This window comes from Oryctolagus cuniculus, chromosome 15, assembly GCF_964237555.1.
Source record: "Oryctolagus cuniculus chromosome 15, mOryCun1.1, whole genome shotgun sequence".
NCBI lineage: Eukaryota > Metazoa > Chordata > Mammalia > Lagomorpha > Leporidae > Oryctolagus > Oryctolagus cuniculus.
The window spans coordinates 62,629,253-63,122,786 of record NC_091446.1 but is presented as its reverse complement, the minus strand read 5'-3'; the positions used below and the strand labels follow the sequence as shown (position 1 = coordinate 63,122,786).

Below are 493,534 nucleotides of genomic sequence, written 5' to 3'. Positions count from 1 at the left end.
TGTCCCCCACGAGGAGGGGAGGGGAAGGAGGAGGGGAGGAGGAGGAGGGGTGGAGGAGGAGGGGAGGGGAGGGGGAGGAGGAGGGGAGGGGGAGGAGGGAGGAGACAGAGGGAGCCCAACAGTTACCGCACTGAGAGAGACACCCGTGTCCCCCATGAGGAGGGGAGGGGAGGAGGAGGGGAGGAGGAGGGGAGGGGGTGGAGGAGGGGAGGGAGGAGGAGGGGTGGAGGAGGAGGGGTGGAGGAGGAGGGGAGGGGAGGGGGAGGGGAGAGGAGGAGAAGGGGAGGGGAGGAGGAGGGGTGGAGAAGGAGGGGTGGAGGAGGAGGAGGGGAGGAGGAGGGGAGGGGAGGAGGAGGAGGGGTGGAGGAGGAGGGGAGGAGACAGAGGGAGCCCAGCAGTTACTGCACTGAGAGAGACACCCGTGTCCCCCACGATAACCTGGGTCTGAGACCCAGCTCTGCTTCCGACTGCAGCTCTATGCCAGGGCCTACCCCGGGGGGCAGCAGGTGACAGCTCTGGTGACCGTGTCCTGCCACTGTGTGGGAGACCTGGGTTGAGTTCCTGGGCCCTGGCTTCAGTCTGGCCCTGCCCTATCCATTGTGGGCATTTCGGGGAGATGGGTTTTACTCTCCCTGTTTCTTTCTCTGCCTCTCAAATAAATAGATATTTTTTAAAATAGTAAAAAAAGTAACAATGATGAGGAAGTTTCACAACCTTTAAAACAAAAGAGGAAGAAGGAGAAGAAGGGGGTGGGGAGGAGGAAGAGGAGGCCTGAGGGCGCATGTGGCTGCACCTGTAGCCCAGCTGCCATCTTCGGAACACACAGGGACAGGGGGCGTGGTTAACGGGATGCCACCCAGATCATCATCGGCCCAGCTGTGGAAAATCCCACAGATGAAAAACTCAGATTTTCAGTAACAACTAACAAATAAAAATAGCAAGGAAAAAAATGAACAAATGTAAAGGAAATTTATAGAGTTTGAAGGCCAAAAAGAAAGCTTCAGAGGAATTGTAATGCGGATTTTAAAAACTTCCTGTTTTCCTGATGCCTCAACGTCTTCACCAACAAACCGTGACCCCCAGCCTAGGGGGTCCTTCCCGCCACAAGTTCCCTCTCTCGCCCCTGTGATGTAGTGCTGTCCCATACCAGGAAATCCCCTCCTGCCTTGCCAGTGCCCACCTGCTAGGGGGACCCTGGGAGCGCCTGGGCTTCGGCCCCTGCTGTCTCTCGGATCCCTGGGTGTTAACAACCCCTTAAGTTCCCAAGCCTCCCCCAGTGTGGTTTCCTAGTTCAGGGTGGGATCGCCCCTGGGGATTCCACAGGAGGGACTTGCTCCCCATGTCTGGACACAAGTTCAAAGGACGAATTTTACCCAGATCCTTACCCGAACCAATGACTGCATTTTCAGGAGACGTGTAAAATAATTTGGGGGAGGTGGGCTCTGCAGTGCATCTGATGCCAGCGGGAACATCTGTTGGTCCGACAGGTGTGGTTGTGGCCACGTGGCTGTGCTTTCGTGGTTGGGCCCTTCTGCAGAGCCACGGGCTGCGTGAAGATGCGGAGGTGGGCGAGGTGTGTGGGAGGGAGCAGGTGGCAGGTGGGCGGAGCCACAGGCTGTGCGGAGGCATCTGTTGAGGTGGGTGAGGCTGGGTGAAGCCGTGGTCTCACTGTGCCTTTGCTTGCGTTGCATTTAAAGACCTCTTCAGTAAAAAGTCAAAGGTCAGCGAGCTGAAGAGGGGTGCAGGGCAGGCGGAGGTCATCGCTGGGGAGAGGAAGCAGGTATGGGCTGCAGGAGCCAGTGGTGGGAGGCTGGGCGTGGCCGGGGAGGGGGCTGGAGCACCTTTACCAAGAGCAGTGGGGAGCCGTGGAAGAGGTTGGGGGAAAGGCGGGCACGGGCAGAGGTGCATCCTGGGAAGGATGCTATGAGTGCAGAGCAGAGGGCTCGGGCCGGGCACCGGAGGACCCAGTCGGGGTCCAGGCGGGGAGCTGGCATGACCTGGGGGATCAGTGCCCGTGGGTGGGGGAGGTGGGGGAGAGAAGGACATCCTCTGATTGGCTCAGGGGGTGGAGTCAGCAGGGCCCCTGGTTAGATGTGAGGGGAGGAGGAGGGAGGGGCCTAGCGGTGAGAAGACCGGGAAGCGGGGGGAGGCCCTGACCCAGTCCCTCTACATTGAAAGGCCTATCTCACTTCTTCCAGACCCTTAGAGGAAGGCTGTGTTTGTCTCGGCCTGGACCCGTGCAGGGTCGGCACAAGGCGGCGGCCATGTGTTGATGACGTCAGGGAGGCCCAAGACAGGAGGCAGGGGCAGGCATGGGTGGGGTGTGAGGCCAGCGCTGGCAGGCGGCACCGCCCACGGCTCCTGCAGAGTTAGTCACCATGCATGTGGTGTCTGAGACCCGGAGGCCCTCCTGTCCTGGGGTAGGCAGAGCCAAGATGTGAAGCCAGGTCGTTGGGTTCTAAGCATTGCATTCTTGGGGCAAGCGTTCGGCCCAGCAGTCAGAACACCAAGCAGAACACCCACATCCCACGTCTGCGTGCCTGAGTCCCAGTCCCAGCTCTCTCCATCCCAGATTCCTGTTCTGAGCGCCAGGCGACGGTGACAGCTTAAGTAGCTGGGTCCCCGACACCGCGCAGGAGGCCTGGGCTGGGTCCCCAGCCCCTGGGGAGTGGCCTTGCAGTTTACGGATTCCATCCATTCCCTCTAACAAAATCTGCCAGGCGCTCGTTCTGTGTCCAACCCTGTGCCCGGAGCTGGGAGACAGGCGAGCCGGCTATGCTGTGCCCGCGCTGGGGAGCTCGCAGACCGGTGAGAGGCGGACGGACAGCAAGTGTCCAGGGTAAGGCAAGTAGGGAGCCTGCGCTCTGCCCCGGGGCGGGGCCGCACCACCTGCACCCCGCTGGAACCACTCTGAGCCTGACCCGCTCTGAGCTGAGCCTCCTGCACAGGACCCCCGTACTTGGCCCCCTCACCCCCTTTCTTGGCCCCTGTGCCTCCCCACTCCCGTTTCCCCATTCCCCACCTGGCTCTCCTGGGATCCTAATCTCAAATAATCATGTTCATGGGAATCTGGATTCAGGCCTGGCCTCGGCAAATCCAGCCGAAGCCCTTCCTACCTCTCACACCCTCTTACTGTGGGCTAGTTGCTCCCCCTCTCTGGGCCTCAGTTTCCCCACCCGGACCACAGGGGCCTCGGGATCAGCTGCGGCTTCAGGTACCTGCAGCCCTCTGTTTCCACCACCCACACCTCCCTGCCAAGTGAGCCCATCCTGGTCTCCTCAGCAGGACAGTGAGATGGAGAAAGCACTGGCGTTGGGACCAGAGGACTGAGTGCAGGTCTGGACCGTGGCCCTGAAGGCGTTCTGCAAAACCTGTCGGGCTCCCTGCACGTGCGGCACCTGAGCCAGGGCTGGGATCCCACTGGGCACGTCAGCACTCATAAACTAGACGGTAATGTCACTATCAATGTGAAATGACATCAACACTAAAGTGTTGGTACATTTTTTGTTTTTCCTTAATAGAAATGAAGCTATCTTTAAGTTAAAATGGAATTTAAAATATTGAAATTCATTCATCACATGAAATAAATGAAAATCTTCAAAACAAAACCAAAAGCCCCTTCTTACCCACCGCAGCCCCGTGAGATCCCACAAAAGGCCCTGCCTCCTGAGGATCCGGGGCTTTGTCTGTGGACTCTGGGGGAGGGGCGGGATGGAAGCTGAGTGACAGCGGAAGAACCCTGAATTCACTGGAAGAGCCCTGAGCGGCAGCCACAGGGCCCTGGAGGGGCGGGTCTGTCCCAGGCAGGTAGCAGAGACCGTGGCCCTCGGACGTGAGCCTGCAAAGGCAGTGAGAGTCGGGGCTGCCCGGGCACCCGAGCCTCCCGACCCTCGGGGCTCCAGCCTCACAGCCCCATCCCCTGTGCACCTGCACCCTCGGAGAAAGCACGGCACACTCATCTCCCCCAGACAGCCACGATCAGTCTGATGGTGGAGTAAAGGGGGTGCAGTCAACCCAGACACCCCAGGCTCCCGCCCCGCCCCGCCCCGTTGTGGCTCCCTGCACTCTGACCTCTCATTTCCAGAAGAGACTTCAGCCACAGAGCATCCTTTATGCACAGCTGCTGGGACCCAACCCGAGCTCGGGGTTGCAGTATGGGGGCGGCCAGGGCCCCAAATTATAGGGCTGCCTGGCTAACTGGTAGTTGGGATGGACAAAAATAACCCCCAGCCAGGATCAGGAGGTAAGGGTGGCATCTCGCCTTGGAGAGCAGGACGGGCTACAGACGTGGCCTGGGCCAGGCACTGGGGGCCAGGGCCTGCTTCCTTCTGCACAAAGCCTCCGTTGGCCACAAAGCCACTCCCTCTGCCCGGAACCTCTGCCCTGTGAGAGGCACTCCCAGCTCTGGGACCCTGGCCAAGAAAGTGTCACAGCCTACTGTTACTTATTTCACGTCCTGTCTTCTTTGGGGCCTGATTTTTGAAAAGCATGGATCTTGGGATAACATCTTAGAGCCTGTGTATACAGCTTGTAGTGTTGTGTTTTATTTTTCTGGAAGGATTCTTGCTTTTGCAACATGCTACAAGGGCAGAAGGTGTGCCTGAGCGGGCCGGGGTGGGGGATGTGTGCCTACTTTTCATACCGAGGCTTGGGTGGGCCCTGGGAGAAGGCTCTAGAAACTAATGTTAGCTGCTTCTAGAAGGGGACCTGGGAACCGGGGCCTCCCGGTGGCTGTTAAACCTCTGTCTTTCTTACACTTAGTGTTGAGGGGCTCAGAGGACTCCAATAAAGAGGGGATGTCACGGAGGCAGGGCTCGGACTTGACACTTGCATCGTGAGGAATTGGTTCCAGGAAGGGCGTGGTGCAGTGACAAAGCTGTCTGCACGTGGCTAACACAGACCCGCGTGGACAAGGGCAGCGTGGCCCCGTGAACAGCGACCTGGGAAGACAGCCGTGTCACCAACGTGGGGACAGGCCTACTTACCGCAGCCTGAGCTGTAGGGCCCCGCGCATGTGACACCACGCACGCGCTGTCAGGCTGATCACGCCACAGAGCAGCTTCGGGCCTCCAGCAGGTTGACATATCTCTCCCTCCCACCTGCTTCTGTTTCCTGATCATTTGGAAGTCACGTAGCAATGTCTTTGAAAATTTCTGGGTTTATTTGAGAGACAAGGCAGAGAGGGAGTGAGCTCCCAATTGCTGGTTCACTCCCCTGGCCAGAGGTGGGGGCCAGGAATTCAATCCCATCTCCCCCACGGGAGGCAGGGACCCAACTGCTTGAGCCGTGGTCACCACGGCCGGCCCGAGTGTGCATCAGCAGGGAGCCGGAGCGTGGTGTGGAATCCAGGCTGCCTGATGGAGGGTACAGGTGTCTTAACAGCCAGGCTGAGGGCCTGCCGACATCCTGACCCCTCACAGATGAACACGGCGCGTGCCTGTTCTGAGAACCGACTTCCTCCTGCTGAATCGCAGAAGCATCCGGCGTCACCCCAAGAGTGGCATCGGACGTGCAGTCCACATTGCTCTCAGGCGTCCTCAGCTCTCCGCAGAGTGTCCTTTGTTTCCCGCCAGACTGCTCAGCCGCCTCTGGGGAAGTCGCTCTGGGCCAGTCCAATCTGAAAGCAGCCGCCAAGCCTGTCTGTGTTGGCAGAGACCTTGCGGGGTCCCAGAGCCCTTTTCCTGCACGCCCCGGCACTGAGCACCCTCAGGGTTGGGTGGTGACCACTCCTGTGCACCTTAGTTAGGGCTGCCCTGAGGTAGGGCTGCAGATGAGGACTTGGGTGCAGGAGCTTATTGGAGAGGGAGTACGAGGGAGACAGGGAAGGAGGAAAAGCTAGACAGGGGTGAGGTTGAGGTCACCGTGAGAGACAGCTGGGAGCGCCAGTCTCAGGGCTGGCGGCCAAGTGGTCCTGAGCCGGCTCCTCCCGCGCTGGGTGAGGACGGCCTGGGGGGTTGTCTCTTGGCTGTGCCTGCTCAGGGCTCCAGCCAGAGTCCCCGGCTTTGGAGAAAGTCCAGGGGATGGCAGAGTGGCGAGCTTCGAGCAGATGAGACGTCGTCAGCATGCACGGATTTGCCACCGCGGCTGTGGCTGTCATCACAGGAGCCGAGGGGGGGCGACAAAGGCCACCAGCTGCATCTGCTCTGGCTGGTGTCCTCCTGCCCCCATCAGGCGGAAGCTCTTAGGGGCACCGAGGAACAACCCAGCCCAGCATTGCCCGGTGGCCAGTGCTGGCCTGGACAGGTGTTCTCCGGGCTCTCCGAACAGATCCAGGCCTCACAAGTCTTTCTGAGATTACTCCACCCTCCCTGCCTCAGTTTCCCTCTGTTGACTTGGGAGCCGGGTGGGTGGTGCAGGCAACGTTACAGAAGCAGGTAGACAACAACTCCTCTGTGTAGGAAGCTGGTTTCCACGTGGGCACATTCACAACGGATCCTGTTGCATGGTGCCAGGTGTTGAGAGTAACCACGAAGGTTGCACTCAAGGGACTTGAGCCACTTGGTATCCTGGGCAGGGGAGGGGGAGGGGTGGTCCCGGAAGCAGCCCCTGCGGGTACCAAGGGACAGCCGTACTCCAGTTTTAAGGATGATACAGGCACAGAGAACCGTCTTTTTCAGACTTTCCAGTGGTTCCCTCGGAAGAGCAACACCAGCAGTGACATTGCCTCACTTCCTGGATGAACACGGAGGCTCGGGGTTTTCAACGGCCCGATCCAGGCTGGGCCACAGGGGCTGCTGCGCTAAGAGCTGCACAGTGGGAGGCGGAGAGGGGAGCAGAGGGAAGTAGCCACGCACTCACCCTGGCGTCGAGTGACGGACAGTCCCAGGGTGTTAGGGGCATCTGCTGGGGCAGGCGTTTCCAGCAGAGGGTGGGCTGGGCTGCCTGAGCTCCAGCCTGCCTCAGCTCCTGGTTGCAGCCCCCTGCCCAGAGCACCCTGGGAGGCAGTGGCTGGCGGCTCAGGCATGTGCGTCTCCACCACCCACGGGGGAGACCTGGCCTGAGTCCCGTGCTCCTGGCTACTGCTGGCTCGGCCCTGGCTAAAGTGGGCATCGGGAGGAACCAGCAGATGGAAGATCCCCCCGCCCGCCCCTTTCTCCCTCCCTCTTTCCCCCTCCTCTTTCCCTCCTGTCTCTCGGTCTCTCTTTCCCCCTGACTTTTAAATACATTGAATCAATAACGGATAAAATTAAATGTATGAAAGAGGGATTTGCTCCCCAAAGCCACTCCAGGGACAATCAGGGGCAGACGGCGACCACAGTCTCCTCCCTCTCCGGTCCAGCTACGCCCACCCAGCACCCCAGGCCCTGCAGCCACAGTAGGTCAAGGCCTTGAGCGCTGACTGGCGGATGGGCGGACGGGGTGGGGGCCTGGGGCTGCATCCTTGGGCTCTGCCGGTGCTCTCAGACCCCTCAGAGACGCTGGGCCCCTGTTCCTGTTGGGGTCCTGGCTCACCCATGGACAGGAGAGCCCGGGAGATGCAGCCTGAGTCTCGATGGAGCAGGCTGGCGGCCCTGCAGGTGATGAAGCCCAGACTGGATCCAGCAGTCCTACGCCCGTGTCTACACTCACAGGAGAGGAGAGCAGTGTGTGAACGCGACACCTGCTCTCACCTGCTGTTGCCTTGGCCTCGCCACGGGCGCCACCCATGCATCCTGTGCATGCAGGCACACGCTCCTCGCCAAGATGGCCATGTGCAAGCTGTTGGCGGAGGCAGGTGGGTGTCGGCCAGCAGGGGCAAAGTCACAGGTGCCCCGGGGGACCGGCTGCTGCTGCTCTGTGCACAGCAGGTGACCACAGCCAGCAAACCTGTCCGGTGCATTTGCAGGTAGCTAGAGAGGGTTCTGAGAGCACCATTCGACATGGTCGGCGGCTGAGGTGAGGCTGGTGCCCTGATGTGCCCGTCACAGGCGTCAGAACGCCACCGCGCCCGCAAGCACGCACATTTACGAGGCCCACCGACAGCTGTTCAACATCCCAGCTGCCCACGGGGGCTCTGCTGCTCCACGGCTGCCCACTTCCTGGCCTGGCTCTCGTCCGAGCACTGAACTCCACACACTGAGTGCTTGTTTTCCTTCAGAGAAAACTTGCACTGATAATCACTTTTTTTAAAAAAATTATTTATTTATTTGAAAGTCAGAGTTACACAGAGAGAGGAGAGGCAGAGAGAGAGGTCTTCCATCTGTTGGTTCACTCCCCAGATGGCCGCAACATCTGGAGCTGCGCCAATCTGAAGCCAGGAGCCAGGAGCCTCTTCCGTGTCTCCCACATGGGTGCAGGGGCCCAAGGACTTGGGCCATCTTCTACTGCTTTCCCAGGCCATAGCAGAGAGCTGTATCAGAAACGGAACACCTGGGACTTGAACTGGTGCCCATATAGGATACCGGTACTGCAGGCTGCAGCTTTACCCACTATGCCACAATGCCAGCCCCCAAAGTTTTTCTAAAGACATCAAATTTTCCCAGAGCCAGGATCGGGGCATTAACTCTAGCAGTGAAAACACCCGTGCTGGGGCCAGCGTTGTGGCTTAATGGGTTGAACTACTGCCTGCAATGCCGGCATCCCATATGGATGCTGGTTCAAGTCCCAGCTGGTCCACTTCCAGTCTAGTTCCCTGTTAATGAGCCTGGGAAAGCAGCAGAAGATCGACCAAATCCTTGGGTCCCTGCACCCATGTGGGAGACCCAGAAGAAGCTCCTGGCTCCTGGCTTTGGCCTGGCCCAACACTGACCATTGTGGCCATCTGGTTAGTGAACTAGTGGGTGGAAGATCTCTCTGTAATTCTGCTTTTCAAATAAATAAAATAAATCAGAAAGAAAGAAAGCACTCCTGTCCCACATGCAGTGCCTGGCTCCTGCTCCTGGCGCCGGCTGCCCACTAGTGCAGACCCCAGGGGCAGCAGCGATGATGGCTCAGGCACCCCTACATGGGAGACCGGCGTTGCTCTTGTCTTCAGCCTGGCCTAGCCTGAGCTGTTGCGGGTGGGCATCTGGGGGAGTGAACTGGTGGATGGGAGATCTCTCAGGAGTTTTATTTCTCTCTCTCCCTGTCTCTTACCATCAAAAAAGAAAGAGAGAGAGAGAGAGAGAGAGAGAGAGAGAGAGAGAGAGAGAAAAGAAAAGAAGAAGAAGAAGAGGAGGAGGAGGAGGAGGAGGAAGAAGAAGAAAGAGAGAGAGAATGAAAAGGTTTCCTCAGAGCACAGAACAGTGGTGGCCAGGGCTGTCCACTAGCTTGCTGGGTCCCTGCTGCCTCCCTGCCTCCTCTGCCACTGTGGGTTTAGGGCTTGGGGCCACTGCGGCCATCAGCACCGGGTGCAGCTGTGCAGTACCCCCTGCCTCGGCCCGGCTCTTCCTCGCCCCCTACCGTAGTCCCTAGGCACCTGCACCTGCGTGGATGTGAACTGAGTGAGGACCCCTGGAGTTCAGGAAGCAGGGCTCCGAGTGTAGCCCAGGAAAGTTGTGTTCTTCTGCCCTCTTGTGGGAAATCCTGGCATGGCAAGGGCCGGCCTCCTCACCGGCCTACTGCCATGTTGGAAGTGACCACAGGAGGGCAGTGTTCCCAACACGTTTCCATCGGAAAGGTTCCCCCACCCTACCCCTGCTGCGTAGAACCTGCGTTATTTAAAAACTCCTTTATGGAGCTGTGACTCATACCCTAAGCCCTCCACGCACCATAAGTGTACATTCAATGTCTTCGTATATTAACAGAGTTGTGCAACCACAATCTAACATGAACACATTCTCCTCACCCCTTTTAGCAACGCTCATCCCCTAACTGTAACCCCACTGCCACCCTCCAAGCCCCAGCCCTGGGCGAGCATGGATCTCTCTTCTGTGTCTGTGCATCTGCCTCTAGTCCACGTTTCTGCTGTTCCCAGCGTTGTGTGTGAAAAAACTCGCACGGGACATGGTTAATTGGCTTCTGCCACCCAGCAGGCAATGTCAGGGCCCCCTCAGGTGTAGCACCTCCTCACATCCCAGTGAAGGGTCGAGGGACCACGTTTTACTTGTCCATTTGTGAGTTGACGGACATCTGAGTTGCTTCTATTTTTGACTGTCTTAAACAGTGCCACTATTAACGTTTCTGTAGGTTTTTATGTTGGATGTAGGGGTTTTCAAAACGATTTTATTTATTTACTTGAACGAAAGAATGACAGAGTACAGGGAAAGAGAGAGAGAGAGATTGATTGATTTTCCATCTGCCAGTTCACTCCCCAAATGCCTGCAACAGCCAGATCTGGGCCAGCCAAAAGCCAGGAGCCAGGAACTTCATCCGGGTCTCCCATGTGGGTGCAGGAGCCCATGCACTTGAGCCATCGGCTGTGCCTTCCCTGGTGGAGTAGCAGGGAGCTGGAATCGGAGGTGGAGCTGAGACGGCAAGCCATGCAGGTGGACAGGTTAGCTGCTATGCCAAATGCCCACCCCACTTCTTCATCAGGACATACTTGAGTGACACCGGCATACTGTGTCATCACACCTGTGTCTACGCAGGGCACAGCGAAACCTGCCCACCTGCGGCCCCCGCCTTGCTGCCTGCTGAGGGTCGGCAGTTTTGCCATCAGTGCCGTCACAGTGAAAGGGCAGCAACGTCTGAGTATTGTCAGGACAGGGCCTTAGGGCACAATCGTCAACACACACGATTAACAGTGCCCAGGGGCCAGCACTGTGGCATAGTGGGTAAAGCCATGGCATCCCCTATGGGCGCCGGCTCAAGTCCCGGCTGCTCCACTTCCGACCCTGGGAAAGCAACACAGATGGCCCACGTCCTTGGGCCCCTGCACCCATGGGGGAGACCCAGAAGCAGCTCCGGGCTGGCTTCAGCTTGGCCTTGAAGCCATTTGAGGAGTGAACCAGCAGATGGAAGACCTCTCTCTGTTTCTCCTCCTCTCTGTGATGCTGCCTTTTAAATAAATAAATAAAAACCTGCTGTCCACACCAGGCCCGGCGGAGGTAAACCAGGAGACTCCAGGAAGCCACCTGTAACCTGCAGTCAGCTGGGCTGACCCCAGCGGGCGCCACCCACAGGTGGAACGCACGTGGTGGGTGCAGGGGTTTTCTAATGTGGCTTCAGTCTCGGAGAAATTCTCTATAAAACACAGCACTTTCATTCTCTGAGCACAGCTGGGAAAACGGAAAAATAAACCGAACACAAACCACAGCATGCTCAGCCAGGAGCCAAAGTTTGGATTTTACCGACATGAAAATCAGGAGAGGACACGGGGCATTTTTTGAAAAGATTTATTTATTTATTTATTTGAAAGGCAGAGTGAGAAAAAGAGAGAAAGGGGGGTGAGAGAGAGAGAGAAAAAGAGGGGGGGTTGAGAGAGAGTCTTCCATCCGCTGGTTCACTCCCCAGATGGCTGCATCAGCCAGAGCTGAGCCAGGCCGAAGCCAGGAACTGAATCGGGGTCTCCCATGTGTGTGCAGGGATCCAAGCCCTTGGGCCATCTTCTGCTGCCTTTCTAGACACATTAGCAGAGAGCGGGATTGGAAGTGGAGCAGCCGGGACTTGAACCGGTGCCCACATGGGCTGCTGACACTGCAGGCACCAGCTTAACCTGCAAGGCCACATCGCCAGCCCCATGGGGATGTCTTTTGAAATGAGTTTTTATTAATTTGAAAGGCAGAGACAGAGAGGAAGAGAAAAAGAGAGGTCTCACCTGTTGGTTCATTCCCTAACCTGCAGCCTGCAACAGTCAGGCCTGGGCCAGGCTGAAGCCAGGAGCCAGGAACTCCATCCAGGTCTCCCGCAAGGATGACAGGGACCCATCAGTGGGGAGAGCAGCCTGTGAGAGCTGGGCCAACGTGTGGGGTGGCGCCAGGGCGGGGTGGCCAGAGAGCAGCGTGGTGCCCCTGTGCCCGGCTCCCGGCCAGCAGGAAGAAAGAGGAACAGTGAAAAAAGTTGCCCCTTGGGGAAGGTACCAGGAGGAAGTGGGATTCCGGGAGAGGGGGTTACGAGTTTAGGGGAGGGGGTGCCCTGGCCAGAGCCGCCGGTGGAAGGAGAATTGGGCTGCAGAAGTAGGAATGGCTCCTTGCCCCGCAGTGCAGGGGGAGGGGAGGCGCTGGGGGGAGAGGGCAGCGGTCAGGGCAGGGCCTGGCCCCCAGCACTGCAGGTCCCGAAGGGCCCAACAGTGGCTGCCCTGGCCCCCCAAGGTCTGTGTGTGTCCACAGGCACCTCCCAGGCCAACAGTGTGTGGACCATTGCCTAGATGGGGAAACTGAGGCCCAGGATGCTACGCGACTGACGGGAGTGGGGGCCCCCAGCTGCAGGACGCCTCTCCGCGGCACCCGAGCTCCACGACCATGCATTCCTTCAGCGCCAAGCCTTGAAAACAGTCCCCACAGGGGCGGCTCAGGGGCCAGGTGGGTCTCGCCCCAGTCTCAGCCAAGCGCCTGCACCTGGCGGAAAGCGACCCCCGAGCGTCTGTAACGTCTGCACGCTGAACACTGGCCACCAACAGAAGCCGTCGCTGAACGTGGCGTCCTCCAGGCTCTGGACAGGCCCGGGCTTCCTCGGCCGGCCACAGCCCGGGGCCACGGTGGGCACGTTCACCGGGAGAGGTTGCCTGGGGCCGCTAGCACGGGGCATGGGGCCAAGCAAAGCTGCTTCCCGCTGACGAGGTCTGTAAGGTCCCCTATAGCAAACTCCTGGGCTTCGCGCCTTCCCTTTGGAGCCCAGGAGGGCGACAGCCAGGAAGCAGCGGGTGGAAGACGAGGCCCGCCTGGGGCCGAGGCCGGGGAAGGGCGTTGGGAGCCGTCGTCAGCGCTGCGCGCCTCGTGCCCACGTCCAGACCAGGAACCTGAGGTACACGCTGGGAGCCTGGGGGCTTTCTGGAGGAGGCGGTCCCGGACTGCAGTCAGGATGGGTGTAAGGCTTCGGAGAGGCGCGAAGGGACCGCTGTGTCCACCCACAGCGGCCGACGCGGCCACACTCACCAGGCAGGCCCGGGCCCCAGGCTCCCACGCCCCCGGAGGCGCACAGGTGCAGACGCCCTGGTTCCGCGCGTCCCCCGCAGCTGCACGCCCCCCGCAGCTGTTTTCTGGGCCTGCAGACCGAGGAGCGCCCCCAGCCCCGCGCTCCGCCAGGCAGGGGCTCCCCCTCCATCGCTGGACCTGAAATTACTCAGCTCGCGGTTTCTCATCCTCTTTCGTTTCTCTTTGTGCTGGGGTTGCAAAAATTGCGTTTCCAAAAGCGGTCAGCGGGCCGGGAGCGTGTTGTGCAACCTCGGGGCCGCGGTCGGTCAGGCTGACAGCGACCGCTCCGGAGGAGGGAGTGGGGGCGCCGAGGGGCTTGCGGGGACCGGGGAGGCGGCATTCATCTTGTGTTACACCGCGCCTGCTCAGTGTCTGTGTTTTATTTCACAGTAAAATCTCACAGGAGAGCCGGGCTCAGAGCGCCCGCTGCAGGAGAAAGTCCCCGGGCTCCAAGGAAGTTCCTGGGTGGAGCCCCTGGCTCCTGGCTCCCACCCACGCGGCCCTGGCTGTAGCTCGCGTTCGGGGAATAAGCCCGCAGATGGAAGATCTCTCTCTAATATGGGCCGCAGGTGTCCTGACCGGTTGGTGTCTTAACTGCTAGGTCACACAACCGCCTCCACGTTATTTTTGGTGGTCGAGTGGCATTCTGTCCCTCAAGTGTGGCATTGCTGTGTCGGATCCTCATTGGTTCCTGGAGCGCCTGGGCCCCGGGGGGAGCGGACAGAGGGGCCGGGTGTGGTCTGCGGCGCTGCCTGGTGTGAGGGCCTCACCCTGGCTGCACACCAGAATCACCCGGGCAGCCTGGTCAGTCATTGAGTCGGGCGTTCTGGGGCGTGGAGAGGGCTGTGTGTTTGGGAAACCAAGGCTGAGAAACTGGGGTACCATTATGGGGTTCCATGTTGAAGGTTTTCTTTTTTAGAGGCAGGCACACACACACACACAGCTCCCATCTGCTGCCTCACTCCCCAGGCACCCACAAGGAAGCCGGGAGCTCAACCCGGGCCTCCCACCTAGGCAGCAGGAACCCACTTGCTTGAGCCGGCACCTGCGGCCTCCCAGGGTGTGCGTTAGCAGGAATGGGTGTGCGCAGTACAGCCAGGGTCAGAGCCCAGGCACTCGGATAGGGGATGAGGGCATCCCAACCTGCGTCCCACGCTCTGGGCCAAACACTGACCACGGAGGAGGCAGGAGAAGCCCTCAGGACGCCAGGGGCGCGCCCTCAGCGGCCCTGCAGGGCACACACAGAAGCAGCCTGGAGCCAGAATTGCTGCTGTCCCTGCAGGCTGCGCGTGTGTCCTTGTGCACACTCCTCTGCCTTCAGAGCTGCAGCCGACTGGGCAAAGCAGGTACAGAGAGGGAGGGAAAGAGAGAGAGAGAGGGAGAGAGAGAGAGAGGGAGAGAGAGAGAGAGAGAGAGAGAGAGAGAGAGAGATCTTAGTTACATAGACATCTGTGTAGATCTATCTATGTAGATACATCTTTTTAAGATTTGCGTTACTATTCCAATTAAGGCAATACAGCTCTAATAAGCAACAAAGATATAGATGAGCAGGTAATTTGCCAAAAAAGAAATCCAAGGCACATGTAAAAAGGGACGTGGCGGCCGGCGCCGCGGCTCACTAGGCTAATCCTCCGCCTAGCGGCGCCGGCACACCGGGTTCTAGTCCCGGTTGGGGCACCGGATTCTGTCCCGGTTGCCCCTCTTCCAGGCCAGCTCTCTGCTGTGGCCAGGGAGTGCAGTGGAGGATGGCCCAGGTGCTTGGGCCCTGCACCCCATGGGAGACCAGGAAAAGCACCTGGATCCTGGCTCCTGGCTCCTGCCATCGGATCAGCGCGGTGCGCCGGCCGCAGCGCGCCGGCCGCGGCGGCCATTGGAGGGTGAACCAACGGCAAAGGAAGACCTTCCTCTCTGTCTCTCTCTCTCACTGTCCACTCTGCCTGTCAAAAAAAAAAAAAAAAAAAAAGAAAAAAAGGGACGTGGCTAAGATTTAGAGAGACGCCAGTTAAGCCAGCAAGGACGCTTCTCGCCCCCTGTGCCCTGGCGAAGACCTGACGTGAGCCGTGGCCACGTGACGCCTCGGGGCCATGGTGCTCCATGCCGACACACGGGCTGTCTTCGGTGCTGGTGCAGGGCACAGGGCAGGCGTGGCAGTGCTGTGCGGGCCAAGGTGTATGTGGGGAGCAGCCGGACTAGACTAAGTTACTGGAATTAAGACTTATTCTATGCATCTGCTCTCCTACAATATGGCGCTGGGAGAGGAGAAAACAGCTTCCGCACAGCTGCCTCCAGTTCAACCAATTAACTGTAGGACTTGCTCCTGATTAGAGGAGAGCAGCGTACTCGGCGTGTGGGCAGCCGAGTTAGGATTGGCGGAGGACTATAAAGGAGGAGAGAGACGGCATTCACCGGGAACATCTATGGGGAACATCTAAGGGAACCCGTGCAGCCCCCGAGAAGAGCCGGCTGGCGGTGTGCCGCTCCCCTGCGGAAGTGGGGAATGCGGCCAGGGGGAACTGCCCTTCCACGGAGGTGGAAGGGACAGTAGCCAACCCGGGAAGAACCAGCAGCAAACCCGGGGAGGGCCGAGCAGACGAAAGAACAGCGCAGGGTTCAGTGTTGCTCCTCCACGAAGACGGGGAGCGACATAATGGTGCCGTGACTCGGATATGAGGCCTAAGCAGGGTTTGGTGTCGTTCCTCCACGAAGAGGGGGAGCGACATAATGGTGCCGTGACTCGGATATGAAGCCTAGGCAGGGTTTAGTGTCGTTCCCCCATGAAGACGGGGAGCGACATAATGGTGCCGTGACTCGGATATGAGGCCTAAGCAGGGTTTGGTGTCGTTCCTCCACGAAGAGGGGGAGCGACAGTGTACATTCAGAGGCTGAAATAACTGGAGACAGCTCAGAGGTCCAGAAGTAAGGGATTTGGTAGAAAAAAAAAAAGAAAAGAAAAGAAAGAAAAAAAGAAAAAAAAAAAACATTGTGTGTTCCCTGTAGAACTGGTCTCTAACTTGGCCGGATAATGTGATGCTATGTGAATAGGGGCCAGTTCCAGATGAGCGTTTGGATACGGCCCTGTTTTGCTATACCTAAGGGTCCTTGCAAAAGGCCACAGAAAATGGCATTGAAAGAGAAGCTGGGATGAGCGTCTGGCCTCGTGCCTGGGCTGCTGGCTGGGAAACCCTTACCCCGTATTGCAGAGTGCCTGAGTGTGAGTTCAGGTTCCCGCTTCCTACTCAGAGGCGCCGCAGCGGGGAGCGGGTCGTCGGGTGCCTGCCATCCACCTGGGAGACCAGGATGGAGTTCCCAGTTCTGCTGGCTTCCCCCGGCTCAGCCCCAGTCCTGTGGGCATTTGGGAAATGAACCAGCCGATTCCTGCCTCTCAAATGAATGAATATTTAAACATGTTTGAGAAGGATGAGCCTATTTTGAAGTCCATGCATATTCATGTGTGTGTTTGTGTATGCATGTATGTATACACGTATTTTCATGTGTCTGCATGTGACTAAGAAGATACTAGCTGTTAATGCCATTGCCTCTGGACAGCGGAGTTCCAGAAGTTCTTTTATTTTTACTCTCATATGCATCTATATTATTTTTTAAAAACTTTTTACCAGCAGAATATTGATTTTCTTATTAGAAAAAGCATTGAAAATATTTTTTATTTTTTAAAGAAAAAAAAAACGGGGCCAGTATTTGTGTTTTTAAATATTTATTTATTTATTTGAAAAGCAGAGTTACAGAGAGAGAGAGAGAGATCTTCCATCTGCTGGCTCACTCTCCAAATGGCTGCAGCAGTCAGGACTGGGCCAGGCTAAAGCTGGGAAAACCTCCTGATCTCCCACATGGGGTGGGTACAGGGGCCCAAGGACTTGGACTATTCTCTGCTGCTTTCCCAGGTGCATTAGCAGGGAGCTGGATTGGAAGTGGAGCAGCCGGGATATGAACCGGTGCGCGCCCATATGCAATGTTGGTGCTGCAGACTGTGGCTTTAACCTGCTGTGCCGCGGTGCTGGCCCCCAAATAAATCTTCATATAAATAAAAAAGTCACATCCTGTTTTTTCTTCACTTGTTTCTTCACTTAATTTTTTTTTTTTTTTTTTTTTTGAGAGAGAGCGATGGGGAAAGACACAGAGCGAGAGCGACAGAGAGCGAGAGACAGAGAGAGACAGAGAGAGAGGGGGGCCATCTGCTGTCTCACCGAACGCTGGAGGACTGAGCCAGGAGGCAGGAGCTCAATCCAGGTCTCCCATGGCGGCGGCAGGGGCCTGGCCTTCAAGGGTGTGTGTTGGCGGGAAGCCGCGGGTGGGAGCTTGAAATAACCTCTTTGCCAGCCAGCGGCCCCCACCGCACCCTTGGAGCATCCCCCCTCACCCCTCCCCTGAAAAGGCACTCAAGTTGTCGATGTTACTCGCTCTGGGATATTCTGTTCTGTCTCCATTTGCTAAATCACTTTCTTACCGTCAGGCGCTTCACCATTCTGACTCATTCTGCGATAAGCAGCTCCACGCCCTAATGCACCTTTGGCCGTGGGCCTTGGCACCGGTTCCCCGCAGCGAATTACTGGGCCAGAGGGAATCCGCACGTTAAGTCCCGCCCACCGCGCTCTGCGGGGGCGGGGCCTCTCCCCTCCTGGCCAGCCCCGCCCCGCCCCCCGCAGCCGGAATTTTCCACTTGGCTTTCCAGCTGGGCTCCTTTCTTTCCTCAGGCATCCAGCACCTGTGGGTCCTTTCAGGAATAGATCACACTTGTCTGTGGTCCGGAGTGGATGCTCACCCAGAGCCAAGGCGGGCGGGGGTGGGGGGCGCGGCGAGGGCGCAGTGCCCACTGCCCTCCTGGTGCTGATCGCGGGCTTGCAGGCAGAGAACCGCGTTTGTCTTCCTTAGTTTTTTTTTTTTTTTTTTTTTTTTTTTTTTAATATTTCTGAATTTTATTTCCAAGGAGCATCCCTTTGAGAATCATAAAATAGAACACGTTTTGATCTGCCGGCTGTGTGATAGGGAGGGTGAGGATGGTTTTTGCCTGGGGAGGGGGGCTGGGGTTTGGAGCACAGGGCCTGGCACACAGGAGGTGCCCAAGCTGAACGGGGTGTAGGGGGACAGAGGAGGAGCGCTGTGTCCCTAGCCGCTGTCCACCTAGCATGTGCTGAAGAGCCCGGGACAGGGCTGGCTGGGCCCCCGGCTGGCAGGTGCAGGCGCTGCAGTGGGAGCCCCACGGAGGTTGGGGTGCCTGAGGAGGACACTCTCCCTGTGGGTTGGAGGGCATCTTCGTGCAGAAGGGGTGATGCTGCAGCAGTCACGAGGGGTGGCTAAGAAGCTTGGCTGCTGGGAGAAGGTACAGCTGTCCCAAGCTGGGGGTCCAGGTGCCCTGGTTTTGAGCACCTGCTGCATGCTGGGCCCTGACTTCAAGGCTAAAATACAGCAAGACCGATTGTTTTATTATTTGAGAGGCAGAGAGAGGTAGAGAGAGATTCCTTCTCTGGTTCACTCCCAATGCACCCACAAAGGTTCCCGACTGGGGCCAAAGCCTGGATGTGATGTGGGACAAGTGGGGGAGAGCTGGAGGCCACGCCTGCCTCACCCCATGTAATCCCATCAATCAGAGGACCTCTCCCCAGGAAGTACCTCAGTGTGGTGGAATGAGAAGGCCATGCCAAGATGGCTGCTGGAAAGCAAGTGTCAGTTACCCAGGAATGGCTTTGGGACCCACCTGGCAGTGGAGCCTGCCTGGCAACAGGCTGTGATTGGATGGCTTTGGAAACCACATGGCAATGGAGCCTGCCTGGCAACAGGCTGTGATTGGTTAGGGCATAGACCGCCCCTTCACTGGATTGGCTGGTCTTGGCTATATAAGCTGTTGTACCAACTGAAATAAACGAGTCTGTGGGCTGCTCACCTCTGGCCTGCTTTCACCTGACTCCCGGGGTCTGTGTGGTGACTCTGCGTCCTCCTCTCAGAACGAATCCTCCTCTCAAAACGAATCTACCGCAACATCTGGCACGCCAACGTGACTAACAGAGAGACAGTGTGTTGAACTTGGCAAGGTCCCCCCTTGATTATGGCAAGTAGGCCCCTCGGTGTTTTGTGTGCTGTTCGGTTCTGTGAGGGTGAGCACAGAAACCCCTCCTAAGCCCCTTTCCTTGTCCTTGTCCTCTTCTCGGCTCCTCCTTTTACTTTCGGTTCACCCGGCGAATTCACGTAAGGGTGATCACCCCAGAATTCGGAACCAAGTCATCTTCCCTCACTTGAGAGAGGTGACGCTCCGGAGACACCGTGTGGGTATCCGGCCTTGACCTAACGAATCAAGGAAGTCCCCCACTAAGCACAGGACATACGTGCGATCTGATAGACCACTGTATGTTCGTCAAACATAGGGAACCCCCTGCAGAATGCCATCAGCCGCTGAGGTACTAGGAATTTGCTTTGTTATGGCAGCAGTACTGTGGCTGTCTTTCCTTTGGCTAGAGTTGGTGTGGCGCACTGCTCTTAAGCACTCAGACATGGGAAAGATACCCCCCTCTCAGAATCCCATGCAGATTACCAAACATAATGAATCTGTGAGTGATAGGAGCCTGTCACTCCAGGCCTCTGCCTCACAGGCAACAGTTGATGACTTAGGGAGAGAGAGCTCCGGACAGTGAAAATGACAATGTAGCAAACAATGTAGCAATGCCTAGTCAGCCACCCTCCCAAATCCTAGTGGGAAGTACTTATAGGACCTCGAGGGAATAACCCATGGGAGGTCATCCCATCCGCACCCAGTGAGGATCCCCACATTTGTGGCAGTCCTGGGCACCCCAGGCTCTCCGGGCAGCCGCTAGACCACATGCCATCCGCACGTTTGCTGTTATTGTCAAAGTGGACGCAAAATTCAGGCCCTGGGTTCCAACACTCGTAAAAAGGCTTCTGCTAACCAAGGGTCGAGGATATGTTTGTGTCTTTCCAGAGAATGCAGAACAGCCCATTTGGGTACCAGCCAGAAACATCAAGCCTGCAACTGACAGTCAACCAGAACCAGCTGAACAAGGCTGAGAGTCTGCCTTGTGTATCATCCTACCCTGAGGAACTGCCCATAGCCACATCCGTTACTGTTTTATACTCCACTAGCTCCAGTCAGCCATTCGAACAGCCAACAGCCTACATACAGTCACGCCATTCCTGATAACCATTGTTCCTCATTCCTACCCCGATCTGAGCAAGCAATCCTGTGTTCTCCTGTTTTGAGTGCTGGTAAGTCAATGGTGGGTAAGATCTTCAGGGGGACAACCTAACACAGGCACAGCCACGTATGGAGACCACATGGAAACGGGGTCAACAATGGTATGTATGACCAAGAATCATGCCTCCCATTGCTCACAAATAAACGAAAAGGGGGAAATGTGGTGGAATGAGGCCATGCCAAGGTGGCCACTGGCAAGCAGGTGTCAGTTACTCAGGAATGGCTTCGAAACCCACCTGGCAACGGAGCCTGCCTGGCAACAGGCTATGAGTGGTTAGGGCATAGACCGCCCCTCCACTGGATTGGCTGGTCTTGGCTATTTAAGCTGCTATAACAACTGAAATAAACGAGTCTGTGGGCTGCTCACCTCTGGCCCGCTTTCACCCCACTCCCGGGGTCTGTGTAGTCTGCACCTCTTGCCCCCACCACGCTCCTCCTCTAAGAACGAATCGACCTCGACATACCTCCCCTTACCTGGGACCTGGGGACCCTGTTATGTAACCATTCCCCTTCTGGAAGCTCATAACAAGCCTAGTAAAAGGGAGAAGGCTCTCCTGTCTAATATTTCTCTCTCTCTCTCCCCCGTCCCCATGGCCTGAGGAAAAGCAGGGTACGGAAGCCACTGTTTCCCTTCCTGTGTATCCTCTGTCTCTAAACAAACCTTAATCCACTGAATTCTTCTCTAGGTAATGGGCTAGAGTCTGGAATAGAAATTTAGGCCCAGCCAAGCCCACAACAGATGGAGCAGGAAACTCGTCCAGGTTTTCTGCTTTGATGGCAGGGACCCAAGTACCTGAGCCAATACCACTGCCTCCCAGGGTCTGCGTTAGTGAGAAGCTGGAATCAGGAGCCAGAGCCGGGACTTGAACCAGGCACTCGGATTTGGGATGCTGGTGTCCCAACCGGTATCTTAACCGCTAGTGTGAATACCCACCCCACACTTAGGTTTAAGCGAGCCACACTGCAGGAGACACCCGTTTTCACAGTAAGAATAGCATCAGGGAAAAAAAGGCAGCCAGTGGGAGGCAGAGGCTGTCTTTGGGGGGTGTTGGGAACAGAACAGGAATGGAGGAGGAGCAAGTGGCAGCAGCCTCCGGGGTTGGGGGTGTGTAGGGGCAGGAGTGGCCCGGGGGTGTTTGAGAAACAGCAGCCAAGGCCACTAGAGGGTTGTGCATGGCGAGCTGTGATCTGATTGGCCTTGTAAATTGGCACAGCGGTTAGGACCCTGCTCAGGATGCCCACATCCCATACCAGAGCGCCTGGCACAGATGCTGGCATCCCCGCCACGCATGTGGAGACCCACGTGGAATTCTGGGCTCCTGGCCTTGGTTTGAGCCAGCCCTGCTGCTGCAGGCATTTGGGTAGTGAACCAGTGGATGAAAACTTTTGATCTCTGTCTCTCTTTCAAATAAAAAAAAATAAAAATTTTTAAAATGCAAGATCACTTGAATGCCAGATTGATCATACTTTTTCCCATGGGACGCCCTTTAAAACCCATTTGAGGTGGTGGTTTTTTTTTTTTTTTTTTTTTTTTTTTTTTTTTACCATTAGTTGAAACTTGCAAGTGATGCCTTGTATGGCTCTCTATTCATTATGTGTTTGATTTGAGAAGATTGCCTGACACCCGACGCCCTGTCCACAGTCGGCCTGGGTGCAGCCTGCTTTCCAGCAGAAAGCGCTGGCTCCGTTCTTTACAGAGCAGCACCGTTCCCATGACAACCGTTCCCTTCTGAGCCTCGTGCCCCGGCCACAGGAGCGTCGCCCTGCTTTCTGCTCTCACAGGTGCACGGGGCGACTAGGGCTCTGCCTGGAGGGCCCCCTTCTCACTGCCACTCTGTGCGGTCTGGGAGGGTTTATTCGGGGCAGTGCCCCACTGAAAGGCTGCTTGGGTGGGCGGTGTGCCTCTCGTGTGCAGCAGGAGGACAGCAGGAGAGGGATCGTGGGATGGCCGGAGCGGCCAGCCGTGTTGACAGACTTGCACACCCCAGGACTCGGGTCTTGGGGTCGTGAAGAGTGAGTCCGTGGAATCTGTCCTCAGGCCCCAGGGGCCACTCTTAGACCTCCCGGAGGCCACGGAGACCACCGTGAGAGGTGGTGGTGGTGGCGGCGGTGGGGGCAGCTTGGGTCAGGGAGCGTTTGCTTCTCCCTGGAGTCTGGAGCCTGGCAAGCTGTAGTCACTGACCCAGGCTTGGTGCTAAGAGCAAAGGTGAGGAGACAAGGCCAGCCCTAGCCCTGGGCAGCTGCGGGACCTCCAGGGCTTGTCTGGGGGCAGGAAAAGCCGCCTAACTCACAGGGAGCCGCTGACTCCCCGGGCCCCAGGAGCCTCCCTGTACGGCCTCAGTCATGGACTCAGCCCGCTTTAGGCCTCCAGAGCCTGGGGGTCGCAGGGGCCTGGGCAGCTGTGTCTCAGGGTCAGGCCAGCCTGCCACCCTGGATGCTCCTGGCACCATGGGAGCTTCTCGCAGCCCACGCCCAGCCTCCAGTGGTTTCCTTCACCAGTGGCCTTGCCTGACTCTGATCTGCCTGGCCTACTGCACAGAGAGGCAGATGCAGCGGCTTGCAGGCCACAGCAGCCATCTTTCCCTCACAGTGGCACCTCTGCCTCAGTTTCCCCATTTGGAGTCCAGCTGTGTACCTAGGCTGGCTTCTGAAGGCAAGGTGCTGAGGGGCTCATGAGGCAAGTGTACATCCCTGTGGACTGCACAGGGCCGCAGGGCTGGGAGACCACACACACCTACACACAGGGGCACATGCACACACCCTAGTCACACACTCAGTTACATACATACACACCCACACATAGCCAAAAAGTGTATACTCAGGTACACAGCCACACACACACACCCAGTCACACACTCACACAGCTACACACACACAGTTATACAGAGCCACACACAGTTAACAGACACAGCCACACACATACAGCCACACACCCACAACCACACACTCACAGTCACATAGTCACACACACACAGTTACACACATGCACAGTCACCCACCCACAGTCAACAGGTGCAAACACATACACAACCACACACACAGCCACACATCAGTCCAGGGTAGGAAATACTTTTTAAAACCAACTGATAACATGCACCTGGGCTGTGTACACAGCTTGTGGATGGGGGCAAGGGGTGAGGGGTGCATGTGAGAGGGAGCGGGTGGCACAGTGCACTCTGCGCTGAGAAATGGGGGTCGGGGTTTGAACTTGTCACCTTCCAGGAGGCATGACCTTGGGCCCCTCAGAGTCACCTGTTCCCACTGGTGCAGTAAGGGCAATGAGACCCTCCTGATGTCAGCACTGGAGGCTCAAGTCCGCCCTCCCAGGCCACGCGGGCTGAGTGTGCTCTGCTCCTGCTGGGCTGTGATTCTGCAAGACAGGGGCTCAGGCTAAGTCTTTTCATTTTTTAAGGTTTATTTATTTATTTGAAAGGCTGGTGCCGGAGACCAGCTCCAGCCAGTCCAGGGGCCCCAAGGTGTGAGAGGTGTCGGCGCTCGAAGAAATGAGAGACACTCACAGCAAGGCTGGTGGCATGGCTCTGCTCTCAGGCACCAGCCTTTATTTTTATATTATAAGCCACACAATGACTCTTTTTTCTCACAATAACAAATCTGTTGTCCATTTTTTTCTAATTATAATTTCTTTGATTTTCAAGGGCATATTCAGAGCACGGGTTACAATCACAGACAGGTGCGAGATAACAGGCTGCTCACACAAGCCAAGAACTGGAGTGCTGTTGAGCTATGCAGAAATTGGCTACACAAGCTAGAATAGTACCTTCCTAATCTAATCTGTACTAGAAGCCCCAAGTTCAAAGTAGGCACTTTTTATTTTTTATTTTTTTTTTAAAGGCAGAGTTACAGAGAGAGAGAGGCAGAGGGAGAGAGGTCTCCCATCTGCTGGTTCACTCTCCAGATGGCCGCAACTGCCAGAGCTGCGCCAATCCAAAGCCAGGAGCCAGGAGCCTTCTCTGGGTCTCTCACATGGGTGCAAGGGTCCAAGGACTTGGGCCATCTTCTACTGCTTTCCCAGGCCACAGCAGAGAGCTGGATCAGAAGAGAAACAGCCAGGACTAGAACCAGTGCCCATATGGGATGCCAGCGCTTCAGGCCAGGGCTTTAACCTGCTGCGCCACAGCGCCTAGAAGCCCCAAGTTCAAAGCAGGCCCTTTTTAAAATGTATTCCCTCTTTGCAGTTCTTTCTGTAATACTTTAATTTCTTTATTGTACTTATTTAAAGTTTCACTGAGATCTATTCTACAGTTTTGATATCCTAACCATTGTATTTGTAGCATATATTGAATTAAAGCTTTAATAACATTTATCTTTGTTCTAGTGGGACGTATATACCAGAGAGCCTGTTGCCTTTTTTTTTATTTTTTAAATTTTTTTGACAGGCAGAGTGGACAGTGAGAGAGAGAGAGACAGAGAGAAAGTTCTTCCTTTGCCGTTGGTTCACCCTCCAATGGCCGCTGCGGCCAGCACGCTGCGGCCAGCATACCACGCTGATCCGATGGCAGGAGCCAGGTACTTATCCTGGTCTCCCATGGGGTGCAGGACCCAAGTACTTGGGCCATCCTCCACTGCACTCCCTGGCCACAGCAGAGAGCTGGCCTGGAAGAGGGGCAACCGGGACAGAATCTGGTGCCCCGACCGGGACTAGAACCTGGTGTGCCAGCGCTGCAAGGCGGAGGATTAGCCTAGTGAGCTGCGGCGCCAGCCGCCTATTGCCTTTTAATTCTTTTCCACTAACAGCTCAACCTTGGGTAAAGCATTAACCCCTTCTCCTATACTAGCATTTGCTTTGATTAGAATTCTACAAAGCAATGGACATTTTGGGGATAATGAGACTAAGCGTTCTCCCTAAAATTAGGAATACAGCAATCATTAGCGGGACCACCAGGAAGCTCCAGCTTTCTCATGCAGAGTGCAATTCCCAACAAACCTAAAACCACCAGGAGGACCGCAGCTGTCCTTCTCATGCCTTGCTGAGACAGACCTTCTGCTGTGACCTTGTCAGCCAGCCGAAGTTGCCTTGGCCTCATCAGGCTGAGTTACAGAGAGAGAAAGGGAGACAGAGAGACCTTTTATCCACTGGTTCACTCCCCAAATAGCCATATCCGCCAGGGCTGGACCAGGCCAAAACCAGGAGCCTGGAACTCCACCTGGGTCTCCCATGGGGGTGGCAGGGGCCCAAGGTCTTGGGCCATCCTCCGCTGCCCTCCCAGGTGCATTAGCAGGGAGCTGGATTGGGAGCGGAGCAGCCGTGACTTGAACCAGCGCTCACATGGGATATGCTGGCGTCACAGCCGCGGCTTATCCTGTTGCACCACAATGCCAGCTCATTTTTGTCATCAGCTGTGGGAAGCCAAGCTCAGTGAGTCCTCAGCCGCTGTGTTCCTGGCTGTGGGTGGGTGCCCGGGTGCAGATGTGCAGTCAGAAGTTCCCCTCCCACCACGTGCATGGGACCCACCCATGGCTCGTCCCTGGGGGCAGGGAAGCAGAGAGCGGGGCAGCTCCTGGAGCAGCCAGGTCGCCGGCCACCCTGGACGCCGCCTGGGTCCCTCACACGGCTGCCGTCTGCCTGGGTGGGTAGGGGTGGGTTAGGAAAGGGAGCTGCCATCGGCTTCCCGCAGTAGTGGGATCAGGATACTCGGACTCTGTCCCCACTCTGGCCTCTTGCTGAGGGACCTTGGAGGAGTCCCTTACCTGCCCTGGGCCTCAGTGTCCCTTCCTGTAAGAGAAAGCCCCTGGACCAGGGGCCTCCCAGGGGAGGTAAATTCTCACTTCACCGTACTCCCATGTCGGGGTCAGGGTTTACTCGACCCAGCCCTGTGCCTGCCCCCACAGGGCCCCAGGGAGTCCTTTGCTCATTTTCTGAAAGCAGTGGCATTCAGCGGGCGGACCTCTTGACATCTGTGTCTCTGCACATGGCCCTGAGTCACACACTCCCGCAGCCCACGCTGTCTGTGAGTGCTGAGTCCCGCGGCTGCAGCACCCCAGTACGTGACCCGGACGGCTGCAGGCTGTGGCTTTCCCAGGGCTGTGACCCCAGCTGGGGGCCTGGAGGTCTGGGTGGTGGTGGTGTGTGTGCCCTGGGAGGGTGGCACCAGCAGTGTCTCCCTGGAAAGCCTTGTGTGAGGTGGCAGTCCCACAATGCCAAGGGGACACGGTTTTGTCCAGTGGGGAAAGGGTTTTACTTCCTCTTGGTACTTTTCCGCCTTTTCTCACTTGCTGATAGGGAGCTTGCACTGCCTTGGTAATCAGGAAAAAAGGAGACAAACCCGTTTGTTTTTGTTTTGTTTTAAAGATTTATTTATTTTGAAAGGCAGAGTTATAGAAAGAGATAGGGAGATGGGGGATAGGGAGATAGGGAGAGAGAGAGAGAGAGAGAGAGATTTTCCATCTGCTTGTTTACTCCTCAAATGACCACCCAGCTGGAGCTGGGCCAATCTAAAGCCAGAAGCCAGGAGCTTCTTTCAGGTCTCGGACATGGGTGCAGGGGCCCAAGCACTTGGGCCATCTTCTGCTGCTTTCCCAGGTGTATTAGCAGGGATCTGGATCAGAAGTGGAGCAGCCGGGACTCAAAGGGGCACCCATATGGGATGCCAGCACTGCAAGTGGTAGCTTTACCTGCTACACCACAGTGCTGGCCCCAGGTTTTTGTTTTAAAGATCTATTTTTTATTTGAAAGTCAGAGTTAGAGAGAGTGCAAGCTTATAGCCGCTGGTTCACTCCCTAGATGGCCACAATGGCCAGGGCTGAGCTACGCTGACCCAGAAGTTTCATCTGGGTCTCCCACATGGGTGGCAGGGGCCCAAACACTCGGGCCATCCTCTACTGCTCCCTAGACCATTAGCAGGGAGCTGGGATGGACGTGGAGCAGCCAGGACGTGAATCAGCGCCTTATGGGATGCCAGCATCACAGGGGGCGGCTTTCCCCGCTATGCTGCAGCACCAGACCCTCAGACCTATTTTTATTCCTTTAGTGGCATTCCTGAGGTGATCAGCATCGACCACTCTGCTCATGTCAGGGATTTTATAAAGAGCCAGGCCTGGGGCCGGCATTGATGGCACAGCGGGTCACACCTCGGCCTGGAATGCTCGCATCCCATGTCGGAGAGCTGGCTTGAGTCCTGGCTACTCTGCTTCTGACCCAGGTCCCCGCTAACACGCCTGGGGAGCGGCAGGTGATTGTCCGAGGGCCTGGGCCCCTGCCACCCCTGCGAGAGACCCAGATGGAGCTGCAGGCTCCTGGCTTCAGCCTGGTCCCTCCTTTTGGGGAAGGAATTCGGGGGGGAAGGTATCTCTGGGGCCATTTGGGGAAGGAATCTGGGGGGGACGGTATCTCCGTCCTTCTGCCTTTGAGATAAACACATTTTCTTTTTTTAAAGAACCAGTGCTAAGTGGTGGGAGGAGTAACGACTCTGGAGCCAGACAGGGCTGGGCTGAGTGCTTGGCTCCACCGTCTCCCAGCTGTGTGTCCTGGTGACCTAGCTTCTCTGAGCACTGGGTTCCTTATAAAACGAGAAAAACGGTAACACTTCCTGTGCAGTGTGCATGTGTCAGGCACTGTTCTCATCACTTACATGCGTGAACTTGTTTAATCTCTCACAAGAACTGTAGAAGGGAAATACTATTACTGACCTGTTTTACAGATGGGTACGTTGAGGCACAGAGAGGTTGAGGGGTCATTCAGCTGGTCCATAGTAGAGCTGGGATATGAGCCCGGATGGTTGGACCTCAGAGCGTGGAAGATTCCATTCCTTACTCAGATGTAGGTCATGGGCTCAGTGAAGTTTAAATGAGAGAGAGCCTGGTACATCAGGAGATCATAGCCCTTTCTCCCATGCCTGCCAGGGCCAAAGAGAGCCTGTGGAAGTGTGCACCAGTGTGGGGACCCCCATTCCCCAGAGCACTGGGCTCCAGCCGCTGTGTCACCATGGACATCGAGAGCACAGTAGGGTGGCCAGACTCTCAGAGTCCCATTGGTGATGGGGACCTGCTATGTGCAAGGTCCCGCGGATCCTCTGTGATAAGCAGGAACTAGGAATGAGGTCTGACTGCCAGCAGGATCTTCTGTGGACCACAACCCCAGAAACTAGGAATAGCCCCCTGGGGTGCAGGGGACACGGTCTTCCTCCTTGAGTCTGGATGTCGTCAGACACTCCCTTAGCAAGTGCTGGGCAGGCTGTGTGTGTGCCTGTGTGTGTGTCTGTGTGTGTGTGCCTGTGTGTGTGTGTGCCTGTGTGTGTGTGGTGGGGGGCAGATTGTGGGGGCTCAGGAGCACCTGCAGGTTGTGGGCAAGCAGAAGAAGCAAGAGCCTGGCCCGCAGCCAGCACAGCAGCTGTGTCAGGAGGGTTGGTGGCCCGGGCTGAGGGCTCTCCCCTTCCCCCAGCACAGATGTCAGTGCCCCTTGCCTGGCTTCCATCACGGGCCGATGTGATCCCAGCAGTGGGGCTTTGGGGGAGGGGGCTGGCACAGGTTGGCAGGGGGCAGGTGGAGTTTAACCACACAGGGGTATGAGGCTCTGGGACAGTTTCCTTTCCTCTCTCCACCTGAGAAAGCCCCTCCTCTTCCTCACTAAGCCACAGAGACGACCCCCACACCTCAGTCCCCCGTCGCCTCCTCCAGGGCTTCTGTTCACATGGCGTGGGCGGGCGTGGAGTGGGCCCTGCACTGCACCCGTGTTCCCGCCCTCATCTGCGTCTCACGACGCCTGTGATGTGGTGTGGTTGTGCCCGCTTCTCCTGGACGAGGACACCGAGGCTTGGGCACGCGCCCAGGACCTCACGGGTGGTGCAGCAGCGGGCCAGCTGCAGCTGGGACCTAATGCCTCACCCTCGGGACGTCTCAAAACCTGGATTGTTTACAGGAGATATTTTCTGACCACTTAAAAATTTTTTTTTAATAATTATTTATTTGAAAGGCAGAGAGAGAGAGAGAGAGAGAGAGTGAGTTCTCATCTACTGGTTCACTCACTCCCCGAATTTTCCCAGCAGCCGCCAGTGGCCTGAGCAGAACTGAGCCAGGAACTCAATACAGCTCTCCCACGTGGGTGGCAGGGACCACACTGCTGGAGCCATCACCTGCAACCTCCAGGACCTGCAGTAGCAGGAAGCTGGAATCAAGAGTGGACCTGGGGGCCAGCGTTGTGATGTGGCAGATAAAGCCACCACCTGCAATGTTGGCATCCCTTCTGGGTGCCACTTCCTGTCCAGGTGCTCCACTTGTGATCCAGCTCCCTACTAATGGCCTGGGAAAAGCAGTGAATAACAGCCCAGGTGCTTGGGTCCCTGTTACCCACGTGGGAGACACAGGTAAACTCCTGGCTCCTGGCTTCAGCTTGGTCCAGCTCTGGCGGTTGCGGCCATTGTGGGAGTGAACCAGCGGATGGAAGACTCTCTCTCTCTCTCTCTCTCTCTCTCTCTCTCTCTGTCTCTCCTCCTTTCTCTGTAACTCTGACAGTAGAACAATTTTAGATCATTACCTTCCCAAAGAAATCCTGCATTTGACACCCCCAAGTTTTCCCAGCCCTAGGCCACCACTAACCCACTTGTCCCTGTGGATCTATGTCTTCTAGAGTAGAACCACAGACTAGGTGGCTGTTTTGTCTGATTCCCTCACTTAGCACCATGCTGGCTTTCAAAATTAGATTTGTTTATTTACTTTAAAGGCAGTTACAGAGAGAGAGAGAGAGAGAGAGAGAGAGAGAGGTCTTTCATCTACCTATTCACTCCCCAAATAGCTGCGACAGCCAGGGCTGGGCCAGACTGAAGCCAGGAGCCAAGAACTCCATCTGCTTCTCCCAGGTGGGACGCAGGGGCACAAGTGCTTGGGCCGTCTTCTGCTGCGTTCCCAGGGAGCTTCAGCAGGGAGCTGATGCGAAGTGGCGCAGCCGGGTCTTGAACCAGTGCTCACACGGGGTGCGGGCGTCTCAGCTGGTAGCTTAGCTCCTGTGCCAGAGCGTGGGCCCCAGCACCAGGCTGGTAAGCTGCACTCCTGTTGCAGCCTGCGTAGCATGGCACACATCACCTGTTGTTTACCCCTCTGTTGACGGACGTGTGGGTTGTTTAACTTTGGGGGGACTGCGGTAATGTTCCTGTGAACATTCCTGTGCCTTTCTGGGAGGCTACTGTGTTGTCACTTTCCTGGATGTTCACCTTAGATCCTGGGCTGTCCGTGTAGAACCTGAGGATCTGTTGGGCTGTCCTGTAGCACAGGCACCAGCGGCACAAGGGTTCCAGTTTCCCCGGAGCCTCCCTAGCGCTATTATCATCAACCTGAGTCATCACGGCTGCCTCCCAGTGTGCGCGTGAGCAGGGAGCTGGAAGAGAGCAGAGCGGGGTCTGGGACGGGCACCCGACGCAGGGCGGTGCTGTCCCAGGCTGCAGCGCCGCCGCCACACCAAACACCGGTCCCTCGCATCCTTTTATTTATTTATTTATTTATTTTAACTATCTTTCTGATAGTAGTCATTCTGGCAGTTTTTTTTTTTTTTAAGACATTTATTTGGAAAGTTAGGGCTACAAAGAGAGTGAGAGAGCTAAAGAAAGAGAGAGAGAGATCTTCTATCCACTGGTTCACTCCATAGATGGCCTCAATAGCCAGGGCTGGGCTAGGCCGAAGCTGGGAGCCTGGAGCTGTTTTGAGGTCTCCCACATGAGTGCAGGTGTCCAAGGACTTGGGTCATCTTCCACTGCTTTCCCAGGCACATTCACAGGGAGCTGGATTGGAACTGGAGCAGGCGGGACTCGAACCCAGGTCCGTGTGGGATGCCGGCGTTGTAGGCCACAGCTGAACCCGCTCTGCCACAGCACTGGCCCTGAGAAGTGGTCTTGAATGGCATTTCCCTGATGACTCATAATGTTGAACATCCTTTCATGTGCTTATGGGCTACTTCTTCTTTTTAAAGAAATTAAAAAAAAAAAAATCATTTGAGTAGGGGAGAGGGAGGGAGGGAGGGAGAAGCATAGAGAACCCAGAAACAGCAGGGCCTTGGTCAAGGGTAAAGCAGAAAGCTGGAAACTCAGCCCAGGTCTCCCACGTGGGTGGCAGGAACCCAATTCCTTGCTCCATCACCACCGCCTCTCAGGGTCTGCATTGGCTGGAATTGGAGGCGGGAGCTGGGCACTGGCCTCCCGTGTGGGAGGCCGGCATCTGTAACTGGTGTCTCAGCTGGGAGGCCAAGCGCGTGCCCTCAGCTCTACTTGTTAGGGTAGTTTTTTAATCCACAGAAAATTGCGTGGACAGTACAGAGAATTCCCCTCTCCCTCTTCCTCTCCAGTTTCTCCTGTGGTTATCAGACTTGTCTGGTACCTTCATGACGCACAGTGGATCCACGTGAAGGGTTATCATAGTCCATAGTTCACAGTTTTACTCTTGGGGTAGTTTCTGTGGGTTCCTCCTAGTGTTGTGCCCGTGGGTTTTGCCCAGGTGTAAGGTTAGGCAGGGTCCCTGCCATTTCAGAGGCAGACATACAAGTTTCACTGCCTTGAACATACCTTGGGCTCTACCTGTTCACCCCCCTCGTGCCTCCCCAGCCCCGGGCCACCTTGGACCACTTTGCTGTCTCTGGTCTGTGTGCCAGGGTTTCCAGGGCTGTGACAGCAAATTATTTTTTCAGCTGTCTGCTGTGCACAGACTTAGTTACTTGTAGTTCGATCTGCAAGACATACATTGCGAGCCTTGCAATGCTAAGAAACAAGCAGTTTATTTAAGTAGCAAATTTTAAGAAGCAGGAAAGAGAAAGAGAGAGAGGGAGAGAGAGAGAGAGAGAGAGAGAGAGAGAGAGAGAGAGAGAGAGAGAATTGGGGGGGGGTAGTCCCTGAGGGTAGGGGACTCAACCCGGGAATCTACCACTAGGCAATCTTCACACAGCACCGGAAAAGGATCCACACTGAGAACCAAACATCATCAGTAGTCATCACAGGCACGTTCAACGTTCAACCTGACTGCGTGTTCCCCCGGGATGGAACAGCAGCAGCAGAGGCTTGCTCCGGCTCCCCCTTAAAGCCCCCAAGGACAAAGGGGGCTCATTGCCAAGATTTTAGGCAAGCAGTGCATCCCATCTTGGATCTTGGCCAGAGAGCTGAGACACAAAGAAGTATACCCACCTGTTTATCAGAAACATTCCTTTATCCTCCTCCCCGGGAACTGACCAGGCTCCCAAGGAGCAGGAGAAAGTCATCTGGCAGACAGGTTACTTGTTTACCAGAGCCGAACCCAGATACAAGCCTCTCCATCCTGAAAATCTGTCCTGACAAGGGCCGAGCCTGCCCTGCCCAGACAAGGCTGCAGGCTCCAGGGAGGGGCTAGGATCCACTCAAGGGTGAGAGATGGGAATCGACTTTCTGGGCCCCCGCACAGCCCCTGGGGGCAGGTGCTGCAGGAGTCCCCTGGGGGGAGGATTTGAGGCTCACGTTGAAGAGTGACAGGAGGCACACGCTTTGCTGGGGGATGAGAGATTTCCCAGAGAGGCTGGTGCTCACCCAACATCAACCTTCATGAGCCCAGTACACAGCCCCGGGTTGGCCCTGAACGCCATCAGGTTACTGGCAGAACAGGCGAATTTGACCTTGAGTTAGGTTTCTGCTCCTGCTGTCACAATGATTCCTCTGTGTGCGCAGCTCCGTGTAGTTGGTGAGGTTTGCCACATCCATGTGCACCTGGAGAAACAGAGGCAGGGGAGGCAGGGGGTCTCCCCAGAGGCCGCTCAGCCAGCAAGAAGCAGACCGAGGGGGAGATCCCAGGTCTCAGTCTAGAAGCACACTTGCATGTTGGGGCTGGGGCCTGTGATCTTGTGGGCGGCACCTGGAATTTTCAGTGTGTGACTCAGTATTTATCAGGCAGCATAAAGCCACTCTGAAGACAGGCTCATGTGTTATCAGAGAAGGCTCCAGAAAACCCGATTCCCAGCCCGCTTGTTTCTGAAGACAGTTAAGGCACAGGCTCCCAGCCCGAGTCTCTGCCCTGAGGGCTGGAGCAGGTGTCCTCTCGGCATCTCTGCAGGGAATGTCACAAGTTTTTGGCACCCAGAGTTGATGAGATTCAGGAAGCACTTGCAATAGTTTGACACATCACCCACCTACCACCTAACAGTCCTTTATCTCGAGGAGTGGCCCTGTCACCTGAGCGATTATCTGGCCAGCTGGACAGCATGTCCCTCTTGTACCAACCAGGTCAGGCAAGCAGCAGGGCCGCGGAACCTGACCTGGAATTGGGGCCTTTGTGTGTGTGCGGGGGGGTGGGGGGGGGCGTGCGCTGCTGTAGTCAAGACATCTGCCCACCTCAAACATGCAGGCGAGTTTGTCAGGCAAGACAGGGGGGAAAGTCAAGTTCTCTGTGCAGGCCGCGCGGTCCAGACGTCAGCCCCAAACTGCCCTGGGCTGGGTCCTGGTTCTGTCAGGGTCAAGGGTGTCCTAGGCAAGGCAGCCTCCTCCAGACCCAGTGTCCTTGTCTGTAAGGTGGCCATGATCTAACCTTGATGTCCACAACAAAGTGTTTGGGTTGGGCATCCTGGGAGGCGACAGGTGATGGCTCAAGGACTTGGTCTCTGCCACCCACCCCGTGTGGGAGACTTGAAGTGAGTTCCCAGCTCCCAGCTTTGGCCTGGCCCAGCCTTGGCAGCTGCGGGTATGTAGGGAGTGAACTGGACACAGGGGTTCTTTCTGTCTCCCAGATTGACAAGATAAATAAAACACAATAAAGACTGGAGATCAAGTGTGTAGAGGGATCAGTGGGGAGCCTGGTGTTTTAACAGGCTAATGCCCACGTTCTTATGTTGTCAGAGGATAAATACAACTATTCCATCTAAAGAGCTTCACTGCCTTTGTTTTCCAATTAGAATCAGGTGACACTTCCGTCCACTTTGGAGTAAGTGTTCCCATGGGTCGGCCAGAAGAGGTTGGTTTTTTGTAGACAGAGAGGCTGAAAGGAGCAGAAACAAAGAACAAAAGTGGATTGAGCATTTCAGAATGTGTGAGGAGGGGACGGGGAGACAGAGCGACTGAACAGTAATGGATTGGTCAACCCTGGGTTACACGGATTGGTCAACCCTGGGTTACGCTGGGTCACAAGCAGCCAGGCAGGGGGAGCTTCTGCCCAGGCTGACCGTACTCAGCCTGTCTGGGAAAGGCAGCTGCCACTTCTCTGGTTTCTGGCTTTGCCTTAGCATCATGTGAATTAGTGTGGGTGACCTCATTTTGATTTTCAGCCTGGTCTCAGGGTAAGAGCCTGGTCCAGACTGGTGCCTCCTGTGAGTTTTATTTAATGGCATATTGCCAAAGTTTCCTTTTCAGATTTTTTCTTTTGCCTTTTCCCGTCTCCCCTGAAATTCCCAGCTCTCAGGAGGCCTCGATCCTTACTGCTGTGCTAATATAATTCATGTGATGTAGCCAGGTCTCTTCTTTCTGGCCCAGGAACCACTCGGTCTAATTTCCTCCTGGTCACTCCCCTCTCCAAGCTTGGCAGAGAGCAAGGGCTCTGGAGACAAAGCGCTCTGCAAGTTGGAGGGAGAAAGCGACCCCAAGGCTAGAGGGTAAAACGCGTCAGCTCCAGCTAGCGCAAGGCTTGATGGATGCTTGGGGGACAGATGTGAAGCTGCTCCATGGAGACCCAGGAGAGCTGGGGCTGCCGCAGTTCCGTAACATCGGTGATGCGAGCCGTTAAGGCACTTCCCCTTCTCGGGTTTGCTCAAGTTCCCCCTTCTGGCGTTCACAGAAGCCGGGAGGCCTGAGAAGCCCCTGAAATCAGTGCAGATGCTGGGGCTGAGTGTTTCTCTGGCAGCCCGCCCAGCTGGCAGCAGACTCTCACATGGGCTCCGACCTCACCCACACTGGCCGGCTCCCTAGGGTGACTGAGCAGCTCCCGGCTGCTGCTGACTCACCAGCCGGCGCCCCGCGCTCCTGGGGAGCCACTGATGTGAGCTCACCTGTGCGGCTCTGGGGCCCCAGCCACATCCTGGCACTGGCCGGCTCCAGGAGGGAGCTGTGGCCTGGCGGGCACTCTGGTTCCTGGAGGGAACCGGATGAAATAAGGCTCCTTGTATGGGCTTTCCGCTCAGCCTGTGATTCCGATTCGGTGTCCTGGGTCCGAGTGCATGTCTGCTGTAGACACGAGGGCACTTCAGAAAGTCCACGGGAACGGGGCCGGCGCTGTGGCGGAACAGGTAAAGCTGCTGCCTGCAGCACTGGCATCCCATATAAGGGTGCTGGTTCGCTTCTCGGCTGTTCCACTTCCCATCTAGCTTTCCGCTATGGCCTGGGAAAGCAGCGAAAGATAGCCCAAGTCCTTGGGCCCCTACACCCACGTGGTGGACCCAGAAGAAGCTTCTGGCTTCTGCCTGGCCCAGCTCCAGCCTTTGCAGCCATTTGGGGAGTGAACCAGCGGGTGGAAGATCTCTCTCTCTCTCTTTCTCTCTCTGCCTCTCTGTGACTCTGCCATTCAAATAAATAAATCTTTTTTTTTTTTTGTAAAAAAAGAAAGTTCATGGGAAAATGGAGTTAAAAGATATGTTTATTGTGGTTCAGGAGTTATGAAATTTGAGCATAATTTTTTCATAATATGCATTTTTCATGAACTTTTGGAACACCCTTTGTACTATGTGCTCAATTAATGTGTTGCTAAAACAATTGCAAGACAAAATACTAGGGGCAGCATGGTGGCACAGCAGGTTAAGCCGCTGCCTGAGATGCCAGCATCCCACATCGGAGCCCCAGAGGAATCCCAGCTGCTCTGCTTCTGATCCAGCTCCCTGCTAGTGTTCCTGGGAAAGCAGCAGAGGAGGTACTGAGCGCTTGGACCCCTGCCACCAATGTGGGAGACCTGGATGGAGTTTCTGACTCCTGGCTTCATCCTGGCACAGACCTGGTTGTTGTGGGTATTTGGGGGTATGGGGAGGGCAGGGAATAGAAGATTCCTCTCCCCCTCTCTCTCCCTTTCTGTGTCACTGTGCCTTTAAAATAAAGTAAAATTTAAAAATTGACAGCTGCTACTTGGGAACAGAGTTCAGTGGGAACCATGAAGAGGGAGCACCGACCATTCCCTGGGCATCATCAGGTGTTGACAACTGAATAAGAGAGCATCGGGGGGAGAGGTAAGAAAGGGAACTGGAGGCAGGGGGAGGGAGGGCTTGCGGGCACAGGGACGGGAAGCTGCGTGGCTTGTTTGGATTCACAGAGACAGGGAGCAGGGGCAGGGAGGGCTAGGCTGGGAATCGCAGAAGAGACTGCACCGCTGGGTTAGGGCCCAGGGCAGCGACCTGAGAAGTGGGAGGAGAGCTGGGAGAGGTGCAGCGTCCTGCCTGGACTCTCTCAGGGCCAAGTCGGGCCTGGTCTCTGCCAGAGGGCACCCGCTGGGGACACACAGCCGTGCCCCCCTCCAGCACCACTCTCCTGCCCTCGGCTGAGGACAGGTCTACCACGGAGCCATCCCTGCCACACGGCGTGGGCAGAGGCCTCGGCCGCAGCTTCACTGTGGTTCAGTTTCCCCCTGCCCCATTTGAGGCCCTGGCTGCCTCACAGGTGCAGTCCTGGAGGCATGGCCCCCATCTCGGCCTCACAGGGTACCTCAGGCAACCAGGAAACAGCTGGCAAATGTGTGTGAAGCCAATGGCAGCTTGGGCCAGTTGGTAGGTGGGGCTGGAGCACTGTGTTGAGAGAGCCTCAGAAGTGAAGTTGAACAGAGCAGTGCTGTCTGCCATGGGCAAGGCCACGGGCAGAGGGGCCTTGCGGGCACACGTCTGGCATCGCTGCAGGGCGCTGTGTGCCACTGATGCCAAGCCAGGGTGGGGGGAACAGGTGGAGGAACAGGGAGCCAATCACAGTCAGCTGCCATATCCCCAGCTTCTGAATATATGGACTCGGCCAACTGAGGATATGAAGTGTTACCAAAAAATTACAGAATGTTCCGGAAAAAAACCTTGAGTTTCCCACTCCCTGAATACCACAGTGAATCGATGTGAATGGAGTGATGTGCAGGCATAGCGTAAGGGGCACGGAATCTAGAGATGACTCAAGTGCACAGGGGTGTGTGTGCAGGTTCCATGCAAATCCTACGTCGTTCTATGCAAGGCACTCGAACATCAGCAGAGTGAGGCATCCAGGGGCCCTGGACCCAGTCTCTTACAGATGATTGGAGGTCACAAGGCCATTTTGAGGTGGACGCTTGACCCAGCCGTTTAGATGCCAACATCCCATAGAGGAGTGCCTGGTTTCAATTCCTGGCTCTGGTTTCCAGTTCCAGTTCCCGGTAGGCAGCGCTGATGAGGTGAGTGGTTGAGTCCCCGCCCCTTAGATGGGAGACTTGGATGGCGTTCTTAGCTCCCAGCTTCCGGCTGACATAGGTCTGACTGTCACTGGCATTTGGGGGAGTGAACCAACTCATGGGCGATCTCTCTCTCTCTACCTTTCAAATAAAATAATTTTTTAAAGTTTTATTTATGGATGACTTCTGTACCAGTGGGTGAGTACCTGCTGGCCCCCTGATGCCCCCCCCCACCAGGAACCACAGTAAGCTGGCTGGGCAGGGGCCTCCCAGGATGTCTCTCCAGCGCTATGAGCATCGGCCTGGCAGGACCAGCTGTTTAAAATGTGAACATTGGCCTTGGATTTATGCCTTCCTTCTAAGAACAGCAGCTGGGAGTCACAAAATGGGTATTGGTCTTTTACCTCTTGGTTCTGTGGTTGCAAGGGAGGCTGGGAAATGTAGTCTTTATTCTAGGTAGCCATGGACCCAGCTAGAAATGAAAGGGTTTTGTTTTATAATATTATTTATTTGAGATAAAGAGAGAGCTCCCACCCATTGGCTCATTCCCCAAATGCTTGCAATGGCTGGGGCAGGGCTGAAGTTGGACAAGGACCGGAAACTCAGTCCAGGTCTCCCCCGTGGGTGGCAGGGACCCCATCATTGAGCCATCACTGCTGCCTCCCAGGGGCTGCGTTGGTGGGAAGGAGCAGGAGCTGAGCATCAAGCCCGCGCTGCAATGTGGGATCAAGCATCTGACCCTGCGCTGTCGTAACTGCTGGGCCAGCTGCCTACCTGGAAACGGGAGGGTGGATTTCCGTGGAGATCAAGGAGACAGGGTGAGGGTACTGGCACACAACAGCAGCCCTCACCAAGGGTGGGCAGGGCAGGTGCCGAGGAGCACGGAGCTGGTGATTCTCAGGCAGCCCTGGGGAGGTGGGGGTACAGCAGGAGCAAAGAAGGCTGGGGGTTGGGGCGGGTGACAGGGAGCAGGGTCCTTGGGGGCAAGGCCCAGACTGCCTTGAGTGACACCTGGGGTCTCCAGAGTAGCAGACCCAGGCAGGAGAGGCCAAGGCCAGAGGTTGTGATAGATGGGTGCAGGAGCCTCATCGTCGTCATTGTTTGTGACACAGCGGGGAGTGGTATTTCAGGGCCTGAGGGGGCCCCCAGAGTGGCCACTTGGAGAGCCCCAGGGGAGTTCTGGGAACAGGGCCTGGGCCGGGCCTTCACAGTGGACGCCACTGCGACTGGGCTACATCTGCCGGGTGGCCCTTCCGCTGTAGCAGCAGCAGCAGGTGGCATTCCTCTGGGGCACAAGGCTGTGAAAAGGCTGTGGTGGGTGAGAGCCTCGGGAGACCCTGGGCTGGGACACGGGGGCCGCGGGAGGAACCGAGACCCAGAAGTGAAAGGCAGGGGGGGAGCTCTGCCAGCGGGGCCGCTGAGAACTACCCGCTGCTCGGTTCCCTGGAGGCCTGGGCTTCCAGCTCCGGCACGGGGGAGGGGATTTTCTTTTCTCTTTTACACTTTCCTCTGTATTCACTGTTTTCTTTAAAAAATATTCAAGTGACAAGGCAAATTAAACAGTGGAAAATGAGTTCACTGAAACCTAGCAGGCACTCTCCCCACCTCCAAGTCTCTGTTCCCCTCCTCTCTGAAAGTCATAGCCCTCCTGGGACAGCCTGGGCAGGGGGGAGGCTGCTGCAACCCACAGCCCTGGGCCCTCATGGGTACTGGTGACCCCACCACCGTCCCGCACCTGGACCTGTCCAGTTTCCACTGCAAGGAAGGCCTGTCTGTGACCCCTCCTCAGCCACAGGGGCACCTCCCAGGAGTGGGCGTGTGTGTCTACTGGGGCTGAAAGCCACACGGGACCACACTGCCTTGGCTAAAACATCTGCAGAATCGGCTCACTGCTTGTATGGTCTTTAGGAAAATTCTGTCCTCATAGGGTTCAGAGGAGGCAGATGAAGTAAACAGCCACCGTTGAGTCCCAGGGGAGGAAAGGGAACAGCCCCACACTTGATCTCCAAAACACTGCTGTGGAGGAGGCATCCCAGCTGCTCCGGGCCCTGCTCCTGCCAGAGAGCTCACGCAAAGGGCTTTGGCAGCTTTACCCTCTATGCCACAGCACCGCCTTCTTCTTCTTCTTTTTTTTTTAAAGATTTATTTTATTTGAAAGGCAGAGAGAGAGAAAGGAGAGAGATCTTCCATGTGCTGGTTCACTCCCCAGATGGTTGCAATGGCGGGGGGCCAGGTCAGGCAGAAGCCAGGAGCCAGGAGCATCTTCTGGGTCTCCCATGTGGGTGGCAGGGTGCAAGAACTTGGGTCGTCTTCTGCTGCCTTCTCAGGTACATTAGCAGGGAGTGGAGCGGGAGTGGAGCAGCTGGGACTGGAACCGGCGCCTGTGTTTACCGGCTATGCCACAGTGCCAACCCCTCTGCTTCCCTTTGACTTGGACTCTTACTAAGCTCCCATGGACCACTGGGACGTTCTGTTCCACTGGCCAGCAGCTGAGGGCGGCTCCCTGTCCTGGAGCCCCTCTTGCATTGCAACAGCTGATGGTTCACCCGTGCACCGGGCAGCAATGAAGCCAGTGTGCGGCCACCAGTGTGCGGCCATGGAGGCCGACCCCTGAGGCATCCAGGTTAGAGTTGGTCACAGCTGCACTCAGGGGCTCCACATGCCCCCTGGGGCGTCCACCTCCCCGGCAGGGTACTGACGGGGACCTCAGAGCTGCAGCATGGGGGGCGGGGTGGCAGCAGGGGATCAGGCGGAAGCCTCAGGGCCTCCCGCGTCTGTGGGCTGTTCCTGAGGGGATTGCAGAGTACGGAGGTGGGAGGGAGACCTCACTGGGACCAGATTCCACTCCCAGCGGCTGCGTGACCTTGGATACATGCCTTTCTCTCTCCAGGCCTGTTTTCCCACAGGCACAATGATGGAACAGGGCTACACTGCCTCCCAGGGCCTGCCCAAGTGGACTGAGACCCTGGGGCTGACAGCTGCTGTCCCAGCCATTACCCGGCTGAGGACCCAGCAGGGCCGGCCACGCAGCCTGTGGTTGTGTGGGCCTCCAGGTTTGCCTCTCTTTGTCTGCAATGAGGTGAGGCTGCTGCTTTCTCCAGCGAGGCGGGTTTTTCAGCTGGCTTCTACAATCCTGCCTTTCCTCCTCCAGTGCCGGAGGCACTTCTGAGTCTCCCCCTGCTCCGATTCCACTCCAGCGCCTGTCTGGGGGTGGGGGTGGAGGGAGGGCTGGGGAGCCCAGCGTCTCACAAAGGTGATGGTGCATGGGAAATGGTCTAGCAAAGCAGGGCACAGAACGCGCTCCGGGCTGACCCCAGCCAGGCCAGGGCTGTGGACCCCGGCGGGAAACGTTACAGAGCTTCCAAAACGGAGCGTGAGGCCACCCCGGGAGGGGCCTTCGCAGGATTCCAGCCGCTGCGGGCCTCCGGCATTGTGCCCAAGGTGCCCGTGCAGGGGTGACCGGATTCCGGTTCTGAGGACATTGTAAGCAGACCTGAACATTCCTTCCTAATCGCCTGCCGGCCACGTGGCCCTGAGGCACAGCGGCTGGTTCTCCAAGGTTTTGTTGCGTTCCCGGTCGAGGCTGCCGAGGGCTCCCCCGACGTCCTCAGAAGCCGGATGAGAACCTCGGCAATGTGACCCATGGACACGGGGTGGGTGTAGCCTGGCCGTAGAACCCGGGCATCGTAAAACCGGGCCAACCACCGCGACCGCTGGCTGAGAGGCTTCGCGGGCGACCTGCGTAACTAACGCTCCCGGGCCCTTCGGGCGCCGCCTTCCCGCCCCCGGGAACCTCCCCGCCGCCCCGCCCCGCGTCGCCTCCCACGGCGCAGGCGCCCTGAGCGCCGCTGAGTCAGGCCGGGGCGGGGCCGGCGCCTGCGCCTGCGCCGTGGGCGGCTCGGGCGGAGGGCGGCTTTATATTCGCGGGCATCAGCTGACGCCCTGCATTGCAGACTGCGGAGTCGAGCGGCGCCATGTACGCGCTCTTCTTCCTGGCCGGCCTCCTGGGCACGGGTGAGCCCCGGGACCCCCTAGTCCTGGGGAAGGGGGCTCTCTCAGCGCCCGCCAGCCGCGGACCCCGCCGGACCGGGCCTCCTCCTGCCGCTCCCCCTGCCCGGGTGGGCCAGGGGCGCGCACTGCGCAGGCGCCTGGGGCGGCCCGGTACCTGCTGGGGCGGCCTGGGGAGGGGGCTGGGAGACCGGGCGGCGCTGGGGCTGCCGGCCCGGGCTTGGTGAGGGACGAGTGGGCGAGGCGGGTGTGGCCGGGTGGCCGCGTCTCCCTGGGGACCCGAGTAGGTGCGGTTGGGGCCGTCCCCAAGGCTGCCGTTCCGGGCGTGGGGTGACCCTCCCGCAGCCGTGTTGTTCCTGAGGGAGGGCGCACGTGAGCGCGAGGGACTGGCCCCCCCATCCTGGGGCGGAAGGCTGGCCAGCCTGGTCAGGCGTCGAAGTGGCCTGAAGAACATGCCTAGCCCCTGTGTTGATGTTTATCATCTCTGCATGTGTGTGTGTTCCGCGCCCTACACCTGGAAGGCGCTTTTGCTTTCCACAGTCACTGAAGAAAGTGGGTTTCTCCTCCAGCCTTACCCTGCCGCGGTCCGGTTGGCAATCTAACGTCGCGGAGGTGGTGGTGGTGGTGGGGTCCGGATTTTTCCGCTCTGGAAGGTTTTGCACCGCCCTCGCCCCCTTTTGCAGTGGCCTTTGTGTTTGCAAAAATGTAAGTCGGGGAGTTGTGCGCAGAGTGGCACACCTGTTTATTATCCTGAAATGGTGCTGAGGGTTGTTAAAAGGCCCTGCAGATGCGGAGGAGAACGCCTGGGAACCAGCTGCGCTGCCCTCCTGGCCGAGCGCTGCCCTCCTGGGTTTCCCAACCCCAGCCGTTCTGTGTTGCCTAACTCGGGCCTTCACGCTTCAGGTTTAAACTGAATCACCGTGGCAGGGGAAGCCGTGAGGCGGGGTAGCTGTGGAGTGCCCAGTCCTGGAGGCACACCAAGGGAGCTGAATCTGAGCTCCGGCTTCCTCACCCTCCCTTTCTGGTTTTCAGTAATTGTGTGTCATTTAGGGAACAGCTTCCATCTTACCATTCAGCTCCTTGATGTATGTATTTGAAAAGCAGACAGCCAGAGAGAGAAGTCCCATCCGCTGGCTGGCTCCAACATCTAGCCAGGCCTGGGCCTGCCGAAGCCAGGAGCCTGGGACCCTTGTGGATGGCAGGGCCGTCGGCTGCTGGGTCCTAGGGGGCGCGTTAGCAGGAAGCTGGATCTGATATGGGATGCAGGCGGCTCAAACGCCCTCCCCCCACTGGGGTTCAATACACCGTAATACAGGAGCTAACAGCTAATGGGAAGTCGAAGAAATTAGATCTCACTTGTGGAGGCACTGGGTACAGGGTGCTTTTCTCCTCTTAGCTTTCAGCAGCTCCCAGGACTGTGACTGACGCTGGACCCAGCCCTTAGGTTTGTTCTGCTGCTCGGCTGGGAAGGTGATCCTGCTTAGGGGAGAGTTTGCGCTTTATGGGCACTGAAGAGAGCCTAGTTCTCACCGCGGCTTGGACTGCAGTCCCGACAGGGTCTGTTGAGCAAACCGGGGCTCGTCTTGCATTTCTTCTGCTTGTACAGTAGCAAGCTGTTCTTGTTGGCCTTGAGTCACTCTTGGTGAGACCCCTGAGAGTGCGGATTTGCTCAGGCTCACCCAGAAGGGACTTGGCAGTGTGACCTCCACCTCTGGTGTATGTGGGAGGGTGTTTTACCAGAATAGTTAATCAAGGAACCTTCTTCCCTGGACACTTGGGTAAAGGCATTATGATGGCCTTGGCCTCACCTTGCTGCCCGGCCTCGGGTTATGCCAAGGTCGTGCTGAGAACTTCTGAACGCTGGCTTCGCCTTGACTGCACGGGCTCTGTTGGAGCTTTTCAGAAGTGTTGACTCCTGACTTCTAGAGTCTTTGATCCCGAGGGATGCAGTCGATTGAGCCAGCATCAAAGGATGTGAAAATAGTTCGCCAGAGAGTGAGCAGTGCTAGATTCATTGAACACACTGCAGGAAAGCAGTGGGCAGGCTGGCGGGGCAGGCAGGGGCTGACCGGTGTGCACCATCTGAGGGCTGTACCGTAGCGGCAGTCCCTTTTTAGTTAGAGTGACTGTTACCTCCTTGCCTGTAAGGGAGCAGTCGGCCAAAAATCCGGACCACAATCCAGGAAGCAGACTTGGCACTGCAGGGTTTCCTCAGAATGAATTTCTGTGGCCCAAGAGGTTTTCCGTTGTTCGTGATATGCATCTCTGGGGGCAGCCGGGGAGCTGGTATCCACTCAGTGCCCCGGGGCCACCCGTGAGGGCCTGGGGACTGCAGCCATTGTCTGCTCCCTGGGAGGCTCTCGGAACCTGGCTGGCCGGAACTTGACCATTTCCACAGGGCCATCTGGAAGCTGGCAGGGCCTTCTGTGCTGTGTTGTCCTGATGGTCTGGGGGCTGGGACTCTTGCTTTTGAGTTACTTTATCCAGTCGACCCTGTCTTAGCCCCACCTGACAATGAGTGAGCCGGGGAGCCCCGATCTCCTTCCTTAAGACACAGGCAGCCAGAGGTGACCTTGGCAAATCACTGGCCATTTTCTGGGGACGCCAGGCCCAGAACTCGGGACTTGGCCTCTGCCCCCCCCCCCCCCCCCCCCCCGTCTACTTGTACATCTGCGCTTTCGGAAAGCTCAGTGGCAGTTGACACCCATGAGCATTTTAAGATTTTGGTCTTACGGGCACTGAAGGAAATGACCCCAGAGTGAGCTGTCCTTGTAAGCAGCCCGATAACCGATGCTGGGAGCCCCAAGCCCCCTCGTTCACCGCCCAAAGGGGTGGGACATGTAAACCCTGCCCTTGGCAACTCTTCTCAACCGAAGTCGTACAGCAAGGGCGAGGCGTTGGGTGGTCGCTGTCGTCGGAGAGGCAGGTGCAGGGGTAGTGAGGAAGGAAGCTGCAGGCAGGGCTCTCTGAGGCTCCTCTGTCTCACTGCTTCCCTGCTGAGTGGCCGACCACAAGTCTTCCCGCACTGAGGCAGGTGTCTTCTCTAGGGATGATGCTACAGTGTAGTGTTACGTATAAATTTTTTATTTGACAGGTAGAGACAGAGAGAAAGGTCTTCCTTCTGTTGGTTCACCCCCCAAATGGCTGCTACGGCCGGCGCGCTGCGCCGATCTGAAGCCAGGAGCCAGGTGCTTCTTCCTGGTCTCCCATGCGGGTGCAGGGCCCAAGGATGTGGGCCATCCTCCACTGCCCTCCCTGGCCGCAGCAGAGAGCTGGACTGGAAGAGGGGCAACCGGGACAGAATCCGGTGCCCCAACCGGGACTAGAACCTGGCGCCCATATGGGATGCCGGCACCGCAGGTGGAGGATTAACCAAGAGAGCCACAGCGCTGGCCGTGTTACCTATAAATGTATGTGCGTTTGCAGCTTTTTTTTTTTTTTTTTTTTTTTACCTTTTTGTGATGCAAGGTGTGCATTTGTAGTTGCTAAATACCAACAAGAACTCCCAAGTTTCACCTGCCAGGAATTCTGGATGACTCTTGTTTATCCATAGTAAATCAACTTGTATTCTGTGGAAGTAGTAGTATCATTCATGAAGGAAGAAGGATTTTTAAAATTTATTTTATTTGAAAGTCAGAGTTAGACACAAAGAGAGGAAAAGACAGATCCTCTCTTCCATCTGCTGGTTCACTCCCCAGATGGCCACAGTGGCTGGGGCTGGGCCAGGCTGAAGCCAGGAGCTTCTTCCAGATCTCCCACATGGGTGCAGAGGCCAAAGCACTTGGACCATCCTCTGCTGCTTTCCCAGGCGCATGAGCGCAGAGCCAGATGGGAAGTGGAGCAGCCAGGTCTCAAACTGGTACCCACAAGGGATGCCAGCATTGTAGGTGGTGGCTTTATCTGCCATGCCACAATACTGGCCCCAGAAGGATCTGTTTTAACGCATCAATGGTTTGAAGTACATTGGACAGGTTGCTTTGAATACCTGCTGTTAGTTGATGTGTGTTGAGCTGAGCGGTATCGACTTTTCTAGATCAGAAGGAGAATTTGATTCTGTTGTCTTGTGTGAAACTGGACCATCCAGACAGCTGGCTGAGGCTTGCGTGGTTGGAGAAGAGGAAGGGCAGGGTGCTGCTGGCTGGGGGCAGCACCTAAGGGCATGCTTGGAAAGCTGACAAGGCCAAGAGCAGGCCATGAGCACAGGTGTGCCAGGCAGCATTTTGAGGCCATCTTCTAGCCTGGATTCTGGATTACTGCCTGCCAGGTCCCGAGTCTTGCTCTCTGGGAGGCAGATTCTGGACTTTGTTAAAAATCTAGAGGGGAACACTAATGAAATTGCCCTGCTGGCTGCTTCTGTTTCTTAATTGATTTTAAAACAATGATAAATGTAGTGATTGGGATGAAGAATTCAGCTGTTGCTAAAGTACTAACCGTTTTTTCAAAACTCATGAAGTTCTTCTTAAAAAGATTTATTGATCTTGGAAAGGCAGGTTGACAGGGAGGGAGATGGCTTCCATCTGCTGATTCACTCCCCAAATGGCCACCATGACTGGGGTTGGGCCAGGCTGGACCCAAGAGCCTGCACTTTTTCAGGAGCCTCCACTGTGGGTGCAGGGATCTAAGCATGTGGGCCATCTCGTTGCGTTCGCAGCCACACCGGCAGGGAGCTAGAGTGGAAGTGGAGCGGCTGGGACTCTGACCAGCAGCCATGTGGGATGCTGGTGTCGCAGGCCATGGCTCGGCCCGCTGTGCCACCACACCTGTCTCTAAAGCCATGAAGTCCTAAGAAATAACTTGTCGAATTTCATAATCCTTTGTCTTGGGGCTGAAAGGCCTGTGGAGTGGAAATTTCATCTTAAACACGTGGTGGACATGAGCTGCCTGATCCTGGGCAACCTGGATTCCTGTATCTTATCTGTAAAATAATTGTTGCTCTCTGCTTGGGCTGCTCTGAGGCTTTACTGAGTTAATACGAGGAGGGGCTTAGTTAAGTACTGTTTGTTGCTGTACAAACCATACTGGGTTTTTTTAAAATTTATTTTTTGACAGGCAGAGTTAGAGACAGAGTTATAGACAGTGAGAGAGACAGAAAGGTCTTCCTTCCGTTGGATCACTCCCCTAATGGCCACTATGGCCAGCGCTGCGCCGATCCAGAGCCAGGAGCCAGGTGCTTCCTCCCGGTCTCCCATGCGGGTGCAGGGACCCAAGCACTTGGGCCATCCTCCGCTGCCCTCCGGGGCCACAGCAGAGAGCTGGACTAGAAGAGAAGCAACCGAGACTAGTACCCGGTGCCCCAACTGGGACTAGAACCCGGGATGCCGGCGCCGCAGGCAGAGGATTAGCCAAGTGAGCCATGGCGCTGGCCTATACTTTGTTCTTAGCAGCTTGTCCCAGCAGCAAGGGGGCCCTCTTACCACCACCACCTCCCAGCGCCTTTTATTTCAGTGGATAGGAGTTTAACAAATAAGACAAAATTAAATGGACTTAGTGTGTTATACCTGAAGGGCCTAATTACTGGGTCAGCAAAACAACAAACCCAGGTAGATAGACAGCAATTAGGAGGGAGTTGGAGGTATGTAGATGAGGGAGGCAAACGAGGTGTAGCTCCTAGGTCAGTCCTAGCAGAGCACGCAGAAGATCCCAGCTGCTTCCGGGTAACCTGACTGCTCGCAAGGAGGCGTGTCGTCACGCGCTCTGGGGCTGGGTAAGGAGGTGTCATGCACTCTGGGGGGCTGGGTAAGGAGGCGTCGTCACACGCTCTGGGGCTGGGTAAGGAGGCGTCGGCACGCGCTCTGGGGCTGGGTAGGTTTGTTCGAACCCCCAGTCCGGTTCCCCTCTCTATAAATGGAGGAGAACTGTTGGGAGCAGATAATAGCTGCGCGCAGGAAGCAATGGTGGTGGGTGTGAGCGTGGAGGGTAGGACATCCTACTGTGCCTCCCCAGGCAGTGCGGGCGAGCACCTCCCCGAGCCTGGGGGACTTGGTGCTGTGCCGGGCCCTCCTCTGTCACACAAGTTGTGCTGCATTGCCCGGTTCTTGCCTCTTGTTCTTCAGGTTCTGGAACATCTCTTAGACTTCCAGACAAGTGGCAGAGTAGTTCTAATGAGCACAAGTATGGCCCCGGGGGCAGTCCCAGCCCTCTGCTTCCGACAGCGCTTCCTGCTCATGCATCCTGGGTAACTGCGCATGATGGTTCAAGTGTTTAGGTCCCTGCACCTCTGTTGGAGACGCAGATTGAGGCTCCTGATCTTCACCTGGTACAGGTGTGTTTGGGGAGTACTCAGTAGATGGAAGCTTGCGCTCTTTTTTTTTTTTTGACAGGCAGAGTGGACAGAGAGAGAGACAGAAAGGTCTTCCTTTGCCGTTGGTTCACCCTTCAATGGCTGCTGCAGCTGGTGTGCTGAGGCCGGCGCACCACGCTGATCAAAGGCAGGAGCCAGGTGCTTCTCCTGGTCTCCCATGGGGTGCAGGGCCCAAGCACTTGGGCCATCCTCCACTGCACTCCCGGGCCACAGCAGAGAGCTGGCCTGGAAAAGGGGCAACCGGGACAGAATCCGGCGCCCCGACCGGGACTAGCACCGCAAGCGGAGGATTAGCCTATTGAGCCATGGTGCCGGCCGAAGCTTGCTCTCTATCTCATGCTCTCGCTCTCTTTTGCTCTACCTTTCAAATAAAGAACAAAACAAGAAAAAAAGTGAAAGTTGGGACTTGCTCTTCATTAGTTACCTCTCAGCTCTTGGCCCTTTCTGGAGTCAGGGCTGCTGGGCAGCCTCCTGGGCCCTTGTCGGTGCTCAGAGCCTTTGTGTTCGGTCCTCTCCCCCGCCGCCCTGCCGAGGGTCTTCGTCCCTGGGGACGGCCAAGCTCAGGTCACCTGCCGCCTCGTCGGACTGCTTCACTCTGCACCTGGAGCTGCCACCCAGCCCAGCCCTGCTCCTTGAGCTTGTTCTGTTTTTCTTCTAGTGCGCTCTGCCACCTGCATTGTGGTAGGCTTACTGTTTGGCTCACTTCCTGATTTGACGTAAGGTCAGATGTACTTCAGCTTGGCATGTGTTGGTGCACTGGTGTGTGTGAAATTAGAAGTTTTTGATCTTTGTCACAGTTACGTAGAGCACTTTCCTTTTTATTTTTTTTTTTTAAGATTTACTTATATGAAAGGCAGAGTTACAGAGAGGGAGAGACAAAGATTTTTCCTTTCACTAGTTTATTCCCCCCAAAGGACTGCAGCAGCTGGGGCTGGGCTGGGCAGAAGCCAGGAGCCTGGAACTCCATCCAGGTCTCTCACCTGTGCACCTGAGCCATCCTCCACTCTTCAGGTGCATTAGCAGGAAGGTTGATCTGAAGCGGAGCAACCAAGACTCGAACAGGTGCCCATATGAGATGCTGGCATCGCTGGTAGTGGCTCAACCTGCTGTACCGTGACGCCAGCCCTCCGTGCTTTTCTGAGATTGATTTTAGGAGTTGCTGCTCGATGGTGACTTCAGGTCAAGTGAAGTGTTGACCTTACACAATAACGTGTGTCCAGGTTAAAAATGCTGGGTTGAAGGGTCACGGAGCCTATGCAGCTTAGATGGTGTTGGTGGCCCTGATTTGAGGTGAATCTGAAAAGGGAATCAGCTGTGGTTTGAGGAACTTATTTCTCCTCTGTGGCTCCAGGTTGCCAGGAACCTGAACTCCATTCCGTTCTCCATGGGGGTGGCAGGGGCCCAGATGCTTGGGTCATCTTCCATTGTTTTCATTTTCTTTTTTTAAAGATTTATTTATTTGAAAGAGTTATACAGAGAAGGATGTGGGGGTTGGGGGGGTAGGGAGGTAGAGAGGGAGGGGTCGGTCTTCCATCCACTGGTTTACTCCCTAAATGGGCAATGCGGCCAGAGCTGGGCTGATCCAAAGCCAGGAACTTCTTCCGGGTCTCCCACATGGGTGCAGGGGCCCAAGGACTTGGGCCATCTTCCACTGCTTTCCCCGGCCACAGCAGAGAGCTGGATTGGAAGTGGAGTAGCCAGGACTCAAACCGTTGCCCACATGGGATGCCAATTCTGCAGGCAGTGGCTTTACCCACTATACCACAGTGCTGGCCCCCCATTGTTTTTCCTAGGTGCATTATCAGGATTGGAGACGGAAACCAATGCTCATATGAGGTGCCAATGTCGCAGTTGGTTGCTTAACGCACCATGCCACGAGTTAGAGTTTTTATTGGACTGCAGCACTCCTGAAAGTACTCGATCAGAGTTCACGTTCCCCAAATTAATGAAGCTCCCACTGCGCCCTGTCCTCGCATCTCAGTTGTTAGTGAGCGGAGTGTTGAGCTGGGGAGGCTGTTGCCTTGCCCGTGTGGTAGATCTCTTGACCTGGAATGAACCAGCTTAAGAGGAAAACTAAAAAGTGAGGTTGCTGGTGAGAGAGGAGAGGCAGGGAAGAAAGAGCCTTTGTCTTCAGTAACAGCTGACGCAGGTCAGAGGTGATGGGTGTCAGCCCAGGGAGCTTAAGAGCTTAAACGCCACTGATTACTTAGGCCATAAATGAGGTGTTTGGGCCTTAAGTTCCCCAGACCAGAACAGCGCCATTCTGAATGATTGAACAGGCAGTGTTTTATCCTGTTGTACAGGTGTTTTCCAAAAGCAGGGCTCTGTGAAGAGGGGCGAGTGTGTTTTGCCAGCTGTTGGGTACGGTGGTCAGTGTTGAGCGCATTGTAGGAGCTGCTCTTGGGGGACTGGAGTGCATGCATTCCTCTGAGAAATGTCTCGGTGCTGGGGAGCTGGGGACAGAGGCAGACGCGGCCCCTCCAGGGACTCCAAGTTTCCTAGCAACCTGCTTGTTGCCGTGGTGACGCATTACCCAGGCAGCAGATCCACTGCCCTGTGGAATGTATGCACTGACTGTCCGCACTGGGAGGCTGCACCTTGTGTCTTCTGTTTTTTATTTTGGTAACTAGACTCAAAACAGTATTTAGCATATGCTACCTGAAGTGTTTAAAAGGAAGAGCACACGTTGTGTGGCTAAAACAAGCAGGTAGAGCGTCAGGTACGTGTGCCAGGCAGGGTGGGGCCCTTCTTTGAGGTGGCTCTTGAAAATCTTTGGTCGTGATATTGTGTGCATTTGGCACCCTCAGTGGTGCTGTGCTTCATTAGAAACTTGTCATTTGCAGATTCTGTGCGTGAATGAGGTAGTTTATTAAACTGGGTTTAGGTTTGACTGTAAGCAAAAGATACTGAGAATAATAGTGGCTTAAATACAGTTGGATTCCTCCTGGTTATCACAGGAAATGGAGGAGCCAGGAGTGCAGCAGGGGCCTTCAAGCATCCTTCAAGTCTAGCCCTTTGTCTCATGGCCCGAGATGGCTGACTAAGTTCCAGCCACCACACCTGCATCCAAAGGCGTGGGACTGCTGCTTATACCCTGTTGGCCGGAATGGGGTCTCATGAGCAGACTCTGCTTTGGGGGAGTGGGGGAGACCGGGACATGTGGTCCTTAATCTTGGCAACCGTGTGTTGAGCTAAAAATCTGCAGTTCTGTCCTGACAGAGGAAGGGGGGAAGGAAGTAGGGGAGCAGCCTGTGTCTTGGCTGTGGTGGGGAAGGATTGTTCCTCAAATCGGCTTGTAAAGCTTAGGATTCTTTTTGGTCTGATTTTAAAGTTAGCATAGGAGAACATTAAAATTATGCTACAATATAAGAACTAGAACCCCTGTCCCGGTCCTCTCCCTACAGGTAGGTAGGTGTACCTTCAGTGAGTTCCTAGCTGTCAGGGTCAGCACCTTCTCGTGTAATCTTCACTCAGTCCCTGAGAAGCAGGGGCTCACTGTGGTGGCAGGTGCCCAGGGGCTGGTGGACAGCAGGCCAGGGATTTTTGCTGGGCTGCGACTGCTCCCAGCACACAGACGAGTAACATGTTGCCGTGTGCCTCCTTGCCCTTCCTATTTAAGGAGCGCCTGGAGAGGGTTTGGGGTGGCTCTTAGGAGAGCTGGGTTCTAGAAACACTTTGAACAGGGATGCCTAAGGCTTGGAGTCTCCTGCAGGGGACTCGGCTTGTAGCTCAAGTTTCATGAGCTTCGGAACGCGGTTCACCTGTGGGCTTCGTGCCCTGCCAGGCCCCTTCCTTGCTCATGCAGAACCTGTTTAGCACCTGGAGGCCCAGCGTCAACCCCCTGGGCTGGTACCTCACAGCGTGGCCCAGGTTTCGTTCTCTGGCCACTCCTGGGTCTTGAGTTGGGTAACTGCCTGTCTGAGGTTGTCGGGATCTGGCTCCTCAGGTCTTTGAACTGCCAGTTAATTACCTGGGAAGTGTAGAGTGAGCCGCTGAAGCAGCCTTGACTCGGCCCCCTGTGGGGCACCTGTTCCTGGTCACGGTGGGTGCATGAGAGCAAGCTGATCCGGTTGCTGCTGTGGGCGAGAGCACTTGGCGCCCTCCCGTAGGGTGCGGGCGTGCACGCACAGTGCGGCTGATAGCGAGAGGTTCCGTTTCACCAGCTCCTCAGAGTAGCCACCCAGGCCAGGCCCCATTTGCAGAGTTAAGGTCACGCTATTCAAAGTGGTAGCGCCAGGATCTCATGCCTGATTGCAAAGCTCGTCATGGAGCGGAGCAGACAAGTTCAAGTGTCAGGGAGGTGATGGGCAGGGCGGAACGGATGGTGTAGTGCCCTGGCGGTGTTGCATGTTGATGTGTGACTGTATGAACTTGACGTTGTCTTCACTTTGTACGTGGGAGGACAGAGTCTGGGGAGCAGTGATCTGCCTGAGGCTATTTGGAGAGGCCATCCGAGAGTTTGACTTAGAGGCAGATTGTGTTTGCTTCCACTGAACCAGGAGTTGCGAAGAGCATTAGATGGTGGTAAATTGCCCTAGAAAGTGTGCGTCTAAGACTTAGTGCCCTCTCGCAAGAAGTCTCAAGAGCACCTGCATTCCCACGGCTCCAGTGAGCTCTCCTTGCCTCCCGAGCTGCTGCACCCCCCCCCGCCCCGCCCCCGAGCAGGTGCAGCTCTTGGCCAGTCTCAGTATACTTGCAGTGAGACTTGTCTTTGATACACTGACGTCCATGTGAAGTCATTCAGAACATGGTGAATTTCTTCTAGAACATTTCTGTGTGTTCTCAGCCCGGGGGTCAGGAGGCAGTCCCAGCTTTCCCGAGGAAATAGCGTGGACGTCCGTGACTGCACAGAAGGCATGTCTGCACTGGCTCACATGCAGGCCCTTGAGCCGCAGGTGTAGTGTGTGGTTTGCCTGGAGTGGTGTTGGTGTGCTCAGCGGCCCACTTCATCAGAAGTCTCCCGGGAGGCCGGGCAAACAGACGTTCTAAGAACTTTCTTAGAGTTCATATTGCCTCGAGAAGGAAGTTGGTCTTTGGGGGCAGGGTGGACTCTGCTGGGGCTGTGTTTTGAGAAATAACTTACCAGAAAGTGGTTTGGGGTGAATTTTTTTTAAATTTGAAAGACCAGCACAGAGATAGATGTGTCATCCGTGGCTTACTTCTCCAGTGCCTGCAACAGCTGGGGCTGGGCCGGTTTGAGACCAGGAGCTGGAAACTCCACCTGGGTCTGCTGCGTTGGTAGCAGGGACCTGAGTCCTGGAGCCATCCCTGCAGCTGATTGTCATTCTACGGAAGTGGACATCTCCATGCTTAAAGCAGTTTTTTCTCCTGTGGTTGCTCTCATCACTTAACAAAAAAAAATTTTTTTTTTTAAAAGATTATTTGAAAGTCAGTTACAGAGAGTGAGAGAGGTCTTCCATCCGCTGGTTCGCTCCACAGATGGCTGCCAGCAGCCACCATTGGGCCAGGCCAAAACCAGGTCTCCCACTTGGGTGGCAGGGGTACAAGCACTTGGACCATCTTCCACTGCTTCCCCAGGCACATTAGCAGGGAACTGCATCAGAAGTGGAACAGCCAGGACATGAACTGGTGCCCATATGGGATGCCAGTGTCGCAAGTGGTAACTTTGCTTGCTGTGCTTCAGTGCCAGCCCCACTATAGAAAATCTTAGATTATAAAGGCTTTTTTATTTTGGGGTGCAAGACAGGGTGGTGAGGCTCCCTGACACTGTTTGGAAATAGTTGGAGAGTCCTAGGGAAGGGCATCTGGCTTAGGGATTAAACTGCAGCTGAGATGCCCACATCCCTTGCTGGAGTGCCTGGGTTCAAGTCCCAGCCCCTGCTCTTGGCTGCAGCTTCCTGCTGACACAGACCCTAGGAGGCAGCAGTGATGGGTCAAGTCACCGGGCTCCTGCACCCACATGGGCAGACCTAGATTGAGTTCTCAGCTTCCAGCTTGATCTTGGCTGCTGTGTGCATTTGGGGAGTGAACCAGAAAATGGGAACTCCCCCACTTTGTCTGTCTCAAAAAAAAAAAAAAAGCAGAAAGAAAATGAACCAGATAAGTGAGTCCCTTCCAGCCCTGTGACTTGGGACGACCCAGCTCTGTTTGGAGACAGCTGTGGGAGTTGTGTTTCCTAGGCCGGGGAGAGCCAAGTGAGAGTACCTGGCCAGAGGGCCAGGACCAGCCTCGTCCTGGGGAAGTGCATGCGGGGCGGCCAGTGTCTTGAGAAGGCAGAACACCTTCACTGGGGCTTTTCTTTCCAGGTCTAGCCAGCCCAGTCCTGGGCCTGAAAGAATGCACCAGAGGCTCGGCGGTGTGGTGCCAGAATGTGAAGACGGCTGCCGACTGCGGCGCGGTGAAGCACTGCCTGCAGACCGTGTGGAGCAAGCCCACTGTGGTGAGCGTGGTGATCCCACGTGTGGCCCTCTGCGGGGTGGGGCTTCCCTGTGTGCCTTTGTCCTGCTTAGCTTTGTTTGCTCCTGGCTGTGACCCTGTAGCCCTGTGTCACTGGATGTACCTCTTGGACCTGCCGAGAAAGCAGAGGCTCAGGTTAAGATTCCCTTTCCCTGCGGTCATCTGGTCTCTTCGGCGGAGAGGACCAGGCCCTCTGCTGTGCCCCGCCCAGCGCCCCCCAGGCCTCTGGAGCCCTCACTCCCCACCCTGGATAAGGGGCCAGTGCTCTGCAGTGCTGTTCCCAGCACTGGGCACACAGGCACAGCCCTGACCTTGGCCACTTACTCCAAAAAGTCTATGCTGAGCTCTGCAGGTTCTTCCTGCAGTCTGAGATTCTGTTCTCGCCTCCTCCCTCTCAGACAGGAAAACCCACTGAGTGAGGCCTTGGAGCTTAGGGGGTACTTAACATCTTATTTCCAGCCATAAACACACCAAGGAGGAAACCAGCAGCTGACCCTGGGGGACTGGGCCCAGCCTGTCACGTGGCACAGGCCATGTTCAATGAGTGGAGTTTGCGCTCTGAAATGAGTCACCAGCCACGAGTTCAGACAGAACACTTAGTTAACTAACGCCGCTGTTCTCTGGATTGTTTCTGAGCATGGCCAGGAGTGCTTTCAGATTTGGTTCCTCCTTTGCTCCAATCTCGATTTTATTGCTGCTTCCTCTTTACAAATTTGTCAGGTGAGGTCTGGATGGGAAGGTGTCCGTGGCTGCCTGGCCTCTGGGTGTGGCCCAAACGCCGCACTCGCCCAGCCAGGTCCCCAGGTTTGGGTTGATTGGACTGGTTTCTCTAAACGCAGAGGCGGGCGCAGCCTCCCTTACTGCCACCCGGAGGTGTTCGTTCCCGCTCCCTGGTCCAGAGCCGGCAGGTGCATTCCTCCCCAAGAGCGGTGAAAGCCAACCAGGGTCTCCTTGGCTCCCGGGTGGGGCCCTGATGCTCAGGCTCATCAGGGGGCTGCCTTGGTGTGGCTGACGCGGCACAGCACTGCTGGGAGGTCGAAGGTCGACCCAGTGCAGGGAGATGGCAGCGGGGTGTGCCGGCTGCCCCATCGCGCCTTGCTGTGTGATAGATGTGGCTCTGGCTTCGCTTCTGAGCCTGTGTCCTCAGAGTGGTGGGTGTGTTCAGGTACGTGACCTGTACCCTGTGCACCAGGGAGGGTGCAGAGGGGCGGAAGGCACAGACAGGAGCGCTGTACCCTGTGGGAGCACAGGGGTTTTCCGTAAATCACCCCCCACCCCCATGGCGTCCTGCAGCCAGGCACGCGCCGTGCGCACGTCCTGCGGTAGCTAGTGGAGAAGGAAAGCCGTGGCCATCCGCAGCTGTGTGGCGTGTGACTTGTGTGCACAAATACAGATCTTTGTCCCTCGGGTTCTTCGTAGAAATCCCTTCCCTGCCGCCTGTGCAAAGATGTCATCAGCGCAGCGGGCGAGATGCTCAAGGACAACGCCACCGAGGTGAGCAGCCGCGGGCGGGGAGGTGAGCAGCCGCGGGCCGGAGGGCGGGCGCCATGGCCGGCTCCACCCTCCACCCTCCACCCGGGAGCCAAGCCCCGGGGCCCAAAGGGGAGTGGTCTGGGTGGGCCCAGGGCGGCAGGTGTCTTCTGTCAGGGACCCTGGGGAGGTATTACAGGCCTGTGGGCACCTATATGTCTCTCTCTCTCCCTCCCCCTCCCTCCCTTTTTTTTTAAAGAAATGGGGGATGTTTCAACACTTTAAAAATGTAAACATTCCTTTTAGCACTGGGCTGTACAAAAATAGGCTGAAGTTAGCTGACTGCTGGACTAAGTATTAAATGCCCAAGGTTAATTGGGATTTTATGTGCATGACCTTAACATCCAGGTGCAGTTGGGTGTTCTCTGTTTAGAACTCCCTGTGTCTGTGGGACGTCAGGTCAGGGGTCGCTTTGTGTGATTGAGCCGACAGACGTGGGTAACCACCGGCCCCCCATCAAGTCCTCCTCCCTGGGGGCTGGCTGTTCTCAGGCCTGCTTTTTCCAGGGTCTGTTAAAGGTTGTCTTGCTCACGGCTGCTCCGCAGGGAGGAAGCCCAGCTCGACCCTGACCTTTGCCCGGTGTCCCCTCTTAGGAGGAGATCCTCGTCTACTTGGAGAGGACCTGTGACTGGCTTCCTAACTCCAACTTGTCTGCCTCGTGCAAGGAGATTGTGGACTCCTACCTCCCTGTCATCCTGGACCTCATTAAAGGAGAAGCGGTGAGTGGTGGCAACAGGCACTCCGGAGCCCAGAGGGGAGGGTTGGGCACGGGAAGCCTGCTTGCAGCAGGGGGCTCCCTCCACCGCTCTGCACAGCTCTGCACAGCTGGGGAGGCTGCGGCGATGGGGTGGTGGAATTGATGGTGCTGAAGGAGTGTGATCCAGGATTCTGCTTAGAGTTGCCAGTTGGGGGGCTCACATCCAGTCTAAGATTTTGAGAGGCAGAGTTAGAGAGGGAGAGACAGAGAGGTCTTCTACCCATTGGTTCATTCCCCAAATGGCCACAATGGCTGGAGCTGTGCTGATCTGAAGCCAGGAGCTTCTTCTGAGTCTCCCACGTGGGTGCAGGGGCCCAAGTACTTGGGCCATATTCTACTGCTTTCCCAGGCAGTGGGAGAGAGCTGGATCGGAAAGAGGAGCAGCTGGGACGCGAACTGACGTCCATATGGGATGCTGTCAGTGCAGGCGGAGGCTTAGCCTATTACGCCACGGCACTGGCCTGTGTCCAATCTTTCAGCTGACCCTTTGATCAAGCAGGTGACTTCATCTCTGTGAACTTAGAATTAAGGAGTGATCCGGGGACTGTCCTTGTGGGTTCAACTGTAAGTTTTCCTGTTGTTAATCCAGCAGGCACACGAGCATGTTGTACCCCAGCTGTGTGCCAGATGCTGGGTTTCAGCCATGAGCAAGGAGCTGCCTCTGGAGTTTGGAAAGGGACAGAGACAGAGTGGCTTTAGGAGACCGAAGAGGGTGGCAGGGCAGGAGCGTCCTGAGACAGGACCGTGGTTTTGACAAGGAAGGCAGCAGTCACGTTGTGCAAGGCCTTCCGGGCTGCGTTCAAGGATTGCAGCTGTGGCCGGGAGCCCTCGGAGCAGTGAAGGAGGGACTGCGTCGTCGGAGCTGCGTGGGCTGTGGGTAGCAGGATGTGCGGGAGGTCATCACACTGAGAAGAGACGCATCGGGAGTGCCTTCTAGGTCTCTGGGGAGATGAGGGCAGAGGGGAGCAGGTTGGGTGGGCTGGAGACAGTAATCTGAGATGCGGAGCTGGGCGCGGGCGTGTGAGGCACGGAGGAGGTGAGGACTCGGCGGCACGTGCAGGTGCTCAGAGCCCGGTGTTGCCTTGGCTGCCTTGTGGAGAGGCTTGGAGTTGCTGACCCTCCTCTCCAGCCCTCTCTCAAAAGAAGAGCCGAGGTTGAGCACAGGGGATGTTCAGGAAGCCTAGAGGCTGCTGGGTAGTTAGGCACCAGGGCTGGGATTGTGGTAGTCTGCTCAGGGAGTCAGCTTGGACAAGATGATGTGTTTCTTGGTTATGGGTGTGGGGAGAGGGGCGCACTCGATGGTGCCGGGCAGCCCCCGTGTGCTCGTGCAGGGAGCAGGTTCTCAGCTGTGCCTCTTGCCTGCAGAGCCGGCCCGGGGAGGTGTGCTCCGCGCTCAGCCTCTGCCAGTCCCTGCAGAAGCACCTGGCGGAGCTGAGTCAGCGCAAACAGCTCGCGTCCAATAAGATCCCGGAGCTGGACATGCCTGAGGTGGTGGCTCCCTTCATGGCCAACATCCCCCTCCTCCTCTACCCTCAGGACGGCCCCCGCAGCAAGCCGCAGCCCAAGGTGAGGCGGGGGCCCCGTTGTTGGTCGTGCTGGGGCTGGGACGGGAAGGGGGCCGCGTGTGCGGTTGTGCGGCTTATCCCTTGTGTGACGGCGCCTGACACCTGCCAGCCTTGAAGGGCTGGTCAAGGGGCACTGTGCCGTCGCGGTAATGAACACCCCACTGACTTTAACCCGGCCGGTGGTTGGAGAGCGCCAGGCGCCGTGGCCGGGAGTGGGCGAGGACGCTTCCTGGGCTTCCGTCCTCTCGGTCACGGCGTAGCTGACCTCGCCTCCTTGTCTGCAGGACGATGGCGACGTGTGCCAGGACTGCGTTCAGATGGTGACCGACATCCAGAACGCTGTGCGCACCAACTCCACCTTCGTGGAGACCCTGGTGGAGCACGCCAAGGAGCAGTGTGACCGCCTGGGCCCCGGCGTTGCTGACATGGTGAGCCTCGCCCCCGTGCCCTGGGGAGTGTGCTGGGTCCGGGAGGGGGGACCAAGGAGATGCGGCCCGTTGCCGCCTGTGGCAGCGTTTTAAGTTGCATCCTGGCCAGAACTGTTGTCGAAGGAGCGCCCCGTGCCCCGTCCCAGCTGCTTGGCTGCGTGACTGACGGGACAGAGTGACGGAAGGCCACTCTGGTGGAAGCGCGCTCTTCCAGTCAGTGTACGCGCTAGAAACCACACTGCAGCCGTGCGTGACCCTGTTTCTAAGAGCACTGGGGTTCTCGGTGCTTCCTGCGGAGAGCAGGGTTGCCTCGGTGGGAGCCCACGGGCACAGCCAGCAGGAGGCTCTGCCGGGAGCCCTGCTCCTCCTCGGGCTCGGACACACGCTGTGTCGGCCTCTCGGGTCCTCGGGTTTGGAGCTCTGTCCTGTTAGCAGCCGCACTCGGGAGATGGACTTGCATCACTCGGGTGCCGCAGTGGCTGATGGTTGGAGAACCTGCTGGGCTGGCAGCGGGGAAGCTGCTCTGGGTGAGCGCGCCTCTGCCAGGCGGGAGGCTGCGTGGGAGCTGGCTTCCTGCCTGGAAATCGTCCCAGTGTCTTCAACTGCTGGTTTAATTCCTTGCCCAGAGAAGCCCTCTCTGGGGGTGGTCCCATCGCTCCTGACATCCTCTCAGTCCGCTCAGGTACTGGACACCCCTAGACTTGGATGCAGCCAGGCAGGTAGAACTCCTTGTCACTAGAGTCCTGTCCAGGCGCGTGTCGGTGGCCTTAAAGTAGGAGTCTCGGGTTCCCGAGCAGTGGCCGGCAGCCGCCTTCTCTCCGCTGTGGCCGAGTAGCCGCTCTGTGACCCCAGGGCAAGTTGAGGCACACAGAAAGCAGCTGGGAAGAGGGACCCTGTCTGGTCCCTGGTGAGCGTTTCCCGCTGTCCTGCACGGTGCCTCTAAGTTGCAGAGGCACCCAGCAGTCATCTTTGTCTTATCAGAGCTGGCCCAGAGCAGACACTCCCAGAATTCTGCGGTGGGGATGTCCTTGATAGTCCCGGGGTGACGGCGTGCGAGGGGTGGGGTGGGGTGGGGTGTGCTGGGTGTGCCGTGGCGGCGTCAGTGGGACTGATGGTCTCTGTGTCTCCACAGTGCAAGAACTACATCAACCAGTACTCGGAGATCGCCGTCCAGATGATGATGCACATGGTAGGTGGCGGGGCAGCGCTCGCGCGTGCTCCTCGGCTCTCGTCATTTCCAGGAACTCTGAGCCGTGACGTTGGAGCCCCGGACGCCCCCCTCCAACCAGCAGGCTGTCTCCCTGCGGAGACTGTCTCCCCTGAAAGGGAAGCAGCCGGTGCTCAGGACGGCCCTGGCGCCTTCCTGGTGCTGTGCGGAGGCGAGCTGACCTGGCTTCCACCTGCAGCCCCTAGAGATAGTCCGCTGTGTCACTGAGCACGCGGCCGGAGGCTGGGAGGAGTCCTGCCCTGTGGAGTTGGCCTCGTGCACTGTGGCAGGCCCTGCTGCGTGAGCCCGTAGCTCCTGCACTGGCGCCTGTCGCAGCCTGCCGGGGAGGGGCGGGGCCGGCAGCGGCAGAGCGAAGGGAAGGGGGCTGGCTGGGCGGTGCCCACGGAGCGGTGGGGCGGCCTGCGGGCGTCCTCACGCGGGAACAGCACTCGGCCTCCCGGTCTGAGCTGCAGGGGTGCACTCTGTCCTCTGTCACGCTGACTGGCTGATGAGGTCTAGACTCGGGGACAGCTCTTGTTGATTGCCCACAGGGCGCAGCATTTTCGCTGTCACCCATTAGCAGCACAGGGACAGCGCTGAGTAGCTGGAGTCAGGACTTTAGGACCGGCAGAGCCGTCAGGATTGGCTTTGTGGCCCCTCTGGAACCATCAGATGTCCACCCAGGCCAGGGTGGGTACTGCACACACCCCGCCTCGTTGTAACAGCTGTCTGAGGCCGCTGGCGCAGGCACGCGCTGGAAGGCAAAGCAAGCCTTTGAGAGGGCTGCTGTGGTGCGCTGCCTCCTCCAGCTCACGGATACGTCCCTCGGGGTCAGAGTTCCAGCACGCAGCGTTGTCCGGAACGCATGGATGGTCTTGCTCATCCCAAAGACCATTTGGGGTTTCCTAACACATCACTGGGGTAGTGCATCATCTGCTACTTTGTACTTGCCAGGATGTTTTTGGCCACAAAATGTATACTGATGATGAGAAACTGGTCTGAGTGATTATTAAGTGGCCGTCTGAGAACGGCTGTGTGGCCAGGAATTTCCATAGCCCGTGCCCCGTGGCTGGCTGGTGATGTTTCTGGTTTGCCCCTGGAACGGTGGCCATCCTCACGGCCGGTGGGTGTCAGGTCTGTGGGATCCCCCGAGGAGGAATGACAGAAGCTGGAGTCGCCGAGCCCCAGCACCAGGCTTCTGATAGTGCTGTGGGATCTGCTTCCAGGCCAGCACTGGGCCACCTTCAGGCTGGTAGGACCGAGAGGCCTGGGTAGTGGAGAGGGCACTGCGTACCACACGCCCTTCCCTGGGCAGCCCCCTCTGCTCCTTTGTGCACCTGCCCGGGGTAGGCTCCTGCGGATGGGGCCCTTTCTAAAGGGGATCTTCTGGGGGCCTCGCTGCCCAGCGTGGTGAGCAGGATTTAGTGGTTGACCGTGGGGGCCACGCACACGCTGCTGGACAGTGTGGTCATCCCTTGAGGGTTTACAGGGCCCCTGTCCACAGGGTAGTAACAAGGGAAGCTGCCTGATAACCCGCCTGCGAGGTTCTGGCCCTTTAACTTGCTGTGACGTCCCTGCACCTAGTGAACTGCTTGGTTATTGTTTTAATTTTCTTAACTGTGTGTCCTTTCCTTTCTCTTATTTCATCTCCGATTTCCTGTTTTTTTGTTCAACAGCAGGATCAGGTATGTGATGGGGAATTTGCTTGTAGTTGCGGTCTGCTGCTCTCCTAGTTGGTGCTTTTTTTTTTTTTTTCCTCTTTGGTATGGTGTGGTCCGCTTTGACAGATGCAAAGAATGGTTGCGAAAGGCAGAGTCCCGTCTGAGCAGGCTGGGGAGAGCGTCTGCATCTCTCCTCTGAGGTTCCTCACTCGCTTTAGGGGGCTGGAAAACAAAGCCAGCCAAGCTCTGGGCTCTGGTCAGAATGGACACGCAGGCCGCACACGGGCAGGCCACGAGTGGGATGATGGGGAGCCACAGGTGGCCCGGGAGGTGCCCGAGCCTCTCTCGTGGAGGCCTGACTTCCGGCAGGACGCCTCGTGTCTGTCATGTCGTGAGTGGGCGTTGCATGTCTTAGCGCTTCTGCATGAGCACATCATTCACAAGTAGCTGGCAGATTGTTCCCCCGTCTGTTGGATCCAGAGGTGGAAGCAGTCTCTCGATCATGGCTTCTGTCCCTCTGGGTGATGGGCTGCGTTGGGGTCTGGAACCACAGCTGAGGGCCTGCTGTGGGAACCGAGTCCCCAGGCCCTTCTTGCTCTGCGCCAGGGTACTTGGGCCACTGTGAGGGTTGTCCCCCTCTCGGTGCTGGCATCTAGCTTCTAGACTAGACAGATTTTTTAAAATTTTTATTTCAGAAGTGGTGTTCCATCCGCTGGTTCACTCCCCAAATGTCCGCTCAGGTTGGGGCAGGGCCAGGCCAAAGCCAGGAGTCTGGAGTTCAGTCCAGGTCCTGCCCATGGGTGGCTGGGATCCAAGTGCTGGAGCCACCGCTGCCGTGTCCCAAGGTGCATGTGCAGGAAGCTGGAGCAGAAGTAGAGCCAGCACTCAGATGCAGGCACTGTGACAGGGGAGGCGGCATCCCGAGCCACGTCCTGCCCGCTGCACTGATGCTTGCCCCTCGAGATGCGTGATTTTTGGAAGGTCTTTTGAAATGACCTCGGTTGAAACACCGGACTTTTCACCTGGGCCTCCTCAGGGACTTGGGGCAACGCTGATCCTGAGACAAAAGCAGTGATGCACCTTCTGGGTCTTGACGCAGTTCTACTAAAAAGCCTGCTGCTTCTGCAGCTTTGTTCTGTTTTTCCCCCTCCATTCTTTTTTTTTTTTTTTTTTTTTTAAAGGCAGAGTGGATAGTGAGACAGAGAGAAAGGTCTTCCTTTGCCGTTGGTTCCCCCTCCAATGGCTGCCACAGCTGGTGCGCTGCGGCCGGCGCACCGCGCTGATCTGAAGGCAGGAGTAAGGTGCTTCTCCTGGTCTCCCATGGGGTGCAGGGCCCAAGCACTTGGGCCATCCTCCACTGCCCTCCCGGGCCACAGCAGAGAGCTGGCCTGGAAGAGGGGCAGCCGGGACAGAATCTGGCGCCCCGACAGGGACTAGAACCCGGTGTGCCGGCGCCGCTAGGTGGGGGATTAGCCTAGTGAGCCACGGCGCCGGCCTCCCCTCCATTCTTAAGATGCGCCAAAGCTGGGCTATGTGGGATGTGCTTGCCATTAAGAGTCCCCACCCTGACAATCTTAGACCCCCCTGACATAAAACAGGGTGAACCACAGGCATGGCCCAGCTCCTCCTCCCGTAACAGCCCCTGATTTAGTAATCTTGTTGCCACTGCTTTGTGGGGTTCTTGGTGGGAGGCCGATGCCATTAGGCCCGCAGCTGGGTGCTGGGTGCACTTGACGCACAGTATACAGAGCGCGCCAAGCGTGTATACTTGTCTGGCTTTGGGCATCTCAGTGCGGTGGTCAGCGTGGCTGAGCTGCCTCGTGCTCTGCGGTTTGGTGGTTGGCTCTCTGGATGGTGGAAGGGAGCGCCACACAGGTCTTAGGACTGGAAGTGATTCAGCGCTGGGGGTTGGGTTTTTGTGTGCACTCTGCGTTGTGAGCGTGGAATGTGGTTTTAAAGGAGCCGGCATTTCCCCCTTAGTGCCTCGGGTGCTGCCGCCACTGAGAGATCCGGTGTGGTTCTGTTTCTGCCACACTTGGTTTGCTGTTGGTGTGTGGGCCGGGTCATTCCCCCTCCAGAAAGATCCTGGAGCACGGGTGTCCTGGGAGTCCCTGTTCCCCGGGGGGCCCTGGCTGCCGGCCTGCCTGACAGCCCTCCGGGCTTTGCATGTCCTCTCCCCAGACACAGCCGAGCCCTCTTCAGTGGAAGCTGGGATGTTGGCCTGGCCTGGGGGCGGTGGGGGGGTGGACCTAACGGAGGGCCCAGGGTGCTCCCTGGCGCCCAGCCTTTTGTAGGGAGCGGGTTACGGAGTGGTGAGTTCAGGCTCACATCTGATTGGCAGTTTTGTGCTCTCTTCAGCAACCCAAGGAGATCTGTGGGCTGGTCGGGTTCTGCGACCAGGTGAAGGAGATGCCTATGCAGGCCCTGGTCCCCGCCAAAGCGGCCGCTGAGAACGTCGTCCCTGCCCTGGAGCTGGTGGAGCCCGTCAAGGTAGCTGGTGTCCCTGTGGGGTGCGGGCTGCGCCCGTGAGTCAGGCCAGGCTCCTGGAGATCCCCAGGTCCAACACCGCTAGGTGCGGTGTGGCTGTTCCTGCACTAACGCAGCCACCTGGCGCCGAGGTCTCGGGAGAAGCTGTTTCCCTGCACTAATACAGACCCCGGTGTTCCGGGGTCAGTGTGTGTTTTCTCAGCGTGTCATTCAAGAGGGATTTCTGTGCCTGGCTCCAGCCCGACTGCACATGTGCTGCCTGGGTTCCCCCTCGCCCTGCATCATGGCACAGATGTGATAGTCCCACAGGATTGCCCCTCCTGCTCCCGGCCCTTTGTGGCTTTCTCTGGGGGTGTGGGAGTGCATTTTGGGGCCTGGACTCTGTCGGTGGGTAACGATCCCAGGACTCCACCCCACAGGGCTCACTGTGGGTCAGGCAGTGCTGAGCACACATGCTGATGGGGCTGGTGGTCTGGCTCTGCAAGGCCCAATCCGTGTGCTGCGCTAGCATGTGGCATAGCATCACTTCCAGAATGTTCCCTGGCACTTGGCCACCAGCGGGCCCCCCCCCCAACGTGTGACAAGTGTGTGGCCCACAGGAAGTGCCACAGCATCAGGCGTGGTCAGGGAAGCCCCCCTCCCACCTGTCTTCCCCACGACACGAGAGCGTGAGCGAGCCTCGGGCTCCTGCTGTGACCGGGAATTCCATACAAGCAGACAGAAACGTGTAGTGTCGCCTCCCTGTTGACTGCCGCTGGGGCCTCGTGCACGACGGAGGTGGCGCTGTGCCCCCACAGGAGGTTCCCCACAGCCGTGCCACGTGTCTGAAGACAGGCCCTAGAGCGGCAGGTTGACGCGTTGGCGCTGCCGAGTGAGCCGCCGGCCGGCCGGGGTGGGAGAGCCTAGCTTCGCAGGGCGCACGGACCGGACCGCGACTCCTCGGCCTGCCCCTCCCCTACTCACCTCCCCAGCGCCAACACCGTGTGTGGACAGGGACCTGCTTCAGTTCTCCGTAGTCGGGTGCGGGGGAGGGGAGGGTGGCAGTGTGGAGGACGGGGCAGGGTTAGGACAGAAAGGAACTTGAGCGTGGGTGGTGGTGAGAGGAAGCCCCGCTCGTCGAATTCCGTCGGCCCAGGCTCCTCCTCTGTTAGGGGAGCAGGGCTGAGGGGCGCGGGTCGCGGCATCGTGTGCTCCTGCCCTGTCCGCAGGAGAGACCCGTGCAGGCCCGTTCCGACCTTCTGTGCAAGGCCTGTGAGCTCGTGGTGAAGAAGGTGGTGGATCTGATCGACAACAACAAGACCGAGGTGTGCCGCCGTCCTGGTGCCCCCACCCCCAGTGAGCCCGGCCCTGCGGGGTGTGGGGGGTTCGGGTCTGGCCGGTGCTGCGTGTGGACGCCCGTCTGAGAAGGCATAGCCGCGTCTGCTGTGAGCCCTTTAGACGGGCAGGGAGCCGCCCCTCCCTTCCGCCCGGGTTCCTGGTCATCTCCCCTACCACCCCCACCCTCCTTGCCCTGTGGTTTCACATGGCTCCCTGGCTGTGTTTCAGGAGGAAATTATCCACGGTTTGGATAAAGTGTGCTCGGAGCTGCCCGTGTCCATCTCGCAGGAGTGCCAGGAGGTGGTGGACACGTACGGCAGTGCCATCCTGTCGGTGCTGCGGCAGGAGGTGGACCCCGAGCTGGTGTGCCACATCTTCCACCTCTGCTCCTCCGGCAGCACGCCGCCCAGGCTGCCCGTGGTGCCCGGTGAGCCGCGGGTGGGTGGAGGCCGGCCCGTGCCGGGGCTGGGAAGGCTGCTGGCACTGAGCCCCGTGTCCCGTCCTCCGCCCTAGCCCGTGTGGCCCCGGTGAAGGACGGCGGCTTCTGTGAGGTGTGCAAGAAGCTCGTCAGCTACTTGGAGCACAACCTGGAGAAGAACAGCACCAAGCAGGAGATCCTGGCTGCCCTGGAGAAAGGCTGCAGCTTCCTGCCTGACCCCTACCAGAAGCAGGTGCGGCCCGCCGATGGGACCCCGGGCTGGGGGCTGGCGGGGAAGCCCGCTGTGGGTGCCTCCAGCCACGGGGTCCAGGGAGGTGTGAAGCACTTGGAGGTTGGTTGGCTCAGGCGGCCCCACGGGGGGACAATGGGCTGAGGCCGCCCCGCGTGGGCAGGTGTCAGGAGGGAGGCCCCAGGGCCGCTGGCCAGGAGCGTCGGTGTTCTCCTGGAGGCGCCTGCTCTGCCCCGGCCTGGCCTCCTGGGCGCCCCTGGACCGTGTCCCCTCTCCTCGCCAGTGTGATCAGTTTGTGACCGAGTACGAGCCTGTGCTGATCGAGGTGCTCGTGGAGGTGATGGACCCCGCCTTCGTGTGCCTGGTAAGTGGCCCGGGCCGCCGGCTGCTCCCCGCCCGGGGCGCCGCCTCTTGGACTCGCGCCCACGGACAGGGTGTGGGGAGAGCGCACCAGGAAGGCAGAGCAGCGGGCTGTGGACGGCAGCCCCGTGCTCCGCTCCCCGCTGTGTCCCCGCCCATGCTGGCTGCCGCCCTGTCCTGAAAGGGCTGCGCAGGGCTGCGCTCGCTCTGACCCTCCTCTTTCCTCCTCTTCTCACCGTGTAGAAAATTGGAGCCTGCCCCTCGGGCCCCAAGCCCCTCCTGGGGACGGAGAAGTGTGTCTGGGGCCCCAGTTACTGGTGCCAGAACTCGGAGACTGCTGCCCAGTGCAACGTGAGTAGTGGGCGGGCTCCCTGCCTAGTGTAACGGACCCGGGGACCACTCTGTCCCCCGCCTTGGTCTCGGGACACGGCCCAGAGCCGCGGTTAGGCTGGCTCCTGAGCCCTCCGGGAGGGAGGCGGGTGTCCTGCCGTGGGCTTTGCTTCTGCTTTCTCGGCCGTGTTCAGTTCCCCTGTGCCATTGTCAGACTTGCACCGTCACCGCAGGGGTTGCACAAGGCCCACGGGCCTGACTCAGATGTGTGTCGCGGGGCACGCTTGCCCTGCAGCCGCAGGGTGCCGTGGCCCTGGCCGCGCTGGCCGTCACCTGTTTGACCTCTTGCTGCCTGCCTTTGGTGGGAGCAGTACAGGTGTGGCCTGTTCTACCCAGTGTTCCTCTGTGCAACCGTTTCCGCCTCCCTGGGGTTCCTGTGACCAGGCCAGGGGGCACTGAGTCACCATGGCAGGGCGGGGCACAGGGGCCCCGGGTGCTGGCCGCACCTGTCCTGGGCCGTGCCCCGTGTTGGAACGGCTTGTGGCTGCTGGCCTGGGCCTGTGTGCCCCCATGGGGGCTGCACCTCTGCCTCGAGCCTGGGGTCCTGGTCCCGGCCGGGCCCCGCCCCCTCTGCACGTGCTGCTCTGGGCACTGGCTGAATGGGATAATGGGATGGTCCTGGGATGGGTGGGGGTGGCCTGAGCCTCTTCTGAGCCTCTCTCCTCCTCCGCAGGCTGTGGAGCACTGCAGACGGCACGTGTGGAACTAGGAGGTCGGGCCTTGGGAAGGGAAGCCGTAGCCTTGTTACCTACTTTCACCTGGGGTAAAGAACCCCTCCTCCTAGTTGACTTTGTTCTAAAAATAGGACCCCCTCCCCACCCTTCGCACCTCACTTCTCTCCTGTAGTGTTGCTGCCCCCAGGGCAGGTCCAGCTCCCTACTCCCCTGTCCCCGTTCTCACTGCTTGACGGTTGGTGGCAGTAGTGTGCACCGAGGGCTCCGGGCTGCCCGCACGTGGCGGTGGACTCGGGCGGGCCGGAGCGTCGTGGGGGCATGGGAAGCTGTCCACCCTCCGAGCTGGGGCCTTGCTCTGAGCCCTGTTGCCCTAACCAGGGGGCCTCCCAGGGAAGAGCAGCTCCCTAGCGCGGCTGTGTTAATTCCTGTGTCCGGGCCCCGCCTGGGTACCCTTGATCCTGGTGATGCCTTGTTTGGGGTCCCCGGGGTTGGGTGGGGAGGGGGAGTCTGCTTGAATGTACGCCGCTCATTCCCTGGGAGCCTGCACCCCGGGGTGCCCACCCGGCTGCCGCCCGTGTGACTACTGAAGCTGCTGTTCTTCCTGGGGTGCCAGCACCCAGCGAGGGGGGCCGTCGCTAGCAGATGAACCTGAGTTGTTTGTTTTGCACTAAAGTTCCTGTGATTTAATAAAGTTCTGTTAACCAGATTGGCCAGGATCGTTTCTGTGCCGCCAAGTGGGTTTGAAAAGCGGCAACCCCTCTCCTCCCTCGGTGCCGCCCGAGCCCGCTGCCCTCCCCCGGCCAGCGCGGAGGCAGGGGACCAGAGCCAGAGTGTAGTGCCAGTTCCTTGTGAGTTGCTTTTCTTTTTAAATGGACCATTCCAGAAACTCTCAATGCGTGCCAATTGAACAAAAGTGGGAGAGTACTGAGAATAACTTAAAGGAATACACACAGACACTCCACGTTCCAGACGCGAGGGAGCAGCAGTCTTCTCTCCGTAAGCTGGGCGGAGGGGGCAGCCGGGACACGGGGAGGAGGCTCTGTCGGCGACACTGATCACCTCCGCGGGGCTTGGGTGGAGTACAGGTGTAGGCCAGCAGGGGGCGCCAGCTTCCCTTGTCTCCCATGTGCAGTGCATGAGGTCCGGCTTGGCCCTTGGCCTCCCACGTCCCCACTGTACCTCGTCCTTAGATGCGTAGCATTTTTGTTTGGTTTTCTTAAAAAAATAACATTTACTGAAGGTAGGTCAGATGACTGAGCGCCTGGCAGGAGTAACTCGGAGCAGCTGATGGGGGCCACCAGGGCCAACCGGTCCTCGTCCAGCGCCCACCGGCCTGGCCTGGTCATAGCTCTGTGATCTCCAGCGGGCTCTCCATGATGACGTCGCGGAGCTTGTGGAGGGGCGTGGATTTGGCGGACTCGGTGCGGGCGTTGCGCTCGAAGGCCGCGGCCTCGGAGGCTGCGAGCGTCTCCAGGGAGCGGCCCAGGCCCTTCTGGTCGTCCTCGGGCAGGCTGCTGAGGTCGGTGGCCAGCAGTGTGCCGGTGCTGCCATGCACCACGTGGATCCCGTCGGGCCCCTTGAGCTCCATGGGCGGCTTGTGGCGGAAGCGCAGGCTTCCCTGGCCTGGGCTGCGGTCCCCCAGCTCCTCCTCCAGCTCGCTCTGGATCAGCTGCAAGAGGCCAGGAACCCCCCCAGCAAGGTGCTCAGGGCCCCACCCCCAGGGCTGGCAGGTGCATGGCCCGGAGTGGACCTGGGTGCAGAGGGACGCGTAGGGCGCTTTGTAAGTGCATGCACGCCGGTCTGCAGTGCAGTGTCCGGCTCTGTCACCGCGTTGGCCTCGTGTAGGGCCAACTGTGGCAAGTGTCCCCTGGGGAATTTGGAAAGGGGGAAGCACACTGAGTCTTCGAGGACCACTCCCGGTGGGAATGTGCGCCCAGCTAGGAGGCCTTAGTGTAGCTCAAATACATGATCCCTTCATGCAGACAGGGTGGCCTCTCTCACCCCGAGGGCCAGTTAACCCACCCCCAGTCCTGTGAACGCTACCCCACCTACTCCCTGCACCCCGCCCCACAGCGATCCTTGGCTCTGGCTGCAGAGGGGCCGAGAAAGGTAGCAGGAGAGTGAGCACCCCCAGCAGCGGGGCACAGCACACAGCGCCGGGCCGCCCGGCTACCTCGGACAGGGAGGAGTGGCAGGAGGAGGCTTTTTGCACCATCCGCTGTGCAAAGAGCTTTTTGAGCCGCAGGTAATCCTCCAGGACCACTTTCAGCAGCGAGCCCTGGGAGAGGGAGAGGGTTAACCCTCCCCTCCGAGGCCATCGCCCTCCTGCGTTAGGAAGGCCCTGGCCTCACAGGGCCCAGGAGGGATTGCTCCAGGCACCCTGGTGTGGGGCGGGCTTACCTGGATGGGCCCCTCCCGGATGATCTGGCCCAGCTTGGCAATGTTGTCGTATTCCTGGATGGCCGCCCGCAGGTACCGGTCATCGGCAGGCTTGACGGCTGTTGGCTCTCGCCCGAAGGTTCCCTGGGGACAGGGAGCATGGGCTGGAGCTCAGGTAAATGTCACACACAGGGCCGGGACCAGCCCCTAGGGAGGGCTCCTGGAGCTCACGTGTGTGCGGGTGGGGCTGCTCCACAGGTCGGCCATCTCGCTCAGGTTCTCGGGGAGGTCATCCTCGTGCTCAGCCTGGGCCGCCAGCTCCAGGTTCCGGCAGAAGGGGTCCAGCCACACGGGGTTGGCTCTGCAGGTGGGGAGAAGGAGGGGCAGAATCCCTTCCTGCTTCCCTGGCCAACTGCAGAGCCTTCCTGAGGTTCGGGCCGTGGGAAGGAGGCCTCCGGCAGCGGCAGCTGCGGCTGTGTTCTCCCCACCTGGGATCCTGCTAGAACGAGCAGGATCGGCCCTCTGGTGCAGCAGTGGGCCTGGTGCTCCAGTTCTGTGCCCTTGGAACTTGGGCACTGTCAGTGGTGGAGTGAGGGGGTGGTCAGCCCACCAGGGGGTGCTCACATCCCAGGTTCCAGCCAGTCCATGGCATCTCTGCCAATTGGATCCTGGGCAGTGTGAGGGCCCCACTCACCCGTCAAAGGAGTACTTGTTGGTGTTGGGCATGTCCATGATGTCGATGAAGCCGCGATTTCCTGCAGGGACAAGCGTGGGGTGTGGAGGGGAGGGATGCAGCCAGCAGGGGCTGGGGGAGCCTGAGCCGGTCCCTCGGCCATAGCTCTCACCTGCTGAGCCAGCCACGATGGCCTTGAGTTTCCTCTTGTGTCTGGGGAGAAGCAGAGACATGCTGCTGAGGGGGGCCGGGCTCCCCTGCCCACTCCGTGGCTGTCCGGGGTCAGGGGCACTCACACTGTCCGGTAGTACCAGTTCATGAGGATGAAGAGCATGGCCGCCAGGAAGAGGAGGATGGCCAGGACGATGATCGCCATCTGCGGGGACAGCGGGCCTGAGCTGAGTGCAGGATGCCGGGGGCCGGGGAGGGCAGGGCCCGGGGTATTGAGGACAGCAGGCCGGGGCTGAGCCCAGGATGCCGGGGCCAGGGGCCAGGGGCCAGGGAGAGCGGGGCCCGGGGTAGGGAGGACAGCAGGCTGGGGCTGAGCCCGGGATGCCGGGGGCCGGGGAGAGCGGGGCCCGGGGTAGCGGGGACAGCAGGCTGGGGCTGAGCACGGGGTGCCGGGGGCCGGGGAGGGTGGCGCCCAGGGTAGTGGGGACAGCAGGCAGGGCTGAGCGCGGGACGCCAGGGCTGGGGGCCAGTGAGGGCGGCGCCCGGGGTACCTGCAGCGCCGACATGTCGTCGGGCAGCCGCACGGAGATGGCTGGCTGCACGTCCAGCACGTTGTAGTTGCGGAAGAGGTTGCGCAGCTGCTCCTTGTTCTCGTCGATCATCTGGATCACCCTGGGTGCGGGGCAGGGGCCTCAGCTCCCGCCCTCAGCCTGCCCCCGGGGTGGTCCTGCCCCTCTCCTGCCTCAGGCCTCCAGTGCACCCAGAAGCCCTGCCCAGTTCAGACCCACCCGGCTCTGACTTCTTTTATAGGGTCCACGCGGCTCCACCTGGGACCTTGATTCATCCTCACAGGAGGAGGAACGCTCCCATTTTACGGACGGGGAGAGTAAGGCTCAGGGGCATCCCCAAGCCGTGTCCTCTCTCCTGGCCTTGCCCCCTTTGGTGGGGGGCAGAGTAGGCCCTCGTGCCTCCCGGGAAGGGAGGTGGAGAGGTCCCGGCCCAGGCCCCCTACCCACCGGTCCACGCCCAGGATGCGGTTCGTGTCGCGGTTCACCACGTGGATGAGCAGCTCTGTCTGTGCGAAGTTCACCCGGCCCTTCTTGTCCACGTGGAACTAGGCGAGAAGGGGCGTGGGGGGTGGTCACCACAGCAGGGCCCAGGGCGGTGCGGGGCAGTGTGGGGAGCAACTGAGAGCAACTCGGACTAGACTAAGTTACTGGAATTAAGACTTATTCTATGCATCTGCTCTCCCACAATATGGCGCTGGGAGAGGAGGAAACAGCTTCTACACAGCTGCCTCCAGTTCAACCAATAAACAGCAGGACCTGCTCCTGATTGGAGGAGAGCAGCGTACTCGGCGTGTGGGTAGCAGAGTTGGGATTGGTGGAAGAGGACTATAAAGGAGGAGAGAGACAACATGCACCAGGAACACCTGAGGAACATCTGAGCAGCCCCCGAGAGAGCCGGCCGGCAGTGTGCCGCTCCCCCGCGGAAGTGGGGAAAGTGGCAGGGGGAACCGCCCTTCCATGGAGGTGGAAGGGTCGGTAGCCAACCCGGGAAGAACCAGCAGCAAACCAGGGGAGGGCCGAGCAGACAAAAGAACAGCGCAGGGTCCTGTGTCGTTCCTCCGCGAAGAGGGGGAGCGACAGGCAGCTCTCTGCCAGGAGCGCCTCCTACCCACCTCCCAGCCACAGACCCATCACTGCCGATGCCTGCTGCCGTGTGCCGCATAGCTCCACCTCTGCTGGTCCTGGTACTGATTGTTAATCCCATTTTGTGGAGACACAGGAGGCCCAGAGGCCTGGGAGAACCTCCTCACAGCCTCGCTGCTAGGAAGTGACCCCACTTCTCAGGCCCCTGACCTGTCGGCCATGCCCTGTCCCTCCCTAGGGCCTGGCCTCTGCCCCGGGTGGGGGTGGGGAGCAGGGGCACCTGCACGTCGTCAGTGTTGACGATGGCGCCCGTGATGTTGGACAGCAGGCGGATGAACTCCTCCTCGAAGCTGCGCACGCGGTCCGGGATCTCGTTAATGACGATCTTGACGCGCTGCTCATCCCGCAGGATGTAGATGCCGATGACGGCCGTGTCGTTGTGGCCCGCCAGGTCCCGGGCCACGATGTCCACCATGAAGTAGCCAGGGCTGTAGGCCATGAAGAGGTCGAAGGTGCGAAGGATGCCGTCTACACTCCCTGCGGAAGAGCCCAGGGCGGGGCACAGCTGAGGGACAGCCCAGGGATGTTTAGGGGGAGGCGGCACACGCGCCCCAGGGTCTGGCGGGGAGCAGGTGACAGGTGCATGGGAATAGCGCCCCGCCAGGAGGCGGCAGCTTGGGCCGTAGTGCAGGGCGCTGTGCAGATGCGAAATCCCCAAACACTCTGCATGTTCATGCCCGCCCAGGGCTGTAGGGGACCAGTCGGCCCTGGCTCTTACACCCACTTCTGAATTCTGTAGGCATGGCTGCGCACAGACCGACCGAGCTCAAAGCCTGCTCCTGTCTAAGGCAGACCTGGGTGACCTTTACTCAGATAAGAGAGAGTTCAGGAGAGAGAGTGGATCCGGTTGTGTAAATCGAGGAGGTGACGCATGAGCTGGACCTTGAAGGACTGGGGGTGGCCCTCCAGGAAACGAGAGGATCAAGGGTGAGAAGAAGATGGCACGGGGCTTGTGGAAGGAACAGCACGTAGCTCGGTACGGCTGCGCTAGGGGCCATGGAACAGGACCTGGGGTCAGGAGGAAGAGGGAGGGGCCTTGAATGCCAGCCCCAGCGACTACCTGCAGGCAGGGAGGGGTGACGGGGGCGGGTAGGTATTGGGGTGGAAGTAAGTGATGGACACCCCCAGGGCATCTTCTAGCACCACCCCAAAGGCTCAGCATGCCCCAGGCAGGTGCACACGCAGGTGTGCTCCTTGACTCTGGCCTCTGCTTCCATGCTGACACACGGGCAGCGAGATGCAGAAAGGGAGAGACACGGAGAAATGGATGACTGGAGGCCGGCGCCGCGGCTCACTGGGCTAATCCTCCGCCTTGCGGCGCCAGCACACCGGGTTCTAGTCCCGGTAGGGGCGCTGGATTCTGTCCCGGTTGCCCCTCTTCCAGGCCAGCTCTCTGCTGTGGCCAGGGAGTGCAGTGGAGGATGGCCCAAGTGCTTGGGCCCTGCACCCCATGGGAGACCAGGAGAAGCACCTGGCTCCTGCCATCGGATCAGCGCAGTGCGGTGGCCATTGAAGGGTGAACCAACGGCAAAGGAAGACCTTTCTCTCTCTCTCTCTCACTGTCCACTCTGTCAAAAACAAAAAACAAAAAAAACGGATGAATGGACAGCTGGATGGAAGGATGAGAAGTAATGGATGTAAAGCTATTTACACTTCAATAAGACTTCCTATGAAAATAGCAGAGACATACTTTATAGAAATTGAAAAAATAATCGTGGGGCCGGCGCTGTGGTGTAGCAGGTCAAGCCGCTGCTTACAGTGCCAGCATCCCATATGGGTGCCGGTTCGAGTCCTGACTGCTCTACTTCCGATCCAGCTCTCTGCCGTGGCCCCTGCACCCACGTGGGAGGCCCAGAAGAAGCTCTTGGCTCCAGATCAGCGCAGCTCCAGCTGTTGTGGCCATCTGGGGAGTGACCAGCTGACGGAAGACCTCTCTTTCTGCCTCTCCTTTGTGTAGCTCTGACTTTGAAGTAAATACATAAAGTCTGATTGATTTTTAAAAATCAATCTTAAAGTCCATATGGAATCACAAAAGACCTCAAATAGCCAAAGTGCTGTGGTGTAGTGGATACAGCTACTGCCTGCAGTGCCAGCATCCCCTATGGGCGCCAGTTCGAGTCCCAGCTACTCTACTTCTGATCCAGCTCTCTGCCATGGATTGGGAAAGCAGAAGATGGCCCAGGTCCTTGGGCCCCTGCACCTCCATGGGAGACCTGGAAGAAGCTCCTGGCTCTGGATTGGCTCAGCTCTGGCCATTGTGGCCATCAGGGGAGTGAACCAGCAGATGGAAGACTACTTTCTCTGCCTCTCTGTAAATCTGCCTTTCAAATAAATAAATCTTTAACAACAAAACAATACTGGAGCCATCAGAATGGTTAACCCGCAACCATTGTGTGTGTCTACTGTAACCCATACAGCATGGTTCTGGCGTAACAGCCAGCACAGACCTGTGGGACAGAACACAGCCCCCGGAGGAAGCGCACAGGTCTCCCGGCATGGCACCCACCACACACCCTGGAGGAAGGGCTGGGGCGTCGGGGCAGCTGCAGGCAGGAGCTTGCGGTTCCACTTCTCAGCATGTGCGGAACGCGCCGTGGACCCAAGACCGCTACGACCCTGCCCGAGTGGCGTGAGGAGCAGATGCTTCACGACACGGGTGCCGACACTGACGTTGTGGATTCGTCCCGAAAGCGCGGGGCCAGCCAAGCCAATCCAGGCGTTCAACTGCACTGCGGCACCGTGGGGAGGCGGCCCCGGAGAGCGTGGGGGAGCTGTCCGACAGAGCCCGAGTCTGCCGGATCTACAAGGAACCAAAGCCTGCTGACAACCTGGGCACGTGCTCTGCGCAGACATTTGTCAAGAGTCACGAACAGCCGTGAGGCGGGTGAGGACGTGTTCCATGTCCCTCGGACCCCACGGCACCGCCATCTCACTGCAGCCAGCATGGCTGCAGCCAGAAGACGGCCCGGTCGGTGTGGGGACAGAGCTGCTGCACGGACACGCACGGCCCACAGCCCAGGGTCTGCTCCTCCGCTTCCCGTGCAGCCTTCCCGCTGAGGCGGCTGCGAAGGCAGGGGGTCACGGCTCCCGTATGTACGGGGGTCCCTGTCAGCTCGGGGGAGACCAGGAGGGCCCGGCCCAGCCCCTGTTACCAGCAGGTTGGAGACCTCTTTATCTCTCCTTTTCTGTCACTGTGCCTTTCAAATAAGTACAATCAAGATAAGCAACGATGCCGAGAAAAGGCTAACATCACTAGGAGGCATGTGAATGACACCCCCATCAGGGAGAACAGTACTGGAATTCCTCAACACACTAAAACTAGGATGCCCACGTGCTCCGCCAGTCACACCACTGGGGAAAACTCAAAGGAGATGAAACCTGTCAGACACCAACAGCCCGCATTCCCTGCTGCACCGTTCAGAGTAGCTGAGACGGGATTGGCCATGAAGGAAGTGTGTACCGACACAAGGAGCATCCCTCAGTCATGAGAAAGGGGGCAGCGCTGTGCTGTAGTGGGTAAAGCCGCCGCCTGCAGTGCTGCCATCCCACATGGGCACCGGTTCTAGTCCCGGCTGCTCCACTTCGATCCAGCTCTCTGCTGTGGCCTGGGAAAGCAGAAGATGGCCCAAGTCCTTGGGCCCCTGCACCCATGTGGGAGACCTGAATGGGGCTCCTGGCTCCTGACTTCAGCCTGGCCCAACTCCAGCTGTTGCAGCCATTGAAGAGTGAACCAGCAGATGGAAGATCTCTCTCTCTCTCTCCTTCTCACTCTGTTACTCTGCCTTTCAAATAAAAAATTATTTTTTTTTAAACTGCCCACATCAAACCTGTGAGCAGGAGGCAGAGGGCACAGGCCAGCCTCCCTCTCACCATTGGCCTGGAAACCGACATTTTCAGTCCAGTGAAGAAGTGCAATGCGGAGAAAATGGACAAGCTGAACACTAAGGAATTCTGGGGCAAAAAGTGGCGCCCACGTGGGAAAACCTGGAGGAGGTGCCTGGCTTCAGATTGGCACAGCTCCAGCCCGTGCAGCCAGTTGGGGCATAAACCAGCGGATAGAAAACCTCTCTCTCTGGGTAACTCTTTCAAATAAATAAGTCTTTAAAAATCAAGAAAAAAAAGAAAACAAAGGAAATCCAGTCATGGTGGCAACTCCGAAGGGACCAGGGAGGTCAGGAAACCAAGCCTGGCACAGTCACCTCTTCCTGCCCAGATGTGGAGGCAGAAACAGTTGGCTTCATAGCATAGAGGCAAACAGTGCTCACTGGAGGGGGGCAGGGGCCCAGGGAAGGAGCCACTGGAGGGTGGACGTAGTGGTGGGGGGAGACGGGGGACAGGGGCCCAGGGGAGGAGCCCCTGGAGGGTGGATGTGGTGGTGGTGGTGGGAGACGGGGGACAGGGGCCCAGGGGAGAGGCCCTTGCCAGCATCCCCTAGCACAGGGCTGATGTGAGCAACCAAGAGCCAGGACAGATGAGTTTAGGTTCCCAACCCAGAAACCACCTGCGTTTCAGAAAACAGACACTGGCCACCATGACCACTCCACCGCACAGACGAGCACGAGGTTGTCAGCCTGTAGCCCCCGCATGAGTACAATGGGTGAAAGAGCGAAGACGTGGGGGTGGAGGGGTCAGACAAGGAGAGCAGGTGGGCAGGCACAGGGGTGGGTGGGGGTCGGTACAGGGCCGGCTTGGCTGGCAGGAGGCCGCCCTCACCCCGCACGGCTGGCTCAGCAACCCCCGCCCCCCACAGCTCACACTGTGACAAAGGCCAGCCCCCCGTGGCCGAGCTCCTACCCAAGGTGAAGACCTGGCCCACGTCCTCGGAGTCGTTGCCGAGGGCCCGGAAGTAGTGGATGGCCAGGATGCTGTAGAAGACCAGGCTGTTGTTGCCAATGTCTGCGTCCAGGGCCAGCACCTGGATCAGCTCCGAGCCCACCTTGGCGTCGGTGGCCACCCCTGCGGGGATGGGCGGGCAGAGTGAGCGGCAGGGCAGGGGCTGCCCCGCGCCCCGGGCCCGGGCTCCAGCCCTGCACCTGCAGTGTACTCGGCCTTGGTGAAGCGCGGCGGCTGATCGTTGATGTCCTCCAGTACGACGCGCACCTCCTGCAGGCTCAGGTCCGAGACCAAGTCAAGGGCGGGGGCAGGGCCGCCGGGCGGGGTCCAGCTGCGGTTGCTCGAGGCCTTGACGATGAAGGAGAAGACGGCTTCCCGCTCCCGATCCAGGTCCTGCAGCACCAGCAGGCGCCCATCGGGCTGCAGGTGGAAGTTCTCGTCTTCATTGCCAGCTGAAAGGGAGCCGTGATAGAAGGGTAAGGGGTCGGGGTCAGGGTCGGGGTCAGGGTCAGGGTCAGGGTCAGGGTCCCCTTCCAGCCCTGGGCAGGTGGGGCAGTGGCTTCGTAGGCCTCACCAGCGATGAAGTAGTAGACGATGGCATTGGAGCCCTCGTCTGCGTCCACGGCGCCCGTCACGTTGCCCACCAGGGTGCCACGGGGTGCGTGTTCGGGCACGGTCAGCAGCTGGTACTGGGGGCTTCCTTTCTGCAGGGCAAGGGGAAGGTCACCGTGTGAGGCTAGAGCTGGTGACGGCGGCGCTGTCCCCTCACAGGAGCAGGGACTGTGCCTGGGGACCTGCGCCGCGCCTCTGGGGAGCTGACACTCGGTGCCGCCTTCTGCCAGGGCAGGGCCAGGCTCAGCCTGTTCTTCGATGGACCCCAGCACCTGAGTGCTGGAATGGCGGGGGCCAGTGCACCTGGCCACGCACCTGCGTGTGCGCATAGCCGGGTGCCGGGAGCCTCCCGCCCCACCTCCACCCCACGTGCTCACAAGGACAAAGAACCCAGGTGGGAAGGTGGCGTCCACACAACAGCCCCTCAGCCCCAAGCTCAGTCAGGAGTGCACGTGCCTGCACGTTTGAACACACACACGCGAGCCTATGTGCTCTGCGAGCCAGCTCTTTTTGGCTGCTCTCTGCACCACAGGGTAGCGTGTGCAACAGGGCTCAGTCCGGCCCATCAGTGGTCCCCAGCTGCGGCCCTGTGCGGGCGTGGCCGGTGCAGGGGTGGGACACACTCACCGGGGGCCTGACAAAGAGGGGCTCGTTGTCATCGATGTCCTCCAGGGCCACCTGCAGGGGCTGCATGGTCTCGTAGGGCACCGGCTGGCCCAGGTCGCTGGCCACCAAGATGAGCTGGGGGGCAGAGCACGGTGAGAGGAAGAGGGGCTTGGCTTCGGGCTCCACACAAGCTCCCTCCCTGGGGCCATGGTCCCCCAGGAGCAGTCTGCGTGATGGCAGAGGGGGGGCCTAGAGAAAGGTGTCCCCCGCAGTCCCCGCCTCCTTACGCTGTACACGGCCTGCTTCTCGCGGTCCAGGCGCTGTGCAGTCTGGATGAGGCCGCTGACGGCATCGATGGTGAAGTACTCCCAGTCCCGGCTGCCCGCCGTCTTCAGGAAGCTGTAGCGCACCGCGCCGTTGAGGCCCTCGTCCTTGTCGGTGGCATAGACCTCGTACACGTTGGAGCGCAGCGGGATCTCCTGAGGGCGGCCCAGGAGAGAGCCCAGCTCCCAGCCCTGCCGGCTGCTGCGCCCAGGGTCCCGGCCACCCCTCCCCCAAGCCAAGGCCTGGGTCGGTGGGGGGGGGGCCCTTCCCAGGAGCTACGCCCATCCCTCCAGGCCACTGCACAGTGAGGGTTCCAGGACGGAGCAGCCAGCCATTCTCCATCACACAGACTCTGCCCCCCCCAGTCACAGCTCTGGGTGTCCCCGGATCCCTCCACAGTGGGGGACATGCAGGCAGGGGGGCACGGTGGGCACAAGTCAGCCACCGGGCCTGTCCCCATCCCTGTAGCGCCCTGCCGCCACGCCCTGAGCCTCAGTTCATGTGAACTCCATCTGAGGCACCGGCTCAGGCGCGACCAGGCTGCCTGGGCCAAGAGCCCAAGAAGCACTGTCCCTGCTTCTTGGTCTCCGTTTACCTCCTCATTCATCATGAAATCACAAGTTCCAAGTGGCAGTTCATCTAACTAATAAAATGTGGGGTGACTAACGGATAGTTGCTTTATAAATGCTGGCTGCTGGGGAGACGGAAGTTTTCTCAAATATGGAACCTTTAAGGGAAAGCCTTAGTAAATGGGGCCTTCGGGGTGCAAAAAAGCTAGATTAAAAAAATCAAGATTTGAAAGTTAGAGTTATGCAGAGGAGGAGGAGAGGCAGAGAGAGGTCTTCCATCTGCTGGTTCACTCCCCAAATGGCCACGACAGCTGCAGCTGCGCCGATCCAAAGCCAGAAGCTTCCTCTGGGTCTCCCATGCAGGTGCAGGGACCCAAGGACTTGGGCCATCTTCCATTGCTTTCCCAGGCCATAGCAGAGAGCTGAATCAGAAGTGGAGCAGCTGAGACTCAAACCAGCACCCATATGGGACGCCAGCACTACAGGCGGTGGCTTTACCACCATGCCACAGTGCTGGCCCCTCGGTTACTGATTTATACCCTGCTTCATCCCATAAAAAGATTTGAGGTAGCTGACCAGGACATGTAAGTTATAATAAGAGGGAACGAGTTTTAAAAAATTAGGTTAGGGGCTGGCGCTGTGGTGCAGTGGGTTAATCCTCCACCTGCAGCACCGGCATCCCATATGGGCGCTGGTTCAAGTCCTGGCTACTCCACTTCCGATCCAGCTCTCTGCTGTGGCCTGGGAAAGCAGCAGAAGATGGCCCAAGTCCTTGGGCCCCTGCACCCATGTGGGAGACCCAGAGCAAACTCCTGGCTCTGGATCGGCGCAGCTCTGGCTGTTGTGGCCATTTGGGGGAGTGAAAAGCAGATGGAAGACCTTTCTGTCTCTCCCACTGTAACTCTACCTCTTAAATAAAATCTTAAAAAAATTAGGTTACAGGAGAAAAAGGTTGGCAGGAAGATGCACACAGAGAAGGGAGGCAAGCTGTGTGCTCTGTGTCTCTGCGGGTAAGATGGGCTGACCATTCTGAGCTACCCAGTGGGCCAAGCAAAGAGGACCCCTCGGCCACTGCACCCAGACGAAAGCACGGGAGGTTGGCCCCCGGCAGAGCTGTAACTGTGGGATCTCAGGGAGGAGACAGAGCAACAGCTCCGTCTCAGCACCGACCACTCGCACCGCGGGGCCCTGCCAACGCTGGGAGGACAGAGTAAGTGGGAGACACCCAGACGGCACCGGGGGCATCCAGGGCTTGGGTGCTGGGCAGAGCGAAGGGAAATGCAGGAGACAGACAGGGTACTTCCCCTAGCTTTCTGTGGCGACTCAGACCGAGGGATGAAAGAAGAACTGGAGAGATTCCAGGACCCCGGCCACTTCCGCTGGTTTCTCACCCAGATGCTGTCCCTCACGTCCTGGCCCGTCTCCGCACCCGTATCAGCAGGAACAGCAGACAGCCGACAGGGAGGCGGGGGTTATTTTGAGACAAGCGTGGGGCAAGGGGGTTGCTGGGGAGACAGTCCATCTTGGTAGGAACCAGAAAGGGGGCTTTTACTCCTGTTAGTCCCATTTTGCAGATGAAAAAGCCGAGTCCAAGGAGTCACCTGCTCAGGGTCATCGGCTGGGAAGCCACACGTCTTTTGCTAGCACGACGCAAGCTACTAACCCCTGTTGGACACTGCCCTGCATGTCTGGCCTCACTTTGCCCACCCAGGGTCGGATGCAGGGAGCGGGTGTTGGGGGCAGGAGTACCTCCCGGATGTGGAGGATGGTGCCGTTGGGCGGGCGCACAAACACAGGGCGGTTGTCGTTGACGTCGATGACCTCGACCAGCAGCATGGTGCTGCCCCACAGGGGGGGCTGGCCACCATCCGTGGCCACCACGGTCAGGTTGAACCTCTCGTAGGACTGCAGTGGCCGCTGAGTGGTCACCAGGCCCGAGTCCACGTCCACGTGGAAGGCCTCTGGCAGGAGGAGCAGGAGAGCAGGGCCTTGGCTCTGGCTTCCTCCCCTCTATCCCTCTTCCTCCCCGACCCGGCCTGGGCTGCAGGTGTGGCAGCCTGCCCTCCCCAGCCCCCGAGCCGTCACGGGCATCCCGGGCAGGCCAGTACCTGCACCAGGGCCCTCGAGCGAGTAAGCCAGCTCCCCATTGGAGCCCTCGTCCTGATCAGTGGCCATCATGGTGATGACCGAGGTGCCTGCCGGCTCGTTCTCATACACGCTGGTGCTGAACTGGAGCTTGGAGAACTGTGGCCGACAGTCGTTGACATCCAGCACTTGGATCACCACCTGGGTGGGAACAGGGACGGTCAAGGCCAAAGGGCAGGAGCATGATGGGAGCTGCTCCCAGGGACCTGGCGACTCGGGTGTAAGCCGGGGTAGAGGAAGGACAGGTGCCACCTTGAGAGGGAGCCTCTGTCTTCTTTTTGTTTATTTGAAAGGCAGATTTACAGAGAGAGAGAAAGAGACATCTTTCATCCACTGGTTCGCTCCCCAGATGGTTACAACGGCTGGGGCTGGCCCAGGCTGAAGCCAGGAGCTTCTTCTGGGTCTCCCATGTGGACGACTGGGGCCCAAGTTCTTGGGTAATTTTCACTGCTTTCCCAGGCCATTAGCAGGGAGCTGGATCACAAATGGAGTAGCCGGGACTCAAACTGTTGCCCGCATTGGATGCTGGCACTGCAGGCAGAGGCTTAGTCTTCTATATCACATCACCAACCCAGGCACTCTCTTCTAATGAGTTGGATCTGACCTCAGACAACTCACATAACCCCCAAGCCTCCATGGGGGCCATGGTGTCTTGTCTTAGGGTCCCACGCGAGGCTCACTGGATGCATGATAGATCCTTGGCGTAGTGTGTGGCTTCAGCAAATATGCAGTGGGTGGCAGGTTACCTGTACCTGGGCACTGACGCAGGAGCCCCTTCACCCACCCCCACCTTCTACTTGCCCTTTGCCACTCCCCACTGCAGCCCTGAAAATCTGGCTCTAATCTCTGGACCTGAATGCCCAATCACTGGTTCTTCCACTGCCAAAGGCCCCTTCTTGAATGGGACCCCTGCCTGCCCTGGGACTCGGCTTCCCCAGGACACGTCCTATGGAATCAGCAGGCCAGGAGGCCTTTTATACCCAGCTGCTGTAGCCCAGCTGCTCCGTCACCACCCCCCTTCACTGCAGTGACTCAGCACGCCCACCTGCAGTGCACAGGCACTTTCACAGGTCTTCATCATCATGTCTGCACCCTCCTCAGAGGCTTGACAACAGAGGCTCAGAGCAGTTTGTCTCCGCCCACTTAGTGTCCCAACGCCCTCCCCCCTCAGAAGCATTTTATCTGGATCATGGAGTTATCATGGGTGTGACATGGAAGAAAAGGCACGGAAAGGCCTACTGGAGACAGGAGAAAGGCGGCAGGGATGAGGAAGAAGCCAGCGCTCATGGCTTGGGCCTCTGGAAGGCAATGGGATAGAGTGACAGGGTTTGGTGCAAGAGTTAAGTGTCACTACGGATGCCCACGTCCCACACCAGAGGGCCTGGCTCCGCTTCCAATTGCAGCTTCCTGCCGATGCACACCCTGGGAGGCAGCAGGTGAGGGCTCAACTAGCTGGGTCCCTGCCACCCATGCACCCAACCTCTGTCTGGGCCAGCCCCAGCTGTGGTGGAGTGCCCCAGCAGACGGAAGATCTCTTCACCTTTCAAGTAAAATAAGTTTTAAAAATTTTTAAAGAGGGAAAAGGGATAGGAGATCTCGCTTAGGAGGCGAGATGCTGGCCCCGGAGCAGCCGTGCAGACCCTGGGACTGGAATGGCACAGTGGATTCGCTCCTCGGGAGCAGTTCCAAGCACACGTGAGGAAGGGTTACTTCGTCAGGTTGCAGGACTGCGTTTCTTTCTATAGGCCAGGTTGGCACTGAGATTCCTCCCAGGGAGTCCCTGTCTTCCTGTGCCCCACAGCTGGCCACTGGCCATCTGCTTCCTGTTGTCAGGTCTCTGAGGGGTCCCCTCCACAGAGGCTGTGCTCACGGCCTGCCTGACCCCAGGTGCCAGCGTGCCCAGCCCAGGCTGCCGCAGCTCACCTGCACCGAGTTTTCTCGGCGGTTGCTGGCCACGTCCCCAGGGTTGTCCTTGGCCAAGGCCGTCAGGATGTAGTGGTCCTTCTTCTCCCGGTCCAGAGAGGACAGCACGTAGATGTCACCCTGGTAGGGAAGCCTGGCTTCAGACTCTTCATCCGTCAACAGGGGCCTACGGAGCACCTGCTGTGGCAGGCTCTGCTCTGTGCTTGGGACACAGAGCACCCAACCAGAGAGATGACAGCTCCAGTTCCAAAGGAGAGCCTTGCCCTTGCTACTCCAGAAACCGCTAACCGCTGGGCCAGGGCCGGCACACAGGTGGTACTCATTAGCTGCTGGGGGCAGATCTGACTGTTGTACCCATGGACAGGGTAGAGGGGGGCGATGGGAAAGAAAGTCCAGTCCCAGCTCCGGCAGCCATGGGAGGCCCTGCGAAGCAACAGGCCCAGGCTGCGGGGCTCTCCACCCCTCTGGAAGACAGCGGCTTCGACTCAATGAGGAGACAGCCGGAGTCGTCATCAGTTTTTCCCCTGGTTTTCTGCTCTGCCACAGGTCTGTGACTTATGGCAGCACAGGGAATCCCTCTTTGGGGCTCTCTTCCTTCCCCCAGCACAGAGTCCAGGACTATGTATACAGCAGGTGCTCAAACACCATGCCCACTTTCTGTGTCTCTTCTGAAAGTGTCCTCAAGGGACCACTTCTCAGTTCTCGCCCCAGAGCGCCAGTTACAACACACAGGGCCACTTCCTTCCACGTCTGCTGGACAGAAGGGCCCAGGACGGGGCTGCCGACTTGGCTCCAGGAACTCTGAAGCTGCGCAGGGCCGGGGGCAGCACCAGCATTCGGGGGCCGCAGCCGCACGTCTGACCCTGGGCCCTCACCGTGCTGGGGTTGATGGCAAACTTGCCCTCTCCATCCCCGAGGCTGTACTCGATGAGGGCGAAGTTGCCCGAGTCGGCGTCCGTAGCGGCGATCGTCAGGATGACCGTGCCCACAGGCACGTCCTCGAAGACAGCCTCCTGCAGCCCAGCGGGCAGGGAGAGGGAGGAGGCCAGGGTCAGTGCCAGAGCCCATGCCTCGCCCTGGGAACTCCCCGAGGACAGGAGCCCAGGTGTCCAGCTGCTCACGTGCTGGACCCTCGCAGGGGACCTAGAAGCTGGCAGGTGCGAGCGGAAGATGCCCAAACTCTGCCAAGGAAAGGGCCCGGGTCCTGGCCTCCCACCTGGTAGTAGGGCTGCTCGAAGATGGGGTTATTGTCGTTGACATCCACGACCTCCAGGAAGACAGGGATCTCGGCCGCCCGGGGCGGGGACCCGTTGTCCGAGGCCCTCACGGTGAAGTTCAGCCAGTGCACTTCCTCATAGTCCACCGTGCGGTTCGCAACGACCTTTCCTGAGACACAGAGGCACCCCTGCCATTTCGGCCACCCCTCGCTCATGGCAGCTCTCCCAAGAATGGAGAGAAGACTCCGGAGCGCTGAGGGGGCAGGGGTGGGCCCTTTAACAAGGACCGGGGCCAGGGAGCACCGCCCAGGCAGGCGGAAGGCGGCAAGGGCCTGGCATCTAGCTGTCCTCACTTAGCAGGTCGGGGCGAGCCTCTTGGAAGCCAAGATCAGAGCATCCAGCAGGCCAGACTCCCCCGCCCCACGTCCCTCTCCGCTTTCCTGCTCCGAGCGATTGGAATCCTCGGAGCTGGGGCCGAGATGCTGGCCCAGGACCCTGTGCTTTACACTGCTTTGGGAATCGAGTGCTGCACAGCTTGGATCTGCCCCAGCCCACAGAGGGGCCAGGGGACAGGCAAGCCACAGACCCCCCTGGAGGCCCGGCAGGCACAGTCCCGTGTCCCCCAGCCCTGCGCTGGCAGAGTTTCGCCTACCTGCCGAGGAGTCCTCCAGCTTCACGTAGCCTGGGGGCGTCGGGTCCAGCAGGGTGTAGGTGATGAGCCCGTTGAGGCCCTTGTCGGGGTCCACGGCCACTACAGCGATGAGCGTGGTGCCCGGGGCGGCCCCCTCCAGGACGCGCTCTGTGTAGTAGGTGATCCCAAAGGGCTTGAACTGGGGCGTGTTGTCATTCACGTCCAGGATGTTGACCGTGAGCTTGGCTGGGGGATGGTGGAGAGGGAGGGTCAGGGTGAGGCGGCATCATGGTGCCTGGCCCGGGCCTCCCTGAGCCTCAGCCAAGCCTGGAGGCATGGCAGCGTCTCGTGGCCCTCCTAGGACTCCTCGAGGATCGACCCAGCCCGTAGACGTGACACGTGACACCCTGTTCTGGTCTCCATAAGCAGAAGGGGCTTGGGTTGCGCCGACTGGCCTGGTGACCTCGGAGCGCTGAGCTCTGTGTGTGTCCATTTCCTCACCTGCTCAGTGACCCAGCAGCAAGGTCATCTTTAAGGCCCCCTCCTGTCCCCTCCGAGGTCCAAGTAGTCCCCTCGCTAGAACCAGCCTGGGACCTCTCCCCTGAGCTTGGAACACAGGTGGTGACAAGTCTGCCTGTCCTGCCGGAGGAGCTGGCCGTGGAGACGAGCAGCCGACAGCTCCCAGCTCGACAGCCATCTTCAGCTCCCAGCACAGCCAGTGGAGGCCGCCCTATCCCCGTCCACTGCATCCTTCCCCGCGCTAAACCCAGCCCTGGGCAGCCCCCTCCCAGCCCCTGCCTCAGAGCAGAAGGCAGCACTGTCCCAGGGGAGGCGTCTGTGGCCTCCAGTCGCCTGCCTTTGCTCTTGCCGACCCTGTGGCTTCCCCGCAGATCCCGAGTCACCCGCTGCTTAGCGGTTCTCACAGCTGATTCCCACCTGTCTCTGTCCACCCAGACTTTCTCAACCCCCTTCTGGGCTCCCCCAGCCTCTTCCAGTCTGAGCCACAGGATCAGATCAGGCACACACAGGGCCATCCAGCCTGCGCTCACCCTGACTCGCACCTTCCCGGCCCAGTGTTGCCCGGCTCCCGGCAGCCCATGCGCCTGCATCCTGTTGCTCCCCCCGGGGCCAGGCTGTGCCTGCTCCCAGCCCACCCCTCTGCTACGACTGGCTCCGAGCAATCCATCAGAGATGTTGGTGGGAGAACCTTACCATTTGGCACACTGACGGAGCGCTCCGGTAGGTCGCTGGCATTGTCAATCACAGAGAGAGTGACCTCATAAGTGGCAACTAGCTCCCGGTTTAGGGGGGACTTCACCATTACAGACCCTGTGGGGCAGACCAGGCCAGGTTCAGCCTCGGGAAACCCCTAACACAGGGCTCTCCTGGGGGGTTCCTAACCAACACTCCCAGTACCCACATGGGCAACCGTCCCCATCAGACCCTGCTTGAGGCTCAGATGGAGCCCCAGCCACCTGCTGTGTGAGCAGGGCAGGGCCCACAGCACTCTGCTCCCCTCTCAACGCTTACCCGCTGGGCGGCCTTGGGCGCTACCCCCCTTTCTTCATCTGTGAGCTAACTGCACTGCCCACTGCCCACTGCCCAGGGTCCTTCTGAGGATGTGAACCACGAGTTTCCATTTGTGAGGGGTCTAGAACAGTGCCTGGCCCACGGGAAGCGTGACTTTGTGTAAAAGGCACTCAGGTCCCACACAGTGGGAAGCTGCTCCCAGCACCACCGAGCTGGACGCTCAGACACGGTCCAGGGGCCCAGTTCTGTTACATGCACCTGATCATAGCCTCAAGGAAACCCGCCATTCCAGGGAGGTCACGGCGGCCGAGACACCCCAAGGGGGCCCCGGTGGGGACAGGTGGGATGCCTCAGGCCTACCCCTTGGTTTTTGATGAATTGGGAAGTGACCTGGCTGACTGGGCCAGGAGCGTTGCTCCCGTGTTAGCGTCAATGAGCCGCTCCTTTTCTTCCACCCACCGTCTCTGCAGTTCCTGCCTGCCCCATACGCAGAGGAGCCCTCAGGGCCCTGGGTTCGCACTGGCGGACCTAGCCGGGCCAGCCTCAGGGCCGGGTCTCCTGGGCTCTGTCTCCTTCTGGCCTGGTGGCTCCTCGGCTCACTGGCCTCATCCCACAGCCAGACCCTCTCCCCTTCAGACACTGGGGTCTCAGGGATTCCCGTCCCTTGGCCCAGATCCCCCTGTTGGGTGCCTGTCCTCTGTGGGTCCCCAGCCGTGGGCGGTCACTTACCCTGGGCGGCCGCCTCCTCCTCCTCCTCTTCCTACTCTCGCTCCCTGTCCCCCAGGCTGGGGAGCGAGGATGGGGAGAGGGCGGCTGCATTCAGTCTGCAAAGGCTGGGCTACGGCCGTGGCCCGGGCCCCACGGGGCGGGAAGGGTGGGGGTGCGGCGGGCATGGAGGAGGGCAATGGGGTGAAGCGGAAGAGATGAGGTGGGAAGTGACAGAGAAACAGAACTCAAACCTGTGGGCCTGCCAGCCGTGAGGAGGAGAGAAGAGGGTTAACATCAGTTAGTTCAGGGTGCAGTGGAGAGGGGGCCCGAGCAGGGTTGGGGGCGGGGAGGCAGAGGACAAGGAAACCAGGGGACAAGGTGGAAGCCCAGCTGAGGTGGAGTGCACAGGGGACAGAGTCTTCGGCAAGAACAAAGCAGAGGGGAGGTGGGCAGAGCATGAGGAGAAGGGGGCAGAGAAGACACTAGAAAGAAAAAGAAGAGTCAGTCGGACAGAGGAAGGGGGGAAGGGGAGAGGGCAGGCAGAGCAGGGGAGGCATCGCCAGTAGAGCTGGAGTTGGGCAGGGCGTGGAGCAGCTCTCCAGGGTCCTGACCGACCAAGGCCACCACGCCTCTGGCTTCTATGGGCCTAGATGGATTCCACCCACCTTCTCCCCGCACTCATGGTTTGTCCCAGCTCTACACACACAGAGCAACTCCTAACCCTGCGCTTGTCCGCATACTGCTCACAGGCGCCTGTCTGGTTTTACATGCATCTTTATTTCCTTTTACGTTCCTAGTCCTCTCCCCTTCCCTTCTCCCCTCTGGCACTGAAGTGTCCCTGTTATTTTAAAAATAATCCTGCTCATCAGGGACTGCTTAGTGTGTATTTTGCATCTGCGACAGGCACGGTGGTCTCACTCACTTTATTCCTTACTCATGGCAGCATGTACTGATTTTCACGCACTACCTACGCCGCTGTGTGACTCATCTACTGCTCAGAACTGCTGCCTGCCGGCCCCCTGGTGTGCACCTGCACCGCCCTCACAGTCTGCCAGGGACACACACCTGGGGCCCCCGGGGACACTGCCACGGGAGATCCACTCAGCAGCAGAGCTGCTGGCCTTGGGACGTGCGCGTGCTCAGTGCGGGGTTGCTGTCCCGACGGTGGTCCTGGCGTCAATTCGTGTGGCAGTGCGTGAGGGCCCAGTGGCCCACCTGCCACCCCTGTCAACATTCTACAGCATCCTCGTGTCCACTAGTTACACACGAACACTGATCTCACTGCTGTCTTACTACAGTTCTCTGAATAACCACCGTTTGTAGCATCTTCCCATAGCCGCGTTAGTTTTTCTGTCACTGTTTTGGGCCCTCCAAGAAATACAGCTCTAAGGACCACTCTTCCTTCTCTAACTCCCCAGAAGAGAGGAAATATTGAACTTCTGGGGGAAAAACGGTAAGTCAGTCAAAGTTAAAATACGGGGACCAGTGCTGTGGCGAAGTGGGTAAAGCCGCCACCTGTGACACCAGTACCCCATATGGCATCGGTTCGAGTCCCAGCTGCCCCACTTCTGATCCTGCTCTCTGCTATGGCCTGGGAAAGCAGTAGAAGATGGCCTGAGTCCTTGGGCCCCTGCACCTGCATGGGAGACCCAGAGGAATCTCCTGGCTTCAGATTGGCCCAGCTCTGGCTGTTGCAGCCATTTGGGAAGTGAATCAGCAGATGGAGGACTTCTCCATCTCCCACTTTTTCTGACTATGCCTCACAAATTAAAAAAAAAAAAAAAAGAACTCTCCTGTACTTTAAAAAACAAGCTACAATATGCTGCACACATTGTGCAACATAAGCTCTTTGTAACAGTGTAGGAAAATCATGAAGGGTACAGATATGACCGATGACTAAATGGTAGGTCAGTACATGGATGGGGTGTCTGGTTCCGTCTGCTCACTAAAGCTATGTATAGTAAAACAAGGCATGGTTCTCCCCTGAAATTACAAACGTGGACTCCTGGCAGGAGTGCGGCGGGGTGGACGCTCCTGAATGACCCCAGCAGAGCGAGGGACTCAAAGGCCTCAGGGGCTGGGCCAGGGCACGATCCAGGGCAGAGACAGAGAAGGGAGGGCAGGGTGTGGCGTCAGCAGGGGAGAGGAGAGAGAGGAGGAAGCCAGAGCCCGGGCTGGGAGCTGAGGGCAGGGGGCAGCCCGGCACCTGTGTTGATGTTCACGGCGAAGGTGTCGTCCTGGTCAGGCACCAGGCGGTCGGTGTCGTCCTTGGCCACGATGCCAAGGATGTGGTATTCCAGCTTTGGGTTGAGGTCGCGGTCGATGGCGGTGACGTTGGCGATCACGGTGCCGGGTGTGGCCGACTCCAGCACGCTCACGGTTTGGACGGGGTTCAGGAACTCGGGGCGGGAGTCATTGACGTCATCGATCAGGACGGTAACGACAGCCGTGCCCGAGAGCGGGACGGTGCCCCGGTCAGCGGCCACCACGGTCAGCCTGTAGGAGTCCTGCTCCTCCCTGTCGATGGTGGCGTTGCCCACACGGATGAGCCCGGTGAGCGGGTGGATGAGGAAGCGGTCCTGGGCCCCGGCTTCTATGCGGTACACCAGCTCCCCATTGAGGACACTGTCCTCGTCGGTCGCGGTGACCTGGAGGACTGGGAATCCTGGGGAGGGAGGAGGAGGAGCTGAGCTCCCGGATGCCCCCATCAGCTGCACATCCGAGGCCTCGGGCCGGCGTGTCTCAACACTTCCCTCATTTGCAATTTTATAGGAAAACACAATCTCATTTCACTTTATTCTGATTAAATAGTTTTAGTTACACGCGTTTTCTATAGATCGTCTGCTTCTGTATTTTGCCCATTTTTCTTCCAATTTAAGAAGAACTTATACCAAATATCTTCTTCCTCTGTTGGTTGGTTGCCTATTTTCATAAGGGTTTGAGGTAAAGAAGTTCACCTTTGTGTGTACTGAAATTTAGTATTTCATTTTTTTGAATTCTGTTTATGTGTAGAGCTTTCTTATAGAGAAGTCCAATATTAAAAGTGTTTAAAGAAAACTTAGCTTATCTCAAAGGCAGAGAAACAGATGGAGACAAAGGTTTTCCATCCATGGCTTCATTCCCCACTTGCTTGCCATAGCCACGGCTGGGCCTGGCTGCAGCTCGGAGCTACGAGTTCAATCCGGCTCTCACATGGGCAACAGGGACCCACTACTTGAGTCACCACTTACGTCTCCCAGGGTGTGTCTGGAATGGAGAGCGATCCAGAACTGGAACCCGGGCCCTCCAGTGTGGGACATGGGTATCCTGAGTGGTGGCTGACCACTGCGCCAAACACCCAAACCATTTCATTTTTAAAGATTTTATTTGAAATGCAGTGTGTGTGATAGAGATTGAGAGAGATAGGTGGCATCTTCCATCCGCTGGCACACTCCCCAAGTGGCCACAATGGCTGGAGCCAGTAACTCCATGCAGGTCCCCCACGTGGGTGGCAGGGGCTTAAGGACTCAGGCCATCCATCATCTGCTGCCTTCTCAGGTCTGTTAGTCTGGGGGAGCCGGATCAGAAGCAGGGCAGCTGAGACGCCAATCTGCTCCCATATGCGATACTGGTATCACAGGCTGCCTCGCAACATTGGGCCCCCAAACCCGTTTATTTTTAAACAGTATTTTCAGCTTCTGCATATTTCTTTAGAAGGTATTTGATTTAGAGAACCTACAGTAAATCTATTATATAGATACATAAATTGCACAATTACATAAAATGTTTCCGCATACTAAGTGGTTTTACTCTTGTCTTGGTCACATCCTGTGTGGTCTTTAACAGACAGCACCTGCTCCTGGGCTACTGCCCGTGAGCCTTGTGTTCTTATCACAGGGTTTGCACACTGTGACACTGGGACAGGAATCTGGCTTAAGACAGCCCTAGCCCCCATTGGGGCCGGTGCCGTGGCTCACCTGGTTAATCATCTGCCTGTGGCACCGGCATCCCGTATGGGTGCCAGATTCTAGTCCCGGTTGCTCCTCTTCCAATCCAGCTCTCTGCTGTGGCCCAGGAAGGCAGTGGAAGATGGCCCAAGTGCTTGGGCCCTGCACCCGCATGGGAGACCAGGAGGAAACACCTGGCTCCTGTCTTCGGATCGGTGTAGTTCCAGCTGTAGCAGCCATTTGTGGGGTGAACCAATGGGGTGACCCAACGGAAGGAAGACCTGTCTCTAACTATGTCAAATTAACAAAAAAAAAAAGCCTAGCCCCATCAGTACCCGGGTGTCATACTCGACTTTGCTTCGACTCCAGGCTCCCTGGGAGGCAGCGGTGATGGCTCAGGGTTGAGTCCCCGCCCTCCACAGGGGAGACCTGAACTGTGTTCTGAGCTCCCAACTTCGGCCTGGCCCAGCCCTGACTACTGTGGGCATCTGGGGAGCCAATCGGCAGATGGGCGTTTGCGCTCTGCCTCTCCAAACACTGTAGCTTTCAAATACGAGGCCCTTCAAAAACTAAGTGGGAAAAGGGAGTTAGAAGCCAAGCAACATCGGAACTCTGTATGGTTTTCTCAGAACATGCACTTTCCGCAGCCCTTTGGAAGCCCTCACATGCGTCTTCCTACTTGAGTGTGGCAGAGCCGGCTCTGCCACACTCTGGTTTCAAAACAGTCTTATTCTTCCACGTGACCTTTGGAGCTAAACTTATCCCCCCAAGTTCACACTTGAACGGGAATCACGTTGTCCCTGTCTTGATTTTAAAGCAGCATTTCAGGGGTCTATGCTGTAGTGCAGCAGGGGAAGCTGCCACCTGCGACACCGGCATTGCACTTGAGTGTCGGTTTGAGTTCCAGCCGCTCCACTTCTGATCCAGCTCATGTCCCTGGGAAAGCAGCGGAGGATGGCCCAAGTACTTGGGCCCCTGCGCCCATGTGGAGACCTGGAGGAAGCTCCTGGCTCTGGATTGACCCAGCTCCAGCTGTTGCAGCCATTTAGGAAGTGACCCAGCAGATGGTAGACCTCTGTTTCTCCCTTTCTTTAACTCTGCCTGCCTTTCAGATAAGTAAAAACTTTAAAGGGCTAAACAGTGCTTCCATCCAGGGACACACGTAGGACACACCCGGTGAGCTTGTTGTGAGGCTCAGGGCAGGGGGCTGGGCCTCCCAGCTCCCACTCACCTTACTCCCTCCCCCACCCCCACAGGTGAATTCTGCATCGGGTCGGAGGCACCCTCTCCCACCGGCCACAAGCAGCTCCGGGGTGGGGGTGTGGTGCTGGGGCTGGGTGGAGCCCTGCTTACCGGGCGGGCAGTTCTCCAGCAGGTGAACAGTGAGGAAGGCAGGGCTGAAGGTGGGCCAGTTGTCATTGTCGTCCAGGATGGTGACGAGCAGCTGGGCTGTGCCGTTGAGTAGCCCAATGTCCTCAGCCAGTAGCAGCAGCTCCAGGACGGGGGGCGAGAAGGCCTCCCGGTCAATGACGACGCCTGACCTCACCGTCACCACACCTGGTGCCACCAGCCAGGGAGGCAGTCAGGAGACAGGTGCGAGCCAACAGGTTAGGGACAGAGGAAGACAGGGACACGATGGGGACAGATCAGAGGGAGCCAGAACAGCACGTTCTTCCCCGGGGCTGCGCTGCCCACATTCAGAGAGCCCCCCCCCCCCCAACAGGTGCCCCCTGTAGGGCTCCAGCTCTCTGCCTGGGGAGGGGCCCAGGGCAGAGGGTCAACATGCCTGTTGGTACCTGTCACCCCATCAGCCTCCCCTCCACGACTACACCCACACAGCATGTCCCTGGAAAGCTGTGGCTCTGAAGTGAGGACAAGAAAGTTGCCACGCCTACTTCCTGCTAAGCAGGGGCTGGCCTCTGGCCTGGGCGCAAGGAGGGGGCGGGTGTGGGACAGGGCTCAGCAGGACCTTCCCATCACCTCCAAGCTTCTCCTGGGGCCTCCCACCTGTGTGGCCTCATCGGGCTGCAAGGTGGGGCTGGGGGACTGTGCAGACTGAGGCCTCCTCAGAGAGCTGAGAGCCATCACTGAGAAGGGAGGCCGTGGGTCCAGCCAGGGGCCCAGTCCCACCCAAAGCTGGGCCCGGAGTGCCGAGCCCCGGGTGTGGAGGCCTCACCCGTGCTGTTGTCCATGTCAAAAAGGCCACTCTGGGCACCCAGCAGCCGGTAGCTGACCACAGCGTAGACATCCTGGTCGGCGTCCAGGGCCAGGATGGGCCCGTTGAGCACCGTGAGGGGGGTCCCTAGGCCGGGATGGGGGGGGAGTCACCGCAGGGCCACATGGGACCCCCCCCTCCCTCCCTCCACCCCAAACCCCTCCATGCCCAGTGAGCCATGGCTGATGATGGATGAGAGGGGAGGGAGGAGGGGCGGGCGAGAGGTGGGGCTGGGGAGGCCGAGGGGTGGGCCTGCGGCAGCCTCGGCAGACTGAACGCAGATGCCTGGGGAGCAGCCTCAAAGCCCTGCTGGGGAGAAAACACAGAGTGAGCCACGCCTGCTTCCCAGCAGCCTTTGAGGCTGGCCCCTCGCAGGAGGGTCCGGGCTCCCTGATGCTCCCTCCTGGCCTGGGCCTTGTCTGTCCACACCTGTGCGTGTGCCCAGTACTCCCCATGGGACCAGGAATCCACACACTTGTGTGTGTGTACCTCGCGCTCACGGGGCTGCAGGTGCACACGGCAGCGCTCACAGGCAGACACTGGGCACGGGAGCGCATGGCATGCACACGTCTCCTCCCACGCACTGGCACTTGTGCAAGCCCAGGAACCGTCTCCCAGCTCTTCTCTGCCTTGGAGTCGCAAGGGACCGCGGCAGCTGGAGGAGGAGCGAGGGTACCAGCCCGGAACGGTAAGGAGGCGATTCTGGCCCTGTGCTCGGGGCATGTGCGTGGGGAAGGGCTGTGCTGGCCTCCTTGGGACCCCTGATCCCCAACCTCTCTTGGGAGCTCCCTGGAGCCTTGGGCGCCCTGAGTTCCTGGGGTGGGGGGAGCAGAGAGGGGTGGACTCAGCCCCTCCTGGGTAGTCCTCACGCCTGACTTGCGCCCCTTAGGGTATGGCAGTGCTGTTCTCAGACCACTCTGGTGACCAGTAACCACAGCTGTCCGTTCCACAGACTTGCAGTCTCCTGGGTGACTCGCAAGGGGCCTGGGAGCCCCCGCCTATCGGCCTTCAGAGCTGTGCCCTTCGCTCCCCCCTGTGGCCCCCTTCCGCACTCCCGAGGTCTGGGCCTGGGCAGGCCGTCACGTGGGACCTGGCAGCAGATGGGCCCGGCACCTACCAGCAGGAGAGTTTTCCATCACCTCGGCCTGGTAGGTGCTCTCAGTGAAGAGGGGGTGGTTGTCATTCTCATCCGAGAGGAAGATCACCAGCAAGTCATAGTCCTGTGGGCCAGACGGGGGTGGGCTGCAGGCCTCGCTCTAGCCAAGTCCCCCATTGAGGAAGGGCTGAGGGATGGAAGTCAAGAAAGCCCAGGCAAGAAAACCCAGACACTGGGATCAAGTCCCTGCTCTGCCGGCCACCCTGAACTCCTTCCTGCATGGGTCAGTTTTCCCATCTGGCAAATGGGATCGTAACTCCTTCGTGGAGTGCGGAGGTGAGCGGTACCGAGTCACACGGCAGCTCTTGCACGCAAGGACTTCAGCAGGATAAAGTCCTGCTCTCCAGGCCCTCGAGACCTGCCCGAGGTCTGGGTCAGAGAGCACCCATGCCCTGCCCAGTGCTGCACTACGTCTCTCCATCCTCAGCACCCTCCGTGTCTGGGTGCCAAGAGGGAGCCAAGAGGGAGCCAAGGCCCAGAGTGGCACAGTGGCCATGCAGCCGGGCCCAGTCCCAAGCCTGCCACTTCCCAGGAGGACTTGGGGCCTTCCAGATGCACAGGCAATGGAAGGGATGGGAGGGGCAGGGAGAGAAGCAGAGAGGTGGGATGCGGGGGAGCACCCAGTCGGAGAGGTGCAAGGCTCATGAGCACCTCCAGCCCCACATCTGCTCTGCTTAGCAAGATGGGAACACGGAGGCCCAGAAAGAGGAGAGGCCAGCAGGCAGCATCGGTCCCACCTGGGGCGCTGTCTCGGGCTGGTGCACCAAGATCGGCCTCTCCAGGATCCTGCCCGGCTCACCAGCAGGCAGGTGACCAAACGGCCCAACCCTCACCCTAACGGATTCGCTGCTCCCGCTCCCTCAGCCCTGCAAAGCCATGACAAGGCCTGCTTTCCTGCACAGGCTCTGCGCCCTCTCCCTCCAGCCTGTGGGGCTCCCCTACCCTGCCAGTAAGCTTTTCCTTCAACTCCACTGTCTGGTGGGTTTTGTGGTGGCCTTTTAGGCAGGACCTAAGCCAAGATGAGCCAGACCCAAGGAGTCCCGGCCAGGGCTCTTGCTCCAGACGTTGGGGACCAAGGGAGCCAACCCCAACCCCACAGGGGCTGTTCGCTTTGCTACACTAGCCTTTCGATGTCCTTGCCTTTCGAGGGAGAAGTCTACTTAAGACACACATCCTTTCGGCAACCTGGAGTGTGTGTGCGTGTCTGTGTGCGCGTGTGCGTGTACGTGCATGCAGGTTCGCGGGCCGGTACTACGGCTTGGAGAACAGGGGCAGCAGCTCAGGCTTGCTGGCGGCTTGCCACGTGCCCAGCGCTGTGCTCAGAGCCGTTTGTGTGCGAGGGCTCTTCCACGCTCTCCCCAGTTGGGAGGCTGGCCGAGAGTTCGTGTGTCAAAGCCCTGTGCCCACTGGCCCAGCACGTGCACACCCTGAGCCTGGGCCCTGCCGCCAGTGGGAGGTGGGGTAGGCCCGGGCCCCCTCCCTGCACCTCCAGCACCAGCCTCACCCTCCTGGCTATGCGCGGGTTCTCCGGGTTGTCCTTCACGGAGATGGTCAGCTTGTACTCGGGGATCCGCTCTCGGTCCAGGGGCCGGTTCACGGTGACGATTCCTGTCTGGGATGTGCGGGGCTGGTGAGCCGAGCCGCATGGGCCTCGCCGCTCTGCCTGCAGCTCCACGACACCCGTGGACAGCAGACTTGGCTCTTGGGCCGCTGCGGTGGATGAGGCTCAGGCCCCATGCATGCAGACGGCATACCCAAGTGGAGCTCGGCACGGTGCCCGCGCTCTGGCTGGCACCCGCAGACCCTGCACCCAGTGAATGGATTAGGCTGCAAGCAATTAACTCATTAAGCCGCAGCCAGTTTAGTCAGCCATCCCCAGCTCCAGGAGCTCCCCTGTTTGCAAGTGTTTTGTGCACTCTTCCTGTTTTTCCTCATTCGGATCCACTCTGCTTGGTGACCTGGGGCTAAGGAATCCTTCCAACGCACCTCCCTGGGGAATCCACAAGTTCCCCCCTCCCCCACACAGAGGCACCCCGACCTGACCCAGGGGAGTGAGAAAGCCCACAGCGCGGGGCCCTCCTTGGTAGGCGCGGCCCTACCGTGGCGTTGATGGAGAAGGCCCGCTCGCGGTTGCCTGCCGTGATGTTGAAGGTGAGCAGGGCGTTGCAGCCGCTGTCGGCGTCGCTGGCTAGGACGTGAGCCACGACGCTGGAGACGGGGCTGTGCTCGCTGACGGTGGTGTTCATGGGCAGGTTCAGCAGCACGGGGTCATTGTCGTTGATGTCCAGCACCCGGATCCCCACCAGCATCTGCGATCAGCCGGCGGGAGGAGGAGGGGGGAGAAGGATGGTGCCAGGACCACCGAGGAGGAGGTGGACAGCATGGGGGTAGGGACGGCGCAGGTGGCCGTGGGGGAACAGAGATGACGGAAAAGGCCAAACAAGAGGCAGGAGGATGGGCAGGGGCCAAGGAAGGGGTGGGGTGGGGCACTGGCAGTGTGGGGAGGGCTGAGTGCCCACAGCTGCCAGTGCCGGGTCTGGCCTGGGGTGGGGGGCGCGAACCTTGGAGGCCTGTGCAGGGCCCTGGGGCTTGTGCCGGCTCCCAGGCAGCCCGTGGCCCGTCTGGGCAGGAGGGCGGTGGCATTTGGGAGAAGGCAGGCCTCCAGACTCACCGTGGAGCTGAGCGGGGGCACGCCCCTGTCGCGGGCACAGATGGTCAGGTTGTAGAAGGCGATGGTCTCGCGGTCCAGCTCCACGTCTTTCCGTACCCGCAGCACCCCCTCCACGGGAGAGATCACAAACTCCCCTGCAGGCCGCCCAGGAGAGGCCCAAGTCAGTGGGGGGCGGCCCAGAGCCCTGGCCTCTGGCATGCCGACCACAGCAGGCTGCAGGACAGCCGGGCCTGGGTCCTCCAGGCCCACCCACTCCCCACTTGATATCCTCTCGGGGTTTGGCAGGGGCTGGGAAGGGCGGTGGGGCGGCAGCGTGGGGGGGCATGGGCGAGCCTCCCACCACGTGCCTCCCAGGCCCGGCCAATCAGCCTTGGCAGGCCGGGGACTGGGCAGGAGGGAACAGGGGATGCTCATTTCTTCCCGAGCCGCCTCCTGCTGACCGCAGCTGATGAGAAGTTCATTAACGATGTCGTGCGACGGACGATCCCGGGGAGCGCGCAGTTGAACACGGTGGAACTTTTGTAGGCAGGGGCAGGTGGGCGGGAAGGCTGAGGAGCCCCCAGCCCCCCAGTCAGCCCTCGCAGTGAGCCACGCTGGAGTGTGGAGAGGGACCTCTCTTTTCTATAACATTCCTGAGCACCCCCAGCCGACCCCTGGCCTCAGTCCTGGTCTTGGCCCGGCTCGGGGGCCAGATGTCTGAGAGTAAGAACCTCACATAGTTTGGGGACCTCAATCGCTCATGTTCCTTGGAAAAGGAGCCCAAGGTGCAGAGAAGGAGAACAGCTTGTCTGGATCACGCTAATGACAGAGCCAGGATTAGAACCCAGGGCTGTGGGTCTTGCTGTCTTCCTAGGCGGCACCACTAAGAGCTGATCAGGGTGAGACGGGGGGCGGGGCGGGCCAGTGGGAGCCCACCTAGAGCGGAGGGGACGCAGAGGGAGAGGGCGAGTGGGGAAGCGGGTTCACTGCACACTCCCCAGGAGCTGGGGCCTGGAAAGTTACTCCTTTACTCCCCGTCTTGACTCTGGTGAACAGAGTAGGGTGCTGACCTGCCTGGGACTCACAGAGACCAGGCCATTCCCGCCCCCAGCTCCTCCCACTGCCCCTGCAGTGCCACCTGCAGCTGGGGTTCCCCCGGGGCCCTTCCGCTCCCAGCCTCCCTGCCCAAGGGGCGGAAGCAGCTGGAGCAGGATTTCCGGAGCCTGGTCTTCCAGAATCTCTTAAGAACCGGGGGATTCCCTTTCTAGGGGTTCCCGGCCCTAGCCTCGGGCCCTGGCTCTCCCGCCAAAGCCTGGGGAGGCCCATCACCATCCCCTTGGATGCTCCCGAGAGGCAGGCCTGAGCGGCTGGGGGCTGCGCCTTGGAAGGATCCATCTACAGACCGGAAGGCACAGGCCAAGGCCCCACACTGTCAGTCATGCTCTCGGCAGCTTGCGGGACCTGGGCTGCCCCCGTTCCACCCCTTCTGGAGAGAGGAGGTTACAAGCACAGGCTTTCAAGTAACTCCTGCGTGCCCTTGGCCACGCTATGGGGCCTTGCCTTGTTGTTCTCATCCGGAAAGTGGGCCAATACAGAGGTATCACCGCAGGGTTGTGCTGACGTTGGACAAAGCCTGGTCCCCCTTGTACGTGTCCACCTATGGAGGCTCTAGGTATCACCAAAGACATCCTGAAAGGGAGCCCAGGCAGTGCCCAGGAAGACCTGGGGCCTTTCTGGGAGGACGGGGATGTGGAAAAGGGGCCCGCCAGAGGGGCAGCTCGGGGTCCTGGGAAGGCTGGGCTGGTGGGAGCGGCGCAAGTAGCTGTGGACTCTTCGCCCACTGCTCTCGGACCAATGTCCCCTCCCCTTCCAGGTTTAGCGGGGCTTTCAGGAGCCCAGCCATCCCAGCTGTCCCCCGCCAGGCGTGGGCTGCGGGGGTGGGAAGGCACCGTCAAGCTGGGTGAAGGCTGCATCCCTTCACCCGAGGGCGTGAAGCTAAGCTGGGTGTCCGCACATGGGGGCTTTGCCAGGCCCTGGCCAGGAGCCGGTGCTGGGAGGCGTCGTGAGGGGCGGGCACTGGGGCCACGCAGCCAGTTCCAGGACTCTGCTGGGCCGGCCGGCTGGTTCTCCCTGGGCTCTGGGTGCCGATCCTGCCTTCCAGGGGGACACAGCCCCCAGCCTAGGAAAGCCCCGGGCCTCGCTCATCCTCTTGGGGTGCGGGCTGTCTCTCCACCTCCAGGGACATCCCCAAGGGCCCCTGTTCCTAAGGCTGCACCCCTGACCCCCTTGGCTGGTTTCACAGGTGACTCCAAAGCCCACAGCAAGAGCGGGAGGCCTGGTGCTTGGGGCACAGCTGCGGGCCCGGCACCCCGAGGCTGCTGCTGGAAGTCTCTGCCAGGCTCCAGTGCCCACTGTGGCTGCAAGGACCCTGGCTGGCAGGAGAGGAGACCTGGGGACGGCAAAGGGGTTCCGGACCTGGCCCTCTAGACCTGTGCTGTTTTTTCCCCTAGCCCTTTTATTGCAAATTCGCTCAGGTTCCACGTTCTCTCCCGGGGCTGCTGGATTCCGTCTCCTGGCTTCAGATCTGTCTCCGCTGCAAACTCCTACACCGTCGCCTCTGGCCTAGGCCTCTCCTTTGCACTCCCGCCAGGAATATCCGTCCTGTCCTGCAATGTCACCCTCGCCTGCCTTCCCCTCCACAACTCCCCCTGCAGGTGCCCTCTGTTAAGGGCAGCTCCGGTGCAAACCTGGACTTTATCCCACGTCCCACCTGCACTCAGCACACCTGTCGGCCCCGCCTCCCAAACAAATCAGAGTGGCCCACACCCTGGTCCTTAGCCCCCAGAGTGTCCTGAGCCTAGGAACCAGTGTGGTGCTGTTAGAACCTAGGCTGTTAGAACCCTCTCCACTCAGGGTCATGGTGTGGTCCCCACCCTGGCGTAGAAGCCAAGTCCTCATAGTGGTCTCCGAGGCCCTGCTGCCCCCAATCCCATCTGCCCCCACTCTGCCCATGCTGCTCTTCTGTGAACACACCAGGCACACGCTGACCCCAGGGCCTTGGCACACACAGTTCCCACTGCCCGGGATGCTCTTCTCCACATGGACATCTCCTTCCCTTCTTGGCTCGAGCATCGCCACCCAGAACAACCTTTCTGAGCACCCCGTCTGCAGTCACTGCTGTTACCACCCCGGCTTGGTTTTATTTTCCTCTGTAGCATTGAGCGCCCCACAAAATATCAAGTCATCGGCTTAATTAGTGAGCTCAACGCCTGTGTCCTTCTGCTGGGGTGTGTGACTGTCCTGGATGACTACCCACGGCCAGCACGTGGCAGGTGCTGGACAAACACTTATTGAGCGATACATTAACAATCCGGGCATTTCAGAGAGGTTTGCATTGCTGCTTTTCCTTGAACACAGCCTGTGTTCTCACAGCTACAGCTGCTGGGAGCCGAGCCGGGGCTGCCCCAGTCCCCACCACTCCTTGTTGCCTTCCCTGGGCCTCTTCTGCATGCGTGCCCTGCACGACTCTGGTAGCCTCTTGAGCTCGGGGTCCTGCTCTACAGAAATGAGTGAAGACCGACCTGAGAAACGGCTCCCGAGGCCAGGGCAAGCTTTGCTCTTGGGACTAAGGAGGCAGTGAGGGCCAGCGCTGTGGTGTGGTAGGTTACACCTGCCTGCGGTGCTGGCATCCCACATGGGCGCCGGTTCGAGTCCTGGCTGCTCCATTTCCAGCTCCCTATGAACGTGCCTGGGAAAGCAGTGGAGGATGGCCCAAGTGCTTGGGGCCCTGCACCCACATGGGAGACCCAGGAGAAGCTCCTGGCTCTGGATCAGCCCAGCCCTAGCTGTTGAGGCCATTTGGGGAGTGAACCAGTGAGTGGAAAATTGATCTCTCTCCCCCACCCCTCTCCGTAACTTCCTCTCAAATAAATCTTAAAAAAAAAAAAAAAAAGAGGTGGGGCTGCCTGGATGTGTGTGGGGGTGCTGGGGCCTGGGGCTGGGTCCCACACACATGGCAGGATGCATGCCCTTCTGCTGCCCATTTTCTAGCACATTCTCAAAGGGATCTGTGACCAGGCCTCTAAGGCTCTGAGTCTGTTCTCAGCTCCCAGACTATTCTTGCTATATCCTGGTGAAGAGGGGTGGGGGAAGTCGATCTCCACCACCTTAGGGATGGGGAAACTGAGGCTGGGAGTGCGATCATGCCGGGGGGGGCTCATCCTGCTCCTGAGTGGGGGTGGGGAGAGAGCCCTGGGTTGTGCCCACGCCCTCCGCCCGGCACAGACCCTACTCACCCAGCGGGTCTCCGCCCACAACGCTGTACTCCACCTGCCCATTGGGGCCCGAGTCCCGGTCGTGGGCCAGGAAGGTCCACACTCTGGGCCCCGGCTGGCCCTCGGTGACCTCAAACGGGCCCTCGTAGTCCCGGGGGAAGGTGGGCACGTTGTCATTGATGTCGTTCACATTCACGAGCACCTGTAGTGGGGAGCGGGCTTAGCCAGCCCCCACCCCCGCCCAGAGCCGTTCCCTGGGCCTCCGTTCTTTCATCTGCAAACTGGGCCTGGTAACCCTGCCTCATGGCACCAGTGCCGGAACCACAGTGCATGTGGGAGGCCCTTTAAAGCCACGCATGGGGACGGGTTCTGGCGGCCACGTTGCTAAGAGCTTCTATCCACCGCAGCGGCGTTATCATCCCACGGCCTCAACTGCTCCGCCCACTCCCGAGACATTGTCCCATTTCACAGAGGGAGACGTCAGAGACGTTGAGTCTCGGGGAGCTCGGAGACCCGCCCAGGGTCTCCTTCTCACGGCCGGGAGCGCCAGGGCAGGGACTCGGGTCCCTGTTGGTCTGAGCGGAGCTTGTGTTCTCCCGTGGAGAAGCTGTCACCTGTCTGATCAGGACAACGCCCTGGGGAGGTGCGGTGACCTCAGAGTGCGAGAGGCCGAGCTCCTTGATTTGGGTGTTTCCCGAGGACAGCCTTGGCACCCATCCTCCCCAGGGGAGTGCTCTGGGCCCCGGCCCCTGGCATGCGCATTGGGGCTGAGCCCCGCCCACCCACCGTGGTGGTGGAGGTGAGGCGGTGGGACAGGATGGGGCACTGGTCTGTGGCGGTGACCATCAGGGTGTAGCGGCCATGGCTGATCTCGTAGTCCAGCTCCTTGATGGCACGGATGACCCCCTGGGGACACAGGGAGGCGGTGAGGGTGGATCGATGGACCAGGCCCCGTCTCACCCCGGCTCCCCCTCCCCGCTCCCCTGGACTCCATCCTTGTCCCCCGCCTCCGCCCCGGGGCCTGCCGCCAACTGCTGACCGTATGTCTGTTGATCCGGAAGGTGTTGATGATGTTGCCTGCCACGATGGCGTAGGTGACTGTGCCGTTGGGCCCCTCGTCCAGGTCCAGCGCCTGGATGGTGATGAGGCTGGCGTTGATGGTGTCGGGGCCCTCGTCCAGCAGCACCTCATAGTGGGGCTGCTGGAACACGGGTGCGTTGTCGTTCTCGTCCACAATGGTCACGTACACGTGGGTGGTGGCCTGTGAGGAGATCATGGGCAGGTGCCTTTGGTCAGGGAGGAACTAAAGGGGGGCCTGATGGCTGTTCCCCCGGGCTGAACTTGCTCAGCATGATCCAAAACGGACAGGACAAGGAGGAAGAAAACATGGGGTGGGGGGAGTGGAGTCACTGCCTGGTAGAGGAAGAAAGCAGAGAGGCACCACCAAAAGCCAAGCCGACAACTGTTTAGGTCCAAGATAGCACTTGCACCAACACTGCTAAGTCTGTGCCTGTGGCAGACATCACTAATCAATCACGGCACTGCTGAGGCCAGCAGCAAGTCTGGGATCCCTGTCAACATAGTGATCTAGTGATTAAAATTGGTGCTTGGGATGAACATCCATGGTTTCCCCAGGCCAGAGCTTTGCCTGGGCCAGGGCCTGGCTGCCAGGTGACAAGAGGCAAGACTGGAGGCACTCAGACCAACGCAGGACTTCAGCTTCGCTCATTAGTCATATAAATGGAAGAAAGAGGAGGGGCTCTGTGTGGGGGGCAGAATTCGTGGCGCTGTGAAAAAACTCACAGAACATGACCTCATGGAAAGACATTTCAGGGATTGGCCATCTCTGGCTGACACTCAGCCAATCAGAATGCAGGGGTCAGCACCCAAGGCCCAGCTAGAGACAACAGCTGTGTATTTCAAAATAGCCCCGAGAGAGGGTTTTGAATGTTCTCGGCACAGAGTTAAAGGACTTATGTCGGAGAGGCTGGGAGTGCCAATCATCCTGATGTGACCGTCACAAGCTGTATACAGTTGTCAAAATGCCACACCGTTCCCCACAAATGGTACCATTCTGCGTCCACTAAAATCTCTATAAAATGACCAGACCAGAAATGGTTGACATGCATTTCGCAAACACAGGAGGATGTGGACAAAAGCAACAGGCCTTGGGCCGCCCCCGCCCTCCACCTCGCTCCAGCTGGGAGAATGGTCCCCGTGGACCATCTGATGGGGGCTCCCTTGCTGGCTGGTGTCCAGCCGGGCTTGGCTGACGGGATGCCCGGCAGGGGGCAGGAGCGGGGAGGAGGGAGGTGGTGTCAAGGCTCCCACACTCCCTCTGCTCCTCACCGCGATCCTGCCATGGCTGCCTTTCTCCTGCTGGGCCCCAGCAGCGTTACCGCCTCCCTGCCCGCTCTGGGCATGTGGGCTGCTGCCTCTGGGTGCCTCACCACCCTCTCCAGACACTCAGCCATTAAGCACTGAGTGTGCCAACTGTTTCCTGCCAGGATCCTGCCCCACACCAACCACGACGTGTGACCAATGCAAAATAACAAAGGCAAGACCCCCACCAGGTGCTGACTGCTCAGAGCTGCAGCTCTGGATCCTGGGCTGGGGGTGCTGGGTGGCTGCCTTGGGCTGGAGCTGTGTGACACTGGGCGTGCTCTGTGCCCTTGCTGTGCCTCTTCCGTCTCTTGATCAAGGTGCTGACGTGGTCTCTAAAGTCGCTCAGGTACTCTGGGGTTCCAGTCTGTTGTCACCCGTCATGGGAACTGAATCGTACCATGAGGGAGGCAGCGCTTGGAGCTGTAGGATCTCGGTGAATCTGGCTGGGGCTGTACTGTGGTGTAGTGGGTAAAACCGCAGGTGCCTTTACCGGCATCCCATATGGGTGCCAGTTTGAGTGCCGACTGTTCCACGTCCGATCCAGCTCTTTGCTAAAGTTCCTGGGAAAGCAGTGGATGATGACCCAAGTGCTTAGGCCCCTACAGCCGCGGAGGAGACCTGAACGGAGTCCCAGGCTCCTGGCTTCCACTTGGCCCAGCCCTGGCTGTTACGGTCATTTGGGGGAGTGAGTCACCAGATGGAAGCTCTGTGTGTGTGTGTGTGTGTGTGTGTGTAACTCTGCCCTTCAATTAAATAAATAAATGTTAAAAAAAAAAAAAACACCAAGGGCTGCATGAGGGAAGATGTGTTACGTTAACCCTTCTCCAGTGTTTCCACCAGAGTGGAGGGGAAGTGGCACCGAGACCGGGGCACAGCCTGAACTGCGCGTCTCAGGCGTGAGCTACGTAGGGATCTGGCCTCCTTCTTCAAGGTGTCCTCCTGTGTGATTTCATGACAGACAGCTGCAAGGCCCTAACCATGTGAGCAGATGGCTGCCCAGGAAGGCCACCTGGTGTCCCCCGTGGTTCTGCACAGTCCTGGGTGCAGTGACGAGGCCCATGCACGAAGGAGGAGCCCAGCGCTGGGTCCTCCTGGGCTCCCCCGCCTGCCAGCAGGTTCAGAGCTGCCCTGCTGGGAAGGGGTGGAGGTGGTGGCATTTCCCACCTGCAGACTTGCCTCCCCTACTCCCTGGAAGTGGGTCTGAGCGTTCGCGGGCTGCGGGGCTGCCAGGGGTGCTTCTAACGGAGTCGCCACTCGCAGGCGCTCCTGCCCTGCACCCAGACCGGCCCCGCTGTCTCCTGTGGCCCCTGCAGTGAGGAGGAAGTGAGAGGCTGCGAGGCCCTGAGCACGGCCCTTCCCTCCCTGCCTTGGTGATGAGGAAATCGCTGGAGGTTTCAGGACCGTGCCCACACCTTGGGCAATGCCTCTCCTCACTGTGGTGCAAGCCCAGGAGCCTTCGCGGTGGGGAGGAAGGAAGTCAAAGGGATGGGGGAGGTGCCCTGGGGGTTCACCCTGGAGTGACCCCAGGTGGAATGAGCCCAGCGCTCCCTGATCTCACCCCACTTCGGACCTTCCCTGGGTGATCAGCGTGCCCTCTGCCAGGTGGGGTCCCGAGGCCAGGATGGTGACCCAGGACCTGGCTTGTGTGCTGGCAGCCTCCGGGTGCCCAGCCCAGGGGGGCTCCCCGGCTCCAGGGCCACTAGGCCTGCACAAAGTCGCCAGGTGACAACACGAATGCCTACCTGTCCTGTGTGGTGGCCTTCCCTGCCCCAGGAGCCCCCAGGGATCAGGGCCCCCCAGAATTCTGCCTCCCATTCAGTCCCACGCCCCTGGCTCCTCACCCCACTGGCCTCTGGTTGTGCTCTGCTCCTCAGCCAGGGGTCACCCATGAGCTCAAGGTCCCCAAGGAGCCTGGGAACTTCAGCCAGGCTGGAGTCACCAAGTCCAGCACTGGTGTCCTTGCTGTCCCTGGACCCTGCGCCCGGCCACAGTCATCTCCGCCCCTTCAGTCAGTCACGTAGTCAATGCTTACTCACAGCTTTGTCCATCCTGATAAGAAGGCAATAAATACCTTCTCCACGCCACACACACCTGGGAGAGGCTGGCTGTGGTTCCCATCCGGGCGGAGGAGCCCCCGGCGAAAACCAGCAGCCGGCTGGTCCCCAGGCCTGGGGTGGTGGCAGGAGAAGGAGGCCTGGACAGGGCCTTGGGGAGCATCAGGGACTTTGTGCAAGGGAAGGATTCCAGCTGCACCACCATGGATGACAACTTGGAGAAGAGAGAGGAGACCCTGGGGCTGGGGGTGGGGTGGGAGGAGTTAGTGCAACAGCCGAGGTGTTAGAAGGGAGAGAGCCTTGGAAATCCAGGGCTGGTGCTGAGCCCGCGGCGGACCTGGGCTGGGAGCCTGGGGGCCACACCACAGAGGCTGCACACGCACCTGTGTGGGCCCCAGGGGGATGTGCCCAGCCGCTGTGTGCTCCCGCACCTGGCCCTCAGCGTGTGGGTGCGTGTGGGAAGCGAGTCTTGGCCTCCACATCTGTAGTCCAGCAGCTCCACCTTGCTTCTCTCAGCCTCAGAATTCACTCCTGCCTTCACCCATTCCACACCTGGGCGTGATTACCACAAACGAGGCCCCGGGCTGGCTGGAAGCTGTAGCAGCCAAGTGCCGGCCCCCAAACAAACCGGTAACTCTGCTTCTTGGGTGTGCAACTTCGTGATCCTCCACAAAGAAGGCCTGGGTGAGAGGAGCTAGGGCTCCTTTCCGGGACCTTGGGGGACACCTGCGGGCTCCCCTGCTCAGCGGCCGGCGGGAAGTCCCTCCCGCAGCACCGGCCGCGGCCCCTCGGGGGCGCTGCGGAGCCCGGGAGCGGCCAGGCCCCGGCCGCCCGCCGCGCTCACTCGCTCCGCGGGCTCGCTCGCGGGAGGTTCTCCGGGCAGCCGCGTCCCGCCGCTCCCCGCGTAGCCGGAGTCTCCCGCGCGCCTGCCGCTCCACTCTGGTCCCGCCGCGCCACACGACGCCCCGCCCGACGGCGACATGGGCGTCCCCCGGGTCGCGGTCGCCTGCGGCCGGCGCTGGGGCCCCGTGCTCTTTGCTGTCTTCCTGGCTGCGTCCCGAGGTAAGGTCGGCGCGGGGGAAGAGCCCAGCAGGCAGGGTGGGGAACACTGGTGGCTGGGAGGCCCTGAGAGTCCCCCGCTCCCCGCCTGCTGTGGACCCCACCCGCATACTGAAAGCTGCTGGCATGGCAGGGCAGGGTGCAGCTGGGCCGAGGGCAGGGGGCAGCACGCACACCTGTACACCCTGACAGCTGCCCGAGCCACAGGCAGGCCGTCCCTGGTGCCTGCCTGTCCAACCCTCCATGCCCAGGTGCCCCATGCTCAGCAGCTCTGCAGGGCACGGGGTGGGCCGGGGTGGGGCAGCCCCTGTGGGCTCCTGCAGGTGGTAACAGCTCTAGGCAGCTGGGCGACTCCCTGCCCCCTGACTTGGGGCAGCTTCTGGCTGAGCCTTGGTGGGCCCTGCTCCACTCCTGCCATGCATGGTGCTGCCCACCTGGTCACTACTCTGAGTGACAGATCAGCAAGGCCAGCGTGAGGCATGGGTGGGGGAGGAAGGGGTGATGTAGGACAGTCTCCCAACTCAGCCGCGAGTCCCTCTGGATCCCTGGATGATTTAGGGCCTCTCTCTGGCCTCAGCTTCCTCAGCTGAAGCCCCATGCAAGAAGTGCCAGTTTGCTCTCGCACAGTCCACCCTGTCATAGCTCCAGATGGCCTCCTGTCCAGGGCCAGGGCTCCTGGGGGCAGAGGCCCTGGTACCCACAGCCTGGCCCCTGGGTCTTGCATGCCTAGAGCTGAAGAGTCTCTGCATGTCGAGGGGAAACAGAGCCAGCAGGCAGCCTGTGGACCTGAAGATAGTCGGGAGGGCCCAGGGAAAGTGTGAGGCAAGCGGAGAGTTTGGCAGAGCGAGCCGATGGGCAGGTCGGAGGGGGAGGAAGTGGACAGGGCTTGGAAGGTATCTCAGAAACCAGCCAGGTGCCGGCTGGCAGGCTGGGTGTCTGCTAGGGAGGACGGCTGCCCACACCCTGGCTGGGACGATGGAGCAGGGGATGAGGGCAGGCAGGAAGGCCAGCACTGCACCCCCCCAAGGGCCACCTGCCCTGCGCGGTCTTCCCCAGGAGACCCCGTGAGGCTCTTCCTGTTGGCTTGGCCCTTCCCTGACCTCGCTGGGCTGGGCTGCACTTTGTTCAGCAAACTCAGCTGGAGAAACTGAGTTCCAGATACCCAGGGCCCAGGGGCCCGGCTCACAGAACATCCAGGGGCAGGGCGGCCCCGTGAGGGGCTCAGAACCCCTCACCTCCATCACCTGTGTAGCCAGGACCCGTCACTGCCAGCTCCTTGGCCACTCAAACTACTTGGTGCCCCCAAAGGGCCAGCTCTTCCTGGACCTCACTCAGGGGGTAATGAGGGCTCTGTGTGGCTTTCCACTAAAGGGAGTTAGCAGAACGCTAACTCTGCACTCAGTATTCCTAACTGGGTTGCAGGTGCACGCACACATATTCAGTACACTCCTCACTGCAGCCCGCAACACAGGAGGTCGCGCTGGGAGGCCTTGCAGTGAGTGGGGGAGAACACTCCCCAGCCTGCTGAGGCGCAGGGCTGTCCTGGGCAGGACTTCTCAAGGTCAAAGCCTTTTAGACAGGGGAAGGCAGGAGGGAGTAGCTGGAACAGACCCCTTCTCCAGCTCATGGGCTGGGCTGGGCTGGCACCAAAGACCAAGTGTGAGGCGAGCAAGAAGGGCTCATCAGAGAGGCCCCTCTCCTGGGCCTGGCGCAGGCTGAGATGGGTGGAGGGGCCAAGACCTTGAAGATCCCAAGGGGGTGGACCTCGTCATCCCCACCAGCTTTCCCAGCACCTGTGCACATCCCTATCCTCGCCCTGTGCTCACAGGCTGACTCGGGAGCCCAGAATGCCAGCACTAGCACAGCCAAGTTCATGGGTGCAGTGGGGCTGGGTGGGTGGGGGGGTCTCTTCTTCCCCTTCTTGATAGACGGGGCCGCGGGCCCTTGTGGAGTAACTCAGTGCTGCAAGTCTCTGACGCGGCAGCGGTCAGCTCTTGGGAAATCCATGACCCACTGCCCAGAGGTCCTGGAGTGTGAGAAACAGCCTTGATGTCGAGCTGCCCAGTGCCAGGGCCCAGGAACCCTGAGGAGCTCCGTGCTGAGCTGGGATGCCTCCCCCCACCCCAGGCAGAGCTGGGTCTCCCTGCTGGGGCCTGACCTCCTGGGCAAGGGTGCCTTGCTGGAGGAGCGAAAGGGTCACATCCCTGCCTGCACACCGGGAAGGGGGTCATAGGCCTGGGCAGAGGAAAGGGAGGGAGTGGCGCCGGGGACCCTTCTAGGCTGTTGGCAGGGACGTAGCTCCAGAACCCAGGCTCGAGGCCCCAGGTGTTCGGCCAACTATGCAGCCAGGATCCATCCGGCCACGCTGGCAGAGGCTGAGCAGGGATTGGTACTGGCTTCAGATGTCCCACGGGCCAGCAGCAGTGCTGCAGTGCCGGCCATCCCGGGGCCTTCCCCACAGCATGCCTGGGTGGGAGCGCTAAGCAAGGGCCCTGCGCGGCCCCTGCCTGGCAGCTCGGCCCAAACGCCAGATGCTTTGTGACCCCGGACAAGTTGGTCTGCATCCATCGCTCTAAGAGGGGCGCTGGCAGCCCGTCTCTTACACGTCCCCCGGGGCCTGGATCCTCACACTGCGGCGTTCCTCGGGGCTTTCCCTCTGAGCTCCGGGCTGCCTCCCAGGCCCTGCGGAGGGCCCTGGCTGCTTCCCTGGGGCTGGACTCCGGGATCCGGGAGTCTGAAGGAGGCAGCGGTTGGGTGCAGCACCCCCAGGGGCCGCCTGTAGCACTCCCGGTCTGCCATACCCAGCAAGGTGCCTGCGGGTTCTCCACCTGAGGTCCTCCAGCTGAGCCCCGGCGAGCTTTCCCGCCCCTCATCTTTCAGCCCATTTGCTTTGGCTGGCCATCTCTGCCACCTTGCTGCCAAAGCTCTGGTAACAGACACCTGCAGCCCCATTAACATAGGATCAGCTAGGATCTTATCTCCCACCTTGCCCAAGCCAAGTCCTGCCTCTGCTCCTCATTTGTGCTGGGGACCTCCCACCCCACTTCCCCTTCATCTTGCGGTGGCCAGGTTGCGGGCCGGGCACAGTTCTCCCCCGTGAGGCCGACTGCTCCCTGCTCAAGGGTAATTCCACAGTGGTGCTGCCCGAGCTTGAGCCGTTTGCTCGTCAGCCTTAACACCAACTTTTTTTTTTCTTTAAATCTACACATTCTTTTGTTTGAGCAGATTTTAAAAGGAAACTTTAAATCACTGCCGTAAGTGGAAAGCCGGTATCATTTGCCAGAAATGGAACAAAATCATAATAGGAAAGCCAAATAAGGGCATTCGATTCTAGTTGGAAACTTTAGCCCAGGGAAGGCTCTAAGTCTGAAATCAGCTGCCCCTGGCAAAAACAAACAAACCAAAACCCAACTGAATTAATAAGCAGATGGCACGAGGCAAGGATGTTGTGAACACACTGTCACCGACTGGGACTTTCTCTTTGATATAACCAGGGCAGAAAGAGAATTGAAAAGGGAATAACCTTTTCTCTATATGATTCAATGTTATTTAATGCTGTAAAACCAAAAGTAAAACTAAGTTAGAGATGCTGCAGGCAGGCTGGGCTCTCATTGGCCAGGCTACCTGTCTATCCGCAGGGAGTGGGTGGGGCCTCTGCACAGTCTGGGGCGCCCTCCAGTCTCTGGGAGAAGTCAGCCTGCACTGGGCCCTGCTCCCGGCATCACCACCAGCCCCGAGACTGAGGGCCGCAGCCCCTCCCCGTGCTTGGTTTCCTCACCCGTGACATGGAGGTGATTCTAGTACCTGCCTCGTAGGTGGGAGGGGAGGTCGAAGGAAGTGATCTAAGGGCCCAAAGCAGCAGCCCAGCCCCTGCTTGACCACTGATGTGCCGGCACAGCAGAGGAGCCCGGGAAGGAGCCCTCCCGGGGAGCCGGCCCCGGGCAGGCATGCTAGCCTGCAGCCTGCAGCCTCCAGCCCCGGATGCACGGGCGCTTTCCCGAGGTGCTGGAAGTGCTGCTTCCTCCTATAGAGCCCGGCTTCCCCTTCCCGGCCCCCTTGGTCGGCTGTGAATGGACACTTCCGGAGGGGGCAGGTATCAGCACACACATCTGAGATGCCCTTTGTCCCGCAGGCCAGCGCTCCTGCCTGCGCCCTGGCCCACTTCCTTTCTTAGCCCCAGCAGATGCAGTCCTGACTGCTCGCTGCCTCTGTTTCCCTCTGCGCCCTGCAGCCCCCCGGGGACCATCCTGGGGGACGGGGCCTGTCAGGGAGCTGGAGCCGGTTCCTGGGTTTGTTTGGGGCCAGCAGTGGCCGGCAGTTTGCAAATGTTTACTCCGCAACCCCCTCCGCAGCTGGACGGAGTCCTGGTGTTTGGGTGGGGCCTCCCAGGCCTGACTAATCAAGCCTGGGACCCACCTCCGAGGGCTGGGTGTTGCCTTGGCGACCACAGGCTAAGGTCACAGCTGTCAGGGAAAACACCCAGCCGTCCACACCCACACACAGCCGTCCTGTGGGCTCCCAGGAGCCTGCTGGGCTGAGCCAGGTGAGGGTCCCCAGGAGGGGGCACGTGGGAGCACCAGCAGCTTGGCTCCGAGGCTGTGGGGTGGGGGGGCTCTGGGTGCCACAGACGCGAGCCTGAATCCCCAGCTTCACCCCTCTGTGGCGCTGGGCCAGGCTCGTGTCAGGACCTTGCTAACTATGTGTGGAATGAAAATGAGGTTTTCAGTTTGGGTCTGAGCGTGCAGCGGCTGGCGTGGGGTCAGAGCATCCTGTCGGAACAGCTGGAGGATGAGGCATGGGCTCAGAGCCCTTGGGGGCCGGGGGCCCTTCCTGTCTGCAGGGTTGGTGCTCAAGGCGTGCTCTCAGCTTGGTCATAGAGGGCTGTGCAGCCTTCGGCAAGACGCTTGGCTTCTCTGTTTTCTCACTGACATGGAGCTGGCAGTACCCGTGGCAGGGCGTGTTAGAACCAAGTGAGGGGAGCAGGTGCTCAGCAGGTGCCCCACGCATGGGAGGTGGTCACAGATGGCCCTTCCTCCTGCCCACTTCAGCGCTGGAGGGGCCTCCAGCATGAGGGGTCTTGGCTACAGATGGAGAAAGGAGGTGCACCCAAGGCCACACAGCACGCGGGGCCCAGGGATCTCGCTGCCGGGGCGAGAGTTTTCATCCTGACCCTCAGGGTCTTCCGGGGTCAGAGCATCCCCGCCTGTTCACCCAGTGGCCCCAGGAGCAGCACGGGCGCTGGCTGTTCCTGCCTGGCATGAGCGCAGGGCCCGGCCCTGGTGGTTTTCCTGTCGCGCGTGCTCTCGGCCATCCTGGAGCCAGGGGCCTTCCTCCCCACCCACTTTCCCCGGTCTCTGACAATGAGCCAGGTGTGGGAAAGCAGCTGCTCCTGACAATGAGCCACATCCTCCACCAGTGATTGCGACTGCAGCCTGGAGCGGCCCGGGTGCCTGCACGTCTCCGCCCGCAGTCCCCAACACCGTGACCTCGAACGTCCTCGGAGGACGGACAGCCGCTCTGGGCTCTGTCCCAGCTGTGCGCTGGCCTCCCCTCGCTCTCCAGGACCAAGCCCTGTGGCTCCTCAGCCCCTTCCCACCTGGGCAGCTGCTTGAAAGTGAACTCTTGGCCCTGTCCCCCAGGCCCGAATCCTACACAGCTTCTCCTTTTTTCTAAAAGGGGAAGAGGTCTTCAGGGGAGCCAAGGGGTGGGTGGTGTGTTGGGTGCTGGGGATTGAGCAATGCCCCCTTTTCCTGCCGTGCCCAAACCCTACTTCTCTCTGCGTCTCTGTGGGTTTTGAAGGAAGCTGCCTTCAGGGCCCAAGACTCCCTCCCAGCTGTGGGGTCACCACCGCGGCCTGCACACTGCAGACCCACAGCCTGTCTCCCTGCCCCTCCCCCACCCCGTTCACAGGGACACCCAGCCCACCAGCAGGCCCCCATCTGGGCCCCTCCCCCCAGCTCCACTTCTGTGCGTTGCCTCTGCCTTTGCTGCACACCACACCCTGCCGCCCCAAGGCACACAGTACTGCCAGTAAGTGCTGCCGGGATGGACTGCAGCTCCAAGCCCTGGGGTGGCCCCAGCGTGGCCCCGGGGCTGGAGACGGTGTTAGGAAAGGGAAAGGGGCAGCGGCTGGGAGAGGTGCTGGTGGCACCTGCCACGTGGCCTGCTGGGAAAAGTGGCCACACAGGGCAGAGATAACACCGGGGGCCACTCTTTGGGTGAGTCAGTCCTTTCGGGAGGCACCTGGGAGAGCCACTCCCCTAGGCACCACCCACCCTGCGGGCTTTGGCACAGCCACAGATTTGTAGCCACATGCACGCGATGCCAGCATGTGAGGTGGGGATCTCAGACTGGCGTGGACAAAGCCAGGGGCACAGCTGGGCTGTCCGGGCTCTCCTCCCGCTGAGCCTGCAGCAGGATAAGAGCAGTGGGGTAGCAGAGTCGGTTAGTCCCTGCCCAGCAAGCTTCCCCTGGGCAAGCTGGCGGACCACCTCTCTGAGCCCAAGGGTCACATCTGTAGGCTGTGGAGCCCCGCCCTGGCTTGTCCGGGAGCCACATGCTTGCATCGCAAACTCAGATGTTCCCAGGACTGACAGCTGTGGTGAGGCAGTGAAACGTTAGGGAGTGGTGGGGACTGTGGCAAGCTGGACGGTCAGTGTCCCCCCCCCCCGCCCTGTCCCTGAGGGGAGGTGGCTCTTCAGCTGCAGCTACAGCTGCCCTGCGGGGAAGCCGGTTTTGTGTTCTCTTCTGATCTTCAAAGGGAAGCTGGGAGTCAGGCTTTCCGTTTCAAATTCCTAGTTTGTAAAGGTTGGCAATCTCAAAATCATTGCAAGAGGCTTTGAGAGTGAAGTAAAATCGCTCTGAAGGCTGGGTGTGGCCTGTGGGCGCCCAGGTCTACTCCTGCGCTGCAGCAGAGCGCCCAGGCGCCCGGGCTCACCCACCTGCCGTGTGGGCCGCGGTGAGCTATGCAGCCTCTCTCGGCCTCAGCTTCCCCAACTGTGGATGGGAACCCCCCCACTACCTTACGAGATGATTACAGAGGCCACGGAGCTTTAGCGTAGCCCCCCACGCACTCCCTGCTCCCGCTGACACCCGATGGGGCTGCAGGCCAGCGGCCTTCCGTCTCTGGGCCTCCGAACTTCTGCCTGGTGGGGACACCTGTGTCTTGCCAAAGAACCTGTGCGGTCTCTGCTCACCCTGGCGTCGACTTCCCAGAAATCTCGCTTCCCGGCGCCGCTCCCTCTCACACGTGGGGGCAGAGCGCCTGTCTTCCCCGCCTCCCAGGGCCCGACACTGCGCCCCTGCAGACACACACTCTGCTGTCTCCTGGGCACCCTAAAATGTGCAGGCCCTCGGGCCCGGGCGCGAGTGTCGCCAGTCCTTCCCACCTCAGTAGGAAACAGGGTGAAGCCCGCTGCTCCCTGCCATCGCCTTGTCCCCACCCGGCGAGCGTGACCTGATCTGCTGAATGGATCAGAGACCCCCCCCCCCCGCTCCCGTGCATCCAGCAGCAGCTACCGGTGGGACGTGCAGCTCCCGTCACGTACATGCTCACTCCCTGGCCTCACTCCCGCCGGTGGACGTTTCCATTTCTGTTTTATTCGGAGGAGTCTATAGTGAGGCCCAGCCACTGGATTCCAGTGCAGCCTGGCCCTGCTCTAGGAAGCACAGCAGGCTGCCCCTCCCACGCGCCGGGGCAGGCTCTCAGCCTGCTGCCTGGGGTCCTGGGCTCCAAGGGCAGGCACGGGGTGTCGGGAGGAGGGCGTGGCATTATCTGGGGTGCAGGCAATGCCATCGTGTTGGGGCAGGGCAAAGGTGCGTATTTCCCAACCTCCCTTCCCTGTGTGCAGGATTGACAGCAGCCCTTGCGCAGAACACACGTAGCCACCTCCTCGGTGTGCAGAGGGCATCAGCGCACGCTTCGTGTTCTCGGCTCCCCTCATCCGCTTCTCTCGGAACCTTGGGTGCTGCTACTATTTTCTCCTGGCACAGCTGAGGAAGCAGACTCATCCACCAGAGAGTGCAGGGACCCCCACCACTCCCGTGCTTTGCGGGGTGGGGTGGGGGTCAGCCTGGCTAAAAGCCGGGGGGTTGCTCCATTTCTGAGGTCGGGTGGGAGGCGGGTGTAGGAGTGAGGCCACCTGTCCACCTGTCACGGACTCCCCGCCCCGGCTCTCAGAGCCTTCGGTTTTCCTGCTTCTCTACCGCCCAGCCAAAGGCGCCCCCTCCACCTGCTACAATCCTATCTGTCCATCAGGGTCACAGCGGCTCCTCCTCCCCCAAGACCCTCAGTCATCTGTAGAGGTCCTGCTTGCTCGCTCCTCCGAGTGCCCTGAAGGCTGGCACTGGTCTCTTTGTCTGTGGGGGTCCTTTGTCCCGCGAGTGGGCGCCTCTGCCTTTCCAGATCGTCGGCTCTCAGGGGAGCCCACGTGTATGGCGTGGCACGTGTGGGCCCCCCACTGGGACTGACTGATGAGATGGGAAGGCACAGCTTGTCCCGGGGTGTTGGTGGACCCCTGGCAGGGGCACCCGGGGCACAGAGCTGCTGTAGCAAACATCCTTTCTCACCCCACCTCCCACAGGGTGAGCCGTGGAGGCCGGGCGATGAAGGGCCTGGGCGGTCACCTTTCCTGCTCTGTGGGCAGCTGGAGCCCGGGAGAGAGACACACTTGCCGGGCCCGGCTGAGTCTCTTCTCGTCCTGCCCCGCTTTTCGGGACACCCCGAGTTGGGGAAGCTCCTGTGGTTCCCTGTGCTAAAGAAGAAGCTGGGGCCTGGGGGAGGTCCGCTGACCTGCTGACCTGCGGCTGGGGCGTGGCCAAGGCCAAGGCTCTCGCCTGCTCTGGGGGTGCTGGGAGCAGTATGCGCTCAGACAGGTGACGGGTGGCAGGCGACAGGGCTCTCCTTTCTCTGTGCAGGTCTGGTGGCAGCCTTCAAGGTCAGCACGCCATACTCCCTGTATGTGTGTCCCGAGGGGCACAATGTCACCCTCACCTGCCGGCTCCTGGGCCCTGTGGCCAAGGGGCACGACGTGACCTTCTACAAGACGTGGTACCGCAGCTCTTGGGGCGAGGTGCAGGCCTGCTCAGAGCGCCGGCCCATCCGCAACGTCACATTCCAGAACCTTCATCTGCACCACACGAGCCACCAGGCTGCCAACAGCAGCCAGAACCTGGCCCGGAGCCACGGGCTGGAGCTGGCCTCTGACCACCACGGCAACTTCTCCATCACCATGCGCAACCTAACCTCGTGGGACGGCGGCCTCTACTGCTGCCTGGTGGTGGAGCTCCGGAGCCACCACTCGGAGCACAGGGTCCACGGGGCCATGGAGCTGCAGGTGCAGAGAGGTGAGGGCCTGCTCTAGGTGATGGGGAGTGTGTGGTACTGCGCGTCTGATCATGTGGCGGTGCGAGGTCCTCTGCAGGGTGGGGGTGACAGCGGCACTGCTGGGAGGCTGTGTGTGAGACGGGTGGCTGTGGGTGTGTGGGCGTGGCCATGTGGTTAGCTGGTGTGAGAAGGAGGGTGTGTGTGGCTGTTTGTGACACTGGGACCTTTTCATCTGAGAGGGTGGCGTGCCTGGGCTGGGAGTGTGACTGTGCCCTTGACAACCCCAGCCAGGGCTGTGGTGGGTACAGATGACAGTGTGACTGACAGGTGCCATGTGGTGTGAGCTGCTGGCTGGGTGGCAGGATGGCTGTTGGGGAGCGTGTGTGTGTGTGTGTGTGTGTGTGTGTGTGTGTCGGGGGTCGCCGGAGGGTAGTGTGAGGGCTGGTGGACTGGATGGACAGAGGTGTGGCGTGGCAGGTGTCTGTGTGCCCTTGCAGGGGTGGCGTGGGGATGCAGGGAACAGGCCAGGGTGTGTGTGTGTGTGCGCGCATGGGCAGCGGACGCCAGCCTGGACAGGCGCCCCAGCCTTGTGAGCCTGATGCCCACCTAACAGCCCTTCTCTCTGCTCCCACAGGCAAAGACGCACCATCCAAATGCATTGCCTATCCGCCCTCGCCCCAGGAGAGCGAAAGTAAGGCACCAGCCTTTGCCCCTCTGGGGTCTCTGTTTTCCTCTGCTCGCATCCCAAACCAGGCCCCTTATTGGACTCTGACCCTGGCTTCCCATGCTCACGGAACATGCATTTTGGTCTGAGCCAGAGCCCTGTGGAACTAAGACAGCCCTGGGCTCAGGCCGCGCCCCTGCACCCCGCAGTGCTCAAAGCTGGCTCTGCGCTCACCTCCCCTCTGAGCGGCCCCTCCTCCCCACGCAGCCGGCTCGATGCCGGCCATGGGAGCACAGGCACCTGTGCAAGGGCTGCACGGCCAGCGGGGCACACGCCACGCCCCCTTCCCCATGGCTCCTCCCTGCTTTTTCTGCTGGGAACCCTCGAGTTGCTGCAAGGCTGTTGGAGACAGCGATCTCCATCACAGGTGGGCAGCCCAGGTTCAGGCAGGCGAGGGCACTGGCTCCCCAGAGCCCAGGGGAGACGCTGGGGCACGTGCGCACCGCCTGAGCACCGGGCTGCTTTTCTGCCCTCAACAGACTTTCTGAAGAACGGTCGTCCCCTTTAAGTCCGGGCGACAGGGACAGGAGGTGCCAGATGGGCGCTGCTCTAGTGACCAGGTACAGAACAGAGAGGGAGCTGAGATTCGGTGCATTCCCCCTGATCCAGAGAAGCAGCTGGTGGAACTCAGGGAAAACCAAGCATCCAGACCACGCCACGGGTCAGGCGGAGAAGAGCCCCGGGGCAAGCTTGACTGTGATGAGGGGGCTGGGCTCCCCTGCTGGGCGTTTCAATATCTCCATCCCCTCCACCTCTGCTGTGGCCTCTACTCCCCTGAGCTGCTGTCCCCAGTGAGCTGGCTCCTTGGGAGCCAAAGAGACTCGCTTTGGTCCCAACTGTTGGGGGCAGGGGGATGGCTCTGATGACCTTGGAACCCCCTTCCAAAGTCTTGGCACTCACAGGGAGAGGATCCCAGATGAGAGGAAACCCAGCCGTTCTGTTGGGTTGGGGGGCGCGGGGCTTGGATAGCTCCTCACTGTCTGGGTGCCATCGGCCCCCTGAGAGTGAGGAGCCACTGTGTCCCTCTCCTAACAGGGAGGTCATCAGTGTTACCTACAGGCTGCATCAGGGATGGACACGGGTCAGGTGACAGGACAGTAGGGATGAGCAGGGACTGCAGGGAGCACCCAGCTGCCAGTGTAAGGGCAGTGCCAACTGCTGTGTGTCAGGACAGGGCCCCAGGGCCTGCAGAGCAACTAAGTTTTCAGGGACAGTCAGATTTTATACGGAGTCTCTCCCTTTTTAAAAATGTTGCCAACTACTAAGAAAAACTGTTTGTGTGCATCATGGCTGCTAGCTGCATCCATTCCAGTGAAAGGCTGTGCAGTGACTCTGAACAAACTGGGCAGGGGCTCTGGGCCTGTTTTATCATCTGTAACGTGGACATGATGTCCTAATTGTGCTGAGATGTTGAGGTTAAAGCTGGGCGTTCTACATAAAGTGCCACGAGCCACGCCAGGTGCGGGCAAGGTGCCGTGGAAGTGTCGGCCCTTTCTGCTTCCTGAGGTGTGACTTCCCAAGCCACCAAGGCAGTGGAGAGCCTGGTGCTGTTCTCTGACGGCTCTGCGCCGCTGGCCTGGAGACCCCGGGGCTGGCGGCTGGGTGCTGCTCCCTGCTCTAAGACAGATGCTCCACAGCCACCGCGGCGCCTGGCCAGTGACTGCTGCCCCTGGAACAAGTCCTTGGGGGTTTTCTTCTCTGTCTTCTGCCCCAGCCTCCTAATGTTATCCTTGGGCAGGAGGAAAGCGGCTAAACCATGAGATAAGCCCAAGTCCTCAGGAGCCAGGGGTGGGGGAAGCAGGAGGGTGGAGCCACAGCCGGGCAGCCCCACATTTCAGGGGGTGCTGTCTGCCTCAGCCTCCTCCCTGCCTGGGGGAGCAGGCCGCCCAGTCCTGAGAAGCTGAGCTCCCTCCTCTGCAGACACCTGTGAGGTACCTGGCAGGCCCTGGACAAAAAACTGACTGAGCTGGCGCGGCCACTCCCCTCCCACGCTGCGGGGTAAAGGCCTGGCGCACTCCTCCGTGTGGTGCTGGCAACTGCCCAGGCCAGCGCCTGCAAAACCTCCCCAGGATGTGACCAAGCACAGCCCCTAGCCCCTCCCAAGCAGGTGCAGCCCTGGCACCGGCCGCCCTTCAAGGCGGGGGGGGGGGGCCGCAGAAATGCGGCCAGGCTGGGCTTGCAGAGATGCCAGGAGCTTCAGGGGGCAGCTGGACCTGCAGACCTATCCCAACCCCCTGCCCCCTGCCCCAGCCTCAATGCCCAGTCCAGGATATGGAAACCTCAGGTTCTGGGGCCGCAGGGAGGGACTCTCCACCTGTGGATGAGAGGCAGGCAGGGAGATCGGGCCAAGCCCCAGGGGCAGATGGGAACAGGCTGGCATGCACCTGGCCCCTGTCAGCGACTGTTGCTTAGCAACCGTGGGAGAAGCCTTGTAGCACTGCCTGTCTCTCAGATACTGCCCGCAGCCGGGCCTTTGAAGGAGCTCGGACGCACGCGCGGAGCATCTGAGTGAGCGCCGGTTCTTACTTTCACTATTCCACGCTGAGAGGCGGCCTTGCTGGAGCTGCGGGGAACTGCTCTAACACGGAGTGGCGCTTGCTTGGTAATTAGCACGGCAGCTGTTCCTGTACCAGCGGGTGCTTCTACAGCGCTGAAAACAGTTTGTTCTCTTCCGCGTGGCATTGCTACCCCACTGCTGAAAGCTTGTTTACACCCCTGGGCTGTTGAGCAATACCATGAGATACAAATGGCCTTCATTCCCAAATGCAGCGTGCAGGGGCAACGCTCAGACCGCAGCACGTCCACCACGTGAACTTGACATTGCCAGGAGGGTTCCCAGCCGGTCTCTTGGTGGAGGGAAGGGCTCAAATTGGGAAGGAAATGCGTGTATGCTGGTTGTGGTTCCAAGGGCACAGCCGTTCCCAGCTACACTCCTAGAGTCAGCAGATGAACTAAAATAAACCAGACCCTCCTGTGCTGATGGCATCAGGAGACGTACAACCTTTCCGGAGGAAAATTTTACAGCAGCTGAAAAGAAAATGCACGTACTCTCTGGCTCAGCACTTTGCCTGCCAGGAGTTCAAGCACAGAAGTGGCCGGGAATTTCAGAAAATGCATGGAAAACGGAGTTAAAGGAGAAGTTTGTTTTGGTGCAAAAGTTTTTTTGAAAATACAGGGTTTTCCAAAACATGCATTTCCTTGAACTTTTCGAAGGACCCTTGTTTGTGTGAATTTTATGATTCTTTGCACCAAGACAAACCTCTTTTAATTCCAGGTTTCCATACTTTCTGACGTACGCTCATCATTGCCCTAGTGAGCAGCAATGTACCCACGAGGTGGCCCCTGCTCCAGTGTTAGCTTTGTCGAAAATGAAAGCAAACACACACGCTAACTGGTGGTGCTTCAATACATCTGGGCCGAACTGTGCTAAGCCCTAAGCAGAACGTGGGAGGTCTCTGTGCTGCTGTGGAGATGCCCAGCCAGGCTCGGTGCACACAGCGGTTGTCCGAGGGGCCACCGCAGCTGTACACGAGGGCATGCAGGGGGCAGGTCTGGATGGGTACAGGAGAGCATGCAGGGGGCAGGTCTGGATGGGTACACGAGGGCGTGGGGATGGGGAGGAGGTGTCTGCAGGGAAGAGCCTTGTGAAGGCTTTTTAAACTTGTGCGCTTTATGTTTTTGCAACTGTAAAAGTTCAGAATTCAGAAAGGTCCTGCAGTGGGGCACGTGTGTCTAGTTCTCGGGGCACAATTTGTCCTCCGTCACTTGTGTGGATGAGATCAAGAGGAGGGGCCTGCAGAGTGGTGTGGGGGTGAGCTGGAGTTTTTACTGATTTTTTGTGGAGATAAAACACACTCCTATGCAACACGGGACGTGCTGTTTTAGCCAGTTTCAGGTGGGCAGCTCAGTGGCCTTAACTGCAATTCTCCATGTCGTGCAATGCTCGCCACTGGCTAATTCCAACACTTTTCCATCACTCGGACAGCTTCTGACCTTGAACTCTGTGGCATGGGGTCTTCAAGGGCCCCCCCCCATAGGGGACAGCCTGTGGCCCATGGTGGGCCAGCTGACCCCTGCAGGCCAGGATGAGGCGCCTCTGCTGCCTTGCTCCTCTGTGCTCTTGGCGCACGTCGAGGGAGGCACAGGGCTCTGTTTACACGGGATCCAGACCTTCCACGCCTCTGCAAGTCACGGGGGCAGTGCATCCTTCGCTCCGGGAGCCCCGGTTTGCCGTGGGGAGGAGCGGTGGGACTGAGGCCTCACTCGGCTGCCCCTCTGCCCTTGCAGACATCACGGCCGCGGCCCTGGCCACGGGTGCCTGCATCGTGGGAATCCTCTGCCTTCCTCTCATCCTGCTGCTGGTCTACAAGCAAAGGCAGGTGGCCTCCAACCGCCGTGAGTATCCCCGGCCACGGGGGGACGGGGGCGTGAGTGACCTGCCCCGCCCCTGGGATTGCACGCCCTGCTCCATTGTCCTCGCGTGGAGCCAGGCTCCACGGCTGAGAGACGAAGCGACCCGGGCAGTGCCCTCTGGGACAAAAATGACAGGAGCAGGGGTCTTAGAGACAACTCAGCCCCTTCCTCTTACAGACAGGAGCCGACGCCCAGCAGGGTTAAGCAAGTCATCTGATGCTAGGGGACTCGGCAGCTGGCAGAGCCAGGGCCCAGCCCGAGCGCATTCAACCTGAGCGTCCTCAGCTCTCCGTACGCTTGGTGCCACCACTGTCCCCATTGCACAGACAAACGCACTGAGGCTCAGAGGGGTTAAGTAGCTTTGCCTAAGGAGCCACACAGCGAATGAGTGATGGGACCAGGCTTCAAGTCATGGCCACAGACACACCCCCAGGGGACCCTGCCTTGCTTGAGCTCTGCTCCTCCTGTTCTCCAAAAACAGACCACGGGACACACGCACACACATACACCCCTGAGCTCACACCCGATTTCCTCCTGACAACCCGATGTCCCTCCCTCCCCTCTCTCTGGGCCGCCCAACCCAGAGCAGCCAGAGGGTCAGCAGGGGGCTGTGACCACCTTGCCCTTCTTCCCAGGACTCCCATATGTTTGCACCAAGGCACACGGCCCACCCCCAGGAATGCCCTGAGACTGAGTCAAGGGGTTGGGAGAAGAGAGGAACCCAGGGGCTATCGAGGGGGAGAAGTAGCTGCAGAGGCGGCGGGAGCACCTGCCCATCCACGTATGGGAGGGGTCCAGGAGGGAGGCCTGCTCAGCCAGACGTGGCTTCCAGGTCAAGGGCTGTGGTCTGTGTCCTGGTCCTGGGATCAGAGCCGGGAACAGCACCTGGACACCAAACCCATCGTGGGAGGAGGATGCTGTGTGTGGGGGTGCGGGGGCTGGGTTCCTGCTGGCACAGGGTCCCGAGTTGCTCCCAGCCTCTCCCTGTGCTCCAGGCCTACTGGGTGGGGGACAGCTGGAGGAAGGACAGTGAGAGGGAACAGCCCCAGGACAGAACACAGGGAGTCTGGGATCAGCCCCCAACACCTCCTGCTGCACGCAGTATGACGGCTTCCATCCAAGTGCTGGCTCCTGGGGCTGCCTGGGGGAAGGGGCAGATGAACTGAACTGAGAGGGGACGGGTGGGTACAGGGGGCTGGCACAGCGACACAGGCTGCAAAGTCTGCATGGCACCCTAGCCACAGATTCACCATGTGCATAAGAGAAAGGTCTCTGTCATTTATCTTCCAACAAAAATAGCTTTGATGCCACTCCCCCCAACAGAAGACAAATTAGCCATCTGATTGAAGTCTTGGGGCAGAGACGAGAAATGCCGTCGAGGCCGAAGCTGGGGAAAGATCAGGTGCCAAACAGAGAAGGTGGGCAGACTGAGTTTGTGCCCCCTTGATGGAGGCGCTGGACAAACAGCTGCTGGGATTCAGGGGAAAGACAGCACCTGGCGAGTCCTGGGAGTCTGGGCCAGCGGTGGAAGCCGGAGGGGCACAGCGGAGCCGAGTCAGGAGAAGGGGCGGGGTGCGCTCGGGGCAGGAAGCTGGCCTGGAGCCTGCTCCGCGGGGCGCTCTTCTCAGGAACACACACAGAGCAAGGAGCAGGAGCACTGGGTGGGGGTGTGCAGCAGAGGCCAGCTGTGATTCCCGCCCAGCGTTCCACTGGGGCTGTTTCCCCACTCTAAGGCAGGAATAGCAGCGCCTACCCCAACGGGCAAGGTACGGGCAAGGAGAAGAGTCACCCCGGAAACAGCAGCCAGGATGCAGATTTCGGGAACGTGGGAGTCACTAGCCTGTGTGTATGCTGGCGTCCAGCTCCTCCCCCACCACAATCAGCTGGGGAACCCTGCACGGAGTGGAGCTGGGGCCTTGCATCTGGCTGGCAGCCAGCGGGGCACAGGGAAGCCCAGGAGGGAGGCAGGAAGTGGGGGGAATGATGGGGATGTCACGGGGCCCTCGGATGCCCTGGGAGATGTCACCTCTGTTAGGCAGTGTGGAGGGTGGGGGCAGAGACGGCCAGGACCCCGGTGAGCAGGAGCTGACCAATCACGGCCAAAGACCAGCACGTGGCAGATGTCCAAGCAGGAAACCCCGGTTAGCAAATGCAGGAGCTGGGGCTTTGGCTGACACCGTATGGGTCAAACAATAGAGAAGGCGCTGGCTCCTCTGGCTTCCTGGTGGCAGATGTCCTGCGCACCGGGGACCTGCATGTCATGTCCTATCTGTGAACAGTCGCAGTGGGCCCCCCTTGATGCCCCACTGCTGGACGCACCAGACAGACCTGCAGAGCTGTACCAGATGGGCCTCGTGGGCCGACAGAAGCGGGGGGCTGGGTGAGCAGGCACCTGCCGGCGGGGCAGGGATGCTGCCTGGGGAGGTCTTCCCTACAGTGACCCGCTTCTCTGTCTGTCCCTAGGTGCCCAGGAGCTGGTGCGGATGGACAGGTAAGGCCCATGGACCCCTCCTGGAGCCAGCTTCCCTGTGGCTGTGTTGGAGGGCCACCAGTGGCCGCCTAGCACAGCCGGGAGTGTTGGCTGATGCCGATACACCTGGGCTGCTGCCCCTTCCCCAGCAGGGTGATGAGCCGTGTGCCCGCTTTCGGGCCTCAGTGGCTGAGCCTGGGTTATGGGAAGGGGAGGAAGCAGCTGACCTGGAGCGGACAGTGAAACAGAGGAGCTGGGGCCCAAGCCCAGCCCCACCTGGAGGCGCAGCTCCCCCCAGCAGGCCAGGCCGAGTGGATGGGGGCACGGGCCGGGGCGCTCAGGGAGTGAGCCACACTCGGGGACTTGGCCTCAGGCCAGCAGCGCCAAGCCCAGAACTCCTTGGGGGCTTTGAAAGGGACGATTTTCAAGAAGGATCCCAGGAAGCCCCCAAAGCCCTTCTGGGAAGAGACCACACTCCTCAGCTCCAGTCTCAGGGGACACTCAGTCCTGATGCCACTAACTCTGATGACCAAAGAGAAACTTGGAGCCAAGCTCCTGAGCCTACTGTCCTCGAAGTATCACCAACCCCAGGCTTTGTGGCCAGGCCCGGGGTGGATGTCAGCCCATCTACTGGCTGCCCTGATGCCCTGAGCTAAGGGCAGGGACACAGTGCAGCCCACGGCCCTGTCTCTGAGGCCTGGCTGCTGGCGGCTAGGGCAGCAGGGGAGGGGAGGGAAGGGGCGGGGGCAGCAGGGAGGACAGAGGCTGTACGCTTAGTGCTGATGAGCTTCCCTTCTGCTTCTGCAGCAGCAGCAACACCCAAGGACTGGAAAACCCCGGCTACGAGGCCTCTCCAACCTCCCAGGGGATGCCTGAGGCCAAGGCCAAGCCCCCACTGTCCTACATGGCCCAGCGGCAGCCTTCAGAGTCCGGGCGGCACCTGCTCTCAGAGCCCAGCACTCCCCTGTCTCCTCCAGGTCCTGGGGACGTCTTCTTCCCATCCCTGGGTGAGTGCTTCCACGGCTCTCGCCCTGTCCTGGGAGTCCTCCCAGCTTCGGGGGCTGGTGCTGGGGGCCAGGGGCCTAGGAGCTGCCGTTCACTCTGCTGCTTTTGCCTTGCAGACCCTGTTCCTGACTCCCCAAGCTTTGAGGTCTAGACCAGCTCGGGCGCAGTGGATGGCCTGGGGCAGGTGCACTGGAGCTGGACCAGCCCTCGGCATGGCCTCCTCGGCCTTGGTTTGCTCTCTTCTGCTCTGAGCCCAGACTTTGTGACCCCCCCCCCCCCGATGCCCAGACCCTCTCCCCCTCTGGATGCTGCAGGGGAAGGAAGATGCTGGATTGCTCGGTCCCCTCCCAGTGATGATGGGGTGCTGGGGTCCCCCTCAAAGACTTGAAGCTCACCAGCTGCAGATGCCAAATGACCTGCATCCTAACAAGTCCCGGATGCCCAGCTCTGCCATAGCCTCTCTCTCTGGGACACGAGCCTTGGGGCCTGGGCGCATCGACGGGACAGTGGAAAGACTCCTGCCGCCCGCGCTGGACCTGGCCCCCGCCCCACCCCCAGCCCCCAGCTCATCTGAGGCTATTGCACTCACTCTTTGAGCCCTGGGCGGGGGGTCTCTGGGCCTGGGCGGACCTGGCCCTGGTCACTGGCGCTTGCTCTGTGCTTCTGAGTAGCCATCTCTCTGAGGGTCTGTCCACAGGTTAAGTGAGTCTAGGGCTCCCGCTGCTTGCATTCTGATCCCCAGAGGCTCCGAAACAGGAAGTACGTGTTGGGGCACGGTGGCCGCTGTGCGCCAGCTGAGGTCTTGGGCAATGTGCAACCAGGCCAGGGGCTGAACTACCCAGCGCCTGTGGGAGGCCTAGGAAGCTGAGTGTTAGGGACCTCTCTCTTGCCCTCGCCATCCCCAACCACCTGCTGCGTGTGGCAGTGGCAAGGGTGGGCACACAACGTCTTGACACTTCTGAGTGTGCAAAGGGGGTGCTATTAAAACTACACGGGGCAAATGCTGAGCATACACTGTGAGGGCCCAGCTTGAACCCTTGCTTCTGAGGTGCCCCAGCCCCCTGCCGTCTTTGGCCTGAGGGGCCACACAATTGCTTCTGCTTTGCTCCAGAACCTTCTGCCCCCTCCTGCTTCCGGGTCTGACCTGTGTTTGTTTTTATACACACATGCCAGGGGGTCCTCGGTGGCATGGCGAGGGGAGGGTGGGGGAGGAAGGGGTGTCTCTCTGTAGTCTGGAGGGAGCAGGGGTGTGGCTGTGCTGTGTGGAGCCCCGCAGCCAGCCCTTAGCAGGACAGGAGCCCTGGGCTGTGCAGAGGCCTCACCTCCAACCCAGGCATCCAGCTTCCCGCAGCCTACGCTGCTCTGCTGAGCTGGGCCCGGGTGCTGAGAGCCAGGGCTTGGGGTAGCCCCACAGGCCCAGCAGGCGGGGAGAAGTCCGGCCCATTGCCTGGGGGGCAGGGGCAGGACAGGGGAGCAGTGAGTGTGTGCTGCAGTGGGAGCCACCTGGACATGCGGCCCTGCATCCAGGTCCCCTTGGCAGGGCCAAGGGCACGGTCACTGCGGGCTTCCCCTATGCCTGCTGCTGAGCTGGGGGCCCGGGGCCTTGAGGAGAGAGTGAGCACGTGGCCTGCCGCCTTGAGAAGCCGCAGCACCGAACTGTGTGCTCCTGGGGCCCCTTCTGCAGTTCTGGGACACTCGGCGCCAGCTGCCCTGCAGAGAGGGTCCTGTCCTCACAGCACAAGAGTCGGGGGGGTGACACCTGCTCCAACCCACAAACCCAACTCCCTTCCGCTGGCTCAGCACAAACAGCGCTGCCTGCTGGGGAGGCCTCAGCTGCAGAGCCTGGGGGCCAGGTGACTTCTAAGAACGGAGCTGCCAGAGCCCAGAGCGGGCCCTGCCGGGGCGCAGGCCCCCATTTCCGCCATGGCTTCCTCCTGCACACCTCGCGCTCTCCTCTCCCCTGGACCCTCCCGAGTAAGCGCATCTCGGCTTCGCGGTTTCCTGTTTTCAGAGACACCTACTCTGAGCTCCAGGCTCCCTCTTCATCCATGACCATGACTCTGTCTGCACAGGGGCAGGGGCAGGGGCAGGGGCAGGGGCGGGGCGCTGCGGGCCAGGTGCCTGGGACAGAGTGCGCGGGGCGGGACTGGAAGCTGGCACTGACGGAGGCCCCGGCAGGAGCATCTGTGCCTTCAGGAAGGAGTTCACTGTGAGGACAGCACCAGGGAGGGGTGTTCGTACCTACGTCCTGTACTGGGGTCAGCGAACATCTCCTGGGGAGAGGCAGAACGGCTGCGCAGCACCTGCTGGTCAGATTGGCCCTGCCTGGGGGAGGGTGTTCGGGCACCACTGGGCCTGCCAGAGTTCCCTACTACCTGCGGCAGCCCTGGGCCTGGGCAGGGGGCTAATGCCTGGCCTTTCAGGGAGCAATGCAGTGGGGCCAAGGGGCTCCTGAGGGGTCCTCCCCTCCAACCCTGACTCCCGGAAGAGGCCGTGCTGGGTGTCCCTGTAGGAGCACCACAGGGCTGCCCGGTTGTGCTGGGGGTGGGGGGAGGGGAGCATGCTAAGATTATTTTCTGGGAACTGCAATGGGCAAAAGAGGAACCGCCAGGGTGCTGGCCGCCCGGCCTCTCCCTGCTTTGCAATCAGTTCTCCTCCCCCAGGGACGCTGCGTCTCCCTGACTGTGCAGAGTTCTGGGTGGGCAGGGGCTTTGAGCTGGCTGCCGAGCTGCTGCCGGAGAGCGAGCTCCTGGGTGAGAGGCTGAGCCAGGCCGCGGCTGGTCCCCTGGAGCACGTGCTGCGGCCGGGGCCGCCTCCCACCTGCCCCCAGCTCTGGTTGCCAGCGGCTGTGCCTGGGCAGACGGGGCCTCAGCAGCCGTCACGGCCAGGCCGGGGGATCGGGGGCAGGGTGCACAGATGTTGCTGGTTTTGCAGTTCTGGTCAGTTGGTATTGCTTCCTGGACTAGGTGTTGAGAGGGATTCTGAACTGTGGATAACAGCTGACTGAGACTGCCAAGATTGGAGGGCGATGCCTGCCCAGGAGAGGGAAGTGGCAGTACGAGTGTGTGTGCTGTGTCTGTGCTGCTCTGTTAAAATGCCCTGTGCTCCTGAAACACATGCGTGCAAGCGAGCTATTCCTTGTTTGAGCCCCCAGCCCCACCAGGCTTCACTGTCCCCGCTTCATGCATTTGGAAACTGAGGTTCTGAAGGGTTAGCCTTTTGTCAAAACTAGTGACCTGTGGGACTGGGATCCAATGCCTGGGTCTCCTGCTGCCCTGGCCCATGCCCCTCCTGGCCCCTTGTCACTGAACTGAATGGCGGTACAGCCCAGGCATGGTCTTCACCTTGGACTTAACTACAGACATATCAGGGCCTGGGGAGATGAGATATGCCCACAAGTCCACGGATCCACCTCACTCCACATGGGCCATGTTCCTGCCTGGGCCCTGCCTGGCCCTTCTTATGAGTCCAGAAGACCCAGCTGCCCACGTGGAGGCCCCATGCTCTGCCCTTGGCCTGCAGCAGGGGTGGGGGAGGGGAGAGCCCTCAGTTCATGGCAGGGCCTGGAGGCCTCTTGCAGGAACTGAGCCGGTGGCCTGAGCAACATCTGGGCAGCTGCAGGACACCCTTCCAGAAGCAAGGCCAGGAGAAAGTCCAGCTTCATCCATGTGTGTGCAGCACCGGGAAGGAGGCGGGTGGGGTTTCCTGAGCCCGCGCCGGTGGGGGAGGCAGGGCTCAGAGCAGAGAGCCCTGTGCACCAGACACGAGGCGTGTGCCAAGAGCAGCATCCCCGCTCACGGACTATCAGGCGGGCCCTGCTGGGTATGTGGGCACCACGTGTCAGGGGCTGGGAGATTTTACTTGTTCTTTTGCCTGGTCCCCACCAGCCTGCTAGCCAGGGCTTTTATCACCCGCTGCCTGCAGGGAGGCCTGGGTCAGGCCGTCCTGCCTGCCCGCTGGGCTCCGCTCTTGACCTCTTTCCACCCTTCCGCCTAGGGCTGGGCCCTTCCTCCTGACAGCCACTGAGACCCCTCCCCCAAGCCTGGCCTCCCACCACAGCTGTGCCGAGCCGCAGGGCCAGCGCTGGGCGGAGGCGGCCCAGGCTGTTTGCTGGAATGTCCGGCTCTCAGAACCTGGGGGAGGGGCTCAGGGAGGACAGTGGAGCTGCGGCACGGGGCGGTGCTCGGACCTTCTGGGCTTCTGGGAAGCTGCTGGCCGCTGAGCCCAGGCCCCTGCGTAGAGAGCTTCATCCCTTAAGACAAGGGCGCGAAGGATTCTTTCTCCGGAACACCCTCCCCGGTTCCTGGCTCCCAGCAGCTGTCATGGGGCAGTGTCTCTGCTCCCTCTCCCACCAGACGCGGGGCTCCGCCTCCCAGCTCGCACAGAGGTGGTGTCCAATGGAGAAAACACCCCTACACACACCCCTGGCCCCCAGGCTGGGCCCGAGCTGCAAGTGGGACTCGGAGGACAGCGCGGGGCCCGATCTGTGCAGGGTGGCACCTGCCTCTGGCCAGTAGACCTCAGGAGGGCTGTCCAGCCACTGCTTGGGACTCAGGGTGGCTGCGAGGGGCTGGGAGCATCTTGTCCCTCGTCCTTGACCCATCCAGCCATCAGCACACCCAGAGACTGGATGGTGGCCCGCCATTCTGAGAGGTTAATGTGGCCACGGTGACTTCCTGTCTCAATTCCTGTCTCAATTCTAGGGACCACTGCTGCCTCCACACCTGTGTGTTAGGAGGCGAGGGTTCCCGCTGGCTGCCGCCCTGTGAACTCCAGGGCCGTGCATATGTGTGGAGGGAGGAGGGGTGTGCTGCCTGGCCCAGGTCCGGATGGGGAAGGGTGGTGTGGCCAATGCGGACAGGTGCACACTCAAAGCCTGTCCTCTACCTCCTCCTTACAGAGTCCCAATTCTGCTTGTGGGCAGTAACGAATGTAGTTCCCTCCTCCCCCAAGTAATAAGCCAATTGTGACAACCTGCCTCACTTTTTTCTAACTTCCCTGGAGCTAAGGTGCCCTTGTGCCCATGTCTGCTCAGAGACCGAGCAAAATTCTGGAGGGTGGTTCTGGGAAAGCTTTCACCTTCCTGATAAAGGAGGAGAAGTGGCTGGCAAAGGATCAAAGTGGACTTGATGGCTGGAGCCATAGCAGCTATCTCGCAACCATGAGCAAAAGGCTAAGAAACATGAGCCCTGACATCACTGAGCCCAGCATCACCATCTGTAATTCTCTCCAGAATCCCTGTTAGGTGAAGGAACGCATCTTGATTTGTGACTCCATAGTTAAGCGTTCCTTTACTTGGAGCCAAACATATCTTTCAATGCCATTGGAGGGATGACCAAGAAGAGTCACTCTGAGGGTAGGCGCAGTTGGGCAGAGTTCTGTCAATACTGGGTCCCCCCACGGCACCTCCGTGACACCCTTGCTTCCATTGCCCCTGCCCCCAGGCGGTTACAGCTGTCCTGTGAATGCTCCTCTCATTAGCCCACTTCTTGGGCCCCTGGGAGTACTGCCCTGCCCCCACACCCTTCCTAGGAACTCCCCTCCCACAGCATCATTGCCAAAGGGAGGGGCTCATCTGCAAGGAGCTGCAGGCTGAGGCCTCACTTGCATCAAAACCCTGGTGGGGATGGATTGCAAGGCTGTGCCTGCTCCTGACCCCTCCGGGGGCCTCACTCTTTGCAATAGTTCGCCCCTTATTTCTTCAAACAGCGGCGTTTATGTCCCCATATCAAAACCGGGCTGGTCCCGCTTTGGTCAAGAGATTTTCATGAACAGTCTTGTGCCAGTGCCAAACTTGGTGCCCGTGAGGCCCCTCCTGCTTCTGCTCTCTCCCCTGCAGCCTTCCCAGTGCCGTAAGAACAAGCCTGGGGCTGCCCAGCTGACCTGCCACTGCCTACCCATGAATCAGAATGCTGCGTGGAGAGCAGAAGAACCGCCCAGCTAAGCCCAGTCTAAATCACCAGCCTGCAGAATCAGAGCTAAATAAATGGCTGCTGTTTTATGCCTGTGTTGTGCCTGGTTTATAATGCAGCATAACTGTGGCAATAGACAGCAGGTACAATCCCCTCCCTCCTCTGGTTTTCCAAAGGCTTCCCGGACAACACCTGAGTGGCAGATGAAAAAACTGGTGTTCTGACAGGTTCTGACTTGCCCATAGCCATGCCCCCAGTCCAGTGCTCCCGGCTCCAAATTCATCACTTTCAACTTATAAACAACTCCTGTGGCGGCTTGTCACCTCCTAGACCGTCACCATCCAGCCCTTCAAACCCACACCTTGTCCAGCCTCGCAAACTTCAAACCTTGGCTGCGGGCAGCGGCCCTGTTCATTCTAGCATCAGACCAGACCTGACATCAGCCCCCTCCAACCCCGACATGCTGCAAGTGTGTCTCCCCAGTGTGCCTTGGGGACATGACTGGGGCACCCACACAGGGTGAGTGCTGCCCCACAGTGACTGCACGGCGGGTGCACTGGGGCTGAGTCCAGCTTCCACCTGCTCCCTGGGCCAGGCCCTGATGTAGAGGCACAACCTGTACTATCTATCCCACACAGCTGCTCTGTGATAGCCAGCAGGACCAAACAGAGGTTCAGGGTCACTGGAGACCTGGGGGACCAGCAGCCCCGCCACGCACTCCATGGCCCCTGCAGAAGTACTTGCAGGTCGGCCATCTCAAGGCGCGATGGCCGTGTTGTCCAGGACCCACTGCTTCCACGCACCCTGTCCCCTCCGTGGCTGCCCATCACTCACCGACAGGGTGGGGGTGCCCTCGTCCTCCACGGTGACCACCAGGTGGTAGAAGCTCTGGCGCTCACGGTCCGGCGGGGCGGGCCGTGTGACGATTTCACCGCTGACACGGTCCATGCGGAAGGTCATGTCCTCATTGCCCTCGGTGATGTAGTAGGACAGGACACTGTTGATCCCGATGTCACGGTCGCTGGCTCTCACCTGGACCACGGCAGTACCCCCGCCCACGTTCTGTGAGGAGAGCAGGACAGGGCTTGACGGGGATTCAGTTTGGAGGCCAAGGACTGCACCTGCACCTCCTGACATCTCAGCTCTGGAGCGACAGTGAGGACCACATGGGCGAGGGTGGGAGTTCTGTCAGCATCCAACACGGGCTGGGCCCTGGTGGCAACCCCGTTTACAGAGAGGAAAATTGAGGTGCAGGGAAGGGAGGAGTGCAGGTGCACGCAGCCCATCAGCTGAGCTGGGCTCTTCCCCGGGCTGTCCTGCTCCCATGAGTGTCCGCCCTGGCACACCGCCCAGTGATGCTGGGGTGCACCCTCTCCCAGGGTGCCTCAACCTCACACAGCGGCTCCTCCAGGAAAAGCCGCAGTCTGCTACCAGGTGAGAGTGCTTCCTTCTCTCCTCTCTCCCCTACCACAGAACAGCTGTGGATTTCCGGGACACAGGCTGGGCATTTGGGCACAAGTAGGGGAGAATCACAGCGCTGCCCCTGGGGCGGGAGAGGCTGGCGAGCCTGGCAGAGGTGTCGGCAGGTGCATCGGGTTGGCTCATGCCACTGTCCACGCCGGATGTGCCCTCACCTCGTTCACGCTGACGTTGTAGCCCAAGGGGCTCTCGACCACGGGAGGGTTGTCGTTGACATCCAGGATGGTCACCTGCAGGAGGTGCTCCTTCTTCCGTGGGGGGCTGCCCCGGTCGGAAGCCACAACCTGCAAGGAGGGGGAGGGGACAGCAAGACTGGAGCCGGGGGCGGGACCAGGAACGTGCAGCCCACAGGATCCCCTTGGTGGGAGGGGTGGGCAGAGAGACTTGCAGACCCATCCCTGCCCTGGGGGCAGTAGAATCTTCCAGGAGCTTTCAGCTTCCGCCCTTGCTGCAGATAATCCCAGCCCAGCGGTATCTGACCTGCGATCCTCATTTAGCAGGAGGCTCGGGTGTGCCTGAGCCTTCACCTCCTGACCCTACCCCTGACCCAACCCTGGGCCTGCAACCTGGTCCAGGGCTCCCGCCTGCCCTGTGCACTCAGCGGGTGCCTGGCAGATAAGGCAAGAGCCCTGGACCAGCTTTCCAGCAGCCAGCTGGGATGCTAAGCAGAGGCCGGGCCTGGCCGTGGGAGTCTCAGTGTAGCCTGGATGGCACCTGGGCTGCTGGAGCGCTTCCTGGAGCCCAGAGAGCCCCTGCAAACGCGGCCGGCACTGAGACAGCAGTTCTGCCCTGGTGGCTCCCTCGGAAGGGGCAGGCCAGGTTGGGTCTTTTTTTTTTTTTTTTTTGGCCCACTGCACAGGTAGGGAAACCAAGGCCCTGGCAGAGTGAATGACTGGCTTGAGATCAGAGGGTTTGTGGGAAACAAAGGCTCTCCCAGCAGGGCCAGGCACCAAAAAGACCCCTTCCCGGTCACCCTCCTCTAGCTGTCCCCATGGGTAGCGGCTGGCCCACGGCACCAGTGCCAGCAGGGAGGCGGCCGGCCGGCCATGAGTGGCCCAGAGCGGACGAGGGGCCGGGCCCACCTTGAGGATGTAGTGGTCCAGCTCTTCTCTGTCCAGGGGCCTGGCCACAAACACTTCGCCAATGGAGTCGTTGGTGGTGACGATCTCAAAGGCCCGGGCGATGTTTCCGGCGGCCAGGGAGAAGACCACCTGTGAGGGGGGAGAGGGAGGGAGCAGGGGTTGGGGGAGGGAGGAGTAGCGGCGGGCAGGTCAGGCCGAGGGGTGGGGCTGGTGGCCACCTGCTCCCTGCTGGACCCTGGGTTCAGCGAGCGCCCTGCACAGCAGAGCGGACGGCGAGATCTCAGAGGGGCACTGACCATGGCAGGTGCCTGGGCCTGGGGGCCAGGGCATGGGGGGGGGGACTGTCTTCCCAGGGGATTCTACTGGCCCTTCCTACATCCCTGCTGAGAAGTTTCCACGGGTGAGGACGAACACGAGTGACCAAACCCCTCCCACTGTTCCCCCAGTTCCCGGAAGGGATGAAAGTGATGCGAGCACCGAGCCCACCCCCCCTTGTATCCAGGCCTAGAGGGAGGGACTACCTCCTGCTGTAGAAGGGGAGGGTGTGTCCTCAGGAGCACCTGGGGGGCAGGGCTGGCTCACAAGGAACCAGGTGCTGCGTGGACTGTGGACCCGGGGCATTGCTGGAAAACCCAGGCCCTCTGCTGCCTCCTCGCTGCGGGGCGGGGCTGCGGCCTGCCCCGGGGATCTGGTGCCCGAGCTCCAGGCATGGCCCTGGCTGCATAGCTCCACGGGGCGGCTGGGCCTGGTCTCCCTCCTGGGGGTCCTGAGCGGGGCCTGGGACAGTTCAGACGGCCTCCTCCAGGGGGAGCAGCCCTGACAGTCCCCACACACAGGCAGGTCCCTGCCGGGTCCCCGGGGCGCCTACCTGCCCATTGCTGCCTGCGTCGGGGTCCTGGGCCTTGACGGTGGCCACCCGCTGGCCCACGGCGCAGTCCTCGGGCACGCTGACTGCCGAGTCGGAGGTGACGTCGAAGCGCGGGCTGTTGTCATTCTCGTCCAGCACCGTGATGTAGACCTGGGGGCGAGCGCGACACAGCCTATGTCGGCTCCAGCTCCTCGCCGGGCCCGAGGCCGGCCGCAGCCGTCAGCTCCAGAGCCCGCCGGGGCATCAGAGGCGGCACGAGCCCCATTGCCCTCGTGGTCTGGGGGTCCCTGGGCACACTCACAGCAAGGGGCAAGGTGTGTGGTGGAGGGGAGGTGCTCAGAGCAGTGGGGACAGGGACAGCCCAGCCGGGGCTAGAGAGGAAGGAGGGGCAGGTGTCAGGGCACAGCAGGTGAAAACCAGTGCCCCCGCTGTTCCTCAGAACGAAAACACCAAGGCCCCTGGGATCTGATCCCCGACGCATGCCCCGCTCTGGGCAAGGCTTGCTAAGGCTCACCGTGCCTCCTCACACCACAGGGCCTTTGCACACGGGGTTCCTGCTGCTGAGAGGCTCTTCCTTCTTGGCTGTGGTCATTCCTAAGCACACTGTGGATCTCAGCCTGAGGCACTTCCTCAGGGAAGCCCTCCTTGATTTCCCTGACATCCTCTTACAGGTGTTCTCGTGGGGCCCACATTTCCTGCTCTGATCCTCGGATCACGTCTTTCCCTCACTCTGCCTTCTGCCTGCGAGGCCAGGTGCTGTGTCCGGGTTTGGTTTCCTGCTGACGCTCAGGGCCTGGCCCACGGCAGGGTCCCCACCGTGACTACGACTCAGTCATGGTGAGGGTGGTGAGGTGGGGGCTAGGGGCAGCTGAGCACCCTGGCAGGAGGCCCTGGGCCTCTGTGGGGGAGAAAGGATGGGTACAAGGTCTGGGGAACACCCCGGGCCCACACGTCCCTCCCTAGCCCCCAAGGCCCGTGGCCCGTGGTGCCACCCAGAGCTCCTCCGACAGAGCCCCTGGACCCTGCCACCCCTTCCTCTCTGCCTCCCCACCCTCTGGGCCTGCAGGAGCTGCTGGGCCAGGGAGGAGCCAGGTGGAGGTGAGCTGTGGTTTGGGTTCTGACCCCGCGGAGGAAATAACATTATCTCCGAAGGCCCCTTGGCGGGCCCCCGCCCCAGCCCTCGCACAGGGTGTGCGGCTGGCGGGGCCGCTGCAGCTGGGGCAGCGGGAGCCACGGAGAGGAAGCCGGGGCAGAGCACGGCGGGGCAGGCCTGTTTCCTGGAAGAGGGCGAAGCCGCTGTGGAATCAGCGGCCCCGGGCGGGACTGTGCGCTCTGAGGCGGCAGGTGCCCCGCCCACAGCGGGTGCGGGCAGCTTCAGTGGGCGTCGCCCAGCTCCTGAGTCCTCAGGGCACCCTGTGGCTGGGGAGCAGCTGGGCCCACTTTGCAAATGAAACTGCTGAGGCTCAGTAGACACACTCCACGCAACCTCTCTCGGGCTCAGATCCTCTGGCTGGGAGCTGCAGGACATCGGCCACCGCCCGCCGCCAGGCAGCCCCCTGCCTTCCACAGGCCTGGGGTTCACTGCCCCCCACAGCCACACTCCTCCTGGCAGACTCTGGGGATGGAGGGGGCCTCTGGGTGTAGCCAGGGCCGGGGGGCTTGGCACCTCGAGGGAACATGGGGCCAGGGACCCCAGGCGGCTATGTTTGGTTCTCAACCAGGGTGCTGGGTTGGCCTCTGGGCTGGCCGCAGTGGGGGTGGGTGGGGGCAGGTGGTGTGTGGCTGGAGCAGGACACCCCAGGCGGACTGGAGAGGGCATCTGGCCCACCCAGCCGTGCCCCAGCCTCCCCTAGGGCTCAGTGTCTCACCGTCATCACAGGGGCCATCCCGGCAGTGCTCAGGTGCCCCCGGACCCGTGCCCAGCCTGAGCTCTCCTAGGGCCTCCCCTGGCACCCTCCTCCCCGCCCCGAGCCCAGAGGCAGCCGAGGGGCGGGGCAAACGCCACCAAGGGCTCCCGAGCTGCCATCTCGGGACTGCTGGCCCCGCCCGCACAGAGAGGCCAAACACCTCGCCCGTGCCCCACAGCCAGGCAGGAGCGGAGCCAGGCACAGGCTGCGGGGTTCCCTCCGTTGTTCCAGCTACTTCTTTGTTAGTGCACCTCCTACTTTGGGACCCCAGGGGGACTGGGCAGGACACACAGGGACCAGCCTGGGGGCAAGGGGCCTGCACCCCAGACACAGAGTGGATGGACCAGGGAGGTCACCCAGGGTGTACGCAGGGACCCGCCACACGCCTCTCTCTGCAGAGGGGGTGGGAAGCGCCCTGGGCACACGGATGGTACGGGGCAGCCCCAGCCCACAGGCCACTCACCTTCTGCGGGCAGCCGACGTGGGCAGGACGAGGGCAGCCGGGGAAAAGCAGAGATGCAGACGGTCAGCAGTGTGGGCCCCTCCGCCCCTTCCCCACAGCCCGGGGGCTCACCCCACCCGGCCCGCACGCGGCCCTGCCCTCCCTGCCCACTGCCAGGCCCGCATGCTGGGTGGCTGGTGAAGACGTGGGCGTGGGGGCGTCTGTGGGGCGCCCACCTGGGCCCACTCACCACAGTGGAGTCTGCCTTGGGGCCGCCGTCATCTGCTACCACAGTCAGGGTGTAGAAGTCGCCCTTCTCCCGGTCCACGAGGCCTTTGACGGTGATCGCTCCCTGCAGAGAGTGGGCCACGTGGCTGAGTGACAGCAGCACCCCCACCGGGCAGACCCTCCCCACAGCAGTCCATGCTGCAGCCAAACCTGCCTCTGCCCACTATCCACCTGCCCGCCACACCCTCTGCCTGGCACGACTTCCCCCCAGCCACGGTTTGTGCAATCCTACTTCCCTCTCAAATCCCACTTTGATGCCACCTCCTCCAGGAAGGCTTCCTGCTTCCCAGCCAGTTATGATTGCTTTCTTATCCGTTGGAGTTCTTCTCATACCTCCCCTGGGGTGCTCTGAAGTGCATCCTTGATTATTCCCACTTTCACCCCCAAGCCTCTTGGAGAGCCCGTCTTTGTGCTCCCCATACTCCAAAGACCAAGGCCTGGCACACTGCAGGGGCCCATCCCTTGCCTATTCTCAAAGGGCTTCTGACAGGAGACACAGGACAGCAAGGATGAGGGAGGAGAGCCAGGCAGCAGCGCCTGTCACCTTGCTGAGAAACACAGAATTTATATGTGAGCTTCCTAACGGCCAAGCTCAAAGGGAAACAAGACGACTTGTGATGTCGACATAACGAGAACTAGACATCTAGTCTTTGGCCCCAGTTCCCAGGACAGAGCTCCTAAAACGGCTGTGATTGCCTCAGCAACAGAGGTGCTAGGAGACGCTTCTGCTCCCACACGCGGTCTCCGGCCCCGGCTCCTGGCACAGAGCAGCTCATGGTTTGGAATCCCCGGGCAACGAGAGCATGTTTGTTCTCCTGAGGCAGCTCCGGGTGGGCTCCTGGATGGGGGCAGGACGACCAAGCTCGGCCCTCGGCCCTACCCGCGGCCTCCGGGGAGCGGAGCTGGGCTGCAGGCTAAGTGTGCCTCGGTCACCTCGGTCACGCCTGCGTGGGGGCGGGAGAAGCTTGCGGAGGCTCCTGGAGGCCGTGGAAGCCCCCGCACCTGTCCCCACGCTGCCCCGGGCCTCTCGTCCTCGGGCTGCTGGTGTTCAGCGGTGCAGACTGCAGGGTCGCCCTGTGTTCTGGGGGGTGCTCCAGCACCAGCACCGCGCCCAGCGAGGGGTCCGTGGGAAGCCCCCTCAGAGCCAGGCGGCCAGAGGCACATGGCAAATTGGGCAGGGCCGCCTCCTGGGCGGAGCCCCTCGCCTGCCGGCTCTGGGCTCTGCCGCTCTCTGAACAGCCTGTGTCGGGCTGGAGTTCACCTGCGGACCCAGCTGGCTGTGCGCGCTGTGGAGCCGCTCAGGGCACGGGAGGGGCTGTGCCCTCCAGAGAGGGGGCTCGGAATGGAACCACATGGCAGGGCGAGCCCCTCCCCCATCCCATTGGGGGTGACCAGACTGCAGCGCCCTGGCACGGTGTGAGCACAGTAGGACCACAGCTAGCTGTCTCCTCCAGTGCCAGCGAGGACAGCAGGTCGCTGAGACGCACACCTCAATCGTTTAGGCTTGCACGGCGGAGATACTTAGCCCCAGGGTGCTTTGTGACAGAGGGGAGGGGGCCATGCACGAAGGGGGCGCGCAGCCAGCGTCGGGGGTCCTCACCGTGACAGCATCGACCTTGAACAGGGCCTTGGCCTGGGCGCTGGTGTGGGCATCGAAGCGGTAGGCGATCTGGTTGAGGTTGTCCAGGGAGTAGGCCTGCACGCGCACGATCTCCGTGCCCAGCGCCAGGTTCTCCCAGATGGCGGCCTCGTAGGAGGCGTTGGAGAACTGCACGGCCTCGTCCAGCTCATTGAGCAGAGTGATGTAGACGCTGCAGAAGCCGCGGTGGAAGGGCGGCGCCTGGTCCGTGGCGGACACGTTCATCAGGTAGCTGGTCTTGGTCTCGTAGTCCAGGTAGTCCACCGTGATGACGAGCCCCGTGCTCTCGTCAATCTCGAACTTGCCTTCCGCGCCCGACAGGATGTGGTAATTCACCAGGCCGCCGGCCCCTGTGGAGCACACGGCGCTGTGCGGTCGGGCTGGGGGAGGGGGGACTGCCCCCGGAGTTCTCCTGCCACCCAGACCCACACCCAGGGCTGGCCCTGAGGCCACCCCAAGGGTGGTGTGCAGGTGGCTAGGCCCCAGGCACTGTGGAGCCCCCACTTTGGGGCCTGGGTATTTGGACAAATAGATGAGGAGGAGATTAAGTGTATCTTGTAGTAGGGGCATCCAGCTAGGGGTGGCCCAGCCCTCCCCTATCCCTCTGACCCAAGGGTTTCAGTGCCCCGGCTCCCTACTACCTCCACCCCAATCCCTGGGCCGTGGCCGCACCCATTCACCCAGAGCGAGCCCTGGGACTCCTTAGCCCAAGTCCGCAGATCTAGAGGGAACGGTCACAAAATCGGGACATCTGAGAGCCCCTTGAAACTACCTGCAAAACTCTGATGGGTTTTCTGGGGGGGAATGGGTGAATGCAGATTTTCTCAAAGGCATGCCTGCGCCAGACACAGCCATGCACGTGGGTCCCCGGCACGGAATGACGGGCCCCGCACCGTGGAAGCCCCCACCGAGGGAGAACCGGGTGCCTGGGTATCGTGGTGCATTCCCCCTCCCAGCCCGGCCTGGGGCACAGGTGAGCTGCGGAAGCTGAGGGTGGGGGTAGGAACTGACATGAAGGCAGGGCAATGGCTGGGGAAAGCAGGGGCGGCTTGGCGAGCGCGCGTCCGTGTGGACCCGAGAAAGAGCTCCTCTCTGGCCGCGGCCTTGCTGGGGCCAGGCCCCACGCAGAGGCTGCAGGCTGCGGCAGCCTGGGTGTGCTCTCCTTGCTTTGCGCCTGCTCACTGTGACCTCAGCAGGCTCTGGCTGCCCTGGGGGACAGGAAGGCCACTGCTCCTCTGAAAGCCTGCCTACACCCAGCCCTGAGCCAGCGTTCTGACAAACGCCCTTGACCTTTCCCGGGCCCTGCCCCGCCCCCAGCCGAAGCTTAGCTGACAAGTCTGGGCATCCCAAGCCCATGTCATGGACACCTCTGCTGACTCCTGGGCCAGGGCAGCTGGTGGGGTGTGTGTGTTGGGGGGCGGTGGGCAAGTCAGTCCCACGGCCCCCATCCCTGGCTTGGGAGCAGCTGAATGGGGGCGACGGAGGCATCAAAGGTGATGCCCTGGGGCGAATGGGCTGGGGGGACTCGCGGTGGGGGTCACTGAGCAATGGGACACCACCGGCTTCCCCTGCTGGCCTCACCAGTGTCCCGGTCTGTGGCGCGGACAACGATGACGGAGGTGCCGATGCCGGCAGTCTCGCGTAGTCCCAGGCGGCTGTACTGCTGTTGCGTGAACACCGGGGCCTCGTCATTGACGTCTTCCACGTACACGATCACCTGTGCGGGCCGGGCCAGGTGTGCAGGGTTAGCAGGAGGCGGAGACTGGAAGCCCAGGTTGCTGCTGTCCTGGGCCAGCGGGGAGCAACCTCTCAGTGGAGGCAGAGGTAGAGGATGGGGAGGGGGCTGGGCTGTCTTGTTGGACACCGTGTCCCCCCACCTTGCACAGCCCCTGGCGTGTGACAGGTGCGCAAGCGTTACGTGTTTAGGAACGATCCTCCCCTTGCTCTGGGCTCTGCTGCTGACCCTGGGGGAACCTGTGGCTAATTACCGCCGCAGGTGTCTCAGCTCTGAAGCAGCCATGTCAGCTAGCACTGACGGCCCCATAACGCTGCCAGGGTTGTCAGGAAGGCAAAGGAGGCAGGGCCCGCAGAGGGGCTTGAGGAGGCGCGAGCTGACCCCATTCACACAACGAAACAAGACTTACAGGTGCTGGGGGCGCAGGAGGCCGGCGCCCAGGTCCCTTTGTGAACTGCCTGCACCTGCAGAGTGCAGTGACCCACAGAGGCCAACTGCCCGGCCCCATCACCCCCCTCCCCCACCCCTGTGGCCGGAAGCCAAGCTCCTGAGGACAGAAGCTCCTGGGAATCCACATCCCACAGACAGGCACTGAGCACAAGCACTCCAGGCCGCGGCCCTGTCGGGGGCAGCGAGGCGAGCCCAGAGCTCCTGTGGGACTGAGCACGGCTCCCTCCTGGCCCCGCACCCCTTCCTGCTTTACTCCAGGATGCTTCCGGCTCACTTGTGCACAGCCTTCCCTCTTGCAGGGTTTGCCGTTGGGAGCCCCACCCAGGAGAGCGGCCGTTTCTGAATTGCGTCATCGGGCATCATTCTCCCGGTGCCCAGCTGCGCTTTTCAAGTTCTCCGCGAGGAACGTGGGTGCAGGCGTAAGACGCGCAACCCAGGAGGGGAGGGAGTGCCAGGGTTACAGCGCCACGGTGCAGAGGGCCAGAGCCTGGCTTCTTTTCAAAGCTAGGGGGAGAAGGCCCAGAGGGTGCAAGTGAGTAGCTGAAGGCCTCCCAGCACCTGGGAGAGCTGGAAGATGATGGGGGCTCTTCTGGCGCCCAGTCTACTGCGCGCTGGGGCCGAGCTGGCCCTGGCACAGGCCTGGTGGAGCAAGAGGGAAGCAGAGAGAGGCTGGGTAGATTTCACCCGTGTGCACAGCTTGCAATGAAGCACATACAGGGGGTCTTCACGGAGTTCATGGAAAACGCACATTGAAGAAGGAACTATGCATGGATTTGAGCCATTGTTTCACCAGAATAAACTTCTCTGTTAAATCCCTTTTACCACTACCTTTTTGAATCCCTTAGTATCTGGCTTCTGAGTGAGCCCGGTCTCTGGGGCCAGCCCGGGCTGAGCTGGGCGCTCAGTGGAAGCAGCACAGGGGTCTCTGGCTGCCTACAGGTGGAGGGCTCCCGCAGCCCTGCCGTGTCGGCCCCGAGCTCTCGTCCCCACACTGAGAACCCGCTATGCAAACTGCAGTGCACACAGCTGCTCACCCTGCTGGAGCCTTCTATGTTTGGCCTCACCCAGGCCTTGGCTGCGGAGATCCTGGGTGGGGTGGGTGTGGGGGGAATTTGCATGGATGTATTTCGGGAACTCTCTTTCTGTAAACAGAAACTGACCATCCATCTTTTAAAACCCAGAGCCTGCCCCTTCCTGAGTGGGCTTGTCCAAATGCCCTCGGCTCCAGGGGTCACGGGGAAGAGGCAGGGCCAGTCTGACAGTGGGAGGGAGCGGGCGAGGCGGGGAGCCTGGGTGTGGCGCGGCCTGGGGAGTCCGGCTGGTTTCAGCAGTGTGCTTTAGAGCAGCGGTGCAGGCCAGACGGCGTGTGGTTTGCAAACCTGAGAGAAACAGATGCACAGGAAGCGCAGCAGCCTGCCGAGTGTGTGCGGAGCAGAACAGAGCTACGGGGTCCTCGGAGAAGCAGGCGCGCTTTCCGTCTAGGGCCGTGCCCGCCATCAGGGACGGGAGAGGGTGTGCGTGGGCACGTGGGCAAGCATTTTCATGTGCACGCGTGTGCACTGCGTGCGTGCACCGGAGGCACCCAGGCTCGGCAAGCACCCTTCCTTCCACACCCCCTCCCTGGCTGTCCCTGGTTTGCTGAAGCAGGAACTGGAGAACAGCATGGCTCGGGCCGGCACTACCGCGGCTGCAGAACCGAATCCAGGGCCAGGCTGCAGCCCCCATGCTTGCTTTAGGCAGCGTGCGGTTTTGCTGGCTCTCGCTGGGTATGGAGGCTATGTCTTCAGCGAGTTCTCACCTTGAAACAGCAATCTGGGGATGAGCCAGTGGGCTCCAGCTGGGCTCCCAAGAGCCTCTGTGCGGCAGCAGTGGGAGTGCAAGTCCGAGCTGACTGCCTGGGTGTGAAACCTGGCTCTACCCTTCCTGCCCTGCAACACTCAACAACTTGCCTGATCTCATCTGTAAAATGGGTGTCACAACAGCACCTGCCCTGCAGCGCTGTTCAGAGGGTTCAGTGATCTCAAGAACACAAAGCACTCATCGAGAACCCAACGTGAGGGTTTCCTATGCCTCGGGTTCACGCGGAGAGGAGCAAGGAGGGGGCACGTCCCCACCCTGGCACGTATCGGCACAGCACACCCTTGGGTTACTGCCTACCGCGTGGCACGAGTGCCTCGGCACTGATGGGAACTGGCCCTGGAGGCAGGAGCCCGTCCATCCCTGGGTGGGTGGGGAGGAGGGGGTCACAAGGAGGGCCACAGTTAGGAAGCCTCAAGTCCAGGGCCCAACCCCAGCCTTCCCTGCTGTCCATCACTCTGTGGCATGCAGCACCACCCCCGCCCCAGACTTCTGCTGTGGGTTATTGGTGAGGCCACAGATACGTGGTTCACCAGTGGGCAGGCGAGCGTGGCCGCATGGGACTGTCCGGCACCCACTCAGTCACAGGGCCCTGTGGAAAACCGCGGGATCTGACCCCCTTGGCCATTTCCTACTGAGAGGAGCAGCTGCCGGGACCCCAGCACTCTTCCGGGGCACAGCTGCGGCGCCCGCAGTAGCAGGGGCCAAGAGTCCCCAGTCCTGAGTCCTGCGCCCCAGCACCGCCCACCAGTGACGCAGGCCAGGTAGCTCATTGTTTCCAGCTGGGGGAACGGTGCTAGAGATGGGGCTGATAAGGGCAGCTGGTGCTGCCCCAGGGCCTTCTGGGGAAAAGTCCGGAGGCGGCTCTCCACCTGACTTTTCCCATCTCCCTCCCACTCGTGCCTGGCTGGGCTGTGACTCACTTCCCCCTGGTTTAGGGGAGAGGGCTGGGAGCTGCTGAGTGTGCAGTGGGGGCGGCCTGGAGAGCTCCTCTTGTTCCCCTCTGTCGGCCCTGCCACTGGCGGGCGGTGAGCTTAGCAGCCGCCTGGGCACACCGGTGTGGTTCTTTTTGGCCATTCCAGAAGGCATAGGCTGAGCTGCTAGCAGCCGCACAGGTGAGGGTGCCTGGAGCATTTCAGGGACTTTTCAGTGCAGAGAGCCCTGAACTTGGGCCCCAGCCTAGTTCTGTCGCTTGTGGCTTCCCCGTGCCTCAGTTTCCTCGCCTGTGTGGCAAGGCTGCCTGTGTGCCTCCGAGCTCATCTCTGCCTGGTTTCCTTGGCTCACCCTGGAGGGCTGTGTGGGCGCAGGGCCACTTCTTTCCTCCCTTAGGATAGCTGTCAGTGTCATTGGTCCCTTTCCACAGGTGGCAAAACTGAGGCTCGGGGAGACCGGTGAGTCCAGGATCCCAGGCTGCACTGAGCCTGCCAGTGGCCCTCCCTGCCCAGCCTCTAGACCTGGACATCACTCAGCACCTAGGCTGGCGCCAGGTGGAGCCCCGCCCAGCCCGCCTTACCCGGACAGAGCTCCTCATGGGTCCCAGGTCGTGGTTGTAGGCCTCCACCACCAGCACGTGGGACGAGTTCCTCTCTCGGTCCAGTGGCCGGGGCCCTCGCATCAGGAGCCCGTTGCTGACATGGATCCGGAAGTTGTTGCCATGGTTACCTGTGGGCGGGACAGATGCGGTGTGTGACTCTTTGTGGGCCTGCCCAGAGGTCTCTGGACTCGTGTGAAGTCCACGCTCAGCAGGGAGGCCTCGGACTCATGCTGCCCAGGTTGGGGTGGGGGCAGAAGTTCATCTGCGCTCTTTGGGGGTAAACTGGGGGGTCTCCCTTGACCCTCCCACCACAGGTGTGGGCACGATGAGGCCTCCTGTGTATTCAGAGGGATCCAGGGCCAGAACCAGCTTCTCTGTGGTGGCTGAACCCGGATTTAGTGGACATCCCTGGGCAGCCCAACAATCACACCCCCACCTTGTGAGAGCACCCCCGGCTTTCCCCTGGGACCCACCCTCCCCCACTCTGCCCCCGTGGTTTGGGTGGGGTGGCTGCGCCCAGATTCCGGGAGGGGGCCGGCAGCATATCTGATTCTCTGGCCAGTAATTGGAGGTCTGAGATTCAGCTGGGCCAGTGAGACTCAGTCTCCCGGGGGCTCACGGGTGCGGCGGGGCTGCCCTGCCCCGCCAGGCCCCTTCTGTCAGGGTCACAGCTTTGGGAAGCATGCAGTACCCAAGGCACTTTTTTGGGAGTGTGGCAATCCGAGGTAGCACCTTTTCCGGAAACACATCCAGCCCAGGGCCGATCACCAGAGCACTGCGTGTGTCCCCCTCTGCCCGCCCCCACCCCCAGCCTCCCTCCCACAGCCTGGGCAGCCAGCAGACGTGCCGCCCTCCCAAGGGCATCCCCGCGCCGGGGCAGCCTCTCTCACCGTGCAGGATGCGGTACCACACTCGCCCAAACTCGCCCTCATCTGCATCGGTGGCTCTCAGCTGTGGAGAATGAGACCCTGCCGTTACTCCTTCAATCCCCTGTAGCGAGGACGGCGGATGCTTGTGGGGCTTCCTCCTTCCCCTCTACGGCACTCCCCCTGCCCCAGCCGAGCTCCTGGCTGCCCACAGATGTGGGGGTGCGGAGGTGCAGGGGACGTGCTTGTCTTTCTCAGCCCCTACAAGGACATCCTAGTGCTGATGGCTCCAGGCTGCCCTGCCTGGGTTCCCAGCGAGGACGCAGGACCAGGTGGACACCTGCCCTGAGCCATCAGAGTCAGCTTTGACCAAGAGGAAGCGGTTCCCTGCCTTCGAGCTGCCTCGCCCAGGGAGACTGGATAGCCAGACTGCTTCTGGAGCTCCCACGGCCTGAGGTCATGCTGGCCACACTGGGCCCCAGCTGGGCGCTGGAGACAGTAAGAGCTTTGTGGAGGCCCAGAGAACCCCCCTTTGAAAGGACAGCCCCCAGTGCATTCACGCGCACCGGGGCTCCGGGCTAGTTGCAGTCACCTGGCTCCCTTGGCTGTCCCTGGGGCTGGGGTGCTGCTCTCCCCCCAGGAACACTGCCTGGAACTCGGCTCTGTTCAACGAGCTCGGCTCCGAGGCTGTTGGCCCCGAGTGAGTCCTGTCGAGCCAAGAGCTGAACACCTGCTCCGCACTACATACCTGCGCAAGGTGGTGCCAAGAGGCCTGGGAAGATGCCCCCAGAGCCCCCTCTCATTGTTCCCAGGTTGGGGGTGAATCTCTGTGTAAGGCCCCAGACACCCCCTCCTCCGGAACCACCCTCCTCTCTGCACCTCTCACTTCCACCCTGTGTGTGGGGTGCTCCAGAACTGCCTTGCCAGTTTAGCGTTTGGCAGGGAGAAGGCGGGAGGCAGATACATACACACAGAAATGGGGAGGGAGGGAGGGGGAGGGGGAGAGAGAGAGAGAGAGAGAGAGAACACTCTCATGTGCTGCTCCTCTCCCCAAATGCCTATAACCGCCAGGGCTGGGCCAGGCTGACGCCAGGAGTCTGGAACTCCATCTGGGTCTCCTATGTGGCAGGAACCCGACCATTTGAGCCATCACCACTGCCTCCCGGAGTCTGCATCCGGGCCGTGTGTCATTCCCAGGCACCCTGATACGTGACGCGGGCAATGCAGCCTGCAACCTCCAGCAAGCCAGATGCCCGCCCCGTCCCCCACTGCAGCCAGAGGCAGCTGGTGCCGGAGCGGGCGTCTGATCAAACTGAGCCAAGCACACCTTTCTATGGGGTTTCAGACCTTGGGCCCAGAGCCCCTGGGCGAGAGAGATTGATTCTTGCAGTAAGATGTGGGAAAACCACCCGTGTGCCCCTCCCCGCCTGAGCTCCCTTTCCAGCGCTGGCTCCAAGCCTGCCCTGGCCACGCTGGTTTCCCTGTGATTTCTTGAATGCCAGGTGCATGGCAGCCTCAGGCTTTTGCCCGAGCGCTTTGCCCGGCCCGGCCACCTCTCCCTGTGGACTCCCGCATGCTCAATGCCTCGCCTCCTTCTCACAGGCCCCTCCTGACCACCGTCCACGGAGCAGCAGCTGCACTCCAACCGTTGGCCTTCCCTGGCCCCCGTCTCCCTCTGACCCATAAGCCACTGAAAGTAGGGGCTGGTGCTGTGCTATAGCCCTGGCCTCTAGAACCACGATCCTGGCACACAGTAGGGTCAAATATTTGTTGAATGAATATGTGAGTGACTTAGCAGCAAACCTCTAGCAAGAGGTATGACCAGGGCTTTCATGGGGCCACAGTGTTTGGGCCAGCGGCTTCTGGCCGGAATCTGGAGCCCAGCTGCACCTCCTCCTCCATCTTTCCCCTTCAACTTCCCCTTCCATTTGTGGGGTGTCCCAGTCCTGCACCAGTGCACTCCCCACTTTGCCCAGGGAAATTGAGTTGGGTTCTTGTTTCCTATGGCCTGAAGCCTGAATGCGGGCTCTTCTGTCCTTGTTTGATCGACCGATTTTCAGAGAGGAAGGGCAAGGCCCCACTCGCAAACCTCAGACAGGCAGAGGCCATGGTGGGTGGCGCTGGCTGGAGGTCCCCAGAGCCTCAGCAGAACATGACCCAAATGCCAGGGTAGAACCCAGGACGGGAACGGCGAGCCTGGCAGCCGGCGTTGGCCCCATGGGACTCATAGGATGTCCAGAGACAGCCTCTGTGTGTGTGTGTGTGTGTGTGTGTGTGTGCGCGCGCGCGTGTCCAGGCTGGTTCGCTTACTGGCTCTGTGACATGGAGCAGTACTATGAGCCCTCTGAGCCTCAGTTTCCTCATCTGTAGATTGGGCACAAGGACAAGCACCTTGCAGGTTGATGGGGAGATTAGAAGCCGTCCTGCAAAACATCTCATCTGGTCCTGGCCCAGGAGCAGGCAGTGAAGGTGGACATGATGAGGATGCCGCCTTCTCCAGGGAGGCCCTCTTGGTTTACACTGGGGTTGGTTGGCTGGGTTGCCCCTGGCTGTGAAGTTCTTTCTCTCCGCTTTCCCTGAGAGGTCTTAAGGGCTGGAAGGCGGAGGGCAGTGGTGTGGAGGCAGTCAGCAGGAGGGCCCGAGCTGCCTGGGGCACAGCCTGTGTGCCTGTCCACGGGGAGGCAGCCTTGCTGCCCCCTGCCCCCTGCCCCCAGCAGTCTGCATCACCCTGGAAGACTGGCGCCTGCCATGCCGGGAAAGTAAGCCCCCAGATGAGCTGCCCAGCCTGGGAAGACGTCACAGAAGCCGAGGACAGTGCAGGCTGCCACGGAAGACAGGGTTGTCCCCAGGCCTCCAGGTGCTCACACACACCAGGGACCTTGCCCGCACCAAACCCCACCACCAACACGCTGGGCGACCCCGGCGGGCCACACCTCTCGGGACCTCCGCCTGGTCTCTGGGGTGGGGGCTGGATCCCATGGCTCCTAACGGTCTCTCCAGCTGAGCCAGGCCATGGAAAGGTCCCATCCACACCAGGGGAGGCGACCACTGCCTCATTAACGTGCTTGAAGGCTCAGAAAGCTGGGGCTCCAGCGGGCAGGCTTTGGCACAGCAGTTAAGTCGCGGCTTGGGGCACCTGCTTCCTTCATCGAAGCGCCTGCTTCGAGCCCTGGCTGCTCCACTTCCGCCCCAGCTTCCTGCTCACGCACACCCTGGCAGGCAGCAGAGGATGGCTCACGTGCTTGGGCTCCTGCCCCGTACTAGGGAGATGCAGATGGGATTCTGGGCTCCCGGCTCTGACCTGGCCCAGATCTGGCTGCTGTGTGAGGTATCTGGGGAGTGAATCAGTGCATGGAAGATCTCTCTCCATCTGTCTGTCTGCCTTTCAAATAAACTAAATATAAATTAGTAAACCTTTTTTGGGAAAAAAAAAAAAGCACAAAACTGGGGCTGGAAAACAGTAGTGTTGGTCCCAGCTCAGGTCCTGGGCAGACCTACAGCTCCTCACCCCAAAAGTGTGCTGTGTCCCGGGAGCCTGGAGCTCCCTGACGGGGCAGCTGCTCCAGACCCCCGCCTCCCAGCAGGCAGCTGGTTGCCTGGGAAGCTCTGGTTCCCAGGGAGAGAGGCGGCAGGAGGAGGGCAGTGTGCTGGTGGGGCTTGCAGAGGGCCATGGCGGCCCACCCACGCTGCCCCGCCGACTCCGCTTTCTCCCTCACTCCCGCAGCCCCACACCGTCAAGACCAGGTGCTCGGCTGGGAGGCCAAGAGGAGAACCCCAAGGGAGCAGGGCTCAGGGACACTGCAGCCGGGGCCTCCCAGCCTGCCGGGGCCCATCCCTCAGCCCGCTCCCCTCCCACCGTGTGACTTGGAGCCCCTCTCCAGGGAAACCTGGAGCCTGGCAGCCCCTGAATAGCGACCCGCTGGCTGCCGCCCGACCATACCATTCATACTGGCAACGGGGGAAGGTGACAGCCCTGGGGCCCCGAGGGGCAGCGCAACCTTGTGCCTGCGTCCCCCTAGTGCCTCCCAGCCCTGAGAAGGCTCCAAGGAGACGGGCTGGAGTGGGGCTGAGCCGTGGGAAGGCTCAGGGGCACCCGGCTCCTCCAGAGAGCTCTGGCTCCCTCGTCCCAGCCCAGTGGCCATCCCTGCCCCGTTGGCCGGCCCTCCCCTTAGGGCAGGGCCCAGATTCTCCCAGACAAAGCCAGCTGCGAGTGAGGGGAGAAGGCCTGGCTGGCTGAGGGGCACAGGCAGGGCAGGGTTGGGGTCACGAGCCCCACGCGAAGCTCCTTGGGGGCCCCCTTGGAGAGACAGCCGGAGAGACCGCCCCCCAAGCCGGGACTGCTGAGGGCTGCTCTGAGGTCAGTGCTCGGGGGCTACAGGAGAGGAGAGTGGGGGTGTGGCCCTGGCGGGGGCTACTGGGAGGATGTGAGGGTACGCTCACACCTGGGCAGCCCCTCGCTCCGCAGAGTGGGAACAAGGCCCAGTGAGGGCAGCGGCTGGCCCAGGGCCATGCAGCAGCCTTCTCTGCCCTCCGCAAGCCCTGCTCTGCGGAGCTCGAAGTGAGGGAAGAAAGTTCTAGACTGAGCCTGCAGAGATCTGCCCAGAGCAGGGCCCGCAGGTGCAGCCTGGCTCTGCTGGGCCTGGGCTTCTCCCTGGAGCAGCTGCGCTCAGCACTGGGCAGCTCAGGCCTCAGGGGACAGCCTCATGTGTCAGGAAGGGGCTCTGGCCCTTGCCCAGCACTTGGGGGGCCCTTGCTGCCACAGCCACACTCAGAGGCTCATCACAACCTCACTTTTTTTTTTTTTTTTAATTTGAAAGGCAGAGAGAGACAGAGGGCCAGAAAGGGCCAGAAAGGGACACAGACAGATCTTCCATCTGCTGTTCACTCCCCAAATGCCTGTAACAGCTCGGACTGGGCCAGGTGGAAGCCAGGAGCCTGCACCTCCATCCGGGTCTCCCACATGAGTGGCAGGGACCCAAGGACTTGGTCCATTGCCTGCTGCCTCCCAGGGTGTGCAATGGCAGGAAGCTGGATCAGAAGTGGAGCCTGGACTCAACCCAGGGGCTCCGATGGCAGATGAGGCATCCCAAGGGGCATCTTGACTGCTGGGCCCTACGCCCACCCCTCCACTTCCTTTTAAGTGGACCCCAAGGCCTGGAGTGTGGTCCCCACGCCCACGGGCAGGCCATGCAGTAACACGACAGCTGGTTGGACCGGCTCCTCCCGGCTCCTGCTGCCCTGTTCTTGGTCCCCGCCAAGCATGGCCCAGGGGAGGAGAGAGGGCAGCTGGCTTCCTCCCCATGGGAGGCGGCGGTGGGCACACCCTTCCCCTCCTCCTGCTCAGACCCAGGGAAGGGTCAACCCTCGTGGGCTGGCCCACCAGAACACTCCAGACACGACGCCTGAGAGGCGGGGGCTTGGGCAGCTGGACGGGCATCAGAGTTTCCAGCCGGGAGCTGGGAGGCGGCGTTGCAGCCTGGGGAGCGCTGGGAGGGTGGTGGCAGGAGCTGGCTGAGGGGGCTGCCAGGGCTGCCCTGTCGCCTGCTTGCAGGGAGCTGGGAGTCGGTCCTGCGGCTGCTGGTGAGTGCCTGGGATGGGGCCTAGGGGCTGCGCTCTACTCCCTGTGCCTGCTGTGAGGACTCTGCACCACAGGGCTGGAGGCTTCTCCCTGCTGAGCTGTGGGGTCAGAGACCCAGCTCCCAGCCGGGAGGGGCGGGGGGAGGGACAGCCATTCCCCTCACCTCGCCCCCTGCCTCAGAAAAGACCCCAATGTCAAACAAATGGTTGTTTTTGGTGGTTGTTTTTGGTGAGAGCCTCTTGGGTTTCCTGGCCTGTGCGTGGAGACCCCACAGCCCATACACGCCGGCCTGCCAGCTGCAGGGAGCCCGCGTCGGTGTCCTGCTCCGCCTCTGTGTCCTGCTCAGCCTGTTTCAAACGCTTGCACGTATGTTTTCTTTCGTTCTGGAGTTGAGTTTATCTGGCCTTGTGTTTCTCTCCTCTGTCCCTCTCTCTTCTCTCTAGCCTTAAACTTAAATTAGCTGCCAACATTTAAACACCAGCATTGTTTGCCTAAGAAAACCCCGGTTTCTGGCTTCTCTTGGGAAATGGGAAAAGCAGACCCACTTCCTCCATGTGCTCCAGGCAGCCCCGCCGGCCGGCCCCATGCTGGCCAGGCTCTGGAAGCTTTTTTATGTGCAACCCCCGAGATCACCTGGAAGCTCACCCTGGGTGTCCCCCTTCGAGCACCACTGGCCACACCCCCTCTACTGGGCGATGGGAAATGATGATGGAATTGACGAGCTCTCCCACCCCGCCCCACCTCAGAAACCCCTGGGGGCTTCTTTCTACCTGTTCCCAGAGCAGCTCCCTGAGCCTGGATGTCACTGGGGGTGACAGGAGTCAAGGAACCTGGCTCTGGCCTTTGTTTAGGCCTTGACCCTGGGCCTCAGTTTCCCCGCCTGGTATGCGAGCGGGTTGGACTGCATAGGGAAACAGCAGCGGGAATGCCCATGGGCCAGGAAGGTGACATATGGTGGGTGGTGGGCTTCTGGGGGGGGGGTGGCCAGCTGGTGGTGAACGCCTTGTCTGGAGGTGCCAGCTACAGCACTTTGGCCCCAGGCAGAGGCACTGTCCAGTGCTTCTACGGATGGAAAGCTGAGGTTCCAAGAGAAGCCAGGCACCCAGATACTCGTGCACAATATTTTTTAAAAGCTAACTAATTTATTAGGAAGGCAGAGTGACAGAGAGGGAGAGAAAGCGGGTGGGGCGAGACAGATTGATCTATCTACTAGTTCACTTCCCAAATGCCTACAACAGCCGGGGCTGGGCCAAGCTGAAGCCAGGAGGCTGGAACGCCATCCAGGCCTCCCATGTGGGTGGTGGGGGCCCAGGTATTTCAGTTGTCATCTGTTGCTTCCCAGGCGCATTAGCAGGAAGCTGGATTGGTGGCAGAGGAGGGACTTGATCCCAGGTGCTCCAATATGGGATGTCGGTGGCTTAACCCGCTGGACCACAATGTCTGCCCCAAAATATTTTTTAAAAAATTCACAACCAGGGCTGGCATTCTGGTGTATCTGGTAAAGCAGCTGTCTGCAACACCGCATCCCTTATGGGCACCGGTTCATGTCCCGGCTGCTCCACTTCCAAGCCAACTCCCTGATAATGGCTGGGAGAGCAGCAGCAGATGGCCCAAGTGCTTGGGCCCCACTACCCACGTGGGGGACCTGGAAGCTCCTGGCTTTGGCCTAGCTCAGCTCTGGATGTTGCAGCTACCCGGGGGGTGGGGGTGGGGGTGGGGGATGGGTGAAGCAACAGATGGAAGGTCTCTCTCTTTCTCTGACTTTCAAATAAATTAATAAAATCTTTTAAAGATTCATAGTTAGGTTTATAAAGCCCCTGCAGTGACTCAGCCAAATGCACCTGTGGGCCTGCACGTGCAGCATGAGCCTTAGATGAGAGCTGAGCCCCCCTCCCCCCAGCTGCAGCACTGGGTAACCCCCGACTCACACCCGGTGGCAGAGCGAGTGCTGTGAGACTGGCCCTAGAGCCCGGGTTCCTAGCCCACGCCTCTGTGGTGATCTATGGGAACTGACTTTTAAATGCTGGGAGGGGCTGGGCACTTGGCACAGTGGTTCAGAGGCCACTCGGGACGCCTGCCTCCCACCTCGGAGTGCCTGGGTTGCAGTCCCAGCTCTGCTCACAGTCCCAGCTTCCTGCTAATGCTTACCCTGAGAACCCTAGGCTGCCATCAGCGATGGCTTGAGAACTTGGGGTCCTGCCACCCACGTGGGATGCCTGGGTCAAGTTCCAGGCTCTTGGTTTTAGCCTGGCCTAGTCCTGGTTGTTGTGGGCATTTGAGGAATGAACCAGCAGTTGGAAGATCTCTCTCTCTCTCTCTCTCTCTCTCTCACTACCTTTTAAATAATAATGTTAATTTGGGAATACCAGGAGGCACTACCCTCTTGTCTCCTCCCCGGCAGCCCGGTAGGGGTCAGGTAGCCGGAGGACATGAGCTCAGGCCCACCTCCACCGCGTATCAGCTGTGGGAACTTACACCTGCCACCCCCTGGGCCTCACTGTCCTAACCTGAATGGTGACCAGGCTACTGCCTAGTTTAGCAGGCTCAGCTCCCATCGGGGTTCCCAGGTAAGCCTCCCTCCCTGGCCCTGGGAGCTGCGGATCAGCCTCTGACCTCCTGTCCCGTTCCCGTTGCAGGCACCATGAGCACAGAGGCGCCCAGCCTCACCGGCTCCCCGGTTACCAGTCCCCTTGCCTTTCTCACAGCTCAGGAAGCTGCTGCAGGCACCCTGGCGGAGGCGGCCAGCCCGGTCCCAGTGCTTGTGGCCCTGGCCTGCATTTTCCTCCTGCTGGCCACCTGCCTGCTGTTCATGGCACTCTGCAAGCCGGCCGCGCTGGACCCGCGCCGCCGCGGCGCCCGCGAGTGCATGCCCCACCACCCTGGGAGCCCCAGCGAGCCCCAGCTGCGCCTCTGGAAGCGCCTGGGGTCCCTGCGCCGCTCCCTGCGCAGCTTCCACCGGGGCCGGCCCGCAGCCCCTCCACGCCCGCTGCCAGCCTGCAACAACAGCCAGGGCGACTGGGACTGCTCGGAATCCACCAAGATGTGACAGGTGGCCACGGCACGCCCCTCCCCCGGTCCACCTCCAGACCTTCCTGCCTGGCCCTGCAGCTGCAGGCAGACAGCAGCCCGTGCAACCTGGGCCACACACTCATCTCGTGTGCCCAGGCCTGTGCCCTTTCCGGACCTTCCACCCTGAAGACCCCCCAGCTGCTGCTTGCTAAAGGATCCCTGGGCCAAGGGGAGCACCTGCTGCCGCTGAGCCTACAGGCACAACCTGGGGCTGCCCAGGGCCTCCTCCGGGCAGCGGCACCCCTGCTCCGCCACAGAGCCTTGCTGCACTCTGGGTGCTAAGGCCAGCTCCAGGAGCTGCTGAGTGACAGAGCACCTCTCCAGCCATGGACACTACTCAGCTTATACTCGGGCAAGCTTCGGTCCTGCCACCGATGCCCATCCACACGAGCGAGCGGCTGGCACCCCACCGGGAGACCTGCGGCCTGGGTGCCGGCTGGGAGGAGGCACCGCCTACAGAGTCACCACCCCGGCAGCTGAGGCCCGATTCAGTGCACCCGCGTCAGGAGCCACCAGGAAGGGCCGGGGCGGGGAGGGGAGCCGGTGGCTCTGTGCCTCGCCCAGGGAAGGAGTGGCCTCCCCTTCGGTGGGCGGTCCAGACATCCCCAGGACAGCTGTGGAGCCTCCGGCTGGGGCCACAGAGGCTGTGCTAGTGGGGATTGCTTCACTGGCCGGCTACCTGCAGATGCAATCCCACCCCAGGGAGGCCTCTCAGTACCCCAAGTCCTGGGCCTTCCCCCCCAAGCCACGACTACACACTCTGGTCTGGTTCCAGATTCGGAGAGTGGACAGAGCGGGCCTGAACTGCCTCGCTCCTGTCCCAGAGTCAGCACCCCTGCCTACCCCGCCGTGACCCACAGTGCAGCCGGCCAAGGCTTCTTGAGGCCTGAGCGCTGGGTTCACCTCCTCCCGGCTCTAAAACCTCCCCTGGCTCCCTGCTTCCCGCTAGATAACGCCCACGCTGCCCGGCCTGGTGGGCAGCGCCCTCTGGAACTGGCTCCCGTCTCTCTTTCTCCTCAGCTGGGCCTGAGGCAAAGGGGCCCACCCTGTGGAGTCCCCTCTGCTCCGCCTCGAGCTGCCTCCCCTCCCACCGCTCTGGGGGTGGACGAGGAGGACTTCCTGTTGGCAGCCCTCTGGTCTACGTCCTCTCCTTCGTATCAGGCTGGGAGTCTGTGGAGGGCCAGACCCCCTGCAGCCTCTCTCTGTGCCTCACTGGGCACAGAGGGGTGAGGCTTCTGTTTATCGGCGGGGGGGGGGGGGGGGAAGGCAGCCAGGCCGTGTCCACCCCCAGGTGGAATGCACGCTCGCGGAGCCTGCAGGACCCAGAGCCCTGCTCTCCGCTTGGCTGCCCCGAGACCCTGAATTCACGCAGGAGTAAAGGGGGAAGGGGTGGGCACGCGTTTGGCACAGCAGGTGGACACCTGCACCTGTATCAGAGGGCTTGGGTTTGAGTTGTGTCTCCTACTTCTGATCTAGCTTCCTGGAGACAGCAGGTGATGGCCCAAGTCCTTAGGTCCCTGGTACCCGCATGAGAAACCAGAAGAGAGTTCTGGGATCCTGGCTTCAGCCTGGTCCAGCCCCTGCTCTTGTGGGCATTTGGGGAGTGAACCAACTGATGGAGTTGTCCATCTGCCTTTCAAATGAAAATAAAATAGAATAAAAAGGAATGGGGGGTGGGGAATCTGGCCTGCCCTGCATCACAGACTGCGGGATTTCAGTCGGAGCCGCACTGTGCAAATAGAAACCAATTCTCTGGGCTTTAGCAAGTGGGGCCGGCTTCCTCCTTCCGTCTCGGATTCTCCTCCTGGTTCACTTCCCCCAGGGCCTCCCTGAGACTGCCCAGGCTGAATGCAGTCTGTGGTCGTCCACCCTGGCTGCGCATCAGGCTTGCTCTTTCCTGAGGGTGCACGACTGGGTGGGGGCAGCTGCCCTGAGACCTGAGGAGAGCTTCAGGCAGGGGTCACAGCCCTGGGGCTCTGGCCAGTTGGCTGACACAGGTACAAGGCTGGGTGAGGGGCCCACAGCTTCCTGCAGGGGGCGCTCCAGCGGCCGAGACCCCAGAAGAGAACCTCCTCCTCCTTCCAGAGCTAACAGACGCTGGCCAATCCCCAGGGCTTCCCGGACGCTCTGCGCCACAGGCCCTGTTCCGGGCACACTCCCAGCCGCCCACTCTCTGCTCTCTGGCAGCCGGGGCCAGAGGCAGGTCCGGATTCGCTGGCTGGCTCAGGCTCCGGGTCGGAAAGTCCCGGCCAGCGCTCGTGAAGAGAGCGATTCATGAAGGCTGGGATTCATTCGGGCCGCTCGCCCGCCCCGCTAGCAACCCAGGCCTCCCAGGCAGAGCGGGGGCGGGCACCGCGCTGGGTCTCAGGGCCCTCCCCCGGCTCCCTCGTCACTCCCGCTCCCTGGGCAAAGAAGCCCTTTCTTCCTGGGCCTGCTATTGCCCAAGAGAGGGCCTGGTCAAAGCCGCGCAGTTCTGGCGTTTCCTGGGCCCACCTCTGAAAGGCCACCCTAGGAGGGCTGTGGGAGCCGGAAGCCGTGGCTGCTCGCCCTGGGAAGGAGGAGAGGGCCGGGTCCCCCTGGCCCCAGAGCAGCAGGCCCGCCCGCACCCCCGCTTCCACCCTCCAGGACCCCACTGAGCAGGTGCACTCAGAGCTGCCACCTGCCTGCACGATGCTGTGGCCCTCGGGAATGTCCTCGGGGACGCTGGCCTCGTAGCTGCTCTGCAGGAAGATGGGCCGGTTGTCGTTCACGTCCAGGACGGTGACAAACACAGTGGCTGTGCCCGTGCGCCGCTTGCCTACGGGGCCGTTGTCTGTCGGGGGTGGAGGAGGACAGGTGTCAGCGGCTGCCTGTGACCATTCCCGGGTGCCCGGCCCTGGCCTTTGCAGCGCGTGACTGCTCTCCTTTCCAGGGCACGGGTGACAAGGGCTGGGCTTCGCACCGGGCCAGCCCTGGGCCATGGGCACCGTCACTATCACCCTACTCAGCAGAGGTGCTGCTGTGGGTTGAGCAGCGGCTCCCAAAAGGTGCGCCGGTGTCAAGTCCCCAGGAATCCTTGAATGTAAACTCACGTGGGGACATGGGGCCCCTGCAGATGTCACTAACTGAAGTGCTGAGCAGGAGACCGACCCGGATCGTCCAGGGGGCCAGGCATGCAGTGCCCAGCGTCCTTCCGAGAGAAGGCACGGGGCAAGGCGGGACGGAGAGCAGGTTCCGAGAGGATGGAGGCAGAGGCTGGGTTTGTAGCCACGAGCCAGGGACACCTGAAACCACCAGGGCGGGGGGCCCCTCTACTAGAGCCCTTGGCAGGACCAGGGCCCTGCGGTGCCTTGACTGTGCACTTGTGGCTTCCAGAACCACGAAAAGTACGTTTCTGCAGTGCGAAGCCACTGTGCTTACTATGTGAAGATCACGGCACACAGAACTGTCATGGCCAAGGCTGAGAGCTGCGGGCCCACACGCGATTCTCAAGAGGACAGAGCATCTGAACCTTGGAATAAAATCTCCTGCTTCTAAGTGTTCCACAACTACTTCTCATTCCTTATGCAACATAGGATGGGCGGCCACACGCGGCCATGGACTCTGCCCAGGGCTCCCTCCTTTCTAACCCCAGGAATCCAGGCCCTCCCGGGACAGCCCCAGGGCAGCTGCTAGCTGCTGTCCCTGGAAGAAGGAACCGGTGTGCTGTGCTGCGTGTCCAGGCGTGAGTGGTCACCGGGGAAGCGTGCAGGCAGCAGGAGCCGCCTGGGGGCCTGGGACCACTGCCTCCTTCTTCTCCAGGCCACGTGCAACGGGGAAAGCCCCCACCCCCTTCCACACCCAGAGGGTCCTGCTTCCTTGCCCCGGCTAGGGGCCCCCTAGAAGGCCCAAGCGCAGGCCCTCACCTGCTGCTAGCCAAAGCCTGGGGCTCAAGCTGGACTGGGGTGGGGGGCAGTGTGGCTCTGGCGGGGGGGGCATCCTAGCTGGGAGGAAAGCAAGGCCGAGGGCATCCGGGCATGGCAGAGAGGCCATTCCCTCTCACTGGGAGCATGCTGCCACAGGGAAGTGGGGCAGAGCCCTTGAGGGCTCCCTGCTGCCTGCAGACCGAAGACCAAACTTCCAGCCAACGTTTGCCCTCTGCAGCCTGCCCTGCCTGGCTGAGCCACCTCCTCTCCAGTGCAGGCCACACCAAGGGCCGGCTACCACTCACACTCCCTCCCTCCCTCTGTCTCTTACACGCACACACACATACGCCCACACCTCACACACACACACTCATACATACACACACCCATATGCACTCACACTCATACAACATTCACATACACATGTATATATACTCACACTCACACATATACACATATGTACTCACACCCACACACATACCCCAACTCATGCACATGTACACACACTCACACAAACTCACACACAACATTCACACACACGTACATACACTCACACTCGTACCCTCTCTCTCTCCCTCTCACACACACACACACACACACACAGTCACTCCTCACTCACTCTCACACTCAGCAGCTCCTTCCCCGCTCTGGGCCCTTGCACTGGCTGGCTCCCTTCGGCTCCCCTGTCTGAAGCACCCCGCTGCGTCTTCAGCTGCGGCAACGTCTCCTCTCCTGGCCTTCGGGGCAGCACTGGGCGCCCCTCGCGTCCGCCCAGCAGCACCATCCTGCTCCTTCCCGGGGAGGCCTCGCCCTGAGTGTCTCTCTGAGGACCCCCTCCCCACTTTCCCACTCTCAGGCCTGGAATTCTGGGCTCGGGAGACTGGCCCCGGCTCCCAGGACGGGCACGTCTCATGCCCTTGGCTGTGACGCGGGGTCCAGGGCAGGCACTGGGGCGGAATGGAGCGAATCAGACCCAACCTGAGCGCTGCTGCTCAGGAGGCTGGGAAAGAGGCAAGTGCTGGCCCCTCGCTCCTGCCCTTGACCTTGGAGGATGTGAAGGAGGGCTGCTGCAAGGATTCCCACCTCAGCACCCAGGTGCTGAGCCTGCCGGCATCCCCTGAGCCCGGAACCAGTCAGACCTAAAGCCAGACCTCCCAGTGGACTGGTTTCGTCAGCCCACACTGCTGAAGTCAGCTCATTTTCATTGTTAAATTTGCAACCCAAAGAATCCTGCCTCAAAGGTGGTCCCAGATGCTGCTTCCTCCAGGAAGCCTTCCTGAACCTGGCCTGCCCCACACTCCCAGAACCCCCCTTTTCCCTGCCTGCTTGTTATCTGTGGCCATGCAGTCACTGGAGCTGGCCTCCACGGAGCTGTTGCCCCTCCCTCCTGGCAGGGGGCCCCACGCCTGGCAGTGCTCCAGGGATCTGTTGAGTGGCTGTGGCTGCTTCCCCGCTGTGGTGGGCAGAGGTCATCCTGCGGCTCCAGGCCTGGCCCCTCCCCTCGGGGGGTCCCCTATGTGAGCTCTGCCAGCAGGGACTGTTGTGAGGTGCAGGGCAGAGCGGGGCTCACCGATGGCCTCCAGGACGAGCGTGTACGCGGCTGTGGTCTCACGGTCCAGGCCCACCACTGTCCTCACCACAGCGTCGCGGTAGCCCACGCTGAACTTCCCGTCCACGTTTCCACCTGTGGGCGAAAAGGACCGAGGCCTGGGGTCACAGAGCAGAGCCCCCGGGCAGGGAAGGGGTGGCACCCACTCTGCTCTCAGAAGTGGGCGGCTGCACTGTGGCTCAGCCCTGCCCCAGGGCTCTGAGGAGCCTGTGTGGACTGTAGTAGGTACTGTGTACCTAGTACCTACTGAGCACTTGCTGTGTACCTGGCACTTCACCTGCAGCACTTCATTTAACCTCCGAGGGACAAGAGGTCCTTGAGTGAGGGTGTGTGCTGGCTTGGGCTATGGTCTCTGTGCTGGTTCCGGCCCCGTGCCCTCCACCACTCTGCACCTGCCTGCCCCGCAGCGGCGTCCGAGAAGTTAACCTGCACTGGGGTTCTACGTGTGCTGAGGACCGCGGGTGCCCGAGTATCTTCTCGGCAGTGCGGCAGGGATGGGCTGGAGCACAGCTCTGAGACCCCCCCCGGGGGGGTACTTATGGCGGCCACACACAGAGTGAAGAGTAGAGGCAGCTGCCCAGAGCCAGGTGCCCCTGAGTCCCCTGACTTCTGGGCTCCTTGGGAAACATGAGAGCCTCCTGTCCTGCGTGCACAGAACAGCGTGGGAGACCCCTCCCCTGCCAGCTGGCGGGCAGTGCAGAGATGCCAGCAGCAGAGGGCGCCTCTGCGCTAGGTTTGCAGCGAACCGGGCTCAGGACTCTGCTCTGCTCCCAGCACAATGCACAAGAACGGAAAATCGGGGAGGGGCTCTCAGCAGGTCTCAGGAACCCACCTCCCTACGTGCTGGGAGGGCTCCCTTGTCCTTACTGCTTTGCCCCCGGGGAGACCCCTCGGCTCCTGAACTCCAGAGCTCCCTAGTTCTGAAGTCCCCTCTGCAGCGGCCATGGGAGGAACTACAATGCCTTGAGTGTGGCAGCTGAACCACGTAGTGTGCGAGGAGTCTCCATGCTGCTTGTCCTGGGGTAGTCTCAGGGACCAGACCAGGAGAGATAGGGAGGGAAGGGATCTGAGAAGGAGGGGCCGAGTGCTGGGAAGACACTTTGGTTGCAGCGAGCAGAAACAGGTGTGAACAGGTGCACACATCCTCATACAACATGTGAGCAAGGTGGCTGCAGGTGGATCATGGACAGAGAGAAGACTGAACTGGGCAAATGGCCGAGAGTGTGGGAGAACCTTTCCCGCCTCCCCTGTGTCCTGGTGCCTGTCTGTTGTGTCAGGTCCTGATACTGAGCACTGGTTCTCGTCCAGGAATGCCAGGCACACGGCATGCACACCACCACTTACCAATCCTACCACTGCGCAGACATCACCAATCGATTATGCTCATTTTCCCCTGTTGGGCCAGGCCACCGCCCTACAATCTTCCTCCACTGCCCTACAATCTTCCTCCATGGCTCTACAGGTGGAAGCTACGGGACATCTGGAGCTAAACCCATTCATTTAGGGAGAGCTAAACCATCAGCCTCTAAACCGGTGGGGACTCTCTTCATGAGCAAAGGGTCTCCCAGGGAAGGCCACGGCCACATTCCCCACATTCCTGCAGTCAGTGCTTCCCCGCCCTCACTGCAGGTGGGCTGGAAACCTCATCAGCCTCTCCGCCTGCAACAGCTTCAGGAGGTCCCTAGGGGGCCAGGCCAGAGAGACCTAGCTGCAAACATGGGGGAAGCCGAGCGCAAATCCTCAGGGTGCCACACGCAGGGGCTGGAGCACGAGGTGGGGGCTGCAGCCTCCCTCCCACCCTCACATCTGGGAGGGGCAGGCCAGGGTGAGCGGGGGCAGGGCCGCGGGAGGAGGGGCTCGCTGGGATGAGCGGGGGGGGGGGGGGGGGGGCGGGGGCGGGGCCGCGGGAGGAGGGGCTCGCTGGGATGAGCGGGGGGGGGGGAGCGGGGGCGGGGCCGCGGGAGGGGCGGGGCCGTACCCGTGATGAAGTAGCTGAGCTCAGCGTTGAGGCCAATGTCGTTGTCCGTGCAGTTCAGCCAGACCACCCGGAACTCGCGCGGCACGTCCTCTGACACCGACACGTTGTACACGGCCGGGAAGAAGGTGGGCGTCTCATCGTTTACGTCCAGCACTGCGGGCGGAAGCAGGTGGGGGAGGTGAGCCCGGCTTCCACTCGGGACGAGCAGGAAAGAACTCGCAGGGGAGTCACAGGCTGCAGGTGGCATCTGTGTCAACACCTGGTCCTGAGCCTGGGACCCGCATGCCTGCTGGGGCCAGGACCAAGCTGGCCAGAGGGACACGGCCTCCCGTGGTCATCGGGAGGTGAGAACGTAGGGCCTGGTGACAACGGCGACAGCGGCTCTTCCCGCCCTTCCCACCTGCCAAACCCACGCCAAGTGCTTCCCATGCGGGGCCGCAGTACCCTTCCTGGGGCCCTCACAGGACAGGCACCACCAGGTGCACTGTGCAGACGGGTAGGCGGACGCTCAGGGCCGCTGAGTGACTTGTCCCGGGTCACACGGCCAGACAGTGGAGCGGCTGGGGTCGTTGGGGGGGGTCATGCCCAGGTGCATGTTGGGGTCACACAGAAGGGGACTGACTTTGGGGGTCTGTCTCCCCACAAGGCTAATGCCTTTTAGAGACGTGGTTTCCATGGCACGGCTGCTGCTGAGTCTTGGACAAAGGTCCCGCGACCAGGGTCCTCTCTGCCAGGCTGGGCACGCTCCCTGCCAGTCACCGGTGAAAACCTGGGTCCTCACACTGCCCCCGGGACCCGCGGCAGCCTTGGAGAGCAGGAGAGGGAATGTCCGGCCGGCTCTCTCTGCTCCTCGGGGTCTCGGCTCTCCACTGAGCAGGGCCAGCGTTGGTGCCCGTGTGAGCGGGGAACACTCCCAGGCCCCCGCCTGCACGCCTAGAGCGCAGGCCACGTCTTGCCTGCTAAGCTCGCGCTAATTTCCTCCGTGGTTACTCCTGGCCGTTGGGCAATAGCTCACGTCAGCGTCTTCATTAAAGACACATCCGGAGCGGATGAGACCCAGGGCCAAGAGGACTCTGGGAATTGCAGCTGCCCTCCCGCTGGGCGGGGCTTGCAGTGGAGTCCCGCCCTTCACCCCCACAGGAGGTGGGGCCTCCCAGGAAAATCCCCGCCTTCCGGAGAGGACAAAGGGCACCACCATCTCCCCTGGCTGCTCCACCACCCGTTCTGCTGTTGCTGGTGTCAGGGGCCGGGAGCTTGGCAGTGGTCCCAGTCACTGCCCTCGGGTCCTGGAGGCCGGGTCAGGACCAGGCTCTGCTGTGGGGAGGGGACCAGTGGAGGAGGGGGTCCCCTTAGCGCATGCGTCTGTGCCCACATGACTGCGGGCTCCCCACTCGGCCTGGTGCCGCCCTGGGCAGCCCTGCCGTCTCACCGCGGATGGTGAGCGTGCTGGTGGAGCTCTTGGTGGGCGTGCCCGCGTCGCTGGCCACCACCCGCAGCTGGTACTCGGCGACGCGCTCGCGGTCCAGCTCAGCCGTGGTCACCACCACGCCGCTGCTGCTGTTGAGGAGGAAGTCCAGGCGGGGCATGCCCACCTGCATGCGGTAGGACACCAGCCCGTTCAGGCCCTCGTCCAGGTCGATGGCCACCACCTGAGGGGCAGGAGAGCTGCGTGAGGGGTGACCACACCAGGACTGCCAGGAAGTGCCCCTCCTCCCGGCTGACCCAGCTTGGCTGCAGCCCACACACCTGCCCCTCTGAGCCCCGGCTGGCCACTCCCCCCCCCCCGCCCCCGCCGCCATGTACCCTCCCAGATGCCCCCTAGGGGGCAGCGTGTCAGCGTCCAGCGCCCTCTGGTTCAGATGCAGTGAGCGAGGCTGGGGTTGGCGTGGGAAAGGACCTTTCTGGAACAGAGCCCAGGCCCCCACGGCTTTCTGCCTTTAACCCTGCTCTTTCTCTCAGGGGGCCCTCCAGGATTTATTCCCGCAAGCTCGGGGCCTCCACGCTGTCCAGCTGCCCTGGTCCTCCAGCCCTTGTACAGGTGTATGGAGCACTTCTCACAGCTTCCAGATCCTTCCATTACCTGGAGCTCAACTACGTGATTGCACAGTCAATAGGCTTCCTCTCCTTTGTTCTGATTTGTAAGATAGTGTAAACAGAAAAGTATCAAGGAGGATTTTTGGGGCCGGCGCTGTGGTGTAGCAGGTAAAGCCACCACTTGCAGTGCTGGCATCCCATATGGGTACTGGTTCCAGTCCTGGCTGTTCCACTTCCTATCCAGCTCCCTGCTAATAGCCTGGGAAAGCAGTAGAAGATGGCCCAAGTCCTTGGGCCTCTGCACCTGCGTGGGAGACCTGGAGGAAGCTCCTGGCTCCTGGCTTCAGATCAGCCCAGCTCTGGCCGTTGCAGCAATTGGGGAATGAACCAGTGGATGGAAGACACCTCTCTCTCTCTTTCTCTGCCTCTCCTTCTCTCTTTGTGTAACTCTGATTTTCAAATAAATATATAAATCTTTAAAAAATAATGAAAAAATAATTAAAAGCCACTGCCTGTGATGCCGCCATCCCACGTCAGAGTGTCAGTTCCAGTTCTGCTCCCTGCTTATGTGCCTGGGAAGGCAGAGGGCGATGATCCAAGTGTTTGGGCCCCTGCCACCATGTGGGAGACCTAGAGGAAGCTCCTGGATCCTGGCTTTGGATCAGCCCAGCTCCAGCCATTGTGGCCATTTAGGGAGTGAACCAGTGGATGGAAGACTTGTCTGTCTGTCTGTCTGTCTCTCTCTCTGCCTCTCTGTAACTGCTGTTCAAATAAATAAAGAAATAAATAAATGAATAAATCTTTTTTTTTTTAAAAGCCACTGCATGTGATACCGCCGTCCCATGTTAGGGTGCCAGTTCCAGTTCTGGCTGCTCTGCTTCTGATCCTGCTCCCTGCTAATGTGCCTGGGAAAGCAGAGGAAGATGGCCCAAGTGTTTGGGCTCCTGTCACCCACACAAAAGACCTGGATGGAGTTCCTGGGTCTGTACACCGGCTTGGCCTGGCCCCAGCCCTTGCAGCTACTTGGGGAGTGAGCCACTGGATGGAAGATTCTCTCTCTCTCTCTGTAACTCTTTTAAATAAGTCAACCAATCCTTTTTTTTCCCAAAAGGATGATTTTCAACAAGTCATTTGGAGATTTCACTATTGTTTATAGAAGCCATTTGGGTCCACGTGGGCAAGGCTCCTCAGAATCCCTGCTCTGCGCCGCTGGCTCCTCTGTCCCCATCAGAATGATCCCGACTCAGGACCCTGATATGTTGAGTTACACCGAAATGGGCTCAGGCATTTGAACAAAAGACAACTGTAACAGTGGTTAAAATAAGAGCTTCGGGTTAAGCTAAGACACTCAGGATTGGAAAATGATGTCAAGTCATCTGGTCTAATTCCCATTCCACAGACTTGACAGGAGAGAGTCCAGACTCAGCTTGGATGCACTGTGGGATGGGGAACTCACTACTCCTGCTGTATTTGCACACAGCTCTGATCTCTGGAGAAAGTTCTTCTAGCAGGAATCTTAAATGAAAGTCTGTTTCTTGGTTTTCATCTGCTTGAAATGCAGGGAGAGAAAGAGAGGGAGAGAGATGAGGGAGTGAGGGAGAGAGGGAGAGAGGGGGAGAGGGAGAGAGGGGGAGAGGCAGGGAGGGAGGGCGGAGGGAGCTCCTCCATCCGCTAGTTCACTCTCCAAGTGCCTGCAACAGTCAGTGCTGGGCCAAGCTGAAGCCAGGAGCCTGGGACTCCCAGTGGAAATCTTTGATAGTGGAGGTCCTGGGGTGACCAAGGAGCCCCACAGCTCCTGTGGGAAGCCCCTTCCTGCATCTGCAAATGGCCTCCCAGCTCCTCCCACCGCCTCCCGAGAGCCTGGGCCCTTCCCTGTGAATTCAGCAGGTGGGCTGGTGGGTGACTCCCTCCTCTGCCAAGAGCTGGGTCCCGGGCTCCCAGGCTGGCCCGTCCCCACACCTTCTCCTCTGGGGACTCCTGGGAACAGGCTGCTGTTCCTGGGGCTGGAGCTCCCCCTGCTGGGGGCCGGGAGTGGTCAGAGCACACCAGGAACCTCCGAGGAGGCAGCCCTGGGCCACCCCCCTGGCGTCCCGGTGCATTCCTGTGTGCTCCCAATGGGGCCCAGCTGGCCCGGTGCTGCTCTCTCCAGGATAGCCCCTGGTGAGACGTGTAATGCACACAAGGGATGCGTGCGTTCCTGCGGGCTGAGCCCCAGCTTGCTTTGCGGGGGTGTCTGGCTGAATACCCGTAGTGCAGCCGGGCGGGTGCTCCTGCCGTCTCCACTTCACAGGCAGGACCACTGAGGCTCCAAGTCACACAGTGCACAGTGGGACCACACACTCCAAAGCCCATGCGCGTACCATGGGGGTGGCCCTGTGGGTCTAGACAGCTCCTGCTGGGGCGTCAGCACCTCCAGGGCCTCCCCCACTGGGACGGTGGCACACGAGGCCCAGGGCAGGCTCTCTTCTTGGGCAAAGCTTCCTAGAACTCAGGGCGGAGTCCCAGTCCTGCACGGAGCTGCCTGGGGCTCACGGGAGGGCATGGGGGAGGGGATGCCTGGCTAAGGGTCTAGGTTACCTCATCTTTGTGTTCTAGAACCTCCTCTGGTTTGGGGCATGGAGGGTCTGAGGCTAGACCTTCATAGTCAGTTGATGAGAACTCTCTGACTTGGCTTCTTCACCCTTCTCCCTGGAGCTTTCCCGCCACCTTGCCTAGTCCGCCTGTCTTCCAAGTCCAAGCTGTAGCCACTCCTCCTCCAGGAAGCCTTCCCAGCCACTGCCAGTCGCTCGCAGCACCAGCTCTGCAAGCCTGGAGCAGCTCACTTACTGTGTGGTGGTCATGGTTGGCACCCCCTGTCCTGACCCCTGCATGGGGCTGGGTGCCCATCACCCACCTGTTGCCTGGGAGGCCAGGGACGGGAGACTCACTTGGTAGACGGAGACCCCGGCGGGGGTGCCCTCCAGGACCTCGGCCACGAAGGGTAGGTTCTGAAAGGTGGGGTCGTTGTCGTTGAGGTCCAGGAGGTTCACAAACACTGTGGCACTGCTAGTGGCCCTCAGAGGGGGTCTGCCGCCTGCGGGATGGGGAGAGACGGAAGTCGGGAGAGAGCAGCAGCTCCAGTGCCCCTCCAGCCCCACGGTCCCTGTAGGATACACAGGGGCCAGGCCTTGCACCCCATGGCCCCTTCACCTCCTCTGGGGGTGCTGTGGGGGGTCACTAGTGGGCCACGCATCACTTCCCGCCCAGCCCCAGGGAGCCCCAGGGAGCCCCAGGGCCCCGTCCCCGGGGGCTGGCCAGCGGGCGCGTCCGTACAGTCGGTGACGGAGACGATTATCCGACGCATGAGCTCCGCCTCCTCGGGGTCCGGGTTCTCCCGGTCCAGCATGACGTGCGTGGTGCGGATCTTGCCCGTGGTGCTGTTGAGGCTGTAGAACTTGTTGGGCGGCTGGATGCTGTACACCAGGGTGCCGTTCTCGCCCAGGTCTGGGTCCACGGCTACCACCTGCCCCAGAGCGGGGAGGGAAGGGAGGAGAGGAGAGACCCCTGCCCTGAGCCCAGCCCAGGGAGGCGCCCTCTGTGTCTGCCTTTGGTTGTCTGAGCTCACACCCTGGTGCCTGTGAGGGGTGGGCATTGTGGCTCCAGCCCAGGCAAAGGGACCCTTGTCGGCCCTGGGAGGGGGTTCTGAACCGGGCTGGGAGCTGCGGGGTACAGAGCTCAACCCACAGCGGAAGTCTGGGCCTCTGCAGCTTCTTCATCTTCTACCTTTGACCTTAGGTGAGTGCCTTTCCCCCTTGGGCCTCCAGGTCCGTAGAGGTGAGAGTGGAGACCCTGCCTCAAGGTGTGAGGACGAGCCGAGGTACCTGCCAGCACCCAGCACACACCTGTGTGCAGCAGGCCCTGTCCCCACACTGCAGGTGTCTATATTATGCCAGTTTCACAGATGGGGCACGATGAGGCCCCAAGGTTTCAAAGCCAGGAAGTGGAAGAGCTAGGATTTCTACCCCAGCTCCGGGTCCTCCCAGAACCCACGCTAGCAGCCGGCGGGCCACTCTGCTAGCACATTCCTGAGTCCTTCCTGTCTGGACACACAGGGCGCTGAGGGCCAGCAGGGGGCTCCAGTGGGTCCGTGACCGTGAGGCTCCCCAGAGTGGTGGGCAGTGGGGAGTCTGTGCCCGGGCAGGGCCTTTGGAAGGGTTTGCAACCCTGCCTGGATTTTGGAAAGTGGTTGCTCACCCCCAACCCTCTGCATATGTCCTTTGCTGCTTCTGCCTGACTGACAGAGACCCGGGCTCCTGTGACACTAGGGGTGACGCACACAGCAGGGGAGCCACGGGCTGGGACTGATTGGGAGGACGGGACACAGCAGGTTGGGACGGTCTCGGGCTCGAGGCGGGTGGGGCTTGAGGAGGAGCGGGCAGTACCACCTGACAAGGGCAAGGGGCCGGCACCTTCGCTCCCCAGCCCACCTGTGGTCCCACGTCCGAGGCCCCGCCCCAGAAAGGGATCGGTGCTCAGTGCCGTCCTAACCTAACCTTGTCGGACGAACCGCAGGGCCCCCGGCCGGCCGGCTATGAACAGAAGGGTGAGGGCCAGGCGCCATGAACACCGTCCAGCGGGAGGACAGCACGTCCTTGCTGCGGACGCTTGGCCTGCACACCCTCCATCTCACTCAGTCCTGGGGCTTTGTGCTTCAGTGGCAGAATCGGTCCCTCCCCTGCCTTCGGCCCTGGTGGAAGTGTCTCTGGAGCCACCAGACCAGAACAGACAGATGGGCGCCTGGCAGAGCACTCCCAGCTGTCCCCAGCCCCTGGCCCAGGCAGAGGGGGCTGACACAGGGGTCGCACCTGCACCGCCAAGGCTTCTTGTGTCGCAGAGGGGTGGGGGCAGCCCCTGCCTTCCCAGCCTTGCAGCACTGGTGTGGCGCAGGCATGAGGCCTTGGGGTCCCCGCTTGCTCCCATGTTGGGAACAGGCCCAGGGCTCCTAGGCACTCTGGGCCTGATCAAGTCGGGCAAAGTCGGCACCCATGGGACTGGCGGCTCCACACACATCTCCCTCCAGGGAGACAACGAAGGGACTTCGCCACTGGCCTCTGCCTGGGGAAACTGAGGCATGGAGCAGTGACAAGGGCTGCCCCAGGCCAGCAGGTGATGGCCGCTTCCCTCGCCCCTGCCACACCAGAGGAAGCTCGAGGGGCTGCCCCAGGGCGGGGATGCTGGTGTCTGGCCTCCTGGCCCCTCCCTGGGCTGTGGGCTGCAGCCCCTCCTGCAGGCTCCCTGCTGGGCGATTTTGCCGGATCTCCCCACTTTCGCTCATTTAGTTCCCATTCCACGCGCACCATTTTTCTCCCGCCTGACGGGGAATAATTCTCTCCCTCGCCCCACTCCTTTATTTTGCTGGAGGGCTTTGAAAGGCTCTAAATCAATGCCCATCAGCCAGGTCCTTGAGGGGGGCTGCAGGGGCCGGTGCGGGGGGGGGGGCGGGCCACCACCTCACTCGCAGACAGAGACGCTGCCCTGGCGGCGCCCACGTGCCCAGCCACGCCCCCACACCCACAGGGAGCCCCGAAGTACAGCCCACGGGGTGGGGGGCACAGGCTGGCTCGGCCGCACACAGTTCTCTGCAAACTGCTGCTGCCTGGGGCCCAGGGCCACGGCCAGCACCTGCTCCAGGGGGGCCCTGGGGAGAGTCCTGGCCGCGCCCCCCCAGCCCCCAGGGCTGGGGTCTGCCAGGAAGGAGGGGCAGTCAGATTCTGAACACTCACAGGCGGCCTCGCTAGGCCAGGCAGGGCGTCACGGGTAAGCCCAACGGGTGAGACCCTAGCGGGGGAGGAGGATGACGGGAGCGTGGCACGCCAGCCACAGGCCGCACACACCCAACCACAACTCCTGTGTGGTTTGCACCTTCACTGCCGCTTCATTCCTAAGTTATTTGCCTCTTAATGAGCAAGAGACCCAGTCAACAACCGTGCACAGGCTTGGCCCGGCCAGGAAGGGGACGCACAGGGGGACACACGGGGGCCTCTCTGAAGGAGGCGGTGTTTTCAGCTGGCACAGATGGAGGGGGAGGAGCCCAGCAGAAGGGGCAGGGTCAGCAGGGGCGGGGGAGAGCTCACGCGGCTCCAAGGTGGGAAAGAGCTCTGTGGGTGCAGGAACAGAAAGGCCAGTATTGGTGTGTGCCTATGTGTGCATGCCTGTGCATGCGTGCAGGCATGCATCGCACGCACACGCCTGCACACGTGTGCATGCCTGTGTTTGTGTGTGTGCACACGTACGCACATACATGTATGTACATGTCTGTGAATGTGTGTCTATGTACATGCATACACATGTCTGCACACATGTGCATGTCTTGTGCTTGTGTGTGTACACGTATGCACACACATGTATGCACATGTCTGTGAATGTGTGCATGTCTATGTGCATGCATGTGCACGTCTGCATGCATGCGTGTATGTGTGTGCACACATGCATGAGGTGTGTAGGATGAGTCGGGGGTAGGCCAGTCCCTGTTTGACCATTACCTTCTCTTTGATGTCACCAGGGGTCGCCATCCCTCCACTCCCTACACCCAGCCACAGCCCCTGCCTCACCCTGGGTGTCCTGAAAGGTAATAAAATAGACCCCAGATGTATGTATAAAACTTGAGGGATTTTCTAAAAGTTCACAGAAAATGGGATCAAAAGATAAAATTTATCTTGGTGCAAAAATATTTTGAATCCATGCACATAAGGGGTCTTCAAAGAGTACAGGGAAATGCGTATCATGGAAAATTATTCACGGCTTTCAAGAATTTTTTGCAGCAAAATAAACTTAGGTTTTAATTCCATTTCCATGAACTTTTTGAAGTACCTTCATATGTGCACAGACATACGTGCGCAGCTGTAAAATTTGAATTTTTACGACTGCTCCTTTTGAAACTATTTTGCCAGGACAACTTGATTAATGTAACAATTTCCTGGCAATTATCAAGTGTAATTGGGCATTTCAGAGAATTCTAGAAAATTCTCAAGAATTCTAGAAATTCTAGACACTGTTGGTCCTCAGATGCAGTGAAATTTTTACCATTACTAAAGCTGCTGTCTTATGGTCAGTAACTTTAATATACCAAGTGTTCCCTCTGATTTTGCTCTTTCTTTTAAACTTCAGGGTCTTATGGGTGCTGAGAGGCGAGAGCCCCAGCCTTGTGCCTGCCCCGTCCGCAGGGCTCTCACACGTCGGCCTGCGTAGAGGCAGGCACGGCGCAGCTGCCATGGGCTGTGAGGTTCTGCTGAGGACCCTGGCTCTTCCTCTGTCGAGACAGCAGCCCTGGGGTCTGAGCACACCGTGGCACGGTGCTCCCTGAAGGCAGGCGGGGGCACAGTTGTTCCCTATATCCCTGCTCTGCAAGCACAGGGCTGCACACAGTAGGTGCTCACGGAAGGCTTGTGGAGAACGCCTGCACAGCGAGTGGGCCCTGGGGAGCTGGCCCTGGCTTGCTGTCTGTACCTGCCCATGGCTCAGGACATGGAGGAGGCGGGAGACCTGGAGAAGACCACCAGGGGCCGGAGCTGGGACACGCCCACAGCCAGGTGCAGATCCCACCTCGTAATGGCAGGTGGGCTCTTTGATAAAGGCATCTCTGATCGGTGTCCCATGGAGCCACTCCCTCCTGGAACCACATCCTTTACCTGCCTCTCAATTCCCTTTGGGAGGAATTTTCTAGAAACACGGGAAAGATCACGGAAAAGAGTTGAGCAGGGGTTCAGAGGTGGGCGTCAAGCCCCAGCTCTTGGGGTCCCTGTCGGGAGTGGGAAGGAGGTTGTCCAGCGCCAGTACCCAAGTGCCCACCAGGTGGCAGCAGAGACGGTCAGCCCACCCCAGAGCCCCAGAGCAGCCGGCAGACTGCCCAGCACTGTGGTCTCTGGAGCTGCTGGTGGCCTGGAAGGCATCCGGCCACCTGGGGCTTTGGAAATCATAGGTCCCAGGACCCTCACCCCTGCCTTACTGCACTGGGACCCTCGGGAGGGGACACCCACGCACTGGCTGAGCTCCACGTGGAGAGGCGGGCAGGACCGTGTGGCGGCTGGCCTCCCTCTGTCCTTGTCCTTCCTCCTGGGTGGTCCTGGTCCCTACCGGGCATGCATGATGAGGGAGTGGCCAAGGCTGCCTGGGCCCATGGGGTAGCCTTCCTGGAGGGCTGGACTTCTCCTCCCACCTCACCCGATTCTCAGTCTCTCAGGACCAGGGCCACCTGCCAGGGCACCACCTCAGCTGGCAGAGGAGTCAAGGCTGGGCCAGGAGCCTTCTAATTCCTTGTCTCAAGTCAGACCTGTGCTCCGGGGCTGGCATGTGATGCAGCTGGTAAAGCCGCTGCCTGGGACTCTGGCATCTCATATGAGCACCGGTTTGAGTCCCGGCTGCTCCACTCCCAATCCAGCTCCCTGCTAATGACCTGGGAAAGCAGCAGAGGATGACCCAAGTGCTTGGATCCTTGCCACCCACATGGGAGACCCAGGTGGAGTTCCACTCCTGGCTTTGACCTGGCTGAGCCCTGGCCGTTGTGGCCATTTGGGGAGTGAACCTGCAGATGGAAGATCTCTCTCTCTAACATTACATTGCAAATAAAAAAAAAAAATCTTAAGGGGAAAAAAAGACCAGTGTTCAAGTCCCAGCAACACCTCTTCCCAGCCCTGGCACTTTGGGACAACCCCGAACCCCAAGTCTCAGTTTCTTCCAGGGTGGGTGGGAACAGGCCCCACCTGCCTGTGAGAGCAGGAGGATGGGAGAGAACCCGTGGGAAGCCCTCGGCGCGGTGCCGGTTGGTCCGGGCTCGCCAGTGTGTGGTGCTACCACATGCCGTCAGGGCTCAAGTGTGCCATGAGGCTGGCTGGGTGGCAGCAGGGCCGCACGTGGCGGGATGGGCCTCCCCATGGGGACAGAGGCAGGTGGCTCAGCAGTGCGCTCCTAGAGCCCCGTGGAGGATGAGGGTCCCCGTCCTGGGCGCCCCGCAGCTGTGGCTCCACCTCCCGCCCCACCAGAGTCCTCCTGGCACACAAAGCCATCCGCCACCTACCGTGGTCACGTCCGAGTCTGGCGGCGTCATCTCCACCAGGTTGATGTAGTAGGGGGCGTCCTTCCAGGTGGGGTGGTTGTCATTGATGTCCAGGAGGGTGATGTTCACCTGAGGAGCCACAAGGGGCGCTGTGGGACACATTCCCAGAGATGGGCCAGGGCGAGGCCCACTGCCTTAATTCCACCAGCTCCCCACACCGTGGGAGCCTCGCCCAGAGCCTGGGTTCTGGTGGCCAGGAGGGAGCCAGGCTCCTTTGGTGGGGGGGAATGGATCAGATGAGCTCTGAAGTCCTGGCTGTGACTCCCCCGCCCCCCCCCCCCGACTGGCAGGGTGTGGGTCTGAGACCCCCTTGAGCTTCCCCATCTCAGCTACAAGCCAAGCAATTTTGCTGCTCACCTGCCACCAGGTAAATTATTGCTAGGGCTCTGGCCGCTATTAGCACGGGCCTCCCTGGCTGGGGAGGGCACTGGGAGGTTTTTTTTTGAGTCCCAGCCAAATCTGGCCAGACAGGGATGGGGGGGGGGGGGCAGCTGCCAGCAGGGGGTGCCCAGGGAGAGCTGGAGAAAGCAAGCCGGGTGACAGAGCGGGCAGCCGGCCCTCCTCTTCCTTGGCCACAGAGGCTCTGCTTCCCCCCTGCCCCATTCAAGAGCTCCTGGGCCCGCAGTTCCTTCCTCTTGCCTTCTACTCTCTGGGCACCGTGATGGGGGTGACAAGGCTGCTGGCTTCAGGTGGGGAGAGGGGAGCATCCCTGCCCTCTGCTACGCAGGTCAGAGAGGGCTGGGGTGGCCACAAGTCCCCTGGGACCCTCTAGAGCCCTGCTTCCTGCTCCGAGCTGCCCTGTGTGCCAGGAATACTGGTTTCTGGTTCTTGGCAGGTGCCACACGAGGAAGGGGCCTGTGGGGCTTGTGCCTCCTGCACCCTGCCTGGCCGGGCTTTTGGGGGCCGCAGAGGAAATATGCCACTGACTCCTCCCACACGGAGGCCCAGGTGCCTGGGTTGTGCTTTCCCACGGCTGCTGTGGCCCAGTGCTGCCCTCTGCTGGTGAGGGACTGGCACTGCCTCCCCACTCCCCTCTCACATTGCCTGGCGCTGGGCCAGGACAGAGTGCCCAGAGGCCTCAGGGAGGCAACCCGAGGACCAGCTGGGGAGCTGCAGGCTGACGGGGGAGGGGGGCGCTCACGGTGGCGATGCCCGTCTTCTGGTTGTGGCCGACGCCCCCGTCCACGGCGCGGACGATGAGGATGTACTCAGACTTGACTTCCCGGTCTAGAAGAGATGTGGTGGTGATCTCACCTGTGGGGGACGGGGGTTGGGTGGGCCAGGGGTAGGTGCGAGAGAGACGTCAGTGAGCCGCCGTGCTCACAGAAGCACGGGGGCCCCCCTGCGAGGGGCGACGGGACCCCACGCCCAGGAGGGAGCTGTGGGTGTGGGGACACCAAGGCTGGTGCCCAGGGCAGCGACTTCTGACATTGTCCTTGTCGCCCACATCCCGTGGGCTTCAGTTTCCCCAGCCGTGTGGAGCTCATTTAGTCGGCAGGGTGGAGGTCTGGGGACAGCCTGGGCCCTGTGTGTTCACCCATGGGAAAACGAGGGCCTTACAAAGGCTGTGGAAATGCATGCGGGCAAAAGCTGGGCTGTTCCAAACCCTCTGCACCAAAGGAGAGTCACCTTTGAAGCCCCTTTCCGCAGACTTTTGGAAGTCCCCCTGTGCAAGGACAGGCAGGCAGGACCCCGAGTGTTTCACACACATGTGGCGTGTGATGAGTGGCGGACAGTTCCACCCCCGGTGCCTGGAGAACGAGCAGTCGGGGTGGCCGGCGCTGTGGCACGGCGGGTTAAATGGTCACCGCCGACATCAGCATCCCACACCAGAGCGTCCCCGCCGCTCTGCTTCGACCCGGCTCCCTGCTGATGCACCCCGGAAGGCAGCAGTGAGGCTCCTGCCACCCACGTGGAGACCCACATGGAGTTCTAGGCTGGTTTTGGCCTGGCCCAGCCCTGGCTGTTGAGGCCATTTGCAGAGGGAACCAGCAAATGGAAGACTATTTCTCTGTGTCACTCTGCTTTCTAAACAAATAAATTAATACATAAATAAAAGAATGAACAGTTATATACTAATTTCCTAATTACCTGGTGAGTAGCATAATTATATTGCCTTGAATTTTTTGAAGTGTATAAACAAGTTATTGTTAAATATAAACACTTAAGGGGCCGGCGCTGTGACGTACCACCTGCAGTTCCGGCACCCCGTATGGGCACCAGTTCGAGTCCTGGCTGCTCCTCTTCCATGGGGAGTTGGGGGTGTGGAATAAGGTTATGGAGAAGCTGAGGCTGGGAACGGAGACCAGCAAAGCCTTGCCCGGCTGAGCCCCAATCCCAGTTGGCGTGGTGTCAATTAATTGGCAGGGCGAGGAAAAAATTAATCTCTAAAAAGTTTAAAACACGAACTTGTCGGCGTGATAGATGGCCTCTTCAGTCTGGGAAATTAGATCCAATTAAGGCCACCTTTGTGGCGCAGGCCTGGCTAATTTGACCAAGGAGCTCAGAGGGAGATGCTTACGCCTTCGGAGCTGAAGGAGCTGTGTTAAGGCAGCAAAAAATGGCCTGTGGTCAACACAGGCCCCAGTGCCGAAAGGCCAGCTGGCCACTGTGCCCCTGGGGGCGTGGGGTGGGGGTGGAGGGGCTGCCTGCAGGGTCGCGACATCCCGGATCTGGCGTCACAAGCTCAGGCCCTGGGAGTCCTCACTCGGGTCCTTAGCTTGTCTTGTGCCTTGTTTTCCTCGTCTGGTCCCTGCCTCCCAGAGGGGAGGAAGCGAGACCATGGCAGTCAGAGGGTGCAGCACTCTGTATTTATCAACAATAATTAATCATTAATTGCTAGAATTGACGCAGTGAGCCCACCGGATCCATGATTTGCATCCTCAGACTCAACCAGCCACGCACTGGAAAGGTGCAGAAAAGACTGCATTTATACTGGCGTCCATCCGGTCCCCTGAACGACACGGGCTAACACCTACTTATGCCGCATTTGCATTGCGCGGGCAGGATACGGCATGGAGAGTTGGTTTGAAGAACACGGAGGTTGTGCGAATTCATGGAGGGGAGCTGGGGCTGTGGACCCTGCGGCCAACCCCGGCCAGGGGGCGCCTGGAGAAGCGAGGGGGGCAGCAGGGGAGGCTCAGGCTGGCCCCGTCTCACAGGACTGCTCTGAGAAGTCCGCGGGCTCACGTTTGAAAACATTGTCGTGAGAGAGGCAGAGACGGATCTTCCATTCGCTGGTTTGCTCCTTAGACGCTCGCAACAGCCAGGCTGGGTTGGGTCAAAACCAGGAGCCTGGAACTCCACCTGGGTCTCCCGTGTGGGTGGCAGGCACCCAAGCACGCGGGCCATCACCTGCTGCCCCCAGGGTGCTCAGCAGCAGGAAGCTGGGTCAGCAGAGGACTCTGGTATGGGACGTGGGTGTCCCCAGCGGTGGCAGCCACTGCGCCAGACACCTGTCCCCGGGACCTCCACTCCCTGGATCAGTGGCAGCCGTCAGCTCCCCGAGCTTCCAAGAGGGATGGGAGCCAACCCCGACCTGGGAGGTGTGGGTAACAGGAGGACCCAATGCCCTGCTGTGCTGACCACGTGTGGCCAGCAGGGCCAGCGTCCCTTCCAGGGAGGAATGACCGTGCGACTGGGGCTGCTAGGCAGGGACTCTGTTCCCCAGAGTCTTTCTGGCATCTGGGCAGGGCACGTGTTTGGTTCAGCCAATGGGATGTGGGCAGAGGTGATGGACGTCACTTCCAGGCCTGGCCTATAAACTCCTCCCAGCACAAGGTGGGGCTGGAGTCTGGGCCCTGCCCGCCCCAGGGAGGCCGTCCCCTGAACATCTGCCTGTCTCAGGTGTAACCTGTTGGGTGTCCGGGGTTCCTTATCACACCTAGAAATGGGTGCTTGGAAGTGGGGCACCTTGCATGTCTGCAGAGCTGGCCTGGCCCTGCCCCCGAGGGCCAGGACTCCCCCACTTCCTGGACCCCAGCACTTAGCACAGCCCTGGGGTCCCAGCAGGCCCTGCCATTTTCTGAATGAGCCATGAGTGACTGGGTACACAGGCTCCCGGGTTCCTCCCAGGGCTGGCAGGAAACCCTGGAATTTTCCCCTGCTTCTTTCTGCTCCCCACCCAGCTTCAAGGAGGAGAGAAAGCTGGAGGGGCCGTGGAGAGAGGAGGAGGAGGCTGGTGCGCCTGAGCAGGGAGCTGGGGTGGGGGCCTTGTGAGTGAGCATAAGGGCCAGTGACAGTAATGTCCCAGGCACCATTCGAAGCCTGTCTGGTCCCCACCACAGCCTCCCATGCACTTTGCTGGTAGGGAAACTGAGGCACGTGATGATGTGAGGGGAGGATCCTGAGGTCAGGGCTGAGAAGGGGACCCGAGGGCTTGAATAAAGGCGCCTGGAGAGGGATGGGGCAGCGTCTTCATGTGGGAGGGGCCCCCACCCACAGGCACTGTGGTGGGAGGGGCACACTGGGGAGATCAAGGACCCCACGCAGCAACCGAGCAGGGTGCTCGCAGCTGGCTTGCTCCAAATAGACAGGGAGGAGACCTGGCCCCGAGGCCAGTCCGGGACTGGGTATGGGGAGTCAGCCTGGGGTGCAGCCCTGGCCTGGGGGGCTCACCGGAACGGGCGTTGATCCGGAACTGGGCGGAGCCCTCCAAGGAGTAGATGATGGACTCCTGGCCGTACTCGCGGGAGCGGTCCAGGTCCGTGGCATTCAGGAACAGCACTGTGGCGCCTTCCGGGACACAAAGGTGGGGTGGCGGCTGCTCACCCTGGACGCACAACCCCAGGCCCCAGCACTGGGAACCTCCAAGTGACCGGCCCTGGGGGTGGGGTGGGGAGCCCACCTGCTGGGGGGTCCCAGGCATGACAGTGGCTCAGCAGAACCCCTGGCCCTGGTTCATCACAGAAGCCTGCCGGGGCCACCCCGAGTCTGCGCAGCAGGGACCTACCTGCCATGATGTTCTCCACCACGGAGACGAAGTAGGCGGGCTTGCTGAAGGTGGGAGGGTTGTCGTTCTCATCCTGCAAGGAGACAGACAGGCTCAGGAGCAGGCTGGTGCCGCGCCGGCCAGCTGCCCGAGGCTGGCGTCACGAGGGGTCAGCTGTCCCCCTGCTGGGATGTGGTTCAAGGAGGCAGGACTGGCCCTGGGGAAGCACGCAGGCTAGAGAAGGGACGCTGAGGGACAGGAGCTGCGGACTGAAGGCGGCAGTGGGGTTGCCCACGCCCCTGCTCTCCCGTGTCCCCGTGAGCTCCAGGCTTCCTCTACTCCTACCCTCTGCTCATCAGCCCCATGCCAGGGTGCCCACTCGGACCTGCCCTGCCCGCTCAGCTGTGAGGATGGTGGACGTTTCTGGAAACCCTCATAGAAGGCGGGGAGAAAGGGGCACCCTGACTCAGACGTCCACAGAGGCAGCCCCTCCCTGGCAACCCTGGCCGGAGCCCCCAACCACCCTCTCTGGAGGGCTCCCTCCGCTGGTTCCACCCTCGGCAGGCCAGGGTGTGGCACTGCCCAGGGGCTGTTGCAGGCGGGGGGGAGGGTGCCCCATGCTGCTCTCCAATCAGAGGAGGAGTTCCTGCCTTCGAGACCCTCATCCTTAACCACTCAACAGGAAGCTCTCGCCGGGGGGAGGGGAGGAGTTGGGGCACAGTGGATTAAGCCACTACTAGGGACACCAGTGCCTCTGTCGGTGTGCCTGGTTCGAGCCCTGACTGCCTCACTTCTGATCCGGCTCCCTACACACACACAGCCGGGAGGGCAGCAGGTGATGGCTCAACTGCTTGAGTTCCTGTCACCCAGAGGCGAGAGCAAGATGGAGTTACCTACTCCTGGCTTCAGCCTGGCCCAGCCCCAGGTGTTGTGGCCATTTGGGGAATGAACCAGCACAAGGAAGGTCTCTCTTTCTCTCTCTCTCTTTCTCTCTCTCTCTCTCTCTCTCTCTAACTCTACCTTTCAAATAAATAAATAAAGCTTTAAACAAACCAATCAACAGACAAAAAGAAGCCATCCCAGCCCCCTCTTCCAGGAAGCCCCCCAGGCTCTCTTTAGTCTTCCCTGAGTCTTCCCCCAGTTCCAAGAGCCCAGTGCAGAGCTGGAGACCCTGGGGGTCCTGATGCTGCAGTCTTCAGTGGATCCCACTCCAAGGGTTTCACCTCACAGAACGGGGGGCTCGCTGGGGGGCAGGGTCCTTTATCAAGGCCCCCTGGCTGAGCAATGTGACAGAGACAGAGGTATGCTATCTGGCTGCCCACCCTGGGAACTGCAGAGAAGGGTGCTGGGTGGTGGCACCCGGCAGGAAAGCTCTCCTTGGCCTCTGGCTCTGAGTGCCCGGGACCTGTGCTGACTGGTCCCTCTGCCCACACAGCTGATGTCCCGCGCCCCTGGGCATGCCTGGGCACGCCCCGCCCCCGGCCCGGCCCATGCTCCCCACATGCACACACATCCGAGCTTCTGCTCAGCTGCACAAAGTGGCGCCGAGAATGTCAGCGACAGAGCACGAGGCAGAAACTTATTAGCGGTGATATTTCCCCGGATCCTGGCACTGCATTCGCTATTAGTTCTAATTCAGCGGCTCCCTCTACAAAAGCTTATTGTCCCCTAATGGGAAATCTACAAACCGAGTTTGACTTCTTTATTAAAAACCAACAAGCAGCGGATCGAAAGGAGTCACCTGGCTGGGCTCGCCGGAGCCCCTTGGCGCCCGCCGGTGGCTGGCTGCGATCTGCCTCTCCCCACCCACGCCCTGTTCAGTACTCGCCGCCATTTGCCACCTCCTGCGGCCCACACCGCACCGGTCCACGGCTTCCCCCACCAGGGCTGCAGGGAGGAGGCAGCTGCGCCAAGTGACAGCTACTTAAAAACCACCCACGTGCAAAATCAACCTGAAGGCGGTGACCTTTTCAAGTGTGGTCCTTAGACATGAGTGACTGCGCTGTCCAGAGATGAGTTCACCCCCAGCCATGGCCGCACCTGGTCTGGCTACCACAGCCTTCTGCCGCCAGAGGGCCCGGTTGGCCAGGGGAGGAACAGAAGATGTGCAGGGTTCCTGTTGACCCGCATGGCAGCGCTGAGGGCTTGTGGCGATGGCGTCCCTTCTCAGGGTGTGGGGCCCCGGCTCCCGCCCACCCCCCACCCACGGGGGTTCTCCAGTCCAGGGAGGGAGGCTGTGGGCTACTGGGACTCACAGCCCACAGGAGATGTGCTCAGCCCCTCGCTCAGGTTCCTGCCCTAACTGAGCTGCAGCTGGGGCAGGGCCTGGGGCTGGGGGCAGTCTCTGGGTTTCAGAATCTCCTTATTCAAGCTCCTTGAAGTGGGGTCGCCTGAGCAGCACGGTCGGCGTCACTTGGGTGCTCGGTAGAAACGCGGCGTCTCGGGCCGTCCTCTCAGCCACCAGCTTAGAATGTGCCCTCTGCTACGTGCCCAGGTAGTTCTGTGCACAAGGAACTCAGTCACTCATGGACGGGGATGACCGAGGTGCTCGCTGGAAGGCTGTACTGGCAACAATGTCCACCCAGGGGTCAAATCCCATCAATAAATGAGGAAGGGACCCCTGGGCCGGCTGTGTTATCTCCCTGGGCCTCAGTTTCCTCATCTGTAAAATGGGACAGCAAGGGTCTAGGCAGTGTGCAAGCACCTGGCTTACTGCAGCAAGCTCTCATGTCCTGTCCAGGGATGCCGGCCCAGCCCTGGGCAGGTGCTCAGGGGTGTGGGTGTGGGCATGGGTGTGGCCAGGCAAGGGGTGGGATGTGAGGGCTGCGGGCAGGGTCAGGCCACACGGTGAGGAATGTCAGGGAGAGGTTACAGTTGGCAGGGAGGGCGTTCCCACCCTTGGGCACCGCCCTTGGCATCTGGAGGCGGGTGGCTTCGAGTGCAAGTCCACTTCTGTGGCTCTCATCTGCCCTGTCCTTCATCCCCTGCCACTCCCTGGCGCCCGGGGCAGACACACTGGCTCCAGAAGCAAGTCGCTGGTTCTGTGGTCCCTTTGCTGTCCCAGAGCCTGCACAGCCTCGGCCTCCCGGCCACCCTGAAATCCGGCTCCCACCTGCCCGCTGGGAGGGCTCCCCGAGGCACTGCTGCGACTTTTGAGTTCCACCGATCGGCAAGTACACAAGCTCTCCTGTCACAAGGACCCTGTGGCTCGGGAGCTGGCCCTGGGGCATCGGCCTCCGGGGAGAGGGTGAGGTGTGTTAGAGCCTGGTGTGGGAAGGCCAGGCGGCCAGGCTGGCGGGGGTGAGCTTTCCTGGCTGACATCAGATCTCAGCAGGCTCCTCACCTGACATCTGACCTAATCTGGGAGCCTGTGATGCCCCCGCACTTTCATTAACACCCAATCACCCTCCCAGATCACCCTATCACCCTCCCAGCCAGAGGCTGGGGCTTGCCTTGTCCAGGGTCTGCCCTGTGGTCAGCCCATGCCCCGAATCCCTGAGATCAGTGGCGGGGGGAGGGGTGGCATGCGGCAGGGGAACCAGTGCAGAGGGCACTCGAGACATGGGAAGCGCCGGGGTTTGCTCGCCACTCAGGCCACACCAGCCGCGGCTGGGCTTCAGGCCGCTCCAGAGGAGTGGGGAGAGGAAGGAAGGACAAAGTGGGGAGAGCGCGGGAGAAGGGAGAAGACGACCTCCCAGCATTCCCTGAGCCTTCACAGAGCGAGGCCAGGAAGGAGGGACTCCATGCCATGTCCTCCTGGCCGGATCTCAGCTCCATTCCTCTCTGAGGTGTCCCGAGGACCACAGGCGAGGTCAGAGCAGGGCCCCTTGTCTCAATTCTTGAGTTCCAGGGCCCACGGCCTCCCCTGGCAGTGCTGGGAGGTAGCCTCACTGTGGCAGCTGAGGCAGGGGTTTGGTGGAACAGCCCAGGTCACTGTGGGGACAGCCAAGGAGGTGGGGCACTGCATCCTACCACACCCCCAGGCCAGGCAGGGCCCCGACACTGGGAGGCACTCGCCACCCCAACTCTGGCAGGGCCAGGCCAGCAGCCTCGGATACTTACGAACACCTCAATGATGACCGGGACAGTGCTGTTGAGGGGGGGGTTGCCGGCGTCCTTGGCCATGACCGTCAGATAGATGAGCCCATTGGGTATCTGCTCGTAATCCAGGGGCCGGCTCACGCTGATCACTGAAACAACAGGAACATGGCCCCCTGGAGGCAGCCCCTCAAGCCCAGCCCAGCCCGCCGGGGAGTGTCTGGGCAGGGGCCGGGGCTGGCACAGCTGAGGCCAGCTCTGCCCTGGTGTCCTCTCCTGCACCTGCGTGTGGACCTCACGGTGGGGAGCCAGGTGCACGGATGGCGCTGTGCCGAGCTCGCCGGGCCGTGACTGCCAGTGGTAATGGAGAAACCAAGCTCAGAGAGGCTCAGAGACTCATCCAAGGTCACTAGAGGAACTTAACGGAGCCCAGTGTGGCTGAGTCCAGAGCCCAGGCCCCTCCCTGGGAGGCACCACTGCCTGCTTGTCCGTCTGTCTGCGGGTCTTCCCATTCACCCGGCCTTTTCTTTATGCCTTTCCCCACTTGGTCTAGAAGCTCCTCGGGGGACAGGGTCATGCCTTGTCTTCTGAAGCCCCACCCCTTTGCCACCCCCACTCTGTTCACTGTGCAGGGCCCAGCATGGGGCTATGGGGTCCCTGCTCTGGCTCCTGTGGCCCCAGCTATTTCTCCTGTCGCCTGCTCTGCCCTTCCTCCCCTCCTCCGTGACCCTCCACACCCTCCCTGCCCACCCCAAGGCCCCTGGAGCAGGGTGCGGCTGTCCTGGGGAGACTCGGGCTAGGGGCTGCAGGCCTCCCCTCTTGCGGGGCTCTGCTCAGAGGAGGCTGAAGAGCGCCAACGGGCAAGGCAGGATTTGCAGGGAGTGCAGATGCCTGGTCCCTGCTACGGTCCCCTCCCCCACTGCCCCTGCAGGAACTCTCATGGGGTCCTGTTCTGGGCTAAGCCATGCGAGGGGTGCATAGGCTTGAGATGGGGGTGCCAGGGCACCACCACGATTTTCCACTGGGACAAGGCAAATGAGCCGTTGGCTTTAGCGACACGGCACCTAAGGGGGTTCTTCTAGCTGAGGGCGGGCAGGTGACATGGAACTTTGGAGCTGTTTGAAGAGGGGCGGCATGCTGGCCTGGGGCCTCCGGGGCCCGGACTGCGATTTCTATAGCGCAGGGGCCGGGGATGAGCCTAGAGCCACCGGTGCATGTCCATCTGTCCTGGTGGCACAGACCTGGCCTTCGGCGTTAGGGATGCTTCCAGGGTGGGGAGGGGAAGGAGGGAGGCGTCAGGGGAGTCCTCAGAGCTTCACCCCCACCGGGAGCAGGGCCAAGGGCAGGGAGGCAGGGCCCTCCTGGCAGAAGGAACCGATGAGGTGGGGCCTGCGAGGGGACAGCGACCAGGGGTGCAAAGTGGCCAATGCTGGGGGGCGGGCGGCTGAGAGTGAACGGGCAGCTCTGCTGGGCGACCTCGGGTGGCCCCTGCTCCGCGTCTCTGGGCCTGCGCGCCTCCCCAAGAAGCACGCTGGTCTCTCCGGGGACCTTGGAGCTTGGGGCTGCTGCTCTGCTCTCCCTGCCAGGGCCTTAGGCAGGGGGCAGAATGCACGTGAGGCTGCCGGCACAAGGTGCAGAGGGAGGAACTGCCTGTGGGCCAGGGAGGGACAGGCTGGGATCTGGGAAGGCTGAGAGGGGTCCTAGGTCTGCCACAGAGGCAGGGAGGCCTAGTGGGTGGGGCCTCTGTCTGCCCCACGGGTCTGCCCAGGCAGCGTGGCAAGCAGCATGCACCCCACCAATTCTGGGAACTCCAGGCCCCTGGCTTCCCTGGAGGGCCAGCTGTGGCCTGGGACAAAGGTCAGGCTGATGTGCCACCTGCCGGGGACGCTAAGGCAAGGAGCTTGCGGTGGCTTCCTGAGCAGTGCAGTGCATCTGGGAGACAGAGGGCCGGACTCTACCACGCCGGCCAGCACCCAGAGGTGTGCGACCCCCGCCCCCAGCAGGCCTCGCCTACCTCCGTAGCCCTCGTACACGCTGATGTCGAAGTAGCTGCCAAAGGCGGAGGCGTTGACGATGCTGTAGGTGATCTGGTTGTTCGGCGGGGAGTCCTCATCTGTGGCCTGGAGGGAGAGGGCAGACGTGGCCCCGTGAGCCTGCAGAATCCCCCAAGGGTGCAGGCGCTGGAGGCCTGGTGCCCAGCCTGGAGGTGTTACGAGGTGGTGGGACCTTTAAGAGGCAGGGACTAGTGGGAGACAGGTAGGCCACCCAGTGTAGCTCTCTGGAGCTCTGGTAGTCCCCACCAGAGCAGGCCGGGCCTCTGAGCCCCTCTGGCTGTCTGATCTGCTATGGGGTCTCTCCATCTCCCCTAAACCCCTGCCGCAACACCTCCTGCCGTGCTGGAATGGACCAAGAGGCCCTCACCAGAGGCCGAACCAGTGGGGCCTGCCAATCTGAACTGTCCTTGTCTCCTACTGGGAGCTAAATGAGCCACTTCTTTCTATGGCCTGGCCTCAGGCGTGTTGCTACAGCAACAGGAAGCACGCTGGGCCTGCGCTGTGCGCCCGCCCCCACCCGCCCGTCCCTCTCTCACTCCCGGCTGCCGCTCCCCGTTTAACTTCCGCCTGCCTTGCGGACACGGCCAGCTTCACGCCAGCAGGCACTTGGGTTCTTGACTCCTGCTGCACCCCTGGAGCCTGGCACAGTGTGTGTCACACAGCAGGTGTCTAATAAATGCATACTGCAAGAAAGGAGTACTGGGAATGGGGCCAGGGACCCTCTTCCCCTTGGCTGTCTTCTGGGCTAGCTGACCTGCTTAGCTTCTTTCCAGGTTGCCTCTGACCCTCGAGGGCCTCTGGGGGTCCCCACCACTCCGGGTGTGCCTGGAGCTGAGGCGGGTGGAGAGGACAGGGTCCTAGGGGAGCCATGGCCACAGGGGGCGGCCCACGCCCACCCGCCTCTCCACCCCTGCCTGCCTCAGAAGCAAGTTCCAAGTGGAGGCTCTGGACCTGGGGCTTTGGGCCCTGGGGAAGGGAATGACACTGAGACGTCTCTAGCCGGAGGTCTGAAAGTGGGGTGGGGACTCCCCGCCGGTGACACTTGTAGCCTAGAGCCCCGTTCTCATGCTGCCCTGGCTGTGTCCTCCCTGGCCTGCCTCTCCCCTCCTGCACCCCTTCCGGAAAGCAGGACTGGACCCCAGGCCTCTGTGGCTCCATTCAGCGGCAGCAGGTGCTAAATTCGAAGCAGCCCTGAGGGCTTGGATGGGGAATGCCGTCCACTCGGTGTCCTTGCCATGGGAGACAGGGGCATCCTTTTACTACATGGGGGCCTGAAACATAAGCTGATGCTGGGTATGGTCCATGCAGCCCCATGGGTGTCACGGGGATGGGAGGTGGTGCTCACAGGGGGTCCCACACAGCCCAAAGATTGACCCCCAACTCAAGGTTGGCACCTCCCATAGTGGCTTCCCAAGGGGGAAATGCAGGGGCCGGGACCAGCCAAGGGCCTGCACCACAGGGCCCGGGCTCTCACCCGCAGCCGCACCAGCTGCGTGACAGAAGGCTCGTTCTCCCGCAGGGCGCCCACGTAGGCGTCCTTCTGAAAGGTGGGCACGTTGTCATTGACGTCCAGCACGTTGATCCTGACCCGGCCCGTGGTCTCCTCCCCGCCCCCGTCCCGGGCGATGACGGTCAAGGTGAAGCGCTGGATGAGCTCGAAGTCCAATCTGGCAATCAGCACGATGAGTCCGGTGTCCTTGTCCAGGGAGAACCTGTGTTGGGGCGGGGGAGGTGGGACAGAGAGGCCGCCCTGGTGAGAGCGGGCTTGCAGGTAACGGCCTGTTCTCACCAAGGCGACAAAGAAAAATGCACCAAGTCAGAAGTCTAGCCTCTCCTTCATTCTCCCTACACAAGAGCAGACACTTCTTTATTCTCTTTTAAAAATTATTTATTTTACTTATTTGAAAGTTGGAGTGACAGAGAGGGAGGAGGCACAACAGAGACAGATCTTCTATCTGCTGGTTCACTCCCCAAATGGCTGCAATGGCCAAGGTTGGGTCAGGCCAAGCTGGGAGCCAGGAGCTCCATCTGGGTCTCCCAAGTGGGTACAGGGCCCCAAGGACCTGGGCCATGTTTTGTTGCTTTCTTAGGTGCATCAGCAGGGAGCTGGATCAGAAGAGGAGCAGCCAGGACTCGAACCGGTGGCCATATGGGATGCTGGCGTCTCAGGCAGTGTCTCACACCGCAACACCGGCCCGAGGGCAGCTACTTCTGAAGGGGGCGGACAGGCGGGATGGGGTGGCTGGGTGCTGAGCGCAGGAGCAGGCTGACTTAGCCCAGGAGCAAACTGGCAGGACGACGTTCTCTTAGTGCCCACAGGGGTTTCCGCTGGCCGGAATACTGACGCTGCAGGACGCTGGGCCAGAAATCCTGCCACCCCAGATGGTTTGCACCCAGCTGCTCTGAACAGGCAGTGCAGCCTCAGCCAGGGAGGGGTGCTTGGTCCTCTCACGGCATTGACCCACGGTCTTCAGCTCGAGGGACTCGGCGTCAGGTGAGAGGCTGGCAAATGTCTCTGGGGCCTGGCGAGGTGCAGCAAGGCTGCCCTCCAACTGCCCCTCCCCCTCCTCAGACGGGCGCCTCCTCTGAGCTGTCAGCGGACATCTGTGTGCTCACGCCTCGTCCCCAGCCGCCAGCCACCAAGCCTGGAAGGTCTTGGCTCTGACGCAGGCAAAGCTCTAAGCCCAGAAGGTGTGAAGACTCGGGAAGACCCAAGATGATCAGACAAGACCAGGAGAGCAAGTGCTGCCCGAGAGCCCGCGTGGGTCCCTGTGCAGGCAGCCGCTGCCGCTGCCTTTTTCTCATTCTTAAAAAAATGCATTTGAAGGGCAGAGAGGAGGAGATGGGTCACTCTGCAAATGCCTGTGGCTGCTGGGGTGGACCAGGCTAAAGCCAGGAGCTTGAAACTCCATTCAGGCGTCCCACAGGGGTGGCGAGGACCCAACTACTGCAGCCGTCACCTGCTGCCTCCCAGGGTCGCATTAGTGGAGAGGGAAGCCCCACTGGGAGCTGCACCGGGCCCTCCGCCACAGGACGCCATGTCCCAGCCCATGTCTTAACCCCCAGGCCCAGGCCCGTCTCTCGCCTCCAGTTCTGAGCCTCTACCCGGCCTCCCCCGAGTGGCCGAGATGGGCCAGGTGCGTGAGCCAGTCTCCAGCCTCCAGCCTCTCAGTCACCCACCAGGTGACGTACACTGCCGGCCACGTCTTATCTCCTCTCGGCCTCGGAAGGCAGCGGGTCCTTTGGGTTCAGAAGGTGACCTGCCCTGCGCTTCAGCGTGGCCTGGTCTCATGTTAAAAACCAGCGAGAGCATTCTCCATGGGCTCAAGTGAACTGAGGATGGAGGGAAGAGGTGGCCCAAGCCCCGCCCGGAACCATGTCACTCTGCTGGGGGCAGGGCCAGGCTGGCACAGCTCAGGGCACGAGGGGAGCCACCCAGCTGATGGCTGCTGCGCCTCAGGCACCCCTCCTGCGGGACGCGGAGCTCCTAGGGGTGAGGAGCCTGCAGGAGCCCCACCCTGCACTTGGCGGCTGCGGGACTCTGCACAAGCACCTTGGTCTCATCTGCAAGCAGGGGGCGGGAACTGCCTAGCGCGGGCTCAGTGTTCAGTGTGGGGCCTGCGGGACACAGCACACCCAGAGCACCTGGCCAAGTCCCGGTACACATAGGGCTTCCTACAGCGGCAGCCGGGGCAGCGGGGAGCGACCGTCAGCGCCTTCTGGAGACACGGTCTGCTCCATTCCCAAGGCAGTGCTGCCTGTGGGGGCTTGGAGAAGGCAGGCCCGGAGAGCTCCGAGGGCACCATTCACATTGCACCACAACCGGGGCCAAGCCCCACATGAGTGACACAGGGCCCAGCACCCAAACCCCTGGCCCGTGTAAGGGGCATAGTGCCCAGCACCCGGACCCCTGGCCCACGTGAGTGACACAGGGCCCAGCACCCCAGACCTCGGCCCACGTGAGCAGCACAGGGCCCCTGTGGAGGGGCCAGGGTCAGGGCCTTACCTGTCAGGGTCATCACTGAAGAAGTAGTTGACTTCCCCGAAGGTGCCCACGTCGTTGTCCGTGGCCTACAACGGTGAGAAGGAGAAGCCTTACTGCCCGGCCCAGCGAGGGTCCCAGGAAACCTGCTTCTCTCGCCCACTCCTCCAGCCCAGGCCTTGCCTTCCATCACAGGCTGCTGCCACCTCCCCCGTCTCCCTCGACTCCTCCTCTGCAGGGCTAAGCGGCAGGAGTGGGTCTGGCTGCCCGGCCCTGGCCATGCACAGGGACTGGGGGTCGGGGCCGCCCTCCAGGAGTGCAGCCGGGACTCGGTGGGTGAGGGTGGAGCCACCGAGCCCCGGCAGTTTCAGGGTCCTGACTCGGACTTCCCTTCCCGCCGTGGCTTTGGCTCGGGTGCGTTGTGACCCCTTTTGCCCAGCCTGCTGCAAGCTGGGTCTCTGTCACTTGCAGTCCAAAGGGTCTAGAGGGGGAGGGGCCAGCCCCATGCTGGTGACACGGGGTGATGGTGGCCACTGGCAGCCCGTGCGGCTGTCACACCTCTGACCTCTCAAAGGACACACACGTTTGCATGGCTTCACTTCACCCTCACTACCATCCATGTGCCGGGAAGACAGACACTTCCGCCCATCTCACAGATCACAACACTGAGGCCCAGGTCCCCGGAAGGCCTGGGGTAGCTCTGTCACCCCTCCAGGGTCAGAAGCACTTGGAGGGTGGAGCTGGTCTCCCTGCCCCATCCCAGCACAGCCCCTGCCTTCCCCAGGGCGATGGCAGTTCTCACAGGGGTTAGCTACTGTAGCGTGCCTGTCACTCACACACACCACGCTGTGCCCGGCACTGCCCTGGGTGTGACCCCTGTAGTGTCCGCAGGCTGCTGCTGTGGGGCTGATGGCCGTCCACCTCCACACCAGGAGAGAAAGACCACAGACTGGCTGTGGGGCCCACTTCTATCCGTCTCACGCTTGGCACGCCCAAGTGGACAAAGGCCCCATTGACAAAAACACATCGATGCCTTTGCGCCAGAGAATTTGCAAGGCTCCTTTTAAAGCTCCCAGAGTTTATGGAATCTACGAAACCCCGTGTTCCTTACCATCAGCCTTTTTCTCAGGAGAAAGCTCATTCCTCTTCCAGCTCTTCCCCTGGGGAAGGTAGGCCAACACACGAAGAAGAAATCCCCCTCCTGGATGGCGGGGATGAACTAACGTTCATGCCCAAGGCTTGAGGGTTTGGCCTTCCGGAAGATGTGGCCGGGGCTCGGGGCTGCCCGCTCTCCCAGGGCCGCCTCTCGTGCCGCTGCCGCTCCTGCGCCCACATGCCTGCCTCTGGCCCTGCCACCACCGTGCCAGCCTCAGAGTTCACCACAGGTCCTTGGGGGACGCTGCTGAGTGCCAGGAGCCCCCCGCCAGCCAGGACTGACTCCCTGCTGGGCAGCCCCCGCCCTGAGCTATTTCCTCCAGCACCTTAGACCCATCAGTCCTTCACTCCCTAGGCCACAGCTGGTACTATTAGTGCCGCCCCCACTTTACAGATGGGGAAACTGAGGCTGGGGCGGAGCAACAGCTAGAGAAAGAACCTCGTTGGGATCCGAGCCCGCACCATCCAGTCACACCCTCATCCTGGCTACCCCAGAGGAGTGGGGAGACATAGGCTCCGCCTCACAGCTCCTTCCAGGGACCCAGAACCTTCGCTTGGCTTCACGCCTGGGCCCAGCAGTCAGTCGGCACCAACCGTGGCTCAGGTGGGGAAGGAGTGTGACTGCGACACCAGTGAGCCCCTGGGGGTGGGAGCGGGGTGGGGGGTGGAGGCCTCAGTTCCAGGCCAGGACCAACAGCCCTGGTCACGGGCGCCCCGACAGGGCCTCCTCGGGGAGACAGGCCTGAGGCAGCAGCAGGGCAGGGCTGGCACCTGCCAGGCTCTGTGTCCAACACAGATGGGGCTGGCCCACTGGAGACCCCTCCCAAGGCTGGAACATGGGCAGCAGATGATAGTGAGGAGGAGGGTGGAGAGAAGGAAGGGTGGGGCAGGGGGACGGGGCAGACAGGAGGAGGGAGTACAAAGAAAGGCACACGGGGAGAAGGCAGCTGGGACCGCAGGCGGGCGGGGGCCTGGGCTAGTCCCTCGCACCCCCAACCTCACCCCCACCAGAGGGCGTGTGTAGACCCGCGGCTGAGCCCTCCGGAGCCGCGTGCCCTGCAGAACCATCAGGGTGGGCAGACTCCCGCAGGTCTCCTCGTTCCGTCCCCTCCACCTGGGGGTCCACCTCTGGCCCCCAAGCCGTTCTCCCTTCTACAGGCTGACTGAGCACGGCCCTGGCTCCCACAGTGACCCTGTGCCCGCTCACCCTGCTCACCAGGGAAGACTGGAGAGTCCTTGGTGTGACGGCCACACAGCGCCACATGCGTGCGGAGCCGCGAGGGGCGGGGGCTTCCCTTCTTCAAATGCACGAAGCAGTTGAGGATGAAGAACCGCCTGCGGGCCCTGGCCAGGGTGGGGGCAGCCGACATGGGCACAGAGGCCCACTGCGGGGTGCCCTGGGCCTTGGGGGGGCAACAAGTCGGCTCGCAAGGGAAAGCCCCTCCTCCACTCGTGTTCTCTGCCCTCCGGGTCCAGCCTCACCTCTAACCCGGCATTGGCTCTGCCTGGAGGGCGGGTCTTCCTCCGCCACCTGCTCCCTCCTGTCCCCACCCACCCACCCCTGGCCCCAGGGGTGCTCACTCAGACTCCCAGCCCTGACAGCACAAAGGCTGTTTCACACATGGGGCGTGGGGTTGGATGTGCCCAGAGCCTGGTGCAGGGCATGGACATACAGGCAGCATAGCAAAGGCCCTCACGTGTCTGCCACTGTTGCCTCCTCTGCAACATCTGTGTGACACATTCTGGTGCCCGTGTGCTGTCCTGCAGTCATCACGGTGGCCAGTGAGCAGTGACAATGGGCTGACGCTGAGGTTTCTAGAACATTCCCAAAGCCCTGGTCTCCTGCTGGAGCCCCCATTGGGCAAACCCTGGAGGCAGGAGGCACGGGAAACTCAAGGCAATGGTGAAGCAGTAGTGGACGTGGAGGGGACGTGGCCGGACGCTCACACAGCCACACGTCCAGTGGAGGCGCTTCGAGCTCTTGCCGGCTGCTACGCCAGGCACTGAAGTCGCCACCGTAAGCACGACCAGGCCCTCGCTGGAAAGCGACATGTCCAGAGCAGGCAGAGGACGAACTAAACAGCCCAGGTGCAGCCAGGGCTAAGAACTCAGGGGGACAGAGAACTTGGGCCCAGAGCTCTCTGAGGTCACCAGCTGAGACTGATCCAAATGGCAGATCTCTTTGATAAGGCCCCTCCCTGCAGTCAGCGCCTGTCCCCATGGTCAGCGCCTGTCCCCATGGTCAGCACCCATCCCTGTGGTCAGTGCCTGTCCCCATAGTCAGCTCTTGTCCCCATGGTCAGCGCCTGTCCCCGTGGTCAGTGTCTGTCCCTGTGGTCAGCTCCTGTTCCCATGTTTAGCACCTGTCCCCACGGTCAGCTCTTGTCCCCATGGTCAGTGCCTGTCCCCATGGTCAGCACCCATCCCTGTGGTCAGCGCCTGTCCCCGCACCTGCCCCTGTGGTCAGCACTTGTCCTTGCGGCCAGCGCCTGCCCCTGTGGTCAGCACATGGGGGGAGGGCGCGGCTGGGCGCCTGATTTATGAGGTGCTTCCTCCGATTCCCCCAACACTGGCATTACCAGCAAAATGAATTCTCTCGTTTGGGCCTTGATAATTGCACGACAAGTGCTTATTTCTGTGACAGACAACGCCAGCCCAAGTGTAATTTTCTTTGGCCGACAGAAAGGAAAAAAAAATCTACACACACACAGGGAGAAGGGGTGGGCAGGGGGGCGTTCCAAAGGTTGAGACAAGGTGAGAGGAGGCACACCACAGCCCCGGATTGGCCAGGCCTGAGCCGGAAGCACCACTCTCTCCCGGCTGCGGTGCGGGGTTGGCGAGAGGGTGCTCCTGCCTCTCTGAGCCTTGAATGTGGGCCACAACATCTGCCACGCACTTCCTGCTCTGGACTTTACCCCATCCTCCCAGCACCAGCACCTGTACCACCCCCGCCTTACAGACGGAGGGGACTGAGGCGCAGAGAGGCCGGCCAGCCTGCCCAGGTCAAGCAACCAAGGTCAGGGCCAAGGACTCAAGGCATGCCCCCGCTCCTCCCTGAGGCTGTGCCGGAGCCCAGCCCCAGGGTCCACGCTTCTCCTTCTCCGCACACACCCCCGGGCCCGGGCCTGGAGAGGGTGGGCTCCCGGCAACCCCAGCCATGCCCACAGCAGAGGCAGCAGGATCTCCGCATCCCCAGGACGCAGCCCCTCCATTGCGACCCTCACTCGCCCTGCCCCAAGCTTGGCCTTGGTCTGGGATTGCAGTCAGGGAAGCTACAGGCTCAATCCTGTTCCAATTCCCTGGGCTCTCCCCCAGCCCCCCGGCACCCCGTGGAGAAGGGCTACAGGTGCAATCCAATTCCAATCCCCCGGGCTCTCCCCCCACCCCCCGGCACCCTGTGGAGAAGAGCTATAGGTGTAGTCCCGTTCCAGTCTCCTGGGGCTTTCCCCTGACACCCCGCGAAGAAGGTTCTCCCGGCCTCCACGTCCAGCCCAGCTCCCTGTCCTCTGGTGCCTGCTGTAGCATCTCATGCCCACTGCCAGGGACGCACCAGTCCAGCAGTGGGGAGGTCCCCTGTCTCTCCTTCCCCCTTCCTTACAGCCTGTCTGCAATGAACAGCCACCATCTCTTACCCTCTTCCATCTGTCTGCCCAGACAAGGGCTGCCTCTCCCAGGAGGCCCACCCTGCCCATACTCCGTGCCCAGCCGCCCCAGCATACCATCTGTGCACCTGCTGTCCTTCTGCTCATGGTCCTGGAGATGCCAGGCCTTGTAACTCCCACGGAGTCTAGCCTGCACCTCTAGGCCTCACGCCCTCTGTTCTCTGGGGTCTCCTCTCAACCACAGGCCCTCCCTCGGCTGCTGCTAACGCCGATGTCGCCACTCCGACAGGATGGAAGCCCTCCCCTCTCACGCACTAACTTCCCTACCCTGTTTAGGGCAGGAAGCTTCTGCCCTGTGTCCTCTCTCTGCTGAGTTCACACACTTCCCTAACTACACACACACACAGGTTCTCTTCTCTCTGTGTCTCAGGCAGCCCCGACACCTGCCTGCACCCCCACCTTCTCCCCCAACCAACAAACTCTCCTAGAACCCTTTCTTCTTGTCCTCTGTCTGGTTCAGTAGACCCCTCCCAGAGACACCCCCACCTCCACCCATCACACGCACACACACCCACTCAGCCTCCATCACGCCCCCTGCCCCCTGGCCTCAGCCCCTGCAGTCCCCTCTACCCCCTCCCTGGCCACCTGTGTGTCTCCCGACGGGGAGGGCCGGCAGGCACCCACTCAATCACTCCCTGCCAGCCCCGCACCGCCGTCACGCGTGCCTGCCCAGGCGCCCCGCACGGGGCTTCTGCTCTGGAGCATGGCGGGCCCAGCTGCCGCTCGCCAGCCCTGGGTCCCAGCCGCGGCGGCAGGCGGCGGCGCCGGCGAGCAGTTCTGCTCCTGTGCACAAATCTGCCGAGAAGGGCACGCGGTACAATTTGTTCAGGAAACAATAGCGATGTTTGACATGTCATCAGGATTGATGGAGCAGAAATTTACATGGGAGAATGCATTTTTAAACAGCTCCACGAGCCCCGGTGCTGGGCCGGGAATGCCTTCCCCATTCATCATGCGCCGAGCCCCCCAAATAACTCCCTGAACTACAGCAGATGAGCTGCACTCCTGCAAGCTCCGGGGGCTGCCGGGGCCGCAGGAGGAGGAGGAGCGCTCGGCTGCAGGAACCTGCCAGCCCGGAGCCCTGGGGACCTCCACAGGGGTCCCAGTGCCGGGGGCCGGGATTCTAGCCTCTGTGGCCAGGAAACAACGTCCGGTCTGCTTCCCGCTTCTGCGTGCGTGGATCACCTCCTTTAACTCAGAAGGAAGCCAGGGCTGGTGGACGAGGGCAGGGGTGGTGTGAGGGGCAAGGGGCAAGTTTGGCTGCTGCTCTGAGCACCTTCATGGGCCCTTGGCAGGGTGGCCATGCTCCAGGGAGAGGGGGATGCGATGGGGGCTCCAGGCACGCTTTGCGGGTGGAATGAGGTGAATGATCTGCGAAGGCAGTGGTTCCAGGGAGCGAGCAACAGGTGCAGTGAGGGGGTGGGGGAGGCATGGACCATGGGAACCTGCTATGCTCAGGAAAGCCCCCACTGGCTGCCCTGGGCCTTCTGAGCCTGTGAGAGGCCTTAGCACAAGCGGTGCCAGTGAGAAGGCTGGGCCTGGAGGCTCGGGCATGTGGTAGGGTGGAGAGGGGAGGGACCTAGCCTGGCAGAGAAAGGGAAGGGAGCCACGGGGGACCTGGGATTCCCAGCCGCCGCTCCATCCCTGACCTGTGCCCAAGGCAGACATTACCAGATGGTCATGGCACTGACCGCAGAGAAGGCCTCAAGGTCTCTCCAGCTTTCCTGAGAGCAGCTAATAGCCGGAGCCTGAGTTATGGCTGCTCACTGCGCCTGGGGAACACGGTGCTGTTTGGGGGTGCTCTCCTGGAGGGAAGGGACGGGGCATTGCTCAGAGGCACACAAATGGCCTCCAAAAGGATTTGGGGCAGTGGTTACGATGCCACTTGGGACATCTTAACCTGCATCCCATACCAAAGTGCTGAAGTCTTGCCTCTGCTTCCGCTTCTGGCTTCCTGCGAATGTGCGCCCTGGAAGGCAGTGCTGACAGCCCAAGTATTTGAGTCCCTGCACCCTGCAAGAGACCAGGATGGAGTTCCTGGCTCTTGGCTTCAGCCTGGCCTGGGCCTGGTTACTGCGGGCATTTGGGGCATGAGCCAGCAGAAAGGAAATCTCTCTCTCTCTCTCTCTCTTCTCTCTCTCCTCTCTCTTCTCTCTCCCCTCTCTCCCCTCTCTCCCCTCTCTCCTCTCTCTCCTCTCCTCTCCTCTCCTCTCCTCTCCTCTCCTCTCCTCTCCTCTCCTCTCCTCTCCTCTCCTCTCCTCTCCTCTCTCTCTCTCTCTCTCTCTCTCTCTCCCCCCTCCCTGTCCATCTGCCTTTCAAATAAATTAAAAAAAAAAACTAACAAGGATTTGTGGCTAAGGGCCAGAGTCATGAAAACTCACTGCGTAGGGCAGCAAGACCTGGGTTTTGGCCCAGCTTCCGCCCGAAGCCCCGGCTGCTGTGGGACGGGGGACGGGGAGCACAGTGCCGGGGGCGTGTGTGCTGCTCACCCGCTGAGCAGTTGCCCATGTCTGCCAGCCTTGCCCAGCGGTCTTCCTCCAAACTCCCCTCTCCCCGCCCAGCTCTGCTGCCCAGTCTCGGGCTTCTGGCTCCTCCTGGCAGCGGCTCCTTCCGAAGCCTGTGCTCAGTGGGTGCCGCGTGAGTCACTGGTAAAGCCATCTGCATTTGTAAGTGCTCACTGAGCTGCTAGCACAGGACTCCTGGGCAGCAGCCGGAAGCAGCTTGGAGCTGGGCAGGTGGGGCAGGTGCAGTGTAAGGTGTTGAGAGGTAGGAAGGCTGGGGCCAGGGTGCTCAGGGAAGAGCTGGCATATGTTCCGAATCTGCGGCTGCACAGATATGGGGCAGAAGGTCTTGGCGTTGGCAGGCAAATGCTGGCTGGCCACCTCCCAGGCTAGAACGGAGGCTCTGTGAGGGCAGGAGCCCCGTCTGTCTCAGTCCCCATGGGTCCCCAGCATCCAGCCAGGGCCCGGCACTCTCAGGCCCTCAACAAACACCAGGCAGATGAACAAGGCGGGCAGGAGATCGCTCCCTGAGGATGACGAGGTTGCGCTCAGCCAAGGCGGGTCAGGAGTCTCCAGCCCTAACTAGGGGGCTGCTAGGGAGGAAAGAGAATCTGGGAGATGCAGAGGGGGTTGCTGGAGGGGGAGGGGCAAGAGACCAAGAGAGGAAGAGGAGGAGGGGGGAGAGAGCGAAGGGACTGCAAGATTCGCACCCTGAGCCTCACTCTTCTCACTGTTAAGACAGCAGCCGCCTCGAGGGGGCGCCGCAAGGATGAAAGACGGTAACGCGCGCCAGGTGCTCCAGCTCCGCGCTTGGTGCACAGGAGCACGTGGTGGGGGGCAGGTTTAATGACTCCCACGCCCATCCTAACTGCTCTCTCTCCAGCCCTGGACAGGCTCCTGCCGCAACCCCTCTCGGCCCAACCCCCCACACACCTGAGCCGCGGTAGCAGCCGGCCAGCTGCATGCAGGTGCAGGGAGGCGGCGGGAGCCGGGCCTGACCCCTGTGTATTACAGTGTCCATCCCGGGACGCGGCAGGAGGGCGGGCAGGTGCCCTCCAGGTGTGAGGTCCCATGCGTTTGCTATTGCAGGTGTCGTTCGGTTCTGAGTGCTGCTGCACCTTCTTTTATTTCCTTTATTTTAAAACCTGGAAATAAAAAATGATGGGGAGCAAATTGCTCTGGCCAGCAGCTTTGCACTTAAAGGAGTCATCACGGGGAGCGATTACAGCACATCCAAGGCTGTCACGGTGGCCGGCAGCTCCTACATCAAGAGCCCGGCCCTGCCTGGTGGTCCCTGGGCCTCCCGCCAGGAGATGCTGGTGCAGCAGTGTGGAGGCTTCCTGGGGGCATAGGAATAACTAAGATCCCGAGGTACTTGGCACACTTGCCCTTGATCCTGAAAATACCCAGCGAGGCAGGGTCACCATCCATTGGTAAGGTGAAGAACCTCTGGCTGGGAACAGCCACAGAGTAGTAACCGGAGCTCCCTCCGCGGAGTCCCTGCTGCATCCCAGGCAGTAGCGTGTTGTACTGACACACTGTACCTGCACTCCTGGTCTGGGAGATGGGCTCTAATGCTATCCTCACTTTACGGACGCTCAGAGAGGTTAAGCAACAGGCAGAAGTCACACAGCAGCTCCAAGATTCTGTTGGGTGTCAGGCATGAAGGCAGGCGCTTCACGCTGCTCTTAGAAACAGTCTTAGTGCTCAGCGGTTTTATCACGTTGAGAATTTACTGCACTGTCAGGCACATTCTGCTGAGTGTGTTACTTCACTGCCGCCATATGGAGTCCGCGTGATCAGGCCCCCTTTTCAGCTGAGGAACTCAGGCTCGGGGACTTGCGGCAACTTGCCTGAGGCCACTAAGCCCAAGTGGCAGAGCCAGGATTTGAACGTGGGTCTGACTCAGGGCACGCACTGGTGTCAGGGGCCCTGCTGCTAGCGGGCCGGGGGTGTTGAACCCGCCATTCCATCTCCTCATGCCTCGGCTTCCCTGGCTGTATTATTCCCCGGGGCACCTGGGGTTCTGCTCCTGCTGGGCTGGGCACTTACAGGTGAGGCCACCACATATTTCCTGGGACACCATCCCCGCCCTGGCCAAGTAAGGACGCCGGGAAGTGTCAGAGGCGGCCTTGGCCCTCAGGGAGCTCCCCGCCCCACAGGACCAGAGGTGAAGGGTCAAAGGATGGTATTGATGGCAAGGGGGCCCAAGGAAGGCAGGGAGGCAGGACTCAGGGCTTCCTGGAGGAGGAGGAGTAGGCACTGCAGCTGGAAGGAGGGTGGGCTGAGATGGGTGGCTGGGGGCGGGGGGCATGTGGCAGCTGCACATGCGAGTGAGGGAGGCCCAAGAGCCTGCAGCCCCAGAGTGTGTGGGTAGAGGGGCTGGGCCCGCTGGTGGAGCCGTGGCCGCGCCCGCACCTGCACTTGGATCCCCAACCTCTAGCGCGCCAAGGGAATTCTCTGGTTGCTTAAGCCACCGGGTTGGTGGGAAGTGTCGCAGCACCCCAGGGAAACTGGAGGAGGGGCTCAGCACGTTCCAAATGCCAACGATGCTGTGGTTCATGTAGCACTCACAAACCTGCGGGAGCGGCACTGTTCTCCTGCTGGGCTGGTGAGGAGGTGACGGCCAGAGACGGCCGCTCGACAGCTGGCCCCTCCTGGAAGAGTGCCTCCTCGGGGCAAGGCGGGAACCCCAGCCCAGCCTGGCAGTGGTCAGAGCCCGGGCTAGAAGCCGTGGTCATGCCAGGGCTGCTTAGAGGGCCCCAGCGTCCCCAGGCGGTGCCCCTGCCGCCCTCCTCCCCATGGTCATTGTGGACGGCACCGTGACCGTGGCTGCCGGCACCTGGGAGCTTGTGATGAGCGGCCGCAGCCCGAGTGCGCCCGGCTGAGGGCGGGGCCTCTGCCAAGCCTTCCCAGACCCGACACCGAGGCACGCCTCCCCTAGGTGCTCACGGAATATCTCCCACGTGCCTGGCTCTGGCGGGGCCACCGAACCCACACACAACTGCTCAGCACTTGTCCCTCAACACAGCCAGGGTCCGTGCCCCTGTGCCCGTGGGCTGTGTCTCAAGGAAGCAGCCAGAACGGTGGGGCATCCCCATTCCTGAAGCTGCCCTCACTCTGCTGGGGCCGGGAGCAGACCTGGGGCAGGCGTTGTGTGGAAGAGAAGGGGAGGGTGCCCGGGACGTGGGGACAGACCTGGTGTCTGAGGCTCAGTTAAAGAGGCCTCCTGGAGGCCGGTGCTGTGGCGCAGTGGGCTAAGCCTCCGCCTGCAGTGCCCCCATCCCATATGGCGCTGGTTCGAATTCCACTGCTCCCTTCCAATCCAGCTCTCTGCTATGGCCTGGGAAAGCAGCAGAACATGGCCCAAGTGCTTGGGCCCCTGCACCTGCGGGAGACCCAGAAGAAGCTCCTGGCTCCTGGCTTTGGATCTGCCCAGCTTCAGCCGTTGTGGCCATTTGGGGGTGAACCAGCGGATGGAGGATCTCTCTGTCTCTCCCTCTCTCTGTCTGTAGCTCTACCTCTCAAATAAATAAATAAAAATCTAAAATAAAAATGGTGGGACCTTCTGGTGGAGATGGGAAAGAGGGGAAAAGACATCCAGTTGGCCCCCCAGGGGGCACCAGCGAGGCCCGGCTGTGCCCCTCCCTCCTTGCCCTTGTGGGACACTCAGGGGACAGCAGCTCCCAGCCTTGTGGGCACGAGCTGGCCACCGCCCATGTGGCGGGGACACGTCCTCCCACAAGGTGACTTGGCGCCCACGCCTGCTGTCATTGGCGGGCACTGATTGGGCCGGCCTGTGCGGCTCACTAATGAACCATATTGATCCCACATTCTCTTGTTGTCACCCTAAATGGCAAGCTGCACATCTGATAGATTAAACACCCACACGATTGGCTCGCGGACATCTCCATCACTGTGCCGCGGGGCCCTAATGACTTTTACAGCCCCAGGCCGCCAGAAGGAATTAAGGTCAAAGTCCCTCGCAGGAAATCAAAATCACCAGCCATCCTGCCCCTCACTCACCCGCGCCCCGCAGCCTAGGCTGGAGGCGCGGGGATGGAGTGGGCAGGGCGGGCGTGCTGGGAGCCCTCATTCCCGGCAGCAGCCCCCACCCCGTGCCCCCTGACATTCGGTCCCCTCACTCCTATGCAGTCAGGCAGGAGCAGCCATTGATAAAGACGCGCTCCCTTGGGAGGTCAAGGCACCCTGGCCTCTGCTCTGAAAACGTCACCCAAGTGGAGCAGCTTCCGCCGAATTCTCCCCACTTAGCAGACAGGGAAACTGAGGCTTGCAGAGGGAACACAGCAGCCGGGCCCTGCAGCCTTTGACACTAAGTATGCAGGTGTTGTCCCGGGGGCACCTGCAGGGGTCTTTGGCCATGGCTTTGTTTCTTCTCTGAGTGGGGGGTGGGGCACCCCACAGGTGTCCGGGTAGAGAGGGAGCCCTGGGTCTCAGCAAGGGGCTCCGTGAGGAGGCTGATGTCCTGGACACAGGGCCCGCCCCTCGGCCCTGTCCCTGTCACATGGTGGAGCTGCACACTGCTAACTTCTGACCTCAGGGCTATCTCGCTCACTGGATTTGGTCCTCACCAGGCTGTCACAGGCGCTCTGTGAGCTACCATGCTCCTGAGGTGCTTGGCTTGGTGCCAGGCACTTAGCAATAACACAGCTGTGTGTTTAGTAGCTACTGTCACAGGCGTGGGGCTGAGGGCTTCACACGTTCCCACAGCAGACCTTAAGGAAACAGCGTCACCATTTCTAAGGAGAGGAAACTGAGGCAGGGACTAAACATCCATGCTTCCTCCCACCCTCCAACTTTCCTAAATGGACCTGTGATTTTTGGGGGATGGGGGGTGGGGCACAATGTAGCCTGGCTAAAATACTGCATTTCCCAGCCTCCTTTGCCGATAAGCATGGCCACATGACTAAGTTCTGACCAATGAGACGAGGGCAGAAGTTTGCAAGGCATTTCCAGGAAGTCCTTTCAAGGGAGGGGAAGTATCCTCCTTCGCTCCCTCCACCCTGTAGCCTGAAATATGGACGGGATGGCTGGGGTTCTAGCCACCGTGCTGGGCCTCGAGGGTGACGGCCACACCCTAGCAGACGTAAAGAAGAGAGCTTGGAGGAGCCACCCAAGGCTGCTCACGCTCTACCGCTGTTACACAGGTGAGGAACACACCGCAACCTTGTTCACGCAGCTGTGGGGGTGACTGCGTCTCTGCTGCTGGCAGCTGCACTGGTCACTGCTGCAGACACACTGACCTGGTCAGAGTCAGGTGGCTCAGGAGAAACCAGGGTGGGCTAAGTCTGGAGTCGGGGGGTCTTAACTACGGTGCCCCTTGTAGCCAGCATGCGAAAAACCTGAATTGATATTATCACCACCACCATCATCACTATTACCATCATCGCCATCACCACCATCATCATCACTCCCATCATCACCTCCATCATCACCCCCGTCATCACCATGACCACCACCAGATTGTTGTCAGACAGTGAAATGGACAAGGCTCCTTCCAGAGATCTCAAACTTAGGTCACAAAATCAATCTAGTGAATCTTGAGCAGCATTTTAAAAGGTGAAATCTGGTAGAGCAAAATGGGAAATACTCGGGTGAATGATCGCATTGTTCTGCTCTGGATATGTGTGCCCGTGAGTGTTGTCCTGGGTCACGAAGACAAATGAAGTTTTTACTGTGGGTCATGCTTAAAATGAAAGAAAAAATAAATAAAAAGACTTGAAAAACGCCAGCAAACCAGGGGGCACAGGGGCCTGGGAGCCGCTCCAGAAACACCCGGCAGGAACCACAGCTACACCTGCTCCCGCAGGCACTGAGCAGCCAGACGAAGCCGCCCCAAGCCCAGAGGCCCAGCTCAGCTTCTCCCTAAGCCCCTGTGGGCCTCGGCCCTGCCTTTCTTCCGGCTGCTCCCTAGACACGGCCTCAGGCCAGGGCCCCGTGGCTGCTCCTGGCCCATCCGTGCCCTATCGCCCCAGCCGCCTTCGCACAGGCACCGAGGTGCAGCACCTGTGCATCCACTCTGGCCCTGGCCACTGGCACAGCCAGCACTGTCCCCTTGCCCAGGGGGCCATCGTCTCTGCTCCAGCATCCTCTGAGCAATCGCCTGAGCAACCAGCAGCCACCCTACTGACGGGTCACCTGTGACAGGCGGGAGAGGGGGGGACTGCGGGGTGGGGGGTCACCTGTCACTCGCACAAGCCCTCCCTTTTCCAGAGGAGGTCGCCGAGGTGCCTGCCTGAGGTCACCCAGTGAGTAGGTGGCCCCTCCCCAAGGCCTGCTGGCCCTGGACCGTGGGGAGGAGTGGTGATCAGCGGGGGTGGGGTGGGGGTACCTGATGGTGAGCAGTGGAAGTGAGGGCGAAGCCAGGAGCTGTGGAGTTTCAATCCTGCGGCAGGTGCCTCACCTCTCTGGGCCCATGTGTGTGACGCACAAGGCAAGGAGAGACCGCAGCGAAGTGCATGGTGCTCCCGAGCTCTTGGTGTGCTGTGCCAGGTCTGTGAGCATGAGCAGCGGCCCGGGTTTGGGTGCAGGGACAAAGGCTGGCGGCAGCAGGTCTCCCCGTCAAGGCAGGTGGATTCGGGGCACCAGTGCAGAGCCTGTGGGGTGCTTCAAAGCCCAACAGGCCACAGGGCCTTCGATCAATTTGCCAGAAGTCAAAGGATTGAACGGTTGATGCGAAAACCCATCAGACCTCACCCAGGCCCCTGCATTTTGGGCTCAGGTGTGCAGAAGGCTCAGCCCCGTAGCCTATTGGGGTGGCCCCACTGCGGCCTCTCAACCCAGGGGCCCTATCCTGGCCCCTCCCGGAAGCCCAGGCGGCCGGTGGGGAGAACTGTCTCCCCTTAGCGCCCGTCCTGCCTCTTACTCCATCCTATTTCAGTTTTACGGATTGATATTTAGATTAAGAAGATAAATACAGCCGAGGAGCACTGAGGCCTGACAGCAACTCCCGACTGTCCTCCCCATCAGCCAGCCCAGCCTCCCCTGCCCCTCAGGCTGGAGGGGAGCCAGGAGTGGACGAAAGGGGCTCCGACACAGCCACAGACTTCCCCGCCCCCAAGTAGGGGAAGGCACCCAGGCCAGCTGGGAGCAGGGCTGGGGGCCCCACTGTTTACTCTCTCTCTCTCTCTCTCTCTCTGGCCTCCCTCTTCCCCTCCCCAGGCTGCAGATAAAGAATTCAATTTTCTTTTAAACGGTGGGGAAATTGGAAGAGATTTTGTTCTGTTTAAGCACAGCTGGAGTCTCAGGTCTCTAGGGGCTTGAGAACAATGAGATCAATTAAGATGCCAACGGTGAGGGGTGTCAGCAGGGGCGGGGAGAGATCTGGCCAGGTTGTGGGGGGGGACGCAGGGGAATGGTGGACAGGGGAGGCTGGGAGCCATGAAGCCCTGCTTCTCAGGCAGGGCCGCAAGCGTTGTCTTCCCCGGGAGCGGACCCGCCTCTCCTCTCTGGGTTTTGCGAGAGTATCCAGATGGGGCCTACTCGTCGGGCTGTTCCCTTCTCCCAGACTCACTAATAATTCATGGTGGCAACTGCTGGCAGCAGCTTTAGACAGCGGTAGACTCAAGTGGAGCCAAAGCTACTGGCAGTGGGGGGAGCCAGCAAACCACGGCTACTCCTGGATGCTTGGGCGCACGGCTTGGGATGACCACACGGTGCGTGCACCTGCCATCTGCGGGCCCAGACTCTGACCTTGACAGACATCATTTCTCAACTGTGCGGCAGCGGGAGTGGAGACCCAGAGGTCAGCAGTGACATGCCCATGGCCCACCTGCTAGGGAGGTGCTGAGCAGGCCCCCAACCCGGCCCTTTCCACTGGAAGTCTGCGCTGGCGCAGGCCCACCTGGCCGGTCAGGTGGAGACGCAGGGGGAGGCACCTCACTGGCACTGCAGCTTGGACTTAACATGGGCTGGGAGAAGAGACGCTCCCACCGCTTCCCTCCTGCATGGCTGCAGCCATCACTTCTCCAGGGGCTTCTGGCCGCAGCCTCAGCGCTGCTCCTCCCAGTTCCATCCCAGTGCCCTCTGCCCCCCACCCCCAGCCTCACTGGTGGGCTCTGGGACCGGGAGGGAGAGGCCTTCATCAACTCCTGAGACCTTGCATTCTCTGTGTGGCCGCCCCCACCCGGCTCTGGCCCCACCCCTTTCACCTGTGCCTCCCAGACCTGGGGCAGCGCCTTCAACACTGGTTCTCAGCCTGGATTCCCCTGGCTTCCATCTGCCTTCTGTTCCATGTCACGTGTGGGAGAGGCCGGGCCACCCCAGCCCTGGCACCGCCCAGCCCAGGCTCCTCCCCTGTGACTCGCTCCGGCTGTCCTTGTGCACGATCTGTCTCCCGCCCCCGTCACTCCAGGGCCTCCATCAGTGGTCCTCTGCCCCAGAGGGCACAGGGTCCTGCTCGGGAATGGCAGGCAGTGTGACGGGGTGGGAGACACTGGGGCTTGCAGGCAGCCATGGAGGCCCCGGGGTCAGAGCCTGCTCTCCTGTCCACAGAGCCAGGCGGCTTTCAGCCTTGGCCTTGGCATCACATCCCCCGATTAGGACTGGAGGCCCGGGGATGCTAGAACCTGGTGGCCATTACACTTCTCTACTCTTGACCTTGGCTCTGCAGCCCTGAGCCCCTGTCTGACCGAGAACAGACACTGAGACGGCAGCCGGTCTGCCCTTTCCTGGGACACAGCAGGAGACTGTGGCCCAGACAGGGCACTAGGTGGGCACAAGGTCCTGTAGAACGCCAGCGGCCTGGGACTCCCACTCCCCACCCACCCCCAGAGGAGCCCGTGGGAGCCCGGCACAGACGTGAAACGTGGGGCTCCGAGGCTCTGGACTCGGACAGGCATCTCTGCCACCGGGGCATCCTGGGTGCGTAATTTCCCCTCTCCGTGCCTCCGTCTCCCTGTGAGGTCTCTGCTCACCTTCTCCTGCCCACACCCCTTCCTCCAGGAAGTGGCCCTGGACTCCCAGGGCACAGGAGCACAGCTACTCAGTGCAGCAGCCCCCAGAGAGGGGACACAGGGACAGAGCGGAGCCTGCCTGGGGAAGGACGTTGGGCAGGGAGCCAGGGGAAGCTAGGCCAAGCGTGCCCGCCACACTCTGCAGGTCCCCTGCACGCTCAGGCTGGTGTCTTTCCTGCCACCGGCCTCCCTCCTGCGGGGCTTGGTTCTCCCTGCGGCCTCACCGACCCTTTCTCTGAGCTCTGCTCCCCTAGGCAGGCTGGAGTCCCAGGGTTGGGCACAGATGGGAGCTGAACCGCCTCTCCCGTGGTGGCTTCTGAGCCCGAGGGCCGCTCCTGCCAAGCCCCGGCTCCCGGAGCAGCGAGGGAAGGCCTGGGAGCACAGAAAGACCTGGCCCGTTCTGCAGGGGCCAGGCGGCTCCTTGCACTTCCCACACACAATTTCTGCCAACTGTTTCCCAAATGCCTGCCATGGCCACAGGGAGGGATTAGGCAAGGGGGTGTGGATGGCAACCCAGTGGGCATATTTAAGGTGGGTGTCCACTGGGGAGGAAGAAAGCTGAGACCTGTGTGCTTTCAGCTCCCCACACGTCATCCCTTCCACACTGCACTCCAGCCACAGGGCCTTTGCACATGCTGCTCTTTCTCCAGTGTTCTTCCCTCTCCTTGTTCACCCACTAATGCCTACTCAAATGCCACACCCCCAAGAGGCCCTTCCCTGGCCCCACGTCAAAGTCAGGTACCTGGTGGAGGCTCTCCTACCGCCCTAGCTCTGCATTCTGGGAAGTAACACTTGACGTCACATTCCTCCCTGGGTGTGAGTGTCAGGCTTTCCCAGGGGACTGTGAATGCCACAAGGGCAGGACTCACATCACCACGTCCGTGGGGCCAGGAGCCCAGCACATAGTAGATGTTCAGCAAACATGGGGAATGAATGAATGAATGAATGGTTGGACTACTCCGGGTCTCTCGTGCTGTCCAGCAGCACCCACACACCCTGTCAGACCGACACTCTGACTGACTGCTCCATGCCTGGCTAAGACGTTCCATGACTTTCCGGCCAGGTCGGGAGTGAGGATCACAGAATGGGTGGGGCCATGAGAGGGGAACAAACCGCCCTGCCTAGCAAATGGGGAGCCGCCAGCAACAGTCATGGACCTGCATGCACGCATGCGTGGGCGCGCGCATTGCGCAGTGTGGGAGGAAGGGCGGGAGAGGACACTCACTGAGCACCGCCCTGCACGTCCCCGCACTTGTGCGCACACGGGGTACACACAGCCTCAGACGCGAGTCCCACACGGAGATGCACAGGCACAGGTACCCGAGTGCAGCAGGCACAAACACGTACACACGAGCAGGTTACACACACCCCAGCACACTCACACATGCATGTGGCTGCCCCGCACACGGCACCCCACCCCTTCCTGGGAGCCTGCCCTGAGCGGCACGCTTGGTTCCTGGCCTAGTTTCCCAGCAGTCTGGGCGTCAGAGCGACCCCCTGGGCCCTGGGATGGAGGGGAGAACACCCCGCTCGCCTGTGCCCTCGGCCCTGAACGCTGCTGCAAGGTCATGGCTCAGGGCCTGGCACAGAACCCCCTGCACTGGCAGCTGGCTTGGGACTGGAGTCTTGGGGTGAGCTGCATTTGAACGTGAGGCCCCCACTGCTCCCTGCCACCAGGGGAAACTCATTTTGCTGTAAGTGGGGGGAGCTCCCGGGACCTCAAAACCCAGGCTAGGGGAGTCTAAAGAGGCGGGAGGTGAGCAGGGCCCGTCCCCCATGCCATGTGGGCGGCCACAGCGCAGGGCCCGGCCAGGAGGGCGGGAGCCTCTCGCAGCAGGCTCCAGGCCTGCTTTCAGTGCACGTGAAAACATTTTCCTTTTCCCCAAACATCTTTTCCTGCCACAAGTGCCCGGGAAAGGCTTTAATAATATCCTGGAAAAGGTCAGGGAGGAGGGAGTTCAGGCCCTGAGCGGCGGCGCTCCCGTCAGCTGCTCTCCAGGCAGCGAGAGCGGGAAATCAGATTGGCCCAGGGTTCCAGTAGAGAAGGCAGAGGGGGGAGGCCAGGGCGGGGCTGCGGGGGGTGGGAAGGTAGGGGGCTGGGGAACCTGACAGCCACTGCTGACTCTGGGAGCTGGGGTGAGTGGGGGTTCCCCAGGGACACTTTCACACCCTCTTGACAGCCTCTCCGGGAGCTTTCACACCCATCTCACAGATGAGTAAATAAAGGCTGTTGGTGTGCTGTGGATGGGCTGGCGCGTGGTGAAGGCAGGGAGACCAGGGCCCATGCATGGTGCTGCTGCAGAGTGTAGTGGTGGGTGGCACGGCCCCTGCCTGTCTTTGCAGTCCCACAGACCCTGGGATGGGGGCGGGGGTGAGCAGGAGGTGGGAGGGGCTTGGGTGAAGGAGGCTGGCCCGCTGTCAGCCTCAGGCAGGGATCCTCAGTAGCCACATCTGCTCAACACCCCGTGGGGACTGGGAGAGGGATCCGAGTCAGGGCTGGGTTATGTCCACGACAGGTCCAGGGTCTGCTCCAGCTCTGGATAAGACCCAGGCTGGGGGCTCAGCTCGTGTCTCCCAAGGCTGTTTCCCTGTGCCAACCCCAGCCTGGATCAGCCTGAAACACCTGTGGCCACCAGGACACCTCACTCCAGCCCTGCAGTTCACAGGAAGGTGGGAATGCAAAGTGGGACCCTCTGTCCCCAGCAAAGATGCACCTGGCCTGACCCTGACCCTGGAAATCTTTGCAACCTGGTCCTGTGGTGCTGGGCCCTTTGTCCTCTGGGAGGCCCCTGTAGCCCTTCACCCCGACATTCAAAGGTGTGGGGGAGGGTCCAACGGTGCTGTCTCAGGTCCAGGAGGCCAGAGCCTTAGGCCCCTGTCCTGGGGCACCAGGGGACTCACTGCCGCAGTCCTGGGTGAAAGCTGGGGGGTAGGGAGGGGGAGGGGCGGAGGAAGCAGCTGCATCCGACTTCCTGTTTCCACCCACCGGCTCCAGCAGATGGGCAGGCCCTGGGCTGGGTATGCTCTCACACACCATCTGTCTGTAGAGTAAGCACACTTCCCAGGGGCCCGGGACCGCAGGCAGGCAGAGCAGGAAGCGGAAGCGAGGGCCCGGGGACAGCAGTGAGTTAAACCACGACATGTACTGAGCACCTGCCATGGGCAAGACCCCGAGAGTGTGCAGCAGCACCTACCCCGTGGGGCTGCTCAGCACCCAGCCCCCCTCTTCTTAACAGAAGCCCCATTTCCAGTCCTGGTAATTTGGATGAAGAGGACCCTACCCTCTGGCTCCACTAGGGGGCGTATGATCCACCCCCTGGAAGTAGCCCACTGAGAAGCACACTGTGACTTCAGGGGCACTTTGAGAGAGGATTTTTCCCCCAACACTGGGGCTGATAAATTGGTGAGAAGTAAAACTAGAGGTGCTAGCGCTCCTCTGTGCCAATAAGAAAAAGCAGAGCCCAGTGCTCAAAATAGCCTCTTTCTCAATTGAGTGCCTGGAGGCAGCCATGCCTGAAATCACTTATACTTTTGAGCTACAGGAGCCAATCCTTTTTTTTTTTCTTGAGCCACTCAAGGCTTTCTGTCCCCTGCAACCAAGAGTACTGAGCGACACAAAGGGCGCGTGTCACCCGAGGGCAGCTGGGGACACCCAGGTACCCTGAAAGAGCTCATTCTTCTTTGCCTGTGCTCAGATAGGGAGGGTCGCTGCCCTCCGAGGCCCTGACCCAGCTCCTGACCCACGCATTAGAGGGGCTTCCACTGCTCCTGGCACACTCAGGGAAAAGGTGGAAAACTGATGTCGCCTTGGCCCAAGCCCATCCTCTCCCAGGCTGGCGCCTTTTCCATGCTGCAGCCCTGGCCAAGGCGGCGTGGGAACCTTCAGACACCTGGGCACGTGCACCCTGCTGCCTGCCACGTGCACTCACCAGCACTGTCAGCACGGAGGTGCCCACGGTGAGGTTCTCATGCAGGCTCACGTTGTACAGGGGCTGGCTGAAGATAGGCCGGTTGTCGTTCTCGTTGATGAGGGCGATCTTCACCTTGGCGTAGCCCACGTGGTCGGGCACACTCTCATTGGCAAAGAGCTGGAGGGGGTGGAGAGAGCAGGGGCTGGGTGAGCTCCTGCGGAGCCCTCAAAGTCCTCCTTTGGCCTTGGCTGGTCCCACCCCAAGTCACCTGTGAGAGTCACTGGACGCAGCCGTGAACTCCCCTCCAACCCCCACTGCTCCAAAGGGCTAGGGGTGGCCTGGGATTCTGCGGGGGAGGGTGAGGCTGAGGGCTCTGGGCAGTGGGGCTGCAGGGGGGGCCCTGGGGCTGGTGAAATCCTGCTCTGCTCGGTTCCTGTACACATCCTGTGCTCGTCCTGTGCAGAGGGAGGCTCAGGCCCATCCTGCTGTCCCTGAGGTGCCACAGGGGCAGGACAGGGACCAGCAGGAGGTGGGATTTAAGGGGATGGTGTTAACTCCGCCCCCCAGCTCCAGAGAGAGGGAGGGGCTTACATCAAAGTCGTAGCGGTCCACCGTCTCGTAGTCCAGGGGGATGGCCACGCGGATGCGGATGTCGGCTTTGCCTTGCACTGAGGTTGGGGAGATGATGAAGTGGTGGGAGTTGTTGCCCACCAGGTACACCTCGAACATGCTGTTCAGGCCCTGGTGCGGGAACGGAGAGGCAGTGGGTCAGAGAGGGCACAGGAGGCCCAGGCCCGGAGCCTGGAGGGGGTGCAGAGGGCCCCGGGGGCCAGCCAGGGGCTGTCTCAGTGGGCCGAGGGCCCCGATGGGGCTTGGCTGCCTCTGATCCTGGCTGCCTGCTCCTGCCGGGATCCAGGCCACCTGGAAATCTGCTGTGGCTCTCTCTGCCTGCGTTGCCCTGTTGGTACCCACAGTGTCCCTTCTAGGTGGCCTGCTTCACTCTGCATCTCTGGTCCCAGTCTCTATCCCAGCGACCCCCCCCCAATAGGGAGGATCTGCCAGCAGAGACGGAGGGAGCAGGAGGGACGCAGGTAGGGGGCCCTGAGAGGCTTGCTCAGGAGGGAGGGGCCGCTCCCTTTCTTCCTTCTCGACCAGTCCCCTGGCGAGCACCTGGGTCTGCTCCACGTGGCACGGGAGCAGCCCTGGAGGATGCCGAACCCCAGGCTGAGCACAGGGCGGCCACATTCATTGGGCTTCCACCACGCCTGTCCCAGAGGCCCCCTGTGTGGTTTTGGGGTGGGGTGGGGGTGGGGCTGCTCTCTAGCTCTGGTGTTCCTGGTCATTCTAATCAGGGCCCGGACCCGCAGAACCCCTTGCACGCCACCCAGCTTGTTGTCAAGCAGTGTGGACGTCTCCATGTCACTGAGGTCCCCGGATCAGGAACAGGAGCCAGTGGGGGAGGGGGGTGAGGGGGAGGGTCATCCTGCTGGCCATAGAGTCTGAGGTGCTTGGAAAAGGGCTTGCCTCGGCCGGCGCCACGGCTCACTAGGCTAATCCTCCGCCTAGCGGTGCCGGCACACTGGGTTCTAGTCCCAGTCGGGATGCCGGATTCTGTCCCGTTGCCCCTCTTCCAGGCCAGCTCTCTGCTGTGGCCAGGGAGTGCAGTGGAGGATGGCCCAAATACTTGGGCCCTGCACCCCATGGGAGACCAGGAGAAGCACCTGGCTCCTGGTTTTGGATCAGCATGGTGTGCCGGCCGTGGCGGCCATTGGAGGGTGAACCAACGGCAAAGGAAGACCTTTCTCTCTGTCTCTCTCTCTCACTGTCCACTCTGCCTGTCAAAAAAAAAAAAAAAAAAAAAAAAAAGAAAGAAAGAAAAGAAAAAGAAAAGGGCTTGCCTCACTTCCCCGCTGGTGCAGTGGCTTTGTGACCAGGGCCCGCTCCTGACCTTGTGGGGTGCCTGGGGGCCAGGGCAGCAGGTCCTCTGGCTGTTGTGCCCAGCCCAGTGGACACCCAGGTACTTCCTTCTGGAACTTGTTCCTGGTGAGGGGGTAGCACCGGGCGGTGCTGGCCGCAGAAACCATTTATCTGGTCACAGGCTGCTCCCTGCGAGAGCGGGTCTCTCCCACACAGGACAGTGATGGCCTCTGGGCCTCACAGGATTTTGGGCCCGGGGAGTGGTCCCATGGCACTCACCCGACACATGTGCACAAAAGGCTTGTTAGGATTTCCCCATCCGTCTCTGGAGGGTTCCCATTTTGCTAACTGGGACCACAGGGACACTTTCCTCCGAGCCGGGAGGCAGACCCAGGCCCCTGCCCCGCCCCTGGCACTGAGGGCTTGAACAGGGACAGGGCCAAACTCCCTTGGCTTTTTCTGCCCCTCCTGGGGCCCAACGGGTTCTGCGCTTAAGGGGCCCAGGAGTCTCCAGTCCTCCCTGGGGTGGCCTCAGTCCCATTAGATGCAGGGGACCAATTATACTCCCCCCCAGGGCACTAATGACCAGCTATGAGCAGGTGGCACCAACACTTCTCTCACCCTGAGCCCTGGCCCCGTGACCACAGGACCTGGAGGCCTAGGAGAGGAGCTGGGCTGGACCTGGGCAGGCACAGAGCAAGGGTGAAGCCCCTTCCCCAGGGCGCCCGCCTCCCCACGCGGCCTGCCTCCCGAGGCTCACTGGCTCACTTACCAAGTTCTGGCAGTGGGGGCCGGTCCGTCAAAGGACATGCAGACAGAGAGGAGGGACCGGCCGGGAGAAGGAGCCAGACAAGTACGGAGAAGAGGAAGGAAGCAGAGAGAATGACCGTGAGCTCCTGGTCAGCAGGGGTGGGGGGGAGTGGGTGGGCTGGACCCCAGGACAGCTCCCTGCAGTGCTGCCCACATTCCAAAGGCTCCGGCTTGGGGGCCTGGCAGGGTTGAGGACAGGAGGGACGAGCACGGAGCCCAGAGGACAGGGCAGGGCACAGAGGCCGAGGAGATGAGATGCCAGCAGGGCTGTGGTCTCCCTGCTCACTCGCTCGCTCACTGGCCCTCCCCATCCCACCAGGGCCACAGCTGGGAGAGGCAGGGCCAGGTCCCTGCAACCCAACCCCAGGAGCCTGGATAAAACCCCGCAGGAATGAGCCCCCAGCACTATCAGAGACATGTCAGAGACATGATCCGCAGAGATATGGGAGGCCCTGTAGCAAGGCAGAAGTCTCAAGGGCACCCACATGGCCCCCTGCACCCGCCACCTGACACTGGAGAGCCTTCCCAGGCCAGGCCCCGCATCCCATCCCAGGCCAGTGCCCTGTCCCTTGTTCCCCGCTGCATCACTTGACACACAGATGACAGCGGTAACAAGGGCCACATGGCACAGCGCAGTGACACCCACTCTGTGCCAAGCACTGATCTAAATGCCGGAAACACCAACTCTCTTCCTCCTCTTCCTTAAGGGCTACAGAGCACTTCCCACTGGGTTACAGTCCCCTTTGTGGTCATCCTGGAGCCTGTGAGGCCAGAGGCCAGGCGGGGGGCTGTGCACGTCTGCCTCAGGTGCTGGGAAGTGACCTCACCTGTCACCCTGCGCCCTCCTCTTCCCAGGGGCCAGAGGGTGGGGAGGACCCCTGGGGAAAGAGAGGGACTCCTGGGCACAGAGGGAGCTGGCTGACAGTGACAGATGGGCTCAGGCTGGCTCCCAGGCCCCTGCACGGTCTCCCAGGACAAAGGAAGCGGAGCTCAGGCCCTCTGTGGGTGGTGTGAGTGCAGGTGCACTGGGCACGCTGTGGCCAAGTCAGTCGCCAGGGCAAATGGAGCCTCCAGGGTGAGGCCAGGCAGGGCAGGTGCCTAAGAAGGGGAGTTTTGGACCCTTTCCGGCCATCACAGAAGGGACTGCAAGTGGAGAAGGGAACCCCAAACGCAGAGCTCCCAGTCCAGGGCAGGTCGCAGAACCATAGGCGGGTCTGTGGGAGTGCACTTTGCTCTCCTCTCCCTTCGCTCCCTCCCGCTGCCATCCCTGGTTCTCCAAGTGTGGCCTGGGGCTGAGTTCCAGGCACTGGGGATGTTGCGGGGAGACCACCATCTGTGACCCCCGGCCTCAGTCAGGAAGGACTTATCACTGGAGCCCATGTAGGGAAGCCTGAGAGATTCCTGGTCTAGAGAGGGGGGCTGGTGGCCCCAGGGTCCCACCCAGGTACCAGAGGACTTCAGGGGTGCTTCTGTGAGCAATGGGGAACCACTTTACGTTCTGGAGCAGGGGAAGACCAGGCCAACACAGGAAGGTGACCTGGCAGCCACCCGCGCCTCACCTGGGCGCTGGCCCCTCCCCCTGACGGATTACCATTGCCAGCGGACATCTAAAAAGAAATGCAGCTGCCCAGAGCCACTGTGACAGGACCCCCCGGGGCTGGGGCCTGGGTGCTCCCCAGGGACTCGTGCTGCATGGCCAGGGTTGTGAAACCGTCCGTGGGGCTGGGAGAGCGGCTCGAGGTGCCCACAGGGGTCCAGAAGGGGCCAGCAGGGCAGAGACCCAGAGAGGCAGTTGTCTCCGGCCACACACCACAGTCGCCTGGAGAAGTACCCCACGGTAGCCTGCACCCTAGACCAAGAAAGCCACACTGGGGGGCTGGAAGCTGCGAAGGCCTCAGGGTAGGGGTAGCTCACGCAGACGGGGAAGTCTCCAGGTGCAGCGCTGGGACCCAGTGCATCAGAGGCACCAGGAGCCTGTCAGATGCAGCTCTGGGGCCACAGCCAGGTCCGCCCCATCGGACGCGCTGAGGGCGGGCCCTGCGTTGTGCCTTGACAACCCCTCCTTCCAGTCTTATTTTTATTTATTGCAGTTTTAGAAAGAAAGAGATTTTGAACGAGAGATCCTCCATCCCCCGGCTCACTCCTCAAACACCCAAACAGCTAGGGCTGGGCCAGGGCGATTCCAGGAGCCCCAACTCCATGCAGCAACTAGGGTGCCGGATGTAGGCACCGCAAGCACTGGTGCCGCGCGCCTTTCTCCGCCAGGTGTTCTGCTGCAAGTCAGCATTTGAGAAGCACTGGGACAGGGCAATGCCTGGGATGGAGCCAGTCTGCGGACCTGAGAGAATCGCCCTGCAAGATGGTGGGATACGTGGGGATGTCGTGGGGCTGGGGCTGGGGCTCTCACTGTTACGTGCAGCAGCGAGGGACTGAGAGACGCCTGGGAAGACAGCACGTGCTCAGTGTAGGTTCAGGCTGCGAGCCTGGTGGGCAGCAGCCCCCAGCAGGGACAAGTCCCCCCAGGGCAGCCCCTGCGACACAGCTCTCTGTCCTCAGCGACTCTGCAGTAGTCAGGACCCTGGGGCCCTCTGGTTATCTTCTGACCATGTTCCCTTAATGCAAAGCCTGCACCTGCCAGCACCTGCCCAGAGAGCCAGTTCCCACTGGGGTATGACGGGGACTGGGGCAGGGGGTAGAGCCTCTGAGAGCCCCGCCCGCCGCTGGCACGGGCCATGCTGGGGCAGCCCTGCTGTGCCGCAGGTGGCAAAACGCGGCCTCAGCCCAGGTCAGGGAACGGTGCCTCCACCCGTGCTGGGCGGGTCTGGGTCCCTGCTTCTGTGCCCTTGGCCCACTGCACCTTGGCCTTCGCGGGGGCGGGGTGGGGAATAGGCAGCGGTGCTATGGAGGGGGATTTTGTTGAGAAGGGGGATAAAGAGGAACATCAAAAGGAGCCCCCCCATGCGTGTGTGTGTGTGTGTGTGTGTGTGTATGGAGAGGAGCCTGCGGATTAAATTCTGCTCCAGCTGGGAGAAGCGATGAGAAGGCTGATTGGCGGCAGCCACAGTCCGGGGCTCCACGCAGCGGGCTGGGAGCTGGCGGCGGCCCGCGGGAGGCAGCGCAGGGCTCGGCTTTATTTACTTACTGGGAGGGGGGCAGGACGCCTGCAATCGCGCTCCCTGCCGGGCCGCCCTGGGCTGCAGGGAGCGAGGAGGCCTGTGCCTTATCAGCCGGCTGCCAGAAGCGGCTTCCTGCCCCACGCCCACACCTGCCCTTGCACCCACCTCCCGCTATTGCGGGCGCCAGGGCAACCCCTGCCCTGCCCGGTCGGACCTGCCCTCGCCCTCCCTGACCCGGTGTTGTTCTCCCTGCTATTTACTGCCAGGCATTCCAGGCAGCTGCAGCCCTGGGAGGGGCCAGGTGGTGTCCACACCAACCCTGCCTGCGCCGCGTGGATTCAGGTTGGCTCCCCTCGGCACCCCAGGCTCCCTCTCTGGGCTCAAGGCCTGAAGATGCCTCCTGGATCCCTCCAGCTGTCGCCTGCCTTTCCCCATCCCAAGGGCCTGCCCAGCCGATGGCGACACCTGTGTGCCCCCCTCTCTGCTGTCATGGGGTGGGGGCTGGTGCCTGGGTTAGAGACCCTGAGTGATGGTTTCAAAGAGAGCAGATTCACATGTGAGGAGTGGCCACTTCCAGCCCCGGAGCCTCCATTTTCTCATCTGTGAAATGGGGAGAGGGCAGCTCTCCTCCCCAGAGGAAACGAGGCAGGGTGGTCTCTGTCCCACCATGCCCTGTGCTCTCTTGCGGAAGACAGAGATCCCCGAAGGCAGCAGTCTTGTGTGCTCCTTTCTTGGTGCCCCAAATGCTAGGGGCCCCTCACCCCACTCTGTGAACAACCACGTGCCCCTGGCGGGGACCTGGGTCCCTGTCAACTGCAGAGGGAAGACCGAGATCCGGCAAGTGCACCTGTGACCCGTGCTCGGGATGGGTGCGAGGACCAAGGCCACCGTTATGGGCTGGGGGCCAGAGGGAGGCATGGGGAGCTGTGTGGGCTGCTGGACACCTTGGACCCCCAGTGAGTGCCTCCCTCACAGAAACCCTGTCCAGGACTCAGGCCTGCCAGCCTGGATCCAGCGTGCGAAGCCCTAAATGTCAGCGCTGCGTAAACCATCTTTGAAGTCAGCCCTGAGCCCTCACTCAGGCACTGCCATCTCGAGCGCCGTGATTTTCCGTGAACCACGCTACAGCCTCAATTTTCCGTCTGCAAAGTGGTCAGAAGGTAGCCGCCCCTGGATGGGCTGCCGGGGGTGAGCTACATGATCCCTGTCAGGAGACCTGCTGGGGAACAAAGGAGAGTCTTGTGGGGTGGGGGTGGGCGAGGCCCGGATGTGTGTGCACGCGGAGGGCGCAGGGAGGCACCACACCTACCCCAGGTGGGGTCCCGCAGGTCTCCCTCCCCTCCCCTCGGCTTCCTGTTGCTCTGATCCTGTCACTGAGCAGCAGAAAAATCAAAGCCCACCGAAGATGTCGTCTTTATCACTCTTTTGTCCATGCTTCCGCTTAATTAACCCCAATCAGGCACGGCCAAGTGGGCCCTGGCAGGGGGCAGTCTCTCCTTGCCCCTTCACCTTGGAGCTGGCTGCTTCCTCCTCCAGCCCCTACACCCGAGGGGCACCAGCTGCCCGGCGCAATACCAGCGTCCCAAGGACAATGGAAAGAGCCTTGCACAGGTCACATCCATGTCGCCGGGCACCGAGCCCTGCTGCCTCTCTTCTGCACGCCAGGGAGGGGCCGCCTCTCTTCCCGCAGAGGGAAGATGCTGCCCTTGTGTCCGGCTCGCACCCTGTCGCCACGGCCCTCCCCGGCCCTCTCTGTGATTTGGGCTCCTGTGCAGTGTGGACCTGAGGTCTGGAGTCTACTTTCTCTGGAGCTGCCATTCATTGCTGGGTGACTGGGGGAGGCCTCAGTTTCTTGATCTGCAAAATGGGAAGCTTGGACTGAGCGATTCTCTGAGGCCCCGTTAACACCCACAGTGCCTTTCAAATTGTTATCTGCTCCAGCGCTCTCTCTCCTGTTCCCCTCTCGCTCTCTCTTTTTTGTCCTCTGCTCTGGACTGAATTTTTGTGTTCCACCCCAGGTCCTTATGTGGAATCCTAACCCTCCTGGAGGTAGTGCCTTAGGGAGGTGCTTGGGGGGTGAGGGCAGGTTCCCTGTGAGAGTGACTCTTGCCCCTCCTGCCCTGCGGGGACAGAGTCAGAGGACAGCTGTGCAGGACCCAGCAGACGCTGACCCGGCCACAGCAGAACTGGGGGGACGTGTTTCTCAGGGCTGGCAGGCCGGGTCTGTGCTAATTGGCTACAGCCAGGCCCCTGATGGACCAAGGCCTCTCTCTTTCCTCCTCCTACCCCTCTTATCCATTCCCCCCACCTCTCCCTCCTCCTCCCCTCTTTCCCTCCCTCTCCCCGCCTCCTTGGACCCTCCCTCTCCCCAGGTTATCTGTTGAATTCCACACACGCGTGCACAGACGGATCAATCCGAGGCTGCCTTGCCTTCAGCTTATCTCTGCTCCAAATGATTGATTTTCCCTCTTTAAGAGTAATTTGCTGGTGAATTCCGTGTATTGCAAAAGCCCCTGTGAAATCGAATTCAATCCGATTGGCAGCTGGCACTTCGGGGGAGGCATACTAGAGCGCTGTCTCTTTCGCGGGGACCTGTGTATTCTGTCCACAGAGGAGGGCGCTGGCGCTGCCGCCGGCAGGTGCTCCTCACCTGCACGCGCATACATCTCTCCCCTCCCTCCCTGCAGAGGGATCTCCTGCGCGGCCCCAGCTCTTCTGGGAAATGAATTACAACGTGCATTGGGTACCCTGCATGAAGGCAAATTAAGGGACAAGTGCTTTTGGATTCCTAATTTGCAGCCTACAGCTTCCCAAGCCTGCAACACCTGACCCCCGTCTCCTGCGCTCTCCTCTCCTACACCTGGGCAGAGTTCCAGCAAAGCCCCTGTCACACGGTTGTTAGCTCAGCTCTTGTATCTCTCCTCCATGGTCCAGGGCCAGCTGGGCTCCGGGCCTGGGACTCCCCACCCTGGAGGCGGGTCACCTCTCAGACTTGAGTCTAACATGATAGGCTGCTGCCCCTGGCTGACCAGCTCGCCCGGTATACCTGGGACTGAGGCGGGGTGCCAGGATGAGGACTTATAACATCAACACCTGGACAGCCTCAGGCATACCCAGGTAACTGGTTCCAATCCCAACTGGATGAGGCTTGTCTGCAAGAGGCCAGCAGGGGGCAGTCAGCGCTACTGCCCTGGTGCGCGTGGTGTCCGGAGGATGCACCTCCAGGGCCTTGCCCTTGGTGTGGAAAGCAGGGGGTCTGTGCATCTGGTTCCAGCCATACTGGCCCCCTCTCAGCCAGGATACAGACCCCCCCCCTCGCCTCACCCTCTGCCACACCCCTGCCCTGACAACCATTTTTCTGTTCTCTTCCTGAGATTGCCATAGAATCATGCAGTCTGCAGCGTCTAATTCTTTAAAAAAAAGTTTTTGTACTTGAAAAAATGTATTTTTCACTTGAAAAGTTGACACTCGGAGTGCCCATGAGAGGTTGGGCTGGGTCAGGCCGAAACTGGGAGCCTGGAACGTCTGCTGATCCCCCACGTGGCTGGCAGGGACACAAGCACGTGCGCCGTCACTGCCGCCTCCCAGGACGGGCACTGGCAGGCAGCTGGAAGGGGAAGCAGGGCCAGGACTGGAACCCAGGCCCTCCCCATCTTCACCACTGCCCCAAATGCCCACCCGGGGCTGTGGCATCTGACACCTGCCTCTTTGGCCCAGCCTCACGCCTCTGAGCTGATTCTCATTGCGCCTTAGCGGGCTGTACAGTCTAGTTCCTGCAGGACCAGTTAGGATCCCGCGAGCTGGGGACGGAGGGGAGTGCCCAGCCCTGTAAGAAGGTTAGCCCTTCAGGGTGCCGAGGGAGAACAGGGGCGGGCTCAGTAAGTGCTGGTGTGTTTGGACATCCCCTAATGAGGACAATTAACACAGTCATTATGTTGAAAACAGAAAAGTAAACACAGACAGGCATGCTAATTTGCAGACTGCTGATAGCCAGGGCCACTGGGGGGGGACCATCATGGAGCCCACCCTCTTAAAGATGGAGGCGAAACCCACAGGGCAGAAGGGTCACCCTTTCAGCTACTTTCAAGTGTGCAGTGCGCGGCTTCTTGCTCTGTGCACAGGGCCGCAGGAGTGAGACCTCCCTCCAGCTCCCCAACATGTTCATCCCCGTGCCCAGTAAGCAGTCACCAACTCCCCCCGCCCCGCCCCGTCCCGCCCCAGTCCCTGGCAACCGCCAATCTGCTGCTGGTTTCCATGGATCTGCCTCCTCTGGACACGAGCCATCCATGGCCTGGTGGGCGCAGCGGCCTCTGTCCCGGCTGTTTTCTGGCAGTGCTGTGCTTCCTGGGTTCCCCCTGCATTGCTGGTGGATCAGCCCCGCACTCCCTGAATGGCTGCCCATCAGCGCTTGGCACAGGGCACCAGGCTTTGTGTCTCACTTTCCTAGGCACTGGATGTCCGGGTGGCTTCCTCAGTGACCTCCTGGCACCTCCAGTCACCCCGTGTGTGTGATGCGGCATGAGTCCGGGAAGCAGAGACCCTGACTGTGGCCTAGGCCTCTCCGGCCTCCTCGCTGCCCCGTGCAGGTGCGCCCCTGTCTCAGAGCCTGCGCTTGCTCTGTCCTCTACCTGCGTGCTCTTCTGCTCAGCCCTCCCCTCCCAAGGTCCCCCCCCACCATGTCCTCTCACCAGGCTGGACTCCTCTGCCCAGCACATCTGACCCTGGCCACCACTCCCCACCCCGGCTTGCTTGTCTCCACGACTCTGTTCACCACCTGACATAGTGTGTGTTTGCAAGTATGGTCCCGGAGTGTAAGCTGCCGAGGGCGGGACTTCCTGTGGTCACTTGAATAGCACCAATGCGCACCACTGAATAAATGATGCAATGAGCGGACTCCCACCTCCCACCCGACACAGGAGCCCTTCGGTGGCCACCTGTCTCTTCCTGTCCCAGGCCTGCGGGCACCTGCCCCCCCCCCCCCCGCCTGCTCCACACTGAGCTATCACCTGCTTGCTGACACCAGCTCTGCACCTCTCACCTGGGTGCAAATGTGTGATAACCTTGATGCTGAAACTTCTCACTTGAAAGTCCTTTTTAGCAGGTGGAGAAACTGAGGCCTGGAGGGGGAGGGGGAGGGGGAAGGTGTGCCCTGAGTGACAGCACACTCCCCACCTTGTCCTATCTGCATCACTCTCCCTTTGCAGGGCGCATCAGCACGAGTCCGGGAAAGCAGAGGTGGGTGCAGGCTCTGGAGCAGACGGGTGCCCTCCTCCGTGGCCCCCTCACCACGTCTGCCCAGTGGGGCTCTGTGCCTCCTGTTCCTTGTCGAGTATTTCACAGCCTGTGGCCTGGTGAGGGGGTGCTGTGCCCACCCCTGCCTTAGAGACAGGATCAACAACAGCCTGCACCCAGCACCATCCTGTGGGATGGGGTGGGTGAGGGGAGCATGTGACCATGCTGGAGTGAAACTGGGCTCGCCAGTGTCCCCAGGGAAAGGGCCCCAAGGTGGGCATGGCCCAGGCAAGTGGCGCTGGGAGGGGTCGGGGCTGGGAGGCAGAGGGGTGGAGGTCAAGGTTTGCTGGCTCTGCTTCTGACCGGGAGTAAGGGTCCCAGGATACAATGTTTCCCACGACTTCCCACCACCCTGGCCCTCTGCACATGGGGCAGGGTGGGGTGGGGAAGGAGACCACCAGGGAGGTGGACAAAAGGAGAGCAGCCCCCCCAGGCCAACAGAAGGATGGACTTCTCTCTCTGGGCTGGCAGGAGCCACGGGGACTGGGGCGAGAGGGCTGGAGTCCCAGCCCCGCCAGGGCCAAGCCCCAGCAAAAACAGCATGCTAATTAGATTTAGGGATGAGGCTAAATTAGGAAGTGAGGACACCCTCTGCTCCCCGGGGAGCTGGAGCTTAGCTGGCTGGGAGCAGTCACACTGCGGGGCGCAGCCGGGACAGCAAAATCCCAGCAATCATCGGCGCCAGCCTAGCAGCTCCGCAGAGGCGACCGGGGAGAAGTTAATGGGAGAAGCTGCCACCCACCCCTCCCCAGCTCTGCTTGGCCGTCAGCAGCCAGTTTCCCAGAAAGCCTGGATCATGGGGGAGGAATCCTGGACCTGGGGTGGGAGCTGGGAGACAGTGGGGGCCTTTCCAGTGGACTCCTGCCAGCTGCTGGGGTGGGGGTAAAGAGGCTGAGAGATGCGCAGCAGGCGCCGGGAGCCCAAGTTCTGGCTGTGCAGAACCTGGGTTCTGGAGCACACGGAACTCTGCCAAGGGTCAGAGTCACTGAGAGCTGCCGGCATCTGGGGAAGGAGCCAGTGAATGGGAGAGCTCTGTCTGTCTGTCTCTCTCTTGATAGTCACTGCTGCCAGGGCACGGCGCATGGCTTGCTGAACTCCGCTTCCCACCAGCTTTGCCTTGGTTGCTCCCCGGGCCAGCGTCCTCACCCCCACGTCCTCCCTGTTCCACTTCACCGCAGGGCGAGGGAGGTGTACCACCCCTAGCCTTTATGTCCCCTGGCGGGGGGGGGGGGTTCAGTGAGTGGCGGGCAGCGCCCAGCCAGCTCCCAGGTGTCGCCCTCATTCATGGACAGGAAAGGAGGGTCTGGAGACTGGGACATCCCTGCATCCCCGGAGCGTGCCACGCCCTACACCTGCTGCCCTGCGATGAACAGGAATAGAGGAGGGCGGCTGTGACCTTCCGACCTTCCTTTGGGTGGCAAGGATGCCTCTTGCTGTGTGGGTGCTGGGGAAGCACTGACGGCGCCCAGATGAACGGCGGCCTGGAGGGGCCAGAAGTGCAAAATGGACGCTCAGCTGAACGTGCATGTGGGGGTGCCAACGTTAAGAATTTTAAAAGTGTCAGCCTGGAAACAAAAGCCCGGGGAGGGAGCCATGGGGCAGGGCGGGCGTTGGTTGTGGATCACAGGGACGGGGTGGGGGTTGGGGAGGTGGGGGGTGAAGGAAGGGTTTGTCACCTGCCTGGGCCCCAGTATGTACGCAGGTATGGTGCGGCCCACGGTCCCTCCTACTCAGAACAGCACCTTTAACTGCATAAGATGAAACAGGGCCACAAAGCCAGCTACTGTTTTGACACAAGCATCAGAGTATTTCGAGAAGCCGCTACAGTCCCAAGGGTGTGTTGGGGCGCGGTCCACAGCGGCACTGGCGTCAGGGTGAGATGCGCTTGCAATGGCCAGTTCGCGAGAGTGTGAACGGAACTTTGAGACTGCCACGGCACCCGCTCAGGGCGCGAGAGATCAGAGTCACAGCCATGGTGCCTGCGAGGTGGTTCATGCCTGCCGGCCTGCTGCCCCCTTCAGTCAGCCTCAGTGGAGGCCAGGCGGCCCCTGCCTCTCCATCCTGGGTCCTGATGCCTGGACCCCCTGGAAGGGAGCCTGGGAGAGACCTCAGGACACCCGCAGCCCAGGACACAGTCTCTGCCGAGCGAGCAGGGAGGGGCCGGTGAGCCCGCAGCCCGGACAAACCGACTAACAGGAACAAATGTGAAAACGAATTCCAATAAACACAGGTTGCGGGCTGTGGCTCCCTGACAGGCCCAGGACACACACAGAATGGAAAATGAGGGCGGTGGATAAAAATAAAGGCGGAGACGAGCAGGAGAACGGGAAGTCTCCCCTCGGCCCCCTCCCTGCCCCCCACGCACAAATGAACCCGGCGCTCTGGACGGAGCCGATTCGCCCTGCGTTTGCTTTCTTTTCTGTATTTATTTGGCGATGTCTTCTCCTTGGGGAGGTGGGTAATTCTGTTCTTTTTTCCTGTGCCCCTCAAACAAATGAATCGTGTCATCTCCTGCCTGGAACAGGAATGACTCCCGCCAGATGTGTCCCCGGTCACCTCTGCGGTGCGCGCTCCGACCCCCCACCCCTCACACCTCCCCAAGGCCGGCCAGGCTGGAGGTGGGAGGAGCCTCTGCAGGGTGGTACCGCACCACTGGGGGGTCGCCCAGCAAGCCCTAAACCCTGCATTGAATTCTCAGCCAACCCCGTAGCCCCAAGGGGCCCTGAGGGGGATGCCTAATACCACAGGGACAGAGGGCCCCGTGCTGAGTCGCCACTTCCTGTTTTCAGCTGCCCGCCCACACGTGCCCACCTGTGCCAGGCGGTCACTTAAGCTCATTTCCTCAGCAGAGTTGGGAAGTGCAAATCAACAGGGTGTGGAGGGCTGAGAAGGGACAGAGGGCTGGCGTGTCCCCCCTAGTGGGGAGCCCCGAGGCACAGGCGAGACGAGACGCCCAGGGCCACGGCCTGAGACCTGCTGGCCGTGGAGCCCTGGGCCAGCCCCTTAGCCTCTCTGAGCCTTCCTCCTCTCTCAGGACAAAGTCATCCCCGGGTCTCCCAGGGCCGGGCACGCTCCTCTCCCACCAGCCGCTGTCCTGGATAGACAGAGCAGCCCACTCAACCCTGGCCACAGCTCCGGGGGGGCGGGGGCGGGGGGAGAGGGAGGGAGGAAGCCACTGACCCTCCTTCACAGGCGAGAAACAGACCCAGAGCATAACGAAGTCCCCGAGGGTCTCGCAGTTCAGGAGTGGGGAGCCATGTCTGGACCCGGGCAGTCTGCCGGCAAAGCTGGGGTTTTTATTTTTAACCGCTCCAGCTGCCTCTGTTGTCCTTACTGCCTCCAGGAACCAAACACACAGAGGCTGGGCAGGCTGGGAGTGGTGGGGCCACAGAGGTGAGCGGGCAGCCCCAGGGAGTGAAGCTGGGCCACAGAGGCCCCCAGCGGCCCGCTCCCCGCCCAAGGTCTCAGGGCCGGGGAGACTGACAGGGACTTGAGCCGCGCTTTCCCTCATCCACTGTGGGCAGGCGGAGGTCCACACTTCTATCCCTGAGCTGAGGTTAGGCCTGAGAGCCTGCGTCCCGAGGCGGGAGGCGCCCACGTGGTGGGTTCTGAGGGCGGTTTCCGTGGGTGAGGGATGGGGGCAATGGGGGCAGTTGTCCACATGAGAGACCTTGCGCCCCGGCCCCCACAGTCCACCTCACTGTCAACACAGCAGTCAGCGGGCTCCTTGAGCCACGACTCAGACCGGTCAGCCCCGGCTCTGGCAGGACTCCCTGTAACAGGGAAATGGCGCCCCGGGGCTGAGGAAGCCTCCCCTGCTCACCCTCTGGCCGGCCACACCAGCCACGCTGCGCCTTTTCTGCTCTTTGAGAATGAATGCCAGGCCATTTCCCTTGCACGGACCTCTGTCCTGGCACGGCCAGAACTCCCCACACCCCATGGCTCTTGGGGTTGCCTCCACACCACCTAACCTAACCCGCCTCCATGGCAGGCCCCTGGGACCGCTGAGCCAAACGCAGCCCCTACCCCACCCCATCACTCTCCCTGTTTCTGGACTGTTCCACCCGTGGTGATGTTGCTGCTGATTCCTCCGCTTCTCCCTTGGAAGGAAATGTAAGCTCTGGGGCCAGTGCTGTGGTGCAGCCGCTAAAGCCACTGCCTGCAGTGCCGGTGTCCCATATGCAACCTGGTTCGAGTCCGGGCTGCTCCACTTCTGATCCAGCTCTCTGCTGTGGCCTGGGAAAGCAGTAGAAGATGGCCCAGGTCCTTGGGCCCCTGCACCCCTGTGGGAGACCTGGAAGAAGCTTCCAGCTCCTGGCTTTGGCTTGGCCCAGCCCTGGATGTTGCAGCCATCTGGGGAGTGAACCAGCAGGTGGAAGATATCTCTGTCTCTCCCTCCCTCTCTATAGCTCTGACTTTCAGATGAATGAATAAATCATTAAAAAAAAAATATAAGCTCTCCGAGGGCAGGGCCACAGCATCAGCACAATCGCCCAGGACCCAGCACAGGGCAGGCGGGCAGCAGGCACCCACATGCTTGTGACACACAGCAGGTGCATGGCCACGCTTGTTCAGGGAGCCTGAGTAATTCTCCTACAAGCATCCATGCCAATGCAGTCCCTCAGGAAGGTCAGGGCCCTTGCAAACGAGTGAGGCCATTCAGAAGCTATTCTGATTCACAGAGCGGCTAGATGCAGAGGGTGCTGGCGCCCACTCCCCGCTCCCCCGGTCTCCCGCCCGCAGAAAGCGTTCTCGAGGAGAGCAGTAAATACATTCTGAGAGGCTGTGGGCAGAAGCGAGGCAGAAATAAAGTGGCCCAAATGCTCCCAGCCTCTGAGCAGAGCGGTGCAGCGCACAGGCACGGCAGGTCTAGTGACAGGTGGATGCAGATGAGAGGACCGGGCCGGTCTCAGCCAGCCGGGTCACCCGGTGCGGTGAGGACGTTTTCTCTGGGTCTTGTGCAGTAGCCCCAGGTGCGCGGGCTCTCCCTCCCTGGGTAGATCTGGGCTTGGCGGGGTGTGAAACATGGACAGTCCTCTGGCACTCACCGGCACAGGGTTCTTGAGGGTAAGAGAGCAGAAACTTCCAGGCCGCCCCGTGCAGATGGGAGACAGAAGATGTGCAGCTGAGCAGGCTCCCCAGCCCACGGAGGTGCTGGGGGCTGGAGGAGGGGGAGCGGGTCAAAGGCAGAGAGCACCAGGAACAGGTGCGGGGCAAGGCGCAGGAAGGCAGGGCAGGACCTGAGTGGGTGAACCTGCTGCTTACTTCCCATGGAGAAGAGGCCCAGCGGCCAGTGCACGGGAAGAAGGGGTGCAGCTTCAAGGCCAAAGTCAAGAAATGCGTGCCCTACCCCCAAGCCGACTTCTGGGCTCCTCCCTTCAGATTCTGCGATGTGCACCCCACCCTCCATTCGCATCTCTGGGCATGAAGGGGCTGCTCCCGGCTCCAGCCCACACCAGCCCTCTCCTTACGAAATGACCCAGTGACACTGACCACATGACGGAGTCCTGGGGAGGCAGGAAGGGACGCCCAAGCACCTTTGCTGCCAGAGTGTCTGGCAGAGCCCAAGATTCAGCGGGAGACTCAGCAGAGTTGTGCATGGCAGCCATCACCCTGTTAGTGTGAATTAGCATGCTCGCCAGTAGCAGCTGCCACCACGTTCCCACTGTGGGGTCCAGCTGCTTCCTCCTCCCCTTCCTGTTTCCCACCAGGCCCCCCTACTGCCCCGCAGGGTTGGTGAGGTCATTCTTCCTACACAAACTCAAGTGGACCCCTGGGAACACGCCTGGGAAATGCGTGTTCACTGGGGAGGGCCCACGAGTGGTACACATGTGACCCCTTCAGGGTAACTGCCAGACGGACAGTGACAAGATCACGCTGACAACGGCGGGGGGGGGGGGGGGGTTGTGTACCACGTGCTCTGCAGAGCCTGTGACGCAGGGGTCTGACTGCTCGCGCCCCTGCCTGCCGGCCTGCCTGCCTTCAAATCTGCTCCATGAACACATTTTTCTGCTGCCCCGAGCAAATCCCGTCCCCTCTGTCCCAGACACGGCTGCCTACACGCATGTTCTCCCGGAAAGAGAACTTCAAGAGCTGACCATTGGGAAAAAAAACCACATCCCTTTTACAACGGTTGCTTGCTTCCCTTCTGAGGCTCCCTGGCTCTTCCCAGATTCTGGGCATGTGCTGTGGCCCCTGCTGTATGCGGGCCCCACGGCTGAGAGCCCACGTGGGTACCCAGGGCCTCCTCGACATCCGACATCGGGGCTGGGCCCTGGGAGCCAGTTCCCGGCCGGTTCGGGATTTCTCCGGGGTCCTGGAGCTGGGAGGAGGTGGGAGGTGGCGCAGCCAGGCCAGTGCAGAGAGTGACTTGGCTGTCTCTCTTACTGGGGGCCAGCCCAGAGCCACAGGCGGACTGTTTAGGGCCTCTGCATGGGGTGGTCTCGGCCCTTGGGCTGTTGTCCTCCTAGTTAGTACTCTCTCTGTGTGCCACCGTGCCCTGGAGGAAGGACAAGGGGGACAGGAGGCCTGCCTCCATCAGCCCACACTGTGGAGAAAGCAGCTAGGGCAGGCAGGGAGTGGTCCCTGGTCATGGTGGGCACCTGGGCGGCAGTGGGTTGGGCCTGGTGGGGCGTGGTCACCAGCAGCCGCGCCAGACACCCCTCAGCATTCCTGCACACACTCCCATCCACGCTCCCAGCCAGGCAGCACAGGGAACTCCGGAGGACGAACCCTCAGCGGTGGCCCTGGCGTTCCCTGACAGCCATGGTGAGCAGGCCTGGGGACGCCCACCTCACTCCCGGTGGAGCTCAGAAACCCAGCCCTGGTCAGGGAGTTGAGCCCTGCCCGTGGTGGCAGCTGCAAGTGGTGTGCCATGCCATCTCCACCCTCCCCCCACCGATTGTAATCTCACAGTTATGGCGACGGCAGGATCCCATGGCTCACATCTTTGGGGTGGAGACAGACTGAGCTGCTTCCACTCCTCCCTGGCCTCGGGGCAGTGTGGTGGGGGCCTTTGCCTAGCGCTGGCCATGGCCACTGAGTTGGCAGAAGTCCCCAGGGCCACTGCTGATCTGAGGTACAGACAGCTATACCCCACCCCTCCTCCAGTCAGTGGCCAGAAGTAGGCTGACTGCGCATCTGAGTGACAACCTGGAGGGGGCTCCCCTCTGGACCTGCACTGGGCACAGTCCCGTGGGAACCCAACTTACATTTTGGAGTTAACTTGGGGCTGCAACATAGACGGACTGACACATGTGCTTTTTAGAAAGTTTTAATTAATTAATGTATTTGGAAGGCAGAGAGAGAGAGAGAGAGAGAGCGCGCTTCTATCCACTGGTTTACTCCCCCAAATAAGCACCGCAGTCGGGCTGGGCCAGGGCCAGGCCAAAACCTGGAAGCCCATATGGGTCTCCCACATGGATAGAAAGAACCCACGTACTTGGGCCATCATTTGCTGCCCACAGGGACATTAGCAGGAGGGGGCACTTGAACCCAGACACTTTGATATGAGATTCAGGTGTCCCAGGCTGTGGCTTAACCCTCTGTGCCCAACACCTGCCCCCTCTCCTTTTAAATAGATGAGTAAAAGGTGGCTCAATGGGGCCAGCACTGTGGCGCAGTGGGTTAAGCTGCTGCCCACAGTGCCAGCATCCCATGTCAGTGCCAGTTTGAGTCCTGGCTGCTCCACTTCTGATCCAGCTCCCTACTAATGCACCTGGGAAAGCAGTAGAAGATGACTCAAGTCCTTGGGCCCCTGCACCCACGTGGGAGACCCTGAAGAAGCTCCTGGCTCCTGGCTTTGGAATGGCCCAGCTCAGGCCATTGTGGCCATTTGGGGATGATCTCTCTGTTTCTCTCTCTCTTTTTGTAACTCTGCCTTTCAAACAAATAAAATCTTTAAAGAAGAGGAGGCTCAGAAAGGGTCATCAGGGGCCAGCCTGTGGCACAGCAGGTGAAGCCTCCCTGTGGGATGCCCGCACCCCAGGTAGAGTGCCAGTCTGGGCCCTGGGTGCTCTGCTCCACTCCAGCTTCCTGCTCATGCGCCGGGGAAGCAGCAGGTCCTGACTCAGTCCCTGGGTTTCTGCCACCCACACGGGAGACCCAGATGGAGGTCCTGGCTGTTGACTTGGGCCTGGCCCAGCGCTGGCGGTGGCAGGCATTTGGGGGAGTGAAGCAGTGAATGGAAGATGTCTCTCTGCTTCTCTCCCTCTCTCTGTTTCGTTTCTCTCTCCATTGCTCTACCTTTCTAGTAAATGAATACATGTTACAAGCATGTTTACATTAAAGGGTCATTGATTCACGTCACAGAGCAGCACGAACGCACGGCCTGTCTGATGGCACAGCTCGTGCTGCTGCTATAGAGGCCACCTCCTTCCGGGCTTGCATCGGCAGCAAGTCCACATTCCTTCGCTTGGCATTTGAGGCCCTCTCAGATCGGAAGCCCAGCCCAGCAGCCCAGTACACAAACCACGCACGATTAGCACGCACACTGGCCTGCTGCCAGAACCCTGGCCTGCGCCTGGCTGCGGGCCACTGGCTGGCCAGCCTTCCCACGAACCCCAAGCCCCAGGTCCCCTCCCCTCTGGCCCAAGGCCCCTTTCTCAGCTGCCCCCTCACAGCCTCGCACACAAGCACTGGGGCCATCGCTGCACACAAAGCAGGACCCGGGATCTGCTGCCGAGGTCGTCCTCCGAAGAGGAGCCGCATGTGTCCCAGAGAGACGCCGCGACGACCCCCAGGGCGTGGGAAAACAGACCAACGGCTCCTCTGCACCTTTGCAAGCTGCTGTTTTGCCCGGATGTCTAATGTGCAGACTAGCTGAGCTCGACGCTCGGGTACGTAACTTCCATGCGCAGCAACTGCACCCAGAGGCACGGCTCAAACAGCGTGCACAGGGGCCCAAGGGGAGGCTGACTGGCGGGCAGCTACTGCCTGATCCTGAGGACACGGCAGGGCAGGGGGCCCCAGCGCTTGTCTCCATGTACAGCCGAGGGGCTGGAAGCCCAGAGACACCCAGTATCCTCTCCAGGGTTGTCCAGCACAGGCAGGGCAGTGGGCCTGCACGGGCCGTGTGCTCCGGGCACTCACCTCGTCCTTGTCCACCACCTGGATGAAGAGGGGGAGTGCGAAGCCGACCTGCGCCAGCTCGGTGATGGCCACGCTGTACTCAGAGCTGTTGAACTCGGGCGCGTTGTCATTGATGTCGATGACCAGGATGTTGAAGGTCGTGGTGACGGTGGCATCAGACGGGGTGCGGTCGTCATTCAGCTCTGTGCCCTGCAGATGGGGGACAGTGAGCCTGAGCGTGACTGCTGCCCACCCAGGCCCTTCTCAGTGCTTGCACTGTGCTTCAGCGTCCATGCTCCCCTCCCGGCCTCACCACACCGCAGCAGGAAGTGTCCATCACTGTTATCCCATCTTGCTGACAAGGAGACTGAGGGGTTAACTAACACATACAGGGGCCAGTGCTGTGGCACAGCAGGTAAAGCCACTGCCTGAGACCCCGGCATCCCACACGCACGCTGGTTCAAGTCCGGCTGCTCCACTTCTGATCCAGCTCCCTGTTAATGCACCTGGGAAAGCAGCAGAAGATGGGCCAAGTGCTTGGGCCCCTGCACCTACATGGGAGACCTGGAAGAAGCTCCTGGCTCCTGGCTTTGGCCTGGCCCAGCCCTGGCTATTGTGGCCATTTGGCGAGTGAACCAGGGAATGGAAGACCTCTCTCTCTCTCTCTCTCTCTCTGCCTCTCCCTCCCTCTCTGTAACTCTGCCTTTCAAATAAAACATATTTTGTTTTTAAAGATTTATTTATTTGAAAGGTAGAGTTACAGAGAGATAAGGGGAGAGGGAGAGAGAGGGGAAGGGGGAGGGGGGGAGGGAGAGAGAGGTCTTCCATCTGCTGCTTCGCTCCCCAAATGTCCGCAATGGCTGGAGCTGCGCTGATCCGAAGTCAGGATCCAGGAACTTCTTCTAGGTCTCCCACGTGGGTGCAGGGGCCCAAGGACTTGGGCCATATTTCACTGCTTTCCCAAGCCACTAGCTGGGAGCTGGATTGGAAGTGCAGCAGCCAGGACTCAAACTGGCACCTATATGGGATGCCAGCAATGCAGATGGTGGCTTAACCTGCTACACTGGGGCGCCAGCCCCAGTAAATTTTTTTAAGGTAACATGTACAAAGACAAACAGCCAGATCAGGTTCACAGTGAAGGCGGTTCCCCAGAGCTCTCTCCCATTCTCTGTAAAGGCAGGAAGACGGGGCTCAGGGCTGGACGCTGAGCTGCCAGTGCCATCCGCCTTCAGAGCTGACCCCTCGCCCCAGTTGTAGGGGTGGGGGACGGTCGAGAGGGGCCCAGGGCCCTGGTGCTGGGTACAGAGGACGGCGCCAGCATGGCTGACTGACAGCTGGACAGCAGGCGAGAAGGAGCGAGAGGGCGCACAGAGCCAGCCCTGCCGCCAGCCCTGGCAGGTGCAGGGAATTCAGGGAAGGGCTAGGCCGGGCTGCCCCATCCTGCACAGGCCAATGGAGGAGCCCCCTCCAGGCCTCCTGCCTCAGTCTCCAAGCCACCCCTCCTCCAAATCGATGGCTGGGGCTGGGGGCCCCCTGTGGTCCAGGCAGGATCTATACCCCTAAATGGGTTTCCCAGGGAATGGCTCAGCAAGTCATTGATTTTAATTAAAATCAGCCAGGAGTGGCAGGTGGTGGCAGAGGGCGGGGCCTCCCCCCCCACACCTTCCGGGGTGGGGTCGCCAGCAGCCTCCACCCTCCCCGTCTGCTGGGTTGTGGTCTCCAAACCTGGGGAAGTGATGGGACTGAGAAACTGGACGAAACCCCAGAACCGGGGTCAACTCAAGGACGGCTCCAGGTGGCTGGAGCAGAGGGCGTACAACGAGTGGGCAATGGGGGGACAGCAGGGTAAGCGCCTGCTGTGTGCGCCTCACGGTCCTGGCTTTGAGCCCTGGAGTCAGGGCAAGTTGAAGGGCAGCCATCACGTGCTGTGGGAGCCCCCCGCCCCGGGCCAGAGCCCCCAGGCACCACCGGAGCCAGCATCGGGTCTCACCTTCACGGTCAGGATGAAGCCGTGGCTGTACAGCGGGTTCTCCCGGTCCAGCAGGCCATTCAGGGTCAGTGCTCCGCTGATATAGTCCAGGGCAAAGATGCTGTTGGTGTTTCCTGCCAGAGAGAAGCGTTTCGGATATGTTATCCCCAGGGGAGGCGCGCATGGAGCTGGGGCCTGCACATCCCTCTGGATATCTTCCATCTGCTCGTTCATTCCCCAAATGGTTGCAATAGGCAAGGCTGGCCCAGGCCAAAGCCAGGAGCCCGGAGCTCCAGGTGAGTGGTGGGGCCCATGTCCCTTCGGCCGTTCACGGCTACCTGCCAGGTGCACCAGCAGGAGGTTGGATCTGAAGCGGAGCAGCCGGGACTTGAGCCAGCACTGTGCTATGGGAGGCGGCATGGCAAGTGGAGGTGACACCTGCAGTACTCATCGGCTTCTTTTTCAACAGAGAGGAGGCCACTGGTTCAGAGCCACCCACCAGCCGTGGTGGCCAGTGAGCGAGCAGTGTGCATGTTTTGCTGCCCTTGTCTTAATTTCCGTGGCCACACTGTCTTGTTTGTCTATGGTAGTGACAGAGAGTTCCATCACGGTAAGTTTATTAAAAACATTTTTCCATTTAGAAGATGAGTATGCAAGGTACTTATGCGACTTTAAAGCCTGTGTTTAAAGTGCTGGCAGAGGAGCTGGCACTGTGGCGCAACAGTTAAAGCATGGCCTGCAACACCGGCATCCCATATGGGCACCAGTTCTAGTCCCGGCTGCTCCGCTTCCCATCCAGCTCTCTGCTATGGCCTGGGAAAGCAGTAGAAGATGGCCCAAGTGCTTGGGTCCCTGTGCCTGCATGGGAGACCCGGAAGAAACTCCTGGCTCCTGGCTTTGGACCAGCTCAGCTCTGGCCATTGCAGCCATTTGAGGAGTGAATCAGTGAATGGAAGACCTCTCTCTTTCTCTCTCTCTCTGGCTCTACCTCTCTCTGTAACTCTGACTTTCAAATAAATAAAAATAAGTCTTTGAAAAAATAAAGTGCTGGCAGAAATGGTTCACAAGCAATGATGCCCTCAAATGTGGCCGCTGTGTCCCCTCCCCCGCACCCAGCGCCCTCGCCTCCTCTTCCCAAGGCTGCCCAGGTCACCACGCTCATTCCTGCCTCCTCTCCCATCCTCCCATCCTCCCAGCCCAGAGCCAGCCCCTCCTCCTCCAGGAAGGCCATCTTGATCTCTCCTTCTGTCCCTTCCAGCTCCATAGGCAGTAACCAGTGTCTATAGTAACTGACTGTTCTCCAGTCGCTTTCTGTGTGTTAATCTGATTTCCCACTCTCCCTTAAGCACACACCCCGGCCCCTTCCCTCCCATCCACGCACACGCTCAGTGCTCAGCAGTCCCCGAGCAAGCTGGCCAATGGACCAAGCCGTGAGCTTGGCGCGTTGGGGCACACACATGTCCGTCTGCCAGGAATTCCAATGCAGAAGCACCCGCAGCCGGCAAGAGTCAGCAGGGAGAGGCTGCTCCCAGATGGAAGGCTTTTGAGCCACCTTCCCGGAGGAGGTGGTGCCCATTCCCCACACCACTTCCTGGCTGTGTGGCCTGGGGTCGCTTGCCTAACCCCTCTGCGCCTTGGTTTCTTCCCTTGTAGAACAGGGGTGATTATAGTGACGTCGGCCGCACAGGGCGGCGAGGGAAGTCAGGACGCACTGACCGGCAAGGGCTCCTGGCTCAAGAGTGCTCAGGGAGTGCTGCTGTCTGAGCGGGGCGGGGGCAGAGGCAGGACTGCAGGGGGACGGAGTGGGGCCCCCAGGCTTTGAGCTGGGGCCCCCTGCTACGGGGCAGGAAGGACAGAGGGCAGGGGGGCTTGTGAAGGCACTACCGCGAGGGTGCTTCGTCCACTAGGGGGCCTGCTGCTGGGAGGAAACGAGGCCGTGTGCTTTCCCCGGTCACTCACCCACCCAATGGCTCCTTCGTTCATTCACTCAGCAAACCCGTGTTGTGCTTCCTCTGTGTGCCAGGGTCATATCCTCCACCTCCAGCAGGGCCTCATGGCCCAGGGTGGGTGGAGTGAGGGCTGGGCGGAGGGGCTGCTCGGAGGCTGGGTCCCGGCCTCAGTGCCCACTGCGCGCACAGGCACAGACCGGCTCCCAGCCCCACGGCCTGCATCCCGCCATCGAGGTCCTCGGGGAAATGCATCTTTTCCAGTAAAAGCACCTACAGGTGTTTAACTAAATGTGATACAATCTTTATCTTTGAGAGCTTTCTCCTATAAATCTCTGACAAAGCAGCCCCCTGGTGAATGGCATGCTGTCTTTTGGGGTTTGGAGAGCAGGGTTACCAGCTGTGATATGCTCAATTGAGTCCCCACTCAGCACCCGTGTCCCATGCATGGTCACATGGCCCATCCCAACCCAGAAGCTACCCCAGCACATAAGTCAGCCCTTCCCCCGCCGTGGAAGCTTCTCCCACAAGTCTGCAGGCAAATACCCCTGACAGGTGCACACTCAGACAAACCCAGGGACTGTCCCACAACACACACACATCAGCTGGCTCCCCTGCCGGCCCACTGCCAGGACCAACAGCCAGGCAGGCCTCGGGAGGGAGCTCCGACCCCAGTGCTCCCGCTGTCACCATGACAACACCACACTGGCTGGGCGCCTGCTGGGCTCAGGTAGGGGCAGGAGAGGAACCGGATGCCCCGGGCAGGGACGCGGGTCTATGTCAGTTAAACATTGATCGACCTTCGTGCTTATCCCTTTGAAGTTCACTGAGCACCTACTATGTGCCACGTGCTGGGCATCAGCAGAGAAAAGCGGGCAGTGAAGACCAGCATTCGTGATATAATCACTCCGCGGGGGGCCTGAGCACTCACCCAGCTGAGGCCCCTGAAGAAAAGCAACAGAACAGAACAGTACAGAGAGGCGACTTTTTTTTAAGATTTATTTTATTTATTTGAAAGACAGAGTTGCAGAGAGAGGTAGACACAGAGAGAGGTCTTCCATTCACTGGTTCACTCCCCAGATGGCCTCAACGGCTGGAGCTGTGTTGATCCAAAGCCAGGAGCCAGGAGCTTCTTCGGGGTCTCCCACATGGGTGCAGGGGCCCAAGGACTTGGGCCATCTTCTACTGCTTTCTCAGGCCACAGCAGAGAGCTGGATCAGAAGTGGAGCAGCTGGGATTAGAACTGGCACCCTTATGAGATGCTGGAGCTTCAGGCCAGGGCTTTAACCCACTGTGCCTGGCCCCAAGAGAGGTGATTAAGACTGTTCCCTCTGGGGCCCACCACTGTGGCATAGCAGTAAAGCCACCATCTGCAGCGCCTGCATCCCATATGGATGCTGGTTCGAGTCCCGGCTGTTCCACTTCTGACCCAGCTCTCTACTAATGCACCTGGGAAAGTAGCAGAGGAAGGCCCAAGTCCTTGGGTTCCTGCGCCCATGTGGGAGACCCTGATGGAGCTCTTGGCTCCTGGCTTCAGCCTGGCCTAGCCCTGACTGTTGTGGCTATTTGGGGGAGTGAACTAGTGGATGAAAGATCTCTCTCTCCCTTCCTTCTCCCCCCACAACTCTGACTTTCAAATAAATAAATAAACCTTTTTAAAAAAGGACTATGCCCTCTGGAGGCAGACAGCATGAGTTCAAATCGTAGCCCTATTACTTTCTGGCTGTGTGGCTTTGGTTAAATAACCCTATCTGGACCTCAGTTTCCCAGTCTGTAAAATGGGGGTAATACTAGAACGTTGTGATGGTTAAATGAGCTTATCCAGTGCTGGGCCCACATTGGCTGCCTGTGTGCACCAAGAGGACACCACCATGGTCCCGTCACTTCCCCTACCATGTGCCCACAGCTCTCTCTGCCCAGCAGGGCCTCCCAAACAGGGCTGCTGAGTACAAACTGGTTGCCAGGCCAAGAACACAGCCTGCAGGCCCGTGTGGCATCACACTGAGGCTCTGACCTCTGTGCACTTCACCTCTGACCCCACTCGAATCAGCTCCCTCTTCCCCTCCCCAACAGTACTGTGGGTTTAGCTACACACACACACACACACACACACCTACCTACACACACACACGCTTGCCTGCTTTCCTAGAAACTGATACACCCACGAATTCTTTACCCAGGTCCCAGGAGGGTCCGGGGGTCTGGGGAGGTGGCCAGGGACGCTGTTCACCTGTTCAGACCCCATCACTGTGCAGCAGGGCAGCTGCTGCGACAGGTGCTTTCCTGTGTGTGTGTGTGGGGGGGGGGGCACCTGGCAGGCGAGAGACTCTTGGGGTGGAGGGGGAGGGGCAGCATTGGCACCCTGGGGCTCTGGGAGCTGGTGAGTGGAAGCAGGTCGCCCCTGGCCCAGCGGGCTGTCCTGGGATCAGCTCCCTCGGAGAATCAGGACCTCTTGAGATTTGCAGAGAAAGGTGGAGAGGGTGTGAATGGGGCAGCCCTGCGAGCAGGACGGGCTGCTGGGGGTGGGGAGGGAAGGTACTTCATGGTCTTCATCTTCCTATCTATTAAAAAGCAGTGGCTACTGCCTGCAGGTCGCTCGCCACGGGGCGGATTCCGCCTCCAGCTGTTTGCACAGTGAGATGATTTATTCTTCGCAATCACCTCCTTTCTGCGTGAGGAGGCAGGTGCAGCGATGATAAAGAAGTGCCAAGGTCACCTGCCCGGGAAGGGACCAGCTGGGACCTAGGCTGATGTCTTGTTTCTCCCCGCGGGCATCGCCCCCTGCACACTGTGCCCTGTGCTACGGGATGTGGAAACGTAGCAAGACAAAGGTGAGATCCTCGTCCGTCACAAAGGGAGGTGGCCGTGAAGCGCTCTAGGGGTCCTAATGGGCAAAAGACACAAGGGACACTTCATGGGGCACACAAATGGCCCATGGGGATGCATCAAAGCCATGTCACACCTGTTAGAGCAGCTGCTCCGGCAAGCAACAGGGAGCACGTTGTGGGGGAGTCATGGAGGGGAGGGCACCCCAGGGCGCTGACAGTGGGAGCGCCAAGCAGTGAGGTCCCTGTGGAATTGGCCTGCAGGCACTTGGAAAATGAAAACAAGTGCTACCACATGACCCGCCAAGCCCACCGCCGGACACTCCATGGACAACGGAACCACAAAAAGGGAATTCATTTTGGGGCAAGAAAAACCATCTGGAATCCACACACAGTATTTTTACAGCATGCACTTTCCACGAACTTCTTGAAGATGCCCCGCATCTCCGAGGAAGTGAAATCAGCAGTTGGAGAGACAGCTGCGCTCCCAGGTTCACGGCAGCGCTAGGCACACCTGTCCAGGTGTGGACTCAGCCTAGGCGTCCATCAGCTCACAAGCAGATCAGAACACATGGTCCAAATGCACAACACCCAGAATCCATTCAGCCATAAAGAGAGGGAGTCCTGGCACTGATGACCCCGAAGGGAAATAAGCCAGGCACGGCGAGACAGACAGCACGGGGTCTCACTGGGAGACAGATCTCACAGAAGCCTCGAGCAGGCTGGGGACGGGGCCTGGGACGTCACAGTCACACAGGAGGCGTGAGCACCATGCCTCTGAAGCCAGCGAGAATCAGAGATTCCGAATGTTCTCACCACAGAGAGATGACGGAGGCAACAGGTACGCCAGATCCAATGACCTGATAAACACCACGTGGTGTCCAAAGTAAAAGACTTCAAAAAGAGGAGGTGCTGGAAAAAACCCACGCACTCTGGGAAGCTCTAGGTAAATTCCTCCATGATAGTTTCACGTAGCAGCAGAATGTGTGTGTGGCCTGCAGCGAGGACCAGGGGGAGAAGGTGGAGCTGGACGGGCCGTGGGCACAGGAGTGCCCGTGACATCAGGGCACTGAAGACAAGGGACCTGGGCCAGCCTGGGCTCCCTGGCAGACTTGTGGGTCCACCGGGGAGGACAGGGCTATTTATTTTTAATATTTATTAATTAATAAGGAAGAGAGAGGGGGAAAGACACACAGAGAGGTCCTCCATCTGCTGGGTCACTCCCCAGATGGAGCCAGGCACTCCTCTGGTCTCCCACATGGGTGGCAGGGGCCCCAGCACTGAGCCATCGTCTGATGCTTTGCCAGGTGCGTCAGCAGCGCTGGAATTGAAAGTGGAGCAGGAACTGGAACTGAAACTTTAATGTGGATGCAGGCGTCCAAGTGTGCCCAGTGCTCAGCCCAACAGGCATATGTGGAAGGCAGCGAGGGAGACGGGGCAGTGGTGAGAGAGGCGGATGGGGAAGCAGCACGGGGCCCCGGGGCCCCGGGGCCTGGTGCAGGAGAGGAAACCATGGTGAGAAGGATCACCACGGTCAGACCATGCAGAGGCCGGCCAACGGAGCTTAGGATCCCACTTCAGGACTTGAGGAAGGGTGGGGATGTGGCACTGGGGCGGGGGCCACAGGTGCTGCAGTGCACTCTGCAAGAGGCAGAGCGGCCGCTAGAGGGCGCAGCAGAGTCAAGCAAAGGGCCTAGGTTCTTCCTCCTGGTCCAAGGCTGGGGGAGGCCCTGGGAGGCAGCAGGGAAGGGGATGGGAGGGGCGCTGGGCTGTGGGTCGGGGGGTGGTCAGACTTGTGGGGGGGGGCTCCCTCTCGGGCCCGTGGGAGTCAGAGGAGTGCAGGCCCATCTTGCCACCTGCCAGTCCCTCCAGGCTGGCACTCCAGGTCCCCTCAGGCTGCCAATCTGATCCTTCCACATCTCGTCCCCTTGTTAGGTCCCTGGCCGCATCTTGACCCACATGGGCCGGGTTGGGCAAAGAGCAGCCTGGTGAGCCACTGGCGGCTGTGTGGGAACACAGGCGGGTGATGTTCAGTGGCTTTGCTCCGCGGGGCCTTGCCTCTGCTCTGGCTGCCCTGAGTGACAGGAAAACCCAAGGCTCACACCTCGGCCTGAGCCCTGTCTGCCTTTAGAAGCCATCTGTCACCTGCTGTCACCTGTCGCCTGCTGTGAGATACTCATCCTCATCTCCTGGCCATGGGCTCTGCCGGCTCCCAGCTCCTGACTCAGCTGCCCCGGCTGGGCGGCTCCCTGGTCCTCACACCCTGGGACCCAGCCTGGCCTTGAGGATCAGAGCTGGGTCCCGCACTCTGTCTCTGGGGCTGGCCCCAGACGGTTTCTGGAATCCATGCAGAGTTCCTCCCTAGTCCACACATTTTCCATGACTTGGTCAAGCCCCAGATGAATCTGGATTTCGATCGTTTTGCACCGAAATGAATTTATCTTTTAATTCCACTTTGCATGGACTTATTCAAGCACACTCAGGTGTCTCTGTCGGAGGGCCTGAGCTTTGCTTCCTCCCTCTGTAGTAATCAGAAAGGGTCAGCCAGCACACACGATGGGGAGGCCCTGGGCCAGCCCTGGGCTGGGGTCCTGGGAGACAGGAAGGAAAAAAAGCCAGGACTTAGGAGGAGCTGTCATCTTCCGGGGTGAAGAACCCACCCCTCCAAAGGCCGATCCCCGAGTGCAGGCAGGGGACTGGGTGAGATGACCCACGAGTCCCGATGCTTCACCCGGCCTGCCCAGGCGCCCGTTGCCGGGGAGATGGGCAGGCCTGGGCTGTGCACTCGCTCCCCTCCCATGGACTCTGGGCCTGGGGTCCTTGCCATCGGCACCCAGGAAGACCACCCACTGAGGAGGAAAAGGACGCAGGTGCCAGCAACAGCGCTGCCAGCTCCCAGCGGTTCGGATTCCTGTGGGTACAGTGTGGTCAGGCTGCACCATGGAGCCCACTTACAGGCTGCCCGGCCACAGCAAGTGCACATTTGGGTTCCTGTCTTCCTGCTTGGGCTGTTTTCTGATTGAGTCCCAACTGCAGCCCACCTCGCCCAGAGCTGGAGGGGGTCCCCACGGCCGCCAGCTGCACCGAGCTCTTGTGCCAGGCACTGTGCACCGGGTTCTGCATGCATATCTTTTTCAGTTCACAAGACCCCTAATGAGGCAGGGGCTACCACCCCTGGTAACAGACGAGGAAACCAAGGCACAGAGCACTTAAAAACAGCTGGCAATGGGCCACCAGGTTGGGAGGGGGGATGAAACAGCCCCCCCCCCCCGGAGCTGCGGACTTCTTGTCCTCCACACAGGCTGCTGCTTCCTTTCTGCCCTGTCTGCTGTGGCTCATCAGTAGATGCAGGGGGGCCGCGCAGGTGACCTGGGGCCCTGAGGCAGGCGGGCCTGCAGTCCCACCCCTGTCCAGCGGGGCCCTGGCGTTCCAACTGGGATAGAATTTTATCACTGCATAATGGAAACTGCGAATCAGCTCAGGTATGGGCTTTGGGCAAGATAGCTTATGAATTAAAAATTGTTACTTAGTTGCCTGCTGACAAAAGGCCCCCTTCCCCCGGCCCCGGGCGGCACCTGCGCAGGGCCGCATTCATCAGCCCCTAGACCAGCATATGGTAACCGGCGGCCTGCGCTGCCCTGGCTTTCAACCAGGGGAGGGGGCAGAGAGCTTGCTGCTCCTCTTAAAGGCCCTGGGGTGGGGGTGTCAGGCCGATCTCCGCTGGGTGCGTCTGCATCAGGAACTTGCTCAGACGGCACCCCAGAGAGGGGCCCCCGCTCTTGTCACTCTCTGCTCCCTATCCACTTCTTTCAAAGCCCTCCTCTCTGCTCCTCTGTCTCTTACCATCGGCCCACCACAGCGGAAATGGGAGCCCCAGGGCATGGGGACTGCTTCCACAGTGCCAAGCCACACACAGCAGGTGCTCAGTGTTTTTTGAACTAATGAATGGGCCCAAAGTAGGATGTCCGGGACCACGCTGAGGCCAGCGTGAAAGGCTGCCGCCCAGAGTGATACAGGGTGACTCGCCACGCGGCCCATCACGACGACGCTGCCCCTGCGCCAGGGTCCATGAAAAGGGAAGCCAGTGGGCGACAGCGGCCTCAGGGCACTGTCTGTCCCCTCGGGGAGGCCGGGCTGCCAGGGCCCTGCGGGAGGCGCCGGTCGCCCAGGTGCTTCCCACAACGGCAGTTTTCATCCGACTCACTTAAACCAAGTGATTGCCTCTCCTAACGTGACTCCAAGCCCGGCTCTGACTAATTGGCTAATAACTGGCGCTAATTTATGAGACATGAACCTGAGTGGCTAAGGCTAATGAAGCCCATTACACCAAGCACTGCGGAGGGCGGAACCTGCCCCTCTCGCCCCCACACAGCCCTGCGCTGTATATGGGCAACCTCAGAAAGGCGGCCCCCGGTCCCCTGAAGAAGCTCCGCTGGGAGCCCTAGACGTCCTCCCCAGGGACAACGGCCAGAGGCAGAACCTCTCCGTTCCTGAGAAACCTTCCCATAAAGCCGAGAGAATTTCTGCAGAGGGAACCATCGGGGAAGTGCCCGCCAGGAAGGAAACCCGGGACAACCCGGCTGCCCGTCAGGAGGGCACCAGCGAGGGAAGTTCTGACATGAAATGCAGCAGCCGCTAAAACGCGGCCGAGGTTTATGGCTTGAAAAGATAGACACGTTTAAGACTTGTTAAAAAAAAAAAAAAAGGCGACGACTCATAAAATGGCCTGGTTCTACAACATACATTTTTCTGGCTTAAAAATATTCACACGGAAAAAGCAAAGAAATGCGAATGAGACATTAAACAGAACGAGATGTTAAAACAGGGTGGCACAGGCTGGGCGGAGCACGGTGGTGTGTTGACGTGTCGGGCGGGATGTCCCCGAGATGCGGGGACTGCCCTGGGTGCGTGGGGGTCTGCACCCTTCCCTCCAGGGCTCCCCAGGGACAAAGTCACCCCTGGCTGAGAACCACTTCTCCAGAATCATTCCAGCTTCTCCTTTTTGACTCATTTGAAGTAATTCATTGAAAAGAAAGGTGAGGCTTTGGCAGAGTGCTCCAGACCCCAGGCAGAGCTAGGATGCATGGGTCCACACCCGGGTGCCTGCGTTCCAGTCCCAGCCCTGCTCCTGAACCTCTCCCCGACACCTGCACACGCTTCCCGACAACGCACAGGCTGGAGGCAGCAGTGACAGCTCAAGTGCTTGGGCTCCTGCCGCCCATGCGGGAGACCCAGCTGGAGTTCTAGCCTCCCGGCTTCTGCCCGTCCCAGCCCCGGGGCTTTTGCAACCATCAGGGGAGGGAACCAGTGGATGGAAGATCTCTCTCTCTCTGCCTTCCAATTAAAATAAAAAATGCATTTTTTTTAAATAAAGGCCAGTACAAGTTCCTTTAAAAATCATCCCCAAAGATCTGTAAGTGGATAGGGGCGAGTCTCACAGGCTGTGGATGGGACGGACAGGACTGACTGCAGACAATGACACATTTTGTACATTAAGCACGCACTAAAGTCTGTGTACTCTGAGCAGTGTTCCACGCAGGCTGATTCATCAACTGACGCATCTTAATGAGTGACTTCCTTTACCTGGGTGACTGCCGCTACTGACAACTCACTCTGCACCCCGTTCCCCGCACCTCCTCTCCGCGCCCCCGCCCTGGCAGGCACCTTTCTGGCCTCACTCATTGCTATGCTGGCCAGGACAAAGGCACTGCAGAGGCCTCTGCCCCCAGGCAGGGTCCAGTCTAGACCAGCAACCAGGACCCCCCTGTGCCCCAAGGGGCCCGTTGTGCCCTGGAAGATTCCTGGAGGGGAGTGGTGGGGCGGCTGCTGCAGGCAGGCCTTGGCAGGCAGCCCTTGGGTAAGCAGGGGAGGGGGGAGGCCAGCCTGAGTGGCAGGCTAGAGGTGGGACCTCTGCTTCCCAGGAGGGAGCCAGCTGGGGGCAGCTGGGAGGCCACAGGGAGCAGTCAGGAGCGCTGACGCCAGCAGGCAGAGTGGGCAGTACAAGGCCAGCAGCGTGGATTCCGCTGTAGGGGGTGGCTGGAGGCAGGGAGCTGGGTGGGTGACGAGGGCAGGCACTGGGGGAAGGAACAGTCACGAAGGCCAGTGTTTATTGTGGACAGCGGGCAAGGGTCTAAGCACTTTCCCCGAATCAGTCAATTGGTCTGCGAGGCCGCTCCAGGTGGAGGGCAGCCTCGTCCTCCGCGCCATCACCGCTCTCCCCATTGTACAGGGCAGAAGACCGAGGCACGGAGAGGCTGACTTCACCAGAGTTCCACTGCTGCTGGCAAGCAGTAGAGGCAGGGTGCCCGCCCAGAGCCCGCAGGCTTAGTTCCTGCACTGCTGTGCCCGAGAGACTGGGAAGACGCCCGCTTCTGCTTGCTGACGAAGCACTTGGCATGCGTGTCCCTGCACCCCATCTCCCTGGGCACTCAGGACCCCCTGTGAGGCTGCCCTGCAGCCCATCAGCCGCTGAGGAGCCACAGGCCCAGGTGAGAGCGACATGCCCCAGGGTGCATCATTGCTGGGAGTAAAACCTGGGTTGTCTGGGTCTCCACGGACCTCACGGCTGCCAGGGGCTTGGTGTCCCCTGTGTGGGACTGCTGCTCCCTTGGCCAGGAGACGAGCCAGGTGAGGAGGAGGAAGCTGGGGCTAAGACCCTTCTGCGTCCCACCTGCTCACGGGCCGCGCACCTGGTTACCTCCCGGGCCTGGGGCGGTGGGCCCAGAAGACCCCTGCCCACCCTCACCTGGACTCCTTCCTTGGGCTCTGCCCGGAAGGCGTCTGTTGCGCCCGCCACTGCGCTGCCCGCATAACTCAGCGAGGTTTGGCACTCAAGAGAGGTCAGGGCTCTGGGAGATTTACGGCCCGATAAAGCCATCTCGGTGCTCGCATAAGCAGCGTCTGATATTTGATGATCTGAGAGGCCTTGTCTGGGAGGCGGGAGGCGGTGGAGGGGAGGCACTTAAGAAAACACAGAAGACAGTGATGAGCGCCCAAGGAGAAGGAGTGCGAGGGGGCAGGGCACGCTCTGTCATTCTGGTGGTGCTGTCACCCCCTCCGCCGGCACAGGGCACCAGGGGCCACCTGCCACACCACCGGGCCCCTCTGTACCAGGCACAGGTAGAGGCAGGCCGGGTAGTGCCCCAGGGCAACTAATGCCAAAGACTGGACACTGCCACCCCTCTACTGACACACACGGGGGAAGGACAAAGCCTCACTTGGTGGGTGGGACACCTGCTCTGCTCACGGGGCTGTTGGAAGGTTCCACGAGATAAGGGATCCGGAAACGCATAAACCGTCAAGTGCTGAGCCGACCTCAGGTGCGTGGCAAGGACCGCGAGCCAGGCACAGGTGGAACCGTTAAGGGCCCGGAGCTGGGTGGATGATGCCGGTCAGGAGAGACTGGTGTGGAGAGGTGGGGTGCAGCGCCAGTGACAGGTGTACTGAAGCTGGCTTGGTGCCCTTGAACCTTCCACCCTGTTCCCTGGCTTGGCTCCCTCCTCTAATGCCACTTGCCGTCGTCGTGATGACCCGCGGGAAGCCTCAGCGTTGGAAGCTCTGAGTGCGAATCCTGACTCCATCGCTGCCATCGGCGCGGCTCTGGACAGTGACGACTTCCCAGGCCCGGTTTCTCCCCTGCCGAGAAGGGGCAGGATACACTTTGCCACACCGGGTCCCGGCAGCGTGGAGCCAGCACGGAGTGGTACTGCCTGACCCGCAGAGCACCGTGCCCAGGGGTGCTGGTCACGGCAGGCCTGCACTGGGCTCGGGTGCACCTCACGTGCGGCCAGTTCTGGAAGGAATGACTTTCAAATCTGGCGAAGGAGAGGCCGGCACACACCTCCAGCTGGGTAATTTATGAATCAAATTGTGCTCCGTCAGGGCTCTGCGGCCCCGAAATAGATGTGGCGGGATGAGGTTCAGGGAGCTGGCCTCGGCCTCAGGGCGCTGATCTGTACAGAGCCTGCCCGCCCAGGGGGCCCACCCACCGCTGACCTTGAGGGCCCCTCCCCCCAGCCTGGGCCCTGCTCGGAAGCCTCGAGAGGACACAGAGACCGGCCCGAGGGGGAGTCCCTGACATCTCTGAGGCTCAGGGCTGCTCCAGGCAGTGGCTTAACAAGCGTCCTGCGCTCGGTAGCCGATTCCCCTATCAGATGGAACATCCCCCAGAACCCCAGTCCACAACAGCAGCTTGACTCGGAGCCCGATGCCCCTGCCCAACAGGCGAGGAGTGCTCCGCAGTCCAGCACACTGCACTAGGGGCCCGGATGTCCCTTAGGTTCTCTGGGTTTTAAGATGCCGTCGTCACCTACAAGCACTCGCCCAAGGTCACATGCGGTCGATGTCACCCACGCAGTCACATAAGGACCTGGAACCCTGCCAGGTCAGGTGAGGTTCCTGAGGCCTGGAGCACACCATGTCCCCATGGGGACCACACGGTGCAGCACGCAGGGTCAGAGTTCGCGTCTCAGTGCCACTCCTCATTCGCTGTGGGCACAGACCTGCCCTCTCTGGGCCTCGGTGTGTCCGCGCTGTAAAGGGGGAGGGGTGATTCCCAGGTCAGAGCTGACGGGGGGGATGACAGCTGGCCGTGCACCTGCTCAGCAGCGTCCTGCACACAGTAAACACTTGGTGATTACTACCGACTCCCCGGGAGCAGAATGAACCCCAGCACTGGATCTGCTGTGTTGCTCTGTCTCACAGTGGCCTCACTGGGTAGCAGGGCTGAGAGCTGAACCCATGGCCCTCAGTGCCGCAGCTTGGGTTCTGCCTCCTGCTCTTCTCTGGAAACACGGCTTCTAGAAGGTTCCACCAGGCAGGTAGGATTGTTCTGGGCATCTGGGCAGTGACCCAGAGCAGGATGGCAAGGCGGCTGGTTCTGGCCAGGAAGGGACTGAGGCGTACTCTGTGTGTTTAGTTGAGGACAGAGGCGCCCAGCAGCGTGGGAGGCATCGCAGGTGCTGGGCTCTGCTGGAAACCAGTGAGCCCCTTGCTGCTCACAAGGAAAGACGCAAAGTTGCCTCGGGGTCTGGAGCCCGTAGGAGAGCAGGGAGGCCTGGGTGCCCTGGGAACTCTGATGCCAGGGGTGTAAGGCAAGCTTAAAAAAAAAAAAGTGCTGTGGGGGCTGGTTTGTGGCACAGCGGGTCAAGCCACTCCCAGAGGTGCTGGCGTTCCACACCTGAGCACTGGCTCCAGTCCCGGCTGCTTTGCTTCCCACGCAGCTTGCTGCCGACGGCCTGGGAAGGCGGCTGCTGATGGCCCAAGTGCTTGGGCCACCCCACCCCCGTGGGAGACCTGGATGAAGCACCTGGGTTTGGCCTGGCTTAGCTCAGGCTGTTCTGGCCATTTGGGGAGTGAACCACTGGATGGAAGATCTCTCTCTCCATGTCTGTCTCTCTCCCTCTCTCTCTGTCATTCTGCCTTGCAAGTAAATAAATAACACACTTTTTTTGTGCTCAAAGAAATTTGGGAAATGTCAAGCAAGCATTCATCACTGCAGGACTTGTCAGGGCCTTAGTGTGCTAATGGGCACTGCGGGCAGCCGGGACACAGACACTGCCACCAGTGTCTGTCCCACCACCTGGACACAGAACCCTTTTCTACAAGCCATCCGCAGGGGAAGAATGAAGGGCTAAAGGCGCCCTTTCCGTGGTTGCCCTCCAGGGGGCGCACCTGAGCATAGGAGTGTCAGAGATGGAGAGCCCACAGGACTAAGAGCCATCTGGTTCAGACTTCCCCAGAGGTGGGGAGTGACTCGGCCACCACCACACAGCAAGTCTGAGGCAAGACGGTGGCAAACGCGTAGGTGTCAGGTTTGGCTCAAGTCTGGGTGCTGGGCTAGGCCACAGGCCATAGGGGTCCCAGGGCAGCCTCTGGTCCCCTGGAATCTTTGGGGAACACATTTAAAAAAGTTTTTTGTGGGGCCGGTGCCGTGGCTCACTTGGTTAATCCTCTGCCTCGCAGCACTGGCATCCCATATGGGCGCCGGGTTCTGTCCCAGTTGCTCCTCTTCCAGGCCAGCTCTCTGCTGTGGCCTGGGAAGGCAGTGGAGGATGGCCCAAGTGCTTGGGCCCTGCACCCACATGGGAGACCAGGAAGAACCACCTGGCTCCTGGCTTTGGATCGGTGCAGCGCCGGCTGTAGTGGCCATTTGGGGGATGAACCTATGGAAGGAAGATCTTTCTCTCTGTCTGTCTCCCACTGTCTATAACTCTACCTGTCAAATTAAAAAAAAAAAAAAAAGCTTTTTGCTACAGAAAATTTCCAACACACATACAGAGCTCAGAACACCACGGAGCCCTACAAGGTGACTTAAAAAGTTCATGGAAAATGCACCGAACCTTTTCATTCCCTTCCTGGGGGACTTTGTGAGGTCCCCTAGGATGTACCCATTGCCAGGGTTCCACAGGCATCCGCAAATTTTCCAACCTTATTTTAAGATCACCCCTCCACACAGACACCAAGTGTTTCACAGGGTTGTCAGAGAAAACTCCAGTTCACTTAAAAAACACGGTACGTAGGGCTGGGCCTGTGGTTAAGATCCTGCTTGGGATGCCCACATCCCACAGTGCACTGCCTGTGTTAGAATCCTGGCTCTGCTAGCAACTCCAGCTTCCCGCTAATGCTCACCCCAGGAGGCAGGAGGCAGGAGGCAGGAGGCAGGAGGCAGGAGGCAGGAGGCAGGAGGCAGGAGGTAGCCAGCGCTGGCCCCAGGACTTGGGTCCCTGCCACGTCTGGGGAGACCCAGGCTGAATGCCTGGCTCCTGGCTTTGGCCCGGCCCAGTCCTAGCTGCTGTGAGCATCTGGGGAGTGAACCAGCAGTTGGCAGTCTCTCTTTCTCTCTTTGCTTTTCAAATAAAATTTAAAAGTACCACATACATCTCTCAGAGAGACTTTTTTAAAAAGATTTATTTTATTTATTTGAAAGACAGAGTTACAGAGAGAGGTAGAGAGAGAGAGGTCTTCCATCTCTGGTTCACTCCCCAGATGGCCACAACGGCCGGAGCTGAGCTGATCTGAAGCCAGGAGCTTCTTCCCTGTCTCCCACATGGGTGCAGGGGTCCAAGGACTTGGGCCATCCTCTGCTGCTTTCCCAGGTGCATTAGCAGGGAGCTGGATGGGAAGCAGAGCAGCCGGGACTCAGACCGGCACCCATGTGGGATGCTGGCACTGCAGGAGGTGGCTTTAACCTGCTGTGCCACAGTGCCAGTCCCTCTCAGAAAGACTTTTAAAAACGCAATCAAACATGCCCCACCACACTAAACAAAAGAAATGATTCCTCAACATCATATAAGATGCAGTCCACATTCAGGTCAGGAATCCCATTAAAACTTGGTTTTTGTTTTGAAAAAGAAAGGACTGAGAGGGAGAGAGAGAGAGGGAGGGAGGGAGGGGGAGACAGAAAGGGAGGGAGGGAGGGAGGGAGGGAGAGGGAGAGAGAGAGGGGGGGGAGAGAGAGAGAGAGAGAGAGAGAGAGAGAGAGAGAATCGATCTCCCATTTATTTGTTCATTCCCCAATGCCAGGACTGAGCCACATCAAAGCCAGGAACCAGGAACTCGATCCGGGCCTTCCACGTGGTGGGAAGAACCCAAGTAGTCAAGACACCACCTGCTACCTCTCAGGTGAGCACCAGCAGGAAGCCAGATGGGAAGTGGAGGAGGGGCTGGGACTCAGGTCAGGCACTGGGGTAGGGAAGGAGACGCCCCGAGGGGCGACCTAACCACCATGCAATCGCGCGCCCAGGGGATCCCCTGTTTGAAGGGGGGAGGCCTTCACCCCCACCACGGAGTCCCCAGAGTGCAGGCCCCGAAGCCAATGAGACGGAAGAACAGGCGCCCTCAGCTTCCTCTGCAGGGAGCAGAGACCCGAAGCAGGGCCAGCGCGTGGCACAGCGGGTAAAGCTGCCACCTGCGATGCTGGCTCCCCGTGTGGAGCTCTTGGGTCCTGGCTTTGGCCTGGCCCAGCCTCATGCTGTTGCAGCCATCTGGGGAGTGAACCAGCAGATGGAAGGTCTCTCTCTAACTCTTTCAAAAAAATAAACACATCTTAAAAACAAAAGACCAGAAACAAACGTGACAAAGGGTCAGCAAACACGGGGGTGGGGATGGTGGGCCCACGGGTGTGCTGCACGGCTCCTGTCCTCCCTAGGGATTCACTCCTTCACCTTCGCCAGGGAACTCAGCCCAGCTTCTTGGATGAGAGCCAGGGGTCCAGGGCTGCTGTGATGGCTGAGGGCACTGGCTGTGTCTTCCCAGCAGCCTGGCCTCTTGCGTGTCCATGGCCCCTTGCCCAGGGCCCACACCCAGGATGCATTCAGAGGCCGCTCAGTGACCGAGCCCTGCCAGCCGGATGTCTCCCAGCACCTGGCTCCCCGGGCAGGGCTCCTGCTGAGCCAGCGAGAGCCTGGACCGAGTGCCACGGCCTTGGCTCTCCAGCCAGGGAGAACTCGGCTCAGCAGCCAAGGTCCTTCCCAACCGCTGGCCGCTCTCCTGAGACACAGCAGCTACAGGTCGGGGTTCAGGGTCTTGCCGCGGGGCCACCCTCAGCACGGGTGGCCTGGGGGCCTTCTCCATCACAGGGGCTCTCGGGCCTGGGACCCCAAGCCCCGCTCACCCGGCAGGCAGGCAGGCAGGCAGGCAGGCAGGCAGTTTCTCTGGGAAGCCCGCCAGCCCAGAGGGCCCTTCCCTGCACCCCGACTCCCAGCTGTGTGCACTGCACAGGCAGCCCTGGAGGGGCGGGGGGAGCCCCGGATCCTGCTCGAGGCAGAGAGCAGCTTTGGCAAGTTGGAGACTCTAGGCGCCCGTCGGAAAGGGAAGCGAACCTTTGCTGGCGGAGGGAGCTCCTGGCACGGTCCCGGCACCGAGCAGAGCATCAAGGCCCAAACCCCACTCCCAACTGGGCCAGGACGGACAACCTTTGCTTTCCAAACCTGCGCCCTCCCGGCAGCAGCAGCCGAGGCAGCCTCCTCCCCAGGGCTGCCCGTGGCTCTCCTTACTGAGGACCGGGTGTGAGCCCCAGGAAGGAGCCAGCCCTGTGTGCTCGGTCCCTGCCAACCCGGCCTGCCCATGGGCGAGGGTGATGCTGGGGGCTGCCCACATGCTGCCAAGCCACACCCCCCGCTCCCTGCGCTGTGCCCGGAGCCTGTGCCCACCCTGGTCTCCCAGGGCGGTAGATGGAGGAGGAGCTCCAGCCTGGCCCAGGAGAGAGCCTGGTCTCCTCCGTGTCGGTCTGGGGTGGAGGGTGGGGAGAGCGGGTGAGGCCTGGTGTTTCTCCAGTGGCAGGCAGGGCCCCAGAGCAGACGTGCGGCTGCCCCGGGAGCTGGCAGCGGCCGGGAAAAGCGAGTGGCTGGGCAGGGGGACGCACACGTGGGAAGTGGGCAGTGGGATGCACGCTCGGCTCTTCCCTCTGCTTGTCCCCACGCTGGCTTCTTGGACACCCCCCACCCTCCTCTAGCCACTTCTCCACCCATTCTCCATGAAGCAGGCCTTCTAAATACCCAGCACAGATCAGTGTCTTCCCTGCACAGATGCAAATCCCACTCTCGCACCCTGGCCTGCAGACCCCTGAGTGGTCAGTCCTGGGCCAGCTCTGTGGCTTCACTTCCTGTGCCTCACCCATTCCCTGCCATGTGACAGTCCCATCAAAAAAAAAAAATGCTTTCCCCTAATTTCCTGTTTCTGAAATGTACCCAGCTTGTCCTTGCCTCAGGGCCTTTGCATGTGCTGCTTCTCCCGCCTGCAGCACTTCCCCTCCCCAGCCCCGCGTGGCTGCCTGCTGCACCAAGGCTCAGTGTCCCCACATCAAACAGGCCGTCCCCAGCAGCCCCGCTAGGTCACCCCAGCTCAGTCATTCCCATCACATGCCCACTGGATTTTCTTACAAGCAGTTGTCACTCTGCAAAATGATCTCACTCACTAATCTATTTGATTATTTCTCCTGTCATCCTCACTCAACTGTAAGCTCCTCAAGGGCAACAGCCTTGCCTGTCTTGTTCATGGTTATACTCTCAGCAGCCGGTGTATGCAAAGTGCCTGATAAATATTCATGAATAATAAAATTAACTCGAGCTGCCCGGCAAGCTGCAGGCGGAGCCAGCAGGCCAGAAGCAGCTGCCCTGACCTTGAGGCCACGCCCTCCTCCCTCACTCCCTGGTGGTGAGCTGCCAGCCCCTGCTCCCCTTCCCTGTGGAAGGCAGGCTCTGAGCAGAACCATGGCGGGTGTCCCAGGAGTCCCCACCCCTCACTACAGTCCTTGACAGCTTCCTGTGGGGCAGCTTCGGGCAGAGCAGAGGGGGAGTGGGGAGGAGGGGACAGTCGGGCCGAGCAGCCTGGAGACCTGGCCCCTCTCTGCCTTGGCCTCTGTCTTCTCACCTGTGACTTGGGAGGGTCAGGCTAGATGAAGGCTGGAACCCATGGCCTGTGATGGGTGAGGCTGGTGGGAAACGGGGCCTCCTGGGGAGGAGGCTGGAGACGAGCCGGGGTGTGGGGGGCACGGGAGAGGCTGGCGGTGCCTCTGTGCTCCGACCCGCTCCATGGCGTGGCGCCCGGGGACTGGGTTATCAATCTCCCTCCACCTGGAGCACTCCCTAAATGAAATTCCGCGTGGCGTGGGGCCTGTGATATAACAAGTCACTCGCTCCGCCTGGGAAATGAAAGATGATAAGGCAGAGTTCCTGGGACAGCGGCGATGTCCATAAATCTGCCAGAGTGTGCCGGGGATTACTTTGTGGGATTAATTATCTGTCCTTCAAACAAAGACCTGACCTCCGTGGCCCAATGTCCCCGCGGTGAGGGAGGGACCGTGGGGCGGAGGGGCGGGCGGGGCCGGCAGGGCTGGGAAGTGCCAGTCATCACCTCCTTCCCCTCTAAGCTCCTGCCGGCTCCCTCCTGGCCCAGATCCCAAAGGCTTGGCCTCCAGCGCTTTCTGAAACCCAGCCACATGGGGGCGCAACCATCTACTGCTCACAGGTTGGGAAAGGGCTATGCATGGCGGACAGAACCAAGAGCGGCCCAGGGGCCAGTTCAGTGCCGACCACTTCATCAATCTTGTGATCCAGGGATTCCAGGATCACCATGACGGGGAGGGAGAGACTGGGCAAAGGAAACAATGGCTGTGAACACCCAAGCCCACCCAGGGGCCATGCCAGGGGTGACACTGGTGTGGGAGGAGGCCTGGGAATGGTGGGTTGGGAGAAATGGAAGCCGGGCTGCTGGGTAAACATTCATCTCCCCACTAGGAATGCGGCAGACAGAGGGGGCAACCAACCCTCTCCCATCAGCTAAGCAAGAATGTGGTCAGGTAGTTGGGGAAGACTTCCTGGAGATCAGCTTTAGAGGAGGGAGGGCTGTAGAGAGAGGGATGGTGGTGTGGTCATGGTGGGGGAGGACAGGCAGGTGGACAGGATGGAGCAGGCTCCTCCCTGCTCTGCCCAGCTGCACCTTCCTTCAGGGGGTGTTCACGAGCTCACGATCAGCCGAACACTCACCGCCAGAGGGTACATCTAAGGGCTCCTGCAAAGTGGCACTAGGGAGGAGCTTACTCTGACGCAAACTTCTGAAACTCCGTGCAGATGAGGGGTCTCCAAAAGTTCTTGGTGAATCCCTACATGGACACACTAGGCTGATCTCAAACATCTTCCCACCCAGATACACGCAGGTTTCAGTTCCACCTTCGTACAAACGTCGCGAAGCGGCCCCACGCCCTTAGCTGCCCCTGCGCGGTCAGGGCCGCAGCCACGTCTCAGAGCGCATGACACAACCCAGCCCTCCAGCCTGGGTCAAGGCAGGGCAGGCCCCAGGCCCCCAAACTCTGCGGACCCCGTGCCTGGCGGGCGCTCAGCGGCTAGGGCAGGGCCGTTCCCAGCATGGGAAGCCCCAGTGACCGGAGGACAGGTGTGCAGGTTCTGGAACTGACTGGAAACTGGGAATCAGACCAATGCCAGAGGCAGCTGAAGCGGCCAGCCGTGGGTGCCGCATATCGCCACAGGAGCCAAGGCCCCACTCCCTCTGCCTCTGGGCGGCCTGCAAGCTAAGAATGGCTTTGTGGATTTTTTAAAAAACATTTTATTTATTTTTTTTATTTGAAAGGCAGAGCATCAGAGAGAATCTTCCATCTGCTGGTTTCCTCCCCAGATGGCTGCAACAGCCAGGCCTGGGCCAGACCACATCCAGGAACCTGGAACTCCATCTGGTTCTCCCTCGTGGGTGCAGGGGCTCAAGTACTTGGGCCATCTTCAGCTGCCTTCCCAGGCACATTAGCAGGGGGCTGGATTGGACGTGAAGCAGCGGGGACTTGAAATGGCGCGGGTATGGGAAGCCAGCAACCCGGGCGGCAGTGGGAGCTGCTGGGCCACCGTGCTGGCACCAAGCCGGGGTTTTAGAGATGAGTCCCTTCGCAGTTGCTCTGAAGTCTGCTAATACTGCCCGAGAGCCCTAGTGAAGTAAAACGTCACCCCTGCCCGTCCCCACCTCCAAACTCCATTCTCATTAGCAGACCTGGAGCATAAAAAACTATACGCAAGTATTACTATATTTTGAACTCAGACATCTTGGTGAAAATGTGCTCTCTTTCTTGGTGAGAAGTGGCGACACAGTGGCCTTGACTTGCCTCTCGGACTACTGTGGCCTTTGGCAGAGAAAGGTCAGTGACCCCGACTGCAGGACGTGCTGTATCTGTTAGAAGCCCTGTGCCGCTGGGCTGGATCAGAACCAGCTGCATGTCCGCAGTTGCTCTGGATTCAACCTCAGAGACCTACACAAGGCCAAACAGAGCCAAGGCTTGGTAGTCACAGCAACAGGAAGCCAGCGGGCCAGGCAGCTGCCCAGGTCAGAGCCTGTTCGAGTCCCGGCTGCTCCACCTCCCATCCAGCTCCCTGCTAATGCACCTGGGAGAGCAGTGGAAGGTGGCCCAAGTGCGTGGGCCCCTGCACCCGTGTGGGAGACCCAGAGGGAGCTCCTGGTTGTGATTTGGCCCAGACTGAGCTGTTGCAGCCCTTTGAGAGGGAATCACTGCATGGGAGATCTCTTCCTCTGTGTATGTCTGTCTGTCTTCCAAATGAATCATTAAGAAACTAGATCCTCCACAAGAGGGTGCCAGCAGAGGCGGGGTGGAGGTGGGCAGGGGCACCTCTGTGGTGACTACTGCCCACACCTCCGGCTCGCTGCCCTGGGCTGGCACTGCTGGGCTTAAGTACCTCCAAGCACGGCTCATTGCGTCCTCACTGCACCCTGAGGTGCTGCAGGTGCTGGAGCTGCACCCCCTGACAGGCGAGGCGGCCACGCTCGGAGATCTTGGGTAACCTGGCCGAGGCCACTCAGCTTGCAAGCGTCAAAGCCAGGTGGTGCGGGCTGGGGACTCTTCCAGGGGCTGAAGATAGAGCTCAGTAAACTCCTCTTTTAACTGAACCCCATACTCCACCTGGGAAACTTGCCAACCTGCTCCTCCAGGCTCTGTTCTAGTGGATTCCCCAGCTTTTCCCTATCAATATCCAGAAATGTCTCATCCAAGGGGACTTCATTTGTGCAGCAGTGGAATCAAAAGCGAGGCCTAATTTAAGCCAACAACGCTGGAAAGCTCTGCCTAGTTCACTCATAGTATGCACTTCCTGGGGTCCCCGCCTGTCCCCCACCAGAGTCCCTTTCTGTTCTCATGGCTACAGGATCTCTCGGGACGCCTTCTGCCTTCCCCCTGCCCACACATTCCCGGGCAGTGGGCGCTCCTTGACACAGGCCCCTTTGTCTTCTCTGCCTTGTACACCATGGGTGCTAAGACGTCCTTTCACGCCACAAGGTCACGCAGATGCCCCCCCCTTTCCTTTATGAACGTTCTATATTTTACCTCTCACACACGGGTCTTTAATCCATCTGGAGGCCACCTTCTACACGGGGTACGGGAGGGATCGGCTTTATTTTTCCCCGCGGGGTGAGCTGGTTTTCCCGGCCCCGGCTACTAAACAAGCCATCCTCCCTCACTGATTTGCGAGGCCACCTTTATCATATATCAAGTGCCTATATTTATCCGTGGGGCTGGGACAAAGAGCTCTATTCTGTCCCACCAGTCTATTTTAAACACGGCAGAGAAGTAGTCAGAGCCTGTGCCCCGCGGCCCCTGCTGCCCCTGCCTGCACCGGCCACCAGGGGCGCTGCCGTCTCAGGCCTCTGGCTCCCTGTGGCCTGGGCATTGCCGGCCAATGTGGCCCCACCAGGATCCTTGGAATTGGCGCACTGGAGTATGGAGGTGGCGACGGCTGCCAGCAGCTGGGAGGCAGCGTGGCCCTCCTGGGCAGTGGAGACGCAGGGACACTCTGCGGGGCGTGGCTGGGAAAGGGCTGAGTGTAAGGACACTCTGTGGCGGCAGGCTGAGGAACGGCCGGCAGAACAGGTCTCACTCTGGCGCCTCTGCGTGGGACCCGACGTGGGAAAGGGCCTGGCAGGTGCAATTCTGCAGTAAAGGACCCGCACACAGGAACAGCACCCTGGGCGGCCATCACAGGTGTCCTGGGAGGGCAGCTGAGGGACAGCCAACTCCAGGAGAGGAGAGACCTCGCGACCTGGGTGGAAGTCAGGGACACGACATGGCCACAAGCAAAGGAGCGCCAGGAGCCGACAGCAAGGCAGGGGCTCCCCGGGGCCTCCAAGAGGACCCAGCGCTGCCGACACCTCGCTCTAGCGCCCTAAACCTTGCTTTGGACCTCTGTTCTCAGGATGCAGAACACAGCTCTCCTGTAGGGGGCGCTTTGTTCAGGCAGGGGTAGGAAACCTGCAGAGCGGTTGTGAGGAAGGAGATGGCGCTCGGGTCTGGTGACCAAGCTCCAAGGTCAGGAGGCCAACTCGGAGGGGGATCTGCTTGGTACCCCTGCCATCTCTCCCTGAGCTCTCTGCACGCTCTGATTCTTGCGACCATGGCTGTCCTGAAAGTCGCAACCTTAAGCCTGGCTCACGAGACCCTGCACACCCTCTTCCGCCTCGTCTCTTCTGCAGCCTCGCTGGCTTAACCACTCACCACTGCCTGCTAAGTGTCCTTCCAGCCCCTGCCAGGCCTTTGTTCACCTGGTCCTCCCTACTCGGGGGGGGTGGGGGGAAGGGGCAGTCTCTTGGCCCATCGCTGCAGCAGTACCGGAAGTCGGTGTTTGGGTGCTAGAGCTCCCCACGTGCAGGGAGGCCTCACTTCCACAGCCCAGGGCGGGGTGGGGGGGAGGCTGGCCCGGTGTGCGTCACATGTGTGGTGGCGACTGACAGGCTTGGACGTCACACTCCCAATTCCTGCTCTATTGTATGCAAACTGCCCTACGGTTCATTTCATAGCTTTTCTCTAATCGGACTCAATTTTTTTTCTCTTGAAAAATCATTCTCAAAGGGACAATTTAAGAGCGTCACAGAGGGCCATGCACAGAGGGTGGCTGGGAAAAGTAGCTGGCCACATCCCCTCTGCCTCCGCGCCTCTCTCTTTGTTCCATGGGGAGAGGAGCCGAGGGCTAGAGAGGGGTTAACGCCGTGAGCACCCGACCGGACTTTCTCCTGGACTGAGCTGAAATAGAAATCAGTAGCAGGAACGCAGAAGGGGATGCTGGTCTCACTGTGTGATTCAATGTCACAGCTGGGGGAGCCGGGCCGGGGCCGGGTGTGGGGGGGGGCCACTGGCCCGCCCCGGGCCCCAGCCTGCCCCCCACTCTGCTCTCATCTCCCTAGGACCTACGGAGCGCACCATTCAGCAGTGTGTGCAGACACCCGGGTGACCGCATGCATTCGCTCCCCGCCCATCCGCAAGCTTCTCTAAGGCATGGTTCTCCCCTTGCCATCTCCGCGATGCAGCCCTGTCTCCCCAGGACCAACCCGGCCGGGGGCTGGCTGGTTGAGACCCCGCAACCATCTGCTGGGTGGGTCAAGGGCAATGCTCCCGTCCCTGCTGGCTTCTAAAGAGGATTTGAGCATTCCGGAATGTCGGCTCCTCATGTGCAAAGTGCTCCGTTAAGTCAGCTCCATCGCTCTTGCTGTCATGTAAGATGTCCAGGGTGGCGATGCAGAGGCCCTGGCCGCAGCCCCCGGGAAAGAAGCCGCAGGCCGCTGGACACTGGTGCACAGTGCCTATCAGCTGGAAAGCACTTCACCCCAGGGTCCTCCAGGCAGCGGGGTGCGGTGGGGGGTGGTCCCACCCCACCCGTGCACCGTGAATATCTCCGGGAGGGAGCCGGGCGCAGCCACGTGAGGTGTCGAGCAGGGAATTCGTTCTGCGCCAGTGTTTGTTCACTTCCATCAGTGTCTGACAGATCTGCTCAGAAATCTCTGTTTCCAGAATATTGGTCAAATATTTGAAGGGGGAGCAGCCTGTTAATTGACTCAGAGCACTTGACAGAGGCAGAGAGGGGAGAGAGGGAGCGAGAGGCTGAGCAGGTGCAGGGGGCTTGGGAAGTTCAGCGAAGCCTAGAGGCAGAGCTGGTGATTCCCCGACACCGGGCAGGGGCTCAGGGCCAGGAGCAGCAAAGAAGGGCGGGCCTGTGGGGTTCAGGCTCTCCCACCGAGCAGCCATGTGACCCTGGGTACCTGCGGCTCTGAAGCATGGGCTCCGGGACAGAGGGGTGGGGAGGTGGTGCAGGGTCCTACAGAGGGAAGGGCTGTTTCCAGGGGGTGGGGGGTGGGGATGCGTGCACAGGCCCCAGACCCCTCGTGGGGCAGAGGAGCAGTCCCTGGCTCTACCTATGGTCCCTTCCTCTCCAGGGTTACGGGGCATCCTGGGAACGCTGGGCCACCCTGCAGTGGTGAGGCCGTGGGCAGAGGCTTGGGAAGCCAGTCGCCCTTCTCAAGTGGCTCTGTGCCGGGGCACCTGCCAGCCAGTCAGACAGGAAGTTCGCGGGGCCCGCCGGCTTCCGCAGCCTTTGCCGAGAGCTTCCCAGCGAGGAGCACGGGCCTCATGAGCCACACGACCACCCACAGGCACGGGCACCTGGGTATTTTCCCTTGTACATGTCTGTCATCAGCCAGACCACGATGGTTTCCACACCATCTCCAGTGCCCAGGAGGTGTTGCGAGCTTTGCCCGTATGACCTCATCCAACCCTCGCCATAACCCCAGCGTGCTCCCCATTTCACAGGTGAGGGGACTGAGTTTCACACGGGAGAATGAACCTGAGATCTGCAGCTGGGCTGCCTGCAGGAAGGCACAGTGACTAAGGCTCCTTGCCACCCCACTCTCTCCCTAAGTGCCTCACACGAGTGACAGGGCGAGGATGGCGGAAGGTAGGCACAGATGTCACCGTGCCTGTCCCCCGAGGAAGGCATAAATCACAACTGTGTTGGGGTGGGAGGCAGCTGACAGCGGAGGCACCGGGGCCCCATCTGGCCCCTCGCCCTCTGTGGGGCACTGCAGGGTGCCCCCCGACCCCAAGCCCATCCTCTCCTCCCTCCGGTCCCTCGAAGCCACTGAGCCCAGAGAGACAGGGCACAGCACGGAGGGGTGTGGGTGACTTCAGGCTTAATATCTTTGTAACCACATTGCGAAAGGGCATGCCTAAGACAGCGCCTTACGCTTAATCTTTCTCTTTTATTGCTTTTTCTCTTGTATGATTTAACCTTGCACCAGGTATCAAGCTAGATAAATAAAAACTTTTATTTCAGATTAGCCCCGGCTGGGGGCTGCCTTGAAGGCTGAGCAGTCATCCAGGGAGTGGGAAGAAAACGGGAGCTGGGGGCACGAGCCGCTGAGGGGCTCGGCTTGGCTCTGATGCCCCGGGAGCGCTTTCCTGGGGTGGGAGCGACAAGGACCTTGCCCCACGCCCACAGCCTGGGCAGGCAGAGGCAGGCAGCTCGAGGTGCCCCCGGCCAGGCTGCCTAATCCCTCCCTAAATGCAGCCTGCCCCGTGGTCCCCCCCTCGCCCTGGTGTTCTCTCCCCGGTGCCCAGCACGGGGAAACACCCCCATGCTCATCTATCAGCCCTGCCCTCCTCTCCCTGAATGAGGCTGCCTCTCCCTCTAGGTGGTCCCCAGGGTCCAGCACAGAGCCCGACACGGCAACCACTGCACGAACACTCGGCAGTTAACTGAAGGGAGGAAGGACCCGGCTATTCCAGCCCCGCACACAGACCCACGGCTTGGCTTGAGACACTTGGGGCATCAGGCAGGATGGGAACTGAGGGCAGAGAACGTGGGGTTTCGTTGGAGAGAGACGTGGTGTTCATCATGGCACAGGTTCTGACAGCAGAAACCCCTGTGGGGAGGGACCTGGCCCAGGAAGCTGCGGCAGTGTCACCTGCTGGAGCCACAGGCGGCCCTGAAACCAAATGGGCAACATGGACGGATCTCGGATACTGAGCACAAGACACGCGCACCCGAGGACCGTGCATAGCAGGGTACTGCGAAAAACAGCTCCGAGACGTCCATCTCCAAGCCGGAGTGGCCCACGTACGAGAGTGCCCGAAAACCCTCGTGGAGAAAAACGGAATTGAAAGGTAAGTTCATTTTGGCTCAAAGCATGTTGTGATCCACGCCTAGCTTTCTCATGATGAGCATTTTCACAGCGTGGTGGAGACCCCTCGTGTGTGTGACAGCGTGTTTCCCAGAAGCCAGGGAAGGGAAAGGTGCGAGGCTCAAAGGCACAGCGTGCTGGGCGGGCGAGCGGCGGGCACTGGGCAGGAGGCCGGGCGCCTGCCTGTCCGCAGCTGCTGCCATCCTGGGTCTGAGCCAGTAGGAAAAGTGAGAACTGGACAGAGGGGAACCGGGTCCAGCCCGAGGTGGGTCAGAAGGCATGAACTCTGTTTCAGTCGAGTCTGTGTGCTGAGGCGCCCTGAAGTGAGACAGACAGGGTGGCTCCCACACCCTCCTGAGACCTCTGGGCCCCTGGAAGTGAGCACGGGGGTTGTCTCAGAGATGAGCAAAGAGCAGGACAGAGCCTGGGCCGAGAAGAGGCAATGATACGGGAGACGAGAGAATTCTCCCACTCCCCACACCCTCGGCCACTACCCTCAAGGCTCCCTGGGCCGTGGCTGGCTCTGCCCAACCATGCTGGTGCCTACACACTGCCCATCACCCAAAGGACCTTGGGCGCCCAGCTACCGACCCTGCCTTCTGGGGGCAGTGCACTGAAGGCCTGCCCACAGGGTCGGGAACTCGAGGGGGCCCCCCGGAGCAGCAGGCACCAGGAGGCCTTGTATCCCAGAGAGGGACAGGGGCTCCTGCCCGCAGGGAGGGTGCAGGGATGAGGAGGCGGAAAGGGAGTGTCAGACCACATGGCTGGGACACCTCTCGGCAGTCCATGACCCCGTGTGGTCTCAGGATGGGAGCTGGGGCCCGGCCACTGCTGCCGGCAAGGAGCATTCAGGGCCTCACTTGAGGGGCGGGAGCTGGGGCCAGCACGCAGAGTGCCAGGGGAGGCTGCTGGTGGGAGACGCACCCCTGCACAGAGGCCCCGGGGCAGCACCCTGTGCACGCTCTCCTGGCTTCCTCAGGATGAACGCCTGTCCGTGTGATGGACAGCACTGCTTTCTTATAGTGGTGGGACAGAACTGTAAACAATTAGATAATTGAATTAAAATCGCTCCCAAGAAGAGAGCCGGAGAGGCCAACAGGCTAAACCTTGGACAACTCCTCATTGCCAGGTGCCCGTCTACAGCGTGGGCTTCCAGAGGGCAGGCTAGGTGGCCTGCGTGTGTGCTGGCATCAGTTAGTGATGTCTGCTTTGGGTTACCTGAAGCAGACATGGGTTACCCTCTTCCACGTGCTGATGTGGGTCAAGGGTGCCATTCATAGTCATGAACAGATGGGCTTTCCTTAAAAATATGCCCCCTTCTTTCTACCCAGGCCACCACCAGGACCCTAGAAACCCAGACTCAGGCTGGCAGCTACCTTGGCCACCCTTTCTCCTGCATTATCTAAGGGCAGCATCTCACGGAGCCTGCTGCCTCTGCCCCCTCCCCCAGCAAGGCTGGAACAGGGCAGCAGCCTGTGGACAGATCTCTGACGAGGCCGTGCTCCCGCCCACCCCTTTTGCCTTCTGTGCCCTCTGCCAATGGCCCCCGTCTGCCCTGACTCCTCTCTGGCCAGTGCTCCCATGCCTGGGCCAGAAGCCCTGATGTTTCAGGGGCTTTGAGGCACCCACTGTGCGGCCCCAGGCTGGGGGCTGTGGCGTGCAGTTCAGATCTCCAAAGCAATGCAGCTTCTCCCGAGCTTTTGCTTCCCAGGGGGAGAGAAATGCCAAGTGGCCTAATCACAGGGGCTTTGATGTGCATCAGACGGTGGCCTCCTGAGAGCTGCCCCACGTGGCCGGGGCTCAGCCGGAGGCTCTCAGCGCAGGCGTACTGCGGGGGGGGGGGGCGGGGGGGGGGGGCGGCCGGACTCTAACGAGCTGGTCTCTCCCTCTCCGCACACTCACACAGCACACAGCCTTCCCTGCCCAGCATCCCACGGCTTTTCCAGGAATCTCTCACTCAGTGGCGTTAACGTCAAGCCCAGAGCTGGGCAAGGCAGCCTGGACATGGCCCCCACGGGCTTGGCAGTGAGCCCCTGCCCTCCGTGCCGGGCCAGTGTGTCTCAACCTCCTCTTCACCATCGCAACCCCCCCCCCCCCCCCGCACTGCACTGCCAACAGCTATTCTGGACTTTTTTTTTTTTCCTAATTGCCCCCTCCCCTTGCATGAAATTTCACTACTGTGTCCTCCCCCAACCTGGGGGTTCCAATCCAGTTGGTTTAGGCTGGGAAGAAAATTTTGCATTTCTAATAATTCCCAGGTAATGCTGACGCTGCTCGTCCAGAGACCACACGTTGAGAAGCTCTGTTGTCAAGGAAACCGGGTATCTTCTGGAGCCGAGTTCACATCCCTGCTCGGCCACTTAGCAGCAGGGACCCTGACTGAGCCAGCCCGTGCAGACTCCCGGGGCCTCGCGTGCCTGGTCTATAGAACAGGGGACACTAGCTCCCTCGTAGGCCCCCCGCTCGTGCCCAGCCTGCATGCCCTGACCACTCCCGGGGCTCGCTCCCTCACTGCTGCACGAGGAGGAGACTGGGAGAGGGACATGGGCCGCAAGGAGACAGGAGGCCCCTCTGGCCAGCAGACCGGTGCAGCCCCAAGCAGAGCTGGACCACGGGAAGCAGAAGCTCCGGCAAGATCGCGTTCTCCAAGCCGCATGCCCCCGAGTGGCAAGGGCCCCTCTGACGCTGGAGAGGATGGAATCCAGCGCCAGACCCCACCTGTCAGTGCACGTGGAGGTGCCAGCAGGCTGCAGACAGAAGGCTTGGAAAAGCCCAGACTGCGGAGCCCCACGCCCAGATCCTGGCCCACTCATTCTGCACGCTGAGCTGGTTTCCAGGGAACGTGGACGCTGCCGGCTGGGGGACCCCACTTGAGAACCCCGGCTCTGGTCAATGAGCTCCTTGTGATGGGGCACTGGAGCAGGCGAGGCTGGCCTGTGTGGAAGAACCCTGGGCCCAGACCCGCAGGGCTGTCAGAGCTGCCTTCCCCAGGCTCCCTGGGCCTGGCTGTGGAGCGGAGCAGGCGTGACAGCAGGGGCGGGGGAGCGGCTCGCACCTGCCGAGGCCTGCTACACGGAGGCCGCAGAGGCACACCGGTACTCGGCTCGTCAAGGCGGGGCTGACGAATGGAAGTGGCCCACCCTGCCGGCAGACGCTGGGGAATACGGCCGCAATCAAGCTAGCACGGCCCAGCTGCCGTCCCTCTGGGGATCTGCTCTCAGCAGGGCTCAAGTGCACCTGCACTGTTGGCAGTCACCACGCACGGGGTTGTCTCGCAGCCGGCAGCGTGGGGCCTCCGCCCAAGAGCTCCGGGCCCCGGCAGCCACTGCTCTGTCTCTTGCCGTGACCGTGGCTCTGGCTCAGACCCCTCGTGTCAGCGAGAGATGCGGTACTTTCTGCGTCACACCTGTGTCACTCAGCACAATGTTCTCCATGTCCACCTACGTTGTCACATGCCAGCATTCCATTTTTTAAAGGCTGAACAATACTGCACACACACACACACACACACCACACCACATACCACACACACCACATACTACACACACAGCACACGCTCACACCATATACCACACCAGTGCTACACACTCATACCACACATCACACCCTTATCACACATACTTACACCACACACCACACACACATTACACACTCATACCACACGCTATACACACTACACATTACAAACACACCACAAACACCACAAACACACCACACATACCACACACTGCACTCACACCACACACTCACACACCACACACCTCATACACCACAGTACACTCACCCCACACACACCCCACACACACCCCACACACACCATACTCATACATGACACATACACCCCACACTACACACACACTCACACCACATACACCACACACACCACACACACACGTACACCACACACACACCACTCACCCAGATACACCACTCACACCACACTCACCATATACACACACACACACACCATACAGCAGACACACCACACACTGCATCCCACACACCTCACACTACACACCCCCGCAAGTGTTCCTGCACACACGCAGCACGTTTGGTGGCTCACATATCCTGGCAGCTGTGAACACTTATTTTCATTCCTGACTGAGAAAGACACCATCGGCCCCAGTTAAAGGCAGGAAACACCCTCTGAGAGGGTCCGTAACTCAAGGTCATGCAAGGTCACTCAGAAGGAAGAGAGGGTGTCTGAAACAAGCAGCAGGGGTGAACGAGGCAGCTTCTCTCTCCAAGGCGGCTCTGAAGGTGCCTCTCAGGCTCTCCCGTCACCTACACCACCTGTCCCACGTGGCACCTGCTGCCAGCTCTGCACCCCCTCCCAGGCTGGGCCCCCCGGGAGCTGCCATGGTCAGTCTCTCGCGGGCGGTGCCTGCTTGCTGCAGCCACCTCTCCCCTCCTCCGCTGGTTCCACCACACTCTGACCACAGCGCACCTCTGGCCACATCCTCTGCCGCTGGCCCCTATGGTGGCTTCCTGCTGCTCTCGGGCGCTCCATGGCTGCCTGCCTGGGCCCTGTCCGACTGCGGCCGCATCTCCCCATGACCCGCCCTGTACTCTGCAGCAGTCATGTGTGACTGCACTTGCGTGGTGAGACGCGACCCTGAGCATGCTCAGACCTGCACCCGCCCATACTCAGACCCGCACACAAGCCGACTGCCCCTGGGTGAAGGGGCCGCACCCGCCTACGCTCAGATCCAAGCACATGTGGACCGAACCTGCATGAGGAAGCCGCGCCCTGCCCACGTTCAGACATGCCAGGGCTCTGCTCGCAGGCACCCTTCCTCGCTGGTTCCCGCACCCCTGCCGACGCCCGACCTGGCTGAGAGTTCCTGGGCCAGTCTCCCCTCCTTGCGACGGCTACTTCTCATTAGGGACATTTCTGCACACCCAGGAGAGGAAAGTGAACATTGAGCGCCCCCCTCCCCCGCCCCGCGAGCCCTCACTCTACAGCAGCAGCACCATCTCCTGTGTCTCCTCTCTGCCGCCGCCGGCCCAGGGATTAGAGTGGCCAGCCCACTTGCTTGGAGTGAAGCACAGCTTCTGGGATGGAGCCTCGGCCCCTTCTGCCTCAGGACACTTGCAAGGCTCCTGCCCAGAGGAGACCCTCAATCACGCCCTGAGTGCCGACTCTGAAGTCAGCTGCTCCCCCCAGGCTCTCTTGGCCCAACTCTCCTCACCCTAACATCAGCGCTGGCAGGCTTGAGGCACCATTGTCTCCATTCTACAGAGTGGAACACGATGCCGAGGAGGTTACACGGCTGGTCTGTGGTAGGAGCCACGCAAGGCAGTCTGACATAGAACCGAGCTGCCTGCACACAGGGAACAGTGGCACACGTGTAAATCAAATGCTCTCGTGGCCAAAAAAAAAATCTGGAAAGGAAATAGGCAAATTTGATCTTAATTATACGTTATGTGGGGGCCCGTGTTGTGGCGCAGAGGGCTAAGCTATCGCTGTGACACCGTCACCACATAGAGAAGTGCTGGTTTGAGTCCTGGCCACTCTGCTTCTGGTCCAGCCCCCTGCTGATGCACCTGGGAAGGCAGTGGATGATGGCCCAAGTACTTGGGTCCTGCATTCACTTGGGAGACCTGGATGGAGTTCCTGGCTCTTGGCATCAGCCCGGCTTAGCCTCAGCTGTTGCGGCCATTTGGGGAGTAAACCAGCAGGTGGAAGATATGTCTGTCTGTCTGTCTCTCTCCCCCTTCCCCACCCCGTAGCTCTGTCTCTCAGATAAATATCTTTAAAAATCATGTTGTATTTGTTCCTGTGTATGCAGTATCTCCTCATTTTAGCTTGTCATCGATACTGACCCCATCAGGATCACTGATCATCTTTCTGGCACATGAAGCCTTCCGAATCTGGGTGCCGTGCTCACGGTGTCTCTTGGTTCACTACTGAGCCACTAGCCCAGGGCTCGGTAGCCATGTAGTGACCGCTAGCTGTGTTGGCCAGCACAGCTGCAAGTCAGGACCACGGACAGCAGCTCTCAGCACCTCTCTATGAACCCAGGAGGGATTGGATGAATGTGTCCCTGGGGCCTCTTATAATGAATCATCCTCAATATTCTGTGTCCCTTAGAGTCTCCCCAACACCGTCCTCTCCACTGAGGGAACTGCTGACCCTAGTGCCTGAACCTTGGACTCCAAGTCCAGCACTGTGCAGAGGGGCGGGGGCAAAGTGCCCCTTAATGCAGGGTCGTCTCTGCCTGGAAGGGAGGGATGAGGCCAAGGCAAGCACTGGGAAAACCCCCCTTGGGCCCTGGGTGCAGGGATGTACCTGGTGAGTGGCAGGACAGAGGGATAGGGCCCGTGCTAGCTCCGCCAGGGGACAGAGCCTGTCACTCCCCAGCCTCGGTTTGGCCACAAGAGGCTGAGAACAAATTGATGGCGATGGAGCCGTAACTTACTGCTGAAGGCCTCTTTGTTCTTGGCAGAACAGTGGGGTCGTTAGTAATGGGAGAGCGCCGTGGGCGGACATAAATCCCCACGGCCGCGGGGCTGACAAACAGCAGCGGGCCGGCTGCAGGGAGCCAGCAGGTTAACCGCAGGGTGCCTCCGGGCTCCGCCTGCATTCCCCAGGCAGGGCAGGCCTCTCCCAGATGCAGGGGCTGGGCTCACACTGAGGGCGCACCAGCCCCGGCTTGGAAAGTGGCATGGGCAGACACAAGGGGGGACCAGCCCAGTGGAGCCAGGCAAGAGTGGTGGGGAAGAAAAGCAATGAGCCCTTCATGCTGGCTTCCCGTGGGCAGAGTAGGGGTGACAAACTCCAGGCGAGGACAAGCGGGGCCAAACTCTGAGGCGGTCCCAGTGCTCCTTGCCAAAGGTGCACATATGCCGCAGGTGCTGCCTTCTCCCTTTCCACACCCAGAGCAGACGCTACCAATTGAAGACTGCACTCATTCATTTCTTGACACTGAGCCCATTTGCCTCCATAATCTTCTTCATGCAGCCATTACCAATCAATCGAAGATGGCATAGGAGAGGAGATCCATTGGTCACCCTTTCTAAAAGCCAGCAAGAGGAATCCTCTAAAGTTGCTCTAAGTGCTTTGGCCTTCTGAAGTTTCTGCCACTTGTCCCTGCTTCTGCACAATCCCCTCCCCATAGGTCCACATCCTGGGTCCCCCTTCTCATCCTGGGGAACCTAGTCCAGGAGATGAAGCCCCTGAGGATTCCACAGGATGCTGTGCAGCCCCTGTATCCAGACTGCAAGCACTGGAGCTCAGACACTGGAGGCACCACAGCTTGGCCCTGCTCCCCCTCCAGGGAGAGGGCGTGCTGGCTGGAGCCGAGCAGAGGATTGTGCTGCTGGCCTGGAATGGACCAGTGCCCTGGAGGACAGGCTCCCCGTCTGGGCGTGTCCTCGGGCCAGGTCCTGACCGCCTGCTCCCTGGCCCATTCAGGCGGTAGTGCATCTGGACCAGCTCAGAGGCAGTGAGGCCAAAGGAGAGGCTCTTCCACCCAGCCTGTGTCCCCTTGGTGCCGCCACCTTATCCAGCGCCCTCCCCTGCAGCTGCCCTGGGCACACTGATGCTCCCTCTGTCCCAGCACAGACCCCTGTCCCCAGGAGACATGTGCTTTGCTCTCCAAGTTGCAACACTCACCAGCACAGGTCTCCGCTCCCCCTCTGCCCACCACCTGCTGTGGGCCCTTTTCCCAGGAGCCCTGCAGAAGGGGCTTCTTCCCACACCGACTCTCTCACATTCTGGCCTTGGAAAGCGCCTGGCACGCCATGAGACGGGAACGGTTCCTGGCCCTACCCCAGCACCATAGAATAGGAATGACTGTGGAGGCCCAGGGCTCTGCATTTTGGCAATGAGTTCCAGGTGGTTCTTTGGGCCTCCTGGGCTTGGACACTCCCTCCTTGCCCTGGAGTGACACTCGCTCATTTATCCACAGGCACACACTGGGATTTACTCTCGGCTGGATCCTGTGTTGTGCTCCCGACTGGGTGGCACAGAGGCCAAACCACCCGGGCTCTGGCTCCTGGGGCGCCCTGGGCTTGGAGGCCCAGGGACAGTCCTGCTAGCACCTGCATCTCCTCTGTTCCCAGGGACGCGGGGCATCTCTCTTCCTCCAGCTGACCCCAGCTCCTCAAGGTGTGATTCGCTTCCAGCACAAAGGATCACAACAGCCCACACCATCCAGTGCCTCATGCACGGTGACGAAGCTCTGGTCGTATACTAAGTCAGCTGACACTAAACCGCCCGGACGTGGGCATCTGCTCTTCCCACTCACACTGAGGCAGAGACGCGCCCAGAACAATCTTGCTCGAGAGACTCCATCCTGCTCTCCTGATCACTCGCCTTGCTCCACCAGGCTCTCCTGCCTCAGGGCTGCAGGCTGTGGCAGGCAGGGCAGAGGCTTGGAGGTGGCCTGGCAGCCTCCTGGCTCAGCCTTTGTAGAGCAGTGGGCTGAGCACGGCGAGTGGGGTGTCCATTGTCTGCCCAGCACCCTACACACGCCAGCCCTTGCTGGCTTCCCCAGGTTCTCTTCTCCCCTCGCTCCTCCCTCCTCAGTCCAGGCAGTCCAGGACTGTCCCCAGAGGCAGGATTCATACACTGACCCTCAAGAGTCTCCTTAGCCCCAGTGGGGGCTCCTCTCAGAGGAGGAGGGGGAACAGGTGCACCTGTGCCTTACCTGAGACAATGGTGTAGCCAATTCCCCGGGGACGCCCTTTGTCCTGGTCGATGGCAGTGACAATGCGCACTGTTGTGCCCTGGTGGGAGAGAGGAGGGGCTTAGTCTGGTCATCCAGGCAGCTGCCTTTGCCTGCAGCCTCCTGGCCCCCATATCTCCCCTCCCCAGGCTGACTGGCAGCTGCAGGGGCAGCCCAGGAAGTAGAGGTCATGTGCTCAGGACTCGGCTTGGACCCCTTGTCCCTGGGACACACACTGAGGCTCCCAGGCAGATACCCTGGGGTCTTCTGGGGAGGCCCAAGCAAGGCTCCTCCTTCCCCTCCTCATGTGCCACGTTTGGGTGACTCATCTGTAGGAGAATAACAGATGAGATCTGGTCTCTACCTGAGCCATGCACTAGATTGCTGTGTGACCTCAGGAAGGCTGCTGCACCTCTCTGACCTGTTTGCCCCACCCTAATATGAACAACAGCGAAAACCCTGGGCCCTTATCAGTTACTCTACAGGTGAGAGCATCGTGAACCCTGAAGGGCTGACAGTGGCTGTCCCAGGGGCCATCTCGGCCAAAAGAACCACGACCCACACAATATGGTGCCCGAAGTTCCTGCCTCAGATGGCTCCGTCCCCAACCCGTTCAGTCCCTGCAGGACTGGGAGAGGGGTCAGGAGCCGGGACTCACAGGAGGGGAGCACGTCTGTGGTGAGGAGTCAGGGCTAAGGCTGATACACATGCTGCACACACCTGGGGTGCCCAGACGGAGAAGTGTGCTAACCCAGAGGAAGCCACAACGGACTATGCAGGCAGCAGTGTTCGGGCTGGGCTGTGAAGGATGAGCAGGAGTTTGCCAGGGAGAGCAGACAGAGGGGAAGTGCGTAAGCTGTGCAGACTGTGCCAGGGAGAGATCTGGCATACGGGGGCACACTGTGTAGACCCTGCCAGGAAGAGACCTGGCATACGGGGGATGCTGTGCAGACTGTGCCAGAGAGAGACCCGGCATACAGAGGCATGCTGTGTAGACTGTGCCAGGGAGAGATCCGGCATACAGGGGCATGCTGTATAGACTGTGCCAGGGAGAGACCCGGCATACAGGGGCATGCTGTGTAGACCGTGCCAGGAAGAGACCCGGCATACAGGGGCATGCTGTGCAGACTGTGCCAGAGAGAAACCCAGCATACAGGGGCATGCTGTGCAGACTGCCAGGAAGAGACCGGCATACAGGGGCATGCTGTGTAGACCATTCCAGGGAGAGACCCGGCATACAGGGGATGCTGTATAGACTGTGCCAGGAAGAGGCCTGGCATATGGGGACACACTGTGTAGACTGCCAGGAAGAGACCCAGCACAGGGGGACACACTGTGTAGACTGTGCCAGGAAGAGACCCGGCATACGGGGGCACACTACGTAGACTGCCAGGAAGAGACCCAGCATATGGGGGCACACTGTGTAGACTGTGCCAGGAAGAAATTGGCATACAGGGGCATGCTGTGTAGACTGTGCCAGGAAGAGACCCGGCATACGGGGGCACACTATGTAGACTGCCAGGAAGAGACCCAGCATACAGGGGCACACTGTGTAGACTGTGCCAGGAAGAAATTGGCATACAGGGGCATGCTGTGTAGACTGTGCCAGGAAGAGATCTGGCATTTGGGGGCACACTGTGTAGACTGTGCCAGGAAGAGACCCAGCATACGGGGGCACACTGTGTAGACTGCCAGGAAGAGACTGTCATACAGGGGCACACTGTGTAGACTGCCAGGAAGAGACCCAGCATACGGGGGCATGCTATGTAGACTGCCAGGAAGAGACTGGCATACAGGGGCACACTCAAATAGCTGCTGTTGACTGCATAAAAAAATGTCCAGGTGGGCCTGGGGCGACCCTCCCCTTGCTGCCCAGGCCCCCTCACCGGAGCTGGAGAGCCCCGCCCCCTCAGCAAACACCCCCCACCCCAGCATTGGCATGTCTAGTGATGAGCTCTGGTGGCCTTGGCCACCCTATGCCCCACACACCATTTATCAGCAGGAAGCAGGAGCCTGCCCAGCACCCGCCCCCAGAGTGCCACCCGCTGTGCAAAGAGACATCATCCCTGATGCCAGGCCCTCCGCTCTGGGGGACAAGCTGCTCTCCCAGCTCCTCCTGGTCTCCACACCAGGACACAGCAGGGGCAGCCACAGCTCTGTCCCTCTGTCCCTTCCTGGGGTGCAGGATCCGGAACATGTCTAGGTTTGCTGAGCAAGGAACAGATATTCTGAAAAACAGCTGCCCTGAGGACGCAGCTCCGACCTCTCCCTTGGCCCCTTCCCTGGGGCGAGCCAGACTGCAGGGAAGCCGAGAAAGACGCCAGAACACCAGCGCCCCTGGGCGGGCTCCGCTCTGCCGCGTGAGTGGTGCCCAGACGCACGGCCCCGCCATGGCAGGCGTGGCTCCCCAGCACGCACTCTGCTCTGGCTTTCTGGGCACTCACTCATCTCGGCTTCACGTCTGCAGGAGATCCTGCCACTTCGCAGGGAGGGGGCGCAGGCATGGGGGGCAAGGAGCACATGGAGGGGCCGGGTCCTAGGTGACACTGCCTGTGCTGGCCTCTAAGAATCGTGACGGTGCTGGGGGAAGCGGTTGCTCTGAGTCAGGCTGTAGGTAAGCCCTTTGCAATCACTCACGGGAAATCTGATGGAGCTGTGGCCTGTCCCTCCCCGGGAGACGCGTGGACGGATGTGTCGTAGTTGGGCCGAGGCAGCAAGGCGACCCCGGCTCCCCACTCTGCTGGCTTTCACAGGGCAGCACCTGCCATGTGGCCCAGGGCCAGGGGTATGTATATTGGGGGTCGGTCACTTGGGAAGCATAGCTCCAGGCCAGGGGGCCCACACTGCCATTTCCACCACCCCCCAGGCAGGGGGCTATTTTGGGGATCTGTCCCTCCTGGGGTCACTGTCACACAGGAGAGCCCTGGTTCTCTCCCAGGAGGGGTTCCCCAGGATGTGGGAGGTGGCCCGAGGCTCCGGCTGCCAGGATGGCCTTTCTGGGCACAGGAGCAGCTCTCCACTGCCCCCCGTCCTCCCAAGCCCCACATAAGACCCAGCATGAACATCCCTGGGCTGGCCTGCCAGGGTCGCTGAGCCCAGGGCTAATAGAGCTCTTCCCAGGGAGTCACTAAACACACCCCAGGGGCAGCTGCGTGCTCCCGGTGCACAGTCAGGCTAGGCCTAGCACCCTCCATCCTCAGTGCCCTGTGAGCATCTCCCCATGGGCAGGAGGGTGCCTAGAGGCCTCCCAGGTGGGCAGGGCTCAGAGGAGACCCTTGGCTCCCAGGGCAGGTGGACAAGGGGGCTGGCTTTCCCCAGTAGGAGCCACACAGAGCTTCCACGGAACAAGCTCTGACAGGCTCGCGACTAAAGTTTGGGGTTTCATCTCTTTTTTTGGGTGAATAAATCCACTTTTAATAAAACCCTGAGCTTTTAATACAAGTGCAGACAGAAGGACTGGAAATGTTATGAGAAGGAATTAACAGGGAGGAGCGCGGCTCTCGGGACCCCACGGCTCTTGTTTCCAGTCTCGGTGATTACATTTTCAATATAGCGGTACTCGTCCCTGCAGACAGGCGGTGATCATGGGCAGCCCTGCCCACGGCCGAGGGCACCCTGCCTGCCCTGCTCCCTGGGGAGGGGTGCCAGGCCCAGGTCTGGCTAGAGACAGGCTGAGCTTGCCTCTTCCCTGCCAGGAGCCCGTGATTTGGGGAAACGAGCTGCAGTCCTCAGAGAGACCAACAGCGTGGCACGGCCGGGTGGCTCAGGGGCTCATTCCGTGGCAAGACCGCCTGGTGGAACCTGCTCCGTGGAACAGTCCTTGCTCCTCAGCAACTGATCTATAAAGTGTACTTCAAAAAAACGTGTGGGAAATGGAATTAAAAGTGTGAGTTGGATGCAAAAACAATTTTGAAATCATGCAGTCTTTCTCATGATATGCATTTTGCACATATTATGGAAAAAACTTTTGGGCAGCAAAATAAACTCATACTTCTAATTCCATTTTTCCACGAACCCTTTGAAGTACCATTGGGCATGGAGAGCTCTGAGCAGTGCCCAGTGCACAGCAAATGCTGTGAGAGTGCCCGTGACTGCCCACTGGGGCCTGGCATCGCCGTGCGCCTTGGCTGGAGACCGGGTACCTCTTCCCAGATGGCGCAGGTGCACGTGACATTTCTGGTTTCGGCAGATTCAGACTCCCCAGCAGCACAGCTGAGGAGTCTCCACCCGAGGGCGCAGGCATTTTCTGTGCCTTATAAGAACAGCTAGCAGGGGCCGGTGCTGTGGCGCAGCAGGTTGACGCCCTGGCCTGAAGCGCCGGCATCCCATATGGGCGCCAGTTCTAGTCCTGGCTGCTCCTCTTCCCATCCAGCTCTCTGCTATGGCCTGGGAAAGCAGTAGAAGATGACCCAAGTCCTTGGGCCCCTGCACCCGCGTGGGAGACCTGGAAGAAGCTCCTGGCTCCTGGCTTCAGATCAGCACAGCTCCCACTGTTGCGGCCATCTGGGGAGTGAACCAGTGGGTGGAAGACCTCTCTCTCTGTCTCACCTCTCTCTGTAACTATGTCCTTCAAATAAATAAAATAAATCTTTTTAAAAAAGAACAGCTAGCAGCCCTCAGGGAAAAACGACCACTGCCTGAGCACCTACTGTGTGCCCGACATCACGCTGGGGACCCAGTGGGGGTTGTCTGTCTTAGTGGGGAAACTGAGGCTCAAAGGGTCCAGGATTCAGGGCGGGGGTGCTGAGGGTCCGGAGGGTTGCGTGGGCGCTGGGCTCGGAGAGGGGGGCCCATCGCTCTCCAGTAGCTCTGGACCCAGTAAGTGCACCGAGGCGGGGCGTGGGCAGTGGAAACACAGGGCGGGGCAGTGGGGATTTCTCTGGAAGGGCCCGTGCGTGAGTCTACCTGTTGTGACGGGGCGGGGGCAGGAGGGCCAGCTGACCAGGCCCAGGTCCCCCTCCTTCCCTGCAGACTCAGCGGGGACAGGAACGGCCCCTCACCCGTTCCCACGCCAGGGCTAGGGCTGGGAAGGGGGACCACAGTTTGCTTGGGGAATGGGAGGCGCCCTTGTTGGGGGAGGGAGGCCAGCGGGGAGTGGGACGCGAGCTGCCACAGCAGACTCTGAGGCAGAAAATCCTATTTCTCAGTCCTTAATTCCAGTCAATTCCAGTCAAAGGGCTGATAGGCATCGGCTGGCGGTAATTTGTGCAGTTTATCCGCTCTTCCCTTCTATCGGCCCTCCACTGACGGGCAGGCGACATGCTGCCGCTCGAGTGAGGAAATTAAAATTTGATGCAATAATCCCCAATAAGAAGGATTTTATTAGGTAATATATACACTTTGGATGAGGCGTGCCGGCCTGATACACCGATAGACGGGGTGCACATGCTGCGGGCGCCAGATAAAGGGGCGGCGAGCGAGCGGGAAAGGAAGGGCCCGGCCAGAGGCAGAGGCAGGCCCGGGAGCTGGGGCCTTGAGCCCGCGCGGACCACGGGGCGCCTCCATCCTGGCCCAGCCTGGCATCCACTGTGCTAAATCGGGGCTCCACACCGTAAAGCGACACGGAGGACCCGGATCAAGGCACGGAAACCGATTAGAAGCCTGGGAAGATCAGGCCTGGAGCAGACAGGGATCAGCCTGTGGGGGGGGGGAGGGGAGGGGAAGCTTGGGAGCACCTTCAGCTGCGGAGCGTGGGGGAAGGGGCTCAGGGAGTGCACACGGAGCTGGCAGAGCCAGGTCTGAAGCCCCCAACTCCCTGCACGTCTGGCTCTCCAGTGCAGTCATGACCCACAGGGCAGGACTCAGATGTGTCCTGCCCACAACAGGGCCTTGGCAGTTGGCAGTAGAAGGCAAGGCAAAGACACAGCAAGCTCCCTGAGCTGGCGCTGAGGCGCCGTGGGTAAAGCTGCCGCCTGCAGTGCTGGCATCCCAGATGGGTACCAGTTCGAGTCCCGGCTGCTCCACTTCCCATCCAGCTCTCTGCTGTGGCTTGGGAAAGCAGTAGAGGATGGCCCAAGTGCTTGGGCCCCCGCACCCCTGTGGGAGACCCAAAAGAAACTCCTGGCTCCTGGCTTCAGCCTGGCCCAGCTCCAGCCATTGCAGCCATCTGGGGAGTGAACCAGTGGATAGAAGGCTTCCTCTCTGTCTCTCTCCCCCTTCTCTGTCCGTAACTCGCCTGAGAGAGGGCCATCAGATCAGATGCTGAGAAACTGAGTTGCGAGGGGAGCCCCTCTGTGGGGCCAGCGCTATGGTGCAGGTGTCGTGTGCAGCAGGTTAAGCTGCCACTTGCAATGCTGGTGTCCCATCCTGGAGGGCTGGTTCCAGTCCCGGCTCTTCTGATTCTGATCTAGCTCCCTGCTAATGTGCCTGGGAAGGCATTGGAAGATGGCCCAAGTGCTTGGACCCTGCCTGGATGGAGCTCTTGGCTCCTGGCTTTAGCTTGGCCCAGCCCTGGTTGTTGGGGCCATTTGGGGATTAAAGGAGCAGGCAGAAGACCTCTGCGGGTCTGTCTCTCTGCCTTCCAATAAAGAACTTTTGAAAGAAGTAGTAAGGGGAGCCCTCAGAGCAGCCCGTGGGACCCTCTACGTGGGAGAGGGAGCAGCTAAGCACGGGGTCTTGTACACACGGGAGCCTGATCATGTCTGATGGCTGAGCAAGAGATCAGGGGCGCAGTGTAACTTCCTGTTGCTCTGCTGAGATACAGGGAAGTTAGGGACAGACTGGGGGTGTCAGGACGCTCACCCCGCGGCCACCGACCTTGCTCTCACCACTCTGAGGCTCAGCTGAGGCTGGGAGTCCCAGCCCAACCTGACCACTAAGACCCACCCACTAGGCAAGCCGCCAGCAGCCATGGTTTCCTGTCTGCTAACCTGAGGCAGGTGCTGCCCGGGCATCAAGGCCTCGTTCTCCCGGGTCACTTGGCCAAGGCCGTGGATGGCGAAGCAGACCCACCTCACGGGTTTCTCTGGCTGGCGGCCATTGTCCTGTCCCTTATCTCTGCACCTTACCCTGGCCACAATGCCCCAGGAGACCCTGGGGCAGCCTGAGATGATGTCCCACCAGGGGCTCAGAAGTACCCCCCGACACACACACACACCTCCCCGCACAGGTGGGCACTGCAGGTGCAACGGAGGAAGAGGTGAATTCAGCGGCAGAGAGTGCCAGTTGCATCAGAGCCGAGCGGGGAGCAGTCACCGCGCCTGGGACCAGGTTGGGGGGTGGGGGGACAAGAAGCCAGGAAGGGCGGGGCCTGTGGCGGAGGGGCTGTCTGACCACTGTCTGTGCACTTACTCACTCGTACATTCCACAGAGGCTGCCTGCCACAGTTCAAGTATTGGACCCTGGGCTCAGACAGGAGTCTAGACCCCCGAGGCACACAGTAGCGGAGCTAAGAGGATGGATCCCACCAGGGCGCGTGGGGGCAGGGCCTTTGGCTGGGATTGGGTGAGCAGGGTGGAGCCCCGTGATTAAACCCTGGCTGCTGCTTGATAAGGGACCACACAGACAGGGAAACACGAGCCTGGCTCTTGCCATTACCCTGTGCCACCTTGGGGCTCTGCTAGCACAGCGCCAGAGCCCACATCCACGAGGGCTGCCTGCGAATGGACCGTGAGCCTCCAAAACTGAGCCAGAAGGAGCCACGTTCCCTCTGCCCTTAGGCTGCTGCGGGAATCGCATGCGAGCCGCGAGAAGCTGGACTCCAGACTGCTCTTCCAGCCCCATGGGGAGGCCGCGGTGGCGCAAGTCGGCACAAGAGCACCCAGCACTTAGAGGAGCCGCAGGCCAGGCGGGCACATCTGCAACAGCCCTGGGCACTGGCCTCAGGCTGAGATGCTGCCGGCCAAGGCAGGCAGGGCAGGGTGAAAAGGGTCTGGAAATCCCAGGAAGTGGGTGGGGCCCTGGTCTCGGAGGCTGGGGTTCCCACTGCCCACGGAATGCCATGCAGGAGAAGGCTAAGCTGGGGGCCATGAGAGGCCGTCTCTGCCCTCAAAGCAGCTGGAAAACCCAGCTTGCTAGTCCCTCCGTCCCCCCTGACCCCAGGTAGGAAGTGGCCAAATGCTAGCCTCACACCTGTGGAGACTGGAGCCAGGGCTTGGACACAGCCCAGGTTAGGATGCCAGAGGTTGGATCAGCCCTTTTGTCCAGCCTGGGTTGGGCATCCCTGGCCAGTGGTGGCCTGGGAGCACATTCTGCACCTGGCCCAGGGAAGCCGCCCTCAGCCATGCTCCGTGCTGGGGCCTGCGTGGATGTGCAGGCGGGCCCTGAGCCCCTCTGTGGGTGCCACACTAGGCTCTCCAGGCGATGAGGCCTTCCTCCACACACACCAACGTCCCCGAAAAGAAGGGGCCCACTTATCTCTCCAAAGACTCTGTTCCCCAGGTGGCACGGGCAGGAGCGTGTGTTTCTAGATGTACAAACTCACGGGGGGCTTCCTGACCAGAGACGTCTGTCCCACCTGGCCCGCCGCTCAGCACAGCAGCGTGGCCACAGCCCCCGCGGTGGGCAGTCAGATTCTGCACTGCAAGACCCTTCCCCCAGGCACAGCTGGTCGGGCCTGGGGTGGACATGCTGGCACTGATGCAGGAGCCTGACTTGAGAACCCCAATCCAGGGCTTCACAGGGCCCCTGGATTGGAGGGCAAGCCTTTGGTGCCCTGGGTGGTGCTGACTGGCAGAGGCAGACGGAGCCATGGTGCTCGTGGCTGAGCCAGGCTGGCCAAGCCCAGCTCCAGCCTCCAGCCCAGGCTGAGCTTTCCACGGCACCCCGGGCACTCCACATGGATCTCCCAGAACCACTCTCCTTTCCTTGCCTGTCTGTCTGGGGGGGAAGGGGGTGTGGGTGTGACGTGCATTAGGCTTTCACTGCTGGGGCATCCACGGCTACCACACACAGGACAGGCGCAGGAGGAGCACGACCCCCCCCCCCCCCCCGCCACACACACCAGGGCCTAACTCCCAGCAGTCAGAGCGAAGGCCCCGTACCGGAGGAGAGTGCTCGTAGATGTTGGTGCTGTAGGGTAGGTTGATGAAGACGGGGTCCATGTCCTGCACGTCGGTGATGATGATGGCCAAGTTGGCCAGGGTGGACAGAGGCCTGGTCTTGTCTTGATCCTGTGAGAAGAAAGCGTGCACAGCACTAGGTTAGGCGGTGCTGTGGACGCGCATGAGTATGTCCACGCACACAGACCTACAATATGTGACACACAAACGTGTTCACACACACATACACACACACACACACACACTCCTGTACTCCTGCAGGCAAGGGCTTAGCACGAGGAAGCCCGCGCACGGCAAGAACCCCTGTGAGTGCTGACTTGTGCAGGGAACCAAAACCAGGGTCTCCAGGGTCCCAAGCAGGGCTGGGCTAGAGCCAGGTCTGCCCCAGCCGTGCCCAGCTCTGGGCACTCTGGGTGTCGGTGTCGGGGTGTGTGTGTGTGTGTGCTTGCGTGTGAGATAACCAAGTAGTACGGAAGACTGGCCATTCTCAGCTCCTTCACTGTGTCCGGTTGGGGCCATTACCCCCTCCGTGCCCACTCCCAGCTCCCCTCCTCCTAGGGCAGCAGGGCACTGAGTAGGATGGAGGCTCCCCGGAAGACACACAGCCCAGCATCCCTGCTCTGGGCTCTGGATTTACGGGGCAAGTGACTTTTCCAGAAGTATCAGCAGGGGGCACTCTGGGGCCAGTGACGTTGCGGGGCAGGGGAGGGATCCTGAGGGGTCATGCAGTCCACCTGCTGTGGCCAGGCAGGCAGTGCTGAATCCTCATAGTCAGCTTGGAACCAAGACCTAGAAGAGCTCGCCAAGGGAGGAGACCAGAGACCTACCTTCTAGGGCGCTAAAAGCCAAGGCTGACCGGGACAACCGGGGGGAGGGGGGGGGAGCCAGCGCTGTTGGCTGCTGACAGGCATGGAATGCCAATGATAGTCCCGGCACTGTGCTACGCACTGCTTTGCATTTGCTTGTTCTATGGGCCCATTACTCAGCTGAGTTAACAGAGATCAGAGAGGTGCGAGTGGCTCACGAAGACTCACAACTCAGGTCCTTTACACGAAGGGACCTGCCCCCAGCAGTCTTGACTTGGGCTCTAACACCAGCCCCGCCGCTAGCTTTCTGAGTGATCCCAGGGAGTCCTCCCTTCTGTTCTGTGGATGAAGGGGCTCCACGGAATGGCTTCTGTGATCCCCAGGTGAGAGCTCCCTTGGTTTGTCCGGCACAGGTCTGGCGCCTGCTCCAGGTGGGGGAGGAGAGGGCCAGTGGTCCTTAAGGCCAGGCAGCCCAGCATGCGCCCCAAGGCTGGGGACAGCGCATCTGGAGGGGCAGGCACCCTGCTCGGGCTAGGCTGCGCCTCCTGGGCGTGGCCCTCTCCCCATGCCTGGGAACCCACGTGGGAGAATCTCCCTGGGGAGCTGCCCAGCAGCCCACACACGGCACGTGTGGCCAGGAGCGAGCGCGAAGCCATCCCCCAGCGAGTCGTAGCATCCCCAAGGTCTGCTGCTTCAGGCCTGACTGTGGCAAGATTAAGAGCGATTTAACTGTGTTCCTCGTCCCCGCGTGAGCCCAGGCCTCCGGAACGGTCGGGCCACCCGGAGTCCTGCCTGGCCCATTCCCCTAAACCCAGAGCCACCTTTATGGTGAGGGCAGATTATCCCGTGATGCAGCTGCACGGAGAAAGAGGGCAAGGATTTGCAGGAAGATGAGCCCAGGTGTGTGCAAACGGACGGGGGCGGAGGGCACACAAGTGTGTGGGTGCAAGGCAGGAGGTGGGGGTGGTGGGGAGGGCGTACGCCTGCTCCCAGGCAATGGGAACCAGGGGAGGAGGAAACATCGGGTGCCTGAGGTGACTTCCTCACAGGCTGCTGGGCCAGGGTTGAGTGAGAAGTTTGCCTTTCCTGCCTCTTGAGGCCTCTTGCATCTTGGCCAAGCCTGGGGAACCCCATGTTTAAAATTCAGACCCCCAGCCTAGCCCAGACCTAAGGCCTGGGTTCCGGGCTCTGTGACCTGCCCCCTGGGGACCCCAGTGCTGCTGTGAGCCCAGCCCCTGGATCCTGGTAGGAACCCCACAGTTTGCTTGGCTCTTGGCCTGAGCTTGGTCAGCAGAAACCAAAGGCAGCACAGGCCGGTGTTGGCCCTGCTGCCAGCTGGGGGCTCCAGGAGCAGGGGGTGGGGGAGGGCGGGCTCTGAGAGGTGTGGCCGGCCTGTCCCCAGCTCACAGCCAGGGTCCAGCCTCTTAGTGCTGGTCACTCAGACACTCCTGGCCTGGGGCCTGGTGCTCAGGGCACTGCCTGGGATTCGGACAAGCCGGGGCCTCCTGGCTCCCCTACTGCTTTTGGGCTACGTGAATCCCGCATGCCAGCCATAAAATGGGATACTGAGGGTTCTCTGCTGGAACTCCCAGGGGCCAGAGCAGCGGGCTTGGCAGAGATGTTCCCATTGCGTAAGCACAGCCCCGTGGGGAAGTGGCGGCCAGCATGCTGGAGCCCTTGGGCCCCGTGTGTTGACTGGGGTCAGGACGCAGCTGGGTTAACACTGCCATCCTGTGTCACAGGGAGCGAAGGGACACTGCTCTGTGAAGGCCCTGAGAGGCTGCAGGCGGCCTCTGGACTCGGGTCTTTAGGTGACCAAGGGAAAGTCACCGAGTTCCGCCTGTGTCTCAGCCTCCTTATCTGTCAAATGGGCATCTGAGTAATCCTCACGGCTGCGTGAGGGTGCACGGCTCAGCACAGCGCCAGGGCTGGCGCAGACACCCCAGTAGCTGTCACCTCCGTTGCTGTGGCCCCCAGCATCATCACAGACCCTTGGGGGGCATGGGACTCAGTGCTGCTCCTTCCAGGGTGGGAGAGGGCAGCTGTGTGTGGGCCCCCCGCACAGCAACTCAGACTCACCGTGGCATTGACCGTGAGCTGGTAGGCCTGCGTGGTCTCATAGTCCAGCTCCCGGGTCACAGTGACAATGCCGCGGGCGCTGTCGATGGCGAAGAATGGGGAGGGGGGCTGGAAGGAGTAGAGGACACTGCCGCCGGCGCCCAGGTCGGGGTCTGTGGCGTTCACGATGAAGATGGGCGTCCCCACCGGTGTGTTCTGGGGGCGAAAGCAAAGCCAGCAGAAGGGTGAGTTGGAGCTTGGAGCAGCGGCTTCACCAACGCCGGTCTGTCCCCCCAGAGCCCATTAACCATGGCCCCGCAGCCAGCAGACCCCGGCCTTGGTCATTTTCATTCTGAGAGGGTGTCGGGAAACTTAACGGCACGCGGCGGTGAGCCTCTCCCCCTTTTGATGGCCTCTCGGTGGCCGTAAGAGCACTGGTTGCAGAGCTCATCTGCTCCCGCTGGAGTCCCAGGCGAGGGGCCGCCAAGTCCCCAAACCCATTTCTTGGCGGTTTCGCTTCCCCTGTCAGGCGCCCCTTGGCTGCTCACGCTGCAGGCTGGGGCCGCTCAGGCAGGCATCGGGGGTCCGTGTGCTGGGGAGGCTTCAAGGGCGGGAGAAGCAAGGGGTGCACTTTGAGGTCCTTGGGGGGCTCCACCGGGCACCACAGAGGCTGCCTGCTTTCTTGGGTGAGGGGGCAGCCCACATGCCCACTCAGATGTCCCCGTCTCCTGGGAGCCTTCCGGGACTCCCTCTGCCCTACGAGGCGCACAGAACCCTTTCTGACTGGGGGCCACTGATTAAGTGCAGCTTCTTCATGGGTGCCTTCCAGATCCCCCGAGGCAGGTCAGCACCACTGCTTACACGCAGGGGGCCAGGGCACCCCCCAACATTCCCCTTGGCCATGGCCAGGCTTCCCGTACCACAGCTGGTGTGGGGAGCCATGGGCTCCATCTGCCTGCCCAGCACTGAGCCTGGCACAGGGCAGGTGCTCTGTCAATCTCCTCAAGCCCACGTGAGCGATTCTGACAGCATTTAGCTCGTTATATTCTTTTTTTTTTTTAAATAAAAAAGATTATTTAATTGAAAGGCAGAGTTACACACAGAGAGGGAGAGAGAGTGATCTCCCATCCACTGGTTCACTCCTCAAATGATCACAATGGCCAGGGCTGGGCCAGGACAGAGCCAGGAGCACTTGGGCCATCTCTACCGCTTTCCCAGGCCATTAGCAGGAAGCTGGGCTGGAAGTTGAACAGTTGGGACTTGAACTTGCACTCGTGGGATGCTGGTGTCAGAGACAGCGGCTTTACCCGCTGCACCACAACAGTGGCCCCTTGTAATGTTCTGAGTAGCCGTTTGCCTCCCCTGCCCGATGGTCTGCTCCCATGTCTGCAGCACCTGGCAGTCTGGTAAGAAAGTCAGGCCTGCTGAACCTTGGCTGGGTGGATCTATTTCTAACGTAACGCACTCTGGGCGTGACTGCGGACAGGCAAGCTCACGGAGCTCTTCACGGACACAGAAAGGTAAAAGCCACCGCTGAGGGCTGGGTGCTGGCCCCACGCTTGGGCTGCACCTGCCAGCTGTGTAACAGGGAGCTCTCCAGGTTGTAGCTATTACCCAGTTTTAGAAAAAGCAGCTGAGGCTCAGAGAGGTAGAGTAATTTGCTCCAAGTCACGCAGCGAGGCAATGGTAGACCAAGGCCTTGAGTCCAGTCTAGCTAATCCCAAACCCGTGATCTCAAGCTCTCTGCTAGTCACTTTTCTAAGACACAGACAACAGCCATTTCCCTGACTCCTCTACGATGTCCCAGCAAACTGTCCACACAGATGTAGCTCCCAGCCAGGAGCGTGGGGCTGGCTAGCAAGCTCCCCGAGGACGGACACTAGGTCTCTGTGCTCTCTTTATGCTGGGATGATGAGCAGGTTCCCTGTGTTCCAGGTGGCCTCCGCATCTCCCCCATCCACAGACCCGGAAGTGCACGGAGAGCCCAGCACCTGCCTCTGGGGACACAGACGGCAGTGGATGACCTTCCGTGACCCCCGCGTCCTTGTGCAGAGGCCTCACGGTTGAGTGCCGCCTTGCTTCCTACACTGATTCCTGGTGGCGTGGCACTGTGTGTGTTTCTCGGACCCGGCCGGCCCCTTTGCACCCCTGGGCCCCTGAACACGCTTTTCCTCTGCTGGGTCTGCGCTCTCGAGCTCCGTGGCTGGGAAGGCAGATGTACTCTCCCACCACAAGGAAATGAACTCACAGGGGCTAGAGTTCCAGGGATGCATGGGCTGCCATCTGCTGGGACCCCAGCCTTGCTGTGCGTCTCCGGGTTAAGCACTTCACCTCTCTGATGTGTACACTGTAATTAACCATCTCCCACAGGGCTAGAGGGAAGAGTCTGTAAGCTCACAGGTGTACACTTCCCAGCACACAGGCGCTCACACGGCCGTGGTGACTCCAGGGTCGGGATGCCTCGCAGTGCAGGCCAGGGCACCTTCAGGGCAGGGGGTGTGGAGCGGAGGCTCCGTGAGTGGGAAGCACACAGAGCCCCCCACCATCCACCAGGTCTTCCAGAACCCCAGATCCTCTGCCCGGAGCTCAGGGGCAGGGGAGAAGGGGCTCCGGGTATGGTATCCTCACCGGCTCCGGCTCCGGCCAGCAGCGGCCCAGCGCCTGCGTGCAGTGGGCTCTGCAAATGCTGCCTCCCTCGCCTCCCCCGCCTCCCCTCGCCATCTCTGCCAGCACTAGGGGAGTGGGAGCGTCCCCCTGTAAGCAGGCTCTTCACAGATGGCCCCTTTCTCGCTGGCACTCCACAAACATGCACCTCGAGGTACCCTGTACACAGCCCTGGAGACTGAGCTCGCCCTGGGCTGGGCTTCCTGGCACGCCCACAGGGTGGCGCTGGCCTTGAGCTCCTCCAGAGGTTCTTAGCTACAGGAACCCCCGCCCCATCACACACCAGTGCCAAAGCCAGCCCCTCCAATCCAGAACAAAGTGCACCGCGGAGGCCTGTGGGTGCTGCCAGGGTAAGGGATGCGCCCTGCGGATTTCAGAGCAGCCTGCTCTCTGTGTTCCGCCGGAGATCTGGCTTCCGGTGTGTCCAGCTGCCTGGCCACGCCCCCCAGCAGGGGCCCAGAGGACAGGGACGGCTCCAGCAGGATGTGAGCTCCTGCACCCGCCCCTGGCCTCGGGCAGGACAGGACATTCCATCTGTCCCCAGGCTCCTGGAGCACCTGATCAGAGGATTTCAGAGCAAAATCCAGACAAGGTGGAGAAGGCGGAAAGAAGTGACAAGCCCGGTTTCTGTCCTTCTGAGATCATGTGCCGTGCCCTGCAGTGAAAACTCATTGCATTTCTGCATAGCTTAGGCTCTCCTTGGAACGGGCCTGGCAAACAGCTACTCCTGTGAGACCAGCCAGTGCAGAGAGGAAAGCTGCCGGCCTGCACTTCAGGTCCTGGGTGCTGCACTCCGTCAGGGAGACCTGGGGGCGTTGCTCCAAGCACCCGGTGGAAGGCACGATGTGCACACAGGTCTATGACCTTGACACAAGCAGTTCACAGGGCCAGCAGCACATGGGTTTCCCAGTATCCTGCAGGCATAAATCTTGATGGCTCAGAACTTGGCCTCTGAGACACACCCCCTAACTTGGAATTCTGGCTCCACTTGTTGGCTAGGAGACCTCAGACATAGGCAGTTGAGCCTGTTTCGGCCTCAGTTTCCCCAACTGCCAAATGGAGCTAATAACAGTACCTATGCTAGGGTTGGGAGCCAGAATTATATGAGATAAGGTGCGAAAAAAACCTAAAGCTTCTCACACGGCCAAGGACACCAACTCAGTAAACGGGCATTGCAATCATTACTCTAGTAATAAAGGACCACGCAGCCGGGTGAGATGGGACCTGTTTAAAGCGCAGAGATAGGAGAAATAGTTTCACAATGAGTCTGCACCATGAACTTGGACACCTTAAAGTTCTGAAAGAGAACACCTTCACCACTTGGCTCCTGGCTGCTGCGGACCCATGAGTTGGGAGAGCCTTGGCGGGCAGACCTTTCTGTGGGTTCAGAGCCTGGGAGAGGAGGGGCCCCCGATGCCAGGAACGTTTCCCAAACCAGGAGAGTGGTCCCGACCATACACTACTCTGGGACGGCTCGGACACAGCAGCCGGAGGGAACTTGGGCACTAGCTAGCATAACCTCCCCATTATCAGATGGGAAAAGCAGGCACTGATCGGGGACGACCTTGTTCCGCCTCTCATGGCTGGCTCACGGCAGAGCTGCGGCTAGAAGTCGGACACTTTGGCTGGGCGCTCTTTCTAGACCATCCACCCTGATGCCAACTGCTGCCTCTGCTCCCACCCTCCTTCCAAGAAAAGCAGCCACCTCAAATGAGCAGGCCAGGCAGCCATGTTTGTCGCAAGTGATGTCAGACTCAGGCCACATGGGATTGGTCCAGAGGCAACCACCTGACCCAAGTAGGCCAATCAGACAGGGCCTTGGAAATTAATCCAGTTTCCCGTGGGAATCTGCTGCCTTAGGGCAGGAGTGGGCATCAGGACAGGATGACAGCCACGTGGAGGCCACAGAGGGTGGCAGCAAGATGAGAGGGGCGCGGTGAGAGACAGCGGGGAAGGGGCTCTGCCAGTCTCCGCGCCATCTTCCCTGCCCCTCTGCACATGGTTCCCTGCCCTTGGCTGTGCCGCGGTGACTCTCGGAGCTGTCCTCCCTGTGGGGGCCCCTTTTGCTGCAGCTTCGCGCTCTCGCCTGACACCCTCAGATCATGCCAGCCACAGGCAAGGGCTCCACATTCCTGCAGCTCTGCCTCAGGCTGCCCCACACCTCCATGGCTGCGCTCCTGCCCCTTGAATGCCCCCAGCAGGGCCAGCATCCAGGGCCTGCTAATGAGGGCGCTGGGCCCACCCCTCAAGGCCAGGCGGGAAGAGTGGGGAGAATGAAAGGGCCCAGAATGAGGGCGGCCTCCTCTGCTTTTTCAGTGGCCCCCAGGCTCTCCTTTTCATATGCAAATGCACTCAGGTCACAGCAATTACAGCGTCCTCCTGGGGAGGACAAGGTGGGCGGGGATGGCCAGGTCTGTGCACTGGGCCAGCAGAGTCTGAAGGTGCGGTGTGCGGGGCTGGCACTCAGGGGCCTGCAGGACTATGGCCAGCCGGGGAAACAGGGCCAAAAGGCTCCTCGCAGCGGGGGTCAGTCCTCCCCAGTTCTAGAAGAAACCTCTCCCTGCACAGCCCAAGTAGCAGCTGGCCCTGGACCCCCTTTCTTGCTATGAGGGAGCAGCTGTGGTCTTTGGAGTCAAGGCTCACGGCTGGTGCGGGCCCCCTGGCTGCCTGCTCTGGCCCGTTTCTGCACCCCTTCCTCCGTGGCTTCAAGGCCACTCCACTGGCGTGCCCGACAGGCCCCCAGGGGACCACACAGGTCGCGGGCAGGGCAGGCTCTGCCTCTCCCAGCTCCCATTTCAGCTCCGCATCACTTCTGATGGACCTGCTGTAAATGGGCCACCCTGTGCAATTCGGAGACAAATAAATCTTTCTACTGCTCCTGGGGTGACAAGGGAATAGACTCTGGGAAAGTTCTGCCGTGCAAGGGATCTTGTTCGTTAATAATCATGATAAATAGCCCACTTCGCAGGCTCAGTTACATTCCACTCCGGGCTGCTCCAGAGGGGGCTCGGGGTGCTCACTGGAACGGGGTGGGGTGGGGTGGGGGAGGCGCAGCCTGGGAGAAGAGGGCCAGAGAGGGTGAGCCGGAGAGGTCAGGAGGAGATGAGAGAGAGGAGGGGGGGAGAGAGGCAGGCAAAGAAGGGGAGGGGCAGAGCTGGGGCAAAGGGAGAAGGGGAATGAGCGGAAAGTTGTGGACAAATGAACACAAATCCAGCCACTGGGCCTCCTGAGGAAGGAAGACAGGGAGAGAGGAGGTGGCCACACCCTCGCCTGCAGGGTGCACCGTGCGCACTGGCCCCCACGGTCACATTCATTTTACACCCTTGACCGCACCTCAGCAAAAAGCCCTACTGCGCCTACCGTAGGTGCCATCTCTAAAGGCACTATTAATATTTATGGAATGCTTGCGAGATGCTGCTACAGTCTTTAATATCTTATTATAGAGCCTGTTATAAAATGCATTAGTAATAAATTCCTGACAGATGCAGTTCTGACAAGGTGCAGGCGGCTCCGGTGGATCAGAGCTGGGAACCAGCCCGTCTGGAACGCACAGGTGCTGCTCAGAGGCTGGGCCGGGCTCAGCCCCTCCCACCCGGCAATGGTCTGCACCCTGGTGTATCCCAGGAGGAGGCAGTACAAACGCAGAGAAGTGATGTCACAGGGCTTGCTGGTACAGGAATGGGGTTTGAATTCAGACAGCCTTTCTGCCCCCACTTCTTGAGGCCCAGAGCTGAGGGTGGAGCAGGGGCTCAGGCCTCCCGCTGGGCCAGGGCTGAAGACCTGGGGGAGGGGCCTGAGGTTGTGCTGCTGAGAGAAGAGGGGGTTGATGGGAGGCGTTGGCCCCTCAAGAATTTCAGAAGGGAGAGGGTACTTCAGAACTGTACTCCTTGCTGAGAACAAGGTGGTGGGCTCCTGCAGGCGGGAGGAAAGAAGTTTCCGCGGAAGGTGCCTGCGCAGAGGGGAAGCGCCTGAGCGCTAAGGCAGGTGCATCCCGAGGCCCGGGGTCGCCCTGGGAGGGTGCCACTTCCACACAGGAATTGCGGCATTCTCGCTTCTGCATAGAAGTAAAGACATGGGGTTGGGAACTGTGGGCCGCGTTTCTGTCTCCATGGGCCAGAAGGCCTGCATGGGCGCTGAGAACAGCGTCTCAGTGGCTCTGTGCTTGGTGGGGGGGGTGGCGCACAGACCCACTCACGGGCACAGTGGAGGATCTGGGAAGCGATCATCTCACACACGGCTTCTCTCCACAGTGACTGCTCGCTCTTAGACGATGCCTGTTGGATCGCAAAGGTGCTACATCTGCACTGGTGGGCTGCCAGGTGGCGGTGCCAGCTCTGGGCGGCAGAGGGAGGCCCTGAGAGCTTTGTCTTGAGTCACTTCTGTGCTCTGTGGTCAGTCACAGAGCCACTCCAGCTGTGTGTTGTCACCCCCAAATCCCCAGAAGACATTCAGCAATGTGCCCACATACTGGCTGGCCTGATTTCCTAATTTCTGCCCGTGACTGCTGGGTGACCTTGCACCCCCACCTCCCCCGCCTTTCCTGGGACTCCTCCATCTCTCCATTATTTGCCTCGGCTATCCCGTCAGTCCCAGCATTGTCACTCACATGTGGAAGGCATTCAATGAATGTTTGAAAAACCTCAGGACTTCCCAGAAACATGGCAGGTTGAACACATTCATTCCACTTTCTTTTGTCCCAATACTTCCACCAAATGATAATAAGGAAATTAAAAATGCATAAATCCACAAGGGCAAAAAGAAGAGAGGACACAACAGCGGCTGAGATCTGGAACCTGGGAATAGGCGGAGCAGGAGACGGGGAGCTGAAGCCCAGGAAAGCTCAGGGACCAGGACCCAGGTAAGGCTGTGTGTGGAGGGATGCAGTGGCATGGACAGCAGGGCGGGCGACTGGCTGCAGGTTTTTAAAAGAGCAAATCCCTCCCCAAACTCTTGCAGAACAGGTGTTTCCTTGCTGAAGGGTCTGTTAGTCTGACCCTGGCCTCAAGGTTGGGAGCTGATGCAGATGCTGTGACCAGGGAGGGTTAAGTGCAAGTATGTGTCTCCCACCACTCTCACCCCCAACTCAGGGCTCGTCAGTCACCCAGCGGCCAGCAGCAGGCAGAAAACTGGTCCTCGAGGAAACCTGGACAACAGCACATTGGGGAGGCCCTCACTGAACCACCAGCCATTGGTTGGCAAGCAGCCACCCTACCCAGCCCCAAACACACAGAGCGAACACCCAAACAGTCAAGCATGAACTTGGCTTAAACAAGAAACAACAACTAAGGGCCACGGAACGTTAGTGAACAGTCTCCACTGTGAAGGCCGGGGGAGGGACAGCAAGAAGAGTGACAACAACTGTCTCTAACACACTCAGAGAGACAGGAAGCAGCATCTTTAAATGAGAGCATTCCAGAAGAAGAAGGGCCCAGGAGAAGTGGGAAACTCAAAAGAAGAGCTGGAAGATACGGGAGAACAGAACTTGAAGGGGTGAATGCCGGGGGGGCGGGGTGGGTTGTAAGGCAGTTAAACCCAGCCCCCAGCTTATAGGAGTTCCAGGGAGCAAGCAGGGCACAGGAAGGAAGTTACTCTCCCAGATCTGAAGGACCAGTAAGAAAGACCCACACTGAGTCCTAAAACTGGGAAGCGGCAGACTGAACTATCTGTCCGTCTTCTAGAGACTTTCAGAGAGAAAACAAAATCAAATGGCATCACAGCTCTCTGGCTGTTGACACTGCGAGCTGAAACACAAAGGAAGGGGGTGACATCACCGTGCTGGAAAGTGCTCGCCATTCCAGAATTTTATACCCAGCCCAACTATCAACCAATATCTGTGCAGAATAAACACATTTTCATATAAAGACGGGGGCGGGGGGGACTTCCCATGAACTGTCTTCCTGGAAATCACTGAAGGGTGTATTCCACCAAAAAGAGGAAAACAAGGGATCCATGAAACAGGGGATCCGACACAGGAGAAGAGAAATTCCCAGCACAACTCTCTTTTCTCCCCACGGTCCCCTCTCCCTCATCAAACCTCCCTCCAGGGCACCAGCCAAGACAGCACAGCCTGTCCAGGAGGAACAATGTTGCCAAGAAACATACAGACTGAGCAGACTTTTCATATCCTGAGGGGAGGCACTCAATTATGTCAGGATACTTAGGATGAATATGCGGCAGGTTCATGGAACCCTGAACAAGCACTTAAGACACGCTTATTAATTTAGGGGAAACAAAAGAGGAAGCACAACCACAGTATGCTATGTGGCTCAGCTGTGACCAACACGCACATAAGCAGCACCACATGCACCGAACACGGACGGCTAGGAGGAGGGAGGATGGACGGGGAGGGAACTGTAGCGGAGCTGAGGAGGGGGTGGTACAAAAGTGGAACTTCAGCCCTCACGGCAGTAAGTGAACAACACGTGTAAGTGTGAAATGTAGGTGTGCGGGAGTTGCAGAAGAGAAGGGGAGGGAGCTGAGTGAGGCTGTCTCGCAAAGGAGAGTGGAAGGCATGGGGCCCCTTCCTGGGAGACCAGGCTGTCCTTGACTTCTAAGCCCACACATGTGTTGCAACCATAAAGGTGTTTTCAAGAATGAGAGAGCAAGGTGCCTCCCCAGTGTGTACCCCAGAGCGGCTCCTCCTTTCAACCCCCAGCAAGGTCACGGCTCTCCAGCACCCTTCCACTCCTGCTTGCTCCTCAATGGCACCTGGCCTCTGTCCTCCAGGGCCGAATCTCCCACTCCTTGAGTGTCATCCCGCCTACCTTGCCCCATTTCCCCAGAGGCCTCTGCACCCACCACCAAGGGCAGTGCCCCTCCAGGCCTTTTGTAGCATGGTTCTCTTTCACCCACACCTTACTGGTGTTCCCTCTGGGGGCAAGGGGGACCCCTACGCCCGGGATCCATACCTCCTCCTCCTTGGGAGAGGCTGTTAGCACCACCCCGTTTCCAGTGTGCATGCTCAGGCTCAGTGGCACTGTCCTCTCCTACCCACTATGCACGCGCTGGCCTTTGCCCAGATGCGGGCGCGCAGGGCTGGAGGAAGCGTCACCCGAGGAACATCTGAGGCTTTGCTCTCTCCTTTTCAGAGGCTTAATCTTCAGAGCCAGGTGTGGTCCTCAGTGTGAAACGGTCACATTTCTTTTCTGTTTGGAGACTAAGGAGATCCAAGGCGATTTTTCTCATCCCCACCCCAGCCCTGTGACCTTCCTGCGCAACGCGTGACGGCAGAATTTGGAGATTTCCCCAGCGCCGACTCCTGTGAGGACCCGCATTCCAGGGCTGTCCACCTGCCTCCTCCAGGCACCCCCTCCTGTGGACTGGCAGGTGCAGAGGGAGGGAGCAGGTGCATCCCAGGGACCCTGCACCACCGGCAGATCTTCCCAGCAGCTGGCTGTGCACAGAGACAGGGGCAGGGTGGAGACCAGCGCCATGATCCACTGCTTGCTATGCCAGGCAGTACCACCCTCCTTGGCACTTGGGGCAGGGCGTCTGTTTTCCTCTCTGTGGAGCAGGAGGAGTAACTGGGAGTGGAGGCAGGGACCAGGAAACTTCCCACTGCGTCCCCAGTCTGAGAGATCAGTCTGATCAGCCCCTTCCTCCCTCCTTCCAGCAGGGGCTTGCAAACCAGCTCCTGCCAGCCAGGACGGGTCCGCTCAAACCCTGGGTCGCACCTGCCGGCTCTCCCACCCCAGTCTGCGTGACTCCCTTCTCTGTCGCTAGAGAACTCCTGACGTCTTAGTGGCCATCCAGGAAATGGGCACTGCAGTCCTTGTGCTGCCTCCTGCACGGTGCTGGGGGTGGATATAGAATAAAATGAGCTCATACAAGTTGAGCATTCGTGATCTGATAGTTTAAAATCCAAAATGCTTCGAAATCTAAAACGTCTTTTAAAAGGTTTTATTTACTTATTTTTTTATCTGAAAGACAGAGCCAGAGCTGGTTCACTCCCCAAATGCCTACAAGGACTAGGGCTGGGCCAGGCTGAAGCCAGGGGCACGGAGCTGCATCCTGGTCTCCCAAGTCGGGGCAGGGGCCCACGTATCGAGCCATCACCTGCTGCCACCCTGGGTGCACTCCAGCAGGAAGCTGGATGGGAAGAAGGGTGGGGACCTCAATCCAGGAGTTCCGCAGGCGGCTCAGCCACTGTACCACAATGGCTGCCCCCCGCCAAAGAAGCCTTTGCAGACACCAATAGAACACTTGAAAAGTTTCAGATTTTGTAGTTTGTATTTTTGGGTTACAGGTGCTCAGCTGGAAAGGCTATGTCAATATTCTGAGTGCTGGAACTCTGAAATCGGAAACACTTCTGGTCCCGAGCCCCTGGGATTAGGGGTCCTCAACTTGGAGCAGAAATGCACTTTGAAAAGTCAAAGACAGAAGAACCAACTCTTCACAACCCTCTGCAGAGGCAGGAAACCCCAGGAGGAAGAGCCAGGGAGAGTCCTGGTGCGACTACAGAAGAGTCTTCACCAACAAGCCAGCCTGGAGCCTGGAGCCTGGAGCCTGGAGCCTGGAGCCTGGAGCCTGGAGCCTGGAGCCTGGAGCCTGGAGCCCACAGCCCGGAGCCCACAGCCTGGAGCCTGGAGCCTGGAGCCCGGAGCCCGGAGCCCAGAGCCCGGAGCCTGGAGCATGGAGCCCAGAGCCCAGACGCCTGCACCCAGGACGCCATCCCCGAGCCCAGGGCTGCAAGGAGCCACGAGCCTTGGCAGGTTTTAGAAAGCAGCAACTGATGGAGGCACAGAGTCTCCAGGGAGTTTTAAAAAACCAGCAGTAGGCATTTGTGAGTCGAGGGGACTAACTCACACTTACTGAGAACTTCCTGCGTGCCAGGCTGTGTTAAGCGCCCTGCAGTATTTTCTGGTACAATCCACAGCAGCCCGTGAAGTACACACTGATTCCCCCTATCGTCCAGATGCCCAGGGCCATCTGATAATGAGCAGGTGCACAGGATTCACACCCAGGCAGGCCGCCCCAGAGCCCACGCTTTTAACCCCGTCTCTACCCTTCCTGGTGACCAGGGAGCCAGCCAGGCCAGGTCCAGGGGCGGGGAGGTCGCTAAGGTGGCCCTGAGAAACCGGGCTGCTAGCATCCTGGCCAAGTGCCGGTGCCTTCTGTGACAAGGGTTCCGGGTGCTCTCTGTGTAGCGGGGCGGGACTCTGTGGGCGACAGGTGTCCGGTGTCTGCAGGCTCCGGCTGGAAGTGGAGGGGTGAGTCCTCGCGCCCTGTCAGGTCTTTCAACATCTGTCCCAAACACACTCAGGGAGCCACACGGCATGGGGCTGCCCTGGCTACACGCACACTGCTTGGCTTCCCAGCAGAAGTGTGATTAGGAGTAGCTACAAGTGGCCAAGCCTGAGAACAGACGTCACAAAGGGAGGCTCTGGGGAGCAAGGGCGCCAGGGGCTTTGCAGTCATGGAGTGCCAGCTGCATCCCTCACGTGCTGTGTGACATTGGGGAAGTTAGGCAGCCTCTCTGAGCCTCAGCCTCAGATGAGCTTAACAAGACAGCCGCCCTGTGGGAGCTCACGCGTGTCACGTGTGTAGTGGGTGACAGGTGCTCAATAAACCTGGTGTGCCATCGTCATGTCCCGACCTGTGGGGTGGGCACAGGGGCTGGGAGCAAATGTGTTCAGACAAGGCAAGCTGTGAGGTGTTTTGCAAGTTCCTCGTCGCGGGAGGTCAGGGAGTGGAGGGGACGGCTCTGAAGGCTGAGGTCCCTGCTTGGCTCTCAGCAGAGGCCCCTCTGGGTGCCCTGCGCCCCCTCCTCCATCCCCAAGGGCCCACTCTGAGCACACAGCGGCCTCCAATGCTGCCCTGAGCTCTCAGTGCCCAGATCCATCACTCACAAATGGGGTTCCATCTCCCAGCCCCCGCGTGATGATGAATCACATTAAACACGATGAATATGCAAATCGATGAATATGCAAATCTCCCTAGGGCGGGCCTTACATCTATGGGAAGCTGGGTTAACAAATAGATTCTGAACAAGAAGACAACTCAGGCAGGCAACTTCTTGGCCCCCTCCCCTCCTGTGCCCCCAGCTCCTGCACTGCATGTGCCCATGCGTACTGCCAGCCAGGTGTGTGTGCTGGACGGGTAGGGGAAGTGGGCAGCAGAGCCTGGGCAGGCAGGAGCGTGGGGTAGGCCTGGTGCGGGTTTTGTCTCTGCGATCCCCGTGGCTACTGCTGCCGGCCCTGCAGGCAGAGTGACGTGATAAGTGGAACTTGTCACTTGAGTGGAACTTGTCACTTGGTGCCTGGGGGCTTATGGCAGGCAGGACTGGGGGGAGGTGTACGCCGGGCTGCAGGGAAGCCAAGAGTGGTGAGGGCTGGAGAAGGGGCAGTGGTGGGTCCTGGGCCGAGGCTCGGACAGGGCAGCTGCAGGGACGCGCTGGGGCCTGGGGCCCTGGGAGATGGTTTCAGCTTCAACAGGCGGAGAAAGGCTGGTATCCCCATAGCGGGAAAGACCCGAGGCCTCAGCTGCGTGGCACACTCACCCCGGGAGTGGTAAACCCGCACCGCTATGCTCAGGCTCTCTAGCTTCTATCCCAAGGGGGCGGCTCAGCCAGGGCGGCCAGCATGGAGGAGTACAGCCAAAACCAGTCCAGGTTGGGGGCACAGGGCTGGCAGCAGAGCTCCCAACTGACTGCAGGCACCCACTTCACGCTTAGCCCCTGACGGCCCCTCGTTTGTCCTCATAAGCCTGGAAGGTGCTGCCCAACACCCACCATTCTCACCTTCTAGGAAAGCAGAAGGGGGTGCTGGGAAAAGTCCCGGAAGATCTGTATCAAGGTGGCCTTGGTGTGACTCTATGTTGCCTTCAGTTCCTTTCCTAATCCATGAGGGTGCGGTCGTAATTCCTTCCTGAATCTAACCCAGGGCTTTCCTGCTGCAAAGCCAGCCCCTCTGCTCAGGGACAGTCCTCAGACTGCACAAAGGTAGGACGTTTAGAAGTGAAAATGAGCACAGGCATTTTTCTCGGCTTTTTTCCCACAGCCTCACTCCCCACTGCGATACCCAGGCTCTCCCTGGGACGAAGCACAGCTTACAGTGCCAGCTGCCAGATGTAGGTGCTTGCCCTGTGCTAGGACCACAGGACACAGCCCCTGCACGCAGGTGACAACTTCCTGGGCTCGCACCCCTGCGGCCCTGCCTTGCCAGCTCTCGGTGGGGGGGTCCCCCGTTCTGAAAGGAGGGGGCAGGTGCTGAGCCATCAGTGTGACATCCCAGGTGCCTGTCTCCCTGTTTCCACGTCTGTGTGACCCTGGGCAAGCCTGCAAGCTGCTTGCACCTCCGTTTCCTAATCTGTATGTGGGGATAAAACGCCGGTACGGAGTGCCTGCTCCGAGTCCCGCCTCTTCTGCCCCCGATTCCACGTTCCTGCCGAGGCACACTCCTGTGTGGGAGACCTGGATGCAATTCCAGGCTCCTGGCTCTGTCCTGGCCCAGCCCTGGCTGCTGCAAGCATTTGTGGAATGAGCCAGTGGATAGAAGGTACATTCTTTCTCTCTCTAATTAAAAAATAAACATACAGAAAATTACTATATTTTAAAAGCACCTGTTTCTGGAATCAGCGGCTCTTGGAGGCGATGTGGTTCAGAAAGGCTCAGCCCAGCGTGGCAGAGGCAGAACCGGGATAAACTTCACTGTTGCCCGGCAACAGTGGCCTCACCTCCTTCTGCTCGGTGGTGCAGGCTTGGGAGATCCACTCCCGCACAGGACACACCTTGGGGTGGGGGTGGTGCCCTGCTATGCCGCCCTTGGGACCTGCCATGCTGTGTGACAGCACCTCTGACCCTGCTGCTCCAGCCCTTGGTCTGCTGCACCTGGTGGCCCGAGCCCTCCGGGTCCCACAGCTCGACGTCCTGGCACACAGAGACCCTGAGGAGCTGCAAGACGGACCCCAAGACAAGACGGAGAGCCAGAGTCCCCACCGCACCTGGGACAGCCACAGCCTCATCTGCTGAGCTGAGACCCCGGGAAGGCATTTGCCCTGGACATGGAGACACGCACATCCCACAGTGCGCGCACTCCCTGGGCTCCGCCTGACTTCCGCTTCCTGCCAGGGCAGGTCCTTGGGGGCTCAAGTTGCAGGGTTTCTGCCTTGTGTGCCTGCTCCCCACTGTGGCCCCAGCGAGGGGAGGGAACCAGCAGATGGGCGCTCTCTCCACCTCTCTGCCTCTCAAATAAATCATTAATAATCAAAAGACTAGACTCGGCCAAGAAACAAACCAGCTCCCCTCCCTGCCTCCCAACGGAACCTAGAGCAGGTGCCTCTCCCGGGGTTCAGGATGATGGACAACCTGACCAGGAAGTTCCAGGGGTCTCGCCCAAGCCCTCCCACAATGGCACCCAGAAGTGGAAGGGCAGAGCAGCGCCTGAGGCTCACAGCTCCCCCCCTCCCGCCAAGGGGGAGAACCACACGTGCCTTTCATTAAGCGGGGTGCTAACGCCATGAATTACAAATGAAACCCAGAGGAAGAGGACCCTGGCAGCCTCACCTCCGTTTGATATTAATTGGGCGACACTTTGTTTTAATGGTACATTAATTAATGCGGAATTTCGACGGAAGTCCGCGTGACACTCACATTAATACAAATGAATTCATTACCGTCGGTGTTATTACAAGAAATGACAAATAAATCTGTAACAGTGGGACCCTTCAAATAATAATCACGAATCATTAGGTTTGCCACTTTCTGGTCCTGTTGCTGGCAAACGTGTATACATATTTGTGAGGGTGCTGGGCCGGGGGAGGGGCAGCACCCCCACCCCAGAGGATGCGTCCTGCTCTCCCTAGAGCCCTCCCCTATGCTGAGCGACCCTCACAGCAGAAGCACAATTAGAATGTCTCTGCCCTGTGGATCCAGCACCCCTTGGATGCTCTCTGGCCCTGTGAATCAGACAGCAGGGGAAGGAGTAACAGCGGTGAGGGCTCTGCATGGACCTTGGCTGGAAGAGGGTTGGAAGGGCATGGCCCCAGCAGCCCTTGGCTCCTGAGAGGTTTGCCACAGTGAGACCAGTCCTGATGTTCACCTCAAGCCCCACAGTGTCCCGGGAGGGGGATCTGCAGGTCCGATGACAAGCACCGGAGTTTGATGGACTCTCTTTCCAGTGCTAATAATGACCCCAAGGCTTTATCCCCATGGACAAGAAGAGGAAACAGGAAGAGGAAGCAAGCGGCTTAGCCACAGCTCCAGAGAGCAGAGGCTACCCTGGGACTCAAAGCTGTCCACACAGCAGCTCCTCCCAGGGAGAAGCTCCCACCCGCCCAGCAGGGGGCCGTGTCCTACTGGTGGCGCCGCTGCTAGGGGCTCGCTTTTCGGGGCTCTACACTGGCATCTTTCCTTTGTTTAAGATTTTTAAAGAAAATTTATTTCAGAGACACAGAGAGAGTGCTCCCATCTACTCATCCACTTACTTCCCAGATGATCAGGGACCGGGACTGGGCGGAACCAAGTCCTGGAGCTGAGAATTCACTGCAGGGTATCCATGTGGCGGCAGGGGACCCACCTGCTCCAGCCGTCGCCTCCCAGGTTGCGTCAGCAGGAAGCTGCAGCCAGGTTTCCAACCCAGGTACTCCACTATGGGATGCAGGTCCCTTAACTGCTAGGCTGAGCACCTGGCCCACACGCTGTGCTCTTGAGAGGGCAGGGAAGGGCCCTGCGAGATGCTGGCTCCTTGGTAGTCTTCCTGGTGCAAACCCCCGCTCCCCCCATTACACCAGGGCCCTGAAGTTGCAGTCAAGACCACGTTTGCACGAGGCCACCCTGGGCGGCTCAGGTGGGTTTAGACCCGCGATGGTCGGCACCCAGGCTGCCACTCCGCCCTTCTGTGCCAGGGGCAGACAGTACCAATCAACACAGTGCTCGGCTCCAGCGCCGCAGGGGGCTGGAATCACGGCATGATTAAAGGCTGGTTGTTACCCTGTTCAGAGCCCCTTTCCCTGGAGGACTTCAAAACCGGGCTCAGGCTGCTCTGATCCCCACCCTACTGCTGTGCCCAGGGCTTCCTGCGCTCCGGCACGGACCCCCGGGCACGCTTCTCTTGCACCTTGGGCTAACAAAGGGTGGGACAGAGGCCAGCTGCAGGCCTTCACTCCCCCCCCCCCCCCCGGCTATGCTCAGGTGCGCGCTCTGCAGGCTGCACCTGTGCCCCGAGGGGCCCTCGCTCTCTGCGCTCCATGTGTTCTGGCCACAGTTTCAGGGGCCGGGGCCGGGGCCGGTCCTGGCAGGTGCACCAGGCCGCCGCTCGCAGCCAGGTGTTGGTGGGCCTCCAGCCCCTTCTCCCGCTCACCCTCTCCCTCATTCACACCGGTCCTGAACGAACCAATCCATCACCTAACATTGTTCGCGGTACTAATTACACCCGCTCTCGAAACTTGTGGAACAATTATTTACTGTCTGCCATGTGAGCCATCAATTACGGTGACTGCGGTCAGGATGTCACTTCTCTGGCGCCAAGATGGGCTCAGAGCTAGCTGCTCAAGAACGCTTGGAGGGCTTTGCCTGATCGTAGGCTGCGTTGGGCAGGTGTGGCAAAGCCAGCGGCCTCTTCACGGCACACCCTTTGCAGCCTCATAGGGGACAGCTCAACGCTGCTCTTGGGTGAAGTCTGAAAGATGAGATGACAACCACTAAGTACTTCCTGGGACTGTACTACTTCCTTCTTCCTCGTGCCTGTGCGCAGTGCCCTCCCCACATCAGGGACTCTGTTGCCTCTCCCCAGCCTCACACACGGTCTGCCCCAGACTCTGCCCCCTCCCATCCCGTGTCCTAGCTCCCCCACTCGGAGGAGAGCTGGGGCCTCTGCTAATGCAGGCAGGCAAAGACGACGCGGCAGGGAAAGGAGCTGTCTGGCTCGAGCGCCCCTCCCGGGCCTTGAGATAGCCCTGCGCTCCCAGGCCGCTGGGCTCGGAGCAGGGAGGACCAGTGCCCTAACCCCCCACTGCTGCCCTGCACAGTCACTCTCCCCTGCCTCCGTCCTCCAGCCCCTCCTCCGCACTCCCCTGGGTGACAGCAGGAGTTCAGCAGTCCCCAGCAGGCTGGGGCTCCCCATTCCCTGGGCCCCTCCCCCACCGCAGCCCCCTGCTGCCCCCAGTGTGCGGCAGAGCACTGCTGAGCCCGGATCTCCCACAGCACTGAGAATCACACTCTGTCCCACGACAATGTGACAGGCCCCAGGCAGGCAAGCCCCGCCCCCTGGCCCCCGGCAGCCCCCATCTCGATGGGCCTCTCTACTGGCACTGGGCCCAACCCCAGGTAGGCCAGGCGGACCCCTAGCCCCACATGCACGGACGACGCGGAGGGGCCGCTGCCCACGAATGTCTCCAGCATGCTTCAGACTCCACATGTCAAGGAAAATGGGGCAAAGGTGCCCCCCCAACAGCCCCGCCCCCACCCGCCAGGCCCGGCCCCGCATCCAGTCACGGAGCCAGAAGCCACACTCTGAGTCCCTATTCCAGTTCCCGTCTGCTCCTCTCCCCGCACACCCGCCACCATTGCCCCAGCCCATGGCAGCTGGCAGGTACCTGTGTGACCCCATCCCCCGGCCTGCCCTCCAGATGGCTACCCGAGCCCACTTCTGTGGCTCTGGCCTGGGCTGCCAGGCTCTCCGCGCGCCAGCCTGCACCCCACTCCTCGTGTGCTCACTGCAGCCACATTGGTCTCCTGCTGCCCTCCACTCCCCTGTGCCCAGGTGCCCTGCATGTGCCTAGACGCCCGTGATGCCTCCTCCCCTGGGGTAGAGCGGGGCTGAGGGCCACCAGCTCCAGCTCTGTGCACCTACCTTGACCTCCATGATGCCTCCTCCCCTGGGCGGGGGTGGGGGAGCAAGGTGTCCTGAGCACCTGCTCTGTCCTCGGACCTGTGGGGCGGTGGAGGATGCCAGCCCCTGCCCACGACTGTGCTGTGGAGAGGGCGTGAGCAACACTCCTTGTCCCTCCCCTGCATCAGGAGGTGTGGCAGGAAGGAGGCTGAGCCTCCCCAGCCCGTGACCACCTGCAGGGGTGCCAGCTGGTACTTGCTCATGCTGCTCTCTCTGCCTGAAACACACTGCCTCATTCATTCACTCATTCATTCATTCAACAGCCACCGAGCACCTGACACATTCCAAGCAATGTCCTAGGTACAAGGGACACAGGGACAAATGCCCATGCCCTGTTCAGTGCCAACTTGATTACCACTTCCTCCAGGAAGTCCTCCGGATTCCCTGAACCTGGTTGCTGCCTATTCTGTGGGCTCCCAGAGTCCTGAAGCCTCCCTCACGGCATTGATCACAATCACACCGCATCAACATCGCTCCGGTTCCTGCCACGGTGCTCCCAGTCCCTGTGTGTCCCTCTGCCTGGCGTGTGTCAGGCACTCGGAATGTATTTCCTGCAAAGACAGACGCCTATGTCTTCGGCTTGGGTCTGAGCATGCTCTGGGTGGACGGGGAGAGCGTGGGGATTAAGGCACAGGTGGCTGAGAGGAACGTGGAGAAGGGTCGTTTGTAAGAAGAGCACTGAGGGGGCACAGGTGGGACAACTGGGGTGCGCCTGGTTGTGGGGACCCTGTGGAGGATGCCAGCCCCTGCCCACGACTGTGCTGTGGAGAGGGCGTGAGTGACACGCAGCATCCCTTCCCTGCGTCAGGAGATGTGGCAGGAAGAAGGCTGAGCTTCCCCAGCCCGTGACCACCTGCATGGGCCACAGGGGACGCGGCCGTGGGACCAGGCTCCCAGACAGGGCGTGTGACACCCCAGAAACACGAGGCTCCAGGCCCCCCAGCTTTCCACCTTACACAGGCTGGGCCCCTGCTTCCCTCCAGGGCCCACACCGCCGCCGACACTCTCCCGGCGCTGCTGTCACTCCACGGGGCGGGGAGGGGGGGCGGGGGTGGTGTAGTGCCGGGTCTTTCAGCCTCTCGCATCCTGTGCTCCCGTCCCGTGGCCGCTCAGCCAGCGCATGCCAATGTCTCCTTCAGCACTGACTCCCAGGGGGCACGTGGCTTTCCTCACCCACCGGCCCCTGGCAGACCCCGGTCACCCAGGCAGAGTTGACCCCAGCCACGGGCCGCCTCCTAAACCCACACGGAGTCGTAAAGCGATTCCCTGACCGCGAAGTCCGCGGCCAGAGCGGCGGCTCCCTTTGAAGGCTCAGAGAGTAAGAGGCGGCAGCCCTATCGCTCGCCCCAGACAGCCGTGGCCAATGCTCTTTGCCTTGTGGCACTCGCCGGGGGACCTGCGGCCATGGCGTGCCAGTCCTGCTCCCGCAGCCGGCACCTGGTGGGGCAGTGGGGATGGGGGTGGGGAGCGTGGGGTGCACTGCACTCCCGGGGCCCGGGTGGCCCGCCCAGAGGTGCGGCCTGCTGCCTTGCCTGCGCCTCCTCCGCTCTGCCTGCCCTCGGCCCGGCTGGGTGATTGGCACCCCTCCTTGCAGGCCTGATTAGGCCTGATTTCGCCCGCCTGCTCCCACCTCTGGAGCCCTCCCCTGTTATTAGAGCTGTTTTCCGTCCACCTTCTCGGTCCGCTGGCTGAGGGGAGTCGATTCCATTTGATTTCTGCCCCCACCCCCTGCTTCCCTCCGCTCCCAGCCACCGCGCCCGTGTCTCGGGCAGACCAGAGTTCAGTAAAAACCCAGGAAAATTAACTTCTAACCTCAGGGTAAAAATAGCTATAATAAAGCCAGGTGAATAATAAGAGCTTCATCTAGCGTTGCTTTGATTAAAAGCAGAGTGCTGCCTCCTCACCCTGCCCCCACCCCACAGGGCGAGGCTGGCCCTTTAAATCGAAGGGATGGGCACCGCAGCCTGCTCTCCTCCAATTTGCTTTTTCTCACCTTTTTCCCCTCCTTCTTGGACTTAGTTTTACAAGTCCAGGTGCCCCCACTACCCAGCCCAGAGCCACGGGCACCAGCTAGTCCACACCTGGCCCTCCCTCTCCACGACCCCGGGAGAACCGAGTCATTTGGAGGCAAGAACTCCCAGCACGTGGGAGGGAGCAGCTGATTGTAAGGTGCTGGGAGGCTCAGCTCCTTCACAGTACCCCCCTGGGCCTCTATTTTCCCATTTGTGAAATGGGAAGAAAACCTTCTCCTTGGCCAGAGTGGCGAGAAATGGAACAATTGTGGAACAATTCCGAGGATGGACTGAAGGAAAGACAGCTGACTCCCTTCCTGTTTGCTCACCCCCATGGCCAGAATCATCTAGAAGGAGCTGGGGGGTGTACAGGAAATCACCGGGCACAGATGGCATCTACTGGAAGTGGACCCAGTACACCTGCCGTTGGCCAGCTGTCACAGAACATCACATCCTACCCTCTGGTGCTTTGAGAGTGACTGGGGGAGAGAGGAGAGTTGTCACCAGACCCCCTCCCCTCATTCTGTGACAGCAACAGTGCCTCCAGGAGGCAGGAGGCCCGGGGGGTCACAAGCCACAAGTCTGGGTCCTGCGAGGTTGCACGGGTGGGAGCCCTGTCTCAAGAACCTGGGCCTGGGGCCCCCACCTGACTCCCTGGGTGCCTGGGACCAGGTGCTTAGCTTGCTGGGCCCCGGTGCCCTCCCCTCGTGCATGGGGTTGCTGGGAAAGTGTTCTGTGGTTCCGCATGAGGACACTTTACAAGGTGCATAGGAAACAGAATTAAAAGGTAAGTTTATTTTGGCATGAAAAAAATTGAAGCCCATGCATACACGGGGTCTTCAAGAAGTTCACAAAAAATGTGCACTTTGAGAAAAACTGCCTGTGTGCCAGCCGTGTGGCTCCATGGGTGAAGCTGCCACCTGCCACCCCTGCAGGTGGAGCACTGGTTCAAGTTCAAGTTCTACTTCTGATCCAGCTCCCTGCTAATGCACCTGGGAAGGCAGTAGAAAGTGGCCAGTGCTTGGGCCCTGCCCCCATGTGGGAGACCGGGAGGCGGTCCAGGCTCCTGGCTTTGGCTTGGACCAGCTCTGTCCATTGTGGCCATTTGGGGCAGGGGGGTGAACCAGTGTATGGAAGACTTCTCTCTCTCTCTCTCCTCTCTCTTTTTCTATGTCGTTCCTGCTCAGCCTTTGTAACTGTTTCAGATAAATAAATATTGTTTTAAAAAGCTGCATGGATTGCAAAGCTTTTCTTACCAAAATAAATTTACCTTTTAATCCTACTTTCCACAAATTATTTAAAGGTGCCCCCGATACCCAGGCCAGCTGGGAGGTTCTGGACTTGCTGGCCTGGCACGAGACGGTCTTCCGCCTCCAGATGGGCACCATCCCGCGAGGGCATGCCTGCACATGCACATGTACCATGCTTTCCTTGGGGTGGCCCCAGCCCAAGGCCAAGGGCCCAGCAGGCCCACAGAAGCGCCTCCAGACTGCGAGAAGGAAAGGGGCTTCCTGCTCATAGCCCCCAGCATCCTCAAAGAAGCTCCGAGTGTGTGCTCCCCCACCCCCGCCCCGGAGCGGGCAGGGGGAGCTGAAGTGTGGCAGCCTGGAGGCCTGCCAGCGCCGGCCCGTGTTCAGCTCCATCCACCGCTCCCGGCCGCTCTCTCCTGGCCACAGAAGCAGGAGTCTGGTACTTTTCAATTTCACGCCAGGTATCAGTGGCCAGGCCTTGGCCAGCCTTATCTCCTTGGCTTCCTGTCCAGGCTGCGCCAGGAGCCAGACTCATGGGCGGAGGGGGGCCCGGACGACTGACATCTGCTGCCCGGGCAGGGAGCCGGGGGCCTTGCGACCGAGAACCACCAGGCACGCGAAGTGCCCGGAATCGGACCTGGACCGCAGAGTCCCAGACATGGCAGTCGCTGCTCCAAGAACTACGAGACCCTTGGTGGTCTTTCATCCCCTGTCCCCTTCGTCCTCATTTCCCCTATGAGGAAACTGAGGCTCAGGAGAAACCATATAACCTGCCAAGGTCACGGCCAGGCCTTGGCCCCCGGATCCCCGCGGTCAGTCACCAGACAGGGCCACCTCTGCAGCTCTTAGCAACCCACCCCGACTCTGACACAGCCCCAGTTACCCTGCTCCTTCCTCCTGCGGAGGACCCAGACGCTTCCTTGCAGAGCCTCAGTGTCCCCATCGGGAGAATGGGGACAGGGAGAATGGCACATCCTGCCACCCCCGTGGGCCTCCTTGGATCTGAATTGGGAGTCAGCATGTGTGGTCCATGGGCCAGGTCTTGCCCTCGGCCTGTTTTTGTTCAGACCACCAGCAAAGAGTGACTTCGGTATTTTTAAGGGTTCGGATGGCAGGGAATTGACAGACGACGGACAGTTTCGTGAGATGCCCACATTAGACCCATTCACACCTCGGCACCTGCACAGCTGCACCCGGACACAGCAGTTCCCTCGGCTGTGTGTTGCCTACGACTGCTTTTGTTCCACAAGAAAGCTGAGCAACAAAAACTCCACCGTTTCATACAGAAAAGGCTGAGGTGGGCCTGGGCCCCCACCCCTGGTGTAGGCGGGCCAGGAACTCCTGTGGAGGGAGCCCAGGGAAGGGGCTCCTGCGCCAGCTCCCCGGTGTCCTCATGGCAAGTACAGTGACAAGGTTCCCTCCCTCCAACCCCCAGCACACAGCCAGGGCTCCCGGCCACTTCCTGCGGCTCACAGGCCCCTGGGCACCCTGCCCGGCTGCGAGGCCTGAGTGTGTTGTCAACAAGCGGGTGGCTGTGCCGCTGGCTCGGGGGCCGGGAGGAATCAGAGCGGGTAATTGCTGTGTGAAAATGACAGCACAGCGATTTATCCAGCCCAGACGGGGCTCTGGCATACCAAGAGGCGGCCGGCGGCCGGGAATCGATGCCGCCCCAGAGGAGGGATTATTAGGGAGGGAGTGGTCTGAAGGACCCAGAAGCGCCTGATGAGTGTCTGCTTGCAAGGGGGCATGTGCTGCATGAGAATCGCGGGCTTGGGACGGGCGCGGGGCTGGCGGCACACGTGGGCGGCACATGTGGGGCCCGCCCCTTAGCTGCTGCCCCACCGCCAGAGGCCTGCGGTGCCGAGAGCCAGCCTCAGATGGAAACAGTGGGGAACATGCTCCTGGCCTGGGGACCGCCAGAGGAAGACCCTGTCCAGGTCCCAGGCCTGGGCTGATCCTCGATGCTCTTCTGGGCGAGCTGTTAGCCTCAGGGCTGCCATCCCAAGGGCGAGGAGGTCCCTGGGAACTCGGGGTCAGCACATGACTGGTCTGCTGGGCACTCCTGAGCTGGGGCTTCGGTCAGCACAACTTGGAGAAGGCGGGAAACAGTCCCCTTAAAGGGATCCCTCAGGGCAGGAATGAAGTGGGGTGAGCCCTGCCCCGAACCTGTTGCGGGAACACACAGATCAGATCCCACAATCCCCAGCAGCACTGGGTGTGGCTTGTACAGGGGCCAGGGCCCACCCACTCCTGTTAATCCCCAAAGACAGCAGCTTGGAGGCTGGGGAGGCGGGGTGGGGGGGTGTCCAGCGGCCGCAGTCCAGCAAGTGCCCGCCCATGCAGGCTCTGCCCAGCAGCCTGAGTCTTCCGTCACGAGCGCTGCATAACCCGCTGCACCTGCCAAGTGATGGGTGGAGAAGGCAGAGGGAAACGAGCTGCTTTTAGGCTCAGGTTGTGGCAGGGGAGGGGGTGCCCTCCGCAGTGCAGACCCAGAAGGGTTGAGGACTCCGGTCCCCTCCGAACCACTCCACCAGGGGAAGGGAGAATGCACCCTGATCTTGGGACCCCTGCGGTGGCCTGGGGCTCCTCCTCCTTAGCCAGCAGGAAGTCCCGGTCCATTGCCAGGACACCTGTACTTCGCCATACAACGGGATCACAGCAAACAGTCTGTCCTAGGGGAGAGAGACAAGGGACGGTGGGAGGGGGCTGAGCAGGAGAGGGAGTGAGAGACAGACACAGGGAGAGGCCAAAAGAGTCAGAGCAAAGGGTAGATGGGAGGAGGAGGGAGAGTGCGAAGGGGCGGGGAGGGAAGGGTGTGGGCCGGCTGGACTGGGAGAGGCTCTGGGTTTGTAGCCAGCCCTCAGGGGACGGCAGGATCAAGCTGGGTTTCAAAAGGGGAGATGAAAGGAGCGGCTATATCTCCAGTTTTGCATCATTTAGTTCATCAGGCTTGACATGTGTCTAACAAACAGAGCCAGGAGAGAAAGACCAAAAGAGAAAGGGAAAGAGGGAGAGAGAGGGGAGAGGGAGGGGGGGGGAGAGGGAGAGAGAGGGGGGAGAGGGAGAGAGAAAGGGGAGAGGGAGAGAGAAAGGGGAGAGAGAGAGGGAGGGGGAGAGGGAGAGAGAGGGGGGAGAGGGAGAGGGAGAGGAAGCAGGAGGGGACACCCCACCCCGAGTGCTGGGGAGTTGGAGCCGGGAGCCGCAGAGGAACCAGCAGGCTAGAGGCAGGCAAGGGCCAGTGAGCAGTGGCCTCAGTGGCCAGCTGCAGTGTGCTGGTGGCGGGGCCCTCACTCAGTGCCCCTTTCCTGGACAGAGCTGTCACCACCTGCCCCACCAGCCAGCCAGTGAACCAGGCAGTGGTGAGCTCTGGGGGCCGACCCTGGGAGCTCCCTAGGTCACAGGACACCAGCAGGACCGTCCTCACAGAGCAGCTCAAGAGAGGAGAGCAGCCATTGGGCCCAGGCTTCTGCCCCACCTGCCCTGACTCAGGCCCTGTGGGCCCCGCGGGGACCCGGCACCGCTCTACCTGCCTTCTGTGGAGCTAGGAACCCTGCCTGGTCAACCTTGCAGCGTCTTGGTGGGGATTTAATCGAACAGGGCAGGCAAAGGCTCCTGGTGCCCTTTCGGAACCCACAGGTGCTCACTGAAGGAAAGGAAAATACAAAGGTTCATGCCTGGTGCGAGCTCCCGGGAGTGAGTCGCACGCTGCGGCCGAGAGCAGGCAGCTCGCGCAGCGCCTGTCATTTGCCGGAATGTATTCGCCCCAGCGTCAGACACTGCCGATGCACTCGTCCTGCATCTGTTTTGCTAAGATCAGATCAGTCACGGGGAAAAATAGCTTTAGAGGCCGGGGTCTGGTGTAGCACTTAGGACGTTGGTCGGGATGCCAGCCTAGGTTTGAGTCCTCGCTCCACGGCTGACTCCAGCTTGCTGCAAGCGTGCACCCTGGGAGACAGCAGGTGATGGCTGAGTGGGAGCCGCCTGCATGGGAGACCTGGATGGAGTTCCTGGCTCCTGGCTTCGGCTTGGCCCGGCTCGGTCTGTTGTCTGTTTCTATCTTCTGGCCTCTCAAATAAACAGAATAAGTAAACATATAAAAATACATCGCCTATGATTGAACAGGCAGAGAAGCAGTTTCCGGAGAGCTGACGGCTCCACAGCAAGTACAGGCTCTTACCTAGGCTTCAGTGCCCCCAAATGTCAAGTTGGGGGCAGGCCAGAGGGGTGCTAGGGTCCCCCCAGCTGGCAATGGAGGCTCTGGAATTCTGGGAAGTTGACGGTGGTGACAGCATTTCCCTCACTGTTCATGGCCCTTAGGAGACCTTATGCCCTCTGCAAGGTGTGAGAATTCACAGCTTAAGGTTCACCCTTAGTGTATTTCTTTTAAGAGTTATTTATTTATTACTTGGAAAGCAGAATTACAGAGAGAGACTCAGAGAGAGATCTTGCATCTGCTGGTTCATTCCCCAAATGGACACAACAGCCAGGGCTGGGCCAGGACGAAGCTAGAAGTCTGGAACTCCATCCAGGTCCCCCACGTGGGTGCAGGGGCCCAAGCACTTGGGCCATCTTCTACTGCTTTCCTAGATGCATTAGCAGGGAGCTGGATTGAACGTGGGGCAGCTGGGACTCAAACCAGTGCTCATGTGGGATGCTGGCATCGCAGGTGCTGGCTTAACCCACTGTACCACAGCGCTGCCCCACACTTGGTATATTTGGAAGTGAACTAATCAACCATTCTCCGACACCCTTCTCTGGGCCACGTGACCTGTGGAGACCTTGTAGGGGTAGGGAGTGGGCAGGAGAAATGCAGACTTAGCTCTGCCCCTGCCTTGCTGCGTGACTGTGGCCTGACTTGGGGCCTCGGTTACTGTCATCTGTAAAAGGGGCTCCTAGACACGGAAAATGATTAGGAGAAATTCACTAACACCTGCTTGGTGCCAGGCCCCCCGCGGGAGAGAGCAGACATCTGGCTTGACTCCCAGCTCTGCTCTCTACGGCTCAGTGAATGTGAACATTTACTTCAGTTCCTCTTGGCCTCGGTCTCCTCCTCTGTGAAATGGGACAACAGTAACACCGTCCTCTCCCAGGAGTCAGCAGGGAAAGTGGTTGGGATGAATCAGCCCTGTGCTGGCCCTCGGGAAGGTGCCTCTGACAGCGGCCTGCCCTGCCAGTGCAGGGCCCTGCATGAAGCCGGCTACAGAGCCAGCCCGCCTTCCATTGGATCTTTCTGGGGGTGGGCAGAGGAAGCAAAAAGGCAGAATGATAGGCAGGTGGGCGGGCGGTCAGGTGGCAGAGGCTGAGCCCGCTGCAGGGCTAGGCGCGCACGGCTCACACAGGCAGGGGCTCCTCCAGGACTTGCAAAGTGAGAAGCGATGGGAGCCGCCTCACTAAGCCTCCGTTTTAAGGGAATACAAAGAGGCGCCTGGCAGAGGAAGAGCAGTTATCGGCTGCGTGGGCCTCAGCCTCGTCGATACCAGACAAAGATCCCTCCTATTCAGTGCCTTCTCGCATCTTGCCTCTGTTTTGGAGGGGGGCGAGCCGTTAGTGACGTCCTGCCAGCTAACGAAGATGCAGACAGGCCGGCTCCCCCGCCCCCGGGGCGGGGGGCTGCCACGGCGCTGACGGATGGCGCCCCGGCCTCTCTGCTGTGTTTATTACTACTAATGACTTTCTCGTTATGATCTGGCTCCCAAATATAAGCGATGGTTCTGGGAGAAATCCCATTATTTCCTCCCATTATTCAATTAGAGAGCCGAGCTGCTCTTCCGCGTGGGGACCAGCGGCTGCCAGCCCAGAGGGGGTGCTCTGCCACTTGCGACCACCCCAGCCCCCAGCCGAGCCTCCGGGGCACGCTGGCAAGGCAGGGGTGCGGGCCGGGCAAGGTGCCAGAGCCTCCAAGAGCAGCGCCCCACGCAGGTGCCCAGGGCGTGCTCGGCGCATCCCAGTCTTACAGGCCAGCTATCCTCCGGGCCTGCAGGGCCCCGGGGACCTCCTCCGGTGGAGGTGCTCACCCTTTTGTGTTCAACGCGCTCCCCTGCACCCAAGTCAACCCACTCTGCACTGCTGGGTCGCCCCACCTCCACACGGGCTCTGCACCCTTTCGGCCCAGCGCAGCCTGTTTTCTCACGGGCCCCTTTGGGGCAGGACGGACAGGAGCCCAGCAGGTTGGTTATCGGCCACGGATCTCCGCTACCTCACCATCTTCTACTCTACCCACCCAAAAGCGAGTCTCCAGTCCCACCCCAAACACAGGCTGCAGCTCTGCCCAGTCGCCTCCTGGTTGGTTGGCTGCCTCACTGCAGCCCACTCTCGAGTGCCACGCCATCGCTTCTAAATCCTTCCAGGGCTCACTGTTCCCACTGCTTCGGGAGCAAAGTCCAGCTGTGTGTCCTCCCCTGTGCTTCCAGCCCTGCCCTCTCTCCCAGCGCCCTCTGATGCAGCCGCACCTGCCTTATCCTCCCCAGCACCCTCACTGCACTCGCCCCCACCTCTGCTCCTCTGCCTGGACCCCAGCTGCAGCCAGGGCACCTCAAGGGCTCTTCCCTAGACAGCTTCCCCATCAGCACCCCCACATCTTCCTGTCCCCAGGAAGTGCATCTCCTACAACAGGAAGGAGGCCGGGGCCACCCCCTGTCCACACGTGCTCTGATACCCACGTGCTTTCTCATGGCCTGGGTGGCCAGCCCCTCAATACGGAGATGCAGGACCTCTGCACAGAGCGTGCCCCCTCCCTCAGCCATCTCCCAGGCCATCTGTCTTGGGCTGACAATGTCTGTTCCACTTATGGGGACTTTCCAAACTCAGGGCCACAGGGAGACAGCTGCCGACTCAGCACCTTTTGGATGTTGACAAGGGGGAGTATGCCACTTGCCTGACATAAACTGTCATGTCCCCAGGGCTCCTGGGGGAGGGGCAGGGGTCCCAGCTGTGCCCTGGCAGAGTGAACTAAGCCCCTGCCCTGGGGGGTCCATCAGGGGCAGTCTCTCCAGCTAGCCAGCCCCTTGCAGATGCCCCGGGTCTGGGGATGCTTGAAACCCTGCTATGAGGCAGAATGAGGAGCTGCACACAGGGAGAGCTGTTACGATACTACCTGCCCATCAATGAGGCTTTCTGCCTTTTCCTTTTCTTTTTCAAAGGTTTATTTATTTGAAAGGCAGTGTGACAGAGAGAGAGGGAGAGACGGAGGGAGGGAGATCTTCCATCTGCTGGTTCACTCTCCAAGTAGTCACAACCAGGGCTGAACCAGGCTGAAGCCAAGAGCCTGGAACTCCTTCTGGGTCTCCCACGTGGGTGGCAGGGGCTCCAGTACCTGGGCCACCACCTGCTGCTTTCCCAGGCGCATTAGCAGGGAGCTGGATCAGACATGGAGCAGCCGGGACTGGAACCGGTGCCCATAAGGGATGCTGGTGTTGCAGGTGGGGCTTAGCCTGCTACACCACAACATTGGCCCTCTTCCTTCTTCTTAAGACTCTCTGCAGGTGGGTGTTTGGAATAGTGTCAACGGGACACCTGCGGCCCACATCAGAGTGCCTAGGTTCAAGTCCCAGCTCGGCTTCCAATTCTAGCTGCCTACTAGTGCATACCCTGGAGGCAGTAGGCAAAGGTTCAAATACTTGGGTCTCTGTCATGTACAAGGGAGACCTGGACTGAGTTCCAGGCTCCTGGCTTCACCCTCACTCAGCCCTGGCTGTTGCGGGCTTTTGGGGAGTGAACCGGTGGGTGGAAGATCTGTCTCTTTCAAGTAAGTTATATATGGACTCACTGACTTGGCTCCATGGGAGGCAGCTTTCTTGGGGTGTCGGCAAGTAGGGGCCCCAAACCCCAACTCATCTGTGAGCAGATTTGGCGTCCGCGGGTCTGGAGACTGCTGGGCATGTGGGGCAGCCCCAGGCAGGCAGGAGGGGTCTGCGCCCCGAGTGAGGGGTCCCGGCTCACCTTGCTCCCAGCAGAAAGGGTGATCTGATCAAGAATGCAGAGTGAGGACGAAGACAGACACGGGCCATAACTCACCCGGCGTCTTTGGGCCTCACCAGAGGTTAGAAGCTCCATCCGCCCCGCCCCCAGCCAGCCTGCCCTTCCTCCGCTTCGGCTGCTGTCTTTCTCCTGCTCCATAAACCAGCGGCTCCAAGCCATAAAAAGTGCAATGAGCAGTGTGGATGGAGAGACCGGGCACAGAGCGGGCAGTGAGCCATGCTGCCCCGCGGAGCCTCGGAGGACGCGGCAGAGGGAGCCGGGCCCAGAAGGGCCTCTCCTGGCCTCCCACCCGGGGAGGGGGACAGCCATCAGTTCAGGGACCATTCTTTTCTTCTGCCTGTCCAGGCAGGGGTCGGGGTTCCTGGGATGCCAGCGTTTATAGCAAGAACAAATCCCATAATCCCAGAGCTCACTCCTTAGTCCCAAGGAATAGTGGGGGCACTTACGCTGCGTGTGGTACCCTGTATAGGTGGCGCCTGCCACCCTCAGACAGAGTGGTGGACAGCAGGTGGAAGCCAAGGCAGCGTAAAGCACCTCGGGTGTCGCCGGGCCCAGCACTTCAGGCGAGCTGGGCTGACATCTTAGGAGTCAAAGTGCCACTGCTGTCGTGGTGCTGGCGGCAGAATTTGGTGGAAACAGAGACACCCGTACTTGCCAGGTAGGCAGGAATCTTCCAAACTTTAGGGATCGTGGGTAATTCAGGAAAGCACCGGGCTCGGGGGTTTTAAATAAAATCACTGCATTTCTGTATCAGCAATATAAGGCTTGATGGGGTCAGAGCAAAGGAAATGCTGGGGCGAGGGGTGGGGGGCGAGGGGCCGGGGGCAGCTTCTGTCTCAACAGTAAGTCCGCCTCTGCCGAGGGCTTGCTTTAAGGCTTTCTGGGGGCAGCTGGGTTCCCAGGTGTGAGAGCGGCAGGAAAACGGTGAAAGATTAGCAAGGATGCCCCTTGGCAGGGCTGAAGACGGGCTCCACGTGCTGGTGCACGAGCCAGCATGCCCCAGATTCCCCCCGCGAGGGCCATACGCACCCCCAAATTCTCTGGGTCGGGGGTGAGCTGGAACTGTGCAGCTACTTGGCAGGAAGCTGGGGACAGTCATGCGCCCGGGAGGGGATGGGGTTGGACACCTCACTGCGAAGGGACACGACAGCGCCTCGAGGGACAGCCTGACACACTTAGGAAAGGCATGGGAACACCGGGCTGTTTATCATCAGCTAGGTAAAGAAAATAGAATGGTTAAAATTCAGACCCTGGCCAGGACCGCGGTGGGGGCAGTGAGAGCCTTGAAGGAGATGCGTTCTGAAACCTCAGGCCCAAGTGCTGCAGGGAGCAGGCAGTGGGGTGAGCTGCACTCCCGGGCACAAGCAGTGATGGATTTAGACAGCAGGTGCGATGGGCAGTGGGGGCTGGGAATCTATATCCACACACCCTGCCCCGCCACCCATCCACCTGCAGCACCAGAGCCCCTCCCCAAAGGTACAGCCACCATGGCATCTGGTCCGGGCCTCAGGCCCCCGCCCCAGCAAGAGGAGAGTGTGCAGAGCAGAGTGGGGCTGGGCGGTGCGGGTCCTTTGTGATGGGGCTCTCTGCTCAGGCTCAGCTTTCTCCGGGGTGGGGGGTGGGGGGGCGCTCCCGCTGGGTGCTGATGGCCAGCATCTGCCCTGCTTCAGGAGGCTGTGGGTTTCCATTTGCCTCCTCCATTAGACTGGAGGTTCCTGGAGGGCAGGGCCCAATAAACAGCAGCCAGGCACCAGATTCTGTCCCGGTTGCCCCTCTTCCAGGCCAGCTCTCTGCTGTGGCCAGGGAGTGCAGTGGAGGATGGCCCAAGTGCTTGGGCCCTGCACCCCATGGGAGACCAGGAGAAGCACCTGGCTCCTGCCTTCGGATCAGCGCGGTGCGCCGCCGCAGTGCGCCAGCCGTGGTGGCCATTGGAGGGTGAACCAACGGCAAAGGAAGACCTTTCTCTCTGTCTCTCTCTCTCACTGTCCACTCTGCCTGTCAAAAAAAAAAAAAAAAAATCCCCTTTAAAACCGAGAGCTAAGTGCAGCACAGCAGGGAGGTGTCGCGTCCTCATGGCGCAGGAGAGGAAGCCAGAGGTAGGATGCTGGGGAGCGGAGACAGGCCCAGAACTGGAGGGGCCTTGTGGCTCTGCAGCGCACTATGCTGCTCCGGCAGACACTCACTGAACGCCAGCAGGGGACACGGGAACACAGGGGTGTCACCCACGTGGAGGACACAGCACTGGGCACATGGAGACGGGTCAATGCAGTGCTACTAGTGGGAAAGGGCTAGTCCTTGGTGTAAGAAAGGCTCAGGGTTGGGGCCTCTGAGCCGCCAGCCAGCACCCAGGGAGCGCCAAGTGGACCTCAGGGAGGGTACACGGCAGAGCGGCCCCAGTGCGGTGTGCCTGGCTATGGCCCCAGGCTCTGCATCCGGAAGCTAAGGGTTAACTCACCTCCTCCAGTCCCGCCCCCTCAGCTCTCCTGAAGCAGCGCCTGCCATTACCCTGATTGGGCTCTCCAAGGTCCTCATGGGCCTCAGACCCCAGCTGCTCTTGTTGCAGGCTCTCCCCTCCAGACAGAACCGGGGGCTGGCGGGAGAGTGGCCTCGGCGACAGGCAGATGGGGCTGTAATGAGCTCAAGACATGTGACAGCTACCTAGGAACACGTTCATCAATTAAACTCTCCTCGCTGAGGGCTGCTGGGAAGCGCTGCACAGGGAGGGGAGCCGCTGGCCGCCTCCGGGGGCCCTCACACCTCACACGGACTCAGGGCCCCAGGTCTCAGGCCTCAGAGGCGTCACGGCCCTTTCTGTCTCTTGCTGAGGCCATCAGGGGTCTCTGGAGGGGTGCTGCTTTTCTGGGAGGTGCTGGCTTGTAGTTTCCTTGGGGATTTGGGGTCTTTTGAACAAGAATGGGAAATACTCAGTTCTGCTCCAAACTCTTCGGCCCATGCATGCGCAGAATGGAAAATGAACATTGCCACTCCCCTCTCTGGCTCTGAATAGCACACCCAGAGGTCAGAGGACAAGGCCAGAGACTGGGCCTGAGGGGTCACACTGATGTTGAACCAGGAAGAGTGCAAGAGTAAAATATGGCAGCACTTCCTGTCTGCACAGGAAGTACCACGTGTTATCCATGTGGTGAGTGCATATCCACAGCCAGGTGTAGGGCAGGGATGGCCTCTGGAGGCTCCCTTGTCCTCTGCCCCAGCTCCTCATTTCTCCCCAGCCTGCCTTTGTGGGGCTGGGAGGAGTGCCCCCACCCACTTTTCCAGGAGCCCAGAGCAGTCACACTTTGTAAAGGGAGGGGTGTGTATGAGTATTTGTGTAAGAGACTCTAGTCAACTAACCCAGACACATCTCAAGTCCATACACTGTAAACTGAGGAGCAAATGGGCATCTTGGCACTGAAGAAATGCAATACTTTGGGGCTAGGTCAGTGCTAGTGGAGTCTGGAAACCCTCCATGATGTAGCTTCAGGATCCTAGCATTGCTATCCCTGGCAAAAATCAAGCAATGCAGCCCAAGGGTCTAGGGCTGCTGAAGTCCTGGGTGGGGGGAATGATCTGAAGGTCTCCTTGCTCCTCACAGGCCCTTATAAGCCAGTCCCAAGCTGCCAGCGGTCACACGCTAGTGCTAATGGGCCTACCTCCATAGCAGCTTCCAGCAGCTGCATGACAACAGCTGGACCTGAATCCCAGCCAACAAACACAGACTGGCAGGGTGCAAAGGGCAGGGAAGCACAGGCAGAGTTTCCTTATCATGCAGGGAAGCCTGAACATCCTGCATGGCCTTGGAGCCAAGACCATGACCTTGACCCAGCCAAATGTGCTGACAGAGGCTCCACTGCCAAGTATATTCTGGGATCCACTAGCCAGTTGTGTGACCTTGGGCAGTCCTCTACCCCCTCTGCCTCCTCACCTGCATACCAGCAAGAGCGAACGCACCTTTCTCCCAAGTGGGTGAAGAACGGAAGGAGACCTAGACAGTGCCGGGCAGAGAGCACGTTCGATGAACACTGGCCGTGCACGTCATGCTGCTCACTGCTGGTTCTGAGTTGGGAAATTGAGCTGCCTGGTCTCTCCCTCTCCCCTTGGTCATGCACGGCCTCCAGAGATGCCAGCCCTGGTCAGGGGCACGTGAGACCGGAGGCTGCTGGAATGGCAGGTGCATGGGAAAGAGGGAGAAAGGAGAGGAGATGGCTCTGCTCACGTGCAGGGCTGCAACCCAGCTTCCCACAACCGCCCTGCGAGGACAAGCCAGCCAGGCAGGGGGAACAATGCAGTCCCCATGGCCCTTGGCACAACAGGCCAGCTGGGGTTGGGACAGGGACTCGGTGTCCCGCAGATGCCCGTCCACCTGTCCCGTGGGCACCATGGGATGCGAGGAAGACTGCCTGTGCTTAGCGGGGCCGAGCCATGAGAAATGGGCCCGGCTCCTCACCGGGCCTGGCATGTGCGCCCAAGGGCCCCAAGGACAGCTCATGATGTGCTAGGGGAGTCCCATGCCAGGAAAGCCTGGCTGGCAGAGATAAGGGCAGCCTCCCAGCACCGCCCGGGGCCTCGCAGCTGCTGGAGCCCATATTAATGGGACCCGTTCAGCTCTGCCTGTGCAGCCATTAATAACCGGCCAGGAAGAGCGCCTGATCTTAGTGTGTGCACCGGGCACTGGGGACTGGGGTGGGCAGTGGCAGGGGTAGGGCAGGGGCTGAGGATCCCCTCCCAGGTCCCCACCCCATGTTGGGAACGAGAGTCCCATCCAGCTGAGCTCCGTGGGCCGGGAGGCGCAGGAGGCAGGAGGAGCCTGCACTTCGAGCTCCCGGGGCTCCGGCAGCCCTGAGACCCCATCCCCACTCAGGTGGGGGCTGCAGTGACGGAGCGGGAAACAGGCTGGGGTGTGAGCCCCAGGCACTCCCTTCTCCTGGGGCTTTTTCTGTACTGCGCAGGGAGATGTGAACCCGTGCAGGGGACTGGGAGTCCGTGTGTGGTTCAGAGTGTGCCCAGGGTGAGATTTCCTGCATGGGCACCCAGCTGGTGCTTCTGTACAAAACGAGAGAGAGAGAGATGGCCTTAGAGCAAGCACCCAGCTCGCCGAGCAAACGGTCCCCGGTGCGGAGAACAGCGCGCGTTCTCCAGCATACGTGCCCCAGCTCCAGGGGGCAAAGCTGCAAGAGCAACGCTGGGGCTGCACTTGGCCGGCACCTTCCCCTTGCTCAGGGCACCGCGCCCACAGCCACCAAGGGCAGCCCTGCTGGGGAACCGACTGTCACTACCCTGGGTGGCTCCCTCGCGCCTGGGCCCCATGCTGAACACCTGGATCCCTCTGGTTTGGCCTGGCCTTGATGTCTTCCTAGAGCCCTAGTCCTCAAAGGAAGACGGGAGGACCTGCCGTACTGGCATCGCCTGGGAGCCTGGCAGAAATGCAGGGTCCAGGCCCCCGCCCATACCCACTGCATCAGGCCCTGCATTCGAACAAGAAGCCGGGGCAATTCGTATGTGTGCTAAAATTTGGCGCAGAAAACACCGGGGGTTGTCCAACCACCAGCAGGGGTCAGACAGAACACGGCCGATGGGGTGGGGCGGCTCAGGAGGCAGAGACTCAGACGAGAGAGACCCTTCCGGTGAGCCCAGGAAAGGGGTGAGTCCGATCAGAAGCAGGGAGGAGCAGGCAGGCCTCCAGGCAGGAGCCTATGCTGTCGGTTTCCGTCCACGGTCCAGCCCCCCTCCCCAGAGACCCACCACTGGCAGAGACCCCTACTATCCCAGCACGCCAGGGGCCTCAGCCGTGCGGCCTGGCGTCGGGGGGAGCATGCTGGGAGCAGACCCGGGCCCGCAGGGTCGGGAGCCCAGAGCCGGCTAGCCGAGCCCCTCTCTCCACAGTCCTTGCATCAGGATTCCCAGGCTGGCGCGGAGGCCCCGGGCGACTCAATCACTCCTATCGCGCCGGTCGCAGGAAGAGAATAGCTTTCAGCTCAATTACCCTTCACATTCCAATATCATAACGCTCCAATGAGGCTTCTTAACCAAAAACAAAAAAGCCGTGTCTGCTGCAGGCCGGCTGCAGAACCAGCCGTGCAGAAGGGATGGGGCTGCCGCCCGACGCCCCCGCCCAGCCCTCCAGTGACACCACAGCAGCGCCCAGCCTCAGTTTACCAGTGCATGCCCTGACCCCACCCATCAGCTGTTGGGACTGGACTGACCTATGATCTGCCTTGGGCACAGAAGACAGAGACCCAAGACCCAAGTCTCCGCAGAGTGACCCCCCCCCCCCCCCCAGGATGGTGTTCCTTGTCCTGCCTCTGGCCCTGCCTTGTCCCCTTGGTGTGACAGGAATGCCATCCAGGCCCCTCCTGGTCCCACAGCCTCTTGGCACTGGCCAGCAGGGTCCTGACCTGGGGCGCTGTCCTCTCAGTCACACGGCACTGGATGCCCATTGGCTCCTCTGCTTCATTGCCAGGAGGCTGCCAGAGCCAAGGTTATGAAACCCACTGCTCACGTGGGTAGACTGAGGCCCAAAGACACATGGCAGAATCCCAGTGTCAGACTCCTTCAGGATCCCCTGCAGCCGTGGTGGGCGAGGGGGCGAGGTTTGTCCCTGTCCAAAGAGTTGGGGTGGCAACCAGTGTGTCTGTACCCTCCCTACACCTGCTGGGACCTGCAGAAGCCGCCACCCCTTCTCAGCTCCTGGAGCGCTTGCCGTGTGCCAGGGAAGTCCCATTCCTCAGTGCCTCACACACACTGCCACAGCCTTCCAGAGTGGTTTCATGATTGTCCCCATTTCACAGATGACAAAACCAAGGGCTCAGAGGCGGCTAAATCACTTGTGGAGTCTTGCTGCTCTGCTGCCTTCAAGATGGAACATCCCTAAACCCCGGCAAGGAAGGGAGCAACTGCCCCCTTCTGAACACTGTGCTCACTGCGGTGGCTGGGGGTGGGCGATCACGCTTCCACGCCATGGACCAGTGAGCTCAGAGGGTCCTCGGCGAGCGCCAGGCTTGTCCCCTCCCACGTCACACCTCGGGGGGCCACACACAGCACCCCGGAGGGGAGGCTGGGCATTCTCTCCCAATCAGCTGTGCTTCGTCTGCCTGGCCAGCTTGCTGCTAATGGCCTTGACGGCAGCGTCCCCTCCCCGCGTCCTCCTGGCCTCCCGCTGGCGCTGGCTGCGGCCGATTTGCTCATGATTTAGCACTCCAGGGCGCTGACCCGTGAGGGAGACACCCAGGACGGGAGGCGGCGGCCCAGGGGCGTGCGCGCCTGTGGGCGCCCATGCAGGGGGAAGGAGGGGAGGCGTCTCTCCAGGAACAGCTGTCCGCCTGGCTCTCGAGGACCGGGCCAGCTGTCTGGCACCCCTGCTGGCCCAGGCCCTGGGCACTGAGCTGGCAAGTGGGAGACGGGGAGACACCGCCTAGGAGCCTGGCCCCGACTCACAGCGGTCTGCGGCCTGCTGGGTTCTCTGGGAACCTCAGGCACACATAGTCGACGCCTGAGACGTGAACACCCTGCATGTTCTGACCTTGGAGCCACGGCAACCGGGAGTGACCCGCGGGGCCCGCACCCCAGTGCCGTGGGCAACTGGCTTGACCTCAGTCAGTACCCACGTCACGGGCTGGACAGAGCGCACCGGGGAGGGAGGGCTGCGGGTCTCTGTTACTGTTATTGTTGTTGTTGTTCAGACTCCTGGCAGTCCTAAGGCACAGACCCCGTCTTCAATGAGCGCCTGAGCTCTGGCACGTGGGGCTGGAGGGCCCAGGCGTCCGGCGAGTGGCGTAGACAGACGGGGAAGCGGCGGCCCCTCTGAGCCTGGTTCCGAGGCTGCCTTTTCCATCTCTTGGGCTCTCCCTCCACCCCAGCCCCAGAAATAAAGACGCATGTGGAGAGCCCAGAGGCCAGGCAGGCCCCTCTGCTTGCCTCCACCCAGGTGGATCCTGCTCCCTCCAGCTTGGGCCAAACGGAGCAGCAGGGACCCCAGGAGGCTGCGCCGGGCCCACCTGGTCCTGAGGCCACGACTGCAAGGCAAACCTTCCCCCAGCAGCCTGTGCCAGGCGTCTCCCTCTCCCTGTCGGCCGCCTGGAACCCCGGTGACACGACACGGGCCCTTCTGAAATACCTTCAGCCTTGGCTGGGGGTACAGGGCTCTGAGGACCGGGTCCAGGAGGTGGGCTGCAGGTGCCCCCCGTGGCAGGGTCTGCATCATGCAGCAAACCACCGTGGGGCACCAGGCCCTGAGGCTCTGACCACATGCACCTGCCTGTGCTCTCCCAGGGCTCAAGGCCACATGCACGAGACCAACGGTGATCAACAGCCCTGCAGGTGTAATCGCACTCCAAGACCAGAGCTGGGGTGCTCCGAAGGCCCAGAAGCCTGCTCTGCACAGGGAAGGGGGCTCCATCAGGGATCAGAGACCTCGGGGGAAAGCAAGAGCTCGGGACAAGGATGCAGGGTGATGCAGAAGAGGCAGCTGCAAAGTCTGTGCAAAGGCCCTGTGGCATGGCACCCTCAGCGGCAGGAAAGGAAGTGGAGGGGCAGGAAGGCAGACAAGCAAGGGGAGGAACATGCGAGGGGAGGTTGGAGGGAGGACAGGGAGTCAGGACCTGCCAGCATTTGGGGATTCTGGTCATCACCCTGAGACTACCATAGGAGGGGCTTTGCAACACCCCTCGGACAGCATGGGGACTCGGTGCAGCTGAATGAACGTGCGTCTCTGCCCCACACCGCCTTTCTGCGCGGCAACAGTTAACGGGACCCCGAGGCCACGCTGGTTTCTCGCCGCGCCCATGGAGATGGCTGCAATCGCCAGCACGCTTTAGGCATTACTTCCGCACCATTTAGGGCTTTCCGCCCTGATAGCTGCCGCGCACCTCCTTCCTCTCCGTCCCTGGGGCTGGGCTCAACACGATTTTCTTTCAAGGTTTGGTAGCCCCCGAATTCAGGGGATCAGTTTGGGGTGGGGGTGGGTGGGAGGCAAGGGGAGGAGAAAGACAATGCTTTGCAAGAATTTCTTCTTTCCCTTCTCCTGCCCTGGCCCTGCCCAGTCCTGCCCAGGAAAGCGAAGAGAAGAAAAGCAATCCATTCGAGCTGCTAAGAAGCCTTGAAAGATTTTCGTGTTTTCCATGCAGGCCTGAGATTGGGTTGCTGATACGGACTGCAGCTTTGCGGGAGGCTGGAGGTGTGGGGACACAGGAAAGGTCACCTCGGAAGCACGCCCCTCCCCCAGCCATGCACCTGCTCCCTCCCACTTCCCCAGACCCAGGGCTGCTCCTCCTCCGAAGGCAATGGCCTTGCCCAGAGCCCTGAGCCCCGAGCGGGTGCCCAGCGCTGCGTGCGTCTGGCCTTGCTGTGGGGGCAGAACAAAGAGAGTGAGACCTGAGTCTGGCCGTGTGGCTCTGGACGAATCGCTGCCCCTCTCTGGGCCTGTCCCCAGCTGTCACATCAGGCCTGGTACATCTTACTAACTGGAAGGACAGCTCTGAGGACCACAGGAGACAGCACGAGGCAAAGGGACCCCCTGCTCCTGTCCCTTTCCTTCTTCTCAACCCACTTCTTCCGCTCCTACCCCAGCCCCTGGGCAGCTCCATGGCCACTGGTGACTCCTGCTACAATTTAGTATTTGTGCCCAGAATGCAGAGTTTAGTCCCCAAAGCCTTACACCAACGGCACTAGCAGGGTGTGAATTTCACCCAATTACGGCACTGAGGCGAGGCCTTGGTGGTGGTAGTGGGGGGCTGGATTGGATTAGGCTGCTGGGGGAGGGCATCCGTGGTTACAAGAGACCCCACTGACATGCACACATGCCTTGTCTCACTGTGTGATGGCCTCTGCCCCCGCCCCGGGACTGCAGCAAGAGCGCTGTCATCAAAGCTGTACCCTACGTCCCACCTGATCCTGAAACCACAACTTCAAGCCAAACCTAACCTCTCTCCTCCAAAACCCAGATGGCGTCTAGAGGGACCGGAGACAGTCCTGCAGGGTGCCCTGTGCAGGCTGAGTGTCCTGCCACCCGTGCCACAGCAACCCCGTGTCAGCACGACACGTCTGACGGGAGACGTTAAGTTTCTCAGGTGAAGCCGGGGCTCAAACACTGCTCCGTGGGGCTGCCCATCCCCGTGGGCTCAGGCGATAGCAGGTACTCTTTTGGGGGGTGCTGGGAGGGCACATGGGACTTCCAGGCACTGCCAAGGGTGTTGCTTGGGGCTGGAACAGTCACACGGCGTGCGCGCTATACGACATACGAAGCTGAACGCTGGTCGGTCACCTCTCCACATGCATGCTTAAGTAATACGCTCACTCAGAAACAAAGACGAGGGGCCGGCATTGTGGTGTAGCAGGTAAAGCCTCTGTCTGCCACACCAGCATCCTATATAGGCGCCAGTTTGAGTCCCCACTGCTCCACTTCCAATCCAGCTCCCTGCTAATGCGCCTGGGAAAGCAGCGGAGGATGGCCCAAGTCCTTGGGCCCCTGCACCCATGTGGGTGACCTGGAAGAAGCTCTGGCTCCTGGCTCCACCCTGGCTCAGCCTTGGTCCTTGCAGCAATTTTGGGAGTGCACCAGCAGATGGAAGATCTCTCTCTCTCTCTTAGTCTCTCCCTCCCTTTGTAATTCTGCCTTTCAAATAAATAAATAAATCATTAAAAAAAAAGAGATGAAAACTAGATTTGTTGAAGCCCTTGAGTGCCTTGGGAGACAATGCCCTGCGAGCTAATCCATGCCACCTGCACGAGGATTTACACTCAAGGCTTCCTGTCCTTCCAGTCCTCCGTCTCCCCACTGCGGGCATGGACAGCCCCATTTAACAGAGGGGCAAACTGAGCCCTGGGACACAAAGCGACTCACCAGGTCTCCCCGGACCCCCCGGTTGAGCTCTCCTCGCTCTAACTCCCCGAGCTGCACCTACCTTATGGGCACCGGCCCACCTGAGGAAGGCTGAGCACTGGGCCCTGGTGAGGGTGGCCTCTCCTGCCAGGCCACGGTCAGGAGGCAGAGGGTCTGCCCAGGAATGGGGCTGAGATACTGGGGAGGGGCAGAGGAAAGGCGCCCCCTCCCCACAAGGAGCAGGCACTTGCGTCTTTCAGTTCAGGGGAGGGAAGGACACATGAATCCCAGCCAGCCACGTGTAAAGGAATTGGTGTGGGCAAGTCTGCGACCTCTCCAGCGCTTGGCCTGCTCATCTGTAAAATGGGTACAGAGAAGACCAACCTGGCCCGGCCCCACTGGATGGTTCCGCGGAAGGAAGAGCCGGGGTTGGCTGACTGGTGAGAAGAGCATGCAGTGGGCTCTGGGGACAGCATCTCAGGGGAGGATACGGCAGGAGCAAAGGCTGGGCAGCAGCAGAGTGGCCGCCCACCCCGTGGTGGGGACTGAGGAGAGCAGAGGCAGGCATGCCCACAGCTCAGCGCCTCCTGAATTGCAGGGCTTGTGCTGGGCCTGGCCGGAGGCGTGGCTGGGCTCAGAGCAGGGGTCAGCAGGCATCTCCGGGGGGAAGGGGCCAGCTCGAATCCCTGACCCCTTGGACAAGGATGTGACCAGGCGCTCTGCACCGGGTAGCAGCCGGTCCCCGCGCCCGGGAGGTGGGCAGGGCGGTGGGAGATGAGAAGGCGGCGTGCGTACCTAGTGATTATGCCCCAGGCGACATCTCCCGGTGGTATTATCTCGTCTGAGAGACAAGCGCGCTTTTTAATGGTCGGACAGGCGGGGTCCACTTAAGGCTATTACAAAGAGGGAGAGCTGAGCCTGCACCACAAAGTTGCAAAGTAATTAAAGGCTGCTGTGGACTGGGAGAAATTATAATAATTCCATCAGCCAGGAGCTCTTTCCCTCCGGTTCTTCCCTCCTGGTGGGAAACAAGGTGGGTCAGGAGCTAGCAAGCATCAAAACAGGCCTCAATGTCACCGCGCCACCACCGCACCAAGCTGCTCTGACAATACTCACACTCCTTAGGGGAAGCGGAGCGGCTGCAACAAAAGCCCAAAGCCCCCAGGAACAGGGGCACCCAGGGCAGACAGCGCAGTGTGGGGCGTGTCTCTTCAGGTCTGGAGGCTGTGGGAGGCCTGGCTAGGAACCAGGGCTGCACCTCCTGCCCAGGATGAGTGCCGCTGTGCAGATCCTAGAAACCGCCAAGACCTCAGTGGCTTCCAACACACAGACTGGGTGCCCTGGGCAAGGCTGGGGTCTCCCCGGATGTGGGGACCACCCAGAGGGTGTGTGCTTGGCTCGAGTCACCTACACATCCTCTGGGCGGGCTTCAAAGCATCCGGCACCCTGGCCTAGGATGAGATGCCCACTGGCGACTGTTTCCATTGCCTCCAGCCACGTCTGGGTAGCACATTTCCCACCTGTTTCCCATCTCCCGCTGCACATAAGCTTCTTCTCCTGTGAAGCCAACAACGAGCCCACAGTGCCCTCCTTGGAGCATCACGCGGGCCATCCCCGTGCACTCCCAGGGCTGGGCAGACGGTCTGTGGCTCATGCGCCTGCCCTCACTGACCCTGCATAACTCCACCCACTCCTGTCTCTTGGATGAAGAAACCAAGGCCTCCTGCAGCCAGCACCTTGTTCTCAGCCTTCCAGTTTGGAATCAGAGTCCACGTTCATGGCTCCCACACAGCATGCCCCAGGACAAAATGGCTCCTGGTTGCAGGTGGCACCTTCCTGGACCATTGCCTTCCTAAGCCCACCCCTCTGTGGGTCCCCCATTGTCCAGAGGAAAAGAGGCGCAGGCAGGAGACTCACGCCCTGCCCCCAACAGGCCCCAGCAGCAGGCTGACACCCCTAAAGAGGAAGGCAGATGCGAGACAGCAGATGGAGCCTAGGCACCTGGGGGTGAGGGCCTAGCCATGGGGCTGAACGTCGCAGGCCACTACCAGCTTCTGCATTTAAAGGGCAGAAGAGCCCAATACAGGGCGTCCCGGCACGTGCCAGAGTTCCCAATACCCATGCGTCAGGCTCAGCACACGCCCCTGCTTCGTATTCACGGCAGGGGTCCTGCAGTCACCGCAGAATTCTATGGGCCCCTAAAGACTGCCGGCTAGAATCAGCAAGGAAATCGATGTAATTAGGAATTACTACCATTAAAACAAAATCAGCATTGGAACTACATCTGGCTCTCCTACCTCCTACTCCCTCCCTGTCCTCTCTCCCTATGCTCAGGGTAGTGGAGGTGCCCACAGCTCTGGCCACACCCCCATGGGCATCACAGGAGGAGGTGTCACAGGTGAGCTAGGGTCCAGGGGTGCTTGGTGTCAGCCCACTGGGTGGGGGAAGAAGTGGGGAGACTCGGAGCAGAGGCTGGGCCGAGCCCTCTGCACCCGCATTCCTCCCTCCTGGGCACCCAAGGACCAGGAGGAGGTGGTAGATAGGCACAGAGTGTTCTCTGCAGGCAAGGGGGCTGGCTGTGTGTACATGTGATGCTGCCATGGTGGAGGCCCCCTGAGATACGCTCACCCTGCGGGCCACAAGAGGGGGAGTCCCTAGATCACGGGGATGCCCACCAGGTACAGGGCAGGCAGTGAGTTCAAAGTGCAGTGTCCCCCCAACCCGGGCCCCTCCACTTGTGTGAGAATTGTGGGGCAGAGGAGCCTTGGCAGGAGGCCCAGAGCACCCAGTCACATCCCCTGGATGCACCAGGCCCTCATCCTTGCAACTTGTGGCAAAGTCACAAAAAGCAGTGAAGATGCCCATGTCCCACCTCGGGGTGCCTGGGTTCGAGTCCCTGCTCTGCTCTGAATCCCAGCTTTCTGCTAATGTGGACCCTGGGAGGCAGCGACAGGGGCCCTGCCACCCACATGGGCGACCTAGCTTGTGTTTCCAGTTTCCAGCTTTGGTCCTGCCCAATTCTGGCTGTTGCAGGCATCTGGGGAGGGGATCAACTGATGGGAGCCCTCTCTGTCTCTCTGCCTCTCAAGTTATTTTTAAAATTTTAAAGGCACATGCAAAGACCCTGAAAACAGAGAGTGGACAGGGCTCCCATAGGAAGCCGGACATTGGATGGAATGCGACGGGTCCAGGTGTGAGCTCTGAAGCTCTGACCTGGGCGATGTGGAGATGCTAGTGAGCCTGTTCTGGCCTCAGTTTCCCTCTATGGAATAGGATATAATCCCCCTCGTTTACAGAGTTGTCATGAGGACAAAAGAAAGAGAAGGAAAACACGGGGAGGCAAGGAAGATGATACCATCAGAATAGGTTCGGCCAGCGTTGTGGCACAGAGTTAAATCACTGCCTGGGACCCCAGCATCCCATACGAACGCCGGTTCAAGTCCTGGCTGCTCCACTTCTGAGCCGCTTCCTAATGCACCTGGGAAAGCAAAGGAAGAGGACCCAAGTGTTGGGCTCCTGCCATCCATGTGGGAGACCCAGATGGAGTTCCAGGCTCTTGGCTGTGGTCTGGCCTGGTCCCCACTATCGTGGCTTTTGGGGTGTGAACCAATAGATGGACGCTCAATCTCTCACTCTCTCTCTGTCTCACTCTCTCACTCTGTCTTTCGGATAAATGGATATATCTTTAAAAAGCAGGAGGGGCCAGCCCCATGGCTCACTAGGCTAATCCTCCGCCTGTGGCGCTGGCACCCCGGGTTTTAGTCCCGGTCAGGGCACCAGATTCTGTCCCCGTTGCTCCTCTTCCAGTCCAGCTCTCTGCTGTGGCCAGAGAGTGCAGTGGAGGATGGCCCAAGTGCTTGGGCCCTGCAACCACATGGGAGACCAGGAGGAAGCACCTGGCTCCTGGCTTTGCATCAGCACAGTGCGCTGGCTGTAGCAGCCATTTGGGGAGTGCACCAATGGAAGGAAAACCTTTCTCTCTCTCTCTCTCTCTCTCTCTCTGCCTGTCAAAAAAAAAAAAAAGAAAGAAAGAAAAAAGAAAAAAAGAAAATAAAGAAAAGAAAAGAAAAAGCAGGAGGAAGGTGCAGCCCTCCATCCGAGAACTGTGTGGGAACAGGTGACCCGCTGCTCTGTCCAAGGCAGATGCGGTCACCACCACCAGCCCAGGGCTTGCTGTCCCGGCTGCCTCGAGCAGTGGCACGTGTCCACTGTGACCAATGCAGGTCCTGGGTATTTGTCGCTCAGCTGGCAGAGGAAGGCAAGCAGAGGAGTGGCAAGCACCCGAGGGTGCTCACCCAGGGGTGTGGCGACATCATCTGGGACTGCCGGCTGGCGAGAACAAACCACAGAGGCTGGGCCGCAGGAGCCTGGGCCCCGGCATGATTTATTGGCTCCTTCTCCTGGATCAATAGTCGGGTGGTTAGAGATGCAGAGGGGGCCACGGGCACCATGGCCCCAGGGGATAAATTAATACGGCCTGTCAAGGAGCTGCCTCCCCTGGCATGCTGGGAGAGCTGGCGCTCTCGTGAGTGGAGCTGACACCTCAGGGGGAGCAGTGGGCACAAGCCAGAAGGTACCCCCCTTCCCTGCTGCCTCTGGCTGCACCCTAAAGCTGCAGTTTATAAATCATTCAGCACCCACCGGGGAGGGCACCGGGGTTAAAGCTGCTGGCCCCGTGGGTACTAATAAGCTGGTGTCTTTGGCCAAATGCACTCCCACATGCTCTGGGCCTCACCTGTCCACCACCTCAGGGCTCCCCATGTGCCATGGCACAGAGGACGGCTCCTTCGGGTGTCCTGGGAAGAAGTGGGGTGCAGGGCAGGTGTGCATGTGCCCTGTTCTGCACAGCGCCAGCCCTGGCTGTGGCCATGGAACCCCTCCCCTGAGAGACAAGATGACCAGTGACACCTTTCACAGGTGCCACCTTCATTCCCATGGTCACCCCACAGGCAAGCAGAGCAGTGCGGCTCTGGGTCTGGGCGCTTGGTCCTCACTGACCCGGCCAGAGACAGAGTGGACAGCAGCAGCCCAGCCCTGGGCACTGATCCACCCTGGCCTGAGCCTGCCTCCACCTTCCTGATGAGGCTCCCACGCCCCAGGTCACTTCTTGTTTGCAGGGAAGGGAAGCCACTTGCCACCAGCCTCACATCAGGCCTTGTCTCCCCATCCTGGCTCCACGTCCACATTTGTAGAATGGGAACAGCCAGAGGGATGGCCCCACAGGTGGTGGTGGGGACTCACTGGGACCCCACGGGAAGGCACAGCCCTGGGTGTGTAGGACACTGCAGACCCACCAGCAGCGTCTCACCGGCAGCACAGGACGGGCCGAGTCGGTTCCCGGCACATGATCTCAAGGATGCGCCCCCCCCCTTCCCATATCTATTAAGGGGTCTGGCGAATGAGCAGTTCCCCTGCCCTTATGGAGCAACGGGACCTGGCTTCTGCCTCTGCCTCTGTCCCAGCCACTGAGGCTCAGGCTCCCATCTCTCACCCCAGCTCCAGCCCCTCCCTCACAAGCAGCCTTGTCCCCAGCCGATGCCCGGTCACCTGAAGCCACAGGAGATCCGGCTGAGACCTGTCTGTCAAGACCTGGGCAGGGACCCGAGGGACCTACTTGCAGCTTGGCCTTGTTTCCACGAGGTAACAGCAGGGACCTGGAAGGGCCGCGCATGCACACAGCCACGGTCCCTCCCCAGCAGGGTCTCAGGTCAGGGGCAGAATCTACCTCACTTTTCGGGAAATTCCAACATATGCAATGACACCTGATGATCCCAGGATGTAAATGGTACCCAGAGACAGTCTCCTGCTCTAACTCCCTCCTACTCATCCCACACATCCCAAACAAATGGCCCCTATACAGACCACCACAGCGCTTTCGTTACACTGTGCCACCACGGCGTGGGATACGTTTAGGTGTGGTCAGACACCTACTTCCTTGCCTTTCTCTTTGCAAAGTTTCCCTCCCCAAGGACAAAGCCCTTGACCTCAAGCCCCAGCACCTTACTGAACAGACTGTGAGCCACGGGCTGACCTGGGGCTCCTCCTGCCAACATCACTGCAGCCCCCATGGCAATCCTGCAAGACCAACCCTGCTGCCTGTCCAGAGAGGCCACGTCACCTGTCTAAAGCCACACAGCTGGCAGCTGGCAGAATTGCTCATCACCCTGCACAGGCAGGTCAGCGTGGACGCCCTGGCCCCGTCCAACAGACGTTTGCTGCGTTCATCTACGGAAAACAAATGAACCGAGCCTGCGGGGCTCCGCGGACAGAGGGTGGCAGAGCAGATTGGAGAGCTGAAGGAAGGGTAGGTAGAGCGGGGCTGAAACTTGGGGCTAGAAAAGTGTACGTGTGCATGTGTGTGTGTGTGTGTGTGTGTATGAGAGAGAGAGACACACAGACACACACTCGGGCTGACAATTCCTGAGCAGGAGCCGGAGCAGGTGAGCTGGGAGAAGCAGGCTGAGGACGCCCAGATAAAAGCCTTGACTGTCCAGCTAAGGAGCTTGACTTTGTCAGAAGTTCAAGGACAAGTCCACTCTGGAACTCCAGAGGGCCCCCTGGCAGCCGCCAGGCACCATCCGACTGCGACTGCTAACCTCAGGAGATCCGCCCTCCCCCCTCCCCAGGTCACTTCCCCAGGGCATGTCGGGAGCTAGGGGGATGGCTCTGGGGGGCGACCACCGGGCAGAGGGGGCGGGGGCAGTGCTGAAGGTCAGCGAGGTAGGCACGCGCCCCTGACGGGGTAGTGGAGCAGCACCGCTGGGCACAGACACAGGCAAACACGTCTGAGCAAATTGGCACGCCATAAAAGTCTATTACAGCAAATCAAACAGCAGTCAGCATGACAGCCATTAGCCTGAAATGAATACACGGGGACTTAATGAGGTCTGTCGAGGCTGGCTTGGTGAATTAAGTTGCCAATTCTAGCAGGATTTCCCTTTTCTTTACGGACTTGAAAGCATCCACACTGTCTCGTTAGGGCTTCGACAAGTGAATGGAGGGTCTTTCACCCTGATAAAATGGATAATTACATGGAGAACAGCTCAGCGAGGGGAGAAGGGTGGGCGGGAGGGGACAGAGAACAAACAAACCCAAACACACACCAGCCTGGCATCTGCTGACCTGGGGCCTGGGCCGGGCCAGGGCAGGGTGGGCAGAGGACAGGGCCTGGCTTTGGCCGCCTCCTACCCTCTGCTATCCCCAGACTCAGGGCCCAGGACCCCCCTGGGTCACGTTTCCAGGCAGCCTTGGATGGGCTAAAGTTCTTGTCCCGGAGGGGCCGCCCTCAGTGCCTCTCAGAAGTGCTCTGCTGGGTCACCCTCCAGGGCTCCCCAGACCTGGTCAGTCTCACTGTTTCCAGGGGAGTTTGGTTAAAAAAAATGCAGATTCCTGGGCTGGCCCTCCCCGGCCTACTGATGCAGAGCCGCAGGAGAAACGCAGCAGGAACAGGCCTCTTGGGGCACGTTTGGGGCCCTCTGCCTCCTCGCTTTCCCAGCACGCAGTGCCGGACAGCTTCTGTTTCTGTTTGCGTAACTCCAGGGACAGGGAGCTCAGCGCCTCCTCGGCAGGTCGGGGGGCAGCGTGTGTGTGCGTCTCGGTGAGCAAAGTCCTCTCCACACAGACCTGGTCTGCCTCCCTGCATCTGTCCCCTGTGCCTCCCCCCGGGTTCTGGGGCCCAGGATGCAGGGAGCAGACGGTTGGGGAGCGAGGGGTGGGGTGCAGGGGGCTGAGGCAGCCGCAGGGGGAGCAGCAAGGCCCCCACAGATAAGGAGCCTCTTTGGCCACATGGCACCATCACACCACACGTGTCAGCCCTGCCGGGGAGGGGGTGGCTGGTCCAGCTCCCCGGTTTGACAGCTATTGGGGCAAAGCCTACAGAGGGGCAGTGACAGGTCCAAAGTCACTCCCAGCCCGTTATCGGCACAGCTAGGACTAGAGCTGGGTGTCTCGACCCCGGCCTGCCTCTTCCGTCCACAGCACAGCAGCACCCATTATTTGCCTCAGCCGGCATCTGCTGGAAACTCCGCTTCTCTGAGAAGCCCGCTGAGATTTCTCTATTCACTCAGGCAGTCCCCGGCACTCATGCCTCATGGTGTGTGGTGGCCCTGCCTGCCCTTTCCTGTTTCTCTGGTTCATATCCTCAGGTCTCTGCCACTGTCACACGTCTCAGAGGCAGACGCCTAGAATTTCCAAGGTGACCTCAATATAGGCAGTTGGCCAGGGGCCAGCAGGGCCCGTGCTGGTCCCCTTGCTGGGGCCTGAGCCAGGCAGCCGAGTTCTAGCTCAGGTGACCACAGTAGGCCAGGGCTGGGCAGGGCCAGGCCACTGTGAGCCATGAGTGGCCCGGCCACTGTCCAGCTGACATCCCATCCCCACTGGTCATGCTGAGCAGCCCTGAGCAAGGCATCGAGTGTCAGGCCACCCGAGTGGCCTGGGGTGTTCACACTGGAGCAAGTGAGCCACATGGGCCTTCCTCCAAGGACGTTGTATCCCTCGCCGCCGCGGCTCCCAGCCCACACTCTCACCAGATGGGCACGGGCAGGCCACGTCCTACCACCTGCCCTGTGCTGCTACTAGCTGAGGGGGACTAGGGCCCGGAGAGCATAGGGACACACCAAAGGGATCCAGCAGCCTGGGAGCAGGGCTGGGCCCTGTCTCCTGCCTGGGGTCTCACTCCTGGCCATCCATGTCCTGGGCCTCTGTGAACTGAGAGCCTGGCCGAGGGCCAAGCCCACGCAGACACTCAGTAAATATTTGTTATATAAATGAGCGACTGAAAAGGCTCTGTTCCCAGAGCCAGGGCCTTTGGAGGAGCCCAGGGGGTTCCAACAGTGCCGGGTGGTGCAGGTCACATCTGGAGGAAGAGATGGCAAAAGTCTGGCTCTGGCCCAGGGCTGGGGAGGAGGGATGTGCATGCTTGTCCCCTTGCCATGGCTGCTGCCCACTGCCCACCCGCCCCGCCCCCAGGAGGGACACCAGGGGGCAGCCATGCCTGCCAGGACGACAGCTGAGCAATGGGTCCGAGGCTCATTAACTCCGAGCCATGCCCTTGGTTTCTGAGTCCGGGCCCAGAGTGCAGGCTGGCACGTAGAGACCCTTAATTAAATTAGGGAGACTTCCAAATGAGCACGCGCCTGGAGCCAAGCTGCAGTCCCCGGGCGCAGCGGCCACCGCTCAGGACAGCAGGCTTTGCCTCCCAAGACTGGGCTGTGCAGGGCAGGGCGGGGCACCTGTGCCTGACTGTACCCTCCACATGCTTGCCCTCCCCACTCCCATCTCACAGCTGAGTAACAAGGGCAGAAACGGGGGATGTGGGGAGCATGAGGCAGGTGCTTTTCATCCTGAGGGGTCTGAGCTCACTCTGGCAGTCAGTCAGGAGGCACCCAATCAAAGCCATGTGGCCTTGGGCAGCTCACTGTCCCACACGGAACCCTACCTATAAACAGAATAGATCCTCTCTAAGACTCTTGGCCCCCTCAACTGGTGAATGATGGCAAACAGGGATTAGAACGCTAAGGCCTTGGTGCCAGCCTGCCTTTCTAGAAGGTTCCATCCCTTGGCTCCCATCCCAACCCTTTTCTGCCACCACAGCCCAACCCAGAGCCCTGAGGGCAGGTCTGAGGGCCACCCAGCTGGAAACTCTTTTCCCAGCATCTTCAAGGTCCCTGTGTCATTAACTGCCAGCCCATATGGCTGCCATCAGCCACCCAGGTGAGAGCCAGCCAGCCACAAGCACCCTGGAGCCCCTGGGAGCCAGCAGCCAGCTCACTGACGAGGTGTCTGTGATGCAATAGTTTATACTTCTCCATTACCAGCCGTGGCTTGATTCTCCACACTCTCAGCAAACACGCTGAGACACAGATGAGGGGCCCAAGACAGCGGGCGAGAGTGCAGGGCAGGGGGACGCCCTTCCTGGAACCACGTGCTCCCTGGGTCCCGGCAAGCCCTGATTCTGTCCAGAGCCAGAGGGGCTAGGGGGAGGCCAGCTTGTCCACCCTACCTGGGACCCACACTTGGCCTTGAATGGAACAAGGGAGGGTGTAACACCCACCTCTGGTTGACTCCAGTCAGCATCGGGGGCCCCACCAAGGCAGACCCTTTCTCAGACGCAAAGCTAGTGCCACCCACTGGCCTGGCCACTCTTCCTGAACACCAGACACCCCCCTGGCCTTCAGAGGGGCCGGCATGGCCACCAAGCTGCCCAGAGTAGACGCCCGGGGAAAAGGTGTCAGCAGGAGAGGCCCTGATGTTCGGCCCACGCCACACCACCGTGGTGGGCGAGCAGCAGCCCCGGGACCCCACCACCTGCCACGGGCTCCTACCTCCGGGATGCGGACACTGTAGGGCTGGTTGTGAAACGTGGGCGCATTGTCGTTCACGTCCCCCACCTGGATGTTCACCTTCCGTGTGATCACCTGGCAGGAGGAGAGTGGGAGTTAGCGCCGCCGCTGCCTCCGGCCTCCCCTCGCCCAGGGCCCAGAGATCCCACCACGCCCAGAGCCACAGACCCTCAGGGGACACTCACCCCCTGGTGGTCGCTGACAGAGAACTCCACGGTGAACTCGGACTTGGTCTGAAAGAAAGGGAGGTAGGCGGAGGGCAGCATTAGAAAGGTGAAAGGCGCCATTTAGGAAGAAAACCAGTGGGTGGAAGACTCTTCTGTCTCTCCCTCTCTCTGACTGTGGCTCTACCCTTCAAATAAACAAAATCTAAAAAAAAAAACAAAAAGGCGAGAGGCAGGGCTGAGGCCCTGGCTGGGCCCCGAGAGGCCGTCGGGCCCGGGGTCCAGCGGCTTCCCTAACAAAGCCAGCACTGTGCTCGGGCTGGGATGCAGGCGTGGGCTAGGACTCTGTCGCCTGAAGGAGCCACAGAGGGAGGCGCCAGGAGCCTCGGACACTGAGCAGGCCCATGTCTTTGGGGGCAAAAGGGGGCAAGCCTGGGGCCGTGTGTAAATTTTATAATTCCTGCTTCTTTGAAAAATGCCCTTCGAGGGGACACTTGCTGGGAGTGGGGTGGACAGGATCCCCTGCAGAGCCCCATCCCCCCGAAGGATGAACCCCGGATCACTGTCTACCCTATCTATCCTCTGCTGGACCTGGCTGGGGGACACCTCTGGTCTCCCCACTCCAGCCCCATTCATGCAGGAAGGCACTGCTGCGAGTCAGAATGGGGTCTCAGAGGGAGGCCCTGGAGAGGTGGTAAGCTGCCTTCCCTGGCCCCCCGGGAAGCACCAGGCAAGGACTGAGCCAGGCTCACCTCTCTGTCCAGTGGCTGCCGGAGCCACACCACGCCTGTGTCAGGCTCCACGGCAAAGAAGCGGGAGGCCTCCTCCCCGGACACGCCGAACACCAGTGGGTCGTTGTCCATGTCTCGGGCGAGCAGCTGTGTCACGGAAGAGCCTGCAGGAGCCAAGGCGGGGAGGAGAGAGCAGACACAGAGGTCAGGTTCATTCCCCACCACCTTGCTCGGGTGCCTGGACTGCCAGCAGGGAGCAGCCACCAGAGAAACCTTGCACAGGTCACGGGTCATCGCAAGACCCCCCAGGCTCTGAGCCAGGTGCCCCACCTTCATCTGGCCCACCCGTCACGGCGTGGGCATGCATGGTTGTACCAGGAGCCATCACCCACCATGATCGAGGTGTGCCATGGACAGCTGCCTGCCCCCGTTAATCTGATTTTAAATTGAAGACCCCCTTCTCCAAGTGACTCAGAGAACCAGCCCCCAAGTTGCAATTCCCATGTTCCCAGAGGGACGACACAACCCAGCCCCAGCCGAGCAGGGCAGGCCATCTTCCTCGTTACAACGATGGGCTCAGTGATCAGCATGTGACCCAGACTAGCCAATCAAAGCCAACCCTGGGACTTTGGCCTGAATGACTGGAAAGGAGGGGCTCTTCCCATGGGGTTGCTAATTTGGTGCTGCTGGCAGCCATCTCTGGTACCACAAGGGACGAGGCTGCCTGAGAATCCTGCCAACAGGGAGGAGAACAGAGGCCAGCAGTGCAGAGAGAGGCAGATTCCTGCTGGTCTGAGCGTCCGTGGCCAGCGTGCCGATATTAGTTCCATCCTCTGGACTCGTCAGCTCTATGATTTCTGTCTTTTGCAGATGGAAGCACCCTTTCCAACTCTGAATATTCTGCAAAGCCTTCTGGCATTCGCCCCACAGTGTGTAGGTGCCAGCCTCGTAAGCAGCGCAGTGCTCAGCCGTGAGGAATTCCAGTCTAGAACTGCGTGCCGCCGTCTCGCTCCTGCCCTCAGGAAGGAAACCGAGAGGGAGGTGCTGGCCATCACCAGGAAGCAAAACCCTTGCCGTCAGGATGCCGGGCCCCGTCCCATCTTCTGGAATTCCCAGCTCCCCGGGCAGCTCTCACGCAGGGCAGCTGAGTGCCCTGGCTTGCCCAGGACAGAGGCATTTGCAGGACATGTGCTAAATAAAAGCAGGGTGCACCAGGGAAGCTGGTCACCCACACTTTGGGAGTCGCGCAGGCCCCGGAGCTGCACACAGAACGCTGCGAACGTGCGAGGCCTCCTTTCCTGTGATGGGATCTGGAGGGGGCCTCTGGCCCTCCAGCAGGGGAAGATCACAGCCACGGCCTCGGGCGATGCCACCCTGCCAGGGCGACCACGGTCAACAGGAACACATTGTGCAGCTCACTGCAGCTCACAGAGGGCGTTCCACGCGTTTCAGTGCAAGGAGTGTGTCTACCCTAACCGGATCCTTCCACAGTGCACACGCACGTCCACATCGCAGGCACGTGTTCGTACAACTGTGACGTCAACTGAAAATAAAATACACCTTTACAAGACGGACGGCTCCTCCCAGACACCGACCAGCGTTAGCAGACAGCTCTGAAGACGCAACTATGAAGGAGTCCAGGTTCTGAGAATTGTCTGGAAAAGAGGGCTGATGGGCCCTCGCTGGGAACACCTTGAGGGACACTGGCAACAGGACAGCTACGTGCAGCACACGCCAGGCAGGCAGTGGAGCGATCCCCACGGCCACCTCGTCCAGGCCGCAGAGTGATGACATCCCTGGCCACGGCCTCACCGGCGGCAGAGCTCGCGTCCCCCACATCCACACCGCAGGCCCGGAGCCCACCTCTGCTCTGGTACACGCGCATCCCAGCACTCGCCATGTGAACTCAAGACTCGGGGCTTCCACGGGCAGGAGCTGACCAGCCAGGAGGGAAGACACTGGCTCTTGTTACAGGCCAGAACCCAGGACTAAGCACACGACTTCTCTCGTCCTATCGGGCAGTTTGGGCTCAGGGTGCAGAACGGCCTCGCCACGGACAAGCAGAAAGCAGAGGAGGAGGTCCCGGCCCCCCACCCCCGCCCCCACCCCCAAGGTGAAGGGCAGAGGAGGAAGCCCACGCAACAGAGCAGGAGCAACCCCCAGACCCAACCTTCCCATCTGACAGGTGCGGCAGCTGCAGGCGGTTAGCAAGCTGCTTGAAGTCAGGTGGGAGCAACAGAGGCAGCACGCGAAGCCAAGCTTCCAGACTCATCCAGAGCTCTTTCTAGAGGGGGCAGAGAGGGTGTGTGGAAGTCACAGACTCGTGCACCTTCCCAGAGACCCGTGCTGCTCGATGCCTGGCAGCGACTCCGTTCTTACAGGAGAACACAGCCCGGCAGAACGCGGGGCATCGTTTATCCTTTCAAAGCTGCCAAAGGATGGCCAGCCTGGCCACGACTTCCAGGAACACACATTTCCTTCCCATAGCCCTCTGGGGTCCCTCAGGGACAAAGCTGAGCTGCACAGAGCTGCTGCCCCGGGCCTTGGGCAGGTTCCACCACTGGGAAAGTGAGGCCCATAAGTTCCCTTTGTCCACAGTAAAACAAGGAGTCCCCGCAGCCTGCTGTCCCGGCCCCCAGCCCCCAGCTCCCGCTCCAGAGCCCAGTCCAGGTGTGGGGTGTGGGGACGCCCCACTGCCAGCTGGGCCGGGGATTCTGGGCAGGCCTTGCTGGCCCTCTACTCAAGGTCACTCGGCTTAGCCCACTGTCCCAAACGGCTCCGTGAGGCCCAACGCCGAAGCCCTCCCAAGAAGTGGGGTGCTGGGCAGGACAGGGATGGGGCCATCAGCTGCTGTCACCCAGCCTGTAATTTCCTGGACTTTTATCCATTTTCCCCTCAATTATGTGCAGCTCAAAATGGTCCTTGTTGGCGTCCTCACGGGCTCTTGCCTGCTCACGCCTCCTCCATGTCCCAGGCAATTGTGGCTGACCTTTTCTAAGTGTACTAATTACAGGTGCCGATTTAATAGTATATGTAAGACGAGACGCCCCACGAGTCCCCAGCTGGGCCCGTCCTCCCCCGCCCGCGCTCTGCTGTCACGCTGGCCTCTTCAGGAACCAGGACTCACTCCTCCAGCAGGGTAGGCGGCCAGCCGCCTCGGTCCCACTCCTGCAGGAGGGAGGCCACTGGAGCCACCAGTGGCAGCCACTTGGGCCACTGCGGCCTGGCCGTGAGAGCCTGGAGTGCACACACCGTGCACCTTGCGTCTCGAGGCTATAGAAGGCCCAGAGCTCTTGGAAAAACAGCAAAATCCACATCCTATAAAATTTACCTTTGCTAATGATTTAATTATTTTTCTGAAATTTATTTGACAGACAGAGATCTCCCATTTGCTGGCTCTCTTCCCAAAGGTCCCCAACAGCTGGGGCTGGGCTGAACCAATGCCAGGACCCGGGAGCTCCACCTGCATCTCTCATGTGGGTGGCAGGGACCCAAGTACCTGAGCCATCACTGCTGCCTCCCAGGGTGCACTTCACAGGGAGCTGGAGTCAAGAGTGGAGCTGGGACCTGAGTCCAGGCACATGGGCGGCCTGAGTGGCATCTTAGCCATCGTGCTGAATGCCAGCCCCCATTCAAATGGATGAAAACGTGAGATCGAACAGCCCCCTGTGCATTCGCAGTTCTAAGACAGCTGCATCACCCCTGGAGGAAGCCTCACACCCATGAAGCAGCCCTACCCCTTCCCCGGCCCCTGACAGCCACCCACCTGCCTTCCATCTCTCAGGACTTGCCTGGAATTCTGCCTGTTCCGTGGGGTGGGGCCATCATCACTGGGCCATCTGTGTCTGGCTTCTGTCGCTGAGCTCATGCGTGCCCCGGCCTGGGACGGGACCTCACGGGGTACCCCGTCCCACTGTGAGGCCATGGCACCTCGTGCTCATTCATTGGCCCACAGACATTTCAGCTGCTTCCCCCTTTTAGCTTTCGTGAGCACCTGTGTGCAGTCGCTGTGTGAGCGCACCTGCCAGGCCGCATGCTCCTTCTGTGGTGTGAGCTTACCGAGAAACCACGATGTTCGTGCTCAGTGCATCCCCACCACAGGGATGGAGGCTGGGGTCCCTTGCAGTGGGCAGAAGGATGCCCGGTGACTCCCAAGGGCAACTGACTGGAAGTGCCAGGGAACCAACAGCCCTGGTAGAGCACTCAACATGTGCATGTCGGAAGACGGTGGGTAATGACCAGATTGGGGAGAGAAGCGTCCCGGCCCCCTGCCCCAAGGACCAGACTCTGTGCTGGCTCTGGGGGTCCCTGGAGGATTCACCTCCAGGTTCTCACAGCATGGAGCTTGCTTGTTGCGGTGCTTTGTGTCCCCAAAAGTTCACGTGTTGGAAGCTCAATCCCCCAATTCACACGTTAGCGATATTTGAGGCGGGCCGGGCAGTGGGCTCCTGGGACGGCACTGGTGGCTTCACCGTAAGAGCAAGAGAGACTCCAGCCTGCAGTGGGCTCTGTCTTACCACGTAACACCGTCTGCCATGCGCTAGTGCAGCCCGGGGGGCCGCAAGGAGGCCAGCACCTCAGCCCTGGGCTCGCCCGCCTCCAGAACCATGAGCCGCACACACCTCGCCCCTGGCACAGTGACCCAGCGTGTGGTGTTCAGTTACAGAACCGGTGGTGGGCACCTCCATTGGCAATGCCTGGCCTCCTCTTCCCAGCCTCAGCCCTCCTTCCCGGGATCCCCTATCCCAGGAAAACCACTTGCCCTTCAGTCCCCATCACAAGATCTGCTCTGGGGGAACCTGAATAAGAACCCCCAAGAATGCACAATGCATATTCCCAGGCCCTGCTGCCTGGGGGAGCCCAGTGCGTGCCCTTCTGAACAGCAGCCCCCCTCCCCCCCGCCTCTTTGCTGAGACTCTGCCGCTGAGCCAGGTGTGGAAGTCCCGGGGCTGGCCTGTGGCAGGGTGACAGCCAACTGTTCAGCCACCGGCCCAGTCCAGGCATCAGCCAATCAGAAGGGGCGCTGGCCATCAATGATGGAATGCAGGAGTACTGCCTGGGAGTCAGCCTGGTTTATGGCTCACATTCCGGATGCAGAGAAAGCTCCCCCAGTCCCATGATGATGTAAAGGCTCTGTCTTGGGGCTCCTGGCCTCATCAGGGTAGCTGGAGGATTCTGCACACGTGGCCTTCCCGACCTCCATGGTGAAGGATCGCACCCCTGGGCCGGGCACCCTCTACTCTGTGCCAACCCAGCCCCGGCAGGAAGCACACCCATGCTCACAGCAGCGCCGGGCATGAGAGGTCAAAGGAGGGAGGCACCCACGGGTGATTCCCCAGGTGAACAGGTCCCGTGGAGGATGGACAGCGATGCTTGCGTATGCCACGACATGGGTGACCCTGGAGGGCAGGAGGCTAAGTGGAATGAGCCAGTCACGAAAGGGCAGCGAGCGAGCGAGCGGGTGCACACCGGTGAGGTGCCTGCAGCACTGCAGTGGAGAGAGACAGGAAGCAGGTGGTGGCTGCCAGGGCCTGGGGCTTGGTGGAGGGGACGCGCTGCTCCATGGGCTCAGAGTTTCTGTGCTCAAGATAAAAAGCATTCTGGAGATTGCTATGTGACAACGTGAATGTACCCAAGACTGCTGAACTCTCCACTTATAAATGGGCACGTGATCCACTTGGTGTTATGTGTATTTTCCCATCATTGAAAAAACACACACAAACCAGACCCCATCCAGGGCCCATGCGACCTAGCCCCAGGTGGCCCATCCCATCGCATTTCACAGGCTTCCTGGACGTACCCTCCCCTGGCCCCAAGGTCCTTCTTTCTGCTCCTGGACAGGCCAAGTGCTCAGTGGCTGCCCCAGGGCCTTGGCCCCGGTTGCACTTTCTGCCAGGAACGACCTCACTCTGCATCACCGCCCACTGGCTTCCCCCGTGTGCACCTGCCAAGACTAAGGGACAGCATCTCCACCACGCCTTGCAATAGTCTACCTGAAGATTCGCTCAGTCCCTCACATCCCCACGCTGATGTCCGTGTGCTCACAGCCCCGTCCGCCTGGAGCAGTCTGCTCCGTCACTTCACTTGCTGATCCCTGAGCCACGCCCCTGTCCAGCGCACAAGCACAGTCCTGCAGGCTCCCTGGGGGCAGCAGTCTGGCTCATAGTCCACACCCACCTAGCACAGGGGCCGGCATCCAATAAACAGCCGACAGGTCAACTGGCGGGTCCTGCCTGCTGCCTGGGGGTGTCGGGAGAAGATAGTTCCGGAAGTCGTGGAGACCCCTGATCCATGACACGGGCGGGGAAAGGCAGGGCTCATCAAAGCCTGAGAACTCCCAGGCCAGGAACACTGGGCTTTGGGTGCAGCTGGAATCACGGGTGGGCACTGGCTGGGGGTCCAGTCTCAGAAACCAGCCCTGGATCGTCTCGGAGCTGAGCTCCCTCTCCTGTGCCCTGGAAGAGGTGGGGATCAGCTCAGCGGGGCACAGAGGGCCCTGCAAGGGCAGCGCTGGGCCACGTCCTCCACGGTGGCCTCAGCAGCAGGCCGCGTGTATCTCAGGCGAGGGGCAGACAATCACAGCTTCCCCGAAGCCCCGCTGGGCCCGCGCTGATGGCCGAGATGACTGTTATTACTATTATTGTTGTTATTCACGCCGAGGGCAAGGGCTGAGATTGGAGTGTCCTGCTGCTCCCGGAGAGCCATGCAGCTCTGCTTGCTGGACGAGGGGTGGGCCAGAAGCTCAGGCAAGGGCGGGGACAGGCTGCAGGGCTTTTGAGTCCTGGGTGGGAGGAACATGGAGGCTGCGGGCGCTCCCCAGGGTGGGGGTGGGGCAGGAGGAGCCCCATGCCGGCTCCTGCAACACTGTCTTCCCACTCATACCACTCCTGCGGGCTCCCCCCGAACTGAGACCTTGCCGTGACATCCCATGCTCCTCCCACTGCGCCCCCACCTCCCCAGCCAATCGCACTTCCTACAGCACCCCCGGCCTGGCTGCATCCTCCCTTGGGCACAGCAAGGCTGGCGTGCTGCACAGGGGCACTGCTGCTCCCTCTCCTGGAAGGCCCTCCCCTCTCTCACTGCCTCTCAGATCCCAGTCAACCTCAAATGCATGCCCCAAGCACCACCTCCGCCCGGAAGTTCTCCCTCCTGCTCTGCACTCTGCATGGCTGGTGAGAGGTCATCGCCCCTGAAGGTGGATGCTGTTGTGTTGGGACGCGCTTGGCAAATCTCTCCCTCCTCTCCCCGCCCCCCCCCCCCCCACGAGGAACGGCTGCTCCTCGAGGGGCCAAGGAACCAGCCAGACCCAGGTGTCACTCAAGTAGACATTACTAATCAATCATAGCACCCTTTTCAGTTGAGTCCATATTCAACTTCAGAATCCTGCGCTACACTGGGCTCCTTGCAGCCACTATAATCAATCGTCAAAGGCACGTGAGAGCCAGACAGTTTTTGCCCTCTATGACCTAAAAGGGCTTTACACCACTTGTGATCTACTGTCTGTTCCCATCCAAGGGCCCAGGACCCAGCACCCATCCCCTACCCAGTCAGAGCAGTTAGCAGGGACAGAATCAGGCGTGGAGTCCACAGGCTGGCTCAGACATGCAGACTCATTACAGCAGAAACAAGAACCCAACAGGCAAAGTGTCCTCATTTTTCAGAGGGGGAAGCAAGGGTCTTAGCCGGGAGGGGGCTGTCTGGGATGGTGCAGAGCCAAACAGAAGTAGATGGCAGGCCCCCGAGCCCAAATCCAAGGTCACGGGCTCTGACCAGGGTTTTCTGAGATTAACCACTCCTTCCATCCACCCCCAGCCCATCAGGCCTGCTGCAAGCACCCCCTACCCCCCAGCAGGAGGGGAGCCCCCTCCTGGGTCTGGCCCTCGTCTCTGCCAGCACTGGGGGCCCTGCCGGCCCCTCCCCTGGCCTGGGCCCCGCAGCCTGGCTGGCCTTGAGCCTGCAGCCCCATCTGTCTGCCCTGCGGGATGAGACAGGCCACTTAAGTGCCTGGATTCCCGGGGAGCAGCTCATTTGTCTTACGTTCCCCTCTGCTCTCCTGCCTTCACTCAGCTCAGGCTCCTGCTCTCTCATCCCCGCTGGGTCCTGAACTTGCTTTAACCTCAGGGGAGCTGATTTTTTTTCCTTCGTCCAAGGCTCTGCCTATATCCACCTGGGGGAAGCCAGCGGTGGAGTGAGATCCGACAGAGGCCCCATCATCCCTCCCAAGAGGCAAGTGGCCTCCAAGCGAGCCCGTGCCCTGGGCACAGGGAGCTACCTCTGTAGAGCCCGGGGGCCATCTTCACACCTGCTGTCCCCTGTCACTCCATCCCCCCCACAGAAGCCGGCCCGGGCTGTGCAGGGAAAGGAAGCTCACACAGGGACCACCAGGTGCGTGCACCCGGGTTTTCATCCTCCTTCTCCGTCGCTTCCCTCCACGCCCCACGTGCAGGCCTTAGCACGCCTGCTTCACCAGTGAGAAACTGAGGCTCAGTGGGGAAAGTGACCTGTGCGAGGTCACACAGCCGGGAGGCGGCAGAGCCACGCGGCTAGCCTAGGTGTGTCCAACTTCACCACTCTTGGCTCTTCCTGCAAAACCTTTGCTCCAAGGCAAAAACCCAGCCTTCTTCTCACCTCCACATGGCCCTGTGGGGGCTCCATCTGCTCCCGCGAGGCAGGGACCATAGTGCAGGGTCCCCCTCACCCCAACCTTGGTCACCCTGGGATTTCATAGCCTGCTTAGCACCTGTCAGCAAGATGGCCATTGCACTGAGAGACAAAGAAGCTGCTGCCAGCTCACCTGGGCACACAGGTGTGGTGTTGGATGGCCAGGGGCTGGGCTGATCCAGGGGAGTAGACGTTACGCAGAACAGGGCAACACAAACCCAGGAGGAGGAGGGAGTGAGAAAGAAAGACACACACACACACACACACACACACACAGAAGTCAGAAGACACCGATATCTGAGGGACTCAGCCGCGACTCCCAGAAACCCAGGCGTCACACGGCAGCTAAGAGGTGTCATTTGCTGACAGCTGCCAGGCCCAGTTCCAGGAACCCGTGTGCTCCAAGCCCCCAGAGCCCAAGGAGTCTCCGAGAGGTTAAGTTACTCGCCCCCAGTGCTGAAGTCCCACAGCCAGCCCGTGGTGGAGCCGGGAGGGCTCACCACCCTTCGGATTACAGTCCCTCATTCCGTCACTCAGCAAGGGTTGCAGGGGCACCTGTCGTACCAGCCCTGCTCTGGGCACTGCCGATAGGACAGCGACACAGCAGAAGAATCAGGACTTCAGCAGTGCATCCAGCTTCCACCGGCCACCAGGTCCACGGCTGGGGCGCCGCAGGCAAGCGTGCCACACAGTCTGAGGCCTGGGACACAGCACTGAACGGTTCAGGAGAAGCTTGGGGAGCGAGGGGGCCTCGGAGACGTGTAAGACGGAATCAGCCGGGCACGGGGCTCCCGTGGCGGGCCCTGCTCTGGGCTCAGCCGGCGCCCGCTATGACCCGGGGTGAGTCCCACACTTCTCTGAGCTTCCCTCTCCCAGCCATGTGTTGTGGGGGGAATGGCCTGACAAAGGGGTTGAGGCTCCGGGGCCCACACCTGTCCCCGGACAGCTCGGGAGCAGGAGCACTGTGACCCCGGCTGTGAGCAGGGCTGGGGTCTTGGTACCCACGCCACATGTTGGTGCTGCGGGTGGGGACAAGCCCCTGTGGTGGCTCAGTGGCACCTCTATGGCCGCCCAGCTAAACAGCCGGCAGGTGGTGGGGCAGGCACTGGAATCGCTCATTGGGGTCCCGTCCAGGAAAATCTGTACACAGGGCAAGAGTGGAACCCCAGAGGCTGCAGGGCCCAGCCCAGGCCAGCCCGGCTACAGTGGAGGGGTTACACTCTGCCGGAGACACCTGTGAGCCGCCCGCCAGGGAGCGGCGGCCCCCAGCCTGTGGGAGACGGGACGTTTCCTCCTGCCCAGAGACAGCAGCCTCTGAACAAAGGTGCTTGGAATGTTCCCTCTGACCTTCACTGCAGCTCCCACACCCACGGGGGCTGCCGTCCCGACTCCGGGCCGCACAGCCAGGCGCTGGTTATGAGATCGAAGCCGCGCGATAAGAATGGGCTGGCGATTTTTTCCCTTCTCCTGAAACTTTTCAATTCATTGAACTGTTCAATTAACTTTACAAAGGGAAATGTGGAAAAATGACAGCAAATTGAACTTGACATTATCATTAAAATAAACAGAGCACTACAGGCTGCTAAAGGCTCGGGAAGAGATTATCCAAACACGGGCAGGCGCCTGCTGGCTGCTGCGTGTCCAGAGACCCCTGGGCTCCCCTCCTGCCCAGAGCCCAGGACCCGGGCTGTGCTCATGCCAGCCAGCGTCAGAGCTCCCCATACGTGCCGACGGGGAGATGGCCAGGCCACCGACCAGGAAGGAGCTGCCTTTCCGGACGTCCTTCCCGCTCAGGGCCGTCATCCTGCCTGGCAGGGTTATCCCAGCCCTGCCTGCCCATGGGGACCCCCTGAAGCATCTGTGACATCCTCAAACCCGGCCCTGCCCCAGGCCACACACACAGCAGTGTCTCCAGGGAGGGACTTGAGCATGCGAACTTAGAAAAGGAACACAGGATGGTTCCTATGGGTCTGGGCAGCTCGAGATGAATTCTGGGGCTCCTTCTGCCTTTAGGGCTAGTCCAGTGACTCTGATGGAGGACGGCCTACAGGTCAGGGCTCCCTCACCTGTCTGTGCCCTGGACTCAGCTGGAATTTTCCATCAGGCCCCTGCCTGTGCCCCTCATCCCGTGGTTGTGATCAGTGGGGCTGGGGTGTGGTCTGGGCTGTGGAAAGTTCCAAATCCCCAGGTGATTTTCCCGTGCAGGTGAGGCTGGGAGGCAGCACCACAGCTGAGGTTCGCACCAGCTCCCCAGTGAGCGGGCTGCCCCTGGCACACTCAGCTCTGACCGACCCCCAGGCAAGGCAAACAAATGCTCTGTGGCCTCTTCTGTGTTCAGAACGTCTCGAATCCCTGCACCAAGAAGGAAGTGAAGTCTGGGCTTTGAGCAGTAGCTCTGGGCTTGAAGCCCTATTAGCATCACCCGGGGAAGCTTCTAAAACGAAAGCCCCCCGGCACCCAGCCCTCGGGACGCTGTCCGAACGAACTGGTTGGGGGTGGGCCCAGGCACCAGCATTCTGCTGATTCTACTTCCATGCACAGTCAAGCTAAGAGACCTGGGTTAGAGGAGTGAGGGGCAGCCCTGAGCTTGTGCCAGGGTGTGTTGAAAAGGGGAATCCAAAAATCTGCTTTCCCAGCAAGCTTCCAAGTGACGCCAAGGCTGCCTGTCCAGGTCCTCATTTATTCTTAAAGATTTACTTATTTTTTTATTTGAAGGGCAGAGTGACAGACAGAGTAGGACAGAGACAGAGAGAGATTTTCCATCCACTGGTTCACTCCCCTAAATGCCCTTGACGGCAGGGCTGAGCCAGGCCAAAGCCAGGAGCTGGAACTCCATCTGGATCTCCCACGTGGGTGGCAGGAACACGAGCACTCGGGCCATCTTCTACTGCTTTCCCAGAGGCATTAGCAGGGAGCTGGATTGGAAGCGGAGCAGCTGGGAGCCGAGCCAGCACTCTGCTATGGGATGCCGGTGTCACAGGGGTGGCTCATCCCCTGCGTCAGCACATCCTCCCCAGGTTCCTCCCCGTCTTTGTTTTTTCTTTGTCTTTTTACAAACCAGTGGTTTGGAGCTTCCAGGCCCAGGCCAGGGTGACTGGGCTCCAGGGACGCTCCGCCCCTCCTTCACGGCCACTATCCAGCCCTTAGGCAGAGCCCCATGTGGCTTCTTTCACCTTTCAACAGCAGGACAGGAAACCGAGCAAGCCGCCAGCAGCCAGGCAGGTGGGAGAGACAGCGTCCCCGGCCCCGCGGGCTGCCGCCCTCCCTCCGCCAAGGCGGCCGGCCAAGGCCCTCCAGAGACCACTTCCTCTTTGAGGAGACTCATAATTACCCACAATGATCACAGCACCATTCATTTTGCCCTAAAATTAATACATCACGTTGAGAATGATATCGCACTAATTTATCACAAGATTTATGAAACTTGCACTTTTTCTAATGAGATTTATGCAAATGCTGCTCCTGCCACTGTTTGTGTTTTTAAGTTCTGATGGGGGAACTGAGGGCCGGGACAAGCTGGCAACAGCCCTCCCCGACTCGGGGGCCCTGACGTGGAGGTGGGGCTCCATGGCTCTCCCTGGCCTCCATGGGCCCCAGGTGAGCCAGCACCTGCAGCCTCCCACTTGGCTCCGCCCCCGGCGCCCATCTCTGCCCAGGTGCAGTGCCCTGTCTTCGTCTACGGCAGGGTCCTTGCAATGCTCCTTGGGGGAGCATGCAGCTGCAGGTGGTGGGGCTAGGGCTCTCCCACCTCATCCCAGGCCGGGCCTCTGAGAACGACCGTGGAGTGGAGTGACGGCGGCACCTGGCCACGGCGCAGACAGGCGGGAGGCCAAGGAGGTCCTCAGGATACAGCAGTTAAATGACGCTGACCCCCCAGGCGCAGCCCCGCGCCTGCCCAAGGCTGCGAGTACCCTTGACACTCAGTTCTCCGGGCACTGCGCCTGCTTCATTCTTGTCTCGGCTTTGCCATCACTTCCTGAGCCCTGCCCCGTGACAGACAGCCCCTAAGCACTTTGCACACAACCTCGTTTAAGGTTTACCAAAGCACGTGCGGAAGGTATTCTCCCACATACAAGTGAGGAGTCGGAGTCTCAGAGAGGTTTAGCAACTTGCCCAAGATCACACAGCAAGGAAGAAATGCAGCGAGGATTCTAATGTGGAATCGTCTGACCTTGAAGACATCTGGGACCAGCCCCTGTGATTGACAGAGGCCTTTCCTTCCCCTGGGGGTTTAGTGACGAATGTGCCATATATCCGAGGGCCACACCCCACATCCTCAGTTATCCAGAACATGGGCAAAAACAGTAAGAAGACCACCCCAAAGGCCTTTGAGTGGCTCAAAGTGCTGGCACGAAGCACGTGCTGAAGTTCAAGCCCATTAGGAAACACCGGGATTGGTGGGACCCTCACCCGGGGCCTGACCGCTCTTTGCACACGACTGTCCCGAGCGTGGTCCGTGGTCACTCCACTGCCCAGCGCCCAGTGCTTTGCTTTCAGTGACAGCAGGGGAGCCACCAACAGCTTGTGCTGCTCCCAAGAGGGCAGCTCACCAAGCCTGCGAAAGCAGCTGGAAACACCTCCCGTCAGCACCAGCGCGTCACGGCACCACCCGTGTGCCAGGAGGGTGCTGGGTGACGAGGCACCCTTCCCCCAGCAGGAGGCGGGTGTGCGCAGAATCAGTCTTATGAATATTCCATGCAAGTCATTATAATTAAAAGAAGATTTTGTGCTTAAAGGAATGCTTCCCAAAGTGCATTTCACGAATCATTAACTCCGCGAGAGCGGACAGGTACTCCATGAAAAAGCGCTCCTTGGTCAGAAAAGACTGGCGAACAGGGCGTTAGAGAAACATTCGCACAGGCGGCTCTGCTGCAGGCTCTCTCAGAGCCTTCATTACGCTAATGCGCCCGCGGCACTCCGCAAGGTGCTGGGCGAGATACGGCTGCACCCACATTTATTTGGCCAAGAAACCCTTTCTTCTGGGAGGATCTCGGAGGACGCTGGTGGTCCAGGGAATAGCAGCCGGGGAGGCACTGGGCCAGGAGCTGTTCTGGCTATTGTGACTTCGGATGTAGCTTTGTTTGACTGGGGGTGGGCGTGGGCGTGGGCGTGGGCATGAGCATGGGGGCAGTTCAGGAGGAGTGGATGGATGGATGGATGGATGGATGGAAGGGTGGGTGTAGGGGTAGGTGAGTGGATGGGTGAGTGGATAGGTGAGTGGATGCATGGATGGGGAGATAGATGGAGGGGTGAGTGATGGATGGAAGAGTAGCTGGGCAGAAGGGTGGATGGGCGGAAGGATAGGTAAATGGATAGATGGATGGTTGGGGGATGGGCAGATGGATGGTTGGATGGATGGGTGGATGGGTGAGTGGATAGGTGGGTGAGTGGATAGGTGGGTGAGTGGATAGGTGGGTGGGTGGACAGGTGTATGGAAGGCTAGGTGGGCAGAAGGATATGTTAATGGATAGATAGGTGGGTGGTGTATGGGTGAGTAGACAGGTGGGTGTGTGGGTGGGCACATGGGTGAGTGAATGGGTAGGTGGGTAGGTGAATGGATGGGTGGACAGAGGGTAGTTGGGCTGAAGGGTGGGTAGTGGAAAGATGTGTCCATGAACAGAGAGGGGATGGATGAGCAACTACACTCTCCTCACCTGAGGGTCATCCCGGGACCCCTGCTGTGGAGGGGAGACTGGGCGCAGTCTGACTTCTGCCCAACTCCCTGCCTGGCTGTCGGTCACCCTTCACGCATGGGCAGCCGGGGCCTCCTTAGCTGGGGGCACAGACTGAGCCGCCTTTCCTGGAGGACATGCCGCGGTACTGACCGTGGGCCCTCACCTGCCTCGCCGCACGCCCACTGTCCAGCCACGGTCTCCGGAGAAGCCGCCTTCGGCTCAGCTGAGCAGCGATCAGAGCGGCCGGCAGAGTTGCTGGGATGAGAGTCGGGTGCGTTCCCCGCTGGGCCCAGCTGTGTGGCCTTAGCAGGTCGCACCTCCTCCTCAGCCGGTCCCTGCCTCAGAAGCTGCACAAGGTCAAGCCAGAGGGCACAGAAGGAGCAGCTCAGAAGCCCCACCCAGCCAAAGAGGCTTCCAGACCCCACGGCAGACCCTGACCCGACACAGTGCTTCCCACACGGCAGCCTAAGGAGCTGTGGGTCCCCATCCCGCGAGTGCCCCCAGAGCACCCACAGAACCTTGGGCAGCGGCGGGCCTGAGTCAGGGTCTACGGAATAAACGAATGAATGAATGAATGAGTGGGTGAGTGACGGGTCATGTGTAACTCCAGGTGGTACGCTCTACGCTTGCAGGTGTACGGGTCTTGCGATGCTAAAAGTCACTTCAAGGGGCACCGCGAGGAGCCACCTGCTGACTTTGAGGGGCAGAGAGAAGAAAGCAGGAGGTGGACAGTGTTCTGAATGCCCAGCCTGCCCGGCGGCGGCCTCCTTCACTGGGAGAGCTGTGCTCTATCTGGGTGGGTCAAACTTCCCAAGGTCTGCCTGCCGCCAGAATCAGCCCCCAGCCTCCGACCCACGCAGATTGAGCCAGGAACGGCAGGCCCCACACCACGGAATCAAATGGTGCACGTGGGCGGGTGGCAGGCGGGCAGAGGGAAGAGTTGAAGGGGCTGCTCTGCCACTGACTGCACGGACTCCAGCCCCCTCCGCCTTGGCTCCCGTGCATCACCTCCCCATCCACACCCCCCCCCCCCCGCCACGTCAGGACCTTGTTCTCGGAGCACCCGGGCAGCTCACGCCTGGAGCCTTGTGGGCAAGACTGGGGGGCCCGTGTACTCACTCATTTGCTTGCTCTTCCCTCCTTAGTTGCTTCCCGAGACCAGCTGGTGCCCTGAGGGGCCAGAGAGGAGGCTGAAGCCTCTCCCTTACCCCTCGGTCTCTCACGGCAGCCAGTGTCCAGCGGCAGGGTGGCCAGAGCCCAGAGGATCACCGCACCACAGGGACAGGCCCTGAGGGCACGGCGGGATGCCAGTCACAACCTCCCACCCCCTCAGCGAATGTGGACGCTGCCTTCCCGTGGCCCCTGGAGGTGAGGCCGCGATGGGTGGCTCAGCCGCAGTGCTGCCGCCAGGACCTGCTCTGCCCGAGGGAGAGGGAGGGGCCCTTTGGCTCCCTGGAGAATCACAGAACAGCAGAGCTGCACAAGGTCTCAGACCCCACAGGGGCCCTGCGGCCCGCAGTGACATAGTCTACAACCACTCTCTTGCCCGTTAGATGTAGCAAGACGACCTGTGAGAACCGGGTGCATCACACATAGAGGGCGTGGGCCGTGACCAAGGGTAAAACAGCCACTGTGGATCAATCAGTCACGGCCCCCACCCCCCGCCCCATAAGCAGGTGTGTGTGTGGGGGGGGAGCAAGGGGAGAGCTTGCTGTATTTTGACTATGCACCCCAGGCTGGGCAGGTCTGCTTGCCTGGGCATCTCAAGGTCCTCTCAAGGTGACTGATGTTTCCCGGGGCCCTGCCGTGGGTGGGGAGCTGGGGAGTCAGCCACATGGGCCTGGGACTGGGGGTGGTGCTAGTGGAGACGTCTCAGGGGCTGCACAGAGCTGGTACAGAGCACGAGCCGCGGCACCTGCCCAAGGCCAGCCTGCCTGCGCTCCCACAGTCTGCTCCCCAACCCTGGCCAGGAGCCCAGTCTACCCCCCAAGCCCGCTGCCCCCTCCATCTGTAGCCTCCCAAGGGGCCAGGGGGTCAGTGCCCAAGGGGACACTTTCAGGTGAATGGGTTTGTGGGGCTACCAGGAATAATGTAATCAGGCTAACCCAAACTCCCCTGTCTGCATCACACCCACCAGCCTGGTGGGCACAAAGGGGGTCTCACAGCAGACCCCCATAAACCACCTTGATTCCCGTGGGCCATGTCCTGGCAGCCTCCCACCCACACAGACCTAACACACTTGGCACCTGGGGCCTCCTGGGTTTCTGCATGGAGGTGAGTCCCCTGGAGTAATGGGTGTTGGATGAGGGTGGGAGGTGGGAGGTGGGACTCTGGGGTGATGGGTGCTGGATGAGGGAGGGAGGTGGGGCCCCGGGGTGATGGGTGTTGGAGGGTGGGAGGCGGGGCCCAGGGTGGCCTTTGGTGCTTTGTGAGCAGAAGCAGAGAGCACTGAGCTGCCTCACCCTGGGGTGCCCTCCGCCGTGCTGGGATACAGCATGGGGCCCTCTCCAGCCGCACCCCTCCACCTGGGAAGTCCCAGCCTCCAGAAATGTGGGAAAGAACCATGTTTTCACTCTCCATGACCGAGCTCAGGGGTTCTGCCGTAGCAACGCTGCACAGACCGAGACGGTGAGGGACCCTGGCGAGCTACCGGGCCTCTCTCTGCCTCAGCTTCCTCACCTGGGGAACGGGAATAATCCTAACACCTCCCTCGTAAGCCTGGGAGAACTGAAGTGACATCCGTGAGACACTTGGAGAGGGTCTGCCACACAGCCGCGTTGAATGAATGCCGGCGGTCGGTGTCGTCTCCTGGCTGGCTCACATCGCAGATGCCTGCTCTGGCCAGGCCTGGCCTCCACGAGCCTCAGTAGCCCTCAGCAGTCCTGGCCCAGCCGTGAGCCACCAACCAACTGCTCTTTTTTTTTTTTTTTTTTTTAATTTGAAAGGCAGAGTCACTGTGGGGAGGAGGTGCAGAGAGAGAATCTTCCATCTGCTGGTTCACTCCTCAAATAGCTGCAAAGGCTGGGGCTGGGCCAGGCCAAAACCAGGAGCCAGGAGCTTATTCTGTCTCCCATGTGGGCCTCAGAGTCACTGCCTCTGCCAGCCAAACAGGCAGCTCGCAGTCCCAGTTCATTCATTCACCCGTCCCCACCCCCACCCCCCACCCCGGTCTCTTTCAGCAAAGCTCTATGAAAAGAAACTTGAAAAACAAGAACAGACTGCACACTCAGACGCTCAAGCACTCCAAATGTGGGAATTATTAGGCACAGAACATAAAATACACTATTTTTCAATAACTAAAAGAGAGGCTTGCAAATATGGGCAAAGAGCAAGAGGATTTTTTAAAGGGGCCAAATGCAGCACCTAGAGATTAAAATGCAATCATCAGACTCTCCAGTGTGTTGTTTTTACAGACATGGCTGGAAAGAGAATTAGGGAATTGAAGAATTTACCCTGATTGGAGCACAGGGCGACAGTGCTGGGAAAATAGCACGGAGAGGCTCACAGGCACCAGGCTAAGATGAAAGGGTCTCACTATGTTTAGCTGAGATGGGAGAAGCAAAGAATGGGACAGAAGCAACGGTTGAAGAAATAAAGGCTGGGAATGTTCCAGAACTGATGAGAAACTCCCAAGCTTCAAGAAGCCCAGTGAAACTCCGGCGGGATAAACAGCAAGTCGCAGCTGCGCCCATCAGGCCGAGCTGCAGAGCGCTGGCGAGAAACGCAGCCCAGAAGGAAGACGGATGGCGCCGAGGCACCGACACCGAAGCCGGGAGCTCATTTTTCAACATCCCTCTGACAACAATGGATGCCAAAGTCCGTGGATGGATGTCTTCAAGGCACTGAGAGGGAGTGAAATTATGCCCACCTAGGATCCATCTTGAGCAAAAATCTCGTTCCAGAACACATTGGAACAAAGACATACTCGGGCTTTTAATTGACTTAACTTTAGTAGTCACCGGCATCATGAGCGAGCGCAAGGCCGCTGGAGGTCAGGAGGCAGACGGGCCGACCGAGAAGTTCGGCAGGGACCGCGAGGGGCGGCAGGGCACGGGGACCCTTCCACACCGGATGCTTCCTGGGTTCAGCTCGTTGTCGCCCAAAACCAGAGCCACACGTTTTAGTAGAAAAATTCCCAACCTTTAAGTGTTGACAATCAGGTGTTTAAAGGAACTCTGCTGGGAACACGACGCAGCGGGTGGCTCGGTGGTGGGGACGGGTGGTGGGCACTCAGGGGCACGGGAGGAGGCGTGTCCAGGCAGCCAGGGCACTGCAGCCACGGGGGTGTCGGCTGGACCCAAACCCCCAGCATCCCATACTCAGGCGAGGGAGCCAGGCCGAAGCTCCTCTACCTCACCGCCCGTCCCCGCCTTTCCCCTGGTGAGCGTGGTTTCCGCCACACTGCAGCCCAGGCAGCTCTGGGGAGAGGGGCTGTGGCTGGTTGGGGGAAGCTCCCTCCCCAGACTCAGCACAAGAAACAGCTGTCTGTGGGCCACCCCTCCCCACACTCCCTGGTGCCTGCCCTGGCCCCTCGCAGGGCGTGGAGTTGGCCCCGGTGGACAGCAGAGGTGGGCAGGGGCCTGGCCTGGGGGTGCAGCTGCCCCCACGTCACCAACACACTCACGACTCCCCCTTACACGCATGCTGGGGAGGCTGTGCCAGGGCCCCCGGGCCTGAGGGTAAGCCATCGCAGGGGAGATGCAGGCTGTTTTATGCACGGGCGCGGGAGGAGCTGTCAGCCGGAGAACCATGACTCCGCTGCCTGCAGGGCTCCGTGGACTGTGCTGGACACAGGGTCAGGGCAGCGAGCTGACGCCTTCACAACGATCATAGTCTGGGGTGGAGGTGACCGCTAAATTCCTAATTATACCAGGAGCTATTGCATCACACGGGTGACAAGTGCCATGTAGGGCCGAGAGGTGGCCAGGCCCCACCCACCGATGCTTGTACCACACTTTCCAAACCTCGGTGTGTTCTTAATAATTATTTGATTTGGGGGCTGGCACTGTGGCACAATGGATAAGCTGCGGCCTGTGATGCCGGCATCTCAAGTGGGTGCCAGCTTAAGTCCTGGCCGCTCCACTTCTGATCCAGCCCCCTGCTAAAGCACCTGGGAAAGAAGCAGAAGATGGCCCAGGCGCTTGGGCCCCTGCACCCACGTGGGAGACCTGGATAAACTTCCAGACTCCTGGCTTTGGCCTGGCCCAGCCCTGGCCAATGCAGCCATTGGTGAGTAAACCAGCGGACTTGAAGTCCTCCGTAACTCTGCCTTTCAAAAAATAATCCTTAAAAAAAGGATTTATTTAATTATTCAAAAGATAGAGTTACACAGAGAGAGAGACAGAGAGAAAGATCTTCCATCCTTTGGTTCACTCCCCAAATGGCTGCAACAGCCAGGGCTGGGCCAGGCGTAGTTGGGAGCCAGAACTCCACCCGGGTCTCTCACATGGGTGGCAGGGGCCCAAGTGCTTGGGCCTTCCCTGTGGCCTCCCAGGCGCGTTAGCAGGAAGCTGGAGCGGAGGCACAGAGGAGCTGGGAATTGAGCCAGGCACTCTGATACGGGTTACAAATATTGGCATAGTAGCTTAATCTGCCACACCACAACACCTGCCCCACCACAACACCCACCCCACCACAACACCCACCCCACCACAACACCTGCCCCACAACACCTACCCCACTACAACACTGCCCCACCACAACACTACCCCACCATGACACCTGCCCTGACAAACCTTCCTTTAATTCCGTTTTTCAGACTTTTGAAGCAGTCCATATACACACATATACACACACCCGCACACACACATGTACAGAGCTGTAACTTCTTGGTAGCCTGGTGGTTCTGCAGCCCGGAGTGAGGCTCTATCAGTGGACTTCAGAGAGAGAGGAAAGGGCGTGCACTTGACTCGGAGGCTCCGCTGGAGTGGGGGCGGGGTGAGAGAGGAGGTGGGGAGGGGCACGGAGGACACGCCCTCCGGGGGCCATCTGTGTCCCGAGAGAGGCTGGTGGGGGGGGGCTGCGGAGGCCCCCTCGCCCTGGCTCGGTCTTCCCCTCCCAGAGCGTGGCCCTGGCGTCTCCACTGCCCCTGCACCCCACAGCCCTCCTGAGCACAGATCTGCGGCTGGGAGGCCGGCCCACAGACGAGAGAGGAGAAGCGGTCCGAGCATGCGTGCTGGAGTTTGACCCACCACGTTCACGGCGGGCGTGGGGTGGGGGCTGTGTCCTGAGCTTCACTTCAGCATCGAACAAGGACTCACTGTCCTACTCTGCAGGAGGCGGTGAGAGACGCCCGTGGGGAAGCCCTGCTGGACAGCGACGTCGCCTTACGCCACGTGACCTGTGCTTGAGCTCCTGTCAGGTATCCCACTGCAATCCCCTGCCCTGCCCTCAGCGCCAGGCTGGCCCATGCCACAAAAGCAAACTCCCATCCCAACTGTCCTAGCCCAAGGTCCTCCTCCTCCTCCAGGAAGCCTTCCCTGATGGTCACATACGCCACTGCCCCCCTCTCCTCTGTACTCTCAGAGAAAGCTGGGGTCTGCACCAAATAACCTGCTAATTCAGCGATGCCCACCAAGGTCTCCCTAGATGTGGAGCAGGGAACATGCATTTCTGGAATGGAGCAGGCCCTGGAAACCAAGCCTCAGGGGCACCGTTTTATTTGTTTCTCCCTTCACTTGCCCATTTCTGCACTCAGCAGGTGTTGCCTGAACTCCTGCACGGCAAAGTCCGTGGGAACCCTGCGCTCCAGGCCCGATGCGCTCCTGCTCACTCCACAGGAAGCGCCATCCTTACCTGTCCCATTGCCAAATACAACCAGTCCCTCAGGAAGGTGGGCGGGCTTGTCTCTGGCCCCCTGGGGAGCAGCGTGGGCCCATGCACCCCTGGGTGAGAAGGCCAGACACCTATTCACATGGGATCCACAGCATCAGCCTCCAAACCAGCCCTGGCACCCACAACCGCCGGCCACCCCCACGCTGCTCCTCGTCCCACACAACCCCAGTGGGCAACCCGCAACTCCAGGCAGGTGGGACCCTCTCCTGGCTGTGGGAGATGGAGGGAGGCTGGGCTGACGCAGAGGAGCCCCTCACGTCCCTGGCTGGCTCCGGCCAGTGTGCAGGAAGAGCTTCAGGCTCCTGTCCCTTGCTCCTGCCTGCAAGGTGCAGGAAGCACTGTGACAGACAGACACGGCCAGCGTCCCTGATGGGGTCATTCATTCTTGGAATCAACCAGTGCTGCTGCCACCAACCTCGGGCTTCTTTCTGTTTGCCGATACCGTAGCCGGCTGATCACCTTGCAGCCGAGGGCACCCCTGAGTGATGCGGCTTGTCAGTGTGACCGTGGCGCAGACGATGCACTCGGTCCTCGCAATGGCCACAGGGTCCCCGTTTTGTAGACAAGGAGTCCATCAGCGTGGATGAGAAGATGGACATGCATGTGTAATAAAACCCCAGCAAGCCAGGATCAGGAGGGAACAGCCTTAACAGCACAGAGCCCAGGAAGTGGCCTTGCCCTTGATGCCACCTGCCACGTAAATCAGACACCAGACAGGGGTGCCACCGTCACTGCCAACGAGTGCAGATGCTGCCGTGGGGGGCCATGGGTGTTCCCAAGATCACTGCCTGGAGGTGGCCGAGCGGGGCTGGGCTCTGACCTCCTGCCTCTCAGTCCTATGCTAGGAGAAACGCTGTGAAGCAGAGTGCCCCCCCCAACCCCAAGGGTGCCACACAGGCCTGGGGTGCAGGGAAGGCCGGGGCCTCGCCAGCAGCCGCTCCTGCCCGGCACCGCTCTGCGGCAGGACGCAGAGGGGATCCTGAGAGCCCGAATCAGGGCCGAGTAGCGCCGTGCCCCGCCTGCTCCCAGGGAGATGGAGGAGGAGAGGGACGGATACTTGGCAGGTGTCTTGCAAGCACCCCGGCCCCGTCTGCTTATCTGCGTCCCTGCCACCTCGCCACGGCAAATTGCTTGTTGATGAATGAGGCTATTTAAGAGCGAGTGATGCTGGCATTACGGTTATTAATGAGGACGACGTGGAGAGACGTCTAAGAGCGCCCGGCTGCTCCCGCCTCCTCCCACCCGCAAGGAGTGGGGCCCTTGCCCCCACGCCTAGGGACGGCCCTGGGACCACACTGCACCCTGGTCCAGGGAGGTGTGGGCTGCCTCGAGCGTCCCAGGACCACAATTTCCAGCCGGAGGATGGAGCCACGGCCTTGGTCCAGAGCTGCGGCAGTGGGAATATAAAACTGCGTGTGAGATGGTATGTGTGTGTGTGTGCATGCACGCATGTCCAGGTCTGCACACGTGCATGTACACGGGACAGCGACTGCAGAAACACAGCTGCAGGTGAGATACACATGAACAGATGGCATTTGCTTCACCAGGCCCCAGCCCTGGAACTTGACTCTCCACAACTCAGTGTCCTTACCTGCAGAATGGGCACAATGGCTGCACCTGCCACACAGCCCCTGGGAGAGCGCATTGGCTAACCACAGGGAGGCCAAGGACAGGAGCTTCTCCCCCATCCCATCCTCACAGCTAATAAGGTAAACTCACCCATGGGAGCAAGAGCCAGGGAGAGGGTGCCAGAGGGGAGGAGGGGTGGGGCACCCCTGGGCTCCTGTGGAGGCTGGGGACAGGGCAGGCAGGGGAGCAAGATGAGGACCAGGAGGCCAGCGCTGTGGCGTAGTGGGTTAAGCCTCCCCCTGCAGCACTGGCATCCAACATGGGCACTGGTTCTAGTCCCGGCTGTGCCACTTCCGATCCAACTCTCGGCTGTGGCCTGGGAAAGCAGTAGAAGATGACCCAAGTCCTTGGGCCCCTGCACCCATGTGGGAGACCTGGAAGAAGCTCCTGGCCCCTGGCTTCAGATTGGTGCAATGGCCATTTTGGAGAGTGAACCAACAGATGGAAGACCTCTTTCTCTCTGTCTTTCCCTCTGTCTGTAACTCTTTCAAGCAAATAAATACAATATTAAAAAAAAAAAGAAAAAAAGCAGATGAGAGGCAGGCTGAGACTCAGCTGGGACGCAGGGGCACAGACATCTGGGAGTGAAAACATGGACCGCCACTTGCAGGCTCGATGCCGGCGGCCCCGGCCCCTGCAGAGCTCAGCCCCCCTCCCCTACCAGAGGTTTTAGGGGACCTGCCCTGGCTGTGGGAGGGCTCAGGCTGGGAGAGAGGCAGTGTATCAAGCTGAGCGACTCCAGCCCTGCACGGTGAGCCAGGGTGGGCTGCCGAGTCCGAAGGGAGCGTCATCCATGTTCCTTCGTGTCCTCTGTCCTAGGACCCAGGTGAAGGACTCCGGCTGGAGTCGCACTCCAGGGAGAAAGCCTGCCCTGCACATTCCTGGGTGCAAGGCCGGGCAGCACCAGGTGGGGCTCCCTTTCACCTTGAACCATTGGAAAACATAGGGCCAAACAAGATGTCCCCATTGTGGTCACGGGGGCTCCTCAGGTGCCGGACACCACCGGCTCTCTCTGCTTCCTCCAGATCTGCGCCTGCACAGGTCAGAGGTCGCAGGAGCGATCCCACTGACCTCGGTCACCCAGCCCCTCTGCAGGGTCCCCTGCAGCCGAGGCCTCCTCCCCTCTCCCCACCCCCTGCCTGAGCGGTCCCCGGAGCCCCACATTGCAAGCATGGCTTCCAAGCAGCCTGTGGCTGAGAGAAGAGGTGGTGAGGCCTCTCCCTCCAGGCGGGAGGGGCAGATGTGCAAGGGAGTCTGGGGCTGGGGTCCTTCGTGTCAGGAGTGTCTGCTTTGGAGACTCACGGCCAGAGGAGAGGAGGAGACAGGAGAGGAGGAGAGGCCGACAGAGAAAGGCAGGAGAGGAAGAGACCAAGGAGAGTGAGGAAGGCGGCGAGGGGCGGATGAGCAGGCAGGAAGGGGCTTAGCCCGGCAGGTGCTGGAGGCCGTGGATGTGGGGGACACGCGGATCGGGGGTGCCGGGCCTGGATCAAGCCCTCCAGCTCCTCTGGGGAGGGGTGACAGGACTCTCCGCTCCTTGCATGGCAGGACAGCAGCCCTCCCAGCACCCCTTGGTGCTGTGTTGCCTCCCGGGCCCGGGCTGCAAGCTGGCGGGCGCTCATTCAGCCCGTGCAGGTGCGAGGAGCACACCCAGCCAGGCCCCTCCCCACGTGGGCCTCAGACTGGGCTCTGGGGGTGGGGGTGGGGGGTGGTGGGCGGCCCGAGCTGCCCAGCGCATGGCTCAGGTAGGAACCACACAGGAGGGGCAGATCCCAGGAGTGCTCTCCTCCCGCCGCTCTCTCTGGCAGCTCTTAGCTTCCAGGTCCTAAGAGCTTTCCTCCCCGCACCTACTGTTTAGTCAGGGGCAGGAAGGGACCACACTGTCTGCCCCCTGAACACCCAAGGGGAGGGGAGTGGCAGCTCAGGGCCCCCCGGCGGGCAGAGGGGCCACGCTGACCCTCCCCCCAGCCTGGGCCCCCTTCCCTGCCTGCTAACTCCCAAGGGTGGCTGGGAGTCGGCCGCTGGCTGCTTGCCACACACCCCTTCCTGGGAAGCCCCCGCTCACGGTGCCCACCGCTCCCCCATCCCAGCTGCCCCGCAGCCTCACTCTCTCCCTTCTAATGGGTTTACTCATCCTCTGCTTTGAGGGAGGCCTCAGGTAGGGCTGGGGGAAGCCAGCACACCCACAAGCTGAGCCCAGTTCCAGGCCTCCAGTTAAGGGACCCAGCCACCGCTGGACAGTGACGGGGCTCCTCAGAGGCCCCCCGCCCCAGCCCACGCTCCCGAGCAGTTGAGCTGCAGATTTGTACAAAGCCATGCTAACAGGTGCACTTGGGTACTCAATCTCGCATGTCTACAATGACATCCCACCTTCCTGCCCAGAGGGCAACGCTCCTCGCCAGCTCCAAAGCCGCAGGACGGCAGCCACCCTGGAGCCTGTGGCATCTCCCTCCGTGGTCACCCTGACTGCCAGCCCCCAGCCAGCGCTGTCAGGGCCACGCCCCGACCTGCCCCACGCAAGTCTTCTTCCCAGCCCCCTGCACTCGGCCCGGCTCCCACAGCCCTCCCTCTGCCAGCATCCTGACCCTGACCTTTCCCTCTCACAGCATCGGTGCCTCTGAGACGCCCACACCCACCGTGCCCCACACAGGCTCAAGCTCTCTCCCAGCTCCGCCCCCTGCTGCTCCGCCCCCATCATCAGCAAGCACTATCTCCTTGCATCCAAGTTGGCTCTCAAGGCTCAGCTCCAACGCCGCCGCCTCCTTGGAGCCTCCCCGCGACTGCCCAGCCTACAACAGGCCTTTGGGACATGAGTCTCACTCTCATTGGCAGCGTCCATGTCCTGCTCTCCACTCTCATCCCAGCATGCACCCTGATACACGGCCTGACGTCATACACGCTTCTTGGTTAAATGCGCCAGGGGGAGGCGATGGCGCAGACGACCCTGATCCTGCCTGGGACTGGAGGCAGACATCTGTGCCACGCTCCCCCACATTCCCAGGCCCCCTGGCATTCAGCAGAGCCTGGCGCTGGGTCTGGCTGCTGAATTGCAGGAAGAAGGGGCTGCGGTGTGGAGGGGCAGGGCGTTCCCCCTCCCCCTGCTGCAGTACACGCAGGAGGCACGGTACTGAGGCTGAAGCCCCAGGCGGCATGCAGGTGCCCAGAGTCACCCAGCTTGCATTCTGTGTGCACAGCAAGGAGACCTCACTCTGCTGAGCCCTGACCTGTCGTAACCCAGCTGCCTGCGTACAGCCCCGCACAGACACACACCTCGCTCACGACATTGTGTGCTTCCTTCCCTGCCTGGGCCCCGCCCACACCTGGCACCACCTCACCTCGGCTCCCCCACCTTCCTGACACCTGACAGACCCTCACGAGACTCATGACCCCACTGCCCCTTAAGCTTGAGGCTTCCCAGGAGCACTGTGTGTCTTGGAGAATCCAAAGTTACAAGACCCAAAGGAACGGCTCTCGAATGGTGGAATTTCTGGCACTCACAGAAGCAGGGGCACTTTCCTAGCTCAGGAGAGCTGGTCAGGGTCCCTCTGCACCCACCATGCCCCTCATCAAAGTGCCCTGTAGGAAACAGGTCCACCCTTGGTCCCAGCACCTGCCCTGCCCACTCCTATTCTCACAGATTTACCCCAAGAGAAAGGAGGGAGAGCATGAGAGAAAGAGCACAGGAACTCATGGCACCAGCCCTGCCCCCCCTGCACCCACGGCACCAGCCCTGTCCCCCCACACCCATGGCACCAGCCCTGCCCACCCCTGCACCCACAGCACCAGCCCTGCCCCCCCCCCCCACCCATGGCACCAGCCCTGCCTCCCCTCCCTGTATGTGGGCAGGTTAGAGGCCAGTGTAGGAAAGAGACAAGTGGGGGAATTTGGGAGACAGCTGTCCCTGGGTTTGAGCCCTGCCTCTTTTACTTATTACTGTGTGACACTGGGCTAGGCAATTGCCCTCTCTGAGCCTCATTACAGAATAGGGACAAACATTCCTGCTTCTCAGGGCCATTTTGAGGACTTAGCAGGGAAACACAGGTGAAAAGCAGGGGAAGATGGCCCAAGTCCTGGGCCCCTGCCACTCACATGGGAGACCCAGAAGAGGCTCCTGGCTTCGGACAGGCCCAGCTTTGGAAATTGCGGCCATTTGAGCAGTGGACCAGCAGATGGAAGACCTCTCTGTCTCTCCCTAACTCTGATTTTCAAAGAGAGAAATAAATTTAAAACAATGGGACAGATAATAACCCCTGGCCCCTGCCCGCCCAGCCTCTCTGTATGGAAAAGGAGAGGAAGGGAGGCCTTCATTTTTGGCCGAGGCGTTCATATGGAGGGGTGTAGGAGAACACGAGGGCACGGTCACGTGTGGCTCAGGTCCGGGGAGCCAGCAACGATGCCTCGCCGCAGCCGCCAGGGCTGAGCCTGGTCGGGGCTGAGCCAGCCAGGGAGAGCCACGCCAGAGACCGGCAAAGGCTGGGGCGAGGCAGGGTGTGGTGCCCAGCCCCGCCAGCACCCGATGCACCAGCTGGGGCCCCAGGGTGTGTGTGTGGGAGCTGCAGGCGGGCCCTGGTGACAAGGCCTGTCCCTGGGGCTCTAGTGGTCGCGAGGCTGCAGGAAGGTGGAGCCTTGAAAGATGGGGAGGAGCCAGCAGGAGGCAGGTGTGCCAGGGAGGCTGCCCACGGCAGAGAGACTGCAGGTGCGGAGGTGTGAGGGTGTGCGGCATGTCTCAGGGGCATGTGTGACCTGTCGCCAGGGTTTATGACGTGTTGTGAGGGTGTGTGGCATGCCAGGAGGCCACGTGACGTGTCTCGACAGCGTGCGATGTGTCAGCAGCACCGTGAACCCCCAGGCATGGCGGTAGTGCCAGAGGCAAGTGGCACAGCATAGGGACCGGGGCTGGGCAGTGCAGAGGCCGGCGGGGTCTGGGGCGTGAAGGGCCTGTGTCCCTGGCTGCCTCCTGTTAGCAACGAGAACTCGGACAGGACTTTACCACGGAGGGTCACTGGGCTTCACCTGTACTTTTCAATAGTTATGTTGGCAGCCACACAGAAGAGATTTTGTCTGGACAGATGCTGACAGCAAGGGGCCAGTGGAGAGGTTATTACCAAAGTGAGGCTGTGGACTGCAGATTCCTTTCATCTGGTTGCCAGTTCTGATAGACTGGTCATGGCTGCTGCAACGCCATGTGGAGAAGAGGAAGAGGGCGATTGACTAGTGATGTCTGACCCAGCCCCAGGACAAGACAGACGTGGTGCGAGTGCTAGGGATTTTCTAATTCTGCCCTCAGCAGAGATGCTGAGAGCCCGGCAGTGGGAGAAAAGGACACAGAGTGTGAGATGTTTGTGAAGTAGGAAGAGCAAGACCTAGCGACTTAGGACACGGGCGGGAGGACAAGGAGGCGGACGATGCAGTGTCTTGGCTCAGGCAACGGGAAGACTTAGAGGAGGTGGGTTCTGGGGGGAGTCTCAAGCAGTGACCAGGAGATGGGGGACGCACACGTGTGGAGCTGTGTGTCAGGATAAGGGAGGGGCAGGAGGCGGCTTATCAGTCTGGACTTGCACACGGCGACTGAAGCCACCAGGGCTGAGGTCCAGGGAAGGCAGATCCCAGGGAGGAGAAGAGGGGCTGAAGACAGGGGCCTGAGGCCACCCAGCAGGAAGGGGCGGGCAGAGAGGGAGGAGCCCTGGGCCGTGTCAGGGCTGCACAGAGACCCGGTGGAGACCGGAGAGCAGCTCCCGGGGGGGGGCTCCCCAAGGGCACGCCTAAAGCAGTCCTGGCATGTGCAGGGCTCCTATCTGCCCTTCCCCTGGTGACCCAGAGAAAGTTCTAGCTCTGGAGGAGCCAGGGTACTGCGAGCAGCTCAGGGGAGGGGGCGCAACTCAGCCTGCGTGCTTTGCAGGAGTCCCCGGGGCTGGAGGCCGCCAGTGCACATGGGCCCACCCGTGTGACACACTTCACGGGGGAAATCCAAAGCCAAGCTCTGGAGTCGACAGCAGGAGCAAAGGGGAGGGGCCAGAAGGCCTCCTCATTTTCCCTTTGAACCTGAAGCGTGACTTTGGCTGCCAGGCCTCCCACAGAACCCTAAGGGCTCATGGCGGGGCGGGGGGGAGAGGGGGCTGCAGGCACAGCCTCCCCTCCCCCCACCCCCAGCTGTGTGACCTGGAGCACACCCCCTTGCCTTTCCACCATCCCTGCAGTGGCGAGAGGACTGCGTTTGACATGCCGAGGGCCCTTCCTGATGCCCGTCTCGGACTCCCCAGCACCCACCTCTCGTGAGCGTGGGGTGCACCTGCTGTCCTCCAGCCGCTGCCGTGGGGGCGCACAGGCGGCACAGCGGCTGAAGCCACCACCAGGACTTCCACAGTCCACATCAGAGGCCCTGGGTGCAAGCCTTGGCTGCGCTTCTGATTCTAGCTTCCTGCATCAGTGATGGCTCAGGTACCTGGTCCCTGCCACCCACGTGGGCGACCCGGATGCAGAGTTCCTGGCCCCGGGCCCAGCTCTGGCTGTTACAGGCATCTGAGGAGTGAACCAGCACTCGGAAGAGCTCGGTCTGTCTGTCTCTCATTCTTTGATGATAAATAAAGCCACAGAAGCACCACACTCCGGGCCTTTCTCGAGGGAGGGGCCAGGAAGTGCTCTCCCCACCCCCACCATGGTGCCCTAGCTAAAGCGTCCCCCACCCCGACGCCAGCTGGAGGCAAGCACGCCGAGTTCCCAGCGCACGGAGCAGCAGACAGAGGTCTGAAAGCAGCTGGTGAGGTGCCCAAGCGAGAGGGTGGGGCCTGGGGGTCCTGTCAATCACACTCTCACTTTGCAAATCAGAGACTGAGGTTCAGAGAGGGCAGGCCGCCTGCCCAAGCCGCACAGTCGCTTGGAAGCGGAGCCCCCAGCTCAGAGGCTGACAACCCCCCAGCCTCGTCCAGGCTGCAGGACGCAGGCGTGGGGCCCGGCTCTCCACCCTGCATTCCAGCCAGCACCTTGGGGTCCTGCGCCCCAGGCCCGCCCCTGCCAGCCCCCCCACCTTCCCCTCTACCACTGCCCAGAGCCCGCCAGCAGGGGCGGGACCACTCGGTGACGGATGGGCCACGGCACGTGGCCATACATGATGACAGACCTTGGGAACCGGGCATTAATACGGAAGATTTATAGGCAAATCTGTCACGCCTGAAGGCACTTCCCCCAAACCCGGCTCGGCCTGAAGGTCGTGCTGCGAGGTGATAAGTGCGAACGAGATGTCCTCGCCCCTCCCAGGCCCTCCCCGGCCTCCAGGAGCTCGGAGCCAAGGAGGAGAGGGTGTACCCACCGTGCCACGCCGCCTGCTCCCCACCCCAGCCTCACCCCGGCCCAGGTTCACGTGTGTCAGGCAGGCAGTGCCGGGCTGCTCCTGGGGCTGTCACTGCATGCCCGAGGGCACAGCCAGGTGAACAAGGCTGCGTGTGTTGGCTTGGGAGGTGGCGGGTGCAGGGAGGGGAGAGGGCTCAGCTCAGACAGGCCTCGCTGAGAACTGGGAGCCACCCCCCCGGGGGGCCTGCAGAGTCACCGCTCTGTCCTGTTAGCGAGGGGCCGAGGCCCCATCCGCTCCCAGCTGCTGACCTGGGATCTCCCGAGACCTCGGCACAGAGGAGCTGGGAGGGGCTTTAGAGATGGAGCAGCCAATGACCCATTTTACAGATGGAGAAAGCTGAGACTTGGAAGTAAGAAGTCAGGTCCATTCGTCCATTCCACAACCACCGACACCTCAGTGAGGGCCAAGCCAGCAGCCAGGGTCCAGCCTGGAGCAAAGCCTGTGCCTGGCATGGAGGTGGGGACGGCGGAGCCCCCTCGAGGCAGTCTGGCAGACACACAGACTCCCTGGGCACGGGGCCCTCGAAGCACAGCGGGACGGTTAAGAAAGCGACAATCATGGCTGCTGCGGGGCTCTCGGGCCCACGGTGCCCCTGCGAGTCAGACGTCAAGAGGAAACTGAGGCAGGGGTCTAACGGCTGACAGTTACTAGAACCCAGCACCCACCTCTGCCCACCATGCTTCACTGCCTCCTAGGGGAAAGCAACAGGGCAAGTACCATCAGAGGCAGAACTTGATGAGCTGCCAATGTCTGATCCATGGAGAAAGGTCTGTATGGGTTGAAGTGGTCTTGGAAGGCTTCCTAGAGGAGGCAGCAGAGGCATTAGAATGGAGTCTGAGCCTCAGACGAGACACTGATAAGAAGGAAGCCTCCCAGGGCCAACTCTGGGTACAAATCTGCTCTGGGGGCCAGTAGGTGCACACTCTGAGCCCTCCCAGGGTGGGATTGCCCTGCTGGCCCCGCCTGGGGGGGGGTTTCCTGGCGACAGAGGCTGCTGGGCCCCCCACAGAGCACACAGGCCGGTTGGCAGGCAGGAGCAGGCTGCATTGGCAGCTGGTACCCCTGGTGCTGCAGCGAGGGGGTGGGAGAGGCGGCGGGCGCCAGCATCCTGGACTCGGGAGCCTGGCCCAAGAGCAGTGCCGTTCCCGGGTTATAGATGAGCTAAATTAGCTGTGACGCTCATTAGCGGCAGCTCTAATTAGTGAAAATTAATATTGGCTCTGATAAAGACGTCGGCGCCGGCTCTACCAGGCAGCGGCATTATCGACCTTGTCAGCCTGGTGAGCGACAGGGTAAGCGGCGGTGCCAGGGGGGCCTGGGAGCGGGCAGGGGGTCGTGCGGAAGGGACCGGGCTGTGGGCTCTCTCGCACAACTCGTGGGACCCTGCCTCAATTGTGCAGGACCCGACCCCACAGCCTGGGCTGCCCCTCGGAGCCCCAGGAAAGCTGTCCCAGCTCCGGCTGCCCGAGGCCGGTGAGTGGCACCAAACGTGGCCATCGCCAGTACTGCCGGTCTCTTCTGTGCCCAGGGCAGAGCAGCAAGTGGCTCCGTGGGCATTTAACGCTTCCAAGAACCTTGGGAACTGAGGCCCGGCGAGGGTCCCGCTTGGCACCGGGATTTGGAGCCAGGCAATCTGACTTCAGAGCCACGCTTGTGACCTTGGAGTTGGCCTGCCCCATCCCTCGACCCCATTCTCAAAGGAAGCCACTTGGCAGCTGGCACGCTGCAACCCACCAGTAGGTAGAGGACGTGGCCCGCGGTGGGGGAGCAGAGGGTGTTCTGAGCTCTTCCCGTGTTTCATCGAGGGGAATTCAAAAAGCGTGTGGGAAGTGGAGTTCCCAGATCAGCTCGTTTGGCGCAAACCCGGGGAACAGCACGCGCGGTTTTACAGGGTGGGCATCCTCCCTGGGCCCTCGGGAGGCCGCGTCTTCTCCTCCGCCCCCTGGATGCCGCGGGGAACCCGTGCTGCTGCTGGGAGCCACTGAGTCAGCCACTCCTCCAAACACAGCCCAGCCCGGGTCTCCAGATTCCATCTGCTGGCACGCGGCCCCCGTCTGCCCCGGCGGGGCCTTGGCCTGCTTAGGCCTCGCTGCGCTGTTGCCAGGTGACCGACGCTGAGGCCTGGGCCCCTGGGAGGCGACAACGTGGACAGAGCTCCCCAGGCAGGGCCCCAGCGTCCCGACCTGGCATAATGAGGGGAAGTAACAGATATATCTATTTTTAATCCAAATAAAGGGGAAATGTTTGCCACCACCGAGTTTATAAAAATAACAATGCATTATTCGGGCATTAATAACAATAAAGATGTCAAACTGTCAGATAAGAAGTTAATTTCATTGCGAGTGCAATTAAAGGCGCTATTATCCCGCCACCTGGGGCCACTCTGGCTTTTACCACTCAGCAGGCTTCATAGACAAGGGGCCACGCACGGAGCACGGGGAGTCCTCGGTGCGGCCCCCGCACCAGCCTGCCACTCACGGCTGTGTCAGGACCTCCACCTCAGGACCGCAGCGCAAGTGGCGCAGTCAGCAGGCAGGACCTCCACAGCCAGAGGGTGAGGATTGAGCAGACTGGGGCCAGGGTCTGCGTGTCCGTGTGCTTCTCGGCCCAGCGCTGCAGGCAGTGGGCAGTGCGTGCCAGGGTCAGTCGGTGAGGGCCCAGCCAGCCAGCCAGCAGCACCGGGAACGCCGCGCGGAGGGAATGTAGCACAGGGAGACCAAGCTGGGGGCGTGGCAACCACGGCCAGCTCTGTGCCGCAGGACCTGGAAGGACGTGGTATGAACGAGAGCCAGCAGCACAGCCCTGGGGCCACTGCCCAGGAACAGGGCGGGGGGACAAATGGCCTGCGGTCTCCTGCCCGGACATCACGTTGGCTCCATCCAGATGGAGGCCAGCTGGCCGGGGGTCTGGGACAGCTCCGTGCCATGCAGACGGAGCTGGAGCTGCCTAAGGATGCATCCAGGGGCAGCCGTGAGTCCAGTCCTGACACCAGACACCAGACTGGCCCTGTTTCCCGAGCCCTGCATGTGTTCCGGGCACACCCATGGAGGGTGACAAAGCCATGAGCCAGAAGTGGCCCTGGCGCCCTGGGCGGTCACTGCCTGCTGAGGGAGAGAAAGCACACATGGGCCATCTCTGGGCCACACGGTAGGGGCTGCGCTCTATTGCAGGCTGTGAGACGACAGACCTGAGGAAGGGATTCCAGGAGGGCTTCCTGGAGAGGAGTGACTCATGTCTCTTCCTTGACATGAGTGAGGGAAGAGAGAGAGCCAAGGCAGCCCAGGGCCCAGGCAGGGCACAAGCAAGGCCCTGGGGTAGGCAGTGGCAAGGAGTGGGCAGGCCTAGGAAAGGAGGGCCCAAGAGCAGGTGCAATGGGGATACATGGGATGTGGGTTTGCCAGGGCACAGCTGGAGCCCAGGGAAGAGGCTGGGGCCGGTGATCCAGGACTCACCGGCAGTGACCGTGGGGCAAATGGAGGAGGGAAAGCCCCATGGAGAGCACGTGCAAGGGGGAAAGGCACATTCCTGGGAAGGAATCCACCCAGGGGCCAGGGAGAAGCAGGAGGGGTCCGAGGAGCCGGGACCCTGGTGGTGAGAGCTGTGTGGGGTCAAACACAGCAGAGAGAGCATGGAGGTCTGTGTGTGATGCAGGCTGTGGGCAGGCCTCGGTGTGTGCCAGCCCAGGGGCAAGATGGGAGTGGGAGCCCGGCGGCACGCAGTGGCTCGGGAAACCAGGCATCAAGGTCAAGAGCGAGCTGGGTTAGCCCAAGAAGCTCGGCCATACCAACCAGTCTATAATACGGCCACTTCCACCCTGCCATTGTGCACACAGGATGTAGTCACCACGCCTAGGAACGCCCCCATGAGAAGGCGCGTGTGCTTACAAGGTGCACCCATGGCTGCTTTACCCAGAACTGCAGAGTCTGGGTGTGTCTCCGGGGCTTCCCAGATAAACAAGGGGTGAGCATTTCTACAACAGACTAGGATGCAACAAGGAGGAGTCACCCATGTCCATGACAAGGTGCCTGCGCGAGATGAAGACAGAGAGGACCCACTTGTGTGACAGTTGGGGACACGTAGACATCTGGAGCAGGTAGACTGGTGGCTGCCTGGGGAGGGAGGGGGGTGCAGAGGTCAGGAGGCAATTTCTGGGCTGATGGACACTTCTGTCTTGACTGCGGCGATGGTGTCAGGTACATGCACCTGTGTCAAAACCTACCCACCGTGCACTGCGAATGGTGCTGACTAGCACACGTCAATTACACCTCAAGAACGCTGTGGGGAAAGCACATGCAATCACACAGGCCAGGCTGGTCGGGTAGGAAGTCTAGCACTGACACGCAGACAGCCGGAGCTGCTGTGGGCGCCTGGGCTGAGTCCACAAAGCAGTGCTTCCAAGGCCCTGCGTGGACCCCACTCAGACACCTGCTGTGGCTCACCATTACCAAGGCTTATGTCCAGGGGTCCCTGACTTTTCCCTGACTGCACGGTGGGGGTCGGGCTTGGCTGCTGGGGTCGGAGAGGGGTGGAGGCTGACAGCCTCCTCCCTCCCCACGCAGCCTCATCCTGAACACCCGAGAGTGCCCATGATGAGCCAGGCCCCACCGGGCCAGCCAATGGGCTCCAGGCCCCTGGCCGTGCAGTAGGAGCCATGAGGGCCGTCCTGCAGGAGGTGCCCAACGATTGCCATTATGGCTGTCAGTTCACGGGCCCGTGTCAGTGCCAGGCCGGCTCTGGGCACCTCTGCCACACCAGCGTGCGTTTCAGACACCACCATAACCCCCTCGTGACGGCCTCTCCTGCTGCCTACACTGTCACAGGCGAGTGGCTGTGGCTCGCAACAGTGGAGAGCTCCTTCCAATATCCACAGTATGCAGACACCCCCAGGGCCAGGCACAGGGCTCTGCCCGCCGCACCTGTTGGATGAAGGAGGGAGGCAGATGGAGAAGAGGCTGGGGAGAGGGAAGGGGGCCCCTGCGGAGGGCAGGGCAGGGCCTGGCTGCCCCGGGGGTGGGGAGGATGGAGCGCCAGGCCACGGCCCCATGCTGGCGACAGCAGCCCCTGGGTCTCTGCCTGTCCTGGTCACTCTGCGCAGCCTCTGGAGACACTGTCTTCAGTCCCTCTCTTGCAGGAGACCTCACCCCGGACAGTGCTGCTCCCAGGGCCCATGCACATGCCTTCCTCTGATCCTTGGCAGGGGCCAACGAGGATAGCACAAGGTCCTCCCGGCATGCTCCCAGGGCCACAGGCAGATGCCAGTGCAGAGCTGGGGGTGGCTTGGCCTGCCACACCTGTGCTCCCTCCACCAGGTCCCCTCCCAGTGCTGTGCCTCTCTCCTACACCCGCCCCACCCCTTACACCTTGTCCAGCCCCAGTGGCCACAGTCAGCCCTGGCAGGTGGGGGCCGCAGGATGTGCTGAGTGGCCCCCCTCCATGTCCAGGGAGACTCAGGAAGCCTTGGAGTGGAGCAGGAAGGCCACCAATCCCCGACAGCACCCACGTCAAGAGCCTGCAGCTCCCATGGAAGGCTCGGCTTCCCCAGGGAAAACTGCCAAGGTGCTTGGTGGTGGCGCCGGAGGACTGCCCCGAATCCCCACGCTCAGGTCATCCGCACGTGGTGAGGGGGAGTCTCAGGTCCTCAACTCAGTGCTGGGTTCTCTCTGCTCCCCTGCCCCGCACTGTTCACAGGAGGTCCCATGGGGAGTGAGGTGGACGAGAGGCTGGGGCGGGGGGCCTCCGATGCACGGCGGACAGCCCCCACAAACTGCTCCCCTCCCACACCCCTCCCTTCTCAGGAGACCGAGATTTCCGCAGTAGCGTGTGTGTGCGTGGAGTGTGCCCTACACTGGTGCATGCGGGTATATGTGTGATACTGCACCTGCGCATGCACGTGTGAATTCCTCCTGGGCAAAGCACATGTGTACACATGTGTGGGTACACAAATGTGGGTGCGTGGGTGCACATGTGTGAGTGTGTACACATGTGTGGGCATGTGTACACATGTGTGGGCGTGTGGGTGCACATGTGTGGGTGTGTGTCTCTGTGTGGGCACATGGGTACACATGTGTGGAAACACACGTGTGTGTGTGTGCATGTGTGACCTTTTACCAGGCTTTCCTCTCTCAGCAACGCCTCCACTTCCCCGGCTCAGGTGCCACAGGTGAGTCTCAGGTTTGGCTTTGCTGCCACACAGCTGAGGGCTGGGCAGGCCAGGAGCTTCGGTAGAACAGCGAGAGGGGCCGGGTCCCAGGTGGGTGGGGGCAGAGGTCAGAGCTGGCCCATCGGGGTTTGTGTCGCCCTCATTTTCTTGCTGAGGGAACAAGTAAGAGTTTACCTCCCCTCGCACAAGGGGAGGCTCAGGAGACGGGCAGCCAGGGCGCGAGGAAAGACGACCCAGGGACAGAGCACGAGCAGGGGGAGAGGGGAGTGGAGGCTGCGGGCGTCACGAGGCCTGGGCTCCCCCCAGCTTTGCCTTCACTTGCAGTGAACCTCGGTTTGCTCAGCTGCACAGTGGGGTATCAGCAGCAGCCAAGCCACAGGGTCCCGGCCAGTCACGGACACTGCTTTCCTCTAGGTTTGACCAGCCAGCCCTGTGCGCGTGTGACCAGTTCCACCCCACCTCACACAGGAGACAACCAAGCACAGAGAGGTTAAGTGCCTGACCCACAAGCAAACAGGTGGCAGAATCCGGCTTAGAATCCCAGCAGTCAGCACCCGCACTCCCCTGCCCAGCCACACACAGGGACCCGTTACACCTGTCAAAGGTGTCTGTCTGAGATTCATAACAGCCCCCCGGACCAGCGGCACCCCTGGAAGCCAGGCTCTCAGGCCCCGCCTTGCACCTGCCACACAAGACACCCTGGGGCCGGGGCGTGCAAGCCACCTTAGCCTGCCTTCCAGAGGGTTCTGATACCCACTGGTGTCGCAGGACCACAACAGCCACCCACACACGGTGCTCCTTCAAACACACACGTTTCTGTCTGTACAACGAACAGAGCCGCTGCTCCCGGATCAGAGGTTGGGGTTTCCGGAGGGGCTCGCCAAGCCACGCTGCCTCGTGCCCAGTCCCTGCCCCCAGCAACTCCTGCTTAAAGGCATGGTAACCCCGACTGCGGCTCACACAGCCCTGCGGCTCCCCACTCACGTCGTGAGCTGGGGCCTCCCGGGTGCCCTGTGACACATACACACACCGCGTCCCCCTCACTGCCTCGCCAAGTGAGTCACCGCAAAAGCACAGAAGCGGCCAAGTGTGAGCTAAAGGTGAAGAAACACATCCTGGCGCACACACCGTGCAACGAGACAGGTTGTTCCAAGGCGCGGCTCTCCCACAGAGACATCCGTGCACGCACTCGCACAGACACACACACGCATGCACACTTCCACGTGGGCACACTCTCGGGCACTCTCACACATGGGGGCAGGGACACACCTATGCAGGCATGAGGACAGAGAACGGCACACGCTCACACATATGTATACATGTGCAAATACACAGGCACACACACACGCGCGCACACACACACACACACACGGGCAGGGCTCTGCCCCAGCAGGAGGCGGCGCCTTGTGCGTCCCCGGGGGCCATCCCACCAGGAGGGGACCCACGTTGGGGGCGTGGTGCGGGAGCCGCGGGCAGGCTCTCCCGGACACCCCGTCCCCACACCCTGCTCCTCCCATCCCGGGAGGAAAATTACGACTTGCCGGGAAGGAGTTTTTTTGCTTTTCTGTGTTTTTCCCTCTCCCCTCGCTCAGCAGCCGGCACTAATTTATGACTATTTTTCCAAGTCCACGGAAGTAAGAGGGTAATGGCTTTCAGCCGGCTGCTTTCTCTCACCTGTCACTCACTGCCGCTACCTGACAGGACTGCAGACAATGTTCCAATCACGGGCGCTGTTTTTGTCCCAGGGAAGCGAGGAATTCATAGTGGCCGTGGGGAGAGTTATTTCATTCCTGGATGGAACAGCGTCGGGTAAACAGCTGTAAAAATTCATAACCAGCAGGGCTGCCTCTGGCCCAGGGGCGGGCGCTTCGCCCACAGCCCCAGCTCCAAGCTGGCCCAGCGGGGGGCCAGGCAGCTGGGTGGCGCCGCCAAGTGGCTCAGGGCCCCCACTTTGCATTTCCCAGGCGCTCCAGTCCCTCGCCCTTGGGGAGGTCACGCCGCCTCCCTGTACCGCAAGTGCCTCCGCACACGGCCACCTGGACGGAATGTTGCTTGTCCTTCGAGCCCGAGCCCTGACAGCCAAGCTCAAGAGCTCAGGCATGCCCTAGGGAGCTGCCGTCCCCGGCTGAGTGGCCCTGAGCAGGCGGCAGAGTCTCCGTTTCTCATTTGCAATGCAGAGCTGCTTCCTGCCAGCACGGCCACGGCATTTGCCACCACTTCTGTCCACCCTGTCTGCCACCATCGCCACGCGCCACACGTGACTCCGGGACACCTGTGTGTGGCCAGTGTACATGATGGTTTGTATTGACTGATGATTCATTTGCATTTAAATAGCCACACGTGGCTGGGGGATGCCACACTGGACACGCGGCTCTGTTCTTTTCCGTGTGCAGGGCGAACCCATGCTGAAACAAATGCACTCAGAGCCGAGTTGCCTTCCCCCCGGGCTGCTGTGAGGACAGACCAAGGGGGTGCAGGTGAAACCTGGCCCTCCTCTAATTAATGTACGGGACACAGTTGGGACACAGTCAGAACACAACAGAGGGGCCGAAATCAGGGGTCTCGGTACGGCGACCCCACGTGGCTTGCTTTCTTGTCTCTAGGGTGGGGCTTCACTGGGAGGGAGAGCTGGATGCGGGCAGTGAGGAGCACAGGGGAGCACACGGCCCGGGCCAGCTGTCGGCCACCCACGAGGGGAGCTGTTGTCCTGCGTCATCATCAGCCTTTGACCCCACACTGTCCCCACGCCCTCCCCCACTCACTTGGCTTCTCCCAGGAGCTTGAAGATGAGTCAGTCACCCAGGTCCCTGCACTTCGTAGGTAGCCACAGCTGGGGCTGAGCGGGTTTGCTTCCGCTGGGACGAGTCCTGGTCACACCTAACTCAGGACATGTAGCAGGACCGCCCGGGGAGTAACCGCTGGCCGCCTTCTGCGTCCCTGCAGCAGGGACACATAGCCAGACTGCCCCAGATGGAGGTCGTGGCTCCGTGGGCTCTCTGACTGTGGCCAAGTTCATGGTTCCTCTGCAGCTTGGTTTCCGCATCTGCCACCACGCGACAGGAATACCTGCCGGGCGGCTGTAGGGTTCCATACAATGCTGTGCCCATTGCAAGGGGCCTTACAAAATACATGGAAAAACAGAACTAAGCTTTTCACTTATTTTGATATAAAATTTTTTAAATCCATCTATATTTTTCATAATCTGCATTTTTGTGGGCAGGCTTTGAACTTGTTTGCACACAGATCTCCTTTCACTTCATTTTCCATGAACTTTTGGATGTTCCCTTGAACCTGACACTTCTTCATGCTCAATTATTAATGGACGCTGCGCCCATGCTGGTCACACGGCCTCAGGGAGAGCACCTAGGCTGAGAGGACAGGCACTGGTGCCAGGCTGCCCAAGTTCCAGTGCCAGCTCTGTGACCTTGGGCAAGTCACTGATACTCTGCTGGCCTCAGTTTCCCCATCTACAAATTGGGAATAATAGTACCTTGCTCACAGGATCGTTATAAAGATGACAAGAGCTAAAAGCCGCTATCAACACAGAAATGCTATGTGTGGTGCTTAATGAAAGTCTCTCTCTCAAACAGACAAACTGAAGAAAATATTTTTTTTTTTTGGACAGGTAGAGTTATAGACAGTGAGAGAGACAGAGAGAAAGGTCTTCCTTTTATTGGTTCACTCCCCAAATGGCTGCCATGGCTGGCGCTGCGCCGATCCAAAGCCAGGAGCCAGGTGCCTCCTCCTGGTCTCCGGGTGCAGGGACCCAAGGACTTGGGCCATCCTTCACTGCCCTCCGGGGCCACAGCAGAGAGCTGGACTGGAAGAGGGGCAGCCAGGACAGAATCCGGAGCCCATATGGGATGCCGGCACTGCAGGCAGAGGATTAACCATGTAAGCCACGGCAATGGCCGAAGAAAATATTCTAATGAGGGCTCTGAAGGGAGGATAACAGGTGGACAGCGTCTACCACCCCTTCTTCAAAAAGAGGCAGCCAATGTTGGAGACCCCAGCAGGCCCGGGGTAGAAGGTGAGCTGCTGGGGATAGGACATGCCCAGACCAAGGGAGGGACAGGGAACCCCAGCGGGCAAACCTCAGGCCACACATATGACACAAGACGCCTTTGATCTCAGGCTCCTGGCTTCCGGACAACTGCGTGGTGCCTGTGCCAAGAGAGTGGACATGCTGCTCTCCGTACCAGGGAAGTCTGGCAGCAGAGCTGGGGCCGGCGAGCCCCGATGCTCCCCACCCACAGGTGCGGGGAAAGCCGCCTCCCAGGAGGTGAGGACTGGAAGGGGCCAGAGGGGTGGGCCTGGCCCCCTTCCTCACCATTCCTGGTGGAACATCACTGGATTCCAGCAAGGAGAAGGCAACGCTTCCGGCCAGCTGGGCGAGGGCAGGCTGGGGTCTGCAGCCTGACGGTGTGCCAGGTTCTGTGTTGAGCGTGTGCCACATGTCACGTGTCACAGCCCATACGTCATCTCCCAAGCAAGGCTCCGGGCAGCCTGTCTCCTCGACGCGGGCCCGAGCTCATCTCAGAGCGGGGCCTCCTCAGCGCCACTTCTCACACAGGCACAGAGAGTTCTGTTTCTGGAGTAAAAAGCGGTGCCGCTTTTCTCATCGACGCGTGTCTTCTTGTCAACAAAGGTGGGCATTACGCACAGCCCCCCCCCCCCCACAGCAGCTTTTGATGGAGCTACTTTCATCTCATCTCCATGTTCACTTTCCCAGATTTGCCTTTCGGCACAAAAAGGGGCCATCAACTCTCCCATCCCAGGCTAAGGCCAGCGACGGGCCCAGAGCAGCACTCCCTGCCTGGACCCCAGTGTCAAAGCATGAGGGAGAGGGGCCAGCACTGTGGCACAGCAGGTTAAAGCCCCAGCCTGCAGTGCTGGCATCCCATATGGGTGCTGGTTCAAGTCTCGGCTGCTCTACTTCCGGTCCAGCTCCCTGTTAATGTGTCTAGGAAAGCAGTGGAAGATGGCCCAAGTCTTTGGGCCCCTGCACCCACATGGGAGACCCAGAAGAAGCTCCTGGCTCCTATTTGGCTCAGCTCCAGCCGTTGCATCCATTTGGGGAATGAACCAGTGGATGGAAGACCTCTCTTTCTGTCTCTACCTCTCTCTGTAACTCTTTCAAATAAATCTTTAAAAAAAAAAAAAAAAGCATGCGGGAAGGACCCAGCTAGGCTCAGGTGGGCCTTGGGCTGGCAACATCTGGATAGCCTTTTGATTCAGAAAGCACCTGTGCACCTGTGTGTGTAGGGGGGAGCCTGGGGTGGAACAGGAATTACCTTCCCAGCCTCTGAGTACCCGGTTCTGTGCTCACCACACTCAGTCATTCACTATGCAACCACAACCGTCTGCAAAGTGCACTGGACCAGCCCCATTTTACAGATATGGACACTGAGGCCTTGCATGCACAGGGCAGGGCCGACCCTCGGGGGCGACTCTGAGGACAGCTCTGCCTTTCCTTTCTCCTCTCGCACCTGAGACACAGCTTCCGCAGGGCTGCCTCGCGGGCAGGTGCAGGGGGCGCTCCTGAAGAGGGAAGCCGTTCCTTTCTCCTTAATTGACTGTAAATTGCTCCTGCGCTTTTAATGAAGGCCGTCAGGACTGATTATGTCCGCTGTGTGCAGCCACTCCGTGTAAACAAGGCAGGCAGGCGGGCAGCGGTGAGCAGAACGCCACGCTCCCGCCCCGGCCCACACATCTGCTGCCCATGATGTGTCCCCACTGAGGCGTGGAGACACTGGCCCGTCCTCTGCAGGGGGCCGGCAAGGTCAGGAGGCCAGAGGCAGGTCCTGGGGAGCCCTGACCCTGCCCAGGGTGGCAAAAGGGACCAGGCCTGGAAGATAGAGGACTCCCGCCAACCGGGTCCACAGGCCACTGCAGCCACTGGAAATGCAGATTCTCAGGCCCGCCCTGGACCTCCTGAATCAAACTCCAAGGGCACGGCTGGCACCTGCTGCAGGTGGCTGGGAAACCTGCTGGAGGTGGAGGGAAAGGACCTGGGAGAGCCCTGGAGCCCTGGGCTTGCAGGCTGGGGAAACTGAGGCTGCAGAGCTGGGGCACGAGCCCACGCCCAAGGGGTCAGACCTCCGGGTCCTGACGTTGGTGCTGGTGGGTGTGCAGCTCTGACTGCACGCGAGTCACTCCCTTTCCTCGTCTAAATGCCCCATGGTGATTCCTGGCCAGGCCAGAGGTGGGACGGCCCCTGAGCCTCTGCCACCTGGAGAGAGCATGTCCTTGGAACCAATAGTGCATCAGGCCACACCCAACACTTATGGCAGCAGCGGGGGCTTGGGCTACAGGGGATGCGACTCCTGCCCTGGTGCAGCTGCTTCCCTGGCTGAAGTCAACAACAACTACAACCGTCAGCACCTATGGGTGTGGCAAGCACCTGGCTTCCATGAACTTACTCAGTCCTCACTGCACCCTCCGATCATCATTCCCGTTCTCCAACAGAGTTGGCCGAAGCAGAGAGAGAGGTCAAGTAGCCAGGGAAGAAGAGGAGGGCTCCTTGGAGGAGGAGGCACTTGAAGACAAACTGATCAATAAAAGCAACGTCCACCTTCGCACGGCCAGTTCATTGTCAAGGCTCATTCACAAACTCCCCGTGAGCCTGGCTGGACACCTATAACCAGCCCCGTTTCCAGAGGAAGACGACAAGGCTCAGAGAGGCCGAGGGACCTGAACGTAGCCCACAGCTGAGATGGAACCCGTGCCTCGTGCCCACTCCCGGCGCTCAGCACAGTGAGCCTGGACGGAGAGAGGAGGAAGAGGCAGGCACCCGGGGGAGGGAGCCCCAGGGACATCGCTGCCCTGAGTGCTGACTTCCCTGGTGTCCACGCCCTTGCTCTGTCAAGGACTGACAAAAGAACTTGATCTCCTGCCCAGGCCAAGCCTTTGCCGGACTGCCGGGCTCACAGGTCCCCTGGGGCGTGTAAAGAACAGTTGGACAAGGGGAGTGATGACAGGTTCAAAGTCAGCTCAGCCTGCCCCGGTCTCCCCCGCCAGCTGGAGGGATTTCAGCTCCTGTAAATTATACTTCCGGCTGGGTCCCGGGGAGCCCAGGCGTTCCCGCATGGCTGCACGTTCGTCCCCCCACCCCACCCCCGCCACCGCTGCACAGCTGAGCCAGGCTCTTCTGCCAGCCCCCAGAGTGGCTCCCTGCAAGCAGCCACAGCACAGAGACCGAGACCCCCGCTGGCCCCCACTGTGGGTTGCTGGATGGCCGTGGACACACGAGTGAGTGAGCTGATGTCAGCTTCTGTCCTCCCTGCCCCAAGTCATCTGTCAGCAGTGACTTCAGGGTCACAGGAAAGTGAGGCCTGGGCAGAGAATCAGACTCACCCCAGCTCACACAGCTGCACGGGAACTAGAGAAGGATCCCCCCACAGCAGAGCAGGTTAAGAGCGACCTGGTGGAGATTCCACACTTGGAATTCCGGTCCTGACTCTGCTGCGTTCAGCCAGGGTCCTCGGGCACCTGGCTTAGCGGCTGCAAGCCTGTGACACGGAGATCGTAGTGGGACAGAATTCACACCATTGCGGTGAGCGTTAAACCTGATCCAGCAGGCACCCAAGCTAGTGAGAGGCAAGGACTAAACAATTACTACTTTATTTTTATTTTTAACCACAACAGTCTCTTTCCACCACCCAAGACACACCATGAATGGCTTGCCCCACTGCCAGCCAGCCTGTTCCAGAACCTTCTTCTGGAAGCCGCCCCTGTGACTTCAGCCTGGCAAAACCCAGCCACTGGGTGCCGCCTCCACCACGAAGCCTTCCCGGTGCTATGCCCAGAAAGGACTCCTCCCTCGTCGGGGCACTAAGCAGCATTGGAGCCCTGGCCTCCTGCATGCTGGGCTCTGCTGGTCATTTACTTGAGTTTCTTTCTCTCCTCTACTCCTTCAAAGCAAAGACCCACGTGCAGAAGCCCAGAGCTGTGGTCAAGTGCACAGGCTGTGGTCAGGCAACACCATGTTCAAGTCCAAGTTCCAACCCAGATAAGCTGTGTGACCCAGCACCAGCTCAAGAACCTCTCTGAGCCCCTGCTTCTTCACGTGCAAAATGTGAGCTGGGAGACCCACTTTCTCCAGCGGCTCCAAGGAGTCAGTAGGGACACGTGCACAGGGAGCTGAGGTGGACCCTGAGGGGCGTGGAACTAAGGGCCAGGGCTACTTCCCCGTCATCCCTGCTGTGCCTGTCCCTCCTGCGCCCCCACACGGCCCTCACAGGTGCTGCGGCGTGGTCAGCAGTAGTGGCATTGTGGCTGCAGCCCACAGGACCGCCGAGAGGGCATCTGTCTGTCCCACTGCCCGCGGGGGTGGGGGCGGGACTGTGCCGTCCTGGAGAAAGGCAGAGAGGAGGCGAGGGCTGTAGAAGGAGCCGGACCACTGGGGCTCTGCAAGTTGTCCCCCCAGCTCTCCGAAGGCAGAGGAGAAGCCTGGCTCTGTGAGGGCACCGAGGCCCCAGGGCCCTGGGCCGCACAGACCCAGCCACCCCCTCGCTGACCGCCATAGCCTCTGAGCTGCACTGACCCCCTCCCCCACTCAGGCACTCTCCCCACCCCCCGACTGTGGTACCTGGGAGGCACCTAAGCCCCTGTTCCAAAGTTCAGGTCCTAGGTTTGCCCCATCCCCACCAACCCCCAGAGCTGCATGGGCAGTGCCCCTGGCCTTCCTGCTGCAGCTGGAGCCCAACAGTCACACAACTGTGCCTCAGTCTCTCCATCTGTAAAATGGGGCTCTTTGACCAGAACACGGGTCATCAAACCATCCCACAGGGACCCCCCCCCCCACCAGGGGCTCACCAAAGCCCCTTCCAGATGCCCTGGGTTGGGGGTGAAAGCAGAGCTGGGGAATGCAAGGTGTTTTCAACCAGTTCTCTGAAAACACGTATTTTAGAAATCTGTGCCTGGATGCCAAAACACGTCCACACCAAAACAAACACTGCAATCCACCGTCCTGGTCCTAGAGCCCTCTGGAGCTCCCTCTCCCTCTCCCGCCCCCGCTGCCGGCTGTGAACTTCCACCCCGGCCGCCACCGCCCGGGACTCTTCCCAGTGCTGGTGTGGGTCAGTCCAGCGGGATGGGGCTGCTGTCTGGTTCACAGCCCCAGTACCAGGAACAGTGCCCAACAGAGCAGAACCCAGGACGGCGTGTGCCAAATAAAAGGATGAATCCAAACACACTCATGCACGTGTCTCCGGGTACAGCTGGGTGAGGCGTCTGGGAACGGCTGCACCTGCCCACACGACGCCACAGCTAGAAGAGAAGTTGACAGTCCTCCTGCCTGTGGAAAAGAATGAGCAGGGAGCTGGGGAGTTAGTGACGACTGCCTATCACTAACAGGCGGTGTCGGTGCTGCTCTCCTGGCTGCCGGGTATGCAAACATGAAAGCTTCTACTATTTTTGTAACTTTTTAGTAAGTCTAAAATTAGTTCCAGGGGCCGGCATGGTGGGTAAAGCTGCCACCTGCAGGGCCAGCATCCCAAACAGGCTCCAGCTGGAGTCCCGGCTGCTCCACTTCTGATCCAGCTCTCTGCTATGGCCTGGGGAAGCAGTGGAGGATGACCCAAGTCCTCGGGCCCCTGCACCCATGTGGGAGACCCAGAGGAAGCTCCTGGATTCTGGCTCCAGCCTGGCCCAGCCCCGGCTTTGCAGCCATATGGGGAGTGAACCAGTGGATGGAAGACTGACTCACTCTCTCTCTCCCTCTCTCTCCCCTCTGCCTAGCCCTCTCCATAACTCTGACTTTCAAATAAATAAATAAATGTTTATTAAAACTATGGTTAGTTCCAAATAAAAATTGAAAAAATAAGGGATGGACATTTGGCAAAGCAGGTAAAGACCCTACTTGAGACACACATATCCCATACTGGGGCCCTGGGTTCCAGTCCCAACTCTGTTTCTTACTAATGTGCAGCCTGGGAAGCAGTAGGTGATGCTCCAAGTCCTTGGGTCTTTGCCACCATGTGAGAGACCCGGATGGAATTCCAGGCTCCTGTTTTGGCCTGGCCCTTCCCTGGCCGTTGTAGGCATTTGGGAGTGAACTAGCAAGATCTCTCTCTCTCTCTCTGTGCCTTTCTTTTTCTGACTTTCAAATAAAAACAAATTAATTCATTAAAATTCATAAAATGTAAGCCCACTAGGGTACTCCAGTGCCCCTAATGCGTGGAGGGGTCCATTGACGGGATCGGGGGAGATCGGGTCTCTTCCTGTCGCACACGGTGTGTTATTTTAACATGTGCTGTGTGCAAACAGTGCCTCTGTCCTGAGCTTTTGCTGTCTCTGCATGGGGTGCCTCTTGTGCCCCCACCTCCCTGTCTTTGGAGATTCCCCCACTGGGAGCAGCTGGTGGGGGTGGAGCCTCACTCTGCACCCCCACACCCACAGCTGGAGCACAGACACAGGCTATGTGTGTGGCCAGCTGGGCACTGCTGCGTTATCCAGGAGCGGGAGGATTCGCACGTGGCGGCCACAGCGAGCGCACAGCCAGACTGGCCACCTTCCAGGTGTGGTCCCCGGTTGTCAGTTCCGAGAGCCTCTGAACGGCCCTGCAGTAGCCTGGCCAGCAGAGGTAGGTCCTCCCTTGGGAGGCTGGAAGCCCATGCGACACATCCGATGTCCCCTGACACACATGTGTGCAGGGGTTAGAAGCCAGCAAGTGGGTCTGAATAAGCCAGCGTGGATGTGCCCTGTGCCAGATGCGATTCTGAGAGTTCACAGTTTGCTCACTCAATAGGCTCAGAGACCCAAAGACTGGAATTCGGGATGATCGTCCCCACTTCACAGACAAGCAAACTGAGCCCGTGACTAGTGATGGGCAGATTGGATTAAAGAGTGGCTATCAAATTGCCCAGTGAGAGGCCCTTAGCAGAGAGGAACCTTCAGGTGGGGGCCAAAGCACGGGTGGGGAACACAGACTGGTGTCCACCCCTGCCCCGCCGGTGCAGACCTCAATTCCAACCAAAGGGGAAGATTTCCCACCCCTGGCCACACTCCTGTCTAACACGGCTGGCACTGCACAGGCAGCCAGGCCTGCCAAGAGCACACAGCCCACTGGACTTCAGACACACTGGCTGTTCACAGCCACAGCCCTCTGCACCCAGGGTTCCCATAGCTTTGCACCTGGCCCTCGCCAAGGAGTGGCTCTGGGATGCCACAGCCCCTCGTGTCTATATCAGTCCTAAAGAACCCTGTGTGAAGAGAAAAATACTTCTCACCCTGAGGCTTCTTCCCTTTAAAGAAGCAAGGGGCTGGGGCCAGCACTGTGGTGTAGTGGGTAAAGCCGCCGCCTGCAGTGCCAGCATCCCATATGGGCGCTAGTTTGAATCCCAGTTGCTCCACTTCTGATCCAGCTCTCTGCTATGGCCTGGGCAAGCAGTACAAGATGGCCCAAGTCCTTGGGCCCCTGCACCCATGTGGGAGACCCAGAAGAAGCTCCTGGCTTCCAATCAGCGCAGCTGCGGCCATTGCAGCCATTTGGGGAGTGAACCAAAGGATGGAAGACCTCTCTCTCTCTCTGCCTCTCCTTCTCTGTGTAACTCTGACTTCGAAATAAATAAATAAATCTTTAAAACAAAACTAAACAAAAAAAAAGAAGTAAGGGGCTGGGGGCCGGCGTGTGGCACAATGGGTCAAGCTGCCACCCATGATACCGACGTCCCATACCACAGCACCAGTCTGAGGACAGGCTGCTGAGCTTCTGATCCAGCTCCCTGTTAATACCCCTGGGAAAGCAGCAGAGGTGGCCCAAGTGCTTCGGCCCTTGTACCCATGTGGGAGACCTGGATGGAGCTGCTGGCTCCTGGCTCTGGCCTGGCCCAGCCCTGACCATCACCCCCATTTGGAGAGTGACCCAGCAGATGGAAGCTCTGTATCTGTCTCTCCCTCCTGCTGTCTTGCTGTCACTCTGCCTTTCAAATAAATAAATAAACCTTAAAAAAATAAATAAACAAACAGGGGTGAGGGGCAGGCCTGTGACGTGGGGGTTAATATGCCTGTGTCCCAGAAGCAGAGCACCTGGGACCAACAGCCAGCTCCAGCTCCTACTAATGCACACCCTGGGAGGCTCAAGTAGTTGGATCCCTGCCACCCACATGGGATTCAGCTCATGGCTCCCTGCTTTGGCCGACCTCTGGCCCTTGCAGGCACTTGGGGAGTGAACCAGCAGATGGAAGGGCTGTGTGGGGGTGTGTGTGTGTGTGTGTGTGCGTGCGCATGCACCCGCCTACCTCTCAAATAAGGAGGGGAGGGAGAGAAGAGGGACATGAGGGAGAGAGGGGGAGGAACAGGGCCCGGGAGGCGGCCCCGCCCCTTCTGGAGCACCGTATGCAGAGACCAGTCCCAGAAAGGCCCACACCTCTGCGAGATTCCCCTCTCACGGCCCCTTCCACGCCTTCGAGTCTGAGCCCGACTGCCTCATGCCCCCCACACACACACCATGCATCGGCTGCCCACTCAGCCCTCAGGGCCCACTCCACGCCGTGGGAGGCGTCGGTGTGTTTGCAAACGCACGGCTCCTCCGTAGGCCGAGATGCTGACACGGGGCCAGCCCACCCGAGAACTACTCTCCCCAGGTCCAGATGAAACAGCTGGGCATTGATGGAGTTTGCAGAGAGATTAATCAGCATCGAGTGGCCGCAGTGCCAGGCGCTGCCCAGGCCCGACCCAGCCTCAGGTACTCCCACCGCAATGGCTCCCGACAAGACTAATTCACCCGCCGAGGTGACTAGCCTGGGCAGCACCAGCTCTGCCATGACTCTGGACGCTTGGGCGTGCTGGGGACTTGGCCTGGGAATGGCAGCTCCACGTGCACCCGCCTCGATGACAAACGGAGGGACAGGGAGGCGAGGGGAGGGGAGTCGGCCAGTTGTCCACATCTGCCGGGGCCACCCTGTGCCCGGCCCCGCGTGTGACACAGACGATGGGGAGGCCTGGCTCGTCCCTCTGTGTGCAGGAGTCAAAGTCGCCTCTGTGAGTCACGGGCACCTGCAGGAGCCCTGCCAGGGGCACCGGTGGGCAGGGAGAAACCACAGCTGGCAGGAGCGCTCTGCACTCTCGCGCTGTGTATAAGCGCCAAGATGCTCGCTCCAGGGTCAGCATTAATCACCTTAATAAGTCAAAAGGAACAGCCCCACGGGAGGTCAACTCCAAATGACCTCAGTGTGCCCAGTGCTTTCCTGGCAGCGACAAGACCCACGCAGGTGCGGCGAGAGGGAACTGGGGACCCCTGAGCTGCTCCTTGAGCACTGAGCTGGAGCTTACCAGACAGGGAAAGAAACGGGCACTCCCGGCGGAAGGAACGGGATGAGCAAAGGCACTGTGGTGAGCTGGGAGGGAGGCACCAGGTATAGAAGGTGTCGGCAGGGCTGGAGACCTGGGGGTTCCCGTCCTTCCCGGAGGCACTTGGGGGGCTCGGGTAGGGAGGCCATTAGCAGTGGGGAGGGGGACTCTGCCTCCTCCAGGGCCTGAGGTCTGAGGGTGGCAGCCGAGGTAACGGTTCCGTGTCTCCAAGCCAGGCTCGCGCTGCTCCCTCCCCAGGGCCAGCCAGTGCTCAGTGCCCCTCGGGTCCCCAGCAAATGTGCCACATCCAGCTCCAGCGGGCAGCCGGGATGACAAAATTACAAGCCCCGGCACGGTGCGGGCCTCGCCACTCACATGCTGGCACGTACGGCATCTGTGCCATCTGCAGAAAGCACTCTCCCGGGCCCGCTCCCGGGGCGGCCAGCCCTCCCTCATGATCAGGGCTCCTGCAAGGGTGGCGGGCGGGGAGAGTCCCCTACCCTCTCATGGAGCCCAGGCGTTCCTTCCTAAGGGACCCCGAGTTCCAGGCACAAACCAGGTACAGGGCAGGGGACGCAGACAGCCCAGTCACCTGGGTGCATCCACAGTCCAAGATGATAGAGAGTGACTGGCACGAGCAGAGGGGAGGACCCGGCCCCCGACAGCAAAGGAAGCAGCACCTTAACCCATGCCTGGAGGGGCCCAGGAGGGCTGCCCAGAGGCGGCAGCTTCTGGGCAGGCTTGCTTGATGAATGGAAGCTCATTAGGTTCCAGCATGGCCCCTGGTGGTGGGAGGGGGAGGGGCGAGAAGTGAGAAGACTCGGGGACTTTCCTAAAGGTACACCCAGTGGGATTTCAGGGTGACTGGCTGGGGGTCGGTAGGCAGGGACCAGGCATGGCTCTGGCCGGGGTCGATGGCTGGGTGGAAAGGCTGCTGGAGGGGCAGGTGTTTGGGGGAAGGTGGAGGGCCGCGTGGGCCGGGCTGGGGTCAGGGCGGTCCCCTTACTCAGGGGAAACACGGGGGTGGGGGGGGAAGGGGATCCCAGGGGTTGCCAGCGCAGGGTAGTGTGTAGCGGCACGAGGCTGGGCGAGGGCACTGTGGGGTGAGACGGCGGAGGAGAGGTGAGAGTCCTCCAGGGTCGAGAGCTGGAGGGGGTGTGGGAGCACAGAGGCTGAGAAGGAGAGGAGGGTGGCGAAAAAATCAACTTCTTGGGACCTGCATTGCAGTGTAGCAGTTAAGTTGCTGCCTGTGATGCCAGCATCCTGTATGGGTGCTGGTTCGAGTCCCAGCAGCTCCACTTCAGATCCAGCTCCCTGCTCATGGCCTGGGAAAGCAGCAAAAGATGGCCAAGTTCTTGGACCCTTGTATCCATGTAAAAGACCCAGAAGAAGCTCCTGGCTTCAGCCCAGTGCTGCCTGTTACGGCCATTTGGAGAGTGAGCCAGTGGATAGAAGACTTTCTCTCCCCTACCCCCTTCTCCGTAACTCTGACTTTCTAAATGAATGAATGAATAAAATCAACTGCCACAGGCCTGAGACTTTACCATCAGATTCAGCAGTGTGGAGGCTGGGGGTGCACTTGGCTTGGGTAACACTGGAGAGGTGTTTGGAGGTGATTTGGGGGCAGAACTGTGCCCATCCCTCACCCTACAGGTGCCCTGAGGCTGTTCACTGCTCACAGCCAAGGCCACAGGGTAGGGACACCAACCAGCCTGCCCAGGAACCGAGCCACGGCTCTGCCCTCGCCCGATCGCACACAGCCAGCCCCGCCTCTGATGCAGACTGATGTTCACACCGGGAGCAAGACCAGGGGCCCTGTCCGGGGAAGCAGGCTACTTAATGACATCATTTGGCTTCTGTCTTCCCTGGGAGGAGATGGTCTTCAAGTAGCTCATCAGGCAGAGGGAAATGGAGCCCGAGACAGGTGCAGAGATAGCGTGGGGATCTCGGTGGCCGTGCCAGGCCCCCGTGCTCTGCTCCCTGCCCCTGGCGCACTCCCGGAAATGTGAAGAAGAGGCAGGTTCAGGAAGTCTGGGTGGATCCGAGTCCCCGTCCCTAACAGGAATTGCATTCACATGGACAGAGCCCACAGCCACACTTGACCTCCAGTTCTTAAAGCAACTTAAAAAATGGATGAATGCAGGAAAACGCTCAGGACGCAGTCTTGACAGTGCGGCCGGCACAGCAGCGTCCGAGACTCTAGTCTCTGGGATGTGCTCCATTCTCAGGGCCCGGGAGGCTCCAGCTGTCAGGTCAGGCCCAGCAGACTGGCAGTCCAGACAGGCCCACGCGTTCCTCCTCACCGGGTGTCCGAGCAGGCGCTGGAGGGTCAGCCCCAGAGCTGGACACCCATTCTGCCCACAGCTCTGGCCTCTGGGAGCCGACACTGGCAGCCGGCTTGGGCTCCACCTCCAGCTACTGGCCCTGACCCTGACCCTGGACGCAGCTTAGCCAGTGGCTGGCAGGATGGCCCCGCCAGCCATTCCTGGCCATATATAGGCTCTCCCTAAAGGTGCACACATCATCCCAGGTGTAGAGGTTCTGGAGTTTGTGGGATTGTATGGGAACTTCCCTCCAACCCACTGAGGGGAGTAGCCCATTCCACAGATTGGAACACTGAGACTCAGAAAGCAAACAGTTAGCGAGAGCCAAGCCCCAAAGTCAAATATTTAGACCCCACCCCCACCCCCATCCCACATGGCAAGCGAAAGGCCAGTCCCCTGGACTGGAAGCCTCTACCCTCGCCATCACGCTGGCTGCTGCCAGCCAGGGCATGCACTCACAGAGCCTGCCCTGTCCACATGAATGTACGTCCACCCTCTGTACTACCCAAAGCCACACAGGTGCCAGTGCTCAGTGAGGGGCTCCAGACCTGTTTCACCTGAGGGCCTGGGAATGTCCAGGGCTGCCCAGGCTGCTCAAGCCAAGGCCCAGGGGCCCATCTTTCCAATGCCTCCTCATTGGCGACACGGAGCAAAGTGCCGCGCTATGCCCAAGGTCACACAGCAAGGACAGCAGCTGCATCCGGACCTCATCCCACGCTGCCCTCATGCGCATGCAAGAGGCAGGCAAGAAGTTGGGAAGGGGTCGGGAGGGGGTCGAGCTGGCCAGGGACCCATCCCCTCCCAGCAAGAAGAGCAGAGCTGTCTTCCAGCTCACCGAGCCCCTCCCCCTCCCCCTGCCCCAGTCCCACAGCCCCCCGGAGCCAGGGATCAATCCCAACGGCACTAGACAGATGCCCCTGCTGTGACTGCCAAGTGCAGCCTTAACAGAGCCGGGGCCCTGGCAGCTGCTCCCGGAAGCCGATCGATGCTGGCGTCTGCAGAAGACGATGGCGAGCCGGAGCCAAAGGTAATGGTGCAGAGACTGCTGGAGGGCTCGCTGGGCAGGCACACGGCCCAGGGCTTGTCACGATCAGCACTGGCCAAGGTGTGCTTCCCGCCGTTGCCATCGGAGGATGCCATGCTCAGGACTGTGCGTGGCACTGTGGGGTCAAGTAGAGGCCCTGCTCACCCCAGAGGGGTCTTCACTTCCGCCAGCAGGCCCCAGGTCAGCGAGGAGCTGGCCACGCCCCTGCCTCAGCAGCCTACCCCTGCAAAGGAGTCTCCGCTAGCAGATGAGGCCCAAAGGGAGGAGGGACCACGCAGGAAGCAGCAGAACGAACGGGAAGGTGCACCTGCCGGGTTCTCCACCACGTTCCGAAACCCCTCCGCCTCTCTGCCCACCAGAGCTTAACCAGGCTTCCCGCTCAGTCCCAAGCACCCCAGGCCCTGGTTTTGTTACCTGCCCTTCTGGTTGCCCCAGGACCTCCGTCCCCAGGCCTGGCGCCCAGGGGCACCCGGTCAGCCTGACACTGACAACTGCTGCACAAGCGGCGATGGGCGCTGCTCGCCACGCACCAGCTCGGCCACACACACGAGCTGGGGGCCCGCTCTGTGGTGCCACGCCAGTGCTGCGGAGGGCAGGACACAGCTGTGCAACAAACCCAGAGCCCCCAGCTTCCCCCACCCAGTCCTGAAGGCTGTGTGCAAACGGCTCGGAGAGTTCCCCAGAGACTCGCAAGGGTGCCAGCTGCAGGCGCAGGGTGAGCTCTGCCTTTGGATGCATCCCAGGCCACCTCCTTCCTGGATGGCCCTCGAACACCCAGATCCCAATCACCAACCTCACATCCATCTGCAGCCCACGGATCCGTCACCGCTGCCACTGGAGTCCCGGCCGTGAGGACAATCCCACAACACACACCTGCCGCGCCCGGCCTCCCCTGCAGGACAGCCTACCCCAGGGGGGCCCCCACAAACAGCAGGGCAGGGCCTGGGCCACCTGAGGCCCCCACCTGAGGCCGCAGAGATGTTCTGGGAAGGGCTGAGTGTCCACTCCACCGCGCACCTCCGCGTGGATTTACAGGAAGAGCCTTTGAACGGACCCGATGGCCACAGACCTCAAGACCACGCCCCTCTCCGAGCCAGGGTCCCGTCTCATTTTCAGCTACAAGTGAGGCTTCAAGAAGATGCCCCACACTGCTCCAGACGCCCGCAGCCCCCAGCACACAGCTCCCACCCTTCACCCGCCGAGCATGAGGAGCCCCATAACGAGAGGGTCAGGGGTTTGCATCCGCAGGGGTGGAGAGGGAGGAGCCTCTTCAGGTGCTGCTGTCTGCCCCGTGCCCCCAGACACACGCACCTTCCTCCCTGCACAGCTGCCAGCCACACAGCTGCAACTCCGCCCCCATCTCCTGGGAAGCTTTGGGGTCCCTACAGCTGAGCTAGGGCGATGGGTAAACACACCCAGACCCGGAAGCTGCAGGCGTCAGAGCCAGGCCCCCCCCAGCAGGCCTGGATGTCTCAAGCTAGGGGGGTGGGGAGGCACAGGACGCTTCTGGTCGGACGACAAAACCAGGCATACTCGGCGCAGGCAAACGCAGCGATCAGAGAGGTGCACACGGCCACAGAACGAGCTCCGTCACAACAGCTGTCCACGAGTGCCCACGGGCACGTGCACTGCAAGCCGAGTGACGTCCACATGTCACACTCGCCTCTGCTGGAACAGGCCACCGCCGGGGGCGCTGAGCATCCCATCTCCGGAGCACGCGAGCAGGGCCCAAGGAGCGCCCCGGAAGACGGTCCAGTAGCGGGTGGAAGACGGACTTCCCCTCCACGACCCCCTGCCCCTGTGCCACCCCGTGTGCCCGCCGGCCCCACGCCCACTCACCGACAGGTGTGTCCTCGCTGATGAGCAGGTACGTGTCAAAGAAGTGGTTGATGAAGAAGGGCAGCCGGTTCACCTGGGCTGGAAGGCAGAGGACAGGGCGTCACACGCGCACCGGCTCGCCAGCTCCCTGCTTTCTCTGCTAGGGCGGCACACAGTGGGGCTGCAGCGGGCTCTGAGCCTGTGTGCGGGGCCAGCGTCCACTTCCCAGGCCCCTGGTCCTGCCCCAAGGCAAGTGGGGAGTAGTGGCAGGAGGCAGGATGGCAATGTCGGGCTGCAGGTCAGCGGGGCCCCCAGGCAGAGGCGGCTCCGGGCCTGGTGCACCCTGAGAGTCACTCTGAGCGTCCCACACATGCGGGCATTCAGAAGACTTTGTGCAAAAAAAAAAAAAAAAAAAAAACCACCAGCGTGCAACAGCGCACTGGCCGACCGCACTGCCTGCGTGGTGCCGCCATGATGCTATTTTCAGTGCTTGGGACTGAATCAAAGGGCTGATGAAAGGGAGCCTCGCCTGTTTCTTTTTGCATTTCAAGCATGGCTCCTGCCCAGTTTCCATTCCCGCCCCGCGCATGTGCTACCTTTCTGTTGGTCAGGGGGGTCCCAGACTGAATGCTGGCCCCGCGGGGACCCTGGAGCCACAGCACAGCCCACACTCAGCGGAATGTATAGCGAGAAGCAAGCACCAGCTGATCCCGCAGAATAAACCGGAATGATATTCACACTGACAGGCCGCCGCCGCCGCCGGGGCCCATGCTCCACGCCAGCCTCCTGAGTGGAGCCCTGTGGCCCGGCGACGGCCAGCGCAGCCCCAGCGCACTGTGGACAATGACGGCCAGAGGGCCAGCAACTGCCGTGCAGACAAAGCCGTGCCCAAACAGTCACGGGAAATGGGATTGCAAGATGAGGCTATTCTGGTGTGAAACAATTTTGAAGTCCTCGCATAATTTTTGCACGCTGCACGTTTTCCACGGACTCTGAAGACCCCTCGCTTGTGTCCACAGCCGGCAGAAGTGCCGGCCACACAGCAGCCCGGGTCTCAGCGCCTGGGTGGAGAGCTGCATACCACTCCCGTGGCTTCCAGATGGGGGCCAGCACTGATGCCCGCAGCGGCCAGGGGACTTGGCACCTAAGAGGAGCCCCCGGCTAAGGGGTTAGCCTCAGCTGTCCCCAGCAGGCACGCGAGGGCACTTCCAGGGGGCAGCTGGCTCACTGGCCGCTGAGCTGTGTCGGGGGCTCCTGGAGGGACCTGCAGGTGCCCAGGACCCAGGCAGAGGGTAGCCTCCCCCCCTCCCCGCCCCCAGTTTCTGCCTTCTGCGGCTCCCTCAGAGTTAGTGCCAAGTTCCAGAGAAGCTGGAACCAGAGTGGAACACCTCGTCTTCCCTCCCAAGATGCCTGCTGGGGGGACAGGGAAGGATGAGGAGACCCCGGCACCTTTCCTCCCCGCCCAGCCAGCTTGTTCAAGCAGCTGGGCTGACGCCATTTCTGGCTCCTCTCTTGTTTCCTAGCCGGGACTGCCAGTTCCTCTGCCTTCATGCACTGAACTCCTATTCATCCTTCAGATCTCGTTTTAAACGTGCCTTCTTCCAGGAAGCCCTCCCTGACCACCTCAAACACGCACTTGCATGTGGGCTCACATCGCCATCTTCTCAATCCAGAAGCACAATTGCCTCGGAGGGGCTGGTGGTCCAGGGCCACTTCTTTTGTGAAGCCTCCTGGTGCTACCTTCTAGCCACGCGATTTCCCATGCCTCAGTTTACTCAAGTGTAAACTGACAACAAAAGTAGCACTTACTTCCTGGGCAGCCCAAGGATTAAAGGAGATTACATACATAAAGCGCTTAGCACCGTGCCTCCGGAACACAGCAAGCACTCGATAAATGGAAGCTATTCTTGACCCTGGTATGAATAAAGAAGCCTCCTTCAAAGCCCTAGAGGGGAAGGCTTTTGACCCCCGCTGGGGGCCTCAGGCCCTGGGTGCAGGGGAGCAGAGGCGGTGGGCTCGGGCTCAGCAGCAGGCGGGAGCTGCCGGGGTGGGGAGAGCTGCCGGGGTTGGGGGGAGCCAGCAGGGAAACAAAGCCGCATCCCCTGCAGGAGCGCTGCTCCTTTGTCGGCTGTGTTTCCCAGGACCTGCCGACACTCGGCACAGGCAGCCGGGCTCAGGCCACAAGCCCAGCAGGACCCGAGCTCCCCGAGGAGGCAGGGGGCCCGGGGGTCTGGGCCAGGGCAGCGAGCGGGGCAGACAGGGCCCTTCCTGTCCTCAACACCATTTGCAAAGCATGGAGTCTGTGTGCTGCGCTCAGGGCCAGCCACAGCGCAGGGAGCCAGCCAGCTTTAAATACGGAGAGTCCTGTGCAGGCCTGAGGAGAGACGAGGCCAGGGGAGGGGAGGGGAGGCCACACTGGCCATCGGCGAGGTGGGAATAGGGGCCAAGATCTGGGGCGCCGATGCAGGAGTGACCAGGCACCGGAGCACCAACCACACGGCTCTACCCGCTGGGGGGGTCCTCTCAGGGTGTGAAGGACCCCAGCAGGTGGCAGGGCCCAGATCCAGACGTGGCAGCCCGACTCCGGGCCCAGGCCTCTCTCCCCAGGCTGCAGAGCAGCAATGGGGGCGTGGGGGCAGGAGCTGAAGGCACAGTGGCTCCCACCCGGTGTGTGCCATGGAGAACACAGTGTCCCCCTGCCGTAGAAGGGACCAGGGAAAGAAAGGGCAGCAGCTCTGTGCTCTGGCCTAGGGCACAGGTGGAGGACTAGGGGGCCAGGGCGAAGGTCCAGAGGGAGACGGCACAGGAGACCACTCACCCTTCAGTCCCCAAGGAGCCACCGCCCACCACGGGCAAGGAGCAAGACCGGCCACTTGGGATGGGGACAGGGAATGGGGGCTGTTGCCAGCAATGACAGACAGGAAGGCATGCTAACCCACAGGGGGTGCCACAGCATTGCTGGGCAGCCTCGGGCAACTTGCTCAGCTTCTCTGTTCTTTGTGCCCTGTTCTGCTCCCCTGAGAGGCAGACGGCTGTTAGCAAAGAGCTCACAGCAGAAACACGCACTGAGGGACCTAGTGTGCACTGGGCGCTATTCCCCAGGGCCCCACTTGGCAACTGGGGCAGGTGAATCCCATCTCATTTCTACCTAGAGACAAAGGAATTGAGGCAGAGAGGGAAGACACTTGCTAGGGGGAGCCCTCGGCTGGCAGGGCTGTGGCCCCGGAAACCTAGCTCTCAGCTCCTCTCCAGCACCCATGACAAACGCCCAAAGCATCTGTCGCCCGGGGAGCGCGAGGGGAGACACCCTGGATCCCGGCGGCAGGCAGCTGCTGTCCACGCACGTGCATCTTGGTAACAGGTGCAGAGAGCAAGGGGAACAGAGCAGGAAAGGGCACAGGTGCCCAAGGTCCCAGAGTCCCTGGGGAGGCTGAGGCACCTCCCACTGCCTGGCAAACCCAGAGGCCAGCGCTGCCTGCAGGTGCCTGCACACAGGGGCCGGGGGGCAGTCTCAGAGAGGTCCCCACGGAGGACCTGAGACCCCTGCTTGGGCCGGCTGCTTCTCTGGCTTCAGGTGGAGCCCCAGCGTGCACACCCCCAGCACCTGAACACCAGTCAGCCTGGGGGATTGGGAGGGAGACTTACCCCAGCATCCAGGGAGCAGCACCAAAAGCCAGAGCATATGGAAGACGCTGGGGACGTGGCCCCTCATGGCTCCTGGGGACACAAAGAAGGAGAAGAGAGTGAGAAGCCTCCTACTGTGGTGGGGGAGGGGCTTGCCAGCCCCTCCGGCCCCTCCCACTCTCTGTAGAAGAATCCACTGCAAGGGGTGGGCAGGAACGGGAAGGAGTGAGGTTGGCCCCACCAGGTGTTACCCTCGCTGGCCTCCGGGTAAGTGGGCTGGGCCGAGTGCCCGGCGGGGGACTCCGGGCAAGACCTGGGGCAGGCACGGAGGGTGCATTTGAGACCCAGTCTGGGCTCCGTGGCTGTGGGGACAGTCCCCAGCCGCCAGGACTGCATCCCACATGCACCACACAGCCTGGTTAGCTAGGGTCAGGGTTAAAGAGAGGTTGTTGGCCAGGAAGCCCACCCAGCCAGAGAGCGTATCTTTTCTATTTTTTACAATGTATCCACCCGATTACCCCATAACCTCGGATAGGCAAAGAGGCAGCAGGTCATGACGTGCAAATAGGCTCCGAGAGGGGAGGTGACCGGCCCGGGGCCCCACGGCAAGTCTGTGGGAGGCAGAAGCCGGACTGGGGGCGTTCAGAGCTAAGCTCCACAGCTCTCCGGGCCCCAGTGGCGGAGGCACAGCAGGGCCAGGGCCCCTCTCTAAGAGGTGGGACAGGGGCGGGGCCCTGCCTCCTCCTTGCCGCTCTAGAGCCCAGCTGGAACAGTGGGGACCTGGGCTCACCAGCAGGGAGCCCACCTCCCAAGAACTGTCAGGCGCGTTAGGGCAAGGGCAGGGCAGCGGCTCGGGTGCCCCCACCTTGCCCGTGCGCTCACCTGTCCACCGGAGAGGGTCTGGAGCCCTCAGAGGTGCCCACCAGGGAGTGGGGGTGCCGACATCTGGACCACAGGACAACAGAGGGCGGGGGCAGGCACCAGGGACAAGGACTCGCAGAGGAGACTTCCTGTCTGCCTGGCCAGGGTCGGGGAGCTGGAGAAAGCACTGGGATTGAGGTCCCACCTGTAACTCCACACCTGGACACTCTCTCTCCATCCCACCCTGAGTGGACAAGCAGGGGACCCCGCCAGGGTCGCTTCTGACCCAGATGACCCCACATCCAAGGTGCTCACTTGTTTTCGTTCTCATGGGGTATTTAAAATATCCTGACCACAGCGTGAGACAGGTACCGACGGCTCCCAGATTCTGAGGTGTCCAAATAAGCAAGGACACACGGCCCCCAGCCCTGCACCAGCCCCCCCCCCCCAGCATCCAAACGCTAAAGCTTCTCCCAGGGGTACGGGCAGGGAACTGAACCCTGGGCGACACTGGGCAGGCAGGCGGACAATGGCCACGTGGAGGCCACGCTCTGTCCAAAACTGGCAGCTGTTGCTGTGTTTCAGTCAAAAGGGAGTTTCTCACTTCTCTCAATGAACAGAGGCTGGCTGTTTGGCTGTTTCGATAAATTGAATTCTTAAATGTTGGCAAATAATGCGGTCAGGAAGTAACACTTTGTGTGCCAAGCATGCGCCGGGCGGCCGCCAACACAGAGAGGTCTGGCCTCTGCCTGCCGCCTGGCATCCACGTCCCTGTCACTCCCGGCGGCTCCGCTCGGACACAGGGGCCCCCTCGCCATCCCAGCAGCCTGCTTTCCTCCTGTGTGGCAGCCCCCGCACAAGCCTCCCGGCCAGCCTGGCTTAGGACCCCTGCTCTTGTCAGTTTACATTGATTGATTGATTGGCGAGGCAGAGAGACAGACAGAGCTCCCATCCGCTGGTCCCCTCCCCAAGTGCACACAGTAGGCCCTGGCTGGGGCTGATCCCAAGAACCAGGAACTCAATCCAGAGTTCCCACGTGGCTGGCGGGGTCCCACCCACTTGAGTAACCACTGCTGCCTCCCAGGGTCTGCATCTCAAACCCAGACACTCCCTTACGGATTGTGGACGTCCCAACACATGGCTAACCGGCTGGCCACAATGTGCGCCCCACCGCCTTCTCATTAAGAGCTAATGACAGTTCAGAGTAGGGATGGTTCATGTCGAGGCCGCCACCCTCTCCTGACGCTTCCGGGTCCCTGCTGCCCGAGGCAGGTCGCTGCTGGGCCTCTGCCTCTGGACATCTTCCCCCTCAGGGGCGGCCTCTCTGCCTCGTTACCCTATCTGCCGCTTAAAACCTCTGCACACTACGGTGTTGGGACTTCGCTCTACATCTGCGTTCTCCAGTCCTGGGATCGCCGGGTCAGGGAAACACAACACAGAGCGTGCAGGGAGACCCTGATGCGACACCGCTGTGAGCTGGAGAAGGCTGGGGCAGCTCCCAGGCCCTCCGGCGCGTGCGGCCGCCTGGAAGCGATCCCTCTTTGAAATGGCTGCCACTCCGACGCGTGGCAATCGGCCTAGCAGCGCTGTTTCAATTTGAGTCTCCCTAGGTACCAGTGAGATGGAGCAAGATGCCTCCCTCTCACCGTCCCGGCCTCTTTCCATCTGTGACCTCGGGCCAGCCAGTCCATGCAGGAGCCAGCCAGCGTCGCCCACATCAGCCCTGGTTCACATGTGGAGAGGCCCAGGCACAGAGCTGCACAGGGACAACGTGACAACGTGACATCTCCCAGGGAGTGAGCGTGTCAGGAAGGGCGGCCACCAGCTCCCTGCCTCTCGCAGCCCGGTGTTACACACATTAAGCATCTGCTAAGAACATTACAGCCAGGGTGAGCACACCCTAGCGCCAGGTGGGGCAGGAAGCTTGCCGGGGAAGGAAGGAGCCCCCCAGGTGACACCCCCCCAGGCAAAGGGCTTACAAAGTGTTGTTTGCACTCAGTTTCCCACGGTGTCTCTGGGAAGCAGGTGTTCTTGTCCCCATTTTACGGATGAAGGCACTGAGGCTCAGAGCTTGGACCCAAGCCTGCTGACTGAGCCGCATGCTCTTTCTATCACACCATGCTGCTGCTGCTGCTTCCTTGTGCCTGCAAGTGCAGGCAGAGACCCTCCCTCAGCACGGCACATGCCACACCTAAGCCTGGGGCCACGCCCACTGAGCAAGGGCACCTGCACCCAACACCCGGGCACCCAGGCTCCTCCTGTGCCCATGGCGCTGACTCGGGCCCCTGCCTCTCTCCCTGCATGCCTGCCTGTTCGCCTCCTTTCCCCTTCAGGGGCGGGCTCACTGCCTCAGTGTCCCCTTCTGTCACTCAAGGGCGGCCAAACAGAACCCTGACTCGGTGAGACAGGGCCACCTCAAGGAGCGGGGACGAGCTGAGCCCCCTGTTCCCCCTGGCTGCATCCTCGCCTTGGGACAGACACAGGGCTCAGGCTCCCAAGAGTGCAGCAAGCGGGAGGCCTGGCCCACCCCCTCCTGCTGCTGGGCTCCCCTCGGGCCCCAGCTCGTGTTCTTTCTGAGGCCTCTTTGGCTGTAGGGAGGAAAGCAAGGCCCTGCGAGAGCAGAGGCCATGGGCAGAGGGAAGAGGCCCGTGGGCCCTGACCTCCATTTGCTTACTGGGATGGCCTGGGTCCCCTGGGAGAGCCTGACCTTGCTCTGCCCTGCGCCACGGCTGTTTCCTCCTCACTCTCCCACGCTCCCCCCCAGCACAGCCTCGTGGCTTCCTCCACCCTGTGAGTCTGCAGCACTCGCTGGATGGGGCCTGAGCTCCCACCCACCCTCACCTCTCACTCCCAGACACGCCCTTCCTGCTGGACTTCCTGCCTGGGCCCGGGATGCGTGCAGAGACCTGACGCATTGCTACAGAGCAAAGGCCACAGCTGGTCACCCCCGCCGTTCAGGGGCCTGGCTCGGAGCCCTTCTTGCAGGAAGCCTTCCAGGAACCTCTCGCACAGATCCACTGCCAAAGAGAGCCACAGACAGCCCCTCCGGCCGCCCGTACCCAACAGCTTCCCTCATGCCAAAGCCTGTGCCAGGCGCTGTGGGTGCCCCAGGGCCATGAGAATGGGCATTCACAGGTGCTAGGAGCCACACGGGTAACACAGACCCTCATTGCCCAGGGCCACTGGGAGAGAGAAACCCCAGGCTCCCAGGAACGGCAAAGATGTGAAAGAGCCACAACTCTCACTTCCTGAGCACATGCAGTAGGCCGGTGCTGGGTGTGCAATGCACTCTGTGTGCTGGGGCTCAGAGAAGTGGAATAACTTGCCCAAGATCACACAGCTACGAAGCAGGCAAGGCTGGACTTGAGCCCCATACTGATGGCCATCACGGTCACTCCCAGCCTCAGCCTCAGCCCTTGCTGAGCTGAGACACGTGCTCCAAGGGAGCACCTGGGTGAAGGGGGGCTTGGGCAAGACCCTGCATCTACTCAGAGAGGCCAGCCTGCCGGGCAGTCCCACGTCCAGGACCTCCGCGGGGGAGATCAGCTTGGCTGGATGTGGACGGGAAGCCACAGAGGCGTCCACAGAGAGGTGCGACCCTGAGCAGCCCAGGCACCCACAGGGGACTGGCTCGGTTGTCAGACCTCCCTGGGAAGCAGATCAAGGATTGTGTGTGGATATGTGTGAGTGTGTATGAACATGTAAAATGTGCATGGATATGTGTGGACATGTGTGAATGTGTGTGGATGTCTGTGACCATGTACGGACATGTGTGAGTGGGTGGACACCTGTGAATTTGTGTAGATGTGTGTGCGTGGACATGTGTGGATGAGTGGACACGTGTGAACTTGTGTAGATGTGAGTGCCTATGTGTGGACACCTGTGAACAGGTGTGGAGTGCCATACACTGTTGGTGTGAGTGGTGAGGTCTTGGGTGATTTTCTCTTCTTTTACCTACTTTCCGCTTTTCCATATTGTCTATAATAAATACCGCCTGCTTTTATAATCAGTGGCCTAGCTTATGTCCACTCTAGCGACCTGCAGCCACACCTGGGAGAGGATGGACCACTCGGATCAGAAGATTCTTTCCCACTCGCTTCTGGGCCTCCCTGAGGCCCACAGTCCAGGGCTGAACTCCCAGGGAGGTTCTTGCAGCTGGAGCCCAGGCCCCAGCAGCTACCTGGACACTCCCCCGGCCCCAGGGCTCCCTGTGTCCCAGGCAGCAGGCGCCAGCTCAGAGGCCCCCGCCTCTCCCCAGCTGCAGCACCGGGGGACCAACGACCCCGTCATCAGGAGGACTTCCCCACGCCCCCACTGCTGCATCCCTGAGAGGCAGATTGGGCTCAAATCCAGCCCCAGTCTGAAGTGTGGCCCTGGACTGAGGGCTCTCCTGTGCCCTGCTAACAGTATGCAGGAAAGACAGGTGCCCGAGTGTATGCAGGTGCGTGCACACACATGCGCACACACACACTGGCCCCTGCAGGTGCGCCCCCAAGCTGCCCCACCCAGCTGTGGCTCCTGGCCCAATCGTGCCAGGCCCTCCCTCCCATCCTCTCTGCCTTGCACAGGCTGCAGTTCCTTCCAAGGTCCCCAGCAGTCTCCTGCTCCCACCAATGCCTCCTCAAATACCTAAGGCAAACCCCATCACAGCCTGGTTTCTTGGACAAAGACTGGAAAGCCGTATTCCCTGCCTGTGGCCTCTGGCACAGAGCACACCCCCTCTCCTGGGAAAAGGGCCTGCTCTGGGCCTAAGTCCCCGGCAGGCCCCTCAGCGCGCGCCTCCGCCCCTCTCTGCAGCCAGGCCGGGAGGTGCATGGGCAGAACGCACCGCACCGCCTGGCAAGAAGCCACTCCCAGGCCCAGCACGAAGGGCAGGAGGGACATCTAAGCATCGTTTCTGTTCCTCGGGAGTGAGAGATTTTCACAGCAGGGTGCCACGATTGAGTCTGAACTGTTAGGAATTCCTATAAAATCAGATGCACTCAGCTTTGAATAGAAATGCAGAAAGACACTGCAGAAGTCAAATGCAATTTGGGGATTATTCACCACCAGTACACACAGGGAGGCTCGTGCGTGAGCCAGGGCGCCCGTGGACGACGCCATCGGGAGCTCATGGGCACCTCTGTGGGCTGCTGGTGACAGCACTGCCCAGGCCACGGGCTACAGGGGCTGCTGTGAGGGACAGCAGGGGCCCTCTCTGTCCTGGACAATTCCCATCAAGGGATGCCTGGGACTGGGGTGGGGGGGGGGCACAACCAGAGACACTGTGGGGAGGGGGTGCCATGGGAGGACACTTTAAAAAAATCTTCCAGGAGGCCGGCCTGCGGCGCAGCGGGTTAAGCTGCCATCTGCAGTGCCGGCAACCATTGCCGATCCAGCTCTCTGCTATGGCCTGGGAAAGCCATGGAAGATGGCCTGAGTGCTTGGGCCCCTGCACCCACGTGGGAGACCCAGAAGAAGCTCCTGGTTTTGGCCTGGCCGTTGCAGCCATTTGAGGAGTAAACCAGATAGAAGATCTCTGTGTCTCTTCTCCTCTAACTCTGCCTTTCAAATAAATAACAAAATCTTTAAAATGAAAGAAAGAAAGAACGTTCCAGCGAGAGATCCATTTTTCCTTCACTCTCCTTGGGAGCAGCGTGTAGCCGGGTAAATACCTACACAGGGGCAGGTGTCTGGGGCAGCGGCTCCCACGCCACCGCACGGCCACGTCCCACCTCCAGCAGAGTCACTGCTCACTCCAGCTTCCAGTACTGGGTCCCTGCTACCCACGTGGGAGACCTGGCCTGGGTTCTCGATCCCTGGCTTCAGGCTAGCCCAGTTCCAGCCCTAGTCCTTGTGGGAGCCAGCAGAGGGGCAGCTGGCTCGCTCACTGTCTCTCAGAAAACTGGACACAGGGCGGACACCTTTTTCAGCCGCGTCATCCCAGCAAGACTGCACGGTCACAGAGGGATCTGGACACGGGCGCCTCCCTCCCTCCAACAAGCTCTCAGAGCGCCCACACCCCACATTGGGTGGCCGCCCTCCTTAACCGGCTCCGGGCCCCGAGTCCAGCCTCCTGCCAGTGCAGGCCTTGCGAGACAGCAGCCCAGGCTCCAGTCAACAAGCAGCGGGGATGGAAAGAGAGGCCCTCTGTGGGGCGCCTGGACTCAGTCCCCAGCTCCCACGGAGGGCATGCGGTGGGGACCAGCGGATAGAAGCTGTCTTTCTCCCTCTTTATTTCTCAGTGAATAATTGGAAAAAATGTTAACAAAGCAGCTCCACTCACGTTGCCCAGTCCTAGCTTTCCACAGGCCGGGGTACCGGAGACTGCTCCGTGTCGGCTTCACTGCTATGCCGGGAGCATCACAGGTTAGCCCGTCCTCTGCTGGTGGCCACCTAGGCCATTTATAACCCTTTGCTCTGACATTGGAGGCCACACGAGTGCCCTTGTCCCCGCATCTCCATGCACTTGAATCCATCAGTGGCAGATGTGGGAAGTAGGAAAGCTGTGGACAAAATGCCTTCCAGAGAGGGACCCCAAGCACTAACCCCCAGCAGTCAGCACAGGGCTGGCCTCCCCGCGCCTCCACCATCACCACACCCTTGTTCTTTTTTTTTAACAAGCAGAGTGGACAGTGAGAGAGAGAGACAGAGAGAAAGGTCTTCCTTTTACCATTGGTTCACCCTCCAATGGCCGCCGCGGCCGGCATGCTGCGGCCGGCGCACCGCGCTGATCCGAAGCCAGGAGCCAGGTACCCCTGGTCTCCCATGGGGTGCAGGGCCCAAGCACTTGGGCCATCCTCCACTGTACTCCCTGGCCACAGCAGAGAGCTGGCCTGGAAGAGGGGCAACCGGGACAGAATCCGGTGCCCCGACCGGGACTAGAACCCGGTGTGCCAGCGCTGCAAGGCGGAGGATTAGCCTAGTGAGCCGCAGCACCGGCTTCCCTTGTTCTTTTTTGTGTTCCGCCAAGATAGCTGAGACTCCCGATCCCCAGAGCCCCAGTCCATTAGGGCAGGAGGGCAAGAGTAGGAGTTGACCAGGGTCAACTTCCCCACCCCCGACTCAGCAGCAGGGCAGCCACTGATGGCTGCTGGCCCAGGCCTGGGACGTTGCTTTAACCAGCTCCCACTCCTGCCCCGTCCTGTGCCCCTCTCTGCACCTGGGCTGGGCTGCCCCCTCTGCCTGCAGCACCACCTGGCCCCAACCGGCAGGTCCCATGCCCCCAGAGACCACCTCCTCCAGGAAGCCAACCTGACCCCTGCTGGGAAGTAGATGTTCGGCGAGCGCTGTCCTCAGCACACGTTCGGAGGCATCAGCCCAGCTGCAGGGACGATCACACACGCCTGTTGTGCCCCCCTCCCCGGCCAGAGGAACCTCTGCTGTCGGAAGCAGAATCCGTGGCAGGCCTGCTGCCATTTGCCCACTGGCACGCGTCTGCCCTGAGCAGGTGCGGGGTGGGGGTGGGGGTGGGGGTGGGGGGTGGAGAGGGGGATGGGCCTCTCCAGTCCCTGCCTTTCTTGTCTCAGCAAATCCACCTCCATCCATCCAGGCAGTCCTCGTACCCTCTCTGGGTGAAGTCAGTAACGAATTTCTGCCACACTCCCAGTAAATGTCATTTTCCTCCTTAGCCCTCGGCTCAGCCACAGCAGTCCTGGGAGCCCCAGGCCTCGCAGGCTCAGCCTCAGCCTTGGCCATCCCTGTGGGGGGTGAGATTGTTGCCCCCACCCTCCCCACACACACACACCGTGGTTGGACTTCACCGAGCGCGGTGCTGCGACCTCTTCACACTGCACTCGGCCCTGGGAGGTGCTCCGGCCCACAGATGCTTTGCCGAGCCCCACATGCACTGGGCTCCTGCCACTCGAGCAGAGAAGGACATGCCCCAGGCAGCTCCCCGGCCCGGAAGAGTGAGCAGCATGAGCGGAAGGAACCTGCACGTGGCCTAGCTTGCTGCTCACCCTGCGACCCCCAGGCCATGCGAGACTGCCATGCTCCTGCACTGGTCTCTCTGCAGCTTTGTCAAGGCAGTGGCTGACCAGTGCCAGCACCGTGAACTTGGGGTGCATGTGTGTGTGTGTGTGTACACACTCATAGATTACCAACCGCATCGAAACATAAAGGAAACGTCAAGACACTGGATTAGGCAAGGACTTCCTGATACAACACCCAGAGCAGAGGCAAGAAAAGACAAAAATGACATAAATTAGACTTCACCAAAATGAAAACCTTCTGTGCTTCAATGGCCACTGTCAACAGAGAATATCGGCAAATCACAGAGCTGATAGAGGATCAATATCCAAATACATAAGGAACTCCTAACCGCTCAGCAACAACCAAACACATCCAAATCACGGAGGAGGATGGGGCTGGGGGCTGCACAGTCCAAGCATCACCCCCAGGCGGGGGCACACACAGCCAATCAACACACCAGATGAGGCTCCACCTCACTACCTCCAGGGAGACGCCAATAAAAACCACCACCAGCTCCTACTTGGCAGCCGCGGGGAAAGCTGGGATGAGGCACACACAGGAAACAAGTGTGGGTGAGGGTGTGGAGAGACGCAAACACCTGTGGGTGCTGGTCACTGCGCCAACCGGCACGGTCACTGTAGACATCACTGCGACAGCTCCTCACTGTCATGGAATCGCCACGCAGTCCAGGAGTTCCCCTCTGGAGCATACACAAAGGGACCGAAACCACAGCCTGAGTCCCTGCACACTGAGGTCTGCAGCGATGGCTCTCGTAACAGGCCCGGGGTCAAGGCCCTAACGCTCACCGGCGGACGATGGAACAGACGCACACACTGCAGCGGAGGCGCAGGACGTGACAGCAAGCCCTGAGAAGCAGGTTCCTGCCCTCCACGTGGGACCCTGGATTGAGTTTCCAGCTCCCGGCTTTGGCCGTGGCCCTGCTCCAGCTGTTGCAAACATTTGGGGAACATTTGAGAAGTGAACTATGGATTGGACAGCTCTCTTTCTCAGAATTTTTTTTTTATTTGACAGAGATAGACAGTGAGAGAGAGAGAAAGGTCTTCCTTCTGTTGGTTCACCCCCCAAATGGCTGCCATGGCCAGAGCTATGCCGATCCGAAGCCAGGAGCTGGGTGCTTCTTCATGGTCTCCCACGCAGATGCAGGCACCCAAGCACTTGGGCCATCCTCCACTGCCTTCCCGGGCCACAGCAGAGAGCTGGACTGGAAGAGGAGCAACCACGCCCATATGGGATGTTGGCGCCACAGGCGGAGGATTAACCAAGTGAGCCACGGTGCCGGCCCCTCTCAGAATTTTTTTTAAAGATTCTTTTTTATTTATTTATTTGACAGGCAGAGTTACAGACAGTGAGAGGTAGAGACAGAGATAGAATCTTCCATCTGCTGGTTCACTCCCCAAAAGGCTGCAACAACCGGAGCTGCGCCGATCCAGAGCCAGGAGCTTCTTCCAGGTCTCCCACGTGGGTGCAGGGGCCCAAATGCTTGGGTCATCTTGTACTGCTTTCCCAGGCCATAGCAGAGAGCTGGATTGGAAGAGGAGCAGCCAGGACTATGACTGGCACCCTTATGGGATGCCAGGAGGAGGCATAACCTACTGCACCACAGCTCTGGCTCCTGAATTAAAAAAAAAAAAAAAGTTTAACAGTGGGGCCAGCGCTGTGGCGTAGAGGGTAAAACCACTGTCTCCAGTGCCAGCATTCCATGTGGGCACCACTTTGAGTCCTGGCTGCTCCACTTCCAATCCAGCTCTCTGCTATGGCCTAGGAAAGCAGTAGAAGATGGCCCAAGTGCTTGGGCCCCTGCATGTGCTTGGGAGACCTAGAAGAAGCTCCTGGTTCCTGGCTTCAGATCAGCTCAGCTCCAGCCGTTGCAGCCATCTGGGGAGTGAACCAGCAGATGGAAGACCTCTCTCTCTCTCCTTCTGCCTCTCTTACTCTGCCTTTCAAGTAAATAAATAAATCTTTTTAAAAAAAAGTTTAACGTTTAACAGTAGGAACTTCTACACATGCTACCACATGCATGCCCTTTGAACACATTATGCATAAGTGAAATAAGGCAGACACTACAGGGCAAATAGCATATGACTGCACTTAGCTGAGGGGCTTGGAATAGTCAACTCTGCAGGCAGAGAGCGAAACAGTGGCTGCCGGGGGGAGGGCAGGGTGAGGGAGCTATGTTTACCAGACACAGTTTCCGTTTCACAGGATGAAAAGAACTACAGAGAAGGCAGGGGCTGGGGGTCACACAAGACGACTGCCCTAGTGCTGCGGAGCTGACCGCTTGCAGGAGTCGGAAGGTCAACCCTGTGCTGTGTGTGCTCTGCCACGATGCAGAATAGAAAATAAAGGCTCCGGCGCATCTCGGGTTACCACGGCCAACACTGTTCCCCTGTCCCACAGGACGCAGCGTCACAGCAGGGGCCAGCCCTGTGGGAATGCACTCACAGGTGCGCCAGCTGCCAGCCAGCCCAGCTGTTCCCTGGGGCTCCTCCTCGACCCTGCTCCGTTCTATCTCAGCCACACTGTCCACTTCTCAGCGAGACCCTCCCCAGCCAGCTCCCCCCTGCCCTGTTTGTTCTCTCCGCACCCTGCGCTGGCTCCCACGGCTTTCGGCGCCCTCAGCGGGCGCCATCAACCTTCTCGCTGGCCATCTGTCTCCCCTCACCTTCGGTTTGGTCACAGGGAGGCGGAGGGTCCCAGACCCCCAGCCAGGGGCCGGCCAAGGAGGAGGAGGCTGGCGGGGAGGGGCTGGCAGGGTGGGCTCCTCCTGATCACGCACACTGCCATCTCTCTCCTGCCCTGTGCCCACCTTTGGAAGGATGGGACGCACCAGCAGGAGGGAACACTGCACGTCACAGATGCCTCCACCTATCCAAGAGCAATTTCTTCCAGAAAACCTCTACTGTGAACTGGCTGCAATTTCTGCAAGGCTGCTTAGTCCAGGAAAACCACAGCCAGAGAGACAGCCACATCCTTGGATTCAGATTCCTCCAACAGGAATCTCCCCACCAGGAAGGGGCAGACACGCAGCACGGTGCTGTGTGGACCAGCAAACCCAGACGACTCCATACTCAGCGGCCGAAGTGGACATGAGGACAGCATGTGCACCCACGTGGTGACAAGCTAGCAGCCATGACAAACCATGTTCCCAGAGAACGTTTGTTGACAAGGAAAAGCGTTCATGGCAAATCGTCACACAGGAAAACTCAGGCTGGGAGTCTCTGCAAATCATACACATATGTGTCCCTTGGGAAAACAGAATTCACGTTTGTGTCTTTAGGTGTCTTCATTGTATCTTTCAGTAGCACAATGGTGATTTTTATACTTCGTGCTTTTCTGTGTTTTTTTAAGCTATCTACTTGAACTTTATTAGTAGCATTTAAATAAAGTAACAAATATCCCATTTGCAAGTGCACTAATTATGACTTGGGGGTTCTGAGTGTCTACGGTCAAGCAGTTCAATGAGGGTGTGAAGAGCATTCAACTAGCGGGGAGAAAGAGGCGGTCTTTTCAACAAATGGTACTGGACGGCCACTGGCAAAAGAGTGAAATGGGACCCCTACCTCACTCCGTATATAAGACATGAACTCAAAATGGACAAGAAAAGTGAGGCCCGAGGGGCTGCTTGCCCTGTCTTCAGATCTTCAGTCCGAGAGCCAGGGATGGAATTGGAGATCCTAGTCCTAGGCTTGTCCCCTGTGCACCTGCTGGGTGGTCCTCAAAAAGCCCTAAACACTCTGAGAGTGACAGGTGGACTTGGTACTTCAAGTAAGCCCAGCCCTGCCCTTGTGAGCCTCGCACATGCTGACCCCACGCTGGCCCCAAGTCAAGACCATGTGCTCAAGACTGACTGTGCTGGGCCGGTGCTGTGGCACATTGGGTAAAAGCCACCACCTACAGTGTCAGCATCCCATATGGGTGTCAGTTCCAGTCCCAGCTGCTCCACTTCTGATCTAGATCTCTGCTATGGCCTGGGAAAGCAGAAGATGGCCCAAGTCCTTGGTCCCCTGCACCCACATGGGGAACCCAGAAGCTCCTGGCTCCTGGCTTTGGATGAGCCCAGATCCAGCTGTTGTAGCCATTAGGGGAGTGAACCAGCAGATGGAAGACCTTTCTCTCTCTCTGCCTCTGCCTCTCTGTAACTCTGCCTTTCAAGTAAATAAATAAATCTTTAATTAAAAAAAAAAAAGAGAGAGATTGTGCAATCAGTCTAGATAACCATGGGCCAACACCACTCCTAGCGGCCACCTGTTCAACCCCCACCAACTAATTCATGCCCTCCCCAAGAATGAGCCCTGGAGGAGTTTGTGTCCTTCTCTCCTCTGCCCTCCCTCCTCTCATCCCCCAAAATCTGCCCCAAGGGAGTCCTGGGGACCCACAGTTTCCATCCCGTGTCCTGGGTTACGGTCCCCAACTCCAGGCAGCTGCCAGGAGACCATCTCTCTGGGCACTTGAGCCCAGCAGAGGCTCTCGGTAAATGTGACCACAAACCCAGACATGTGGACATTAGATGCAGGCCACAGGTGGACAAACTGAGCAGTGAGAGGGCGTGTGTGTGCCGCTCAGGGTCAGCTAGGATGTTGGCGGCAGTCAGGGCCTCCCATCTGAACGGCGCCTCCCCCAACACAGGACCCCAGGGGCTGCAGGGGTGAAGGCAACACGAGGACCAGGCCAGTGCCAGGTCACTGGAGACTCCCCACGCGAGAGCTGTAAGGCCCCAGCCAGGGCAGCTGGGCATGGCGGGCCCCAGGCAACGGCCCCTCCTGGCTCCTCACTCCCACACGGCAATCTGGTGACCTGGGAGAAACCATTCAGTCCCTGTCGCCCTGTCTCTCTCTGTCTCCATCCATCCTCCCTTCCACTCTCCGCCCTCACCCCCTCCAGGGCCCCTCCTATGACTCTCTGCAGCATGCACCCCTCCTTCTGGTTCTGGGGCACAAATCGGAGCCCTCACTCAGGTGCCGGGACTCAGCTGGGTGACTTCCAGACCTGAGTCGTCTGCGACATACAACTCAGGACATCACAGCTCTGCACGCGGCTCGGGCCCTGTCCCCAACCTGGCCGTGGGGAGTCGGTGCCCAGCAGACACAGTTCCTCCATCCTGGGGCTTGGGTCCCAAATATGTGACCCAGGTGCCTTAATGCATTTGGCATTAAGGGTGAGCTCTAGTTTGTATGACAGTTTCGTGGACCAGCTACATGCTCCTCAGAACCAGCCGCAGCTGGGTGTGCAGTAGGTATACAGTAAGCAGTTAATAAGTGCATGCTTGCCTGAATAAACAAAGGAGTGAATGAAGTCCCTTCCAGCCGAAACAGCCTGAGGTGGCGATGTGGACACAAGGCCCACCAGCCACCAGAGCAGGTGCTGTCGGCCAGGTAACCGGGGGCGTGGTCTCCTGCTGGCAGGCTGTGCCCCACCCCAAGGAGGCGGAGGAGACAGAGCAGGGTTCTAACAGTAAGTGGGGTGTTTCCCTGTGAGCTAAGTGATAAATCTTTTCCAGATTGCCTGTGACAGCTGCTTCCTCCCCACATAGTTGGGTGAGACTCTGCATGCATGGTTTGTGCGCCTATTAACATCCCAGCTCGCAGCAGGACGGGGGTGCCGGGTAGGGGCTGAGAAGGAAGGAGTGTGGGCCCTGACTCAGAGGTCAGTGAAGACCCGGATGCCCCCAGGTCTCTTTCTGTGGTGGATGGGGCAAGAAAGGGACGATTCCCCTACGGGTGCCATCAGAGTGGGAGCAAGCGATGTAGGTTCAAATCCCTGAGTGGCCTTGGTTTGCTCTCTGAGCTGAGACAAGAACACCTATGGGGGTTGACTTGTGGGCTGAGCCTGAAAGGGGGCATGGCACACAGGCACGCCCAGTCCGTGCAGGTGCCCCCTGCCTTGCCCCACCTCCAGCCCCCATAGCTCCTGCCCAGCTCTGCAGACAGCGCCATCACACCCAATGCCATCCTTGCCACACTCTCCCCGAGCCTGCTCCCCTCCAAGATGGCAGACCAAGGGCCCCCCCACCCCGGCCTGCCGGCGGAGTGCCAGCTGCCTCCCTGGCCACTTGGAGGCAGGAATGCTGCCCATTTTTCAGATGCTAAAACTGAATCTCAGGGAGGGGACGAGGCAGGCCCCAAGATCTCGCAGGGGCCGCATCCCCGTATGACTGATAGAACTAGAAATGCTGGGGTTTACACGTGGCTGTTTAGCCTAGTGGTTAAGACACTTGCTTGCTGTATCAGAAGGCCTGGGTTCAAGTCCAGCTCTGCTCCCGGTTCCAGCTTCCTGCTAACGCACACCTGGGAGGCAGCGGGTGATGGCTTAAGTACTTGGGTCCCTGCCACCCACACGAGAGACCCAGATCGGGTCCCCTGCTCCTAGCTTCGGCCTGGCCCAGCTCCAGCTGTTGTAGGCATTTGGGAAGTGCACCAGCAGATGGAAGCTTTCTCTCTGTCCCTCTGCCTTCCAAATACATACAATAATAAAAATTTTACAAAGTAAAAGGATTGGGACAGGGTGTGATTTTGAACCCAGCCTTGGCGGAAATGCACAGCCAGTCACTGAGGTATCACCAAGCCCCAGTTCTGCAGGTGCACAAAATCCACAGCAAGTCCCTTCTCCACCCTTGACAGGACTTGGCCGTCACTTCCTCCAGAAAGTCTGCCCTGATTCCACCAACGAGGTGGTGGCATGATTCCCTCTACCCTGCTGGGCTCCTGACACCCAGACTGTCCTGCCTGAGCCCCTGCGCAGTGTGTGTGTGTGCATGTGTGTGGGAGTGAGCGCACAGCCGTCTTCTTCAAGGGACTTTCAGCCTCCTGGGGCCGGAGAGTCAGGGTCCTGCTTATTCACCCAGAGCCTGACGCGGGGCCGCCTTTCTGGGAAGGGGCTCAGCGCTGGCGGCAATGTTCCAGGAGAGCAAGCGGAAAGGAGCGAGTGGGACGGGCGACCCGGCACACCCCTGCTCCTAGAGAGAACACGTAAGTTCTCCCAGGACCTCGGCAATCTTCCCTCTGCTCTGCCCCGTCCACGCACACAGCCAGGGGAGCCGCCCGGGAAATGGAGTCAGGATAGGGGCCCAGGGCTGCGGGGAGGCAGACAAGCATGCTAACCCTTCCCCTCTCTCAGCCTCCACTTTCCCATCTGTGAAATGGGGGTCTTGTGTCACGAAGGCAGATAAGCCCATGGAGACCCTGTGTAGGGGGCCTCACTGACCCATTCTGCAGATGCAGAAACTGAGGCTCAGGGGAGCCTGTGATTGACAGAGTTGTCACAGCAACAACTGGCGGCAGCAGGATTCGAACCCAGGGGGAGAGCTCTTGCTGTGGCAACATACGGCACGGACTTGCTCAGAACCAGGAGTGCTGGAGCCAACAAGTTCACAATGGGAGGTCACTGACATCCAACCCAGGGTCTTCTGCTCTGCCCACTGCCAGCCCATACTGCCCAGGTCTGAGTCAAGCAACCACTGAGCAACGGACGCAGGGAACTGCAGCTGGTGCTGCACCTGGCTGTTCTCCTTCCATAGACTTCAGCCTTGACTTGCACACCCTGCTGACAGCAAGCTCACTACCTATTCAGGATGTGGTCTACCTTGTGGAAAGCTTGGGTGACTAGACTGTTCTTCCTCTTAATGAATTCAAGGCCAAATATATAATATACACACACACACACTCCTGTATTTTGGAAGACAGAGTTAGAGAGAGACAGACAAGGCGGGAGAGAGGGGGAGGGAGAGAGAGAGATCTTCCATCCTCTGGCTCATTCCCCAGATGGGTGCAAAGACCAGGGCTGGGCCAGGCTGAAGTCAGGAGCCAGGAGCTTCATCTGGGTCTCTCATTTTGGTGCAGGAATCATCTTCTGCTGCTTTCCCAAGCCATCAGCAGGAAGCTGGATCAGAAGTGGAGCAGCCGGGACTCGAACCTGTGCCCATATGGGATGCCGGCATCTCAGGTGGTGGCTGTACTCGCTGCACCATGCCAGCCCCAGAGGCCTCTTCTTGAAGACCAAAAACCTCCCATGACTCGCGGCTCGCTCTGCCCCATCTGCCCCCACCTGCCCCCCACCCGTCTCACTGTCCTCCGCCCCGGCCGCTTTGCCTCCATTTCCTCACCCCCTGCTCTCTCCCGCTCCCCAGAAGGCTTTCTAACCTTTACTAAGGACAAGGGTATCTTTTTAAAAATACTCAATTTAAGGGAAAAAAAAACCTTCACATCTGTATGAGCAATACACAAATCATAATTCTTAAAAATAACAAATTGCAGGCCAGAGAAATCGTAAGTAAATTGATATTGATAAATAAGCCTGGCTTGGAGCAGTGGGTGGTTTATTTTAATCTAATGAGTTCTGTATTTCCCCAGCTTTCAGATGCCATGATGAAGGGCTGTCGGCAATAGAATTACGACGCTCTCCGAAATATTGTAATTTAATGCCTCATTTTGTCAAGACTTTCTTGAAAATGAGATTTGTTCCCAGTGAGGAATTTTACTCCGCTCCTTCCCACTTGGGCCCCGCCCACTTCCCTGGCACACAGCTCCCCCCAGGCCGGGCCGATGTCCGGAGACAGCGGAGGACTGGGCGGGGAGCAGGAAGGGGCATTGCTGGCTGGATGCAGCCTTGCTGTGCGACCCAGCAAAGCCCACTGCCTGCTCTGTGCCTGTCGCCGCCTCCTTCCTCCTACAGTGCTGGGCGGGCCCCTGCTCAGGGATTAAAGGGACCCCTGAGGACTGGCGGGCCCCACAGGCAGGGAGGCCTCGGGAGGTGGTCTGCTTTTCCTCCAGGGACAGAGCTCAGCACCTCCTCAGCCTCCTGCTGCACTGGGGGGACCTTCCAGACAGAGCGGTGCCCAGAGATGCTGGGAGGAGGAGAGCAAGGCCCCACAAGAACAGCCAGACCTGCTGGGCACTCATCCCAGCTGCTTCCCTAGCGGCGTGGGCCCGAGAGCAGCCTTGCTCTGCGCCTCAGCTTCCCCCGGTCATGGTGCCTGCCCAAGGGGCACTGCAGGGTCAAATGTGGTGGTGCATGTGAAACACATGGGCTAGGACTTCACAGTGAGCAAGCTCTCGCTGGCTAAGTGTTATTAGCAGTGTCATCATCGCCACCATCACCGTATCATCACCACATCACCTCCATCATCACCGTCACCTCCATTATCACCATCACCTCCATCACCATCACCTCCATCACCATCATCACCATGGCCACCATCATCACCCCCATCATCACCACCCTCACCACCATCCTCATCACCATCATCCTCATCTCCATCTTCATCACCATGGTCACCATCATTTCCACCATCATCACCATCACCACCATCATTCTCGTCATTCCCACCATCACCACCACCATCGTTGTCACCATCACCATCAGCATCATCATCACCACCATCACCATCACCTCCATCATCATCACCATCATCCTCACCTCCATCACCATCGTCACCATGGCCACCATCATCACCACCATCATCCTCGCCATTCCCACCATCACCACCATCGTCATGTGTGTGCTGGGACTACTGGAAAGAAGCCAGAAACAGACCCCTGTGGGAGGGAGACCTGGGTGGCAGGGCAAGAGGGCTGGGGGAAAGAGGACGTGCGGATTCCATCGGGGGTCTTTGTAATTTCCCACAAATTATGTTCCCAAGAATAAATGTGGGAATAAAGAGAAAAACCAATAATTTGTATGTTAACAACCAGGAAGGAAGGGGGGGAGGGTGGGAGGGAGACAGATGCCTTCTCCTAAGAGACCCCCACCTCCCTCCAGGAGCCCCCGTTCCCTGCGTGGACTTCTGGTCTCGAGTCGCACACTCAGCTCTGTCCTCTGGAGCTCGGCAGACTGCCTGAGCAACGGGCCTGCAGAAGCCGGGGGACCCCTTCCCTGCAGGCGGCCGCCGGAGGGCCTGAGACCCAGCACTGCACAGGAGACCCTCGGGGAGCACCCCCTCTGTCCCTTTGGGGGCCGCCCGCCCTTAAAGAGCTGTTCCCGGGGCCGGCTTGAGTCTGTAGTCCCCATTCTCCATTTCTAAGTGAGGCGAGGTGGCCGCTTAACCACACCCACGCTGAAGCGTCTAGAGGCGCCGTAAACCAATGCACCCAAGAACGAGGGTTTGATGGGCAGACAGGGAAGGGGCGGGGGCAGACGATGGGAAAGGAAATGTGACCGAATGCCAGAATGTCGACTGCACAATCCCGGTGGTGGCCAGGGCTGCTCGCCGCACACACTCACTCTTCCTGCACGTCTGGAAGCGCACGAGACAAATGCTTTCTGCATGCCAGTGCTCCTCCGATGGCCTCCTGCGGGCGAGGGACTTTCCATGGGGGAAACCAGCCTCCACTGGCAAGGGCAGGGCAGTAGCTGAGCGGGTGCCTCTTGGTTCCCCCTCATGGTCACTTGGTTCCCCAGAGAGGCTGTGTGGGCAGCCCGGCTTGGGAGGAGAAAGCCTTGTCCATCCTGGCATCGCAGGGAGAAGCGAGGGGGGTGACAGCAGGAGGGGACTACAGACGGCTGCAGGAAGGGAGGGACAAGGCAGCTGATGCTACGCTGGGGCCACGGAGTAGCACTGACTCAGTCTCCTCGAAGTCAGACCAGGGGTCCAGAGTCTCCCTTACCAGCAAGCACAAGGTCAGTTTCCACCACGAGGGCCTTTGCTGAGTGCATCATCTGTGTGGCAAGCAGCGCGCTGATGAGTTCTCGTCACCAGCTGATAAGGAGGACGTGGTGACATTATACCCACTCCACAGATGAGGAGACTGAGGCCAAGAGAGAAGTCAGGACCCCAAGGTTATTCAGCCAGGAAATAGTGAACTGGGATTCATATCCCAGCTGGGCACTGCTCCCAGCCAGGATGCAATAACTTGTGGGAGTCTAACACTCACAGGGCTGGACACGCACACACACAGACACACACACACACGCACCCTTCCAGATCTGCGTGGAGCCACAGGAGAGCCGGCAGGGAAGCCAGGAGCCAAGGGGCAAAGCTCCCACGGTGAATGCAACCTCCTGAGAGCTTCTGTTCCACTCAGGGCATTGGCAAGGGGCGGGGACAGAGGCAACAAAAAACGTGGGCCATCTCAGCCACCTGGGGAGATTAAAGATTGAGTCTAGGGCTAAGGAGGCAGCCAGGGCCTGAGGATCCCAGATCCCAAAGAGCAGCCCGGCCTGGGGCAGTGAAGTGACCGTGACCCTCAGGACCCGTGCCGAGGCTCCAGCCTGGAAGACAGGTTTGGGGGGGGGGAGGGTGCAGTGAATGGCAGCGAGTGGCCGAGGGGCTCTTGGGTGGCACACAACCAGGGAGGCCCAGGCCCCAGACACCGACCCCGGGGTGGGGTGGCGGAGCTGCAGGAGTACGGCGGTGGCAGAAGCAGGCAGCATGGTAGGAAGGCGTCAGCCCAGCCCAGAGGGAGCCCAGGCCCTGGCTGGGGTAAAGCGACCCGCTGCCCTGCCGCCTGCCACAGGGTTGCAAGGGAGCGGCTCGTCCCGGAGCCCCCACATCCCACCGCGCACGCTGACACCACCGGGAAACGTGACCGGCCATGCTAGGAAGACAGCAGAGGAGACACGGACAACAAAAGGGGCCCACAGGTGATTGGACGCTGCAGCTGGAAAATAGGGCCTTACAAATTCACAGCGACTTCTTCAAGAAAAGAGCTGGCTTTCGGGGGGTGACGACCTAGCTATCCACACAAGCATGCCTCTCACAGAGAATCTCCCTGTCCCCCTCCGAAGAGGGGAGAGGAAACACAGGGGAAGCGCCTGGTGCGGAGCCCCAGGTCCTGCTGCATGGATGTGAAGCACCCGGGCTGCTACAAAGTCACCAGGGCTTCTGGCCGCGCGCACGCAAGAGTTTTGCGTGCTGGCTGCTCCACGGTCCTCCGCCGGCCTACAGGAGAAGCGAGGCTTCCAGAGGCCGCCCCTCCAGAAGGAAGCAGCTCTAAAAGCACCCGAGCCAAGGTGAGCTGGCAACCTTCCCGACAGACACATTTTGGAAATACATATTAAAAAAAAAAAATAGGTGACGGGGCCGGTGTTGCGGTGGAGCAGGTTAAGCCACCACCGGCAACAGCAGCATCCCATGTGGGCGCTGGTTCAAGTCCCGGCTCCCAGCTGCTTCACTTCCGATCCAGCTCCCTGCTAAGGGCCTGGGATAGCAGCAGCAGCGGCTGCCCAAGTCCAAGCTCCTGGCCCTTGGCTTCGGTCTGGCCCAGCTCTGGTTTTGCAGCCATTCGGGAAGTGAACCAGTGGATGGAAGATTCATCTTTTTCTCCATATCTCCTTCTCTCTCTGTAACTCTGCTTTTCAAATAAATAAATAAACCTTTAAAAAATATTTAATAAAAAGGGATAATTGCATCAGATAATCAAAAAATATAAAACAAAAGAAAATATGTAATGTAATAACTAAAGTCAAAGTCTTACCATTAAATTAGATGTAGTCAGAGAGGAGCTAAGCAAATGGAAAAGAGGCCAGTGGAAAACGAGCAGCTCTTTGACTAGGGTCACTGCTGCACATCCGTCAGACGCGCACATGGACATGCGGCACCGAAGAGAGAGAAGACCCAGGATGAAGCATGGAGACAGACACGGGGGGGCGGGGAGCAACTGATAGAATAGCCGGAGAGCTACATAGGCGTGGCAACAATGTCTAAGACAGGAGTAACTTTAGCCCAGAGAAAGAAGGAGAATAGCCGAGAAACAACAACTGGATACATATTGGCCAAAAAGTTCTCCTTAAACAAATTAAAAACATCAAGCTGTAGATTGTATAATTGCTGTATTGCAGAAAAGCAAACTGTAATTATTGAAAACCAAAAGCAAAGAAGGAAAAAACTTAGAGGAGCCGTAGAGAAAAGGTATATTCTAAGGTGTTAATAAAATTCACAGGTGAGTTGTTAAAGGAACCTTCTTCCCCAAGCCTGACAAGGAGGTGTGATAGGTGCATCTAAGATGAACAGAAACTGCTAGGACTCAACAGAAGACCCATTGGGGGCGGGGGGAGGAGCGCATGAGAGCGAGCGCACACGAGCTCCAGACACCAGGGAAACGATTCCAAAGGAAAACATGACATGGAGGAAAGGTAAAGAACGCCAGACAAGGTAAACAGGCAAGCAGAGAAAAAATAGTGTCTCGTGGCACACAGAATACACAGACCATTGGGATGTATAACAAACACCGCAGTAACTGCAGATGCGGCTGAATGGAGCCACGTGCTTTGAGAGAGTGCAAACGTGACTGCGACCAGCTAAGCACACAGGGCTAACCTCCCCCATGTCCACTCCAGGAGTCAAGGGAAACCAAACAGTAAGAAATGTCCAAGGAACTCAAAATAAGGCAACAGTGCATTTTTAAAAAAAGGTCAGTCAAGCAAATAAAAAACAACTCTTATGGTAGAAGACACCACCTAAACACAGCCACTTGTCATGTAACCTTGGCAATGTGTTCTAGAAAATATCTCACCTGGTGACTTCATGGTTGTGTGAACCTCGGAGGGCACGCTGATGGCCTGGGACAGCTGTGGTGTCACCGAGCCACGTGGCCTCATAGGACCATGGTACCTACAGCCTAGCACAGCCTACGCCATCACCAGGTACATTCAATGTAAATGGAATACACACTCAAAGGACAATGACTGTGTTTTAAAACAACTATACAAGCCGGCGCCGTGGCTCACTAGGCTAATCCTCCGCCTTGCAGCGCCTAGTCCCAGTTGGGGCGCCAGATTCTGTCCCGGTTGCCCCTCTTCCAGGCCAGCTCTCTGCTGTGACCAGGGAGTGCAGTGGAGGATGGCCCAAGTGCTTGGGCCCTGCACCCCATGGGAGACCAGGAAAAGCACCTGGCTCCTGCCTTCGGATAAGCGCGGTACGCCGGCCACAGCGCGCAGACTGCGGCGGCCATTGGAGGGTGAACCAACGGCAAAGGAAGACCTTTCTCTCTGTCTCTCTCTCTCACTGTCCACTCTGCCTGTCAAAAAAAAAAAAAAAAAAACTATACAGCGGCCGGCGCTGTGGCTTAATGGGTAAAGCCGCCATCTGCAGCACTGGCATCCCATTCCTCTTCCGATCCAGCTCTCTGCTATGGCCTGGGAAAGCAGAAGATGGCCCAAGTCCTTGGGCACCTGTGCCTGTGTGGGAGACCCGGAAGAAGCTCCTGGGTCCAAATTGGCCCAGCTCCAGCCATTGTGGCCATCTGGGGAGTGAACCAGCAGATGGAAGACCTCTTTCTCTCTCTGCCTCTCCTTCTCTGTGAAACTCTGACTTTCAAATAAATCTTTAAAATAACAAAAAACAAAGAACCACCTATACATTGCTTGCAAAAGTTTCTCTTGACATATAAAGGCTCATAAGCTCTGAAATCAAGGGATTACCCAAGTTAGGCCATGCGAATTCTATTCAAAGGCAAGCTGGCACAGCTACAAGGGACATTCCAGAGAAAGAAGCTACGAGATACGACTGGAGATAGGACGATGGGCACTTCCAAAACAGACCCGACCAAGGGCTCATCCAGCAGGAAAATAAGGAAAGCGGGCAGAATTAAACAACTCTAACTTTTTAATCTACCTGACCAAAAAAAACAAAAATGAGAGCAGGAAATAGACAAATCCACAGTCACAATGGGAGACGCCAAGATACCGGCATCTGAACACGAGGGACGCATCTGACCCACAGGCAAAACCGCGGGCTGCACACAGTCGCAGAGGGCGTGAGTGCTGGGGCTGGGGAGGAAGGAAACACTTGCCAAAATCCTCCAGGCTGAGCTGAAAGGAACTCTAGAAGTCCCTGAGACACTCACACGGACGGCCATTCCACATGAGCTCCAGGACCCCAGCAGAATCAAGCTCAAAGACAACTGTGACAAAATGAGGAAAGCCCCAAAAGTTGGGAAATGAAGGACTGCAGTTCTCAGAAACCCACAGAGCAAAGAATAAATTGGAATGGAAATTGGAAAATATTTTTAACCACGCAATAAAGAAAGCATGGCATTAAGATCTGCAAAGTATTAATAGCTGTGATTAAAGGGAAATTGACAACCTTAAATTCAGACTTTAGAAAAGAAGAAACTCTATAAAGCAATGGTCACAACTCATAAAGTTCTCAAAGAAGCAAATTAAATGGTGCTGACATCATGGTGCAGCAGGTTAAGTCTCTGCCTCCAATGGTAACATTCCATGTGGGCACCGGTTCAAGTCCCAGCTGCTGCACTTCTGATCTAGTTCCCTCTAACGCACCTGGGAAAGCAGCAGAGGATGACCCAAGTATTTGGGCCCCTGCACCCATGTGGGAGACCTGGAAGAAGCTCCTGGCTCCTGGCTTTGGATCAGCCCAGCTCCAGCCATTGTGGACATTTGGGAGTGAACCAGTGGATGGAAGACCTCTCTCTCTCTCTCTCTGTAACTCCACTTCTCAAATAAATAATAAATTTTAAAAAATCTTAAAAAAAATAAGAATTGGCTGCTGGCATTCTGGTGTAGCAGGTAAAGCCGCTGCCTGCAACACCAGCATCCCCGATGGGCACCAGTTCATGTCCCGGCTGCTCGACTTGTGATCCAGCTCCCTGTTAACAGCCTGAGAAAAGCAGCAGAGGATGGCTCAAATGTTTGGGCCCCTGCCAGCTCTGTGGGAGATCTGGACGAAGCTCCTGGCTCCTGGCTGCAGCCCGGCCCAGCCCCGGCCGCTGCAGCCATCTGGGGAGTGAACCGGCAATAGAAGACCTCTCTCTGGCTTTCCCTCTGTCTCTGTAACTCTGACTTCTGAAATAAATAAATAAATAAATCTTGAAGAAGAAGAAAAAAAGTATATTATAATTTCAACAGATGCAAAAATTCACTTGATAAAATTAGACAGTTATAATGATAATAATAACTCTTAGTAAAAAGAAATAGAAGAGGCCATGTGTGGAACATGCCACACTGACGTCACACTCAGCACCACAAGACGGACAGCAGCCCCTGAGGTCGGGAGTAAGGCAAGGAAGCCGGCCTGAGCCACTTCCGCTCAGCCCGGTTCTGCATGTTCTAGAAGAGCAGGAAATACGAGTGATCCAAACTGGAAGGAAGACGCCAGACGGCCTCTGTTCACAGCTGGCATGTTTTTATTCCCACAAAAATCCCTAAACACCCGCACTCCACGCACCCTCCCACAGCTCATCCGTGCATTCAGCAAGGCTGCAGGATCCAGAGTCAACACAGACAGACCAGGGGTACCTGGGGCCCCAAAGGGCTCGTGGAAAATGGAATTTAAATATAAGTTTATTTTGGTGCAAGAAATTTTGCAATTCATGTATACAAGAAATCTTCAAGAAAGCTATGAAAAATGGGTATTGTAAGTTTTTTGTACCAAAATAAAATTCTGTTTTGTTTCCATTTTCCTATACACTGCAATGGGCAATCTGAAAAAGGAAATGAGAAAGAAACATTTGTATCGGTTTATAATAACAGCAACAAGGATAAGATACTTAGAAATAAATTTGCCCAAGGAAGCAAATGACTTGTACACTGAAAACCATAAAAAATTGCTGAAATAAATCAGGGAAAAATCAGCGTAAGGACACCCCACGTTCACAGGGCGGAAGACCTCACCTTGTCAGGAGGTTACACTCAACATCGTCAAGGTGCTGCCACTGCTCTGGGACCACGCTGCTCACACAAATCTACAGATTCAATTCAATCCCAATCAAAATCCCTCTGATGCTTTTACCAAAATAGAAAAACCCATCCAAAGCTTTCATGGTTCATCTCAAAGGGGTCCCAAACAAGCAGACCGTGTAGGAAAAGATCGAAGGGCGAGGACTCGCGCCGGCCGACGTCCAGACGTGCCGGAGAGCTAGAACAACCCAGGGTGTGCATTCAGCCTGTGGTGGAGACGTCCGCCTTCCACATCCAAGCACCAGATCCGCTTACTGACCCCAGCTCCCAGCTCCAGCTTCCTGCCAGGAAGCCCTGCGAAACTGGGGGGATGGCTCGCGTAACTGGGTTCCTGGGACCCACTTACGAATTCGGGATTGAGTTTCTGGCTCCAGGCTTCAGTCCCTATCAAGCCTCAGCCACCGGAGGGCATCTGGGGAGTGACTGCAGATGGGAGTGTGCTCACTCTCTCGCTCGCTCTCTCGATCATTCTCTCTCTCTCTCTCTGCCTCTCAAATAAAATAAATTCAAGAAATGTGGTCTTGACATAAAGACTAACGCACAGATCAATAGGCTAGAACAAGAGCCTAGAAAGAGACCATCGCGTACATGGCCAGTTGACGTCGATAAGGACGCCAAGACCGCGGGATGCAGGGAGGACACCCTTTTCACAAAGGACCCTGGGAAACTCTGCACCTGCACGCGAAAGCATCACACTCAACTCTGACTCGCTCTGCAAACACAAAGTAGCTTGAAGTGGATCAAAGACCTAAGCATAAGAACTAAAACCATACACTTCTTGGAAGAAAACGTAGGAGAAAATCTTCATGATGTTGGACTCAAAAATGATTTGTGTGTGACACCCAAAGCACAGGAAACAGTGACAGCAAATAAGACGTGGTGGACTTCCTCATCATTAAAAGCTTCTGTGCATCAAAGAACATTGTCGACAGAGTGAAAAGGGTGAAACACTTGTGAATCATGAAGCTAGTGCGAGATTAAAATCCAGAATTTACAAGGAACTCCTACAATTCCACAACAACACAAACAACCCAGTGCGAAAACAGGCAAACGACCGGAAGGGACATTTCTGCATAGAAAACACACAGAGGGCCACTGTGTGCATAAAAAGACACTCAGCATCGCTAGCCCTGGGGAGATGCAGGTCAGAGCCGAGTGAGGTGCCGCTTCACGTGCACAGTAAGCCAGGATGGAAAGTTAACAATGCAACAAGTATTGGCGAGGATACGGAGGAGCTGAGCCCTGCACACACAGAGAAACATCAAGTGATGGGGCTGCCATGGAAACTGTGCAGCAGTTCATCCACACACGAAACAGAATTCCCACGCCCTCCAGGAATGCCACTGCTAGGAGCCTACTCAAATCGTCACAGCAGCACTGTTCACAGTAGTCACGAGAGGCCATCCCAGATGAAGGGACGCACGAAATGCAGCAAACGCAGACGATGGACTGCTATCCAGCCTGAAGAAGGAATTCTCACACACGCCACAGCACGGGTGAGCCTGGAAACACTGTGCTAACTGGAATGAGCAAGGCGTAAAAGGACAAATATGGTATTATTCCACTTCTACAAGATTCCTAGAACGGGCAAATTCGGAGAGAAGAGAGAGTGAGTTAGCAGGGGCTGGTGCGAGAGGGAACGGGAAGCTGGTGTTCAACGGGCACGTGACTTCTGTCTGGGATGATGGGCAGCTCTGGAGATGCAGAGTGCTGGGAGCTGACTTAATGCCACAGAGCTGGACACTAAAATGATCTAACGATAAATTTTATGTTTTATATACTTTATCACAATTGGGGGGAAAAGAATCAGAAAATAAAAAATATTTATTATTCAAATGAATAAGAAAGCCTTCCTAATTTGATAGAGGGCTAGAACAACCCTACAGCAAACATCACACTTAATGGCAAAACACCAAATGTTCTTTAATGCTACAATGGGAATAAGCGTGCTCCCTACACCATGTGCATCTGCTATCCTGCTCGAAGTCCTCGCCATTGCAATAAGGCAAGAAAACGTGTTACGAATTGGAAAGGAAAACAAAACTATTATTATTTACAGGAAACATGTGTGTATGTTAAAAATCAAAAATCCTATCTGGCCGGCGCCGCGGCTCACTAGGCTAATCCTCCACCTGCGGCACTGGCACCCCCGGGTTCTAGTCCCAGTCGGGTGCTGGATTCTGTTCCAGGTGCCCCTTTTCCAGGCCAGCTCTCTGCTGTGGCCCAGGAGTGCAGTGGAGGATGGCCCAAGTGCTTGGGCCCTGCACCCTATGGGAGACCAGGAGGAGCACCTGGCTCCTGCCTTCGGATCAGCGCGGTGCGCTGGTTGCAGCACGCTGGCCGCAGCGGCCATTGGAGGGTGAACCAACGGCAAAGGAAGACCTTTCTCTCTGTCTCTCTCTCTCACTGTCCACTCTGACTGTAAAAAAAAAAAAAAAAATCCTATCTGTTACTACCATGAGAATATGTAAATGTAACAAAGGTTGTAGGATACAGACCGATTTTTTTAAAAATGAATTTTATGCTATGTGACAAATAATTAGAAAAGAAAAAAATTAAGTATCACAGTATGAAAAAGCATAAAGCACACAGAAATAGATATAATGAAAGAAGTGTAAGACTGCTATAGACAAATGAAAAGCATCCTTGAAAGAAATTTATTAAATGGAGAAATACGAGGGGTCGCTATGAAGTTCACAGAAAATGAACACCGTGAGAAAACTATGCATGGATCCCAGAATTTGTTTTAACACCAGAATAAACCCATCTTTTAATTCCATTTTCCATGAACTTTTGAAGTCATAAATCTTGCTCATGGGCTGGAAATTTCACCACTGTGGAGAAGTCTATTTCCTCCCACTCCCTATGTCTCTGTGGACAGAGGAGGTGTGTGGGAGTGTGTGGGGAGTGTGAGGCCCAGGTCCAGGACCAGAGGGCGGCAGGCACGGCCCACTCCCGGGCCTGGGCCTGGGGACGGCGCTGAGGCTGCAGGACGAGGCTCCCGGAGCTCCTCGGGAACCATGCTGCGGCGTCAGCACTCGGGCAAGGGAGGGGATGGGTGCGGGGGCGCCCATGCCTGCCCCAGGCACAGTTTCCCAGCCCTGAGCATCTCCCGGCCAGGGTCAGGAAACAGCCAGGTAGGAATGAATCCCAGCATCTCACCTGCCCCTGCCCACACCAGCCCCAGCAAACGCCCAGCACCTCCCTGGGACTGCTGCAGCCTTGGAAGTGGCGCTCATCTCTGCCCAGAGACGTACCCTGCTCACCTGGGAGGCATGGCGCTCACAGCGGCTCCTTTGTATCAGGCCGGGGTGGGTGTGGACAGGGCACAGAGAATGACCGATGCACAGCAGGGGAAGGCAAAGACAGGAATGCCCCATCCTGACATCAGACAGTGGCCCCTCGCAGAGCCTCGCCTCGCAGACAAGGCAGTGCTGCCCAGAAGGCTTCATTTTCCTTGTTGGGCAGTGGTAGCCCAGAGAGGGAGCCACTCAGCATAGGTCACACAGCACGTCTGTGCCAGAGACCGGGGACAGGCCGATGCCCAACTGAACAGGCAGACCCGGAAGTTAGGTCAAGGGGGCAAGGAATGAGAGAAGACCACACATAGTCAGTCAACACACAGACCAGAAACAAAGGGCACAGGTGCATCGCCAAGGCCACCAGGTCACAAACCCAGACACAGGCACAGGTGCGCATGCCCAAGGCCGCCAGGTCACAGACCCAGATACACGCAGAGGCTCATGTGACCAAGGCCACTTCGTCAGAGACAGAGAGGAAAGGGTGCTGGTAGGACAATGAACTTCTGAGCCAGGCTGCAGAACGGAGAGTGGCCAGGGAAAATGGAGCTGTGTCCCCACCAGGCCTCTCCTGTGTCCCTTTGCCCTTGCCTCTGCCACCCAGGCCCTCTGCTGCGGCTCTTGGGAAGCTGCGAAACACGCAGGTGCAACGAGGTCACCCAGTTAGCAGGCTCCCTCCCGCTGTATTATTCATGGGCTCCCTTCTTCCGGCCCGAGCTCCAGTTTCCGACAGCCCTGAGGCAGGCACCAGCCCCAGCCTGGCAGGTCAGCCACTCTGCTGGACCAGCCTACGACAGCCCCCACTCCTCACACCCCTCGGCCTCCCTACCCCTTCCTAAGGCGCATCCATTCACCTGGTGCCCCAGAAGCACTGCAAGGAGAGTGGGCGGATTCGGGGCCGGTAAAGCACAGCAAAGGGAAACCTTGACCGGAAAGCCAGACACGGGGCGAACGGCCCTGAATCAGGCGGCCATGGGACTCTCCCCCTCACACACACACTCACACACTCTTACACACTCCATTCACACTCACACATACACTCACTCTCACACACTTTCACACACACTCACTCCCACTTACACACGTTCACATACACTCACACACACCCTTTCACACATACTCACACACTCACAGACACACAAACACACCCTTTTTGAACTGACCATCCCAAATACGGCTCTCTCAGAGCTTACAGAAGACACAGGGCCAAGCTTGTCTACTTCTGTATCTGAGTGTGCCATACACAGCATACTGCAAACAGCAGGCACTTAATAAATGTTTGTGGACTTGGGACCTTCTTAAGAAAATGGGTGTCAAACTGACAGAGCGGGCCCAGAGCGGCACGGAGCCACTCCACAGACATGACTCTCCGGTCTGGACCTGCCACGGGGTTTTAACATCTATCTGCAGGTATCTTGTGAGCCCTGCGTAGTTTAAGTCACAAATGCGTAATCATACATTAATACAGCATGTATTTTATTAACACATACATAATAAAGTGAAAATGTATATTTATCACAATTTTTGTATACCACGATGCATTTTGCTGCACAGGTTCATGTAACTAACGGGTGACTCGTACAGGGGCCGGAGTTACAGGGCAACAGGTTAAGCCGTCACCCTCAATGCTGGCATCCCAAATTGGAGCATGGGTTCAAAGCCCAGCTGCTCCATTTCCAGTCCAGCCCCCTGCTGATGCACCTGGGAAGGCAGCAGAGCATGGTCCAAGTGCTTGGGCCCCTGCACCCATGTGGGAGACCCAGATGGAGTTCCTGGCACCCGGCCTGGCCTCAGCTGCTGCAGCCACTTGGGGAGTGAACCAGCGGATGGAAGACCTCTCTCCCCCTGTCAACTTAATATTTTTTAAATCATCCATCCTCTCTCTCACATCCCCTGCTTGGACACTGCGTGCCCGTGAACACCCTCAGCCCAGGTCACTTACAGGGGAAGTCCAGGCCGCAGTACACACACCTGGCAGGGGTGCGGGCAGAGCCTCAGCTCTGCGGCTGCCTCTCTAGGGACCCGAGGTGGGCCTTTTGCCTTTTCTTTTTTTTAGAAAATTTTTATTTAATAAGTATAAATTTTAAAAGTACAACTTTTGGATTATAGTGATTCTTCCCCCCATAACAACCCCATCTCCTACTCCCTCTCCCATTCCATTCTTCATTAAGATTGATTTTTAATTATCTTTGTACACAGAAGATCAACTCTATACTAAGTAAAGATGTCAACAGTTTGCACCCACACAGACACAAAGTATAAAGTACTGTTTGAGTACTAGTTTTACCATTAATTCTCATAGTACAGCACATTAAGGACAGAGATCCTACATGGGGAGGGGAGCAAGTGCACAGTGACTCCTGTTGTTGACTTAACAATTTGACACTCTTATTTATAATGTCAGTAATCACCCTAGGCTCTTGTCATGAGCTGCCAAGGCTATGGAAGCCTCTTGAGTTCACCAACTCTGATCATATTTAGACAAGGCCATAATCAAAGTGGAAGTTCTCTCCTCCCTTCAGAGAAAGGTACCTCCTTCTTTGATGGCCTGTTCTTTCCACTGGGATCTCACTTGCAGAGATCTTTCATGTGGGTCATTTTTTGCCACAGTGTCTTGGCTTTCCATGCCTGAAATGTTCTCATGGGCTTTTTAGCCAGATCTGATTCTGAGGCCAGAGCGCTGTTTAGGGCATTTGCCATTCTACGAGTCTGCTGTGTATCCCACTTCCCATGTTGGATCGTTCCCTCCTTTTTAATTCTATCTATTATTATTAGCAGACACTTGGTCTTATTTATGTGATACCTTTAACACTTAACTCTATCTTTATGGTCAGTTATGAACTTAAACTGATCACTTTGACTAGTAAGATGGCATTGGTACCTGCCAACTTAATGGGATTTGGACTCCCATGGCACATTTTTAGCTTTACCCTTAGGGATAAGTCTGAGTGAGTGTGTGCCAAACTGTACATCTCCCTCTCTTATTCCCACTCTTATTTTTAACAGGGATCAATGTTAAATTGTCAAATAAAAGAGCTATCTGCACCTCCATGTTTACTGCAGCTTAGTTCACAATAGCTAAGACATGGAATCAACCTAAATGCCCATCAACAGAAGACCGGATAAAGAAATTATGGGGTATGTACTCTATGGAATACTACACAGCAGTAAAAAAAATGAAATCCAGTCATTTGCAACAAAATGGAGGATTCTGGAAAACATCGTGCTGAGTGAAATAAGCCAGTCCCAAAGGGACAAATATCATATGTTCTCCCTGATCAGTGACAACTAACTGAGCACCTAAAAGGAAACCTGTAGAAGTGAACCTGACACTATGAGGAACAATGACTGGATCAGCCCTCATCCTGACTGTCGAGGGACAGCTTACTATTTTACTCTTTTCAGTATTTTCTTTTTCTACTTGATACCATTGGTTGAGCTCTTTAATTAACACAGAGTTATTCTTAGGAGTTTAATTCCAACTTTTGCCTTTCCTGAGCTCAGCTTCCATCTGGATTGGGGCGGGGGGGGGGGGGGACAGGCTCTGCCTTCTTTAAATGCAGAGGAGTAATGAGGACAGCCGCCCCCCACCTGCTGGCTAGGTGACTCCGCGCGGGCTGCCTAACCTCTCTGTGCCCCGGATCATCTGCAAGCTACAGGTAACAGTAAACCCTCTCTCTCAGGCTGGCCACAGGACGGAGTGAGATATTTTAGATCAAGTGCTAAGCGCAGGGTCTGGCACACAGTAAGTGCTTAATTAATGCTACCCGTGCGTACTGTCAGTCTGCCACTCCCTAGGTCTGGGGCAGAGGTCACAGACTGGCAGGCAGCTGGCCCAAGGCTTTCCCTGTGACACCCGCTCCCCAAGGGGAGAGGCCCCCAGGGACACACAGGAAAAGCTCAGCAGCTATTTCTGCAATGGGCGACCGGTCTTGCAGTGCTCTGAATATTTAAATTAGGTGCTAGCATTTCAAATAGGGAGATTCTGTAGGTTTGCTTTCTCTTAAATCTAGATTGCTAGAATCTTTTGAAAAATCTAAGTGTCCAGCCAGGCTAAAAGTTGTTCTGCACACCTGCTTAGCAGTTGTAGTTGTGGTAGCAGCAGCGTCCCCTCCAGGTGGGGTGAACAGGTGCAGCTGGCCAGTGCCTGGAGGCACCCAGCCAGGCACAACCACAGGGGAGTCCAGGCGGCAGAGGTCTGCAGTTACCCGGCTCCAGGGCATCTGCCCAAGGCGAGAGACTTCTCCCAAGCCCAGAGCCCCTCCCCACCACGTCCAGCTGCAGAGACTGCCAGGCGTCCCGAGACCCTCAGCCCCAGAGGATGGAGCCCAAATGCGCTGAGCTGCCCCAGCTTCCTTGGCTTTCCAGGGACCTCGCCCCCTGCTTGGCAGCTCCCAAGCATAAAAAACAACGCTGGCAACGACAGGGAAATGGAAAACCAGGTGCTCAGGCAGACACACAAACCTCTCTAGGTCGCCGTCGTCCCTGCACAGCCCACCCCACGGGAGGCCCCAGTCTTTGTGGAGAAGGTACTCAGTGTCCCCTGCTCGGTGGTATCTGGGGGTGCTGGGGAGATGTCCATGTGCCCATGGCCCCCTCACCACTCACCAGCCTGCCCAGGGCTCAGCTCCAGGGACACAGAGCCTGCCATCCCCTCTCTGACCGAGAGGGCTCCCCGAGCCCCACAGCTCCCCTGTCCAGCTCGTCACTGCGTGCTCTACAGTGCTGGCCTCCATGTGTGCTTTTACTGTCTATGGCCCCCATGCAATGTGGGCATCGGGCCACTGAGCACTGGAAATGTGCTTACACGAGACATGCTGATGCGCCACCAGAGCCCAGCACACACAGGTCCACCCTGAGAGGCGCTACAAATGCAGGAGACTCGGCAGATCCTGAGAAGAGCACCCCGAAAATCTCCTCACCCCAGGGGCAATCCTCTCCACTGAGTACGTGTTGAAATGACATTGGAGACATTCTAGTAGGTAAAGTTCATTATCAAAAGTAACTTCACCAGATTAGCTGAGCCACCCATGTGCCATATCAGACTGCTCGGGTTCAAGTCCTGGCTCCAGCTTCCTACAGCGCTAACCCTTGAAGCCAGCAGTGACGGCTCAAGGGCTTGGGCCCCTGCCACCCTGTGGGAGACCGGGATGGAGTTCCTGGCTCTCAGCTCCAGTCTGGCCCAGCCCTGCCTGTTGCAAACACCTAGGGAGGAAACCGTGGCAGGGACTCTGTCCACCTCTCCAAAAAATAAAGTTAAATCAGAATTTCCCTGTCTCTGTGAACCTGTTCAAGGTGGTGTCTATGAAATTTAGTAGTGTACATTGTCTGCATCATTTTCCTTTTGTAAATGTTAAACTTTTTTGACACAAAACGAGTATATACATGAGGGTACTTTAAAAAAGCGGTTCACTAGGCTAATCCTCCACCTTGCGGCGCCAGCACACGGGGTTCTAGTCCCAGTTGGGGCGCCGGATTCTGTCCCGGTTGCCCCTCTTCCAGGCCAGCTCACTGCTGTGGCCAGGGAGTGCAGTGGAGGATGGCCCAAGTGCTTGGGCCCTGCACCCCATGGGAGACCAGGAGAAGCACCTGGCTCCTGCCTTCGGATCAGCCTGGTGTGCCGGCTGCAGCGGCCATTGCGGGGTGAACCAACGGAAAAGGAAGACCTTTCTCTCTTTCTCTCTCTCTCACTGTCTAACTCTGCCTGTAAAAAAAAAAAAAAGTTGTTTTGGTGCAAGAAAATTTGAAACCTGTGCATGGTTCTCTTGTTTTACATTTTCCATGAACTTGCTGAAGACCTTCTGCAAGTGTGGATTTCACAATTCCCTCTGCACCAGCATCAGCTTCTCCCTTCATTGCATTTCCCATGAGCTGTGTGGACTTCCCTTGAATGTGACAGGAGGTACACTCTGACGTTCGTCCTCAGCGTGAGCCCCCAGCACAGTCAGGGGCTGGGACAGGGCTGATGCTGGGGACTGGGGGCCTGAATGGCTGAATGAGGGCCCCCCCCCGAAGCCTGGGAGGACCCCCAAGCCTGTCCAACACGTGCTGGCTTCCCTGCAGCAGCCCACCCATGCGACCCTGACAAGACAAGACCTCGGCCCCATGGAGGGGCAGGGAGGGGCCCGGGATACAGTCTGTCACCGTGGTTCTGGGAGACGACTTCAGAAATCCCGGCCCCAGGCCAGGAGTGCAGGAGGCGCCTGCAGCCAGGCAGGGACATGGGAGAGAATGAAGCCCAGGAGGGCTCTGTTTCTGCCCACAGCCCTGGAGAGAAGCAGGCAGAGCCCTGGAGAGACCATCGCACCCTCACCCTAGCCCAGGGGCAGGACGGGAGGCACAAACGGAGACAGACAGGTCACAGCCGCTCCCTCTTGCTTCCTCTCTCCCCTCTTCCTCCCTCCGTCCTCACTCCCCAGCGTTCGCTGGCTCCCAAATCACAGCCTTGGCTGCACAGACACAATCAAGGCTGCGTGAGGGGCCCTCGTCACAAATGGCATCTCAGGTCCTCTCCAAGGCAGCTCGGCCAACGGCCCGCCGCGAGGAGAGGAGGCGGCTGCAGAGGTGCCCGCCGCGAGAGGCTTCCTCCCTCCCTCCTGGGCTGATCAGCTCCAGGGGTGAGCTGGGGGGGGGGCCTGATTGCAGGCTGGGGCCCCTGGGGTCTGGGAGACAAAAGCCGGCCCACCCCCCTCAACACAGCTCCTGCTGCGGGAGCTGGGAACAGCAGGGCTCCTCATGGCTCACACTCTGGCCCAGCCTCCTCTGAGGACCTTGAACAAGCCGTTCCCAAGTCTGGGCCTCAGTTTCCCTGTCTGTAAAATGGAAGGGCTGGCTGGTGTCCAGGAGAGCTCCCAGCCCTTGAGTAGCAGCCACAAACTCACAGGCAAAAGGGCCAGGAGGTCGGGCAAATGAGGAAAGCCGGGCCGCCCGTGAGACAATGGGGAAGGGTGTGGACCGTGGAGAACTGCAGGCTGCAGGCTGCAGGCTCGCCTAAAATCTAATGGGGCAGTGGGGGGGGGGGGGGCAGGAGGGCTGCATTAGTCAGGACAAAGAAGGCCTGGGAGGGGAGCCTGCCGTGGTGGGAAATGCCTCCTCCTGGGGCAGTCACGTGGGTGGACCTGCAGGAACACCCACCACTGGCGTGGAAGATGCCTTTACCTTCTTACCTGCGTGCAGCGCTCAGCTGAGCAGTGCAAAAAATACACGGGGCCGTGACAGCTGACCTCCAGCCAGCAGCCTGTCAATCAGGAACATGGACCCCAAGTGGCAGCTCTAATCAGAGACGCCGCAAGTCTAGGTTTTTATGTGAAGCTGCAGGATTTTTTTTTAATGTCATTAGTAATTATTTCCAAATGAAGAAACCACAACAGCATTTACACACAAACACACACACACATTCAGGCAAGGTTCAGCGCCTGCACTTACAGATCGCCAAGTTGTGACGATTAAGGGAGGTCGCGCCTCTTTGCGGGGCTACGTTGTGCCCAGCGTGACTAAGTCGGAGGCAGGGAACAAAAGCCACTGCTGCTCTCGTATGGATGCTGCGTGCCAGGCGCCACCCAAAAAGCCGGCTACAGACTTCTCAGCTTATTAACGCTCACGGCAAGCCTACGAGGCAATCGGAAATAATTCCTGCTTTAAAGAGGAGAAACGGGAGACCGGAACGCGGTCCCGCGCCAGAGCCACAGCTTCAGAGCTCCGGAGTGCAGGAAGTGGTGCCCGAGCCCGGCTCTGTCGGCCTCCGAGCTGCCTTCCAGAAACCGTGAAGGCAGCAGGCAGCGGGCTTCGGTCAAAACAGCCAGCTCTAGCGAGGGGCTGGGTCACGGCTAAGCCTGAGCCAGCTGGGTCTCTGTGCCGGGCACAGCCAGCGGCCCCGGAGGCAGGGAGCGCCGCCTGGCCTTCCCATCCCCTCAGCATTAGGCAGAGGCACGCGGTGACCCTTACAGAAGGGACCCGTCCCCGGGAGTGTGAACCCCGGAGTCCCGCGTGCTGAGGGTGAGAAGCAGCCACGGCCGGCCCGCTCCCCGCTCCCCACGGGGGCGCCGGGTCGGATTCCCCAGGGAATTCCCCAGGCTGCTTCCTCTCAGCCACCCTTCTCGCCAGCGTGTGCTGTCCTCCCCCGTAGGGTTCAGTGAAGCTTTCCACGCTGAAGCCACATAAACGCGGCCCACACGCCGTCTAACGTTTTCTCAATGGGCTCTCGTGCAAACACGACCGCTTCCCAGCACGGCAGCCACTCAGAGCAAGTTAGAGAAAGTGCCAGCACTCCGAAAACACCACCGTGCCCCAGTCACTCCCCACCCCCAGGGTCACCACCATCCCGAGGTCTGCTGCTCGTACCCCTCCTTTGTTATGACACCTGCTGCCCTTCAGTGCTCCACAGTTCCCACCACTCCCTACTGTCTCACACCAGGCCCCTCTAGGCAAGCAGGTCAGAGGCCTCTCCTCCAAGGGCATATGCCCAGAGCCCAGAGTACGGCAAGGTGGGCCTTGGCTACCTCTCATGAACCTGGTTCACATGACTGGTTAGAACTGGTTAGAACTGGTTACAGGCACGGCTAATGCTTGGCGTGGTACTGCCCAGCTAACCCACAGGCTAAAGAAGTTGCACTCACCTGGCAAAAGTCCAGGTGGTCAGGGACTCTCACTGAGCCCTCCCTCCACTGGCGTGGGGTCCCAAGGAGACCAAGGCGAAAGCCACAGAGCCTGTGCCATGCAGGAAGCCACAGAGCCTGTGCCATGCAGGAAGCCCAGCTCAGGAGAGGCCAGCCCCGAGCAGAGTGGGGAGGCACATGGAAGGCCAGGGAGGGAGGGGGTGCAGGTTGGAGAGGCAGCCACCCACTGCCCCCCAAGACCCCACAGCCAGGAAGGCTTCCTGCAGTCGGTGACTCCCAAGCAACATCAGGATCCCCCACACCACGTTCACGAGGCTGGAGCACAGAGAACCCGCCGGGGCTGGCGCTGTGCACAGCAGGTTAAGCCGCCGCTGGGGCGCCAGTCTGAGTCCCAGCTGCTCTGCTTCCGAGCCAGCTCCCTCCTAATGGGCCTGGGGAAGCAGCGGAAGGTGGCCCAAGAGGCTGGGCCACTGCCACCCATGTGGGAGACCTGGACTGAGGTCCTGGCTCCTGGCTTTGGCCTGGCCCAGACCCAGCTGTTGTAGCCATCTGGAGAGTGAACCAGCAGAAGGAAGACTGTACTCTCTCTGCCTTCCAAATAAATCAATCTTAAAATGAAGCAGCAGCAGCCCCACCACCTAATCCTATCCCCGTTTCTCTTCCAGTGGAGGCAAAGCTCTCCCTTCCTGAACAAGCCGCTCATTGGCTCTGACTAAACGGCCCTGCTCGCCTGTTAACAGACGGACGGGATCACTCAGTGCTCACGGAGACCCGCATTGAGGCTCAAAAAAAAAAAAAAAAAAAAAAAAAAATTAAAACTGATTTTCTAAAATGAAAGAAGTATAATCGAATTTGAAACCAATGAGTTCAAAGTCAATTAAGCTAATTTTTAAAGCCACCTTTACACATTAAGATGTGAAATTTTTAAAAACCTGAGGGCTTAAGGAGGCGGTACAGCGTTCATTAAGCTACACACGTTCGCACCCCTGGTTTTCAAACAAACCAAAGAATCACCTCAGCGTCACCCTCTGTAAGCCCCCGCAGTGCCAACCAGGTCCTGCAGAGCTCATCCTCTCTGCCCTGCACCCCCGCAGACCTCCCTCTTCCTCAAGGGGGCGGGCAAGCATAGGGAGGGGCAGTGCTCCGTGGGGCGTGGCCAGGGACAAGAGCCCATGCAGTAACCTTTCACCCACGGCCCCTGCCCCCAGTCTCTCCTACAGGCCAGCAGACCCCTTGGGGTTTTATCAAGGAGAAGAGCCAGCATCTGCCCAGCCCCAGGCACCTAGGAGCTAGGTTTGCAGCCCCATTTCTGGAGCCCTGTCCCCCATGCCTGTGAAGCACACAGGAAGCTGAGCCAACAGGCAAGTCTGTTTCAAGGACCTCAAAACAAACAACCTGATGGCGGCATTAGCAGGCAACAGCCCCCACAGCCCCCAGCCCCAAGACACCACGGGTGGATTTCTTTCTTTCTTTTTTTTTTTTTTTTTTTTTTGGTGAGGTACAGTTACAGAGAGAGAGAGGCAGAGACAGAAAGAAGGGTCTTCCATTCACTGGTTCACTCCCCAAATGGCTGCAACGGCCAGCGCTGAAGCCAGGAGCTTCCTCCAGATCTCCCACATGGGTGCAGGGGCCCAAGGACCTGGGCCATCTTCTACTGCTTTCCCAGGCCATAGCAGAGAGCTGGATCGGAAGTGGAATAGCCGGGACTCGCACGGGAGCCCATGTGGGATGCTGCTGCTGGCCTCCCTCCCTCCCCTTCCCTTTACAGAAGGTGTAAATAAACTTTTCAAAAAGAAAAGCTCACCCCCTCTAAGACACTGTGAACCAGAGCACACACCTCTCTCAGTGACCTTATCAAACACAAACTCAAGATCAGAAGGCCGGGGAGGGGCCTGAGACTCTGCATTTCTGCAACTCTGCCTCGCACGGGTTGCTGACGCGGCAGGTGCACAGACCGCTCTCGAAGAAGCAAGCTTCCAGAAGACCTTCCGCTTCCAGGAGAATGGGCACTCCGAACAAGCACTCAGAAAGGTGCCTTTCAAAATGTTCAGCTCAAAGGAATGAGCCTCACACGGTGATGTGGCAGGTACGGAGCACGTTGGGCAGGGAGCTAGGTGGGAGGTGACCAAAACGCTCTGCCATTGTCACCCTCGGGTAAGCCGATGTGACGATGCCAGCTGTTTGGGGTCAGGAAGGCTGAGGCAGGTGCACAGGGTGTAGCACAGAGAAGGCCAGCGGCCGCCTGCCCCTCCTGGCTCTCCCCAGTCACACCCATCACTCCTCCAGTGCCACCTCCCCAGCCCACAGGCTACGCTCGCTCTCTGCCACTTGACACCCTGCCTTCCTACTGTCCCCAGCCCTAGGCAACAGCACCAAGGCTGCTAATCCCCCAGCCAGGGGTCCCTTGCTCTGCAGAGTGACATCGGGTGCCCCCACCCCCGTGGGTGCTGACCGCAGTGCGCCTACCCCTGCACCATGAGCTGATCTGACCTCTGGGCCAGCACCAGCTCTCACCACCACTGCGGGCTGACTCATCCACACCTTGCACCTGGCCCCCACCAGGCTCTGCAAGCCCACCCCCACCCATCAAAGAAATTCTCCCCCAGGTGAGGGTTTGACTCCACGGAACCCGTCCTCAAAGGTCTCTCCAGCTGATTTCAAAATCCAGATTGGGGCGGGGGCAGCCGCCGAGGACGGGAAGGAGAGGGCAAAATGCTGTGTGCAGGGGCACAGGCTCTGCTTTCCGAATTGCGGCGGAGAGTGGGGGCACATCACTACCCTGAAAGGCTAATTTCCTCCCAGTGGGCGGCTGACGGGGCTGGGGCCCGGCGGGGCGGCGGTCAGCCGCGAGGGCACAGACCTATGCACGCCGGAGGCGGCAGCCTTACGTGCCAGCCCCGGGAAAGCAAAGCGCCAGGTGCCGCGGGGTGGCCCCGCCACCACCATACGGAATGCGCGGGCTCTGCACGCATCCCGGGCTCACCCGCCAAGGAGGGAAGGGCAGCGCTCCCAGCGCGAGGCCTTGGGGACAACCAGTACTGCCCAGAGCGTACCAACCCCTGGGCTGGAGAGGCCACGCGCCGCCGGCCGCACGAGGCTCCCGGCTCCATGAGGGGCGCGTCTCTCCAAGGCCAGGCAGAACTGGGGAGGCTGCAGGGGTTCCCTGGGAGTCTCCCGCGGGCCTTGAGTGGGGAGGGGTAGGGAGGGGTAGGGAGGGAAAAGGGGGGGGGGAAGGGGAGGGGAGGAACGGGGAGGTCTACGTGACTTTCGGTCCCTTCAGCGCTGCTGCCCACCCTGCGGTGGGGGTGCGCCCCACCCCATCTCCGTCGTCCAAACGGGGACCAGAGCTCAAAGGGGATGGGACTGGATCCCAGCGCCCTCTGCACCCCGAAACCCTCCGCCATCCTGCACCCTCTCCAATACCCGGGGAGCAGGGCGCCCGAGGGCTCCCTCTCCCAGGAAGCGGGCAGGGATGGGTGCGCGTCCTCCCAAGGCCAACGCGGAGGGAATTCGAGTTCCCGGGAATCAAAGTTGCCGCGTGTCTGGCAACGGGCTCCGAGCGGGACGCGGAGCGCGGGGCTGGGGCCAGAGCCCGCCGCGGGCGACGGCCACGCCGGGCACCAGTGGCTCCACGGCTGCGGTCTCGACCCCGCGGCTCCAACTTTCCCGGCGGGGGGAAGGAGAGGGAAGCGGGAAGGGAAGGGCGGTGCGCGGCTGCGGGTACCGTGTGCTTGTGCGGAGCGGCGCCGCGCCGCGCCTCGGGCTCTGCTCTCCACCGGATCGGCCCCCGCGGACCGCCTGGTCGGGCCCCGGCCACCACCGCGTCTCGCTGCCGGCGCGAAGGCTCATCCGCTGCGCACCGGCCGCTCTGGGGTCCCCTCGGGCCGCCCGCTCGCCGCTCGCCGGCCGCAACTTCAGATGCGCCACGGGCTCGAACGAGGCGCGCCCCAAATGTCCCGAGGCTCAGCAGCCGCGCGCTCCATGCCCGGGGCCGGGACGCCCCGCCCCTCCTGGCTCGGCGGCCGGCCGCCGTCGGACGCGTCCTGGGGCCGAGCACCGCGCCCTTCTCTCCGAGCCGCTGCCGCCGCCGCCGCTGCCGCCGCCGCTCAAGTCCACGATCAACTTTCCCTCGCTTCCTCCGCCCCGCGCGGCCCCCGCCACCCAGACCCCGCCTCCTGACGCTCCTCGGCTCCCCTCCGCCCCGCGCGCGGTCCCCGCCCGCCGCCAGCGCTCCGCCGCGCCCCCACCCACGGGGGCTGCCGGGACCCCCGGCTCCTTCCCGGGCCCCGCCCGGACCCCCGGGAGCGGCGCGGAGCCCAGCCAGGCGCTCAGGGCATGAATATTTCAGTGCTGGCAAAGCAGTCCTCCGCCGATGTCATGGCACCGGCTGCTGTGGCAACTGGGCGATTCCCCCAAAGGGCCAGGGAGGACGCCCGCGCAGGCGGCCCCAGGTGCGTGCCGGAGCCGCGCCCCGCAGGGCCACCAGCTGTCCCGCAGAGGGGCGCGTGGAGCAGTGGGGGCCTGGTCAGCCTCCCGCCCGCTCCGCGCCTCGGGCCAAACGAGGAAAAGCTCCCGGGAAGCCGAGCTAGTGAGCGGGCGCCGGGCGTAGGTGAGCCCGAGCCATCTGTTGGCTTTAAGCGCCCCCTCTCTGCTCCAGAGTCGCCGAGCGGTCCCTGTCGTCCCTGGGGCCGCTTGGCCAGCGCTTCGCTCCTACCAGCTGCCTTTGCCTTTGCCAGGCGCCTCTCCTGGGCTCCCACCTGCACCCCTCCCTCACCGGAGCGCAAAGGGCCTCCAAGTGCTTGCAAATGGGCGACTCGGGGCGGGAAGAGCCCCTTGCTGGAGACCCTACAGCCGGGCCCCTGCGTCCTGGCCCCTCGGCGCTCTCCCACAAGGACAGGACTTCGTGGCTTTCAGAGAAGGAGGGGAGAGGGAGGCCTGGGGGGCTGGGGACAAGTTGCCGGGTAACCCTCTTGGGGGGCTGCTCCCCGCACTGGATCTTCACGACCCGAGCTAAACACTGCATCTTTCTAGCTCGGGCTCACCCGCAGGCTCCAGGAGCTGTGGGAGCTGTCGCCATCCTGGGCAGCACATTGTCAGCAGCTGCCTGGAGCCAGACCCCGGCGGAGTCTCCCGGAGGTTCCTTCATTGTGGAACCTCCTCCCCAGGCTGCAGTGAGGAAACAGGGCCCGTGGTGGTGGCGGATCTAGAACTCTGCCTCTGTCTGGTTCCAGGGCTGCAGTTCCTCACCACTGGGCATTCATCCATCCATAGTCAGCAGTGTGACGTGGCTTCTGGGGGTGCGGCAGGTGGACAACAGGCTAGGCCCTTGTGTCTCGTGGGAATCCTCCAGTGCAGACACTAGGCATTGGAGCACATAGACAGGTAAGCTTACAGCTAGAATCGATGCCAGGAGGAAGAGTGCTTTAGAGGTGCCTGGCCTAGAGAGGACTTCCTGGAGGAGGTGACTGAGCTGAGACCTAAGGATGACCAATAGAGGGCCTTTAGACAGGAGAAACGGCATGTGCCAAGGCCCAGTGCTGGGAGGAGTGAGATGGGGCAGGCGGCACACACAGGGAACATAAGGCCACCATGGAGGCAGGGGCCTGACTGCAGAGCACACTGGTCTTAATCAGGGGTTGGTTTTGTCCTCAGCTCAAGGGCTCCTGAGCAGGTGGGTGGGGTGGAGGCTGAGGGGAGGGAGTATCATCATTTGGATGTAGGAAGATTTTGGGTGTTGCCTCGGAAGCAGCAGCTGACCAGAGGAGACTTCAGTTAAAAGTATTTGCTGGCCACCATGGATGGGTGATAGTTTAGGTGTCACCCCAGAGTCGTACACTATGGGACTAGGGGTGCGTCTGGGGGTGGGGCCCTGCATAGTGACTGCATTGGATTGGCTTGTGGGTGCTGCACCAGGAGAGACCAACTAGAGAGCCAGCGCCTGCGCTCCTGGCCCCCAATCACGCAGCAGGGGATGGGCGACCACGTGGAGCACCACAAGATCCTCCCTCCAGTACCCGCATCAGATGCCAGGCCAATGACGCCACCCAATCTTGCACAGCAAACCCCCAAATCATATGCAAAAAAAAAAAAAAAAAAAAAAAAAAAACCACACACCTCCAGCCTTGATACGTAGCTTCTCTGGGGTGTTTGTGTCCGCGATGAGCAGCTTGCACACTCCTCAGGTACGATACTGCACCAGCACATCTTCTAGAGCGGGGTCAGAGTCTGCTGCCCACAGCTGGATCTGTGCCCTTTCCCGTGCGGTGCAAAGGGTTAGCAGAACACAGACCTACCCAATGCCCGTGACGGCTGCACAGCTCAGACGTCGGGTCAGAGACCGGAAAGCCCGCCATCGAGTCTCGACGCTTGAGCCACATCAGTGAACCACACACACGCACACGTGCACACGTCCAAATCCCTGCCCCGTGGAGCTCCCATTTCTGTGGTGCTGCACCCATCCAGGTGATTGGTGGCCAGGACCTGGAGGGGCGGTGGTGGCAGAGGAGAGAGGGGACTTTCAGGAGGTGCGCATCTATAGGGCTAGGAGACGGAGGGGTTCCAGGCTAAGGAGGAGGCGAGCGTCAAGGGGCAGCCCAGGTTCCTGGCCGTGGATGACAACGGAGGTGGGGCTCTCTGGAGGGGGCGCTGGAGGAGGTGAGCAGGTGTCCCTGGGGCACAGGTGGAGCAGCAGCGATGGTCTCAGTGTCTGTGACAGTCACAGTCCCAGACAGGGTGCTGGGGCCAGGAGTCCTGGGCTCCAATCGCCCCGTCGCTGCACGGCTGGACACTGACTGAGCCTCTCTCGGCCGCCTGCTCCTCTGTCATCAAATTAAAATGTTGACTATCACAGCACTTCCCACTCTTCAGCCTTCTTTGATTCTTCACCGTCTCCCTGACCCTGAGCAATTTGGCCTGTGAACAACATAGCGCAGAGCTCAGGGGCACTGGCCCCTCCCCCCACACGGACGCCGTGCCTCTGTGGCATTGTCAAGGGCCAGCTCTGTGCCAACACCGTGCTGGGCACTAGGGTGGCAGTCAGGGAGCCTCTGCCTGCTCTGAGAGGGCCACACACATGGGCTTCAGGGTGAACGTAGGTCCAATGTGATACCAGGGCGGTGCGGTAACCCAGGGCTCACAGATGCAGACTCTGGCAGCCCTGGGCTGGAGGGATGAAAGGAGGCGGCGGCAGTATCACCAGGAGTGAACTCAGGCAGTGGGAACCCCTGGGGGACCTGTCCGATGGGGGCCAGGGCCACAGAGGAGAGTGGCCACTGCCCAATAAAGCAGAGTGCGAGGAGGTGTCCTGGCTCCTCCATCCCCAGATCTCCCACCTGGCGGCAGACCCCGGAGCTTGGGAGTCACAGCCCACAGGGTCAGGCGGCAGGTGCAGCAGGGAGACAAGCGAGGGCCGCACACTAGGGATGAGCACTCGTGCTGACATCCAGCCTGTCTTTGAGGCACTCCTGGTGCAAACGAGAGGCAGGCAAACAAACCCATTACAGCCCAGCAAGCCAAGTGTGGCAAAGTCAAGAGGTGGCCGAAGGAGGAGTGGGGTAACTCATTCCCAAGGAGGTTCAGTCCAGGAAGGCTGCCTGGACAAGGGACGTCAGTGCTGGGGTCTGCACGGTGCAGGCAGCCAAAGCAGGAGGGTGCTCCCTGTGGAGGGCACAGCATATGTCAGGGTCTGGAGGCACGCATCTGGACCCTCCCCAGGGAACTGTGGGACCTGAAGCACTCTGGCTCTTCGGCACATGAAGCACCCAAGGCAGGCGGCTCAGAGCTGGGGAAGGGGAAGCCGCCTCCCTCCCCTGAGCCCTGAGCCAGCGGGTGTCTCAGACATTCTAGGCTTCTGTCTCCAGGAGATTAAGCGCTGGAATTCTAGCCTTCCTCTCTTCCTGGGGTTTCCATTCTTCAAACCACATCTGGGCTATCCACTGCCTGGCAGCCCGTTCTCCCTGCCTCCCTTCCCCTGGGGAACACCGGCTCCTCCCCCAGCACCTGGGCCATCAGGAGGGCGGGGCACTGTGTCACAGGGGCAGAGACCTCTCCCGCCCTGTCTGTCAACTTCTAAGCCTGGCAGTGGAGAGCCAAAGGGCTGGGGCCATGCTAGAGACCCCCAGAGACACTCACTGCCCAGGACCCAGCGTCAGCCAGTAGGGGGCGCACCCCCGCACACGACCTGTGACCAGGCCAAAGCTGAAAGGGAAGGTGGTTCCTGGTCCTCCTGCCCATAGAGCCCGCCCCCATGGCCAGGGCTGGCCAATCAGAAGCTTCAGTCATTTCTGAACCTTACGGAGAGTCGCAGCATTTAGAACTAAGAGTGTGTAACTAGCAGTCCCGTTCCACCTTGGTTCAGCGCGGTGCAATTCTGTTGCTGGAAACCGTGAGGCCCCTACGTGGTGTGGACCCGGGGACGAGTCTCTGACAATGGCAGGGCAGCAGTGCTACAGGGACCCCCCCCCCCATGATGAAAACGACATGCAGAAGACAGACATGGTGTCCAGGTTCCTTCCACGCTCGGGGCCTCCTGTACCCACACCCCGCCGTGGCTTCTGGTCCGTCTTTAGTACGCTGGGTCTCAAGACCCCTAAGAGCAGGGACTGGTCCTTGCCCATTTGTCTGGCATGCCTTCCCGGAGGGCTCGCCGTGTGCGGGCTCCGGGCTGGGTGCCGAAGGCACAGACAACATCCCACAATGTAGGGCATAATTTTGGTTCTCAGGGAAGCTTCAGTCCAGCTAGAGAAACAAAACCCAAAACCAGCCGGAAGCAGCAGGACAAGGATCAGCAGCAACAGAGGGGACAGCAGGCGGGGTGCAGCCCGCCCTAACCGAGAGTGGGGGCCCCTTATACTGAGCCTGGGAAGATGAGCATCCCTGCTGACATCGGCAGCAAGGGGATTTAAGTCAGAGACGACTGTGTGTGCAAAGGCACGGGGGCACCTGGCAGGCGAGCAGCTCCAGGCTGTGCAGTGCTGGGGCTGGACCAAGGAGTGCCCTGGGCAGAGGCGAGAAAGGAGTCTCGGGAGGTGTGGGCCTGGTGTGCCTTGGGCTCCATGTAGGTGGCGGGGAATCGGCTGGGGGCTGGCGATGCGCAGGGAGGGACAGGAGCACGTGGAGCTAAAGGTGGGGGAGAGGGCGTGTGGTCCAGGCTGGCCCTGGGCAGGCCTCCTGCAGGAAGGGGCATCTCCCCATCAGCATGCTTGCACCCCAGGAACACCAAATGGCCTCCCTCACGAGGAGGGAGAGAGGAAGGGGACCCCAAATCTGGCTTCAGTGTGTCTACCTCTTCACTTTGCTGGGGTTGGAGGGTGGCGCCTCAGTTCCTGCAGCCCCCAACCTGGGTACTTTCTGCCCCGGCTGCTGCCCCTGTCGAGAGGAGGGGTCCTAGTGGTAAAACACAAACCTCACCAGGCTGGCGGTGACCCTGGCCCTCGGCCAGCTCCCCCAAGCCTCGGTTTCCTCAACTCGAACGGGCACAAGAGCCTGCAGCCCCCACGAAAACCTCCCCAGGCGGCAGTTCAGGTGGGAGAGAAAAGCTGGTGTTGGAGCGCCTTGTGAACTATCACAGAAAACGGCACTCACACTCCCGCCTCCGCGCCTCTCCGCGGGGTGTCCTCCGTCACCGTCCCAGCGTGCCGGCGCCCCTCGGCCCTCATCCCTCAGCTGCTGCTTGCTGTTAGTGGCTTCCTGTCAGCAGCGTCCCCAGCTCCCTGGCTCTCTCCCGAGGCGGCGCTGCCACCATAAACCAAGCGTGCGTGCTCCCGAGTTTGCTTTGTGAGCCCTTGGAGCCCGGCACAGCTGCAGAAGCTCCACGAGGCTCGCAGAAGAGCGGGGCGGCTCAGACTAACAAGGTGGGCTGGGGTCCCCAACTGCAGGGTAGAGGCTCTCCAGGAACCCCCAAGGGGGCATGGGACTCCCCAGGCCCAGCTTGGGAAGCCTGCCCTAGCCCCCTAAGGAGCGAGGCCCCGCCCCTCGCATGCCTGCCCTGCTGCCTGCTCCCCCGGCCCATCATTTATTTATAAGGTGTTCATAGCAAAATGAATGACAAAAAGTTAGAAGCTAATTAAAGCTGGCACAGATTGGCACGCGGGGGCATGAATTATGCATGGGTGCAGAATGGTGCTCGGTGGCCAGGACTGGCACCAAGTGCCCTGGGCACTGGTAAGAAGCGGGCACAGGGCCACCAGCTTTGCCTCAGCCCCTGCCCTGCTTCTCTGAGGGGCCCTCCATCCAGGGCCCCCCACCTCTCTCTGGGGGCAGCTGGCACCTTCATCAGCCGCCAGCCCATGGAGAGCAATTCCGCTCCACACAGCCTAGCACATCCTGGCTGCAAGAGGCGTCGATGCCGTAACCCCAGGCCAGACGTGGCCCACCGAGGCACGTGCCTGCTGCAGCCTCCACGCCCACCCAAGGCTGGGCTCCCGGGGCCGGCCCGAGATGCTGCCAGGTCATCCCTGCCACAGGCACCTCGGAGCTGGAAGACACCTTTCTAGCCACACGGTCCACACCACATGAAGCGGAATGTGGAGGACCTGGGACCCAGAGAGCGCCAGATTCTGCACCAAGTCACACAGCAACCGCCACCACGCCTGCACTTACTTAAGCTGATTCTGTTCCAGTGGCTCTGCGCAGTGACCTCGGTCCTCACAGGAAGATGGTGCTGTCATTCCTCAACCTGACGGGTGAGGGAAACTGAGGCAGGGCAGAACCAAGAGGGCAGTGAGGAGGTAGGGAGAGGCCAAGTCTGGGGTAAACTCAAGTGTTGCCAGTCTGACCCCAAGCCCTGCTCCTTGTGGATAAGGGCAGCGGGTCTGAACCCCGGGCACACTTGAGAAGCTCCTGGGAGGGGCGGCAGAGGACAGCCCCTTTGGGGGAGGGCTGGGTTCCACGGCTCAGCCCCTTTGGGCCTCCATTCCCTCCCCTGTGAGATGAGGCCAGCGGCAGCTGGCTCTGGAGCTGCCCGCCTGAGTTCGGTTGGAATCCTGGCTCAGGTCCTGGGGAGTTCCCTAATGATCTCGGCCTTGCTTTGTTCCTCCGTAAGATGGGGACAGGACCAGGAGGGCTGCCGTGGGGGCGGAATGAGTCCATGATGTAGAGCGGCAGCCAGCACACAGTGATCGCTAGTCGTAACAGCAGCTAGGGTGGTGAACTCCCCTGAGCCTGGGAGGCCTGCCCTCCGGCCCCATGGGGACGCGCGGGACATAGACTGCGTGCCCTGTGGGGCACCACCAAAGGCTGCCCATCCACAGAGCGGGGCTCTCCTGGCCACGTGGCCCTGGCACTCCCATGCACATGAGCCATGGCTCCCGGTCTGCTGTCTGTCCTCCGTGGAATGCTCTAGATACAAGTGGAACGCCTTGCCCGGGTCTGGCGGCAGGAGGTGGAGAGAGAGACACATGCGTCTCGGGGCACACTTCGGTACTCCTGACTTCTACAAATGCAAGAGAAAAGGGGTGCTTGGGGCAGCAGGAATGGGGCCCCACGCGCAAGCAGGAGCAACCTAAAGGGAAATGCGGGTGAAGACCAATGAACATTGCTGTGCGAAATAGTAGCATTCAGTTGAAAATGGAATTAAGGGGGCCGGTGCCGTGGCATGCTAGGTTAATCCTCTGTGTCACCGGCATCCCATATGGGCGCCAGTTCTAGTCCCAGCTGTGCCACTTCCGATCCAGCTCTCTGCTATGGCCTGGGAAAGCAGTAGAAGATGGCCCAAGTCCTTGGGCCCCTGCACCCATGTGGGAGACTGGGAAGAAGCTCCTGGCTTCAGATTGGTGCAATGGCCATTTTGGGGAGTGAACCAACGGATAGAAGACCACTCTCTCTCTGTCTTCCCCTCTCACTGTCTGTAACTCTGCCTCTCAAATAAATAAATATTTTTTAAAAAAAGAAAGAAAATGGAATTAAGACGCGGGACACAACAGCACGTGGGTCAGGAAGGGGACAAATGAGTCAGAACCTTCTAGAACGGTCCAAGAAGTGGGTGGAAGTGTGCAGATACAGTGAGCCCAACTATCTGCAGGCTGCTGCCCCGACTCCAGGCTAGCCCGAGGGAGGGAGGTGGGAGATGTCCCCCACCAGCCCATGGAGGGGAGGAGAGGGGCCGGCCAGCGCCTGCCCTGAGTGTGTGCAGGCTAGGGAGCTGCTGTCTATGAGCAGAGTCCTGTCGCACATGCTGCCCTAGGACTTGTTTCTTGCCATCAGGATCCCCCCACTGCGGCTCTGTCCACGTTGCTGCAGAGGGTCTGCCTCCCTCCGAGGGTGCTCATTCCTCGGCAAGCCAGAGATGACAGTGCTGAACGGAACGCTGGCCCCATGTGACCGCACAGCCCAACGCCCACAGAGCCAGCCTGGCTATGGCAGACGGCGCAGGGAGAAGGCAGTGGCCACAGGCGTGTCTGCAGCCTGCACCAGGGAGCCATGAGCGACGCCTGCTCCCTTCACACTCCCAGCTCCCCCTGCAGGCACACGTCAGAAACCCTAACGTCCAGTGGCAAGACGGGCAGCCTCTGGTCTACTCACCCACCTCCGCGTCGCCCACCTCCGCACCCACAGTAGCCCAGCCACAGCAGGAAGGGCCCCTGGGACCCTGTGAGGGTGGGGCTCCCGCCTGGCGTGTTGTACAAGTGCCTCCTGCCGGAGGCAAGCCTTCCCCAGGCCAACGAGAAAGGAACCCCTTGTTAAATCCCGCTGCAGTCCAGACACGCGCAGGGCAGGTCTGGGGCGTGCGAGTGCATGCTTCGCACCTGCTGATCCCTTCTCGCAGGGGAGTCAGGCCTCGTGCTCGGCCTCTGGCTGCACGGCCTGCGGTTCCGCCGCTGTACTGTGGTCTGTGACTCAAACGGGAAGCTCGAGCTGGCAAATGGAGCTGAGCCTCCTCCCTGTAGCACACAGAGCCCCCAGCCCCAGCCCTGCAAATCAGGCCCCTTCTCTTCTCCACAGCAGCCCGTGTCTCAGACGGCAAAAGGCACCAACACCCCGGGCTGGGCACAGGACGTTCAGGGCGGTGCTGTTCCTGAGAGGGGCAGAAGGAACAAGGACCTCCACAGCCCTCAACGTGGAACAGACACAGGGTCAACGGAACACAACTCAGCTCTGCCCTGCTGGCCACTGGCTTGGCCTACGCTGCCCTCTCCCTGCCAATGCCCAGTGCTCACTGCCCATCTCTGTGGAAGTCCATTCTCCAAGTGCCACCACCTCCAGGAAGCCTTCCCTGCCCACTCCCCCAGATCCTCAGAGTCCTCACTCTCTGGACGTCGCCCTCATCTGTGTTCTGAGTGGAATCCTGAGAGACCTTTTGTAGCACCTGTCTTGTTCCTAATCAGATCATCTGCTTCCAGAGGGCAGGACTGAGGTGTGTCCCAAGGCACGCTGGGCAGGACTCAGCTCCGCCTCGATGGCCTGGGACGCGGCCTCCCCCCGGCTGCTCCACCTGGGCCTCGGTGTCACCCTCCTGATGCGAGGAGAGAGGGACTGAGGCTTCCACATCATATGACCTCACAGAATGCAACCCTCCCATAGGGCGGGCATTTGCACATCAAAATGCCTAACTTTGGGCGCAGTGGGTTGAGCCACCGGCTGCAGCACTGGCATCCCATATGGCACCGGTTCAAGTCCCGGCTACTCCACTTCAGATCCGGCTCCCTGCTAACGCGCCTGGGAAGCAGTGGAGGATGGTCCAAGTGCTTGGGCCCCTGCACCCACATGGGAGACCTGGAAAAAGCTCCTGGCTCCGGGCTGTGGCCTACCCCTGGCCACTGTAGCCATTTGGGGAGTGAACCAGCAGATGGAAGACCTTTCTGTCTCTCCCCTTTCAAATAAATAAATAAATCTTATTTTTTAAAAAAATCCCTGACTTCCGACTCCAGCTTCCTGAGAGGCAGCGGGCACAGGCTTCCCTGGGTGGGTCCCTGGCTCCCGGCTCCTGCTTGGCTCAGCCCTGCCAGTTGCTGTGCCTCTGTACTTCTGTCTCTGCCACTCAAGCACAATGATGAAACCTGTGACAATGCCGTCATTGTCCCCATTTCACTGATGAGACTGTCAAGGCACAGGGAGGCTGCGGCAGCGAAGCTCGGCCAGGTCACACGACTCTAAGCTCCAGCAGCAGCAGCGGGAAAGTGTGCTCCCTGCTGGCACCCAGGCCAGTGGGAGGCGGCTGCTTCCACTCCCCGCTGTGCTCCTGGGACACACGGCCCTGGGCCACACACAGGTCCCCAAGGCCAGCCAGGAGTGACACCTGCACGCGTCGCCCTGCCAGAACCAGTGCGTGGCTCCCACCGACTCCCGGCAGGCTGGAGACCTGCGGCACCCAAGCCCCACACAGGAAGGGGAGAGGCAAGGATTTGAACCCAGGTCATGAGACACAAGCCTTGTCCTGAAGCACGGGCTGTGTTGTCTCTGGGGCAGTACCAGGGCCCAGAGGAGGAGGAGGGCACAGGCTGCTGGGCTGTGTAAGGCACAGTGCCATGGGCTGGTGTCACCAGGCAAGAAAGACTGGGGTGAGCTGGCAGCCAGGCACCGGTACCCTCTGGACGGGCAGCCCAGGTGGGCGGGATGACCCCAGTAGCTCCCATCTGCTGAGCGCCTGCCATGGGCCGGCTGTCCATCAGCTCCTGCACCGGCCTGCGGTCAGCCACTTCCATCCAACACACAAGGCAAGTGGGGCTCAGATGTACGACAACCAGCAACAAGCGTGCGGGAAGTAGCTGGTGACCCCCGAGGCACTCAGGGGCACGGCCAGGGAGGACAGAGTCCCCAGTCTGGGCGGGGCCAGCCAGAGGCAGCCTGGGGAGACAGGGGTCTGTTTTGTTTGAGGACAGATGAACTGCCAGTCCCGTGAGAACCCACAGGAAAATTCTCCCAGGCTAAGTCCCCAGGGAAGTCCAGATCTGCAGCGCAGGGCGCCATCTGCAGGCTGAGAGCCACATGGCACCTCTCACCTTCCTGGACCCCACCCCCCAGCCCTGCTTTGGAGTGAAGGCTGGGAGGGGGTGGGGGAGAGGGGCAGTCCTACAGGGACCTGGACCAAAGAAACAGCGGGGTGGTGGTCCCTAGCAGCGTCTGCTTCACCACACACACCCTCACTGTGTTCCTATCATGAGTACTAACCCAAGACCTCCTATGGGACACGTCCCCCCGAGGTGCTCATGATGGGGCAAGAGTCTGGGCCTCTGCCCAGTTGCTGGTGCTGGGCACATCCCTGCCCTCTCTGGACTTCATCTACAGCCCTTGTGATTTACAGGCTACACGGCGTGAGTGCCGGGGACCTCGAGGCAGGCCCGGGGTGAACCCCAGCTGGGCTGCTTCCCCACTGGGACCCTTGGCAAGGCAGCTAAATTCATCTGCCTCCGTTAGCTCAGCTGAGGAGCCCATGCAGTTTCATTATCAAGGCTGAATTACTGGAACAGCCTAGCTTGGAGGCCAGCTCCCTTCCCCCAGTTCCCTCAAGTGTTGACGCTAGGTTCAGACCCCAGTGCGCTCCTGCTTCCTCCCTGGGGAGGGGGGAGGGTGATCAGCTCGCACTATGGACTGAACCCTGCTCACCTGTGCCAGGCCAGGGAGCACCCGGGGGCCTTGCATCCTGCAGCAGTGCTGTTACTTCAGGTCTGGGCAGTGCATGGAGGGGACCCCCTGCCTCTCCCTAGAGCCACCTCCCACCTCAGCATGGTGCCTTAGCCCTCTGCTGATGCATGGCCACTGTGGTAAGCAGTATCTAGTCCCTCGAGTTGCACAGTGTACAACCACAGCAGCTGTTCATGGCTGCCCTCAGGCTGAAGTTCTCAGCTAACACAGGACACTGGGATACAGCCTGTGGCAGGCACAGCGGGAGGAGGAATCCCTGTAGCTTGTGAAGCTCTTAAGACTGGAACCGCAGCTGAGACAGGCCCAGCTCCTCCCCAGGTGCATCCACGAGGGCAGGCCGGGGAGTGCGGCTCCAGCTTCCAACACTCACAGGCCTCTCCTTTCTCTCCCTGGCCTCAGTCTGCTCACTCACCTGTAAAGCACGGTACAATCGCCCGCCTGCTCACCTTCTCTGGCTGTGGGATCAGACAGACCTGAAGGCCTGTGCCGGCGGCCCCGTCCTGGTCAGCGACACAGGGAGCTGTCCTCATTCTCCCCCCGCCCCCTGCCAAGTGCCTTTATACAAGGAAAGCACACTAGCGGCCGAGGCCGAGTCGGGTGTGAGGGGGCAGCACCAGGCACCATACAGACGGCGTCTCCTTAATCCCTACCCCGACCTCGCAGCGGATGAAACTGACTCACTAAGAGGCCATGGCTGCGCCGGTGCCCCTGCTGCTCCAGCTGGCGCCCTGGGGGCCTGGCAGATTCCAGACATCATCACTGCCCGAGCAGCCCTCCGGAGCCGCGAGGCCCTCCCTGCACAGGCTCTGGCTGTACCCATCAGGGGAGGATCAGTGCCACGTGCTGCCCGGTGGCGTGGAAGGTGGGGCAGTGGGGGCGGGGAGTGGCTTACGGTTGCCTGGTCCTGCCCAAGCCTGCAGGGCAGAGTCACCCCCCCTAGTGCTGAAGGGACAGGGGCGTCCTGGGGAAGCCACGTGGCCCCCAGCTCCCGTGGCCTTCCTCCCATCCGTCAGCAAACACTCAGGCCCCGCCAGGGGCTAGATGCTGGGGCACAGCCCAGAGGCACACGGGGAGCTATCAGGGAGCCCCAGCCTCGTGCAAGGGGCGGCGACGTGAACAACTAGCGCCGAGCAAGGGCTCACTGGTTCTCTAGCTTTGGTAACAGCACTGTGATTGGGTATTTTAATGACTTTTTAAAACAAATTTTGGGTTTACAGCAAAACCCAGAGGAAAGTAGAGATGCCCCCCGAGTCGCCTGCCCTCCCCTCAAGTGCGTGGTGCCCCTCACCCACGTCACTTCCCTGAAGAGCGCGCGTCTGTCGCAGCGAAGGACGTACACAGACACGGCAACCATGCACGCACGCACCGGGCCCCCGGGGGATTTGCCCTTGGGGCGCACACTCTGTAGGTCTGGGCGCGGCTTCCTCCCCCTACATCCGGGGATGCTTGCGGATGAAAAGCCAGTGAGGCCTCCCCGAGCTGGGGAAGGCAGTGGCTGTTGGAACCGAGGGCTGAGGGCAGGCCACCCCCACTGCGGCTCTGCTTTCTTTGAACGTTTGCAACAGTATCTAGTAGAGTCCTTGCCTGCTCCCCTCTGTGAGGTGGGTACACAGCACCAGGCAGGCAAAGCGCGTGGTGTGCTGGGGGGTTGCTGCCAAGGGACCTGATTGCCACGGTGGGTCCAGGGTCAGTCTGAGGCAGGGCGAGGCCCAGGGGGGCCTGAGACCCCCCCCACCCCCACCAAGGGTAGACTGGCCGTGTCCTGGTGAGAGTGCCCTACCTCTCACCCTTCACCCTCTGCCTCCCGGCAGAGCCAGATCCTAGATGACCCCAAAGCAACCCCCACGCTCCGGTCAGCTGTGATGGGGCAGGCAGAGGGGGTCCCCACTGCAAACCCGCCCCTTTCGGCTCATGTCCTAATGTGTGCCAACCTTGCTGACTCACTGTGAGTGAGCATGGATTCCTTAGAACGATCCTCCGTGGAGGGCAGCAGGGCGCCCCGGCTCACTGATGACAATGTGAAGGCTCTGAGGGGTGAACGAGGACTCGCCCCAGCTCAGCAGCGAGGCTAAAGCACGAGGCTTGCAAGCGCATGGCTGCCCTCCTCCCATCTGCCTCCACCTGGGCACACAGCCGGCCATCCAAGCAGGGAGAGCAATGGTTCATGGGAGGCAGCTAGGACCCAGAGTCCCAGGTGCTGCGGAACAAGAGAAGGCAGGGCCACTGGAAGTAAGGGCAGGTGACAAGGGAGTGAGGACTGTGGCTTCCCGGAAATGCGCACACCCACCTGAGCCTCCAAGTACCAGACAGGACAGAGGTCCCATGAGCCCTCGTGCCCCCACCCGCCAGCGGTCCCTCCCAGCCAGGCTGTAGCTGGGGCTCAATTTCTAGAGAGCTGCAAATGGAAAGGTTCCAGTAATCGTAGTAATGGAAGCTGGTTCGAGTCCTGGCTACTCCACTTCCGATCCAGCTCCCTGCTAATGCACCTGGGAAAGCAGTGCAAGATGGCCCAAGTCCTTGGGCCCCTGCACCTATGTGGGAGACCCAGAAGAAGCTCCGGGCTCCCGGCTTCAGATCCACCCAGCTCCAGCTGTTATGGCCATCTGGGGAGTAAACCAGTAGATGGAAGACCTCTCTCTCTCTGTCCCTTCCTCTCTAACTCTGCCTTTCAAATAAATAATTTTTTTTTTTTAAAAAAAGGTCTGACCGCACATTTCTCAGAACCTACCCCTGTCCTTTAAGCAAGAATGACTGTATTCCTTTTGGGTACCTGGCTTTATTTTTGCAGTTTTTTATTCTTTTTCCAGTGCCTAAGCTTCAATACGCCAGGATGGCCTCCTGGAACTCAGAGGCACCCAGGCTGAGGATTGGGGAGCTGCAATGAGCGTCCACCGCTGGCCACTAGCCACACAAGACCATGCACTCACACTGCCTAAAGCTCCGTCCACTCGTTCACTACAAGGCGGGCACAAGTAATCACGCCTTCCCGGGAAAATCACGTGAGGAACCAAGGAAGCACTCCCTGTGCGGCCGGGGCTTCAGCAGGTGCACAACCCCCGGGAGTGTCTTCCCCATTTGTTCCCAAATTTATTCTTCTATCACGGGTCTTGAGGACGTCCCTCTCCTTCAAGTCCAGGTCGGAGCCAGGGAACTGGCGACAGGAAACGCAGGTCCGGAATTGGCAGGTCGCCCGCCCCTCCTGCTTCCACACCTGCTCAGCCTGCCCTGCTGGCCCCGCCCCTCACCTGCGCGTCCCTCCCGTTGCCTGGTAACCACCGCCCGTCCCCCCACAGGGATTGGCTGTGCTGCCCAGCCCCCGGCATGCCCCGCGGCTCCCGGAAGCGGCGCCCAGCCATCTGTTCCCTGGCCGGTTGCTGTTGAGCTGCCAGGAGGACTCTGGCCTGGGAGCGCTTCCTGGCTGGCGTGAGACCGAGCTGGGCGGCGTGCGGGGCCGAGCTCCGCCGCATCCCGCTTGATGTGTTCTCAAGTCCCTGCTGAGCCCCCGGAGGCTGAGAGCGGCCGCTTGCAGCCTCTTCCTGGAGCGGCCTGGGCCCCCCCACCCACGGCGGGCCAGCAGCACTGATTGGATTGTGAATAATCATCCATGCTTATCGTTTGCTCACTTCCTCCCCTTCCTTAATAAACGCTCTAATGTGGAAATCTAAGCGGTGGGTATTGTATCCCGGTTGGAGATGAGGAACAGGTTCAGGGCCGGCGATGCTAACAGGAGGGGTTGCAGGGGCTGGCACCTGCTGCGTGCCGGGGAGAGCCGGCTGGGCAGGCGTAGCGGCCACGGCAGCCGGAGTAGCTGTGGCTGTGGCCGGATTGTTGTGAGGGACACTGCACTGCGCGCCTAGCACAGGGCCAACCTGGGGCTGACTTGCACCACTCCGCGGAGTTGCCGGGCCTTAGAAACGTTGACGCGCTGCCCTGGCGTCTGTCGGCCGCTTCCTGCCTACACTTCTCTCCACTTCTATTTTTACCCCTACCTGGTGGCCCCCGAACCCCCACCACCACCACACACACAGGGACAGCCAGCTCCAGGGCTCGGGTGATGGGGTCCTGAATTTAAAAGGGGGGACTTAGCTGTGACCGGCTTGAGGGGCTCACGGCTGTCAATGCTCTTCCTGAGGGTCAGACACTTGCCCGCTGTCCTGGGGCGTGGACACTCCTGTTTCTCAAGAAAAACATAATATCCAAATGCCACCTGTATTTTTGTCTCATCGAATATTTTTAACTCAATTGTTTTATTTGCGTCTACTTTTTAAAACGAACCTGGAACCAGCGCTGTGGTGTACTGGGCTAAGCCTCTGCCTGCAGTGCCGACATCCCATGTGGGTGCCAGTTTGAGTCCCAGCTGCTCCTCTCTCAATCCAGCTCCCTGCTATGGCCTGGGAAAGCAGTGGAGGATGGCCCAAGTCCTTGGGCCCCTGCACCCGCATGGGAGACCGAGAAGAAGCTCCTGGCTCCTGGCTTCTGGCTGGCCCAGCTCCAGCCATTGTGGCCATTTGGGGACTAAACCAGTGGTTGGAAGACCTTTTTCACTGTCTCTCCCTCTCTCTGTAACTCTGCCTCTCAAATAAAGAAAATCTTAAAAAAAAAAAAAAAAGAACCTGTATGGAAAATGAAAAACCAGTATCACCTGTCATAAAAACAACAGGAAGAAATACAAGCAGAAACATTATTTTCAACTTTGGCAAGCAAGATCTTTGTTAAGAAGAGAGACGTTGAGTTTTGGTGAGGTGCTGAAGAACCCAAGCACTGAGTCAAGTGTCTCCCTGGGGAGTGGGAACCACAGGACTGAAGACCCGCGCGCTGGGACTCCGAGTGGCAGAACGCCCTGCCGGTGGCACCGGCGCTCGGCATGGCTCCCAGAGTGCCAGTTCCGCATGTGGAGAAACAGTGAGCAGGCCAGGCCTTGGGGTCTGTGGGGCAGCTGGGGCCCGGGGCATAGGCCCCAGCGGGTGTGTCAAGCTTCCTTGTGCTTCCTACCCCTGGCTCATAGACCTCTGCACCCAGCTGGAGGGACAGGACAGCTGAAATCCTGCCACACCCCAGCGGGGCGCTGTGCACACGGCTGTCCCTTGCTCCTAGGTGTGCCTGGAGCCATGTGCCCTCAGGGAAGTGGGCCTGGGAGCCAGCCCAGCAGTCAAGGCAGCCCCAAGGCCACTCAGACAGGGATGCAGGTGTCCCCACCGCCCAGAGCATGGTTCAGAAGGAGAATGGATGGGGGGCACTCGGCTGCTGTGTCCCCTTGGTCCCGCAGCCTCCTTGTCCCCAGGTGTGGGACAAGTGGCTCAGGGAACAAGAGCTAGTGTGCCTCTCACCGTTTCTGAGGCACTCTGCCAGCCGAATTGAGGGGTACACAGATGACCATGAAGGACCTTCAAAAAGGCACTGGGGAGTGCACAATATGAAAAAGTTAGGCTGGACTTCAAAAACTTTTGTACCAAAATAAACTGAATTCCATTTTCTCATGAACCTTGCAAAGTCTGCCCAGATTCCCGACACTGAGGCTTGGAGGCGTGAGTGGCTCACCCTGGGTTCCCCGGTTGTAAGCCTTGTGCCTGACTCCCCCGTTTCAAGAACTCAAAGTGGCTGGGCCTTGCCTACCAGGCACCGCCTATGGACCCTGTGCAGCCACAGCAAGGAAAGGGACTTTTCTAAATACCAACGGGCCTGGCACCCACAGTCCTGGCACCGTGTGGCACTGACCCCTCTTGTCCCCGCCCCCCCGAGCAGCTCTTTCTGGAAGTGTGAGAGAGAGGGGCCAGCATGTGCCCCCGGGCTCACCAAATGTAGTGCGTTCACTGTTTCCCAAAGGGCTGCTGTGTGGTCACGGCTCATTTCCCTTCCTGAGTCTCAGCGAAGACTCAGCAGAATTTAAACAGTTCACATCACCTTAGCAGCTAATGAGTGCCAGAGAACAGGTAGGAGGTGTGACGCCACCCCTGGCAGGAGGCGGCCCTGCACCCCCGCCCCGCTCCTGCAGCTACAAGAATGCCTGCCAGGGCGTGAGATCGCGCTTCAGCCGCCTTGTCATCTCCAGGCCCTGAGCTAGGCAGCCGAGCCCCTGGGCTCTCACCCTCGCTCACTCACCCCGCCCTCCGCCCCGCTCCTGAATATTCATGGTGCTGGGGCCGCAGCTGACGGGAGCAGGTGGGACAGATGCAGCCCAGGAGTGAAGCCACTGGGCGCCCAGCCGGGGCAGGCGGAGGAGAAGATGAGTTTGGCATGAACACGCAGAGGCTGCCCGAGCCGTGACCATGACCCTGTGCAGGGAAGGGCGAGGGAGTGTGCACGATGCATGCCTGTGCCCCCACCTGGAGCCTTCACTCTCCGGCTCCGCTGGGTGGGAGCTCCTGAGAGACCCCGCCGCCACAGTCTCTGGCCTCTGGAAGCTCCATAGGCACTGCCTGAGCGCTTGTAGGAAATGCAGATTCTCAGGCCCCCCCCCCAGACTCCCAGTGCGCCCTGCGCTCCCCGCGGCTCAGATGACGGCTGCAGTGACAACCTTGTGAGCAGGTGCTCCGGGGTCACAGAGGACTGGGTTTGAGTCTCAGCTCTGCCATGGAGCAGCTGCGTGTCCGGGTCTCCATCTCGGTTCCTGTCAAATGGGGATAAGAACGCGTGCTCCTAGTGTGGATGAGGACCACGTGTTCCCACAGTTGCTCATGGCGCCCAGTGAGCGGTAGCTGCCCTGTGCCTCCAGGATCCAGGTGAGACGGGGTAAATTCCAGATGGCCAGGGCACGGACATTCACAGGCCCGCGCGCTGGGCCCTTTCAGACACATGGCTTCTGCCTCAGGCCTAAAGCTACCACTTGCTTCCTGTGACTGGCCCTTACTGTAGGCCGAGGACAGATGCCGGGAGGCCTGGGTCACCCTCCGGCCTCCCCCGGGGAGCAGTGCGCTGCTCAAACGAGAGAAAGAAACAAGGAGTGAAATTGCCCACAGTCACACAGCCAGGAAGTGGGGGCAGTCTGGCTCCAGGGTCTCGTGGCCACGTGGGGACATGACCAGTCTCTAGGGACACCTGTGGTTCTGGCTGCACATAGACAGGGGAGACAGGAGAGGTGCTGGGGTCCCCATTTCTCCAGCTGGGGCTTAGAAAACAGAGTGGAATGGCTTCCAAAGTGAGTGGCCGAGCTTGATGTGGGATCTCAGATTTCCAGCTCTCTGCCCAGTGCACCTTGCTCAGGTCAGGCCTGTCTGTGCAGGCAGATACCAAGCAGGGGGCCTGGCCACCCAACAGGCATCAGACAGGCACTGGGTCTGGGGGCCAGGCAAGGGGTGGGTGTTGAGCAGAGGGCACAGGTCTGACTGGCCATGGGGAAGCAGCTGGGCAATGCACCAAGCAGTGCAGGCAGCAGCAACACGGGGAAGGAGACCAAATTTCCCGAGGTTCTACTCTGTCCGGTACTTTTCCACGCAGCACTGGGGCCTGTTTAGTCCTTTCTCATGTGGGACAGAGAAGAGGGCAGCAAGACTCGGCCAAGAGAGCAGCACCAGGAGGCGGCAGGACCAGCAGGCGGAGCCCCGCCTGGTAGACTGCAGCCCCAGGGTTCCTATAACCACCCAGGAACTGTTCTGAGTGGGGTGCACAGTGGGTTTGCTGGTTGGGGTCTCGTGCGGACACAGAGCATGGCTATCTTTGTCCCTGTCTGCCAGGGTCACGCCCAGGGCAGCCTTGGCACCTGCTGAGTGGCTGAAGCCGATGGGAGCAGAGGATGTGCACTTGGCCTTGACTCACCTGCTGCCAGGGCTGTGAACCCCCAGGCAGCTCCGGCCTGCATGGCCCAAGGAATGGGTGTGACTTGGGGGACGAGCTGGCTTAGTGGTGCCATAGACAGCCACAGCTTTGGGACTTCCTAGGATGCCCATTTCACAGACTGCAATGAGATGCAGCCAGCGGGGGACAGACTTCCTGGCCTCTGAACTGTATCCAGTGTCCCAGACCCTGCTGTTCCAACACAGTTCCAGCAAGCCATGTGGAGTGACCTCAGCAGCAGGTGCTGGGGCAGGAGAGAAGAGGAGAGGGATGTGGGACCAAGAAGGGCAGGGGCTGGGGACTGGACAGGGCATGGGGCCTGGCAGCAGCACCCAGTTCCATGCCCAAGAAGCAGTGGTGAGAGTGGGGCTAACCTGGATCAGGGCTAGGACCCAAGAGGTACCATCTGGCAGGGGGCGTGGCCAGCTGGCCCAGTGGGTCAGTGCAGGCCAGGGCAAGGCCAGGCTTCTGAGCAATGTATCTACTGGGCACAAGACTTCAGCCAGGCCAAGGAGTTAGGAAAAGGCACAACAGACATCAAGAACCAAAATGAAAGCCCAGATTGCATGAGGGGAGAGGCCAGCAGGGTGGGCAAGTTCAGGACGACCGAGTGTGGTTCACGTTCAAGCTGCTTAGCAGCTGAGAGACCCTGGGAGAGTGACTTAACCTCTCTGAGCCCCCTACGTTCATCCAGAGACCAAGAGGCTAATGCAGGGGAAGCACCTGACCCAGGGCTGTAGCAGGCCAGGAATCCGGGCAGCAGGATGGACACACAGTTCTGACTCCCGGTCCCAGCTTCCACCTGCTGGCGGGGCTGGAATTCTGGGATCCTGCCAGGGTGAGAGCTGGACTGGGAACTGGGCTGGCCTTGGGCCTTGGCCATGACCAGCACTGACGATACTGCCACCAAGGAAGTGATGGTGAAATGCAGACCGATGCGTCCACTCGGAAGGCTCACAGAGAGAGATCGGCTCTGGGCTTTAAGTTCAAACTCAACTGGAACAGACCAGCAATGGGGCTTTGCCTGTATGAGTCAGCTTTTCATGACTAAAAGGAAACGCCTGAGGCAGGCCGCCTTTATAAAGAAAAGTGGCTTATTCTGGCCTGCAGTTTTGCAGGTTCACAGTCCGAGACCCGTGGCCCCTTGGTTTAGCATCTGTTGCTGATCCAGGAACCGGAGCTTCTTCTGGGTCTCCCACATGGGTGCAGGGGCCCAAACACTTGGGTCATCCTCTGCTGCTTTCCCAGGCACATTAGCAGGGAGCTGGATCAGAAGTGGAGCAGCCAGGACTTGAACTGACGCTCACATGGGAGATGTGTTGCAGGCGGCGGCATAACTCGCCGCGCCACAACACTGGCCCCAGTTTCTGCCTCTTAGTGTCATTAACATAAGACTTCAAGGACTAATCTCTTGAGTTCGGGGGAAAACCTTCAAACCATAGCACTGTCCTTCTCTTTGCTGCTCGGCGTTCTCCCTAAGGGCACCCTAGAAAGCTCATTGCATTAAATGAAAATATAAACCCAGGGGCCAGTATTTTGGGCCTGTGGGCTAAGCTGCCGCCTGCGATGCTGGCATCCTGTACTAGAGCCAGTCTGAGTCTCAGCTGCTCTGCTTCCCATTCGGCTCCCTGCTAATGCGCCTGAGAAGGCAGCAGAAGATGGCTCTAGTCTCCATGCACCCACCTGGGAGACCCGGAGAAAGCTCCCTGCTCCTGGCTGCAGCCTGGCCCAGCCCTGGCGTTGCTGCCATTTGGGAAGTGAATGAGAAGATGGAAGACCTTCTCTCTCTCTGTACCTCAGTCTCTGTCACTCTGTCGGTTGAATAAATACACACATCCTTAAAAAAAAAAAAAAAGGAATCTATTTTGGTGCAAAACACTTTAAAATCCATGTATACAAAAAACGTTCATGAAAAATTGCATCATGAGCTGGACTTCAATTTGGTTTTCATTCCACTCACCACGAACTCCTCCAAGTCCCTGGTCAAGGTGTCGCTGCCCGCGGGCCTCCTCCCACACCCACTGCACTGAGTCCGCGCCCTGGAGCAGGAGCAGCCTCGGAGCTCACAACAGCCTCCCTGCTCAGCCGCACCTTGCAGAGTCCACCCCGTGGCCGCTCCAGCTCGCGTTGCTGAACATAAGCCGGACAATGAGATGTGCACGGTCTCGGAATGAACAAAGGCCGCTCCGGGTCAAGTCTGGGAACCGTCAGACACAGCCGTTCTCGGCAAAGCCGGTTCTCTCGGACGCGTTTCTTCGGCCCACTGTCCCAGCTGTGGTCACAAGCCCACCAGGGTCACAGGACACCGAGCCCCAGGCAGCCAAACCCCAGGGGCTGCTCTCCCTGTGGAAGCGGGACAGGGACCTGAGCGTCCCCATGCACCCCTCTGTTGGAGAAGCACCTGCACTCCTTGCCCCCCCCTGCCTGGGGGGAGGGAGCCTTGTGAACCATGGCCCAGCGTGGCTCGGCAGCCTCTCCTCGCCACACAGCAGGTGCCGCGGTCTCAGCACTGCGCCCTGGCTCCTTCACTCTGCCTGCAGATTGTTTCTCTAGCAGGGAGGCCGCCCCGCTCCCCTGAAAGCCAGCCCCCCTGCATTCTGGCTGTGTGGATTCTAACACCTGGGACAGCCACAGGCCCCCAATCTCACAGGCACAGAGGTGCTGAGGATGCCAACGGGGCATCGCAGCCTCCTGCAGGGGGCGAAGAGAATGATTGCTTCGTGGTATCAGGTTTAGAAAACCTTTCAAGGGTGTCCTCTTCAATTCTCCGGTGGCCACGGAGAGGGAGTGCGTGCTGGACCGAGACTGTGGGGGCAGGGCCACGGCCAGCAGCTGGCTTACTGGCTGTCACCTAGCACAGCGCCACACAGGCTGCCTTCTGAGGACACGGCAGTCACGGCTCTCAGGGTCACTGCTCCTCGGGGACAAGCCCCGTTCCTCCTTGTCCACTCTTAAGGAGTCAAGACTGCGTTTTGTTCCCTTCTCTCCTGACTCCCGCGCCAGCCGCTAGCCCTGCAGGAGCACACGAGGCACCTGAAAAATCATCGCTGTTCACATGAGGCACCTGCCAGTGTGAGCCGGTCACCGTGTCCCCGGGATGGGGCGGGGGTGGGGGCACGGAATCCGGGCATCATCCCTGGAGGTGGCCACGGGGAACAAACCAGAACAAGGCAACACCTGGCCCAGCTGAGCGAAGCTTCAGACTCCAACAACGTCCACAGAAATAACCCCATGAAAGGCGAGGGGCTGGGCTGGCCCCGGGCTGAGTGAGAGCCTGCCCCTCCAGTCACTCTTCCGCCCGGGGCACAGAGGAGAGTGGGGAGGGGGCGAGCCTACCCTTCAGCGGGCCCCAAGCACAAACACGTCTCCACATTTGAGAGGCCCCTCCCTCCTTCACTCATGGGTGGAACACACAGGCTCCTGCACCTGCTCTTACGATGTCCTCACTACCCAACCCGAGTACGCCGTTTCCTGCCAAGGCCACGACTCATACGAGGGAACTTCCAAAGTTCATGGAAAATGGAATTAAAAGACAATGCGGCCGGCGCCGCAGCTCAGTAGGCTAACCCTCCACCTTGCGGCGCCGGCACACCGGGTTCTAGTCCCAATCGGGGTGCCGGATTCTGTCCCGGTTGCCCCTCTTCCAGGCCAGCTCTCTGCTGTGGCCCGGGAGTGCAGTGGAGGATGGCCCAAGTGCTTGGGCCCTGCACCTGCATGGGAGACCAGGAGAAGCACCTGGCTCCTGCCTTCAGATAAGCGCGGTGCACCGGCCACAGCGCGCCGACTGCGGCGGCCATTGGAGGGTGAACTAACGGCAAAGGAAGACCTTTCTCTCTGTCTCTCTCTCTCACTGTCCACTCTGCCTGTCAAAAAAAAAAAAAAGACAATGCGCGGGGCCCGCAGGGCGGCCTGCAGTGGGTTAAGCCACCACCTGCGATGGCAGCATCCTACATGGGCCCTGGTTTGAGCCCCGGCTGCTCCACTTCTGATCCAGTTCCCTGCTAGTGGCCTGGGAAGGTAGCAGCAGAGAGCCCAAGTGCTTGAGCCCCTGCACCCACATGGGAGACCTGGATGGGGTTCCTGGCTCCTGGCTTTGGCCAGACCGGGCCCCAGTCATGGTGACCTTCTGGGGAGTAAACCAGCAAATGGAAGACTCTCTGTCTCTCTGTCTCTCTCCAGCTCCCCTAACTCTGCCTTTCAAATAAATTAAATTTTTTTACAGATAATGTGCATTTTCTGCTGTTTGAAACCCCACCTCCCATACAGACAACAATAAGGGTTCCATCGCCTACCCTGGTGTTTATTACGCCCTTGAACCGTGGCCTGACCAGACCATAGAGCACCAGGCCACGGACGTCCCTGGTGAAGCCCAGTCCTGGTGAAGCTTGGTCCCTGGCACATGGAAGCCCTCGGGGCTCCAGCACAGGCCTGCAGGGTTCCTGCCAGGCTGCCTTGCGGGCCAGCTGGTGAGCACCCTCTCCCCCAGAGAACGCGGCGTCTGTGTGGGCTCGGGCCCAGGGCCTGCAGACCGGCCGTCCCAGGGGAACCCCACGGCAGGGGCCCTTGTTCCGGTGGGGAGCGCCGGGAATCTTTCCCCCTGCCATCAGCTGGAGGGAGCTGGGCCGGAAGATGGAGAGCCCGGGGACGAGTCGAGGTCGACGCCGGCGACAGGAAGGGAGGAAGGGAGGATGCTCACCCGCAGCCGGGAGGGACGGCTGCACTTTGAGCTGCGTCTTCAGCAGGTGTCTCTGGAATGTTCTGTGGAAGTGTCGGGAATGCCTCTGTCACATAGCTCCAGGCTTGGGAGACATGAGGCCGGAGCGCGCTGGGCCCTGCGCACCGTGGAAGTCCAGCGCCTTCCTCCCCTGGGCGCCCGAGCCCCGCCCCCTCCTAGACCAGGTGTTCCAGCAGGGCCGAGCCAGCAGAGCCCAGGATCAAGCCCACCATCAGGTACAGGGACATGACGACGCCTGCGGCCTCGGCCAGCTCCCGGGGCACGAGCTTCGGGCCGTAGATGAGGGCCAGCGTGCTGAGGTAGCCATGGCTGAGCCCGAGCAGGCAGGAGAAGAGCACGGGGTAGGCGTCAGAGGTGAAGAGCACCAGCGCCAGGTGCCTGCGCGGCTGGTAGTTGCAGAGCACGAAGAGGGGCACGAGTGCGGTGCGCAGCAGCGCCAGCGCGGGGAGCGCCTTACTCCTGGGCCCCGGCACCTGCAGCCAGGCCGTGATCTGCCGGCCGCACAGGTCCGCAAAGTTGTAGACGAGGAAGGCAGTGAGCGGCACGAAGAACTTGGTGGCCCACGGCGAGCCTGAGCCCTCGTGGAGGGACTGGATGTTGGTGGAGATGGCGGGGAAGATGAGGCCGGTGATGAAGAAGAGGTAGACCATGCAGAAGCCCAGGCCTGCCGTCTTCCTCAGGATGGGGCGCAGGGGCGGCGTCGGGGATGCCGCCAAAGGGCTGCTCAGGGAGGCCTGGGGCGGCTCCTCTTCACCAGATACCACGCGGGCTGGGTAAACGGGCCTCATGTAATACCTGTGTGCAGCAGAGACAGCGGGGTCGCTTGGGGTTCCCAGGAACAAGGAGTCCAGGACTTCGCAGTCAGCAAAGTAGGGGTTGTGGTGGGCAGGGGGCTGCTCAAAATAGCACCTTGACCCCCGTGTGCAGAGCCTAAGCCCCGGGAGTCCACGAGATGCTGTGGCTGCTGCAAGGTGGTCACGGGAGGCCCTGCACTGGCCCTGTCCCACCTGCCAGGCTGGGCTCCGGAACCTTGTCCTGCAGAGCTGGCCATGCTGCGAGGAGGGACACAGGGACCCAGCACTGAGCACCACACCATGAGCAGGGGCTCCAGCTCTAACTCACCTGCTTCTCTGTTGTACTAGATGTGGGAGGTAGAGAGAAAATGGCAATTAAAAATATAAAACTCGGGGCCGGTGCTGTGGCGTAGCAGGCTAAGCCTCCACCTGTGCAGCCTGCATCCCATATGGGCGCTGGTTCAATCCCAGCTGCTCCACTTCCGATCCAGCTCTCTGCTATGGCCTGGGTCCTTGGGCCCCCGCACCTACGTGGGAGACCAGGAAGAAGCTCCTGGCTTTGGATCAGCTCAGCTCTGGCCATTGCAGCCACTTAGGGAATGAACCAGCAGATGAAAGACCTTTCTCTCTGTCTCTTCCTCTCTGTTTCTAACTCTGCTTTCAAGTAATGACATGAAATCTTTTTTTTTTTTTTTTTTTTTGGACAGGCAGAGTGGACAGTGAGAGACAGAGAGACAGAGAGAAAGGTCTTCCTTTGCCGTTGGTTCACCCTCCAATGGCCGCCGCAGTCGGCGCGCTGTGGCCGGTGCACCGCGCCTATCTGAAGGCAGGAGCCAGGTGCTTCTCCTGGTCTCCCATGGGGTGCAGGGCCCAAGCACTTGGGCCATCCTCCACTGCACTCCCTGGCCACAGCAGAGAGCTGGCCTGAAAGAGGGGCAACTGGGACAGAATCTGGCGCCCCGACCGGGACTAGAACCCGGTGTGCTGGCGCCGCAAGGTGGAGGATTAGCCTAGTGAGCCGCGGCGCCAGCGACATGAAATCTTTAAAAAATATATATAAAACTCAAAAGTTATACAAGTAAGGTCTGCATGATGCAATGAAGCCACACAATGTGGAAGAGAAACGCTGTGGTAGGAGGGGAGTGGCTCTCGCCGTCCCCACCTCTGCTCCTGCCCTTAGCAGGGCCATCAGCGAGCCGCATGCAGGTGCAACCCCACCCCCCATACACACACACACACAATGTGAGACCACACTGCACCTGCTCTACGACTTCCTGCAACAGCCCACTGCCACGGGCCACTGTGTCCATGACCCCGAACTGCCTACGTCACCCGGAACCTCACAGATCCACGCGTGGGGTTTCATGCATGGGGCCGCACGGCTCTGCTCTGCCACGCTGCTGCAGGACGGCTCGCCCTGTGGACGGCTCCCCACCGACGCACATCCAGGGGCCTCCCCTGCATGTGGTCTCTCACTACTACAAATAGCGGTGCAGCAAGTCTGCGCAGAAATCCTCCCACGGGGATGCCGGCGCTCTGGTGTGGCAGACTTCTAGAAGAAACTGAGGAGTTAAATCGCCGGCACCTTGAGCGCCCGGAGAGATCAGGACGAAGCGTGCTCCCACCCGGTAGCGCTCATCTCTGCTCGGTGCCATCCATCCTGCCTAAGTCACTGCCCTCTTAACCTCCATCAGAGCAGCTGCTGAGGGCTCCAAGTCACTGCCACAATCTACAACCTTCGCAACGGTTTGCTGGTTTATCATCCGTCTCCTTCAACAGCACGCAGTTTGACTGTTTTTAACTACCCGCCCCAGGCAGAGAGGAGCCCTTTAAAACAGTGGCTGACAGAACTAAGGAGCCTGTAAAAGGGTCTTCTCCCTGTGCCCCTCTCTGTCCTCTACCCTGAATATTGCCAACTTGCCCACTTTTGCCGCAGTCACTCTGCCTTGCTGTGTGACCTTGCCTAAATCGCTGGACCTCTCTGGGCCTCGGCTGGCTGTGTTAATCTGGCCTGACCCAAAAGACTCGGTACATACCTGTGTGTCGGGCAGTAGCTTGATGAGAGCTGGGTTCGACCTTCAGCCTCCCCTCTGCCCTGTGCCTGTGTGACCTTGGGCCGAGCACGCCCCTGCCTCAGGCTCAGTTTCCTGCTCTGAGAAGTGGAGGCTTCCTGGGACCATGAGGGTTTGAAGTTCAGGCCAGCATTCCCACCCTAAGAGCCTACAGATCCCAAGTGAGCGGCCGGGGCGGTGCCCGCCCAGAGTCCCTCCTGCACGTGATGCTGAGCCGGGGCCGTGGCCCTGGGCCTCGTCTGCTTTCCCAATCGCAGTCAGTGGACAGGAGTCTCCCCGCCTCCCTCTCTGGGCCGCAGGTCCTGGCCCTGACTCTGCAAGTCTCCACGCCCAGGTTCTTTCCCCGCCCCCTCCCCATGCTGCTGCCTGGTGTCGCCCTCCCAGGCGCGGCACAGCAGAGCCTGCGCGGGCGCCCAGGCCTCCGTGTGCCCAGCATCAACTGCTCGGGACCAAGCGTCCCGGGGCGCCGCCAGCGTTCTGATTCCCCCCCGCGAGGCCCTGTTCTGTCTCCAGGCCCAGGCAAACAGGACCCCACCTGCCCTCGCCACTGGACGCAGACACAGCCACGCGCAGCAGGACCAGGACATGGGAGCAGCAGCAGGGGTCGGGGTGGGATCTGCTTGCCCTCCTACTCATTCAGGGACTCAAACTCAGCAGTGTTCAGGGTCCTGGGGGGGATGGAAACCAGCCGCCCCCAGGAATCACAGGGACGTCGCCCTGGAGCCACAGCTGGACAGCTGACAAGAGCCCTGCGGGGCAGGGGAGGGGCTGCGGGTGCCTGGTGCCAGGAGATGCCTCTGTCTCCTATCTTCCCCCAGCTGCTGCAGCCAGCTGAAGCCATGAACGACCCCGTAACCAGGGAGGCAGGCTCCGGCCAAAACCAGGTTCCTGTGAGAGAGCGCAGAATCCGACAGGCCCGGCCTCTCGCGGCTCTGCCAGCTCACGCCTGGGGCACAGGCAGATCACTGGGCCTCCTCAGGGCCCCGGCTTCCTCGCCCATAACATGGGGAGAGAGGACCCTGCCTTTCCTACACTCAACAAGATAATGGCTCGGGAAAAGCTTTGGAGAGAACAGAACACAACAGAAAGTCAACAGTGGTTTTTTTAAAAAAAAAAAAAATAGTAGCAGGACTCGAGGAAGAAAAAGGAAGGAGGGAGGGAGGAAGGGGGAGAGAGAGAGAGAGAGAGAGAACACTACTTCAAGCAGGAAAGGAGCCCCATGAGGCAGTGACTGGGTGAAACACAGGCTCAAGGTCACGTTCAAATCCCGGCTCTGCCTGAGGAGGCAGCGGTGAAGGTTCAAGTATCTGGATCCCTGCCACCCACGTGGGTGACCAACGTGGGGCTCGGGGCTTCAGCCTGGCCCAGCCCTGCCTGTTGAGTGCACTTAAGAGTAAAGCAGAGAGAAGCTCTCTGTCTCTGCCTTTCAAAAAATATTGATGATGATGATGATGATTCTAAAAGTCCTGGCTCTGCTACCCAGTGATGGTGAGACCTTAACCTCTCTGAGCCCTGGCTTTCTAGTTTGTGTGTGGGGATAATGAGCAACACTAGGGCTATGCCCAAGGACAAGCAGGGGTGTGGCACTCATCAGCCAGCTGGGCCGAGCCGGTGCCGGAGCAGGGGAAGTGCAAGCAGACAGGAGCCATCACCCGCTGCTACTCTACCACCTGCCTTCCCCAAACCCAACCTCGCAGACTCCACCTGCTCAGGGGTGCGGCCTGCAACCGGCCTCTCCCATGTACATGCCAGGCCAGTGTGCTGAGCAGCTGCTATGAGCCAGCTGCAGCTCAAGGCCCTGGGCTGCAGCTGTGACCACAACCCAAGAGGGGCGGGGAGAGAGAGGGACCAGAGAGCTCTCTGGGCGCCAGACGAGCAGGTGGGCATAGGGACCAGAGCCCTCCCTTGGCGCCAGGCGAGCGCAGGTGGACGCTGCGAGGACAGAGCCGTCCACAGAGGGGAAGGAGCGGGGCGGGAGGGGCAGGAGGGGCGGGCCTTCACCTGGCGTACTCCAGCCTGGGCAGCAGCAGGTAGAGCCCGATGCAGAGCCCCAGGAAGACAGCTGCCGTGAGGAAGAAGGCCAGGGCGCTCTCCGTCACATCCCTGGACGCCGCCATGTCCACCAGTGAGGCCACGGCGCTCACGGTCCCTCCCATGGCTCCTCCTGCAGATACCAAGGATACCACGGAGACGGTTAGGGCCACACGCGGGGAGGCGAGTGGCTGCAGGTTCCTCTGAGCTCAGGGAGCCGGCCCCAGCCCCCAAGGCAGCTGCGGCACACACGCGTGTCCACGTGCCCGCATGCACACAGTCACACACATGTACTCACATGCCACACGCACGCCCATACATTTCTACAAGCACGCAACTACCTTACCACACTGAACGCTCTGCTTGCCAAGGGCGTGGCCACAGGCTGCCCCACGGGGCCACGGGGCACCCTGCACTGCTGCCCATCAGAGGAGGCTCCCGGGCCCAAGAGCACGTCGGACCCCGGACTCTGCCCCACCCTAGCCATGACCCAGGGGCCATCATGACTTCTGTGGGCCATGGCTTGCTCACCCCTAAGGTGGGGAGAGCAACACTGGCTGTGCACGGCGGCTCTGCGGACAGAGGGAGGGGCCCTCTGGCAAGTGCCAATCCCCATCCTGGCACAGTCACACCACTGCTTCCGGGAGGCAGGGACTGTCCTACAGCCACAGGCAGCGCTCGTGCCGGACGAGAGGCCCACTTGTCACCAGACTCGGGACACGGCTCAGCACATGGGCAGACCACTCACTCTCCTCTGCCTCTGTCTGCCTGCCGGAGAAACAGGGCCATCACTCACGCTGTCACCACACAAGTCCGTGGTGAGGCAGGAAGGGGAGCGGGCGGACAAAGCACAGAAGCCGAGGACAGGGCTTGGGCGCAGGTGTCCGGCTGGGTGGCTCGGGCCTCAGCACAGGGCCTCTCAGGAGGCCTGAAGAACGCTGCCTGCAGCCGGTGAGGAGCCGGCCAGTGTGCAGGGCATGGGCTGCGCGGCCCTGGTCAGTGGCTCCTGTGGGGCACAGGGCAGCGGGCAGAGGGGCAGCCGAGGCCTCACTACACTCCACCAGCATCCCTGGGGCCCCCTGGACAATCTTCCCCATGACTTCCAGGACAGAAGGGCCCTGAGCCTGGACGGGACCGAGCGGCTGTGGCCACAGACTGAAATCAGGAAGGCAGAGCCGGACCCAGGCTCCCCCCTGCTGCTGTGCAACCTGGAGCAAGGCCCTTGCCCTCTCTGTGCCTGTTTCCTCGCCTAGAAAATGGGGATGTTACTAACAGCCCTGGTTTAGGGCCGAAATGGAGATGAAAAAGATCAGTGCGCAGAACGCAGTCGGAGCAGTGCCTGGCAGAGAGAGATGCCGGATAAATCCTCTCCGATTTCCAATTAGGGGCTAGGCTATTTCCGTCTTCGACATCAAAGCCGCACCAGGGGGGTGGACCTTTGCCTGGAGGGGCCCTGCGTGGCAGCCGTCTTAATCCCCACCTGGCCAGGGTTAGGCTCTGTCAGACGCTCCCCCACCGCCGCCCACCGATCACCCCCTCTCTCCCCAACTTGTGGAGAATTCGCAATATTATCATCAACAGCAAACCGGCCTCCGGGAGCTCATCCTTCACGACTCCCTACTTTTATCTCATCAGTTATGGAAATATATGCAAATGAGGGGTTCCAGAACACACCAGCACAAAACAAATGAATTGCTGCTCCGATGCCAGCACTCACGGGAGTCACAGATGGGCTCCTCTGGACCAGAAACAAGTGGGACTGGCGAGTGGCCCCAGGAGAATGGGGCACCTCCGATTTCCCAGGGTGTCAGGTGCCCACGGGGGCCTCACACACTCACGAGCATGCATGGGGCCGGAGTAGTGGATATCGACTGGAAATTTTCCCACTTTCTGAAAAACTCACAGGAGACTGCTCCCCTCCCCCCGGAAGAGCCGCAGGTGACCAGGTGCACCTGCAGGGCCAACAGAAATGCAGCGTCTCGTCGTCCGTCTGGGGCTCCCGGACAGGTGGTGAGCAAGGCTGCAGTTACAGGGGGAAGACCTCTTGCAGCGGAGGGAGGGAGACAGGGAGAAGCACCCCTACTGAGACCAGAGGTGACGGTTGGCCGGGACGAAGTCCAGGGTGCAATGGCCAGGCATGGCTTCTGCAACCACTGCCAGGAGCATGCTGCCCGCTCTTGGGAAACTGAGCCACGTGCCCATGTTGGCTCAATTTGATCTGGGGCCAGGATTTTCCCGAGAGAGAGCCGGGAAACTAATCCCGTATCAAAAATGGCAAACGGATTGGAGCTCGCATCTAGCCTCTGATCTGTCGAGAGGAGTTGCCTCGAGTGCCGTGTGGAGAAGGATTTAGAGGCTTAGGAGGGAAGATAGGGATCTATTAGTGATGTCTGGCACGGGTGTCGGGCGGGGAGGGGACGCTCTTGTCACGGGATTTGTCATCCCTGCCACATCCTCTCTGGCTTGGCTGAAATTCTCCCCGGGTGGACACGTGTTCACACCGTGGTCCGCACGCAGGGCCTGCAGCCTCGCCTTGGGAGCGGGGATCTCTGCACAGAACGGACGCCCACACACCCTGCTCCTTTTCACCTGTGGGGTCATCTGGGGCCCAGGCCTCCACACCAGACTAGCGAGGTCGCCTCCCCTCTCACTCAGGCGCGCGCCCACGGGAGGCTGGGGAGTGCACAGAGCAGACCCTCTGTGGAATCAGGAAGATGAGGAGTCCAGAGGCGGGGAGGGGGAGGGCAGGAAAGCCAGAGGGAAAGATGGAAGAACAGGACGGGGCACCTGCAGGAGGCAGGCTGCTTCCAGGAACCGGAACAGCTCTCCACTGTGTCTGCCCTGCTCTCTTTCCAGGACCACCCCCACCTCTCCAGCTGGGATGGGTCAGGAGCGCAGGGGAGCAACGGCTGTGCAAGACGTGACTCCACGTGGCTCCTGTGGCTGTCAGAAACACGCGTCTGCCTGGGACTTTTGGGTGCTTGCTCTTGTAGCCCAGACCCTATGCAACGAGGAGGCTCAGACAGCCGTGGTGAGGTCCACGCGCAGAGGAGCCGAAGCACTGGCCCCCGCGCAGCCTGGCTGAGCTCCCGACACCAGCCGGGTGCGTAGCTCACCCTCTAGCCCCAGTTCAGCCGCCCTGGCTGGCTCTATTCAGAGCAGAAGAGGGCAGCCCCTGGCAACTCTTGCCCAAGTGCAGGTTCACGGTGGCATCAGGCTGTCGCTAAGTGGTACCAGGTTCCAGGCTGGTCTCTTCTGTGACAATCGATCATGCTGGTGCACCCTGAAAACATCTCGCTTTGGGGAAGGGCCACCACTGGCTCACCTCCGCTTGCTCCCGGGGGACCTCACGTGGATGACCCCTGCGGGCGGTCTGGAGCGTGGCTCTCACCTGAGATCAGTGCCTGGGAATTCCTCATGGGGAAGGAGCCGGTCATGCCGTAGACGCTGCTGCTGAAGACAATGGAGGCGCCGCTCACCACGGCCATGCAGACGATGGTGATGGCAAAGAAGCCGCGGGTCCAGGAGGAGGTGTCCACCTTCACCAGCACGGTCATCACCACGAACACGGCCAGTGTGACCAACAGCGAGGCCAGGACACGGACGTGCACCGGAACCCTGCGGTGAGGACGCCAGAAGCTGCGGGCCGGGCTGGGGACCCCTGGGGGGCTGGGGGGCTGGCAGGGAGCTCAGCGGGGAAGCGTCCATGCCACTCAGGGGCCTGGGTCTGAATCCTGCCAGGCGGCCTTGCTAGCATGTGGCCCTGGGAAAGTGACCCAGTCACCCTGCACCACGGGGAGAACGGCTCCTCCACAGGTGGCTGTGTGGCCCCGGTAAGCTGTGTGCCTGCAGAGAGCGGCTCTGGGCTCCGGGCTCCGGGCTCCAGGCAAGCTCCCGGCTGCCGCCGCCTCTCACCTCGCTGGAAGGCTGCGGCGCTGGATGCCGGGCAAGCACCTGCTACAGGGCTGAGCTCTGCCTCTTGTTTAACACAGCAACACCATCCCTGGGCTCCCGGGCTCCCGGGCTCTTCCTACCCCCGGCGCTCAGCATTAGGAGCCAGGGATGGGGGAGGGGAGGAGAACCACAAGGACATCCTCATCATCCTCACTATCACCATGACAGCAGACACTCCACACAGCACGTGGTCCGGGCCAGGCACTCCTCTAACGCTTCTACAATTCTCGCACCAGCTGTGTAAGACACACTCTTACCTGTGTGTCCAGCAAAGAGGCCGGGCTCCTGCCCGAGGTCACCCAGCTGTGCCTGCGGCCTGCCCACGGGATGCCCTGCTGCCTCCCTGGACTACAGAAGGCTGGCAGCAGGAGCCAGCGGACGCCCACAGGCCCGTGCGGAAGCCACGGTGCCGCCCAGCCCCCGCACGGCCCCGGGGAGAAACTGCACATTTCTATTCCAGGGAGAGAGAGTCCCTTCTCAAGGGGCTGCTTAAATCATCAGATTAGACTAAGCCTTAAACCGGATTGAGGCTTAGTTCATTTTCCTGTTAACCAGCTGCTGGGGGCCGAGAGAAAAGCCAGATTAGATGCATACCATTTTATATTATTATTATATAAAAAAGGCATACTGGAAAGGTAGGGATCTGGGTGCACACAAGAGGTGCGAGATGATGAGCGTGAAATGCAAGTGCGTGTGGCCCCAGGGTGGCCTCAGTTTCCCCCGCATCCTCAGCTGAAGGGGGAGCAGCAGCCACTGAGGAAGCGAGGGGACGGCTCGGCGTCGCAGGACGAAGCCCTGGGGAGCTGGGACAGGGCCCATCTGCAGGTGTGTGTCCTCAATGGCCTGTTCATTCGTAAACATGCACTGAGCTTATGGGGCCAGTGCTGTGGGCGGGGGGGGGGGGGGTTGCTGGGCACACGGGATGGACCAGCGGCAGGCATTTCAGGCCACCATGCTAAAGGCTCCACGGGGAGGTCACGGAAGGCTGCCTGGAGGCAACATCCAAGCTGGACCATGAGGATGAAGGGGAGGCCCCTCTGGGTGTGAGCATCTTGGGAGACAGAACACAGCGTGTGCAGGGCTGGTAATGGACTCAGGCGGCGGTGGTGAAGGGAGTGCAAACGCACAGAGACAAGGCTGGAGACCCAGAGCCGCCCCCCCGGCCCCCCGCCAGGAGCAGCTTTCCCCCAGTGATGGGGGCAGAGGGTGGATAAATACCCTCGAGACTGGGTCCTGCGCTGCTCCCTGTGATCCCTGGCAGGGGCAGGCTCTGGGCCGCCCTCCGCGGACACCGGCCTTCCCTGTCTCCCTCTGAAGTCTCCCTTCACCTCCCCAGGAACGAGTGTCTTGAATCCTTGCTGCAGCGCCTGCCACGTCTGAGATGCTCACCCAGTCCCTCCTCCCTGGCCTGGGCGGGAGCTGGTGGGCAGCCAGGTGGCGCCCCTGGAACCCAGGGCCCAGTGTGCACCAGATGCCCTAGAGGTGGCTTGTCAGGTTTAGCCCTGGTGCCCAGGGGGGTCCTACACACTGGACCGGGTCACATAGTGCGGGGGCCTCTCCGCCCCCCACAGCAGGCAGAGCTGCTCCACCCACCCCACGATGAGAGCCGGCAGGTGCACAGAGCCTGAGTGTGAAACCGAGCCCGCGTCTGGCTCTGCCCACTACTCGCTGGGTGGCCCCGGGCATGCATTCAAGCTCCCGGGGCGTCTGTCTTCTCACCCCCATGAACTAGTGACTCTAGGTGAGAAGACGGTACACGCAGAGAGAGGCTGGGACAAAGGCCAGAGTTGTAATCAGAAGAGAAGCTGTGGGAAGCAACAAGGCCAGGCGAGGCGGCAGCAGGAGGCCCTGCCTGGGCCCCCAGCTCCGGCTCAGGGACTGCGAGCACAGATCCACAGCAAGAGAGATCAGGAGTGCAGGGGAGCAGGGCAGGGGCTCGCGTTGGCCGAACCCTCCCGGCTGTGCCTCACTCTCCTCTGCACAGCAGGGTCCAGCCGTGAACACCGGCCAGCTTCAGCCCACAGACACCTGCTGCCTTCTGGGAGTTTGTCGCTGCACGGCAGTGCAGACTGGTGCTCTGGCAGAGCCGGGGACCTGTTCCTCAGGCCCGGCCAGGTGGCAGGCAGGGAGGAGCGGGAGACGAGGCGGGTGCACTCCTAAAGCAGTGCACTTTGTCCCCTGTTCCTGCACAGGTCTCCTCGTCTGCCACTGTCCTGCCGCGCAAGCCACTCCCACCAGCACCTCCACCCTCAGGCCCCAGGTCCTCAGCAAGACCCCATGGTGGGGAGGGGAAGGCAGATACCCTCAGTGCAGAAAGCTCCATGAAACATGTAGCTGAAAGCCCACCCACAGGTACCGGGGCCCCACCCTCTCCTGCTTCTCCCATGCCAGCCTGTGACAATGATGCCTTGGGATTTTAGGGAAAGTCAAGGCAAGTGCTATCCAGTGAAGGGGGCTGGACCAGGGACCAGGGCACAGCCACAAGGACACAGCTCCAGGCTGGAGGCCCCTGGGCAGGCCGCGCGGCTGTGAAGGTTCCTGGGGAGCCCAGGCTGCCGGTCCCCACCCTCCTACTCATGACGGCTCAGAACCCCAGGCAAGCGATTTCTTCATAAGTTTCCAAAATGTAAATGGCCCTCATCAGTATTTATGATGCCGCGAGTTTAACATAATAAAACACTTGGCGATTATGGATGAGCCGGCAGGGGAGAGGCAGGCTTCTCCGGGAGGGGAGGCGAGGGGACGTTTCAGTATCTCACATCTAATAAGAAACCGCTTAGCCCCAAACCATCCCCCTGCAGCCTGCATCAGACCGAGCCCCGCCCCGCCTGGAGCCCAGGCAAACACGAGGGCAAGGATGGGCCTGGCTAGGCCGGACCCCTCCAGAGAAGCCACCGGCCTGACCGGCTTCAGCCCCTGCTGGAGATAGACCCAGCCCCTCCTCCCCAGCAGCCTGGCTCTGGCTGGGGCTGGGTGGGGGGACTGTGAAGCTGGGGGACTAGGGGACGGCTGGTCCCATGGTTCCTGACACAGGCGAGCAGTGAAGAGGTCACCTGCGGCATCCCAGCTCCAGCCTTAGCGTCCACGCGGCCGGGGGCTGCCCACCTCTGTGAGGCCGGTTCCCCACCTTAAAGCAGGGTCACAGGCTGCTGTCAGGTTCAAATGCATGAGGCGCCTAGGGGACAGGAGCGCTCACAGGGCCACCTGCTGCTGGGAGGGGTCATCTTCCTCTGTCACTTCTGCCCCCAGGCCCTGCTGGACAACACAGCCACGAAGGGGGTGGTGAGGTGTGGGCAAGCCTGGGCCATCTCGGACTGGCCCTGTGGTCTTGGGACACCCCTTGACCTCCATAGGGAAAGTAGGGTAAAGTGATGTGACAAGGGGGAGCCAGGGCCAGACGCCCCTCTGACGGTTCAGGCAGTGACTCTGGACGGGGAAGGGGGCCCGGGCTCCCCAAGCTGGGGCTGCAGAACGAGAGCAGGGAGGGTGGTAAGAGAGAGACCTGGAGGAGGGGCCTGCGAGGCCGAGGGCTGCCCTACCGCCATAGCTGCTGCTGCCTCTTTCTCTCCTGCTAGGCACCACCAGGGACCCTGCTCGGCCCTCTGGGGGCCCTGCGGTGCTGGGGGCCTCCTGGCTCTGCTTCCAGTGCCCCCCTCAGGAGGCAGCGGGAGCCCCGTGCACTGGCCAGCACCCTCTCTGCTCACATGTCCAGACTGCGTGTGGGCATTGGGTGGGTGCACACACTTTGACACTGGTTCCACTGGGAAGCAGGGTCTCTGTCCCCAGGGGAGTGCGGCCAATGTGGCACGTGTGACCCAGAGACTGGCTGTGAAAACCCTGCAGCTTCTCTATGGCTGTCCCCGAGCGTCTGCTCTTCAGCCACAATGTAAGTAGCCCTGGTCCTTGGAGGCCGGTACGTGAGAGACCACGAGGAGGACGGGAGAGGGAGAGGGACAGATCGGTGGGCACCAGCCCCAGCTGCACTCTGACAACAATGGCATGGGAGACCCTGAGCCTCGTCGACACCCAGGGCATGAAGTGACTCGTTGTTACATCTGTTTCCAGCCACCATGTACCCAAGGGTCACAGGGACAGCCCCAGGGCAGGACGTGTGGGGAAGACTGGCACACTCAGGCTTAGCACACTAGGCACTGTCCCACTCTCCTCCCACACCCGCAGCAGACATCACTAATCAATCACAGCATATTCCCTGAGGCTGGACCTGCTCAGACAAGATCAAGGGAGTCACTACAAATTGATCGGCTCTGGGCCATCAGTGCAAAGCCTTCTCTGTGCCCCAGAGAAGCCGAGGTTCCTGGACCATGGGTGGTCATCATTATCACCTAGTGGCAGCTTTGGGCAAACACAGGCAAAGCAGCCAAGGCCAGGCCCTTGTAAACTCTGAGGATGGACCACAACAGTCATTCAGTGGGGCCCAGGGCTGTGCTGATTTGCTAATCTAAATCATTTCCTCTTCCACGGTGTATCTGGATGGAGTCCCTCCCAGCCCCCACCACCCCAAGGTCAGAAGTTTCCCTGCCCACTCCGTGAGCTGCCGATGCTCAAGCTAGCCTTATGGCCGAGCACAGGGCAGGGAGGCCAGCGCCAGGGACGCCTCCACTTGCTCTCAGAAACGCTTGGAAGACTAGCTCCCACGCCCTGGTGCTGGGCCCCACCACACATACATGTGCGGGCCCTTGGTCAAGGCCAGGCCTGTGGCCCAGGTAGCAGCTGGCAGACATGACCCTGGGAGGAAGACCCCTGTGTCCCCACCAGCCTCCAGCTGGCTGCTGACACCTGCCACAGAAACACAGCTATGGCTGGGAGAGGCATGGGGAATGCAGGGGTCGGGGGCCGCGAGAGGGCGGACGACGGCCTACCTGTTGACAAGCAGGAAGTTGGCCACCAGGCACAGCAGCGAGGGCACAGTGGAGGCGATGGCAAGGTAGCTCTCAAAGTAGTTCTGGAAGCACACAAGCAGGAAGCAGCTGAGGTCACTCGCGGGGGGGATAGAGGGATGGGGGTGCAGGGCCCACCCGAGCCCAGACAGGATCTCCCCACCATCTTCAGCTACCCAGGAGCCACGTTAAGTCCACCCAAGACCACAGGGACACAGCCACTCAACAAACAGCTGCCAGCGGCAGCCGTGCTAAGTGCTGGGGGCTTAAGGCAGGGTGAGACACTGTCCCGGCCCCAGGGAGCCCACGCTCCGCCACTCTGCCTGTCCTGCGTGTGCACTGAGGCAATGGGGACAGGACTGGGATTACGCCTAAAAGAACAGTTTTACCCTACAGCCTCTTTGGCCCGTTGCCAAAATGCAGAATTACCCAGCAGGCGTCCTTAGGCCCTCACCACATTCTTGCAACCAACTCAGAAACATCAGGCACTGCCCGCTGCGGGGGAGCGTCGTGCCGACTCTGGATTTGCTCCCTGCAAGGAGCTGCCCCAAAGCTCCCAGCCATCTGGGGAAGCAGCTCCTGCACCGGCCAGAACCGGGGAAGGGGTCTCTCCTGGCTGCGGCTCAGGATCTGCACACCAGCGGCTGGCTTTCCCGACAACACCCTGCAGGACTCAGCCACGGCGGCTGCGTGGGGACTGTGCCACACGCAGAGAACGGCCCGCGTGGTCCCTGACTACCCCTCAACACAACACTGGGGACGGCTTTGGCCGCTGTGGGTCCAAACTGTGAGCCCCAGGTTGGTAACGACAGTTAAGCTCTAAGCCGTGGTGACGGCTTACACGCACTAAGCACTTCCTGTGTGCCAGAGAGGGCTGCCATGCATCTACGAGCTCTAGGCAGAGAAGCAGTGGGGGCATCCATCCCGGACCCCCTGAGCCATGGGATGGAGCCGAGGCAGCCCCTCAAGCTCTGGTGTGCCAAGTGCAAAGGATGTGCCCAGCTCCAAAGCACCTGCCAATGGCGGGGCTCCCCCAAGGAGCCCAATGGGGCTCCTGCCTGCTTTGTGGGGCCCCTTAGGAGTGTCAGACGGGCAGTGAGCATCTCTAGCAGCTTAGAAAACCACAAGCGCAGCCGTGGGAGCTCCGTGGCGGCTTCCCCACCCGCTATCAGTGCTGGGCACTCCCGGCAGGGGGGTAGGCAAACACTCAAGACAGTGGCAGTGAGGATGTCTGGAGCAAGGTCGCAGGGCAGGGCGGATTAGAGAGAGACTTGGAGACCAGGGTTAGCCTCTCCCTTTGCAGCCCCCACCTCTGCCCACGGGGGCCGGGGTCTGACTGCTGTCTAACGGGCCCCCGTCTAGTCTGATGCACAGACGGTTCCAGGTCTTTGTGGTCTTTAAAAGCTGCACCCTGAATGGGTTGGGGTGGCCTTGCAATTAAAATGATAATCACAGCTCCTGCGGTCCATCAACCATGAGCCTTGGAAATAGCCTCTGCCCGGAGCTTCCACCTCATTGTTCCTGCCCGATGGGCTCAGCAGAGCCTGCCCTGGGCCGGGGCACTCAGTCAATCACATCCTGCCACAGTGGCTGGGCTTACGTGAGGCGGGGAGGGAGCGGTGGGAGAGGGGGTGGGAGGGGAGCCGGGCCTGCTCCAATGCATGGTCCCCTCACTTCTGCATTTCCCAGCAGGCTCAGGTTCCCCAAAGGCTTTAGGGATGGGGATTTTCCAGGTAATGGGACATCCAGGCGTGTCAACAGTTAAGCAGAAAACCGTGCCTTCAAGTTTGGAAAGCTTTTAAAATATTGACAACTGGGAGCCAGCGCTGTGGCACAGCAGGTTAAGCAGCCGCCTGCGACACCAGCATCCCGTATCAGGTTCGAATCCCAGCTGCTCCACTTCTGACCCAGCTCCCTGCTCATGTCTGCCTGGGAAGGCAGCAAAGATGGCCCAAGTGCTTAGGCCCCTGCACCCATGTGGGAGACTCAAATGAAGCTCCTGACTTCAGCCTGGCCCAGCCCTGGCTGTTGTGGCCATCTGGGGGAGTGAACCAGCACATGGAAGATCTCTCTCTCTAACTCTGCCTTTCAAATATAATAAACAAATCTTTGTAAAAAATATCGATAACTGCAGAAGACTCTCAGGCCCTTCCTGGGAAGCGAGCCCAACTCCCTGCTCCACGAAGAACCTGCCAGGGCATGGAGCGACATGAGCCGGACCACGGAGGGTGGGAAACTCCAAGCCTACAAGTGGACTCTGGCCAGTGTGGGCAGGAGATGGGACAGAGCAACAGACACTGCTCGCCCTCCTGGCCCCTGACCCACCTGTGAGGCGCAGGGGCTCCCCCACACCCCAACCTGAGGCGGTGGTGGTGTTCTGTGCAAAGCTGTGGGCAGCTCAGGGATCCTGCAGCTCGCACGGGCTGTCCCCCGAGCCCTGCCCCACGTCTCCCTGGACCGCACTCCTGGGCGGTGTCCACGCACACAGCTCTTGCCCAGGAAAGGCCTTTCTCGGTGTGTCCACGAGCAGGGCCTGCGCCCTGTCCCTGAGCACGCACTCTGCAGACGTGTGGCTGGCGCTGCCTTCCTGGGGTCACCTGCTTTGCTTCCTGGGGCGCCGGGGCTACCTTCTCCCCTTTTACTCAAGGACACAAAAGACACTTGAATTCTGGCTCCAACACTCTGAAGCAGCACCCCCCACCTCCCGACCCCGCAACAAAGCGCCCGCAGTGCCCATCCAGCGGGGACTTGTGTTGTGCCGCGGGCTCACACACGCCAATTCAGTGCCACGTGGGCCTGACCACTGTTTTTGTGTCTGCCAGCAGTCCCCCTGCAACCACCACCACCTCTACAGGTGCACACGGGGTCCCAAAGGCCAGCTCCAGCCCTGAGGAATGGAAGGTGAGACTCCCAGAGTGACGATGCTGGGGTCATGGGGGTACGGGGGCTGTGCTGTGCACGACCCCAGGGGCTGGCAGCCCCACTCCTGCAGCCTGGGCGGGCAGTTTGAACCTCACCGGATTGCCGGTGGAGACCATGATTCAGATTAACAGCCAGGGCTGGAACGTAGGCGGATGTAATAGGGCATCGAGAGGTGCGGCGAGTCCTGCCCGAGCAGGTTTGTCCGCCTCAGCAGGCTGCTCGGCAATTCTGCAGCCGTCAGCCTGGCTGGGTGGCCACTGCCCATCAGATCAGGGCCTCTTCCTGTCTTCAACCTGTGCCTGACGACCTGCCGAGGTGCCGAGGCCCTGAGCGCCAGCATGCAGACAGATGGGTGGAGAAAGGGCAAGGGGATCGCCCCCGGGGAGCAGGTGGGAGCCCAGAGCTGAGGGACAGTGGATACAGGCGGGGCTGAGGGAAGGGGAGGAATGGGGGGTGCAGGGTTCCCTGGGGCGGCTGGGAGGGGGAAGCAGTCACACAGGTCCAGGAGAGGGGCGCATGGGAACAGGGGGGCACGTCCTGGCCACGCGGCGCTCCGGCTCAAGGTGCTGGGTGGCAGCCGCCGCAGGCACTCCTCAGCTGCTGAGAGAAGCTGCCTGCGCTGTCCATGCAGCCCCGCAGGACACAGGGGAGGCGGGAAAGGCTGGCAGGATTCCAGGCACACCCCAGGCTAGTGTGGGGGGCCCCCATTAGCCACCACTCCAAAGGCACATGGGAGTGGGCAGGTCCTGCTCTGAAGGCCCCATCTGTCTCCCCTGCATTACCTGGGCTCGGGCAGCCCCATCAGAGATCATCCTCGGCACCTGCCAGGTAACCCGAGTAGAGAAACGGCATCCCTGGGGAATGCCAGGTGACTCGGACTCTTGGACAAAGCTGCACGGACCCCAGAGCCTCGAAGCATGGGGCAGAGCTGCGACTTGCTCCCATTCTACAGATGAGAAGGCCGGAGCCACCCGAGGTGGACATCCACAGAGGCACACACCTGGCGAGCGCTTCTGACGCGGGGCTAGGGGATGACATATGCAGGAGCCGCTCCTGCCACGCACAAACACCGTCCCTGGGGGCTCAGCGCTGTGCCCCATGGCTGTGATGGGCGGCCAGGGTGCCTTCCAGGGGTCACCACTAGGGACCGGCCCTGGGGACCTGCAGGTCCCAGGATACGAGCCGTGTTTCGCTCAGGGTGGGCCCGTCTCCTTCCCAGCCCTTAAGTGCGGGTGTCCCTCCCGAGCCAGCCAATGCTGGAGTCTGCACCAGAGTACTGCAACATGCTCTCCCCTCCCAGCTCATTCACAGGCACACGCGTGTCCCAGTCGTGTGAAAAACAAAAGGAGAGCAAGCGCGAAGCCCCTGGGTGGCTGCCCGCTCGCGGCCAGCGCCCTGGGGGACAGAGTGCCTGGGCAGCATCCTCTCATCTCTCCTGACCCTTCAAACCCCCAGCGCGCCCCCCAGGGGTGGGCGTGGGGGCTGCAAGCCCTGGCTGTGGACAGACCCTGGCAGGTGGCAGGTGAGCGTGGATGAGGCACTTCTGACCTGGGCGCGGGGCTGCCTGGTTCGCTCGCGGCGGCTCTACGGAAGCTCATTTCCATCTGCTTCACTCTGGCCCGGATGGTGAACACCAGGAGGCGGGGAAATGCTCTTCCAACAATTTACGGACCCGGCAGGGCCGGCCGGCCAGATGCGAGGCCCTGTTTTACAGCGGGGAACGCGCGCCCTCCTCCGCCACGCTGAGCGGCGCCACGCTGGGCATCTCTTCTGGAAGAATTTCATTCCGGGCGCGGAGTCCAGGTAAAGAGCTTTCCCCAGGCAGGGAGGCCCCAAAACGAGCCCGTTTATCTCTGGCAGGCTCTGGCTAAGCACCCTCTCCCTGGATGCCATTTGGGCACTTTGCAATGAGCGCAGCAAATTAGTCGTGAGCTGCGGCAGCCTCCGTGCCCCCGCCCCGCCGCCTTTGGCAAGGCAGCTTCGTGCAGCCCCCCCTCCAGAAGGACCCCCGCCTCCTGCGGGCCGAGCAAAAGCGATTCCAGCCCGGGGGAGGGGGCAGCTCAAGGCAGCCGAGCGTTACCTGGATCACAAGGCCATGAAATTAGCAGCAGCGAGCAGGCGGGAGCCAAAAATAGTTTGGTGCAAACTTGCCGCCTTCCGATAGCCAGGGTCCGAGGCCTGGGATGCCACAGGGGAGGTGCCCTCGCTCCATGGCCTGGACCAAAATCACAGCAGTGTCTCCCCAGGGCACTGGCCCAGGACACCAATGGGTGTGTGGCCAAGGCCATGAGGAGCTGGGAGGCCTGGCCAGGCCTCAGGGCCGGGGGTAAGGGGGTGGGTGGTGGACACAGTGCCTGCTACAAAGCCCAGGCCCAGCAAGGCTGGGTGGGGTGGCCAGGGGCCCCTGGGCAGAGCAAAGCTGGGGGCAGAGTCAGACAGAGAAGAGCTGGCCACACGGCCTAGCCACGGCAGCCACCCTGGGGACAGGGAGTCCCCGTCAGCCGCCCTCTAAGCCTAAGCCTTGCTCCCTAAAAGCTCAGAGGTTTTGCTGGCTCTGTCTTCCCTTATGCCTCCTTGGGAATCCCTGGAAGTTTCTGGAAGGAGCTTCCCCCACCTTCCTCCTGTCCACATTGAGGGCGTGAGTCCCCTGCCTGGATCTGCCCCGTCCACTCCCACCTTTCTTGCCCGCATTTCCCCTTCTCCCGTTCTCTCTGGCTGACCACTGTCTGCTGGTCAAAAGCCACTCCCAAGTTTCCCTTGGGCGCAAAACCACAGCACGATGGCTTGGCTGCCTCATTCCCTTCACGCCGAACTTCCTGCAAATGTGGTCACTGCCCTCACTGCCCACACCCTGGGAAAACTGCCTCCAGGGGTCCCCGGCGTCCTCGCAGCCCACTAGCCAAGGCCTGGCCTCAGCGCTCACCCTGGCACCGTGTAACAGGAGCGAACAGGGCCCTGCAGACCCACGTCCCCCAGAGGTGACCTGAGGAGGTGGCCTCGCCTGGAAGCAGGGGCTCTGCCGTCGACACGAGCATGAGAAGCAGTCACGCCGGGATCCAGTGAGCCCTCAATCCACGCCCAGTGTCCACGTAACAGAAGAAGGCAATGGGTGGCACAAGGGGAGACAGAGGCAGAGACACGAGGGATGCGGCCAAAGGACCGCCTGCTGCTGCCGCGGATCCCAGAGCTTCAGCAGCAGGGCAAGATTCCGCCCTAGAGCCCTGCTTCCAGCCCCCCCTGTGCCGGGGTCTGTCCTAGAGCCACAGAGGCCACACCAGCCCTGCGCCGGGGTCTGTCCTAGAGCCACAGAGGCCACACCACCCCTGTGCCGGGGTCTGTCCTAGAGCCACAGAGGCCACACCACCCCACGCCGGGGTCTGTCCTAGAGCCACAGAGGCCACACCACCCTGTGCCGGGGTCTGTCCTAGAGCCACAGAGGCCTCACCACCCCGCGCCGGGATCTGTCTGAGAGCCACAGAGGCCACACCACCCTGTGCCGGGGTCTGTCCTACAGCCACAGAGGCCACACCACCCCTGCGCCGGGATTTGTCTGAGAGCCACAGAGGCCACACCACCCCTGCGCCGGGGTCTGTCCTACAGCCACAGAGGCCACACCACCCCGCGCCGGGGTCTGTCCTACAGCCACAGAGGCCACACCACCCCGTGCCAGGGTCTGTCCTACAGCCACAGAGGCCACACCAGCCCCGTGCCGGGGTCTGTCCTACAGCCACAGAGGCCACACCAGCCCACGCTGGGGTCTGTCCTACAGCCACAGAGGCCACACCACTCCGTGCCGGGGTCTGTCCTACAGCCACAGAGGCCACACCACCCCGTGCCGGGGTCTGTCCTACAGCCACAGAGGCCACACCACCCCTGCGCCGGGATCTGTCTGAGAGCCACAGAGGCCACACCACCCCTGCGCCGGGATCTGTCTGAGAGCCACAGAGGCCACACCACCCCTGCGCCGGGATCTGTCTGAGAGCCACAGAGGCCACACCACCCCTGCGCCGGGATCTGTCTGAGAGCCACAGAGGCCACACCACCCCATGCTGGGATCTGAGAGCCACAGAGGCCACACCACCCCTGTGCCAGGGTCTGTCCTACAGCCACAGAGGCCACACCACCCCTGTGCCGGGGTCTGTCCTAGAGCCACAGAGGCCACACCACCGCCCTCCAGCGCCTGCTCTGCCCCTCTCTGCCCCTCACAGCTGCCTCCTGAGCCCCGTCCTGTTTCCCCCTATTTTTTGCTAGGTCGCTGGATTCCACAACACACCGCCCAACCCCCCAGTGGTTATCTCTGACCCCTGACCCTTCCCCAGGGCCTGCAGATGTCACCACCGGGGTCCCACTGAGCTGCTTCTCCAGGGGCCTGCCTCAGGGCACTTCTCAGAGCTCCTGTGTGCACTGGCCCCAGCCCCGGCACCGTGGGGGCTGCAGCTTGCAGGTGGAGGCGGGGAGTCTCAGAGGGAAGTTAAGGGATGCCTGGTGCAGGCTCAGGGGGGTCTTGGTGTCAGGAGGACTGGGGCGCTCTGGAGGCCTCCGAATGGCCCGACAGCAGCAGGGAGGCAGGTGACCTTGCTGGAGCACTCGCCCTCCTGGGGTTCACACACTCAGACCACACAACGGCCGAGCCCCTTCCAGGAGCCCCACGTGAGCTGGAGGCTAGGGGCCGGTGGGGCGGGCAGCGTTCCGGGGAGGAAGGCAAGAACCTGAGTAGTGAGCAGGCGGGGGAAAGACCGAGTCAGGATGCTGCTGTGAGGAGAGCTAAGCCAACGGACGTGGGGCTGGCAAGGGAGGAGACGACTTCGGGCAGAAACCCACAGGGTGCGTCGTGGGAAGGGAAAGCACGCCGGGTAGCGGGAACAGCGTCTGCTGGCCCCGAGACGGGACTGGGCTGTGCGTATTCAGCACGCCCCGGAGTGAGCCTGAGATACATACGGGCTGTGACCAGGCTGGGCTGGGGTTCGGGTCTTGGTCCAGGTGCCACAGGAAGCCACTGCAGGACTCTCTCAGGGGACAGCCTTGGTGCCAGCACTCGCCAGGCTCTGCTGCCCTGGGCGCTCTTTACCTGGGGACTCATCGAGGGCAAGACTCATGGTTTAGCTGAGAACACACGGATCAGAGAGGTCAGGTGACTCGGCCAGTGTCACACAGCACAAAGCCAGCCCCACAGCCTGGGCCCTGGGTTGGGTCCAGCGGACAGTCCATCTACTTATTCTGTCTTAAGGAAATCACTCTGCAGACTTCACAGGGAAATAGTCAGAGGGGCACTAAGGCAGCTGGTGACCAGAGAGGCTGGGCCAGGGCCATGGCCGTGCCACAGAGGCATCCCACAGGCACAGTCAGCAGGAAACAAAAAAGTCACCCCCCTAGTACCAGGCATGATGCATGCGGGGTTGGGGGTTGCCCCGGGGCTACAGAATGACCCCACAGTGGGACCACATGCCCCCTGAGCACAGGGCCCTGGCGAGCAGCCCCCAGTGCCGGGTCTTCCTCCAGCCAGCCCAACACACTGCACACGCAGACAGGAACCCCTCCGTGGACGAGTGCAGGTGCAGCTCACACAACTCGGGCCTAAGTTCACGCCTTCTGGGATTTCCATTGAGTCAAGGAAGCAGTCGGCAAGTGCACGATGAGGCGACACGCCAGGCAGTGGCGCTGGGAGGGGGCACTCAGAAGAGCAGGCACCTCTCCCCCAGTGCATGGAACTGCGGTGCGGAAGCACTGTGCGGCAGCGTCTGGGGCCAGACCTGCCCACGGCCCCTTTGTAGGTGCTGCGACATCTACAAAGAACATCCCCATTAGGGCAGTGCTTGCTCTGCGAGCCACGGCAGGGACCGGCGGCCCCCAGAGACTGAGATCCTCACTCCCTCCCTGGCCCTTGGCAGGGAAGTCCTGCGGCCCCAATCTCATCTGTGTCATCCAGAGGGAAACAGGGCCTGGTCAGAGGCTGCCACCCGCTCTCCCCAGTCCCAGGATCTTCATACCACGTGGGGCAAGAAGGAAACCACAGGGGCCGGTGTCGTGGTTAAGCTAATGCCTGCCACGCCAGCATCCCCAACAGGCACTGATTCCAGTCCCGGCTGCTCCCCTTTCAATCCAACTCCCTGCTAATGCGCCTGGGAAAGCAGCAGAGGATGGCCCACGTGCTTGGGCGTCTGCACCCATGTGGGAGACCGGGAGGAGTTCCAGGCTCTTGCCCTCGCTACTGCAGCCACCTGGAGAGTGAACCGGCACATGGAAGATACCTCTCTCTCTCGAATAATTCTACCTTAAAAAGAGGGAGAGAGAAGGAAAATGCTGCTGGCTGTCCCCATCGGGGGCAGGGACACAGCTCCCAGGGGACGCGCTGACTCAGGGCCCAGTCCCGCCAGCCCTTCCGCTTCTGCAGTCTGGCCTCAGCCATGTGATGGGCGAAACGAGGAAGGAGCCTTCCAGGAAACGCAGCCACTCACCCAGGCAGCTGTCACTGTGGTCCCTGGAGACCCCCCCCCCCCATCACTGAGGACCAGGGACAAGGGCTGTGCCTGCGACACCGCGGCCAGAGGAGGGGTCTGTGAGCTCTGGCTGCCCTGTGTCGAAGGAAAGGCAGGGGAGCCCCGGAAGGGCCCTGGCCAGCCCCAGCAGGCACTTCCTCACCCGGCGTGGGGGAGGCGGTTTCTCCGCGTGTGGGCTGCAACCACAGGCTGCTAGGCTCTGAGGCCTCTGCACACACGCACGCTTGCTCGTGACTGGGGAGAGGCCAGCGGGCACCCTCAGGCACCTGCCACTGCTGCGGCCCCTCCCCGTCCACGCCCGCCCGCACAGGAGCTGCCTGCACGCACCCAGACTCTCCCTGGGGTCCTGCCCTCTGGAAACCTGCAGTGATCAATCACGCTAGGGAGACGCTCGCGCACTTACGGCCCTGGCTGTCTTCTCATTTGTCGGGGAAATCGCCCCTGGATTCTAAGGACATGTACACGCAGAAATAAAACCGAAGGCAGAGAGGGAGCAAGGGAGAGCCGGGGGGGCCCGGGGCCCCGAGCAAGTGGGGAGCAAATGAAGAGTGGGGACATCGAGGTGGCCCAGGGCCTGGCTGGCAGCACTTCCGGCCGTCTTTTTCCTCTCCCTCTGCAGGACGCGGCAAGAGCTACAAACAGAAGGAAAAGCCATCCCAGGTGTGTGTCTTGGGAACAGCACGCTGGCTGGGTCCGCAGTCAGAATCAGAGGGCGGACAAAGGAACCGAAAAAAAAAAAATAGAAATGACTCACTTTGAGTTCTAATTTTTTCCAAATGGTTTGGAGCAGCCATCCGCGCCGGCTCCAGTGACTGGGCAGCCTACAGGGCTTTGGGGGGGGGGGGGGGCTGCAATGTGTGCCTGGCTGCCACTCACCCAGGCGCTGTGGCGGGAAGCCTGGGGCCCCCTCCTGTCTGGTCTGACCCCAAGGTCATCCTTGTTATCCCCGCTTCTGGGATGACAGGGCCCAGGCACAACTGTGCCTTGATGTTTTTTATAGGGGCGGCGGCAGGACGCCTCACCCAGCACTGCGCTCTGAACTCGGATTTGAGCATGGCGACTGACAAATGGAGCCCTTCCCATCTGCCGCGAGAGCCGAGGGGCGCTTAGCTCAGCCCCCGGGAGTGCCACGGGCCTTCTGCATCCAGGATGGCACCTGCTCTCCAGAGGTGGGAGACGGTCCTGGCCACCTGTGCCCCAGCCGTTGGCTGTAGCAGGCCCACGGGGCAGCAGTAGCCGGGCCCCACCTGGAATCTGGGTGTTTGCCCAGTGCCCCTCGAGCCCTCAGCTGCATTGGAGCCCCTTGGCTGCAGGCCCCACCTTTGTCTTAGGACCCAGCAGTTACTCCTGGCCTCTGCTTTCCGCTGTGGAATGAGGACTCGGCGAGGACTGTGGGTGGCTGGGAGCTGCAGGCCAACAGGTAGAGCCGGCTGGTGCCGATCACAGGCTGTGGCTGAAGCACGGGCACCATCGGCTGCATGCTGACCAGAACTTCACTGGCATTATGGTGACCTTCGCTGCCTTCGTTCCTGACGACAGGTGAACCGTCTTCCTCCATGTCTGGGGCCCCTGTGCACCCGAGCCTCAGGTTCACTCAGCTGCGCTCCCTGCTCTCCCTCAGCACCTGCTCCGCCCCGCAGGGTCACTCCCACCGGCACACAACCCGCCTGCTATCTCTCCCAGACCAGAAAGAACAGACATCTCTCCCCCTTCCTGATCCCGGCTCCCCGCCTGCCAACGGCAGGGCTCCCCAACACAGGGCTCCAGGTGTGCTGCTGCCCCGGCCTCCCCCGCCCCGCCCTCTCTCACAGCCCCAGGTGCAGCTTCTGCCTCGGCCCTCCAGGGCAGACCTGCCCCAGTTCAGTCCCAAGGGCAAACTCCATCATCATCCCTGGGACGGCTGGCTCCCCCTGGAAAATGGGTTCGTGGACCCGCAGTTCCCATGACTGACACGAGTGTCTTGCCAGGTAGTGTCCACCCTGGTCCCAGGCAGGGAACCCGTGAGAACGCAGGCAGAGCCCAAGGGTGGCAGCACGGACAAGGGCACAGGGGGGCTGGGTCCCAGCTGTCACCTGCTCTGTACCTGGGAGCAAATCTCTTATGTGTTTCCTGTGTTGGTCTCCTTCCTGGTAAAACAGGTGAAATACTCCCATACCTGTGCCTTCAGGCACAGAGAGATCTTGAAAAGCAAGGTCTGGCATGCAGCGGGTTGCGTGCTGTACACTGTCACGCTCACGAGTGGCTTAGTGCCACTCCCACAGTGGCTGCACATGGGGAGGGCTCCATGAAGGCAGCTGACGCCTTTGCCGGAACTCGATGGCTGGAACTCCGAGAAGTCCAGGTAGCGACAGTGGGAGAGGGGCACGGCCCACACCAGGACGTCCTCCCGCAGTGTCTGGGTGCTCACCAGAGAGAGCTGTGGGGTGGGTCTCTGGGCACGCCAGGTACCCGTCCCATGCCACACACTGCTAGGACTGGGTTCTTCCAGGAGATGCCCAGCCTTCTCCGCATAGGGAGCTTTTAAAGAATGACCGTGACCCTTAAAACTCCAGGGGCAGGCACTGCACTCCCTGATCCGGCCCAGAGAGGTCGCTGGTTGGTCCTGGGGCCTTGCCATGGCTCGGCAGCATGGGGTGGGGGTGAGGGTGAGGGTGGGGGCGGCATGGGCCCCCTCTGTTCCCACTTCTTCCCTTGCTCTTGCTTTGCATCGCCCCAGTGGTCTGGACACCCCACATCCACCCCTCAAGGCCCAGGAGTCTGGGAAATGGGGAGGGAGGGAGAGGCAGGCGGACACGAGGCCCTCCCGGCCCAAGCACACTCGAAGGGTGCACGACCCAGAGGAAGGGCTGGGGGCCCCCAAGTCCCTGCCGGCCGACACAGGCCTGCAGGCTTCGGGGACAGCGCAGCCACCCCAAGGAATTCACCCTGCCAGAGCTGTGAGGTCGGACAAGCATCAACACCCCAATACCTGTGTCTGCGAGGGTCCCACGCAGAACCCCCCTCCCCGCTCTCCCAAGCCAACCAGGCTGCTTCCTGGGGCTTCCCAGAGGGCGGCTGCCCCCACTTTCAACCTCCAAGGTCAGGGTTGGCCACCTGCCGTGCCAAAAGCACTTCCACCCATGGCTCTGCCGCCGCGGCCTAAGGCCAGGGAATGGCTGCGCTCAGGGACCAGAGGGCAGCCGTTCCTTATCCTACACTGAGGCCGAGAGACCTAACTGGCTGTGTATTAGCTGCAGTTGGAGGGCTTAGCGCGCACGTGGCCCAGCCTCTCCCCAGCCTGAACTCAGCCTCAGAACTGGGTGGTCGGGCAGGTGGTCCCCAAGGGCCGCCAGGGGACAGGTCAAGCTCCCACTGCCCATCCTGCCACCCCCCAGATGACTCCAAGCCTCGCCTCTGTCACTTGCCAGCACACGACCTGGGTCTGTGACCTAAAGCCCGGGAGTCTCAGTGTTCCCAGCTGGAAACTGGGGGTGACAGCACTAACTCGGCACACCACTGCACAGACGGGAGGAAGGCGCAGGGGCCAGCAGGGGTGGGTGCGGCGGGCTGTGGGGCAGGGACTCGGGCCATGGCCGACGTCTCCGATAAGTCACCCTCCAGGCTCCTCTTCTCCAAACCCCTCCATCCTGGTTCCCGTGAGCCCCTCCTCCCTGGGCTGGGAAGCCCACCTTGGTGGCAAGGACAGCGACCACAGCAAGCGGGCGTGCGTCTTTGGGAGCTGAGGGATGGAGCCAGAGGGCTGAGAATCAGGGGGGAGGGGGCATCCTCGGCCCCCCGTCTGCCGAACGAGGCCCACCCAGCTTCCTTCCCTGTGGCAGGAAGCCCCCTCGTCTATGCCAACCTGCCCAAAGGATCAGAACCCGGGTTGTGGCCACTGTGACTCCCAGACCCTCTTTTCCCTTGCGGGGCCATCCCTGTCTTGGACTGGGGCCGTGGAACTCCCCCCACCCCCACCAGCCACGTCGTAGCTGCTGTCACACATACTTGGGCTGTGCTGCTGCGTGCTGGGCAGCACGCCAGGTGCTGGAGACACCTGTGTGTGCAGTGACAGCCACACTCACAGTCCCCACAGCTAACTAACAGCTCAGCGGGGGACGCACCCCCATGGCTTCCAGCTCCTGCTCACTCCCAGGACGGGACTGGCTGTCCCTCCTGGCCAGTGGATGCACAGGGCAGCAGCAGACTGCCAGCCAGGGCCCTGGCCTGCTGACTCCACGAGGGACAGTGGATCCCACCGCAGCCTGGCTGTGTCCCCCAGCCTCCTCGGCGGGGAGCCCCACGGCAGGCGGTGCCAGGTGGGGGGGAGGGGCGGGGACTCACACAGGGAATGGTGGGCGGAGGGCAGCAGAGTGCTGTTTGGCTCACCAATCTGTTGCTGGCCTGCAGGAGAGGCTGACAGGACGGGAGGAGGCCCTCATAGCACCCTCGGGCCATAGACACAGGCACAGGGAGGGGACAAGGGTGCTGGTGGCTTGGAATCTGCACCCAGAAGCCAGGGCTTGAGGCTGGAGCAGGAGGCGGGACCAAGGGCAGGCTGTCCGCGGGAGGAAAGGCGCCATCGGGCGGACACAGGCTCTGGGGCAGCTCAGCCCCGCACGGGCCCTACACACGCGCTCTGAGCACAACCAATCTTCTAATCATCTCTCTCCTGCATGCCCCATGATGCTCTCTGCGGCTCTTCCTGGCTGGGTGGGCCTGGGCAGGTGCCCTACCCTCTCTGAGGCTCTGGCTTTTGTCGGGAAAAGCAGGGTTAGTGAGGGATCCTGTGTGTCACTGACACCCTGCCAGCACGGGGGTCGCAGAACTCAGCAGCTGCTGTGGCCTCCCCTGCACCCCTCATCCCGGCACCTCTTCCTCGTTGATACTCCCCTTGCTTTGGTCTAGGGCTGAGGGCCTGGGGTAGGATTATTTGAGGTTCTGATTCCAGAGCGCAGAGACAAGAGGATGTCTTCCAAACCACCCCCAAATCCAGGCAGAGGCAAATGAGCCTGGCCCAGGAGGTGACCTTGAAAGGGACATCAAGGGACCGAGAGGCTATGTGACAACTCCTGCCAGGTCAGAGTCTCCGTCAGGCGGTCTCCATCCGGCAAAATATGAAAAGGAAAATGCAGACGCAGACGCCTCGACCCACGGCTAACAGAGCTGGAGGCGGGAGCTGCCCACAGCCGAGGCAGGGACTCTCCCGCACTCCCCCTGCCTGAGGGCGCAGGGCAGGCGGGGAAGAGGGCGGCAGAAGGGGGAGCGAGGCGAAGAAAAACGGCCTGCGAGAGGCGGCGGCGCCTCGGCATGCTTGCCTCCCCAGCCCGGCCCATGAATCGAGGGGCGACAGCTCTCTCATCTCCGATGCCAAGAGCCAGGAGCTCCGGGCAGACGCAGGTACTACATCCGCACCTGCCAGCACTTGGAAAGCCGCAATAAAGCATCGAGTGGGGCCCGGAATGCTAAGTGCCTGCAGCTGGGACGGAGCCGCCGCGGCTCGCCCGGCGGCAATCGCAAGCTGCTCCCGGAGCGGGGCTGCGTGCTTCCTCTCGGTCCGGCCGAGGCCCGCGCGGGGCAGGGGCGGTGGCAGACCCGGGCGGGGGCGGGACAGGTGTGCGCAGTCTGGTCCCGCGCGGCCGAGGCACAGGCAGGGAGCTCCTGGAAGAAGCCCAAAGGGCCGGTGATTTAGAGAGGCCGGCAGAGAGCTGGGACGCTTGAGTCACTGGTACATAAAAGCAGGTCATAAAACACCCGGCTATGCCAACGCCTGCACAACGCGTTGCACCAAGCTGCAGGCGGCTGGGGGTGTGGGCCCCGAGCCCCAGACCACCACCAGGACACCGTGTGTGCCAGGCCCTGTGCTAAGTGCTCGGAGCACATGTTAATGTGCTTAATTGGGTCGCAGGGGTCACAGACCTGCAAGGCCCAGGCAGAGACTCCCAGGCGGAGGGGGCCATCTGGAGCCGCACCCCACATGTGGGCCCAGCATCCCACAGGCACCTGAACCTGCCCCGTCCGCCTCTGCGCAGCCTTTGTCTTCCCCACAGCCGCCGTGTGCTCCCCCTGCACCCCCATCTCCCACACCTACAGAACCGGCCCTGTCACTGTTCACCTCTCCGTTTTCATTTGACTTGAAAAGCAGAAAGACACAGAGAGGCACGCCTCTTCCGTCTGCCGACTCGCTCCCCAGATTGCTGCAATGGCCGCGGTGGGGCCAGGCTGAAGTCAGGAATCCAGGAGTCCCATGGAGGTGGCCTGGACCTGAGTACTCAAGCCAACACCTGCTGCCTCCCAGGAGCTCAGCAGGACGCTAACCAGGAACAGAGGGGACTTGAACCCAGGCCCTCTGCCACAGGAGGTACCATCCCAAGTGGCACCTCAGCTGCTGCACCATGTGCCAGCCAGAACCGCTCATTTCCGTGGGCACTTAGTTGCCTGGGCTAAAACTATAAAGACTACATTTCCCAGCCTCCATTGCAGCCAGCTTGGTCACGTGACTGAATTCTGACCAATGAAAGTGAAAGCAGTATGTTACTTCCAGGAAGTGTTCTTACAAGCAACAGCCACTCTCCTACCCCTTCCTTTTCCTCTTCCGTCTACTGATGCAATGGCTGGAGCTCCAGAGGCCGTTCTGCACTGTGAAGAGACCGTGGGCATGAAGGCTACACACGGTGCAGCAGGTGGGCTCCTGACAACAGAGACCATCGCCCAGCCTGGGGTTGGCCCCTCCAGCCTTGAATGTGAAAGAAAAAAGACCCTCAACCGTGCTGTAGCCACTGCTCTGCTGGCGATGTCTGTAACTCATGGCTGAACCTAACGCTGTCGGATCCATGCCTGGAGGCCTCCGGGGGTTCAGCAGACCATGCGGCATAAAGTCACCATTTGCATCTCCCCCCCAGCTCACACAGGCCCCTGAAGGCTGGCACTGAGCCTCGCCCACTCCCACCTCCCTCGGCCGCCTCCGGCAGAACCAGACGCCTCGCGACTGTGCTGTGGCCTGCACGGAACCTGTCCGGCGCGGCGCCACACCGCGTCCTAACCGCAACTTCCCCGCCAGGGAGCAACACGACCTTACCAGGATGTCCGAGTCCTCGGGGTCCAGCCTGCTGGCGGAGCCGGAGCAGTTGTGGAGTTTGAACACCCAGTACTCCTTGGCAGTGACAAAGAAGTTCCAGGGCAGCATGCTGCCCACGCCCAGGCTGAAGAAGATGATGTAGGTGCCGTGGAAACGGTCCTCGGGCCTGGGCAGCCCAGGGGCCGGGTGGTCCAGCAGCCTCTCCAGCACGGCCTCCCGGTCAGTGCAGACAGAGCTGCTCCTGGTTCTGTAGGTGGAGTTGCAGCTGTGATGAAAGTCATCTTCGGTGACGACGGCCACTGTGGGGAGGAGAGGGGGGACAGGCTAGGCGGGCTGGGCCCGGCTGGCCCTGCACCTGTCCTGGAAAGGGACTGGACCCCCCCCCCCCCAATCCCGGCTTCTACAGGGCTGCCCTAGCCTAGTGGGGAAGCTCCAGGTGTAAGCATCAATGCGACTTGGAGGCCATGATGTGAGAACCGTCAGTGACCCTGGAGGCCCCCGGCCACTCGAGGGTGGCACAGGTGGCACCCAAGTGGGGGGGTTGAGGGGGCAGGCTGGGTGGAAAACTGTGGCATGGAGCAGCCTAGGGCAACCAACCCAGAAAGACAGGCCTGAAGGTGGTCCAGGGAGGCAGGAATGAAGACCCCCGATGGGTGAAGAAGGATCTAGAACGCCCTTGGGAGTCGGTGAGGCAGGGCGAAGGGGCAGGGCAGCTCGTGGCATGCTGCCATTGTGTGCTGGGGTGGGGTGGGGGGTGGTAGACGAATCACTACGTGTGTAGCGGGACGGGCAGCAGGGCCTTTCCTGCAGACACACTTGTGCCTCCGGAATCTGGGGCTGTGTGAACCCACAGGAATTCAGGAATAAAGCTTAAAATTATAAATAAAATCGGAGTGCCTGGGTTTGAGTCGTGGCCACGCCCAATTCCAGCTTCCCCGTAATGGAGACCCTGGGGGGCAGCAGGTGATGGCTCAAGTCCTCGGGCCCCTGGCGCCCAGGCGGGAGACCTGGATGGAGCTCCATTTAGGGAGCGAACCAGTGGGTGGAAGATCTCTTTCCACCTGTTTTTCTTTCTGCCTTTCAAATTATTGATTTAAAAGTTTTAAAAATTATCAATAAAGGCATTCAAAGGAAATAGTTCAAAAAAGCATGCATAGGGTGTCTCGAGCTGCCCCAGGAGCCAGTGTGCGGCAGCTCCTCCCGTCTGCATGGAAACAGGTCTACAGAGTGGAAGGTCGCGGCCCTAAGTGACCACACATCGCAGCCCAGCGGGGGACGGCCACTCACAAACCGCGGCAGCACCTCGCAGATGGAAGATTCTGGGCTGCCAGGGCCTTTTGCCCGCCAGCCCCCCGCCCCACTGCTGAGCCTCAGGTCCCCGTGTGTAGACCCAAGGGAGCCTTTTCTGCGATGGCTGCACAAATGCAACCGGTGCTTGCCGGTCCCGAGCCGGTGCGGGCACCTTCCCAACACCATGGGCTTGTCACCCTGCTGGCGCAGGTGCCAGGGAGCCTGCTGACCCCTGTGCTCTGCTCAGCACCCAGGACGGGGGGCAGTGGGACAGGTGGGAAGTCTGCCCGCGCTGCCGAGGGCGGGTCACTCTGGGGTCCCCTGGGCAGCAGCTGCTTTACCCAGTGCCTCAGCCCGAGGGAGGCTGGCGCACACTGCACACAGGGGGCTGAGCCTTGCTTGGGGTCCCCAGCAGGGAGGAGCGAGGCCTTTCCCCCTGGTGGGATGGGCACCCCCTTCTGGGGGTGCGGCAGCTCAGGAGAACCACGCAGCACCCCTTGGCATGTGGCAGACCGGACGGAAATCATCACCCCCATTTTTCTGATGGGAAGACCGAGGCCTCGAGGGCACCTGCTTTGTCCCACATCCAGACAGGAAGAATTCCCAGTTGCTAAAACTGAAGCCTACAGTCACGCACGCCCAGTCTGGGCCCCTGAGCCCCTCACCGGCCTGAGTGAGCCCACCGGCCGGATGTTCTCCGTGGGGGCAGGCAACCCCGTGTCCGCCTGGGCGCCCAGTCAGTAGGGCTATTTTAGACTCTCCAGGCTGAGCCCAGGCCTCCAGCCTCGCTGCCCGGGGAGCCCAGCATCAAGGAACTTCCAAGTGCACAGGACAGCAGGGCCCTGGCTGCCGCCAGATGTCCCAGCTGCGGGGGGCTGGGGGGCGCCGGTGCGTGCTGGGTCGCTGGCTCCCCTTCCCGGCTCCTGGGTCTATTCGTTAGGGACCAGTCAGCCTTGACCAAGCTGCTGAAGGAGCCAGGAATTTTCTCTAACCCAGTCAAGGCCAGGGCACTGGAGTGAGCAGTCTTATTACTCTTGATAAAAGCTCGCCCCGGCTTTGGATTAAAAAGAGAAAGCAAAAAAGAAAGCTAAGGCTTCGGCCAACCTCCCCGGTTGGGCAGCAGGCAGAGTCCACCTGCTGGAGCTGCCCGGGGTGGCCCCTGCCCGGAGCGGCAGCAGCCCCAGCGGTCCGAGGTTGCCCACCATGGTCGGGGCCGGGAGGCCCCGCTGCCGGCTCCAGGGAGGCTCCCGACCCTGACCCAGTCCATCGCCCATCCAGGCCGGGGTTCTGCCCGGAGCCAGGAAGCGAGGCCGCGGGAGCGCGCGAACCAGGCTGGCCGGGAGCCCAAGGGTCCGCGCCGCGTCCGACTTCCGGCCCCACTTACTGTCGCCGCCGCGCCGCCGCCGCTGCCGCCTCCCGGCCGCACGACCACTGCGACTCGGGCTCGGAGGGCCGCGGGCTGCAAGCCGGCCCTCGCCGCTCCCCGGCCCCGCCCCGCCCGCCCGCCGGCGCCGCGCTTCCCGGATTGCAGACTCGCTCCGGGCCCCGTGCTCTCCCGGCGCCCGCGCGCCCCCGCCTGGCGGTCTGCGCCCCCTACACCCGCAGGGACTGAGGCGCGGGAGGGCGCCTGGGGCCTGGGCTCCCCTCCGCTGTTGCATCCCCCTCCTGCCCTTGGCAGCCCACCGTGGTCTGCGCCCCGCCGGCAGCTCCCTCCGCAGTCCGGGGCCCCAGGACGCTCGCCTCGCCCTCAGCCCCCTGGAGAAGGTGCAGCCCACAGTCCCTGCGTGATCGCGGGGCTCCGTGTGAACCTGGCTTCCTGGCTGGGCGACTTTTCAGGAGAGCCGGAACCTGGCCCGTGCCATCCCTGGCGCCGGGACCCCAGGCTGGGCAGGTAGCCCGGCAGGTGTGCTGTCAGGAAGGGAGTGGAACCTGCGTGACCCTGGCCCAGGGCAGCCCTGACCTCAGAGCAGGCATCTGCACCACTCAGGGCCAGAGGCTCCGGGACCTTCCACAGCAGGTCCTGGCAGGGGCTGCCGGCACTCACAGGTGCCACAGTGCCCCCGCAGTGCGGACAGGTCTGGGGGCAGGCCACTCCCTGCCCTGGGCCCCCCAGGCACTAGCTATCAGCTAGATACCAGCTGGGGGAAGCCCCGCCTGTGGCTCTGACCCCACCGACGACCTGGAGCCAGTCTCATGTCCTTGGGCACCCGGCAAGGAGGCAATAAAGCAGGTCCCCTGACAGCTCATCAGAGCACAGGGACCCGGGGGCCAGGAGGGGGAGCCGAGGGAAGCCAGAGCGCTTGGCCGACCTGGCAGGGGACACTGCGGGCGCGGGCCCACCCGACAGCCACACAGGCCCCGCCTGGGCAGGGCTGTAGGGAGACGACAGAATCTCTTCTGCGCTGGCTGAGCCCTTGGCGGGCAAGCACTGCTGTCCCAAAGGCCAGCTCAAGGACATGCGTGCACTCCCTCGTGTCTGCGCGGGGGACCTCGGAGCCGCGAGTACCTCTTTACGAATGGGGCCTGGCGTTTGGGCTTAGCCAGCAGGGGAAGGGCGAAGGCGCGGCCAGTTGCGGGGGGGGGGGGCGGGTGAGCAGGGGAAGCTGGCCGGGCCAGCAGGGGGTCTGCTGTGTGGTGCCAGCCCCCGCTGCTGCCAGGCCTCTGCTGGGCCGCCCCTCCTCCCCTGCTCCTGCGTCTGCTCCTGGGGCCCAAGGGGCATGTTTGGGGGAGCACACCGCGGACGCCCACAGTCGGACCTCTCTGGAACTCTACCGGGGCTCAGGAATGGGGTGGCCACACTCTCCTGCCACCCCCCATCAGTCCTGGGGTGCAGCTGCAGCAGGTGGGCATTGCACCTGACAGAGGGTTGATGCAAATCCCCACCCTGGTGCAAGCCTCGGCAGGGGCCGCCAGGGAGGGCGTGGTGACGCTGCACAGCCACGGGTCACCAAGGTGTCCATGCGAGGTCCACTGCCTGCAGCGTCTGGGCCGGGGCAAGCTAAGGCTGGCACCTGCAAGCTCAGTCCAGGGCTCCCACGCGGGCAGCAGGGACTGAGCCATCACCATGGCCTCCCGGGGTCAGCACTGGCAGGAAGCCAGGACTCCATCCCGGGATCCAACCCAACGGGGCTGCCCGTGTCGTGGCGGATGCCCTAGCTTTCTGTTCTCACACAGAAAGGAGGAGGAGGAGAAAAGACAGAGGAGGAGGAGGCGGAGAGGAAGGAAGGAAGGAAGAAGGACCTCCCCACCAGGCAAGGCTGTGCCCGCTGGGACGGAGAGGAGGATAAGAAGGCTTCTTCAGGCGCCCCGAAATACATCCCACCCGTGGCTCGGCCCTCCTAAGCCGACGCTCAACCCCACCCTGCCCTGCCCCCTGCTGGCCAGCCCAAAAGTGGCAGGCACGTGTCCCTAGGCTGTCCCTGTCCCTCTCATCCACAGCCCCCGTGGGTTACAGGGCGTCTACCCCCAGAGTCTACGCAAAACGCGCTCAGCCCTGGCCCAGCACACGCTTCCCTGCTGCCCGTGGTGCTGGGATCCGAGCTGCACCGGCCACGGCTCGCGGAACCCTGCTCTCTGGAGATGCCTTAGTGGCTGGGGTCTGGGGTTAATGGCGTCCTATCCCTTCTTGGTCTGCAAAGGCCCCGCAAGGTTCTGCGTGCGTTGGGACGATGCCTTCCCACTCTGACACAGGCCTGCTGCGTGCGCCCCAGGGCACTGGGACCTGGGGGACCCAGCACCCGACTAACAGGGAGGCCCCCTGGATTGGAGCTAGCACTTGGGCGCAGGTGCTGAGGGTGTGTCCCCGGGAGGCCAAGCCTCAGCTTCCTCGTCTGTAAGAGGCGCGATGGTTCCCACCTCACGGCCTCCTACGAGGCACAGAGCAGAGCAGGTGTGCGGTTAACAGTGCGGACCGAAGCCCCGAAGGTGAGCCTCGCCTCGCCATCGCCATCGCGCGGTCGCGGCCGGTCCTGCCGGGACCGCAGACAGGTCCACAGGAGAGCAGCGGAAGAACCCAAGGTGTACTGGACACAGGAGCCCCCGGGACCCCGGGACGTCCTTCCGCTTCTGTCCCGCGGGAACTGACGGCTGCGTAGACACGGACAGGAGGGCGGGATCGATGTGACAGACTCGGGGCGGCGGGGCGAGGGCTCTGTTCAGCGTCTTCTCGGCCCCTCTGTGGCGTTCCTTTCCCTGCGTGTGGGGCAGGACCCCCGGGAACGGGGTCTTTGAGGGGGACAGGCCAGTCCCACTGACCCCACCACGCACCCCGAGACGCAGGGCATTGCTGATGAGCAACCAGAGTGGTTCGAGCCGGCTCCGGTGGCACAGCGGGTGAGCGGCAGAGCCCGCCCTGGGGCTGGACGCGAGGGCTGGGAGGAGCACCAGCGGAGCCCTGCCTGCCTGCTCCAGCCTTTGCCCCTCGTCCAGAGCGCGCTGACCTGACCAGGAAGAGCCTCTGCGCTCGCCCCGGGCCCCTTCGCGCACGCCGATTCCGTCACCGCGGCGCCTGCCGCGCCTGCTCAGAAGTCAGTCTGCTGGACCGAGGCCGCCGTGCCCGGGATGCTCGGGACGATGCTGCCACCTGGTGGCCATTCCCTGTCCCTGCACGGCTGCACTGAGGGCTTGAGTTCCAGGGATGCTGGGCACACACAGCTGTCACTCATGACTACGACCCTCTAACTGCCCTCATCACAAATACAAATCCAACCCCCCCTCACTCATCTGCGTGCTGCATGCTGGTTCAACGGCCCCCTCTAGATAGTTCCAGTTCTCCTGGAAGTGCCAGCCCAGGTCCCCTGTCTCCCCTCCATCACGGCCATCCCCAAGGTCCATAGGGTGGGTAACGCCCGAGCAGCGTCCTCATGGCCTTGTGGCACCGTGAGCTTGCCTGGCTGAAGGGCACCGGCCGGCTGGTGAGAACGGTGAGCTCCTGACCACACCCCCCCCAGCTGGCCCTGCCTCCTGCCCCCACGTCAGAGGCAGTGCCAGTCCTCAGCGCCGTGTCGGCCTGCATCAGCTCCTGCTTCTGTGTGCTTTCGACAGGGAAGCCCCTTCTCCCCAGCACTCTCCCTCTGGGCCAGCCCCCCACACCTGCTCCCCGTCTCCCACCGCCACCAGCACCCTCCCCGCGGTCTCCCACCTCGAGTCCCTTTGCAGACAGCGCCACGTGTGCAGACTGCAGCCGGTGAGGTCACTGTGGTGACTTCTCTCAGCGTGGCTGTCACACTCCCCACGGCCCCCACTTCCGGCCTGGAGAGCTCCCATTACTATTGCTTTTCATGTCTGTCTGTGGCCCCTTCAGAGGGTGCTCCCTGGGTCTGGTGTTCTGGCTCCGTGGTCATCCCTCTCCCTCCCTCTACCCCTCCCCCTCCCCTCCCTCTGTTCTGTGGCTTCTGTGAAGAACTTAGCCATGGGTCGCAGCATCCCGCATCGGTGCACTGATTCAGGTCCTGGCTGCTCTGCCTCCAACCTTGCTCCCTGCTAGTGCACCTGGCAAAGCAGTGGTGGGTGGCCCAAGTGCCCGGGCTCCTGCCACCCATGTAGGAGACCCAGATGGGGTTCCTGGCTCCTGGCTTCATCTGGCCCAGCCCTGGGAAGTGAACCAGCGGCTGGAAGATCTCTTTCTCTGTGTCTCTGTCTCTCACTCTGTCACTCTGCCTTTCAAATAAATAAATACATGTTTTTAAAAAAGTTAATGACTGATTTTCTAAAAGACTTGTTTATTTATTTTTTTATTTATTTATTTATTTTTTTTTTTTATTTTTTTTATTTTTGACAGGCAGAGTGGACAGTGAGAGAGAGAGACAGAGAGAGAAAGGTCTTCCTTTTTGCCGTTGGTTCACCCTCCAATGGCCGCCGCTGCAGCCGGCGCACCGCGCTGATCCGATGGCAGGAGCCAGGATCCAGGTGCTTTTCCTGGTCTCCCATGGGGTGCAGGGCCCAAGCACTTGGGCCATCCTCCACTGCACTCCCTGGCCATAGCAGAGAGCTGGCCTGGAAGAGGGGCAACCGGGACAGAATCCGGCGCCCCAACCGGGACTAGAACCCGGTGTGCCGGCGCCGCAAGGTGGAGGATTAGCCTATTGAGCCACGGCGCCGGCTAGACTTGTTTATTTATTTGAAGGTAGAATTACAGAGAGAGAAGGAAAGGCAGAGAGAGAGAGGAGAGATGTTCCATCTGCTGGTTCACTCCCCAAATGGCTGCAACGGCCAGGGCTGGGCAGGACCGAAGCCAGGAGCCGGGAGCTTCGTTTCCAGCTGACGCCGGCCTCCGGAAGAGCAGACACACAGAGGCCCTGGTCTTCCTGCGGGGAGTCAGCTTCAGCCTATGCCAGGGGCTGGGGCTGGGGGCCAAGCGACTGGTGTCAGATTTCGGGGGTCTGCTCTGGGTCCTGTGGGCACCTTCCCCGGCCTGCAGCCCTCGGGCCCCGTCAGAGCCTGGGGGATTTGCCAGGGCTCCCCTCTGCCTGGGCCCCCAACTCCCACTTCTTTTGTCTCTGGGGAGGACATTGTCCAAGCTTGGTGCACGCCTATGACCACACCCCCTGCACCTCCCCCTCCCCAGTACAAGTCCCCTCCTCTGCCTCAGGAGCACAGAAGAAGTCTCCCCTCACCTCCCCCCTTGTCCCAGCTCATAGCCTTGCCTTATTTAAAAAACAAACAAACAAACAAACAAACAAAAAAACCGAGTTCTATGCACTCGTTATGGTCCGTCTTCCTTCAGCAGCTTAGTGCCGTAACATGTTGCCTAATACTAGCCTGACTGCATGGGGCTGTGACCGACTCTGGCCAAGCGGCCACACCAGCCCAGGCACTCTGGAGTCGGGGTCCTGGCCCAGGTGGGCAGGGGCCGACTGTGCTTAGATGTGGACGGCCAGGAGGCGCGTCCCTGCCTGCCCGTCTCCCAGCAATGGTAGTGGGGTCAGTTCTGGAGGTGAGAGGAGGGCATGGCTGGAGCGTGTTGGGGGAGGGGTCACCAGCTGTCGCAGAAGCACTGGACTGGGAGTCGGGAGAGGATGGGCTCTGCCTGGGAAGGGAAAGCCTGGGACATCCCTGATGTGGTCAATCCTTGAGAGCTTCGTGATGTCGGGATGTCTCGGAAGCACGGGGCTGCTGCTCCTCCTGGGCTGTATAGACAGGCACGTGGTGCAGGGCCCCAGGCTCTGGGCCATCGTCTGCTGTCTTCCCAGGTGCAGTAGGAGGGAGCCGGATCAGAAGCGGAGCAGCGAGGACTCGATCCGGCGCTGCCATGCGGGGTGCTGGCCCCCGCTCTCCTAACATCGACGCGTGTGTGTTACCGCACCTCACCCTCACTGTGTGTCTGTGGGGAGGGCCGTGTCGCCCCCCATGTGGGAAATCCGAGGTGATTTCCTCACGGGCACGTGGGGAGCAGACGGCAGGGTCTGGCTTTACACGGTCTTGCAGACGCCAGCACTCGCTCCCTGACCTGCGGCTGAGCTGGGACTCTGCACCATGCTAGCTTCCGTTCCCCAGTCTCCTCGGGACCAGGCCCTCCCTGGGCTCATACCCACCCACCCTCCCCGACACCGCTGATGGCCGAGACAGCCCGGTTTCATGAGAGCACAGACGGCCAAGCCAAGCCATGGGAGGGACCGGGGCACTGGGCAGGAGGCCGAGTGGCTGTGGGGTGGGCTGTGGGAGCTGTGCAAATGCTGGGAGAGCCTTCGGCTTCTTGTGCTGGTGCCCAGGGACAAAGCCAGCTTGTCCAGAGAGAGTGAGAACCCTCAGCGAATGCCTGCTGTGAGTACTGAGCAGAAGTAGTGAGCTCCCCATCTCTGGAAATACGCAAGCAGAGGCTGGGCACGCCCTTGCTTGGGGCCTTCGTGGAGATCCTGGCATCAGGTGAGGATGGATTCAGCCGCAGCCAGGGACCCCCTCGCTCATCCCGGAAGTCCATGAGGGGGCCCTGATGGACCCCTGTGGTTCAGTGCACCCTCTGAGGGCTGCTGCGGTATTCAGGTGTGGGTGCCAGGCACCTGTCCCCGGGCACTGGAGGTAGGGGAATTGTTGTGACCCAAAGGCCCAGTAGCCAAGACTACCCTAGGTTTCATCAGGCACAGAGCGGCTCCTGGGGAGAGGACTGGCCTCACCACCAACCCACGGAGGGACGCGGGAGGGAAGTAGCTGGGCCGGGCACCACGGTCCCCCTGATGCAACCCGGAGAAAGCAGCATGGAGGCAGTTTGTAGAGAGGCCAGGGCCAGGGCTCGGGACCATGTCCCCGCTGCACACCGGAACCTGCATCACCAGGATCCCATAGGAGCGCCGGCTGGGATCCTGGCTGCTCCACTTTCGATCCAGCTCCCGGCTAATGCACCTGGGAAGGCAGCAGAAGATGGACCGAGTGCTTGGGTCCTCCTGCCAGCCACCGGGGAGACTGGAATGAGATTCAGGCTCCTGGCTTCAGCCTGGAGCCCTGGCCATTGTGGACGCTTCAGAGTGGACCTGCAGATGGAAGATCTCTTGCTGCCTTTCAAACGAAGTAAACTTTTTTTAAAGGCACTCCTCCTCTGCCCCAGAAAATTAGCACCAATACGGATTTATCAGAACAAATCCCGTACCCTCAACTGCTAGAAACATCTGTATCAACATGGAGACCCACAGGTGGCCGTTGGCTCAGCGGCTGACAATGCCTAGGACGCCCGCATCTGGTGCTGCAGGGCCTGGGTTCGAGTCCCAGCTCCGAGCCCAATTCCACTTCCTGCTAACACACACCCTGGAGGCAGCAGGTGATGGCTCAAGTCCTTGGGTCCCTGCCTCCCGAGTGGGAGACCTGGATGGAGCTCGTGCTCTGGGCTTTGGCCTGGCCCAGCCCTGGCCCTAAGTCCTTGTGGCAGGCATGCCGGGAGTAAACCAATGCATAGGAGCTCTCTCAGATAAAGAAAAAAATTAAAAATCCTGCCCAGAGTTCCCTTCTGCCTGCACACCACCCTCAGTGAAACGTGCCCCGAGCCCCTCCCAGGCGGCCTGGGTGGACTGAAATCCAACTCCTGAGC

The 493,534-nt window shown here is 60.3% G+C and overlaps 5 protein-coding genes and 1 long non-coding RNA gene across 10 annotated transcripts; 4 read left to right on the top strand and 2 right to left on the bottom strand.

Annotated features, from left to right (window-relative positions):
- The first annotated feature begins 35,022 nt into the window (after positions 1-35,022).
- On the top strand, positions 35,023-37,454 carry LOC108178457 (uncharacterized). The gene is made up of 3 exons (XR_001795182.3): positions 35,023-35,976; positions 36,179-36,286; positions 37,310-37,454. It is a non-coding gene; the product is annotated as an uncharacterized lncRNA (long non-coding RNA).
- Positions 37,455-41,310: 3,856 nt separating this feature from the next.
- PSAP (prosaposin) lies at positions 41,311-67,931 on the top strand. Its single transcript, XM_008269996.4, has 14 exons — positions 41,311-41,469; positions 54,031-54,164; positions 55,601-55,675; positions 56,305-56,430; positions 57,834-58,034; positions 58,318-58,461; positions 59,594-59,650; positions 63,688-63,819; positions 65,025-65,120; positions 65,362-65,560; positions 65,647-65,804; positions 66,085-66,165; positions 66,405-66,512; positions 67,225-67,931. Exons 1-14 carry the CDS (start codon positions 41,430-41,432, stop codon positions 67,258-67,260), a joined length of 1,587 nt encoding a protein of 528 aa, XP_008268218.2. The 5' UTR covers positions 41,311-41,429; the 3' UTR covers positions 67,261-67,931.
- Positions 67,230-429,013, bottom strand: CDH23 (cadherin related 23). 3 transcript variants are annotated; one of them, XM_051823796.2, is made up of 68 exons: positions 428,647-429,010; positions 387,566-387,637; positions 383,942-384,019; positions 329,158-329,300; positions 328,427-328,474; positions 328,224-328,316; positions 277,380-277,574; positions 274,477-274,605; positions 265,478-265,556; positions 229,619-229,731; positions 227,650-227,838; positions 208,016-208,165; positions 207,443-207,601; positions 187,245-187,309; positions 184,713-184,950; positions 183,199-183,304; positions 181,209-181,336; positions 177,168-177,240; positions 176,834-176,950; positions 173,358-173,470; positions 172,178-172,285; positions 166,438-166,627; positions 166,053-166,198; positions 162,521-162,740; positions 161,092-161,244; positions 159,075-159,188; positions 156,284-156,432; positions 144,998-145,058; positions 144,087-144,235; positions 140,113-140,248; positions 138,493-138,881; positions 136,855-136,956; positions 134,256-134,405; positions 133,388-133,516; positions 132,461-132,589; positions 131,661-131,888; positions 102,519-102,740; positions 102,266-102,385; positions 101,501-101,681; positions 97,227-97,360; positions 96,655-96,864; positions 96,060-96,167; positions 94,517-94,619; positions 93,361-93,486; positions 92,538-92,741; positions 89,465-89,923; positions 86,233-86,349; positions 85,042-85,266; positions 84,389-84,558; positions 84,048-84,185; positions 83,173-83,292; positions 81,213-81,390; positions 80,854-81,065; positions 78,499-78,690; positions 78,233-78,346; positions 77,568-77,697; positions 77,194-77,445; positions 76,955-77,116; positions 72,381-72,637; positions 71,465-71,562; positions 71,000-71,120; positions 70,574-70,653; positions 70,450-70,490; positions 70,299-70,359; positions 69,836-69,965; positions 69,626-69,748; positions 69,399-69,503; positions 67,230-68,894 (listed from the first exon to the last, which is right to left on the bottom strand). In XM_051823796.2, exons 2-68 carry the CDS (start codon positions 387,630-387,632, stop codon positions 68,568-68,570), a joined length of 10,056 nt encoding a protein of 3,351 aa, XP_051679756.2. In that variant the 5' UTR covers positions 387,633-387,637; positions 428,647-429,010; the 3' UTR covers positions 67,230-68,567. The 3 variants fall into 3 exon arrangements, 2 of the variants coding, with proteins under 2 accessions (XP_051679756.2, XP_069913899.1); XR_011382433.1 differs by lacking the exons at positions 67,230-68,894; positions 69,399-69,503; positions 69,626-69,748; ... (20 more) ...; positions 92,538-92,741; positions 93,361-93,486 and having other exon boundaries at positions 96,060-96,163; positions 428,647-429,012; XM_070057798.1 differs by lacking the exons at positions 67,230-68,894; positions 69,399-69,503; positions 69,626-69,748; ... (27 more) ...; positions 102,266-102,385; positions 102,519-102,740 and adding an exon at positions 127,505-131,018 and having other exon boundaries at positions 428,647-429,013.
- VSIR (V-set immunoregulatory receptor) lies at positions 106,585-130,918 on the top strand. The gene is made up of 7 exons (XM_070057799.1): positions 106,585-106,980; positions 115,894-116,322; positions 116,937-116,993; positions 121,314-121,421; positions 123,903-123,930; positions 124,717-124,916; positions 125,031-130,918. The coding sequence occupies exons 1-7, from the start codon at positions 106,899-106,901 to the stop codon at positions 125,063-125,065; spliced, it is 939 nt and encodes a 312-aa protein (XP_069913900.1). The 5' UTR covers positions 106,585-106,898; the 3' UTR covers positions 125,066-130,918.
- On the top strand, positions 148,932-157,135 carry C15H10orf105 (chromosome 15 C10orf105 homolog). 2 transcript variants are annotated; one of them, XM_017348639.3, is made up of 2 exons: positions 148,932-149,330; positions 153,188-157,135. In XM_017348639.3, exon 2 carries the CDS (start codon positions 153,193-153,195, stop codon positions 153,595-153,597), a length of 405 nt encoding a protein of 134 aa, XP_017204128.2. In that variant the 5' UTR covers positions 148,932-149,330; positions 153,188-153,192; the 3' UTR covers positions 153,598-157,135. The 2 variants fall into 2 exon arrangements, with proteins under 2 accessions (XP_017204128.2, XP_069913902.1); XM_070057801.1 differs by lacking the exon at positions 148,932-149,330 and adding an exon at positions 150,259-150,553 and having other exon boundaries at positions 153,188-155,287.
- A 23,537-nt stretch (positions 429,014-452,550) lies between the features above and the next one.
- SLC29A3 (solute carrier family 29 member 3) lies at positions 452,551-488,743 on the bottom strand. 2 transcript variants are annotated; one of them, XM_051823798.2, is made up of 6 exons: positions 488,374-488,743; positions 483,229-483,527; positions 466,738-466,820; positions 461,295-461,521; positions 457,874-458,036; positions 452,551-453,801 (listed from the first exon to the last, which is right to left on the bottom strand). In XM_051823798.2, exons 2-6 carry the CDS (start codon positions 483,334-483,336, stop codon positions 453,162-453,164), a joined length of 1,221 nt encoding a protein of 406 aa, XP_051679758.1. In that variant the 5' UTR covers positions 483,337-483,527; positions 488,374-488,743; the 3' UTR covers positions 452,551-453,161. The 2 variants fall into 2 exon arrangements, with proteins under 2 accessions (XP_051679758.1, XP_008268219.3); XM_008269997.4 differs by lacking the exon at positions 488,374-488,743 and adding an exon at positions 485,903-486,191.
- Between the last annotated feature and the right edge of the window lie 4,791 nt (positions 488,744-493,534).

What these genes read in the sequence shown, in the direction of transcription:
- SLC29A3 (XM_008269997.4), bottom strand. Translation starts at nt 486,176, where the DNA reads ATGCAACAGCGGAGGGGAGCCCAGGCCCCAGGCGCCCTCCCGCGCCTC. An exon ending in AACTTCCTGCTTGTCAACAG is followed by an intron (nt 461,522 to 466,737) that starts GTAGGCCGTCGT and finishes TCCTCACCGCAG; the next exon opens with GGTTCCGGTGCACGTCCGTG. An exon ending in TTCCCAGGCACTGATCTCAG is followed by an intron (nt 458,037 to 461,294) that starts GTGAGAGCCACG and finishes TGGTATCTGCAG; the next exon opens with GAGGAGCCATGGGAGGGACC.
- VSIR (XM_070057799.1), top strand. Translation starts at nt 106,899, where the DNA reads ATGGGCGTCCCCCGGGTCGCGGTCGCCTGCGGCCGGCGCTGGGGCCCC. An exon ending in GAGCTGGTGCGGATGGACAG is followed by an intron (nt 123,931 to 124,716) that starts GTAAGGCCCATG and finishes CTGCTTCTGCAG; the next exon opens with CAGCAGCAACACCCAAGGAC. An exon ending in CGTCTTCTTCCCATCCCTGG is followed by an intron (nt 124,917 to 125,030) that starts GTGAGTGCTTCC and finishes TTTGCCTTGCAG; the next exon opens with ACCCTGTTCCTGACTCCCCA.
- C15H10orf105 (XM_070057801.1), top strand. Translation starts at nt 150,274, where the DNA reads ATGGGAGGCGGCGGTGGGCACACCCTTCCCCTCCTCCTGCTCAGACCC. An exon ending in AGTCGGTCCTGCGGCTGCTG is followed by an intron (nt 150,554 to 153,187) that starts GTGAGTGCCTGG and finishes TTCCCGTTGCAG; the next exon opens with GCACCATGAGCACAGAGGCG.
- PSAP (XM_008269996.4), top strand. Translation starts at nt 41,430, where the DNA reads ATGTACGCGCTCTTCTTCCTGGCCGGCCTCCTGGGCACGG. An exon ending in TCGACAACAACAAGACCGAG is followed by an intron (nt 65,121 to 65,361) that starts GTGTGCCGCCGT and finishes GCTGTGTTTCAG; the next exon opens with GAGGAAATTATCCACGGTTT. An exon ending in AGACTGCTGCCCAGTGCAAC is followed by an intron (nt 66,513 to 67,224) that starts GTGAGTAGTGGG and finishes CCTCCTCCGCAG; the next exon opens with GCTGTGGAGCACTGCAGACG.
- CDH23 (XM_051823796.2), bottom strand. Translation starts at nt 387,632, where the DNA reads ATGAGGGGCCACGTCCCCAGCGTCTTCCATATGCTCTGGCTTTTGGTG. An exon ending in ACGACATGTCGGCGCTGCAG is followed by an intron (nt 70,654 to 70,999) that starts GTACCCCGGGCG and finishes CTGTCCCCGCAG; the next exon opens with ATGGCGATCATCGTCCTGGC. An exon ending in GCCACTCCTCCCTGTCCGAG is followed by an intron (nt 68,895 to 69,398) that starts GTAGCCGGGCGG and finishes GGCCTCTTGCAG; the next exon opens with CTGATCCAGAGCGAGCTGGA.